This window comes from Pantherophis guttatus, chromosome 5 (genome assembly GCF_059756535.1).
Source record: "Pantherophis guttatus breed Tessera chromosome 5, ASM5975653v1, whole genome shotgun sequence".
NCBI lineage: Eukaryota > Metazoa > Chordata > Lepidosauria > Squamata > Colubridae > Pantherophis > Pantherophis guttatus.
This window is the reverse complement of record NC_142067.1, coordinates 18,612,816-19,139,921: the sequence shown is the minus strand read 5'-3', so window position 1 is coordinate 19,139,921 and position 527,106 is coordinate 18,612,816. Positions and strand designations below refer to the sequence as shown.

At 38.9% G+C, this 527,106-nt stretch overlaps 4 protein-coding genes and 1 long non-coding RNA gene across 25 annotated transcripts; 3 read left to right on the top strand and 2 right to left on the bottom strand.

The window, feature by feature from the left end:
* Positions 1-171,699: 171,699 nt before the first annotated feature.
* On the bottom strand, positions 171,700-193,127 carry AASDHPPT (aminoadipate-semialdehyde dehydrogenase-phosphopantetheinyl transferase). The gene is made up of 7 exons (XM_034409418.3): positions 192,815-193,127; positions 190,939-191,145; positions 188,141-188,366; positions 181,330-181,451; positions 179,450-179,611; positions 178,275-178,352; positions 171,700-172,523 (listed from the first exon to the last, which is right to left on the bottom strand). The coding sequence occupies exons 2-7, from the start codon at positions 191,080-191,082 to the stop codon at positions 172,371-172,373; spliced, it is 885 nt and encodes a 294-aa protein (XP_034265309.2). The 5' UTR covers positions 191,083-191,145; positions 192,815-193,127; the 3' UTR covers positions 171,700-172,370.
* A 27-nt stretch (positions 193,128-193,154) lies between these two features.
* KBTBD3 (kelch repeat and BTB domain containing 3) lies at positions 193,155-200,116 on the top strand. 3 transcript variants are annotated; one of them, XM_034409368.3, is made up of 3 exons: positions 193,155-193,278; positions 196,156-196,397; positions 196,787-200,116. In XM_034409368.3, exons 2-3 carry the CDS (start codon positions 196,174-196,176, stop codon positions 198,381-198,383), a joined length of 1,821 nt encoding a protein of 606 aa, XP_034265259.1. In that variant the 5' UTR covers positions 193,155-193,278; positions 196,156-196,173; the 3' UTR covers positions 198,384-200,116. The 3 variants fall into 3 exon arrangements, with proteins under 3 accessions (XP_034265259.1, XP_034265281.1, XP_034265290.1); XM_034409390.3 differs by lacking the exon at positions 193,155-193,278 and adding an exon at positions 193,285-193,517; XM_034409399.2 differs by lacking the exon at positions 193,155-193,278 and adding an exon at positions 193,528-194,920.
* A 1,402-nt stretch (positions 200,117-201,518) lies between these two features.
* On the top strand, positions 201,519-211,169 carry MSANTD4 (Myb/SANT DNA binding domain containing 4 with coiled-coils). 15 transcript variants are annotated; one of them, XM_087894640.1, is made up of 5 exons: positions 201,550-201,598; positions 202,819-202,869; positions 204,425-204,480; positions 207,188-207,676; positions 209,745-211,169. In XM_087894640.1, exons 4-5 carry the CDS (start codon positions 207,215-207,217, stop codon positions 210,318-210,320), a joined length of 1,038 nt encoding a protein of 345 aa, XP_087750766.1. In that variant the 5' UTR covers positions 201,550-201,598; positions 202,819-202,869; positions 204,425-204,480; positions 207,188-207,214; the 3' UTR covers positions 210,321-211,169. The 15 variants fall into 15 exon arrangements, with proteins under 15 accessions (XP_087750767.1, XP_087750766.1, XP_087750765.1 ...); XM_087894639.1 differs by having other exon boundaries at positions 201,589-201,718; XM_034409290.3 differs by lacking the exon at positions 201,550-201,598 and adding an exon at positions 201,721-201,798.
* An 11,605-nt stretch (positions 211,170-222,774) lies between these two features.
* On the bottom strand, positions 222,775-504,516 carry GRIA4 (glutamate ionotropic receptor AMPA type subunit 4). Of its 5 annotated transcripts, XR_015734379.1 has the most exons (18): positions 503,777-504,516; positions 502,397-502,555; positions 393,278-393,517; positions 329,212-329,396; positions 309,172-309,225; positions 306,104-306,262; positions 304,849-305,016; positions 301,214-301,318; positions 295,678-295,788; positions 274,169-274,375; positions 269,405-269,775; positions 264,985-265,183; positions 261,666-261,913; positions 240,739-240,853; positions 237,673-237,787; positions 234,823-234,957; positions 223,932-224,072; positions 222,775-222,977 (listed from the first exon to the last, which is right to left on the bottom strand). XR_015734379.1 is itself a non-coding variant. In XM_087894635.1 (17 exons), the coding sequence occupies exons 1-17, from the start codon at positions 503,862-503,864 to the stop codon at positions 222,900-222,902; spliced, it is 2,763 nt and encodes a 920-aa protein (XP_087750761.1). In that variant the 5' UTR covers positions 503,865-504,516; the 3' UTR covers positions 222,775-222,899. The 5 variants fall into 5 exon arrangements, 4 of the variants coding, with proteins under 4 accessions (XP_087750761.1, XP_060542200.1, XP_087750763.1 ...); XM_087894635.1 differs by lacking the exon at positions 237,673-237,787; XM_060686217.2 differs by lacking the exon at positions 240,739-240,853.
* On the top strand, positions 397,642-436,668 carry LOC148113289 (uncharacterized). The gene is made up of 3 exons (XR_015728287.1): positions 397,642-397,718; positions 406,152-406,254; positions 436,585-436,668. It is a non-coding gene; the product is annotated as an uncharacterized LOC148113289 (long non-coding RNA).
* Positions 504,517-527,106: the final 22,590 nt, after the last annotated feature.

Sequence of the window (527,106 nt, the reverse complement as noted above, 5' to 3'; positions counted from 1 at the left end):
GACTGTTTTTTCTTTGAGGAAGAAGAAGAAAACATTTTGCTTCTCATCCAAGAAGCTTCATCAGTTCTGATGGCAGGGATTGAATCCTGCCATCAGAACTGATGAAGCTTCTTGGATGAGAAGTGAAACATCTTCTTTTCTCTTCCCTTTTCAGAAGCTTACGATAAAAGAAAAAACAGTCCAGTTGCCTTTTGAAGAAAAAAAAAAGCATCTTTGAGACCATGCCAAAGTAGCTGGAAGTAGACTATTCCAAAACAGAATCCTCAGTTACCCTTGTAGAATTTTAACCATTTACCCTGTTAATAAACCAGATTAGAAGGCTTCTCTGATATGCTTGTTACACTAAACCTAACTCTAATTAACACTGTTACTTTCATTAGTAGGTAATGAAATACACCTAAAAGTATGTGATTAGTATTTTACCCCCTGAACGTCTCCCACATTGTTATGGTATGTCATATCCTTTGTTGTGTAGCTCACTCAATCTACTGTTACCTAGTTACTAGCATGGATTAAAATCTACAGCTATAAATATTGTTGGATTTAGAAAGTTTTGGGGGGGACTGATACATCTACAATAACTTTCATGCTTAATAATAATGAGACATATTTTAGAAACATCCCATACAATAAAATTCAGTCTTTGGAACTTCAAAATATTGATGTTAGTTGTAAAAAAAAAAACACGAATGATGTTCAATGCCTTAGAAAGCTTGGTTCCATGTCTCTCTTTTATTATACTTTCACCACCCTGGTTATAAATATTGTTCTGCGGCTGTTAGAACATATTCAAGATTAAATAAGTTTAGTATTTGCACTTAGGCTGCCAGTGTAAAATGACAGACTACTTTAGAGAATTCTGATATCTTGAGGTAACTTCTTCAGAATAAGGCATTCAGGCATGTCCACAGTAATGGTCAGTACTTCAAAATGGTAGGGGCAACCAAGCAATTGGAGGCCTGCATCTGAACCCGCCATTTTGAAGTCAATAACTGTTGCTGCAAATACCCCTGAAACCATTTGAGAACTATAGCTTGATAAATAATAAAAGTTCATTTAGATCTTTTGATCACCTTGTATCCATTTTTCATGCCGAATATTTCAGAGATGTTTTCCTTGTAAAATTTCAAAAAGTTATATCCTACACAAGATAGCTGAATATGCTGTATAATTTTATGCTTTTCTATAAATGTATTAACCACATGGTCACTCAAGCTTGAAAGTATATCAAGCAATATGGCTAACAGTTAAATTATATGGCCGTTCGGATCTCAAGAATAGTAAGGAATCAAAGCTTTATGCAGTGACAAGACCAATAAATTTGTGGTGGCATTCGTTTTTTTTTTTAGGGACTACAGCCAATTTTACCAGATGCATGCAGTATTTCCTTTGATAAACATGAATGCATAGGCTATACTTAATAAATATTGACAGAAATAAACAAGAGAGAATTTGTAAGGGATAGTATAAATTTTAGAATATTTTTTGTTGAGTTCAAAGATATTCAAAAATAAGAACAGGACTTTTTGTGTGTGTTCTGCATAAATTTACATTTCATGTTCTTTTTTGCCACAGTGTTTATGCTTTTTTTTTCTCTGTCAATGCAAACACATCTCTCCCAAAAAAAATTATAACATTTCACCCAACAAAGTGGTGTCTAGTCCACAAAAGTCAGTGCCACAATAAATCTTGTTAGTTCTTAAAGATGCTGCAGGATTCTTAGCCACCTTGTGTGGCATAATTCAACACAGTTTCTGTAGAATCTTGGTGATTTATACTTGTGTGATTCTTGATGTTTGAAGGTGAAACACAGGAGCACATTATATTTCTCCGTATCATGTCTCTGGAGTTTTCTCAACAGTTAGGAGAGGGCTGGTAAATCACTTCTGCAGTGATATCTACAACTGAATAGTAATTTGAAATTGACTCTGTCTGTGACTTACAAATGAGCACTCGAGTTCATATTTATACAGCAGTTCTGATGTTGAAAGCCAAACAGGGATTTAAGAAGACAGATGCTTGGTGCCCTTCACTGTAAAGGTTGACTCCCTCTAGATTCAAAAAGAGAGCAAGAGGTTTCCAAATCAGAAAAGAGGAGAGTTTTCAAAAATTCACAATCTTTCCAAAATACCCCAAAGAACAATGGTGCAGATGGCATCGTGCTTTGATTAGTCCAAAAAGGTACTACACCAGTCCATTTTTCCCAACAACTTGGATTATTCTAGCATGATGATCAAGACTGCAAGAAATCAATGAAACTCTTAAAAGATATTGTGCTCTTTAGCGCTAAGTGGAAATGTTTGGGAAAAGTTAAGTGAATAATCCAAGTTGGCAAAGCTGCAGAGACTATCTGGGTTAAAATAAGTGGTAGAAAAAATAAAAGCAATACTATTGTTGGTTTCTACCAATGGTGGGATCCTGCTGGTTTAAATAACCGGTTCGGTGATTGTGCACTTCGAAAACTTACCTTCTGTGTTACTGCTGGGGAGTAACACAGCTGAGGTGTGGCAATCCGCACTGCCACGCAAATCAGCTGAGAAGATATAGGTCAGTAAAGTGCAGGGGTGGGCAGGCGGGAAAGTGGGCAGGCCCACCTGATCATCAGAGTGAACCAGTTCACTCCCAGCTGATCTTCGGAGCTACTGATTTGCCCAAATTGGTCCAAACCGGTAGAATCCCACCTCTGGTGTCTACCATAAGCCACCTAACCAAAGAAAAGATGTAGATAAAGCCTTACTAAAGCAAACTGCAGATCTTTCCAAGGGCCACAAAAGTCATAATGGAGATTTTAATAATCTGCATCTGCTGGGGAACAAATTGTTCAAAGCACAGTCTACTCACGAGAATTCAGGAGAAGAAAGTTTACAAAAAGATCGTCTGCCCTTAGACTTGATATTTTGCCTGGTAAAGTGACAGTGTAATATTGCATCCTTGATTTTAAGGAACAGCAAACACTGAGCAAACATACTTTTCACTTCAGAAAAAAAAAGATGTAAATTTAGAATAGGGATAAGTGGGAATCTGTGATAAGAGTAGTTAATGGAACAAGATGCTCATAGAGGTGAGGGTACTGAAGACAATTACAAGCCATTTCAGTGAGGAGAAAAAAATAGATGACAGATGACTAAGCCATATGGTTTACACAGAATGCTCAGTGAAAAAAAGAGCACACATGGACATAGATAGGACATAGATAGACAGCTTTCAGAAAGTGTGCAGGCAAGTAGATCAGAAATGTGGAAAAAAAGAAAGAAAGAAAAAAAACCAGAAGGAGCTATGGTAACGAAATGAAAAAAGAAAGAAGGATACAATTCCAAAAAGTAATAAAGAAAAAAACAGGGTTCTCAAACACTTCAGTTCAGTCTTCTTCAACAAAAAATAATATGCATTCCATCTGGAAATTGTGAAGAGCAATTTGAAGGGTCAGTTTGAGATTGACAAGCAGGGTCAGGAAATACCTCTTTACTTTGAATGTTTAAATCTTCGGGACAGATGAATGGTATCCAAAGGTAATAAAGGAACTTACTGATTATCTCTCTGAACCCTTATGAGAAATCCTTTGAGAAATCCTGCAGAGCTGAAGAAGTGCCAGATAATCTGAGAATAGCAAATGTTGATCCTGGTTTGAAAAGATGGGGTAGGTGGAGTAGGAAGAAGGATTTGACAAAATAGATAAGACTGATTGCAATACTTGGGGAGATTTGGCTGTTTTGTTTTGTTTTGTTTTGAGGTGTCTGAGTCAGGATTGATGGTTCTGAAGACTGCCTCAACAAGTTCTTGCAGTTTTTCACGGCAAGATGACAGAAATGGCATTGTAGTGTCTGCTTCCCGGGGCTAAGTCAAAGTCACTAGATCACGGGTGCCAGCTGGCTTTGTACCTAAGGTATCTAATCTGAATTTACACTCTCCTGGGTTCTAGCCTTAATCACTAAAGGTAGTCCTCCACTTACAACCATTCATTTAGTGACTGGTCCTCAGACTACAAATATTGCACCATTCCTGCAGTCCCATAGGCCCTTGACAACCTGCATGAATTTATTATGATTGTGGTATCCTGGGATCATCAGGGTTATTGCCATTTCCAAACCTTTCAGCCAATTTTTGACAAGCAAAGTCAATGGGGGAAACTGGACTCGCTTAATGACTGCATGCTTCATTTAACCGTCATGGTTTGCTTAACAGCCATGGCAAAAAAAATAATAATTATAAAATCAGGCAAGATTCATTTAACCACTGCCTCGCTTAGCAACAGATATTGTAGAACAGATCAAAAGAAGATCAGTTTGTAAACTCTTTGAAAACAATTGCAGTCAATTGAATTCAGCAAGGATTTGTCTACAGTATATTTTTGTTATAGTGTTTTTAATTGTTAGCTGTTCAGAGTCATGAACTTGGGCAGCAATACAAATTAAGTAAGAATAAATTTGCTAGACTCATATTCTGATCAGAATAGCATCTTAGTGGTTTGTGGGAATTTGAGCTAAACATTTGACAAAAGAATACCTTGACTTTCTAATTAGCAAGCTAATTAAGTCTGGGTTGGGTGACATAACTCTTCTTTGGAGTATAGCAACATATTCATCCAGCCACACTCACCCGTCTTGAAAATAATTTCTTAAAGACAACCTATTGTAAATGTTTCCCAAACAAAAATATACAAGAATATGATGGGGATTCCTAGTTGAGTATAGTACTTATAAAAAGTGGTTTTGCAAGGGCAATTGATTATAAATTGAACATGAGCCAGGAGTGTGGTGATGTGGCTGCAAAGAAGGGAAATGCAAATTTAGGCTGTATTAACCAAAATTTAATATCCAAATCATAGGAACCTACTATTCATTTTATTATGCTTTCGTGAGAGTCCAACTGAAGTATTGCATCTAGTTCTGAGCATCTCATTTTAAGGATTTAGAAAAAGGCATAGAGAGTTGGCAAAGGAATGAAAATGGAGCAAGATTGAAGGAGCTTGATATGTTTAACCTTAAGGAAAGATCATTGTAGATACAATAGCAGTCTTCAATTATCTGAAAGGATATCCTACCTGTCATTCCAGGTATTAGGACACAGTAGATTAGATTTAAATATAGGAACTCCTGTTAAATGTAAGGGGGCAAAAGATTATGGCTATAGATAGATAGACACACACACATACCTACAAGATGGTGATATGAAAGTTTTCCCCCTCTCCCCATTTATGTGGGCATCTTGTACAACAATTGAATCAGAGTTGTCATGGAAACAAATTAGCAGGCATATGACGTCATTCGGATTTTAATTTTAAGTATGTTTCTCAGACTCTAAATTTTGTCCTCCTCATACTAACCTACACACTCTCTCACACACCCATGCACAGAATCCCAATATCAAAAATCATTGGGGCAGCCAGATCCCAGTTAGCTAGGAAAGCATTGATGCTTTACAACCTTCAGTGTGGAAGCTTTTGCATGGTCTTTTGCTCAATCCTAGGTAAAATTAGAAAATGTTGCATGACAACATTGCTTGACCAATCATTCCCATTGTTTCCAGACAAGCCAGAAAACTGGGAATGCTAATTTATTTGAATAATAGTGTCCAGAAGGAAGATACGGTGGGCTTGAATGAAAATATTGAACCACTATTTAGAAGTGATTTCAAATAGCTAATTTGTAGCAAGGGATGAATTCATAATCACACAGATCACTGCAGAACCTAAACAACTGTTGTTAGCATCTCCATGGAGATAATGGCTATATTTGCAAATAAATCAACTCTTTCTGGAAAGGAAGAATGGCTTCCCATGAAAAACTTACAGACCGGTGTTTTAAAGAAACAGAGATAGCACATCCCAAACATTCTTTGTACAGTATATGCTTTCATATTATGACAGCTAACATTAGTTTGGGGCATATTTCTCTAGTTACTGTACAAGGAAAGCTTGAATATATTGTTTGGTGTGAGTCTGTGTTTAAGCTTGCTGTAATTGCAGATAATTTCATGTCTTGGAAAGAAAAGTGTAGATGGTTTTCCATTAAGCCAAGCATGGATTCTTTCTTCTTCTTTTCTTTATTTATTCAGTTTCTATAGTCACCCATCTCAGCTAAGTAAAATTGCTAAGCAAAATACTGAAGGGGAACAGATCAATTATCCCTTCTTGAGAGGTTTGAGGTATCATAGAAATGTAGTTTCCAAGACTGCGTAGGGTGAATAGAATGAGTAGAGAGTGCATTTGCAGCCTAATTGAGAGAAAGCAAGGAAATTTAAATTGTCAGTTGAGAAAAGATGACTCTCCAAATGAGAAAGGTAGAGAAGTTATTTTTGTTTGCTGGAACAATGTTCAGGGGCAGGCTACCTATGAATTATAAAGTTATTGGTTTTGTCTTGAAGGGTATTGTTTGGATATGCAAAGTAAGATCAGTGTTTGGTAAAACAACATGTTCAAAATGGAAGCATAGTAAAATGACAAATTTCTTCAATCAGACAACATAAAAAAAATAAAACTATGACGGTTATGATTATGATAAGAGCCGTGGTGGTACAGTGGTTAGAATGCAGTTCTGCAGGCTACTTCTGCTGACTGCTGACTGCCTGCAATTTGGCAGTTCGAATCTCGCCAGGCTCCAGGTTGACTCAGCCTTCCATCCTTCCAAGGTGGGTAAAATGAGGACCCAGATGGTTGGGGGCAATATGCTGACTCTGTAAACCGCTTAGAGTGGGCTGTAAAACACTGTAAAGCAGTATATAAGTCTAAGTGCTATTGCTATTGCTATTATTAATAGAATGGGTTCAGTTCTATTACATAAATATCTATTATCTTAATGGAGGTGGTGGGTCATAGAACAATTTGATGAAGTCGTCAATAGAAGCCACTCAATCATAATTTATCAAGACGTTCAGCTCTATCACTTTGTACCCCGTGAGATATTATTTAGCTTACCAACAGGAGGATGTTTTCATGATCGTCGGTTCTGCTTTGTGAAATATCACAATGTTGTTTTATATTTAGTTAAGCTTTAATGTAACTGTCATAGCATTATTGTATAGTTTTGTTAGTCTTTAATGTGCCACGGGAGTCTGTTTCATTTTGCTGTCCCACTGTTTGCAAATATGGGGACAAAACTCGTATTTCTGAATTTGGTCTTCGCAACCAAATATAACTAAAGGTCCTGTCATCTTACTTTTATTTAAGAAAGAACCACTAAACTGAGCGGGATTGTCAGTTGATATAGACATGCATTGGAATATGCTGTAAGTCTCACGGGCATCTTTGCCCTTTAAATTGGTCCCATTCCATTGCTTTGGAGGCTTAGACATGTCCAATTTTTGACAGCTGGTTTCTTCAAACTTCTGTTCTTGCATCTCCTGAACAAATGAGCCATAGATTTTCTTTGATGCCACTGAATCTTTTAAAACTTCTCAAGTTTTTCTTTCCTGATGTATCTGCATATTGAATTGGGATTGATCTGTATTTTATCTCGCTTCTTAGGTAAAGGGAAAAAAACTCTTCACCTAAGATATCACTATTTTACAATATTGCTGCTGTGATATTTCTTTATTTAGTATTAAAATGTATAATGCTACCTACAAAAATGACTCTAAAAGATACCACTGAAATCATGGAGACCAATGTAGATCTAAAATCCAAAATCGTCTGTGTCAAAATGTTCCACACTGAGACTGAAAAAACACACACACACACGGGAGAGAGAGAGAGAGAGAGAGAGAGAGAGAGAGAGAGAGAGAGAGAGAGAGAGAGAGAGAGAGAGAGAGAGAGAGATGTAAGGCCCCAAATATATAGGTAACCTCCCTCTTCACTCTAGCTCATTATAGCTTTTTAGGACATTTTTGAACTGGACTTTCTATCTTCATAAAACACAATTTTTTTTTTCAGAACTGAAAACCAACCAAAACATTTCAGTGAGAAACAGTACTAGTACTAGGGTTTAAGGCACCCTGTTATTAAGCTGCTTAAGACCAGCTGCCTGCAATTACTGCAGGGTTCGAATCTCGCCAAGGCTCAAGGTTGACTCAGCCTTCCATCCTTTCTAAGGTAGGTGAAATGAGGACCCAGTTTGTGGGGGCAATAAGCTGACTTTGTATAAATATACAAAAGGATGAAGGCTATTGCTGAGCACATTGTAAGCCGCCCTGAGTCTTCGGAGAAGGGCGGCATATAAATCAAATTAAAAAAAAAAAAAAAAACACATTCCTATGCTTTGAAAACTACAAGATTTGCTTCCTTGGAAATCTTTCATGTACCCAATATATCATGTATCCAGTGACAGAGAAAATTTGTCTAAAAAAATACATATTTTATTGTTTTCTCCATGAATCAAACATACTCATTATTTATCTAACAAGTTTTATACTGCTCCCTAAACACTGCATCCGAAATAATTTCAGTTTATATACTAAATAAAAATAAAAATAAAAATCCCTTCTCACCATTATGGATGTTATATGTGCTCCTCATATAACCTATACAAGTTCCATAAATAAACTTGTATTTCTGATGGTTGCAGTGTCCCTGGGATCATGTGATCACCTTTTGGGACTTTCTGACAAGCCAAGTCAATGCAGAAGCCAGGTTCATTTAACAACCGTCTTACTAACTTAACAACTGCAGTGATTTACTGCAGTGGCGAGAAAGGTCATAAAATGGGGCAAAATCCACTTAACAACTGCCTTACTTGGTAATAGAAATTTTGAGCTCAATTGTAGTTGTTAAGCGGATGACCATCTGTATGAAGTTGTACCGTGTCTCAGAATCAGCTGAAAACATAGAATGAAATGTCGCAATGAATAAACAGAGGTTAACAAATCAATCTGGTTTGCAGCTTTTTCAAGCTTTTATTCCTCTAAATTAGAAACAGAAAACCAGAAATGCAATTATTTAAGGTAGGTAACTACAGTAGCGCAGTGAGGCTCAGCTCTAGGCAGAAGGCATTTCAGGGTATTCTCTGGAATTAGATGTTGCTGCAGGAAGGAAATGTAACTGTAGCCGTGAAATGGAGGAGAAATGGCTGAGGGAAAGAAAAGTTTCTGCTTCGGCATAGATAATAAGCTGTAATTGCCACCTCAAGCACATTTAGAGCTATCTGGGATACTCTTTACCCCTGTTTCCCCCTAGGCCTTATAGAATCCTAAAAAACAAGATCTGCTTACCTGTTGTGAAAGGATGTGCTATATATGCGTATATAGGAAATAGTTCCATAAACAAGGTAGTGATTTGCTTTGGAAGGCTTAAGGTGGAGAGATGATGGAGCATGGAGAAGCTCTGTGGAGGACCATTAGACATGATAACTATATGGAATATACTAGCCTAGTAAGGAAATGCATTACATCCATATCCTGTTTCTGAGGGGCTTCCACATCACATTGTTAAATGTGTAGAACAGGATTTTAGGGGAGATAAACTCTGGAATTTCTATGATGTGAAACTTCTGCCTTGGTTGCGGGACTGGGTCAACCAAGCATAATTGATTCCCACATTATTCATCCAGATCCAATTCAGGTTTCAAGCAGCCAGTTCAAGTATTTGCTGATATCATCTCTGCCTATTTGTTACTTAATTATATAGCAAGATGCTAATGAAGTGTGTAAACTCAGAAAAGAAGGAAAGAAGGAGAGGGAGAGGGAGAGAGATCTTGTGCTAGGAGCAAGCTGCAAATTTGCACTTGAACTGGCAGTTTAACCACTTATATTGTGTTTGTTTGGTGTTTCACTATGAATTGTGCATGTGTGCTTGGAACAGTGATTTCCTGGCAATAATTTACAATGATGAAGCAATAAAAAAAGCCATGACCACAGTGGTATGTGTAGCTTACATACTGTATACCACATTCTTTATTCTTCTGTGAACTCACTGGTTATAAAAAACAGATAGTAAACTATATATAAGCAATAAAGCAGAAAGTTCAGAATCTAAAAATAGCCTTTTTTAGCAAATAGAGCAATAAGTGGTTTCTGTGATGGAGCAAAGGCTATAGAAAAATGCAGGAACGTTTAATTTACTCGGGTACCCATTATGTGCCAATTTGTGTAAATCATTATCTCTTTCTCTCTCAATGTAGTCCACTTCAAAGTCTGTTTTCCCAAGATGCATTGCCTATCACATTGTGAGAAACAATCTGTGATTATCGGAGAAACAAATGTGTCACATTAGCTCTTGCTTGAAAGACCACTTAGAACAAAAAGAGTCATTTTTGATTTTGCTCATATGTACAATTGACCAGTGGCTTAAACTCTGCTATTGGGATTTATTTGACAAGGAAGGATATTCTAATTATTTATTTATTTCTTAGTTGTACTGCACAAGACTCCTGAAAATGTACAGATGTTGAGTTGTGTTCAGATGCCGCCATGTCTGCAAGTAGATAGAATAGAATAGAATAGAATAGAATAGAATAGAATAGAATAGAATAGAATAGAATAGAATAGAATAGAATAGAATAGAATAGAATTTTTTATTGGCCAAGTGTGATTGAACACACAAGGAACTTGTCTTGGTATATAAGCTATCAGTGTACATAAAAGAAAAGATACTGTCATCAAGAATCATAACACTTAATGATAGTCATAGGGTACAAATAAGCAATCAAATCAGATTAGGAAACAGTCAATATAAATCATAAGGATACAAGCAACAAAGTTACAGTCATACAGTCATAAGTGGAAGGAGATGAGTGGTGGGAACGATGAGAAGATTAATAGTAGTGCAGACTTAGTAACTAGTTTGACAGTGTTGAGGGAATTATTTGTTTAGCAGAGTGATGTCGTTCGGGGAAAAACTGTTCTTGTGTCTAGTTGTTCTGGTGTGCAGTGCTCTATAGCGTCGTTTTGAGAGTAGGAGTTGAAATAGTTTATGTCCAGGATGTGAGATCCATAAGTCAAATAATTTAACCTACTGTAAACATGACTGAGAGCATATCTCTTTGTCCTGGAGAGAGCGAGAGGGATACTTGTTTTGAATATTGATTGGCCAACTAGAGTACAAAGCATGGAAATTGAGTAGCGCTAGCCTGGCTTAATGGATGTCATTGAAAGAAGTCAGCTCTTGTTCTTCTGCATGGTTGGATATTACTTTCCCATCAATCGCTGCTTCCAATCGAAACCCTTTGTTTTCTCTTCTGACATTTTTTATCAGCTCCTAAATGGATAAATTCCTTCCTCGAATTTCAGCTCTTCTGCTGTACTCATCTACTGACTGCATCTTGGTTGCACAAATCTGAGTGACCACTGGATGGTAGCTAAGTATTTTTTTTTAATAAATTTATTACAACTCTCTAGTGATCAATGTGTCAAACAAGCAGCTCATAGTTTGAAGGATTTTTGTTGTTGTTGTTTGCCAATAAATCAGTCAATGGCATAACAAAGCTGATCCAAATAGGGAAATGCAGTGTATGGAGTAACCAGGGTACTTTTCATGTGCATAACATTGGAAAGAACTGCAGTTTAGCTGAGGGACCCATCAATTACAATGCTTAGAATAGGATGCGTAAAGACAGCCAAGACCTATTTCAAGTTCACAGTAAGATAGGATGATTTCCTGCCTATTTCAGGATGGGAAAAGAGCACAGCAAAACCGCTGTATAATCCTGAGACTAAGGGCCATTGAACTCAGTGAAACTGTGTATGTCTGTACACTGTATATTGTAAATCAAAATCTCATCTATAGCCATGTAGGATTAAATAAACACATCCAAATTATCTATCTCAAAAGTATAGGAACTGTTTTTAAGTCACTAGATAGTTTTTGAAATGTAATGAAGGTAGAAGGCTCTAAAGGACAGAATAAATTAGCATTATTTTTGAATAATTAAAGAAAGTTTTGAATGAAAAGTAGAGAAAACTATGTGGTAGACCAGGGGTGTCAAACTAAATTTCATTGAGGGCCACATCAGGGCTGTGATTGACCTCAAGGGATGGGGTGGGCATGGCCAACTGGGTAGGCCTGGCCAACTTGATGCCACTCCCCAAACTGCTGGCATGTTTCCTCTTTGCATTGGGTAGACCGGGCCAAAGCCACACAGGCCGGCTCCTTATATTGTCCAGGATGGCCCAGCAGGCTGGATCCGGCCTGTGAGCCTTGTGTTTGACACCCCTGTGATAGACTCACCCCTCTATAAGTGGTGAATGTTCATGAAGGGAGCCCTGAACCATGATAAACTATTTGGAAAGAAGATGAAAATGTGCCACTATTTTTTATCAAACATAGGTAACTCATCTGTATGATCTTTAGTCTCAAAGTTAAGATAAATGTCCATGTGGTACCATTTTCATTGTTCTACCGTACTTTGTCGAGAAGTTAAAAGGCATCATGATCATTAGACACCTCCCTCCCTTGTAGGCAAATATACTCACTTGTGTATAAATCTTTATTGTGAAATATCTTGAAAACTTTAGCCAACCTGCACCTTTATCACCTGCTTTCTAATTCATCTAATCAAAATATGTAAGAATTAACACATTTTTATCTTGGAGGTTGATAATTTCCCAAAATTTGTAGACCAGTGTTGTCTTTATATGGAATACATCCATATTCCTCATTGATTTAGAAATAAAGCTACATTCTCCAGTCCATATTTTTTCCATTGTCAAGTAATCTCATAATAATCAATGAGACTACTGGAAGTCATCCAATTAAGTTTTTGTATTAATCTGCTTCGCTGGCCGCTTTCAACCACATAAAAATTGATTTTTTAATGTACAGCACATTGTAAATAATGCACAAAAATGCAATGTTTTGACAAGAAATAGTTTGTTGTCATCAACAAAGTACAAATAATGTTCAGTTAACAGGTAATGTGATTATTCCTTCACTAAGGTATCTCATTATCAGTTTTTCAAAGGATCTCCGGAATTCTAAACTCTGCACTTTCTCAAATTCACTTTTTTCTCCAAAGAATTTGGGCTGTAAATTGCCATGTGAATGGCTTTTCAGTTTGTTTTTTCCCCTCAAATTTACTGGCTTCAAATGCTATGATTTGCATGTTTTCCTAGCATGGTCTTTCAAAACATTTTATTTAATGTCTAGTTATTTCCTTTTGATTTTCAATGCAGTCCAATATTCTATTAATCTGATTTTCAACAGCCACCCTTTTTCTCTTACGTACTTCTAATATCTGAACAAAATAGTGCCCAAAACAGTAGGAGGAAATGCAATGGTACCATTTATTTCATCCTCGTGTTATCCTGCAAGACAATATGTACAGAAGCTGGGTGGCTGATGAATATTTTTTTTGTTTAATAGTTTATATTATGTGACTTCCAATGACTCTGGCCAGGTTGCAATTTTTTTTTAAAAAAAGTGCAAAACATGAAAAAAATCATGAACAGCCCAATGTAAAACCTAAGAAAGTCCAATCCACAGGTACCCAGCCTTCACTCTGTCCCAGAGCCTGGGAGTAAAGTCAGTTATTTAATAGCCTTTTCAATGTCAACATGGTGGGAATCAACCAGATCTCTGGGGAAAATCATTCCAGAGGGCAGGCACTATGACAAAGAAGGCATGCTTCTTGGTCCCTACAAGTTGACACCCGGATTAAGCAGTGGGACATGGAGAAAGCCCAATTTTACCAGAAAGGCAGAAACAAGTGGAGATCTCTGAATTAATCTTGGAATTAACAGGTGATTTATTGGTGATAACGTAACATGTTGAATTGCATCCAGAAACTAACAGGAAACCACCACACCTCGTTGGGCCACACAGGTATAATGAGACAGGCCCAAACTGCCCACATAGCTACATTCTCGACCAGCTATAACTTCTGTATCAGGCGTGTCAAACTTGCATCGTCATGACATTGACACATGACGTAACATGACTTTTTCCCCCTTTGCTAAACTGGGCGTGGTCAGCTTGTGACGTATCCAGCCCATAGGCCGCAAGTTTGACAACCCTGTTCTATATGATCTTCAAGGTCAGCCACATGTAGAGTGCTTTACAGTGTTCCATTCTTGAGGTGATTAGGACATAAGTGCCTGGGCAATGGCTCAGTGGTTAAAAAACACTGAGTTTATCAACTGGAAACTGACAGTCTGGGTTCGAGACCAGAGCACCCTGCAACAGGGTGACCTCCTACTCCTGCCCCAGCTCCTGTCTACCTAGCAATTCAAAAGTATGCAAATGTGAGTAGATTAATAGGTATCACTTCTGTGGGAAGGAAGTGTTCCATGCATCTTTAGCATATAGCCATGCTGGCCATATGGCCACAAAAATATCTTTGGACTGGCTCCCTTGCAGGGGTGGGTTCTACTTACCTTTATTACTGATTCACAACGGGATCGCGCGTGTGCGCCTTGCTTCTTGCACAGATTGCTTCTGATGACGTCAGGGTCAGTGGGCGGAGCTTCCCACCAGTTTTACTACTGGTTCTATAGAACCGGTCTGAACCAGGGGCAACCCACCACTGCTCCCTTGGCCAAGAAACGGAGATTAGCATTGTGACCTAAAGTCAAACAAAACCTTTACCTTTTTGCCTATCTAAAGGGTAACCTCTTTCAGAGATGGATGCAACTGGCACACCACAACTACCACCTGCTTATGAAAACCAAATTAGCAGAATTGTAAATGTATTGAGAAAAATGAAGTGGAGTCTCTGAACATTGAATAAAAATTCTGCTGCAGACCAGCCTGGGAAACATGAAAATCATACTCTTGTAGCCAATAAATATGAGAGGAATATCTGTGAAACTGGAAGAATGGAAATTCACAGAGCATCCGCCTCCAAAAACAAAGCATTGACCTTGGAAGGATGTGGAATTATTCAGATTTTTTTAAAAAAAAAAAATCATGTGATACTAAATCCTGGAAATGTGTCAATTTTGTACATATGCAATTGTGTTGTATACTAAAAAGAAATTTTTATAAGGCTGAAAATGGCCAACAAAGCAGATTCAAATAAGATTAGCAAAATCACAAGCATTCTAGTCATTATTAAGATACTTATATGTTACATATGAGCTCCAAGTTTATAATACAATATACATCAAGTGCCATCTGGTTTTGTGATGATAATCATGCAGATTTTTATTCCCACTTTTTACACAAGTATGGCAGGAATCCAGAAGTTTATGCTTTGACTGTAAATCTGAAATTTTGGATTAAGGAAGTAGCATGTATCTGAAAATGAACATAAACACAAGAGAATGAAAATCAATAATTCCATTTTGAAGTCTTTTCTAAGCAGTCTATAGCTATAGTACCTATGTTCTACATTGTCAGGACTCTTCTGGCACTTTGATCCTCAACCATTGACCCTCATAAGGGAAATCGTGCCTGGATCTCAGTTCATTGTTTAAGGCAAAGAACAAACAGAAAGATTGTCAAAGAAAAAGGGAGAATGAATGGTCGGGTAATAGAATTAATTCAAGTAGCATCTGAGAGATGAGGAGGATTAAATAGAAAATATTTGCTATGGAACTGGCTAGGTTTCCATAACATTCATGCCATAATAATTTCATATTTAAACTTTTTAAAATGGGGAGGGGGTTTAAATTTTAAATAGCAGAGAATAACTGTAGTTCAGGATTGAATTGTGGAGTTTCTGGTGATCTCTGGCCTTGTTTGTTTGCTTGCAGATATTTCATTACCCACTTAGGTAATATCCTTAGTACAAGTGAAGGTTTGCATGGTTGGGTTAAAAAAACCAAACATATACAAGCAAATAACCAAATTTAGAGAGCACCAAGAACTTCATGGTTGATACATTACTTTAAAGCTGTTCAAGCTTTCCTAATTTTAGAGCTTGCTATCAATATGTCATCCATAACTCCTATATTTACTCTTGCTTCCTATTTTGGCCTTTTCCTTTCTCCTGCCATATCTGCCTCACACCTGTCCCTCATTGCAACATGAGGCCACCAAGAGTCTCTGGCACAATGAATCGCATTACCCGTATCACAAAGAAGTCTTGGCAGAGTGAACAGCATACATACCACTATGCATAACAAGTGCAATAAACAAGTTTATTTGCTTTTGACTTAGTATAATGCGATACCTTACCCATTATGATTTCAGGTAAACGTGGGCCGTGTCTGTTTTGAGCATTGTTGACAGTGCATCCATTTGATTAAATCTCAAGGCAATAGAACGGAGATGGTATAAACTGAAAGATGCCAGGGTCCAAAAACAGAGACAATGGTGAATGAAACTGAATGTTTCAAGCCTCCTGCTTCTCTGGCATGTTCAAGTGCAATCCTATACATGCCAATGTCATGAGGATCATGCTTGGTAAATGTGCACGGAATTGGAACTTCCCAGACTCAGGAACCTGATCCTTATTGCTTTGGCTAGCAAACAGGAGTTTTCCTTGAATTGGGTAGCATATTATTTGCCCTTGAAATAGCATCTCCAGACTAATCTTTTTTTTTTTTATTGCAAAAGTTTTACAATTACATTTTCACCCCTTTTTTCACCCCCCCTCCCCAAACTTCCCATCCTCCCTAACCCTCCCTAACCCTCCCCCCCAGACTTCCCTATTATGTACTCATAACTAATGACACTGATATATAAGCTTGAACCCATCCCTTCCCCTGTATAATTTTTCCTCTTTGTCTCTTTACATTAAAATATTTCTAATACATTATTTTCAAATAAAAGCTATTTGATACTTTCTAGTTTGGTATTTGTTCTGAACATATTCTATCCACCTTTTCCATTCCCATTCATAAGTCTTTTGTGAACAGTCTTTTAAATATGCTGAAATCTTCGCCATCTCTGCAAAACTAGCCATCTTCAAAGTCCATTCCTCGATAGTGGGCAAAGCTTCATTCTTCCAATATTTACCTATCAACAATCTTGCTGCTGTTATCATATACAATATCAGTTTTGTTTCACCCCGTGTAAAACCCTTAACTATACCCAATAAAAACAACTGTGGAGAAAATTGAATTTTTTTCCTCAAAACATTCTGCATGACCCACCAAATTTTTATCCAAAAAGCCTTAACTTTCCTACAGGTCCACCAAACATGATAATACGTAGCATCCAAACATTCGCATCTCCAACATTTTGGCTGAACATTAGGGTACATACATGACAACTTTTTAGGATCTAAATGCCATCTATAAAACATTTTATAAAAATTTTCTCTCAGGTTTTGCGACTGTGTAAATTTAACATTCTGAACCCAAATTTTTTCCCAAGTTTCCAGCATCACTGGTTCTTCAAAATTCTGTGCCCACTTAATCATACAATCTTTAACTAATTCCGTTTCTGAATCTCTTTCTAACAAAACATTATAAAGCCTTTTAATATGCATTGGACCTTTCTCTCTTATATGTCTAACCAATTCTTCCTCATGCAACATAATACCAGTTTTTTGGTCCTCTTTCCATCTCAGTTGTAGTTGATTATATTGGAACCAAGTTAAATTAAACCCTTCATCCAACAGTGTCTGTAATGTCTTCAGCTGCCATCTGCCCGCATCTGTGAAAAGAACCTCTTTATATAAAAACCCCCCGAGTGACATTATATTTGTATTCCACAAAGTATGACCAAGATCCAGCCATAGCGGTATTTTGTAATCCCATTTGAGTCGGTGCTTCTTCCAAACTCTCATCAAAGAGTCTCTAAGTACATGACTTTTAAATACTTTATCTACTTTATCGTCGTAAAATAAATAAGCATGCCATCCAAATTCAAGATCAAAACTTTCTGCATTCAATATTCCAGTCTTTTTACTTCCAAACCAATCACTTGTTAAAGTTAAAGCTGCTGCATCATAATATAACTGTAGGTTTGGGAGTTTAAGGCCTCCTCTTTCTGGAACATCTTGCATAATTTTCAATTTCACTCTCAGCTTCTTCTCGTTCCAGACAAACTTATTCACACCAGACTGCCAAACTTTCAGTTGTTTATCACTTTTAAGCACCGGAATCATTTGAAACAAAAACAGAAATCTTGGCAAAATGTTCATCTTTTTTTTTTTTTAATTAAGACTTAGGCATGCCTCTGCTGCCAACCCCATACACTTAATTGAAATAAATGCATTTATTTACTGTCCACTCGATTCTCCCCTCTCTTTCATTCTTCTCATTTGTAAAATCTCTTTCAGGAACAAAAGAAGCAACTGGGAACAAAGGGCTGAAGTGCATAGTAAGAGGAGAAAGCACTCCTAACCATCGTTCCTGTTTATCCTGGGTAGGGAGGAGAAAGAAGAATCAAAGTCCTGACATTTTATAGTCATTGCATTGAGTATTTCTAGGCTGTAACTATGCCTGCCATAGTTGTTCACCAAATATTTAAAATAATTAAGAAATGAAGTTGCACAACATAACACAACCCTTTCATTTCTGCTTCTAGTCTTCCGGTTTCTGGCGCACATGAACATGTCAAGACCAGCTGGCCAGCGCACATGCGCGTGCTGGAAAGTGGAAGCTCAGCTTCCCGGCACACGTATGCATGCCAGGGAGCTGCTCTTCCAGTTTCTGATGCTCCTGCACGCACAAAGACCATGGCACTCCGGAACCTGAAACAGCAACGGGCGACAGCTGGTGTACCCGGAGAGATGGCTCTGTGTGCCACTTCCAGCACATGTGCCATAGGTTCACCATCACGGTCCTAGGGCCATCTCTGACTGTGGTATCAAATATTAGTCCTTGACTAAAATAGATTGGTATCATTTGTTGCTCTTTTGAGGCAGGAAATGTTTTTTAAAAATTCAGTTAAAGTGTCCCACCTCTAAACCTAGAAGGAAAATATGAAGATCCCTACGCATTTTTATGAAACAAATCTGCTCCCTGTGCATTCATATCTCATCTCCTTTGACCCTGAAGTTCTGTTCCTGGCCATCAAAGAGTGACCCATCTCCAATTTAATAGATAATGTAGGCTGTTGACATCTTTCGAGCTTCCTATATTGGCTGTGCAGAGCTATATGTTTTCAAGGAGGGGAGGAAGGAGAAGGCAATTAAAATGAAGACTATGTTTTAAAAAGGGAATAAAATGTGTTTACATATAGGAGAGGTTGCTGAATTGTGTCCGTAGATGAGATTGTATGGCTCAAGATTCATAACGATATCACTTGGATTTAGGCTGAATAATAAGTAATGTAGTTTTTGATATTATTGGCTAAAGGACAGATTTTGACTGGTTCCATTCAACATTTGACAGCTAAAATGTGGCTTCCTATTTTAAGCAAATATTGTATTTGGGTATCATGGATGGATGGATGGATGGATGGATGGATGGATGGATGGATGGATAGATAGATAGATAGATAGATAGATAGATAGATAGATAGATAGATAGATGATAGAGATTAGATGATAGATAGATAGATAGATAGATAGATGATAGATAGATAGATAGATAGATAGATAGATAGATAGATAGATAGATAGATCGATAGATAGATAGATCTTCATGAGAAGATTGTGTAAACAATAAAAACATTAAGACAGAGGTTATATATTGCACTTCATGAGAAGATTGTGAATACTTTCACTGAAAAGATCCTTGATTTAAAAAGGAGTGGTAGGAGTGATAAATCATTAAAAATGTATTTTATAACAAGCAATGGCAGCTTAGCCATGACACTGTATTGTATTTTGTTTGCCTAGTTAGTAAAGGTCTTCAATATTTACAAAGAGTAAAATTATGATAATCTGAACGTGCAAGAGAAGGAGTGGTAGAACTTGGGGATGGAGTTAAAAGAGGGCTCCAGCTAAGAATCTTTACATAGACGCAAGTGGTCTAAATCCAACTTCCCTTCAATTCCATTGACCCTTATTTAGCTCCATGAAGGTGCTAACCATTGGTTGAGAAGATTCCTGCTTATAGGCTTTTTAGAAATAAATCAGTTTAATTGTATTATCATGTGTGGACCTGGTCTTTCAGGCCTGACAGAAAGTTACAGTATAGATGAAAACAAGATGAAAATATGGAGATTTAAAGTTTCCCATAATATACTAAAATGGAAGTGTTGTATCTTACCCTAGGAATTGATCTTTGTTTCCACACGTACTGAGCTACAGTGTGATTTGAGTCTATCATGTAGTGAGAATCTGGTCACTGTGATTTATTCAACAAAATATGGCATAGTGCAATAGGGTCATATCACTTGCATGTTTTAATTTAAAAAAAAAACATCCAATCCCATGATATCACTAAAGCACAAATTACTAAGAGAAGCACTTAATTAGGTTTTTCACCTCAATTTTAATATGTAATACCCAAGTTACCAGATATCACTAATGTAATATTTTATTCCTTTTTTTAAAAAAAAACACCTATATGATTAGGCAAAAGGGCATTCGCATTCATGTTAAGAAGAAAAAAATCCTGTCCAGAAGCAGATAATTTTAATTTATTGGTATTTTTAAAATGGAAAGCCCTTTGCAACCCAATTCAAAACTTTGTTATTAAGATGATTAGATTTAAATTAATGTGATCCTTTGGATTTGATTGAGTCATGCTTCTACTGAGCTTAATAGTGGAAAAATAAAAATCATCTCAACTCAGAAAAGAGTTACCAGCCAGCAACAAAATTATTTCTCCATATAGACTAGCCACTAAAGAAATCATTCCTTTTTTAAAAAATTAAAAGATGTTCTGAAATGTCTATTGTTGCTGTTGTTAGTTGTGAAGTTGTGTCCGACCCATCACAACCCCATGGACGACGTTCCTCCAGGCCTTCCTCTCCTCTACCATCCTCTGGAGTCCATTTAAGCTCATGCCTACTGCTTCAGTGACTCCATCCAGCCACTTCGTTCTCTGCCATCCCCTTCTTCTTTTGCCCTCAGTCTTTCCCAACATTAGGTTCTTCTCCAGTGAGTCCTTCCTTCTCATTAGGTGGCTATAGAAATGTCTATAGAGATTCTCAATCATCCAGGCCATGGTTGTCCCAAAGTTGCTTTTCCAAAAGGCAACTGGACTCTTGGTTTTTTCCCTTGAATGGTGGAAAATATTCTGGTCTGATACAGAAGCAGAATTGAACAATTAAAAATAAATTAGGATTATCTCCCCTGGAGCAATTGAATTTACATCTATCAAGATTGTCTACCTGAATCAAATTCTATCCATATTCAAGGCATGCTCCAGCCAAAAATAAACCTACTTAAATTCCCATGACTTGTTCATTACTAAATCAGGAGTTTAAAATATTCTCAGTAAAGCCAGTGGGAATTAAAAGTTTCTAATTTGATCTTTAATCTTTACTATTATCCTATAAAAATAATAAGAATGGAGAATGTACGTTGATCAGAAATTATTTTGAATCAACTTGGAAAAGCATGGCACAGCAACTTCATTACCCCTTTGTTTGGGTTATTTGAGTCTACATAACTCTTTAATTGCCACGTATATATGCCATAAAATTAAAATGTGAATTGCTCTCCAGGATAGTTTAATACATTTTTTTATAGCAATGATCCTCTGAAGCTGTGGAAACACAAAATACCAAAGTTTCTACTTAATTTTCTTTTCATTATTGGCATTCCTTGTTCCTGCCTAATATTGTGGAAAATTTAAATATACCATACCTATGGCAAGAAGATGTCTTTGATTTATCTGGTTGCATACTATCCAATTTCCGAGGACTTGAATACAGATCTTTCCTATTTGACAATCTAAGGATTGAAGCCGGGGTCATTTGTATGTAAAGCATGGCTATTTTACTACAGAGCAATATTCCTTCTGCAGGATAGACATACGTTTCATTTCTGATATGGAACAATGCTGATATTCCTTCTTAGCACTGTTTTCTCATGATGTTTCTGATATCAATGTTCTGTTTGTTTTTTTTCTCTGTTGAAAGCAGTCCTCCAATCTCGCTTTAGGGTAGGAGTCTTGGTTACTTTAAGACTGGCTGGGGAATTCTGGGAGTTGACATCCATAAATCTTAAAATTGCCAACTTTGGACACTCCTGCTTTAGAGGCAAGAAGGCAGTGGAGACAAGCACCAAAGCAAGGAGAAAATGAGTGGAGAGATAATTCAAGAGAGGTTAGAAAATACTTTATCAACATTTTATAACCTATTTTTCTCCTACTTGGTGCTTCCCTAGGATATTGAGACTATGACTCTTATCATAGCCATGGTTTCCAAAAAGCTTAGGTTAACAATTTCAACTCACAGCAGAGACATCTGAGAGTAAGAGGGAGGGAGAAGGAGAGGGGGAGAGAGAGTGGGGGGAGAGAGAGAATGAATGAATATGTCAGGCAGTAGCATTTCTTTACTAGCATTTGCTGACTTGGACAAGATTCTTGTTTGCTATTATAAAGGAAGCATTTTTTTAAAAAAAAATTATGGTTAAACGTTGATGAACTAAGAAATAGCTGAGAAAGAGATAAGAGGTCCTGGATGTAAATGGAAGAGAATCTGGATACTTGCAGAAAAGTCTAGGATGAAGAATGAACTTGTAGAACATTACATATGTTTTATATAGTCCTTTGGGATAGGTTGTTAATTTAAACTTGGATATCAGATCCTTATTAAAGATGCCCACCACCAATACCATCATCACCGTGCTCTCATGCTGCTTATGATCCAGTTAATACTGCAGAAGGTGATAATTAAAGTTCTAGCACGCTGTTCACTATCCGTACCACCACAGGAACATGTCAGCATTAAGCTTCTCCGAGTGATGTTGAACTTCAGTCTGACCAGCTTGAGCAAGGATAACATGGGGAGCTTCTGCAGCTTGGAATAGAAAATATGCAAGTACCCTGCTGCAAAAGCTAAAGCTAATGTGGTGGTAGCCACTATTTTTATTTTCACCCCCTCACAGACATGCTGACACAAAAACATGACAGTACACCATATAGGGAGTGTGGGACAGCTGACATGCCAAATCGAAACCGGTGTTCACTGTTAGCTCAGTAACCGCTGCTGCTTTCAGATCCAGGCATTTAAAAAAAACAAAAATGACAAGGCGGATGATAGATGTATAATAACCAAAAAGTCATGGTGTGTAAAAAGAAAGGAGAACGTCACAGCAACTGTGAAGTCGGGGGAGAAAAAAAAATGACTCTGCTCTATTCGCCAAAAAAAGGCCCTGCTCCTTCCTGGTTTGCCATGCAAATTGCGAATTATAATTTGGTTTCTAAGCGTAAGACTCTTTTTGAGCTTGAAATAATTCATCTGATTTATATTGTGACTCCTAATCTGCCTTCCATAGTGAAACCTCTCTTTCGATACTGTACGTGTGTTTGTGTGTGTGTGTGTGTGTTTATAATACTGTGTTTTTCCTTTGTTCTGAAAACCCCTAGTCTGTTGCCATACTAGAAACTTAAGGTACACTATAAAAAGCAATATATACTCTACTCTGCATCTTCTCCATCGAAGACTTAGCCGTAATCTACTTATTACTTATAAATGTTTATAATCAGAATGCCGATTTTTAATATTACGTACTGGACCAAGTGGAATTAATTTGCTTTCTCCAAATATGATTAATACTACAGCAACAATTTCAACATTGACTTCTACAGCCATTTTTTTCTAATCCTCGATCCACCCGTTGCATTTTTATAACCACACTGGCAAAAGGGTTTTTAAAGAGATAATTACTGAGCTCTTTCCTATCTGATGTTGACACAGTACCTGATTCATAAAACAACAACTCCACAGCACTCTGTTTGCTTGCTACCTTGATTGAATACCTTGCTAGCACTCTTCAAACTGCTGAAATTGTGGTAATTTTACATATGCTAAGGCAGTGTTTCTCAACCTTGGTAGCTTGAAGATGGGTGGACTTCAACTCCCAGAATCCCCCAGCCAGCAGCGCTGGCTGGGGGATTCTGGGAGTTGAAGTCCACCCATCTTCAAGCTTCCAAGGTTGAGAAACACTGTGCTAAGGACTCAGGGATGGGCCACTGATTTAAAATGTTGTCAGATTCTTGAGTCACAGTTTTCTGCATTTGTTTCACTCCCACTTCTGGAGGGAGGAGAATTTTTTTAAAAAAAGTTCCATTGAAATCAGATTTCAGGAAATGAGAAGAAGTTCGCCATCCATCACCTTCCTGTCAAGTCAACGACTGGTTAGGCTAAATGGGCACATGACCCACAGCTCTGGTTATTGTGCAATCAAACCATTTTATCAAAAACACATATTTCAGCCATAGTGCTAGATGTCTGCGATTGAGATTTCCATCCAGAAAGATGATATGCATTGCAGGTCAAGCAGTACAATTGATTGGGCAATTGTTCTTGTACAATCAAGATTGATTTCGTTCAATCTTCACTGAGACAGTGGCCCTTAGAGTGATTTCAGTGGAGGTCAGTCAAGGACATGGGGATTAGCAAACTTCCACTGCAAAGGAACTTTAATAATTTGATTTAAACTACCAAAAAGAGATGTGGGTTCAGCCTTTTCATTTCCACTTGTTGTGGAATGCCAAAAAAAAAAAAAGAGAGAGGGGGGGGGCTTTGACTTATTACTTCACTTATGATTGTGACTGCATTTTGTTCTCTGAACATAATTTGTAGAATCCTTTCATCCAAAGATTTATCATATGCTGAGAATGTGAATGGAAAAATCCACATGGTCACAAGCTCCAAAGTCACACAGAGAGCTTTGGTTTGGGCCACGTATGAGCAACAATCACATTCTTTCACTTTGTATAGCAGCACTAAGCTTTTTCTCACAGCGCTAAGCTTTTAGCAAAACACTCTGATATATAATTTAAAAAAATATATTATTTTGTTTTAATCCAAAGCACCGGGAGCTGCTAATATACACATGGGGCAACAACCATCCAATGTTATGTATTTTCATTTAAAAGTCATTGAGATTGACTAGAACTGTAGTCTTTATTTCCACTGATCTCATTGGATGAGTCAATCACATCACAAGCCAACTCTTTCATCAAAAAGAATGTTAGCAGAAAGGCTTAAATTGACCTTCGTTAAAGAATTTAGCCTGAACAAGAGTTGCCGAACCAAGTTTAGCTCTAGAGAAATTCTCGTCTGAAAATTCCTGTTCCTTTTCACACATTTGTCAAAACCTGTACTGAGCTTCTTGAACATGTAGCCTTTGGTTATGCATCAGAATTTCTGGTGGAATGGATAACTGTGGTTTAAAACATCTGCAGTAAATTATTCATTGGGTAAAATAATCCATATGTTTCTTCTCTTCTGTTCAATTTTATACATGTTCATATACTATACATAAAAAATATATTTAAATAAATATATATTATATACATATACATATGCATATATTTTATGAATCAGGTCTGTGATTTTTACTCTCTTGAGCAATTTGATGCATTTTCATAGGACCATTATCTCTTACTTAGTTAGCAATGTAAATAGTATTGTACATCTGCTATTTTATTATTATACAGTCTGCCATATGTATTTGTTTATTTTGAAACAAAATCACACAGGAACTGTAATGCCATTTTTTTCACACTGCTTCCCTGTACAACTGTATCTATAGGGGCATGTGTTTCAATTATTTAAATTAAGTTTTGCCTAACAAATATTTTCTTTTCTTTCTTTTTTTTCAATGAAATATACTGTACAGTTCCAGATATTGTTTTCTCTTTGGTAATTGCTTAATTGGGATGGGTCTGTGTTTTCATGGAGGCTTGAGAACAGACGGCTTCCCTTTCTCTTTGCATCCAGACAACCAATATTTTCTGTCAAAAGTGGATAAAATTTGAAGCATAGTACTAATAGCAATTATAGGTACCAGAGCTGGGCTACAAAAATCCAGATGATCAGAAAGTACCTGCTGGTCCTTCAAAACTCTTAATTCTTGTAGTGGTTTTTCGCTTTGTTCCTGGTAACCACAATAAGATTGTCTGATTGGGATATCTTGGTATAAATCTGCAAGTACATATTACATTGCAATGTCCAACAAGCATTCTACTTATCTGCCCGGACTTTTGACAGCTAACAGTAAACCATAGTTGCTCTAATCTAGCAAGAGTAATCCTTATGCCAAAATGACTTGCCTTCTCCTTGAGATTGGTTCCTACAAATAGAAAAGGCTGATATATTTAATCCCAAGAAAACTAGCAACAGCTCAATATTTAGATTTTTGTAACCTGTATCCCTTACCCTTTGGAGTTAGGCCAGCTCCATTTTGATGGCCAGCGCCATCTTTTCTTTTCAACTGAGGTCAGGGAATTTATATTCCCTGGTAATAACCCAATACATCACAATAAAGGACCACTTATCACCTGAATGACAGATGTGATATCAAATCAGACGAGGCATCCAAGAACAAACATCTACACTGAATAATGTCCTGGAACTGACTGAAAGGATCAGAATAGCGTATGCAAAGATACCTTCTTCTAGGAGGAGCCTTGGAGCAAAGCAAGATAGCCATTTCATTTTAGCAAGCAATAAAGGGCACATTGCTTTGTAAAGTGCCCTCATTGTACTTCACATAAAGCAGGGGGGAAAAAAATTAAATTGACCTTCGTTAAGTGGAAAAAAAGTGGGGGGGAAAAGTTTTCAAAGTATCACAGAGCCCTAATAAAGAATTATTAGAGCTCCGCAGTGCTTCAGTTTTGATTCTGAAGGGGCACTTCAGAGCACGTTATAGTACAAATGTAGCATTTGCCAGTGATTCATTGGTCTGTTCTGAAGATGTCAACATATCTTGCTTCCCTTTGATCCTATTACACCAAGTGGCGGCTACTTGCAGAATTGACTAAGCACAAGAGTTCAATGTCGCCATGAGATGGGATAATTGTTCTATGTATTTTTGAAAAGGAAAAAAAAAATTCAACACTGGGAAGCCATTTTCATAGCAGCCATTATGTGATTGGATTTCTATCCTACCAGCCAGGCAATTTATTGCCGAATATTTAGAAGTTGATTACAGAGATATCCAAGGTTACTCTTTTTTTAAAAAAAATGCAATGATTGTCAAATTGTGAAACATTATTATCAGGGAATATAAATTCCCTGACCTCAGCTGTGGATGTAATCTCTGGGTGTTGCAACCACAGATTAAACCATAGCTAAATAGCACCAGATTGAAAAAGGTTAGCTCTTTCTTCTTGTCAGCTTCTGACTCATTTCCAATGACAACAGAATTTAATGAAGACTCAAGGGAGAAGAATATAATGAAAAAGTCCCCTTCTGCCCGCCCCCCCCCCGCCTTAATTTTGCTAACACTTAACCCTGATTAGAGGAGGAGGAGGATGACAACAATTAAGTGGCAGAAAGTTGTTGGCATAGTAGTCATTTCCCCAATGGCTGTTTATCATCCTAAGAATCTGCTCCCCCATCTTATTAGGAATAATATAGTATGTGCTCAGTTTTCCTTATACCAGCATCAGGTTGGAAAACCTGCGTTGGAGAGCAAATCACCATTTATTTCAACGTTGTTGCTCTTACCAGTGTCCGTTTTCAAACAAACCTTCAAACTGCATTCCTCTCCATCTGTTCGCCCTCTAAAGACAACATTTTGGCCCTTCACGTGAGATCTGAAAGGACAAATTCCCCATCAAAAAGAAATCAGCATTCTGTGAATGTCTCAGCCCTTACTCTTGATTTATTAGAGCTACTGGATTGGATGGTGGATGCAAAGCCATGCGCTTGATGGGTTGTGACCTTAATCAAATCATCTAATTATCTCCCATGCTTTTCCACACAGTAAAAGCCTTTTAATTGCTTTTGTATATTTTTTGTGTGTGCCCTATGCGTGTAAATAGCATGTTTCATTATGCAAAACTTTCTAGATCACTCACTTCAGAACAAACTGAATTTGTATATGAAGAAAATCAAATCATTTACAGTAAATCCAGATGGTTTAAAAAAAAAACATATAAAGTGATTATGACTGTTGTGTGTTCTACTTATATTGTCCATAACCCAGTTTTATGTTCTAAGGGGGAAATGCATTTTCTTTGCCCTTGAATGTCTAATTGATTATTTAAACTATATTTCCATCAATAAACCTTATGCCAAATCAGAATACATGAAACAGTTGTTTGTTTCCTTTTTTAAAATTGTGTTCCCAATTGCAGAAATGTGACATTTAAAACAGCGAGAAAAATGGAAACCACATTTACAGATATGTGTGATTGTAGGGTCTTCCTATTTCCTAACATGACAGGTAGGAAAATTATCTCAGCCAGGGATTCCATTTAAAAGAATAACTAAACCCAGAACTCCAGGATTTCTGGATGCATGACCTTGAACATTTTAACTATCCTTTTCTCCCATTCTGTGGGGATTAATTGGATGGGGGATGGGAGGGGCTAGGGGAAAAGCAAAGACATTTGCTTTGCCAAACCAGTGATGAGTTTCACATTTTTTTACTACCGGTTCTGTGGGTGTAGCTTGGTGGGCATGGCATGGCTTGGTGGGCATTACTTGGTGGGCATGGCAGGGGAAGGTTACTGCAAAATCCCCATTTCCTCCCGATCAGCTGGGACTTGGGAGGCAGAGAATAGATGGGGGTGGGGCCAGTCAGAATTTTTACTCTCGGTTCTCCGAACTACTCAAAATTTCTGCTACCGGTTCTCCAGAACTGGTCAGAACCTGCTGAAACCCACCTCTGATACATACCCCATTCAATTTCCTTTTAAGCAATGAAAATATTATGTCAGTGAAAGATTACTGGTAGATCTTAACTTTTGACCAGTTGTTTAGAAACCATTCAAAATTATAACAGAATTCCCAAAATCTAGAGTGACCCAATTTCAGAGTTCTGATATCACCCCTCCTCTTATGGTCACGTAACCTGCATTTTGAATAGCCAACATTTACAGTCATCACATGACCACAATTTACACTATTTGGTGTGCTGGAAATTGACATTAACTTCCAGTTTCTGGAAAAAAACTGGCCAATAGTGAACATTGGCTTTGCTTAATGACCACTGCAAAAAAAAGGTCATGTATATATCTGTCAGAATGGTCAAACAATTGGCAACTCCAAATCTCAACCAACAAATGCTCTGTTTTACACATTGGCAAAAATAATCAAAACACAAAATACAAGCTGGGCGGATACAACCTCGTAGATGACCCTCACTCTGTCAAGGACCTTGGAGTACTCATCTCAAACTATCTAAGTGCCAGAGCTCACTGTAACAACATTGCCAAAAAGGCATTAAGAGTTGTTAATCTAATCTTGCGTCGCTTCTTCTCTGGTAATATTGTACTGCTAACTAGAGCATACAAAACATTTGCTAGACCAATTCTTGAATACAGCTCATCTGTCTGGAACCCACACTGCATATCAGACATTAATACAATTGAAAGAGTCCAGAGATATTTCACGAGAAGAGTCCTCCATTCCTCTACCCGCAATAGAATACCTTAGGCCACCAGACATGAAATTTTGGGCTTAGACAATTTAGAGCTACGCCGCCTTCGTTCTGACCTAAGCGTGGTACATAAAATTATCTGCTACAATGTCCTACCTTTCAAAGAGTACTTCAGCTTCAACCACAACAATACACGAGCACACAATAGATACACATTTAAGGTAAACCGTTCCAAACTCAATTGCAGAAAATGCGACTTCAGTAATAGAGTTGTCAACGCCTGGAATGCACTACCTGACTCTGTGGTTTCTTCCCCAAACCCCCAAAACTTTAACTTTAGACTGTCTACTGTCGACCTCACCCCATTCCTAAGACATCTTTAAGGGGCGTGCATAAGCGCACCAGAGTGCCTACCGTCCCTGTCCTAATGTTCCCTTTTATTTGTTTCCATCTCACGTATTCATAATTATGTCTATACTTATAACTGTTATTTAATACATGCTTGATGAAAATAAATAAATAAATAAAATATATCCACTTTCCAACTGTCACTACTTATAACTGGAATTGCCAGGTCCGATTATGGTCTTAAGTCAAGGCAAGACAACTTTCCCTTTGAATGTTATTAATTGACTGGGTGCAAGCTGCACAAATAGGAATGAATGGCTTTCACCATGGACCATGAGCTTCCAGGCAGTTTTTCTTACATATAGAAGACTACTGTTTTGTATAGCAGCAGCAACTGCTACAATTGTTCCATGAAACACAGAAACACATATTTCATCTAGTTGATGCGCAAAGATGATGAATTGACTTGTGTCAATTTTTCAGAAAGTACAGCCAGTAGAAAATAGTCCACCCTGGAGTGTACAAGAAGAAAGACATAACCATCAGATACAATCCCATTTTCGTACTGATATATGATGGATTTTTGTGAGCGGTGGGTTGGCCTAGAGGTGGAGCTCTCGCCTCACAATCAGGAGGTTGTGAGTTCGATTTTAGGTAGAGGCAGATATTTCTCTCTGAGCACAATGAGAATTTATCTGCTGAATAAAATTCCACATTGGCGACAGGAAGGTTATCTAGCCAGTAAACACTCTGCTCCATTCAGTTGCCCAGACTCCCCCCACAAGAGATTATGGGGTCATAAAAAGATGATGATGATGATGATATGGTGGATTTTTGCATTGAATTGTCTATTCTTATTTTAAAATGTTGCAATTTATCTTACCCCTCTCTTTTATGTTATAAAGAACTCCATTTTAGGACTGTCTTTAGTACCATTACAGTAGTACCCGCTGTTAGCTTGTTCGTATCTGATCATTCTTAGGGGTGTGTGATCTACTTGCAGGAAATTGAAATAACCAAACAATGCTATCTGGGGGGGGGGAAGCTTCTGGTTTTAAGAGGACCTGATATAAATAATTCATTGTACTACTTTTCACAAGATTTACTTATTTGTTAAATTGCTGGAGTTTAGCAACAGAATTAAGCAGCCCCCAAAAGACAGGACGCATGCATTAGAGTAATCCATAATATACTTGGTTTGTTTTGGGATTAGCGCTGTACGCAAACAGAATCAGTAAGTAATGATTAGGGTTTTTTTTTTCCCCAGGCATGAAATAACCAACTCCAGACACGAACGAACTAACAAAATAACCATAGTTTCGCACAGAGTACAAAATGTAATGGTGGGATAAAAAGAGAATAAAAGCAAGGAGAAAAATGGAATGCAATGACTGAGAGGTTTGTCCTAAAATCAGGATAAATGTATCATATGGGTCACAATGTTTGGAGAATTGAGATGGAAGGCAAAAATGTCCTCAAAACAGAAAACATGAAACAAAACAGCTTCACGTTAACATTCCATCAGAGTATTCTAAATGGCTTTTTCTTTTTAAGAACAAAAGTAAAAACAACCATTGGGATTTGTTCCATACCTGATACAAAACTCTCAGAATGTATGCTATGCTTGGAACTCTCAAACAGTAATTTTGAATCTGAAATGACCAGTGTGAGTGTAATAGACCAGTGGAATAGACTAGACTAGACTAGACTAGACTAGACTAGACAAGACTAAGAATAGAATAGAATAGAATAGAATAGAATAGAATAGAATAGAATAGAATAGAATAGAATAGAATAGAATAGAATAATAGGAGTTGGAAGGGACCTTGGAGGTCTTCTAGTCCTACCCCCTGCTCGAGCAGGAGACCCTATTTCAGATAAATGGTTGCCCAGTCTCTTTTTGAAAGCCTTCAGTGATGGAGCACCAACAAATTCTAGAGGCAAGTTGTTCCACTGGTTAATTGCTCTCACTGTTAGGAAATTTCTCCTTAGTTCTAGGTTGCTTTTCTCCTTGGTTAGTTTCCAAGGAGAAATTTCCATTTGTTAGTTTCCATTGTTTCTTGTCTTGCCTATTGGTGTTTTGGAAAATATTGGTGCGTTGGAAAATTTAGTCAGCCCCAAATAGCTATTCCAAGATTTAAACATACCTGTATCTCACATACATCTAGTAAAGACTTATTGAAGGTTCAAAGGTATCATTAGTTATCCTTGTGATCATCATCCTTAAACTTCCAGACATGCTACACTTAACAAAGCTATAAAATACAACAGCTTTCAGTGCTTAATTTTCAGAAGATAAATGAGATGAACAAGCTGGAATATTTTTAACAGACTGACAAGCTAGTATTCAAATAAAGTTTCAACACCCATCTGTTCAACAAGTCAAGTATTGAATTTTACACTCATTCCAATTTTTCTGTAAAATGATGGGAAATGTACAATTCATTTAAAGAGAACGTTTTATTCAAAACATTCCTAATTATGAACTTGGCTGATATGTAATTCATTCATTCTGAAATGTATTGTTTGCAATTGATAAAAATAATGACTAATGTTAGAAAGGAACCAGAGTAAATATATAAAATGTCATCATATCTTGTAATTATACTTGTGGTTGACATTTATCCAAAACGTATCTGGGACTAATGAATACACAGCTAGAGATTCTTTTTGTATGTGGTAACCGGAGTGAGATTATTATATGTACAAAGATGGAAAGATTCCATTGTTTTAATCAAAAGTTTTAAAAACAATAATAAAAAATAATAGAATAAGAAGGGGGAAAGAAGAAGGAAGAAATAAAAGAGAAAAAGTGCAAAAAGAAAAAAGAAGAAAAAGAAAGAAAGAAATATAAATAAGTGGGTTCCAATATTTGATACTGAATTCATTGAATTTTGTAAAAATTGTGAAAGTTCATCTTAAAAATTTTAGAATAAGATCATGGTAATCCATCTGGTCCAGGCACCTATTCTGTTTTTAAAAAAACTTTTCTAGCTTCTCAAACTTCCTTTATTGTTATTGGTCCACTCTGTTTTCTCCACAGAAATATATTTTATTTTATATGCTTTTTCCATAGTTGCATTATTAGTTAGCGCCATATTTCCTTCTTGTAATTTCCATATCATTTTTTCCCTGTAATTTATACACCAGCCCGTAACCTGGTTTGTTTGTGAGGTCAAAGGCTTTTGGTTTTTTGCTTTGCATGGTCCATTTTTATTTCCTATTTATCTTACCTTTTGCATAGATAATTGCAACAGTAGAAGTTTAATTTATTGAGGTTTAGGTTTAGGTTTAGGTTTATTTGATTTGTATACCGCCCTACTCCCAAAGGACTCAGGGCGGTGAACAGCCAACAATAAAATACATAAATACACAAAATTTAAAAAACCCAATAAAATCAAATTAAATTATTTGGCCCAGACAAATTAAAATACCCCAATAATTTAAAAACAGATTAAAATTTACATATTTAAAAAGGGAAGAGATCAGGCCAAGCCCGCTTGATGGAATAAAAAGGTCTTCACAGCACGGCGGAAGGAGCGCAGATCTGGGATCCTCCGTATCTCTGGGGGGAGCTCATTCCAGACGGTAGGTGCCCCCACAGAGAAGGCTCTCCCCCTAGGGGCCGCCAGTCGACACTGTTTGGCTGACGGCACCCGGAGGAGTCCCTCTCTATGAGAGCGTACTGGCCGGTGGGAGGCTATTGGTGGTAGTAAATTGAGAAATATTTATCATCTCTGGACTTTTGTTTAATTCCTCTTTTCTCTTTATCTCATCCAAAATAGCTTGTGTTTTCTCTTGTCCCTTCTTTTTCAGCTCACTGTTTCATTATATGAAATGAAAGCTTTACTTGCATCCCAAACCATTCTTACATCAGTATCTTTATCTAAATTATTTTTAAAAATCTCTTTTAGTATCTTTTTACAATCCTCCAATATTGCTTATTTCTGTAACAGCATTTCATTTAACTTCCATTTCAAAGAACTAGGTTTCCTTTTATAAAACAAATTTACTGGATTATGATCTACTTTATGAACCAAATTGTTTGAAATTCAATTCATATCTTTTACTGAAAAAGATCTGTGATTGTCAAAAAAATACATATGCTCTCTTGAATTGCCATTTTCATGTCTCCATATATCAACAAGACTTAAACTGTCCATCAGATTAAAAAAAACTTGTAATTTGCTTTGTGTAATTTTAATATTTTTCTCCAAAACTTTGTCTATTTTTCCAATCCCCTGTTAAATATAATTTTTATTTTTATTTTTTAATTTGATTTATATGCCGTCCTTCTCCGGAGACTCAGGGCGGCTTACAATGCGTTAAGCAATAGCCTTCATACTTTTGTATATTTATACAAAGTCATCTTATTGCCCCCACAAACTGGGAACTCATTTAACCTACCTTAGAAAGGATGGAAGGCTGAGTCAACCTTGAGCCTGGTGAGATTCGAACTTACAGTAATTGCAGACAGCTGGTGTTAATCACAATACTTTTAGTCTGCTGAGCTACCAGGCCCAGTGTATAAATTATAATTATAATTTAAATTATTATAATTATATAAATTATAATTATAATTATGAACATTATAAATGTTCATAAGAAAAGCCTATTAGTTTATCATTAAGTCCTTCATAAAATAATACTCTCTCTTCATTTGATGCATCAACTTCCAATATCAGACCTCCGTGTAGATTGGCTTCCATTCCAACAAATCTATCATGCTCATCAGTCAATATACCGTATTTTTTGGAGTATAAAACACTCCAGACTATAAGACGCACCTACCTTTGTTGGGGAGGAAAACAAGAAAAAAAAATCTGCCTCAGCTTCCCAGCAATTTGCCTCCTTGCAGCAAACAGCCTGCTTTAGTTTCATTTTCATTTTCAGCACAGTCTGATTAGCACAAGTAAAAAAAATCTGCCTCTGCCTCCCAGCAGTTTGCTCCTTGCAGCAAATGGGGTGTGTGGCAATAGGCAATGGCAATCCCTGCAGCCTGAAATAGCTGAGAGTCGGGAGGCCGATCCAACTGACAACCATCTGCTTGTGCTAATCAGGCACAACGGGCTGTTTGCTGTTTGCTGCAAGGAGGTAAATTGCTGGGAGGCAGAAGCCAAAGGGTGGGGGCTGGCGGGTGTGTAGGGCTACATTCGGTGTATAAGACGCACCCAAATTTTCACCCTCTTTTGAGGGGGGAGTGCATCTTATACTCCGAAAAATATGGTAAGTTCTGATTGTAGCTGGGAGTTTACATATAAAACAACTCCATTTCTTTTTTGAGTTGCTGCTGAAATAAATTCTTCACTCAAACTTTTATAAGTCAAACACTTTATGGCCTTTTCCCCCTAATATGTTTTTCTTGTAAGCAAATTATGTGTTGATTTATTTTTTTTTAACAATTAATTTTTTTTTTCTGTTTTGAGGACCATTTGCTCCATTTATATTCCATGTTAATCAGTTGTAATCCACAATCAAGCCAAAACTTTAGAAAATTCAATACCTATACCAGTGATGGCGAACCTTTTCGGCACTCAGTGCTCAAACCAGAACTAGCGTGCATGCATGAGCGCACGTGATTTACCGGAGTGCCGGAAACCCGAAGACCAGCTGGCCGGTGCACACATGCCTGGTTTTTGGCCATTTTTGGGCCATTTTCAGGCTGTTTTTTTGGGTCAAAAACGGCCTGTTAAACAGCCAGAAAACAGCTTGGAAAATGGCCTGTTTTTTGGACGTTTTTGGATGTTTTTCGGGCCATTTTTCAGCCGTTTTTCAGCCTGTTTTCTGGTCGCTCCAGTACCGGGAAAGACCAGCTGGCCGGCGCACTAGAAACCAGAAGGGCAGGTAGCGATGGCATGCATGCCCACAGAGAGGGTTCTGTGTGCTACCTCTGGCACGCGTGCCATAGGTTCGCCATCACGGACCTATACTGTCTAATTCAGTAGCATCCTTTCACCTTCCTGTTTAACTGATCAAAGTTTTTGTATAGTATTTGTCACCTTCATTTGCAACTCCTCAAGCTATTCTGTAATTTTCTGTAAGAAATTCTCTCTTCAAAGGCTGCCAATTTAGTATTAAGTGATTCAGCCATTTTTTTCCCACCCAATTCCTCAACCATTATCGGAAGCAATTCTACTGTAATTCCTCCTTCTGCATCTAATAATCCCCACTCTAATTGCTCTAATAATCCCCACTTCCCTTCTCCTGTGTTTGCCGGTTTTCTGTTTGGTTGCTATTCTAATATTGGAATCCAAAAGTGAAAGTGTCTCAGTCAAAAGTAAAAGTAAAAGGCACACTCTCCTCCCTTTTGCCTTTCTGTGTCCTTAATACTTTCATCTCAAACAGCACTCTATGGTTACTGTCACTATCACAATCTGGCTTATATTATCTTTATTGTCTACATCCTTTCATGCTGAACAAATTCCTACAAAGGTCAGGTCTGTTTGTCTATTAAATTCCAATAGTTTCAAAAGCACTTTTACAAAAATTTTATCTTTCAAAATTACTGCATCCTTTATCTGTTTTAAATGTTCTTACATCCAATTCTTGTTAAGCTTTTTGCTGAAAATTTAAAGCCTTTAAGGCCTTTTTTTCTCCTTTAATCCAGAAAGAATGTTGACTCACCAAGTGGATTTTCTGCCACTGAGAAAACCTCTCTTCAATTGTAAATTGATCACCTTGTTAGTGATTAAGAAAGTGAGGTTTTTGCGAACCTTCTGTCCATATCGGCTACATTATGACTGTGAACTTGACTGAAACCCTTTGACCTTCAGCTGCTTGGCTCAGTCCACTCATGAGAAGCACCTGTCTGGAATGCAAGTATGTGATCTCATGATCTATCCTTGTCCAGAAAGAATACATCATCTGGCCATTGATCTTTGCCTCAATGCCATCCCCACTTCTTCTTCTAGTCTGCCATGGACCCACACCCAGAAGCCAAAAATTCTCAAATATGGAGAAATGGTTGGTAAAGACAACAGAATTTTCAAAGATGGCAAAATTACTTATTTGATTAGGAAAAATACAATAACTACATTTGTTAGTGACTGGAAACCATTTATGGATTTATTGCCAAAACAGGGGGGAAAATGAACTTCTGATTTTGGGGTTTGATCATTAGAAAGGTTAGACTATGGAAAAAAGGGAGCCTTTAACCTTTGAGAGAAATGATAAAATATAAATTCATTTATATCTGCTGTAAAGGAAATCAGAAGCTACAGATCAATCTTTTCTCTTTTTCTTTCTTTTCTCTTTTGTCTTTTTTCTTTTATTTCTTGCTAATTTATCTATCACTTTCACTTTACTTTTCCTTTCCTTTTTAAAAATTCATACTGTTTTTATTCTATAAAATACTTTAATTTTTTTTAAAGACTTTGAAATATGTCTGTCTAGAATTAAGTAAGTTGATATAAAATTGGGAGAAATTTCTGTCACTTTACAGACATTGAAATGATTTGAAATGCCATGTCATGGTTTTTTAGGTATACCAAAAAAACCCAAAAGAACTTAATGCTATTATGTATCATTCAGTTTAAGATCAAAGGTAACCAATTATTCTTTTAACAATGAGACGGCCTAAAGTATTTAAGCCAAGAAATTCAATTGACCATTTTGTGCAGCAATTATCCTTTTGATATGTTTTTCCCCCTCTGGATCACTAAAATATTACAGAGAGGATAAAATAAATTCAAACTATACTTAGGTTTCTCAAGATCTTAATTGTTTAAGGAAAAATCTTAAATTTTTAAACTATATTTAAAAGGTAGACATGGTTCCTTTCAAACTATTTAAGGTAGTTAATACTTAATTAGCAAATTATTTCACAGCCAAGCTAAAACTGTTTGGTTTCTAGCAAACTAACAAAATAATCTCATGGAATAGATACTAAGAAATATATTTGGAGTAAGGATTTTATCTTCATTGTAATGACTGTGCATTATTTCTATTTGGGATTCTTGCAAGATCTTGGAGCTAAATTTAATAAATACAGAATTGAGGAGTCATTGGTGCTCTCTGAGTTTGGTTGTTTTCTTGCAGATATTTCATTATCAAATAAATGACCCATTGGGATCCCCATATCAAAACAACTGACCTTATGTGCGGCCAGAATCTGAAAATAGCATTTAACACAGCACAGGACTTAAGCAAAATGGTTTGGTTGAGATCTGCATATGTGGGACTGATTGGGGTAGATTGTAAGGATGACACCTAAATATAATTTTATCATATTTTATCTAAATCTTAAATTATTATATTTTATTCCAATTTCTTTTTAGACTGTATTTTATTCTAATTTAATTTTAAATTGTATTTTATCCAGTTCCATTTTAAATTACTTTTATCAAATTTTAGTAATAATTTGTTTCTGGAAATCTGCATTTTGAGATGGCCCAAGGGCCAATCAATAACATTAATGAAAATTACATTATCCTGTTGGCAAAAATGTCCATCTGGGTTCAGTTCCAAGTGGGAAGAAAGACACTGGAAACATGGAGACTGCTTGGAATGATGGTTTAATGGTGGACAAGATCACATGGTTTGAGGTCCTGGGCAAAAAAGGGGAAGAGATGCTGAGAGTGCCTGGGTTTTATGCGCACTGGAAACCGGAAGAGCAGTGCCCGGCACGTGCATGCACATTGGGCAGCTCCTCAGCTAGTTTCCGGTGCTCCCACACACGTGAAGACCAGCTAGCTAGTGTGCTGGTACCCAGAAGAGCAACGGGCGATGGCTTGCGTGCCCGGAGAGATGGCTCTCTGTGCCATAGGTTCACCATCACGGATATAGAGGATATACCAAGGACTCCTGCCTTGGTCAGGAGGTTGGACTAAAGACCTCCAAGGTCCCTTCCAATCCTATGATTTTAGTTTCTCCATAATCTTCCATGATGCTTACCAAATATAAATTTATACAGATTTCCTTAAACAATTTTCTTAAAGAGCCTGGTGGCGCAGCAGACTAATAGCCTGTTATTATCATCCAGCTGCCTGCAATTACTGCTAGTTCAAATCTCCCCAGGCTCAAGGTTGACTCAGCCTTCCATCCTTTCTAAGGTAGGTAAATTGAGGACCCAGTTTGTGGGGGCAATAAGCTGACTTTGTATAAATATACAAAAGGATGAAGGCTATTGCTTAACGCATTGTAAGCCGCCCTGAGTCTCCGGAGAAGGGTGGCATATAAATCAAATTAAAAAACAAAACAAAAAACACAATATCAACTTTCGTCTTTTTAATCCCCACTTGTCTTTTATCCCTAAAACAATATTTGTATGGTAGAAAAACTCTGCAGTCTTAAAGTTATCATCGTCTTTATTTGCAAAGCAGAGGTATGAATGACAATCCAGTTATATCTAAGTGATATGCTACTGCTATCCCAATGAGCAGAATCAGTTCATCTCTACACGTATTTTTAACCATCTTCCCAAATATGGGTTCCCTCCTGATGTGGGACTTCAACTCTCAAATTTCCCCCAATTAACCCAACCATTGCTGACTACAATGGCATCTGAAGAATAATTATAAATATCAAAACAGTGTCTATGAGCGGTGTAACTACAGCTCCACTCTTTGTATATGCTTGCAAAATCAACATATATATATAAAGGGAAACAACATTGATTTGTGCTCTATTGCCATCTTGGCTTTTTTTTTCTTTTAACCTAAAAACGCTGCTAGCTGAATACTTTGTAGCTTCATTTCCTAGGTTGAGAAAAGGTTTGATAGATCCAGTGTAATACGTCTATTTATTTGTTCTTCCATGACTCCTGTGATTTAGTTCTACCAGGACAAAATGGTTGCTCTGTTAGATCACAAAATGGTTGGGATGATCCCAGTGCAAACCTCCCATTTCTTGGTTCTTCATGATTCCAAATCTTGCTTCTGATCGTTTTCTAATAAATCACTGCAGAAGCTCTCTGAGAAATTTAAAATGTTGCATAATCAGCAGCCAACGCTCATTAACATCACTGTCATCCCTGCAATAAAGGTGCCCGAGATCACATTGTCTGCTGCCAGGATCAACATTTCAGCTAATTGTACTAAATCCAGAGTGGTCCTTTTGACATTAAAGTCTGGGATTTGCAAATCTAATAAACTATGACAATGCAGCAGATTCACATGAGATCATTTAAAAATGGCTGATGAAATCAGATATGGGGGAGGGGGTTTCTCATTTTTTCCTGATCAGTACAGGGGTAAAATGTTCCCGGTTCAGACTGGATCACCCGATCTGGTAGCGATGGAGGTGGGTGGTTCGGTAGCAAAAATCCCTGCCCCCCCCACTGCCCAGCTGAGCCGCGCAATCATTTTTTTTTTCCTTCTTAAAAGCATTTTTTTCTACAACCTCTTCGGCCGAAAAAATGCTTTTAAAAGTAAAAAAAAAAGCCTCTGATGATTGCGCAGCTCAGCTGGGATCGTCAGGGGCTTTTAAAAGCATTTTTTCTACAACCTCTTCAGAGGTTGTAGAAAAAATGCTTTTAAGAGCCTCTGACGATCCAAGCTGAGTTGCCTGATCGGCAGAGGCTTTTAAAAGAAAAAAAGTCTCTGACAATCAGACAACTCAGCTGGGATTGTCAGAGCCTTTTGAAAGCATTTTTTTACAACCTCTTTGAGGTTGTAGAAAAAATGGTTTTAAAAGTAAAAAAAAAATGGCCACGCCCACCCAGTCACATTACCCCCCCCACTAAGCCACGCCCACAGAACCGGTAGTAACAAATTTTAGATTTCACCACTGGATCAGTACATATTATGGATCTTGCCAAGGCCAAACCTTTCTCATCTAGCACAGCTGGAAATGGTCCTTGAACAGAATCAAATTCAAGTTATAAAACAGGGCTCCAAGCCTGAATCGGATTCATGAGTAAATTAATCTACCAAAACATTAGTTAATTACAGAGATTTTAAAAAATTAATTCAGAGTTGAGAGCACAGAGACTCATTTGCAGAATCTATCTGAGTTCTGGTATAGAGCTAATAAAAAAAAAGACAAGAGAGAGAGAACTTGAGGGTGATTATTTGTTTACTGAGATCTTTCAACCTGGTAAATGTTGCTTTTGCAAGAATTTTAGACCCTTTTTCTTGCATATGATTTTTGAAAATGATGTGTTTGCTGTTATTGTTTGAACATTGTTTTTAAAAAAAACTGTTGTTAGATATTTAGAAATTTATTTATCTATTTAGCAGGTTAGTGTCATTTCTTTCCATAGCACGATAATCCCAATGGTTTACAACAAATTGCACTAATAACAGACATAGTCACACTATTCAGCAATTGCAAGAGTTTGCTACTTGCAGTTTTGCATTTTCAGAGCAGCTGTCAAAACAAAGTATTATTGTTGTTTTCTGGCGGAGGGGATGGAAATGAATTCTTTCCGTTTTGAGGTCCAGAGTTCTCTTCCTTGCCATCATGATATCAATATTAAACTGATTAGTAATAACACATGACCTACTAATACAATAATCGGCCTTTTTACCCATCGAGACTAACAATCAAGCAGGAAACAATATACCTAATCAAGGAACCAACAAGGAGAAAACCACGCTGCCGTCAAAGCTGGCAGAGCAAACCACTATATATCATGTTTGTCAGGAATGGGATTCAGCCTCTTCGGTCCAGTTTGGGCAAACCAGTAGTGACGGCCAGCAGCTGGGCCCACCAACCTGCCTTGGTGCTAACCCGTCCTATATAATCGCCGTGTTTTTGATGCAGCGTGAATGTGTGTAAGGCGCGCACGCAAGCGAAGCTATCCCATCCTATACAATTGGCGTGTTTTTGACGCAGCATGCGTGTGTGTAAGGTGCGTGTATGAGCAACATATGCTTGCGTGTGCATGCACGCTCACATTTTCAATTCTGGGCGAACCGGTTGTTAAATTATGTGAAGCCCACCTCTGATGTTCGTCCATCATTTTTGAAGAGGACCTTGACATCTAGCAGGTAGTGGACTGTCCACAGTGTGTCCGCAAGTGGCTGATAAGGCCAATGAGGCCACAGAATGTTCTGCCACATGTCGAGCAGACATGTGTGGGCACCACTGTTGCAGCATTTGCAGCTCTGGCTTTGCAGAGTGCACACTTCTCTTGTGCTATAGTTGTCTCTCTGTCTTCAAATGTCTGGCAGCCTTGGTAGATCAGCATGCGCCATATCGATCAATCTTGTCCCAGGATTTCCCAAGAGCAGAGGTGGGTTTCAGCAGGTTCTGACCAGTTCTGGAGAACTGGTAGTGGAAATTTTGAGTAGTTTGGAGAACCGGTAGTAAAAATTCTGACTGGCCCCACCCCATCTATTCTCTGCCTCCCAAGTGCCAGCTGATCAAGAGGAAATGGGAATTTTGCAGTATTCTTCCCCTGGAGTGGGAAGGGAATGGAGATTTCACAGTATCCTTCCCCTGGTGTGTGGTGGGAATGGAAATTTTACAGTATCCTTTCCCTGTCACGCCCACCAAGCCACACCACCGAGCCACACCATGCCCACCAAGCCACATCCACAGAACTGATAGTAAAAAATTTTGAAACCCATCATTGCCCAGGAGGTGGTGTCAATATTCAGGGACTTGAGAGAGGCTTTCAGCATATCTTTGTATCACTTTCTTTGTCATCGTCCCCCCCCTCCCCATTGCCATCAAAGCTAGCAAAGCAAACTACTATATATAAACCGTGAGCACACGCTCACCAGCCCTGATGACGTTGCCTAGTTGGGTAATGCAAATAGCTAAGCTCAGAGAGCACTAAGGACTCCACAATTCAACCCTGAGCTAGAAATGTTCTCTTCTATTGGAACAAAAAAATGTCCATAAATAGGGAAGGGGAAAAAAAGTAAAAGAAGGAGAACCAGTCCTGGTGGTTGCTTGAGAAGGAGATGGAACCATTCATCTGGTGCGCCAAACTTTTTCCTCCATGGAGGAAGGAGAAGAACCACCCCATGGTTCCTGCTTGAGGAGTAGATGGAACCATTCATCTGGTGCACCAATTGCACCTTTTACTGACCTGGGAGAACTTGTTCACAGCCACCCGTTCCTTGGTCACCTCCCATGCAATGCACTGTACATGAGATTGCCCTTAAAGACCATTCAGAAACTTCAACTGATCCAGAATGCAGCAGCAGAGGCCCATAGGTTTGCCCATGTGACACGAGTCTACACTGGCTTCCAGTTTCTTTCTGGGTGCAATCCAAGGTGCCGGGCATCATTTTTAAAACCCTATATGGCACAGGGCCAGGTTATCTGCAGGGCCATCTTTGTCTATGGACATCTACACATCTTACCAGGTCAGATAGGATGGACACGGTCCTAGTCCCTTCCCCTATTCCATCTGATAGGAACTATGAAGCATGCCATTTCCATGGCAGCCCCTGCCCTAAGGAAAACCCTTCCCCATTTAAGTTTGGCAGCACACTACCCTCCTAACCTTTCATAATGGTTTGAGAACCTGGCTTTTTCCAAAACCACTGAGATAAAAGACCAGTGGTGGGTTGCTACCGATTCACCCCGGTTTGAGCAAACTGGTAGCAGTGGCAGCGGGAGGTTCGCCCACCTGCCCAGATGTCATCAAATACACTCTGCGCATGTGCAGAAGTGGTACATGAGCGAAGCGAGCTTGCACACGCAAGTGAACTGGTGGCAAAGGTAAGTGAAATCCACCACTGTAAAAGACTATATGACTTGGCACCAGGTTTCTGTTGTTTTTAATGTTGTTCGTTTTACAGTTTTATTATGATTTTTATGTCATTTTTACTTATGATTGTGAGCTGCCCAAAGTTGATTATAAGATGGGCAGCTCTATAAATGTTTTAAGTAAATAGTCTTGTCCACATTTCTGTTGGGACTGCAAAATGTAATCGCCTATTTCCATTCCGCAAATTGGAAATATCACGGATGGGACGCGCCACCATAGAGGCATTAGTATCGATTCCTGTCATTTCTGTTTACGAAGGCTGACTTTCAGCCACGCTCATTCTGAAAGATCTCCTTACATCTGTAAATAATAGATCACTTCTCTCCAGCTCCTGGCAAAAGGAACCTTTCTTTCGGTCTGTAACATTTTAAAATAGTAGTATTGATCAAAATCACACTTTTAAACTTGTGGGAGTTGTCTTCTTTATCTCATCATAGTTCAAGTAAGAAATGTGGTCATCAATTGCATTTCTATCTCTGGAGACAAATTTAAGTCCAAGAGAACTTTAGAGAGGAAAGAAAGAAAAAAAATGCTTCATAATTCCATGGACACAATTTTCTGATAAATGGACAGTGACAAACATGCCACTTGATGCAAAGAACTGCCCTATGGTATAATTTTACACCAATGCAATCTTATGAGTGAAAAATAGGTATCAGCCTAGTTACATGTTTTTATCAAATTGAAAAAGCAGATAAGCTGTGTGAGGAATGACAAGGGTATGGACTTCAAAAAGTATAGCTCAGAATGTAATCATCTACCAGATTTTCTATTTCACTAGATCAATTATCTCCAGCCTAAGAGTTTTGCTGATGAGTGGATTTGTCCAGAAATTCCAACCTGGCTCTAATGTGGAGAATTGAAGCCTACATTGGCCAACCCTGCTTTGTCCCTGCTTCTCTCTCTCTCTCTCTCTCTCTCTCTCTCTCTCTCTCTCTCTCTCTCTCTGGATCAACCGAGTGTTGATCATTGTGTCAGTTTTGGAAGACAATTTTCTTCTTTGCTTCTTAACTGCCACATATTTTAGCTGGGGAAGTTGGGAGGGGGTTGTTGGAGCGGTAGAAAGTTAGTCATAACAACATTCCGTATTCAAGGACTTTTGCCTGCATCTGATGGAGACTGCCGGAAGATTGCATCCAGTTGAGTGTGAAGAGTTGATTGGACAATGTGATGAACTTGTGGGTGTGGGGCAGGACTGGGAACTGTTAGCTGGGTGGAGAAAACCTGGAAGCTTTCAGATTCAGGTTTTCCCAGATGTGCCAACATGACATCTCTAATAAATTGGAACTTTGAGGAACTTCAGGCCTCAGAGCTTTATTTCGTTGGGGGTGTTCCTTGGAACCCTGACACATTGGTTGCAACAGGAATTGAGTCTGATGTCATTGGCTGAAAGAGAGTGATTGGCATGATATCACCCATCTGATTCTCATGGCTAAGGCGGGACTAGAACTCACAGTCTCCTGGTTTCTAGCCTGGTGCCTTAACCACTATTATGCACTTCTTTCATGCTGAAGAACTCAAAGCAGATTACAAGGACTCACTCATCCTTTCATTTATCTGAAATAGGTTGGGCTGAGAAGAATGGATGGGCCTAAAGTGATCCCCAAAAGCCATGAGAGAATGGGGACTTGAACTTAGATCTTCTCAAGACTCCACACCACTCCACACAAAAGACTAGTATATTGATCTGAAGTGGTGTGGATTGGGGCCCACTACATGCCTGGCTGGAGCCTTGAGACCACTTTAAAAAAAAAGTCTTATTTTAATTTCAGAGACAAAAGCTGGAAAATCATTTCCCATCTTTCCAGTGGATCCAGCCCCACTGTTGCAGAATCAAAAAATTGGACAATTGCACTTGGCAATTGGATTTGTTGAAGGGATGTCAGATTTGGGAGTCATATAAACAGCTTGAAGAAATTTCATTTATTATCCAGAATACCTTTAATAATGAAACAGAATTTGATGAAATGTCTTATCTTTTAGCAAAGACTCACATATTTTGTAAGAATATACACCTACAGTATATGTATATGTAGGTAGGTAGGTAGATTAGATAGATAGATAGATAGATAGATAGATAGATAGATAGATAGATAGATAGATAGATAGATAGATAGATAGATAGATAGATAGATAGATGATAGAGATTAGATGATAGATAGATGGATGGATGGATAGATAGATAGATAGATAGATTGATAGATAGATAGGTAGATAGATAGGTAGACAGATAGATATTAGATGATAGATAGATAGATAGATAGATCCTGGTTTATTTGAAAGATAATGTGCTAAGAAAGCAGGTCAGCGAAGAGGAAAAGAATATGACCCAATTATCAAAAGCATAAAATATGATGTGAACATGAGATCAAAATGTTGCCTCTCTAAGAAAAGGGCAATGAAAGCAGACGGAAGAAAGAATGCATAATGCCTCAGGCATAGAAATGTGGACTGAGCATTTATAAAAGGTTAAGTGAGTATACAGGAAATTCTACTTGCCATTGAGCCTGACAGTTGTATTGGAATGAAATTGCTCTGCAGTGAAAATTAGAAATTGAATAACAGAATAACAGACCTGGGAGAAATCTTGTAGGTCTTCTAGTCCAACCTCCTGTTTGGACATATGATTGTTCAATCTCTTTTTTAAAAACCCTGGTGTTGGAGCACCTACAATTTCTGGAGGCAAGCTGGTCCATTGGTTAATTGTTTTCACTGTCAGGTAATTTCTCCTTAGTTCTAGGTTGGTTCTCTCCTTGATTCTCTCATCCATTGCTTCTTGTCTTTTTCATTTGTCTTCTTGTCTTTGTAACTGTGGGTAGGAGAATTGTATACTGAAAACCAAGAATAGCAAATGTCTAATCTATCCACAGATATTTAGGAATGATTGGCATACTTTTATTTTTAAAATGGTACATTGTTCTCAGCACCTCCCAGAAAAAGCAATTATGTCACTGTCAATATAAGCAGTCCTCTAGGAATTTTCCTGACAAAGTAATACCAAAACCCACCAGTATATTTTTTGGGCCCCAACATGTGACCTGTGCAATCCAAATTACACAAATGACATCATCTGAAAATATAATAGCATTTATTCTGTTTTGGGATAGGCTGGCCATTGCAAGAGAGTAAGGGAAGTCTTCGTTGTATGACCACAATTGAGTCCAAAATTTTTGCTGCTAACCAGACAGTTAAGTGAGTTTTTGCCCCATTTTATGACCCTTTCTTGCCCCAGGTGTTAAGTGAATCCCTGCACTTGTTAATAATATGGTTGGTAAGTGAACCTGGCTTCCCCATTGACTTTGCTTGTTGGAAGATCACAAAAGTGACACTGCAACCATCATCAATATAAACCATCAATATAATCACATGACCAGAGGGATGCTGCAACGGTCATAAGGGTGAAAAACGTCCATAAGCCCCTTTTTTTCAGTGCTGTTGTAACTTCGAACGGTCCCTAAATGAATCATTGTAAGTTGAGGACTACCTGTACAATCATCATGGAGCAGAGAAGGAGCCTGAGAGGTTTGCCAATCCCTGTCCCAGGCCACCTTTAGCCTCTGATATACCTGTTTAAAATCAGAGGCTGCTAGAAGCCCAAAAGGTGTTTTCTCAAAGCAATTCCATGATAACTCTTTAATTAACACCCAATTGATTCTCCTAACAAATTTGCAAGAATGCCAATAACCGCCGAGGTTATCCAGCCTCAACTCGGCAATGTAGAGAGTATTAGCTCTTCAGATTTATCGACTCCTTGGCAGTCCTGAATTCTTACCTTAAAAGACCAGGAAATACAACTTCAACGTCAGTATGGCTGGCTGTACATCATCCATGCGTGTTTTGTTATATTTCCTCCCTACAGCACAAATATGAAAGCTGAGCTATGGCTGACAGTTTTGTTACCAGGCTGCTCCCAATCATATCAAACTGAGGTCTGAGATAATAAGGTTAGCAGGCTCTTCTCCTCACCATCTGCAATGTTGTGACCTCATCAAAATCAGAATCTTGCTGCTCTCTTGTGTGCTTTGCCTGTGTTTCAGCTGACACAAAGGGGATGCTATCTGAAAAAGAAGATGATAAAACAAAGAAAGATAACGTCACCTCCAAAACTAATGGAAATGACAGTTGGCAATGGGTCAGTTAATGTATGCGCTGGGATTTACAAGTGTAGTTATTATTGTTACAAACTTAGCTATCTAGAACCGGCGAGGGATTTTTTTTTCCCCTTTTCCCTACAGTTAACACTTCTTCAATTACTTTATGTGCTGAGAGATTCATACTGAAAATCTTTTCATTATTGCAAAAAAAAAAAAAAAAAAATGTCTGCCAATGGAGTTGCACCCCAACAGCTATAGCAGGGGTGTCAAACTCGCAGCCCATGGGCCGGATGCGTCACATGCTGGTCCCGCCCCTGCCCGTTTTAGTGAAGGGGGGGAAATCCCAATATGTCACGTGACAATGCCATGACGATGCTAGTTTGACACCCCTGAGCTATAGCAACCTTCTTCTTTTGCTAGCTGGTAATTCTGGGAATTGTAGTCCCAGCCCATTTAAAGGTTATCAAAATGAGGGACGCTAAATTGAAGACTGGCTGACAAAGATTGCATGAATATGAGAGTGGATCAAACTAAATTTTTTTCTAGTGTAGCATTCTGCAATTCCTTGATTAGCCAATCAAACACCGATGTAAAACTGAAGGGACAAACATAATAGCTTGTCATTTTACTTGACATAGAACTGGGTTTCATTTCAAAAACTGATGGGAATAAAACAAATTCTTATCAGTTGGTTCTTTTCAGTAAAAAATATGATTTCCTGAGTCACAAACTTGCATTTCAGAAATGTGGGGGAAAGGAAAAAATAGATTTATTTGTGTCCTGCTTTTGTCTTATTGCGTAGTATCATAAGAGACACATTTATAAGTTACTGAACTTCAGACACAAACAACTCAAGCAATGATATGCTGTATTATCTATTCAGAATGTCCATAGAAAATTAGATGTATAAATCACCAGTATGAAAGTGTCCTTCCAAAGTGAACAGTGGTTACATTAATCATTAAATTTAATTAAGATGAAATCAGACCTGATGCCAATGGCCATGGAAAAATTCTGATAAGCACATACAGTAGATTGACATTTTAGCTTGTGTTCTGATTCCTCCCCTTTTCCTTTATTTAAAAATTCCTATGAGCTTTCTCAACTAGTAAATATGAATTCATTCCCTCTTTTGATGCAAATGGAGAAAAGGTCATAAAATAAATGAGATTAAGATGGAGTTGGCTACAATTCATCTGAACATGACATTAAAAGCAGGGATGGGCTCCTGGGGGTTTGGCAGGGTTCGGGCGATCCTCTAGCCAAGGATCGCCGGGATTCGGTGAACCCCCAAATGCCACCCCTGGCTGGCCATGCCCACCCCACCCCTGCCAGGAGTCTCCATGCGGCCCATTCATCATTCCAGGTAAGTGCAGGAGCTGCATGGAGGATCTGGGCGGGCAAAAAATGGCCCTACTGGAGATTCTGGAAGTTCAGAAACAGGCCTGTTTCTGGCTTCCAGAGGGCCTCTGGACCCCAGGGAAAGCAGTTTTTGCCCTCCTGGAGGCTCAAAGAAAACCTTCGGAGCCTGGGGAGGCCAGAACGCTCCACCCACCCACCCACCTGACATGGTGCAGGCAGCTGACTAGGCCACGCCCACCCAGCAATGGGACAGCGAACCCATTGCTAAAGAATCTGAAGCCCACCCTTGATTAAAACACTCAGTTAATTCTGAGGTAGAGAGAGGGCTTTTTAGTTTTAATTCCATCCACTAAATTATTGAATAGCTTTGTTTGGCAGGGACATCTTACAATACTCTCATTGCACAAATTACAATTACATTTTGAAAAAAGATGGATTTCCTTTTCCATATTTTCACACTGATGCATTTTAGTGTTGGTCACTGGTTGAAATAAGCAGTTTCAGAGATCAGTTCTCCTTTGAGGTTTGTTTGATCCCACTTAAATTATGGCAAATTTTGGAAGCCTTGTTTATGTAGAGTTGAATTTCAATATCTCCTGAAGATTCAGGTTGCATTGACCCCTTTTTTTTAACCTTATTTATCTTTTAGCTGATCAGATGTAGTCTCATATGATGGTGCCAAATATTATTTGATGGTTGGCAAGATTCATTAGGACCTTGCTGAGAACAATTTGAGTTCGTTATGTTTTTTAATTTACCTTTATTTTGGCCTGAGACCTATTTTGAATCATTAATCATATTTGATGTACTTTAATCTACTCTGTTATTGCAGCCTAATGAATGGCTGAAATAAAATATTTTGACTTTGAATTTCAATGCCTACATTTGGATCTCAGATAATAATGTTGACCCCTTTATCCATGATAAAGGTTACATAATGGAAACATCCTATGTTGTAAATAGTGGGTAAATCCATTTTCCAGGTAAACTGGCCCCTTCGTTATATGATTACCTTTGAACAGCTTAACTTTGAAGGATGTTGAAATTTTTATTTTTATAGAATTAGAAATTGTACCTGAGTTACCACAGAATGCTTATAAATGCATACGTTTATGTAACAGCTGACATCAACAAGAGTCTTGATTGAACTCTTTGATTCAAAAGTCTTCCCCGCTTAAATTCACAATACTGGAATTTATCCAGAATTTGGAGACAATGGGATTGGTCAAAATAATTGTTCTAGACTGCCAGGGAAGAAATTGCAGACTGAAGACAGCTGTGTGAAAGGGGGACCCAATGACTGTGGTAGAATGAAGAGTCAACAAGCAGACCAGCTCTATGATAGTTGAGATCACCCACAAGTACTCCAGACATGCTCCTAAAGAGGAGACCACAAGTCAGTGGCCTCCAGAATCTATACAACCAATCATATCACCTGTACAGGGGCTCTATAAACTTGCAACTGTAGCACAATACCACTAATATCTTTGTACAATGACTGTGTTCTCTTTCATTGCACTGGTAGCTCTAAATCAGGAACCAAATTGCCCATTGTTTCCATTTTCTTGACTTCTCTGGATTATATTGAGCTTCTGTCTGTTTTTCTTTTTTTTAACGGTAGTGGAAATGACAGAGAAAACACTGCATCGCTAAACAAGACAGATTTTCACGTATAGTTGCACATTTCTATGTGTGCTAAGTTTCCACAATGCTATTTGTTTTTATTTCAAGCCATTCTGTTTTGCTTGTGGTTTTTTTTTTAATGTGCTTCAGGTCATGCCTGAATAATCCAAACAAAAGGAAAGGGGGAGACTGCATCAAGTTAAACAAAGGCAAAAGATAGGGAAAGGAATTAATTGAGCAAGGTGGGGAGGAAGAGGCATGGAAATAAAGAATGTTTTTCCAGAAAACATCAGTCCCTCTTGAGTGGCAGTTCTGAACCCACTCATCTGAGAGAAAGTGATATGTAACTCAGCTGGGGCTTGCATTTGAGCAAATGTGTCAGAATGGCACTGAGATGTCAGTTTACAAGTATGAAAATGACTTTGTTATAATATGATGGCTGTATCCTTTGCTCCCCCCCAAAAAAAGAAAATATATGCCAGAGAGAGCAGTTGGTCATAAAACTTGCATGTGTGATAAATAAATAATAAATAAATAACTGAAATATAGAAATAGAAATGCCATAAAAAGGAAAATGGCGAGTGTCTAGCTGAGTCTTTGTACTTACCCAGGTGTTTCTTTCCTCTCTCTTTAAATAAAATATTGACTGATCAGTCCTTCAAGCAGAATGCAATTAACAGAATAACAGAGGTAGAAGGGACCTTGTAGGTCATCTAGTCCAATCCCCTACTCAAGCATTTCTGACAAGTGGCTGTCCAGTCTCTTCTTGAAAGCCTCCAGTGATGAAGCTCCCACAATTTCCAAAGGCAAGCTGTTCTATTGGTTGATAGTTCTCACTTTCAGAAAAATTCTCCTTATTTCTAGCTTGAATCACTCCTTGATGAGCTTCTATCAATTGTTCCTTGTTTGGCCTTCGGGTGCTTTGGAAAATAGTTTGTCCCCTCCTCTCTGTGACAGCCCCTCAAATATTGGAATTCTGTTATTATGTCACCCTTGGTCCTTCTCTTCACTAGACTAGCCATGCCCATTTCCAGCAACTGTTCTTCATATGTATTAGCCTCCAGGCCCCTAATAATCTTTGTCACTCTTCTCTTCTCTTTCTAGAGTTTCAACATCTTTTTTTTTATATAGTGTGGTGACCAAAACTGGATGCAGTATTCCAAGTGTGACCTTACTAAGGCTTTATAGAGTACTATTAGTACCTCGCGTGATCTTTATTCTATCCTTCTGTTAATGCAACAATTGGCTTTTTTGGCTGCTGCCACATACTGCTGGCTCATATTCAAGATCCCTCTCACAGTTACTGCTATTAAGCCAAATTTCATTTAATCTGTACATGTACTTTTGGTTTTTCTCACCTAAATGTAAGACTTTACTTTTTTCTATGTTGAATTTCATTTTGTTAAATAGGGCCCAGTGTTCAAGTCTGTCAAGATCCATCTGGATCTTGAGCCTATCATCTAGTGTGTTGGCTATTCTGCCAGATTAGTATCATCTACAAATTAGATGGATTCCCCTTCTATTCCCTCATCTAAGTCATTTATGAAGATATTGAAGAGTACTGGGCCTAAGTCGGAACCTTCTGGTATCCTACTTATTACTTCCCTCCATATAGATGTAGTACCATTAAGGACTACTCATTGGGTACAATTACAAATCCATTTGGTGGTGATGCACTCTACCCCACTTTTTTTCTAGCTTACCAAGAAGTAGGTTGTGGTCTACTTTGTCCAATGCCTTAAAGAGACTTTCTGAGTCTTGGGCAACTCAACTTTCCAATCAGATGGAAAGAAGCAATACTCATCAGCTGACATTTTAAATATATATGTTTTCTTTTCATTTTCAGGGATTTAAGGGTGGGAACATGAATATTTCACATTCCAGAACCTTTCATGCCCACTTCTAATTTTATTTTCCTAGCTAACAGAAACATTGCACAGTAAAATTTCATCTGTTTCATTGTCTAATTTCAGCAATGAGACCTTGGAAATGTGTCTATAAATAATGAGCTGGGACACACATTACCAGAGGTTTATCCTGAGTCAGATCCCTAAATAGAGGGATGTCTGTGGTAACCTTGGACATAAACCCAACCTAAACTATAGCGATGTTTGGCGATTTTATAGGAAGCTTAGAAGTAGCACACTAGTCAGAAAAAGCCAGTAGCATTTCTAGATCATAGAGATAAAGAAAATGCATTTTTCACATGTTTTGTCATTCGAGATATGATGAAATCTTTTTTTTTTTTTAATATGGAGGAATCTGGAGTAGCAAATGGCTAGGGCAAAGTAATATTATTGTGCTTGATTCTAATGATTTCATTTTGTTGGCCTACCTTGTGTCTTTAAAATGGATTTTTAATTTGGGTTTTATACAATAAGACTGTAGGCCATCTAAAGGGCACAGCTGGTCCAAAATACAAGATACAAATTGATTCTATTGATCAATACATTATTCCTCCTGAATTCACAAATTTGTGGGGCTGGTTTTAATTTCAGATAGAAAGAAAAGAACATGTTGTGCCTTCTAAATGACAGAGATTTCTGTTTGCTAATATTCCTGGGGCATCTGTACCTAGTAAAATGTCAAATTATTGCACCGGCTAGATTTATAATGATGTAACTGAAGTATCTGCATGGATGCCAATTGAATCATCTCATAATTATATTACCTTAACTTCAGTACTTCAACAGTACTTCAACCTTGTACTGTCAGTGGTAGATATATGCATTTTCTCCAACATGTGAAATGTCCTAGGATTCCTGCCCACAAACTAATCAAAATGGAATTCTAATCTTCAGCATGAATTGATTTTCCACTCCTTGATAATAATCTGCCAAGAGAGGTGGTCAATGTTTGGCCTCATCTGAAGCACTAGTTGAAGGTCAAGAAATATCTTTTGTGTGCTCGCTCTCTCCCTCCCTCCTTCCCTCTCTCCTCCCCAATCTGTCTACTTTCATAAACTGATATGTGATCTAAATTTAGACTGATCTAAATTACCATAGTTCTGGAGGATGTTTAAAGAAAAATATTCTGCAGTAAAATTAGTAATCAGATAAGAAAAATATGCTAATGAATCATAATTGATTAATTTAAAAGATAGCATTGAGCAAAGGCTTTCTTTGATGCAGTCATCTAGGGTTCCTCATGCAACTGATGGGATCAAATTTGTTTTTACAGGTTGTCAGGAGCCAATAACGTGTATTCTTTCGAACAAATGGATAGCCAAAATGGCACTATCATCTTACAGTATAAGATAGTAACTTATAGATCAGTGATGGCTAACCGTTTCTGGACCGAGTGCTCAAAGCGCAAACACGCACAGCTCCCCACACACCCCACGCCCCCCGTGCATGCACTCCATTTCCCCATGCATGCATGCATGCCCCCTGCACATGCCCCACCCCCTGCACATGCATGGCAGAGACCCGAAAACCAGCTGGTTGGCGGGAGGCATGTGTGCATGCGCAGCGGAGCTGAACTGGGGCGAAGTCTCGTGTGCCATCAGAGAGGGTGCTGTGTGCCACCTCTGGCACGTGTGCATAGGTTCGCCATTGCTGTTATAGATAGTAAGTTATTTATAGCCTCTCACTGGCCAGTACGCTCCCATAGAGAGGGGCTCCTCAGGGTGCCGTCGGCCAAACAGTGTCGACTGGTGGCCCCCAGGGGGAGAGCCTTCTCTATGGGGGCACCTGTCATCTGGAACGAGCTCCCCCTGGAGATACGGAGGATCCCGGACTTACGCACTTTCCGCCGTGCCCTCAAGACCTTTTTATTTCAACAGGCTGGCCTGGCCTAACCTCCTTTTTAATTGTTAATTTTAAATTTGTTTTAAAATAATAGGGGTGTTTTAAATTGTTTGGGCCAAATTATTTAATGGGCTTTTATATTATTTTTAAATTTTGTATTGTGTGTTTTATCTTTTGGCTGTTCACTGCCCTGAGTCCTTCGGAAGTAGGGTGGTATATAAATTTAATTAATTAATTAATTAATTACTAAGTTTCTGTAGTTACTAAATGTATACTAAAATCCAAACCAAACAATAAACAGAATAAAATAAAATAAAAACCTTCTACTACATACATATTGATGGGAAAAGCACTGTGTAAATCGATCCTGGAAACCAAATCTCCGTAAAGGAATTCTCAATAATTTCTTTTAAGCACAATATCCATTTTCATCCAATATGAAAAACAAAATCCATATTAGAAATGAGGAGAAAAAGATTGAAAGAAAGGCAGTCAGTGCATTATGGTTTGATAGGTCATTTCCCTCCAGAAGAATCTCACTATGGCTGAGAAAGTATAAAAAAGGCCAGCTCACCTTCCTTTATTCCGTTAAACCTGGATGCAACTGTTGAACAATTCTTATTAGCATTGATATGTCAGGTATCAGAGACGACATTATTTTTCTCTGGATTGGTGTGAGTAGAGGAACTATATTCCTTTTGAAGGAAGCAAATTCCTGGGCATAACGTTCATACATATTGAATAAAGAAATCCATATTAAAATGTAACAGTGAATAGTGGGGGTTGTGCTTGAAATACTTTTTAGAAAATGGGTTATTCCCTTATCATGTTGATATATTGTATTAATATAATTCAATACCCAGCAGAGGTTTCCAGAATTGAAAAGGCAGATATGTGGAATTTTAAAAGGCTGGAATTATGAATGAGTCAATATCTAAGATCAGGAAAAGAAAATCACGAGACAAGCCCTAAGAAATATGAATATTTCCCCATCAGAAAATTAAGAATTATTAGACAAGTAGTTGTAATAGCATTAATATTAATGATAACTCATAATGTGCTATTATAATAATTATTACCATCATTATCATTCCTTGCAACAGCAAATTTGGAGGATTAGTGCCTATCAGACTAATAATAATAAGGCTCCTTTTTTTAAAAAAAAGAATTGGGATTCCGATGAATTCATAGAGCTCAGCTAAATAGAAATGCATTACTGTGAGAGACATACAAATGCAGATGCATGCACACTTATGCACTTTTTAAAAAATGCCTGGGAGGGGACTTACTTTTTTTTTTTTTTTTTAATTTGATTTATATGCCGCCCTTCTCTGAAGACTCAGGGCGGCTTACAATGTGCTCAGCAATAGCCTTCATCCTTTTGTATATTTATACAAAGTCAGCTTATTGCCCCCACAACTGGGTCCTCAATTTACCTACCTTAGAAAGGATGGAAGGCTGAGTCAACCTTGAGCCTTGGCGAGATTCGAACCCTGCAGTAATTGCAGGCAGCTGGTCTTAATAACCAGCTTAATAACAGGGTGCCTTAAACCCCTGTACTACCAAGCCTCTTTTACTTTACAGAACATTTTTAACAAATGTATAAATTCAAGTATAGGACAGCCTAAGTGGCGTTTGTTTGTAAATCATGAGCCTTATAATAAAGTAGGGGCGAGCCAAGCCAAGTGAATAATTAAGATTTCAAAAAGAGGACATCAGAAGAAAATGTAAGGTTCCATGTTCTACTAATAAATACAGTATGCACCTGATATCTAAACCTGATTTAAGCATAAACCACTGGTGCCACTAAGTGTGATTCCAACAACTGACTGCAGGAAAAATGGCTTTACATTTCCTTCTAGTTCAATAAGAATCCTAATAATGCAAGGACCTGCTTCCAAAAAAATGTGAGCATGTGGTATCATGGTGCGAATATGTTAATGTAGATGCAAACATACAATTATCTGATCCATAAACATTCAGGAGGCTAACCAGAACAGAGGATACAGATAAACAGGAATTTTAACTCTAGTCTTGAGGTGAAAGTCTACTTGGAAACTAGGCAATTACTCACATCTCTCAAAGATATGAATGGCATATGATCAGTGGAGGGATTTAAATAATTTAACAACCAGTTCTCTGCCCTAATGACCAACTGGGTGGGCATGGCCATGATAGGCGTGGCCAGGATGTGGTTATATAACATGAGTTCCCAGGACTTCTTTCAGCACCAGGACTTGACTGCAGTGTGCCTGATGTTATCAGCCTAGGTATCTGTAATACTTGTCTTCATCCAGACTCTTAATGTTGTTATTTCCATAAGGCATCTTGATTCCTTTTGTTTTCATTGTCCCCCCCACCCCACCTCCCATTGTTTGTAAGAGTTGCACATTTATTGGATCCATTTCAACATCAAATTCCATCAAATCAATGACTTATGCCACTAAGCTTGAAATTTTAGGCTTGGACAACCTAGAACTATGCCGCCTACGGTCTCACCTAAGCGTAGTACACAAAATTATCTGCTACAACATACTACCTGTCAATGACTACTTCAGCTTCAACTGCAATAATACATGAGCACACTATAGATACAAACTCAAGGTAAACCGCTCTAAACTCAATTGCAGAAAATACGACTTCAGCAACAGAGTGGTCAATGCCTGGAATGCACTACCTGACTCTGTAGTTTCTTCCCCAAATCCCCAAAACTTTAACTTTAGACTGTCTACTGTAGACCTCACCCCATTCCTAAAAGGTCTGTAAGGGGCGTTCATAAGTGCACCAGCATGCCTTCCGTCCCTGTCCTACTGTCCCCATTTATTCGTTCCCATTTCCTGTATTTCCATGTTTATACTTATTGCTGTTATCTCGTACATGTTTAACAAACTAAATGAGCCGAGGTGGCGCAGTGGTTAGAGTGCAGTACTACAGTACTGCAGCTACTGCTAGTTCAGCAGATCAGTGGATCAAATCTCACCGGCTCAAGGTTGACTCAGTCTTCCATCCTTCCGAGGTGGGTAAAATGAGGACCTAGATTGTTAGGGAGCAATATGCTATTTAGTATATTGTCTTTGGTGTAAGCCGCCCAGAGTCCTTGGAGAGTGGGCGGCATAGAAATATGACAAATAAGTAAGTAAGTAAGTAAGTAAGTAAGTAAGTAAGTAAGTAAGTAAGTAAGTAAGTAAATAAATAAATAAATAAATAAATAAATAAATAAATAAATAAATAAATAAATAAATAAATAAATAAATAAATAAATAAATAAATAAATCATCTTGGCTATATATACAGACAGTGTTGAGCAGCAATTCCAGACATTGCTGTTGAAATGTGAAAGTCTATGTCAAAGAATGGACAAATTCCTAAAAACATAGATGATTGTTACAATAATAATTCTCTGTTTAAAGCAATGAAAAGTCATAACTACCAGTACTTTAGCTGGTGTTGTTCTTGAGGGGGCCATGATGCTCTCTGAGCTTGGTTGTTTTCTTGCAGACATTTCATTACCCAAACTAGATAACATCATCAGTGCTATTGGTGGTGGTGTTCTTCCCAAGAACCTAGGATGTCATAATATATCAGGGCAGTAAATGTGAGGATCCAAGCAGTGTAGTCTTTTGCAATTGACAGACAGAAGGTTCCATGAAATGCTGTCAATGTGCATATTTTCTAAGTGCCATCCAATTTTTTTTTTTGGGTACGGCATCCAGTGTGCCAACATCCACGGGTGCTATTACCACTACTGTTTCCTATTGCACTGATTTCCCTGCCAACAATACTCAAGAAGTCATACCATGGCTATCAATCAACAAAAAGCATCTGCCAGGCTATCCCACCTCTTTCACATAGACAAGCTGAAGCTGTACGGAAAAATACCATCTCAAATAGAATTGCTGCTCAACATTGTCTGTATATATAGCCAAGATGTTGAAATGGAGTTTGGATCTGAAAAAAATGTGCAACTCTTATAAACAACAGGGGGGGGAATTGAAAACAGAAGGAATCAAGATGCCTTATGGAAATAACATCAAGAGTCTGGATGAAGACAAGTATTAGAGATACCTGGGCTGACAACATCAAGCACACCAAAGTCAAGAAGAAGGTTAAAAGTTGAGTACATCATATAAATGAAGAAGATCTTAAAGTCTGAATAGAGGAAATACCATCAAGGTAATTAACACGTGAGCAATTTCAGTCATTAGACACACAGCTAGAGTAATGGACTGGACTCAAGCAAAACTGAAAACCCTGGATAGGAAGGTCAGAAAAATAATGATAATGAATCATGCCCTTCATCCAGTGGTGGGATTCTGCTGGTTTGGGCCAGTTCGGGCAAACCAGTAGTTAAATTGCTGGCTGGCCCCACCCTTTCCTACCCCGCCCCTTCCAGGAGTCGCCACACGCCCCATTTTGACTCCTAGGTAAGTGCAGGGAGGCCTCCTAGGCCCAAAACAGGACATGGGGTCAGCACACACACCCGTGGTCCGTTTTCACTCCCAGGAGGCTTCAGGGAGGCCTCCTAGGCCCAAAACGGAGCATGTGGGGTGGCACATCCCCCCCAATGCCCATTTTTGCTCCCGGGGGCTGCAGGAGGCCAAGTGCTGTCTGTCACATATTCTGGCCACGCCCACCATGGCCACGCCCACCCAGCCGGTCATGAGGGCAGAGAACCAGTTGAATCCTACCAGTGCCTTCATCCATGCAGTTGACAGGCTACTTATAAGGAAAATAGGTGGACATGGAATGTTGCAAGTACATCAGGTTAAAGAAGGGAAAACAGCATTAAAAATGTATCTGAAGGACAGTGAAGAAGATGCACTGACACTAGTATACCAGGAAGGCTTATTGAGTGCCGGAGAGACCAAACTGGCCTACAAGAAAGACCAAATGAAAAATAGGAAGAAAACATAGCAAGGCAAAGCATTACGTGGCCAGTACATTAAAAAAAAAAAAAAAAAGGAGGCAAAGCAGACAATAACAAGACCTGGCAATGGCTAAGAGCAGGACAGTTGAAGAAAGGAACTGAGGGGCTCATTCTGGCTGCACAAGACCAAGCCTTAAGAATAATTGCATACAAAGTCAGAATTGAGATGACAGAAACAGACAGCAAATGTCTGTAAAGAAGCTGAACCACTTGTTAGCTGTGGCAAGAAGATTATACAGACTGACTGCAAACAAAGGCATGATAAAGCAGTAACAATAGTGCATTGGAATATCTGTAATTAAAAAAACATTTGCCTACAAGCAAGTAACGATGGGACCACAGCATAGATAAAATAATAGAAAATGAAGAATTTAAATTGTTTCATTCAAACAAGCATCTGCCACACAATATCCCAGACTCAACAACTGTTGATAAGAAAGACAAAAAAAATAAAAGTCTGGATAGTGGCCATTGCAATACCTGGAGACAGCGAAATAGAAGAGAAAGAACTGGAGAAAATCACAAAATACAAAGACTTGCAAATAAAAGTAGAATGACTGTGGCAAAACCCAAAGGTGCTTTTTCAAGAGGCAACTGGACTTTCTTGATTTTTTTTCTTTTGAAGACATTTCGCTTCTCATCCAAGAAGCTTCTTCAGCTCTGCCTCCTGAAAAAACATCTTTGGGACAACTATGACCTGGATGACTGAGAATCTCTACAGACTGTGGCAAAATAAAGCAAAGATAGTACTAATAGTAAAAAGTGCCTTGGGTGCAATTCCAAAAGTTCTGGACCGTTTGAACACCATCGGTATTGACAAAATCATCATCAGTCAATTGCAAAAGACAGCTGTACTTGGAACAGCTTACATCCTGAGACGATACCTTTAATATTAAATAAAAATATCTGCCTATCCCAGCTCCCTTGAAAGCACAAAGTAGGTGAACAAAATGTCAAATTTAATCTAAACATCTGGCTGACTGTGCGACTAACCATCGTAATTCCACTAACCCAAATTAATTTCATTTACATTTTACATCAAAGTTATAATAAACTAAATCAGCTTCCATTAATCAGTGGAACTTGCCTCCAGAAGTTGTGAATGCTCCAACACTGGAAGTTGTAAAAAAGATGTTAGATAACCATTTGTCTGAAGGGGTGTAGGGTTTCCTGCCTAAGCAGGGGGTTGGACTAGAAGACCTCCAAGGTTCCTTCCAACTCTGTTATTCTATTCTATTCTAACTTTTTCTCCTAGCCCATACGTTCTTCTTAGCTTACTTTTTGGGTCTACTACTCTAAAACACCAGTCTAAGGCTGAATATGGTACAGTCCATAATTTGTGCATCCTCGTTGTAAAATTATCAGAAATAAAAGGCATGTTTTTTAAAAATAGCTTCTTCCTTTCTTACTAGTTTTGTTCAACTACTTGTAGCTATTTCATTCATTTTATGAGCCGCAGTGGTGCAGTGGTTAGAATGCAGTACCCCAGGCTACTTCTGCTGACTGCCGGCTTCCTGCAATTTGGCAGATCAAATCTCACCAAGCTCAAGGTTGACTCAGCCTTCCATCCTTCCGAGATGGGTAAAATGAGAACCCAAATTGTTGGGGACAATAGGCTGACTCTGTAAACCGCTTACAGAGGGCTGACAAAGCACTGTGAAGCGGTATATAAGTCTAAGTGCTATTGCTATTTATGTTTCAGGGATGATAAGGCCCTCCAGCACATACTGAGTACTTTCTGTGAGGGTCCATCTTATAATGCGTCTTACTGCATTTTTCTGCAGTAATGAATTTGAGAAGAGCAAAAACCCAAGGTCCACTGGATTTATCATAGTTTTTACAGGATGGCATTCTCAATGTTTTCCATCCTGGCATTTTAAAAGATGCAAAGCAATCACACGGAGTCAATTTTCCACTTAAAGAACCTGACATCAGATTAGGCTGGCTGTAAAGCAGAGGAAATCAAATAGCCGAGTTGTATCTGACAGCAGGCAAAACAGAGTGAGATTTAGAACTGACAGTATCTAGAATGAAAGAAGCATGGTGATTGAAGGAAAAACCCATAAGGTAGGGAAAGATTGGGACGGCCGCAGAGTTGTGTGTCTGAAGGAGGATATTAAAAGGGGAAAAAAATAAGGAATAAAATGCCCAAGATTAATTGCAGTGAATGGGAAAAACACTCTCTGTGATGTTGGTTGCTGAAGCGGAAGAAATAAAATCAAGGGCAAGATACCGTAAAAGAGAACAAGTTTTTGGCAATTCTGTTGCCTTAAAATAAAATGTCTACTTTGAAATGTGTTCTTTCCATAATGTCATATTAAACAGCAGTGAAATACTGAGTTGGACAGCAGCGGAAATAAGTTGGCCTTCCTGGTTTTTTTACTGAGACAAATAAATCCATAAAAATGATGAAATAGGAAGTGAATTACATTCAATTCCCTGCGCCAGTCGCATTTGGAATGTTTGCATCTTGAGAAATCTGATCTGCAAATCCAACCCTAAAATAACTATTATAAATATTAATGTTTATTTATTATTACCTCTTTTATTCATTAAACATAAAACTCAGTCAATTGAACATTTAAAAATGTGTCACAAATACCATTGACTGGTGCTAATGGTTGATACGGGTTGCTGCCAGCGTCCTAGGTATCAACCAAATATCTTCTTAAAATTTTGTCGGAGGATGTAAGCTGTTCCGAGTAAGGTGGTTTTTTGTAGAGTCAAAATGTTCGATAAAATGATTATTATTATTATTATTATTATTATTATTATTATTATTATTATTATTATTATTATTATTATTATTATTATTATTATTAACTTTATTCATTAAACATGAAACTCAGTTAACTGAACATTCAAAAATGCATCACAAATACCATTGACTGGTGCTAATGGTTGATAGGGATTGCTGCCAGTGTCCTAGGTATCAACCAAGTACCTTCTTAAGATGTACGATGTTCCAAGTAACACAGTTTTTTGCAGTTCCGCTGGTGTTATTGCAGGAAGCTTCAATATTATTATTATTATTATTGGTTAATCTTTAGTGAGATTCACAGTCTTTGAGGCTGGTTAATAGCTCAGCAGCTCGAGTCCTAACCAAGGACCTAGGAACTGTTAAGGTATCGTCGGAGGATGTAAGCTCTTCCGAGTAAGGTGGTTTTTTGTAGAGTCAAAATGTTCAAGTCCAGCAAATATTATTATTGGTTAATCTTTAGTGAGATTCACAGCCTTTGACGCTGGTTAATAGCTCAGCAGCTTGAGTCCTAACCAAGGACCTAGGAACTGTTAAGGTATCAGAGGATGTAAGCTGTTCCGAGTAAGGTGGTTTTTTGTAGAGTCAAAATGTTCAAGTCTGGCAAATTTAGAATTTCTAAATAGCGGGGTAGCCCTTTGGGTATTGCTCCAAGGGCTCCAATTACAATCGGGACAACACACGATTTCTTTTTCCACAGTCGCTCAACTTCAATTTGCAAATCCCGGTACTTTGTGATTTTTTCTTGCTGCTTATCTTCAATCCGTGCATCACCAGGTATTGCAATGTCAATGAACCATACTTTTTTCTTTTCAACTATTGTTATGTCAGGTGTGTTGTGGACCAAGTGCCTGTCAGTCTGAATCCTAAAGTCCCACAAGATCTTGAGTTTCTCATTCTCTAAAACTTTCTCAACCTGATGTTCCCAGTGGTTTTTGCTGTACTCAAATCCAAACTTCTGGCACAATTTCCAGTGAATGATCTTAGCAACACGGTCATGGCGTCTTAGGTAGTCAGTTTGTGAAATTTTGCTGCACCCACTGATCAGGTGATCAACTGTCTCATCTTTCTCATTGCAGAGGCGGCATTTGCTGTTGGTGGTAACATGTTGAATTTTTGCCTTCATGCACTTTGTGGCTAGGGCTTTGTTCTTGAGCTGCCAAAATAAAGCTTTCTGTTTCTTTTTTCAGTACTCCTGATCTTAACCAGTTCCAAGTTAGTTTCTGGTCAGCTTTGCCTTCAATACTTTTCAAGTATTGGCCATGCAGAGCTTTGTGTTTCCAATTTTCAGCTCGCTGCTCAATTACTTCTTTCTTATATTCTGCTTTTGTTTTAGTTGTCTTTAAAAGGCCTCCTTTATTTACTTCCTTAATCATTGGTTCTTCACTTTTCTGGATGTAATCATTCAAGCTGCATTTTTCTTCTTCCACAGTCTGCTTTACTTGTAGGAGTCCTCGACCACCCTCTGCTCTTGGTAAATATAATCGGTATTTTTTGTAGAGTCAAAATGTTCAAGTCCAGCAAATATTATTATTATTATTATTATTATTATTATTATTATTATTATTATTATTATTATTATTATTATTATTATTATTATTATTATTATTCACAGTCAGTCAGATGTTCAGACCGGGACTGGCATTTTTGTCTACCTATCGTGTCCTTACCAAGGACCTGGGATAGGCAAATCTGGATGTTTGACAGTGTTACAGATATCGTGGCAGGATGGAAGCTGTTCCAAGTAAAGCCACCCTGCAATTGACTGATGGCAAATTTGTCAATGCCTATGGTGTTCAAGTGGTGTTCCAGTTGTGTTGGGATTGCACCCAGGGCGCCTATTCCTATTGGTACAACTCTTGCTTGCCTTTGCCATAGTCATTCTATTTCTATTTGTAGGTCTTTGTATTTTATTATCTTCTCCAGTTCTTTCTCTTCTTTTCTGCTGTCTCCAGGCACTGCCACATCCATTATCCAGAATTTTTTGTCTTTCTTATTGACAACTGTTAAATCCGGGGTGTTATGTGGCAGGTGCCTGTCTGTTTGAATTCTAAAGACCCAGAACAATTTAACTTCTTCATTTTCTATGACTTTCTCTATTTTATGGTCCCACCAGTTCTTGCTTACAGGCAAATGATATTTCTTGCAGATCTTCCAATGCACCATTGTTGCTACTTTGTCATGCCACTGCTTGTAGTCAGTCTGTGCAATTATTATTATTATTATTATTATTATTATTATTATTATTATTATTATTATTATTATTATTATTATTATTATTATTATTATTTATTGGTTAATCTTTAGTGAGATTCACAGCCTTTGACGCTGGTTAATAGCTCAGCAGCTCGAGTCCTAACCAAGGACCTAGGAACTGTTAAGGTATCGTCGGAGGATGTAAGCTGTTCCGAGTAAGGTGGTTTTTTGTAGAGTCAAAATGTTCAAGTCCGGCAAATTTAGAATTTCTAAATAGCGGGGTAACCCTTTGGGTATTGCTCCGAGGGCTCCAATTACAATCGGGACAACACACGATTTCTTTTTCCACAGTCGCTCAACTTCAATTTGTAAGTCCCGGTACTTTGTGATTTTTTCTTGCTGCTTATCTTCAATTCGTGCATCACCAGGTATTGCAATGTCAATGAACCATACTTTTTTCTTTTCAACTATTGTTATGTCAGGTGTGTTGTGGACCAAGTGCCTGTCAGTCTGAATCCTAAAGTCCCACAAGATCTTGAGTTTCTCATTCTCTAAAACTTTCTCAACCTGATGTTCCCAGTGGTTTTTGCTGTACTCAAATCCAAACTTCTGGCACAATTTCCAGTGAATGATTTTAGCAACACGGTCATGGCGTTGTAGGTAGTCAGTTTGTGAAATTTTGCTGCACCCACTGATCAGGTGGTCGACTGTCTCATCTTTCTCATTGCAGAGGCGGCATTTGCTGTTGGTGGTAACATGTTGAATTTTTGCCTTCATACAGTTTGTGGCTAGGGCTTGTTCTTGAGCTGCCAAAATAAAGCTTTCTGTTTCTTTTTTCAGTACTCCTGATCTTAACCAGTTCCAAGTTAGTTTCTGGTCAGCTTTGCCTTCAATACTTTTCAAGTATTGGCCATGCAGAGCTTTGTGTTTCCAATTTTCAGCTCGCTGCTCAATTACTTCTTTCTTATATTCTGCTTTTGTTTTAGTTGTCTTTAAAAGGCCTCCTTTATTTACTTCCTTAATCATTGGTTCTTCACTTTTCTGGATGTAACCATTCAAGCTGCATTTTTCTTCTTCCACAGTCTGCTTTACTTGTAGGAGTCCTCGACCACCCTCTGCTCTTGGTAAATATTATTATTATTATTATTATTATTATTATTATTATTATTATTATTATTATTATTATTATTATTATTATTATTATTATTATTTATTGGTTAATCTTTAGTGAGATTCACAGCCTTTGAGGCTGGTTAATAGCTCAGCAGCTCGAGTCCTAACCAAGGACCTAGGAACTGTTAAGGTATCGTCGGAGGATGTAAGCTGTTCCGAGTAAGGTGGTTTTTTGTAGAGTCCAAATGTTCAAGTCCGGCAAATTTAGAATTTCTAAATAGCGGGGTAGCCCTTTGGGTATTGCTCCGTGGGCTCCAATTACAATCGGGACAACACACGATTTCTTTTTCCACAGTTGTTGTTGTTGTTGTTGTTGTTGTTGTTGTTGTTATTATTATTATTATTATTATTATTATTATTATTATTATTATTATTATTATTATTATTATTATTATTATTTCCATGGATGGACAATCAGCTCATTCTTTTTTTTTCCTGGTTCTAAAACCACTTTTTTGTGTGTGCCACCACAAATGGCATTAATGGTGGCATTGTTTGAAAGTCAATATTTTTCTTCTATTTTCAAGAGCATGTGTGAATCCCCAAATAGATTTAAGATGCCTAAAATGCAGAGAACTCTCCAGTCCTACCCAAATGCAGAAAATGTCGGCTTCAGACATGAGTCTAACGGACACACACACTGATTAGATCTTTTGACAGATTAGTGATGAATGAATTCTGCAAAGTACTTGACCAGCAGTGGAGCAGAATCAATTTCTGACAATGTGCAATTCATTGAAAGCAAGCCATTAGCACTTCAAAATGATTGTTGATGTTATAACTGTTATAAGCTGAATATTAGAAGCCACACCACTATCCTAAAGGTTTTCTGAAGAAAGAAACAATAACGTTGTATTTTGACAGGAGGATCGCTTGCACAATTTAATTTAAATGAGAATATTAGCAAATCAAAGACTAAAGATCTCTTAAGAAGAATGTTTGGTCAGAAGAACCAAAGAAATGAAAAGGATTCTTGGAATTGTGAAGCAACCTCCATTCCTTTCGATGATGATGATGATGATGATGATGATGATGATGATGATGATGATGATGATATCTAGTGACACAGTTATTGAACTAGAACAGACTATAAAATTAGTATGATAAACTCACATATTTCTTATGAAATATTTAGATAGGCAGATTCTAAGGAAGAAAGGAGAGAACCTTAAAAAAAAGATTAAAAGAAAGGAAAAAGTAAAAACAACAACAACTACTAATTCAAGTCAAAGTTAAAATGAATAAAAACAAATGTATAGTTTGTCCTGGATTTACTCACTTTTAGAGTGCACACTTACTGTGCCATTAAAAGTAGAAATTTCAACCTCAAAAAAGTTGACTCGTGTTTTAATTGATTGAAGGATTCATCATTGATTGGCCAGAGACAACCTGTCTAATAAGGATTACATAAGACACCATATAAGCTGCTCTCAGTTCTATCATGGAAGAAAAGTGCAAGATAAATATAAAACTGTCCCCATTTATAAATGTGTGGGAATCACTTGTCCTATTTTAGATTCCTCATCCATCTTCCTTGCTCATACTAATCTGAAATAACATCACTGATATTTAGTTTTAAAGTCTTTAGATTCTACATTATTGCCGTTACTTTATGCCAGATAACTTCAGTGGTAAATGATAGGCTTTCTATCAAAGGCTGTCCAAACAGATTGCTTTAAATTTGTACCCAAGTAACCTATATGGTTCAGTGGCTAAGACACTGAGCTTGTCGATTGAAAGGTCGGCAGTTTAGTGGTTCGAATCCCTAGTGCCACATAATGGGGTGAGCTCCCGTTACTTGTCCCAGCTTCAGCCAACCTAGCAGTTTGAAAGCACGTAAAAAAATGTAAGTAGAAAAATAGGGACCACCTTTGGTGGAAAGATAACAGTGTTCCGTGCTCCTTTGGCATTTAGTCATGCCGGCCACATGACCATGGAGACGTCTTCAGACAACGCTGGCTCTTTGGCTTTGAAATGGAGATGAGCACCGCCCCCTAGAGTCGGGAACGACTAGCAAAAATGTGCGAGGGGAAACTTTACCTTTACCTTTAACCTATATACAGAAACATTTATGACTTTTCCCCCCACAGTGCATCTTTGCCAGAAACCCATGTTTCCGGCTTGACTGGATCCTGTGCAAAATAATAGATTTGTGTATGATCTTTTGAAAGTCTCTGTACCAGAAATTATCCACTTTCTCTTCAGAGAAAGTGAGATAAGGGGGGCAGGTAAAACCCATCTTTTTGTTCTGGCCTTTTTTTTTTTTTTGCTTTTTTTGCTGTTTAATTTTGTACAATGGAGAGATAGGGCAGTGAATGGAGGAACAAAAATAGATACTGTGGAAAGTAAGATAGTCTTTTTTATTGTCTTGTGTGAATAGATAGTACTAGTTCAAAGGGGAAAAAAGGAAACAGTCGGAGATAAGGACAAATGGCTTTTACAAATTTGACACTGTGGAATTTACAAATTTGGGAAACAATAGAGAATAATTCCCGCATCACTGAATCTATAGAAATCAGAACTGTAGGAAACAAGCTGGATTCAGAATACCATAGGAAGTTGAATCATATTGTGGTCCATCTAGCTTAACATTGCTGACCTAGAGTCAGAAGATTGCTGGAGTAGAGGCCCTTTTAATCTTACCTAGTAATATCGGTTTCATTTAAATTGCTAGGTGGGCTACCAGCGAGCTCCACTCTTCCCCCACAGCTTTGTGAGAATTTCCTGTTATTGGTCTCATCTGAATGTTTTACAGCCACCTTGCAAAGGTAAATAACCAGTGGGCTGGTCACAGATCAAAATGCTCCTGAGAAATAATGAGATGGAAGTAGGACAAAACCCACAAACAAAAAGACCATTTGCAAATGGGCAAAAGTACTATGTAATTATAATAGGTCAGAATCATGGCCAGGATGATACAACAATTGCATCAATAGATACAATGGGCAATGTGCCACAAAATAAGCAGGTGTGTCATTCAATAAGATTAAGCAAACACGTCACCATATAAAACAATTATGAAGTTGCATAATTATTGACAGCAAATTTGAAGAGTCAGAGGACTGGTTGGATTGTCCTTCGAGCAGGAATATGGCATCAGATTTACCCTTTTGCCTTTCCTCTAGCAAGACCCAAAAGTGATCCAGCATGATATCAGCAAACATGCTGAACCTTTTAGACCAGTGTTTCTCAACCTTGGTAGCTTGAAGATGGGTGGACTTCAACTCCCAGAATCCCCCAGCCAGCAGAGTTGAACTCCACCCATCTTCAAGCTTCCAAGGTTGAGAAACACTGCTTTAGACAAACAAAATGCTTTACAATGAGGGAGAGCATTGGTGATAATGCCAAAAGCTACAAGTGATACAAAACAGGTATCTGAGCATTGGTGGGTCAATCTTCCAGTGCAGAATAACCTTTCTTTGTATTGTATTGGTTACCAGTGTGGTTCTGGATCCAATTTAGGTTCAAATTATTCTCCTTCAGATGAAGTACCTGTATATAGTACTTTTGCATATTATAGGTTTTGGTTGCCACAATATAAAAAAGATGAGACTTCAGAAAAAGTGCAGAGAAGAGCAACAAAGATGATTAGGAGGCTAAAATATATGAAGAGCCATTGCAGGAATTAGGTATGTTTAGTTTAATGAAAAGAAGGGCTAGGGGTGACATGATTAGCTGTGTTCCAATATTTGAGGGACTGCTGCAAAGAAGAATGGGTCAACTTATTCTCCAAAGCACCTGAAGGCAGGATAAGTCACAATGGATCAAAGCTAATCAAAGAGAGAACCAACCTAGAACTAAGGAGAAATTTCCTGACAGTTAGAACAATTAATCAGTGGAATAACTTATCTCCAGAAGTTGTGGCTGCTCCAACCCTGAAGATTTTTAAGAAGAGATTGGACAGCCATTTGTCTAAAAAAGGTATAGGTCAGGGCTTCTTGCCTGAACAGGGGGTTGGACTAGAAGACCTCTAAGTTCCCTTGTTATTCTTTCATGAGTTTTCTGGAGAAAGTTCTAAAGTTGGGAAAAGTGGAAGCAAAAGAGGAAGAGGATGAACTCAGTGACGTTGGTGAAAGGTGTACCATTGGAATACTTGAAGGACGCTAGGTTATGGAGAGATCATCATAGAGAAGATCTATCTGCTGGATTGATAAGATTCAACCCTGCCTGTATGGCACAATCAATAAATACTGCTCCATTAAATCTTACATGACATAGCAACAGTGAACGTTGAGAACAGAATCTCCTTCTCCAACTCAATTATTATCCGGGGAGCTTTCTGAGAGTCCCCACTTCCCCATTTCTCAGATAACTGAAAGATGGAGACATCAGATGTTCTCAGTACTTTTCCTTCCTGTATTGAATGCTCTCCTCCCATGAGAGCTTCCACCATCTTGGCCTTTCATAAATATATTAAAAGTGGTTTTATTTCAACATGCGTTTGTCCCAAATTGAATGCAATGCCGTAATGTTTTGTGGTGGGGTTGTTTTTTTAAATTAGTTGCTTACTTTAATTGTATCCTGTTTTATTGCTCCTTACAACAAAATAAAAAAGTTCATTAATAATCATAATAATAACTTTATTATCATTGTACGTGTATACACTGTATACCCATACAATGAAATTCACTTAACACCCAAAGACCAGGTCCAACACACATAACAATCCCCAAACACACTCCCACCCACCCACCCCTAAACCACCCAAACATCCACACAACAGACCAAGTAATGCTGCCCAACACAGGGGTGGGTTCTACTTACCTTTACTACCGGTTCACATCATGCCCACACGCATGCGCAGATCACTTCTGATGACGTCTGGGTCAGTGGGCGGAGCCTCATGCCAGTTTTACTACTGGTTCTTGTGAACCGGTCCGAACCAGGGGCAACCCACCACTGGTCCAACTGCTCACTGATGGTGGTCCTTTAGTCAGTGGTGGGTTTCAGCCAGTTCTCACCACTTTGGGAGAACTGGTTGTTAACTTTCTGAGCAGTTTGGCAAACTGGTTGTTGGGCAGAGAACCGGTTGTTAAATTACTTGAATCCCACCACTGCCTTTAGTTCATTGTTGAGTGCAATTATAGCTCTGGGATAAAAACTATTCAGAAAATGTGTGGTCTGAGTTTTAATTGTTCTGTTAAGAATGTCTAATGAACTAATAATAAGCTAGTGATTTGCTTTCTTATATGTCATCAATGGAAATCCTGTATGTGTGCAAAATCTTTCTCAGATCAAAGGTTGGCTGCTCTAGTAGAGAAGAATTTCTCATAAGTTCTGGAAGAAGAATTACTGCTGGGAAATACATCTGTTCTCTCATCTTTCCAACTAATGTAATTAAACGAGCTTTGATTAATGCTCTCTTTATTAAATTCATATCCGAATAATATGCTTAGGGGCATCTGCAGTGAGGTGAAATTGTGTTGAAAATTGCTGTAATGTCATGATACAAGCTCTGTGCTTTACATCAGAGGTGGTATTCAGCAGATTCTGACCAGTTCTGGAGAACCGGTAGTGGAAATTTTGAGTAGTTCGGAGAACTGGTAAATATCACCTATGACTGGCCCCGCCCCCATTTATTCTCTGCCTCCCATGTCCTAGCTGATCAGGAGGAAATTGGGATTTTGCAGTAACCTTTCCCTGGAGTGGGGAAGGAATGGAGATTTTACAGTATCCTTCCCCTGCCATGCCCCCCAAGCCATGCCATGCCACGGCCCCCAAGCCATGCCCACAGAACCGGTAGTAAACATTTTTGAATCCCACCACTGCCTTACATATATGCACGTGTCACAATGCAAATACACAAAGACCTGCGGTGGCGCAGAGCTGTGGTGGTGCAGTGGTTAGAATGCAGTATTGTAGGCTACTTCTGCTGACTGCCGGCTGCCAGAAGTTTGGCAGTTCAAATCTCACCAGGCTCAAGGTTGACTCCACCTTCCATCCTTCCAAGGTGGGTAAAATGAGGAGCCAGATTGTTGGGGGCAATAGGCTGACTCTGTAAACCGCTTAGACAGGGCTGTAAAGCACTGTGAAGTGGTATATAAGTCTAAGTGCTATTGCTATTGCTATTAGAGTTTGTGTTATGATGTTATAATGCACATTTAACCATTTATCTCTTCTTCAGCCACAAGCTGCCTATGGGTAGGACAGAATTAAACTATAGTCCCTGGACAAAGCAATTCTTTGTTGAAGTCCAACTACTCTGATTTTGAAGCCTTCCAACTTTTCCACACCCAGTTGCTTAAATCCCAACATGCGGAGAAATTTGTATGCATCATTTTACTTTTACTTTTTTAAACTTTTTTTCCAGCCCAAGTAATAAGTTGATTAGTTCTAGAGATAGGTTTTTTTTTTTTTTTTTTTGCCAGATCAGAAGCTTTATCCATTTATTTGATTTGGATGCCACCCGTCCAATTGATCCTGAGTGGCTCACAAAATAGAAGCAAACAACAACAGGCATGGTATGACATGGACCAAGACCGAGAGAACATTGGTTTCTCCAATTTTAAGTCTCCTCCCTCCTTTCATGAATGGCCCACCAGAGACTTGCCCTCAGAATCTCAAAATATCCCTGCATAGGAAAAAATAAATCGATCCATGTTAGAAGTAAGTCTTTTTTTCTGAGAAAAATGCAGCAACCTGTTTAATGCACCCAAGAATGTGTTTTCTGTTGCTGAATTATAACTTTGGCAATTTGCTTCAAGCATCTCATAGTTGTCACTGCATTGAGCTTAGCTTTTTGCTATTATGCCAGTTACATCATTTTCCCAGTAGAAATTATCTGTCAAATATGCCATCCTGTAAATATTTGTCATGCCAAAAAGAGAGAGGGGGGGAGAGAGAGAGAGAGAGAGAGAAAAGAAGGATACAGGGAGGGATGCAATTAAATAAAAGAAAATTAATCCAGAGATTAATCTCTAAGCATCTCAACAAGCAAAGCAGAAAATGATTTTTTTTTAAAAAAAAAGTGCTGAGATTGCTAGTGGAAATAGAAACGTAGTCCATGAATGCTTCCTGGCCCAAATAGGCAATCTGCCATTGTCATAACAAAAATCTGAGCTACACATTATGGTATAATGCCCAGAGCATAACAAATAAAAATTTAAAATTCCCTATGAGTGGTGTGTGATTTCCTCAATCTTGGGTCAACTACCAGGGCCTGGAAGTTTGAGCGTCTATCCCATAAACTGGACCTCAGCTATTCCTAGCAGTGCACTCTTCTGAACAGAGAGCTCTGATGATCTGATCTTCCCACCACTGCTGAAATCATTTTGGTCTTTCTGCTTCCTCTCTAGTTCTTCCTTCAGTCCCTGGTATTTCTCCAGCTTCTCATTCTGCTTCCTCCTGATCAGTTGGCACCATTTCATCTATCACCAACGATGTCTTCTGGTCCTTGTTTAGTACCAAGATTCTGATTGATTGGCCTGTAGCTGCCTGCCTGGATCTGGATCTGGATCTGGATGTCCACAGGATCTTAGTCTTGTTATTCTCCATGGCCTTCTGTGGAATCTCCCATCTGGACTTGGGAGGGTCTAGCCCATACACTGTTCAGATCTTCCTGTACATAATGTCAGCTACTTGTTTGTTTGTTGTTAATAGTATATGCTGTTTCTACCTGCATCTTATACCCTGCCATATCTTGTCTCTGAAGCCTCACTGCATAGTCTGCACCTCAGGTCCTGTCTAGTATGGTAGACCTCTGCTTCTATGGATCTGGTGCTTAGTGCTTGTTCTTGTGCTATGAAAGGGATAGTCTTTTAGCCTATCCCTTTCCAGATACTTGTAGGATTTCCCAATGTCTGCTACTTTAGCTTTCTGTTGATGGTACATGCCATGCAGAACCTTGTCTTCCCATTGCATTTACTCTGCTTGATTCTTCTCCCATGTCTGCTGCTGCCTCGGGCATTCTCTCAGCAGTTCATCTTTGGGTGCCATCTTACTGATGTATTCCTGAAAACTTTCATCCAGGACAGTGACTCTGACACTTCCCTCTCCCTCTTTCCATGTGGTGTACAGACTCTGGATGTTGGGCTTGAAATGGAAACCTCTGTACATTGTGAGGAACTCCTGGGTTTACACGTTAGCAACTTCCATGTCTTTCTTTGTTCAGTTCAGTATATCTGATGACTGGCAGAATATCTGATGACTGTCAAGGCATACACGTTGATGGCATGGATCTTGTTCTTCCCATTAAGCTGGCTCTTTAGGACATGTCTTATCTATTGGTGGTACTTGGAAAGTTGCTGTCTTCCTTGATTCCCATGCGATTGTGGAATACCAAGCTACTTGTGGTTGGCCTGCATGCTGGTAGTTCCTCCCATCAGTCTTAACTATCATTTTTCACTTGACTATTATCGAGCCACACTTCTGAATGACATTCATGAACCATGGTGGTGCAGTGGTTAGAATGCAGTACTGCAGGCTACTTCTGTTGACTGCCAGCTGCTAGCAGTTCGGCAGTTCAAGTCTCACCAGCTCGAGGTTGATTGAGCCTTCCATCCTTTTGAGCTCAGTAAAATGGGAACCCAGATAGTTGGGACAATATGTTAACTATGTAAAAATCACTTAGAGGGGCTGTAAGGCACTGTGATCAGGTGGATCAACAAGTTATCATCCATGTAGAGGAGATAGCTGATGGTAGTTTTTCTCCAGAAGTTGTATTTGTATCCAGTCCTTGTGATTGTCTGGCTGAGGGAGTTCAATCAAGCCTATGCAGAATTGCAGCAGTGACAGTACATCACCTTGATATATGACATACTTGATGGCCATTTGTAGGAGCTCTCTTGAGTTGACTTCCAGTGTTGTCTTCATTGGCCCATTGAATTCTTGAGGAAGGTCCTTAGTGCCATGCACTTTGTTTGGCACCAGGTATTCACAGATTAATATGTGTGGCCTTAAGTCATGGGCTTTCTTATAGTCAATCCAGACTGTGCTCAGATGGGTTTGTCTAAACCTTGAATCTTGGGTGACTGCTCTACCTAACTTCTGTTGTTAGTGTCTCCTTAGATTATTGCAATACACTGTTACAGAGCTATCTCTGAAGATTATATGGAACTGCAAATACTGCAGAATAAAGCATATATATTATTGTTAGGGACATAATTTGGGACTTCATTGTTCTTAAAGAGATTGCAAGACTGTTAACATTTTGCCTGTTCAAGATGCTGCTGAACTGTCTGGAAGCTTAAAATTTAATGGACCTCATTAATGGACCAACCTCATTGGCACTAGTTTGCTTCAGCTGGTTATTCATCCAAGCTTGTGGTGCTGTTAGATCCAGGGGTGGGCTTCTGGGGGTTTACATGGGTTCGGGAGAACCTCTAGCTAAGATTCTGTGCAGTTTGGAGAACCCCCAAATCCCATTCCTGGCTGGCCCCGCCTACCCCTCCCCTCCCAGGCCCATTTTGGATGCAGGTAAGTACAGGGTGCACGCAGAGGCTCGGGGAAGGTGAAAAATGGGCCTACTGGAAGTTCAGGAAGGCCAGAAATGGGCGTGTTTCTGGCCTCCAGAGGGCCTCTGGAGCCTGGGGAGGCCGTTTTCACCCTCCCGGAGGCTCAAGCAAAGCCTCCAAACCCAGGGAGGAAAACACCCCCCCCCCCGCTGTGGTGCAGGAGGCTGACTAGGCCACACCCACCATGGCCACGTCCACCCAGCAACCAGTCAGAGAACCCCTTGCTAAAATTTTTGAAGCCCACCCCTGGCTAGGTCTGTCTGATTTTGACCTAGATCTATTATTTTATTTTATTGTTTTCATTAATTGTATTATACCCAAGAGTTCTATTGAAGTAGACTATGTTACAGGTACTTTCATAAAGAAAAAATGAAACAAATCAGATTTGGAAAAGAAACCAGGCAAAGAATGATAAATAAATGAAAGTGGTGTTTTCATTAAAAAAAAAAAAAAGGATCTAAAAGCCAGCAGACTACACCTAAAGCAAACCGTCATCTCTTGGTTATACCATTATTTTCAGGTAAGAAACCCCTTCCAAGATATACTGTAATAGGGTGCTGCAGATTTCACTTCTCTCTTGGCTTATCTTTGTTAACACTTAGGAGACTCAAGTGCAAAGAAGGAATTGGTTACTGTGGGGAATTTTGTGAAACATCTATTTAGGGAATGGCATTTTACCTTCCCTGGTACAAACGCAAAATGTAATACAAGCAAATGTTAAATGACAAACATCAGGGTGTTTTTTTTTATTATTTATTTTAAAGCCTGTCAAAATAAAACAGCTTTAAAAAGAAACACAGCCAGCAGTTTTTAAAAGTGGGGAGATGATGCTGAAAAGAGATAAGGACAAAAGGACAATTCCTATTGCTCATCTCTAGCTCCCAATACTACCCCAGAAGCTAACGCCTCCAAGTATGATGATTCCTCAATGTTGCACGTCTCTTGTCGGGGGCTTTTGATCCTGTACCGGATTCTGCCAGTGCAAAAACCACAATGTGTTTCATACAAAACCAAGCTGCTCTTCCTGCCACCCAGCCAGCACCAGCAACTCTGCCAAGGGCTGTGTTTGCAAAGAGCTCTTCTCGGATAAATGCCACAGCTGTCCCTGAAAATACATTTTGCTCTTCTTGGTTTGAAGGAGGGTTTCTTTTTTTTTCCAGGATGTAAGGAATATTTTCTAATTGTTTAGTTTCAGAAGAGCAAAGGGTTTTTAGCCTGGAGAAATTGGGGGTATAGGAATAATGTGATTGATAACTGAATCATTCCATCTGCCTCCGAGTTTTTGCTTGCAATGGATGTATTACTTGGAACCCTGACAGGCTCAGGAATCCGTAAAATAATAAACTATTCCTTGTCACACAGGTTTTCAGTGCTTTACAGATAAGATCATCCTTTTAAACCGATCTTGGAAATTAATTGGTATAAACATAGCTTTTTTAAAATTAACATAATAAAATGAAGTCCATTCTTAGATATCGATAGGGTATCCAAAGATATGGTCAATCAAGACAAGATGGTGACCATGATAGTGTACTCAAAATCCGGTGGGTTTTTTTTACATACATCAATCACATTGCCACCGCTGCCATCTTGATGTGCTTGACTATGCCTTGTGGTCCCTGATTTGGCATCATATGTACCTTTCAATGTTTTCCAACAAAAGCCCCCATAATGGAGGCATTGCTTCCAACAGTATTCAATTCAGCTTCTAGGATTTCTACCTAACATGGGAAATACTGGAACAGCTGCATCACAATAATTAAAACCTATTGTGAATGAGTGCAAAGAAGAGGGCTTCTGTTCTTCAGAACTGAAGAAACTTCTTGGATGAGTAGCCAAGAAGACCAAGAGTACCCAACATCTTAAAGGAAAAACAAAACAAAAAAATCCAGTTGACTCTTGAAAAAACATCTTTGGGACAACCATGACCTGGATGACTGAGAATCTCACATCGTCTGATGTACCTGAATTTAGAATTATTGTGTGTGTAAAACCTGTGATCTAACCAGGGGTGGGTTGCATTTACCTTTACTACTGGTTTGCAATGGGGCCGTGCGTGCTTCTGCGCAGAAGCTTCCTGATGACATGGGCGGAGCCTCCCGCCGGTTTTACTACCGGTTCTTGCGAACTGGTCCAAACCGGGGGCAACCCATCACTGGATCTAACACCAAGGTACACAGGACACGTTTTTTTATTTATATTTAATATGCAGCCTTTGTGTATTGCATATGGTGTTCTGTTGCAGAAGTTTACTTTTTTTGTGGAGAAGAAGAATGAACTTATTTTGTAATTACTTCTCTCTATCTACCTTGTTAATGCCACTGAATTTATAAGACAGGGAAATCATCCAAAATTAAGCCTCTGGACATGGCCCTGTGCTCTTTGCGGGCTTATTAACTAGATTTCAGCAGCTGTCAAACTAAATGCTTTTTTCACAGTTGTTTATTCTAGTGTATGGCATCTGTCCTAAACTTGAATGAGAAAGCATGCAATTTTTAGTCAAGGCTTGATGAATGTTGTGCAAATTAAGAGGATCTTCTAGAAGGTTGAAGACCATATAGAGGAAAGGAAGAGATACAAATAATCTCTGCTGATTCACTATGAAACTAACACGTTTTCTATAAATACTATAAATTTTAGCTCCCACACTGAATTTCCAAATATTATCCACAGTTAAAGATGTTTCCAGAGTAATTTATTAAGAATTCCGCTGGATTAGACCATTAACTTGACTCTCACTTTCACTTTACAAGAAAGTTTTCTGTTTCCAGTGTTTTAAGTAATATAAAATTGTCAGGTAATTGATCTAGGGTCCCCCAATGAAAGAGAAGTTTAGTTGATTCCTTTCACTGTGGCTTCAATTGTATTTGCCCTTGACTAAAATATTTTGAACTAAGGCTCAGAGCTTAGTTCAAAACTAAGGCTTATTTAAGTTAGTATGGCTGGTAAACTAAGTTTTTATTAGCGTCTCAAGCCTGTTTTACTGAACTTTTTGTTATTTGTGTTTAATTTTTTTTTTAACATTACAAGGTAACTAACCTTAATTCAGCCCATAGGACAGAATATTGAAGGTGTTGTGACTCCGACCCCCGAGCCCGTCTTATCGGAGGGAGAAGACTCCGAAAATGAAGGAGAGGAGTTGGCAAGGCCTCCCTCTCCAGGACCCTCCTCTCTGGCAATGCCTCAGGTGTCTTCCAAAGGAGAAGAGATAGGCCAGGAGCCAGGCACTTCCAAGCAGCCGCAGTTAGACAGTGACAGAGATAAATCTTGGCTGGATCCCCAACAGCGTCGGAAAGACAAGCGCGCGCAACAGAGAAGGAGGCATGCCAGAGATTAAGCTGAGTCACTGGACCACACCCCACAGGGGATAAAAGGGGGTGTGGTGGCCATTCAGGCTTTGTGACGGACAAAACTGAAAGCTAGCAAGTCTGCATTTCTGCATTTCTGCTCTGCTTGGACTGATTTTTTGGACTGGACTTGACTATTCTTTGGCTTTTGTGGACTTTGATGTTTTCGGTCGGAGTAGATAAACCTCCCTTTGTAAGTAAAGACTGTTGGCAAGCAGCCACTGGGTTACTGCTAATTCTGTTATCAAAGGAAATTCTTGTCTGCTGGTTTATTTTAACTCTTGGTCGACTGCTGGTGTGTGTATGTGAGACGGGGACAAAACAGAAGGCCTTAATCTCTCTCCCAGAAACTCTATGGTCTTTTCACCTTAGCCACTTCTTAGCCTCCTTCTTTGGGGTAACAATGTCCTCTAACTTCCTGGAGATGCCTCAACTAGTGTCCTCCCTCTAATCCCGAAAGCCAGTTTGGTGTGGTGATTAAGATGCTGTCTGTCTGTCTGTCTCTCTCTCTTTCTCTGTCTATTCATCTATCTAGCTATCCAGGGGTAAAATGCTCCCAGTTCGGACCGGATCGGATAATCCGGTAGCGATTGTGGTGTCATTACTTCCTGCTTTTAAAAGGTTAAAAAAAAGCTCTGACGATCACAGAATGATCGTTTCACAACCTAGAATAGGTTGTAAAAAAATGCTTTTAAAAGGTAAAAAAAAAAGTTGGCCATGCCCTCCCAGTCATATTACCCCATCCCAGCAAGCCATGCCCACAAAACCAGTAGTAACAAATTTTACATTTCACCACTCTATCTATCTATCTATCTATCTATCTATCTATCTATCTATCTATCTATCTATCATCATCTTTGTTTTGGGGGGGCAGGATAAAAATAATAATAATTTAAAAAATAAACTTGGTGTTTTCAATGGATAGGATTCTCAAACCCTGTGCTGTTTATCTACTTTCAAAAAGTTTGAAAATTAAAAAGTTGGTATAATCTCTATATAGCCTATTCTGGCGGTACAGTGATGTAAAGATTTACAGCTGACTTAAGAGATGAACAAGTCATTAAGGGGGATTTTCAGAAAAGATTGCACAATCCGAGAAAGAGGAAAATATCAGAAAGAAACTCAAAATAAACTCACATAATTTTATTTAGTGTAAGTGGAATGGAAAGGGAAAGGGACCTGGACAGACTTTCAGGATTCTGTTATTCTACTTTAGTTCAATCAAGAGTATTCTGGAATATCTCGAGTCCTACTTCAACCTTCAGGTCAGGTCAAGGTCACGTCAGGTCAAGAAATAATATCACACTTGCCTTAGAAAGTTATAGAGTTTCTTAAATGCTCAGAGGAGTTGGGGTTTTTTTTTTATTTATTTAAAATGACTTGAGAGATGATGGACAAAAAAGTGGATAAGTAGGTAGCTCTGAAATGTGTGTGTGTGTGTGTGTGTGTGTGTGTGTGTGTGTGTGTGTGTGTGCATATGCATGCACATGTCCAATTGAAGGACATGAAAGTTTGCAATCTGGACAGAATAATTGGCAAACCCCTAGCAAATGGTCTCAAACTAGACAGGAGTGTCTTAGTCGGATGTAGATTCAAAATGGTATGAGCACAGAATTGGACCAGTGTTAAGAATGCAGTGTGAATACCGTATTTTTTGGAGTATAAGACACACCTTTTCCCCCCAAAATTAAGGGTGAAAATTGAGTCTGTGGTGGCACAGCAACTCCTGCAGTTCCTGGAGGAAACTGACTACCTAGACCTGTACCAATTGGGTTTCAGGTGCGGTTACAGCACGGAAATGGCATTGGTCGCCCTAGTAAATTATCTCTGGCGGGCCAGGGATGGGGGTTGTTCCTCCATCCTGGTCCTTCTTGACCTCTCAGCGGCTTTCAATACCATTGACCATGGTATCTTACTGCAGCAACTAGGGGGGTTGGGGGTGGGAGGCACTGTTTTACGGTGGTTCTCCTCCTACTTCTTGGGCCGCTCGCAGTTTGTGTGGATGGGGGGAGAGAGATCCACCCTGAGACCCCTCACTTGTGGGGTGCCTCAGGGGTCGGTTCTCTCCCCTCTGCTCTTTAACATCTACATGAAGCCGCTGGGTGAGATCATTCGTGGTTTCAGGGTGAGCTACCATCAATATGCTGATGCCACTCAGCTTTACATCTCCACCCCAGATCACCCTGGGGATGCCCTTTCTGTGATGTCCCGCTGCCTGGAAGCGGTGCGGGCCTGGATGGGAAGAAACAGACTCAGACTCAACCCATCCAAGACCGAGTGGCTGTGGCTTCCGGCGCCCCGATATAGTCAGCAGGTGCCATCGCTGACTATTGGGGGTGAATCTTTGCCCCCCACAGAGAGGGCTCGCAATCTGGGTGTCCTCCTGGACGCACGGCTGTCTTTAGAAGAGCACATGACGGCCGTGGCCAGGGGGGCCTTTTATCAGGTTCGCCTGATTCGCCAGTTGCAGCCCTTTCTGCATCTTTTGATCTAGTGACCCCGTCACTAGTGATGGGAGGAGACATTCTTACTCCCTCAGAAAGGGTCCGCAATCTGGGGGTCCTCCTGGATTCACGGCTATCCCTAGAAGATCATTTGACGGCCGTGACCAGGGGGGCCTTCGCACATGTACGCCTTGTGCGCCAGTTGCGCCCTTTCCTAGATCTGGATGCCCTTGCCACGGTCACTCATGCCCTTGTTATGTCTTGGTTGGACTACTCTACATGTAGTAGAGTATACTCTACTCTAATGCCCTCTACATGGGGCTGCCCTTGGCAGCCCCGGAGACTACAGTTAGTCCAGAATGCGGCCGTGTGGGTTGTTACGGGGGCTTCTTGGTACTCCCGTGTGACACCTCTCCTGCGCGAGCCGCACTGGCTGCCGGTGGCTCTCCGGGTTCGTTTCAAGGTGCTGGTGCTCACCTATAAAGCCCTACATGGCTTAGGCCCGGGGTATCTGCAGGATCATCTCCTGCCTTCCTCCCATCGTTTGGTGTGCTCACACAGAGCGGGCCTCCTCAGGGTGCTGTCAGCCAGACAATGTCGGCTGGTGGCCCCCAGGGGGAGAGCATTCTCTGTGGGAGTGCTGACCCTCTGGAATGGGTTGCCCACCAGCCTCAGGACAGCCCTGGACCTCCTCTCCTTCCTCCATGAATTGAAGACCTGACTTTTCACCAAATGGGCTGAATCCATAGGGGTGACTTCAAATAATTTTAATAATTTTAAAATTGATTTTAATTTAATTTTAAACTGATTTTAAATTGTTTATGTAATTCTTTGTTTTGTTTCGTAAGCAGCCCTGAGTCCTATGGGAGAAGGGCGGCATATAAATTACATAAATCTGGGTGCGTTTTATACTCTGAATGTAGCCCCACCCAGCCTCTCAAACAAAGGTTTCAGAGGCTGAAAAAAGCCTTAGAATTGAAGCTTCAGGAATAAAAGCCTCCAAACAGAGCTTCAGAAAAAAAACCTCAGAAATGAAGTTTCAGAGGCTTTTTTTCTTTTTTTTTTATTGAAAAAGTTTTTCAAATACAGATTTTTCCCCCTTTCCCCCCCCCCTCCTCCCTAACCCCCCCTCACCCTCCCTTCCCCCTGTGGCTTCTCCAGAATAAAACCTAAATTAATAACAGATTATATAATACTTTACCATCCTTTTTACTCCACCCCCCATATGCTGACCCTTTCTTTCTAACAATATTATTATATCCATTTCAAAGCAACATTCAGCTGTAAAATTATATAATAAATCCTAATTTGGCAATTTCAACTCATAATCTAGAGGCTTTTTTTCTGAAGCTCTGTTTCGGAGGCTTTCAGAGGCAGAAAAAAAAGTTTTTTCTGAAAAGGAGTTTCAGAAGTTTCAGAGGCAGAAAAAAAAAGCCTCTGAAACAGAGGCTGAAAAAAAAGCAAGGCACATAGCTCACAACCAGCAAACCTGTTGTTAAAATTCATCTCTGGGGACAGCTGATTGGGGGTATTCCAGGAGGCCAATCCACCCGCCAATCAGCTTTTTTCTTATTTCCCTCCCCAAAAACCTATACTCCAGTGCATCTTATATTCTGAAAAATACAGTATATCCTTTATTATGGGTAAAGAAAACCAATGAGGTGTAATTCAATGCATATTAAATATTATTGTTTTAAATTATCAAGACTAAATCAAGAACAATCTCAGTGATTGCACATAATGAAACAGAATACAATCCTTCTTTAATCTTATCTTTTAAATTTCTTAAAGCAGCAGGAGATTAGCTTTCCACTTAGTATCATAAAGTAGTTCTTCTTAATGCATCATTTAATAACTTTCCTATTGATAAATTGCTTCTGACTCTTGTAATTAAAAGAGAAGATACAGTATTAGATGCAATAAATAGAAAATCCCCATACTTTTGTTTTTGTTTTTTTTAAAAAATATTAAATTACACTGCCCTTTGGATGTTATATCAGCTCAATATTTCCTCTTCTTAAGTGTTTGTTTCATTAACACCTGTGTAGATATGGCATTACAAGGTATATAACTTATTCACTACTTTATACAGTACGAAGCTCTAGAAATTTGAATGAAATGTGAACATATCCCATTTTTTATACTTTGGATTTTTACAATTATTTTTATTATATTTCTAATATTAGACTTATGTTTAGTTACAGATCGAGTTGTCATTCTCCTCATAAATTACATCTGTAAAGCTTAGGCATGATGGAATGTAACCAGTTTTGCTTTATTTTAACCACAATTTGAGTTGGGAAAGAAAAAAAATGCAATGCTGTTTTGTAGTGTTCCTTTCAATCAAATCCTTAAAACCTTTAAACTCTAATTTGATTTTTTTTCCATAAATAATCTAAGAGAGCCAGTTTGATCTGGTGGTTAAGGCATCAGACTAGAAACTGGGAGACAATGAGTTCTAGACTTGCCTTAGGCACATACCTAACTGGGTAACTCTGGGTCAGTCACTTTCTCAGTCCTAGAAAGAAGACAATGACAAACTTCTTACGAAATTTTGACAAGAATATTGCAAGGTCGAGTCCAGGCAATCACCAGGAGTCAACAATAACTTGAAGGGAAAATCAATCAATCAGCTAAGCATAAAGAAAAGCAATTTCAAATACAGAGAAGAGCAACAAAGATGATTAGAGAACTGGAGACTAAAACATATGAAGAACGCTTACAGGAACTGGTTATGTCTAGTTTAATGAAAAGAAGGACTAGGGGAGACATGATCGCAGTGTTCCAATATCTCAGAGGCTGCCACAAAGAAGAGGGAGTCAAGCTATTCTCCAAAGCACATGAGGGTAGGACAAGAAGCAATGGGTGGAAACTAATCAAGGAGTGAAGCAACTTAGAACTAAGGAGAAATTTCCTTAGAAATTGTTAGAACAATTAAACAGTGGAACAACTTGCCTCCAGAAATTCCAGAAAAACTCCAACACTAGAAGTTTTTAAGAAGATGTTGAATAACCATTTGTCTGAAGTGGTGTAGGGTTTGCTGCCTAAGCAGGGGTTAGACTAGAAGACTTCCAAGGTTCCTTCCAACTCTGTTATTCCGTTCCATTCCGTTCCGTTCCGTTCTGTTCCGTTCCGTTCCGTTCCGTTCCGGTCCAGTCCAGTCCAGTCCAGTCCAGTCCAGTCCAGTCCAGTCCAGTCCAGTCCATTCTAGTCTAGTCTAGTCTAGTCTAGTCTAGTCTAGTCTAGTCTAGTCTAGTCTAGTCTAAATGACAATCGGATGAACTTGGTATACCTAACGTTATGGGTCCAAAATGAACATCCCCATATTAGAATCCAGCCGGCTTGGTCTTTCTGCTTCTTAGTGTTGAAATTCTTTAAACAGCTGCATTTGTCTTATGAAGATTTTAGTTTCTAGGTCCCCAGGGAAGCGGAATTTTGGACGCTCATTCTTCCCAGGCAGTTAGAATACATTTCATTTTTATTCAACCAGTAGCAGACAGAGAAAGGGAAAGAGAAATGACTGTAGCTCTATCGCAAATTACAGTAAAAAAGTTGAAAAATGCCTCTATCCTCTAATTCCAGTGCCATTTGCTGATTTCAACCTTCATTTTAACACTTCAGGGTGTCAAGTTGCACATTTTATCAAGTGGCATAGAAGAAACAACCTTAAGCAAAACATTTTGCTTTTGTTCCTTTTGAAGAATGGAATGTCACAACTGATGAATTTCTCATTTTATATTAAATTGTCTTCTGGGTAATAATTTCCTCCCAATTGTCTCCTGGGACCATAGAACTCAAGTTAGCACACTACAACCCTTTGTAAAGTTATAAAGATTAAGATTCCAAAATTGCTTGTCTGCAGCAGATGGTTGCAACAGACGCCTGAATGAGGACTGGGTTTAAATCTGGCAAAACAGCATCTAAAACGTAGGTTTGTGAAAACGTAAAATATGACTCAGTAATGCTGAAAATATGTTATATTGACAACACAGCGTTAAAAAAAAGAGGAAATTTTGGATGCCAAATTAAGCTCCATAATGAATAATATTATGCATGTATACCATAATGTATGCACATTTTAAAATTCAATCTTTTTCCAGTCCTGTTTGAGGATAAGCAACAAACCTCCCCTTCTAAATTACTGTAGTTTGTATCTGTTCCAGTCATTTTGAGCTCCCTTTGTTCTAGCTTAGACAAATACTTTGAATTCTACAGAACCAATTTTGCAATTGGCCGAGTGTAAAAATGAAACTGATCTGAGACTTAGCATGTAAAGAGAGAGAGAGAGAGAGAGAGAGAGACCCAAACATGGCTAACATTTCTAATTGTAATTCCTTCATGTTTTGTGCATATGCTGGCAATTCAGATGTATTTGAGTTGAAAAGACATTATGGTCTGCTCCCAGGTTTCCTATCATTTCAAACAGGTAACACACAACAGTTGTATTATAATCCTGAAACGATTTATCCCAATTTGAATTGCAAAGAATGTATTTTTCTGATCTACCTTACCAACCACCACCACAACTCAAAAATCTTATCCTGGCCAGATATATAATGCAGTGCCCCCTCTTCTCAGCTCTTGATCTTCCCAAAAGATTTAAACATGGGCCCCAACCATCAAAAACCTGCCCGTTCTTGCACCAGATCCACTGAAGTTGGTGGGACTTCAGGTAGTAATCTTTTCTAAACCTCTTTGGTTTAATAGCAATAGCACTTAGACTTATATATTGCTTCACAGTACTTTACAGCCCTCTCTAAGCAGTTTACAGAATCAGCCTATTGACCCCAACAATCTGGGTCCTCATTTTACTCACCTCGGAAGAATGCAAGGCTGAGTCAACCTTGAGCCTGGTGAGATTCGAACTGTCGAATTGCAGTCAGCCGGCAGTCAGCAGAAGTAGCCTGCAGTACTGCACTCTAACCACTGCACCACCGTGGCTTAATAGTGCATTTGAGCAAATTGGCAGAAGTAGAATGAAGGCAAATATGTGTGTCACAGGATAATATTGCAGGATCCAATCTGGGTAGGCCATGGGACCAGAGGTTTAGTCTTCCAAGTTTTCAGACTCCTCAGGATGGGCTCCAGCAAAAGCCATCACAGACTTAAAGTATAACTAATAGACGTGAACAAACATATAGAGGCAAGCGTTCCAATATTGGGGCTTTATATTTTGAATAGTCGCAAAAGTCAAAAACCTTTGAATTTGGCCAGGAAAGAAAAAACTCCATAGCATAGGAGTATTATGGGTATTATGGGTATTGGCCAGTGGTGGGTTTCAAATTTTTTTACTACCAGTTCTGTGGGTGTGGCTTGGTAGGCGTGGCATGGCTTGGTGGGTGTGGCTTGGTGGGCATGGCAGGGGAAGGATATTGTAAAATCTTCATTCCCTCCCCAATCCAGGGAAAGGTTACTGCAAAATCCCCATTTCCTCCCAATTAGCTGGGACTTGGGAGACAGAGAATAGATGGGGGTGGGGCCAATCAGAATTTTTACTACCAGTTCTTTAAACTACGCAAAATTTCCGCTACTGGTTCTCCAGAACTGGTTAGAACCTGCTGAAACCCACCTCTGGTATTGGCCTATATGAAAAAAACCTTGGGAGACAGCAGAAGATACTGCAGTCTAGATAACAGCTAGATAAGAAAAATCTGAGTCCAAAACTGGAAGGTAATTTGTGAAAACATCTCAGAATTGACCTCCCTCATTCACTTGAAAGATCTTTTTATTGTTACCCTATAATAAAAGTAATTTTAGTATTCAGAACTTTGGTGTCCGAGTCTAGCGTACCTCAGGGGGCTTGACACCAGATAATATAATATATTTATTATTTATTGCTCTAATAAATATATTTTTGCTGACTATTATCAAAATAATGTATGTCTAACCTTTTTATTTTATTCAATTACAATCTTACAGCAACAAATATTTGTGAATCATGAATAAGTAAGTGGTTATTTATTATAAATAAAAAATTAATGGGCAACGACTTGAAATCTAAGGGAGGAAAAAAGATAAAAATAGCCTACTAAATAATAAGAACATCAGGAAAGGAAGACAAACCCCCACAGCTATGAATAAATATAAGATTTGCTTTTTGACCAAGCTTCCACCCACCATTTGTAACCTCATATGGAGAGAAAGTCCCCTCTGCCAAATACAGGCACAATTATGGCCACAATTGAACCCAAAATTTACATTATAAAGCAAGATAATTGTTAGGTGAATTTTATGCCCTTTCTTATTATATATGATTTTTCTTTCTTCTTAATTTAGTAATGTGGTTGTTAAATGAATCTGGTTTCCCATTGACTTTACTAGTCAGAAAGTCACAAAAGGAGATTACAAGACTCCAGGACATTGCAACTGTCACAAGTACATGCCAGTTGCCAAACATCCAAATTTTGATCATGTGACCATGGGGATGCTGCTGTAACGGTTGTAAGAGTGAAAATGGTCATAAAGTCACTTTTTTTCAGTGTTGTAACTTTGGTCACTAAACAAATGGTTGTAAAACAAGGACTACCTGTAATAGGCAGGAAGATGCAAAAGGAGTTTTTGTTTTTTAAAACAGATAATGTTTATGCTGATATTTACCAAGGACTCTACCACTTTATAGGCAGTTTTAAATTTTGTTGTAGCATCACCTGTTAAGGACATGTTCACTGGAAATATAATCACAATATTTGCAGTCTTGGATACATTATTTAATCACAATGGTGGATGTAATCTGTGAATGAAAATGAAATGTAATCTGTGAATGAAAATGAATGAAACTACTGTACCTGGATGAGAAATGATAGCACTACTCTGTGCTGTACTGGTCAGATTACATCTGGAATACATCCAGATTGCTAAGTCTACTTCACCACAATACAAAAAGGATGCTTAGGAACTGGAAAGAGTGCAGAGGACAGCAACAAAGATGGCAGGGGATTTAGAGGCTAGATCCTATGAAGAGCAGTGTCAGGTGTGTCTCAACTTGGTTCATTAGGAAAGAAAAACCCTTGACTCCATTGGTGAAGTGAAAGGTTCACTTTTACCAGGTTCAAGTGTTTACAGGGTAAGCAAAACTGGATCTGAATATTCCTGTGCAAAGCTTGCATTTTTCCCATTTCCATGGCCCTTCCCCTTTGACCAGTCCATCAGTGTCCAATAATACTCATTTTTGATGTTTGGAGAACGGGTTTGAAGTTTAGCGCCTCTTTGCTAGAGTTTCGCATTCTGTTCTCATGCTCTGTCCTTGATCAGCCAATTTATTCTGGACTGACTCTGGTTTCTGTCACCCTGTCATCCTCCCTTTTCCTCCCCTTGCCAATTCCTTACTTCCCCAATCTCCTCCCCCCTCCCCATTGCTGCATTGGATGTGTTGCAATATTTTTAGGATCAGACTCAATAATAATAGTAAGAGTTAAAGGTTTAAATATACTTTCTTTTATTTACAATAGGCATTCTATATTCACTGAATATTCACAGATAGAAGCAAGGAAAAGGGTGAAGGTGGCTCCTTATATATACAGTGGGTGGAGCTATATGAGGGAGTGGTGAAATATGAATACATTAAGAATAGAAGGATAAGTTAACCCCTGATATCCCATTCATATACTATTTACACATTATAGAATAAGGCATTTACATCTGACAAATCCCCCTCTAAATGCCGATTCGTTATACAACACCAATTACATTCAGATTCAGGACAATACAAGACATACAATTTAGAAGTTAAATATTTGTGCTGTTTAGAAGGTAAAGGCTTTGTCAATATGTCAGCTAATTGTTCTGAAGTATCACAATGCACTGCTTTAATAAATCCATCCTGAAATAATTGTCTCACATGTTTAAATTTTATATCTATATGCCTGGACCTTTGTCCAATGGCATCGGATCTAGATATTTCAATGGCTGCTTTATTGTCTTCATGCATAACAAAAGGCAAAGCAGGTTTTTTCCAAACATCTGAAATTAAATCATTAAACCATACAAGGTTATTTGCAGCTTTGGATAAACAAACATATTCCGCTTCTGTCGTTGAAGTGGCTACTAGTTCTTGTTTACCAGTGTACCAGTAAACTGGACAGTTATTTAAGAGAAAAATATAACCAGATGTACTTTTTCTGCATGATGTGTCACCAGCCCAGTCCGCATCTGCGTAACATGCAAGCTTTGGTTCTTTATTATCACTAGGTTCTAATACTAAGCAAAAATCTAGTGTACATTTCAGATATCTTAAAATCCTTTTAACAGCTTCCCAGTGATACATTGTTGGTTTGCTGACGTGTCTGGATAATAAATTGAGTGGTAAGGCGAAATCTGGTCTAGTCCAATTAGATATATAAAGAAGTGAACCTATAATTGATCTATAAAATGTGTTATCTTTGAATTCAGGAGAAGATTCATCAGTATTTCTAAGAAAATCAGTTTGCATAGGAGTATCACAAGGTTTGGCATTGTTTAAATTGCATTTATTTAAAAGTTCTATAATCTTATCTCTCTGAGTAAGTTTGAATCCCTTTCTAGTCTTATTAATTTGGACACCAAGATATTTGTTCACTTTACCTAGAGATTTCAACGAGAAATGTTCATTTAACTTATTTACAAAAGTTTCTCTTCTCTCTTTGTGTTTTCCTATATACAAAATGTCATCTACATAAATCAACGCAAATTCAGTGTAATTATCATCTTTTTTGACAAAGAAACAGTTATCAGCAGTGGTAGCATTGAAATCCATGGTCTTAAGTACTTTTACTAAACAATCATACCATCTTTTACCTGATTGTTTTAATCCGTATAAACTTTTGTTTAACAGCCAAATTTCATTTTTGTTGGTGTACTGACTGTGAGGTGCTCTTACATATATTTCCTTATCTAGTTTCGCGTGTAGATACGCAGTCTGTATGTCATATTGAAATACATCAAGGTTGAGTGCTGATGCTACCACTAGAGCTGTTTTGACACTCTCAGTTCTTACTGTGGGGGAATACGTTTCAGTATAGTCCTCCGGATATTTCTGTGCATAACCTTGTGCAACTAATCTAGCTTTGTATAGAGTATTGCCTCCTTCTAAGTTCTTAATTTTATATATCCACCTGGTACCAATAATTGTTTTATCTTTAGGTGCAATTGCAGGTGTGAATACATTTAATCCTTGTAAACTTTCCATCTCTTTCTTCATAGCAAGTTCCCATTTTTCTTTTTCTTCATGAGGAAGTTTTAACACTTCCTCATATGTATTAGGTGTTATCGGTTCACCATCCATATGCATTATGTAATCTCTGTATTTATTTGGTGTTTGATTTCTGTTGTTCCTAATGGCTCTTTCAGGTTTGCTATTGTTATCATGCAAATATCTTGCTTCCTTTTTTGTTAGTGTGTCTGTCTTTATTTTGTGTTGGCTATTTGTCCAAGTTTTGGTTTTGCTTTTATATTTGTTGATATTTTGTTTTTCTATGGTCCCTTCCTCATGAGATTTTGTATCTTTGCATTTATTTGGAAATATTTCATTAAGATGTAATTTAGACCAGTTGGTCTGTTCATGGAACACAGCTGTTCTGGAAACTATAAATTTGTTATTATTATCAATGAATCTGTACCCTTTGGTGCCAGTTTCATATCCCATAAATCTGAGTCTTCTGGATACGTTTTCTCCCTTCCTTCTCAACTGTTTAGGTATGTGTACGTCTGCAGTGACTCCAAATATGTGCATGTGTGCTAATTTTGGTTTCCTATTATACATTACTTCATATGGTGTCTTATTTACAATACTGGACCAGGTTCTATTTTGTGTGTAATTTGAATAATGTAAGGCTTCTGACCAAAATTGTTTGCTTAAGCCAGCATCCTCCAATGTGCACCTAATCATGGTTTGTAAAGTGGAATTTTTCCTCTCTACAATCCCGTTCTGGAACGCAGAAAATGGACTGGACGTGTAATGTAGCATTCCTCTATCTTTTAACCATTGGGAGAATTCTTTGGACATGAATTCACATCCCCTATCTGTCATAATTTGTTTTATTCTGATATTGTGTTGTGTTTCTATGCGTTTGTAAAATTCCTTAAATTTTTGAAAGGTTTCATCTTTGTGTTTTAATGTGTAAACAAACCCATAGCGGCTATAATCGTCTACTATTGTCAGGAAGTAACGTTTTCTATAAGTGATTGATGGAGTTAATGGGCCAACTAGGTCCATGTGTACTAAGTCAAAAATTTTGTTAGTTGTTCTAGTAGATTTTCTTGGCCTGGGACTAGTTTTTAGTTTTGTAGATTTACATACTGAGCATTCCAAATAGTTTTCACATTTTTTTATTTTGACACCTTCTGCGTGTTCAATCATTTTTTGCACTACAGGAAAACTGGCATGTCCTAACTTCCTATGTAAGATGTGAGCACACTCATCATGAATTGGCTTACCTATTTTTGGTTTTTTTTCTTTGTGTGCATCTGCATGATCATGAGATATTTTACATTCATCATTGTCACTGTTGCTAATATTTTCATCATCTGCTTCAATACAATCTTCTATATTTGAATCAATGTTATGCAACCATTCTTCCTTTGTTATCAGATAAGGTAGGCCTCCTTTAATCATCACAGTGCCTACATTTATTTTATTCTTCTCCAAAGTCGCTTTTCCCTTTGAGAAAACTATATTAATGTCAGAGTCTCTACTTAGTTTTATGGCACTTAGTATGTTATGAGGTATTTCAGGTATTAATAATACCCCCTCTATTTTTCCTAGACCAGGCAAGGTTACGTTCCCTCTGCCTAATACTTGAACCTTTTCTTGGTTAGCTACCTTTATTACAAATTTATCTTCTGTAAATGAAGACAGTATATTTTTGTTATTAGTGGTGTGATTAGTTGCTCCAGAATCAATAAGCCAATTGTTGTTCTCATTTTGTTGTATTTTAGCGTTGTCTTGTTTATTTAGTCCATTTAGTGAACCAGATTTTCTATCCTTTGAATTTTCCCTGCCCCCTCTATTTTCTCTGTAATTTGGTGGGCTTCTATATCTATGTCTATCTATGGAAGACTGTCTATAATTGTATTTGTTCCTATATTCTGACCTATGTCTTTCCTTTGAAATTTTGGGACAATCTCTTCTATTGTGTTCCCTGGATCCACAATTGTGACATTTAAGTGTTTCATTATATTTGTCTTGGAAAGCTACTTTCCTAAAAGGTTTGTGCTCTGTGTGATTGCTAGTACGATTTTTTCTTGAATTGTCTTCTGCTATCAATTTGTTGGATAGACTTTCTATGGATAAATATCCTAGATTGATAGTGTCTAAATGTGACATAAAACTATCCCATGATGAATCAAGTGAATTGATAATAACACTTTTCATTGTTTGGTCTGAAATCATCTCCCCCCTCAAATGCAGTTCAGCTCTTATTTTGTTTAAAGATATCAAATGCTCACTTATAGAAACCCCTGGTTTCACCCTAGATGAAAAGAAATCCTTAGACATTCTTGTGGTGGTGGCTACACTGTCGCTGTGAAACAAATTAAACATGCATTGAATAATTTCTGAAACAGTTAGGTTTGGTTTGATGCTATGATACATTGCAGGAGACACACTAGATATTATTAAGAAAAATGCCCTATGGTGTAAACAATCTATTTTTAAAGTCCAAGGTCTTTTTGGGGGACTAGTGATAAAAAATAGTAAATTTTCTTTCATAAATATAACCTGGAGCTGTTGATACCATTCTTGCAAATTAATGCCATCAACCCTTAGTTTTGGGAAGTCGCTGGGTAAGTTTCCCACATTATTTTGTCCATTACTTACAACCTGAGGTAGTCCGTGGTCTCGCAAGTGTAGAAAATTGCAAAACGGCATGGGGATGCTCGCAACGAGTCTGCGCGGTTCTCTCGCCAGTTCATGTCTTCCCGGACCGTCTGCATAGTTTCGCGCATGCGCGTTGTTCATTTCTTCTTCGGCGTCGTCGTGGAAGGTTCTCTCCATTGCGGCTCGTTCGCTCCGCTCCTCTTCAGACGAGTCGGTCTCTGGTTCGGCCTTGGGAGTTCTGACGACGGCGGCTGCTCTTCTTTTTCTTTTGGGAGCGTTGGCACTTGCTTCGGTCTGTGGTGTAGGACGGAATCGACAAGGCTCTCTGGGTTCGGGCGTCGTCGCTCTCGAAGTCAGGATGGGAGCGGGCAGGTCTTGAGGCGTCGGCTTGCTCGCTCGCTTCTTCGGTGGCTCTTTGGTAATTTTTAGTTTTGGCCCAAATGCAGCAAAAAGCGTCTTCATTGCTGACTTTACTTGGGATCTTGTTGGGTCATCTTCACTTTCTGTTTCTGACTCTTCCGATGAGTTTGAATCCTCTTTTTCATTTTCGTTGTCTGATAACGTTTCTCGCGCCAGAAATTTTGAACTGAGCATTTTGATTGGCTCTGCTTCGCTCATCTCGGAGGTCTGTTGAAACCAAGATGGCTGCCATTCAAAATTTCGCGCCGGAGCACATTTTTTCTTCTTCGTAATGACTTTCTCTGCAGTCGTATTACTCACTATTTTTGTGTCTTTAGATTTCTCATTAGTGATGTTTTTCTCTCTCGCTGCTCCGCTGTTCTTTAGCATTTCTTGGAGGTTCGCGATGAGGCTTTCATCATTCTTCTGGCTTTTTAATAGTTTTAATATCTCTGACCTGAGTTCGTTATTCTCTATTTCGATTTCTTCCTGGTCATCATTTTCATCTCTTATTTCTTCGTCTTCAGTGATGTATTCTTCGGATTCTCTCGAAATTGCGTTTGTGGATTCGTTGATTATTTCTTGTTCTGTTTCTATTTCTTTGCTGTAGGCCCTGGTGTTGGGCCTATCTTTCTTAGACATTTTTAAGTTTTTATTGAGTCAATTAACCATCCTCTGCTACCAGTTTGTTGCAATATTTTTAGGATCAGACTCAATAATAATAGTAAGAGTTAAAGGTTTAAATATACTTTCTTTTATTTACAATAGGCATTCTATATTCACTGAATATTCACAGATAGAAGCAAGGAAAAGGGTGAAGGTGGCTCCTTATATATACAGTGGGTGGAGCTATATGAGGGAGTAGTGAAATATGAATACATTAAGAATAGAAGGATAAGTTAACCCCTGATATCCCATTCATATACTATTTACACATTATAGAATAAGGCATTTACATCTGACAGGATGCCCGCAAAGCGAGATATGCTGAAGATAGCAGGCCTGACAAGCAATATGAAGGAACCTGGAACATTTAGAGCAGAAAGCTAAGGAGAGATGTGATAACAATCTTCTGTCACATGAAGGAATGTCTTAGAACAATGGTGTCAAACTCACGTTGTCACGGTAGTGCCACGTGACATATTGGGACTTTTTTCCTCTTCGCTAAACTGGGTGTGGGCGTGGTCAGTGCGTGATGCATCCAGCAGTACATTTCAGGTTATGTTGCTACCGGTTTGCCATGCATATGCCCGGTTCTCACACATGCCTGCCTTTCACACATGTGCCCGACCTTCCGCACATGTGCTTTGCTCACTCACACACCTTCCACGCATGCACCCGGCCTCAAAAACATGCCTAAATAGGATGGCATAGAGCCGGGGCAGGTGGACAGGCTCACCCGCGATTTCTGCTACCGGTTCGGGTGAACTGGTCCGAACCGGCTGAATACTACCTCTGGATGCATCCAGTCATGGGCCGGGAGTTTGACAGCCCTGTCCTCGAAAAAAGGGAATAGTTTTATTCTCTCGAGCAGTTGAGAATAAGACAAAAAACAGTGAGTGGAACTTTTTCAGTGAGAGATCCAAACTTCCACTAAGGAGGAATTTCCTTTGAGCAGTATTAAGCAACGTAGCAGCGTACCTCCTGAAATTGTGGGTGCTCCATCACTAGAGGTTTTCAATAACAAACGTGACAGTGGTTCATCCAGAATGATGGGAGTTGGTGGGAATCTGCAAGGGGTTGGACCAGAAAACCTCAAAGATCCCTTCCAAGCCTATGATTCTAGATCATAGCCAATGCTCCTACGTAGGTTTTCACCGTCATAGCCAAAGGATCTATAATTGTTGACAATTAAAGAACTACATCTAGCGATAGTTCTCTTCTTGGAGAGCCCTTTACAATCTTCCAAGGCTTGCTTTCCTGTCTGACAATGGCTGGTCTGCATTGAAAACTACCACTTCTCAACGGTTATAAGAATCTCTCTCTTAATAAACTAGAAGGAAGTGACAGTTGTGTTGGATTTGATAATATTCAGGGGTGGGCTGCCGGGGGTTCCCAGGGGTTCGGGAGACCTCTAGCTAAGATTCTGTGCAGTTTGGAGAATCCCCAAATCTCACTCCTGGCTGGCCCTGCCCATCCCACCCCGCCCCTCCCAGGAGTCCCCACGTGGCCTGTTTCGGATGCAGGTAACTACAGGGCATACATGGAGGCCCAGGGAGGGCAAAAAATGGGCCTACCGGAAGTTTGAGAAGGGCTCCAGAGGGCCTCCGGAACCTGGGGAGGCCATTTTTGCCCTCCCGGAGGCTCGAAGAAAGTCTCCAGAGCTTGGGGAGGGCAAACCTCCCCCTTCTGTAGTGCAGGAGGCTGACTAGGCCACATCCACCATAGCTACGCCCACCCAGCAACTGGGCAGAAAACCCGTTGGTAAAATTTTTGAAGCCCACCCCGGGATAAGATTGCCACATCCTGAATAGATATAAGCCATAACCATCAGCTCCAGCCATCTGGAAATGTATTTATGCTTGAACAGTGATCTTGGGAGAGTTGCTTGTCCTATCCTTCTGATATAATCCACATTACATACATACATACATACATACATACATGCATGCATGCATACATATAAAAGCTGGACCCTTAGCAAACTTCCATTCACCAACTGTTAAAGAGATGAGAACAATGTTGCTTGATGATTTGTAGATTTAGTTGAAAGGCTGAGAAGGTCATGGCATGCCCTTTATCACTGCATTCTCTTCTGGGGGGAATCATGTTCGACTTAGCTTAAGAAAATATGACCAAATATCCCTGAATAAGTGATGGTTTCCCCTTGTGTTTCCATTGTGATCACACAGTTCCATATTCTTTCCCAGAGGATTAGAAAGACGATGAATTTGGATCAGTATTTCATGGCATTTACATCAGAGTCTCTAGCCAAGTTTTATGATAGCAGCATTTTCTGATCCTTCACAGACGTTATGAACAATTTTGGCTAGTTGGAATAGTGCCTTCAGGATCATCAATTCTTCATTGTATCAGCAGGTCTGGCCCTACCATTTGGCAGGCTGAAGCAGGTAGTGAGAAATGGCAGCAAAATAATAGGAAAAACCCTGAAATCTGTTCACTGTTCACTATAGGGGTGGCACTGTACTGTCTAAGCTTGTCCACATAAAGACCATAATTATACTCTTGAAAAAAGATGAAAAGAACCATAAAAATGATCCAGGTGAAACTTTCTATTGAACTACTTGGTCCCCTTTCTGGACATCACATTCATATATTGGCAGATTAATATCAATTGCGGGACTTTCCTTTGAGTCAAAAATTTCCTGTGACTGCAGGGTTATATACAGGGGTGAGTTTCACTTACCTTTATCACTGATTCGCCACGCCCACACACTGTCTGCGCATGTGACCGGCCTTCCGTGCATGCACCAGGCTTTGAAAACATGCCTAAGTAGCATGTCTTGGAGCAGGGGCGAGTGGGTGGGCCCACCATCTGCTGACATCGTCAGAGTATTAAACTACCATTACAGAGATCTCTGCCTTTATATGCCATTAATCAATTTGGCCCTTGCGCGAGTAATAGGCCCTTCCAGCCGTCTCCCACTTGTAATCAGCTGTGTTGTTTTTGCTGTCGTCATGCTGGATGATGGAGGCTTGATTCCTACTGTTTCCTCCCTCCTAGCTTGCTTATCAGTGGGGGATGATGTTAGCCTGTCAACCATTGCAATTTGCTGCCTTGTCCATGACCTCGTGGTCGGCCAGGTTCGTTTCTCATTAATCCTATCTGTTATAGTTTGAGACAGCCCTGCCGGGTTGCTCTGTGTTTGGTCAGGACTAACTATGCCTTCACGAGCTGAGTCTGCATGCCCAGAGGTGGGGGGTGGGTGCCTTTGGTCTCTGCTCACTGATGGAAAGCTGTCTCTGCTCCTCCTGCAGGGTCTTTCCTGGTGTCCCAAAGCCTGGTAGGCCGGTGGCAGTTCGATATGCCTGTTGATGAAATTGTTATTGGAGAACCAGGCTTCTTTTAGTAGGCATCATCCTTTAGTCTTATCATGGGCAATAACCTCAGCTTCTTGAAAATCAAATTTGTGGTTGTGCTTCTTCATATGCATCCAGATCTGGGAGCTCTGTTCCTTGCGTTGGACAGCCAGTTCGTGTTTGTATACTCTGGTCTGTAACCGCTTGGCCATTTCCCCTACGTAATTGCTTGCACAATTACTACAGTTGATGTGGTAAACTATTGAAGATGTCTCCTCCTTGGATAATGCTTTCTTTGGGCACATCACTCTCATTCTCAGTGTTTGGTCTGGCTTATGCGCCATTTTGACTCCATGTGCTGAGAGGATGTGTGCAGCAGTTTCAGATACCCCCTGTACATATGGGAGTACCCTCCACATAGCAGTTCCACTGGTCCCTTCAATAGGCTGCCAAACCCAAGGTGTCCATTGAGTATCCATTGAGCTTGCAGACCTGATAAAGATGGCTTTAGCTGCTGGTGTACTACAATGAGTTTGTTATATACATATATATTTATTTTGGTGCCACTTTTATTTTTTTGTATACGCAACTCAAAGTGGTGAACATACCTAATACTCCTTCCTCCTCCTATTTTTATCCACACCAACAATCCTGAAAGAGAGTAATTGGCCCAAAGTTACCAGACGGCTTTCATGCCTAAGGTGGGACTAGAATTCACAGTCTCTCAGTTTCCAGCCTGGTGCCTTAACCTCTAGATCAAACCCGCTCTGTTATGTGGTTTATGGAAAAAGTTAAATTAGTGATGGAGAGTGTCACAGGATATTCTTATGGGTTTGAAGGATTTGATTGAAAGAAAACTACAAAACAGGCTATTTTTCCCCCTTTGTAACTGTATTCTGATAAAATACAGAAAAACAAACATATATTTAACAATCCCAAAAAAGATTTGAAATGATTTCTTCTGAAGTGTTTTCCCTCTGTAGCCCTTGCCTTTTCTCCTAGCCATGTGTTATAACCAATCCTATTTCTTTTTGAGCTTGGACAAGATCTAGGGAGATCCATTAATCAATAGTATTATTTCATATAAGTTAGTGACTAGAAAGTCTGTGATTACAAAAGTCTGGAGCTAAACTAAGCTGGTATTACCGTATTTTTCCTAGTATAAGACGCACCTTAGTTTTTGGGGAGGAAAATAAGAAAAAAGCTGATTGGCAGGTGGATCGGCCTCACGGAATACCCCCAATCAGCTGTTCCCAGAGGTGAATTTTAGCAACAGGTTCCTTGGTTGTGAGCTCTGTGCCTTGGTTTTTTTTTTGTTTTTTGTTTTTTGTTTGCTTTTTTTCTGCCTCTGAAACTTCTGAAACTCCCTTTCAGAAAAAAACTTTTTTTCTTGCCTCTGAAAGCCTCCGAAACAGCTTCAGAAAAAAAGCCGCTGAAGCTCTGTTTGGGGGCTTTTTTTCTGAAGCTTCTTTTCTGATGCTTTTTTCAGCCTCTGAAACCTCAGTTTGAGAAGCTGGGCAGGGCTACATTCGGAGTATAAGACGCATCCAGATTTTCACCCTCTTTTTTGGGGGGGAGGGAAGGTGTGTCTGTGAAAAATACAATATTTTTTGGTCTGCTTTTGCCTGGTTGTGATAGTATGATGAACATGTAGATGTTTCTATGTCCACCAAATAGGATTTCAAGGAATTTTAAAATATTTACATATTTCTTCCTCACACAGAGATAGTCCTGGGGAAGGTGAGGGCAGTTTGCATCAGTTGTGTAGCACCTGAAGATAGAAAGCATCATAGCATAACCTGAGAACTGCAACACCAACTGTGGGGCCAGTTCCTTCGGTGGTTTCTTCTGACTCGCAGGCTAACTGATTTGACTAGCTTTGTAGATTACACGGCTTAAAAAATGCAGCTAAATAGGACGACATAGTGCCGGGGTGGGTGGGCCCGCGGGTCGCAACTACCGGTTCAACCAAACCAGTCCGAACTGGCAGCAGCCCACCACTGGCTATAAGGCTGAGAGCTGTGGTTGGCAGCAAACGGAGAAGGTAGCATATACCTATCACACTTTCCAAGCTCTTAGGGTCCATCCCTGAGGCCACATCATCAGAACTTTAGTGATCTGAGCTCCAGTTGCCAGTATTTTTTTTAAATATATATTTTATTTATACATTTTTCTTTAGTAAACATTAAAAGTCAATATCTACATGAACAGTGTGTGGTCTGGGTACAGTTAAATTTGAAAAATAATGATAGTAATAGTAACAATAATATTCATAGCATTGATAACAATCACATCATAATAATAGTATTTGCTTATCCATATTAACAAACCTACATTGTATAGTTAATCATTCTCTTAAACATTTGAGTTTCTAACTTCTGTTTCTGTTCACTAACCATTGGTAAAATGAGTCCCATGTTAAAAAATATTCTGTTTCTTCCTTCTCCTTTATTTTGATACATCTCTGTGCAGTCTAATATTTTTATTATTATTTTTATTACACTTTCATCTGTAGGGATCTCTTCATTTTTCCACTGTTGTGCAAGCACAATTCTTGCTGCTGTTAACACATGTACCGTGTTTCCCTGAAAATAAGACCCTGTCTTATATTTTTTTGAACCCCGAAATAAGCGCTTGGCCTTATTTTCAGGGCGGTCTTATTATTTTGGGGTTTGTGGAGCAAGAGGGGGCCTTCTCTTGCCATCTTACCTGATTTCCAGCTCTGCATTGAAATATTTTCAGGGAGGGCTTATTTTCGGGGGAGGCTTATTTTAGCACATGTACTCAAAAGCCCGATTATGGGATGTCTTATTTTCAGGGAAACAGGGTAACATTAAATGTATATTCCCTTTATTGTACTTTCCTGGTAAAATACTCAACAAGAGTATCTCTGGTTTTAAATCTATATATTGCTTTACCATTTTTTCTAGCCATGTATGTACTTTTGTCCAGTATTTTTTTTTTTTTTTGCCTTTGAACATGTCCACCACATATGATTGTACGAACTTGGTATCGGATTATATTTCCAACATTTGGCAGACATGTTTTTAAACATCTTTGCCATTCTTGCTGGTGGTAAATGCCACCTATAAAACATTTTATATAAATTTTCCCTCCAGTAGCCGGTACTGAATGCCGAGTCATTATGTACTGAATGCACAATGTCATGTAGAAAATCATTTATCCCTGTATCTGGACTGGCATGCATAACAACGGAGACAGTTTATCTTGAAGATGACATATAAGTATTACACAAGGGGCAAAGTTGTAGTGATGTCAGTGTGTTTGGCCCATTTCAAAGGAAATGATTCATCAATAGCAAGTTATGAGTCCCTTGACCACAGTTTGAAGTATTTGTCTGACGAGCAAGCCTCATTCTGATAGTGTCACCTAGACATCTTTGGACATCTAGTCTATGGAAGACTTGTCATAAGGCATCTGCAGTGATGACCCAAAACCCCAGATGTAACTGGAAATGTATATATTCCCCTTAGAGCTCTGAAAGTCTACAAGTGTGCGTAAGAAGCACAAGATTGTTTTTTTTTTTTGTCAGCTGAAGTTGTCTTTTGTGAGTTTCATTAAATCAGTGGTGCAGAACCTGAGGCATTAAGCCTGCATTCAGCTCCCCAAAGCCTCACATATCTTCCTTAGAGGTTTCCACAAGTTGTTAATGAAGCTGCAACTTTTAATAGAACAAACTTTTAAGCGCATGCCTTTTTTTTTTTTACTTGTATGAATTTGCTTCTTTGTATAGGAATGTACTCAAACAAATGCACATTTCCCCTCTTTAAAGAACTATTTACCTAAACAGTGTAGTTTTATACCGTATTCCTAAAGTAAATATATTTCTTTTTGTTTGCCACTTCTATCTCTCATTTGTGACTGTATGCATCAGGGGTGGGTTCTAAATTTTTTTTACTACTGGTTCTGTGGGCGTGGCTTATTTTGTGGGCGTGGTTTGATGGTCATGTGACAATTCTTTAGGATTTAGCAGAGGTACTGGTCTACCAGGCTTTTAACTGCTTGCAGAGCTGTACCGCTCTACCCATTTGTTTTTGGAGGCACTGGTCTACTCTTTTGTTTTTGGAGGCACCGGTCTACCAGGCACTGGTTTACTCATTTGTTTTTGGAGACACCGGTCTACTCATTTGTTTTTGGAGGCACCGGTCTACCACCACACTGCTTTTTAACACTGATCAGCTGTAGGGCGGCCCTGTGAAGCCCAGCAAGAGTTTAAACAGTTTTTTTTCTTCTAGCTGATCAGCTGGGGCTCAGGAGGCAGCGAATAGATTGGTGGCGGGGCCAAATAAAAGATAAGAATAATGTGGTGGCGGGCAGCTCCCAAACAAAGAGAACCGGTTCGGTGACGTCATATCGTCACCGCTACCGGCTCGGCAGAACCAGGCCGAACCGGGAGGAACCCACCATTAGTATGCATGCTTAAGATGACATTTGAAAACAAAATCTCACAAAAACATACTTTTTTTCTCCTTCCTCCCCCTCAGTATGTACAAAAGTGTTCCTTAACCTTTCCACTTCCTGAAGAGCAGTACCAAAAACATCTTCCCGAGATAACAGAACACCAGAGTTGGAAGGAACCTTGGAGGTCTTCTAGTCCAACACCCTGCTCAAACCAGAGATCCTATACCATTCCACTTAAGTGGCTGTCCAATTCCTTCTTAAAAACTTTGAATGATGGAGCACCCACAACTTCTGAAGGCAAGCCTGGTTAATTGTTCTAACTGTCAGGAAATTTCTCCTTAGTTCTACGTTGCTTCTCTCCTTCATTAGTTTCTACCCATTGCTTCTTGTCCTACCCTCAGGTGCTTTAACGAATAGGTTAACACACACACACACACACACACACACCTCTTCTTTGTGTCAGCCCCTCAAATGTTGGAACACTGCTATCATGTCACCCCTAGCCTTTCTTTTCACTAGACTAGACATATCCAATTCCTGGAATGATCATGGATAAAGGAATGGAGGAAAATGGAATGGAGGAAAAATAATGGTGTGGAACAAGGAAGAATGCTGAACATTACTGCTTAATCATTCCCTTAACTGCCATTTGTCTGATTAAAATATTTTTCCAAGCAGTTTTGTTAGACATGTCAGAATACCCAATGATACAAACAATCCAGTGGTGGGTTTCCAATTTTTTTACTACCGGTTCTGTGGGTGTGGCTTGGTGGGCGTGACATCACTTGGTGGGCGTGGCTTGGTGGGCGTGGCGGGGAAAGGATACTATAAAATCTCCATTTCCACCACACTCCAGGGAAAGGATACTGCAAAATCCCCATTTCCTCCTGATCAGCTGGGACTTGGGAGGCAGAGAATAGATGGGGGCGGGGCCAGTCAGAATTTTTACTATCGGTTCTCCAAACTACTCAAAATTTCCGCTACCGGTTCTCCAGAACTGGTTAGAACCTGCTGCAACCCACCTCTGAAACAATCCCACACCCCAATCAAATTCAGGCTTGCCAGTATATAATTGTCCAAGGAGAGATGCCTGTAAACTGTTAAATCCATGATATAAAAATATTAGGTGAATTCAGCCTGGTTATCCGACCGATATCCTAATTCCACTGCCAAGTTTTATCCAAGCTTTCCCCCAACCCCCCCACCCCCTTATGGCATTACACCCTAGCCATCCATACTCTACTCTCCTTGAAATGGTGATTGAAAATGACAAAGTATTTTGAATGGTTACCTTCGCTACTGAAGATACTGGCTGCCCACTTTCACCCAAGTGGCTGTGCTATTTTTGTTTTACCCACAGAGTGTATAGGACAATACGTGCAGCTGTGGGTGTTTGACAAGATAGCATTCACAGCGTAGAGTGCAATAATATCAGCAATTGTGATACTACAGTAGCTTCCTAGACCTGCATAACATTGCAAATTCATTGACAAAAGCCACCGCAAAATGTCAGTTGCTTGAGGAGCAACCAGTCAATGCAGTGAAAACAAAAAATAAGATAATTTTAGTCATGGACTAGCATAATAAAATTTACTAACTTTCCTGTGATAAGTTTAGACTAATTTCTGATAGTTCCTGTGGTTTAGTCAATTACCAGCAAGGATAAATACAGACAGTCTGTGGTTTATTATTATTATTATTATTATTATTATTATTATTATTATTATTATTATTATTATTATTATTATTATTATTATTATTATCATCATCATCATCATCATCATCATCATATTATTACATATATTCTAACTTTTTCATTAATCTGCTTAAACAATCTAACTTCCTTTATATCGACTATACTGTAGTTTGATCTGCAACACAATCCCTCCTTTTTTTCCTTTCCCTCTTTTTTCTTTTACTCCTTTTTTTCATTTTTCCTTTTCTCCCACCAATCGTACCATCTGTGCCACACTCTATAATAATCTGTATCCTCTCTTTCGTTAATTTCCTTTAACTTGTCCATCTCTGCGCATTCGAGGATTTTTTTAATTAAGTCCTCTTCTGTTGGTGGACATTCCTTCTTCCAATTCTGCGCATATATTATGCGAGCTGCTGTTAATATATGTAGTGTTAAATATTGTATATCTTTTGTATAATTTTCTATTGAGTTCTCTAGTAAAAATTGCTCTGGTTCTCCCTTTATTGGTTCCTGTATTATCTCCTCTATAAGCTTTTTAACTTTGGCCCAAAATTGCTTTGCCATCGGACAGGTCCACCAGAGGTGATAGTATGTTCCGTGGTTATTCTTACATTTCCAGCATTTAGGTGAATTACCAGGGAACATCTTTGCTATTCTAGCTGGCGGAAGATGCCATCTATGAAACATTTTCATCTGGTTTTCCTTGTATGCTGTTGATATTGTCAATTTTATATTTATTTTCCACATCCTTTCCCACTTCTCTAATTCTATTGTATGATTAAAATTTCTTGCCCATTTAATCATAGTGTCTTTCACTGTTTCCTCTTCCATTTTATACCGCAATAAAAACTTATATATTTTGCTAATTAGTTTTTGATCCTTTCCATATATAATTTTGTCTAGTTCGTTTTGTTCCAATTGTATCTGATTGGTCTTTGTATCCTCTGTATATTTTGATCTGATTTGCAAGTACGTCCACCATTCAACTTCCCTATTCAAGTCCTGCTCTAATTCTTGTTTTGTTTTTAGTTTTCCCAATTCATTTAATATATCCCTATATCTTTGTATAGTTTTAAAGTGGAAGGTGGTTTTGAATTGTTGCAATAATGCATAGATATAAAACACTATTATGCTAAATTAGAGTTATTTTATAATAGTTATAGTATAATGTGTTTGTTTTTTTTTGTTTTGTTTTTTTTTTCTCTTCTTCTTTTCTGAAATGTATGGATAAAGGGGGATTTATAATACTTTTAGTAAGTAAAGGTCAGTATTTTGAGGAGGGAGTAAGTAATCTGTTATGAATTAGGGTTTTTTTTTGTTACGAAGAAGTCACAGGGGGGGAAGGGTGGGGAGGGGGGGTTAGGGAGGGGGGGGAGGGGGGGGAAAAAGGGGGAAAAATTTGTATTTGAAAACCTTTTCAATAAAAAAAAAAAAAAGGAAATAAGTAAAAAAAAAAAAAAAAAAATATATCCCTATATCTAATTATTTTGGTCCAATCTAATAAATTTGGATAATTTAATGTTTCCTTGGGCGAGATCCAATTTGGTATTCTCGTATAATGTTGTTTTGTGGCTGCCTTTCAATAAACTATTTACAAAATACTTTTATTTTTATGCAAAATAAATATCTATTATTGTCCTTGAAGTGTAACCTGCTTTTCTCAAAGGATTATACTTTCCTACGATAATCTTAGTTATGAAGAGAAGCATTTCTCATTCATCCTTCCCACGTACCAATATGTATAAGAATAAATGTATTATTTTGCACTGGATATATAAGGAGAAAGTGTGCCATGCAAAACTTTGCAAGACTGAGAAATGGAGTGAATATTTAACGTTAAACCTCATGTGGTGTTATGTCTGTCGACATTTTTTAAGATTAGGAAATATGTGAATAAGATTAGGAAAAATGTGGAATCCCTGGATTCAAAGGTTATTGTCTGCCAGTTTGGGAAAAATTAAACTTTTTTTCTTTTCTCCATGAAACTTGAGCAATCCTAGGGGCAACTTGGTTTAGGAATGAATAGTTTTAAAGCTTTTAAAGGCCTTCCTGCAGTGCTGAGGCTTTGATCCAAATTGAAAACACCAATTTTGGCTGCTAGCGAAATTGGAACTCCCTGCTGCTGCATTTACTGTTTTTGAAAAATTAAAGTTCTAATTACAGATCAGTAAATATGCCCACTTTTACTGTTAAGTAGCTTGACTGAAAGTGATAGCACTTGTTCGGTAATGTATCTGCACCTGGAACACAGGATATCTTTGAGGAAATCAGTTGCACTGATCAAAGCTTAAAGGCAGCCCATTTGGAACTGGGAATGGAGAAAGCTGAATTGTTTGGGGGCAGGAATTATGGGGAGATTTTTAATACAGGTAGTCTTTGATTTACAACAGTTTGTTAGTGATTGTTCAGAGTTCCAACAGCACTGAAAAAAAGTGATTTATGACCATTTTTCTCACTGAAAGTCATTGCAACATCCCCATGGTCACAGAATCAAAATTCAGATGCTCGACAACCCTCACCCTGTCAAGGACTTAGGAGTACTCATCTCAAATGATCTAAGATCCAGAGCTCACTGTAACAGCATTGCCAAAAAGGCACTAAAAGTTGTTAACCTAATACTGCAAAGTTTCTTCCCGGTAATATTGTATTGCTAACTAAGGCATACAAAATCTTTGCCAAACCAATTCTTGAATACAGCTCATCCGCCTGGAACCCCCACTGTATTTCGGACATTAACATGATTGAGCGGGTTCAGAGGTATTTTACGAGAAGAGTACTCCACACCTCTACTCACAATAGAATTCCCTATGCCACCAGGCTTAAAATTTTGGGCTTGGACAATCTGGAATTGTGCTGCCTGCAGTCCGATTTAAGCATAGTACACAAGATTGTCTGCTACAATGTCTTACCGACCGGTAATGACTTCTTCAGTTTTAACCACAATAGTACACAGACAAACAATCGATACAAACTCAAGGTAAACCGCTCCAAACTCGATTGCAGAAAATACGACTTCAGCAACAGAGCGGTCAACACCTGGAATGCTCTACCCAACTCAGTTGTTACAGCCTCAAACCCTCACAGCTTCAACCTCAAATTGTCTACCTTGGACCTTACCCCATTCCTAAGAGGTCCGTAAAGGGAGCATGCATAAGTGCACCAGCGTGCCTACCGTCCCTGTCTTACTGTCCCCATTTATTTGTATTTACTTCCTTTGTTTATGTTTATATCTATTCTTGTCATCTTGTACATGTTTGACAAAAAAATAAATTTAAAAAAATTTAAAAAATATTATTTTATATTACCTGAGGTCATGTGATTCCGTTTTGAGACCTTCTGACAAGCAAAGTCAATAGGAAAGCCATATTCACTTAACCGTGTTACTAACTTAACAACTGCAGTGATTCACTTAACAACTGTGACAAAGAAGGTCATATCATGAGGCAAAATCCACTTAACAAGTGTCTCACTTAGCAACAGAAATTTCAGGCTCAGTTGTGGCTGTAAAGTGAAGACTACCTACACCTCGTTTTCTGAGCAAAATGCAGGTAAAAGGTTCTGATAATGTCACCAAAGGCCAGACATAATATTCTGGGCCAGGTTTTGTAATTATTATTAGGAAGAAAGTAACTCAGTTCAATTCCTCATTCAGGCATAACACTTATATAATGATCTCTGATGTGCTTTTTGGGATTAGGCTGCCCGCCTGGATTGCTTCAGTACAAAATGGGGGGAAAGGAAGAATTCTGTAGGCTGCCTTAAATGTCTTGAACAGAAGATAAGCTACAAATGTAATAATGAACGGATTAGAATAAAAAAGTTGGGTTATCAACAAATATGCCTTTATACTCCAGAAGCCTCAGCCCCGAAACCACTTTTAAACGTAATCTAAACAGATCCTAGGAACCATGAAATGGTTTTGGAAGCCATACATGGCCTGAGGGCCAAGAATTTTATACAGATTGCTTGCCTTTCCCTACATGTTTTCCTTTAATGACAAGTACAAATGCTTTTCCTTTTGCAAAATATCCTTCCTTCCTTCCTTCCTTCCTTCCTTCCTTCCTTCCTTCCTTCCTTCCTTCCTTCCTTCCTTCCTTCCTTCCTCCCTCTCTCCCTCCCTCTCTCCTTTCCTTCCTTCCTTCTTCCCTCCCTCCCTCTTTCCTTCCTTCTTTCCTCCCTCCCTCCTTTCCTCCCTCCCTCCTTTCCTTCCTTCCTTCTTTCCTTCCTTCCTTTCTCCCTCCCTCCCTCCCTCCCTCTCTTCCTTCCTTCCTTCCCCTGCAGTTTTCAATCTCTCTTTCTTTTCACCAATAAGTTTGGATGGAGATGATAAGATAAAAGTTGACTGGTTTTTTAATCAGTGCTTCAAATCCTGAGAATGACCTGAGTGTCTCATCTAAAAAGTGGTACAGAGACAGAAAGTGCAGAAAAGAGCAACAAAGATGATTAGGGGACTGGAGGCTAAAACATATGAAGAATGGTTGCAGGAACTGGGTATATCTAGTTAAATGAAAAGAAGTGTTCCAATATCTAGGGGCTGCCACAAAGAAGAGGGAGTCAAGCTATTCTCCAAAGCACATGAGGGCAGGACAAGAAGAAATTGGAAAAACGAAAGTATACTTATAGAAGAAAAGATAAAAAGAAAATATTAGAATGTGCCGAACTGGACAGGTTAACGATGGAACTTAAAGATAAAGAGGAATCAGAGTATTATTTAATATGGTACTTATTGTACAAATGGTTAGATAACAGGTGCAAAGATTAGTAACTTAATAACGAAAGAAGATCAACAAAATAGAAATAGATACAGTTATATAGACATAGATAAGAATATATACCATAATCAATAGTAATATCGGACTGTACGTGACTGTAGATGAAACATACAGAGTGATAAATGTATAGAGTGTTATGGTACAACTATTAAAATAATGGTTATAACTATGACGTACAACATTATGTATTTAAAAGAGACTATATTGTATGACTAGGAGAATAATGGTTTTACTCAGGGTGTATAATACTATCTATACTTAAAAAGATCTTGATACAGCCAGTACATTGTTGTTGCAAAACTGGAAATGTGATGTATAATAAAGGAAAATGTATAATAAAAATGTTTTTTTTTTTTTAAAAAAAAAGAAGCAATGGATGGAAACTAATCAAGGAGACAACCAACCTAGAACTAAGGAGAAATTTCTTGACAGTTAAAGAATTAACCAGTGGAATGACTTGCATCTAGAAGTTGTAAGTGCTCCATCAGTAGAGGTTTTTAAGAAGAGATTGGACAACTATTTGTCTGTAATGGTATAGGGCAGTGAAGGCTAACCTTTTTGTTGTTGCATGCCGAAAGCATGCGCACATGCACCCATAATGCAATGTGCATGCCCCACCCCCCTGTGCCCCCCGCGCATGTGCACACAATCTCCCCTCGTGCTACCCCCACCCAGCACACATGCATGCATGACCCCCGTGCCCCATTTTGGGCATAGAGGCCTTCCTGAGGCCTCCTGGGACCAAAAACGGAATGCGGGGAGCACACTGCACACCTGTGCACCCCATTTTGGGCCTAGGAGGCCTCCCTAAAGCCTCCTGGGACCAAAAATAGGTCACAGAGGGGGTGCGCCACTCCCGTACTCTCCCCACCCCCCATGTCTCTTGCATGCATCCCTCCCCCCATCCATGCGTTACAAAGACCCGAAAATCAGCTGGCTGGAGGAAGGCACATGTGCGTGTGCAGAGGAGCTGAATTGGGGTGATGGCTCACGTGCCCACAGAGAGGGGTCTGTGTGCCACTTGTGGCACGCATGCCATAGGTTCACCATCCTGGGTATAGGGCAGTGGTGGATTCCTCCCGGTTCAGCCCGGCTCCTCCGAGCTGGTAGCGGTGACGATATGATGTCAGCAAACCGGTTCTGCCCTGCCACCCCTCCCCCGCGTTATTCTTACCTTTTATTTGGCCCCATCCCCAATCTATTGCTGCGTCCTGAGTCCCAGCTGATGGGCTATAAGGAAAAACTGTTTAAACTCTTGCCGCGGGGCTTCAAAGGGCCGTCCTACAGCTGATCAGTGGTAAAAGGCAGTTTAGTGGTAGACCGATGCCTTCAAAAACAAATGAGTAGACCGGTGCCTGCAAAAATAAATGGGTAGACCGGTACAGTTCTGCAAGCAGTTAAAAGCCTGGTAGATCAGTACCTCTGCTAAATCCTAAAGAACTGTCACATGACCATCAAGCCACGCCCACAAAATAAGCCACGCTCACAGAACTGGTAGTAAAAAAATTTAGAACCCACCCCTGGTATAGGGTTTCCTGCTTGGGCAGAGGGCTGGACTAGAAGACCTCCATGGACCTTTCCAATGCGGTTATTCTATTATTCTGATCTACTTAGATGCAATAGTGAAGAATCTGATCCTGTGACTACAACTGACATGCATTTTACACTGGGCTGACAAAATAAAATCAGTGTTGAACCTGCCTTTTTTCATTACATTCCAGTTTTCCCAGAAAAGCCACCAGTAGAAAAGTATTGTCCAGAACTTCAACCAAACTCTTAGATGGGCTTTCCACAGCAGATTAGAGATTTGGGAGGAAGGGAAAGAGGGGAACAGAGGAAGAATTATTTTTCTGGCAGCTTAGGGAGTATTTATAGCTTTCATTTGTCATATTTTCCAGTTCTCTCTTTCTGCATCCTTGAAGACAGATTATTTCATTAGTAGGAGTCCCTACTGCACAGACTTCAAAGGGAGGCCAATATTAAAACAAATCAATTATTAAAGGTACAATATTTCTTGAATATTAAAGAGGTGGCAATTTTTCATTTCAGGTGATGATTTGGCAGGCCCTGAAGCGCAGAGGTGGGTAATGCTAATTTTGCAAAAGAATCATCCGAAAGACAACCCTTGGTGAATAGGGTGGCTGAATGGAGGGATCAAGAACTTAATAGCAGGAGTTGAAATGGGTTCATGATAAATCCACATAAGAACATGACCTCTTCATCTCAACGGGGCTGTTGTTGGAAAGCTCTATCAGTACATTCAGTCTTTACAATTCCATATAGTATTTCATGTTGTCTATACAGAGCAAAACTAATACAGAAACAAAACCTTTTATACTAAAATCACATCTGTGGCTGATATTGTAATATCATCAAAGTATCTATTCATAAAGTTTTATTGGTAAAATCAAAGTGGAAAGGTTGATTGTCTTCAGCGTAATCTTTCAAGACATACTATATGATATATAGAGATGCCCTTACCCAGGGGTGAAATCCAAAATTTTTCCCTACCGGTTCTGTGGGCGTGGCTTGGTAGGCATGGCAGGGGAAGAATACTGCAAAATCTCCATTCCCACCCCACTCTGGGGCCAGCCAGAGGTGGTATTTGCCGGTTCTCCGAACTACTCAAAATTTCCTCTACCGGTTCTCTGAACTGCTCAAAATTTCCGCTACCGGTTCTCTAGAACCTGTTAGAACCTGCTGGATTTCACCCCTGCCCTTACCTACTATTCATTGCTGTATTTACCATTGCTGGTAAATATGAGATTCTCCAGATATTGCTGAATTATTTTTCCTAATATTTATTTATTTATTTTCCAATTTCTATACCGCCCTTCTCCCTGAGGACTCAGGGCGGTGTACAGCCAGAACTAAAAACATGCAATACAAATATTAAAAAACAATTAAAATATATATAAATTTGGCCCAGCAATTAAAAATCACTACCAATTAAAACATTTAAAAAAATTTCTTCTTAAGCCAGCCCAGCTTGCTGGAAAAAATGGGTTTTAAGGGCACGGCGGAAGGCACTGAGGTCTTGGATTCTCCTTATCTCTGGGGGCAACTGATTCCAGAGGGTAGGTGCCCCCACAGAGAAGGCCCTCCCCCTGGGGGTCACCAGCCTGCACTGTTTGGCTGATGGCACCCCGAGGAGGCCGAGAATAGAATCAACCAGCACAGCCAGCTGATAAAAATAGTGGGAGCTGTCATTGAAGCTGCATTGGAAGGATTACAGGGTACCTCCATCTTTATTGTTGTCCAATCAAGCAAGTGCTGGAATGTGGATAACAGGCCCATGCCAATAATTCAATCAGGCATTGGACTTGTGGAAGAAACAGCCTTTGAGCAACTAAAACATATAAAGAATGCTTACAGGAACTGGGCATGACTAGTCTAGTGACGAGAAGGACCAGGGGGGAGATGATAACAGTGTTCCAATATTTGAGGGGCTGCCACAGAGAGGAAGGGGTCAAGCTATTTTCCAATGCACCTGAAGGCCAGACAAGGAATAATGGATCCTTGGATGATCAAAGAGAGATTCAACCTAGAAATAAGGAGAAATTTTGTGACAGTGAGAACTATCAACCAATGGAACAGCTTGGCTTCGGAAATTGTGGGAGCTTCATCACTGAAGGCTTTCAAGGAGAGATTGGACTGCCATTTGTCAGAAATGGTGTAGGCTCTCCTGCTAGGGCGGGGGGTTGGATTAGATGATCTACAAGGTCCCTTCCAACTCTATTAATCTGTAACTGTTTCATTGCTTCAAGGATTGGACACGGGGTTACTTTACTTGCCCCCCCCCCAAATGCACAGGTTTAATGATTAACTTTGGATAGATATTGAAGTAGGTGCATAAGCCTGAGCTGGCAGATGATGATGATTATTATTATTTGTATTATTTGGCAAACAGGCCTCTACAAACAGTCAGATCTACTTGCATCATGGAACTGTGAACTGTTCATTTCAGAGGCAGTTTGTTCTATCTTTCTTATTCACCTGGTAACCATGTTTCCAAAACCATGGCAACAATTTCCCTATGTAATTCAGCAAATGCTGAAGAAAGGGCAAGAGAGAGGTCGTTATAATGTGTCAACTCAGATGATTTCCCCACTCAGTCTCAAGCACCATGGACTATTATAACAAGAATATAACTGGCATTCACATAGATTTTTTTTTTTTTTTTACAATTACCATCACCCTGGTTGGTCGTTGACTTATGGTTATGTTCATTAGGACTGAAAAGTGTTATTGAGCTAAAACTTTAAAGGGAAAAAGGGACTGAGTGGAATAGTTCTCACTTATGGCTGCAACTGATTTGTATGTCCTAGAACCGTGATGGCAAACCTATGGTACGCGTGCCACAGGTGGCATGCGTAGCCATATCAGTGGGCACAGCTCCAGCCAGCTGATTTTTGGGCCTCCTGGGCCCACCAGAAGTAGGGAAACAGGCTGTTTCCTGCCTCCGGAGGGCCTAGGGGAGGTGGGGAAGGCCCGTTTTTCTTTCTCACTTGGCTCCAGATCCTGTCTATGCATCTAGAGAGGCTCTGGAGGCTGGGGACGGCAAAAAAGTCACTTCCTGTCCAACCGGAAGTTGGGAAACAGGCTGTTTTGGGCTTCTGGAGGGCCCCCGAGGGGGGTGTGGAAGACTGTTTTTGCCCTCCCCAGATGCATAGAGAGGATCTGGAGCCAGGTGAGAAAGAAAAACGGGCCTACTGGGCCATCGCGTGCCAGGAACGGGGGGGGGGAGGTGTCGTGCATGCATGCACAGGGCAGGGCGTATAGAATTATGGGTGTGGACACACACATGCGCGAACCTCCCCTGCTCCTCCCTCCTGGCACGCGATGGCAAAAAGGTTAGCCATCACTGTCCTAGAACATCATGTTTTGAAGTAGAATTAACCTTAAACTGAGGCTAATGTCAACTTGCAAAGCTTTCAAGTTGCCATGAGCAGGAGGGAGGGAGAACTGAAGTGAATTCCATACATTTTTCTGACCGCAATCAGAAGGAGGGTGTTAGATTTCACAGCCAGCCAAAATGGTTAATTGGAGAATGTGATTTATGACATGGCCAGGGGGGGTGGGGAGATACAGGGTCATAGAGGAACGTAAATCTATGTGGGATCAGTCCTGACTGCATCCGAGTATTGCCGGAATGTTGCTCCTAATAAATCACTATATTTCCTTTGAAGTTTGGATCATGGCTCATGAATTAATTAGGGCATCTTTCGGAAACTTGACAGCTAAACTATTCAGTTCTGTAGTTTAACCACTTAATTTAACCTTTGTGAGCACTTTTAACGTTGATGTTTTATTTATTTACTATTATTATTTATTTATTTATTATTTGCCAAACAAGTATTAGATAACAGATATAAGTATAAACATGATTATGAAGACATGAAATGGATACGAATAAAAGGGGACATTAGGACAGGACGGTAGGCATGCTGGTGCACTTAAGCAGGCCCCTTAAAAACCTCTTAGGAATGGGGTGAGGTCAACAGTAGACAGTCTAAGGTTAAAGTTTTGGGGGTTGGGGGAAGAAACCGCAAAGTCAGGTAGTGCATTCCAGGCGTTGACAACTCTGTTACTCAAGTTGTATTTTCTGCAATCGAGTTTGGAGCGGTTTACCTGAAGTTTGTATCTATTGTGTGCTCGTGTATTGTTGTGGTTGAAGCTGAAGTAGTCATTGATAGGTAGGGCATTGTAGCAGATAATTTTATGTACTACGTTTAGGTCAGACCGAAGGTGGCGTAGTTCTAAGTTGTCTAAGCCCAAAATTTCAAGTCTGGTGGCATAAAATATTTTGTTGCGAGCAGAGGAGTGGAGGACTCTTCTTGTGAAATATCTCTGGAGTCTCTCAATTGTATTAATGTCCGATATGCAGTGTGAGTTCCAGACAGATGAGCTGTATTCGAGAATTGGTCTAGAAAATGTTTTGTATGCTCTAGCTAGCAGTACAATATTACCAGAGAAGAAGCTATGCAAGGTTCTTCCTAGGGGATGTTTACTGATTGTTAAATGTTCAATGCTGATGCATTGTATTTAAAGCTACATTCAGAAGTGCAATATATTATACCACACACTATCAGGGGTGTCAAACTGGTGGCCTGTGTGTGAAAGGCTGCAAAAGAATAAAATGGGAAAATGTATCTTCTAGTGAGAGATTATGAATACTAATAAAAAATTCTTTGAATATTTTGGACTGAATATGCTTGCTAATTCCTCTTCCAGGCATATTTTATTCTTCTCCTTTTTATTATTTAAAAGAAGATTGGAGGGAGCATCTTGAAGCAGCCTGTATGCTCCTCAGGTACTATCATTGGTATTTTACAGTCATGCAAAATTAATTCTGTCTTCTTTCATTTTAAAGAAAGAAAGAAATAAAACAAAAGGATGTTGCCTCTTGGCATTTCTCACATATAAAGTGTGTTTTGCTTTTTGGGAGATGACAAGATTCTGCCAGGTCTTATTTTCAGTGTTATTTATCAACAGATGCTCTTAGAGTAACCAATCAAACAAACTAACAATTCAGCAAAACCAAATCTTGAGCTAAACAATATTTCTTCAGTGTTTAGAATGATGCAGAATGTAAATGTTAGATGTCAACACAATTCAGATACTGTGTGACAAATAGAGCTATTTGAAATATCGGTGCTTTAGTCATGATTTTAGCTACTTTTTTCTCCTTCCTATAACCACCAATTTCTTGGAATATTGTTATGCATTGCAAAAGGTGTGCATATGTGTGCGTGGTTTGTGTATTCCTCATCAACAATGCAGCGAGCCTTTAAATGCATTTTTATATGGGTATAACGTATTTCTAAGTCAAATGGACTTTTCTTTTTCAATTTATTTTCAATTGTTTGTTTATTAAGAGCCTATAAATTACCAGCAGCAATTTCTGTGCTATCAGGATAGCAAGAACAGTTCGATGGACTGACTGAATTCTTAATATCATTCTTGGAGTTCTTAATAGCAGTTGCAGGTAATTAGGATCCCTAAACTAGCACAGTGTATAGATGAATGGCTTAAACCAACTATCCAAACTCTGGATGAGACATGAGGGATTTCTGGTGTTATTCCTTGTCTGTGCTATTTGTTTTTATAACATGTAGAATTATTTAAAGTCAATAAAGGTAAAGGTAAAGGTTCCCCTCGTACATATGTGCTAGTCGTTCCCAACTCTAGTGGGTGGTGCTTCTCTCCGTTTCAAAGCTGAAGAGCCAGTGTTGTCCGAAGACATCTCTGTGGTCATGTGGCTGGCATGACTAAACACCAGAGGTGCACAGAACGTAGTTACCTTCCCACCAAAGTTGTCCCTATTTTTCTACTTACATTTTTTACGTGCTTTCGAACTGCTAGGTTGACAGAAGCTGACAAGTAACGGGAGCTCATCTCGTTATGTGGCACTAGGGATTCGAACCACTGAACTGCCGACCTTTCGATCGACAAGCTCAGCATCTTAGCCACTGAGCCACTGCGTCCCTTTTAAAGTCAATAGTCGATATCTATTACTGCACAAAGCCACTGAACCTTCTCCTTGACAGAGGCTCTGTGTCTTAAATGAGTGCCAAATGCCAGGAAATGTTCAAGCAGAAGTACAAGAAAAAGCTGGAAACTTTTAACTGTATGGGAAATGAGAAACCCTCAATCTAGTTTCCAAAGAATTACTCGTGCAACCAAAGTAGGAGCAGACTATGTCATTGCCGTCAAAACATTGTACAAAAGGGCAGAAGAGAAAAAGAAAGGGGTGTCAAGGAGAATGAAATGAGAAATAAGAAAGAATGGATACCCCGCCCATTGCTTTCTTCAGACCCATTAACCTATCGCTCCAAAAGGATTACCTCCAGTGCAGCTCATTCTGAAAAAAGATTGGCCTAGCCTTGCCACAGAGAGAACATGACAGGTCAATAATGGACATGACATTTCAAGTGAAAGGTTCTAAAGAAGTTTTCTCAAGCTGAGATGAGAAAGCAATTGCTAGGTTTCATGAAATCTGATCTAAAAGAAGAGCTGGGTTTTTGAAAACAACAACAAGCACAACAATCAACTATGCTGCCATCCAGGCATGAAATTCGACCATCTCGGCCCAACTTGGCCGAGGCAGTAGGGACGATTCAGTTCAGTTCGCCGAACCGAACCAATTCAAATCTTCCTCCCTGCAAGCTGCAACATTCATATACATAATATTAACCCTTTGCGTGAAGCAAGTGACTGGCCGCACTCACCCTCTCGACGCCCAGAGAAAGAGCCAAAGCTGCTGGAGCAACCGCACTGCAGCAAAAGCCACTTGCTTGACCCACTTGAAGAGAGAGGATGTGTTGATGCTTCCCTGGTGCTGCTGCCATTCGCTCAGCTCCCCTCCCAGACATCATCATGTCCCGTGCGCTGATCCTCTGTGCATGCGCAGAAGATTCTGCACGTGCGCAGGAGAGGCGCACATTCATGTAGCGAGCGAGCACATGCGTGCGCTCACATCTCCGAGCCAGTAGTGAAGGTAAGTGCATTTTACCCCTGCTGTAATCGCTTGATTAAAACTGCTCATGTGTAGGATAGGATAAGGATAGGATAGGATAGGATAGGATAGGATAGGATAGGATAGGATAGGATAGGATAGGATAGGATAGGATAGGATAGGATAGGATAGGATTCTTTATTGGCCAAGTGGGATTGGACACACAAGGAATCTGTCTTTGGTGCATATGCTCTCAGTGTACATAAAAAATACATTCATTAAGAATCATAAGATGCAACACTTAGTGATAGTCATAGGATACTAAATAATCAATCAAATCATACTAGGAAACTAAATAAAACAATATAAATCGTAAAAATACAAGCAACAAGATTATAGTTATAAGTGGGATACCAACCATTGTAAGGTTTTGACATCAATAAGATTCAGTAAGAGGACCCGGTTTGTGGGGGCAATAAGATGACTTTGTATAAAATAGAACACTGCTTGGGGGTGGGGGGCAAAAAAGCCCTACTAAGCAGGTATATACAAAAGTATGAAGGCTATTGCTTAATGCATTGTAAGCCGCCCTGAGTCTCCAGAGAAGGGCGGCATATAAATCAAACTAATAAATAAATAAATAAATAAATTTAGACTTGAGTTAATTCTTAAATGTTTATGTTTCTACATACATACATACACACACACACACACACATATATACAATATATATATATATATATATATATATATATATATATATATATATATATACATATACATATACATATACATATACATATACATATACATATACATATACATATACATATACATATATATATATATATATATATATATATATATATATATATATATTCTCAGGTTTTCGCGGGTGTTTGTATGTAGGTCTTTGGTTATTCGGGTCTTCTCCCACGTAAAATTGGAAGTGTCTTGGCGATGTTTCGACGAAGTCTCATTCGTCATCTTCAGGCTGGTGTTCTCGGCTTCGTGCTTCCAGGAGCAATTTGCTCCTGGAAGCACGAAGCCGAGAACACCAGCCTGAAGCCGAGAACACCAGCCTGAAGATGACGAATGAGACTTCGTCGAAACATCGCCAAGACACTTCCAATTTTACGTGGGAGAAGACCCGAATAACCAAAGACCTACATATATATATATATATATATATATATATATATATATATATATATATATATATATATATATATATATATATATATATATATATATATATATATATATATATATATAAAATTTATATTTTTGCTGATAAAGAAATAAAGGGAGACTAGTATAGATCTATTTCAAGCTTTTTAGCTTTTTGAAAGCTAAAAAGCTTGAAATAGATCTATACTAGTCTCCCTTTATTTCTTTATCAGCAAAAATATAAATTTGGTATAAAATGGTTTGTCGTGGATGTGACTGCTTGAGGGCTCCTGGATTGGAGCTGAAAGGCGAAAGGGAGCAGAATGCCCCCTCCCACATGTTGGGATGGGTAGACCAGGTGTCTCGATTAAAAAACACTTTATATATATATATATACATATATATAAAGAAGTTATTGTTTAAATCCTTCTATGATTTTTAATTGTTCCCTGATTAGGATTGATTTTTCAGTATGAAAAATGGGGTAAATATTTCACAAATAACTAAAATACATGAATCCATCCCAAAGAATTGATGTTAATTTCTATTAACATCAATATTATTAGATGGAAGAAGATGTCTTCCATCTAATAAGGGTTTTATCAGCAAAGGATCTTGGGAATTGACATCCATAATTTTGGCCTGATTTACATACTGGGTGAAACAATGTGGTTTTTGTTGGTAAGGAATGTTCTCTTCCATGTTTTTTATGGCTTAATTCATCATACAAACCCAGTTCGTTGTTATTTATCTAATAAATCACAGTTAAAGTTATGGTTTAGCATCATGAATTGCCCCCCCCTTTTTTTTTTTTGCTAGACCTATACGGTACCCTAGAAACTGTGCTACAAAGGCACACCGCAAATCTTTCAGAAACATTACTAATCATAGCTGAAATATTTGGAGTATTGTCAAAGTATCAAGCCATTATTTCGCTCCTGATAGTTTTCACTATCAGGAAAAGATGTTTGCTGAGATATTATTCTGTTAGTTTATACCGTGTTTGTATAGGCAATGACTCGTGACTTCCACAGCTTCCCCAGAAGCAGATGGAAAACAGAAAGTGAATTGGATATTATGATACAGGTGATGGCACAGACCAAGTTTGGCAACTTTTCTGCAACGTATTGAGTCAATTTTGATTACAGGTAAGAGAAGGATAGAGCCCTTCAGATGCAAAGGCCAACGGAATATACAATTGACAGATGCTATTGAAGTCAAGGGACGTGGTGGCTCAGTGGCTAAGATGCTGAGCTTGTCATTCGAAAGGTTGGCAGTTTAGTTGTTCGAATCCCTAGTGCCGCGTAACGAGGTGAGCTCCCGTTACTTGTCCCACCTTCTGCCAACCTTGCAGTTCGAAAGCACGTAAAAAATGCAAGTAGAAAAATAGGGACCATCTTTGGTGGGAAGGTAACAGCAGTTCTGTGTGCCTTTGGCATTTCTAACTATTTTTCCACTCTTATCGCATTGGCAGATAACCGCCCGGCCACCCTGTTTAGGGTGACCCGCTCCCTCTTCCATCTGGCAGTACAGGAGGAACCCTTGCAGGGTTGCAGGGTCACGCTGAGGATTTTGTTCAGTATCTGCACAATAAAATCACTCAGATTCAGGAAGGTTTGGTCTCTGACTGGGTAGGTACAGACGGGATGATGGAGGCCGGTCTTGAGAATGTCATTTGGGAGGAGTTCGACCCTGTTGCTCCCGAGGACGTGGACAGGATACTGGGGCGGCTGACCACATGTTTATTGGACCCGTGTCCCTCCTGGTTGGTGCTGGCCTCCCAAGAGGTTACGCGAGGCTGGCTCCAGGGGATTATGAACGCTTCCTTGAGTGAGGGTGTCTTGCCACCTGCCATGAAAGAGGCGGTGGTGAGGCCCCTCCTCAAGAAGCCCGCTGTGGATCCGGCTGTTTAACTACCGTCCGGTCTCCAACCTTCCCTTCATGGCAAAGGTTGTTGAGACAACCTTCGCCATGGCGCTGGCAGGACAGCTTCCTGGGTACCTGGATGAAGATGTCTATCTGGATCCACTCCAGTCCGGCTTCAGGCCTGGGCACAGTATGGAAACAGCATTGGTCGCATTGGTGGATGATCTCTGGAGGGATTGGGATAGGTGTTGTTCCTCTATCCTGGTCCTGTTAGATCTCTCAGCGGCTTTTGATACCATCAACCATGGTATCATGCTGCGCCGGTTGGAGGGGTTGGGAGGGGGGGCACTGTTTTGCGGTGGTTCTCCTCCTATCTCTCCGACCGGACACAGTCGGTGTTGGCAGGGGGGCAGAGGTCGACCCTGAGGCGCCTTGTTTGTGGGGTGCCACAGGGGTCGGTCCTCTCGCCCCTTCTGTTCAACATTTATGTGAAGCAGCTGGGTGAGATCATCTGTGGCTTTGGGGTGGAGTTCCATCAATTTGCTGATGATACTCAGCTGTACATCTCCACCCCAGGCCATCCCAACGATGTCCCGGTGCCTGGAGGCCATGCGGATCTGGATGGGGAGTAACAGGCTTCGACTCAACCCTTCCAAGACTGAGTGGCTGTGGCTTCCAGTGTCCTGATATAGCCAGCTGGTGCCATCTCTGGCTATTGGGGGCAAGTTATTGTCCCCCACGGAGAGGACTAGCAACTTGGGCGTCCTCCTGGATGCACAGCTGTCTTTAGAAGAGCATGTGACGGCCGTGGCCAGGGGGGCTTTTCATCAGGTTCGCCTGATTCGCCAGTTGCGTCCCTTTCTGGATCGGGAGTCCTTACGCACAGTCACTCAGGCACTCATCACTTCCCACCTGGACTACTGCAATACTCTCTACATGGGGCTCCCCTTGAGGAGCACCCGGAGGCTCCAACTGGTGCAGAATGCGGCCACGCGGAGGATTATGGGAGCAAGGGGGCGCTCCCATGTGACGCCTCTCCTGCATGAGCTGCATTGGCTTCTGGTGGTCTTCCGGGTGCGCTTCAAGGTGTTGGTTACCACCTTTAAAGCACTCCATGGCATAGGGCCTCGGTATTTGCGGGACCGCCTTCTGCCGCTGATAGCCTCCCACCAGCCAGTACGCTCCCACAGAGAGGGACTCCTCAGGGTGCCATCAGCCAGGCAGTGTTGGCTGGCAACCCCCAGGGGGAGGGCCTTCTCTGTGGCAGCACCTGCCCTCTGGAACGACTTGCCCCCGGAGATACATATGATACCAGATCTCTGGGCTTTTCGCTGTGCCCTAGAAACTTTTCTTTTCCACCAAGCAGGGCTGGCGTAACCCCTTTTAGAGATGTTAGATTTTAATTGTCTATGGGTTTTAGTTGGGATGTTTTAAATTTTGGGCCAAAGTGTGTAATTCTTTTAACAAATTTTAAATTTTGTATTGGGATGTTTTTTATTTTGGCTGTGCACCGCCCTGAGTCCAGCAGGAGAAGGGTGGTATACAAATTTAATAAAATAAATAAATAAATAAATTTAGTCATGCCGGCCACATGACCACGGAGATGTCTTCAGACAGCGCTGGCTCTTGGGCTTTGAAATGGAGATGAGCACCACCCCCTAGAGTCGGGAACGACTAGCACATATGTGCGAGGGGAACCTTTACCTTTACCTATTGAAGTCAATCAATTAACATTATGAAGATCAAGCCATAACTCAATGGCAAGTATTAATCGATGGCTCTTAATGGAATGCTCTCTTGGCTTAATGGTATTAAAACAAAATCTAAATGAAATATTTCAAGCAACTGAATCTCTTAGAATGTAAAGTTCTTGAACATATAATCCCTGCAGTGTCTTCATCCTTTTGACATTTGCAATTTTGATCCATCTTTCTTTGGTTCTAATCCTCAACCCCAAATACAGACATGAATAACACTGATTTATAGCTATTGCAAAATAAAATTAACTATAAATAAAACTCAAGGATTACAAACCTAGTCTTTATAGATTCTGTCCCAACCTCCAAGCTTTTCAGCCCTTTCTCCTGAGTACCTGATACTATTCACAAATACAACTTAATTAGAAATTACATTCAACACTTGCCCAAGATATTTTTTCAAAAGGCTATGCATATTTAATTTGATTATAAAGCTATTGATTTAATTACAGTGTTGTTATAAATAGACTGATTTGCAAGAGTGCAAAGAAAAATATATATGTTCTAATCCTGATACAAATGACTTTTTAATTAACCATTAACCCACAGATCAATTCATTCATCAAAGCATTTCTTGAAACTCAGGTTATTATTTCTTGATTTTCTTACATAGATGAATTCAAACATGTTTCTGAGTTACTTAGTTTGGCAGATATAGACCCAAATCCTCCTATTCCCCCCCCCCATAACATCTAGGATGATCTTCTGTTATTCCTGCCTCCATTCAAATTCATTGTTGCTGATTGTGAAAATGGGGAAATTCACATTCATTGTGACATCTAAACAAACCCTTAATATGAGATGCTATGAGAACAATTCACTTTCCTGCTTTTCTGATAGGAAAACCAGTTTCTATGTAAAGTAGAATTCCTACATATTTTGGAAGTCAAGCTAATATATGAGCATCTTGATTTATTTAGATCTAAGATATCCAGTTTCAAATCTTTACATAGCTATTTACTATGATCTACAGCATCTATTCCTTTAATTCACTAGGTTTCTATTTATAATCCTGTTTGGTGCAGACCAAGAAAAGTTACCCTTATTAAGATGAATAGTTAAATTGCAGAATGTAGAAAAGTGCTGGATTGTCCTTCTTTGAAGACTTGTTGGGTCTGGTTTGAGCTCCTTCCCATCCTCTTAAAGTAGGTTGCAGGACAAAACATAGATTAAAGAAGTTAGTTTCGTGAATAGTACAGAATAAACTCTAAAACTGTTTAATTCCGAATCTGAAGATTTCAAAGAAACAAAGGGAGACAGGGAAAGGAGAAAGGAAGAGCATATCGATCCAACATGGCAGAAGAGTCCCCTCTTGCTGTATGACTACTCACAAGCAAGAGGTAGAGGGGAAAAGACTCAGAATGTGAAAATAAAATTTGGGGCAGCTTGGCTGGTACAAAGCAAGCGGAAATGAAAGTTTCATCCACTGTGTTTGGGTGGGATGAATCGTGCCATAGAAGGGCAAGAGGAGAAGACACTGAAAGGATCAGTTTGGAAGTCTTGCTCAGAAGGAGGGAATCTGGAAGAGATGAAGAGAATACTACAGGAAGTCATGTTCCAATGAATTCCATGGAGATTCTCAATCATTCAGGTCATGGTTATCCCAAAAGTGCTTTTTCAAGGGGCAACTGGACTTTCTTGTTTTTCTTTGAAGACGTTTCATTTCTCATCCAAGAAGCTTCTTCAGAAGAAGCTTCTTGGATGAGAAGCGAAACGTCTTCAAAGAAAAACAAGAAAGTCCAGTTGTCTCTTGAAAAAGCACCTTTGGGACAAATGAATTCCAGTTATTTGAGAATATATTTGCCAACAGATATGAGGCAGAGTTGGATTGCCTAAGCATGTGCGTTTTAGCATGCTTTTAAATTTGTTGTATCAGAAGAAAAAAAAAGACTTCAGAGCAAACCCTTTTGGTAGGACCTCAGGGATCTTCATCCCCAATGAAATTAAGAGCTTCATTTCATTTAATGCTACCACTCTACCTATGCGGAGTTGTTTGTGAATGCATAATGCTTCCTAATGATATACGTAAGTGCTGGAAAAAGTTTGTAGAGGTGGGATTAATTTTTTCTTTACTGGATGTCCCAGGAGGAATGGAAATTGACCTTAGCTGGTAGAAGGTTTGTTACTTGCACCGAGAATGAATTCTTTTATGAGCTAAGAAAAAAACCCTGTTGGGAGAGTCTTTGCGAGTATATAAAGTCTTGTGTATTTAGAGCAGGGATTGGCAACCTTAAACACTTAAAGAGCCACAAAGGTCCTAATGGGAAGCCCCTGTTCAATTCTGGAGCCAACCAGAAGTCTGGTTCTCCCATCATAGTATCCTCCTAGCGCGGCGTCCTTTTTCCTCTGCTAACCAGAAGTCCAGTTCCCCTACCATAGAGTCTCCTCCTAGTGCAGCATCCTTTTTCCTCTATCTGTCCTAACCGAAAGCCCTATCAATTGTGGAGCGACCAGCAACAGGGAGCTGCAGCAGAGGGATGAAAGAGCCACATGCAGCTCCAGAGCCACAGGTTGCTGACCCCTGATTTAGAGCAATGTTCTATTCTGTTCTGGCCATCAAGATATTTCTTCTTGATGTTTCTCTGGACCTTTATTTAGGGTAGATTTACTTTCCCAAAGAGACGTGGTGGCTCAGTGGCTAAGGCACTGAGCTTGTTGATTGAAAGGTTGGCAGTTCAGCAGTTCGAATCTCTAGTGCCACATAACAGGGTGAGCTCCCGTTCCTTGTCCCAGCTTCTACCAACCTAGCAGTTCGAAAGCACATAAAAAATGCAAGTAGAAAAATAGGGACCACTTTGGTGGAAAGGTAACAGCATTCCGTGCACCTTTGGCGTTTAGTCATGCCAGCCACATGACCACGGAGACGTCTTTGGACAGTGCTGGCTCTTCGGCTTTGAAACAGAGATGAGCACCGCCCCCTAGAGTCAGGAACGACTAGCACATATGTGTGAAAGGAACCTTTACCTTTACCTTTACTTTCCCAAAGGTAAGCATACTTTTTCATTTCTTTCTCAGTTCACTTATGATGTCTTTCATCTCTCCTCAAGATCCCCGTTGTTCATCCTTGAAGTGAAATAGTCTCAGCCTCTGTAATATCTGTGTATTAATGCTAGCCAAACTAATGACTTATTCTTCCCTTATCTAAAAAGCTTTGCAAGACTCCCAACAATCTTACTCCCCATCTATGCTCAAATCTTCAATATCTGCCATCCCATCATATTGGGATGTCCTCTGTTGGAAACAACTCTGTGACTCTAGTTGGAGCCAGCTGCTTCAGCTCCATAAATACAAAAACAGGCAAGAATGATTTACTTGCCAGATAAAATAGAGATTGCCCTTCAGGAACTGCACACTCAATATTATATCGATCCAATCTTCTGTCTTTCATCTGACATATAAAAAGAAATGTTGAGAAGAGTTATTGAATTTCAATTCTGAGATGCTTCAGATTCTAAGAATTGGGAATCTCACCATGATTAAGAATAATTCTGAAATGTAAATAATTGGAATGAGAAAAGGAACTTTCTATTGCTAGGATAATTAAAGAGGAAGAGAAATCTCTTGACCATATGCATATGTTTTTTTCAGCTTCACTAAAGATTTCAAAATGATATATAACATGACTAAAATCCCAGTAAAACAATCTTGAAACACTGAAAGACAAAAATTGGAATAAAGAACTGTTCTTTTTAGAAACAGTTCTTTTGAAAAAAAAAATTAAACTAGACAGATAGATAAGTTATATGGTGACAAATGATCTGAATCAGGCTTTTTCAAATCAAAAATAAGAAAAGAAAATCGAAGGTGCTTCATGATTGTTTCTGTTATCATTTAAGTCAGAGATCTTCAAACTTGGCAGCTTTCAGACTTGTGGATTTCAACTCCCAGAATACTCCAGCCAGCGTAGCCAAAAAGTCAAAAAGATGTGAAAAGTGTTACATCTTTGGAATTAAGCTGAATAGACCCTATTCCAATGCAACATTAAACGTAGTTTGTTGGGTTTTGTTGACCATGGTTTCTTGTTTCAACCATAAGAACTGAGGTTAATCCTAAAATTAGTTTACATTGCCTGATTTGCATCATAGATTGGCTTGGTAGTACCCTAGCTTACCCTATACTAGTTTGTAGGAAAGCCATACTTAACTTTTTCCCAATTTGGGAATATGATTTGAGGAAAACAAAACTCTGCTAATACTTTGGAAGATACACTCAAGATTCAGAAGGCTCTTGACAGACTCAAGCATTGAGTCCTATCCAACAAGATGCAGTTTGGTCCTGCAAAGTTAGGTCCTCAATTTTGGCAGGAAAAGCCCAATGTACAGGGACAGAATAGGCAATGCCTGGCTCAACAGTAGTGCCTGTGAGAGGATCTAGGTATCCTGGTGGGCCACTGCTTAAATATGAGCCAGCAGTATGCTGCAGCTACCAAAAAAGCCAATGCAGTCCTAGGCTCCATCAACAAAGGGAGAGTATCACAATTATGTGAACTGATAGCACTGCACTGTTCTGCACTAGTAAGACCACACTTGGAATACCGCATCCAGTTCTGGTCACCATGATACCATGCTGAGATCCTAGAAAGTGCAGAGAAGGGCAACAAAGTTGGTAACGGGTCTGGAGGCTAAACTGTATGAAGAATGGCTAAGAGAACTAGGTTAATTTATTTATTTATTTATTTATTTATTTATTTATTTATTTATTTGATTTATTTATTTATTTATTTATTTATTTGATTTATATGCCGCCCTTCTCCGGAGACTCAGGGCGGCTTACAATGCGTTAAGCAATAGCCTTCATACTTTTGTATATACCTGCTTAGTAGGTATATACAAAAGGGGGGGTGTATATACACCCCCCCAAGCAGTGTTCTTTTTTGTACAAAGTCAGCTTATTGCCCCCACAATCTGGGTCCTCATTTTATCTACCTCGAAAGGATGGAAGGCTGAGTCAACCTTGAGCCTGGTGAGATTTGAACTTGCAGTAATTGCAGGCAGCTGGTGCTACTTGACAGCACTTTAGTCTGCTGCGCCACCAAGGCTCTTTAGCCTATAGACAGAAGCCTTAGGGGTAACATGATAGTCATATTCCAATATTTGAAAGGCTGTCACAGGGAAAAGCGGATTGATTCATTCTCCAAAGCACCTGAAGCCAGGACCAAGAAGCAATGGGTGGAAGCTTGTTAAAGAGACTTCCTACCTGGAACTAAGAAGAAATTTCCTAAAAGCAAGAACAATTAACTAATGGAACAGCTTGCCTCCTGGAGTTGTTGGTGCTCCATTACTGGAGGCTTTCAAGAAAAGACTGGACAATGATTTGTCTGGGATGGAATAAGGACTCCTTCCTTGGGCAAGGGTTTGGATTAGAACTGTGATGGCAAACCTATGGCACGAGTGCCACAGGTAGCATGCAGCGCCCTCTCTCTGGGCACATGAGCCATCGTTCCAATTCAGCTCCGGCATGCATGCGTGGGCGCCTCCCGCTGGCCAGCTGGTTGTTGGGTCTCTGCCGTGCATGTGGGGGGGCGGGGCACATGCAGGGGGCCCTGCATACAAATGCATGGGGGGCAGGGGGCGTGGGGGTGTGTGCACCCCTGCATGGCAGATAGGGGATGTGCAGGAGGCCGTGCACACATGTGCGTGGGTGGAGCATATGCAGGGGGCCACGCATGCATGCACAGAGTGGGGTGTGTATGGGGGGCCATGCACACATGTGCGGGGAGGCAGGGTGCATGCAAGGGCATGTGCGCATGCGCATGTGTGGGGATGGGGCACATGCATGGAGCCACATGTACATTGCATTTTGGGGGTTTGGGTGTGCGCAGATTCGCACACGTGCACACGCACTTTGGGCACTCAGTCCAGAAAAGGTGAGCCATCACTGGACTAGAAGATGTCCAAAATCCCTTTCAGCCCTACGATTTTTTTTTCTATTCTATTTCTGATATTTATTGTCTTGTCGAAATATTTCCTCCTCGGTAGTATTTTCCCCCTTATTCTTTAATTAAGGCAATGGTTGGGCTTCTGGTAACTGCCACATAACACTCAGTCTAGGATAGAAAATAATCCTGAATTTATCTGGGGAAATGTTGTGCAGATAGGCTCAGTCTGAGACTGCAAATGTCATTCCCATCACTTTACCAGGTAGGTCTACAAGTCTAGATGACTAATGATGGTTGCATTGCATGGCTCACTTTGATTAGAGGATAGGTCTACCTATGTTCTGCCTCGGGTTGCAGACACGCAGACGCAGCTGCTGAGGAGTTGATTTATTTACTACAACTAAGCAGATAACAATAGACAGGAACATAAATCAAGGTCTTTGCAAAGAGTGCTTGCCCAAATAATTTCATTTAAAGTTCAGGCAGGAATAGAATGATCCAAATTTATTCTAGGAGTCAAAGAGTCAAGCTTGCCGGTCATCCAGCCCAATAGTCAAGGGTTGAAGAAAAAGAACAAGAGTCATGAACTGGAATTCTGAAGAGCTGATTCTAACAAAGGCTGAGCTGCAGAGCAGCTATATAAATCTATTGGTGGTTAGGTGGCTGCTGCAGTTACTCAGGCCTTGCCTTATGGAATAGTATTTTTCTCCTTGCTGTTGCATGCATCAAGACCTGGGTTGTGCCTCACTACCAATTGTTCCATCTGATCAAGAGATGCCTATGGTTAATCAGTCTTCTCAGATGAATCATGGCTTGAAGATTCTTGGGGATGAGAATCCACATGCGCAGCTGGAGGATTGGAATCAAGAGTCTGAATTGTGGCCCATGGTTTATACATACCTTAAACCATATGTCAACCCTGAAGCTGACCTGGCTGGGACCATTTTCTTTTCTGTAGCTTTTTCTATAGCCATTTTTCTTCCCATGGCTTCAGGCTTGACACAGCCTGGAGTTGGGGGGGGGAGTATAGAGATAACGGGTTTTGTAGCCAAAACAAAATAGTTCTCCTATGAGCCAAGGACATTCTAACTGCTGGCTGGCCAGAGGAGGAGGAGAAAAGTAACCACGTAACTAGCCAATATCCAAATTGAACAATGTGACTTATTGTTTCGGGAGAACAGCAAACTTTCACTTTTTAATGAGGTGGAAAACGTGGGAACTCTCAGGGTTGATTTTCCACCAGTGTGTGCCAAGATGATATCTCCAAATAGAACTGTTCTTTGAGGAATCAACCTGCCTCGGAGTTCTGTTTGCGATGGGTGAATTACTCGGAACGTTGACACCATAGTTGTTTTGTCTGATTCTATCTTGACATGATGCTATTTTGTCTTATTAATCTTGTGAAGCTGCTGACAGTCATTCTGAAGAAGGGGGGCTATTTTTTTTACTTTTTTTTTTTTTACAAATGATCAAATATATGTACAAAACCATAAGGACCGCCGAGAAGATTATAGGAAGCTCGCTTCCTGTTATTCAGGATACTGCTTATAAGGGTTCTGTGCTTAGAGCTCGAAGCATTGTTAGAGACCCCACACACCCACTTCACGGTGTGTTTTGGTTGCTCCCCTCTGGGAGGAGGTTTTGAAGTATTTCTAGCAGGACTACCAGATTCTGTAAAGTTTTGTTCCCTATGCCATCCATTTGTTAAACACACAAGGTTCGTTTCTCTTGCCATGTACATGTATACATCCGAACTAGACTGTGTTGTTTCTCCGTGTCATATAATATATGTTGGTATATGCATAATTTCGTATTCATTTATTTATTTATTTATTTATTTTGTCATGTTTATGTAATGCATATTGAAGGTGGTGACTCTCTGAGAGCTGTATGCAATGAAATTTCATTGTAATGTATGCCAATGTGTGTACATTCAAAGTGACAATAAAGTTAGCCTAAGTCTAAGTCTAAGCACTATCATGTGTACCTTAGTATTACATGTGAATCAGCAGTTGCCTGTCCCAAGATCACTGAGCAAACATTGTAGCTGAGTTGGAATTTAAATACGAATCTCCTCATTTCTGATCTAGGTCAGCAAAAGGCAACCTGTAGCCCTTCCCAGTGGCATCTATGTTGGAGGTAAGAGGCGTGTCAAACTGATAAAAGTATCAAGGTATGATGCAAGTCCCACTGCTTTTCAGCATGTGTCATGATGTTGCACTCATGTCCCAAAAGTGTGGCGCATATATCAGTCTCCCCAAATCTAGGTAAATTACCCAAAATTGGGTAAAAATGACTTTTTCCTTGAGTAACGATACACAAAACCATTACCCATCACAACAGGGATTCTTAAATTGATTTAAAGATTGCCAAATGTACTAAAATATATTTTTAAAAAACTCCCAGAGTATTCCTGTTAAGACCAAACTGGATGAAATTACCAATGGTAATTTTTTGGGATGGCATAAAGATCATTCAGTAATGTTGTTTTTATAATACAGGGAGTGCTCAAGTTATGATCATTCGTTCAGCAACTGTTCAAAGCTGTGATGGTACTAAAGGAAGGGATTTACTAAAGGAAGAGCTGTGGTGGTGCAGTGGTTAGAATGCAACATTGCAGGCTAATTCTGCTGACTGCCGATTGCCGGCAATTCGATCCTCACCGGCTCAAGGTTGACTCAGCCTTCCATGCTTCTGAGGTTGGTAAAATGAAGACCCAGATTATTGGGGGCAATATGCTGACTCTGTAAACCACTTAGAGTGGGGTGTAAAGAATTGTGAAGTGGTATATAAGTCTAAGTACTATTGCTATTTACAACCAGCCCTGAGAATTTGTTTAGACCAGGGGTGTGAAACTCACAGCCCGCGAGCCGGATGCGTCAAACGCTGGTCACACCCACTCCTGTTTTAGCGGAGGGGGAAATGTCACGTGATGACAATGTGATGCCGCAAATTTGACACCCCTGGGTTAGACTATCCGATATGCATGTCCCAAAGTATTTTTTCAAATGGTAACTGAATTTTCTTGATTTATTCCTTGAAAGCATTTTGCTTCTCATCCAAGAAGCTTCTTCAAGAAAGTCCAGTTGCCTTTTGGAAAAAGCACTTTTGGGACAAACATGACCTTGATAATTGAGAATCTCCATTGACTATGGGCCTTCGGTTATCTAAAAACAAAAACAAGTTTTTAAAAATACTGAAACACATGGAGGATGTAATTTAAAATGGCAGCAAATGCAGTATAGAATTATAACTGCACTATTCAAAACCACAATGAATGGAGGACTATAGAGGCAGAATATTGTCCTAAGATTATCTTCTGCCGTCTCAAGTTTTTGTATTATAGAACATAGAGTTGTTTCATTTCAAGATGTTAGATAACCATTTATCTGAAGTGGTGTAGGGTTTCCTGCCTAAGCAGGGGGTTGGACTAGAAGACCTCCAAGGTCCCTTCCAACTCGGTTATACTAAATTCTAAAATTCATATGTGAAATCCATTCATATTGCAGAAAAAATACAATATTACCCACTTGCTATGCTGTAGAGACATCAAAATAGCATTTTCTTACCATGGCTGTCAATGTGTAAATCACTTTTGAGTATGTTGAAATATTTTTAAGATGCAGTTAAGGATTTCATTGACATGATTGTGTGAAACATTGAAAGGTTACATTTTCTAATTGTATCTTTTAAAGTGCCAGTTTCTAAGCAAAACACTGAGATTTCTTTGAAATCTGGTTTACGGCATAAGAAATGAGGTATCCACTCTATGCTACACCTCACAATAAATGTCCTCTTTTAAATGAATTCATCTGATTTAAATTTTAGGAGGAGTTGAATCCTAACGACTTTGTATTTATGGGAATTTGAACTAGAAAATTTCATGCTCGTTGAAATTCTCCTTTGTTTTTCTTTAAATTATTGAGTTGCACATCTAAAACAGAATTCCAAATCTTCGCTAAAAAGAAATACAGTAGCTTCAATCTGCAACGAATGAACATCGATTTTGAGAAAAATGGAATTAGCTCAGATTGTCACCCCCAAATTCTACTTTCAACTTCTACCCTTCTAGGGAACACATGCAAGTGAGATTTATTAAGACATCCCATCCCCAGGGAAAAATCGCTTTGCAATTTATATCAGTGGAGACTATTTGAAAATATCCTTGTTATGAGAAGGAGGATTTTCAAGGAATATTGTGAACAGTATTGTGAATATTGGTGAATATTGGTGAATATTGGTGATGAGGCATTTTTATCCCCTGCCATCAGTGGCTACTTGTGAGGATTGTATTCTACCATTTAAATCTGAGGCAATGGACTTTAAATACTGGTTACCAAGGAGCAGCAATGGAACTGAGGTATAACCACCTTGGCCTTCCAATTAATTTTCAAGATTCAGCTGATTGGCCCCTAGGATTTTGCACCTGATCCTTAGTCTAATCCAGTCAGGAGATTCTTATCCTCTTCTCTGTTAAGGGCAAAGCTGCCTTAGATTTAGAAGGTCAAAAATGGAACTGGCTGAATCTGAGCTCTCTTTATCGGTGTCTTTTAAAGAGAACACTGTAAAGTTCACAATTTAGCAAGAAACTCAGCTCCAAATCATCCTGACCGCCTGGAGAGTCTGAAATGATAGCTTCACACATTTTGAGAAGCATTAGGATTCTTGCCACAACATTGATAGCTTTTGAAATTTGGCATCCTGGAGAGAGTTGGTATGATTCCTTGTTCTGTACATCTTGCTTGGTATGCCCAGTGATCCCCACAATTCATGTCACATATACCCCTGTTTCCCTGAAAATAAGACCTATCCCAAAAATAAGACCTAGCATGTTTTACGTGTGTGCCTAACATAAGCCCTACCACCAAAATAAGCCCTACTTAAGGGCCTGTGCAGCCAGCCACACACACCCATTCTATCTGGTTGCTTGTGGGGCTGCCAATGTAAGCCAAGGGGCGGTGGAGCTGCCCCATGTGCCCCACACCAGCTTACCTCAGGGACCCCAAAGCCAGGCCATCCATGTCCCGACACCTGCCTCATGGTGACAGCACCAGCAGCCATGTGCAGCAGGAACTGATGTGGCCACCGGCTTACTTCTTCTGCTTTCTTGCGGCTGCAAGTGTTAGGGTCTAGATGGCCTAGCTGCAGGGGCCCTGAGGTAAGCCAGTGCAGGGTGCATGGAGCAGCTCCACACCCTCCTGCTCTTGAGTTGCTATCTGCCTCACAGGGATGGCACTGGTGCACCGTGCTTCCTCCTGCCCACCACGAGCAACCAGAAGAAATGGGCCTCCCATACATGGAATACAAATAAGACAACCCCCCAAAATAAGCCCTACTGCTTATTTTGGGTCCAAAAGAAAATGAGACCCAGTCTTATTTTCAGGGAAACGTGGTAGATTCCACATGATCTTTTTAAAAAAATCATATGGGACATTTGTCTAAATTTTACACCAGTTTCTTTGGTTTAATTTTTTCCCCAGGATTTAAGTCTTTGTTCCCATACCTGTCTGTAGAGGAAAAGTCTAACCAAACTGTAAACTGTAAACCCCAATAGAGCTGTGGAGGCACAGTGGTTAGAATGCAGTATTGCAGACTGACTCTACTCACTACCAGGAGTTCGATCTTCACCGGCTCAAGATTGACTCAGCCTTCCATCCTTCCGAGGTGGGTAAAATGAGGACCTAGATTGTTGGGGGCAATATGCTGACTCTGTAAACTGCTTAGAGAGGTAAAGCACAGTGAAGCGGTATATAAGTCTGCTATTGCTATATGGCCAGGCTCCTAGGATTTTGGCTAGCATTTTTCTTGTAGACTAGTAATATATGTGGACTTCTTTTTAAAATTCAGTATTTAAATGATTATGATATTGCATAGAGAAACTCTTTGTAGGCAATTTCTGGTAAGTAAGCTCCAAAACTAACAATAGAATAAAAAGACATTTGATAACAAAATCACAGATCAGAAAATTTGCTTGAAAGGCTAAAAGCAATAAGTTTATGCAGCAGGGGGGAAAAATCATGAGTTATACAAAAGGAGCTACAAAGTGTAAAAGAGGAGGATTGAGTTTACCTGATTTGAAATTATACTTTTCAGGCTTTGTTGGTTTGGATAACAGAGTGGATATTGCTGAGAAATAGAAAGCTTTGGGAACTAGAAGACATGACTTGAGATTTGAGTAGCATGGATATTTATGGTACGACAAAGCTAAGATTAATGTAGATTTTAAAAATCATTTCGTTAGTCATGCCATATGGAGAATATGGAATAGATCTAAAGTCAGGTTGTGCCCGAAAAATACCTTTGTGGCTCTAAGCACAATAAGTATTTTATAGAAAAGATAATATAACAATAAGGTTATATTATAAAATAATCTTACAATAAAGTTATGCCTAGCATTCAGGTTGTACTTTTTGTCTGGACTAGCTCAAGGGCTAATAGTTCAGCTATGAAATCTAGATTACAAAAATCCAGACAGCTATTAGACAAAGCAAAGAGGTTTGGAAACTCTTGGTTATTAACTAGTAGTATTCTGGAGTTTGCAATCCAGAAATGATAGTCCTACCTCTAGGGTTGCAACTCACAAATTGCTGAAAACAAAACACCAGGCAATGACTCCCTCCCTCCCCAAAAGATAAATAAAAGAGACATATTTGCAGCTGAATTACTTATATTTCATAGACGAATGGATGCAAATTAGAAATAATTGTAATTATAATAGCACAATTATTGATTGATTGATTAAATGCATTAAGATACTGATTGAAGTGTGTGTTGACTCTTATCAATTCTGTTGATAGACCAGAAATTGCTGTCCGTGACACTGTCTTTCAGTCCATCCATTACTTCTATAATCAAGTCAGGTGTGAAATCCAGCAGGTTCTGACAGGTTCTGGAGAACCAGTAGCAGAAATTTTGAGTAGTTCGGAGAATCGGCAAATACCATCTCTGGCTGGCCCCAGAATGGGGTGGGAATGGAGATTTTGCAATATCCTTCCCCCAGGAGTGGGGAGGGAATGGGTATTTTGCAGTATCCTTCTCCTGGAGTGGGGAGGGAATGGAGATTTTGCAATATCCTTCCCCTGCCATGCCCACCAAGCCACACCACGCTCACCAAGCCACGCCCACAGAACCAGTAGTAAAAAAATTTGAATTTCACCACTGAATCAAGTCCATCCACCTTGCCGCTGGTTGTCCACCTTTCCCAACATTATAGGCTTCTTAATAGAAATTATTTATTATAGTTTAAGTCAGAGGTCTGCAACCTTAAACACTCAAAGAGCCATTTGGACCTGTTTCCCACAGAAAAGAAAACACAGGGAGCCACAAAACCCTTCCCGTGCCTGACTATTTCTTGAGCGGCCACAAAACTAGCATATGTAGTTGAATTAAACATTCTGTTTTCTTCTGAAACTTCTTTTCATGGATTTATCCATGATTGGCCTACTGGGGTTGAAAAGCTCAATAAATCATGTAGTCAATCTCGCCTTGACTACTGCAATGCTCTCTACATGAGGCTCCCCTTGAGGGGCACCCAGAGGCTCCAGCTGGTCCAGAATGCAGCAGCGCGGGTAGTGATGGGAGCAGCATGGCGCTCCCATGTAACACCACTCCTGTGCGAGCTGCACTGGCTCCCGGTGGTCTTCCAGGTGCACTTCAAGGTGTTGGTTATCACCTTTAAAGCGCTGCATGGCATAGGGCCTAGCTATCTTCGAGACCGCCTGCTGCTATCGACGACCTCCCAGCGCTCCCACAGAGAGGGCCTCCTCAGGGTGCCATCAGCCAGACAATGTAGGCTGGTGACCCCCAGGGGGAGGGCCTTCTCTGTGGGGGCACCTACCCTCTGGAATCAGCTGCCCCCAGAGATAAGGAGAATCCAAGACCTCAGTGCCTTCTGCCGTGCCCTTAAAACCCACTTTTTCCAGCAAGCCGGGCTGGCTTAGGAAGAAATTTTTTAAAAATTTTTTAAATGTTTAATTGGTTTGTGGTTTTTTAAATTTTGGGCCAAATTTATATAGATTTTAATTGTTTTTAATATTTGTATTTCATGTTTTTAATTCTGGCTGTGCACCGCCCTGAGTCCTTAGGGAGAAGGGCGGTATATAAATTGAAAAATAAAATAAAATAAAATAAAATAAATGTGTCGGCAGGTGTCACGCATTGGCAGTTGTGACACATATTTTGAGTGACAGGGAGCTGCAGGGGAGGGGTGAAAGAGCCACATGTGGCTCCAGAGCCTCAGATTGCTGACCCCTGGTTTATGTAGAAGAGAGATGCCTTCTCATGAAATCATAAATAATTGGAAGCATCCACTTAGGGCTCACGTTCAGCTTCTTGATAGCAGACAATTGCCTAGCCCTTGTTTAATCACAATCCAGTGAACAATAGTTAATCGCTTCTCTGAATAATTGCCTCTGCTGTCAAACTGCTCTTACTGTTTTAAAGTTTCTCCTAATGCTTAATTACGTTCTGCTCTCCTATAATGTAAATGCTCTCGCCATAATGGGAAAAGTGAATTAACACAATGCTGATTGTCGATAGGCAGTTCCAAAGCCTTAAATAAGCAATGCCTTCAGATAGCACCTGGCTCACCTTGGCTGATCTTGAAAAGCTGAACAAGGCCAAATGTGGTTAATACTCATAGAGAACAACACATTGCAGTTGGTTAAACTAGGAAGATAAATATCTCAAATAAGCAAGGGCAATCGGCCTCTATATTATTTCCCAGAACTATAGTATATATTAGGACTGTCAAACTCCCGGCCCACGGGCTGGATGCATCATGTGCTGGCCACGCCCACATCCGGTTTAGCGAAGGGGGGGGAAGTCCCGATACGTCACGTGATGCCGCCATGACAACGTGAGTTTGACACCCCTGGTATATGTCAAAGAATGGTCTGAAAAGAGAAATATCTGGATATTCTAATTACCTGCTACCTGATTTATTATTTTTTTTAAGAAATGGGGTGTGGCTCAGTGGTGAAATGTAAAATTTGTTACTACCGGTTCTGTGGGCGTGGCTTGGTGTGTGTGGGGGGGTAATATGACTGAGTGGACGTGGCCAACTTTTTTTTTTTTTTTACTTTTAAAACCATTTTTTCTACAACCTCTTCGGCCGAAGAGGTTGTAAAAAAATGCTTTTAAAGTCTCCGCCGATCCCAGCTGACTTGCCTGATCAGCAGAGGCTTTTTTTTCCTTTTAAAAACATTTTTTTCTATAACCTCTTCGGCCGAAGAGGTTGTAGAAAAAATGCTTTTAAAAGCCTCTGATGATCCCAGCTGAGCTGCACAATCATCAGAGACTTTTTTTTTTCTTTTAAAAGCATTTTTTTGGCCAAAGAGGTTGTAGAAAAAATGCTTTTAAAAATAATTTTAAAAAAGCCTCTGATGATTGCGCGGCTCAGCTGGGCAATGGGGGGGGAGGGATTTTTGCTACCAGTTCTCCAAATCACCCGCCTCCATCGCTACCAGATCAGGCGATCCGGTCCGAACCGGGAGCATTTCCCCCCTGATGTGGCTGCAATATGTGAAACCGTATATTGGACCCAGTAGCAAAATTGTAGTTAATCCACTGGAAATTTCAATGAATTTCATTGACTAAACTGAAGCGTCTAAAAATTAAGCCATCATTTTTATATTCTGAACTGGATAAAAAAATATTTGGGGGAAGCTGCTGATCGATTTGTTAACACACCCGAGCCAGTTTGTATTCTAATCCAGTCAACTGCAGTGTTCAATAATGTTTCAGTTTATGCTTCAGTCTTGGTGGAAATAACAATAAATTATGTTTGATACTATTTTTATTGCCTCAGCCTTCAGATAATCGGCATTATAGCCCAAGAGAAGGAAGTCATTTTGTTTTCAGAGGCAAGGACAGCTCTGTGAGTTTATGATGAAATGTCTTCCATCTCTGCTAATGGATATGCTATGGTTTGTTGTATATGAACCAATTGTATGCTTGACTCTTCCCGCTCGGTAATACATCAAGAGTTTTGATGTATTATTAATGCTTCTCAGAGTTCTTGTAACGTGAGCATCTGAATAACCCTTTGTGGGAAAATTGCTGAAAGTTACCAACAAAATATGAAGGCAATACGAAGGGTATATATGTATACACTCACTGGCTTATAAACTTTTAATTACAATACATTTTGTTCTCAGATTCCAATCTCTGCCCTTTGGGGAGCCAGTCAACTTCCTGAGTTGAGTTCATGCGCCCCCTCCCATTTTCCTTTTTCTTGGAGCCAGAAGACTCTAATCAGGGCCAGATTTAGATGAAAAGAGGCCCTAGGCTATTCCACTTATGAGGCCCTTTCACCTATAGTGAAAGTGTAATTTTAATTTTGCTAACAATTTGAATGTAGGCCCCTCTTGATCTTGAGGTCCTAGGCTGAAGCCTAGTTAGCCTATAGGAAAATCCGGCCCTGACTCTAATATTCTTCTATTTCAGGCAAAACAACCACATCTTCATTGCATGTACATACTTAAATCTGCAGAGTTGGACTTCACTGAATAGTGTCCAGATCAGTGTTTCTCAAACTTGCAGACTGGGGGATTCTGGGAGTTGAAGTTCACATATTATCATTCCATCACTCCAGATATTCTTCTAACTAAACTAAATCAGCTAGCTGTACCTGACCACACTTGTAAATGGATCATAAGCTTCCTAACAGACAGGAAGCAACAGGTGAAGCTAGGCAAAATCACATCAGATACCTGCACAATTAGCACAGGAGCCCCCCAAGGCTATGTGCTCTCTCCACTTCTCTTCTCTCTATACACCAATGTCTGCATCTCAAAAGATCCCTCTGTTAAAGTACTGAAGTTTTCAGATGATACAACAGTGATTGGTCTCATTCAAGACAACGATGAATCTGCATACAGACGGGAGGTTGAACAACTAGCCTCGTGGTGCAACCAGAACAATCGTGAACTAAATACACTCAAAACCGTAGAAATGGTGGTGGATTTCAGAAGAAACCCTCCTATATTACCACCTCTTACAATACTAGACAACACACTATCAACAGTAGACACCTTCAAATTTCTGGGTTCTATCATATCTCAAGACTTAAAATGGATACCGAACATCAAAAACGTCATCAAAAAACCACCACAACAAAGAATGTTCTTTCTGCTCTCTTCCTTACTAGTATCTATCTCTTCCAACTTATTACTATAACCATGTTGCTTGTATCTTTCAATTTATATTGTTTTTATTTGTTTCCTAGTACGATTTGATAGCTTATTAGTAACCTTGACTATCCCTAAATGTTGTATCTTTTTATTCTTGATGAATGTATTTTATTATCCTTATGTACACTGAGAGCATATACACCTAAGACAAATACCTTGTGTGTCCAATCACACTTGGCCAATAAAGAATTCTATTCTATTCTATTCTATTCTATTCTATTCTATTCTATTCTATTCTATTCTATTCTATTCTATTCTATTCTATTCTATTATCTTAAAGCTATTAAAGTTGACAAACTGTGGTCTAGATCTAACTAAAAAATAACCAAAGGTGAAGGATGCTGAGTGTTATGGTTCAGCAATACATGAATGACTAAAGATTACCCAATCGAGCCAGTACATGCTCATTTCATTCCATGTACAATTTTATGTATTCAATTAATGCTTATACTTATATATATATTATTTAATACGTACTCGACAAATAAAACAACAACAACAACAACAACAAAAGAATTGCAGCATGCTTAGATCACTTGTGTGCCACTTTGTCTACTCAAGCCTGTTACTTACCATACAGGTGGAAGCTTCAAATGCATGTATAGGATGCAAGCAATCGGAGCTAAGTTTGAATAACAAAAGTCGGGAACTTATTGTCCATCATTTATGTTACAAAAATCTCACCAGATTGCTTGTATCACTACCAGATGGATTCCTAACTGGCTGACCAGCCATTCAATGTGTAGTCCTCAGTAGAACAACATTTACAGGAAGGGAAGCATGCAATGGGGTACCCCAAGGTTCTGTCTTTTGGCTCAGTACTCCTCATTACTTTCATGAATGATTTAGATGAGGGGATAGAAGGGGAAATCATTGAATTTGCATATGACACCAAGCTGGGAGAAGGAATAAAGTTTTGTATTGTTGTGGCCTGCCAGCGGCCTGCGCAGATCGTGGCTGATCCCGACGACGAGGAGGCTGGTGTGGGGTCGCGCCAGCAGCCTGCGCAGCCGGCGCTCGCGTCGGACAGCAAGGAGGCTGAAGAGGATGCGGTGCCAGAGGCAGAGACTCTGCCAGGGCCTTCAGAACCTCCAGAGGCTCCTTCAAGTGGAGAGAGCGAAGTGGAGGAGCCACTCCTCAATGCTTGAGCACGCAGGGCTGCCAAAAGGCAGGAGTGGCTACTCAGGAGGAGGAGGTCTCCTCGAGAGTAAGGTTTGAGAATAATTGGCCTATTTAAGTCGCACGCAGTTAGTAATTTCTTGCTGGAAACAATGTGTAATTATTACAGAGCATTTTGGAGAGTGAGTGTCTTATCGTATCGTGTTTTCTGGGCTGGTTGCCAACCTTTGCCAGACTTTGTTTATTCTTGGTACGTTATAACTTTGATAAGGACCATTGGTGTGTGTCACAATCCTTGGGAATCTGGAGCTGGGGCAGAACATGTATATGCTGAAGTATTGTTTATAATTGTGAAATCAAAGTGGTCATGTCAATGTCATTTTAGTTCCCTACCTACAATATCATCACTATAACATCAGTCTGATCTCTGAGCCATTTAAATGCTATTGCCAAACTGAAATTATCTCCATACTTGGCTAGGTTATTTACAGTGTGGGGTTTATCTCTCCTTCTTTGTTTCCATCCACTCCACCTGGTCCAGCTGGAGGAGCATCTTCTGGATCCCATAGCTAAGGAGTGTTGCATGGTGAGAGTCGGAAGAGACTTTTTGGTCATGGCATCTGCCAGTTGGAATATCATCCTTCCGGAGATCAGATTGGCTCTGTCAATGCTGGCCTTCCATAAGGCCCTGCAGAAGTGACTCTGCTGGAGCTTGGAGCCCTGGGTGTGGGAATGGAGTCAATTTTTAAAAGTTAGGTGGACGTTTTATTCTGGCTTTGTAATTTTTTTCCATGGCTTTAATAGGTTTTATTGTATATTTGTTGTATTTTTTTTTTCATTTTATTATTACCAGTCACCCAGAATCATGAATGAGAGATGGGTGGTAACAGTGGTGAAATCCAAATTCTTTTACTACCGGTTCTGTGGGCGTGGCTTGGTGGGTGTGGTGTGGCTTGGTGGGCATGGCAGGGAAAGGATACTGCAAACTCTCCATCCCCACCCCACTCCAGGGGAAGGATACTGCAAAATCCCCATTCCCTCCCCACCCCCGGGGGAAGGATATTGCAAAATCTCCATTCCCATCCCACTCTGGGGCCAGCCAGAGGTGGTATTTGCCGGTTCTCTGAACTACTCAAAATTTCCATTACCGGTTCTCCTAACTGCTCAAAATTTCAGCTACCGGTTTTCCAGAACCTGTCAGAACCTGCTGGATTTCACCCCTGGGTGGCGATATAAATTCATTACATTGAATAAATACATTTATCGCAATTCTTCTGCCAGGAAAATGGCTTGAGGGACCTATAGACATAGGGAAATGTTCCATCAAATGACATATTGTTAACTGAAGCCTTCCCAAATTCAAGTAATTGGACCTGACTTCCCCAATCTGTAGGCCTCCAGGTGTGTTGGACTCCTATAATTCTCAGCTCAACATTGAATGGGAAATGAAATCCAGCACATCTGAAGGGCATCCAGGTTTATGAGGTATGGCAGGGCAGATGTGTATCTATTCAGCAGGTCCTGCCTGCCTGCCATTATGTGGAGCTATTATAATGTCTTCTTTTCTTCCATTCCCAAGAAGGTTTCTAAAAATCAATGTATTATGTATTATGTTTAATGCATAGTATTCAACTTTCACAGTGCATGGAGAAAGAAAAATTAGATCCAGACAAAAATCAGCCTCTTTCTTCCATGGTTATATGCAGGGGTGGGATTGAAAAATTTTAGCAACCGATTCGCTGCCCAGTTGCTGGATGGGCATGGGGGCATGGCCTACTTGGCCTCCTGCAGCACAGGGGGGCCCTTTTTTGCCCTTCTCAGGCTCTGGAGGCTTTCTTTGAGCCTCCAGGAGGATGAAAACTGCCTCCCCCGGGCACTGGAGGCCCTCTAAAGGCCGGAAATAGGCCTGTTTCCAGACTCCCAGTAGGCCCATTTTTCACCCTCCAAGAGCCTCCGCACGCACCTGCACTTACCTGGCATCCAAAATGGGCCACGTGGAGACTCCTGGGAGGGGCGAGGTGGGGTGGGCAGGGTCAGCCAGTCCTTGGAACCCAATTAAAATTAATATCCGGTTCACCTGAACCAGTCTGAACCGGCTGAATCCCACCCCTGGTTATATGGGTTCATCCATCCACCCCAACTCTCATAGTTATTAAAGTGAGATTTCCCTCCTCCCTCCATGACCTTGGAAGAAAGTATACACTGCCAATCTCTGCACTGTAGTCCAAGCAGAGACGGTCTTGCCAACTTCCTCTCACCTAAAAACTGAAGAGGATTGTGTATCTGGCTCATATTTCAATGAAATTGCCAAGAAATTCAAGTTTTGTAAGCTAGATGAGGAAGTAAAATCTATTTCTCTGTCTGTCCTCCACATGTCTGTCCATCCCAGAAGACAGGATTGTTGTGTGAATTTATATCCAATGCAACAATTGCCCAGTTCAATAAATCTTGCTGTAAACATACTTGACTTGTTAAAGGTTTCTGAGATGACACATGAAACAACTGATTGGGCACTTCTGAATAGACTTACCCTTGCCTGTATAAATGTGGATTCATTTGTCAATTTTCAACACAGACCTGCTAAAAGGTAATTGAGCTCTGACTATGCTCTCTTTTTTTTTTTTTTTTAAATTTGATTTATATGCCGCCCTTCTCCGGAGACTCAGGGCGGCTTACAGTGCGTTAAGCAATAGCCTTCATACTTTTGTATATTTATACAAAGTCAGCTTATTGCCCCCACAAACTGGGTCCTCATTTAACCTACCTTAGAAAGGATGGAAGGCTGAGTCAACCTTGAGCCTTGGAGAGATTCGAACCAGCAGTAAATTGCAGGCAGCTGTGTTAATAACAGGGTGCTTTAAACCACTGTAGTACCAAGGCTCTTCAGCTTCAATTATAGGTTATGAAAGCCCAGGGCAACGATAAGTCACAATATATAATAGAAATAGTAGTACCCCAGAGTACTATAGTTTATTATACATTCCTCTTAGCTGTCCCATTTCTATTTGCTTTGTATGCTACAGAACTTTATTTAAGCTGGGGGAGGATTTTTTTTCCTTCCCTCTTTTCTACGAAAAGATCATGAACTTTAATATGTTTGGTCTGGATATTATTTATACAGCAATAAAATAAAAACACTAGGTCCTGGGGATCATTCCCAAAGAAGCAGACTTTCAAAACTTATTAAATCAAAGGATGAAAGTTGGCATACCAGACTCTTGCCTGGAACCAGGGGTGAAATGCTCCCGGTTCAGACCGGATGACCCAATCCGGTAGCGATGGCAGTGGGTAGTTCGGAGAACCGGTAGCAAAAATCCCTGCGCCTCCCCCCCATACCCAGCTGAGCCACACGATTATCAGAGGCTTTTTTTTTTTTACTTTTAAAAGCATTTTTTCTACAACCTCTTCCAATGAAAAAATGCTTTTAAAAGTAAAAAAAAAAAAAGGCTCTGATGATCGCACCGCTCAGTTGGGATCGTCAGAGGCTTTTTCAAAGCATTTTTTTCTGCAACCTCTTGGCCGAAGAAGTGGTAAAAAAATGCTTTGAAAAGTCTCTGATGATCCCAGCTGAGTTGCCTAATCGGCAGAGAGGCATTTTTTAAAAAGCCTCTCTGACGATCCCAGCTGAGTTGCCTGATCGGCAGAGGCTTTTCAAAGCATTAGAAAAAATGCTTTGAAAAGTAGTTGGCCATGCCCACTCAGTCACATTAACCCCCCCACCAAGCCACGCCCACAGAACCGGTAGTAACAAATTTTACATTTCACCCGTGCCTGGAACGTCAACTAACCCAGACTCAAATTGTTCATAGAATTTACTATTTAAATTCTGAGCTGACCTCTGTAAAATCAGTTCATTGCTTATGACCTGTCTTCTGATGGAATTGACAAATAATGGAGACAAGTAACAGCAATCCCTAAAGGAATAGTGGAAACATGGACCAAAGAGTTAACTAAAGGTGGTATTCAGCAGGTTCTGACCAGTTCTGGAGAACCGATAGCAGAAATTTTGAGTAGTTTGGAGAACCAGTAAATACCATCTCTGACTGGCCACTCCCCCATCTATTCTCTGCCTCCCAAGTCCCAGCTGATCGGGAGGAAATGGGGATTTTGCAGTAACCTTCCCCTAGAATGGGGTGGGAATGGAGATTTTACAGTATCCTTCCCCTGCCACGCCCACCAAGCCACACCCACAGAACCGGTACTAAAAATATTGAATCCCACCACTGGAGTTAATGCCACTACACCATGGTACCAGTGTTATTCACATGATGATTATCAGAGGTGGGTTTCAGCAGGTTCTGACCAGTTCTGGAGAACCAATAGTAGAAATTTTGAGTAGTTCAGAGAACCGCTAGTAAAAATTCTGACTGGCCCTACCCCATCTATTCTCTGCCTCCCAAATCCCATCTGATCAGGAGGAAATTGGGATTTTGCAGGAACCTTCCCCTGGATTGGGGAGGGAATGGATATTTTACAGTATCCTTCCCCTGGAGTGGGGTGGGAATGGAGATTTTACAGTATCCTTCCCCTGATATGCCCACCAAGCCATGCCATGCCCACAGAACCGGTAGTAAAAAAATTTACCACTGGTAATTATGGTACACTTTTCACCTAAACGCAAGAAATCAGCTAGCCTACTGAATGGCCATAGTATGGTATATGAAGGAGAACAGAAAATGGCAGACTATCGAATGAAGTATGCAATAGGTAAAGAAGGAACTCCAAGATGTGTGAAAGGGAAAAAGAGTAGACTGGTTAGTGAAGGATAGAAACAGGGTGCCCATAACCATTACTCAAAAACTAGTTTCAAATCCTGGAGGCTTGGTTAGAATTAATGCCAGCCAGAAGTGAAAACAATGTATTTGAAATGTCTCACTAGTGGGTTAATATTTAGCCATCAACCTCACCAACCTATAGATCACTTGGACACATCTGCTAGGGTGAACTACATCTTTATTTATTAGCATGTGCAAATTCAGGACCTCTTATTGTAAAGCCTTAACCTTCCATCTATGTTTTAACAGTGAAACATAGTTTAAACATTGTGAATAAAACAATGTCAGGCTTCCTAAGAAACATGAGCTTGGAAGAGCAGAGCTGTATTGTTGTAACAATTAAAATAATAATAATAATAATAATAATAATAATAATAATAATAATAATAATAATAATAATAATAATAAGAAGAAGAAGAAGAAGAAGAAGAAAAAAGAAAAAATCACAAAGTACCGGGACTTACAAATTGAAGTTGAGTGACTGTGGAAAAAGAAATCGTGTGTTGTCCCGATTGTAATTGGAGCCCTCGGAGCAATACCCAAAGGGCTACCCCGCTATTTAGAAATTCTAAATTTGCCGGACTTGAACATTTTGACTCTACAAAAAACCACCTTACTCGGAATAGCTTACATCCTCCGACGATACCTTAACAGTTCCTAGGTCCTTGGTTAGGACTCAAGCTGCTGAGCTATTAACCAGCCTCAAAGGCTGTGAATCTCACTAAAGATTAACCAATAAATAATAATAATAATAATAATAATAATAATAATAATAATAATAATAATAATAATAATGATGATGATGATGATGATGATGATGATGCTAAAAATAGAGTATGCTTTTTGCAATGAAGTAATAATGCTACTTCAGAAATCAGCTACTTATGCTACTCATAATTAAAGGGAGAAAAATTTTAGAAGGATTAAATTCCACAACTTGTCTTTTGGGAAAGAAATAAATTGTGCATACATTACAATTTAATTCTCTCTATTCTAATGAAGTCAGGCAGATGTTTCTTCTTTTCTGTTATTCAGAAATTTGGAATCTTGGTGCAGTTCAAGGCCTTTTTTCTCCCCCAGGCATCATCTTCACAGAGTAACATCTTTATTTCTGGATGTTCTCTGGAAATCACTGCAGTTCCTTTTCCCAGTCTCTGCCTAAGAGACTGTCAATCCAAAACCACATGTGAAAACACTTCCCCATTTTTATTTTTATTTTTTGCAACAAACTATTTTCTTGGGTTCAAAAGAACTGAGAACTTTTGACATTCCATGGTGGGATGGGATTTCTGAAGAAAATGCTTTTCAGTTGGCAGGTCTCATTTCATTGTCCAGATGCAGTGAATGGACCAGGCAGAAATACCTGAAGGTTGTCCAATCATCATCATCATCATCATCATCATCATCATCATCATCATCATCATCATCATCATTGTTCTGTCCCCAACCACACGCACACACACCAACAGACGTTCAAAAGTTAAAGACCAAACCAGCCAGCAAAATCCTTTTCCTTATGATAACGGAACTTGGCAACAACCTAGTGGCTGCCTGCCAAGAGTTTATTATTTACGAAGAGGAGAGATAACTTCTCCCCACTTCTGATACATCAAAAGAAACAGCTCAATAATTACGGAGTTAATCAAGTCCAGAGATAATCCAGCAAAGTCTATAGCAAAAAGTCCGGCAATGCAGAATGGCATGGAAGCTTTCAGCTTTGTTCGTCACAAGATTTGACTGGCCACCACACTCCCTTTTATATCCTGTGGGGTGTGGTCCAGTGACTCAGCCTAATCTCGGGCATGCCTTTTCTTCTGTTGCGCGCGCTTATCTCTGCGACGCTGGCGTGGATCCAGCCAAGACTCATTACCCTCATCACTGTCCATCTGTGGCTGCATGGACGTGCTTGGCCCCGGCCCTATCTCTTGCCCTTTGGCAGACACCGAAGGCATTGCCAGAGAGGAGGGTCCTGGAGAGGGAGGCCTTACCAACTCCTCTTTTTCACTCTCAGAGTCCTCTCCTGCCGATGACACAGGCTCAGGTAACGGAGCCACAACAATCATCATCATCATCATCATCACATCATCATCATCTTTAATGAGCCCATAATCCCTTGAAGGGTGGAGTCTGGACAACTGAATGGAGCAGAGTGATTACTGGCCAGATGCCCTTCCTGTCGCCAACACGGACTTATATTCAGCAGATATATTCTCATCGTGCCCAGAGAGAGAAATATCTGCTTCTACCTAGGATCAAACTCACAGCCTCCTGATTGTGAGGCGAGAGCTCCACCTCTAGGCCACTGCACCACTCAAGGTTGTCCAATCATCCTCTCTCCATATTAACATAACATTAACATTCCAGTGGCATCCATAGCTCAATTCATGATTTTATCTCTGGAATTCATATTGACCTAGCCATTCTCCATAATCACTACTAAAACTGAAGATTTAAAGAATTGACTATGGTGCAAAGAGGAACAGGAGAAATTCAGGAGTGATAATGTCATATTGTAGGGTGAATCAAATGGGTAAATGAGGAAAAATGTGTGGCAGAAGGAGAGGAAAGAGAAAATGTGAACAGTTCACTGTTGAGTAGAGTGGTCGTTCTGAACAGACTACTTTTCTCTTAAGCCCAGCATCTACCGTGTTTCCCTGAAAATAAGACCCGGTCTTATATTTTTTTGAACCTTGAAATAAGCGCTTGGCCTTATTTTCGGCGAGGTCTTATTATTTTAGGACTTGTGGAACAAGACAGGGCTCCTCTTGCCATCTTACCTGATTTCCAGCTCTGTCTCCATAACCCTAACCAGAGGAAATGGCGGGGACCGACTGTACATGTGGTTAAATGTCTTCGGGGAGGGCTTATTTTCAGGGGAGGGTTTATTTTATTTTATTTTATTTATTTTGCTGCCCTTTTTTTATATGCTGCCCTTCTCCGGAGACTCAGGGCGCCTTACAAGGCGTTAAGCAATAGCCTTCATACTTTTGTATATTTTATACAAAGTCAGCTTATTGCCCCCACAAACTGGGTCCTCATTTTACCTACCTTAGAAAGGATGGAAGGCTGAGTCAACCTTGAGCCTGGTGAGAATTGAACTCGCAGTAATTGCAAGCAGCTGGAAGCTAAATACTACTTTTAACAGTAGCATTAGTCTGCTGCACCACTCAGGCTCCTCCTTCCGGGAGAGGTCTTATTTTCGGGGAAACACGGTATAACTAGGACAGAATCCAGCCTTGGAATGAAAATAAATACAGTATTTTTATCTCTATCTCTACTAGAGGGACAAGGAATGGAGATGTGATGATGTGTTAGCATTATCTCTCTCCCTCTAGCCCCATGCAGATTATAATTCTGGCACTAGAAATATTCTTTATTGGATTTTAATCATAGATTTGGTTCTAATTATGATTTTTAAATTCAAAAACGTAACATAGTGGCTAGAGTGGCTAGAGTTAGACTTGTTAAAGTTTCCATCTGATGATGGAATTCCCAGATTGTTATTGTGGGGATAAAATAAAAAGTGATTCTCCATAGGTTGCCTTGAGGAAAGGTATGATGCAAATATAAGCAATATAAACTAAAATTCATGATGCTCTTTGGACCAATTCAAACTTAATACAATTAGGATTAAATCCAAAGTGAAATTTGAGGACCTGAAATTAGCACAAATGAACTGAAACAATCCAGAACTACTGTATATAACATCTTCCAATAAATGGGTCCCCAATCCTCTTTATCAAAAAGTGTCTATGCCCAACCCATGATAGCCTAACCAACATAAGCTATGAAAAGGACAACACTACCATACTACAAAAGTATGGCTTAGGGCCAGGGTATCTACGAGACCACCTTCTGCCACCAATAGCCTCCCACCAGCCAGTACACTCGCACAGAGAGGGCCTCCTCAGGGTGCCGTCCGCCAGACAATGTCGGCTGGCGACCCCCAGGGGGAGAGCCTTCTCTGTGGCGGCGCCCGCCCTCTGGAACAACCTCCCCCCAGAGATACGCACAATACCAGACCTCCGGACTTTTTGTCGGGCTCTGAAAACTTATTTATTTCACCTAGCTGAGCTGGCTTGATCCCACTGTTTTTGGTTAATTGATTTTAATTGGGTTTGATTTGATTTTAATTGGGTTGTTTTAAATTGTGGCCAAAAATATTTAATTATTTTTAAACTGTTTTTAAATTTTGTATGTTCTGTTTTATTCTGGCTGTTCACTGCCCTGAGTCCTGCTGGAGAAGGGCGGTATACAAATTAAAACAAATAAAATAAATAAATAAATAAATAAAATCTCAGAAACTACAAGGTGATGTTAGTTTACCCTAGCAGCAATAAAGTTCTTTCTTTCAAATTCAAATGATTCTTGTTTGGGTTTTTTTATTTAGATAATCCTTATGATTATCTTTATGAAGATTTCAAGGCAGAAAACATACAATACAAAAACTCCATCCACCTCCTATTTTCCCCCACAACAATCTTGTATGGTGAATTGGGCTGAGAGAAAGTTGACTGATCCAATGCTACCCAGCTGGCTTTTATGCCTAAAGTGAGTCTAGAACTCATGTACACCTGGTTTGTAGGCCAACATCTTAACTACTATGGTTTTTTTTGATTCCTAAGTCTGCCAGCATTGTGGGGCTTGATCTTAAAGGAAATGGATTGCCCTTTTTAGTCGATATTTGAAGCTATTTGTGGGCCAGAAATGATGTTAGTTGCTCTGGAGGATGATATGTGATGGGACCTGGAACTCATAGTCTCCTTGTTTCTAGCATGGTGCCTTAACACTAGACCAAACTGGCTATTGGTAGAAGTGGAGACAGTTAATGGAGTCACAGAAGGAAGGGGAGGAAAAGCGGTGGAAAGATTAAAGAACACGTAGGTTGGGAGCACTGCATTGACCTGGGATAACAGTGGTACAGTAGTGGCCAAAATTGTGGAAAACTTTTGGGAAAAGTGTATTTTCTAAAACTAGCTAATAACACCACTTTTTTTTTTTTGAGTAGTACCATAAAATCATACATCAATGGAAAGATAACTTTATCAAGAAAGTAATGCAATAACTTTTATGAAGGATTTGCTATTAGAATAGCAGTTACAGTTTAAAGAAGAAAAGTGAAACACTTAGAAAAAACGAGATATACAAAAATTATCACCATAGAAAAAATGAGATATACAAAAATTATCACCATGTCAGTTAATACTTAATTGGGTAACCTTTAGAATGAATTACGGCCTTACAATGTCTTCCCATGGAGTGAATCAAGTCTTTTAGTTCTGTATAATGTGAAACCAAGATTGAATGATTGCTTCTATTAACTGGGTTTTATTGCTGGGTCGCTTCTGACTAACAAGTTTCTTTAGTCGACTCTATAGATTTTCAATTGGGTTAAGGACTGGGCTATTCCCAGGCCATTCCAGCAGTAGAATATAATTATTTTGAAACTCCAAAAAAGAAAAGTGGTGTTATTAGTCATCAAACCTCAAAAATACACTTTTCCCAAAAGGTTTCCACAATTTTGGCCTCTACTGTAGCTGCATAAGGCAAATGTGGGAAGAGAAGACCCTGGAATAATGGGAACAGAATGGTTGCAGGCCATGTAGACAAAGAAGGGGAAAAGAGGCCATCTTTCTCACCCCATAAAGTCATTCAAGGCTCTCTCTGGTCTCTTTATTTTGGCTCAAAGTGGAACAACCAACATTTCTGGGTTTTGTTTTTGCTGAGCTGCCACTGACCAGTTTAGCAAAATATGATGATTTGCTTGGGCTTTGAAACAAAGCATTCTTCTAATTTCACGCACAACCCCAGAATAAAATCTGGAATATGGGATTTTGACAGCAGATCTAAATGATGCCATACTTACTTTTTTATTTTTATTTTTTTAAAAAGCAGATCTTGTGGGTGACTTTTTGCACCAATCCTGCAGCTGTATTCACTGAAATGGTTCAGATGAGAAGCACAGAGTCATATATTTCTGTAGGAATGACTTCAGGAGGCTCATTCAATCTCATTGTGCACATGTTGTGCATTAACAATAAAGGTTTGATTTGAGCATCTCAGGTTCTGGCAACCACGGTTTGAACTAATCCAATGCACCTTCCTGCTATTTATACCATTCAGCGATAGGTTTAGAATTCTTGTTTTGGTGATCACTGGAGAGGAAACTTTTATTTTGAAATTGTAATTACATACCATATCTTAGTTTTACCAGTTAACATTCACAAGGGAAATCAACCCTCTTCCCCCACTCTTTCTCATATTTTCCCATCATTTACTGCTCCCACGCTCCCACATTCTATAATCTCCCATCCCACTTGGTTGTCTTGCAGCCAAGAGGCTGGCTGAAAGAGTTGGGCCCCTCTCCCTGGCTGTTTTCCAGAGTAAACCAAACAGTACCTTCTGAAGATTGTGATGGATTCAGTCTTTCTCTAGAGACAACACATTATTTCAAAACCACTTCATTTTCTGACAGTAATTTCCCCCTCAACGCCCTCTACAAGAATTTCAAGGTCAACTAAGCAAAGCTATCCCTGGTGTACAGCGGCTTCTTTGTACTAGCTGAATACATGGGAAATGTTCTTGATTGGAAGTGCTGATCTAAGCCATTCTCTCTAGATCTAAAACCTGCCTTTGACAGCTGCCAGATCCTGGATTATATAGGGCTACAGCAGGGGTGAAATCTACTTACCTTCCCAACCGGTTCAGAAGTGTATGCACCACGCATACGTTTGATGCACGCGGGGACCCTCTGCGCATGCGCAAACCCTTCTGTGCATGCACAGAGGGTAAAAACCAGGTTACTTCCTGTTTAAAACCAGGAAGTAACCATGACCGGGCATCTGGGCGAAGCCTCATGCCGCCATCACTACCGGTTCTACGAACCACTAGCCGCCATCACTATTGGTTTGGCCGAATCGGTCCGAACCAGGAGCATTTCACCCCTGGGCTACAGACCTATTATTTTATATCCTCCAATGATGTAATAATCAAGGTAGTAGAATTTATAGCAAGCTGAGTGACTTTTCATATTACTTAGAATCTTCCACTCATATTGGCTAGAGATTATCCAAAGTTTACTCTTTCTAAGACTGATTCTGGGAACATAAGGTAGCTCTCAGGATAGAATTTCTCCTGATTTTTTTTTCCTATTAGTTCTAATACTGTTTGATGAAATTACTTTGGACATCTTTGGAAAGAAGAGAATTTAAGTTAAATTCTTATGGATATGTTTTCTTACCAGTAGTTATAAAGTGGCCATGAAAATGAAAAGCCCTATAGCACCTTGGACTCAACCATTCCTTTTTTCCCAACACAAACTAGAATTGGCCATAGAGATACAGTAGTGGCCAAAATTGTGGAAACCTTTGGGAAAAGTGTATTTTTGAGGTTTGATGGCTAATAACACCACTTTTTTTGTTTTGGATTTTCAAGATAATCATATTCCACTGCTGGAATGGCCTGGGAATAGCCCAGACCTTAACCCAATTGAAAATCTAAAGAAACTTGTTAGTCAGAAGCGACCCAGCAATAAAAACCCAGTTAATAGAAGCAATCATTCAATCTTGGTTTCACATTAGAACAGCTGCAGAACTCAAAGACTTGGTTCACTCCATGGGAAGACATTGTAAGGCCGTAATTCTTGCTAAAGGTTACCCAACTAAGTATTAATTGACATGATGATAATTTTTGCATATCTCATTTTTTTGACGTGTTTCACTTTTCTTCTTTATACTGTAACTGCTATTCTAATAGCAAATCCTTCATAAAAGTTATTGCATTACATTCTTGATTACATTATATTTCCATTGATATATAATTTTATGGTACTACTAAAAAAAAAAAAAAGAAGTGGTGTTATTAGCTAGTTTTAGAGAGTACACTTTTCCAAAAAGGTTTTGGCCACTACTATAGAAGGAGAACCACTGCACTACCATGCTCCAAAAAAGGAATTCCACATAGCGAGTCACACAAGGTTATTCCGGTCAATGGTATTGAAATCTGCTGGGAATAAAGACACTCCCCTATCCTTGTTCATCCAGGCAAGGGCAGCCCAATTCTCTATTAGCATTATGTCACAGTCTGAAACCTGACTAGAAAGGATCCAAAGTCCAGACATATCTCTAGGGTGTTCTCCAGCTGAGGTCCAACCACCATATCCACAACACTCCTGATCTGTCCCCGTCCACACACACACACAAACACAGCCAGCCGAGGGTTAAGGAAACACTTTGGCACACACCCAGGTCTTTATCTCCAACTTGGCAGCGATTTACACACCGTCTGCCAAGTGCGTTTATTTCCACAAAACAGAAAGATAAGATACTTAGCGTACAAAAAGTCCAATCAGAATAATATTTCTCTCAGCAGTTCCGGACGAGGCTTTAGTGACTATCCAAGGTTTACTTTTGTTCGTCACAAGGATCACTGGCCACCACCCTCTATTATATAGTCTCTGGGGTGTGGTCCAGTGAGTCAGTTCTAATCCCTAGCACGTCTCCTGAGCTGCTGCAATCGTTTATCACGCCTTCGGAGGCGTGCGTCCAGGAATGATGTCTCTCCCTCGCTCTCATCTGAGCCACCTGTCTCCCTGTTAATCTCCTCTCCCTCGGCCGGCACCTGAGACAGTGCCAGAGGGGAGGGGCCTGGAGAGGGAGGCCTGGCTGACTCCTCTTGCTCATGCTCGGAGCTTTCTTCCTCCGATGGGACAGGCTCAGAGGGCGGGACCACAACAACTCCTTGAAAAGGAGATGTGGCAGATAAAATCATTGTCCAGGATGATTGAGTCCAGCAATCACCTCTTAAGGAAGCAGCACAGCATTGACTACTCCAAAAAGTATTCCTTTCTCAAAGACACCATGGACCTGATCAGATATCACCTTCCAAAGCAACCACCACTGGCTACTGTAGGAAGGATAAAGATCTAACAAACAGATGGCTGGGTTGACTGTCCACTTGGGAGTCTAACTAAGCTAGTCTGTGCAACTTTCCTAAGTGAATAATGTGAAAACATCGCTTAATTTCTGAGATGGAAGGCAAGCAATTATTACCTTCTGGGAGGAAGGTATCCAAAGCAGAACATCTAGATTCAGTCAGTTGTGTTCCATATAGCATTGACTCTCAAGTTTCCTCTTTCTGCTACATATTGAAAATGGGCAGTGATTAATGTATGTGTGTGTATATAGATAGATATAGATATAGAGATGTGGAGATGATATAGATATAGATATAGTGTAGGTCAGTGTTTCCCAAACTTGACCCTTTGAAGATGTATGGACTTCAACTCCCAGAATTCCTCAACCAGGCATACTGGTTGGGGAATTCTGGGAATTGAAGTCCATGCATCTTAAAATAGCCAAGTTTGGGAAACACTGGTGTAGGTATGTATTTATGTATGTATATAGCATGTGTATAAGTTTGGGTAGATATACACTTTCTCTTGAGAGCAGGCAACTGAATTTCATTTTTAATGTGTGCTCACAGTAAAAAAAAAAATGACAATAAAAGTTATTTTGTCTTAATTAACTATTCCCAATGGGATCTACAAATTGATCTGCATTTAGACAATCTGGTAATGCAATTTTTGAGAACAAATATCCATGTGTGAGTATGAAAGTCAGCTAGCAATTTAATCCTGACAATGTAATTCTATGGTGCCTTCACAATGTATTGAAAGGGCTTCCTCACTGTATATTTCATGTTAAGTAGACAAGGTATTACTCTTAACACATACTCTCCTTCCAAAGTAATTTTCAGCTAGTTTTCAGCTAGTATAAGTTCATGCCATTTAGAATAATAAAAGGGAGCTTTCTCACCCTTTTGTCGTAACTCTTTTGTCTTTTTATAATCACTGACTTAACAGGGTTATTTTTCTGGAATTTATTAGAGAGATTTATCTAGTGACCTTTGTTCGTTTTGATAAAGCACGCACTTGTATACTGAGTTCATTCAAACAGTGACTGCATTTATTTTTTTTGCAAAACACCTGTTTAATGAAATTCATCTGGCTATTGGAGCTGTTCAGTGCCACAGTACAAGAGCCATTCTGCCCCCATTACTATCTAAGATTGCCTAATGAATTTGACAGGCAGAGATGTTACAAATAATCTTCTAAAACCGTGATGGCGAACCTATGGCACGCATGCAACAGGTGGCCAGCTGTCGCCCACGCCTCCCACTGGCCAGCTGGTCTTCGGGTCTCTGCAGTGCATGCGTGGGAGGGCGGGGTGCATGCAGCGCCTCCCACTGGCCAGCTGGTCTTTGGGTCTCTGCAGTGCATGCGTGGGGGGACGGGGTGCATGAGGCACCACGTGAGCCCCCAAAATGCAATGCGAGTGCCCCCCTGCACATGCACCCCTGAATGCTCCTGAATGCCCCCCACGCCCCGTTTTGGCTTCCAGGTTGGTGCAGGAGGCTTTCGAGGCCCAAAACAGGATGCTAACCTTTTTGTCGTCGTGTGCCGAAAGCTCACATGAGCAGCAGCGCACGCGTGCCTGCAGCCATAATACAATCCGCGTGCGACCTCCCCCAACCTGGAAGCCAAAAATGGGCAAGGGCACATGTGGGGGGTTGCACACATATGCACGGGGTGTGGGAGCACAGTGGTCGTGCATGCGTAGGGGTTGGGGCACGTGTGGGGGAGTTGTGCATGCATTGCATTATAGGTGGTGTGGGTGTGCTATCCCGTGCGGGCGCGCGCACTTTTGGCACACGATGACAAAAAGGTTAGCCATCACTGTTCAAACACATTTTTAAAAATGCAATGCTGCATGCAGCCCGAGTAGCTGCAAAATACAATTCAAGAGGGGGGAAAAACAGCCAATACCAAAAAGAATATCCCTCTGAGTTTCTGAACAGAAACGTTCTGAACCAGTATCATCAAAGAAAGCAAAAGGATATACGAGGGAAATGATACTCTGAAGAGAAAGTTAGCTTCAAAGCAGACTTTATATAGATTAGTCATGGTCCTTAAATACCCTTCGAGTTAAAATTAAAAACTGTCCTTCCAGACATTGCTTGAATTCCATCAAAGCTGGGTCAACCCACCTGCTCACAAAGCAATCTGTTCCACCGAGCAGCTATTATTGTTAAGATTCTCTTAATGTTTCGTGAAACGCTCATCCCTGCCATTTCTAAGCAGCACTTCTATTCCTGCATTCCAGAAGAGAAATCTCCCCTATCTGTGCAACAACACTTCAGATATTTGAAGGCATATGTCTTCTCTCCTCCAGGCTACGCATATCCAGTCCTTTCAATGGCTCCTGGTAGGATGTATAGTTTAATCTATTTTTATCCCTCCTTTTGGAATAACCATCTCCAAGGTGACCCACACAATATTAAACTATAAGCTTAATATTTTTAACTTTAAAACAAAAGTTTGGAGGCTTGTAGGAATCATCTGAAATGCTAGGAGCAACCTGTGGGCAAATAGGCTTTGTTCTCAGGTGATGTTAATCTACCTACAAACTTGAAATTTGGCACATATGTTCCTCTTGGCTTCTAGGTGCTCGCTAAGAAAGGATTTTTCGAAATGAGCATCAGATCATTAGTATTTCATATACAGTATTATATTCACATGCTCTGATGCTAAGGAGTTAGACGTTCTACTCCCCCTCCCCACCTGAAAGGAACTCTATCCCAACTGCCAGTGGCCTTATATTAAGATGCTCTGATGCTACCCCTTTGCTAAACTGGGCGTGGCCATGGCCAGCACGTGATTCATCTGGCCTGCTGGCTGGGACATTATACTCCCCCTCCCCCTCTGTTGCAATTGCCAGTTGCCTTATATTAACATGCTCTGATGCTACGGAGTTACACATTCTACATTAAGTTTTAGGCTTTAAGTATCAATTTATCATGCCCGATCACATAGTTTCGTAGCAAAGAACGGGCGTCCAGCTAGTATCATATAAATCCTGTTTTATGGGAGTACATGACTCACTCAAGCCTAAACTAAATACACAGGCTAGGCTTGTCCAATGTGCAAAGCTATAATGTGATTGGCTTTTTGTGTTGTGTGGACGTACCGTATTTTTTAAAGTATAAGACGCACCTACCTTTTTTGGTTGTTGTTTTTTTAAAAAATTTTTTTTTTATTTTTTAGACAAACACACATACAAACATACAATGTATTTTCTTTGAAGAGAGTATTTGGCTGGTTCACAAATTTAAACAGTGTTTTGTCATTTCAATTAAATTTACAATTTCTATATTTCCTTTTTGCCATATTTATTCCTCATCTATTTTTTTAAAAAACCAATATTACCCTTCATCCTCATCTCTAATCTTAATCAAATTCAATTTTTCCCTTCTATTCTATATTATACCCCTTCCCATTGTCATCTATTTTTATATCCATCCTCACATTGGTTAATTATGTAATATTACAGTCGTTTAATATAAATTCAACATTTTAATATAAATCAATTAGTTATATAACTACCTTTTTTGTATATTAATCAATATGAACATGAATATTCCAATTATTTCCATGCAATCCAATTTCTTACAAATCAATTATTTATATTTACCAATAATAATAAACCAAATAATTTCCCCCATATATTCCTCCAAACCACAACTTAACCATTTCTGCTTTCAACACAATATACAATTAATAGTATCTCAATTATTACAATTCCCTAGTTAAATAGAGCTTTTTTTCTTTTGTATTTTAAAATCTTGAACTCTCCTCTTTTGCCCTAAATTTCCCATTGTTTGCACCTACCTTTTTTGGTGAGGAAAAAGAAAAAGAAATCTCTCTCTGCCTCATTTTGTCACGTTGCAGGAAAGAGCCTGCTTTACTTTCAGTTTCATTTTTTCAGCATAGCTAGGGGAAAAAAATCTGCTCCAGCACTCTTTGCAGCAAGCAGGAGAGCCCTGCGCAAAACAGCTGAGAGCAAATCAGCTGAGAGTCGGGAGGCCGATCTAATCAACTTGTGCTAATTAACCTATGCTGAAGCTGGAAGGGGCTGTTTTTTCTTGCTGTTTGCTTGCAAGGAGGTAACTGCTGCGAGGCACAGGCCAAAGGGTGGGGTCCAGTGGGTGGGCAGGGCTACATTCGGTGTATAAGACTCACCTAAATTTTCACCCCCTTTTGGGGGGTAAAAAGGTGCGTCTTATACTCTGAAAAATACGGTTAGTTGGCTTCTGTGTATAATGTACACACAATCAGAATGGGTTGTCAAGATCTATATTCCAAAAAGACAAAATGTTCCCTGTTACCCACCAGCATACCCCAATATCAAGGGATGTTTTATGTTATCACCTTGGTGTATTTTCAAGTATATATTATATATCTCAAAAAAAATGGGTGCAATTCTCTCACCATTTTTATATGCTAAGAATGTTCATAGTGATTAATTTCTTTTTGATTAATAAAGATGACACTAATGCATGTAGACCTTCCAGATGGGTTTATTTAAATTTTCATCATTTATATCATGCTCACTTTAACGAATAGCCTTCAGTTTCAAAGACTCTTAAAACAATATGGTCAAATTGTTAGAATCCTTGAAACTTAAATATAAATACCATGTTTCCCTGAAAATACAACTTACCCTGAAAGTAAGTCCTAGCTTGATTTTTTACATGTGTGCCCAATATAAGCCCTACTCCCAAATAAGCCCTAATTAAGACCCCGCCCACTCCAGGGTGCATGGGTAAGAATTAAGCTGAGAAAATAGCTTTTCACTGTCTTCTGGAACATCATCAGAATGGGAGTCACAGAGATTCTGGATTCTCACTGAATCCTTTCAGAAGCTTCTGATGTTATTGTCTTTTTCTGTATTTGCTTTTCCATCATGCAGAAGTTTCCCTGCCTTTTCTCACTTTATTTTATTTTTTTTAATTTTATTTATTTCGTCAAGCATGTATTTGATAACAGATACAAGTGTAAACATAATTATGTATACATGAAATGGATACGAATAAAAGGGGACATTAGGACTGAGATGGTAGGCATGCTGGTGCACTTAAGCATGCCCCTTAAAGACCTCTTAGGAATGGGGTGAGGTCAACAGTAGACAGTCTAAGGTTAAAGTTTTGGGGGTTTGGGGAAGAAACCACAAAGTGAAGTAGTACATTCCAGGTGTCAACCACTCTGTTACTGAAGTCATATTTTCTGCAATCAAGTTTGGAGCAGTTTACCTGAAGTTTGTATCTATTGTGTGCTCTTGTATTGTTTTGGTTCAAGCTGAAGTATTCATTGACAGGTAGGACATTGTGGCAGATAATTTTATGTACTACACTTAGGTCGGACCGAAGACGGCGAAGTTCTAAGTTGTCTAAGCCCAAAATTTCAAGTCTGGTGGCATAAGATATTTTGTTGTGAGCAGAGGGGTGAAGGACTCTTCTCATTAAATATGTCTAGACTTGTTTGATTGTATTAATGTCCGATATGCAGCGCAGGTTTCAGACAGATGAGCTGTATTCAAGAATTGGTCTGGCAAAAGTTTTGTATGCCCTAGTTTGCAGTTCAATATTATCGGAGAAGAAGCTATGCAAGATTAGGTTAACAACTCTTAGTGCTATTTTTAGCAATGCTGTTACAGCATTGGTAAATTGGGCTCTGGCACTTAGATCATTTGAGATGAGTATTCCAAGGTCTTTGACAGAGTGAGGGTTGTCTGTTCCTAAACATGTTCCTAAACATGAAAGCCAAATCAAAAGATTTCTGTCCTAATGACTTCTCCTGGATGTCATGTAAACATGGGAAGTCAGGGAGACTACAAATTTTTGGGTGGGGCTGGAAAAATGTACAATGAAAGGGCATTTGCACAGAGCTCTTGGCCCCTGCATAACTAAACAAGTTGATAAACACCACAATCCATACCTAATCTCCCTACAAAGAATTTCTAAAACAAATTCTCTTTCCAGCAAGAACTAGTTTAAGAAAAAACAGAATGGGATTCTCTGCCTGGCACTAATTTCCATTCACTTTAACTGCTGGAATCACATGCTGCAAAACTTATTTGAAAATGAAATACCCATGAAATCTAAATGAGCTGAATGCATTTTACAAAGCAGAATACATTTCAGGGAGCTTCCAGCTCTTTGCTCTAACAATCAAAAGGCATGCTACAGCTATTCCATCTTTTCCTCCTTAACATATTTTCTCGGTAGCAGAAAAATGACAGGAGACATGGTGAGGAAAAGGGGATGTTGGGATAACTATCTTTAGAAGCACCAAGACATATAAGCTGCCCAGTCATTCTGACAACAAAAGAAAGAGAGAGAGGGAGGGAGAGAGAGAAGAAAAAAGAAAGAAAGAAAGAAAGAAAGAAAGAAAGAAAGAAAGAAAGAAAGAAAGAAAGAAAGAAAGAAAGAAAGAAAGAAGGAGGGAGGGAGGGAGGGAGGGAAGGAGGGAGGGAGGGAGGGAGGGAGGGAGGAAGGAAGGAAGGAAGGAAGGAAGGAAGGAAGGAAGGAAGGAGACAAAGCAAGGCAACATTTAATTTTTAAATTCATCTAACCTTGAATTTAAATTCATAGAACCTTGTCTACATTTATAGCTATAGCTACTGTACATCCATCATTTCCAACATAATATACAAAGCCAAACTGGTGTAGTGGTTAAAGTTGCTGGACTAGAAGCTGAGTGAGCATCAATTCTGGTCCTCCCTTAGTCATAGAAGCTGGCTAGATGGCATTGGGCCATTTACTTTCTCCCAGCCATAGATTGGGATGTCAGTGATATGTCTCTCTGAATCAACACTAGACCAAAGTAGAAAATTACAACCTATAACCTTCAGTAAATAGCCTTCATAATGTAATGGATTGATTTAGATTAATAATATATGCAATTACTTCCTGGAAACTTTAATTTGAGTGGTATTAGGAGATGGTAAGGAGAAAGGAGGTGCTTAACAAAAAAGGCAAGATGGCAATGCATGGTATTAATATAAAAGGAAGTTGTATAATACTTGCCTTTTCATTCCCCTCGCTGGATGCTATTGTTTAATGTCTTTGTAAATTTTTCACTCCAGTTCCATCTCAGCTTCATTCAATTTAGGGGATGAAAATTTATCACTAATATGATGTTCTCCTTGAAAACCTATACTGTGTTAGATTCCAAAATAAGAATTGGTAAGAACCAGAGGTGGGTTTCAGCAAGTTCTGACCAATTCTGGAGAACCAATAATGGAAATTTTGAGTAGTTCGGAGAACCGGTAGTAGAAATTCTGACTGGCCCCGCCCCCATCTATTCTCTGCCTCCTGAGTCCCAGCTGATCGGGAGGAAATGGGGATTTTATAGTATCCTTCCCCTGCCATGCCCACCAAGCCACACCCACCAAACCAGTAGTAAAAAAAATCGAAACCCACCACTGGTAAGAACAGCAAGTCTTTTAATTCAAATGTTTTGTTGTATTTATCAAGCACTGCATATCCAAATAAAGGGATGCGGTGGCTCAGTGGCTAAGACGCTGAGCTTGGCGATCAAAAGGTCGGCAGTTCAGCGGTTCAAATCCCTAATGCCGCGTAACAGGGTGAGCTCCTGTTACTTGTCCCAGCTTCAAAAGCATGTAAAAAATGCAAGCAGAAAAATAGGGACCACCTTTGGTGGGAAGGTAACAGCATTCCGTGCACCTTTGGCGTTTAGTCATGCCGGCCACATGACCATGGAGACGTCTTCAGACAGCGCTGGCTCTTCAGCTTTGAAACGGAGATGAGCACCGCCCTCTAGAGTTGGGAACGACTAGCACATATGTGCGAGGGGAACCTTTACCTTTAGTATAGAAGATATTTACATCTTGTAAATAAATCCGAAAACTTCCTTGGAGGCAGCCTCTGAAAAACACCTTGATATGTCAATGAATCGCAGAATCCTCACTCCCTATTGCCTAATTTTTTTTTATAGTTTTAACCCCCATATCATCAAGGACTGGAGCCTCTGGATTCATGTTTCCTGTTTGACAAGCAGGAAGAAGCTATTGCCGGATATGTCCCAGGGGAACATTTACCTTTACCTTAAATCCAAATATGAGCCACAGGTGCATATAAGATGTTTGCATGATTTCACTAAGAACATACTCATGTAGAAAATGAGACACATATACATTCATTAATACAGTGTACATGGGTTTTTCTTCCTCTTGTGACCTTCAAACATACCACTACGTCTGGTTTTCCTTTCTTATCCCTATTTGATCTATTTTAAAAATCTAGTTATTTATATATTGAGACTTGAACAGACTTGTTTCTTACAAAACTGACGATACTTAGAAATCCAGGAAGTGTTTTAACCTCACAGGTTTTTTTCCCCCCTATATTGGATTATGCAAATCCTGTTTACAAGTCAGCAAATTCAATTTGGCTGGGTAAATTAGGCATTACTTTTAATCACATTCTACAATTTGTTTTCCACTGCCCTTTTCACACCCATCATTGCATTAACTTCCTCGAAGTAGCCTGTTTGATTGGAAAGCAAACTTACCTCAAGACAATGTTGCTGGCAGCCATCCATCTTTGCGAGATGATTAGTTAATATGGCTTCTCTGGGAAGGATAATGTGCCTGCTGCAAAACTCTGGGTGACCATATTGAGGATATAAATTCTGTTGCTTCTCTGGAGGTTTCAATTGCTTGTCTGAATGAACGAATGGAAATCAGGTGGTACCAGTTGATGTCTCCTTATCTCATTGGAAGCCAGTTGAAACCATCTAGCAAGTTCTCTTTAAACTGGTGAATGATTCAACCAAATGGTAACTTTTATTGACCCTTTATCATCTTTGTTGCTCTTTTCGGCACATTTTTTTCAGTGGTGGGATTCAACCGGTTCTGGCCAGTTCTGGCCAGTTTAGCCAGTTGTTAAATTGGCCCTGCCCTGTTCCTTCCAGGAGTCCCCACGTACCCTGTTTTTGCTCCCAGGAGGCTGCAGGGAGGCCTACTAGACTCAAAATGGTGGGGAGGGGGCACGGCCCCCTGCGGCCCATTTTTGCTCCCAGGAGGCTGTAGGGAGGCCTATTAGGCCCAAAACGGGGCACAAGGGAGGCGCGTCTCCCAGAGGCCTGTTTTTGCTCCCAGGGAAGTGCAGGAGGCCAAATGCTGCTTATCACACCTCCTGGCCACGCCCACCATGGCCATGCCTAGCCAGTCATTAGTGCAGAGAACTGGTTGTTAAATTATTTGAATCCCACCACTGGTTTTTTTTTTGGGGGGGGGGGGTCCTGGCATCTTTTTTGTATCTTGCTGACCAAGAACCATACACAGTATTCCAAGCGTGGCATTACTAGTGCATTAATCATCACTTCTGTTGATAAAGGAAGTAAATCGTAAAAAAAAAAAAGTAAAGCACTCAATTTTGTGAAATTCTTTACATTAAAAAAAAAAAATCAACTTGGAAATTGGCAGTGAAGGGAGAAGCAAACCCAGAGATTATATTCTTCTCTGTAAGACTGTAAAACCCGGGGGGGGACCCCCTAATATATTCTAATACCCTCAGGACTATAGGATTGCAGGACTATAGGATTTATCTTGAGAGATGTAGGGATTTGATGAAGAAAATTGCTTTCAGTGTTTCAGAGAAATAGAGTTTAGAATAGTTTGAAAAGCCCAGAACTTCATGGTGAACGAAAATCCTTACAAGCCAAGTATTTCTTTTATAGCAAAGCAATAATAAATTATTTGCCACATGTCACATATTAGACACCCACACTGAAGCGTAAGGCTAAAGTTGCATGAAGTAATAATCTCCATGACAACCTCTTGTGGTCTTTTTCCCAAAAACGAATTGGCAACATTAACTGATTATCGCTGTATAGAAAAGCTTACCATGAAAATTGCCGTTTCCTCTTTTCTTCAAGGAACAGTGTGTTTTCAAACAACTGTGTTATTAATTTTTTTTTGTCTCCTTGAGAAGAGTATACAATATACAATGTTCTAGGTTTTTTTTAAAAAAATAAGCTAACAAAATTATTTGCTCCGTTGCTAAAGTTTACCACCAGCTATATCCATATCCACATGAACTACTAGATAGTTTTGCAGTTTTTCTAGTGGAAGAGCAGTTGGACACAAAGTTCTCTCAAAGGATATTCATAAATGGATTTGCATTGTCCTGGAATAAAGTATTGACTGGAGTCTCTAAGGGGTATGTCCTTGGTCTAAAACTATCAATACCTTTTAACCAATGGAACCACTTGCTTTCAGAAGTAGTGGGTGCTCCATCACTGGAGGTTTTGAAGAAGAGATTGGACAGCCATTTGTCTGTCTGAAATGGCATAGGGTCTCCTGCTTGAGCAGGGGAGTGGGCTAGAAGATCTCCAGTGTTCCTGCCAACTCCGATATTCTATATCTTTATAAATTCAGTAGAGAATGGAGTGCTGGGAATCTACCAAAATGAACCTGGTAGACTTAAAAATTGGGTCAAATCCAATGTGATGATGGTCAGTTGTGACAAATATAAGATCCTGCATTGAGTCCAGAGGTAAAGGACTTACTAACTTATGTAAGAACTAGAGTCTAGGCACCATGATCTGAACACATCCAAGCAGTGTTTTGATTATATGCCATCAAGTCCTTGTCATCAATTGTCATTGAGGTGGTATAGAGTTTCCTGCCTAAACAGGGGCTTTGACTAGAAGATCTCCAGGGTCCCTTCCAACTCTGTTATTCTATTCTATCTCTGTTGGCCACATAGATTTTTTTTCTATCTGTCCCTGATGTTCTATCCCCCTTCCCCACACAGGCAAACACACAACCAGGCAAACCTGCCAAGATTTTATTAAGCAATCAGACTAGAAATCCTTGCAAATAAGAGTTTTGGCAGTAAACTGTGAAATGCCTGCCAAGTCAGTTTTCACTCACAGTAAGCAAGAGAGAGTTTATCCTCAGTCCGGTTCAGTAGCAAAAAGTAATTCACGAAGCAAGAGTGAGCCAAGGTCCAATCCAAATATACACAAGCCAGATTTCAGGTAATGCGATGTGACTCTCAGGTTTTTAACTTTGACCGTCACAAAGCCTGAAGAGCAATCACACCCACTTTTATTCCTTGTGGGGTGTGGCTCAGTGACTCAGCTCAATCTCTGGCCCTCCCACGCCTCTTTTGTTGCTGCGCTTCTCCCTCTGATGCTGCCTGGGATCAAGCCAGGATTCATCATCCTCGCTCCCTATCTGTTGTTGTTCCAATATGCTTTCCTCCTGGCATATCCCAGGCTGTTCCTCTTGGCCTTCGGATGAAACCTGAGGCATTGGCAGAGAGGAGGGTCCTGGAGGCCTTGTCAGTTCCTCCCCATCACCTTCTGAGTCCTCTTCCTCTGTTAGGACAGGCTCAGGAGTCGGGGTCACAACACTTAATCTGGTCTTTCTTCCAATGTGAGCTCCTCACCACTCACTCAGTCCATATATGTGGCTGCTAGTCATCCTCTTTTTTTCGTTCTGACTCTCTTTCCTTCCACCTTTCTCAGCATAAAGCCTTCTCTAGAGAGCTCAATCTTCACATTATGTGCCCAAAGTATGTTAATTTGAGTCACTAGTCATTTGTTTCTTGAGTGATGCTCCAGGTTGATTGTTTGCATTTGTTTGTTTTCTGGGCTGTGTGATGCAGCATATGAAAAGGAGCATTTCCAGTTCATAGGATGCAAAATAATCCATTGTACTCTCCAGTTCTTTACCTTGCATTTAGACTACTGTGTTCAGTTCTGGGCCCCATGTGTTCAAAAGGACATGAAGAGATTGGAGTAGGTTCATTAGAAATCTACCAGATGATACTAGATCTGGCAAAAGATGCTAGACATGTTAAGCTTGTAAAGGGGAGATTTAAGGAGAGGAAGAATTATCCAGGAATACTGGAAAGGCTATGAGAAACACAAATTGAATCTGGGCTTTATTGAAATGAGATTTGGATCAATGTCTTGAATCTAAAAACCAAGAGATTCAGGCCGAATTAGGAAGCATTTCCTGACCGTGAAAACTATTAAGCAGAGTGCCAAGCCTCTTCCTAGCGAGTGGATTTCAAACTGGGACTAGGTGGTTACTTGCTAGATAATTTAGCAGATTAGATAACTTTATTTTATTTATTTCATCAAACATGTATTTTATGACAGATACAAGTGTAAACATAATTATAAATACATGGAAAGGATATAATAAAAGAAAATATTAGGACAGGGGCGGTAGGCATGTTGGTGCACTTATGCACGCCCCTTGCAGACCTCTTAGGAATGGGGTGAGGTCTACAATAGACAGTCTAAGGTTAAAATTTTGGGGATTTGGGGAAGAAACTACAGTCAGGTAGTGCATTCCAGGCATTGGCCACTCTGTTGCTGAAGTCGTATTTTCTGCAGTCTAGTTTGGATCGGTTTACCATGAGTTTGTATCTATTGTGTGCTCTTGTATTGTTTTGGTTGAAGCTGAAGTATTCATTGGCTGGTAGGACATTGTAGCAGATGATTTTATGTACTATGCTTAGACTGATAAAATGTTGTTGTTAGTTGCGAAGTCGTGTCCGACCCATCGTGACCCCATGGACAACGTTCCTCTAGGCCTTCCTGTCATCTACTATCCTCAGGAGTCCATTTAAGCTCACGCCTACTGCTTCAGTGACGACTGATAAAATACCTTCCAATTAACACATTCTGTGATTGATCACACCCACCTGTGGCAGTCACTCGCCCACCTGCCTGCATTCATCCATATCACCCATCCGCCTGCCCATTTTCATCTGCATGTACCAGCCACTTGCCCACCCTCTGTTCCTGTGCTCACCTGTAGCACCCACTTACACACTCGGCCATAACGTCCAACTGCCTACCCACACTTGCACCCACTCATAAGATCGACCCACCAACACTTGCCTGAAGAGCCCATTGACCTTCCCACCTGAACTTGCACCTGCCTGTAGCACACTATGTTCACCCATCCACCCACACAATATAACTTGCTCGCTTTGGCCAGGGAATAAGAATGATTATCTCCTGGATAACAAAATAAAGAATTTCAAGACAGGGAATCCTTACAGGCAATCTAAGACAACATGACCGAACATTATTGCATATCCTTGGTCTCCAGGACATCAGCAAGCATGCATGAAGCTAGAAAGGCATGCAAAGAGCCAGAAGTGATTTGAAAATGTTCAGGGCAGTCAATCAGTATTCAGTGGCTCTACTGGTTCATCATCCGATGGCTTCAAAACAAGCTTTTAACACAACTCTTACCTCCTTAGAATTTGCAGCCATTACATTTCTCATTACTGGCCAGAACATACCTCTACCATTTCCAAGCACATACACCAAACATAAAACTCTTTGAACTGCATCAAAGTAAACATTTTTATGTAATGTGACTAGATAACTGCTGCCTGATTTAACCCTATAGGAATGGTACTTGGTTGTGGCCAAGGATAGTTTGTACAGAAATGACAGTATACCTGTCAGCCAGTTAATCACGCATAAAAATAAACAGTTCATTTCAGGTAAAGAGAAATGGATTTTATTATCAGTATTCATTTAATAATCTTGAGAATTATCTAAACAGAATCCATAAATCTTTATTTCAAGGCTAATGGGAACAGCATAGTACACTCAAGGTTGGGAGGCAAATGTACACAAATATATTCAATTTCTTTGCACAGTTTGCTATCACATTGGTTTTTAACTCTACTTTCTGATGATTTATAATCTATGTCTCTGGTAGATACCCATTTTTATTTGGGGGGGGTGGGATGTAAATTGGGTAAACTCTAGATCAGGGGGTGTCAAACTCAATTTCATTGAGGGCCACATCAGGGTTGTGCTTGACTTCAAGGGGCTGGGGTGGGCATGGCCAGCTTGACATCACTCATCGAGGGCTCCTGTGGTGGCCCGAGCGCTCTGCTAGCCAAAATGGGCTCTTGAGCTCCATTTTTGGCTGTGACAGCCTCCTGCAACCCTCTGCCAGCAAAAATAGAATTCGGGAGGGCCGCACGTGTCCCTCCTGAGCTCCATTTCCATTGACTGTGGCACTGCGGCCAGTCCTTTGCTGTTTCCAGGGTGGCCCCACGGGCCAAATTTAAGCACCCTACGCGGCCAGATGCAGGCCGCGGGCCTTGAGTTTGACACCCCTGCTCTAGATTGTCTGCAGTGCATACATCACTCAGCTGCATTTCTCTGGGGAAAAAGATTCTTTGTCGTTTCTGTGTAGTTTTATATTAAACCACACAGAAATATTTCAGAAAGTATTATCTAATTCACTAGCTTGGTTTGTCAAGCACACTAAAACATGTATTGTTTATTGAACAGGTTATACAGGTAGTTCATTTAGTTATGATTCAAAGCTACAGCAGCACTGAAAAAAGTGACAACCATTACAACCATTTTTTCACACTTACAACCGTTGCATCATCCCCATGATTGTGTGATCAAAATTCAGAGGCTTGGCAATTGGTTCGTATTTATAACATTTGCACTGTCTCAGGATCATGTGATCACCTTTTGTGATCTTCTGATGAGCAAAGTCAATGGGGAAGTCAGATTCATTTAACAACTTTGTTACTAAATGAACAACTGCAGTGATTCACTTAACAAATGTCTTGCTTAGCAACAGAAATTTGGGGCTCAATTGTGGTCGTAAGTTGAGGACCTGTAATGAGAATGGAAATGGAAAGATTTCTGTTCCACCCCAAAAGCCATCTGAACTCCCCAAGCTCCCTTTTTGGGAAAGGATCAGATCTATAAGATTTGGGATGATTTAAGGATAGAAATGGGAATGGAAATGGGAGGATACCATCCTAAAACAAACCATTTCCATCCCCACCTTCTATACACTGAAAAATTCATTTATTTGTTCACAGACTAGCAAATTTCAATCTCATTCTAGATGACAGAATGAGACTAGAAGGCTTCCTACTATCTCCTAGAAAACCTGGAAACTGAGTTAAGATCCTTGGTCTTTTCAATATTGCCGATTCTTATCTCATCATGAGGTAGGATATTTGTCACTAAGTGTCACATGCAAACATTTTAGCAAGGGGTTCTCTGCCCAGTTGCTGGGTGGGCATGGCCATGGTGGGCATGGCCTAGTTGGCCTCCTGCACCATGGCGGGGGGGGGACATTTTTGCCCTCCCCGGGCTCTGGAGGCTTTCCTCGACCCTCCAGGAAGGTGAAAACGGCCTCCCCAGGCTCCGGAGGCTGGAAACTGGCCTTCCCAAACTTCCTGTAGGCCCATTTTTCACCCTCTCCGAGCCTCCATGCGCACCCTGCACCAACCTGCATCCAAAACAGGCTGTGTGGGGACTCCTGGGAGGGGAGGGGTGGAGCAGGGTGGGCGGGGCCAGCCAGGAGTGGGATTTGGGGGTTCTCCGAACTGCACAGAATCTTAGCTAGAGGTTCTCCTGAACCCCTGCGAACCCCCAGCAGCCCACCCTGCATGCCTCTATATCGACTTTTGCCCATGTGTTCATTTACATATCTAAAATTAGCAAATATTTGCTCCATTATGTATAAGTTTCCCTGGTTGCCAGTTGTCAGTGATGTTAGGAGTTAACTTTGCTTTGTTTCTTTTACAGAGTGTATTTTTATTGGTCGATGACCAAAATAAGATTTCCGCCTGTCTACCTACCGGTGTAATGAACCATTTTTAAGTCAGGGTAGATTCTATCCTGTCTTGATTTCTCCTTCACCCGACAGACATTTTGGATCAATCGATTTGTGTTATCGGTCATTCGTCTGCTTAATTCACAACCCAACCAGCCACCGTTTTATATAAAGTTCTCTTAGTTTTGATTGAAACAAATAAGAAATAAATGAGGCAGAAGGGTAAGTGGCCTTTGCAGGGATTTTTTTTAAAAAAAAACCTCGGTAAGAGCAGCCACTTTCCTGCAGCCTGCTTAGCTCAGAGAAACAGAGGCTTGCAAGGCGAGACTTTAGCTGCCATTGGTTTTGACTCCACTTTCATCTGCCAGCAGTCCTAATTTACCTGAGCAAAGCTGGTTCAATGGAGGAATAAGCGTACGTCCACCCATGCATGACCAAAGACACAAATCAATGTGGATACAAAGAGCGTGACCGTGTTAATATTTTTGTAATTATTGAAAGATTAAATGGAAGCTGAGCTCTTTTTGAATTATGTTTCTTGGTATGAATTTATTTAGAAATGGGACTTCTGCTCCAAGTCTTTGGTGTGCGTATGTGCATGCATGAGAAAGGGGAGAGTTTTTAAGAGCGTAGGCAAGAGAAATATGTTTTGGATTCAAACTAAATCTTTTATGCTGTTCAATTAGAAGAAGAACATGAACATTTGTATTTTTTTTAATGTACGTTTATTCCAAATGTTCAGCTCTCATTCAATGACATTTTTTATATTTTTACACATTTACACTGAGCGCTCTTGAATGTGTGATTAACAATACTGGCAATTAGCAACTTAGTCTGAAAGGTAATTTTCTGAAAAAAATCAAGACAAGGCTGAATTGTAAATCAAGACACTTCACAGGGGCTATTTTGCTGGTATGTTTTGAGTTTAAAATTTAGAGACACTGAATCATACTCTTTATAAATAAATACAGCTTTAGAGATTTGGGCTTTTAATAACTAATATGTGCAGTAGGAAAACACGAATACCTTTAAAAACCAATGCAATAATGACAGGTAATTTAAAAAATTTCCAATAAAGAGAATATTTCCTGTGAAAGAGAATTATGTTGAAATGCATAGTTTTAAGATCCACATCCAAAATCCAGACAAATTATTGAGAATAGTACACTGCAGAAAAAAGGATTTAATATGATGTCAGAATATCAGCCCATGTAATTTAGCACTGCATTTCTAAGTAGAAGATTTGCAACATTTTATACAGAAACTTTTTTGCTTCCTGCTGCTGCCAAAGATGTTAATGGACATCAAGTAAAAAAATATATATATATGGCCAGTACTGTAAAAAAAGCATTAGCAAATTTAAGGCTCGGGATATAATTTTAACCCGCAGGAGCAGTTTCCAAATTATGGGAAGCAAAGCACCATTCTATTTTGCTTTGGTCATACACCATCCTAAGCATTGTGTGCTATTCTGAATACCCCTCTTTAAGCGAGAGAGAGCTCTTAGGAATATTTGAATCCCTGCACTGGACAAGGGATTCAATTTAATGGCTTAAATGACTTTCATCCCAAAATTATATCAGTGAGCCTTGGATTTATGTATAAAAAAACTGTTTTATTGCAAACCAGTAAGTCCCCTGACAATCTGATTATAATCTGAGAACAGAAATAAAACCAGTATGAAAATGCATTCATCATTTCGTCTAATGCACCAAATTCAGAGTTATAGGTATATATGGCTTATGAGCAATAACTGTGGAAGGGATCTAGGAGTCCTAGTGGACAACCACTTAAGTATGAGCCAGCTGTGTACTGCAGCTGCCAAAAAAGCCAATGCGGTCCTAAATTGCATCAACAGAGGGATAGTATCAAGGTCATATAGCAATAGCACTTAGACTTATATACCGCTTCATAGTGCTTTACAGCCCTCTCTAAGCAGTTTACAGAGTCAGCATATTGCCCCCAACAATCTGGGTTCTCATTTTACCAACCTCGGAAGGTTGGAAGGCTGAGTCAACCTTGAGCCTGGTGAGATTCGATCTGCTAAACTGCTGGCAGCTGGTGATCAGCAGAAGTAGCCTGCAGTACTGCATTCTAACCACTGTGTCACCGCAGCTCATCCAGGGGTGAAATGCTCCCGGTTTGGACCGGATCGCCCAATCCGGTAGTGACGGAGGCGGGTGGTTCAGAGAACTGGTAACAAAAATCCCTGCCCCACCCCCATGCCCAGCTGAGCCGCGCAATCATCAGAGGCTTTTTTATTTTTATTTTTAAAAGCATTTTTTCTACAACCTCTTCGGCTGAAAAAATGCTTTTAAAAGTAAAAAAAAAAAGCCTCTGATGATCACACGGCTCAGCTGGGATCATCAAAGGCTTTTAAAAGCATTTTTTCTACAACCTCTTCAGTTGCCTGATAGGCAGAGGCTTTTTTTCTTTTAAATGCCTCTGACGATCCAAGCTGAGTTGCCTGATCGGCAGAGGCTTTTTTTCTTTTAAATGCCTCTGACGATCCAAGCTGAGTTGCCTGATCGGCAGAGGCTTTTTTTCTTTTAAATGCCTCTGACGATCCAAGCTGAGTTGCCTGATCGGCAGAGGCTTTTTTTCTTTTAAATGCCTCTGACGATCCAAGCTGAGTTGCCTGATCGGCAGAGGCTTTTTTTCTTTTAAATGCTTCTGACGATCCAAGCTGAGTTGCCTGATCGGCAGAGGCTTTTAAAAGAAAAAAAAACCTCTGCCGATCAGGCAACTCAGCTGGGATCGTCAGAGCTTTTTGAAAGCATTTTTTAGAAAAAAATGGTTTTAAAAGTAAAAAAAAAAAAAAAGTTGGCCATGCCCACCCAGTCACATTACCTCCCCCCCACCAAGCCACGCCCACAGAACCGGTAGTAACAAATTTTAGATTTCACCACTGGGCTCATCATAATATAAATATTAGTATCACTTTAAACTGCCTTGGTAAGACTGCACTTGGAATACTGCGTCCAGTTTTGATCACTATGATACAAAAAATGTTGAGACTCTGTAAAGAGTATAGTGCAAAAAAGAAGATTAGGGGGTTGGAGGCTAAAACATACAGTGAATGGTTACAGAAATTGGGTATGTCTAGTCTAACAAAGATAAGGACTAGTGTGATACAATAGTAGCCTTCCAATATTTGAAGAGCTGTCACAGAGAAGAGAGGTCAACCAATTCTCTAAAACACCTAAGGGCAGAACAAGTAGTAACAGATGGAAACTTGTCAAGGAGAGATCCAATCTAGAACTAGAGAGAAATTTCCTGCCCTTTGAATCTTTTTTGGAGACTGGGCATGGGACACAGGACCAGACACTCGATATACTTAAGACTTGAAAGCAACTCAAGATTCTTTTCCTGGTTGAACTTCCACACAACATTGGCATGTCTAGGGCTCCACTGCAATCCAGGGGAGAAGATCATTTCCTAGACTCAGAACATACTTTTCACATACACATGCAATTTCAGTTCTGAAAAAGAAATAGTCCAAGAAGTAGAAGTTATAAAACTCAAGACAACCATCTGCTGTTATAGCTAGGTTATACAGGAGTTTGTTTTCATTACTTCTTGTCATTACCTGGAAATGCATAACTCAAAAGCAGCTGTGTTTCTTTCCTTTCTCACATCCACATTTATTAGATATGCTAACCTTGGCAACTCTGTAAGTTATATAGACAAGCTTGCATAAAGTCTGTTTCCCTTAATATTATAGGACACCATCATTAGACTTTCTTTGTCATGATACGCAACCAGAGATAACTTGTACTTTTCTTCTACCACTCATTTCCATTATGTAGTAGGGTAGTACATTTGAATATATATGAATTACAGTAGGAACAATGAGGGGATTATTGGGGAAATTGAAGTTCATCACATAATACCTTATCAGTTAAGAATACCTTCTTTCGTGAAGAAGTAGACATGCAACGCTTACCCTGTATATCTTCTGCAATTACACAGACCATTCAACAGAGAAAACTGATACGTTCCCTGATTCATGCTTAGGAGTCAATGGAAATATACCAATTTTTTCATTACAGAGAAAGAAGAACGAGCCACTCATACAAGTTAAGCCATAGAACAGTTAAATCAAATCTGAAAGATATGGGAAAATATTTACAAATGTATACACAGCAAGAAAAACAATTTTAAAAGGTTCTTCCCCCCAAGTGCTCTCCCTCTCGCCCCATACATTTCCATACCAATTAGCTACTGGTAAAATAACAATTTGCAGCCTCTGAAGGCTTTCAATTTCTTTTTCGGTAAATCCAGCTTCTCTCATCTTGGAGTGCAACTCTGTCGTGTTGGCATTTCCTGTCTAGAACAGAAGCTTTCCCAGCAAGCAGGGTCTTCTGGTGTAAGAGGAATAGCAGAGGCAACTAAATCATTGAATGTCAGTAATGTAAATGCAGGCTTATTGCTGGGGATCATCTAAAAGAAGGGAAAAATAGATTAAGATTTTTCTGGTTGAGAAGCAAGGCTGGGATTATTTCTCTTAAAAATATAAGGTTGTTTTTTTGGGGGGGAGGGGTCTGCATACTTAAAATAAAAGACAAAGAAAATAGTTTTCAGGTCAACCAGTATGTTCAATTTTGATACAGAACCTAAAAAATCAGAGATGTACATGCTCATCTCATTAGAAATAGTGATCATAGTGCTACCAAGTTTAATTTATAAGTAGACTGGAAATTGCTCAACAATTCCAAAGCAGTCACATCTGACTTCAATGCTGTAAAAAAAAAAACTGTTAAAAAAAGAAGTTAAATGGAAAATCAAAAAGTCAAATGTCTCTACATTACTTGGGGATTAGTCATCAACACACTGATAGTAATTGAGTTAGAATGTGCATCATAGATCAAGAAAGGTACTATCCAAGTCCAAGAATTTATTATGATTAATGAGCACTGTCAAGAAAACGATTATAAAAATAGTACTCTTTTAAAGAAATGAAAATATTCTCCAAATGAGAAAAATGGATCACAAGCATTCAGAAAATAAATGCCAAGAAGCAAATAAATAGGGCTGGGAACTTTTTTTCCCCTCTTAAATCAGGGGCTGTAATTTATTTTCTGCGGTGCTTAGAAGCTTGTAGATGATGTTATCTGAAACTGGCAATTACAGCAAGGTGATGATGTTCCATCAAGATGGTATTGATTCTTAATGACCACATGGATTTCTTCCAGGTGGATCTGTTCCCCCAGCTGGTCCTTCAGGTTTTCCAATAACTGCTATAATTGAGTCAATACACTCTGCTGCTGGTCATCCTCTTCTTTTTCTTTTCACTTTTTTCAACTGTATGAACTTCCACCGAGAACTAGATTTCCCCCTTAACGTGTCTGAAGTGGGATCATTTGAACCTGGTAATGTGTACCCTGAGTGAAAACTCTGAGTCGATGCGTTCAACGATCCATTTGTTCGCTTGGCTATCCATGATATTTTTAGTCTTTTCAGTTCCCAAGGTTCAAAAGTGTCAATACTCTTTCTATCCTGGTTCTTCGAAATCCAACTTTTGCTTCTGTAAAGTGCCACAGGGAATACCGTGGTTTGCAGAGTTCTTATTTTTGATCAGCCATCTTCGTGGCTGTTCTCCTGCATAGTGTCCTGTGGCATATATATTACTTTTTTTACTGTTGGTTGATGACCCTAAAAGATAGCAGCTACCTACCTCTTCAATACCTTCGTTGCTAGTTCTAAAGCTGGTTATCTCTGTTATTATTGGTGTGGTCTTCTTCATTTTAGACCCATTTACTCATTGTGTGCCTTGAGCTTGCGCATGCTTTGCATTTTTGGGCTATCAGAGTAGTATCATCATCAGAGCATATTATTGATATTTCTTCTTCCGGCTTTTAAATAACATCAATCTTCTTCCAGTTCAGTTCCCTCAATGTATATGCTGCATATAATTTGAATAAATAATAGCTGGGGGGAGAGTATGCAATCCTGTCACACTCCTTTGCTAACCTAGATACCGTCTTCTCAATTAGTCCACCATGTGAGGTCCATCATGTGACTTCCTGCCTGAAATATAGGTTTTGCATAAGAGTAAAGAAATGTTCTGAGTTTCTCATTTTCTAAATGCATTGCCCATAATTTACACAATCAAAGTCTTTTCTATAGTCAACAAAGCACATACTGTTTTTGTTATTTCTGGCTTTCTCAATTATCCAGAGAAAATGCCTTGTGTTCTTTGGCCTTTTCTAAAGGGTTATTTTGATAGTATGTAAAATTAAGGATATTGTATAATAGTTTGCATACTCTGTTACCTTTTCTTTAATATTGGATGTAGACTGACCTCTTCTAATCAACTGGCCACTGTGTCATTATCCAAGTTTGCGGTTAAAACATTTACTGATTTATCTTCTATTTCTCGCCATAGTTTTGTATCATTTTTTGTAGATATTGTAGATAGATATTGTATCATTTTTTTGTAGCTTCCAACTTGGTAATGACTAGAGGACTTACCTAACTTAACCATCTAGTTTTTGTAATTAGGGAGTATCTTCTATGGTATTGTGGATGTTGATTCTGTATATTTACTCTGTGGAATTTCAACACATTCCTTTCATTTTTCTTTGAGTTATTATCTATCAATGGGCATCCTTCAGCTTACCAGTTTGAGATCAGAACTTCCTTCCTAGCTTTAAGACCTTTTAGAAAACTGTCCCTGTTTTTCTCTGTTTGAGAAAATCTGCAAAGACTTTGATGTCTTTGCAGATTTGTTGTAATATTGCTTCTTTGCAGCTCTCTGAAATAATTTTGTCAAGTTTGTTCCTGAGATCTTTGGCCTTTTTGGCTTCTCTTCTTGGCAATTTCCACCATCTATTTTGTCATGAGATTCCCTTTTGTTTCTTGGTCTTTGGTAGTTTCTTTGTATATTCATCTTTAATAATTTCTTTGATTTCCCTCCATAATTCCTCTGGTTCCCTGTCAGGCTCCCAAAACCAACAAAAACACATTGAGACTCTTCTGAGGCAGTTTCTTTTATTGCACCTCCCATACAGACATAAATCTTGCCATTAAAATAGATTAATTTGCACCATTAAACCTACACTCTGGAAAATACGAAGGAGTACTATCTTAAGACTCTCCTACACAAAATATTTAAACTGGGCTGTCTTTTGCTCCTCTGGCATGCACTCCCTCCTTTCTGGGAATCTGGACAAAATTCTTTCATAGTATCAGAGCAATACAGGACTTAACAGCATATTTATTTATTTATTTTATATTTTATATAGCCATCCAGAGTGGTGCAGTGGCCTAGAGGTGGAGCTCTCGTCTCACAATCAGGAGTCTGTGAGTTCGATCCTAGGTAGAGGCAGATATTTCTCTCTCTGGGAACAATGAGAATATATCTGCTGAAACAATCTCCGCATTGGTGACAGGAAAGGCATCCAGCCAGTAAACACTCAGCCCCATTCAGTTGCCCAAGACTCCACCTCGCAAGGGATTACGGGATCTTTAAAAGATGATGATGATTTACCGTATTTTTTGGAGTATAAAATGCACCTTTTCCCCCCCTAAAAGTGGGTGAAAATTTAGGTGTGTCTTATACAGCTGGCCTGGCCTAAATCTTCCCCCTTTTTAAATGTGGAAATTTTAAATTTTTAAATTTTAAACTCGTCTTTTTATAGGGGTATGGGTAAGGCATTTTAAATTGGGGAGCCATTTTAGATTTAATTCTGTTTTAAACGTATTTTAATTGTTTATATTGTATGTTTTTAACTTTGGCTGTTCACCGCCCCGAGTCCTTCGGGAGAGGGGGCGGTATAAAAATCTAATAAATAAAATAAAATAAATAAAATAATACATCAAATGTAGCCCTGCCCACCCACTGTCCCCCACCCTTTGGCCTCTGCCTCCCAGAAGTTTACCTCTTTGCAGCAAGCAGCAAGAAGAAACAGCTCATTTCAGCTTCAGCACAGCCTAATTAGCACAAATTGATTGTCCATTGGCCTCCCGACTCAGCTGTTTTGCACGGGCCTCTGCTGCTTGCTGCAAGGAGGTAAATTGCTGGGAGCAGATTTTTTTTTTTCTTGTGCTAATCAAGCTATGCTGAAAACGAAAATGAAAGTAAAGCAGGCTATTTGCTGTTTGCTGCAACGAGGCAAAATTGCTGGGAAGCAGAGGCAGATTTCTTTTTCTTGTTTTCCTCACCAAAAAAGGTAGGTGCATCTTATGGTCCGGAGCGTCTTATACTCCGAAAAATACGGTATATAGCCATCCATCTTAAGCTACTCTGGGTAGTTCACAACAACCAAATCTTGATGTACTCCTTGAAAGTGTTGTGTACATGCACAGGATCATATTTTGGAAACTGGTTGGCTTTCTTTTTCTCCTTAGCTTAACTTGGAACTTGCACGTAAGTAGACCATGATCTGTTCCACAGTTCTCTTCTGTGAATTCTTCCACCTCTTTCTACCAATAATGTATTCGTTCTGATTTCTGCATAACTCCATCTGGTAATGTTCACGTGTATAATGTCACTATGGTTGTTTAAAGCAAAGGCATAGCAGCAGAAGGAATAAGATAATAATTCAGCCTTTCTTCCCCATTTTATTTTCTTCTTTTTGTACAGGAAAAGAATGGTAGTGGGAGCCCTTGATAAATTCCCATTTCCCTCAAAGCCTCCAAATCAGCTGAAAGTTGTGCCACCAAATTGGCAGATCTTCCATCTGGTTTGGGGAGTTTGGGGGTTTTAAGGAATGTAATGGAATTGGTTTTCCTCAAAGAAGCTGCTTCCATTTCCACTTTCATGTGAAAAACAAGAAAAAAAAACCTGCAGTGCTGAAAGTAATTTGTTTCTGAGCTTCAACTGAAGAAACTCCATGTACTGGAGGGAGTTGCAAATACGGAGCTATAGGAAGCAGAAGGCCTCTAGTTGTCTGTCTCCATATTAAAAATGCAAGTTTTTAAAATAACAAGAACATACATTCGTACACACACACACACACACACACACACACACACACGTGCTCATCTATTCCCTTTCAAGATAAGTAATGTTACTCAGGGCACAGAAAAGATGTAAAAAAACCCTAAGAAATTCATGAGATTAATAATAGAAAAGGAAACATAGCCAGAACTAATTTATTCTTCTTTTTAAAAATCCAACATATGAAATTGCTGACAAAATACTTAATTTGTATGTAAAATCTAAAGGTTGGATTCTCTCCAGAGTCACTTTTTGCGAAATAGGCAGCCAAATATAAATTTGATAAACAGATAGAGAAATAAATAAATAAAATTCAGCTCTGTATCAGTTGATAAAAGCTGCCAATGTAACATTTTTTTAAAACTGAGGCTTTAGCAAAGATTCAGGAGAATATAAATGATGGACATGAGCTCAAAGAATATTTGTAGGAAAACATTGTTCAAGATAGAATCCTCAAGTTTATGTAAGGATAAATATTGCTGAAGAATTTGGCATGACTTTTAAATGGTCATTTTATTTTAATATTATAGATATTTTGAGACAAATAAACTGGCTGGAATTAGTCTGTGTCTCTTTAGGGGCTTGTTTAGGCTCTGTCACCTTCAACACTGTTGACACAAATCCTTTAGGGAACATATTTAGTTCAACTCACCTTATTAAATAGCTTTGGATTTTCCTAAGAAGAGAAATCTATTTCAATCAGATTGAATTGTTGGGAATCGCCAATTGTTAGAAATCTTAATTGCGTCTCTGAGCAGGTTATTTTTCTCCAAGTGATCAAATTTCATTTTTTCCCCCAGTAAGGTTGCTGATTTGCTAATGATTGCCATGCCTTACAGAATTATCTGGTACCTTCCTTATGCTATTGTTTTAGGCATTTCTGTATATTTTTAAAATATTTGATATATTGTAGAAATGTTTTTGTTCAAATATTGGTCTTGGTGGATAGATAGATAGATAGATAGATAGATAGATAGATAGATAGATAGATAGATAGATAGATAGATTTGTTAGTTGTTTTGTAGCACAGCAACTTCTTTGTGGGGTAAAGCATGCTCAAGCACAACATGATCAACAGATATTTAACTGGAGCAAAACTTTAAAACTTCAGCTGACAATGAAAACTGAAACCCCACCACCACAGACACACACATTCTCTCATATAGCAGACAATATCGAATTTCAGCCAGTATTAATTTCAAATACTATATATTATAAAAAAATTAAGGGTAATTTGCAGAATAATTTACCCCAGAGTGGTACTTTCCAAACTCTCCTGATTTTCCAACAGCAACTGCAATATGGTGGCAATCATCTAATCGGGTCTCCTGAGTAACAAATAAAGCAGAAGTAAGATTTTGCATCACTTGCATGCTTCAGGAAGCGGTGTAGGACAACTTGCCATGGCCAACTCACCATGGCCAACTTGCTATGTGGATAACTTGTCATGGCCAACTCACTGCAGGATAACTCAATGCTGTATTAATCGCTTCATTCAGTTACCTTTATTATTGGTGACCATGTTTTCATCAAAATTATTCTAACACTCATATTTATGGATTAGCTCTCTTTATTTTATTACTATTGACCATGGTTCCATCAAAATTAATTGAATTGCCCCACAGTGAATTGTCCTGTGACATGTTGGCCACAGTGAGTTGGGCATAATGAGTTGTTCCATTCCACCAGGAAGGTTGGTGACAATACAGCGTAAGCTAGCTTTTCTCAACTAAATGCTTGTTTGCACTTTCCCCCTTTTCTCATTTAACAAGTAAAACTACAAAACTATGTGATTCTGATGACATGGTCCACTAATCAAAGAACAGTATGGATTGTAAAGATGCAGTCCAATTTCTTTCTTGATCATAATTTAAAATACAAGATGGCATTTGTTTCATCTTTAAATTTCATGTTTCAAAACAGGAACTGAATTCCCATCACCTAGTCCTAGGAGTTAAAAGGTCATTTTTCAATGATTTCCACATTACTTCATTTTTAAAAAAATCTAATGAATCTGAAGTTATTGTCATAACCTCATGTATATTACAGACATTAGAAGAGGTTTCAACTTGAGATGAGTAATAGGAATTGTGGCAGTTATTTATTTTTGTTTGTCTTGGGAAAACGCTACATTTCATTAGGAAAGCCCATTCTTCAACCCAATCATTACATCAGCATGCCAAAAGTTATTGGATAAAAGTCAGATGGTAACTTCATATTTCAGACTCAGTCATTTATAGCTGAGGCTAAAAATATGTTGCTGCTAAAGTTATAGCAGAAAGTGAGAGAGGAGGAAAGATTTTAGCTGATGAGGTAGGCGCTAATAATGCTAGAGACAGCATCATTTATTTCAATGCAAACCTATTATGTTTCAGTTCAATATGTATGATGGATCTAGGGAATAGCTTGTAAATTAAAATTATACCTCAAATGTCCACTCCTTTTCTTCTTCACCATCCAAGTGTACAATAGTTTCATTGTATGTTTTTCCTACTTCCAGCTCCACTGGGGACACATTAAACTCGATCCTTTGAAGGTCAAATCCTATTCCAACACCAATGGCTTTCACGAAGCTCTCTTTTAATGCCTAAAGTTTGACATTCAAACACAAGAGGTTATTGGGTGTATAGAATAGGTTTGTAAATCATTCTGAATCATTTCTAGGCATTAATCAGCCCCTCTAAACCAGTCATGCAAGACACGATTCCTTCTCTTTACACATTTATTTAGTAATTACGTATATGTACACAATTTTGAAATTAGTTGAAGGACAGCTTTAATTATTAAATCGAACTACTACTACTGCTCCTGACACTTTCCACTTGTGAATCCATCAAAGCTGTGGTGAACCTGACAGCCTTTGAACGTGTTGGACTAAAACCGTGATGGCAAACCTGTGGCATGTGTGCCAGAGATGGCACGCAGAGCCCTCTCTGCTGGCACGTGCGCTGTTGCCCCAGGTCAGATCTCCGTGGCGTTTCTTTCGTGAGCTTGTTTCCCTGCAAACGATGAAACAGAAGCTCACGAAAAGAAAAGATCTTATCTCTTAACATGCTGTCGGTTTTGAGATGCCCCGCCTCCCATCGGCGAGCTGGTCTTTGGGTCTCTGCTGCGCATGAGTGCATGTCCACACATGTGCACATTCGCGCATGTGTGCATACCTTTCAGTTTGGGCATGCATGTGCGCAGTTTAGGCACTCGGTATATAAAATGTTCGCCATCACTGGACTAAAATTTCATGGTTTTTTTTCAAGTCTTGAACTAGATTTCATTTCCTAGCATTCATGTTCTTTATTGCTGCCCACCTCCTTTTATGTTTTTTCTATTCCTTCTATTCCTGTATTCTTTCTATTCTTTCAGTAAGCTGCTAGTCTCTGTTATAAATCAGGCCAATGGAAGCTTTGAAGGAGCTTAATTCCTGTGAGCACAGGCAACGTTCTAAGGATGGGCAGCAGCAGGAATGAAAGGGCTATGGCACTGCTCAACTGTCCTTCCCAGTCACAATACAACTTTTTAAAAACTTCAACGGCATTAAAGAAATGAATTTAAAAAAATAATTGCAGACGAAAATGCCTAATATGTTCTAAGCATTGTGCAGGTATTGAAAGGTAAGGTAATTCCTGTGAAGAGATTCACAGTCTAATAGAAAAGAGATAAAAGAAAAAAAATTAGGAAGGAAAAGGAATGGAAGATCTGAACAGCTATTATTTTTTTATGAATGGAAAGGTTCATTTACCCTTTTGCAAATATATTTTTCTTAAGAAGTAGAGGATGTAGTCTAATTTATCTTCATTTGAGCTGGCCAAATTAGTTCTCAAATAGTTGTCAAAGAATTACCAAGACATCCTGGAAATTCAGGTCCATTAGCATAATGAAGAGACTATAATAAAATATACTATGTATTCCTAGGTAGTGGGTATTAAGTTATTGTTGGTTTCATGGGTCAAACATTTGGAAATTAAATTTGTAAGATTTGGATTAAATCTGGGATCATTGGGTGGATCACTCTTCTACAACCTAAACTATCAAACAAGATTGTTGGAATAATCAAATAGAAAATAATCGTTTAGTTTACCTATGGTACCCCTAAACTCTTTGAAGAAAGGTCAAGATACAACTGGGAAAGCCAGAATGACCTTTTCTGGAAAAATGATTAATTCCAGTTTTCTGGATTGCTGTAGAATTCTTCCAGGAAGTTTTCAAAATAGACATTCCACATTCAAAAAAAGTGTTGTCAAAATAATGAATGCTTACATGCTTGAACAGGGACTGTATTAATTGACTATAAACAATAAATTTCATTACCCAGTGCCTATGAAACATATCCAACTGAAGCCATTCATTCTTCATGGACTTGATAACTCGCCATTCTTCTTCTGTGAACTGCCGTTTCATAAGCTGAAAAAAATCAGGAATTGAACCACTTCCTGAAATTAAAAAACAACAACAACAGTAAAACAGAACTAGTAGCAGACCATTGAAATTAACACTAGCTGGAATCATTCACTGCATTGTCAAGCCTTACATGAAGCCTACCGGTATAATGTATGAACTTCAGATGTTGAAATTGTTAATTCTTACTTTATGGCATAACTTGCTGTGTTACCGAGATAGTTGTAGTTTATTCCTTAAACCAAGGCAAAGAAACTATAATTTAGCATGTCTTCTGATCCAAGCTGTTTACCTTCCACAGTACAAATAGAGTCTTTAGGGTTTCAGACAATTTCAGTCACAGTCTTGTGCACTTTTTTTTTTTTTTAATTTGATTTATATGCCGCCCTTCTCCGGAGACTCAGGGCGGTTTACAGTGCGTTAAGCAATAGCCTTCATACTTTTTGTATATTTATACAAAGTCAGCTTATTGCCCCCACAAATGGGTCCTCAATTTACCTACCTTAGAAAGGATGGAAGGCTGAGTCAACCTTCCACCTTTCTCAGGTACACAAGCCCATGACAATTATATTGATGGAAACTGGGATATTTAACATTTAGAACACATACTCATCTACTGATAAGTCTGAAATCTTTTATTAGGAAGGATAATCTAAGCCCATAGGTAGCTTCCCCAAAGCTTTTTGGTACCCCAAAGAGTTTCATTAGATATTCTATTTTGTTTATGTTTTTTACAAGATTGAATGTTTTTTTTTTTGTTTTTTTTTTACAAATTATTACATTTAAGATAAATTTAGGAATATTTGGAGAGTGGAGTCTTTTTTGAACAAAAATGTGTTCCAGACCCATCAATATTTTGGAATTTTCTCGCCAACATGCCACACAAAGAGGAAATAAAAATCTTCAGAAGTAAGAAATATCCAAATGAGAGATCATCATTGCTGAGAAGAATGAAGAAAAAGAAGGTTTATTTTTTTTAAAAAAAAAGAAATAAAAAAAATCATGAAATGGACCTGTAGAAATTATGCTTTTTATTTTTATGAATTAAAATAAAGGTATATAACTGATTGTTATAACTGGTGACAATACCTGTAGAAAACAGAATTAGTTTTTATATATATATATATATATATTTTCCAGTTGAATCTTTATATTCTCTTGTGGCCAGGAGGGGAGAAAGGATTTTGAAGGCAAAGGTTTAAGATAAAGTTAATAGAAAAGCCAATAGTAATACAACTCTATATAAATACATCAGAGAATTCTCAGTATAACAGCAGAATCAATTTAAAGAAACAAAGTTTTTCACAGTTGAGGTAAAAGGCAAAAGGTTGGTGGTTGTTGGGGCAGCAAAGAATTAAATGGAAACAGATGATCAGTTCACTGGATAAATCACCAAAATACATCAGGTTAATCTTTATGGATTTCAAGCTGGAATTTATAACGATGAAAATATAGAGAAATTTACAGCAGACTTGTTGTCTAAATAACTATCCTGAAAACCTCCTGGTTGTTTTTTGTCGTTATTATGATACCACATAATTATAGTTAAAATGATGAGGAACATGGCAATTTCTAATGAAACATTTCTTTTTTCTTTTTTGCTTTCAGAAAGTCCATGTTTTAGTTGTTTGGTGAGTTGAAACTACTATTATTACCGTGTTTGCTACCACTACAATTTCTCTTTCTTCTCTTTTTTTAATGCTGGCAAATCAAAACAGGGAATCAACATCTTAAGAATTTTCTGGCACAGTTTCACCTAATTTCTTCATGTCCCAGATTTCTGAGAGTTTGTAGTGTCAATCCAATTGCAGAGAGCCAAATTAGCATTTGTGGATTAATGGGACAAATACTTGTATTCATTTCTACTCAGGGAATTATGTAATACCTTCCCGAAATTATTTCCTTCTTCTATCGCTAGCTAGCCTTTCTGCCCACAAGGCATTCAAGGCAGATTTTTTTTTAGTATATTTAAACTATTTTAAACTGTATTTAAACTAAAATACAATTTTATTTTATTTTTTTAAAAAAGAAGTTTAAATGGAGAAAATCATTACCACTTTGACTCTAGATTAATTAGAGTAGTAAATGTACAGAAAGACAAAGTTGCTGATTACTGCAATCAATTGCTGGGTAGAGTTTAGAGAATGTCATGATTCTTTCTCTATTTATACCACTTCTATCTGCCCCCTGCCCTCAGCCTTCTATAAACAGAGTGGCAAAATCAGTGATTTCCAGAAAGAAGATTTAGAATAAATCTTCAGGACATGCAGTCCTGAAGCAACTGGAGAACTGAATATTATTGAGGACCGTGCAAAGTTCAGCAGAGACCAAATAGCATATTATTAAAGGGAGCATAAAATTCATATTTTAATTTCTTAAGTGTTAAAATCTAAGAGATTCCTTTGGATTAAGAAAACAGAGTTGGGACGCTCCTATTTATAAAATAGCATTTGGAAACATTTTTTTCAGTGTTCAAGTTGCAAAACTGCTTATTAGCAACTTAAAACTCATTAATCATATTGTCACATTAGAAATATTTTTTTTTAATTTTTTTAAAAAAAACCTGCTGGGTCATAAAACCTAAAGTTGAATGTGACCATTTGTAATTCTTCCTCAAGGAAAACTGGAGTTCAAGAGATATTTTCTAGAAATAAATCTAAGAAACCAAAAATGTTGATATTGTTTTCTTTTTTAAGCACCTAGAAAGCATTTAAGTTTGCATCTGCCTACCTTTTAAAGTACCAATATAAAGCCATGCCTCCCCACGGCACAGGATTTCCAATTAGTACACATTCATATGGTGCTCTGTCATAATTGATTATCACTGGAGTTCAGGATTAGCTGTTTTCTCCTCTGCAATATTATTGTTTGCAAATCAAGTCAGAACTTGGTGGCGCAGAGCCTTGGTGGCGCAGCAGACTAAAGTGCTGTTAAGTAGCACCAGCTGCCTGCAATTACTGCAAGTTCAAATCTCACCAGGCTCAAGGTTAACTTAGCCTTCCATCCTTCCGAGGTAGGTAAAATGAGGACCCAGATTGTGGGGGCAATAAGCTGACTTTGTATAAAAAAGAACACCGCTTAGGGGGGGCCAAAAGCCCTACTAAGCAGGTATATACAAAAGTATGAAGGCTATTGCTTAACGCATTGTAAGCCACCCTGAGTCTCCGGAGAAGGGCGGCATATAAATCGAACCAATAAATAAATAAATAAATAAACAAACTAACTAACTAACTCAAACTTTTGCTTTTGAAAGACCTCCTTTCTTGAACTTCATTTCCATCCTATTCCATCAGTTAATCTTTGATCCATGCTTCTGAAAATGTATCATTCCATGGGCAAGAAAGTCACAGTTTCTTCACATGGGGAAACCTTGCCAGTAACAATTCTATTTAGTATTAATAAGGTTCTTCTCTATCCAATGAAATAATGGTTAGAGGGTTACAGATTTAGAAATTAGAGCTCTAATCCCGCTGGCCAAAATGACCTTTGGATCAAGGATGTGAAAAATGAAGTGTTTTTTGAGTAACACCTGGAAATTGCAGTGGTGTAAATTGTTTGCTGAATTGAGTTAAGATTGCCCATTCTACAATCCCATAGTTTTTACAGGCAACTCCACAGCAATAATTTAGGTAAGAAAACCAACATCACATCCAGTGTGATCTTCACTGCATTCTCCAAGAGCCAAAAGCACAGTATCTCAAAACCATTACTTTGACTTTGTTGTGATAAGAGTTCATCACTTTTAAGTTACAATGGCAGACATAAAATATGGAGCACAATTCAATACTATCAGAAAATTGAGCACTAGTTCAAAGCCTTCAATCATGTTATACTTCACGGTTCCAAAAATATAATTTTGTACACACTCCCACTCATGTAAAATAATTCAAATGCAATAATTTCCATAAACCTATATAAAGAAGCCTTTCCCCTTGCCCCCCCCTTTCACCAGATACAAGGATTCACCATTCTGGATTATATTTCTCTGAAACATGTGGCTAGGAAAATACTGCAAAGGGAAATTTTAAAAAAAGGATTAAAAAAAACCCTGAAATAGAACAATTTACTTTTAGTAATGTATTTTAATTCTATCAATGTGGGACAAAGCAAACTCTTCAGTCAATGATAAGAGACCAGTATGAAAATAATAAAGCTATACCTATTCATCTTCCTTGATACAGAAAGATTTTCCATGTTATCAGTTTTCCACAGACATCACTTTATAGCATATTAATCAGAATAGGAATATATATTATGGAGATGATGCAAATTATCTTTTTGAATAATTATTATTTCAGCACAGAAAGTATTGGAAAAGCTTAAGGTGATACTGAATATCAAATTTGGTATTTCATATTCAGTATTAAATACTGTTCCTGTTCCAGAATTTGACAATATCAAATACTGTTCTAAGTAACTGATTCCATTGCAAGGTCACATCACTTCCAAAATGGGCCCATTTTGAGGTCAGACCATTTCTGGATCACTCAGAATGTTCCAAATTCAAAAGAGGCCATTTTTTACATTCCTGTAACTCTCATAGATATCATCAGACACAAAGGGACAAGGCATGAATGTAATTTTTATGCGATTATTGAGACTTAAAATAGTGCTTAATGATTGCTCAGTCAGTTTAGGCAAACAAGGCCCAATAGCATGCATAGTATTGAAGGAACAATAGTCAAGATCTGGGGGACATTGAATTATCTGCTTCCACTTGGGACAAGTTCACACAAGAGTCTGAGAAATTGATTATTTAACTGTAACTGAAAAGGATACTTTTGGTGTGCTTTCCAGAGTTATTTTATGGACCACAATAGAAAGCAGATTGTTGAACTGAAAAAGGAGTCTGCTGTTATTGAATATGTCTGTTCTTATGGCTTTTAAAGCACTAAATAGTCTCAGATCAGATAGTCCAAGTCTTCCCATACAAAGCTATCTGTTTAGAATGAGAAAGGGTCATTGCACCATTGTACCTTAAATTAAGAAGACCATTCCCCCCCCCCCTTTTTTTTTTACTATTTCTTTGTATGCTGCATCTTTTAAATGTTAAGCCTTAGGACAAGATCTTTCTCCCTATGGAAAGCCATCAATTTATCTTGGATTTTATTGGGATAAAAAATAAAGCTGTTTAAGCACTGAAACTGATCTGTTTCCAGATGTAACCATTGTGAAAAGCAAACAAGTATGAAGATTTTGCATTGCGGCATCCAGATTCTAAAACCAGGTGGAATTGGGACTCTACTGATTAATGAAAATATTCCATTTACAAAGGAGTTAAAGTGGACTTAAGTGATGCTTCTTTCTGCATTAATCTGCAGTCACAAATAGCTCACTGAATAATGTTTTTTGTTTGTCTTTAAAATTAATGCTATTTGGGTTTACATTGCTACTGATTTCTTATACATAAAATAGCTTTTAATTAATGGAAGCTCTGCAATATGGAAAACATTTTGGCAGAATTCATACCTTATTTTGCAGATGTCACCCTTAGTGGGAATCTACAACATATTATACTAACGATTGTTGACAATAAGCAGGATTTCACAAAAAAAAAAAAAGTTGGTAAATAGAAACTGTTGACACCAGGATTAGATAGAATTTCTAGGAAAAAAATTCAAAAGGACAAGTAATCAAGTGGCTTAATTTCTAAAGAAAAACCCACACAACAGACATATCAAACCATATTATTCTATACTATAGAGCTGACTATATTCTATATAGAGAATCAGTCTCTTCAGAATCTGGGAACTCCAGTTTTCTCATCTGAATCTCTGAAAATTGTGCTTCAAAGATTGCTACTCATTCCTACTTATAGAACAAAAATGAAATTGAACACATTTGCTTGAGTCTACACTGTAAGTATTAAGGAGTCTGGTACTAAAATCACGATCCGTGCATATATGCACTACTACATTTTGAAACCTTATTCTCTTCATCAGATCAGGAGTATTTGGTAGAACAACTACACCACCATGTGGTTTTCCTTGCGATGACACCTGCTACCACAGATACTATTATTATCAGTCAGGCTTTCATTCTCCAGATGTGTCAGCTATGATTTTCAACACCTGACAGGATGACTGAAACAATGAAAGCTTTATTACCAAGTTATTTGGAAACAATGTTGTAAACTTTCTGTCTTGCCACCTACAAATTCATGTATTATTTTTTCTTCAAAAAGTAGCCAATGCAATTCTCCCTTTCAGCGTAACAACAACAATCCTGCAAGCAACTCAAGTAGGTTTCATGGCTGTGGAAGAATTTTAATGCAGGTGACTTTGTACTTTTGAATTATATACTGGGTTTGTTTCTATAATTTCAGAGATCATTTGCCTGTCCTAACCCTAAGATCTAAACGGTTCTAATAATGTGCAATCAAGTGAAAAGAGAATCAATAACTAACAATCATTTAAAAAAATTGGAATATGACTTAAGTTATATTAAGCAGGCAAAAGACCCATCCTAGGTTAGAACATAGACCAGTGGTGGGTTTCAAATTTTTTTACTACCGGTTCTGTGGGTGTGGCTTGGTAGGCGTGGCATGGTGGGCGTGGCAGGGGAAGGATACTGTAAAATCTCCATTTCCTCCCGATCAGCTGGGATTTGGGAGGCAGAGAATAGATGGGGTCGGGGCCAGTCAGAATTTTTACTACCAGTTCTCCAGAACTGGTCAGAACCTGCTGAAACCCACCTTTGACATAGACATATCATGTCCCATTACCTGGCATCGAAGTCTTCATGATATCAATGCCAACCTGACAATCAGGTTCAGCTGCCAGTACAGTGTAATTTCCTTGATGAGAAACATTAAAGCTGAAGTTGGACTGGGTGCTGCTTAATGTGTTTATAAGGACAGGTTTGCCTTGTGAAGTCCTTTGTAACTGTATTTTGTTCCAAGGAATCTTCAGCCTTTCTGCAATTAATTTTCTTATCATCAGGCGGCCAGCCTGCAAAATAAAATAAACAAAACAACTCACAACACATAAATTGTTCCACGCGAGTAAAAACAAAATGTATTACAATATTATTTGCTTGAAAAACATTTGGACTACACCTCATGGAGTAAAATGACAATTCAGTTACCTTTTTTAAAAAAAGCAATATGAACGGATTCAGTCTTGCAACTACAATATTTTCTTAAAACTTCTGTGCTTCTTCGAAGAATTTAAAAAGAAATTGTTCTACACTTATTGACAAAATCACCTTATGAAGTAGGCGAGGCTGAGAGAACATGAGAAAGTTTCATGGCAAAATAGAGATTTGAACTTCACTCTTTTAAGTAATACTTGAGACTTTAAAAATATAGTATTCAATTCTGAAAGATAAGAATCCATTATATGTACTAGCTCCATACTAAAATTAAATCTTTTGACAGATTTTGTTCACACATTTCCCATGTTAAATATCCATTGACAGTGTTTATATTTATAAAGTTGATATAGTTATTTGCAGATGATTTTAATTGTGCCGGATTCCTGATTACAAAAAATGTCATTTTTCCCAATAATGCAATACACCATGCCCTTACATGTAAACAGCCTAAATTTTTCAAAAATCTGACTATAGTTTGACAAGTTGCCATCATAAAATCACCTGCCAACAATTTTTGTTTTAATGTCTCATTTGATGGAACAAAAATGTTTTCTTGTGCAACTGCTGAGTTCTAATTTCCAGAGCAGTAAATCAACTTATTTCTTCATTTTATGACATAAGTGAAAATGAATCTGAATTCCCTCCAATAATCTGAAGAGACTGTTTTACTAATATGGGACAATTGGACTAGAATACTACAGTATTTAGAATGATTTCCCATTGATTTGTGACAAAGCGGATTTATAAAGAATTTATAGTCAGTTTGTACCATGTTCCATTCTTAAATATATTCCTAAATCTGTTTTTTTCATATTTCTTATTAAATATTCAAGCTCCTCATTTCAATATTGAGTAATATTTTATAAATTATTGAAACTAAATCCATTTTGGATTCTTATATGAAGTAATGGCTATCAGTTTCAATTTTTTTTAAAGAAATGTTCAGATGAGTGAGATACATGTTAATCTTCATTTAGAAATTAATTAATTTAACAACCATTCACAGTTATAATGGTGATGAAAAAATAACTTTATATTCAATCCTTTATATTTATGGTTTTTACAGGCCTTTAAAGTGAAGAAAAGCTTAAGTAAGATCATAAGCGTAGTTGTGGTTTCACTTAGTGATCACTTCACTTAATGATTGATTTGCCGGTCTCAAGAGGATGACCTAGTAATAAATAACAAGAAGATGAGTAGTATTTAAGAAAAATAAAAGTCTATCTTTTAAAGGAAATTGATAATGTGTATAGAGGTACTTTAGTTTAGTTATAAGACAGAATGCAATTTTTTCCTATTTATCTTTCTGCATTTCAAATTCAATGTGAAGATAGATTGTGAGTCATAGAAAGCAGGTTTAATTCTCTTGAAGATTGCTTTCAGAGATAAAAACCCTAACAGAGTTAAAAATCCTAACAGAGAAAAGTTTGTCCCCACAAGAAATCAATGTTTTTAGGAATCACATACTATCAGAACACTTATTTTAAAAAATAAAATAGTAAAAGTAGGAACTAAGACAATGGAATTTGAAACATTTTGCTTTTCTTCAGTTTAACTGACCAAAATCAACTTATGTTCATAATGATTAAATTTATGTAAGCAAGAGAAATATGTATATACTTACTTTGTCATGAAATGGATGGCTTTTGTTACATTGAAAAATCTAATTATGGTATGTGCCCAGACACATACTTCTCTATAACATCAAAGTGGATTTTAAAATCAGATTTATTTATGTATTGAATGATTGGTTTCTACATTTTCTACTATTATGGAATGAAATATACTGATACATAATGCACTTGTGTGTTATTTCCAGAACTTCAGCGCCATCTGTAGAGCTTAATTTCAGCCTTTTATAAAGACTCATCTTTTTATTAAATTATTTGATGTTACTAAAAACTTAGAATAATACTACAGTATTTTATACAATAGTAATACCACCAAAGCCTCTCCTACCATGTGCCTCAGCCTACTAAACACATGAAATACAATTTTCAGCCAAAGTTTCAATGTTATGGAAATCTGGGGAAAGGTACCAGATGTTTGATGATATCATACAAGATGTGATGGAAAATTTCTAGTTGTCCCTCTCATGCAGCAAGAGCAACACTACTGATATGTGGCTTGATATTCACTATAGCCCTGAATGCAGTGGTGAAATCCAGCCAGATCTATGTGGTTCGCGCGAACCGGTAGCACCGGCGGTGGGAGGCTCCGTCCACCCGCCAGGACCTCATTATGTCCCGTTTTTGACCCTCTGTGCATGCGTAGAACAGTGCGCTCCCATTCCCGAACCGGGAGCAAAGATAAATGGATTTCACCGCTGCCTGAATGATGTGCATTAAATCATACAGGTTTAAAGCACTTGTCCCTTCTAAAATTTCCAAAGCAATCAGAATGTTTCAAAGGTGAATAAGAGCATACCATAGCAGCTTTGGCATCCCGACCAAAGACAAACTGTTCAATGCGTTTTTTCTCTTCAGGCTGCACAAGGCGCATGGCTAACAACCATTCCTCACAGCAAGGGGCCCAGGTGCGGTATGAAAATGCCCAGCGTATACTTTCCATGGCGAGGAGCTGCAAGGACACACCCTAAAAGGTGATGCTGTCAAACATACATATTCCAATCATCTGGAAAAAAAGAAGCAAAGTTGATCAAACTTTTGAAGTTGCTGGCTCTGATTTGAAAGACTTAAATTTGGAGGGCACAACAATCACTGATTTATTCTACCCTCCTTCCTAGAGTTATCACAAATGCAAACCTGTGGCTACAACAATGAATTTACCTACATATTCACTAGATTGCAAAGTATTTTAGAAGTTTAAAAGTTTAAAGGCAAATAAAGTATTACTCGATGAACTAATTTTAAAGTGTCAGAAGAGTACAACTGCAATAAAAGAGTATATGAGTAGAGTGACTATATTTGCTTGGGAAAAAAATAAAGAAAAAATCTGAAAAATGGGCAAATCTGATTCATAAAAATTTTAAAAAATCATTTTATGTTTATAACTTTAAAAGGGAAAATTCAGGAGCAAAACTAAGAAAATAAATCTAAATGAGCTTTCTGAAATAAAGGACTGTGTTTTATAATAAAGGATCTACAGTAACTGCTGAAAACCAAATTTGGCCCTAGGTTCTGCCTCATTTACCTTTCCAATAAGAAACTGAGTCGGAAGATCATTTAAAAGCAGTTTATTAGGGTACCCTGATAGAGAGGGATCCCTGAATGAAAAAGTCTTGTTAACCCGACAAAGAGGAAAGATTAATTGGACAGGGAAGAATAACCTCCCCTTTGCATAGGTAGTTACATGTAGTCAAACGTTACATCACACACGTTCATTAAAATGGGTCTGACGTCAGAGGGGGTGTAATTTTAAGGAAAAGGGTTGTCTGGAATCAGGGGTTGGTTCTACTTATCTTTACTACTGGTTATATTATATTATTATATTATCAATATTATGGTGATAATACCACAACAAAGATGTGTAACATGACTATTTAAACATAACTGTACCCAGGCCACACACTTTGACGAAAATTGAATGTTATAGAAATAAAACAAATAAAACATGAAAAAAAAAAGGAAAAAAATAGAAAAGTGACTTGACCATGTGCTTAATGTGATGGGCATAAGGATGATTGATTCTGGAAGCGGGAAGGGGATAACAGGTCTTCCACACCTCAGCGGGTAATCCCAAAGGTGCTTAAAAAAAAAAAAAGGCAACTGGACTTTCTGGTTTTTCTTTGAAGACCTTTCACTTTTCATCCAAGAAGCTTCTTCAGCTCTGACTGGATGGTGGAGAATCAGAGTTCTTGATTCAGAGTTCAGACTGAATTCTTCAGTCAGAGCAGAAGAAGCTTCTTGGATGAGAAGAGAAATGCCTTCAAAGAAAAACCAGAAAGTCCAGTTGCCTCTTGGGGGGAGAGGGGGAAGCACCTTTGGGACAACTGTGACCTGGATGAGGGATTTCCAACCTTGGCAACTTTAAGCCTGGAGGACTTCAATTCCCAGAATTGAATTCCCATTCACTTCCCAGCAAAGCTGGCTGGGGAATTCTGGGAATTGAAGTCCTCCAGGCTTAAAGTTGCCAAGGTTGGAGACCCCTGACCTGGACGACATAGAATCTCCATAGTCTCAGCGGGTAATAGAGTTTTCTTCCCAGCCAATCATTGAACTGCTCAGAGTGAGTCAGAGGAGATTCCCCCCAATCACAACTAGGCTTACTTGCAAGGCAACGTAAAGGGGGGGCGCGCGCGCAAAGGACAGAGTAGAAGTATCACGCGCTAAGTGCTGCTTACCACTCAGCCTCTGCTTCTCTAAACGAAGTTGAACCTGAAGCGGGGAGAGGGCGGAAACGCAAAGTGCGCCGACCAATCGAGGCATAGCTGCCCAGGAGAAATCTAGCCAATCACCGCTGGCCGCAAGCCCCTGCAGTGTGCATAGAGCTAGAAATTTAAACATAACTACTCTGGTAACGGACTTCTGTTCAACATCTTATCACCTTTTGATAAGGAAAGACAACTTTTATCAATAAGATACAGAAGGGTTAATGGGGTTCCTAAGGGTAAACTCGCGCTCAACGGCATTGCGCTCATTGCGGATTGGGAAGAGGCGGGGTTAAGTGAGTGATTGACATCTGCCTATACGAATCAGGACGCAACACTTGTTTTGACTGACAGGAGGGAAGCCAATGGACGAACTGCGGTGGGTTTTATGCGGCCGATGTAGCAGATGTTTCCTACAGCTCCTTTGGAGGATGCAGGTAGGTAAAAGTGACGCGATACAGCCAGAATAAAAAAAAGGGGGGGGGACGAGAGATGGGCTGAATGATAGTGAATTCATTCTCGGAAAGGAAGTCACACTTGCGGAAATGGTACGAAGCCCCTTCTCTTCCGAAATGGGGTCGATTGAAGAAAAGTACAGCCCTTTTCGCTAAAGCATCAGAGGCCATAACGAGCATGCGCGCGTACTTGGGCATGCGCAAAAAGAAGTACTAGGTAGGTACGTCTGATGGGCGTGGCGCGGAAAGTGGAAGCCGTTAAAAAAAAACGCAGCGCGGGCGGGAAAGGAGATGCAGGGATGCTTTTTTGGGGGGAGGGGAAGGGATTTGATTGCAATGTGAAAGAATGAATTCTTTCACTTCTTTAGGCGATGCTTGATCTACTTAAAATTAGAAAAAGAATTAGACTACCCAGTGTTGTGATAAGCGGACACATCATTAGCCGCACGTGCTAGGCTAGAAACCGGGAGACCGAGTTCGATTCCCCACTGATGCACGAAAGCCAGCTGGGTCACCTTGTGCCAGCCACTCTCTTTGGCCCTAGAAAGGGGGCAATGGCGAATCACCATCTGAAAAAACCATGCCCAAACTGCAGAAGACACACTCAGGCGCGCCAATGAACTAGCACTTTCTTTGTCATTTGTGTAAAAGCTGGCCTTATTCCCAGCGGAATTACGCTAGAAATCAATTTAAAAAGCTCGGCAGCACCTCCTTCCCTCCCCCAAAATCTGTTGCCTTCCAGAACTGCTGGAATTACAATTTCCAGAATCTCGAGATTGCAAGGGGATCATTTTTTTTTTTGAGTGTTTTAGTCCAGAGGATTTGGAAGGTAGCAGATTTGGGCGGGTGAGGGGATCCTCTCTAGAAGTCGAGATACTTTATGCCTAAACTTTGATGAGAGCTGTACTTTTCAGATACAAGGGATATTATTCAGACAGGTGTATATCCATTTCGGTTATAGAAGGGGACTGAAGGGGGCATATTTGAGTCAGAAAAGGATTGCAAACTCAAAAAAGATAATTACCGGTAACAATTACAATTTCAGTGCAGTAATTGTTACTGAATAATGTGATGGAGCTGTCCCAAGGAAAATGCCTGGATAGTATTTAACAATATTTGGTATTATTGCTAAAACTGCTACTTTTGTATTAGGTTTATTGTGATGATTATTTATGTCCGCTAAGAATTAGGGGGGAAACTTCTCATCCCTGCAAAAGTGTTTGTTAGCCTGAGTCAGGAAATTGATATACAAAGATTTGAAAGTTGCTTCTTCTAACCAAGTTCTGAAGTGAGACTACTACATTAAATTTTCACTATTTCTTTGGCTATGAAAATGGATAGCAGAAATCTTTATTTAGTTTTGTGTGTTTATGTTGTACCCAAGTAATTCTGAAATGCAAACTGTACATTTCTTATGCTTAGTGTATTAATCCTAATACGTATTACCGTATTTAAAAGTGTCAGCTTTTGTGAATTTATAGTTTAGGATATTAACAGAAATTGGTCACTGGAAATAAGTGATCAGTAGGGCTGTTTATGAAAGCTTTTAGTCCTATGCTATTTTGTTTTAGCACACAAGAGTTCTTAACTGCAATAACTACAGTATGAGTCATCAACACAGAAGGTATAGCTTTTATTAATTTAGCTGCATATTCCAGTAAGAAGCCTAGGAAATAATATATCCTGCTAGATTCTGACACATTTCCATATCTCATTATTGGCAAGATTTTGCTTGATAAATGAGACTTAAAAACATTTTGCTTTCATTAAATATATTAATATATATATATATATATATATTATTTATGCAAAAATGATAAAATCATAGACCTAGTACAAAAAGAAAAGGTGCAGTGAACAATTGAAATATTCACAAATTATATCTATTACTTACTATTACTTCTATTACTATTATCTGAGTAGGGCTAAATCTTTGTCATCATTTAGTTTTTCCTATAAATTGGTACAGCTAAGCTAACAAGAATGTAAAGTTTAATATATGTGTTTGAACATAATGTCTTAGTTTTTCGCTTAATGATCCAGAATAGACAATGAAAGTTACTGATCTATAATTGCTGCCTTATTTAAGAGTGACCAGCTATGTACTGTAGTATAAATGAGAAGCCAAATTTTACTGACATGAGAAGTCAAATGGGAAATAATTTAACATAATCACCAAGTCAGAATTCTCCAGATTTCTAACATATCATTTTGTGACCATGTGGCAAATATTTTACTTATGAGCCTAGTGGTTTTTTAAGTATTTATGTCCTATTTTTTTCTTTTCAGCTTACTGCAAAACTACAGAAACCAGGGCAATTCCATTTTTCTATTTCTTGTTTTTTCTATCTAGTAGTTTCTACTCATTTTCTATTCTAGCTAAAATCAGATAACAGAGATGATTTTCAGAATATTTAGCTATTTGCAGAGAAACAATAAAATTGTATTACAGGAGCCCCACAGTGGAATTTACTTCTTAATAGCAGTAAATAGGATTATGTTCTAGTTAATTGTCCTTCCAGCAACATGCTTCTGGACTGGAAGGTGTAAATCATAAAGCAATGCAGATATTTCAGTATCAGTGAGGTACAGTGTAATTCATTGCATTCAAAGCATTCTAATTTCAGCACATTCTAATTTCATTCTCTGCCTATGTTATTTTATCCCTGAATTAGAAATATAGATAAAGCCTAGGTACCAGAGAAATTAGAATTTCCATATTTTAATTTAGATTATTTAAAAATTCATATAGAGGACACTCCTCAATACATCAGGACCATGAAGTAGTATTTTTTTCTCAGTAATTTGTTATGAAAATAAGAATTAGGTTTATAATGTCTATATTATGTCTATCAATAGTAAAAGATCAAAGAAGCCATGGACAACCAGTACAATTCGAATCGCACCCCAACGTGCAATGGAATTTCAACTCATGACAAGAAAATCAGTTCTTTGGTGGCTGAAGATCATGGTCAGAGAATCTTAACCATACTGCAAAACTTCAGAGCTCAAAACATATTTTTTGACTTTAAAATACTTGTAAAAGATGAAGCAATTCCCTGCCATCGTTGTGTACTAGCAGCATGTAGTGACTTTTTCAGGTAAATGTATTTCTAAGTTGGCTCTTTTGCTACTGAATGTTGCTAAAGTTGACTAAAAACCATAAGAGTCGGCCCATGCAATTCAAATTGTAGAATTTTTTGATATTGACTTGCACAAATTCCATAAAGTTGCATAGTTAGATAAAAATCAATAATTCAGTCAGTTACTCAAAAAATTGCAGGGATTTTAAAAGTAGCTGTTCATTTTCTGCAATTGTATTCCAGGCCATTTAGAAATCCCATTGAATTCAAAGGTTCTTCCAATATATGCCTGTAGAGGATTGTGCTTTTGTTGTTAAGATAACATGATGCTTATACTACAGAAATGTACTATATATAATATTGGTGACGATGACAAAACATGTTAATCATCTATATTTTAATTACAGGGCCATGTTTGAAGTTAACATGAAAGAAAGAGATGGTGGGAGTGTTACGATAAGTAATTTAACACCCAAGGCAGTGAAGGCTTTTCTAGATTATGCTTATACTGGAAAAACAGAGATAACAAATGATAATGTGGAAATGTTCTTTCAGCTGTCCTCCTTTCTTCAAGTTTCACTTCTTTCACAAGCTTGCAGCGACTTTCTAATTAAGAATATCGATCTTGTTAACTGTTTGCAACTCTTATCCATTTCTGAAAGTTATGGCTCCACCAAGCTGTTTGAGCGTACACTTGAGTATGCCCAGCTCCATTTTTCTTTGCTTCTCCAATCAAATGATTTCTTGGAAATGAATTTTGAGATACTGCAAAAATGCATAGAAGCTGATGAGTTGAACGTACCAGATGAAGAATTTGTGTTGAAAGCTGTCTTTTGGTGGATGAAACATGACTTAGAAACAAGGCATAAATATCTTCCTCATTTGATGAAAAAGATCAGGGTACATCAGTTACCTGAAAAGACATTGCAGGATATTTTGCACTCTGAGGAACAGTTACTTAAAACCACGAATTGCTTAGCAGTAATCAAGGAAGCAATTCAAAATGTACAGAGTTTCAGTGGGCTTTTCCCAGATCCCCGCCCATCAACTACCGAAAAATACATACTGGTTCATAAAACCGAAGAAAATAAACTTAATCAACATACATTTTGCTACAATATTAAAACTGATCAGTGGAAAGAACTGATACAAATAAATATATTTGATCTACCTGGATCAAGTTTATCTAGTTATGGTGAAAAAATATTCATAACTGGTGGGTGTAAAGGTAACTGTTTCCGGACTATTAGACTTCATATTGCTGAAACGTTTCACGATGCCACAGATCAAACTTGGTGTTACTGCCCAGCAAATGATAGCTTCTCAGTAGTATCTGCCATGAAGAAGCCAAGGACAATGCATACATCTGTTGTGATTTTAAATTGTTTGTATGTAATAGGAGGGAAGACAAGAGCATCTCAGGATATCAAAAGCCTTTTGGATGTTGAGGCATATAATCCCCTGACTAGAGAGTGGAAATCTGTCAGTCCATTACCAAGGGGCATCTACTATCCAGAAGCAAGTGCCTGTCACAGTGTAATATATGTGCTTGGTTCTGAAATTGAAATTACAGAAGCCTTTAATCCATCTCTTGATTGCTTCTTTAAATATAATGCTGTAACAGATCAGTGGTCTGAGTTAGTAGCAGAATTTGGGCAATTCTTTCATGCAACCTTAATCAAAGCTATTCCAGTGAACTGCACTTTATACATTTGTGATCTTTCCACTTACAAAGTTTATAGCTTTTGTCCGGAAACCTGTGTCTGGAAAGGAGAAGGCTCTTTTGAGTGTGCTGGTTTTAATGCAGGGGCAGTTGGAATAGAAGATAAAATATACATTCTGGGTGGAGATTATGCTCCTGATGAAATAACTGATGAAGTACAGGTCTACCATAGCAGTAGATCTGAATGGGAAGAAGTTGCGCCTATGCCAAAGGCCCTTACTGAGTTTCATTGTCAAGTGATTCAGTTTAATAAATTCAGGGATCCGTGGTTGCAAAAGTAATGTGATACAAACAATTATACATAAGTATCTAATTTCTCATATATATTTGCTTTTTATTATTTATTAATTTTTTTTGCCACTCATTTTAGCCACTGTGATTTTAAGGTAACCAAATATTAGGTTGTCAATCTACCAAATCATATTTCCGCTTCTTTTTCATAGAATGGGGATTGGTAATTGCTCTGTAGTTAATGTGTTAAAACACATATTTTGAGTTTGGATGGCCTGTGTTTAATAGTAATTTATTAATAAATTATTAAATAAATTATTGAATTTATATGCCAACTGACTTCCAATGATTGACTTCCTTCTTTAGATAAGCTCTGCCTAATAGCTGGCTACTTTTGATATTGAGAGTGGTTTCTAAAATAACTTTTTTTGGGGGGGGCAAGAACTGATTTAAAAATTACACTAGACAACTTATAATTATCCCCCAATTTCTATAAATTTATTTAAATGGCATCCATAAACTGAATATATTTTAGATTACTAATTTCAGGAATAAAAAGAATCAATATTATGGTATAAATGTGCACACGTATGTGTTTGTGTATTAATGATTTATACTTTTAATAGTGGGAGAAAAACATCACAACCCTATAACATACAAATTCAAGAGTTGTGTTCCATGCATCACATAATCAGCTGTTTGCTGTCATGCTTACTTTTCTTTTCTTTGCAGCTATAAAACTGCATTTTTCTCCAAATAAAGTCACAATCATTAATATATTTCATAACCTGTTTTTATATTTTCTGTTTACATTAATAACTTCTGCAGCAATTTCCTATTGAGGCAACAGTCATAATTTGAAAACCTATCCCAGAGTTTATTCCTAAATGAATATGCACTTAAAGGATTTTTCATCTTAAATCTAAAGAAGAAAATTCAGTTGTACTGGTGCAACAGAAACACTGATTTATTACAAGTTCCTTCCTGTATATCACTAAGTTGTTTTTTCAATATAATCAAGACAGGAATATTTCATATTAATTGTAATTACTGAATTTCAACATATTTTCTCTTTCATTGCTATCAAATACTATTAAAGTTTCACTAAATCATTGCCATTTATTTCAAATGTATGAGTATAAATTACAGTTCAATTTCTTTCAGGGAAAGTGATTGAATTATTGAAATTTATTTTTATCCTAAAGGCTAGGCTCTTCTTCCTTAAATTATATAATCATAACATGGACCATGGATTGTCAATTCTCCATCTGCTCATGTACCGTTCATTCCTTGTGCTGAAAATAAGTAGTATACCATACATTGTATAAAGGAGAAATATAATTTGTTCTTGCAGTCTTTATTCTTAAATATGATGTTGAATAAGTGCTGCTGACTTCAGTTGGACATACTCTTGAGAAAACATCTTTCAAGGAATCAAGCACAACAAAATAATTTAGGAATTAAGATAGAAACCATAAGAACGTGATAATGAGTGTTACATTAAGTAGCTCCCAAGAAATTGGACTGTTACATAAGTTATTTGTTTTTTTCATAACATCAAAAAAGAATTTGGAAAATTTTACCAGCTTTAAAGCAGTAGTTAAATAGTGATGGAATTATAGCTCAAAAAGAAAAACCAGGTCACATGCACGAGCAATTGGTCTTGTTGGCTATAGTATGTTAATGAATTGCATGTGAATAAATATCTTATTTGCACTAAGAACATATCAATATTTCAATTATCCAATTATTGTATGATCAATAAAGATATGGCATGATGTAATGAACAGTGTAATATATATCTACTACCATAATCAATCAGTATCAGCATTCAAATGTAATTATTTTACATATTACTTTATACCAGAAGTGGCCTCCAACCTTTTGGGCACCAGGGACCTGTTCCATGGAGAGAAGGTTTTCCACGGACTGTGTTTGTGTGTGTGTGTGTGAGAGAGAGAGAGAGAGAGAGAACTGATATTTAAAAAGCAAATATCTATTGTTGAATGTGACATGGCAATTTTTTGTACAGAAAAATGGTTAATAGTTATAATAATCTCCAATTGAAGTATCCTTAGAAATGCACTGTAGTTTAATGATTTACAAAAAGATAGTTCTAGTTTACAGTTAAATGATGAATCAGATTTTAGATGGGATCGTGATCTAAAGTTAATTTACTTCTGTGAATTAAAAGAAGAGATACAAGAATTAAATGGAAAAACAACCAAATTTTGAGATGTTAACGAGTTTTTTTAAAAGTGGGCAACTACCAACTAGCAAATATAAGAAGAATGCAAGTGAGTAAGGCTGGTAAGATGGGAACATGGCTTCTTAGGAGACATCAAGATCACCTACTATCAAATGAGGACAGATCTCATAAAAGCAGACATTGCCATCTATGACCTCAATGAGCAACCCAACACTCCTGTACAGATTCTCAGTCATCCAAGTCATGGCTGTCCCAAAGGTATTTTTCAGGAGGCAAATGGACTTTCTTGGGGTTTTTTTTCTTTTGAAGATGTTTAGCTTCTCATCCCAGAAGCTTCTTCAGCTCTTCCATTCCCCACTATCTTGTCAGAGCTGAAGAAGCTTCTTGGATGAGAAGCAAAACATCTTCAAAATAAAAAACAAGTTCAGTTGCCTCCTGAAAAAGCAACTTCGGCCCAACGCTGTCCTTTTGAAACTGTCTTAAGATGCTGTCCCAAAGGACAGTAGTCAAGAGGCAATTGGACTTTCTGGTTATTCTTTGAAGATGAAGACGCTTCTTGGATGAGAAGTGAAACGTCTTCAAAGAAACAAAGTCCAGTTGCCTCTTGAAAAAACACCTTCAGGACAACCACGACCTGGATGACTGAGAATCTCCACAGACATTTAGTGCACCAAGTATGTGTTATTTTGGCTCAAAAAAGGTTCTAAACCATATTGTTTGTTTGGGCTTAGTTCTTGGGGTTTGTGAACCACGGTTTAGAGGTAGTTTGCATGAATTCAGCGTGCAAGTACGCGAACAAGCGGTCTCCTCAGAGAACATCTCTAAAACTTCTTCCAAAAGAGAAAGGCGAGGAGACGCCAGCGATAAAACGCAAACGACGACCGGCTTGTCTTTTTTTGTTTGTTTGTTTTCTCCTCTCCAGCCAATGAGAGCGGCCTCTCTAGATGACACGCAGCTCTCGCGCCCAATAAGCCACGCGCCTGGATGGAGAGGCGTAAGGTGAACGGGGGGGGGGGGAGACAGTGAAAAAGGAGGCGGAGGAAAACGCTGAGCAAAGTTGCGTGAGTTTTGAGGAGAAAAAGAGGCGGGCCGGAGGGAGGCGGTTGGGGCTTGGGAAGGGAGCGCGCGAGCTGACGAGCCGGGCGGCTCGGCCCAATCGGCGCGCCGCTTGGACCGGTGAGTGACGGGCGAGCTCGTCAGCGGCAAGGGGGGTGGGTCAAAAGGCCGGCGTTCGAAGGGGGAGCGTTTGCGCGCAGGTGAGGAGCTTTTGCGCTACTGAGGGAGGGTAGAAAGGAAAGGAAGGGGAGGAGCCGCGTCGGCCTGTGGGGAGCGGGGTAGCTGTTGGCTTGGTGGTGTTGAAGTGGCGCCTTCCTTACCTCCCCCCCCCCCGTTCTTTGCTCGCCGCTGTTTTTTTTTTCCCCCAGTGGGCTCCCCTTTCCCTTCCGACCCCCGACATTCCCGTTAGGGAGCCGCTCCTTCGTCCGCCGGATGGAGGGAGGCCGGTGCGTGGCCCCTTCCCCGATCAGAGCCGTGCAGGATAATACTCCCTTCCCTCCCATTCTGAAGCGCTTCCACCCGCTCTACTTCAAGAGGGAGGGTGGACGCCTTCGCCCCCCCCCCTCTCTCTGCCATTCCCTCAGACTTGTGTTTAAAGGCGGGAAGAACGGGCACCAATTCTGAGGCGGTAGACTGGACTGTGCCATTTAAGGTGGGGGGATGCTGGACAAATGCATTTCTGACCAGCTTTATTCTGGTATATTAAGTATTAATAAAACTACAGTGGCCAAAAGGGCTATTAAGACGGAACCAGTGTGCCTCTTGAGAAAGAACTAAGGTGTTTGCTTGCCATTAAGGTAGCAAACGGCCCCGACCAGAAGCTGCTCGACCTTTTTGATTTTCCCTAAGCCATGGCTTGTCAAAGAAGCTGCCCGCATTACCCTCAGTTTTAAATGATGGCTTGTGAGTTTTGATGGCTTCCTTCACCAAGCCAAAATTAAATAGCAGACCAACCTACTACTGTATGCACTCAAATCTTTGGGTTTGGTGGCTTCACTTCTTAATCCCTGGGTTTCACATCATAAGCCTAGAAGATCTTGCTGGATCCAGTTGTTTGGAATGTGCTTGAACATGACTTAGCATTTTATGATTTCAGTGCTAGTCTAAATGGCCAGTTGAGTATATATGACTCATTTGAACAAGACAATTTATCTTAAATATCATTTACTGTTCTCTTCATTTCCTAGTGTTTTTTTTTTGTTTGTTTGTTTTTTGCACAGCAGTCTGATGCTATGGTCTTTGCAGTTATAAGGAATAACGGCTGCAAAAAGGTAAAACTACACTACCACCCTCCATTCCAAAGAATAAATCTACTTAAGATTTTAATGTAGGTTTTGATTTCTTGAGCATTCGCAAATAGCCTAAAACCCTTCCATCTAGATTCGTCTTTTAGGCATCTAGATCAAGGCAATTTGAGATTGAATACAAGATTGATCTAGAAAATATTTTCCCCAAACCATAAGTTTCATAGCTGTATTGAAGACAGGAGAAAAATTGTTAGCATTTTAGTAGTGCTCAAGAGCATTAATAGATTTAAATAATCTGGAGGTTATGATTGGACTTTGCAATAGGAAAAAAATAGCAAACAATGGTAGATAATATTCATTAATGTAAAAATGTGTTCTGGAAAAGGAGCTTTGAAAATATTTACAGAATATTAAATTCAAAATTAGCTGTTGCTGTGCAAGAAATTATGTAGATAGTGAAGTTGTGGCTAGCTATTAATCACTGATGCCCTCAAAGAGGGAGATAAAATACGTTTTTAAAGATTAGCTGTAGCAACAGTTTTTCTTCATTTTGATAATGGGGAATGCATTGTCAAAAACAGCAATCCACAAATATTTTGTAATAATAAGATGAAGCCAAAGTAGGTAGAGTTCATTTTCATCTTGATTGGATACCTAAAATGTATCAACTAATGCTAAGTGTAAACTATACATTTAGAATTAAAAGATGATAAATTTAGGAATTTTTATATAGACCAAAACTAAAAATCAATTACTTTTCTACATTAAAATCTGTTCTTCAGTTCCAATCTTTTTCATGTTGAGTTAGATATTTTTGGCTAAAGAAGAAAATTGGTGACATTGCTTTTAAGTAACTGACCTGTATTTGCCAATCCACAGACCATCCAGAGTTCTAGAAGAAAATCTAGTTCTTAAGTGAAAATCTACTCTTAAGTGAAAAACAACACAAGCATTAAAAATTGAAATTAATGTAATTTATTTTTGTTTGTATCTCACCTTATTGTTTTTACAAAAAACTCAAGGCAACAAACATATCCAGCATACCTTCCTCCTATTTGCCCACAACAACAAGCCTGTGAGATGAGTTGCACTGAGCATGACTGGCCTAAAGTCACCCAGTTAGCTTTCATGGCTAAGGTGGGACTAGAACTCATAGTTTGCCACATTGTAGCTTGATGCATTAACCAGCAGATAAACAAGTAGATCAAAGAACTAATACTTCAAAGGGCATCTGATGAAATTTGGGTATTGTGTCACACATCCATAGGAAGTCTTTACACAGAATCCTAAGTCTTGAAGTTGCTTTCCTGATCTTTTTTTCAGTGCTCTGCAGTGATGGTAAATGACAGGACACTGGTGAAATGAAGAGCGGCATCTTTGCAAACGAGGCTGAATTTTTCCTTTGGTTTCTGATTGATTTCTTCTTTTTAAAACTGGTCTGATTTCATTTAATAACATTATTGGACTGGATGAAGAAAGGTTTGCTGATATCATCCCAGATATAGCGTGTGGGATGAAAAGTAGAACTAATTAAAAGTGAATTGCCTAGAGCAAATTTTTGTTTGTTTTGTTTTTTCAGACTAATTTTGAGGTAATAGAAATGTGAAGGCTTCATTTTCGTTGGCTGTGAATCAGGTATTGTGTTATAGAATAAAACTCAGTAGATTTTAAAGTTTATTTAGTTAATATTTGGTATTAATAAACCAAGTATAATTTTTCCAAAAGGAAATAATTAACTATTTGTTCTATAAAATATAATACAGAAATCCCATTGTTTCCTTGCTGTACTTTATACATTCTTGGCTTAGAAAAAGATATAAGTTCAGTCTCATGTAGAAATAATTGAAATTTAATTTTTCAGATTTTAACCATAAGCCCATAATATAAGTAATATAATAATGCTGTCAGAATAGTGTTTCCATAAGTTCTGTTGACATAATATCTTGTTTGCTTTGATTCTTGCAATAAGTATTGTGTGATGAAAAGCAAAACAAAAAAATTTTTACGGAAAGTTTCTCAAACATTTCAATAGATGTGAATTTTTTTTTTATTTTCATATTTAAAAATAGTAACTTTTATAATTTTTTATATAAAAACTATCAGGTTGCAAAGTAAAATGAGAAAATGGGTGTATGTCTAGTTCTCTTTTTTCCTTCAAGTGCTTCCAGAATGGGTATGCACTTCGACCATTGGATATGGTGCCACACAAATGGGATTTTAACCAATCTATTTTAGATACATATTTTAGATCAGTCTATTGTCACATATGCTATTTCAAAGTGGGATGAAAGAACTTTAAAAAATAGCTTCAGAATCAGGCCAACAAATTATCTGGTCTGGTATAGATAGGTTTAAGAACTGCAAGTGTTTCTTTTTTCTTTTAGTTTCTTGGATCACTCTGATCAGACTTTGGCAGAGGCTAAAAATTGACAAGATAGTTTTCCATTTTAGACAAAAGTACTTTAGCAAATTTAGAAGAAAAGAGAAATCCCATGGGTATAATACGGCTTGCTCCCTTTGTGTTAATTCATCCTCTACCCAATGTAACATTTGGGAAATCAAAAAGTTTCCGAGTAATGATCCTTTCCTGAGTAATGTTCTATACAATGCTGCTCAGAAGCCCAGAATGAAAGCAATTGTTTTCTTTCCATTATCCATATTAAACTTATATATTAAAAATGTTCATAATCGACTTTTTCAAACAGTCTAAATCAAAGGACATAGCAGCATAGTTATATGTAAGAAAATAACGCAGGTTGTAAACACTGTCTTTTACATATGTCTTTAAAAAAACACCATTCTAGTTTGCATAGTTAGAAGTAGTGCCCATTTGTGCCTAATTTTTTTCTGCTTTGCTTACACATTTGTGTTCAATCCTGAAACGTGTAAACTGTTCTTGTACTACCCAATCTATTACTAAGAAAATTGAAATTTTCAAACATCAGTTATGTTTAAAGTGTGCAGTCTTAGTTGTTAAAAATGAAGCTGCTAACAGAAGAATTCAGTGTCAAGACTAGAGATAATATGCTAACATAAAACAAGTACTTGTCAAAGCTATTGAAAGAGCAGCTAAATATCTACTATCTTGGAACGATAAGGAAAAAGTGTAGAGTTTAAACCCCAGAGCACAGTTCTATAAATAGGTTATGTTTTCTGCATGCTGAGAGCATATGGCTTCATTCTGGTTTACAATAAAGAGACAATTCTACCCAAGCTGTGTCTGAGAGTCTTCTGCCAAGTAAACTGACTTCTAAATAAGGTGGTTAAATGTCAAAGAGTTGAAATGTATTGCCAAGTGTGATGTAAAACCTGAAAATTGGTCTTTCAGGCCCATTTATTGTAGTCCTAAGGTTATGATGCTGAAATTTATCAGAACTAAATAATGAAACCCAGTGAAGCTTTTCTATATGTTTTGTAAGAAAAAAAATCAAGATCATTTATTCAGCCTTGGATAGTCTGTATTCTTATATATTGGAAAACATCCTCAAATCCAAAGCAGGACCAACAGCACTTTTAGTGGCCCAGAAGGTTAAATAAATTTGTCTATGGAGTGAAAAGGTTGATTGCCCCTGATTTTAAAAAGTAGTTTCTTTTCAGAACAGAAAAATACTATTGTTACTTCAAAAGTATAATTGGGTTTATTTGCTGATTGAAGTTTTTGCTGACATGGATTTGATTTCTTATGGTTATAATATTCTATAGTTACTTAAGTGATCCTGAAAAACTAAATTATTGAATTCATATTAACATATATAGTAAGCAATATCTGCTCCGGTAAATTTGCCTTCATAAATCAATGAACTAATTCTGTTTAAAATCAGGTAGTCAGATCTTTTCCAGAATTTTGTGAATTCAGTTTTATTAGAGCTGTTCTGGAGATAGTAATATGTTGTTTGGTTATTAAAAATTGTCAGTATTAAACTACAAAATTAGAATTTCAATTCTTAATTATGTTTGTCAATAAAATTTTAAGGAAGCATCTGATATTGCGTAAAATATTTTTGTTCTAAAGTTTGCTAAAAATGCTTGAAAACAAGCATAATACTTTTAAAAATGTTTTGGTTTTGGTTTTTCAGGGAAAGTATGCCATATAAAATTAATTATCAGCATCATTTTTTCCAATAAATTAAGGCTCTCTTCATAACAATTATTTAATGGTTCTCATTTTTGAATCAAAGTTCTTTTGATTAAATATAGTACCTGTGTACTTGAACATTTAAATCAATTCCTGCTACTCATGTTTAAAGGGAGAAATCTAAAAGTTGAAAGAAAAACTTGTTACTATGGTATACTTAAGCAAATAGAATTCCAGGATGATTAAGTATTAATCCCTTTATTGTAGAAAGAAGTACATTGAAAGCTGGAAAACATGAAACAACTGAAAAGGAAAAGAAAAAGCAATTTCAGTGTTCAGGAGACCCAAACTTTACTTAAAGAAATCCGAAAAAGAAGAGAGGTGCTTTTTTCCAAACAACTAAATACAACTATTAACGAGATGAAGCGGAAGGCTTGGGAAGAAATTGCAGAATGTGTGAATGCTGTAGGTGAAGGAGAACAAAGGACTGGGACAGAAGTCAAAAGGCGATACCTTGACTGGAGGGCCCTTATGAAACGAAAGCGACTGAATACTAACATAAAGTTGGTTGGAGCTGGCTTTCATCTCCCATCATCTGATCTGGATGATTCTCTCAATGAAGATATTGATGAGAAAATAGGTTTTCCAAATGAATCTAATTTTGAATGGCAAAATATCACAGACTTCAGAGAAGCAGGGGGATCGTTAACCGAAGTGAAAGTAGAAGAAGAAGAGGAAGATCCACAAAGTTTTGAAGTAAGTAATTCTTCTATAGTACATCTCAAAAACCTGGTATATAGGTATAGACTTTTTATATCCCCTATAAATACAATTTATCTGTGGTTTGTTTAATGTGAAAGCTATATTAATTATTCCGTCTGTGTACAAAGTTTGACAGAACATATAAAAAGATATTAATATTATACAGTTATGGACCTTTTATATTCACAAACTCATCAAATCCTTAGCCCATGAACATTTGACTCAAAGCAAAAAAAAACAAACATCTGGGGTGCATTTTTTAACTAAAAAAAACTAAGTCCAATTACTTATAATCTTATTTAACCATAAGCCTCACTAATTCTAATTTTTTAATGCAAACAGCCGCCCCTCCCAATCAGTCAATAGGAAAAGAATATGCTGTTGTCCGAACAAGAGCTATTTTGGTCTAGTGACAAGACACCAAGCTAAAAACCAGGAGACTGAGTTCTAGTCCCACTTTAGGCTTGAAAGCTGGCTGGGTGATTGGATCAATCATACATTCTCACGCAAGAGATCTGGCTTGGGTGACAAATCAATTGGTTAATTCCTGTCATAACCAATGGATCACTCAGTTCATATGGAAAAGAAGGGAAGCAGATCCTGTCCTGGTGTGAAAAGCAATTAGGAAAAAATGCTCTTATCCAAGAAAACAGTATGTGTCTTCCATATGTATTTTTAACTTTTTTAAATTGCTAGTTTTACATAATAGATAGTAAATACTCTTGCAAACAGAATTGAAAAATGGAGGATCTCCTCTGATTGTACACACATAACACATGTGAACTATCTTAAACTTTTAATAGTACTGGTACTAGTACTAAACAAAAAGTCTTTACTAAGCCAAATCTTTGTATCTATTATTATAAAATATTTGGAGGAAGAAGCCAAATTAACCTAAAATTATCTTAATCCACTCTGCCCCTAAATTCATTAGAGTATTTTTATCGTAAAATGCTGAGCTGGCAATTTTCTAGATATTTCTTCTGTGAATCAGTTAGCTGCTTTATTTCAATTTCAATTTCAAATCTTTATTGTCAGTGCACAACATATGTACAATGAGATTGGTTGAGCTTCCTCAGTGCACACACACACACACCCAACACCGTGAAGACAGAAAATCCCTAACCCATTTGCAGGAGAGCTATCATGATCTAGAATGTGGATTCATTGGATGTTCATGTTTTCTGAAAACTTAGCATGTTTTCTTTGTTTATTACAACTTTTTCCAGTGTGATTTTTTTTAACATTATTCTTTCAGTGTGTGATCCAGCTTTTCATAACATTAATGGGGAATTTGTTGGTGGTATAGATTGCCAATTTCACAGATATTTTGACTCTTTGTTGCCTTACAAGCTGCTTGAATTTTATCCCTTTGATTTGTTTGATCTCTATTAAAACTTTTGGTATTAATTGGGGAGTGATTAGGTCTTCAGTACATACCTGTTTCAGCATGTGTTTTATAATGTTCATTATGTGAGCAATCTGTATAAACAACTATGAAATCTCTTAAATAGAGGAATTCCTTATTACCCAGCAGCTATTACTTTTTTGTGTTCCAAGTGAATAATTGATATTTGCTGAATAAATGTGACTCTTTTTATAAAAAGTCCTTTCTGTTTTGAAAATGTCTTAAAGCTGCCTAACTGATGTAGACATATCTAGGATTGAACTGTCAGAATGTATTTACCTTATTTTTAATTGGACATTTCATTCATCAAATTTTATTGCTTGATGTAGTGTTCTGATGGGTTTTTTTTCCTGTGGCTTGGTCTCTGCTAAACAAATGACTACTGTGTGTGTACAGTGACATGGTGATGTTAACAAAGGAGGCAGAGCTGAACAGGTTATGTACTTTTGTTTACAAAGTGTTATGAGGTACAGGTAGTTAATACTTTTAGAGCAACATCTTTTGATGCCTACTTTCTGCTCTTGATTATATCAACACTTCTTCCATGTTAACATAGAAAATATTTGTGGCTGTAAGTGGGGAATTGTAGATCTACTTTATTTAGAGTGATAAAAATATCTATCTAGCACTAAAATTTCTAATTAATTTCCTTAGTTTCCTATTGAGGAAGAAGAGGAGATTTTGTCCTCAGTTTTGCCAGATTCCAAAAAGGAAAGTGACCTTCCTGATTTCACCCATATTGAAGAATTTGGAAATCTAAGTTCTGCTCAAGCTAGGCTGGCTTATGAAGATTCCCACTTGCTGATTAGCTTGGAGAAGCAGAAACTAGAGCTAGAAAAACAACGCCTGGATATTGAAGCGGAACGACTGCAAGTTGAGAAGGAACGTCTGCAGATTGAAAAAGAGCGGTTGAGGCACATTGACCTGGAACATGAGAGGCTTCAGCTGGAAAAAGAGCGGTTACAAATTGAGCGGGAGAAACTGAGGCTTGAAGCTCAGCATGGTGAAAAACCTATCTTGGAGAATGATCCAAACCAGGCAGAAAAGCCTGTCCTACAACCTTTGGATTTAGAAACAGAAAAACTGAAAATTGAGAAAGAGCGTTTGCAGCTTGAGAAGGAAAGGCTGCAATTCCTGAAGTTTGAATCAGAAAAGCTGCAAATTGAAAAAGAACGTTTGCAAGTGGAGAAAGAACGGCTTCGAATTCAGAGAGAAGGGCATTTGCAGTGAACTTGCAGAGGAAATCATTACCAATGTTGTGTTTTGTTGTTTGTACTTTTAAAAAAAATCAGAATTGTATTTTGGTTTCATTAAAAGTGTTGGATAGTCTGGTCTTCAAAACATTTCACTACCAATGTTATCACTTTGCTACTGTGGTAATTACACTTTAAGAATACTTTTGTTTTGGCCTTAATTGAGCATTAATGTATTCATTTTTTTTAAAAAAAGCTGGGAATTGATGCTCAGTAAGTTGTTGTGCCTGTATAAATAGAATCTATTTGTGAAATTACATTTTGGTGAAACGGAAGAAGTGTGAATATCCTCTTGTATTCTCTGTTGTGAAACTTTACATCCACATTAAGAATCAAGGCTTATTGTATCTTGTCATTTTGAGAGGGTTATTCTAAATCCATAGGAACCTTTAATGTAAATTTGTGTCTGAGCTGAAGAAGTGAGTTTGAAATAGGCCTTGCACAAAAAAGTTAACCTCAAAAGTTATGCCTTTAATGTAAGGCATGTTCTTAAATGAAGTTGTTAAGGCCAGAGATTAAAGCTCTTAATGTTTTTGTTCTCAGTATATTTGTAAAGAAAAAAAAGTTTCAAGTGTATTATAAGAGATTTCACTTTTATGTCTAAGCTTGACCAAACCTACAGCTTCGGTATATAATTTTGGAAGACAGTTTGATATTCAAGTATTTGAGTTGGAATATATTTCTTGGGATTTACATAGATTATTTGGATTTATCAGTTTATTTACATCCCTATGTAATTATTTTTATTTTGCAAATAAAGTGTTATTTTATTATTGAAAGAAGTGTGATTTCATAATGTGAAATAAAATGGTCTGATGTAGATTAATTTATTCCCTGTAAACTATTTTTTTAAAAAATAAAGAATGAACACTCTGAATCTTATTCAATTGTACAAAAAATAATCTTCCTGATCTTAATAATATTGGCCTGTAAACAGTATATCATCTTGCAACGGAGAATGCACAGTATAGATAGCCTACTTCACTCTAAATTCAAAATTCAAGTGAGATTCATACGATCCTAGAATTTTGTTGGGTGAAAGATTGGAATTCCAAATATTTATGCTTGTGTGAGTTAAGAATCCAGCATAACATAGATTCATTAGACAAACATATCACATGGATTGATTTCACTGTATATAAATAGTGTGCACTCTGAGAACAATGAAATATAGATAATACTCCTTCCTGCAATGTTTTTACCGTTATTTTTTCCCCCGATTCCTTTCAGGAGCTGAATTTCTCACAATGAAAACATGCAAAACCAAACTGTTCTGTATAAACAGATGCAACTTACTTTTGTTTCAGCAACAGAATACAGGCGAATGAGGGGATTAGGCATGAGAGAATTTGTAGCTTTGAAAGTACTATCAAATTGACCTTACCTAATTCACACAGTATTTATTACAAATACTAATACGTTGTTACAAAGAAAATAACTCTGTGTCTTACAATGCATATAAAAAATATGACTGCAATTGGAACACCATTGAAAGCTGGACAAAGGCCCCTCTGGCAATAGCTTCTTCCTGCTTGTCAAACAGGAAACATGAGTCCAGAGGTTTCAGTCCTTGATGATATGGGGGTTAAAACTATAAAAAAAAATGGTAATGGGGAGTGAGGATTCTGCAATTCATTTGACATATCAAGGTGTTTTTCAGAGGCTGTATCCAAGGAAGTTTTGGGGTTAATTTACATGATGTAAATATCTTCTATACTAATCATCTTTAAAAGTCTAAACTCCCTCAAACTATGCTTTGATCTCTAAAAGTGTAACACAATTCTTTATTCTTAAACGATCATTCAAACTATATTGAACTTTGTTATTTTCAGCCTCTGATGTAATAAGGTGGTTTGATAATTTTAACCCGTATCCTTGGGACACTTGAAGCTTTTACGACAAATTCCATAATGGTAGTCTTGGGTGTACAACCACAATTGAGTACAAAATTTCTGTTGCTAAGAGGGACAGTTCAGCAAGTTTTGCTCCATTTTACAACCCTTTTTTTTTTGCAACAGGTGTTAAGTAAATCACTGCACTTAGCAACATGGTTGTAAAGTGAATCTGGCTTCCTCATTGACTTTGCTTGCCAGAAGGTTTCAAAAGATGATCATGTGACCATGGGACATGGCAATCTGCATAAATATGAGCCAGTGAGGTCCAGTGTCCAAATTTCAATCATGTGACCATGGGGATACTGCAACGGTTGTAAGTTTGAAAATTGGTCATAGGTCACTTTTTCAGTGCTGTTGTAACTTTTACATGGCTTTTCCTAATGAAATACTTCCTCCTGAAACAGCATTTCCAGTCTTCCCTTTTAACATTTTGAATGTTAACGTTTGAGGTGTAAAATGTACTTTCTAAATTAAGTGATTAATCCAAGAAAGACATTGACAGCCACACAGCATCTGAATTCAACAAACGGTTCTACCTAACATGCAACATTCAGAACTCAGGCATTAAGAGAGAAAGAGGTATGTCAGTCTGTCCTAGGGTTTAAATTCTATGCCTTTTCCTCTGTCAATAATTTGGCCCTGATACATATTTTTTTTCCAGTCAAAAGATAGTGGTTTTATTTAATTAACTTATACAATTTATTTGCCATCCATCTCATGACAAACAACTCTGGGTTGCTTACAGCATAGAAATATTGAAAAACATTAAAATCATCTATTGTAAAAACAAAACCCCACAGCAGATGAAAAACATAAACATATAAAATCATGGACATAAGATGGCAAAGAAGGAAGCCAGATACACAGGGATGGAAGGGAAGGGGAGTGGGGTTGAATTTAATTAACCAGCCACTTCCAGTATGAAACTTTCCCGTTGGGTCCCCAAGCCATCCGCCAGAGCCATGTCTTAAGGGTCTTATGAAAAGTCAGGAGGGTAAGATGTTCCAGAGGGCAGGAGCCACAGGAGAGAAGGCGCTTCTCCTGGAACCCGCCAGCCAACATTTCTTGATTGATGGGATCGTCAGTGTGCCCCCCTTCCAGTGTGAGTGGGGTGGACCAGTCCCATTGAGATGAGATGGTTCTTCAAGTAGGCTGCAGTCATGCCATGCAGGGCTTTAAAGGTGATGGAATTGTACCCAGAAGCAGACTGGCAACCAGTTATCTTAGTTCCTTTGTTGAAAAGAAGCCATATTTTATTTTGATTTCCAATGAAGGGAAAAAAAATGCTGCTTATCTGTGGAATAAGAAAATGTTAACAGGTAGCCTGAATATCCTAGTCCTATTATATCTGGACTTCCAAAAATCCAGATGACAACAAAAGTATTGGTGAGAACCCTTACAGAAAATATTACGGGATTTACAGAAAATGTTGCTTTGGATGAAAGATGTATTAGCAATAAAGTTCATTTTATGTTCATATTATTCATCAACAGTTTTATTACTTTTTTTTATCCTGCCTTTATTAATTTTATGAATAACTCAAGGCAGTGTACATACCTAACACTCCTTTCTTCCTATTTTCCACACAACAACCGTGTAAGGTTGGTTGGACTGAGAGAGTGACTGACCTCAATTCACCCAGTTGGCCTAAGGCAGGAGTAGAACCAGTGGTGAAATCCATTTTTTTAATCTACCGGTTCTGTGGGTGTGGCTTGGTGTGTGTGGTGTGGCGTGGTGGACGTGGCTTGGTGAGCGTGGCAGGGGAAGGATAATGCAAAATCTCCATTCCCACCCCACTCTGGAGCCAGACTACTCAAAATTTCTGCTACCAGTTCTCCAGAACCTGTCAGAACCTGCTGGATTTCACCCCTGAGTAGAACTCACAGATTCCTGGTTTCTAGCCTTAACCACTAGGCCACACTGACTATAATAATATATGAATTGTTATCATTTATAATGCAATTTTCCATTGCTTGAGTGACATACTGTACCAATGCTCCTGGAACTGCATGTTCCAGGAGCATTTGCATCTGCAGTTGCAAATTTGTGCAGATTGCACATGTATTTCTTTGCTTACTTATCATAATTATACACCATTCACTGGCCAGAGTCAAAGAACAGAGGTAACATTTCTACTAATTCTGGCGGTAGAGAAGAGTTTGTGCAGCATGTATACCATAATATATATAAGTTTGAAAAATTGGCATAGCAGGTCCATTTTGAAAGAAAATGGAATGTATTGAAAATGTCCCTACAATTATAATTATCAGACAGAAGTTTCTAGAATCTACTGACATCAGAGGTGGGTTTCAGCAAGTTCTGACCAGTTCTGGAGAACCGGTAGCGGAAATTTTGAGTAGTTCGGAGAACCGGTAGTACAAATTCTGACTGGCCCCGCCCCCATCTATTCGCTGCCTCCCAAGTCCCAGCTGATCAGGAGGAAATGGGGATTTTGCAGTAACCTTCCCCTGCCACGCCCACCAAGCCATGCCACACCCACCAAACCACACCCACAGAACCAGTAGTAAACAATTTTGAAACCCACCAGACTGACATGCTTTAGGAACTAGTACAAAGACATACTTCTTACAAAGTTGGAAAACACAGTAATTCTAATACAGCAGTTGGTATTGAGAGGTAAACTGTGATATTGATGCCAGTATAAGGATGAAAACAGACACAGATTATTGTTCTTTGTTGTTCTTATTCACGGAATGTGCTAGTCAATGATTATGCATCTATTTCCAAAGAAATCAGTTAATGCTTTAATGTAACTCAAAGCAACTCTGTATTTTTCTCTGCCTTGACTCATCCAGTGATGGCAAATTTTGAAGTATCCTCTCTGATTTTGAAATTACAACATGGCACACAATGAGAATATCAGGTGGAGAAGATTAAACCTAGCAAACACAAATTAGGAAGGCAACTGGTGCCTAGAGGCAAATGTTTTGATGGGAACTTTCCCCAGAATAGCTAGTGGCTGAGAGAAATGAAATCACTAACATCATTAACAATAATGTTAACTTCAAATTTTTGTATGGCTTAATGTTCTGTCATGATGTGCAGTTTAAAATAAATAAGAGACTCTTTACTTTGTCCTTGATATATCTGGAGGAGTGGAACAACTGGACAAATTTGCTAACCTAGAATTATAAAGAAGCAGGAGGAGGGGGAGAAAGGAAAGGGAAGTAGAGAAGGAATAGGAGAGGAGGGAAGAAGAAGGTAGGAAGGACAAAAGAAGGGAGGGAGAGGAAGAGAAAGAGAAGAAAGATTGCTGTAAAACAAAAAAGATGAAATGGAAGAAAGGCATCCCCAAACACGTTTAAATATATTAAGATAAAGATTGAATTAATAAAAAATAAAATTAAGGAGAATGTATATGATTAAGAATAGAAGAAATAGAATTTGAGGGTGAAAGAAGATACTGTTTAGAAAAATAAGAATAGAAAAAATAAAATTTGATTAACAAATATGGAAAAAGAACACTTTGGCAGAAACTGTAACTAAATAAAATATATTTGGATATGATGAATTATATATATGATATGATATGATATGTGATATGATATGATATGATATGATATGGTCAATACTCTATTTCAAAAAATATGTGGGTGTGTATTGGGGGGGAACAATAAAACTTGTCAAAAAAAAAAAGAATTATAAAGAAGCATGATACAAGAATACTGCATGTGGCTCTATTACTGTGTTTTGTAGAAGCCTGCTTAGAACTGGTTGTAAGTGAGTCAGCTCTAATATTAATTCATATGAAGAAATGTATGTGGTTTCTATCAAGTGAAAGCAAAATTTAACTGTTATATAGTGATGAAGCAGGATTGTAAGCTGCCTGGAGTTACTTTGAAGTAAGTTGGGTGGCCTATAAATGTATACATAAATGTATAAATGTATAAAGAAATAAAAATACATACATACATACATACATACTTACTTAGTTTCTCAATACAGTAGGGCTACATAGGTTATTATGGACCTTGATTCTTTGTCATAGATAACAAATACAAGATATTTTGATAGAACAAAAAATATAATTTTCTTTAAATGTTCAAAAAGACATCCCTGGATTGTTCACAAACAACTTATACAGTAGATGGCGTATTTTAATTGTATGTGGGTGATTTTTTTTTTTTAATTAGCATCTACTACTTACATTCAGAATGCCCAAAGGAACATTGCAAGAATCATGTCATTTTTCTGCATTTCTCTATGTTTCATTGCTCAGTACTGCATTGTATTGCATTTATTTAAACGTTTTCGTTGCTAAATCCCAATCTTAAATTTTATTTTGTGCAGACCTAGAGCTCCATATTAGCCATTCATGTAAATATCTCAAAGAAAAAGGAAAAAGTTTCAGGACCATAGTGTCATAATACAAAACTGGTTTATTACAAGCAGAGACCCGGCATGGATTTATATCTTCAATTTATGGCTGAAGGTGACTTTCTGAACAAATCATCTTGATGAGTGTTTTATATCCATTTCGAAATGTGATATCAAAGATAAAATACTTTAATATGAATTACCTCCACTGTTGTTCAATTAACTAGTGCTGTGATGGTGAACCTATGGCACGCGTGCCCAAGGTGGCACACAGAGCCACCTTTCCGGACACATGAGCTGTCACCCAACTCACCTGCAGCTGTGCATGTGCGCGCCCCAGCTGGTGTCCGGGCCTCCGGTGTGCATGCACGCAATTTCGGAGACCCAGCTGGTCTTTGGAGCTCTCTCCTGCATGCACGCATGTTTGCTCATGCGCAGATGGCATTCACGTGCATGCATTGCACATGCAAAAGCCATGCACATGTGCAGATGGTGCAATTGCGCATGCAGTGTACGTGGGAGCTGTGCAAAAGCGAAGCACGTACCTGTTTGGCACTTGGTGAGTAAAAGGTTTGCCACCACTGAACTAGTGTAAGCAAAGATTACACACAAGGAGAGATTGTTAGAAGTTCACTGGTTTGCTTTCTGTTCCCCAAGTATTTTACTAGGTAACAACTACTCTAATTCTAAGGTAGCAACATACCTTAAGCAACTTCCTAAATACTACAGGATGCTTACACTTACTTGCTTTAAATAATCTTTGTTAAGTGAGTTTGGAAGGCAGGTTCAGGAACAGAATGAATTATCTTTGTAGCTTGCGTGCCATTAAAATACTGGCACAAATCCTGTTTTATGGCATTTTTTTACCTGTTTATTAGGGTAGTTATAACAATATAATATTGCTTCTGATTAGAGATTTCTGAGCTTCTAAATTTTACTACTCTCTTTCATACAGAATAGCAAAACATAAATGCTTGGAAATCACCAGAGCCTCCAGAATATCCCTAATCAGAAACAATATTATATTATATTCAGTGGTGAAATCTAAAATTTGTTACTACCGGTTCTGTGGGCGTGGCTTGGTGGTGGTGGTGGGAATGTGACTAGGTGGCGAAGAGGCTGTAAAAAAATGCTTTCAAAGGGCTCTGACGATCCCAGCTGAGTTGCCTGATCAGCTTTTTTAAAAAACCTCTGCTGATCAGGCAACTCAGCTTGGATCGTCAGAGGCATTTAAAAGAAAAAAAAGGGTTTTTTTCTTTTAAAAGCCTTTGACAATCCCAGCTGAGCTGCGCAATCATCAGAGGCTTTTTTTTTTTACTTTTAAAAACATTTTTTGGCCGAAGAGGTTGTAGAAAAAATGCTTTTAAAAAGTAAAAAAAAGGCCTCTGATGATTGTGTGGCTCAGGTGGGCATGGGGGGTTGGGCAGGGATTTTTGCTACCGGTTCTTCAAACCACCCGCCTCCATCGCTACCGGATCGGATGATCCTGTCTGAACCGGGAGCATTTCACCACTGATTATATTCCTATAATTATCCTAATACGGTGGTACCTTGGTATTCAACTGCTTTGAAACTCATCACATTTTGGTACCCAACACATTTTGATGTGGAAATTTTGTCCTGGTACTCACTGTTTGTTTGGTACTGAATGCACAAGCTAGAAATTGTTGGTGTTGGGTGCCTTGTGTCTCACTACATTATTCCTTATGGGAAAGATTCTTCTTGGAAACAAATAACGAGTACGAAGGTATCACTGTAAACCCAAATTTATCACCAAACAGAACTATGGTTGTGCTTATGCCAGATGCTCATAATTTTGTTTTAGTGTACGGTATTTGTTTTGTAAATTGGGGCCAGTTATTCCCTTGTATTTTAGCCTACGACTGTAATTAAGTTTTTATCTGTTTGACCTAAAATGTTTCATATCTCTCTAGAAATGTTGTAAAAAGCCATCTGCTCAAGCTACCCACTTCCGTGGTAACACTTACGTTGAATCACTGTCCTTTATCCTGCATGTTCCTTCATTAGACATTCACAGGTTAATCTCTACAAGCTATAGAAGGTGTGGTTGGGGGCTGCATTTTTTTAATTTCACTTCGAATGGACAGAGCCCAATTATTATTATTTTGTTGCTCTTTGGGAGGCACTGGGTATTTATTTTTGGTTTTGAAACATGACTTTTAAGCTCAGTGAGAGGTTTGGAAGTGTTAAGAAGGAACATTTGGGCATTAATCTCCATGATACTTTAAGTCCAAAATCTGGCCCAACAATTTTATTTATATCTACCATATGTTAAATGATTCTTAACGGCAGGTAACTTGCATATCATGGGTTGCCTATCTATGTGCTAGAGGGAAGCTGGTGAAAAATGCCACTCCTGGATAACATTGCAAATCCCCATACCTTTTACCTTAAACTGTCTACCGTGGACATTTCATGTTTTTTAAGAGGTCCCTAAGGGGGCGTGCATAAGCGCATCAGCGTCCCTACCATCCCTGACCTACTGTCCCCATTTATATGTAATTGTTCTATGTGTTTATGGCTATGTTTTGCCTATTTATATCCTTTTATTTGTGCCAATTTTTTCATGTCTATGTCTATATTGTTACTTGTTTCCTTGTACTTGTTGACAAACAAACAAACAAACATTATGAGGACATGCAGAAAGTTAATGCATATCTGAAAACAGTGTGGAGAAGTGACTGGAAAACTCAACATAAAATACAGGGATAAAAGCTACTAAATGTTGCAGCAAGTAGACAGGTAAGGAAATTTATCACAGCAGAACAAGCTATCTTTCAATGACTGATATATAAATTTATTAGTTGGCTGTTCCGATTCTGTAACACCTCTCTCATTGTCTAGAATTGATTGCATTGTTTAATTACTGAATTAATGTTTTTTTTTTTAAGATGACTTCATGCATCAATTAATATTTCTAAGCTATAGCAGGCTTGTGCTACAGAGAATCTCAGAACACTATTAATATTGCATCAAAGTTAACGTAATTGCTAACTATGGGTGTAAGTTGCACTATAGAGAATATAGGAAAGCTGAGGAATAGCATACTGTAAAGAAGACAAAAGACAGGGAAGATGGTAACGTAAATATATTTTTTACAAGGTAGAAATATAAAATCATGGGGCTAGTGCTTGCTTCTGTTTCAAACTTTCTTGATGTTTGCTAATCTGCAACTAATGGTAAGCGTTGCAGTGCAAGCAGCCTCAGACACTGTAAGAGGGAGTATAACAATTTGCACTGCACATGCAGTGAAATAGTGGTGGATGAGCTGCCTAATTATTTATTCTGCTTGCAGCTTTTCTCCTTCCTTAAATATTCGGGAATATTTTTTTTTATTTCTTCCCTAAATATTTTTCCCATTGTAATGCATATCTAGAAAATGTATCTCTTCAATTGCGTAGGAAAAAAAACTTATTTAAAAGGGTGTTGTAGCGGCCAAATTCTACAAAGAGGAATAAATCAATGAACATTAGCCTTTGCTCTTGTAAGGATATCTTTATAAATTCATTACTATCTTTTAAATTTTACATTTCTGCTTCCGAGTCTTTTTTGTTGACTCAGCACTGATTTCACCTAAAGAAAATTGTATTAGTAAAATTCCCACAGTAATTGGGAATATTAGGTGTTTTCAGGAGAAACACCACACCTCATGAGAAAAACAAAGATATCACTGAAAACGGTGTGATATAGTTTGCTGAATGAGCCATCCTGCTTATATTTGACACTCCATTGCCGAAATGGATGTGCTCTTGATTGGGATCCATTTTAAGAACAAGTGAGATACTCCCGCTTCCCAATTTGGCTACAGAGCATGAGGTTGATCTTGTGGAAATTTTGGTTCATGATTCTCAGTGAAAAATTTTAAGCTAAGCGCCAGAATTTAGACGTCAACTTCCATTATTTTGGCAGGTCATTTTCTAGTTTTTTGCCATGTTTAGTAAAAGCGCCAAACATATTTTACCTTTCCTTTCACAGGAAGTTTAATTTGTAACCCCTTAACTTCACAGTGCTTTCTTTGAGACTGAAAGGACATTGAGTCCTTTTAATCCAGGAGTGTCAAACTTGATTTCATTGAGGGCTGCATCAGGGTTGTGTTTGACCTCGTGGGGGAGGGGCGAGGAGCAGGTTGGGCGTGGCCAACTCAACCTCACTCATGTGATCGAATGCCACTTTTGCTAGTAGTTTGTTTTGCTAGCACTCTGCCAGCGAAAATGGAGCTTGTGAGGACGTGTGGCCCTCCCAGGCTTCGTTTTCGGCTGCAACAGTCTCCTGCAGTGCTCTGCCAGCAAACACAGAGCCCAGGAGGTCTGTGCGCGGCCCTCACGAGCTCTGTTTTTGCTGGCAGAGGCACCGTGGGCCAGTCCTTTGCTGTTTCCAGGGTGGCCCTGTGGGCCAGATCTAACCATCCCTGTTTTAATCAATCAATCTTCTTTCTAGTGCAAGAATCTCCATCCAATATCCCATGTTAGTTGAACAACCATAATGCATTCTATGTGGGACTCTTTGGAAATGATTGGGAAGCTGCAGCATATACAGAATATGGTGGACAGATTATTGTTAGGAGAACTTCACCAAAACCCTAATTTTACTGTTACTGTACTCTTTGCCTTCCAGGCCCAATGCAAGACCTGATTATTATCTTTCAAGCCCTATAGGCACACAGCTCTGGGAGACATTCAATATTGCCTTGACAAAAATTCAATCTATCTAGTTTGACCATCTACTTTGGCCAATGGGATTTCTTCATATTGTCTTTAATATGCTATTAGCTGCTCAGAGTCACATCAGTGAAATGGGTGGCCATATTAATGAGTTAAATTAATAATTTATTATTAGAGGAGAATGAGCATCTCCTTTGTTCTTACAGAGTACATGATGTCTGAATTAGGCAAAAGGATTTTTTTTAGTTGAAGATTGATCCTACGGAACGCCCTGCCTCTGGATTAAATTCGGTTGTATCTCTTCTTGCATTTTGCAAGGCTGTAGAAATTGCTGTTCCAGTATGCTTTTCACCTGAATTGAGTGTAGGAATCATCATAGGTATTACTGTTATCTTAGTCTGATTCGTAAATCTTTGTTTTTATATTCTTTCAATGTGTTTACTTCTGCTTTGTTGTAAACTATCTGTTAGAACTGAGACAGTTTACAAAAGATTGTAAATAAAAAAATAAAAATCCTTAACTTAAAGAAGAAGAAGAAAAAGAGAGAGAGAGAGAGAGAAGCAAGATATAGATTATTTCTGAATTTTGTTTTGGAAAGCTTTATCTAGGCCTCTGTTGAGAAAGAGAAAATTACCATCAATGAAAAACAAAAATTGTATGCATACAAATATACATAAATGTGCAGTTGAATCCAGCGAGAATAAGGAAAACTAGGTCAGAGGTTCCAGAATATAATTGCGAATAGGATATTGGTTGGCTAGCAATGGATGATATCACTAACCTTTATCCCTTTTTTCAAATTCAGATTCCACATTTTAATTTAACAGTTGTTCAAGTGATAATGATTATTTTCTGGAGCTTTGGTGAGAAAGCAATAAAGGAATTGAATTATGAATATGTCACATAAGTCCAGATCCAGATTCATAACAGCTCCCAGCTGCTAACAGTAAGTATTTATACATTTCTGACTTTCTGACTGATAATCCTCTATTCACATACTTGAATCCTGCAAAAGTGCCAAACAACAACAACAAAAAACACTGAACAATAGTTTCAAAACATAAACCGATTACAAAACTATGATCCAGTGAAAGCTCGGCAGTCAAAGAAATAGTTGAAGACACCTTTTCCTGATCATAGTGGAATTTTAAAATTAAATAAAGTTCCTTGTAGTTCTCTCAATAAACAATGGGATGCAATGGGTAAAATAAAATGCAGAATAACATCTGTTTAATTTTTATAATGAATGCAAGGTATAAAATTATATTTTTTCTTGTCACAGCTTAGCTTCTCTTGAGCAGTCTACATATATACATGCCTTAAAGTTCATATTTGGTATCAGTATGTTTACTTGTGTTGGACTGAATCAATGGCGAAGTTCAAAGACGTTACGCTTTTTCCATCCTTAAAAAAATACTCATCATACTTCATGTCATTGATACACAACTTGGTGCTAATATAACTTGTCTTAACTCTGCAAACTGCGTTCCTCGTATCAGAAAAACCACTCCAGGTGTTAAAAGAACAGTTGTTATTTTATTCCTTTTTGGTGGGTACAAAAACCACAGTTTTTTTTTTTTATACACAGAACAAGATTATAAATAATATCGGTAACATGAGTGACCCGTAGTCTCTTTGATTCTACACGGCAGACTGATGGTGTTCTCTAAACGCATTTGTTGGTTTCTTGTAGTTAGACAGATGCAAATCCGTCGAACACTGAATGATGGAACAGAATGACGGTAACAGCAAATGAGAGGAAGGCCAACAATGTAAAAAAAAAAGTCTTTGAAATTTATTACAGTGATGCCATTTTATATCAGTTATTGCAATGAATTGTTCCCTAAGATGGTTAGAAAAAAGAATTGTGTTCTCCACTACTGAATTTACATCCATTAAAAAGCAAGCATGTTTCAATATTCCTCTTTTTTTTTTGTTCCCAAAGAAAAAAAAACGTATTTTTAATTTTTTTTTTCACAGGATTTACATGTGTTTTTTTTTTTCCTTCTCACAGTTTAGTCAAACTTTTGTTTCCACAGCTGGATATTCTTCCCATTGTATAATGTTGTTCATCTGGAGACACAGGTTAACATGTTCATTGATTTCTACAGCCACTGGCTCCCCACTTTGCTGACAGAAAGACTCCACGGCCTTTCCTTAAGTCTGTTCCTCATAGTTTTAATGCGCTAAATTGGCAAGTCCTTGTGAGAGAAATCTCTTGCGGTTCATATTTCTTTCCCAACCCCTCCCCCCCACAAAACTAAATTATGAATTTTATATATATCTATATAGATGTATGTATGTGTGTATGTGTATATATACGCATATAAATGTATATACACATATACATATATATGCACATATATGCATATAGATATATAGATATATATGCATATATATCACATATCTATACAGACAGACAGACATACATACACACAAGCTTTTTCCTGATATAAAATCTGAGTTTGGGCTTCCGAACTGAGACCATGCACGCATTGGCTGCTGACGACACGTTTTGATGCCCTTCCCATACTCAGCCTGTTTCTAAGTTCATCAAGGACATTTCCCGTGTCATGTTTACAGTCCGTGCTGTATTCCCGTCCGTCACTGACACAGGTTAATTAAGGCACTCGATTATTTTTTTGGTTTTTATGGTAGATCTGATTCAATTACCGCCAATCCTGAACTTTGTCTAATTGCAGTTCCAGCGTGTACGGCCTTTGGGCAATCCGGAGTGAGAACGCGACCGTTTTCTCCCATGCTTCCTGTGATTGATAATCTGGCTTTGTTTCGTATGGCTTCAGAAAAGGTCAGCTGGGAAGCAAGAAAAAAGAAGAGGGAAAGAGGGAAGAAAAAGAAGCGTTACCATGAATCTATTCCTCGGGAAGATGATACACAGCAAACACCAAAAATTTCTGTAGGTAGACATCTGCATTATTGTGCTATGTGATAATCATAGTAATAATAAAAAATAATAATGCAATTTGTCTTTTTTTAAAACAACAACAACAAAAAAATAAAGCTCTCAAATATCAACCTGGGAATTTGATTTATGCTAAAATTTAATAAAAGACTCTGTAATAAATGCAAATTTGTCTCTGTTGCCCAGTTTCCTAAGCAATCGGTCCTTATACGTTTGTTTTCTATCTTTCTAAAAATGTAAAATCAGTAAGAATCTGAGATAAATGCTTGCTTACAAACGAGCTTGTGAATATGGGTACAGTATCATACTGATACTGTCTACAGAGGCCCAGGAATTTTTGAAAACATTCACATTTTCTGTGTATTTCAGTGGCAAAAGTTTCAGTCAAAGCTCTTTTCAGTTCCATCTGTTTAAGAGAAGAATTAAATATAGCCCTACCTCTCTCAATGAAGCCATTGGGAGTTAATCTTTCATTTTCTCCCTTATTCTACTTTTCGTTCAGTTAAAGACACTCCAAAGTACGGAAAATGTAACTTTTTAAAATAAACAGATCCTATAAATTATGAATGGATATCCTACAATAATACATCTATTAAATCTTTGGAGCTTAGAGTTATTCATCAATAACTTGTCCCGCTAATTCCCACAAATCTATTTTAAAACTAAGCCTGATTCCAATCCATTGCAGATAACTAATTTAAAGCCCATCTCAAATAACATTGCTTTTCCCTAACTTTGGCATCCTAGGATTGTGTTTAGTTGGGTGTAAGGTTCATCAAATTCAACAGTGGTTATTTCTAATCAAATGTAGAAGTTTTTTTTTTAAATAAGGTTGGAGTGATCCTTTTATTTGGTCAAAAGTTCTATTAAGTTTGATGAGCCTTTCTTCTAAGACAGGATAGTTAGTATTGGGATATTTTAAAAGTTGTGTCTGCAACTGAAGTGTAAAGGAATATTAACAGAAGACTTGAACCAAGCATGCTATTAAAATACACTGACTTGGTAATCTTGGTCAAGGATGCTTATTACATGCAAAAGAGCAAGTGCGTAACGTACAGCAGGGAAAATATTTATGTATAAATACACACACAAGAGAGTCATTTATGGTAGATTCAGGCAGTCTTCCCCCACCTGTTTTAAATCAATTTACAGTATTGTTCAGTTCTTCAAAACTAGAATTTCTAAGGCTGCTCAATGGCAATATAGGCAATTAAATCATGTCTATATTATCCACATGTGAACTGACTTTCTGTTTTTCCCCCCCTTTTAACAGCCCTGTAATCTCTTGCATCGGAGTGGAGTCAGGGTGACTGAATGGAGTTGAGCATTTACTGGCCGGATGCCCTTCCTGACGCCTATTCAGAACTCACAGTAGATATTTTCTCATTGCTCCCAGAGAGAGAAATAATTTGCCACTACCTAGGATAGAATTCACAGCCTCCTGATTATGAGGTGAGAGTTCCACTTCTAGGCCACCACGCCGCTCTAACTGACTTTCTAATAATACTGTGGGATAAATTTTAAATTGTTATTTAAACTTGAATATCATCCCTTAATTGTACAAGTTGGTCCTGATGTCTTAATTACTTCTGAAATTCCTACATCAATTATGTAATTAGAAAAATATTATGACATTCTTAAATCTATACAATAGTTAATTTTCTTTACAGAAAGTTGTATTCAGCAGATTAAGGTAGGATAAATTAGTTCTGTAGGATCTCGGGTAAGAATAATACAACAAATATTGAACAACAAATATTCGCTTCAACAGTGAGATGAGTGGCATACAAGTTTAATAAACAAGGGAATAAATCCTTATTAACTTTTTTATTTCTTTGTTTTTGTTATTTTCTAGGCTGTTTCATTTTGCTTTGTTTACTATCATTTATTATTGAATTTATTGCTTACTTTTTTCTCTCTGCGATGTATTTAAAAGCTGTTAGTGGTTGTCTGTTTAAAGCAAACCTTTAAAAAAATGCATGCATAGCTAATTGCAATGTAGCAAGTGGGACCAAGTGATCAAGTGGCTGTGTGCTATGATTTTAGTGTCAAACAAAGGAAGAGCTTAAAAATTGCTTTGTTGGTTCCTCTTAATTCATTGAAGTCCAGCCTTACCATTTTGAAATCAATCAAATTTTAAAGAGCTTCCATGTATTCCTTATTTTCTTTATCATTACATTTATTTATTTTTACTTTCAGGGATGAGGGGGTCTTGTAAGCATCTTCAACTCATGGGCCAAAATAATTTAGCTGCTTTTAGTTACTCCGCAGTTTGACTTTGATGAATTCTATAAACTGCCACTTCTAGAACTATAGTTAGAAAAGGTTCTATGAGAATTGAGTCTAAAACTCTCCTTAATGTTGGAACCCTGATTATGGCATCCTTTTCAAAAATGTCGAAAGAAGCTTGCATGAATTCACCAATTTCCTTGACTACTATCAACTTACTCTTACTCTACAGCTTTTCTTTCCTAACATTCAAATAAAATCTTCGTTATGAGCACGATGTGTGTCCCATCTTCTGTTTAAATAGAGTAGGTGTAACTTTCTTCCCTGTGGCATGCCTTCAGGAACTTAAAAAGTGCTGTTACAATCCCCTTCCTCGTTTATTTTTAGGGTTAAACATTACTGTTTTTCCTTCTAGTGTTTAGTTTCCAGGCCCCTAATCATCCTTATTTTCATTCTTTGTATGTGTTTTTCTGAATGATTCCTTCTTAGAATGTGGCGCCCAGAACTGAATAGAGTATTTGATGCAAGGTCTGACTCCGGTGTAATAAAGGAGAAATTTCCTCCCTGTAACTTAGAAATTATACTTCTATTGATGCAGCCTAAACTTATTTTTGCATTTTTTTTGTGTCAACTCTAAGATCTTTTCCATGTGTCCCCATTTGATAATTTTTTCCCTAACTTCTCAACCTTGATAACTTTTAAGATGTGTGGACTTCAATTCCCAGGATTCCCCAATCAGCATGAAGACTGAGGATTTCTGGTTGTTGAATTCCACACATGTGAAAGTTGCCAAAGTTGAGGAATGCTGTTCTAAGTGAAGTGAGGCATTTTGCACTTGTCCCTATTCTGTTTCTTCTTGTTATTTTCAACCGATTTCTTTAATCAGGATAATTTTGTTTCTGTTTTCTATTGTACTAGCTATTCCATTTAATGTTCTGCATCAGGCACCACAATAACATGGGCCATCCCTGAACCTATTTATGTTGCAAATCCACAGCTGCCAATAATACAGGTAGTTCTCAATTTATGACCTGTTGCTTAGCAATTGTTCAAAGTTCTGATGGACCTACTTGGGGTGGCAGGTGGTTACAACCCAGATTTAAAGTTCCTATGGTCAGCTCCCCCCCCCATGGTCGTATGACCACATTTTGATCTCCTCAGTAAACTAGGCTGCATTCACAGCCGTCTGCAGCATCCCACAATCAAAAGGCCACATTTTACAATGATTTTGCTGAAAACTATTGTTTACTTGCAGTTTGCAGCAAAATCTCGCCCACTGCAAACTATTGTTTCATTTAATCATGGCATTAACTTCATGACCACAGATTCGCTTAATGACCATGGTAATTAGCTTAACGTCCGCTGTAAAAAAAGATGATAAAAGCGAGTTGGTCACATAACTGGCCCATTGATGACCATCATTGGTTAGGACTCTGACTATTATAGTCGTAACTCAAGGACTACCTGTATCCCGATAGGTATTGTCTCCGTCATTCTTAATTTGAAATCAGAGCATCAGCTACTGATAAATTAGGAAAATGGTTTGAGCTGAGTCTGCAGTAGTGGTTTAGAATGAAGCTATGCAGTATAGGAATCACAGGGCTACCAGCAAAACAGCAGCTGTATGCTTAGTTAGAGCCGTGGTGGTGTAGTGGTTAGAGGGCAGTACTGCAGGCTACTTCTGCTGATTGCCAGCAGTTTGGCAGTTCAAGTCCCACCGGCTCAAGGTTGACTCAGCCTTCCATCTTTCTGAGGTTGGTAAAATGAGGACCCAGATTGTTGGGGACAATATGCTGACTCTGTATACCGCTTAGAGAGGGCTGTAAAAGCACTGTGAAGCATAAGTCTAAGTGCTATTGCTATTAGTTATAGTTCTAATCTGATAATGGGCAAATACGATTCACTTTTTGTCCTAATGCCATCATTTTTTTTCTGACTATTTTCTCCCTCATGACTGGCTTCCACTGATAGCTGGCTAGCATCATAGCCTGGAATCATTTCATTCAGAGAATGATGGAAGCAAATAATGCTAGGGGTCTTTTTTTTTAAACCCGGTGGCAACTCCATGCTTCTTAAAATGCACACAAACTAACGCTGATTATTTTGTACTTTAAAAAAAATCTTCTCAATTTGAACAGGAAAAAACGAAAGCAAAGGAACTCTGATCTTTCCCTCCCCCTCTTCTCTTTCTTTCTAAAGTCATGAAAATATTGGACAGATTTTCATGAGTGGGGAATTTTATTCCTTGCTTGGTTCCAAGATGGCTGAAGGTGTTTTTCCTAAAGACAATTGGGATTTCTTGGATTTTTTTTTTCTTGAAAATGTTTCACCTCTCTTCCAAGAAGCAAAATGTTTTCAAGAAGAAGAAGAAAAAAAAAACCAAGGAAGTCCAGTTGCTTTTTGGAAAAGTACCTTTGGGACAACCTTGATCTGGATCAGGGGTCTCCAACCTTGGCAACTTTAAGACTTGTAGACTTCAACTCCCAGAATTCCTCATCCAGGAACTTCAACTCTGGGAGTTGAAGTCCACAAGTCTTAAAGTTGCCAAGTTTGGAGACTCCTGATCTGGATGATTGAGAATTTCCATAGACAAGATGGGTAAAGGATATGTGGCTTTCTTGCAGACCTAACTGCAGTTTTCCTGATTTTCCATATTACATGAATCATATTACTTTCTATATTAATTTTTATTTAGACCACTTCTATAACTGCCCATCTTGCTAGTGCAAATCTGAGTGGCTCTTTATTCCCAAAGAAACATCAGGAGGGAATTCCTCCTATTTGCTTTTTTTCAGATCAGTGTGGGCAGCTAGAGAGGCTGCAGACTGGGAAAGGAAAACAAGCAACAGTATATCAGTACTATGAATATTGAATTCAACATGTCTTCTCCAACATGGCATTCTCCAAAAGCTCTCTGCAAATTCTGGGCATTGCGGTGCAAAAAATCCTCTAGAGGATGCCAGTTTGAAGAAGGCATTGGAAGCGGCTCTTTAGATCCCAGCCCAAAATCTACAATGGTTTTAGCCAATAGAAAGATTTAAAATATTATGGAAACAATGAAGTGTTAGAGGAACAAAATACCCGAGTCCTTCATGAGATAATAATTAAGAGAGGAATCACATCTGAATTCAAAGGGGGAGACATCCCATGCTTAGCCTGGCATGCAAATGTTGTGGCTGCTGTGGTTGCAGGAAATGTTGGCTTTCTTGAAGAGATAGCATGATGGCGTGATGATCCAATAAAAACAAGGCACAGGTTCCCCCACTTTGGAATCCAAAATGTCAGGATTGCACAGAGATTGCAAAATGGATGAGAAGGTGTGTGGATGGAATTATGAAAATCGGAACAAATGTTTGCTTTTCCATACTACTAGTTATGGCATCAGCAATTACGGGACTCTTAAGTCCTATGTACGTGCGGGTATCACTGTGTGTGCAAAGCCTGGCCCAGAGAAGAAAAGGAGCTAGTCAAATGTGGTGGGAGAAGGTAAGATGATTGACTTGAGGGCAATTAAAGTTATGAGATCAACTTGAAAAAAAGTAAGGGTGGTGATTCCAATACATTTCAGTCCCATTTCAGATTGTAGTTCCTTTGTTAGCGATTTGTCAAAAATCTCCATGCCTTCAAGAATAACTTTAACCATAATTTAAAGTTAAGATTTTTAGTCCAGACACATCTACATGTGATAGACAATGTCAACCCTGAAGTGAACCTGGCTGAGGCCATCTTTGTGGCTTCAGGGTTGCCACAAGGCAGAAGAGGGGACAGGGAGGGGGGAATAGTTAACTGGGGCTTTGCAGTCAAAATAAAGTTTTCCTGTGGGAACCAAGGTCATTCCAACAGGTGGCTGGGAGAGGAGGAGTGAAGTAACCAAGCAACCGGCCAGCACTTTGATTGGACAATGTGACTGATGATTTGGGGGAAGGGGAAAACTTTTACTTTTTAATTAGGTGAAAACTGTAGGAACTTTCAGAGTCGATTTTCACCAGCTGTGTCAATATGATGCATCCGATAAACCTGTGATGGGGAACCTATGGAATGTGTGCCGGAAGTGGCATCTCTCTGGGCACGCCAGCTGTCACTCGTTGCTCTTTCAGGTTCTGGCACGCACATGCGAACTGGGAAGCTGGTCTTCGTGCACGGGGGAGTGCTGGAAATCAGAAGAGTAGTTCCCTGGCACGCATGCACGCGCCGGGAAACTGAGCTTCTGGTTTCTGGTGCGTACATGTGCGCCTGCCAGCTGGTCTTTGCGCATGCATGCATGCCAGAAACTGGAAGACCAGGTGACTAGCGCGTATGCCAGAAACCAGAAGTTCAGCTTCCCGGCGTGCGCATGCTTGTGGGGAAGCTGCTCTTCCGGTTTCTGGCGCTCCCCTGCGCGCGCTCCCATTTCAGCACTCGGTGCTGAAAAGGTTTGCCAACACTGCAATAAACTGTTCTTTGAAGAATCTACTGGCCTCAGTGTTCTATTTTCAATGGGTGCATTACTTGGAACACTGACAGATGAGTGACTGGGTCTTCCTCATCTTTCCCACACATTATTTCACAAGGAGAAAGGCATAAATAGAATACATGAGAGGGAAAAAAAAAGATATGGCCACATGGGGTCGTATCCTGCGCATGTATTAACTTGCCAATGTCATAACTGAAGCTGATTAAAATTCCAGTGGTTCGGACAGTTTTAATCGGCATCTAACATCAGTTGCTTTTGACACAGCTGCTTGAAGGCTCAGCTCTCTGGAGAAGCTGCTTCTCTTGGAGATCAGCCATGAAGTTAGAGAATGCAAATCACAATGCAACTCAATGGGCATAGTTTCCCAAGCCATGTGAAATAAGTTCTTATGAGGCTGTATCTGAATAGCAAATGTTTTCCCTTTGATTTATAGTCAAACTTGCAATTGTTAGAGTAAAATGACATTAAGGGGAGCATATCTGAAGGATTGCACTAAAAATACCAGTAGAAATAATGGTGCTAGAGACGGTCAAACAGCTGCAGCATGAAACTAGGTTTTTGTGCCTGAATGTCCTTTGCAATAGTATTATGAACAATCCTGAAGCACATTTGCTGATTGTGTGATGCCTGACTGCTACCTTACAATCAATCCTAGACTCTCAGGGTGATTGATTGCACATTTGTGCAAAACGAAGTTGGGCAAGTATTTCCTTTTTTTAGCACTAATGAAAGCCTGCAAGATCTGTCTCCAATCTGTAGAACATTGCTTCTAAAATCAGGAATAGAATAGAATAGAATAGAATAGAATAGAATAGAATAGGGTGGGTTCTAAATTTTTTTACTACCGGTTCTGTGGGCGTGGCTTATTTTATGGGCGTGGCTTGATGGTAATGTGACAATTATTTAGGATTTAGCAGAGGTACTGGTCTACCAGGCTTTTAACTGCTTGCAGAGCTGTACTAATCTACCCATTTATTTTTGCAGGCACTGATCTACTCGTGTATTTTTGCAGGCACTGGTCTAATCATTTGTTTTCTTTTAACACTGATCAGCTGTAGGGAGGCCCTTTGAAGCCCCGCAGCAAGAGTTTAAAAGGTTTTTTTCCCTCTAGCCATCAGCTGGAACTCAGGAGGCAGCAATAGATTGGGGGTGGGGCCAAATAAAAGGTAAGAATAACGCGGGGGTGGGTGGGTGGAGGTGTGGGTGGGCGTGGGGGGGGGCAGAACCAGTTTGATGACATCATATCGTCACCGCTACTGGCTCGGGAGAACTGGGCCGAACCGGGAGGAACCCACCACAGAATAGAATAGAATAGAATAGAATAGAATAGAATAGAATAGAATAGAATGGACCTTGGAGGTGTTCTAGTCCAACCCCCTGCTTAGGCAGGAAACCCTATACCATTTCAGACAAATGGTTATCCAATCTCTTCTTAAAAACTTCCAATGTTGCGGCGTTCACAACCACTGGAGGCAAGTTGTTCCACTGATTAACTGTTCTAACTGTCAGGAAATTTCTCCTTAGTTCTAAGTTGCTTCTCTCCTTGATTAGTTTCCACCCATTGCTTCTTGTCCTGCCCTCAGATACTTTGGAAAATAGCTTGACTCCATCTTCTTTGTGGCAGCCCCTGAGATATTGGAACACTGCTATCGTATCACCCCTAAATCTTACTTTATTACTCCATCTAGAATATCCTGCTGTTTCTATCCACCTCTAGATCCATATGCATCCTTTCTGAACCACAACAACACCGAAATGACAAAACACACATCACAATGTCACAATGCAACCTCTGTCTTTCTGTACGTACACATGCAAAAAAGACACATATAAAGGCTGGTGCTTGCCACGACCATGTCACAATGATGCATGTTTTGTCACTTGCCCCCTTCCTGCAGATGCCCACGGCTACCGTTGTCCAACCTAAGCGGGCGAATTAGTGCACATACAGTCATGTTCGTGTCTACCGAGATGTGAGTTCCATTCATTTCAGATGGGACCAATAGGTGAGTATGTGAAGGATCTGGGCCATAATTTTATGTTGCAATTCTCACAGGTTTCCAGAATGAATCGATGACATGAAACCACAATGGAGGTGGGTATGGGTGGGAAGGGACCAGCAAGTGAGAAGAGATAAATTGATGCTTCTTTGCCATGAGTGAAGTCTGCAGCTTCGCTTGTCGTCTACACCTAACCTGTACTGAGGAGATTTGCAGTGGCATTCAGAACTGCAGGTGACGCTCCTGGTCAACGAAGCACAGCCAACTTGAGCTCTACGGAGCAAAGGCAGGGTATAAATGCAATAGACTTAACTAACAGTCAAATCCTATGCAAATTTACTCAGAAGTCAGTCACCTTAAATAAGAACAGACCAGAATGTAAAGCTCTTCTAGTTCAGAGCAATGGTCCATCTAGTCCAGCATCCTATTCCTACTACAGCTAGACTTGGCCTCTAGAAATCATATCCTGCTTGTGATCAGAAGGTTGTCTAGAACATCATGGGTAATAGATGTATGGGCTGGATTCAAACATCACACCCATCCAGAATATGGTTCATTTTGGGCTTAGCATAAGAGAACCCATCCATAATGGCTTAATGTTACCATATTTCCCCGAAAATAAGACTGGATCTTATATTAATTTTTGATCCAAAAGACATATTAGGGCTTATTTTCTGGTTAGGTCTTATTTTGGGGGAAAATACAATACTAAATGCACCCATCTGGCTGACAATCTTAACTGGGGCTAATTTTGGGTGTAGGGCTTATATTAAGAGCATTCTGAAAAATCATGCTAGGACTTATTTTCCGGTTGGATCTTATTTTCAGGGAAACAGGATAGTTGTGAGTGAGGTAATTAAGGTTGGTTCAAACAACCATGGCTAGAAATCCAGGCTTACTATTATGTGTGATCCTATATTATATGTAATCCTCTTTTAAAGCCATCTGAGATAAAGGCTGTCATTATCAAAAGGGAAGGGATGTAACTTGCAAAAAAATATATATCCTAGATTTAGCCCTTGCATCTCCAGGTAGGTAGAAACTGTCTGGGATTTATTGACAGTACTGGGCTAGATGGACTAATTCCAAAGTAAGTATGCATAGGATTTCAACCTAATTATCTACATCAACTCTTGGAATGAGCTTTCTTCACTCTAGCTTCCTCCAGATGATATTACAATCCAAGAATTGCTGGCCAGCAATTTTTAATGGATGAAAACTTGGGGATTTCTTAGGTCAGTATATTTAGGGACTGGGAAATGGGGAAGAACTGATCTGTGCTACAGATCCCACAGGGAGCTTCAAAAAGCAGAAGAAACCAACCTTCTCAAGTCAAGTCCTCTAATGCTGAGCCTTTCATAGACAAAACCAAGAGCAATTAGAACAAAAGTTGCCAGCCCAACCCCTTGCCCAAGGAAGGAATTTCTAGCACCTCTGTTCGGACTTTTTCCTTTCTCTACAAAGCTCTAAATTCTCAACCACAAAATCCAATCTGTCTGAGAGCAGAAAATGTTCCTTGTTTTTATAAAAAGAAAATAAAACAGTGTGTCATCTCTATCTATCTATATATATATATACACACACAAAAGATACATATACATATATACATATATAGATGGCATTTAACAAATCCTTGCAATGCAGATGTCTATTAGCAACATATATGTATAGACTAAACATCTGCAGCCAAAATTAACCGAACCGGGTTTTTTTTCCCTCCCCCCCACCAAAAAAGAGGAAGCTCTGTTGAGAAGCAAGCAGGAATCACCACTGAACAGACAGATCACAACATTGCATGACAAAATGATGCATCACCCACTCACTGTAGTAGGGCCCTAAGTCCTACCCCTAAATTTTAATACTCTCGGTTCCATATACGTTGTAACCTTCTCTATAAGTTGCTAAATTCTGGGAATTCTGCGAGGAAGTTGGATTAAAAGTCTGTGCACTCTTTGCCACCTTCATTCTCTTCGCCTCGGCCCTGGATTTGTAACAGAATTCTATCAAAGCCACCAGCATTGCCAACCCCAGGCCGCCAACCAGAATGTAGAAGACGCCAGCAACGTTGCTGAGACTCAGAGCACTTGTCTTGTCCTACGGAAACAGAAGGGAAGAGTGTTACATTCCAGGAACAAATAGCTGGAAGCACAAACAAACAGCAGTCTACAAAAACAGGAGGGAGAGGAGTGGGGTTGTCTAAGGAACAGCTTCATTTACATAAATAGAACATTTTAATAAAATACGCGCCAAACTAACAGAGACCTTTCAAATTATCGGTACATCCTAAAACACACAGGCATGTAAACCCATTTTGAAAAAAAAAATATTGCAAAAGTCGACCTATGCTTAATTAACCCTTTGCAATAGGAGTCCCTTAGCTACTGTAATGAGTAACGGTGAAATAGTTTTACGCAATTAAATGCAGTAGCCTTCAAACATAGCTAGCTTAATGTCTAATTGTGGCTTAGGCATGAGCTTCTTCTTCTTTTTTAAATCACTAATGAGCTTATTGATCTATACCTTTTCCTTTTCGTTAGACGCCCAAGGTCATAAGAAACAGAACATCTGAAAGGTTTTCCAAACACTTGTCAAGTATCATTTTTAATGAATATTACTTTACAGTGTGTTTTCTAAACTCAGCAAAATGCATTTTGCATCAAAGCTAATATTTTGGGCGGAAGGAATTTTTTTCTTCAACTGTTACTCTCTAATGTTCTACTGTGCTGTTTACGGCTTTCTTTCAAATCTTACTTAATCAGTTAGTTGCAATCTGGTGAAAAGTGAATCAGGAAAGCCACAAAAACATTAGTAACATTCCTTGGATCACTAGGTAGAAAGAGGGAAATTTCAGAATATGGTTTTTTTCCCCATGATTGTGCTTTTTTTTAAAAAAAAAGTGTAGAATGTTCTTTGTTTGGTGCTTCACAATTCTACCAGTTTTGAGTTCTAAACATGGGTGTATTAACTTTAGTGTAGTGTTAAAGGTGTATTTTTAGCCACTGTATTGTTTTCATATTGTGAACTGATATTATTACAATTCATTGTTCATTTTGGTATGGCTGGTATAGATATCTGGTATAGCAAAGTACAGCATTTTAAATGAGTGATTGTCTACCTTAATTCTTTGGCTAACAAGTTGTTTTGGGTTTGACACTATAGTGTGTATTGTTAATTAAGCAACTTAGTAGATCTCGCTTTAACCAACAAGCAATATTTTACTATTTTAAAATGAGAGTAAGTGGACTGATCTTAATGACCTTTAAAGTCCATTATTACAGCAATACAATGTAAAGGTACATTATTAAATACAGTAAGTCTTATCTGAATTATAGATTGCAGAATTGATGAGATGACAGTGTCTACATTGTGGCATTCATGTTGGATACGTAACTTTATAATCTTAGGTTTCCAAGTGTTACCAAAAAAATAAATAAATAAGGGCAGGCTTTAATTTGTTTTTTAAAAAATGTGGGGAATTAATTTCTGAGCTAGCAGTTGCTCTAGAGCAGGGATGTCAAACTGGCGGCCTGCAGGCCAGATGCGTCATTCTCTGGCCCATGCCCACACCCAGTTTAACGAACACCACACACGGGGTGTTGTAACTCCGACCCCCGAGCCCATCTTATCGGAGGGAGAAGACTCCGAAAGTGAAGGAGAGGAGTTGGCAAGGCCTCCCTCTCCAGGACCCTCCTCTCTGGCAATGCCTCAGGTGTCTCCCGAAGGAGAGGAGATAGGCCAGGAGCCAGGCATCTCCGAGCATCTGCAGTTAGACAGCGATGGAGATAAGTCTTGGCTGGATCCCCGCCAGCGTCGGAAAGACAAGCGCACGCAGCAGAGAAGGAGGCGTGGCAGAGATTAATCTGAGTCACTGGACCACATCCCACAGGGGATAAAAGGGGGTGTAGTGGCCATTCAGGCTTTGTGACGGACAAAACTGAACAGCTAGCAAGTCATACTGTGTCTCTGGAACTTTGTTATCTGCCTTCCTTGGATTTATTATTATGGACTGGACTTGACAATTCTTTGGCTTTGTGAATTTATTTTGGTTTATCTGACGGAGGAGGAACACCTCCCTCTGTGTAAAGTTTTTGGCAAGCAGGTACTGGGTTGCTGCCAATTCTGTTATCGAAGGAAATTGTTGTCTGCAAGTTTATTTTAACTCCTGGCTGACTGTTTGTGTGCGTGTGTGAGTCGGGGACAGAACAGGGAGGAAGTTGCAATATGTCACTTGATGACGCAAGTTTGAAACACCCCCCCCCCCGCTCTAGAGGAACAGTCAGCTCTATAACAGAGTTACAATGGAACTCCAGTACTGTGTAGTGAGAAAATGGCACACATTAAATAAGATTATCTTCAGATTTCATAGAAATATCCCAAACCATTCCACAGCACCATTCTGAATCTAGGTGTTCCATTTCTACAAATCCAGAATATGGAACGACATAGAAAACACTTTGGGCAAATTAAAATTGAAAGGGTTTATTATTGATGGAAAAAGCTTTTGGCTATATGTTCTCTCTCTCTCTCTCTCTCTCTGTGTATGTTTGTGTGTGTGTGTGTTTGTGTATGTATATGAATGTGCGCTGTCTTGAGGAATGTGGCTTTTGCAGATATGTATAAGTGGAGTTGAAACGTGGATTAGTGATTTTACAGCAGTATTAATGGAATATAATTTTGTTCCACGGAAGCTGAGACAAAATTAACCTCTTCAACATGATGGTTCTTCCAATAGCTGACTTATTTTCATTCCTAAGTGACCAATAACTCCCTCGTGAACACAACAATAGGCCCCGAACTTCAGCAACTGACCTTACTTCCAGAATCCTTCGGTCCACATTCACCTTTATCGTACCACCATTTGTTTTTCAGCTTGTCTAAGACGCCTGCCTCACTGAGTTTCAAAACGGCAAGGTTTACAGGAGTTCTTCACGTGGAAAATAACATAAATAACATTATATATGTTATTTTATGTTATTCAAGCAAAACTACATAGAATCGCATGGCAAAGTGATGGAGCACAGGCCACAGTGGCGGTTACACCATGTACAGAGAAGGCCTAGGGTCAGAGACAGCTATACCAATGGGACCTGCTCCATCGCTTCAAGTAATGGGCGCATCCTGCTGGGTGAAGTTTTAAATAAGTTGTCTGCAATTACTGTAAACCCAAAACTATTGGCTTCAATAATCCTTAATACGTGTTAATGGATTGTCAGATAGTTTGAGAACTTTCCTGCTTTTGTTTCTTTTTTTTTAATATAAATGGATGCCTAGCTATTAACCTCAACAGAAGTCTACCCCCTAAATTGTCAGCTGAACAGTTTAGGCTGCAAGCCAAAACAGACTTTATGTGAAATACGTTCTATTGAATTCAATGGGATCTACAGCTGAGTAAAAGTGCTTAGACTCACAATATGTAATTATTGCAACAGTCTCAATCGATATGTTTTTCAGAATCTAGGACATGTGGGATGGTTTGTACAAGACAACTAACTTGGTTACTATCTACCTTAATTTCTTACACTAGTAGCTTGTTTGGAATTTGATATTTCAGTAATTAAGCTGCTTTAAGCAATTGACAATATTTTAAAATGAGACTATGATTTGCTTCTGAATTCAATGACCACTAATATCAGTAATTGTAATAATATAATGTAAAGATCTGCTTATTCAGTAAAGTAAAAAAATAATAATCTGAATTATAAATGTACAAAGCTGTTGAAATGATACCAAGGAGAAATGTGTTCATGCGACATTCATGTTGGGAATCATAACTTTTTAATTTTAGATGTTCAAAGTGCTTTAAGGGCTAGAGCTTAATTTTTAAAAGAAACTTTGGAAATCAAATGTCATTAATTCCTTTTTCTGAGTTTGCATAATACATTGAACCTTCTATGAACCAAATTGTGTTTAAAAATACTAATACAACACAACACACCGACAAAATCTAACCAAAGTTAACAGCTAATATTAGCATGTCATAGATGGCATATCTGTTTTCACCTGACCTGGGTCAACGTATTATGCATAGCCTCAGAACAAAGATAACGGGTGATATGTGTGATATAAAGTTTATCCCTTCCATACTTGCATTGTGCAAGCGAGTAAAGAGTGGAGTCAACATTGTGATGCCACAGCATACAGTTTGTCATTTTGGTATCATTGTGGTTAGCTGCTGATGCCTCTGATGATATATGAACACAGTCGACCATCTGTATGTAAACCCACCAGCCATTAAGTTAACTGAATGAAAGGGGCATAGAGTACATATTATTAGCCGTATCCATTTCTGAAGTAATTGACTTCATGAGGTGTTTCTGAATAATGTATTACAAAAGGAAGCATCAGCTACATAACTATAACATTGTTGACTGTCTTTTCTTGTACTCAACAGGAGAACATTGTGACTTGATGAAATGAATTATACAATCTGCAGTATGTGTCAACTATAGCAGGGGTCTCCAACCTTGGCAACTTTAAGACTTGTGGACTTCAACTCCCAGAGGTGGGAGGTTGGAGACCCCTGAACTATAGCACTCAAGAGGATAACTTGAATTGTGGAGTTCTTGGTGTTCTCTGGGCTTGCAGAAGTTTCATTACTTTTCTAGATAACATTATCAGAGTGAGGGAGTGCAGGGTTTCTACAGGTAGTTCTTGTTTAATAATCACCTATTTCACTGACTATTCAAACGTACAACGGTGCTGAATGAGTGGTACTTACAACTTGTCTTTGTACTTACAGCCCTGATAGCATCACCATGGTCACATGATCATGGTCTGAATGCTTGGTGTCCCGCTCGTGATTACAACATCTCAATGTCTTATGGTCATATGATTGTCATTTGGGACCTCCTTTACCAGCTGGCAAAGCTTATAGGAAGCTTCCTATAAGCAAAGTCAATGGGGAAACTGGCAGAAAATAGCAAAAGGCAGCCACGTGACATCCTCGCTTAACATCCTGCAGTGATCCTCTTATATGTCAGTAATCAAAAGTGCTGGAATTTAAGCAGTGCATTCACATTATGTCATGCTTTATGGACTGCGTTGCTTAGTGACAAAAATTCTGTTCCCAATTTTCATTGTTAAGAGAGGGCTACCTGTTGCCTGTAACTTGTCCTACCAGTTTTGACAGGTGTGTACTATAAATAAACAGACTGCAAACCCCACACTCATTAACGCTGATGGTGTTATCTAGTTGGGTAATGAAATGTCTGCAAGCAAACAACCAGCTCGGAGAACATCAAGAGGTCCACAGTTCTTGTGTTACAGATATTCTCTTCTCAACCAAATAGTAGATTATCCTTCTCAGCTTTTTTTCTTTTTGAAGAAACTCCAATAAGCCCACTTTCAAACCAGCATTCTGCAAATCTGTTCTAATGAAGAATTATGCTAGGACAAGAAAAATACTTGATGAAAGATACATGATGAAAAGGATTTATTTCCTTTAAGGAATTCGGGGTGAGATTAAGCCTACAGCCCTTGATGGTAAAACTAATTATTTAAAACTCTGCCACATGTTAATTTATCAGCATTTCTCTATCTTCTGGTTCAGGAAACTTACTTTGGAGATAGATATTATTCCTGAATGGTTCACTTTTTTTTTTTTAAAGTGAATTTATTGAGCAATTGCCAAAATGACAAGACAAACTCCAATTTGGACTTCAAGACATACCAGCTGGCCTTGGTCAAAAAGAAATCTGATTAGGGTGCAAATATTTTTGCTTTGACAGTAATTGCATACATCTGGATATTGGTTGGCAATGTATTTGCAGTGCCACAGGACACCGTTGGGTCTGGAGAGCAGGAAGGAGGAACCACAGCAGACGCGCCAATTACTCAACAGTTCTTTTTACCCGCTTTGGTGACATTGAGGCTAACCTTGGAGTCACCTCCCCCGCTGCCACACTCTCCTTTGTCGTACCACCATTTGTTTTTCAATTTGTCCAAGAGGCCTTGTTCATTCAGTTTTAAAACTGCCAGGTTAACAGCATTTCTTGAAACGATAAAACATATCTTGTAAGAAACTGCATAGCTGTTAAAGATGTTAGAAGAAATGAGGATTTTAAAAAAGCTTTTATCTATGCAACTAAATAAACCTCTCATTCGTATGTCGCAAGATTCCTGTAAAAAAAAGAGAGAAAGCAAATTTGTGGAGGGGAATATGCATTTCGGGCATTTAAAAAAAAAAACTTGACGGTTGAGCACTCTAACAAAACTATTTGATCATGTTTTTCCAATACGGTCATTAATTCAAGAACAAATATCCAATTTGAAAAAACACACATTCAATATTTAATCTGAATATGTCTCTGTGTTTGTGTGTGTGTGTGTGTGTGTGTGTGTGTGTGTGTGTGTGTGTGTGTGTGCATTTTGTAAGAAAAGGTCAAATTATCTTCTCTGATGCGATATGGGTTTCTTTTCAATTTCTTAGGAAGCAGTTAAGAGCCTTTATTGTTACCAGCAACATTAAATTTGTTAAATTCCATCAAACTGGAATTGCCTGCTTTTGTACTAGCAGCTGAGTTTATTTTATTTTATTGTAGCCAGGCATATGCATCCTATCTATTTCTAAAATTACATAGGAGGCAAATATCCGGAGAGTTTTATATCATAGCTTCCAGTGTAAAAAAAAGTTTAAGCATTCACATCGCTCAATGTGACTTAAAATTTTGTATGAACTAATCAACAGAGAGTTAAACTACTTATTATTACGTTCTGTTATGGAACATTTGTCCCTTGGCCTAATGTTTTCCATTAGGAATTCCATTCCAGAATTCTCAGCCGGCGTGGCTGTTTTCAACCCAGTTTCATCTTTAAGGGTAGAATGACAAACCAGGACAAGACACTGAGGGAGGCTAAAGGTGGGCAGAACTATTGAGGGTCTGGTAAATCTGGCCCTAAAGTTTCCAGCTTTGTGCCTCTTCAGGGGTTGCATTCTGCTGCCAAGGAATTCTGAGATTTTATAACCCATTTTATAATCCATTTGGGAATATCAGAGTGGAGAAACATGAGGTAAATAAAATACAAATCAACAGCAATGATTTGGAGTAGGTATTATTGTAACGATAAGTCCTAGGGAAAGATGGTTATCGTAACGTTTATTTCCCAAGAGAAGAACTGGGCACCGGATTCAAAGTTGCACGGCTTTGGACGTGTGAGAAAATAGTGACAACATACAACTTATTGAATTATTCACCCTTTGAACTCAACAGGCCAGTTTGCAGGATGTTGTATTGATGATAACTGTGTTATTTAAGGAGAAAACCTCTGGCTGAGCCTTGTTTCATCCAATGGATCTGATTAAGGTATGTGATCCAAAGAGAAAGGAGAAAGAGAAAAACTGGACTGAAATTCTTTATTTGGTTCTTTTCATTCCAGAATTCATTGCTTCTAAATGAAGGATATTATGGATTCCAATTAAATGTTTGGATGACAGTACTTTTAATTCTAGCAACTTTTACTCAATCCTTCCAGTATTCTCACTGAAGTGCTACTCTGTGGTGGAAGTTTCAGATTTCAACCTTTTTCTTTCTATTGTGCTTAAAAGAAACCCCAACATCCTATTCTATACTGCTATATTTTTTCTTTTAAAAATCAAATCTAATGTGAACGGCATCCGCAATCCAGTCAGTACATTCATAGATCAGTGATCATAGAGAATAATGAAAATTCTGCAAAAGAGAAGTCTTTTTTTAAAAAAATTTAGTGATTTCCTTTGGTTAGGAATCTGAATTTTGCTTACACTAATCCAAAATAGTGTTTGTCAACCTTGGCAATATTCATATATGTAGACTGCAAGTCCCAGAATTTCCCAGCAACATGCAGCCTTAAAGTTGCAAAAGCTGAAAAACACTGTTCTAAGGGATACTTTGAATGTAATGCAGTGTAATGTTGAATAAAGTTGGAAATCTAGGTATAAATGTTAAGAAATTCATTTGATGTCCTCTTACAGTCTACCATCTTAAGAGGAGTAATATAAATATAAAATTGGGGACATCCATGCTATGTAGCATCAAAAGTGTAGAGCAGGGGTGTCAAACTCAAGGCCAGATGGCCGCATCCAGCCCACAGGGTGCTTAGATCTGGCCTGTGGGGCCACCCTGGGAACAGCGAAGGACTCGCCTGCGGTGCCTCTGCCAGTGAAAATGGAGCTCGGGAGCTCCATTCTCACTGCAGAGGGCTGCAGGAGGGCGTCGTGGCTGAAAATGGGATCTGGGGCGGCTGCACACAACCCCCCGGGCTCTGTTCTCACTGGCAGAGGTCTGCAGGAGGCCATCGCAGCCAAAAATGGGGCCCAGGCTCCATTTTTGCTGGCAGAGGGCTAGCAAAACAAACTAAAAGCAAACCAATCTAAAAGGAGAAGGAGTGGATGCGATGCATTTGAGCATCCAAGAAGAGACAGGGAAGGAGAAGGAAAGAGGAAAGACAAAGAAAAAGAAGAAAAGATGGGAAGAGAGCAAGGAAGGAAAAAGAAGGAAAGGGGAAGGAAGAAGAAAGGAGAAGGAGGGAAGGAAGGAAGGAAGGAAGGAAGGAAGGAAAGGAAGGAAGGAAGGAAGGAAGGAAGGAAGGAAGGAAGGAAGGAAGGAAGGAAGGAAGGAAGGAAGGAAGGAAGGAAGGAAAGCAGGCAGGCAGGCTGGACACAATGGATCCCCCCAGCTCTGCCTGGGCCACCACAAGTGCCCCCGACATAAGTGACGTCGAGCTGGCCACACCCATCCCAACCCCACGAGGTAAAACACAACCCTGATACAGACCTCAATGAAATTGAGTTTGACACCCCTCGTCTAGAGTGAAAAGTAGGAAATGAATACATAATAAGTTGAGTTAATTCAAAATGCTACATAGGGTTGGGGCAACTCAAGTGTACTGTTCACAAAATATATAATGATGAGAATAGCTACAGTATTTCAAAGCTTAGCATGTTGGTGTTGAATGACAAATGAACCCTATTTTTGGCAGACCCTAAAAAAGCAGAAGTAGCAGGTATATTAATAGAAATGAATGCTCCTAGACTGGATACACGTCTAATAATATGCTCGATTTTTAATATGTTTAAATAAACATATATATATATATTCTTTTAATGATCCTGTAATCCCTTGAATCAGGGTGGGGTCAGGGTGACTGAATGGAGCTGAGCATTTACTGGCCAGATGCCCTTCCTGATGCCTACATGAAGTTCACAGCAGATGTTTTCTCTTTGTGCCCAGAGAGAGAAATATCTGTTGCTACCTAGGATTTAACTCACAGCCTCCTAATTGTGAGGCAAGAGTTCCACCCCTAGGCTACCATGCTGTTCTCTTCAATGAACATATACTAATTTATAATTGCTGTTGGCATCCATTAAATTACAGCTTCAAAAGTACAGAGGGCCATGGAATAAGAGAGTGAAGTGTCCAAGACCATTTTGCATCTATGTTAGCATTTCTATGGATTTTAAAATGGTTACTAATTCAGTTTTAAATCTATAGAAATGAGACACATACATGCAAAATGATTTTGATTCCATGTTATAATTTTGAATTATTGGACATTTATGTGTTTCCCCCCCCCAAGAAATCTGATAGGGTCATCTTGTTATGGTATTTATAGAACAAGTTTGTTTCATATGACGTAGAAGTTATTTCATATATTATTTTTGTTCTGGAACACTGATTAGTTTGGTAAGATATTCATATCCTTTTTAAATTGGTATATTAACCATTGGAAATTAAAAGGAGGATAACAAAGATGGTTACCGCAAAGTACTCTTAAGTCTTATGGGATATTAGTCTGAAATATATTCTAAATTATCATTTATTAATAAGCAGGCAGTCCCTTGATTGGGGACTCCTACTGAAAAGAATTTCACACTGAATTTAACATTCTGTTTAGATATTAAAAAAGATCCCTGATTGAAAAATCTGCATACAGTATAGTTTATTGGATGTAAACCTCCTACAAGTTACTGCATGTACCTGTCTTATGGATAAACTTATTCACTCTGTTACTCAGGTAATATACTTGGTAAGAGGATGTAAATTCAGACCCCTTCTGAAAAAATGATTAGTGTTGTCATATTAAGGTCTCTTCCTGTTAGAATTCTGGATGGAAAAAATATTTTCTGGATGCTGAATAAAAGGGGTAGCAAAAGGGAATCAAAAACGGATAGAATCTTCAATTAAATCAGTTCCCTGAGTATTTAGTGATGTACTGTATCAATTTCTAATTGGAAACATTTGTTGGACATAGCAATTTCCCTTTGAATAAAACATGCATATTAAAAAAGCCATATTCATCTTGGCCAAATTTCATCTTTAACTATTGGAAGAAAAAAGTTTTAATTTTAAAGAAATAATTTGCCACTGGCTTGTGACACTGGTAGTATTTTTTTTTTTAAAGAAAAGCTATTTATGAGAGGGTTATTTAGTAGCTGATTAGCCATATCCATAAACAATTTCACAGCAAATAAAGGAAACAATGAAAATAAAAGGTAATGGAAAAATAAATGAGAATTTTAAGCATGTCTATTCTGCAATTAAGCTTAAACTGGTTAAACAATCTAACCACATTGCATTCCTTATTAAATATAGCAGGCCATGTAAAAACACATTCATTTCACACTGCTTTTTTAATAGCTATGAAGATACAATTGAAGAGATAAAATAAATAAATTCTGGCACTTTTTTTTCCTCAGCCAACATTTAACATGGTCTATATAGAAAGCTTTTTAAAAACTTCTACCAAAAAATAATCATGTATCTGATATTTTCTTCAGAGATCTCTTAAATCACCCCCCCCCCAGAAAGGTACAAACCTGTTTAACTGTATTTTGTAATCTAGAACATTGTTGCTCAACCTTAACATCTTTAAGATATATGGACTTCAACTCCTAGTATTTCCTGGCCAGTCACCTGGTCAGGGAATTCTGGGACTTGCAATCCCTGCATTTTATAGTTGCTGAGATTAAGAAACACTGATCTAGAATCCATATTCATTCGTCCTCCTTGCACAGAACTAATCAGAAAAGACGGCCCTGTTTCCTTGAATTGAAATGTTGGGGAAACTTCATGCGGTTTTTCTCACTGAGCATAGTAGCAAAATAAACATGCTATCCTCATAATGCACCGACACCTTATTGCATTGCACTAGCAACAGTTCACTCAGCTCTGTTTGACTAAGACTTTAATAAGTAATCTGGAATTTCTTTTACTATCAGCAATGAACAATTTGGTTCCGGACAATGTATGTCAAATCAGTTAGCACTGCATTTTCACAATCATGCTTTAACCAGATTTCTAAATACTCTGTTTCCCCGAAAATAAGACCACCCCGGATAATAAGCCCAATCGGACTTTTGAGCACATGCGCTAAAATAAACCCTCCCCAAAAATATTTAAGCGCATGCGCAGCTGGTCCCCGCCATTTCCTCGGGTTAGGGTTAGAGAGACAGAGGTGGAAATCAGGTAATACAGCAAGAGGAACCCCATCTTGCCCCATGCGCCCCAAAATAATAAGACCTCCCCTGAAAATAAGGCCAAGCACTTATTTCTGGGTTCAAAAAAATATAAGACTGGGTCTTATTTTTGGCGAAACACGGTATAAATTTAGAAATATTATTCAGTTACTAGGTAGAAATGTACAGGTAGTCCTCGCCTTATGAATAGTCACTTATCAACTGTTCAAACTTATGCTGGACCTCCCAAAAGCTTATAACCCTGTTTCAAAGTTATGACAGCTGCAGCACCCCAACAGTCATTCGCCCCAGGACTGATTGTAAGGATGCTGTAGTGCCCCTCTACTTATCTCTGCCCCCCCATCTGGCCTGTTAGGTTCAGCTTGTAGTTTACTCCTAACTTGTTGGTCAGGCAATATATCTGTTTCTTTAAGAAACAACTGAGCCACGTAATCAGGGTTTGCTGAACCCTGTAATTAGGCTACAGTGCATAAATAAGCAGCACAGAGAAGCGTTCCTTCTTCCTGAATGTTCCTGTTGCTTCCTGCGTCTTTCTGCTGATTGGTGTTAGACTGGATTGGTATATGGTACTGTATACCGAGAGTTACTAAAGTCTGTTTGCTTTGGTAAGGGAAGATACTTACTGGACTGATATTACTGTTTATGACCTTGGACTGTTTTAACTACACCGAGACTGCTTATTATCTTGTATATAAAGTATTTTTCTCACACGAGCTGCACGTTTATCTCCTTCCCTGTGTGTTTCTGCTCTGCTCGTTGCACAAGCAACAAATACTTTTTACACACACCCTAACATGGCCAATGGGTCCTCTAAATCTTTGGGTCTGCTTCTTTCCAACTAGGTCCCCAGAAGCCATGGGTCTGCTCTCAACCCAGACAACTCAGCCACACTGAGTAACCCCACAGGGGCTGCAAAGGCTACCGGTACATGTGAAGATGTTGCAACTTGCAGGATTCCACCTGCTCCTCAGCAAGTTCCAGGGCCCAGAAGCACCTCGCTTACCTTTCTTTTTTTCTGCAGCTTCTGACACAGGTGACCAGCTGACAGGAGGCTTGGCTTTCATGCCGTTCTACAAGCAGGTGATTTTTTTCACCATCTTTTGGAATGCTTTTTTAAGGAGGCTCCTCCCCAAGGCATCCCATGCTTCACTTCATGACCAGCACAGTTGCTTAATGACTGCATCAATGAGACCGGGACAGGAATCATTAAGCAAGGTGATCACATGTGCACCTCGCTTAATGACTAGGCTCCATTACAGTCATAACTTGAGGATTACCTGTACAGCCACCCTACTCTTACAGAACTCTGTCACAGCAGGTGGAAAAATTCACACCAATTATATAATCGCACAGGCAAAAGTCAAGATCATTCCATCTGTCCCTAGTCCAAACCAGATATTATTAGTTGAATCATACTCTATCAACGGTCAAACTATTCCCCTGGGTCTGGACAGATGAAAGTGGATCTCTTTTGTCTTGCCTCTTCAGTTTTAGCTATAGCACTTAGACTTATATATCGCTTCACAATGCTTCATAGTCCTCTCTAAGTGGTTTACAGAATCAGCAAATTCCCCCCAACAATCTGGCCCCCCATTTTACCGACCTCGGAAAGATGGAAGGCTGAGTCAACCTTGAACCGGAGAGAATCGAACTGCTGGTGGTCGGCAGAATTAGCCTGCAATAATGTTTTCTAACCAGCTCTTCCATGGGGAAAGACATCTCCCAATGCAAGTAGAACACTGTCCAGTTACACAATCACCATTCAGGCACTGTGATAAGCACTAACAGGGAACTAGCCTAAGCAGATAAGTCATATACACAAACAGAAATGTTCTCAAGGTAGAGGAACTAAAAGCTGGCAGAAGCATTGATGGGAAAAAGAGATGGTTTTGTTTAGTTTACTTTATTGTCACTGCACTTCGTACAACGAAGTTAAATGCCATCTTCAGTGTACATTATAACTATAAAAATAAAACAAACACATCCTTCATATTCTATACAATTGAATTGAAAACCCCTGATATTGCATTAGTGTTACACTATACAGTAGAATTCAATATAGTTACTGCTCTGGTATAGAAGCCTATTTGTCATTGTTTTTATTATCCTGTACCGTCTGCCAGATGGTAATAGTTCAAAAAAAAAAAAAAAAAGTGCCCAGGATGAGATGGATCTTTAAGAATGTTTTGAACTTTCTTAAGGCAGCGGGAGCTATAAAGCTCTTCCAAAGAGGGGAGAGAGCAACCAATGATCCTCTGGGCAATGACGTTAACCATCTTGAGTGCTGTCCTATCTGCCACTGTGCAATTGGCAAACCATACACAGGTGCAGTAAGTTTAGCTTGGAGAAGGTTGTGAGCCATGATGAATTCAGCAGCTCTGTACTGTAGAATCACCGAAGACAACCTCCTACAAGCTTGAGAGACACTAGTCAATGATAATAATGCTCTTACTTAACTCTAAGAGGAGAGATTATTGTAGAAATAACCACATTGTACACATAATGATTCAGAATCTGTCAAATGTAGAGGCTTTTGCTTACAGGTATAGAAATAGAAATACTGAAAGTAGGCTGTAAATCATGTATAGCCTTATTGCCGTTCAATCTTGTTATAGCAAAAGCTGTATAAAGAGATAAAAGATTAGGGAGAAATCTAAAGAGCTGATGGTTTCTCTAAACTGTCTGGAAGCTACATAATTAGACTTCCATGCATGAAAAGGTAGTAAGAAACTTTCATTTAGAAATCTCTGTTATGATTAAAGGGGAAAAAAATCATAAGAAGTTATGTCTGTTGACTAACCTGATCATTTCCCAAGAACCCATAGCCTATGAGAGTCATTCTATATTTCTCTAATTCATGTTAAGCATCTTCTACATACCTAGAGTCAGTGGTGGGTTTCAATTATGTTACTACCAGTTTGCTGCGCCCACTCGCTTCAGGTGCACGCACTCTCCGGTTCGCACACGTGCCTGCCTTCCGCACATGTGCCCAGCCTTCCGCGCATGTGCACCTTCCGGGCATGTGCCCGGCCTCAAAAATGTGCCTAAACAGGATGGCATAGAGCCGGGGCGGGTGGGCAGGCCCACCCGTGATTTCCACTATTGGTTCGGGAGAACTGGACTGAACCGGCTGAATACCATCTCTGCCTACAGTTGGTGGGACCTTTCAGACTGCTCATCTTGTGTTGACTCTGCTGTGGCCAGCATCCTGGCTCAATAGTAGTCACTAGGATCTTGGAGTCCTAGTGACAATCACTTAAATTTTTTAACGTCTTTAAGACGGTTTTTAATGTCTCTTATTGTATATTGTTCATACTGTCTTTGGTGTAAGCCGCCCAGAGTCCTCGGAGAGTTGGGCGGCATAGAAATACGACTAATAAATAAATAATATATAAATAAATATGAGCCAGTGGTGCGTGCTGCAGCTGCCAAAAAAGCCAACACAGTCCTAGGCTGCATTAACAGAGAGATAGAATCAAGATCACATGAAGTGTTAATACCACTTTAAAATGCCTTGGTAAGGCCGCACTTGGAATATTGCATCCAGTTTTGGCTGCCACAATATAAAAAAAGATGTTGAGATTCTAGAAAGAGCGTAGAGAAAAGCAACAAAAGTGATTAGGGGACTGAAGGCTAAAACATACGAAGAATAGTTGCAGGAATTGGGTACGTCTAGTTTAATGAAAAGAACTAAAGTGACATGATAGCAGAGTTCCAATATCTGAGGGGTTACCATGAAGAACAGCACCTATTTTCCAAAGCACAGGACAAGAAGCAATGGATGGAAACTAATCAAGGAGAGAACCAGCCTAGAACTAAGGAGAAATTTCCTGACAGTTAGAACAATTAATCAGTGGAACAACTTGCCTCCAGAAGTTGTAGAAGCTACAGAACTGGAGGTTCTAAAGAAGAGATTGGACAACTAATTGTCTGAAATAGTATAGTTTCTTGCTTGAGCAGAGGGTTGGACTAGAAGACCTCCAAGATCCCTTCCAACTCTGTTATTCTGTTATTAGTGTTGGCCACTACTATTTTGGCAGCCTATTCCAAAGTTGTATGTCCACAATACTTTTGATCTAATAATCTTCCAAGATATCATGTTGCTTATCGCTATATGGGAATATATACCCAATTACATAAAACATCACACTGGAGCCTAATAGGCCGGCATTATTGAATATTCCCCCAAACATCTGCATTTTGCAATTTCTTCTAACATCCTATAATGGATAAATAATATACTTGAAACTACACAATAGAATAAAAAGATTCTGAAGCACTTATCTCTTTACATTTTCACCCTTAGGACTGAAAGATATATTACAATTCCTGCAAGTGTAGTAATTGCCATAGATATAATTGCATTTTATACCTTCTGCCAAGAGGCAAACAAGTTTTGTGCCATGGAACGAACACAGAAATTGCACCTGCTTTTATTTCTCTATGCATGTAAAGTGCTATTTTCTTTTTATATTTTGAACATACAGGTAATTCTTGTTTAGTGACTCATACAGCAACTGAAATGATGATGTTATGATGAATCCTAGGCTGCATTAACAGAGGGATCTTATCAAGATCACGAGAAGTGCTACTACCATTTTATAATGCCTTGGTAAAACCACACATGGAATACTGCATCCAATTTTGCTCACCACAATATAAAAAAGGTATTGAGATTCTGGAAAGAGTGCAGAGAAGACCAACAAAGATGATCGGGGGGGACTGAAGGATAAAATATATGAAGAAGGTTGCAGGAATTAGGTATGTCTAGTCTAGAGAAAAGAAGAGCTAGGAATACATGTTAGCAGTGTTCCAATGTTTGAGGGGCTGCCACAAAGAACAGAGAGGTCAACCTATTTTCCAAAGCACCAGAAGGCAGGACAAGAAACAATGGATGGAAACTGAACAAAGAGAGAAGCAACCTAGAACTAAAGAGAAATTTCCTGACAATAAGAACAATCAACCAATGGAACAGCCTGCCTTCAGAAGTAGTGGGTGCTCCAACACTGGAGGCTTTTAAGAAGAGATTGGACAGTCACTTGTCTAAAATAGTACAGGGTCCCCTGCTTAAGCAGGGAGTTGGACTAGAAGACCTCCAAGGTCCCTTCCAATGATGTTATTCTATATTGTGATGAAAAAATAACTTTGCAAACCATCCACACATTTATGACCTTTGCAAGTTTGTAAAGCAAAGTTGAAGTAACACCATAAGCACAGTCTCAGTTTCACTTAGCAACCGCTTTGCTCAACAACTAGTCTCAATTGTAGTTGCTAAATGAGGACTACCTGTAAATTTAAATAATATTTTGTATTGGCAATGATAAAAATGTAATATGCCTGACTGCTCTAATTCTGTCTAATAGTTGCCTAAGACATATGTATACCATTGGATCTACTGATTTCATGGGTTTGTGTTATGTATGTGCATGATTAACATACACGGTACCTATAGTAACAGCTGCTCAATATCAAATAAATAATTATCTTTATTATGATACTGGTCAGCATCATATACAATTTTGTGAAAAGGTTACAGAGTCTAGGTTAAAGTACATAAACATTTTCTAGATAAGTTCATAGAAATAAAACTGTTGAAACCAAAATGAAGTAAAACACTTGTGAGCATGATATTATCCTCCTGTTCATGCTTCTAGGTAGCCTCAGCTTTATGATTCTCACTTAAAATGAAAAATAATCTCAAAAGGCTACGTGCTCAATCTTTGGAGGAGGGGCATTGTTTGTTTGTTTTGCAGCATATCAGGAATGGGACAACTCGCTGCAGCCAGCTTGCCATGGTCAACTCACCATGGCCAATTCGCCATAGAATAACTTGCTATGGGACAATGCAACAATTCAATTATTTGAAATAATCTTTAAAAAGATTTTAATTTTTGTCATTCACATTTCATTGTGTCGCTCCTTTGGCATCCTTTCTTTAATGATTCTATTCCAGGGGTGGGCTGCTGGGGGTTCACAGGGATTCAGGAGAACCTCTAGCTAAAATTCTGTGCAGTTCAGAGAACCCCCAAATCCCTCTCCTGCCTGGCCCCACCCACCCTGCCCCGCCCCTCCAAGGAGTCCCCATGCGGCTCGTTTTGGTTGCAGGTAAGTGCAGGGCACGGGGGGAGGCTCGGGGAGGGCAAAAAATGGGTCTACCGGAAGTTTGGGACCGTTTCCAGCCTTCAGAGGGCCTCCGCAAAAATGCCCCCCCCAGCTGTAGTGCAGGAGGCCGACTAGGCCACACCCACCATGGCCATGACCACCCAGCAACAGGGCAGAGAACCCCTCGCTAAAATTTTTGAAGCCCACCCCTGTTCTATTCCACTATTTCTTCAACATTAGTATAACTCTTGTCCCTCAGTGAGTTTCTGTGGTGAGTTGGCTGCAGCGAATTGTCTGTTATCTGCTGCCCCTTGCAAAGCTAGATAAACTTCAGAGAGCCTCCTTTAATTCTAATGTTGTCTGTGGTAGAACCTCTACATTGTCAGCATAGAGTATCACTGCTCTTAACCTGCCTGCAATATTTGGCTGGGGAAAGGCTGCTTTTATCAGGTAAATGACTACAGAATTTTATCTAGAAATGGAATAATAGCAGGGCAAGATGCAGCCTTGTTTAATTCTCTTAAACCGAGGAGTTCTTCAGTCAGAGAACTGCCCTTCCACCTTCCACATCTTAAATCTTAAAATTGGAATTGTCTTACATCTTATAGATAAAAATAAGCCGTCATTGATTTCTGAAGTCTTCCCACAATTTGCTTCTTGCGATACTATCAGCTGCTTGCTTAAAATCAGTAAATAGCACAAGGTAGGTTTTGCTATATATTTCTCCATTTAAGAACTCAGCATGAATCCTAGCACTATGAATCCTAGTACTAGGATATACTGCTTCATAATGTTTTACAGCCCTCTCTAAGTGGTTTACAGAGACAGTATATGGCCCCCAACAATCTGGGTCTTCATTTTACCTTGAAAGGTTGGAAGGCTGAGTCAATCTTGAACCTGGTGAGATTCGAACTGCCAAACTGCTGGCAGCCAGTGATCAGCAGAAGTAGCCTGCAGTACTGGACTCTAACCACTGCGCCACCGCGGCTCATTGTATTCTATTGTATTTCTGTCTTCCCTGAAGCCTACTTCGTGGAATATTTCCTGTCTACATTCAGTTTGTAATTTCCGGTGTTGGTATCTTACTTTTAACTGTAAGCTATACATTATAATTTACTGATAGTATTTTAATAGATTGATAATTATCAGGGAGACCTTTCCTTTCCTTCTTAAAGGTTGACACTACGTATGTCAATAGATTTGGAAACAAAGGTCACAAGGATTACAGGAAGGCTGTTTTAATGTTGTAGGTTATAATATACAGAATCTTAAAAGCCTGATCTGTTTCCAATGATGTCAACAGAATCACAATATGGTTATTTTGATTTCTTTCTGAAACTGCTCCTCTTCCCCAGAATTGAGTTCACGTTTATCTTCCCTGCATACTTACACCAATGTTATCTCCACATGTCTCTACGTCTACTTCAGTAAATACATAGACCAAAGTTGGGTATCACTGTCTAAATTGTTTTTAATTAAGCCTGGAGAAATCATGTATATTTCTAATGCATTTCTCAATTTCAGCTGATCAATTTCTTTATCAATTTGAGGTTGCACTGAAGACAGTACAGAAGTCCAAAATTGTTCTTTTTTCAAGGCAGCAATTAAATTGGTCTTGTTGCATAAAGTTCACAGAAAAATTCTTGGCAGATATCAAACTCCCACGTAGAAGTGTTGCTTGATATATCTGTTGATTCCATATGCCATTATATCATCTCTAGTCAGCTGTTTATATAAAAAGAATTGCACTGTAAAACTATCTGGACTGATACTTCCATGGGGTTCTGTTTTGGGGATAATTGATGACCAAATCTCTCTTGGCATTAACACGAGGCATTACATGGTCACACCATGAATTTAAACACAGGGCCCTTAATTCTTAATTGACTTTTCTAGTGACTACCAATCGTTGGAGATGTTATACCAAATTATTTGCTCTGCAGTGGTTTTCTATAATAAATGAACTAATGTACCTAATTTACTCTGAGCTAAATCTCCCTCTCGTTAAAAACATGGATTTTATTTGTCTATCTGAAACAGGGCTCTAACTTCCATTTTCATTTCAAGCTGTACGTCCTTTAATTCCAAGAAAAATGATAGGTGATGACTATCAAAATAATAATTGACCATAATCTACAGTATATAGGAACTGCAATGACATAAAGAAACGAACAACATACTCCAAAGGCTAATGTCTTCCCAATATGCATATTCTCCCGGATAACCCTTTCATGGAATTTAGGAACAACAGCTCCAAACTATTATATGCCTTAGTGTTCAGGCCTCCATAATTAATTGTTGAGTCTTTAAAACCACACTTCAATAGATTGGTTAGATTAGGGAGGCACTTATGGAATATTGTGTAGAAAACCTCATCCTTTTGATCTATTCTGGCATTAAAACTACCTTCAACAATTTCATTGCACCTGATTTTCATAGGCTTTTGGGTCTTACAGCCCAAGCAAGGATTTGATGAAACTTCTACAATCTCCAGTTCTTATTTCATAAAGTATGAGGTGCGAAGTAAAACATCAGAGCTGGGTAGCAAAAAGAGCCAAATAGCTAGGATTTGTCAACTTTTCCTATCTTAACATAAATTAAGGAAGCACCATATAATTTATATTAGGCTGATCTATAAGCCTATATTCCATTGTGATTCTTCTAATATTTTTGTCCCAGTTCATCTCAGAATAGGTAGAAGAGTCTCAAGATTACTGGTAAGGAGGGCTCAGCAGACATTTTTGTCATTTTAAATTAGGGTAGAGCAGGGATGTCAAACTCGCAGCCCGCGGACTGGATGCATGACGCACGGACATGCCCACCCCCATTTTAGCGAAGGGAAAAAAAGTCACAATAAGTCACATGACCAACGTAATTTTGACACCCTTGGGGGAGAGAGAACAGGAATAGGTAGAAATTCATAGAGGAAATACTTTTCAGTTATGTATTTTAGATTGCCCCAATGGGGAAAACCATCTAAAATTTCTAATAATTTTCTCCTCACATTTCCTGAATTACAAACACAATTTAAATTGGCAGTAATGAATGAACAATCTTAGCTGTATGCAATGGCGGGATTCAAATTTTTCCACTACCGGTTCTGTAGGCGTGGCTTGGTGGGGCGGTACCTTGTTGTGAGTGACATCGAGTTGGCCATTCCCACTCAGTCACATGACCCCCACCAAACCACGCCACCAAGCCATGCCCACAGAATCCGGTAGGAAAAAAAAATTGAACTTACACCTATTGCAGCCTTTCTACCCATTTTCTGCCCATGGTCCGAGGTGGCTAAACTTAGAATCTGTCAAAGGCCTCCTCCTGCATGCTGCCCGCTCTCCCTTCACCATGCATTTCCCCTCCTTCAGAGGCCCCGGCTCTTACTCAATCTCCCCGCTTCCTCCCCCACAACTGCCTCTTTCTTTGTCCCGCGACCTTACCTTTTTCCTGAGGCTGGCTGCCAGGTGGTATTTACTGGTTCGGTGAACCAGTTAAAATTGCAGCTACCGATTTGCCCGAACGAGTCCGAACCGGCTGAATACCACCTCTGGCTGTATGTAATATGGTCTGTCTCTTTTTTTCTCTCTCCTCTCTCTCTCACACACACAATTAGAGCCACCAGGACCATATACAGCAATGCAGATTTCTTTCTTCTTAAATAATTGGGATTAGAATGAACGAACCTGACTACTAAAACAATCTGGAGACGCAACAGTACAAGCTGCACAGTACCTAAACAAATAACTATTTTGTATTTATTTAGTAAAAAGCAAAATTGTACAGAAGTAATTCCAAAAGTGCTTAGAGAGGTCCAAGGATGCAGAATGTCCATGGAATACAAGGATATTTACACCCTCAAGATTGGCTATCATAGACACTCTACTGCGAAGCAGAATAAATGACCTTAGCAGAATCTCCTTCTCATAAATTGTCAAATGACTCACTATAAAATTACTGCAAACTATCAAACCACACTATTTCTGGTTAAAGAACCGTTCTCATAAGAATGAAGCAATTCACAATAGGGCACTGGATGAAGTACAGTGGGGTAGTTCAATGTAAAAACAAGATATATTTCTAACTCTTTATTATCCTATAGTTTTGGGGATAAAAAACATCCTTCCTTACGCCAAGCCAAACTGTTTTTTTTTTTAATCATGAGAAATTTTCTTTGTAATAATAAAACAATACATAGCAGCAAAAATCCTGAGCCTACGCCATTAGTTACCAATTATTATCACCCAAATGTTCGCATTTGCTTGACACTTTTCCATGTATAACAATGTTTTCGTTGGCTTTGTGCTGGAAATCTAGCTTTACTGAATTTAGGAACTTCTCATACATCTTTATAATCTAAATCACTGCTTCCAGTTACCAAAATTCCAAGAGATTCACAATTCTCTCTACTTCCTCTAAAGAATTTGTCTTCATTTTATCAGAATTATTGATGATGAAGAATGTCTATGAAGCTGAGGAGGGAAACTACAGAGAAATAGAGAAAATGAATGGCTGTGCCCTGAAGCAATGAGGAAAATTGTCCAAACCTGATCCAATCGTTACACTACTTAATGTTCTACAGAAAAACCTTCAGTAAATATATGGACAATTTATTCTTGAATTCAGAAAATGATGCATGTCCTACACTGCAAATGATACCCGAGTTGCATTTACAGAACACAAGCAACTTTGTTACTGCATTAACCCATTTTTCTGTGTTTTCTGGGTTTTTTGAATACTGTTTTTGCATTGACATAATATATTGAATAATGAATCTGCAAAGAGGCAAATCTGCATAACCGAAAAACTCCTGATCAAATGTAAATCTAACCAAACTTGGCATACTTTATCAATGAAGATGCTAGATCTTCAACTGAGCTGGGAAAACATACATTATGCTGTCATTGTTTGTACTAAATTATTGCAGGTGAGAGTAACAGATGGTCTGCAGTCACAATGTGTGATAATTTTCAGTTCTCCTCATTAAAAGATGGACTGTGGGAGCTGTGAAGTCTGGGGGTGGTGGAAGACTTACTTATTAGAGGCTTGGCAGAAGGGACAGACAACACAATCAGTTGTCCTCTCCTTTGCCTTCCACTGCTGGTCCCTTGTTGCATCACTTGTATTAGGCAACACCATAGACATCTATGGAGATTCTCAGTCATCCAGGTCATGGTTGTCTCAAAGGTGCTTTTTCAAGAGGCAACTGGGCTTTCTGGTTTTTCTTTGAAGACATTTCGCTTCTCATCCAAGAAGCTTCTTCATCTTCAAAGAATAACCAGAAAGTCCAGTTGCCTCTTGAAAAAGCACCTTTGGAACAGCATAGCATCTTAGACAGTTTCAAGAGAACAGCATTGGCCCAGAGGTACTTTTTCAGGAGGCAACTGGACTTCCTTGTTTTTTCTTTTGAAGATGTTTCACTTCTCATCCAAGAAGAACTGGAAAAAATCATGAAATATCGCGACCTGGCCATTGAAACTACATGGCTATGGATGAAACATGTAACAGTGATACCCATTGTCACCGGGACACTTGATACCATGTCCAAGAATTTTATAAGATACATCAACAAATTGGAGCTTCCTGCAATATCACCAGCGGAACTGCAAAAAACTGCGCTACTTGGAACATCGTACATCTTAAGAAGGTACTTGGTTGATACCTAGGACGCTGGCAGCAACCCGTATCAACCATTAGCACCAGTCAATGGTATTTGTGATGCATTTTTGAACGTTCAGTTGACTGAGTTTCATGTTTAATGAATAAAGTAATAATAATAATAATAATCTTTATTGTCACTGCACAACAGATGTACAATGAGATTGGTGGAGCTCCCTCAGTGCACCCTCCCCCAACACAATGCAACTCACAGTGAAGACAGAAAATTCCTAACCCAATAAATCATATTAACAAAACACCCAGTCCTATTGTACCAGTGTGAACATGTTACACGTTGCATCGGCCCTGCAAGTCCATCGTACTACATAGTTATGATGTTATTTCGCATTCAGGAGTCTGACAGCCCACAGATAAAAACTGTTCTTCACCCTTTTTGTGTGGCTGGCTATGCTTCTATATCTCCTTCCCGATGGTAGGAGGGTAAAGAAGTGCTGACCAGGGTGTGAGTTGTCCCTGAGGATTTTCCTCACTCTTCTAAGGCAGTGAGCCCTAGCGATCTCGTCTAGTGAACAGCTGCTCAGGCATATTTCCAAGCCAACCCAAATTGGAGAATAGCCCTTCACCATCCAGTAAGCTCTCAAGGATCTCTCTCTCTCTCTCTCTCTCTCTCTCTCCCCCCTCCCTGCCCGCTTCTCTCCTTCCAATTTCCTGAACCCACTCACAACTTCCTTTCATACCACCAAATGCCAACATATCATTAAGAATTCTATGCAAGGAGGAGAAAAAGAGCAGGACATCTGTCCCTTTACCCTGGAATGTCTACAGTTGTAATTTTGCAGAAGCAGGGATAAGAGCTTTTTCTTTCTCCGCTGTCTCTACTCTGCCAGGCCCAATGTTATACAGCACAACAGCAATCACATATGCTTGAGAAATATGGTTTCTTCAAAGGCTATTAATTTTGCAGAAGCCATTGAGAAAAATGGGCTATTTTCCAGGATCCAGTTGCAATCTGATTTGTTTTCTAGGAGCAGAGCCAAGTCTGAGAAAAGGAAGAATGAAGAAAACCCAGGATTGAAGAGGAAAGAGAAGAATATTTCAATTGCCACTACAGCCTCAAAGTATGGTTTCTAGATTTACTAAGGAATTTGTAATCTCTGGGTGGGCCTTTGGTTGGGTTGGAAGCCTCTCTCTTCATGAAGCTTCTATTTTTAAATATTTCTTTTTGTACTTTTTAATGTCCATCTGAATTTATCTGGCAATTTCCATAAACAATAAGTAATTAATAAGTAAATAATTCCCTCAACACTGTCAAACTATTTACTAAGTCTGCACTACTATTAATCTTCTCATCGTTCCTATCACCCATCTCCTTCCACATATGACTGTAACCTTGTTGCTTGTATTCTTACGATTTATATTGACTGTTTCCTAATATGATTAGATTGCTTATTTGTACCCTATGACTATCATTAAGTGTTGTATTTTATGATTCTTGACGGATATATCTTTTATTTTATGTACACTGAGAGCATATGCACCAAGACAAATTCCTTGTATGTCCAATCACACTTGGCCAATAAAGAGTTCTATTCTATTCTATTCTATTCTATTCTATTCTATTCTATTCTATTCTATTCTATTCTATTCTATTCTATTCTATTCTATTCTATTCTATTCTAATGCAGTGGGATTATATCACATATCTGCTTTAAACAAGTATCCTTGAGTCCTGCCGGGATGAAAATTGCATTGTGTGAACAATTTTATTGTGTCACGTTTTTCTTGCTTTGCATACATTAAACTGAGGGACTGTGGATTTTTTTGCAGCTGAACTATAAGAGAAATACTACATTTTTTTTTTGGTACCCTGAAATTGTCCACAGCTTTTTCAGCTGCCATTATTCAGAATGCTTTGTAGATTATTTCCTTTTTTAAATACAAATCAAAGGGTGGGGTGAAAGATTGTTTTTATCTGCAAATCAAATCAGCTTGCATATAAAAACAAATAGGTTCGGCATCATCTTAAATATGTTCTGTTCTAAGTAAGCCTCCTTTTCTTTCCAGTGGGACTTATTCTCAACCTCAAATTCATGCGCTCATTCTTATGAGAATAAATTACACTGAAGAGATTGGGATTTACTTCAGAATAAACTGAACTAGGGATTGCACTGCAATATATTTAATATTCTCATTTGGAAAAGTTTTTGTTTTTTTGTTTGAATGAATCTATATGCTATACTGATAATCCTTGACTTACAACCATTTATTTAGTGACTGTTCAAAGCTACTAGCACTGAAAAAGTGACTTTTGACTATTACAGCATCTCCATGATCATGTGTTCAAAATTCTGGTATTCGGCAATTGGCATGTATTTATAACTATTGTAGATCTATTGTAAATCTATCTATCTATCTATCTATCTATCTATCTATCTATCTATCTATCTATCTATCTATCTATCTATCTATCTATCTATCTATCATCTATCTATCTATCTATCTATCTATCTATCTATCTATCTATCTATCTATCTATTTATCTATCTATCCATCTACCTACCCACCCACCCATCCACCTACCTACCCATCCATCCATCCATCCATCCACCCACCCACCCACCCACCATCCATCTACCTACCTGTCCATCCATCCATCCATCCATCCGATCACCCATCTTACCCCAAGGTAACTCTGAGTGGTTGACAATATTAAAAAGATAAAATTTTACAAAACCTATACACAATAGTAGCTAAATAGAGTGGTAGTACTCAGCAGCTTTGAAACTCATCGAATTTGGTACCCAATGCATTTTGACGTGAAAATTTTGTCCTGGTACTCACCATTTGTTTGGTACTCAACACACAAGCTAGAACTTGTTGGTGACAGCTAACTTGTGATTCACTACATTATTCCTTATGGGAAAAATTTGTTCGGTGCTCATTTTTGGTACCCATCGTGCTTCCCAAAACCAATTAACGATAAGTACCAAGGTACACTGTAATAAAAAGATAAAGGCTACCTTCTGACAAGCAAAGTCAACGGGGAAGCCAGATTCACTGACCAACTGTGTTACTAACTTAACAACTGCTGTGATTCACTTAGCAACTGTGGCAAGAGAGTTTATAAAATGGGGCAAAACTCGCTTAACAACTGTTGTTTTAGCAAAAGAAATTTTGGGGTTCAATTGTGGTTGCAAGTCAAGGATTATCCCTACTTCAGTACTGCAATATTAAGAGCTTCAAATACTTCAAAGACCATTTTCAAAGTCCATAATTCCACAAGCAGTTCTAATGTGATTTCCCACTTTTTTAATGGAATTTTGCAGTTTTTGTCTTAAAAAGCCATTGTGCGTAAACATCAGGTCTTGGGCTTTTGTTTAAAAAAAGACTTGGAAGCAGTGTTGAGAGAGTATGGTTTTTATATGGCCTTGGCTGATACACACTGATTGTCACTATTTAATGGATTTTGCTATGAGCAACTGTTACCTCCTGGACGATCGAAAATATGAAATGGAGAAAAGAAAACAGAACATACCATGTCCACAGAAAAACACAAAAAGAACTAGATCGGGGACATCAGGGAAGGTGGAATACTATAACAACACATTTTAGATTGTTATATTATTCCACCCACCTTAATGAAGAACCCTTTGGTGTGGCTACTCCGTAGCCTTTCGAATCCAGATTTCCGCCCACTTTCATGGTGTCACATGGCTTTCGCTGCTCAATGTATTCATTCATGGTGGATTCCAGGAGGAAGGCAAACTTGCCCTTGGACTTGCGGACACGGGCAACGCCCTCAGCTGTGGTCCTAGCGAAGACGGATGGGTCTGTTGTGCTCATGTATGCCCACATCTTTTCATATACCGCTATTTTAGATCTCTGAAGGAAATTAAAAGGAGGTTAGATGCAACAAAGGAAGAAGAGCCTTGCAAAACCTGGTTGCTATCTCGAATAAAATCAAGAGTCATCTGGTTACTCCACCACAGGAAATAGGTCTCTTTGGATAGAAAGAGATGCTTTCATTGAAAGTAGACTGCAGTTTTGACAGGCATACAGCTAATAGATTTTAACTATTTTATGCCTGGTTCTTGAAGTCCTTTAAAGATATAATCCGGAAAAATCAGAAAAAAATATATATGAGTGCATACAACAGTAACTAGAAGTCAGAATTAATGGCAGTAAATCTATTGAGTACTAGGTGTACTTTCTGGAGCTAATAATTCAACACAAAGTAAAACATTTTATTCTAACTTTGGTTAGGAATAGAGTGAATTACTATTTTTGAAGATGCGATTTTTTTAAAAAAAAGTTGAATAGGCTATTAATCTCTATATAGCCTAAAAAAACTTCCTAGTGCAAGATTGTTCCCATTTCTTGATTATTTGCACACATATAAGAGGAAGTCTTTGGATTGCTTGCTTGGGATCAATAAATCCAAAGCCTGTAATTATTATATTGTTTTCAGTGTGATCCTACTTGCTTTTGTACATAAAGCAAGTCAAAGAATAACAAATAGTTGATATTCATGTCTGAACTGTCCAGCTGTATGCTTAAAATATTTGTTTGATGGACTAGCTTCAGAGTACTTGTTAATAGTCTACTTATGACATTTCTATATCTAGCTCTGATTTCCATAGTGAATGGAACAAAAAGTAATGTTGGGATCCCCATAAATAAAAATATTTTTAATATAAACAATTGAATGTATTAAATATAATTGTATTTGAGCTTACCCTGTTTCTGCTTTAAAAGATCATTGCAGAAATATATGACAGCATCCACAATAATACTGAAATAACTGTCATAAAATAACCATCTACCTGTATCATAATTAATCTGCTATTACTATGGATTCTACCCCTTTCTTTTGAAATAGCTATCACATTACACTATCTATTACTACAATGTTAAATTAAAAAAAACTTATGAAATTATTTATTTATCTATCAAATTTATATAGGAGCTCATTTCACAAAATGCAGGTGGCTATACTGAAATTGTTCAAGTAAGAGATAAAAGAAAGAGATACCCTTTACAAAAATGAGACAAATTGGTATAATCTACCTAGAAACTTTTTTTATGACCCATTTAATTTATTGTTAAGAGACTTTATGTCAGGTCCCATAGTTCTCTATTGAGATGCTGCCATTCTGGTGGGAGGCTGGGGGGGGGGATTCTTTGCACAGGGTTTCTTTGCTTTCATTTGCTTTGTTTTGCTGCACCTTGTGGGAAATAGGGAGGTGGGGGGAGGAATGTGCCTCAGATCATGTTAGGGAGGGGGAGAAAAATGTGCTTTGAGTGATACTGAAGCTCCTGGGAGTTGACCCAAAGTTCTCAAACATCTTCACACCTTGGGATTGGCTTGATGTTGAACTGGACTGGAGGGGCTTTGCTTGTAGCAGTTTAACCAAACGCTTTGAGCGGGAAGCTTCAGATCCTGCCTACATTTCCTTTGCTATCACTGTCTTTCAATAAAAGTTCATTTTGAAATGATAATCGTTTCAAGAGTGCTGCTTTCTTGAGAAGACTGGAGAGGCAGGACCTTACACCTTAATACCCCGGTAAGTATAATTTCATTGTAGTTCCCTTTTTCAGTGGAGAACACATTAAATATCAACAGACATTTGTCTGGATCTTATATATATATATATATAGGATCTATCTAAGCATATGGTCTTGTATGCAAACAATAGATGCAAATCCTGGCATACAAAGGGATTTCCATGATTAGTGTCAGTATGTATTCAAAGGGAAACATTCCACTTTCCTTATTCTTACCTGAAATATTTATTTATTTTTAATGGTTCTAATTTAAATACAAGTAATTCTGGATCCAACATATTGCTTAGCACATCTCAAACAGTTTCAGTGAACCATATCCAGTTCATATTTCGGACAGACAGCCAAGAATACAAGTGACAACAGATACTACTGTTTATAAAGTTCTATGTCTCCTTGATAACAGTGAGATTTACAGCATAGCATTATAGATTTCTATTCAGAAATACTTCACTTGCGTTTAAAGACTGCAGCAAATGATGAATGTTTTGTTTGTCTGTGTCCAGCATTTAATGTCAATGAGTGAATACAGCTAAAGTAAAATATGTTTAGAGCATATCTGAAAAGACGTTAATGCATGTTTATATCAGTGGGACCTAGAAGCAGTGGTGGGATTCAGCCAGTTCGCCTCTATTCGGGAGAACCAGTTGTTAACTTTCTAAGCAGTTTGGAGAACCGGTTGTTGGAAGAAATCTTATTTTGTTTTTTTCCACTTTACAGGGCTAATCCTGTAAGGAAGGCAGGAAGGAAACATTCTGGTGTTTTTTCTAACCTAATCTTTATTGCCCTGCTTGCAGAAACTGCCTCTCTGGTTAACCCTTATTACATTGTAACAGCTAAGGCAAAGTGCCCATTGACGTGAGTGATGTCGAGTAGGCCACACCCACATGGTCACATAACCACCGAGCCACGCCTACCCAGCTGGCCAATAGGGCAGAGAACCGGTTGTTAAATTATTTGAATCCCACCACTGCCTAGAAGTACTTAACATTGTTTCCCAGCTGCTGGAAGATATTTTTTATATCTTATAACATAGCAAACAAAATTGATAATGATCAAACTGCTGGAAACATATCCTATGTATTTTCAATGTAGCTACTTTCTCTCATCCGGTATCTGCACGTAGCAAAACTGCATAGATTTTCATCAAAGCCTGCCACAGAATAAAACAAAAACCAACCTGAAATATACCTTACAACCACAAAAAGCCTATCAAAGCCCTCCAATGGAGCAGTTCTTGTTTTTGATTTTTAAACAACTTGAATAACTTGAACTGGAATAACTTCAATATTGCATTGGCCACAGAAGCAAAACAGATTAGGTGTAATGGAACACAGTACCGGCCGCACACTGGATGGAGAAATTGAATTTCAGGAAGCATACCAACTTACTCTGAAGAATTCTTTTGTTGAACCAGAGTCTAGAGTCCCATATGCAATTTCTGTTTGTTTTGCGAGGTCTTCTGCACTTTCTATGGGTGAAACCATCCGCTCAACAGTCAAGAAAGCAGCAAGGTTAGCGGTATACGATGAAATTATGATTAGCGTGAAGAACCACCAGACGCCTCCAACTATGCGACCTGAGAGGGACCTAAATAGGAATAAGATATGTGTATTTTCCTAGAAGGTGCAGCAAAACAAATTATTACAGGAAATGTATTCATCAAACAACAATCATCGTGAGTGTCACATAATAAGGTCGTTGTTCTGTTTAATAAAATTTCTCTTTATTATCTGAGTCACACTTCAGCATGTAGCAACGACAGCGTGGGGAATGAAGAAAAATCTAATATACTCTGAATAAAAGTTTAATTTATCTCTTACAAGGAGGAGCTGCTTGCTACAGGAGCTAATGGAATGATTTCCAAGCTAAGTACTGAGAAATCACCTTGGGTATTTATCAATTAGAACATTAATAATACCATAATAATACTATACTATATTATATTATATTATTAATATAGTATATTATTATTACTATACTATAGTATTACTATACTATACTATAGTATTACTATAGGTAAAGGTAAAGGTTCCCCTCACTCATATGTGGTAGTCGTTCTCGACTGTAGGGGGCGATGCTCATCTCCGTTTCAAAGCCAGTACTGTCCGAAGATGTCTCAGTGGTCTTGTGGCCGGCATGACTAAACGCCAAAGGCGCACGGAAAGCTGTTACCTTCCCACCAAAAGTGGTTCCCATTTTTCTACTTGTATTTTTTAGGTGCTTTCGAACTGCTATGTTGGCAGAAGCTGGGACAAGTAACGGGAGCTCACCCCATTACACGGCACTAGGGATTCAAACCACTGAACTGCTGACCTTTCGATCGACAAACTCAGAGTCTTAGCCACTGAGCCACCGCATCCCTCTAAGTATTACTATACTATACTATACTATACTATACTATACTATACTATACTATAATACTATACTAGTATTACTATAGTATGCTATAGTATAGTATTACTATACTGTACTACTTTAGTAAACAGTTTCTCACTATTATTTCTCATATTAGTACTAAGTACTAAGATTTGCTTTCCCACAAAAAAATTGAATATATGGCAAAAATGAGATCTCAAATGTTTGGGTTTGATTATGTTTAATGTTCTTCCTAAGACTCCCTACTGGTAATATTTCAGGGAAGGGACCTGGAGCCTACCCACCCTATCTGATCTAGTGGGATGGACAGATAACCTCAGGGAGCGATGAATAGCCTATTCCTGTGCCTTGTAGGGCTTTAACTGTAATAACCAGGACCTTGCACCCAGAGGTTTAACTCATGCAACAGGGGTGAAATGTGTACAAAGCTAGGGGGTGCTAACACTGCATGCACTGGTTTACTTCTAGGTGGTCTTCAAGGGCAGACCCATGTAGAGAGTTTTGCAGTAACCCAAAACACAGTCACTCATGCCTTGGAAGTGACCAAGGCATGAATGACTGTGAACAAGGTCTCATGAAATGCTGGGTACAGTTGATGGGAACTGTCAAGACATTTTAGCAGAATGGGGTTGTCTATCATTTATCTGTGTACAAGTATGAACAGACTGCTAATTTTTTTTTTTTTAATTTTGATTTATATGCCACCCTTCTCCGGAGACTCAGGGCGGCTTACAAGGTGTTAAGCAATAGCCTTCATACTTTTGTATATTTTATACAAAGTCAGCTTATTGCCCCCACAAACTGGGTCCTCATTTTACCTACCTTAGAAAGGATGGAAGGCTGAGTCAACCTTGAGCCTGGTGAGAATTGAACTCGCAGTAATTGCAGGCAGCTGGAAGCTAAATACTACCTTTAACAATAGCATTAGTCTGCTGCACCACTCAGGCTAATGAAATGATTCCTTATAGACTTGCCTCCTTATAAAAAATAGTCGACTAGCACAAAATCTTAAACTTTGCATCCAATCTCCTCTCCCCAACGAAGCACTATTCTGGATTGATTTTGTAATTTAAAACAATATTGTTTTTTGACAATATAGACCAGCTACTGGATGAAATTTGGTCAGACACTTCATATATTCCTGCCCTGCTAGTCTCAAGATGGGCAACATGGAAAACTTCAAGAGTATTTCAAATATATGAGGGAAATCAGCTAAGGGAGAACAGAATATGAATAAGATACAGGAAGATGAACTCACAAGATTAGGAATTATTAAAATAGTATCTATAAGATATAAACCATCCTTTTACTTTGAACTTTTTCATATCTCTTTCTCTTGGTGAGAAGGATATTAAAGAATGGCTGAAAACTATAAAAATGTCTTTCAGGAGAAATAAATTAACCCATTGCCAAGATAACCAGGTTGATACGGATGATGAAAATGTCCATGATAGGGAATATTAGTCTGATTGTCACAGTAAAAAGTTCTGTACCATTTTTTCTGTTGTATTCAGAGTAAGGGCTCTACTTCCCTTCAAAGTGGTGCCTTCAATGATTATGAGTTGTTCTGGGGCCCACTTATCGTCATACCATTGACCATTTGACTACAGTTGATCTCATTTTGTAAAAGTAATGGAACACGAAGTGCATAGGTGGTTAGTTTTTGGTGGGAGAATCCCCCTCCATTGATTTTCATATCATAGTAAAGGTAAAGCTTCCCCTCACACATATGTGCTAGTCATTGCTGACTCTAGGCGGTGGTGCTGATCTCCGTTTCAAAGCTGAAGAGCCAGCGCTGTCCGAAGATGTCTCAGTGGTCATGTGGCCAGCATGACTAAATGCCAAAGGTGCACGGAACCCTGTTACCTTCCCACAAAAGATGGTCCCTATTTTTCTACTTGCATTTTTTATGTGCTTTCGAACTGCTAGGTTGGCAGAAGCTGGGACAAGTAACAGGAGCTCACCCTGTTACGTGGCACTAGGGATTTGAACTGCTGAACTGCCAACCTTTCGATCGACAAGCTCAGTGTCTTAGCCACTGCTTCCCTTTCATAGTAGTGAACTCCAAAATTAATTTTTGTTTATATTTTACAGAGATACAAACAGGGAAGATAAAACAAAGCAAAATATCTATTTGGCCGTGCTGGCGAGTTTCTAAATTAAGATTGATTAAAAAAAATAAACCTTGTTCATTGAAAATTATTTGTGATTGCCATTGACTTAGTTACTCTGTGTGAGCAAGGATCTTGGCCAAAAATATCAAAATCATTTGCGTTCTAACCTATTTTGCCTTATGTAGCATAATCCTATACACTACATAATACACTGTAGTGCATAATACACTACAGAATGTGGTTATTTGAACAAAAGTTAGAAACTGATGTATGAATAAGGAAAATAAGTTCTGTCTAACCAATGTTCCACTAATTTTAGAAGGATTTCAGTTAAATTAACATTAACTTAAGGACTTAACTTAGTTTCTGATGGGACCTAAGTCTACTTCCATCTTTAATTAAACCACACAAAAAGATTTTCAAGGGACTACAGTTTATACATATAAACCCAGGGGTGTTGTGGGGAAAATAGGAGGATGGAGGTATATTAGGTATGTTCACCGCTTTGAGTTATTTGTAAAAGTAACAAAGTGGGGATACAAGTACATAAATAAAATATTTTAATTCAGCAATTTATGTCCTACCCAGTGCATCGCTCACATGAGTACTTTAATTCAAAATACCAAAAGAGAAATTGCATAATGGAACTAAAACACAATTTGAGAATACTGTGAATGTATTTCCAAATTACCTTCAAATAATATAGAAACTTCTACCTTTATCACTGACATTAAGGGGTCTGTATCAGTGATTTTAGGGATACACGTTATCTCCAGAATACACAATTTACTACATGCTTGTGAGAAAACATTAAATATTATGAGATCTAGTGAAAAAGGGTTCTTTGTTGTGAGGCACCTAAACTGAGACAAAGCATCATATTACACACACACACAATTTTTTTAAAAAAAATCTAAAATATAAATGCAACCTTACAAAATGGAATATTCCTTTTTCTTTTCATTTTCTTACAATTATAACTTGGGCATTTTTTCCAAACATCTTTTGCAACAGTTCTAGCCCCCAAATTGAGAACTGTTATCCTTGCTCTAAGCTATGAATTTTACAAATAAAGAAGAAAAAAAAAGAAGATCCAAGAATTAGTAATCTATGGAAAGGCAATAATAGCTTGATACATCGAACTGGAAAATAAGACAATTACAACTTCACAAACAAAAGAGATAAGAAACTAAGGATAGTATCATAAAAAAAATGCCTGTGCTTATACATATGGGGTATATATTATGACTATGCTTAACCTTACTCTATCCTCAAGGATAAAATGCAAACTTAGAAGCAATTTTAGCATTATACCAACCTGGGTGAAATATCACATCCTTGCTGCATAAAGGCACCCAGGGAAAACCAAAGACTGTTGAAGATGCCAAATTCATTAGGAGGTTGATCACTGGGTCCTTCTCTACCATCCTCCGGCTCTTCTGTATGCCATTCATATGGACTAAACCTGCTCACCAAGAATAGGACAACACTGACTCCAATGTAGGCAAAGACTATGCACATCCAAATTTCATAGGCCAAGGGGTCCAGGAAGGAAAAAACTCCCGGTTTAGATTTCTGGGGCTTCTTGATCATAATGGATATGCCAAGGCTCATAAAGGGCTTAGAAAAATCGATGACCTCCTCACGCACCAAAGTGATGGTCAGAGGTGCAACTGCAATCTCTGCTTTCTGTAAAAAGAAAAGGAGAACCCAAACAAATAGAGATTAGGGAAACAATAAGACACTGTACTTTGCAACAAGTGGATGATACAGGTTTTCATCCATCAACAACTGGGGTGTCAAACTTGCGTCGTCATGGCGTTGCCATAGCGTGACTTTTTTTCCCTTCGCTAAACCGGGAGTGGGTGTTGCCAACGCATGACGCATCAGGCCCATGAGTTTGACACCCCTGATCTAAAATGAATGGCTAACATAGAGGCTAATGGCAAAAATATGGTGCTGGAGACACTGTAATGGAATTAAGGAATGGACATTTGGAAGGAAAAAGTGGTAGTGCATTAGGAAGAATTCTAGAGAGAGATAAACACTCATTTTCAGTTAATTAAGAGGTGTGTATAATTATACTCTACTTAAAGATAGGGGCATAGCTAATGTAAATCCAGACAGCCTTGTATCCTGAAACATACATTATGCTATATTATATTAGGTAAAACCATCCTTCTTCAATGTAGAAAACCCTATACTACATAGGTAGATCAACAAGAAGACAGTGGAAAGCCAATCAGATACTTGATTTATATACAGTAGATCAGTAAAACCAATTTACAGTGGATCTCCTTGATTGCTGGTAAAGGATTTCTTTTGCTCAGCCTAGGTATCCAAACACATCTTTAAAGACAAGAATCAAGCAACCTACCAGACTTTTCTGAAGACATATGCTCTTCGAAAATCTATAGTTTTTCTATATAATGTATGAATTTATCAGGCTTCTTGCTGGACACAGCAGTTTAATATTGTGAGAAGAGTGTATGAAATATGGTAAATAGTTCCAAATTGAACCCTTTGTATTTCTAAATGAGGCATGCTACCTGAATCCCATGTTTGATCCTATGTTTGGTGCCCCTTTTGAGAAGTAGTCTTCTGTAGCCTTTTCTGCTTATGTTCCATTGGGCATTTGAAATGCCAAACAATAAACTCAGGAATTTATGCATGCATACAGATTAAAGAAGGACTCACCGCTCCATCCCAACTCAAAAAATCAATTCAGTTTTACCAGCATAGCTTTAAAAAAAAAAATCTTGGAAAATTTGAAGTGATTTTGCCGAGTTCTCAAAAGTGCTGATAAAATCCAGTTCTCTCCTTAGCTTTCTAATCATAGGTAGGGAAACCTATTCATTTGATCAATTAACTTCAAATCTGGAAACTATTTTTGCCTGCAATGAAAATATCATTTCTGCCAAGTAAAAGTGGCTTTCAGTGACATTGTTTTCAGAGTTAGTTGGGCAGATGAGATGTTCAGTCCACTTCCAAGCTTAGCTTCAAGTGCCAACATCCAAAGCCACATTTTTTTTAAAAAAAAGACTTTTAAAAATCTTTCTTTCACCTATCCCTAATGCAGAGCTTTGCTCTACCATTGTGTCTATCTTGAACAAAAAAAAGTGACTCAGGTATGGATTTAGTATATTCCCTACCTCTGTGGATATTGTGCATATTATCACTGCTTATTCTAACATTAATAAAACATTCTTGGCTATGCTCAGTTTGTAGCTCAATGCAATATAGCAATCCTCCCTGAAAGGCTTTCCTATAGTCTACATCAGGGGTGTCAAACTCGATTTCATTGAGGGATGCATCAGGGTTGTGTTTGAACTTGGGGGACCGGGGTGGGCATTGTTGGGGTGGGTGTGGCCAGGGTAGGCATGACCAGCTGAATGTCACTTGTTGAGGCTCCGTTTTTGGCTACAATGGCCTCCTGCAGCCCTCTGCTAGTGAAAACAGAGCCGGGGGGGGGTCGCAGAGGCACCACGGGACAGTCTTTCATTGTTTCTAAGGCAGCCCTGCGGGCCAGTTCTAAGCACCCCGCGGGCTAGATCCGGCCCGTGGGCCTTGAGTTTGACAACCCTGGTCTACATTAAGCAACTACAAGTTAAACTTACATGTGAACATGAATCTCGGAATCATAATAAGTAATAGTATACAGTACATCTATTATTACATGTTTATATCTAAAAAGAAGTCTAATGTGAAACAGAGCAGATGGTAAATATAATCACATAATCCACTATACTTCTGCTTTCTGACATATTACTCTAAGAAAGGTTGGTCCAATGCAGCAGTAATTATTTGAACTTTACATCGGAATCTGTCCCAGACTATGACAGAAATGGACAGTGACCACTTATTCATTATCTGATGAACAGAGAACATTCCTCTGCAGCAAGTTGAATATTTAATTGCATTTGACTGCTAAAGCTTTTCAGAACATCTGCGGGATGTAAGCTAATGTCTTTCATTACTAGAAAGGGTTTTACTAAATCATCTCCAAAAATTGTACCATTGTGTAGCTAATATTTTGGTCATTAAAATGTAGAAAGAAAGAACAGATGTACCCTATCTCTGCGGGCTGTGCTTCATTTTAAAATTATCTGACAACGAAATGCAACTTGCATTGGAATTATTGAAATCTTAGAAGTACAATAGATAAAGATGATGAAAACTGCATTAAAATACAGCTAATCTTGCAAATTAAATTAGTTCTAGTAAGGAGTTTTTACCAGAGCAACATATTAAAAAGACAGCTACAAAGCTCTTGACATCCTCTCTTCTTCTCTAAATTTACTTATCAAAATCCCTTCAGCATAAATAGTTGCAAGAAGTTTTTTTTTTAATTCAAGAAGCTTCACTGTTTCAACTAAGCCTCATTGTCTTCAATAGAGCCTCCTCCTTAATCCACTTGAATTAGATTAAAAATCTCAATCTTGCCTAGGAGCAAACTATCTTTGATCCAGGGGACATACTTCTGAGATATGTTGGCTTGTGCTACGTGCAGAACTAAACTGACAATTTATTTCAATGAAATTAAAATATAATACTCTTCTGATGCTTTAGAAAAGATGGGTTTTTTTTTAGTTCATCGGTCAATTCAAAAGTGTAAAAATAACCAGTTGACCGGTTAACCTGAAATATTTCTATTCCTATCTTCACTTAGGATAGAAAATTTTGTCATCTGCTTGGGAAAGAGATCATAAATAAAATAAATAATAAAATTAACATCTAGAACAATCCAGAGCTTTCTACAAAAATGGCAGTCTTGTAATACTGCACAAACTGTTGAAATCAAAAAGAAGACCTAAAAAAAATATGCCATATAAATATGTCTATTGATCAGATATATATGATTTAAGGTGAGTTTTTCCTTGCAGTTTCTCAAGAAGCATTCAGAATAATCTTAACTGATGAAGATGCCTTCCTGAAATGAAGAGGAAATGAAATCAAACTTTTCTTTCACTGTTCACTTTTTCTGCTTCTGTTTTGACCTCTGGGGTGTCCTTCCCAGTTCTAATTTGGAAATACTGGGGATAGAAATAGCTTTTACATGAAAATCCTCTACCACTGAATACCAATGCAGAAGGGCTGGGGACAGGGTGGACACAGCAGTGATAGTAAACTCATCAATCTCCTTCTGCTATATTAAGGGCCAATGCACATTTCTGATGAGTACTTTCATACTCCAATAATTCCCTTGTATAATCAAAATACATTTCCATCTTCTCTAAGTGACAAAAAAAAGAGGGAACTGTCTGGGAATTTTTACATTTACTAGTTCAAATGTTCTGACAAATGACCCATCAAAGGGAAATTGTTTTAATGTATCTTCCAGCACAAAAATGCAATTTTCTCTCCAACTCGAGCGTTTCGTGAACATACATGAAGGGTTTACAAAAGAAGCAATGGTGTTGCAATCTGCCTTCATGTCCTTTTCTCTCATATTTGAAGAATTTATAAAAAATTGTGAAATTAATCGTTATTAATTTTTAATAAATGTTAAGTGTTGTGTACCATCATTTGCTGGGGTTAGATTTGCAAACCATTTTACCAGGCAACCAATGTCTTGCAAGTATGCCAATGTGGTTGTTGCTTGTATCCTTATGATTTATATTGATATTGTTTCTTGATGGCTTATTTGTACCCTATGACTATCATTAAGTGTTGTACCTTATGATTCTTGACGAATGTATCTTTTCTTTTATGTACACTGAGAGCATATGCACCAAGACAAATTCCTTATGTGTCCAATCATACTTGGCCAATAAAAATTCTATTCTATTCTATTCTATGTGTGACAATATCACTGGAAGGGAGGATAAATATATTTTAACATTTTTTCAGACTCAATTTTGGGGTTTTAACTGCTACTTTTGTTCTTACTAACCCCTTTCCCCCTTTAAAACGCCTTTTCTTATTTAACAGGCCATAGAAAGTCACTTTGGTTGTCAAATTGCAGTAGCATGACCTCAGGGTTCATGATTGGTCATGAATGGGCTGCAACAGCCTGCATATTATAGTTATAGTTGCACTGTTGATAATTTTAAGCTAAAACCTGCATCAAAAGAATGCTTACCCCATATACAAGCTCTCCCACCATCCCGTTCCAGATTTTTGTCTGTGGATCCCTTGCTCCGTATTTTCCATCAGGGACAATAGCAATTTTATACTTGATGCCAATATGCTTTGCAATTTCTGATGCCAGGTCTACACAGTAACCTTCATACTTCTCATTCCCTTCAAACAATTCTCTGTTTTTTTTCCACATAACATATGGGGCTTCCTACAACAAAAGAATGAAAACTGTGAAAGAGGAACAGGTACTGTACCAAACAAACATGTTCACCATTCAGGTTCAAACAAAGACTCATTGTTCACCATCAGTTACAGAACATGTTGTTTTGTCAGGTTTTTCACCCTGAAAGATTATAACAAATATTACTGAACAGGTATTTATCACAAAACAGAACGAGAAATCCACAGCAGATCTGTGGATTCAATGAATTTCTACTGTAATATTAAAAGCAATCGTAATTGTTGTGCATACATGCATGAATCATACTGTACATATCCAATTAAAATCAAATTCTACTGCTTGAAAGTCTACACTGTTCATGCTCCAAATATGAGGAGACAATTAGTCTTCATTAATTATATTTTGTATATTATGTAACTATACAATTATTGTCAATATTGTATTTACTAATCCAAACAAATTAGCTAATAGTCTTAAGTAATTCCTCATGCTAAAAAACTTGCATATAAAATATCTTTTGTGAGATATCAGCACACGTGCCAATGATCTTGCAATGTAATTAATATGCTTAAAATATTTTAAAAATATTTTTAAGGTTTGTTCCTTAGGACATGGATGAAAACTAAAACAAATAAACAATATCCCTGATTAAAGTGATGCTGGCTTAATTCATCAACTATTCATTAGTTAATTAGAGCAAGTTAAACCTAGTTATAAATTAGATATGATCTAGAAATTGAAATACTACTTTGAGATCTGTGATGTGTCTCTGCCCTCTGTCAATCTATCGTAGTAACTTCAAAATTAATCAGATCAATCAACAGAGTATTTTTTTTCCTCCAGCATTTCTTAATTTGTTCTCTTTGAACTCTTTTCCAATGTTTAATTTCACTGCTAATTTTCATATAGTTGCAAGACTATTGCAACTTGTTCCATTTTACTGCAAATAGTAAGAGCAAACACAGAAATGATTGGTAGCACTCAAGCATTTTGTATTCTACCATTTTTTAGTTTATCCAAACACTTCATGCAGTAGCAGGCCCATGTTATTAACAAGATATTTAATATTTAGGGGTTTCTATGTGGTGTCAGTGCTCTCTTCCTCTCTCCCAACGATCAAGACACTTTTTGCCAATAGTTACTTTAAGTCACATTTCAGTTTTTTTCCTCATCTACTGTCATTTGAGTTAAATTGTGGCAAATTAGAAGGCAAACACATTTTCTGAGAATGGCGATTGCTTCCCTTTGCTCCATCTTTTAAAGCTTTGACATTATGATCAAATAGCTCACGTAATAATATACAGACAAAGGGACAATCAATTAGATATTTACTATACTGCAGGGGTGTCAAACTCGATTTAATTGAGGGTTGCATCAGGGTTGTTTTTGATCTCGGGGGCCAGGAGTGCGCGTGGCCAGAGTGGGAATGGCCAGCTCAACGTCATTCATGTCGGAGGTGCCTGTGGTGGCTTGAGCTCTCTGCCAGTGAAAATGGGCTCCTGAGCTCCGTTTTAGCCTGCAATGGCCTCACAACCATCTCCAAGCAAAAAGGGAGCTCTGCTTTTGCTGGCAGAAGCATCGCGGGCCAGTCCTGGGTGGCCCTATGGACCAGATCTAAGCACCCTGTAGGCCGGATCCAGCCCCTGAGTTTGACACCCCTGCTATATTGGTATCTAGGAGCTACTAGGAAGGCAGGGAAATATTATTTCTGTAATAAATAATGAAGGTAAGAGGACTGAGTTATGTAACTCAGTAATATTCATAATTTTGATGAAAACATTTTTTCTGGTATCTGGATGTTCCTTGTAAGTAAAGGAGAACTACTAATGAGGAAATTAATATTGTCACTGAAAGACATTAGCTATCTCTTGGTAATTTTCTGAAGTAGGACGTAATTTCCTATAGTGAGAGAAGTTTGGCCCCAAGAATTAAGTATGTTTCCCTAGAACATTTTTTCAGAATTTTTCTGCAATTTGCAATTATTCCTTAATGGTCAAGACAACAGTGAATGTGTTTCTATTCAGATTCAGGATCCTTTGAAGAAAGAGGAACAGAGGAGCAACGATCCTTTGGAAATGATCTTAACAGTTTGTTATTCAGTAATTATTTCAGTTTTTTTTAAAAAAATACAATTCATAAGATGTTTGGAATATTGTCATTTTAAAAGGCAGGATATGTATAACAATAAATGAATATGGGACTACTAGGCTATTGCACAATGTACAGAAATTTACAATCTGGGAAACTGAGGTTCACACAAAAAAGGGAGTCCTTTGTGAATTATAAATTAAATTTATAATTAAATTAAATTAAATTAAATTAAATTAAATTAAAGTGGTATGACATTTACTCAGCATTTACTACTATAAAAAAATGGTAATATCTTTCATCTGCTGAAATGGCTCTGTTGATTCTGCAGCCTTGGCTTTGTATTATCTAAATTGCTTGCATATATTTATTTATACCCAAATTTATTTAGGAGGGTTGATATCTCTTATGTTGATGATCACATGTTAAAACACACATTATATGACCACATATTAAAACACACATGTATATGCACACATACAAAATGATTCTTAGGAAAATTTACGCTTAGAAGTGGCAGGACCATTACTTCATCTCTTTGCCAAATTACTGCATTTCTGCTGATACACTTCTAGAAAGCCATATAATAGTAGCTTACAACATGTAATAGGCTGCATACCTAAGGTGCTTAGAAATAGGTTTCCCAATGGTTTAATTCCCATAACATATGCACATATATTTACCTTGTTCTGCTAAGTACTGAAAAAAATGATTAACGAAAGGCATAGTAGTGTAAGCCAAGTAGTAGCAGTGTATAATGTGAGGTGATCCATTCAGAATTTGCTTAAAAATCTAACTTCTTTGTTGATAAATGTATAATACAATGTTTTGGAGCATCATTAGATACTTGATTTGACGCTATTCCTTTCGGATATTGAAAACAATATGCAATATTGCATATTACAATGTGTAATATGCATTTGGGTTGAGATCAATCCACTGTTTAGCTGATGAAGTTTTTAATAATTATAAGGTTAGAAAATTTTGAAGCAGATTCTTAAAAATACAAAGGAAATTTGTATGGTATAAGATTGAGACAAAGAAATCAAATACTTATAGTACTGGTTAATATAAAAATGTATTTATCAGTGTAAGAAACCTTTCTGAATCAGACTAGTACATTGCTGAAATAGAAATGAATATATAAAAATGTTCAACTCTCAATCCTGACTTAACATAACTTTGCACTGTCTGGGCAACAAGGGTCTATTAAATTGTAGTAGAAAAATACTTTTATCAGTGATTGTAAGATAAAATTATTTGCTTATAAACACTTAATATTGCTCATTTTCCCCCAAATGCCCCTATTAGCCATTGGTGGTCTTTTGGGGGGGGGGATTCCTTTCCATGATTTATAATGAAACTGGTGAAATTTAATTGGAAAGCAATTTATCTGTTAGAAACTAATTCTAGGGATGACCAAGATAATATTCTTGTTTAACTCTTGTTAAACTTAACTCTTGTTTGTTTTCAAAAACCAAGATTTATTTATTGCAAAAATTGAGCTGGAGTTGTCCTTTTTTTGGGGGGAGGGGGAGGGGGGAGAAGGGGCAGGATGGGTGTTAAACATTTTTTTCAATTTAGGTAAGCATCAGATTAAACCTATTTAAGGCTTTTATTTCTTATTTCAGCAAAAAAAAAAAAAGCTGCTAAGAATCATTTTTTCACGGTTTGTTGCATTTTGATACCAAGGTTTCAACATCATAGGAAAATTTTCCTCATAAATACAGTGGGAAATTGTATTGTGCCCTTAAGACTCTATTGTTTCAACAGGCTGGGCTGGCTTAGAAAATGAATATTAATCGGGTGTTTGTAGTTTTTAATATAAGGGCCAAATTTCTAATATATTTTAAACTGTTTTTAAATTTTATAGGTATACGTGGTTTTAATATGGCTGTACACCGCCCTGAGTCCTTTGGGAGAAGGGCGGTATAAAAATTTAATAAATAAATAAACAAACAAACAAACAAACAAACAAACAAACAAATAAATAAATGGTTTTAATCTATAAAGGTTATTTTCGGAACATCACAGGGTATCTTCCAGACAATAGTTAGTGCAGGCTGATACAGATTTAAAAGATGTTCTGCCAACTCACTCCAGAATGCCCTAACCTAATTGTTGAGTCCTACAGACGATCATTAAGTGTTGTACCTTATGATTCTTGACGAATGTATCTTGTCTTTTTATGTACACTGAGAGCATATGCACCAAAGAGAAACTCCTTGTCTGTCCAATCACACTTGGCCAAGAAGTCTATTCTGTTCTGTTCTGTTCTGTTCTGTTCTGTTCTGCTCTGCTCTGCTCTACTCTAATTCTATTATTCTATTCTATTCTATTCTATTCTATTCTATTCTATTCTATTCTATTCTATTCTATTCTATTCTATTCTATTCTATTCTATTCTAAACACAAATTACAGGCAGTCCTTGACTTATAATTATTTCTTTGCTGACCATTCGAATGGTGCTGAAAAAAAATACTTACAAATGGTCTTTGCACTTGCAACCATTGCAGAATCCCATGGCCACTTGTTAAAAATTCAGGCGCTTGGCAACAGGCATGTTTATCATGGTGGCAGCACCCCAGGGTCATGTGATTGCTTTTCAGCCAGCTTCCAACAAGCAAAGCCAATGAGAGAAGTTGGATTCGCTTAATGAACTATGTTATTCATTCCACAACTGCAGTGATTTGGTTAACAGCCATGGCAAAAAAGGTCATATCATCAGCCTCAACTCACTTAACAACTACCTTGTTTAAACAATGGATAGCTGGTCCCAATTGTAGCATAAATCAAGGATTACCTGTAATACAAACTCGCACATACTGATGAAAATTTAAACGTGTAGTTACCACCTGTTTGGGAAGATTATATTTAAATTACCCATACCTAATGGGTTTCTTCCAGAGCACACTTTAAAGCCTTCTCTTCTGCAATTATGGATGGCAGTCCCATGGTGCTTAGGCAATACACCTGTATCTTCCATTTTCTAAAGGGTAAAATTGTATGCAGAATTGTACTCTCAATTTATTTGCCTTTTTTAATTTCCTAAGGGGCCACAATCAATGTTACCTAGACATTTTCCTAAATGACAGGTCTCCTAAAATCAGCTTTTTAATTGCATTTAATTGTGCTTTTTCCATAAGACTACATCATATCCAGATCTATCAACAGATGTTCACTATGTATCAAACCTTTGAAATGTTATTACATTTTTGGATTGTACTTGATTTGTTTTAACTTAGGTTATACTGATCTTGGACTCTGTTAAAGAAAGTTGAGACAAGATTTGAAAGATACATAGAACATAACCACTCACACATTTTGGGTTTTTTTTTTATTATTTAAAACACTGCAAATGATCTAATTGTCTACTCTAAACTAAGAATTCTTATAGTACACCAATATTATATAAACAATTATGTTAATGCACTCCATGCTTATTTCAGTTAAATAAAGCAGACAGTAACCTTGTTTTCCATATGAGTTTAAGACAGAAATGTAAACATGTATACATACAACACAAGAACATATCATTTGGTAAAAGAAGAACAGTGTTCAATTTCCTAATATGAGTATATAGATAAGTTGCTCTTATATCTTTATAAGCATAGACTCACAATAAGCATAGGGACATATCAAATGTGAGGGTAAAAGGCAAATTGCTGAATTTCTTTAAAAAGCGTGGCATGCAGTAGAAACTTACAAATCAATATATATCTGATTTTCACAGAATGAAAAATTGGGTATTACTGATTTCACTTAAATGCAGAAAATGGTTCAAGTACCTGATTTATTTTTCCCCCTCAAGTATTAAATAAGTTTTCCTTAATATGAAAGGCCAATAAACAGAGCACATTATGTAACTCTTTTTTGGGGGGCGGGGGAAGGAAAAAACCAAATTCACTAGATTCTGCACTGCACTGTATGTTTGGTACACATAAATGAGTGAAAGAGATTGTTGTTGACTGACCATGGTCATTATTTGTTTTCTGAATTAAATATGGAATTCATTGCTAAATATTGAAAAGTTAAAAGGTAAAAGAAATGCATGGGATTAATTGAGTTTTGAACAGTGCCACATTTAATTGCAGACATAGTTACACTAACTTTCTTTGACTTAAATGCTAATTTACCCTATTAGTACATTATAGCAATAACTCATAAGGAGTCTGTTAGTACTTTTTCAAACCAACAAGTTTTACTAAAAGCATAAACCCTTAGATTATGCCACCAGTAGCACCCTTAGCTACACCACATCACATGAAGGCTATTACAATCCATTGGCAACTCGCTAAGCACATCTTGTCACTAGATTGTATTTCTTTGTACTCATTAATAACTACTTCATCTTTGGCAATACCTTGTTTCTCCAAAAAGATGACCCACCTTGAAAAGAAGCCCTATCACGTTTTGAGCGCATGTGATCAAATTAAGCCCCTCCCACAAAATTAGCCCTAATTGAAGACCCCGCCCAACCCGGGGTGCAGGGGGTGGGGCGAGGCACACAGGTAAAAAATAAGATAGGATGGGGATGGGGGGGTGGAGCTGCCCTATTTACCAGGACTTGCACACCCCAACACCTGCCTTGCCGCCTTCTGCAGCCGCGTCTTCTGCGGTGGCTTGCCACCACTTGAATGCATCACCCCGGCCTCCATTTTGTCTTTAGATGCCTGCCGGAAGGCATCTGCAGCTGATAACAGAGCTCCAGATCGATCCAGAGCTCTATTATCAGCTGCAGAGAGCTTTCTGGTGCCGAGGCTGGGGTGATGCGTGCAAGTGGCGGCAAGCAGCCGCAGAAGAAGTGGGCCAGCAGCAGGCACCTGCTGGGCGGGGCTGTCGGTGCCACTGCTGTGAGGTGAGTCAATAATTAGAACCCTCCAAAAAGAAGGCCTAGCCATTTTTTTGGGGGGGGGGCGTCAAAAGAATATAAGATCCAGCCTTCTTTTTGGAGAAACATGGTAATATATACCTACAAATCACTGAAACAACCATAGGCACATACATAGTATACCAATACCTTCACAGCTGACCTGGAACATCGTTTATCAACTCTTACTTGATAAAACTTAATAAAACTTTACAAAATTTTACTTTACTTGAGATTTCCTCATCCATGCCTAAACACTCACAAGATTTTAATATAATTTGTTAGCCTGGAAATGTATAACTAGAATTCTTCTAATTTTTCACGGTTTAACTTCTATTGATTCATCATCAAGAGCCAAGGTGGCGCAGTGGTTAGAGTGCAGTACTGCAGGCTACTTCAGCTGACTGATAGCTGCAGTTCGGCAGTTCAAATCTCACCGGCTCAAGGTTGACTCAGCCTTCCATCCTTTCGAGGTGGGTAAAATAAGGACCCAGATTGTTGGGGGCAATGGGCTGACTCTGTAAACCGCTTAGAGAGGGCTATAAAAGCACTATGAAGCGCTATATAAGTCTAAGTGCTATTGCTATCATTTTAGCCATTGTCTCTCCACTGCAGGATGAAGGGCTCTTCTGCATGTTTCCAACCAATACGGTCCTGAGTTTTTGTTTTTTGTTTTGCCAATTGGGCCCACAAGAATACTATTGATTAAACTTCTTATATCAGTTGTTTAGATCCTGAGATTGGTATGGAGCTGGGAGCAAATTCTATTGCAGTCTAGTTGAGAATGAATGGGTTCTGGATTAAAAATAAATTCAAGGCAAGGATAGCCTGGAGATATCCCTAGAACATGTTAGTTTTTTAGATCTTCAATGTCTTCATAGTAGTATAACATTAAGAAGTGTAATATTGAGAAGATACAGAAAGACTTTCTATCTTATCCAGATTTAATAAATAAGTTAGATGATTCTATATTAATAGGCTTTTTTCTTCTGTTTCAATTTATTTTAATAACAATTATATGTTAAGCTCTTTTTTGATTGTATTATTACTATTGTGTTATTTTGAGTGGTGCGATGGCCTAGAGGTGGAGCTCTCACCTCACAATCAGGAGGCTGTGAGTTCAATCCTAGGTAGAGGCAGATATTTCTCTTTCTGGGCACGTTGAGAATATATCAACTGAATATAACTCCACATTGGCGACAGGAAGGGCATCCGGCCAATAAACACTCAGCTTCATTCAGTTGCTCAGACTCCACCCGGTAAGGGATTATGGGGTCGCTAAAAGAAGAAGAGATTACTATTGTGTAATTTTCTTTATTATATTTTGATTGTGTATGTATGTGTGTATGGACTTTGGAGACTATTGTATAGTCTCCAAGATATGATTTTTATTAAAATATTTAGATGTATAAATATTTATATCCAATATTCATAACTATTACGCTGCAGCTTTCCTAAAGCCCAGTTAGATTAACTCACAGTGTAGATGGCAACACTATGCTACTTTGTCTAGTAACCTGATTGGTATGATGGAAAAACTCATTAATACTTCTTCAACCAATAAAAATTGTAGGGGAATGGAAAGGTTGGCTTTTATGATATTTTCTAGTGCATAGTTTTCATATGTTCTTCTGAAGTTGTGCTTGGAGTAGCACACTAGTATGCTTATATATCTTACAAATTATATGAGGCACTATGGAGCAAAACATGTACAGAAACTTCTCACAAACTGCAGCAATTCACCTTTTTTTCAGATCAGAAGGATTATTAAAGCCCTCACTTACAATGACTAATCTAAAGCTCTAGTCCAGGGGTGTCAAACTCAATTTCATTGAGGGCCGCATCAGGGTTATGTTTGACCTCAGGGTGGGTGGGTGTGGCCAGGGGGTCAGAGCCAGCTTGACGTCTCTCGTGTCGGGGGCGTCCGTGGTGGCCTGAGTGCTCTGCCAGCAAAAACAGGCTCCTGAGCTGGGGAGGGGCGCACGGTCCTAGCAAGCCCTGTGATGGCTGTGATGGCCTCCTGCAACCCTCTGCCAGCAAAAACGGAGCTTGGGGGGGGTGCTTGTGGCCCTCCCGAGCTCCATTTTCACTGACAGAAGCATTGTGGGCCAGTCCTTCTCTGTTTCCAGGACGGCCCCGTGGGTCAGATCTAAGCACCCTGTGGGCTGGATCTGGCCCCCGGGCCTTGAGTTTGACACCCCTGCTCTAGTCTGAGGGCTGTTCTTGGAAAATATGCTTGGTTTCCATACTGCCTCTATTGCAAGAGTTATCACTGCAAGTATCAAGTCTTTCTGGGAATTGCCTCCACAAATAATTGCTTAAATGAAAGGCTACCATTTCATAGTTGTCAATTAGATGGAGATGGATTGCATTAAGGAAAAAGCAAAGATCAAACAAGAGACAAAACTGCTTTGAGGCTCTAGGCAACACTTGGTTAATTGAAGCAAGTGTTTGAGCCTTTTCCCATGAGAAATAAAATGAATCTAATATTAGTTGTGGCCAAGAAAATTTAACGTCAATTTTATTGCTGGGGAACTTTTCTCTAACTTATTTTTAGAGGCCAATTCATACGGCCATTTTTGTTGCTGAATTTCTTCCATACCATTGATTAAAACACATTAATCACATGATTAAATATATTAGGATGTCTATTAAGAAAATGACACAAGCTGTATTGAATCCTTGTCTGGACTAGAATTAATTTGGATTAGAAGCACTGGCAGTGTTCCTTAGTCCTGTTTTAAAATATCTCATTTTTGAGATGATACATTTTGTCACCCCAGATTTTATGGTACTTGATTGTCAAACTTGGCAGGACCTCAGGGCATCAGGCCAAACATATAGGGATGCCATGGAGTATTTTAATTTATTGTGATGTCCATTTTTTTTTAATATGCTATACTTGCAAAGTTGGGTTTTCAGCTGTCTTTTGGTCTAGGGGCTCAGAAAATTACGGAGACATCCAGGTGCTATGAAACAAGAAAGTCTGGGAACATCGGATCTAGCGTGATGCATGCCAAGACCCATGCTCAGACTCTGCTCAGCTAAAGCACTGACATTGAGCATGAGTATGTTATCTTTAGATACAGTGGTTTAAAATCTGTAGTAGGCCTTATATTAATGGAACATGGGAAATTACCGCATTTTTCGGAGTATAAGACGCACTGGAGTATAAGGCGCACCTTAGTTTTTGGGGAGGAAAATAAGAAAAAAGATGACTGGCAGGTGGATCGGCCTCCCGGAATACCCCCAATCAGCTGTTCTCAGAGGTGAATTTTAGCAACAGGTTCCTTGGTTGTGAACTCTGTGCCTTGTTTTTTTTTTCTACCTTTGAAACTTCTGAAACTCTGTTTCAGAAAAAAACTCTTTTTCTGCCTCTGAAAGCCTCCGAAACAGCTTCAGAAAAAAAGCCTCTGAAGCTTTGTTTGGGGCCTTCTTTTCTGAAGCTTCGTTTCTGATGCTTTTTTCAGCCTCTGAAACCTTCGTTTGAGAAGCTGGGCAGGGCTACATTCGGAATATAAGATGCACCCAGATTTTGGGGAAAAAGGTGCATCTTATACTCCGAAAAATATGGTATATGGCTCAGTGCTTGATTCTTTTTATGAACTGCATAAGTATCCCTTGGAGATCTGCAAATCAATTTTCTGCTTCAGATTATTTTGGAGTACAATAACTTGAATGCATCTCCCTCTCAATTTAATAAACAGCTAGAAAAAAATTAACGATGTAAACAAATGCTACATCTTAAATTGAGCTTTTTTCTGAATACAATTCTTCACCATGGTGATCTGTCTGGTTCTATTCTCTATTTTCAGGAGTCTCTACATGTTAGCCCCTTGAAGTAGTCCAGAGAAGAAGCACATGAATATTAGCTCTATCTTTATTGTAAGGTTACATTAAAAAGTATGAAAATATTTGTCCCCTCCTTTTCTTTTATTCTCTGGAAAACTAGGGAGGGTCCCTTCCAAGATGCTTCTTAGTTCCCTTTCCTTCTGTGAGCTGACGTATCTTTTGCATGATGCTTGTATAGTCTATAGTTCTTCCTCCTGTCTTCCAAAGTCACTTCTGAATACCATAACTCTAAAAAGTATAGTATGCGTTTTTTGCATTAACTTCCACTTTACTGAATTATATAGGGCAGAATATACACAGATTGAGTTCTATCCTATGGGGCAGAAGGTTTGTTTTAAAGACTGGGTTCTTCTGGTCTGGGAGGGGGCTACTCTCAAATCTTTCATGTGTTCATGACTTTCAGACTGGACTACTGCAAAGCACTGTACATGGGGCTGCCCATGGGTGGGTTCTACTTACCTTTACTACCGGTTCGCAAAGGGATGCACGCGTTCGGACCGGTTCTATAGAACCGATCCGAACCAGGGGCAACCCACCACTGGGGCTGCCCTTGTAGAGTATTTGGAAGCTCCAGCTGGTGCAGAATACAGTGGCCCAGGAAGTTAATGCCACTGGTTATTTGGTGCATGTGACACCACTTACCAACTTTACCTTCATTGGCTTCCAGTGTGATTCATGACACAATTTAAAGTTCTGGTTGTCACCCTTAAAGCCCTTAATGGCTTTGGACTGGGTTACTTATGGGACTATCTCTTCCTAGTTCTTTCTGCCTGTTTGATCTGGCAGGAGGGGCATTTTATGGATACAATCAGGGGTGGGCTGCTGGAGGTTCGCAGGGGTTCAGGAGAACCTCTAGCTAAGATTCTGTGCAGTTTGGAGAACCCCCAAATCCCACTCCTGGCTGGCCCTGCCCACCCCACCCCTCCCAGGAGTCCCCACGTGGTCTGTTTTGGATGCAGGTAAAGTACAGGGCATGTGCGGAAGCTCGGGGAGGGCGAAAAACAGACCTACTGGAAGTTTGGGAAGGCCGGAAATGAGCCTGTTTCTGGCCTCCAGAGGGCCTCCAGAGCCTGGGGAGTCCGTTTTCGCACTCCCAGAGGCTCGAGGAAAGCCTCCAGAGCCCAGGGAGGACAAAAACATGGTGCAGGAGGCCGACTACCACCCCACCATGGCCAGCAATCAGGCAGAGAACCCCTTGCTAAATTTTTCGGCACCTACACTGGATCTTCCCTCCAGAACTTAGGTTAGCCTCAGCCTTATTGACCTTCCTCAATGACTTGAAAATGTGGCTTTGTGCTCAAGTCTGAAGCCCCAGGTGTGATCTGAAGCATGTCCTGGTTGTGTTAATGATCTTTTTATGATTCCTGGCTGCTGGGTGTTTTTCTTTTCTTTTCTTACATTCTATGCCTTTTTATCTGTTATTGTAAACTGCACAGAGTTTCATGAGATGGGTGGCTATATAAATTGATTAAATCAATAAATAAACTGATAGAGCTTGAATCTTTCTACCCCGGCTGACTCTTTCCAATATATATGATAAAAGCAGAGAGTTCACTGCATATTTCACGATGAAGAATAATTTTGCACCGTGGCTCTCCCTTCATAGGTAGTCCACTGAATTTAAATTGCATCATAATATACCAATTTCAACATGAATTTAAAATAAAACGAATAGAATCACTTGGATATTATCACTTGGGGATATTATTATTCCCTTTGGATACTGGAAACACCTGGGTATAGGAGAAGTGTGTAAGCCTTATCTATTTTACATGTTTATACTGTGCTACTTTTGATCCAGAGATTTGATTTTTTTTTTCAACAGACATTCTGAATAGTTTCTCTATAGAAAGGGAAAAAGCAGGAAAATGGCATAGCTAGGGAACTACTGCAGTAGATTCTTAATAGTGTAAATATAGCAGAAAATATTTTTACATCACCACTTATTTTTATTGATAGCCTTCTATTCCTCTTTTTTTATTATAACACTTGTTACTTTTTTTTTCAATGGCTAGGGGATGTTTGAACATCAGTGTCTGCAGCATAAAGATTTAAAGATGAGTAGACAGATCTGTTGCCTTGGGGCAAATGTTTTCTAATCAATGTTCCAGTTTATCATTACATCCTAAGGTTCACTCTCAGTATCCACTGTGTACAGTGCTAAATTTGATCATTTAAAAAATGTACTCTCTCTCTGTAATACTAGGATGTTTTTTAACGATAGAGTTTCATCATATTATCAAAAAAGAACTTTCAGTCTTTCTCTGTGGAAGACATCCTTGATGTATAAGGCATAGTAGACCAATTAGTTCTGGAAAGAGGGGCTTTTCTGCCATGGAACCTACCCTCTGGAATATTGTGCCCCCCTGAGGTGAAATCTGTACCCACCCTTTTGCCTTTCTGAAAAGATTCTGAAGACTCTGCCAATTGGCCTACGGCCCTGATAGGGGCATTTCATTTGGGAGGGGATAATGGGCTAAGATAAGACCTGACTTCTTCCCTATGTGCATCTGACCCCTTTTCTTGCCATCTTTGTTTATTTTAAAATCAATTTTAGTGTTATTATTTAAATGTTTTTTTTGCCATTGCTTTTATTGATTGTAAGTTGTCTTGATTGCCTTTAAGCAAGATAGGCAGCATGTAAGTTTAATAAAGAAATAAATTAGGGACATAATATAGCCTCCTGTATCATAGGGATATAGCTTCCTTTTTGGCTGCAGTAAAAGGTAAAGGTAAAAGTTCCCCTCGCACATATGTGCTAGTCATTCCCGACTCTAGGGGGCGGTGCTCATCTCCATTTCAAAGCTGAAGAGCCAGCGCTGTCTGAAGACATCTCCATGGTCATGTGGCCGGCATGACTAAATGCCATAGGCGCACGGAAGGCTGTTACCTTCCCACCAAAGGTGGTCCCTATTTTTCTACTTGCATTTTTTACGTGCTTTCGAACTGCTAGGTTGGCAGAAGCTGGGACAAGTAACGGGAGCTCACCCTGTTACGCGACACTAGGGATTCAAACCGCTTGGCTGCAGTAGAGTTGTCTAAAATGCTAAATTTTGTGTCTCCTGGTAGTATGCTTACTGGCACTGGCTTGCCAGAATGGCACTGAAAATATTAAAATACATTATATAGTAATGGAGTCTGTAACATAGGCTGCGTAAATATCAATGAAGTGATCAGGAAGAGTTGGTGAAAGATATTTCCTTTCTGATAATGTGCATCTACAAAACAACTGGGCTTAAGTAATGGCCTTGGATTTTTAAATTTTCCATAATCCTGCTTCAAAGATCTTTAAAAGAGCATTATTTACAAATATGGAGGTTCTCCTGGACTCTCAGGGTTCTTGCCTGAAGAGCATGTGGAGGCCATAGTCAGGAGGGCTTTTGAACAGTTTCAGCTGGCACCCAGCTGAGGCCTTACCTGGAACAGGTGTCACTGAAGATGCTCACTCATGGCCTCATTTCTGGATTGCATTATTGTCATTTGCTTTGAAATCAGAAATTTCAGCTGATCTAGAATGCCTACTCATAGAGTTACCATGTCATATACAAATAGCACTGGTTTCTAGAGTTCAAATCAATAGTACTGGGTTTCTGAATGTAATTTAAGGTGCTGTTTAATTTAACTTAATTTAAGTTTAAATCTAGATAGTTTGAATATCTCTGGATATCTCAAGAACGGATGTTTCTCAATAATTTTTACATGTCCTACCCAGGGTTGGGCTTCAAAAATTTTAGCAAGGGGTTCTCTGCCCGGTTGCTGAGTGGGTGTGGCCATAGTGGGCATGGCCTAGTTGGCCTCTTGCACCACAGGGGTGTTTTTGCCTTCCCCGGGCTTCTGAGGCTTTCCTCAAGCCTCTGGGAAGGCAAAAACGGCTTCCCCGGGTTCCGGAGGCCCTCTGGAGGCTGGAAACGGGCCCATTTCTGGCCTTCCCAAACTTCCAGTAGGCCCGTTTTTCGCCCTCCCCAAGCCTCCATGCGCACCCTGCACTTACCTGCATCCAAAACAGGCCGTGTGGGTAACTCCTGGGAGGGGAGGGGTGGGCAGGGCCAGCCAGAAGTGGGATTTGGGGTTCTCCAAATTGCACAGAATTTTAGCTAGCGGTTCTCTCAAACCCCTGCAAACCCCCAGCAGCCCTCTCCTGGTCCTACCTAGATCTTTAGGGAGGTCTTCTGAGGGTTCTCACCTATCAGTAGATCTAACATCATGCAGTATTTGTAGCTGCTCTTCTTTTCTGGACGAGCTTGATCTCTGAAGCATGTATGGCCCCCACCTTCATGGCTTTTCAGAAGCAGGTAAATATGTGACTGTTCTAGAGGGCATTTGGAGATTATATATATATATATATTTAGTGTCACCATTTTATTTTTAATTTGTGTTGTGTTTTTAATACTTATGTCCTGGAAGCTGTTTAGGATCCAGCAGGTTTCAGGTGGGTCAGATAAATTTCCTAAAGAAATAAAGAAGTTCCCTTGGGCTTATGGAGTGGACCTTTTAGAATAACAGGAATTCAGATTCACTAGAAAAACACTAGCAAGATCTGAGTCATTTTGTAAACACTTCTGATTTAACAAGAATCTGTATTTCTAACCTAGGTTACATATTTTTTTTTCATTATCTTTACTTGGTGCATGACAATGGTAAACACTTTAGATACACCACACAACTCCACATAAATGACTTATCACAAATTAAGTACTATTACAGAAGGAAAAAAATGCCTGCACTTTAACAATGGAACATTCAACAAGACATTTTCTCTCTGCTTTTTTATGCTTAAAATTGTATACTTTAAGAAATCGTGGCATGCTACATAAAAGTTATTCAGGTGCTTTGTTTGGAATAAATGAAGACTGGCTACATTCTTTTGCAGAGATAACATTTATAATGGGCATGAAAAGAATTCACTGCAAGCAAGACAAAGACATCTTAAGCAGCTTCTCCGGTATCCTGCATACCATTTTTGTCTCTCTATTTTTTCTAAGCATCATTTAGTTGACCCTAAATTTGGAAGCATTTGACAATAATTAACAACAGTACACAGACGATAGCCTCAATTCAAAAGACTGTAACGAGTGGAAAATTTCAACTGAGACGGTTTTGAAATCTCCATCATTTTCTTCACACCTTGGCCCAGTTGAGGACTGAATGCCTGCGTTTCAAACATTTCAAAGTCACAGAGCCTTTTTTTAAAAAAAAAAAAGAAAAGAAAAAGAAAAGGCAAAGCAAAACAAAACGAAAAACAAAAACATTATTTTGCTTGATGCTTCAGTGTCTGGTCATCCAGTCAGAGGCTCAGAAATCCATATGGAAAAATACAGCTCAGTGCTACTATAGTGGATCTTATGTTAGGAATGTTCATATGTGCAGCTTGGAACTCTTTTCTTCCTTGGTCAATTTCTTAAAATAGGATTCTTCATCAGTGGCTGAAAAGAGGAGGACTGTACTGAAGTATGATTTTTCCATTACTGTGACTTTTTTTTTTTTTTCAAAGGAAAGAGACATTTTTTTTTTTATAAATCCCATGCAAAGAAGAACTATACAATCAGGTTTACATTTAGAATTCCTCTATAGAATGTTAGTCCTTGTTATCCAAGAACGATAATCCTTAACAGGTAATTTGTCAGAAGGAAGCGTATGGATCACTACCCTAAATTATACAACTATATTTCATACAAACAATATAACAATACAATACGAAACACTTTGTATTGTTTAAAATAAATGCAATCTGGAATGTTTGGTGAAAAAAATAATCCAAACTTTGTCCATAAAAAGAACAGTGCGTTAAGTGGAGAATTATTAAATTAATCAGATTAAGGTTATTCTTTGACAGTCTCCCTCAACACTCATCAGATTAAAGGGTGCTACTGACTTCAAGAAAAGAAAGATGTTAGCTATTTTGCTCAATTAAAAAGGAACCATTTGAAATTTTAGAGCTCTATAGTAATGAAATTGAATTAAGAAAATGAATACATGTCGCTTGTTTCGTTAAAATTCTTTTAGAGGTTTATTTACTAAATAATACTGAGTAATAACAACAACAGCAGCAGTAATAACTACGATCAACCAAAGCTGAAATCTTTTCACAGTTCGGTTGGCTATAAAAGAATTAACCAGTTTGTTCTATGCATTGAAATTAACTGCACTGAAAATATTTCCCCCCACCCCCCCCCGCAAGAAGGCATTGTGGGAGGAACAGCTCTTAGGTAGAAAGGAAGTTAGAAAGTTGCAAACAGGGGAAGTTATTGGAAACTGTTAGAGAGAGTAAGAGTAGAGTAGGATTGATAGGATAAATGAAGTTTTGCACCAGATATTGGTGGAAAGAGGATGGAGAACACAGTGCTGGTGACTGGGGAAGTGGTGCTAGTGCCTATATCATAATAGACCCATAACAGATCCTCTCTTTTGCAGTGAGCCACTGATGCTTTGATTATGGTTTGTTTATTTATTTATTTATTTATTTATTTATTTATTTATTTATTTATTTATTTATTTATTTATTTATTTATTTATTTATTTATTTATTTATTTATTTATTTTTCAAATTTCTATACCGCCCTTCTCCTTTCGGACTCAGGGCGGTGAACAGCCAAAATAAAACATTTATACATAAAGTACGATTAAAAATAGATTTAAAATAATTAAATTTGGCCCATAGTTTAAAATTTATCAATTTAAAATCCATATCAAAATTTAAAATCAACCATAAAATCATAAAATCAAGAGAGACCGGCTAACTGAAAGAGATGAGTTTTTAGGGCCCGACGAAAAGTCCAGAGGTCGGAGATCACTCGTATCTCTGGGGGTAGATTGTTCCAAAGGGTAGGTGCCACCACAGAGAAGGCTCTCCTCCTGGGGGTCGCCAGCCGGCATTGTCTAGCCGACGGCACCCTGAGGAGGCCCTCTCTGTAGGAGCGAACTGGCCGGTGGGAGGCTATTGGATTTAATGGCCTGGTAACAGCAGAGGAATTGGTGGAATTCAGGCTGTTATGCCTCCATGAATCAATGTAGACAATAGGAATCAGTTTGGACTTCTTGGACTGAAGTTATTTACTGAATCCAAATGACTGGTATGGGCAGGATGTATCTACTGGAGCAACTGCTATATGGTGGCCAGAGTCCTCAAAAGAATTAAATATCTGAAAAATGCCTGCACAATTTATCTGTATGGGTGAAGGTAGTATATACTGAAGAACTGGTTCTGGTAATTCGATATGGAGTGCTTCAGCATCTTCTAGCCCATTTAGAAAGCACTGAGAAAATTAGGAGGACAAAAAAAAAGTATGGAAGTAGAAAAGAAGAAAAGATGCAGTCGACTTGAGATAAGGTGGTGGAAGGTCAAGCCTTTGAGTGAAAGTAAAAGATTTCTGGAGTTAGAATCTAGGCGACAATACTTATTAAATGCCTTCTAAGCATTTTCAAGAGCTAAAGTTTTGGTGTGTAGGAGGTGGGCAGCTGAGTGCAATGACAGTTGGGTTGGAGATGGAAGTTATTGAAAGTTCATCAGTAGTCTTGATGAATCACCCTTGTTTATTGTCAAGTACACTCCAGTGGTGGGATTCAGCCGGTTCTGTCTGGTTCGTGTGAACCGGTAGCGGCGACTGCGGTAGGCCCCGCCCACCAGCCCGGATTAAATGCCGTCCTATTTAGCCACGTTTTGGAGTCTGTGGAAGGCACACGTGCAAGCAAATAGCATCTGCATAAGGCGTTGAAGGTGGCGCACGTGCGCTCACATTTGCAAACCGGTAGGGAATCCCACCTCTGGTACCCTGATGGGTTGGGATAATTTGGAAGAAGTGATTTGGAATATCGGAAGAGCAATTACATAGAAATAGAAATGGAAATGGAAGAGGAGAAAGGATGGTAAGGGACGGCTGTAATTGGCACATTCAGGGGTAGGGAGTATTGGAATAAAGGAGAAGTGATAGAAATTAAGGTATTGGTGAACAGAGAGGAACATGATGGGGTAAAGAGGTGGGACTATCCTAGGAAAAAGGAGTGAGCAACTGAGATCCATCCTTACTTCTATTACTTCTCCCACAGCTCACACTAGAAGACAGTTTATCATGTCCTTGAAAGCTTAGGTTCCAGCTGCTGCTGTTGTTTGTACTTGTAAACATTTCTTCTCATAACTGGTATTAGTGTGGATGAGAGTGAATTATATTACTGAGAAACTTATAGGACAGTGTTGGTGAACCTTTTCACCATCGAGTGCCAAAACAGGAATGCGTGCGGAGGATCGCTGGAAACTGGAAGAGCAGCTCCCTGACGCGCACACATGGAGCACCAGAAACCGAAAGAGCAGCTCCCCAACGAGCATGTGCGCGCCGAGAAGCTGAGCTTTTGGTTTCCAGCATGCATGTAGACTTCCAGTTTCTGGCATGCATGCATGCGCAAAGACCAGCTGGCCAGTGCACATGCATGCACCGGAAACTGGAAGCTCAGTTTCCTGGCGCATACATGCGTGCCAGGGAGCTGCTCTTCCAGTTTTCAGCGGTCCCGCTTCCACAAAAACCAACTAGCTGTCACGCCAGTACCCAGAAGAGCAATGGGCAACAGCTGGCATGCCCGGAGAGATGGCTCTACATGCCACTTCCGACACTCATTCCATAGGTTCGCCATCACGGTTATAGGAGATGCTGATGATTAGAGGCTTTGTTCCGCAGATAACTGGATACGCCAGCTTGTTTTTGAAATTGATCTCTTAGGACAAGCTGGGAAATTGTTGTTCTACTGCTTTCCTACTTTATAGTGGCATCCTTGCCCAAGCTCTTGGACCTCAGCCTAGCTTTCTGGTAGAGTTCCTGAGTTGAGCTTTAGGAAACTTCAATTGCAACCTTTAATTAGCATTTTTTGGGATCAGGAAAAGAGACAGCTCATAAATTTATAGCCTCTATGGAAACTCTAAGTTCATTCAAGGTCAGAGGACTAAACTCACGCAGGAGGCCACAAGTTAAATATGGTTTGTTTGTTTGTTTTAAAAAAAAATACTAGAGCAATTGCAATGTTATTTGAAGGTGGGGGAAATTAACTATTTTTGTTAGGATCAGATGACTTTCTAGTTGCTATGGATCTTCCTCCTATTTGATCAGCCTTTTTCAGAAGTGACAAAACAACCTGGTTTTGGACAGTGGTGAATGCATTTTGGAAGACAGGGCAGATGGTGAGGTGTCCCCCTTTAAGAAGTCATTGCTCATCTTGTTAAGACTCTTCATCTAGCACTCTGTTTGAAGAGCAAGCGGGCAGTTATGGCTAAGAGGAATTTTGCACAATTTCATGTTGCGTGCTAGTTATGATCTTTCCTAGATTGGGAGGTTTGTTCATAGTCACTTATGCCTTTATCACCTTTACTGCAATGAATCTTGAAGAGCACCTGGGAATTTCAGTTTGGCCCAGAATGCAGTTTTGGACTATCCCGTGTGTCAGGTGGTTTGCCCATGTCTGTTCTGAAAGCAGTACTAGTTATTAGTTTATTTCTCAAGGTAATTCAAGATGCTGGTAGTCAACCTTAAAAGCTGTGTATGGTTCAGCATGTGGATATCTCTGGGACCACCTTCTCCCAATAGTCTCTGCCCATTCCTTGAGTCCTGGAAGGATAAGGTCTCTCTGGGGACTTTAAGTAATGCTATATATAGGGATCCTAGGGTTAGGTATCTTTAATCATCATTCCCATTTATTAAACGGCATTTCCCCTCATATAGATGGGCCCTGAATAACAATTTGTAAACACTGAAGATCTTGTAGTCCAGGAACTTTTGGGGTTGTATTTATCCTTCCTGAACAGTAAATGCATGCATAGATTACAACTGTTCATTGACATCTGGGTAATTTATACTATGCTATTGTTGTATCTTAATTATTAATCTCGTTAATATTTGGAGCCATGAAGTCTGCTCAGTGTAAGACATTATTGGAAAGACATGTCAACCTATAAAATAAATGAACAAAATAAAGAAAGGCTAAAATTTGGCTAAGTTGTAGTTGTTGAATTTTGTTTAGTAATCTATTTACAATAGAAAATAGTAGAAATTGTGAGAATCTGTGTTTTTCAATGTTATACCCATTTTTTAAAAAAATGGGTGACACTCTAAAAATAACTAACCATATATACTAAAGGTGTTTGTTATAGAAATCACTGTGCATTTTTATGAATTCTCATTTATTTTTTTTACAAGGCATACAGTTTCCCTTAAAAACAGCAGTGTCAACAATAAAAACAACAACATGGCAAGAATGAATGAGGGTACAGTTATAGAAAATAAAAGTTTTCCCCCCTTTTTTTCAAAACTTTCTATTCTTGTTTGTAGTATATTGCATTTTACAGAGATTAACTGAAAGGTTGATATGATGTTTTAAAAAGTAATCTCCAAAGCAGTCTAAATTATGTAAAAATGTTCTATATTCATTTGAAATAGATAGAACCCTAAACATTACTTCCTGAATTCTACCAAAGTGAGCATTTAGTGTATAATGAGGTAAATATTTGGCTTCCCTCAAAGAGTAGAAAAATAAACTTACCATAATTGTAGTTACAATTACTGTTCTGTTCTCAAGGGCAGCTGTGTCATTGCCCAGTGTAGGCTCATGTTGAATCAAGACTAATTTATCCATGTCATTCCAGTACCCAATCTGTAATAAACAAATGCAGAAGCTAACTTTCTATTCACTGCTGATGAAGTCAACCACAACAGTTCGTTCAAACGTAGTTTAAACATTGGCACTGACATAATCTGCTTCCCCCACTCCCACTACACTGTGGCCACTAGTTGACAAATATTTTATCTCCTGATTGTCTTTTGGCCCAACTGAACTTGATGAGTTATTCTTTTTGCAAGGTGCAAAGAAGCAGATTTTTTTTACATAAACTCAAATTCTATCCTGACTATTAAAACATTCCTTTATCTAGACAACCTTCAAGGGTAATTTTATATCAGTCCCTGCTATGATTCCATGACTGGAATCTATGATTCCATATATACATATATATTACCTCATGCAAAATAAAAGTGACAGCAAATAAGAGTTTTATTTCAGAGTCTCAGATTCTAATTTATACCTGGATGAACTCTCTCTCCCTCCCTCCTTCCCTCCCTCCCTCTCCCCACTCTCTCTTCTATCTATCCAGGTATAAATTAGAATCTGAAAATCTGAAATAAAACTTTTATTTGCTGTCACTGTGGGAACAAGTGGGAACTCTTAGTGGGAACTAAGATATATAATATGCAGTTTAAGACATATGGAGAGTCACTGCATTGTTTTGCTTATGGTTTTAGGGGATAAACATAATTGACTTTTGATAACAGTATTATTTTGCATGATGGCTCCAATATCTACCTGGGTTTTTCTTGTTTCCTGTCTCTAATGATCCGTTACTGGTACTCTCTTCGTTGACGAACTGACACAGAGTTTTCTCTCTTTTTCTTGTGCACTTTTGTTTCCTTGAATGTCTACAAAATGTCATTAATCTGTATGTCCAAGAGAGCTCCATTCCCTCTGAAGTTAGAACAATTAATCAGTGGAACACCTTGCCTCCAGGAGTTGTGAATACTCTAACACTGGAAGCTTTTAAGAAGATGTTGGATAACCATTTGTCTGAAGTGGTGTAGGGTTTCCTGCCTAAGCAGGGGGTTGGACTAGAAGACCTCCAAAGTCCCTTCCAATTCTGTTATTCTATTCTATTCTGAAGTGCTCAGAGATGTCACCCTTTCCTCACAATAGGATAGAAATAAATAATGGTAAGGCCATTCTAAATCATTTATTTAACAGGTGATTATTTCTCCAGTAACCATGAAAAGAATCCAGGATTCCATTAAAGTGTTTATCAGGTATTTTTTCTTTCTTTTCCTTTATTTCTGTCAGTGTTCATGCCTATATTATATGCTTGGGGGTGGAAAAAGGCTGATAAGTACATCCCAAAATCATATCATTGCAAATCGTATTTCTTTGTATTTTCTTAATATGTATGCTACAGAACTCATATGTTCTACAAATAGCTCAGGTTGTCACCAACCCTCATCACTACCTTTTAATCTTTCTTTCTCTCCTATTTTTATTCCATTATTGGAACATATTATAATCCACAACTTCATTCAAGATCAAGGCTTGGAGATACTAAATTTTATAATGGAGACATGTGACACCCTACTTCCAAATAGGGTGGGATTCAAATAATTTAACAACCGGTTCTCTGTCCTAATTATTTCTTCCAATAACCAATTCACCAAATGCTCAGAAAGTTAACAACTGGTTCTCCCGAAGTGGTGCGAACTGGCTGAATCCCACCACTGCCTACTTCCCATCACATACAGATAGCTCTCTACTTACAATCACAATTGAGCCCAAAATGCTAAGCAAGTTATTTAGTAAGCTTTGCCCTATTTTATGACCTTTTCATGTCATAGGGCCGGTGGCTCAGCAGACTGATAGCATTGTGATTAACACCAGCTGTCTGCAATTACTGTAAATTCGAATCTCAACAGGCTCAAGGTTGACTCAGCCTTCCATCCTTTCTAAGGTAGGTAAATTGAGGACCCAGTTTGTGGGGGCAATAAGCTGACTTTGTATAAATATACAAAAGTATGAAGGCTATTGCTTAACGCATTGTAAGCCGCCCTGAGTCTCTGGAGAAGGGCAGTATATAAATCAAATTAAAAAAAAATAGTTGCTAAGTGAATCGCTGCAGTTGTTCAGTTAGTAACACGGTTGATAAGTGAACCTGGTTTCCCCATTGACTCTGCTTGCCAGGAAGTCACAAAAGATGGTCACATGACCTCGGGACACTCCCATTAATCATAATTAGTTTGGCAACGTAAGTTTGCAACTGGCCAAATGTCTGAATTTTGATCACATGACCATGGGATGCTGCAATGGTTGTAAGTGTGAAAAATGGCTGTAAGTCACTTTTTTAGTGCTGTTGTAACATCAAATGGTCACTAAATGCATGGATATCAGTTGAGGGCTACCTTTAGTAACCAGAAATCCCAAAATGCATTTTTGTACTTTTTATCTCATATGTAGAAGCTAAGAATAGGAGGTGATTTGGCAAAGGAAAGTCTTTTTCATAGGAGAAGGGTGGGGTGGCTGCTGAACTGGTGGAAGGGAATAGCAATAGCAATAGCACTTAGACTTATATACCACTTCATAGTGCTTTACAGCCCTCTCTAAGTGGTTTACAGAGTCAGCATATTGCCCCCAACAATCTGGGTCCTCATTTTACCGACCTCAGAAAGACGGAAGGCTGAGTCCATCTTGAGCCTGGTGAGATACGAACTGCCAAATACTTTGGCAATCAGCAGAAGTAACCTGCCTTCTAACCACTGCGCCACCAAGGCTCTTAAATCCTAAATAAGCAAGTTTGGGGAAGAAGAAAGAACACTGATTGAAGAAGATAAAGGTTGGCAACATAAGTTAGAGCTAGACAGCATAAGAAGGGGAAGTTGGTTGGTTTTAATTATAGGCAATATGGGTTGGTGGCCTGAGTTAGGCAGAATAGTGTTGCACTGATGAAGTGTTGCAAACTTGAGAAGAAGAAGCCTGAGAAGAACAGGACACCATCCAAATAAGAGTGTTGAAGATTGGTGATTAGCCAGCTATTGAGAGTAGAAGTTCTGAAGGTGAAACAGAAGACACTAATTGAAAGTGAAGGACTAAGAGTCAAAGAAAACAGCCAGTCTAAGAGGGAGAGAGAAAAGTACTGTCCAGTCTACTTCCCCATTTCTTATCGCTAAATAGGGGCAGTCTTTGGGAATAGAACAGTGTACATCTATATCAAACCAACATTATAGTATGCAGACATATACTATTAGAAAATGTTTAAGCTGTGCAGCGGAGTGGAAAAGTTCCTTTTACAAAATATTTTAAATCTCATGGCTTCCCTCCTCCCTGGCTAATTATCAGTTAAAACAGTGAGGAGGAGAAGGTGGGAGAGCCCATTTAACTGTAAATAGCTTTGCTAACTTGCCAAGGAATGTGGTTGAAAGGGAAAGCAGATACTGTTTGTCTTAACAGAAGAGATGTTCTCAAGAGATGTTTTGCACAATGTCTTTCATCAAATTCAAGGACTCATTAGGGAAAGCTGTACATGAAAGTATTAACAAAACCCAAGCCAGAAATATAATAACAGCCCTTGATATAATAGAATGATCTGTGAAAACTTTTTTTTTTAAAAAAAGCTTGAGATGGATTCAGATCAACCCATGCATTTTTAGTATAGACTTGCTTTGTAATATTTCATCTACTGGGATTCTAGTTACTATATCATCTTCATTTACAAAATACCAGTCTGTTTCTAATTACAGAACTGAACGTGAATATTTTAATTTAAGAAACTGGCTGTAGTTGATAATATTTTATTTTGATTTTTCACATAGGCGAGAAAAAAAAAAGCCCTCTTCTGTGTAACTCTCCAACAGAGGAAATACAATGAACAGAACAAAACTTTGTGTATGAAAAATAGGACGATTAAAGTGGGCAGGCAGATTAGGAATTTAATTGCAGAAATGAAAACATGCACCACTGCGAATGGTTTTTTAAAAAGATATTAAAAAGTTGGGTGATAAAAATACATGTGTTTTCTCCTGCCCTTAAATGTTCTGATGCATAAGAAGAAAAGGAATGTCCTAAATAGATATTGCTGAAGGAACCATAAATCATAGTACATAGACCATAAGAAGCAAGGATATTTCTTGGCACTAAAATTAAAAGCCTATAACTTTTTTTTTTCTGATGACCTATCCTTGTTCAGAAAATTGATGTCAGAAATGAAGTATTGGGCTTTGGAGGACACGAATTCTAGATAGTTGATGTCCGACTTCAACTCTTACATCAGGCAACCATCAACAAAGTATATACCCAAATGAAAAGGGATTACTATGTTTCAATTTTATATATTAAGTCACAAGTATAGGGACATGGTGGCTCAGTGGCTAAGACTTGTCGATCGAAAGGTTGGCAGTTCAGCGGTTCAAATCCCTAGTGCCGCAGAACAGGGGGAGCTCCCGTTACTTGTCCCAGCTTCTACCAACCTAGCAGTTCAAAAGCACGTAAAAAATGCAAGTAGAAAAAACCTTTAGTGGGAAAGTAACAGTGTTCTGTGCACCTTTGGTGTTTAGTCATGCCGGCCACATGACCACGAAGACGTCTTCGGACAGCGCTGGCTCTTCGCCTTTGAAATGGAGATGAACACCGCCCCCTAGAGTAGGGAACAACTAGCACATATGTGCAAGAGGAATCTTTACCTTTATAGAGCATATTTGAAAGGTACGAGGAAACTCAGTTTCCTGTGTTTCAGCAAACTACAAATTGCTCTAGTGGTTGAGGCTCTAGATAGAAGTTCTGAGACTATGAGTTCTAGTTCTGCCTTAGGCACGAAAGCACCTTGGGGGCAGACACTATCTTCAGCCCAACCCACCTCACAGGGCTGTTATGGGGAAACTAGGAGGAGGAAGGTGTGTTGGATATGTTCACTGCCTTGAGCTATTTGTAAAAATAATACAGGTGAAATACAAATAAACAAAATAATCTCTGTGAGCATACAGTCAAGACATTATGTCTGTCTCCTCTTACTGGACTCTAATTACAAATGAAATGGGTGAGCAAATATTCTTAATATTCCAGATCTCTTGTTCCGAAACTTCATATTAAATAATAATAATAAAAGCAATCAGTTCATTGAAACATTTGAATTGTCCTAAAGTGTTTTAAGTTTTGCACAGTAATGAGGACAAATTAACCAGCTATTTTACTTCTGGGTTCCTTTATTTGTCTTTGTATTCCTAACTCAAACCTTGCTTTTTACACCATTATTATGAAAACAAAAAGTCCAGCAAACAAAGGATTCTTTCCTTATGACAAAGAAAGAGGCTGTGTCTTATCATATGAAAAATTGCATACTTATATTCTAATAATAAGAGTATTATTAAAATCCGGATAATAAAATGGTTGGTGCTGCAAACATAATTGGATTTATTAGCTAAACTGAGTTCTATTAACAATTTCTATAGACACAAAGACACATATGGATGAACTAAACAAATAATGCAGAATTAGAACGCACCTTTCGAGGGCCTGTGCTCTTCAGTTCAAATACATCCATTGAATAGTTGACTCTGCGACCATAGTGGTCAAACTGAACATTTCCAGTCAGTCCTTGTATTCGAACCTTCAAATTGGACATAAAATTAAAATATGGATTAGTGATAAAAGTACTTATTTATTGCAAGATAAAGATATAGAAGTAAACCTTTTTTTCACAGGATTGTTAATTGAGGGATATGTTAACTGTTTACTCAGATTCATTTTTCTACCCCTAGTTTTAATAAGGATGAAAGAAGATCTTAGCAATCTCTGTGTGCTTTTGGTGTTTAACACTTTGTTCTTCAACAAACCTTTATAAGGTTTGTTGAAGACCTCATCCCATCCCACTCTAGAATCTGAATTTAGACTGAATCCAAAGCCTCGAGTATATATCAGGTCCTCTGTCCTTGAAATGTTGGAAGTGAGGAAGGTCAGTACATAGCCTAGGGATTATATGTAGCTAACTTTTAAAGTCACTTTTAGAGTGTCTCAGGATGAAAATTCAATAGCAAATTTCTGGTACCACTCCCTAGCAGTTTCTGTACATAACTAAAGACCAAGGTGGATAAAAATCAATGATTTTTTTAAAAAAAATCAAAAAAAATCAGATTTTTTAAATTTAAATCGGATTTTTTTGATTTTTATCGAATTTATTTTAATAAAAAACTTTTGGGGTAAAAATCTATCGTAAGATAGTTTTCTATTTAAGATACATAAATAATTTAGTTTATTCAGCACGAAATGGAGCTTAGTTATGAAGCATGAGGCTGTATATTCTGCAACACTGGGACTATCGGTGAGTCAACAGTGGGTCAAAGGAGTAGCAGAGATGACAGTTGCTCTTTAAAAATTATGATTTAAATCGAGTTGATTTAAATCAAGCCTTTTTACTAGTGATTTAAATCATGATTTAAATTGTGATTTAAATCAACTCGATTTAAATCAAATCCACCCTGCTAAAGACTAAAATAAAAAGTGCCAAATGCCCAAATGTTTGTATCTTTTTTTTAAAAAAAAAAAAATAGAAATATTCTAACCACTTTTATAATACAGTGGGATCTCCATCTCATTGTTCTACAGCACTCAGTTATCTACAATATTTGACAATATAGTACTTAATTTCTACATCATACTGGCCAATGGTGTAAAATAGGAGGGAGAAAAGAACAATATGAAAAATTTCTCAAGAAAATGAATTTTTTACAGTCGCTTTAGGGTTGTTATTGTTTTTTTAACTTTTTCTTTTCCTAGATCTAACCAATTCTTTATGAAAAGAAAGCCTAAAAAACCCTCAGACTGGATCTGAAAACTTGTTCTGAGCTAGGCTCCCTTAGCAAGCAGGAGGCAGAAATTGGTCCCGGCAAAACCTCTTTTATTTACATGACTGTGAATTACGTTCATTCATAATCAGCAAAGGTTTGTCCAAACAGTTTTTCAAAGGAATATTTCTCAACACACCTTATCTCGTTTGGCAAGCTGCCACATAACTTTTTTCCAACCGCAGTACAAGGCGGTTAGAAAATTCCTCTGTTTTATTTCATTCTTAAGTGATATAATAAAGCAGAAAGATTGAGAGATTATTTAGAATTGTGAATTATGTGGAGCCATCAAAGTTAAATAGATCTTCAGGGTGGCACAAATGCATTTGGCATGCACATTGAAAAACATAAAATAATTCTTAAATAAAAATATAAACTTTTCGTTTTCTTTTAACATTTTGATGTGAAATTAGCTCATATAGTTTTTCCACATTCATCTCTCTCGGCAATAAATCACTTTTTTTACCTCATAACTTTGTGGGGAAAAAAACCCTGGCTTCTGTTCAACATGGAATGAATTAATGTTGTCCACTCCAGGAAAATGTTATCCTATCTTTTTACTTAAATTTATATTCCCCACTTCCTTGAGAAGTTCAAGGATATACACAAATCAGTCCCATTCAAATTTTCCCTCATGAGAACTCCTCAAATATTGTTGAGCTGAAAAAACATAACTGGAAGAATCATACAGTGGTTTCTATACCTGAGAATGTATCTTCCATTTCATACAAAACCAGCATACGGAGCAGAACTAAAGTTCTTTGCACTCCAGTAACTTTCATCTGAATGACAAATACAGCATGAACAGGGGCAGCTGCAAGAACTGATCCTTTTGTCGAAATGAGAAAAGCAACAATGCACCAAAGGATTGCAGTTTGTGCTGCATTATGCTTTTTTCCATTGGTGCCGCCAGTCCCCTACATTTCATTCTGTTTGTATCAGTGGTAGAAATATAGCAATAGCAATAGCACTTAAGACTTACCGTATTTTTTGGACTATAAGACACTCCAGACTATAAGACACACCTAGCTTTTGGGGAGGAAAACAAGGGGAAAAAAATCTGTCTCTGCTTCCCAGCATCTGTCCGGTATTCATCTGGCCTGTTTGCTGCGGCCCGTTTGCCGCCGCTATGGCTTGTTCACTGTGGTCCGTTCGGTGCAGCCCATTTGCCACTGCCACCGTGGCCTGTTTGGCGTGGCCCGTTTGCCGCCGCCCATTCGCTGCCGCCACAGCGGCTGATTTGCCACTGCCATGGCCCATTCTAAAACAGCTGATCAGCGCTGCACCAACCCCCTTCCTCCCTGTCACAATATTTGGAGTATAAGACACACAGACATTTCTACCCACTTTTTAGAGGGGAAACGTGCATCTAATACTCCAAAAAATAAGGTATATACCCTTTATAGTGCTTTACAGCCCACTCTAAGTGGTTTACAGAGTCAGCATATTACCCTCAACCATTTTGTGTCGTCATTTTATCCACCTCAGAAGGATGGAAGGCTAAATCAACCTTGAGCCTGGTGAGATTTTAATTGCCAAATTGCAGGCAGTCGGCAGGCAGCAGAAGTAACCACTGTGCCACCGTGGCTTATATGTTTATTTGTTTTATTCATTATTATTTTTTTCTGCTCATCTCACCACAAGGCGGTTCAGTTTGCTAGTCTCCAAGCTTTAAAACACAGGAAATGTGGCCGGGGGGTGGAAATCCAAAGTTTGATCACGTGACCAGAGAGATGCTACAATGGTCGTGTGAAAAATGGTGATAAATCACTTTTTTTCAATGCCATTGTAACTTCGAAAGATCACTAAAGAAACAGTTGTTAATTTATTTCATTAATTAATTAAATGTAACACACTAATCCAGGGGTGTCAAGCTTGATTTCATTGAGGGCTGCATCAGGGTTGTATTTGAACTTCAGGGGCCAGGGTGGGCTTGGTCAGCTTGACGTCACTTGCGTTGGGGGAGCCTGCGGTGGTCCGAGCACTCTGCCAGCAAAACAGGCTCCCAAACTCCATTTTTGGCTGCAATGGCTTTGCCAGCGAAAAAGGAGCTCAGTAGGGCCTCTTGAGCTCTGTTTTCACTGACAGAGGTACCGCGGGCTGGTCCTTTGCTATTTCCAGGGCAGCACTGTGGGCCAGATCTAAGCATCCCGTGGGTCAGATCCGGCCCCTGGGCCTTGAGTTTGACATCCCTGCACTAATCCAATAACTGTTTGGAAGTTAAATGTTTGTGATAATTTTCAACATAGCAGCTGCCACAAAAACCAAGCAGATGTAAATCTTATAAGAACCACACCTGTTTCAATGTCCTCTCCATGTCAATTCCTTGGCTCCATGGTGCAGCTGGATTTGCAAGGCAATCCCCAGCATTTCCTCTTCGAGAAATATCTATTTTCTGCTTTCGAAGATTTCGGAAAGTCTCGGCCATCACAAGTACTCCATCATAAGTCAGAGCAGAGGTATACTAATTAGATGGAAAAATTGTACATCAATAATACCTATTATTACAATTATGTTCAAAAATAAATCTATTAAACCTTTGATTCCTCAATTGACAAGCATTAGTTCAGCAAGCTGAGAAAGATTTCTTAGTAAATGAGGATGATAAAATCGCCGCATTCTTGGGACATTAATATGAAGTTTAATTCTGAAGTTATATTGTATAAGGTTACTTTAGGAATTACAAAAATACTGGAAAGTTGTACTTCCCATAAAATGGGAAGATAAGATTGGATCCAAGAGGAAAGAGTCAATCCTTTCCTTTCACAAAGGCAAAGCCAGTAATATGACTTTATGACCTGCCCATGAGAACAGAAAACCCTTCAAAGATGCAATAATTGATTTTGGACATAACAAAACTGATAGAAGTTGCGTAAACAAATAATTAGGATTGAATAAAGTAAAAAATTCAGAATAATTATAAAGATTTAAGATATTTGGGAATTCTTAATTAAATAGCCAATAGGGAACAATACATACAATAACGATTATTCTTTTAAACTCAGATCACTAATGAATACTAAATAGATTTCACCATAACTGGAAAGAGTTGTTTCACTCAATCTCAAAAAGGACAACAGAAGGAATATCTGTAGTTCAGGGTTGAGCTAAGCCAAGCCCTAAGCTTGGTTATTTGTTTGCAGACATTTCATTACCCACCTATGTAACATCATCATTTGTTTCTTATTCTGATTCAACCTCCAAGTGAAGAATGAGATCATTCTGGATATAGAGTGGAATGTACCAGTCCCTGTAACAATGTCTTAAAATAATTATCCAAGACATCCTTCACTAAACTCCATCACATCTATACCCAGAAGAACTAAGGCTAATATTACCACCAAAATTATATTTATCTCAGTGCTCTTAGTTTGGTCAACTACGGGATAAAAGTCCCAGGCTGGGGAAAAACAAAGTATGAAGATTAAGTAGAAGGGGAGGAGGGAACCTAATTAACACATAAAAGTCAATCTTCACAATATTAGGCAGTTACTTATAACTGCAGTATGGTTATATGAAAGGTGATTTCAGATTTTAATGTAGAATAGAACCTTAGGGGGAGTTTCTGATCCTGGGTATTCTCTCTGGTCCAGTTTCTTCCACCGTTGCATGAGTTTAGAAACCATAGGTGTATTGAAGTCCACTAATTGAAACCCTGTGATGTTGGCTCCTCCATGCATAAATCTGTCCAGGGAAATATCTTTGAATCCCTGTTAAAAACAAATTTCCATCATGTTGTATTTTCATCCACAGCATGTCATTAAAACTTTTTCACTGATATTTAGTCATTACAACGGTTAAGTTAAAAAGTTATATTTCATTATTCGACTATTTTAATCTGATCCTCAGGTGTGTTTAAAATGAATACAACTGTTCCATTTTCCAATACAATATAACACATTCATTCATTCATTCATTCATTCATTCATTCATTCATTCATTCATTCATTCATTTATACATACTTTATTTAATTGTACACTGATATAATTCTAGAGTTGCTTCCATATTGACTCATATTTAACACAGGCTATTGAAAATAGCTAGTTTGATTGCTCCTATTTTTCCCTTAAAGGCATCCCAGAGGCCACAAGATCTTTCTTAGATCTCTCATCTAAAGATGGAGAGAAAAGTTTATACAGTATTCATATATTCTCCCTCAGTAAACTTTTGTGGCATTTCTTTATTGATCTTGGAATTCTCAGGCTTGAAAATGGGACACAATATGGTATTCAGCCCTTGTCCCATACTTGTCACAAACTGCCTAATGTACATCAATTTCTTGCTGTAGGCTAGTGTCCTGATTTAATGGAAGTGAAGCAAACCACTCGAAGGATGAAAAACAGATAGTTCTTTCTTGCTTAGTATGGACAGTTGTTTTTTTTTTTTTTGCTGTGTCAGACACTGAATAATTGGCTTTTTCCATTGCAAGCAGTCTCATTCCAGCCCAGCAGTATTGCAATTACCAATACAAACACGTAAAAATAAAATTATTATACTACAACTATCTACTTAAGTATAAATAATTTAAAATGAGTTCACAGTGGAAAAAAATAATAAATAAAATACACCATATCTTATACTAATAAAAGTAAATGTTCCCCTTGCACATATGTGCTAGTCGTTCCCGACTCTAGAGGGCGGTATTCATCTCTGTTTCAAAGCCAAAGAGCCAGCGCTGTCCGAAGACGTCTCTGTGGTCATGTGGCCAGCATGACTAAATGCCAAAGGCGCACAGAACGCTGCTAACTTCCCACCAAAGGTAGTCCCTATTTTCCTACTTGCATTTTTTACGTGCTTTTGAACTGCTAGGTTGGCAGAAGCTGGGACAAGGAACCGGAGCTCACCCTGTTACGCGGCACTAGGGATTCAAACCGCTGAACTGCCGACCTTTCGATCGACAAGCTCAGTGTCTTAGCAACTGAGCCACTGCGCCTCTTCTTATACTAATAGCTGCAGAAAATAATTAATAACCCTTTTACAAACTTTTCTTTGCTAATCTGATTTACATAAACAAGTTAAACGATATCAGCATTACTGCTATGTATCTTATTATTTTTGTAGGGGCAGTATGATAAAGTGAGATAAATTTTATCACAGTGAGATGCAATGATTTTGGCATCTATCAATAAATTGACAATAACTTTTTAATTCTTACTATCACATTTAAAAATGCATCACATGTAAAATAGTAACATTGTCAGTAATTGGGACATTTCAAAAAGTATTACCAATTCTCTTTACTGATCCTATCATTCATTTTTTCCTATCATTCATTATCATATATTGTGTTGATATAGGGAGTAACTCATTCATGTAATGAGTTTGATTCAAAAATATCCACTATAAAACTTAAGGTTTAAAAAATATAAAAGTGAAAAAAAAAATCAGAGAACATGTTTTTCCCCCCACTAATTATTATGCAGATGGTTTCTTGGGAAACTGCAGAATAGTATATTTTCTATTTATTTATTTATTTATTTCTATTTATTTGTTTCCTATCTATTTATTTAGTATATCGCCTTTATTTAATACTGGTCTTCTCAAAATAACTTGAGAGCAAGTTCAATAATTAATTTTTATTATTTTTACTTTTCTAAATTTTTGAAATTTAGTTCCTTAAAATGAAATACAGTATATAAATTACATATTTAACAGTAGCAAATAGTTGTAACATATTCATTTTTCCTTTTTGCAGGAAAAGTTGGCATTTCTATAAAGAGTGTTGAAGAAATAGGTTTTTTCCCCCTTTTCTCTTATTTGTTATAGGAAGCTATATTTTGTTATGGTAAGAACTCTTAAGAGATTGGGGCAGTTTATTATTATAATTAAAATTAATTGGATTGCACTTGACTTGCATTTATGTAACATTTATACAGATATATTTAAGGTGGTATATGATTTACATAAAACCTAGTAGATGTTATACACACACACACACACACACACAGACACATTCATTCATTCATAGTACACATTGTCAAGCGCTGGGGAAATCAGGAAATTCAGGCGGTTCAAATGAGTATAAAGATTTATTGCAAGTTTAAGCTCTCTGCAAGAATCTGAACTACTAATAGTCAAGGGCAATAAGCGGGAGATAAGAAGGCATTGAAGGTGGGCTGGACTTAGATCTCTTGTGGGTGCTCAGGGACTCATGACTGAAGATATGGTTGACCCCTCCCTCAGGCTCAACCTGGTTATCTCCTACACTCATATCAAAATTAGCAGGATGGCTAATTATAATGCAAATCCTATTCCTTTTGAACTTGGACTCTACAGGTACAAAGGGAGGAGGGTGGGGAAATTGCATTGCAACCCTCTTTGCAATGTTGGTATCTTCACCATCATCACTGGATGGAAGGAATGTGCTGCATGACCTTTCCTTGAGATACGGTCACAAGGACTAGTGATAAAGAGTGTTTCAAGGAGGAAAGGTTAAACAGAATCAAGAAAACCAACACATGGTTTTAATGTATTAGCACTACATTAGATGAGGCCAGCTCAGAACCAACAATGACATTTCAATTTTCATCACTAAATCAACACCATATTTCCCTTTCTTGCGGTTGTTTATCATTTAACTAGCTTGCCATGAAATGAACTATAAAAAAGGATTCTTACCAGATTTGCAAGAATGTAATGGTAGCCTTTAACATGCTTTCCAACACTCACAATCTGTAGAAAGATGGGGTAGAAAAAAGAAAGCAATGAACTGTATACTATTCAAAGGAATAGTTGTTACTTATAATATATTGACAGTATTGTACAGCTTCATCAAAATTACAAAGATAGTTAAAACATGCTTAAATAATGGATATGAAAATATGAGACTACGCACTGGCTTTCTAAACTAACCCGTTTCTCTCTCTAATTCAGTCTTTCTTTCTTTCTTTCTTTCTTTCTTTCTTTCTTTCTTTCTTTCTTTCTTTCTTTCTTTCTTTCTTTCTTCTTTCTTTCAAAGAGAGAGAGGGAGAGAAGGAGAGAGGGAGAAAGAGAGGGAGAGAGAGGGAGATAGATAGATGGATGGATGGATGGATGGATGGATGGATGGATAGCTAGCTAGCTAGATAGATAGATAGAAAGAAAGATATTGGGAGAATGCTGTTGATATATCCCCTAACTTCAACAAAACATTCAACAAAGTGTCTCATTAATAACATGATAAATTGCAGGATAGATGATAAAAAGATGGATTCATTTGGCTAAATGATCTTTCCCAGTCTTGAGCACTGAAGACTGGTTTCAGATCTGCCTAGAAAATAGTATCAAGTGAGATGGTATGAGGCTTAATCCAGGCCTTGTGTTGATCAACATTCTTACAGATAATGGGATTGAGGAGCGACTAACACTTTAGAAGACAAAAGAAAAGATTCAATCCTAGAAATGGAGCAATGAGCCAAAATGAACAAGATAGAACGTAACATCGCGAAATGCATTTCTCCTGTATCTGGGAGAAAACAAAGGGCAAAAATAAAGGAGACCTGATAATGGTATATATACAAAAGATCTGAATATTTAGTACATCCCAAACTGAACAGGAGCAACAATGAAATAGTTAAAAAGTCAAACACTATTTTCAGTGTTTATATTCAGACATATATAATCCACTCTACTTAATCAAGTCTTACTTACAATATTGCATCAATTTCTATAAACTATTGTCCTAGAGCAAGGCCAGAGGAGAGCTATCAAGTGGACAGGAAAGCTAGTGGTGTAAGGAATGGTCAAAGGAATTGGGTAAATTTGGCTTGCCAAACAGAAGACTGAGGGAAGTTACAATAGTAATATTCAATTATCTAAAGGTTTGTCAGACAGAGAAGTGCTTCTATACTGATGTGGAAGGAAAGGGACAGAACCAATGGACCGAAAGGTTGAGAAGTAAAATCAGGTTACATATTTTGAGGAATAATATCACTTCCTTCTTATGAGGAAGCCTTATGCAGTGGTATGTTCCCATTCACTGGAAATCTTCAAACGGAGACCGGATAATCTCTTGTCAAAAGGTCTTAACATACCCTGTGCTAAGCAGAGGATTGGAGTACATTTTGACCTTCGAGATCACTTTGAGTTTTGCGATTCTGTAATTCGGTAAATTAAAAAAATCCCCACCAAGACTTCCAAACAGGAGCTGATAAACTGCAGACAACCACTAGATGGTAAAAATGAATTAGAGTTCTCTTTATCTCTGTGCTGCCATATGGCAGTTGTGAACTGTTTGCAACTCAAGAGTTGGTAGTCATATTCCCCACGCTCTTTGAGAAGAAACAGAATTTACAGTGTAACTCTTGCACTGGAAAGGAAATTGAATTGGATGACTTGGCTTTTCCTTTCCAATAAATTCTATCATTTCATTTTTTAAAAAAGGCTTCTCTTTAAAATATATTGGTTGCAGACTGCCCTGAGGGTGTATGTTTTTGTAAGGATGTAAGCATCTTTTAAATACAGAAGCAAATCAAGATGAATATCTCTTTAAGTCGAGTGTTCATATCTTGCTCAAAAAAGTGCATTCCCTTGGTAGCGTGAAACATTTTTCTCATTTAACTTTGCCCGTTTGCCCATGTTTAAGGTAAACTTTTTCTGAAAGCTACAGCTCCTCATAATAAATGATTATGATATGGAGGGTTCTCTAATAAAATTCTGTAACAACCCAGAGGAAAAACAGCATAGGTTTCCCTATCTTCTGCAGAGATGCTTATATAATATGGTAATGAAATTTTTGCAACCCCAAAACCTAGCTCAGAAAAATCTAGCAAAATAATTCCTGACACTGTTAAAGGGTCTAACAAAATTCAAAAAAAATTGGGACTGGAGTGCCAATATTGCAGCAAAAAAAAAAAAAAAAGAAGAAGAAGAAGAAGAAGAAGAAGAAGACCAGCAATGTAAATTTCTAAGAGACGAGATTTCTATGCAGCATCTGAAGCAAGGATAAATCTTCCACAAAGCCATCCACAAAATATTTTAAGAGCCTCTGAGCAGGGAAGAAGAAAAAAAGACGATTCACCAAGCACTGGCAAAGGTTCAGTACAGCTGCAGTAGCACTGAAGCGTGTCTTTAGAAAAATACTTTGTGATAGAACGGGTTCTAGAGGTTCACTAAAAGGGGCAATTGACGCAGAGATTTTCTTTCTAGGAGGGAAAGCAGGAGCTAGGAGTAGAAGGAAATCAGCAAGGCAAGCCACTTAGGAAGATGTGTGGTTTTGTCTCAAATGCAGAAGCACAACAAATAATTACAACTATCACATGCAGTTAGGTAGAGTAAATGAAAAAGGTTATCAGAAAACATGCTTTTCCTGATTTCCACGCCCTCCCCATGATTTTGTAGTTTTTGATTTATGCTTTTCACAACCAAGTTTTAAAAATTAGCATGCTTGCATTCATTATGAGAGATTCTATAACCTCCTGTCAAGATTTAAATATCTGAACAATGTATCCTGATTGTGTATCTCTTACATGTAGACACTTAAGGTAGGAATTGGTACCGAAAACCTATACTTCTGCCTTGATCTTGGTGCACTATCTGGGGTAGATCATAAATATCCTTTAGAGAAGATAAATCACAATAGAGCTGGAAGGCACCCCGGAGGTCTTCTAGTCCAACCCCCTGCTCAAGCAGGAGACCCTATACCAGTGGTGGAATTTAATTTTTTTTTTACTACCGGTTCTGTGGGCATGGATTGGTGGGCGTGGCAGTGGAAGGATACTGCAAAATCCCCATTCCCTCCCCACTCCTGGGGGAAGGATATTGCAAAACCTCCATTCCCACCCCACTCTGGGGCCAGCCAGAGGTGGTATTTGCCGGTTCTCCGAAGTACTCAAAAATTTCCACTACTGGTTCTCCAGAACTTGTCAGAACCTGCTCTAATAGCACCCCTGCCCTATACCATTTCAGACACGTGGCTGTCCAGTCTTTTCTTAAAAAAACTGCAGCGATGAAGCACCCACAACTTCTGAAAGCAAGCTGTTCCTCTGGTTAATTGTTTTTATTTATTTATTTATTATTTCAATTTGTATACCGCCCTACTCCCGAAGGACTCAGGGCGGTGAACAGCCATAGAATAAAACATATGAGTATAAAATTTAAAATAAAGTAAAACGAATTAAATAATTTGGCTGAAAATTTAAAACCCAAATAATTTAAGACTAAATTTAAAATTTCCATTTAAAAAGGGGAAAAACTTAGGTCAGGCCAGCTTGATGAAATAAGAACGTCTTGAGCGCACGACGGAAGGTACGCAGATCCGGGATCCTCCGTATCTCCGGGGGGAGCTCGTTCCAGATAGTAGGTGCCCCCACAGAGAAGGCTCTCCCCCTGGGGGCTGCCAGTCGACATTGTTTGGCCGATGGCACCCGGAGGAGCCCATCTCTATGGGAGCGTACTGGTCGGTGGAAGGCTATTGGTGGTAGCAGGCGGTCCCGCAAATAACCAGGTCCTAAGCCATGGAGCGCTCTAAAGGTGATAACCAAAACCTTGAAGCGCACTCGGAAGACCACCGGGAGCCAGTGCAGCTTGTGCAGGAGAGGTGTTACATGGGAGCGCCACGTCGCTCCCATTACCACCCGTGCGGCCGCACTCTGCGCCAGTTGGAGCCTCCGAGTGCTCCTCAAGGGGAGCCCCATGTAGAGAGCGTTACAATAGTCCAGACGGGAGGTGACGAGGGCATGAGTGACCGCGCGTAGGGAGTCCCGATCTAGAAAGGGACGCAACTGGCGGATCAGGCGAACCTGATGAAAAATTGTTCTATTAGGAAGCTTCTCCCTAATTCCAGGTTACTTCTCTCCTTGATTAGTTTCTATTCATTGTTTCTTGTCTTGCCTTCTGGTGCTCTGGAAAATAAGTTGACCCCCTTTTCTTTATGGCAGCCCCTCAAATACCGTAATACTGTTATCATGCCACTTCTAGTCCTTCTTTTCTCTAGACTAGCCATACTCAGTTCCTGCAACTGTTCTTCATGTTTTAGTTTCCAGGCTTTTAACCATCTTAGTTGCTCTTCTCTACACTTTTTCCAAAGTCTCAACATCTTTTTTGTAATGTGGTGACCAAAACTGGATGCAGTATTCCAGGTGTGGCTTTATTAAGGTTTATAAAATGGTACTAATATTTCATGCGATTCACGTGATCAACAACAACTTCTTAAAAATTAACACATTTAAAACACTGCAATAATTCCAACTGTAAATGATTGTTACAAATACAACAGATTAGTAAAGTTAGCCAATATTGTCAACATTACCACTCTGCCAATGGTACTGATAGCGATAGAGGTGGGAAGGTGGAAATTTGGGAGTAACAGTTTTGAAATCTGAATTAAGTGTTGTGTATTCTTTCATAGCCTTTTCTCTTAGTGACTGTATCTCTCTGGCATTTCCATCTATAGCAAATTGATATATCAATATCCATGACATGTCAGAATAATTTATTTCTTATTGTCAACCGTTGAATTCTCTGAGGCTGCTTAGGGCCAATACAGGACCAACACAGGCAGATGTTCATTCAAGATAACCTTCACCCTAAAACATTTTTCACTCCTCTGCAGAGGCATTCTTTTTTTGATATACATTGTTACAACTTTCTGTGTAAGTTGTTCTTACATACAATTTTTATCTACCTAGGTACCTATCTAACCTTCCATCTCTTCCACTGCAGTGCAAAAAATGAGAAAGTAAGTGCATTTTTAATATTAATATTAAACATGGTCATGTTTTATCAAACTCCCTGAAATCAATATAGCTTAAAAATGGAAATAGATAAATAAATGGCCAACTCCTAAGTAATAACATCTTTGCAGCCATGCTCACAATTTTAATTCCAAAGTTGGTATGTCTTTTATCGCCCTCCTTATCTAGATATTGTAGGCAACAAAGGTTGGGATTGGTTTTATTAAGTGGGGATAAGCTGACCAACAGGACTGCCTGAAACTCTACTTATTCATCCAGTTTTTTTTCTACAAATGCATTTTAGTAAAAGATTGCTCTAGCCTACTTTTTTAGCAAGCAAATTAGGGAGAAAGAGATGATCTTTATAGAAGTTTGTCTTATAGAAAGAGCACAAATGTAAAAAAAAAAAACCCGGTTTTTTAATAGAAATATTTTAATTTAGGGAGATGTTTTTCAAATCCACAGTAAGGGATCAAATGCTTATGCAGCATATTTTAATATTAATTTCTACTTACATTTTTCAATGCAAAAATGAGTGAATTTTACAATTTTGTTGTATATATATGATGTACAATGACAATTAAAACTAAACTAATAACATTTCCATTATGCCTTTGCAAATGTAGATGAAACAAAAGGTCACCTAAGTAATTGCTGATAATTCTGTGTGTAGATAAATTGAGGCAGAAAGGCATGAATTAATTGATAGGTGTTAGCAAATTATTTATGGAAATGACATACAAAGGAATAAGTATTCTGAAGGATCAGAAGGCCACCTTCTAAGAGAATAGATTTACAGGACAATTAACTCTAGTTTGATTCCTACCAGCAAATGAGCTTTGGAGATGGATCTCAAAAAAGTGATTTTCTGCCAGGAAATTGAGAAATTGAACAACAGATGGGCATAAATTCAGACAAGGTTGAGTAGCTGAAAAAGCATCTTCTTAAAAATGGCAGAAGTTTCACAAGGTAGCAGAATGGTTTAAAATTGAGAAATAGCTTTTTCTGTGTGATGAAATCAGTCCCTGGGTGGAATAAACAAACATAAATTGCACTTACAAGAAGGTTCTGATTTTTTCTGAATCTGTTTCTATCTTTTCAAAGAAATTGCACTTTCAAATGTATGGGTTTTTTTTTTCCCAGGGAGATACAAAAAACCTTTACTTGGGGAAACTGGAACAAAACAGACTGTCCTAAGGCTTTGGATCAATGAACCCTATTACCATGTTTTATTACAGGGCAATGAAAAAGCCAGTGGAATTGCTTTGTTTAGCAACAGGATGACATATTCAACCATCAGGCTCTAGAGATATTGCTGTCTGATGTATATAGCAGCGATATATATGCAACCGGGTTTAAAATGTTTCAGGCCTAGTACAGAATCTGAAGCAGGCAAAGTCAAAAATAAGGAATCTGAGATCTCCAAGGTGCTTTTGCGTTTTTTTCCTTAAGGAAGACATTTTGCTTCTCATCCAAGAAGAGGCTGTACTTCCTGAGAATGCTCAGGAAGATAAATCTATCTCAGCATCTACTTCTATCCTACAGCATCATTGAGAGTGTCCTGACATACGGCATTCTTGCATGGTATGGGAGCAGTTTTGCAGTGGACAAAAAAGCTCTACAGAGAATCATTAAAACTGCCCAGAATATCATTGGGCTCCAGCTACCAGCCCTGGATGACATCTTCGAATCTTGTTGTTTGAGGAAGTTGCATAACATTCTCAGAGACTCTTCCCATCCTGCTTACAATCTTTTTGGAATGTTGCCTTTTGGCAGAAGATACAGAACAATTAAAACTCGGACCACACATTTTCTGAATAGTTTTTATCCCAGAGCTATAATTGCACTCAACAATGAACTAAAGGGCCACCATCAGTGAGCTGTTGGACAGGATTACTTGGTCTGTTGTGTGGATGTTTGGGTGGTTTAGGGGTGGAGAATTGCGGTGGGTGGGAGTGTGTTTGGTGATTGTTATGTGTGTTGGACCTGGTCTTTGGGTGTTAAGTGAATTTTGTTGTATGGGTATACTGTGTATGTATATACAATGACAATAAAGTTTTTGTTGTTGTTTGTTGTTGTTGTTATTGTTTGTTGTTGTTGTTATTATTATTATTATGAAGCTTTGTCAGTTCTGACTAAATGGTGGTGGTGGAGGGAATGGAAGGATTAATATTCCTTTTATAAATCCTTCCATTCTTCCCCCTCCCACCATTCAGTCAGAACTGAAGAAGCTGCTTGGAAGAGAAGTGAAGGTTCTCAAGGTTGCCTTTTAAAATATGTTTGAGATAACCATGACCTGAAATGGCTGAGAATCTCCATAGACTCAAGGAGTCTGAGACTGTTATCAAAACACTGTGCAGATGCTTTCAAAAGTCAAGGCTAAGACCCAGGCAGTAAAATGTCAGTTGCCAAGTAGGTTGGAGAAACTGATAATAGATTTAAATCCCAGAGCTGACATTTAAACTGGTGAGATTCTGCCCCAGCTGATCTTCATTGTTGTAAGAGCAATTTTCATGCCTTCAGTAAAAGCAACTTATTTGTGTGAGCTTCGTCCTTGAATCTTCTGCAGCTAAACTCATGTTTGTGTGCTTGCATTCCTAGAAAGAGATTTATTGTCGTGCTCAGGATAAAGCTTTAAACCAAAAGATCAGTTACTCCTTACTCTTATCCTTAAGAGAGGAGAAAACACACTCAGGATGCAGTATTAAAATCATAGTGACATAGTGACCTCACGTAAATCAATGAATATTCAGCAGCTGTATTCCACTCCAATGCTGAAGATATATCGTGAGACATAGAATGGCCATTTCAAATATTCTGAATTTCCCTGTGTCCTGGAGTTTAGTCCCAAGCTTAAAATAAAATAAGTAATGGCTGATTACAGTGCAATATTTTTGCGAAAGAGGATGTGCTTTTCAGGTCTATTATAGAGAATATTGCTGTGCTAATGAGCTTTCATACTGTCAAATGCAAAAACTATTTCTTCGCTTAGCAGACTTTTCAGGAAAGTTACCAAATGCACCCCCTTCATGGATTACTGCCTTGTCGTGGCGAAGGGGCTTGCATAGCTCAATGAAGCTATGAGCTATGCTGTGCAGGACCACCTAAGATGGACAGGTCATAGCAGAGTTCTGACAAAACATGATCCACTGGAGAAGGAAATGTAGAACTCCAGTATCTTTGCCATGAAAACCCCATGGACAGTACCAAAAGGAAAAAAGATATGATGCCGGAAGATGAGCCCCTCAGGTCGGAAGGTGTCCAATATGCTACTGGGGAAGAGCAGAGGGCTAGTACTAGTAGTGTCAGAAAGAGTGAAGTGACTGGGCCAAAGCCCAAAGGATGCTCAGCTGTGGTTGCATCTGCTGGTGAAAGGAAAGTCTGATGCTGTAAAGATTTTTTCTCCATAGGAACCTGGAATGTAAGATCCATGAATCTAGGCAAGCTGGACACAGTCAAACAAGAGATGACAAGACTGAACATTGACATCTTAGGAATCAGTGAACTAAATGGACAGGAGTAGGTGAATTTAATTCAGATGACCATGCGGGCAAGAATCCCTCAGAAGAAATGGAGTAGCCTTCATAATCAATAAAAGAGTAGGAAAAGCAATACTGGGATACAATCCCCAAAATGACAGAATGATCTCAGTTCGAATCCAAGGCAAACATTCAATATCACAGTAATCCAAGTCTATGCCCCAACCACTGATTCTGAAGAGGATGAAATTGACCAGTTCTATGAAGCCCTACAACACCTTATAGAATTAACACCAAAAAATGATCTCCTTATCATCATGGGGGATTGGAATGCTAAAGTAGGAAGCCAAAAGATAACCGGAATAACAGACAAGTTTGGCCTTGGAGTACAAAATGAAGCAGGGCACAGGCTGATAGAATTTTGTCAAGAGAATACGATGGTCATAGCAAAGGTTTTCCAACAATCCAAGAGACGACTCTACATATGGACATCACCAGATGGTCAACACAGAAATCAGATTGATTATGTGCTCTGCAGCGAAAGATGGAGCAGCTCTATACAGTCAGTAAAAACAAAACCAGGAGCTGAGTGTGGCTCAGATCATGAGCTTCTTGTTGTAAAACGCTTGCTCCTGGGGAGGAAAGCTATGGCAAATCTAGATAGCTTACTAAAAAAGCAGAGACATCACCCTGCCAACAAAAGTGCTTATAGTCAAGGCTATGGTTTTCCCAGTTGCAATGTATGGCTGTGAAAGTTGGACCATAAGAAAGGCTGAGCGCCAAAGAATTGAGGCCTTTGAACTATGGTGCTGGAGAAGACTCCTGCGAGTCCCTTGGACTGCAAGGCGATCAAACCGGTCAGTCCTAGAGGAAATCAACCCTGACTGGTTTTTAGAAGGCCAGATCCTGAAGATGAAACTCAAATATTTTGGCCACCTAATGAGAAGGAAGGACTCATTGGAGAAGAACCTAATGCTGGGAAAGATTGAGGGCAAAAGAAGAAGAGGATGACAGAGAATGAGGTGGCTGGATGGAGTCACTGAACCAGTGGGCGTGAGCTTGAATGGACTCCGGGGAAGGACAGAAAGGCCTATCCATGGGGTCGCGATGGGTCAGACATGACTTCGCAACTAACAACAACAACCAAATGCAAAAACTGTGCATTTTTTTCCTTCCAATTTCTTAGTCCTACATTTATTTAAGGGCACATTTCTCCCTTTCCACAATAAAACATAATACTAAATAATAAGCAAGCCAATAAGAACAATTTAGAACATAAAAGCTCTTAAAAGATAAAATGGATGTACATAGATGGTTGCAAAAGCAGAGTTTACAATAAGTGAGCAGGCAATGCTTGGAATAAGTGAAATCGTTTAAATGTTAAACAATTTCACTTATTCCAAGCATTGCCTACTCACTTATTGTAAACTCTGCTTTTGCAACCATCTATGTACATCCATTTTATCTTTAAACATATGTCTTTGGCAGTAGGTTTGAGAAAAAGAAAATGTGCTGAAGACAAAAGAAACAGTTACAAAATAAAGAAGTTTGACATTGATTTGACTACATTCTTTCCTTAGAATCATAGAGTTGAAAACTATCATAATGATTAGTGGGGTGGAAACTAAAACATAGAAGAATGGTTACAGGAATTGGGTATGTCTGGTCTAATGAAAAGAAGGACTAGGAGAAACATGACAGCAGTGTTCCAATATTTGAGGGGCTCCTATAAAGACGAGGGAATCAAACTATTTTTCAAAGCACCAAAAAACAAGATGAGAAACAATGGATGGAAACTAATCAAGGAGAGAAGCAACATAGAACTAAGGAGAAATATCCTGTGACAGTGACAGCAATCAACCAATGGAACAGCTTGCCTTCAGAGTTTGGGTCTGGAGGCTTTCAAAAAGAGACTGGACAACCATTTATCTGAAATGGCATAGGGCAGTGATGGCTAACCTTTTTGCCATCGCATGCCAAAAGTGGGGGGAGCGCAGGGGTGCCGCGCATGCATGTGCCCACACCCATAATTCAGTGCACCCTGCACCACCGTGCATGTGCCTGCGACTCCCCGCACTCTCCCTGCTATTGGCACGCGATGGCACAGTGGGACCGGAAGGCCCGTTTTTCGCCCTCCCCAGGCTCCAGAGCCTTTCTAGGAGCCTGGGGAGGGCAAAAACAGCCTTCTCCAACCCCCCCAGAGGCCCTCTGGAAGCCGACTTCTGGTGGGCCTGGAAGGCCCAAAAATCAGCTGGCCTGCATGTGCATGTACGCTGGAGCTGAGCTAGGGCAACGCTCGCGTGCCCACAGATATGGCTTCGTGTGCCACCTGTGGCACGCGTGCCATAGGTTTGCCATCACGGGCATAGGGTGTCCTGCTCGAGCAGGGGTTTGGACTAGAAGATCTTCCAATTCTATTATTCCATGTTCTATCTTCATGGTCAGCTACTCCAACCTCCTGTTCAGTTCAGGATCTGCTAAAGCCTTCTGGACAGATGGCTGTCCAGAAGGCTTTAGCCTATATCATTTTATGAGGCAACTTACTTCATTTGTTGACACCAATTACTGCCCAGAAAAACATCATGCTATCTAGCCCGAATCCACTTCCTGAAATTTCAACCTACTGATTCTGGCCCTGTCCTGCAAGATTACTAAGAATAAAACTATTCCTTCCTCTAAATTATCACACTTCCATCTCTATATCCAGATAGGCAGTGAAGGCACAAAAATATATATAACACATTGAAATAATGATGTGAAATTGAGTCAACAATTTAAGCAACACTGTATTCAGGCCATAAATAATTGTGTTTGACGGTTAGTTAACTGGGGAAAGTCTGAATTTACTAACAAGCTGTAGTGAAACTAAATCATCATGCATTAAATCTGTCTGATCATCATTCAATATATTGTGTGATCATCATTCAATATATCAACCAATAGCTGAACAATTTTATGAGAATTTATTAAAAAAAATAACCTTCTCAACATCTTCAGAGCCTCTATTTCTCTTTAATTTGTCTAGATACATGAAATAACATTTTTGGCTCACAATACATTAAAGTAAATACATACTAAAATAAATTAATAAAATAAAATTGTTTTCCATGCTGACATAATGTTTATTTCTGCATTATAGAGTTTCTGCTTCATTTAGAAATACTCCACATGAACTCTATTTTCCAGATTATTCACATCTTCACTAACTCTGAAAGCAATTATGACTGCCTGTTTTTTTTTTAAAAAAGAAAACCAACTGAAATCTCCAGCTCACAACATATTTTAATGAGGCAAAAAGCTCAGTATCTTGTTTAAAAAGTAGCAGCATAATAAAACAATTGACAAAACCACTAGATGGCACTCCTTTGCTGCAAGTCACATCTGGGTAGGACAAAGTTTGTCTTTAGATCTTTAACAAAAAAACAAAATTCACATACGCAACTCCTCTTCCAATCCGTAAGTATGGGATACACATTATTTATGACCTTGGGAATTAATTTAAAGGTCTTTTAAATGAAGCACGAATCCTGAGGTTGTATCAGTACACCTCTTGATTGGTGGGATAGGACACAGGCAACCTATGTTGATTTGAAAAAAAGTCATTATCTCAATTAGGGATTAATGACAGGATTTAAAATTGGATTCCCATCACACTATTTTAAATATTGGACAAAATATGCCAAAACTGCCTTAGCAGAGAATGTGGCATGTGGCAGAAGGTAGGACTGAGTTTGATAACCAAATTATATCTTCTATATCTTACTAAAAGGTAGCATTGGTAGACCGTAATGTCACACATCTGCTGACTTCATGGCATATGAAAGGCACCAACTTGATGAGTTACAGTAAAAAAAAAAAGTCAAGATGGCAGCCATGATGGTGTGATTGATGCTCTACTCATGTTTAATGTGTATTACACATAAAAACTACCCTTAATAATTAAGATGTGAATAACATCATTTAACCAAAAGAGAGAGAGAGAGAGAGAGAGAGAGAAACATTTTTTTTTAAAAAAGTGAATCTAAGAGAAAGAAGAAAACAGTAAAAATGAATGAACTTCTGACTTTGTAGAGTGATCTGGCAGAGGAAAAGTGCATGTTCAATTATGAATGAGAGAACTACAGGTGGTCTTGAACTTAATGATCACTTGAAGTTATGACAGACCTTCCCGGGGGTACTTAGAATTTGATGTGGAGGTTCTGATGCCCCCCTCCCTTATATTAATATGCTCAGCAACTGGCCTTCATTTATGGCCTTCTGCAGTGTCCCACACTTATGTGGCCACGTTTTATGACTTTTTTTTGCTGAAAACTGGCATTTACTTCCTGTTTTTGCCAAGACCAGCCCATAGCAAAAAATAAATTTCCTTAATGAATGCAGGGTTTGCTTAATGACTGCTACAAAAAAGATTGTAAAATTGGGTTGATCATATGGTTGACCTGTTTTATGACCATCATGATTTACAACCATAATGAGAAATCTCCATTATGGTCACAAGTCAAGGACTATCTGTAAAATGCATACCAGAAACAGGCATGGGCAAAATCCAGCAATTGTCAGGAATGTTCTGTTTCTACCCCCTATATCAAATTGAATTTTCTTTAAATCTCAATGGTCTGGATATGGTTTAGTCGGATAAGAAAACATGCATATATGACAATAATTGCTGCAAACGATGAGGAAGAGAGAAAAAATATTTATAATGTTCAGATTTCGGAAAACGATGGTGGCAAAGTTTCTAGGCAGAGCAAAGAACTAGAAGAAAAAGAAAAAACAGCAATTTTGAATGGGAGAAAAAAAATCTATCCTGGAACTGGGTGAAAACAGATTAAAGCAAGAGAGTGAACGGGATTAAAAATAAAAGTGACAAAATGATTTATGATGAACCCGAAAAAAGGACAGGCTGGATGGAGAATTTGAGAGATCTGCAAGGGAATGACCATGGTATATCAAAGAGTTGAACTGAAATGAATACCATTAATTTTAGTGTCTGAAAAGAATGGATAAAAAAGGATTTGCAAATGCTTTAGAGAATATTGAAAAAGGATAAGGCTGCAAGTGCAGATAATGTAACTGGACAAATGTTAAAATATGAATATGGTTCACTTGTGAAGTGACTAAAAGTCTTATTTAACATGTGCATGAAGATGGTATCTCTGGCTGGTGGTGACTGCCATTACCCCCAAACAAAGAAAAAGGTAGCAACAGTGAATGCAACAACTGTAGAGGAATTAATTTCTTGAGTGTGTTTGGCATAATTTTAAGTGAAAGGATCCAAGAGGGGGCAGTGATCAAAATTTGGGAACAGTAGAATGGCTTAATGATAGGTAAGGTGAAGGTAAAGTTTCCCCTCGCACATATATGCTAGTCATTCCCGACTCTAGGGGGTGGTGCTCATCTCTGTTTCAAAGCCAAAGAGCCAGCTCTGTCCTAAGACATCTCCGTGGTCATGTGGCTGGCATGACTAAACGCCAAAGGTGCACGGAACACTGTTACCTTCCCACCAAAGGTGGTTCCTATTTTTCTACTTGCATTTTTTACATGCTTTCGAACTCCTTGGTTGACAGAAGCTGAGACAAGTAACAGGAGCTCATCCCATTATGCAGCACTAGGGATTCGAACTGCTCAACTGAGCTTGATCGACAAGCTCAGTGTCTTAGCCACTGAGCCACCGCTTCCATAATGCTAGGTAGGGCTATATAAATGTATGAAGTTAAGGAGCCAAGTTGGTCTGGGGTTTAAAGCACCAAGCTAGAAAGTGAGAGACTGTGAGTTCTAGTTCTTAGCCATGAAAAATTGGCTGGGTGACCTTCGGCCTGTCATTCTCTCAGCCCAACTCTCTTCACAAGGTTGTTGATGTGAGGAAAATAGGAGGAGGAAGGTATGTTGAATATGTTGACCACCTTATTTGTAAAAATAATAAAGGTGGGATACAGATAAATATATAAATAAAAATGAATAATTGTATGCCTGCTGATTTAGAGGAAGTGCTTAATAAAGCGAAGAAGCTTGAATTACAGGATGACTTAGGTGAATATGGAGTTGAAGTTAGGTTGCTGAATATGATAAGAATAGCAATGGATGTAAAGTATTCAAACAAGCACAGTTTAAATATCAAATGACAATGCATAAAAGGGTTTATGGAGGCAAAGGTGGCTTTAATGTATAGCAATGGATCTGAATGGTTTGATATAAAATAAATGTAGCTGTGTTTCCTTTCATATTTCCTTATCTTATGACTTACTTCTTTTGGCTTATTATTTCTTATTCCTTTTCTGGTTTTTGCAAAATTTTGTAACATTGCTGGCCAGGAAAGAGAACGGTGTGATAGATAAGTATGAGCGTACATGAAAACACAGTGAAGACTACAAAGCTATTGGCCTTCTTAATTTGTTTCCCAGAATAAAAAGAGATTGTAAATATCCAAAATGCTTGATATTAAATCAAACTGAAAGAGAAGATGATAGCCCAGACTGAATGTTCCTTCCCTTCTACCGCATCTGAAAAGTAGATAACACTGCAATCCTATGAATTTGATGGGATTTACACCCCTTATGTAAAAGTATTGATCAATAAAGGAAATAAATGGAAAAGCAAAACCGAAGGGCACTATCATCCATTTGAAGTATGAATGAGAGTCATGTTTATCTATTTCTCATTTAAAAAAAAAAACTAATTAGCAATATCACTCTGGTTCAGTAAGTCGCTTGAAACTGTTTTATTGAATTTGGTATACCTACAGAACACAGAAACTTATTAAAAACCGTAATTAGGGATTGGTCATAAAATGGCAAATGAGAATAAATGAGAATAAATGATGGAAACTGAAGCCAAGGAAATTCTAAGAAAATATATGTGATGTCTGAGTCTGAATTAGCTGTGATTGCTGAGGAAATGGATGTAGAGAAGGACATAGGTGAACACTTACTGAAAATGTCAACTGAATGAAAAAGACAATGTTAGGAACTGCCAGGAAGAGACTGAAATTAAACTTGCCACTCATAATGTTTTTACAGAAATGTATGATGCTCCATGAAGACTGTCATCAGGCTGTACCATCCTTCAGATTTAAGAGAAGGTGTTTCAAAGCATTGGCAGTCCCTTAAGCTAATCCATCTTGATCAGAGATGCAGCTGTTTTAAAGAGCTTCTGACAGTTTCTACATAACAACCCTATGTGCCCGGAAGCAACTTTTTCACCTTCAAAGGCCAAGTCTCAAGCCCTAGAATATTCTGCTTGTCGTATTGCAAAAAGATTGTCATGCCAGCACAAAAGCTACATAAAGTCTGCAGATAATAAAAATATAGTTTGAAATAGCTTGCTTGTCCTGTTCTTATAGACTAGAACCTGGGATCATCCAAGAGTCTGCAATATTATTGAGACAAAGGGTGAAATTTCTTTTTATGCAATGCATAATTTTTTTTATTTGTGAACTCATTGCCACAAAAGGAACTGAAAGTCAGTAGTTTAGATGACTTCGAGAAAAAATATATATCTGTCAACAGGGAATGGAAGCTTCATTTTCAGATGTATTTTTGTGGTTGTTGCAGGTTGTATGCTAAGGAAGGATTAAAGCTCAAACTGCCCAAAGAACTGCTGATTCAGTTCTACAGAGGAATTATTGAGTCTGTCATCTGCACCTCCATAACTGTCTGGTTTGGCTCTGCAACCAAATAAGACAGACACAGACTTCAGAGGATAATTAGTACTGCAGAAAACAATTGCTACCAACCTGCCTTCCATTGAGGACCTGTATACTGCATAAGTCAAAAAGACGGCTGTGAAAATGTCTACAGATCCCTCACATCCTGGACATAAATTGTTTCAACTTCTATCCTCAAAACGACGCTATACAGCACTGCACACCAGAACAACTAGACACAAGGACACTTTTTTCCCAAACGCCATCACTCTGTTTAAAGACTAATTCCCACAACACTGTCAAATAAATTACTAAGACTGTATTACTATTATTCTTCTCTTCCTTACTAGTAAATATTTCTTCCCACTTATTACTATAACCATGTTGCTTATATCTTTCAATTTATATTGTTTTTATTTGTTTCCTAGTACGATTTGATAGCTTATTAGTAACCTTGACTATCACTAAGTGTTGTATCTTTTTATTTTCGATGAATGCATTTTATTCTCCAAAGACAAATTCCTTGTGTGTCCAATCACACTTGGCCAATAAAGAAGTCTATTCTAAATTATAACCATAGCAGTACAAGAAAAACACATGGAGTTGGCTGACAGCCTCCTATCCAAAGATCTTAAAATTTTGGGAAAATTCTTCACTGCTTGGAGGCTCACTCCTAGCACCAGCAACTACATGCTTAACAACAAACTAGCATACAAACAACAAACTAGCATATGAACCACAAACTAGAATATGAAGCCCCAAAAGGTCTACTTAAACAACAACTTACTCCCCTATGATCCCCATTCAAAGTACCTTGGAGTAATGTTGGAAGGGACTCTTTCCTACAAGAAACACCTAAAAAATAAAGCAGCAAAAATAAATACTAGCAGCAACATACTCAGAAATTATGTGGAACTAAATGGGAAGCTTCAGCTGCCACCCTCAGCCTTAGGGTTGATCTACTCTGCAACACAATATTGTGTCCCTGTATGGCTTAACATAGTGTTGGTGAACCTTTTCGGCACTGAGTGCCGAAACAGGAGCATGCATGCACGCATGGGGGAGCACTGAAAACTGGAAGAACATCTCCCCGGCACGCATGTATGGGAGCGCCGGAAATCAGAAGAGCAGTTCCCTGGCGCCCATGCTCACAACGGGAAGCTGAGCTTCTGGTTTCCGGCATGTGCATGCGCACCGGTCACCTGGTCTTTCTGACACACATACATGTGCGAAGACCAGCTGGCCAGCGCTCATGCTGGAAACCGGAAGCTCAGCTTCCCCGCGCGCGCATGCACATCAGGGAGCTGTTCTTCCGGTTTCCAGTGCTTCTGTGCGTGCAAAGACCAGCTGGCCAGCGCGCATGGAACCCGGAAAAGCAACGGGTGACAGCTGGCATGCCCGGAGAGATGGCTCTGTGTGCCCCTTCGGCATGCGTGCCATAGGTTCGCCATCACAGGCTTAACAGATGCCATACTAATAAGTTAGATACTAGACTCAACAACACCATGAGGATATATTAAAATCACTCCAACTTGCTAGCTTCCTGTTCTGAGCAGTATAGCACCACCAGCTTTATGAGGAATTGGAAACAGAAAAATGATGAACAACTCACTCCTACGGATGCATGTCGACCTTCCTCATTTATCAGCAGGAAGACTCAAATCCAGGAAGCCTCCAGTGGTACTTGCATAGCATCTTCCCAACAACTTTAACATCAATTCCCTATGGAATACGCCCAGTTATAGGAAGACTTATAAATGACCCTAAAAAAAGGTGCCTGAACCATGTCATCAATGGATAATTCTGAATAGGATTTGCACATCACATGGTGTCTGCTGGGACTCTCTGCATAAATATTTATTATTATTCGAATTTCTATAGAGCATAGTATCCTTTTTTTTTTTTAATTTGATTTATATGCCGCCCTTCTCCGGAGACTCAGGGCGGCTTACAATGTGCTCAGCAATAGCCTTCATCCTTTTGTATATTTATACAAAGTCAGCTTATTGCCCCCACAACTGGATCCTCAATTTACCTACCTTAGAAAGGATGGAAGGCTGAGTCAGCCTTGAGCCTTGGCGAGATTCGAACCTGCAGTAATTGCAGGCAGCTGGTCTTAATAACCAGCTTAATAACAGGGTGCCTTAGACCACTGTACTACCAAGGCTCTTTCCCTCAGTGTGACTGCGGGATCCCATGTCAAACTGTAGATCGTATTATCTGTACGGCTGTAAGTTAAGAACATATACCAGTCCAGTATCTGATTTTTTTTTTAATATAAACAATGCCATGCTCCAATAGTTACATGGCCTAGACATTGATATTTGAACATAGATCTTTTTGACAATTTATATTTTATTGAGTTCTACTAATCTAGTTGAAATGCTAATTTATATTGATAGTCCATGTATATGCCATATGTTAAATAAATAAATAAACCCTTACATGCTTTCTTGAAACATCAGACTGAAAATGTAATATGGGATTATATTGACCCTCAGCCTGTACTGTTTCAGCAGTACAGGCAAGGTCAGAATCACTATGTTCCTTCTCTCTTCCCAATCCCTGTTGTGTCTTTTAAATTATTAACTAAAGGAAAAATTAGTTTTATTATTTTTTGTAAGCTGCTCTGGGAATCTTTTTAGAGGAAGACATGATAAAAATAATTTGAATGAATGAATAAATGGAGTTTATATGCCTTTCCCAATGTTTGTGTTTCATAACAAACAAACCATAGAGATTGTGATATGTTGCAGTTAGCATACACAAAGTGAAGATTCACTGGTTATTGATTAATGAAGAATACTTAGGAAAAAGTGTTGCAAACAAATAATGAAGAAGATGCATTTTTAACCGTGCGTGCATGTGTGTATGTGTATATGTATGTATATCTGGTGCCTTTAAGTCTGTGTTCACTCCTAGTCTGCCTGCAGTTTTCTTGGCAAGATTTTGGAACTAATTTGCCATTGCCTCCTTTCTAGGGCTGGGAGAGAATGGCTGACCCAACATCACCCAAATGGCTTTGTATCAACACGACTGGAACTCAAAGTCTTCTGATTTCTAATGTGGTGAACCAAAATGGCTCTGTAATAAAAATAATAGCGATTGGACAGCAATTTGTCTGACATTGTATAGGATCTCTTGCTGAGAACCTCCCATTCTACTCTCTTATTCTGTATGATTGTATGTCTGCCCTGATTTAACAATCCTATAATTTCATATTGCATATTTCAATGGGACCATTAGCATATCTGCCCACTACTATCTTCCAAACTATAGCTACAGTATGGCAATCTGTTCTGTCAATAAATTAGTGTTGCAGTACGATTTATTAGTGATGCTGATTTCTATCTTCATTGGAAGTAAATATTGGTGCTTTCCTTATTGTATCCTCCAAAGAAAAGCCAAACTTTCAGTGGCAATAGCAGATGCATTTCTTTAACCAGATTTCAAGTGTATTGACTGAATAAATGTATGTTTCTCTGGAAGTTAAAATCTTAATGTTAATAAATGTGTTTGTGTGAGTGAGAGAGATTTATCAAAAGAGTTTTTGAAGGGAGTCTCTCTGAAGACTCCTTTGTTTGAAGAATTGTGTCCCTTCTTTATATGTGACTAATATTCATCCACATCTAAGGCAATAAGTCTTTCACCATTATATTTCATTAAGTCCTAGAATATGCTGCCTCCTGGGTGAATCTGAACAGTGTTTTATTGGAATTTCCCATTTATAGTAAAAATGGAGGCAATTATTGATACTAATTAGCAGATTATGTATAAAATGAGAAGAGATGAGAAAAATGCCCTCTTGACAGACAGGAAAGAATAAAAGACCGAAAAGAGAGTCCACTTCTAAAGCAACGCTGATGTGTGGCATTAAAAGCATTACCTGTTCTAAGAGATTTTGAAGCCTCTCTATTTCGCAATCTATTACGAATTTCTTTTCTTGTCTTCGGTCCAAATCTTCTAAAAGCTGCCTGTAACTTGCATCGTTAAAATTCTCCACACATATGGCGCTAACTTGCCAGCTTTTTTCTCCTGCTGTTTCCATAATAGCTTGAAGTATTGAGTAACCTAAAAGAAAATGAAACAATACACTAAATGACGTAGTCCTTGCATTTTGTGAATCACAAGACTATTTAATCAATATCCCTTTTCTTATAATGTTGGCAAGTAGTTAAAATTTATAGTCATTAACCAGACTGTGGTTTCTCTTCTCTCCCTACTACACCCATGCACACTCACACACAAACACACAACCCTGTCAATTGTTTAAATATTGTTCAGTTTATTAAATATGCAATACTAGATAAGGTAGGCTTTTGATTTGAATAGGAGCGGATTAAGATCAAGGGTCCAGACTGTTTCACAAATCTTGCTTGCTGATGTGAACTGAAGCCCAAAATATCTGATGGATACTAAGCTGTTCAGCCTCAATTCTAGGTAATGCTTACTGTAGCATATAAATCAACATACTCATACTTATCAACTATGCAAACAAAGGTCTTCAGAAAGATCATTTCCTAATCTCTGGATATTGTTTAACTTTTCTTTCTTTCTTTCTTTCTTTCTTTCTTTCTTTCTTTCTTTCTTTCTTTCTTTCTTTCTTTCTTTCTTTCTTTCTTTCTTTCCTTCTTTCCTTCCTTCCTTCCTTCCTTCCTTCCTTCCTTCCTTCCATCCATCCATCCATCCATCCATCTGTTTCTGTGCAATGGTCTGCTGCTGCAGTATTGAAAGCGTGTATCTTAAACTTATTAATTAATCTGTTACTCAACTGGTAATGCAAGTAAATTAAAATCTTTCACCAATATACAAGCATATATCATCTGAGAAAAAAAAAAGTTGCCATAAAATATGCTTCTATATACCGTGTTTTCCCGAAAATAAGACCCTATCTTAAATTTTTTTGAACTCCAAAATAAGTGCTTGGCCTTATTTTTGGGGAGGTCTTATTATTTTGGGGCACGTGGAGCAAGACGGGGCTCCTCTTGCTGTCTTACCTGATTTCCAGCTCTGCATTTAAATGTTTTCGGGGAGGGCTTATTTTTGGAGGGAGGCTTATTTTAGCGCATGCGCTCTAAAGCCTGATTGGCCTTTTTATCAGGGGATGTCGTATTTTCGAGAAAATAGGGTACCTCTTCATTCATCCACCCACTTATTGTCATGAGTAAATTCATTGCGTTAGGCAGGCAAGATGGTAGTCTTAAGCCTTATTGGTATCTTTTTCCATTTATAATTTGCATTATTGTTGTTTCACAAATTTGTTAGATAGGACAGGTGAACAGGGTCATAATTTTTTTTTTCATATATTTGGTCGAAATGTATCTCCCTTAAAGATAATAAAGGATGAAAAATAAGTTGAAAATAAAAAAAACCTCCGCCAAAATAGTTGAGTTAAATTGTCACTTGCTTTCAAGGAACCTTCTATTCAACATAGAGTCTTTCGTGTTTACTTTACCTGACGTAAATTCCTTGACAAAAAGAATGATTTATTCTTTTGGGGTTTTTAGTTTTCAAAATTTTATTAGTTTGTCAGAATATAAAATACAAAAAAAATTAATAATGAAAATAATGGGACAATGCGTATTTCTACCCTTAAAAAAAGTACCAGCAAATTATCTGTATCTTTTACATCTGGACACATCATAGGAATCTAGGACACACAGATTTTTGTCAGGGAATTCATGACTGACAGAGATAGTAACAAAGTCAGCCAATGAATAGGCATAAGAATAAGTCAACCAATGAGGACTGTTTGGAAACTGAAACTGGAAGGAGCCTAGATTAACTGCCCTGTATAGAGGAAGTTCTCTTTGTCTGTATTAAGCTCTGAGCTCTGAAGCTGCAAACTAGTCGGCTCTCTGAATTGAAACTGAAACTCATCTCTGCTGTTCTCTCCCCTGCCTGTGCTTTTTGTTTGTAACTCTCTTTCAAGTTGGAAGAATCTACTGTTGGTATTGTATGTGTTATTATGTATATAAAGAGAAGTGAATGAATCCTGCTGAATCAGTTATCGGTGTCTGCTTTCCGGATGTGATTTCTGCAACAAACTCTGATAATTTTATTTTCCATTAAGTCCTTTGCTCAACTCATGATGACTACTTGAACCCATTCATGTTGTTTTCTTGACAGCAATAAAGAAGTGTTCTGCTTCTACCTTCTTTTGGATTTTTTTTTTTTTACATCTCAATGATCTAGCCATTTTTTTAAAAAAAAGAATCCCATTTTTAAGTGTTCAAGGGCTGGAAAAATAGTGATTTGTTTTCATAAAGTCTGAATGGTCGAAGCATTTCTTAATGTCTTTAACTTATTTATTAATTAAATTAAATTAATTAAATTTCTATACTGCCCTTCTCCAAATAGGACTCAGGGCGGTGCACAGCCTAAGTAAAAACAGAGCATACAAAATTTAAAAACAGTATTAAAATAATTAAATATTTTGGCCGTAAATTAAAACAACCCAATTTAAAATCAATTTAAAATTTAGCTCAAGCCAGCCCAACTTGTATCAACAGCACTGGCAGACTTGTCAGATATTCAGCAGTTATAAAACAAAGCAGCTTTTTAAAAAGTTAGAATTTGATGTTCTGGAAGGTAGAACCTATGACTGGAGTCCCAGAAAATCAGAATTTGGCTGAACTTCAGAGGAATCCATCTAATGGCAAGAACAGTTAAGCATTGCCTTAGGTCATAAACTATTCAATTTAAATTACTTGTTGGACTGCCATATCGAAGAGCCGTGGTGGCACAGTGATTAGAAAGGAGTATTGCAGGCTAATTCTGCTGACTGCCAGCAGTTCGATTCTCACTGGCTCAAAGTTGACACAGCTTTCCATCCTGGACCCAGATTGTTGAGGGTAATATGCTGATTCTGTAAACCGCTTAAGAGATGGCTCTAAAGTACTGTGAAGTGGTATATAAGTCTAAGTGCTATTGCTATATAAGTCTGGTAAATAAAGTTAAATAATGAATTCTATTCCATTACAATATTATAGCACATTCTCATTGCAGAACTCACTGCAATGAGTGAGAAGAAATGGATAGATAATCTCACATGTACATTTCTATGAAAAACTTGTGTGACGATGTATGAGATTTGGGGGGGGGTTTCTTAAAAAAATCTATTAAAGTCTACTATCTTCAGTTTATTAAGAAATGAACAAGGGTGAACACTGTTAATATAATGGTTTACTCACACGTTTTAGATTATTAGATGAAAATGGATTAAGAGATTAGGATATACATACATGAACAATTCTTAGTTCTGACCTGACCAACATTGCATCAGCCTAGATCAGGGGTGGGCAAATGTGGCCCTTTTACAACCTGTGAACTTCAACTCCCTGAGACAGCTTGGCTGTCTCAGGAATTCTGGAAATTTAAGTCCACAGGTTGTAAAAGGGCCACATTTTCCCACCCCTGGCCTAGATGACACATACAGGTAAAACAGCTTAGCCTTATTTACTGATTCTTGAGCAGATATGAACCTTAGATTACCAGTTAGTTAGTATATATATCCTTTGTAAATAATTTTAACAGGTAAAACAAATATTTCAGCCATCAAGGTTAATTTTTAAACTGGAATCAGCTTTCTTGGTTTTTTTTTTCCCTTCTGAGAAAGAACAAAGAATTATTTTTAAATTACTGCACAATTATTCAATTCTTTCCAAGTTGCATAGTCTTTTTCAATGGGCCTGTGTGCAATTATCTTTTCCAATTTTTCCTATGTCCTTTTCCAAATAACATATTCTTACATCTCGTTTCCCCATCTCTCCCATTTATAGCTTCCTATTTAAAAGCACATTAGGATTTTATATACATGACTCACTTAAGCTGATAACACTGGCTGGGTTTTTGATAGCAACCCTTTCAGTTAATCCTTTGCTTCAGATTGAACAGAATAAGAATATGACTCAGAATAAAATAGCCCTTTTGTTTAACTGAAAGATGAAATTAACTACTAATATCAAATGTAGAGAAGCAGAATATTAAATATTGAAATAGAAGACCCATTTGTTTTATCTTAAGTTTTTGGTGATACAAATATCAATAAAGATGCCATTTCCAAGAAACAATATAACTGGGACTATTATACGAAATATCGCCAAATGAATCGTATTGATTAATGGAAAGTGCTTTGGTGATGGATATAGCTTAGCGCTAAGTAACACATATTAATTATATAATTATAATTGAGGTGCGGTGGCACAGTGGTTAGAGTGCAGTACTGCAGGCTACTACTGCTGACTGCTGGCTGCCTGAAATCTGGCAGTTCAAATCTCACCAGGTTCAAGATTGACTCAGCCTTCCATCCTTCCGAGGTGGGTAAAATGAGGACCCAGATTGTTTGGAGGCAATATGTTGACTCTGTAAAACCGCTTAGAGAGGTCTGTAAAGCACTGTAAAACGGTATATAAGTCTAAGTGCTAAGTGCTATTGCTATATGAATTCAAGCATTTCCATTCGTAACTTACCAGCATAGGAACGTTATGCAAACTAATATTAGTTTATTAGAACGTGACAAACAAGCTTTAATTTTTTTCCTCCACTATAGCCTTCATCTGGATTATCCCGCAGAGTCAGTGCTAAAAATTTGCAAAATTGAAAAAAAGCCCAATCTATTACTGGGGAACTTTTCCTCCCATGGTTCACAGTCTAGAACAGGAACTTCATTTTGCATTGGGCCTCAAATGAGAAACCATGTAGTATGGTTTCAAATGTAATATGATGCATTTTTATGTACGCATGCCTTAAATCAGCCTTGATTCCTGAACAATCTATTGGCAAGATTTTTAGAAGCGATCATTGTCACTGCCTTTTCCCGGGGCTGAGAACTAAAACTAGACTAAAACTCAGAGTCTCCTGGTGCCTTAACCACTTCACCAAACTGGCTCCTGTCAGATGCTTTGAAGGCATTGAAAATGGTTTGGCACTAACCGGCCACCTTCCAGATCTTTATAGGGACATGCAGTGCTTTGAATGTGAAAGGGGGCATATAGTACTAAATATGTAGCATGTCTATCTTTTTAAAATACATACATCATTTTCTAGAACAGAGGTCTTCAAACTTGGCAGCTTTAAGACTTGTGAACTTCAACTCAACCAAGAGCCTTGGTAGTACAGTGGTTTAATACACCCTGTTATTAACACAGCTGCCTGCAATTTCTGCAGGTTCAAATCTCGCCAAGGCTCAAGGTTGACTCAGCCTTCCATCCTTTCTAAGGTAGGTTAAATGAGGACCCAGTTTGTGGGGGCAATAAGCTGACTTTGTATAAATATACAAAAGTATGAAGGCTATTGCTTAACGCACTGTAAGCCGCCCTGAGTCTCCGGAGAAGGGCGGCATATAAATCAAATTAAAAAAAAAAAAAACTCCCAGAATTCTCTAGCCAGCTATGCTATGCTGGCTGGAGAATTGTGGGAGCTGAAGTCCACAAGTCTTAAAGCTGCCAAGTTTGAGGACCCCTGTTCTAGAATCACACTGTGACCACAGGTGACAGCTGGGAAGAGATACAACTGCTTTAAAGAGCTGCAGTTAAGTGAAATATGAGTGTTCCGGTGCTCTGAACACCCATTTTTCCTTCCGATCCATGATGCTCTACAGCCACACCTTTTCTATTATGAGATATAAACTTGCAGCTTTTGTATTATATTCATAACACAAAATTGATCCCAGGACAAAACATGGCAAGTGCGAATTAATAAAAGTCATTGCTATTTTTCTGTTACAATTCACACATGATCATGTCAAATTCTATTAATGATTTGTAGGTCTCTGTTTTGGGATTTCAACATTGGAGGGCCATTTGTTGCTATTTAACATTTGGGATTATTTCTTTCATACACATACACTCCTTTCATATTAAATAAAATGAGTTTGGAGTAAACGTTGAATCAAAGTTTGTAAATTACTCATGAAGGTCTATCAATACTGTCTTTTAAATTACTGTGTTGTGGCCTGTTGGTCGCCGGTCCCTCCAGCAGCCGAATCAGAGGAGGAGGAGGCTTGGGAGTCAGGGTCAGGATCAAGAAAACCTGAGAGCTCCAAGGGGGAAGAGGGACTGGAGCTGGCAGAGAGAGAGACAGAGGTGGAGTCTGGGCCCTCTGTCAGCACTCAGATGGAGAGTCAACAGCCCCCAGGATTGGAGGTGGCTGATGAGGAAGAAGAGGAACAGCTGGGTCCAATGCCTGAGGTGCAGATGCGCAGAAGGCAGAGGAGAGGAGAGCAGTGGAAATCAGTGGGCCGATCCTTGGGAAGGAAGAGCCACTGCTGCTAGCGAAACCCCACCCTAGCTATGGGGATAAAAGGCAGGGGGCGGAGATGAATAGATGTGGCAGACAACTATTCATCTTCTGGCTAGCCGGACTTGTTAACCTGCTTTGAGAAAGAAACTTTTTGCCGGGGCTGCCAGCATTTCTAATAAAGGAATCTTTGAATTAACTTCAGGGGGGTTTGTCATGTTGGGGAGCTGGGTCAGAACTCTGCCTCACATGGACCCAGATGGTTGGTATCAACAGCAGGAATTGGGAGAAATATGAAGAGAGGATTAGTGATGTGGGATAGAACTTCTTTATACAATGGCCTAATCCTTTCTTATAGATGGCAGCAATAGGTACTAACTGACTAATAGGTACTAACTGACGTTTGGTTTTTCCTGTGCTAACAATGCTGAAGATCACTGCAACCATAGGATCTCATACAAACTACAGTGATAAAAGAAATGCCCAAAACCGGTATGAATAGCACAAACCTCAGCCTTTGTTACCTGTGGCCCCATATCATGTAGTGCAGGGGTATCAAATTTGATGCCATTGCGGGCCATATCAGGATTTTGTTTGCCCTTCAGGGCTGGGGTGGGCGTGGCCTGGTGTCATGACCGACTGAATGAGCGTGGCCGGGGCAGCCTGGGGTAGCACAGGCTGGTCCCTCGCCATTTCTGGGACAGCCCCATGAGACAACTCTGGGTCTATCGTGGGCCAAATCCGGCCCACGTGTTTGACATGTCTAATGTAGTTCATATTACAGTAAACTTGTGCTCTCTTACTCTCATTGTGCAGTAATCACATATTGTACAAGATACAAAGGTTTTCAATGGAAGAGAATGTTTGCAGTGAGGATTGAACTGTGGGGTCCTTGGTGCTCTCTGAAGTTGGTTGTTTTCTTGCAGATGTTTCATTACACAACTATGTAACATCATCAGTGCTAAAGTGGAGTTCGGTTTGCTCCCATTTTATAGACTGGTGCCGTGATGGCGAACCTATGGCATGCATGCCAGAGATGGCAGACACAGCCCTCTCTGTGGGCATGCATGCCGTCGCCAGCTGCTCTTTTGGTTTCTGGCACGTGCATGCCTGAAGACCAGCTGGCTGGTGTGCATGTGCATGCTGGAAATCAAAAGTGCAGCTGGCGACTGCGTGACGGCCAGCTGGTTTTCACATGCGCCGGAGAACCGGAAACCTGAACACCAGGTGGTCTTCCAGTTTCCGGCACTCCAGCGTGTGCGCATACGTGCGTGTGCGTTCCGCTTTGGGCACTCGGTGCCAAAAAGGTTCGCCATCACTGGACTAGTGGCTTGCCCTGTATATAAAAACTCTACCCTATGAGTATTTCTGGCAGTGGTCTTGGTGATTCCTTAACTAGGAATCCTTGCTTACAGTGAACTGACAATAAAGAAGTCTGACCGAGACACAATCTGTTTGCAATAAGAGTCTGACAAATATTTATACAGAAGTTATAAATGGCAATATAGCTTTTGCTTTACCCAACATGTTTTTCATTCATATCCAGAAGGAACTTTAGAAGCATTCTGTGCTATAAAGATGTTCCATTTAACTAGTCTGACTAATAAGGATTGACAAGGTTTATCTTACCGCTGTGAATTTTATCTAGACCTCTTATAAAGCCACTTAAGCTATCCACTGCTACACTTAATTGTCACAACGAATTCTCTAAAATAATTATGTACCCCTTGAAGAAAGGCTTGCTTTCAAATATACTGCTGTTTAATTTTAGATGTCCTTCCACTTGGAGAGGAAGAGGTAAAAATATTCCTCTACATCAGATTTAACTCATAAATCTATTTTGGAATCTAGGGACATAATCCAGCTCTGCCAACCATTTAAGCTAGAGCAGGACCCAAGGTCATTCAGGTGGCTTCCATATCTAAGGTGAGATTGAAATGCATGGTCACTGGTCTGTTGCCTTAACCACTACACCAAACTGGGTCTCAGTTTAGAACTTACTGGAGTGTAAGTAAAGAGGAATGTTTTGCTTCAGCTCAATTTATGATTATTCAGAATATTTAAGCCACCTCTCCAATTTCATATTGCTTACTGGACAAAAGGGGGAAAAAACCTTCAATAGCAATCATATATTTAATTAATTTTTAAACTTTAATTTTATTTCTGTTTATTTATTTTTTCAATCATAGATATATTGCTCAGTTTGGAAGCCCTGGCTTGCAGTAAGGACCATGCCCCTATGCTCAACTCCTCCTCCTCCTCCTCCTCCTCCTCCTCCTCTTCCTCTTCCCCTCCTCCTCCTTCTCCTCCTTTTTCCTAGCTTATTCCCACAGGTGCAGGGTCCAATTTATGCTCATAGTGATTTCCTTATGTATAACTTAAGAGCAAGCATTTATGCATCACATATTAACATGACCAATAATATTGCTAAGAAAACCACATGACTGTATCCCTGTAACCACCAGGAACGAGAAAGAATATTTTTCATAGCAGTATCTATTTTTTTTTTAAAAATCCCCTTTATTGAAGTATTAACTCCAGTCTCACTCAGAGATGGAGTTGAACATATCACTGGCAAATATATTTCGTGCCTAAGATAATGGTACCCTTCTCATCAACAACCCACACTAGAAAGAAAGCTTCTTCGAAATAAAAATTGTAGCAAACAACTATCTTTGTTGTAATTAGAATTCCAATACTCCTCTTCACGAATTTATCCTTGGAGCATCTGCCTGACCCTTGACTTTGTGAATTTGTTTATTTTACTTTCAATATTTAATTTCAGGAAGCTTGAGCAGCATATGGTTGCTAAAGGACCAGAATGACACAGCCCAAATAATATAATTTTATTATATAAAGCTACTCTAGAAACCACTTGGGGAAAGAGTAGGACAAAAATCCTTGAAACAAATAAGAATATATACAAAACAAACCTGCACACTTTTAATTGATGCTCACAATCTCAACATTCCCACTTTCTAGAGAAATGTGACGTTAACAAATAATTACTAAATAGCATGTGTATCATCAGCTTGCTCTTTAGGACACAAATTAGAATACAAGTATAATTGGTCTTTAAAGGGAAGGCAGGTGGTAAATAAAGCCAGAATTTTTTGGGGGGTTGGGGTTTGGCAATATTATAATTGTGGAATACCCTTCCTGGAAACATTCACACAAACTCTACACAAGAGAAGAGGCAATTATATTCACCAGAGCTTTTAACATAATTGATTTTATTTTTATTATTATTGTACTTAAACTGGTCGTGTTACTGTTTTGTTATGCATATTTGATTACTAGAATGGTTGAATATTTTGTTCTATGAAAAATAAACATTTGCTTTTTTTTTTTTTTATCTTGCCTCTACCCTCTTTTGCTGAAATACAAAGCTATTAAATCTACAATTCAACAGTCTGTTTTCTGTACTTAGTTGAATGCCATTAGGAATGCTGGCAATAATTATGTGCCTTATTTTAAAGATTTCTACTCAAGGCATGGCTGAGCTTAGACTAGACGTTGCTTTATAAACAAACCTGTAAATCAAACGCAGCTCTATGTCATATAGTCCATTTTCAGAACCAGAGCTGCATATCTTTTTCCAAGCTTGGCATATATGAAAAAAAAAATGCTCTATAGTAAGAACAAATCATGCATAGTAAGTAAAGATGGCAGGGGAGGTGATTCACCAGAGAAGAATGACTACTGATTAAGAAACTTAAAAATTTGGTTTACGTTCTCTGGAGATGGATTAAAGTCTCAGTAATTTTTGATGCATGATGAAATGACCTGTAATCCTCAAAAGCTTCAATGATAATACCTTTATTATTTTATTAGGTGCCATTATAAACATCTGTACACTATTAAGTAAGTAATATAGATATCTGTACACTACTATCTTGTTTAGGCATGTCCAACTTTTTGGCTTACCTGGGCTGCATTGAGTGAAGAGAAATTGTCTTGGGCCACATATAAAAGATAAAATATTATGCATACATACTATATGCATAAATACTGTTAAAAATTTATGATCTTGTGGGATACTTTATTAGCTGTTCAGGGCTGCATGTGGGCGGCAGGCTGGATATACCTGACCTTGATAATGATGCATTGGCTAGGGAAAAAATTAAAAGGGACGATCAAGAGAGACAGTTGAATGTCTGATGATTCTAGAGATATTATTAAACCATTAGAAAAACTCCCCCGAAATATAGACAGGCAGTTCTTAATTCAACTTTTTGTTGAATTTGTTAAAATAAACTTATACATAATTACAAAATATATTTTAAAAATCTTAAAAATAAGGCATCCAAAACCGCTTATGTTCAGAACTATTTTTGGATTTAACCACGTATGTTGAATATAAAGTTCAATAGAGATAGATATGTATGCACACATGCGTACACACCAGTGGTGGGATTCAAATATTTTTACTACCGGTTCTGTGGGTGTGGCTTGGTGGACATGGCATGGCTTGGTGGACGTGGCTTGGTGGGCGTGGCAGGGGAATGATACTGCAAAATCTCCATTCCCTCCCCAATCCAGGGGAAGGTTACTGCAAAATCCCAATTTCCTTCCGATCAGCTGGGACTTGGGAGGCAGAGAATAGATGGGGGTGGGGCCAGTCAGAATTTTTACTACCAGTTCTCCGAACTACTCAAAATTTCTACTACTGGTTCTCCAGAACTGCACATACACACAAACACACACAGAGGGGAGAGAGGGAAGGAGAGAGGGAGAGGGAGAAAGAGAGAGAGAGAGAGAGCGCTTTTATTTATATTTTGTTCAGGCAGATTCATTCTTTTAAATAATATTCTTAAAAAGAACAATTGCAAGTGACACTTCCTCACATCAAAAGATTTGTTTCCAAGTCTATGCCTCTTTTATTCTTTGTGAACAAAGAGCACATACATTTGAAAGCCTTTTTTTAGTTTCTTTTTAAAAAACGTATAGTTGTTTTTGAAGCTGTGGTCTGACTTTTCTGTTGCAGATTAAAACTTCCAACAATGTCAGTTTCTATTTGCATTGCAGACCTGCTAAGGAACATTTATATCCTTCACTCCTTTCACGTTTCAGAGGCTTTTAAAAGTGAAAGATAGGTGCCTGGGTAATGTCAAAGCTTGGTACAAACTTGAGAGGACCCTAAAGAATGGCACAATGGCGAAAATATTAATTCTCATGCCTTCCCACGTACTCTTGAGATTTGTTATCCATGGCAAAATAATTTTATTCCATCATGGTTAGATTCAGACTTTAATTTATTGAATCGCAGCATCTTTCTTTCCTTGGTAAGGGAGAAAAAGAGTTTAGAATGAATACGTGGCCTGGTTTTGATGGCAAGCCGTTAAAACTGTAAAGTTTTACCAAGTGTGAATCCAATCCCAAACTTGTATTTTACGCTGCTATGTAAGGACAGATATGCAAAATGCAGTCAAACTCCTACTCAATGCCTGTGACTTCTCTGATCTGGACTGCATTACTTTTGAACCTGAGTTCCATTTAAACCTTCCTAGGCAAGCTAACCTGCTTTACAGGGTCATATTGGCTTGAGCATTGAACTAATTCAGACATCCATGTTTGGAGGGCAACAGGTGTTGTGGCCCGCCAGCGGCCTGCGCGGATTGTAGCTGATTCCGACGATGAGGAGGCTGGTGTGGTGTTGCGCCAGCAGCCTGTGCAGCTGGCGCTCGAGTCGGACAGTGGGGAGGCTGGAAAAGATGTGGTGCCAGAGGCAGGAATTCAGCCAGGGCCTTCAGAGCATCTAGAAGCTCCTTTCAGTGAAGAGGATGAAGAGGAGGAGCCTCTTCTCAATGCACGAGCACGCAGAGCTGCCAAAAGGCAGGAGTGGTTCCTCAGGAGGAGGTCTCCTCGGGGGTAAGGCTTGGGGCTAATTGGCCACTCCCTTAGCCTGTTTAAGAAAGAACGCCGCTTGCAACAAGCTGTAGAGAACAACTTTAGTTCACTCTCTTTCGTGTCTGCAAAACTGCTTCTGGGCTTTCTGCCAACACTAGTAAGACTGATTTACCTTATCTTAGAATTCTGGTAGGCTGTTAAGACAATTCATTAACAGCCTTTGAAATAATAAAGACTAAGTTATTTTGAGTAAATAAGCTTTGTAAAGCGTTTGTGTGTGCTGCGTTTTTTGGGGTCCGTAGCTGGGGCAGAACAACAGTCCAAGTGTAGGAAGAATCATAAGACTCCCCCGCTTTATTTCCACACCCCCAGAGAAGGCAAAGAAAAACCATTCATAGAAGCTAAAGCAATCCCTGCCTCCCAGCCAGAATGGCCTCAAGTAACCTCGGTTACAGAAGACTGAGACAGACTGAACCGACAGGATTAAGTCATAAAACACAAAACCACACAGAATTTACATTCCCCACCTTTCTCCAAGGTTAGCCTTGACCCTGACCACCATCCAGGAAACCAAATAGGGGCAATTAGAACACAGAAAAGCACATCTCCATGGACCTTACTTCATAAGCCTGGTGGTGCAGTGGACTAAACTACTGTTAAAGTAGTATTTAGCTGCCAGCTGCCTGCAATTATTGCGAGTTCAATTCTTACCAGGCTCAAGGTTGACTCAACCTTCCATCCTTCCGAGGTAGGTAAAATGAGGACCCGGTTTGTGGGGGCAATAAGCTGACTTTGTATAAAATAGAACACCGCTTAGGGGGGGCCAAAAAGTCCTACTAAGCAGGTATATACAAAAGTATGAAGGCTATTGCTTAAAAGCATTGTAAGCCGCCCTGAGTCTCTGGAAAAGGGCGGCATATAAATCAAGCTAATAAATAAATAAATAATAAATAAATAAAATATTTAAGTGGTCAGTAGGGGGGCATGCATAAGTGCACTAACGTGCCTATTGTCCCAGTCATTTTATTTTTATTTTTGTTCTCATTTTTGTTTGACAAATTCTAATAAACAAACAAAAATTATTAATCTAATCAAATAACCCCACCAGGCATCTCAATCTCAAAAGTCGAAAAGGGTATAATAATCACTCTACTCCCCATTGCAGGTTTGTCAGCTGTCCCAAAACCGATGCTGAGTCACTTCACTTCTGATTCATAAAAAAATGGACACCTCCTTTCCTGCAGTTTGCCTCCAAATTCATTGACTCCTGCATCTTTCTCCCAGCTTGGAACCAAACCAGATTTTACTTCCAACACAAGGCAGGCAGAGAAGTCTAGTGTATGTATCCAACCACTCCTTGGTGGTAAACTTGTGCTCATGTGAGGTTGGAATACTTTCCAAAAGATGCACAGTTCCCATATGTGCATATCATGGCTACCACATTTCTCAGTTAACAAAGGGTAAAGGATTCCCTATTTAGTCGTTTCTGATTCTAAGGCACGGTGCTCATCTCCATTTCTTGACTGAGGGAGTCAGTGTTGTCTAAAGACATTTTCCATGGTCATTTGGCCAGCATGGCTATACACCAAAGATGCGTGGAATGCTGTTACTTTCCCACCGAAGTGGCTCTTATTTATCTACTTCCATTTGCATGCTTTTGAACTGCTGGGTGGGCAGGAGCTGGGGCAAGGGAGCTCATCCCATCCCATGGCACTTGGATCTTGAACCCAGACTGTCAACTTTCCAGCTGACAAGCTCAGCGGTCCTTAATTGTTGAGCCATCACGCCCCAGCAAACACCACCATTAGCAACTCCACATTAAAAACTTTATTTCCTTACATTAATCATTGTATTCCAACTCTTGTGGTACAGACTTCTGGAAGCAATAAAAACTTAAAACATGAACATAAAGAATAAAAAGATTCCAATAATTAAGATATTTAAATTTATAAAACACTGTAAAAAAAGAAAAGAGGATGGAGGTTGAGGGATAGGTAAATTGAATCACAAGGCCACTGATGCTGAAAAATATCAGCCTGGCGAAAATGACATTCCTAAACTGAGACTCCCAACCAATCAGAATGAAAAGGTGGAGCCATCCCAGACTACCAGCACCAGATTTGAAATAGTAACGGCAGTTACAGCAAAAGACCCTTCACATAAGCCTGATGATGGCAGATGAGATTCTGTCGAAACGTTGCTTCTACCCTTTTAGGGATATGTTTACAACTACACGGGAAGAAATCCGAAATATTAACTGTGTACACACACACACACACACACACACACACACACACACACACACACACACATATATATATATATACCCCAGGCCACCCCAATGATGCCCTTGAAGTGATGTCCCAGTGCCTGGAGGCCGTGCGGGCCTGGATGGGGAGAAACAGGCTCCGACTCAACCCCTCCAAGACCGAGTGGCTGTGGCTTCCAGCGTCCCGATATAGCCAGCTGACGCCATCGCTGGCTATTGGGGGCGAATCACTCGCCCCCACGGAGAGGGCTCGCAACTTGGGCGTCCTCCTGGACGCACGGCTGTCTTTAGAAGACCATTTGACGGCCGTGGCCAGGGGGGCTTTTTATCAGGTTCGCCTGATACGCCAGTTGCGCCCCTTTCTAGATCGGGACTCTCTACGCACAGTCACTCAGGCACTAGTCACTTCCCGCCTGGACTACTGCAATGCTCTCTACATGGGGCTCCCCTTGAAGAGCACCCGGAGGCTCCAGCTGGTCCAGAATGCGGCCGCGCGGGGGATTATGGGGGCGACGAGGCGCTCCCATGTGACACCTCTCCTGCGCGAGCTGCACTGGCTCCCGGTAGTCTTCCGGGTGCGCTTCAAGGTGTTGGTGACCACCTTTAAAGCGCTCCATGGCTTAGGGCCGGGGTACTTACGAGACCGCCTTCTGCCACCAATAGCCTCCCACCGGCCAGTACGCTCGCACAGAGTGGGCCTCCTCAGGGTGCCGTCCGCCAGACAATGTCGGCTGGCGACCCCCAGGGGGAGAGCCTTCTCTGTGACGGCGCCCACCCTCTGGAATAACCTTCCCCCGGAGTTACGTATAATAACAGACCTCCGGATTTTTCGTCGGGCCCTGAAAACTTATTTATTTCAACTAGCTGGGCTGGCTTGAGCTAAATTTTAAATTGGTTTTAAATTGGGTTGTTTTAATTTACGGCCAGAATATCTAATTATTTTAATACTGTTTTTTAAATTTTGTATGCTTTGTTTTTACTTAGGCTGTGCACCGCCCTGAGTCCTATTTGGAGAAGGGCGGTATAGAAATTTAAACAAATAAATAAATAAATAAATAATATATATATATATATATATATATATATATATATATATATATATATATATATATATATATATATATATTCCTTTTTCGTAGGCTTTTATGTGCATATTCTTTCTAGCCAGGTTTTACCTACGTAAACTTAGTTGTTCTACAGCCCTAGGTTCTGTGAAATCTCATTCACAAGATTCACAATCTCTCCCAGAGAGCAACAAAATATTAAAAGAATTACTAAAAAAAACCCACCCCACTCCTGCTTGCCCTTGAATAGTTGATATCTTCCTTCCCTGCTTTTATTTTTTGCTTACTATTGTTGAATTTTGTGAAACCAGTTCCATCTGAGTTTCAACAGGCATCAATGCCTCAAACATGCCTGAAGCTAGCTAATGTACCAGTAAAGAAAACCGCCTATTTAGGCAAAATTTGCAATATAAATTTGCTTCAAATCACCCTGAAAAAAAAGTCTCACTTCCCCTTACTTGCCCTTTGCTAAAGTCATGGCGAATTTTTCTGCAGTTCAGAGTGTTGCCCACAATTGCTCATTTAATACTCATACTGGAAAATAAAGTTTTATATATTGTGGTTTCCATAAATCTGGAATATGGCATCCTAGAGAGATACTGAAAATGCTACCCTTTTTCTTGGTAGCACTGGGGCGTCAACAACTGCTAATATGTTACTCTACTCTAGATACTGTCCTACTGTGCTAGAGGCCATGAAAACATACACTGATTACATATGGACTTTACATATAGAAAGGAAACATAGAGAGAAACTTACAGTCATGCAAATACATGAACTCGTATTATTATGTCACAGCATATCCTTTTTAAAGGAGCCATAAACTAAAGTTAATGCAACTCTTAGCAGACAGAAGCTACACTTGTCTAAGTCTAAAGAACTTCTCTGAAGAGTGTATAGTGTGGGAGAGAAGTTGGCCAGAAACAACATTAGCAACCAATGGGTCAGATCTGTCTGGAAACTTTGGAACAAAAAAGTCCCCAATGCAATTCTATAAGAAAAAATTGGTTATTAACCCAGAATCCTGCTAATAGCTTTATCCTAAGATCGCCTTTTGTATCCAGAGCAGATCGTGTATATATTGTCTACAACATAGTTAGACTATTTTGACACGATCTATCCAAATTTACACATACATACACACACACATACACACCAGGGGTGGGTTTTACTTACCTTTACTACCGGTTCGGAATGGGATCGCGTGTACGTGCTCGCTTTGCTTACGTGTGTGCCTTGCTTCTGCGCATGTGCAGATCACCGATGACAACATCTGGGGCAGTGAGCGGGGCCTCACGCCAGTTTTACTACCGGTTCTTGCGAACCGATCCGAACTGGGGGCAACCCACCACTGATACATACCACATACATACATACATACATACATACATACATACATACATACATATATATATATATATATACATGTTTATGTAAGTTTTCACGGGTATGTATGTGTGTATAGTTAATATTTCGGGTTTCTTCCCTTTTATACCCCTTTTAGGGATATATCCACAATTACACAGGAAGAAACCCGAAATATTAACTATACACATATATATACATATATATACAGTATAAATGTGTGTGTGTGTGTGTGTAAAATTTATATTTTGCTGATAAAGAAATAAAGGGAGACTAGTATAGATCTATTTCAAGCTATTTAGCTCTCATCAGCTAGCCATACCCTTACTCGGATTCGAACTTGGGCTTCCTGCATGTTAGACAGTTGAATTAACCTCTGAGTCACAAGTTCTCCTTTCTTCATCAGCTATACACACACACACACACAAATACACACACACATATACACACACACATATATATGTATTCTCCCTCTCCCCCCCTCTCTCCACACATACACACACTCACACACACACACATGTACAGGTAGTTCTCGACTTACGACAACCATTGAGCCCAAAATTTCTGTTGTTAAGAGAGACATTTGTTAAATGAGTTTTGCCCAATTTTATGACCTTCCTTGCCATAGCTGTTAAGTGAATCACTGCAGTTGATAGGTTAGTAACCTGGTTGTTAAATGAACCTCGCTTCCCCATTGACTTTGCTGGTCAGAAGGTTGCAAAAGGTGATCCCATGAACTTGGGACACAGCAACGGTCATAAGTATGAACCAGTTGCCAAGCATCTGAATTTTAATCACGCGATCATGGGGATGCCGCAACAGAGTGAAAAATAGTTACGACCTGTGAAAAACAGGTCGTAACTATTCTGTTTCACATGTTATCTTTGCTATATATTTCCTCATCCTAATTTCCTAAATTTCCTTTACAAATTAATTACAAAGCAAATAAATGAATTTTGTTTAAAACTTGATTCCAAACTGAACTTTTATAAATTCACAGATTTGAGATGGACTGATATTTTCACACAATTAAAATGTGTTTCTAAATATGTATCTAGAATCAGCGGTGGGATTCAGCCAGTTCGGGAGAACCGGTTGTTAACTTCCTGAGCAGTTTGGTGAACTGGTTGTTGGAAGAAATCATTAGGGCAGAGAACCAGTTGTTAAATTATTTGAATCCCACCACTGTCTAGAATCTTATCTAAATATCCTTTTCTCTAGGCAGCTCACAACTGGATTCGTAAGTAATGCTATTTTATTTTTTTAATATAGAAAATGTAATTAAATTTCCTTTAAAGAGTACACTAAGTTAATTTTGGGACTATTATGGCTTTAAACATCCACATTATTTTTTTAAAAGATCTATCTTCATCTCTCTTTTGTTACTTTTATAACCCCATATGAGATGAACAGCAATATCATTAACATAACATAACATAACATAACATAACATAACATAACATAACATAACATAACATAACATAACATAACATAACATAACATAACATATTATGACATGATATGACATAACGTTAACATAATATTACATTGGAATACACAGGAATTGGGCAGCCACTAAATTTAAATAAATAATAATAATAAAACAAAGCAAAATAGCATGGAATGGAATTTAACAGCAGAACAGGACAGAAAGAACATGTATAAATTCTATTCAGAATATTGAATTTTCATGATTATAATTTCTCTCCTTTATGTATACAGTACATGTGGATTCTATCTCAGATGCTAGCTAAAAATGGAAACTAAATTCGATTGTTTGTGATATCAGAACATAGGCGGTCATTCTAAAAGAAGGTCTTGATCCGAGGGAGACCACTGTACCTCAGATAGCCGGATGTGAGTCCCTTTTTGTGAAGTGGGGTCGCGGGGTGCAGATGGGTCTGTTGATCACGTACCTGGCTCCCTGCCACGTGGCAACGACCCTGCCCGAGCTCCTCAATGTTATAGCCGAGGTGGCGGCTGATACCCCCAGACTTGTGGTCATGGGGGATTTCAACCTGCCATCCATCGGTGAAACATCTGAGGTAGCTCGGGAGTTCATGGCTTCCATGACGGCCATGGACCTGACCCAAGTAATTCACGGCCCTACTCATATGGGGGGACACACTCTGGACCTAGTTTTTATCTCTGGTCAGTGGTTGAGTGGCCTCGATATAGGGGATGTAGATATCGAACCCTTGTCATGGTCTGACCACTCGCTCCTTCGACTTGACTTTCTGACCGCCGTACCCCGTCGCAGGGAGGCGGAACCGACCAGGTGGTTCCGCCCCAGGCGCCTGATGGACCCTGATAGGTTCCAGATGGAGCTTGGGCCATTTCCTGAGACTCTAGCTCATGACTCGGCTGATGACCTGGTGGCCGCCTGGGATAGGGCGGCTGCCGGGGCTTTGGACCGGGTCGTGCCTTTGCGGCCTCTGACCCGGCACCGAACTCACCTAGCTCCTTGGTTTTCCGAGGAGCTGAGGGAGATGAAGCGCCGGAAAAGACGCCTAGAGAGCAGTTGGAGGGCCAGTCGTTCCGAGTCTGACTTGACACTGGTAAGGTCTCATATTAAGACCTACCTAGTGGCGATAAAAGCGGCGAAATCTAGCTATTTTGCCGCTCTTATCGCGTCATCAGATAACCGCCCAGCCACCCTGTTTAGGGTGACCCGCTCCCTCCTCCATCTGGGAGCGCGGGAGGACCCCTTGCAGGGCCGAGCTGAGGATTTTGTACAGTATCTGGATGATAAAATAACTCAGATTCGGGAAGACTTGGCCGCCGACTGGGTTAGTTCAGACGAGATGACTGAGGCAGGCCTTGAGAATGTTATCTGGGAGGAGTTCGATCCTGTGGCTCCCGAGGACATGGACAGGATCTTGGGACGGCTGAACGCAACCACATGTTTATTGGACCCGTGTCCCTCCTGGTTGGTGCTGGCTTCCCGGGAGGTTACACGAGGCTGGCTCCAGGGGATTATTAACGCTTCTTTGAGCGAGGGTGTCCTGCCGGCCGCCTTGAAAGAGGCGGTGGTGAGGCCTCTCCTCAAGAAGCCATCCCTGGATCCGGCTATTTTGGCTAACTATCGTCCAGTCTCCAACCTTCGCTTTATTGCGAAGGTTGTTGAGAGTGTGGTGGCGCGACAGCTTCCCCAGTACCTGGATGAAGCTGTCTATCTGGATCCGCTCCAGTCCGGCTTCAGACCTGGGTACAGCACGGAAACGGCATTGGTCGCGTTGGTGGATGATCTCTGGAGGGCCCGGGATAGGGGTTATTCCTCTATCCTGGTCCTATTAGACCTCTCAGCGGCTTTTGATACCATCGACCATGGTATCATGTTGCGCCGGCTGGAGGGACTGGGAGTGGGGGGCACTGTTTTGCGGTGGTTCTCCTCCTATCTCTCCGACCGGTCGCAATCTGTGTTGACAGGGGGGCAGCGGTCGACCCCAAGGCGCCTTGTTTGTGGGGTGCCGCAAGGGTCGGTCCTCTCGCCCCTCCTGTTCAACATTTATGTGAAGCCGCTGGGTGAGATCATCCGTGGTTTTGGGGTGGAGTTCCATCAGTACGCTGATGACATTCAGCTGTACATTTCCACCCCAGACCATCCCAATGATGCCTTGGAAGTGATGTCCCAGTGCCTGGAGGCCGTGCGGGTCTGGATGGGGAGAAACAGGCTTCGACTCAACCCTTCCAAGACCGAGTGGCTGTGGCTGCCGGCGTCCCGGTATAGCCAGCTGACGCCATCGCTGGTTATTGGGGGCGAATCATTGGCCCCCACAGAGAGGGTCCGCAACTTGGGTGTCCTCCTGGATGCGCGGCTGTCCTTAGAAGGGCATATGACAGCCGTGGCCAGGAGGGCTTTTTGTCAGGTTCGCCTGATACGCCAGTTGCGTCCCTTTCTGGACCGGGACTCCCTACGCACGGTCACTCAAGCACTCGTCACTTCTCGTCTGGACTATTGTAACGCTCTCTACATGGGGCTCCCCTTGGGGTGCACCCGGAGGCTCCAACTGGTGCAGAATGCGGCTGCGCGGGGGATTATGGGAGCGACGGGGCGCTCCCATGTGACTCCTCTCCTGCGCGAGCTGCATTGGCTTCCGGTGGACTTCCGGGTGCGCTTCAAGGTGTTGGTGATTACCTTTAAAGCGCTCCATGGCTTAGGGCCAGGGTACTTACGGGACCGCCTTCTGCCACCAATAGCCTCCCACCGGCCGGTTCGCTCCCACAGAGAGGGTCTCCTCAGGGTGCCGTCGGCCAGACAATGCCGGCTGACGACCCCCAGGAGGAGAGCCTTCTCTGTGGTGGCACCTACCCTATGGAACAATCTACCCCCAGAGATACGAGTGATTTCCGACCTCCGGATTTTTCGTCGGGCCCTAAAAACTCATTTTTTTCAACTAGCTGGTCTGTCCTGATTTTAGGGTTAGTTTTAAAATTTTTAAAATTTTAATATTTATTTTAATTGACAAATTTTAAATTATGAGCCAATTTTATAAATTATCTTAATCTTATTTTAATTGTGATGTTTGTTATAGATGTTTTTTATCCGGCTGTTCACCGCCCTGAGTCCGAAAGGAGAAGGGCGGTATAGAAATGCGAATAAATAAATAAATAAATAAATAAAATGCGTCAGCTCTTAACATCTTTGTTGTCTTTTTGTGAGTATTTATACGTGTGTGTGTGTGTTAAGCTAAAAATAGCTTCACTGATTTAGTTTAGATTTTGTAAAGCTGAGGCTGAAGGCTGGAGGCTGATTTCTGTCTTCCTAAAAATAGGACTAAAGACAGAACACTTACAGAAATCCAAGGATAGAATTAAAAACAACAATAAGAGATGTTATTTGGGAAAATCAACATCAACAGGAGGCAATTTTAATCAAACAATTGTCTTTCCTTTCCTTTCAAATATTCCTTATAGCAGGAAAAATTCCACTCCGATTCACTATACAAGTAGTCCTCGACTTACGACCACAATTGAACTCAAAAATTATGTTGCTGAGCAAGACAGTTGCTAAGTGAGTTTTGCCCCATTTTATGACTTTTCTTGCAATAGTTGTTAAGTGAATCACTGTAGTTGCCCATTGCCTTGGCTTGTCAGAAGGTCACAAAAGATGATCACATGACCCTGGGGACACTGCAATTGTCATAAATATGAATCAGCTGTCAAGCATCCAAATTTTGATCACCTGACCATGGGGACGCTGCCACAGTGTGAAAAATGGTCATAAGTCAATTTTTTCAGTGTCGTTGTAACTTGGAGCGGTCACTAAATGAATAGTTGAAATTCAAGGACTACTTGTATCATCATCATTGAGTATTTTTTTATGTCAGATATAGGAAAATATGGGCACCGCCCCCTTGACAGAAGTTTGTGCCACTTCCCAGATACAACGAGGTTAATTTAATTTTGTCGGAGCCAAAATTATTTAATTTGATTTTATTCTACTTTTAAATTTTGTATGGATGTGTTTTATTGTTTGGCTGTGCACCGCCCTGAGTCCTTCGGGAGTAGGGCGGTATAGAAATCGAATTAAATAAATAAATAAATAAATAAATAAATAAATAAATAAATAAATAACAGGGCAAAAACCCAAATAAAGCCGCTCCCTGCGTTATTTATATTCTATTTTCTCTCTTTTATTTTCCTATTAGTTTCTCTCTTCATTTTCAAAGAACTAAATGTGCAGGAAAATTATCAGCAGTCAATGCAGCACGTCTCCATTCTGGTTCTAGCCTGTATAGCAGGCATGATAAATTGACTCTGATTATAACCCATTTGATAGCTTGCATTATCTTTGCCAGATATAAAACACAAGGCTTGAGAAAAATGGCATCTCTTTCTCTTCTCGGGCCCCAAATATAAAATGTTAAACGGCAAAATGAAAACAGCAGTTCTTCTCTTACTATTCAGATGGACATTGTCACTGGAAAATAGCTATACTCTTATTTTCCTATTCAATGATTATTCAATGGCATAGGTACTTCCAGCACAGGAGTGTCAAACTCAAGGCCCGGGAGCCGGAGCCAGCCTGCGGGTGTTGTGGCCCGTCAGCGGCCTGTGCAGCTAGTAGCTGATTCAGACAGCGAGGAGGCTGGTGTGGTGATGCGCCAGCAGCCTGTGCAGCTGGCACTCGAGTAAGACAACGAGGAGGCTGGAGAAGATGTGGTGCCAGAGGCGGGGATTCAACCAGGGCCTTCAGAACCTCCAGAAGCTCCCATAAATGAAGAGGAAGAAGAGGAGGAGCCTCTTCTTGATGCACGAGCGCGCAGAGCTGCCAAAAGGCAGGAGTGGCTCCTCAGGAGGAGGTCTCCTCGAGAGTAAGGCTTGGGGTTAATTGGCCACTCCCCTAGCCTATTTAAGGAAGAACAATGACTGAGGCAATTTGCAGGAAACAACTTCGTTCATATTCCTTTGCGTCTTGATTCCAGAAACATCTGATCGGCTTTTGCTCCTTTCCTGCAAATTACTTCTGGGCATTCTGCCAACCACAGTAAGATTACGGTTATCTGAAATACTGTATTTCAGAATTGAGTTATTATTCTTTGGATTCTTGTCAGCTGTTAATGAAGTTAAATTAACAGCCTTTGTTCAGAAAAGACTGATTTAAACTGTACTTGTGTTCGAACAACTAAGAAAAATTCATTAGTAGTCCTTAATTAGTAAACTAAGGTTTGAACGGACTATGTGTGTGCTGCGTTCTTTGGGGTCCATAGCTGGGGCAGAACAGCGGGGTACTTAGATCTGGCCCGTGGGGCTGCCCTGGAAACAGCAAAGGACCGGCCTGCAGTGCTTCTGCCAGAGAAAACGGTCTCCCGAACTCTGCTTTTGGCTGCCACAGCCTCCTGCAACCCTTGCAAACGTTTTCACTGGCAGAGGGTTGCAGGAGGCCGTAGCAGCTGAAAACGGAGCTTGGGAGCCTGTTTTCATTGGCAGAGTGCTCAGGCCATCACTCTGGCCCACCCTGGCTACACCCACCAGGCCCCCCTGAGGTCAAACACAACCCTGATGCAGCCCTCTATGAAATCGAGTTTGACACCCCTGCTCTAGCATGCATCACATGTACATATATACGCATGCTATACACTTCATTTAAATGTACTGCCTAACTTATAGCACTTAGCAACAGCAATAGCACTTAAGACTTATATACCGCTTCACAGTTACTTTTTTCCGTGGCCCGGTTGCAAACAGCTCATGGCCCACAGGTTGGGGACTCCTGCTCTAAGCAGTTTACAGAGTCAGCATATTGCCCCCAACAATCTGGGTCCTCATTTTACCAACTTTGGAAGGATGGAAGGCTGAGTCAACTTTGAGCCGGTCATAATCAAACTCCTGCCAGTGGGCAGAATTAGCCTGCAATACTGCATTCTAATGACTGCACCACCATGGTTGATATGACTACCTTCATTTAAAGTAATCCTTGATTTATGACTACTGCACGAGTCAAAAAGAGGGCTGTGAAAATATTTACACCCTCACATCCTGGTCATAAACTGTTTCAACTCCTACCCTCAAAACGACGCTATAGAGCACTGCACACCAGAACAACAGACACAAGAACAGTTTTTTTCCGAACGCCATCACTCTGCTAAACAAATAATTCCCTCAACACTGTCAAACTATTCACTAAGTCTGCTTTACTATTACTATTAATCTTCTCATCGTTCCTATCACCCATCTCCTCCCACTTATGACTGTATGACTGTAACCTTGTTGCTGGTATCCTTACGATTTGTATTGACTGTTTCCTAATATGATTTGATTCCTTATTTGTTCCCTATGACTATCATTAAGTGTTGTACCTTATGATTCTTGACGAATATATCTTTTCTTTTATGTACACTGAGAGCATATGCACCAAGACAAATTCCTGTGTGTCCAATCACACTTGGACAATAAAATTCTATTCTATTCTATTCTATTCTATTCTATTCTATTCTATTCTATTCTATTCTATTCTATTCTATTCTATTCTATTCTATTCTATTCTATTCTATTCTTTCAGTGACTATTCAAAGATGGCACTGAAGAAAGGGATTTATGAACTCTGCCCGAAGTTATGACTGCTATAGCACTACCACAGTTACAGGATAAAATTCAGGTGCTCGATAGCCTGCCTGCACTTATGACCACAAGTGTTCTTCAGTGCTACTCACCTATCTATTTCTCCCACATCTATGCTCCTTTGGCCCTCTGCCACCCTGGTATCTGCTACCCTGGCCTGGCTTCAACTGTGAAAAACCAACCAACCAACAAACAGCCCCAGAACCACAGTGCACCAAAAGATCCCTTTGCAAAAAGCTTTTGGAATCCAGTGCGCCAAAACACTGCTTTGCAAAATGGGGCTAGATTTCGCGTTCCACAAAAAGAAAAGAAAAGAAAAGAAAAGAAAAGAAAAGAAAAGAAAAGAAAAGAAAAGAAAAGAAAAGAAAAGAAAAGAAAAGAAAAGAGCCAAGAGCTTTTTGGCATGCTGTGGTTCAGGGACTGCTTTTGGCTTCTTTTTTTTTATTTTTCCACAATCAAAATCCCTGGCCAAGATTTTTTTTTTTGCAAAGGGGCATTTTGGTGCACTCTACTCCAGGAGCTTTTTGGAAAGAGGTATTGTGGCATGTCATAGTTCTGTGTCTACTTTTGGTTGTTGTTGTTTTTCTCAGCCAAAACCAGAGTTGGGTTTCAGCAGGTTCTGACCAGTTCTGGAGAACCGGTAGCAGAAATTTTGAGTAGTTCGGGGAACCGGTAAATACCACCTCTGACTGGCCCCGCCCCCATCTATTCTCTGCTCCCGAGCCCCAGCTGATCAGGAGGGAATGAGGATTTTGCAGTAACCTTCCCCTGGATTGGGGAGGGAATGGAGATTTTACAGTATGCTTCCCCTGGAGTGGGGAAGGAATGGGGATATTACAGTATCCTTCCCCTGCCATGTCAACCAAGCAACGCCCACCAAGCCATGCCATGCCCACCAAGCCACACCCACAGAACCGGTAGTAAAAACAATTTGAAACCCACCACTGGCCAAAACCCAGCCTGGCCTGGCCAGGCCCACCTAAAGGGAGCAAGAAGATAAAGTCAGATGGGCAGAGGAGCAAAGAGGCAGTAGGGTCTCGGAGTGCAGGGTAGTGAAAGTGATTGCAGCTGGGACTGGGCTGGGATGGCTGCAGTTTCCTGGGTTATGGTAAGCAGCCCCAGAGCCACATGGTTCTGGGGCTGCTTGGTGTCCTGCAAATCAGGATTGCAGAATGGCGAAAAAAGAGAGAAATGGTGGGAAGATAGGCAGGTGGGGGCATTTAGAGACAATAGCAATAGCTCTTAGAATTATATACATTCTAGAGTGCTTTACAGCCCTCTCTAAGCGATTTACAGAGTCAGAATATTGCCCCCCAAAATCTGGGACTTCATTTTACCCACTTTGGAAGGATGGAAGGCTGAATCAACCTTGAGCTGGTGAGAATCGAACTGCTGGCAGTTGGCAGAATTAGCCTGTAACACTGCACCACCATGGCTCTATAAGACAACCCCTTACTTTTCTGAGATTTACTGCCTTGGATTGGAGTAGATTCTTACTTAAAAATCTGCAATTCTCAGTTAATGATAGCAGCTGGGAATGCTGGGATTGCAGTCCTTAAGTGATGTGAAGTCATGGGAAGTTTTGTTTTACAGCCACATCTAAATGATGGAAAAACTACTTTCAGTTGTGATCATAGGTTGGAGACCACCTGCATTGTTTGCGCCTTTTCTGTGAGCAATTAAACACAAAACTGAGACTGGATTTTTTTTTAAATCTGCAGATAACAAATATAGAGAAAACTTTGCTGGTATTATTAATAAAATATGAGCATGACATCTGTCAACAGTTTCCCATGTCTTTATCACCTTATTGTGGTATGCTTTACATGGGCCTACCTTTAAAAACTACCCAGAAGCTTTAAGGAAATGCCGCTAGCATCAACCAATACTGGTGTTACAAGAGTTGTATTGTTGCCAGTAAGCCTCCAAAGTTTTGTGTGTCTGTTATATGAATGCATTTTATTGGGGCTTCAACATTGTTGTTTGTTATAAATGTTTTGAGGGGGTGAGTTGTTTGTTTTTTTGCTTTATAACAGAATAAATTATTTGCCCTCCTTATAAAGGTAAAGGTTCCCCTTGCACATATGTGCTAGCCATTCCCAACTCTAGGGGACGGTGCTCATCTCTGTTTCTAAGCCAAAGAGCCAGCGCTGTCCGAAGACGTCTCCGTTGTCATGTGGCCGGCATGACTAAACACCAAAGGTGCATGGAACGCTGTTACCTTCCCACCAAAGGTAGTCCCTATTTTTCTACTTGCATTTTTTACGTGCTTTCGAACTGCTAGGTTGGCAGAAGCTGGGACAAGTAATGGGAGCTCACTCCATTACGTGGCACTAGGGATTCAAACTGCTGAACTGCCGACCTTTTGATCGACAAGCTCAGCATCTTAACCACTGAGCCACCATGTCCCTTGCCCTCCTTATAACCAACATCATTCATCAAAACTCTGCAAAGGTTCTGACTGCCTGTTCAGAATATGGTCAGAGAAAATTCCAGTTCAATATCTAGAAGCTATAGGTTGCCTAATGGGGACGTAACATAAAAGAATATGCATTGGGGAAGCAGAGGGTAATGATGAATTTTGAAAACATTTGGTGGACACAGTCATAAAGCTTTAATTCTATTGTATCTTGTTCAGTGCTCAGAGTTCCTGCTAATGGATGGGAAGCCATATAATTGAATTCAAAATGCTGCTTTTAACTTGTAAAGCTCTCTTTGATATGTGTAGATCCACTTACTTGAAGAAGAACCAACTTCTCTTGCAGGAGGCCCAGAAAGGATCTCCCTGAATGGAGAGGGAGGAGTTTTTTTTATGCTATGCCCCCATTAGGCAATCTATAGCTTCCAGATATTCAAGTGGAATTCTCTCTGACCATATGCTGAAAGGCGGTCAGAACTTTTGCATAGCTTTGATGAATGATGTTGGTTATAAGTTTTGAAAGCGTGACGATACCTTTAATTAAAACTTCTTCTGTCATCTAGACATAGCCAGTAGGCTTCAGAATCCTGAAAGACATTATTTCTAAAATTATCCACTTATAAAAACTATTTATATAGTCGCGTACCGTGTTAAAATTAGATGTGTAAGAATATAGGAAGACTTTGAGTAAGAAATTGGAATATCTGGTACATGAACTTTAAGATAATTTTGGCATCTCTGTTTTTCACTTTCTTAAATTTAGAATTATAATTAATTCAACAAAATTATTATTTTACATTCCCTTGGCTTTTACTCATCTTTTTAGGGAAAAAATGTAAAGTTTAATGAAATGTTGGAGGTGCTATGTTCAAATGTAATTCAAATACAAGCCTTCTTCATGTGATTTGGTCATGTACTAAAGTGAAGTTATGATTGCAGAAAAATTTCAGTACTAAAAATTTGAAATGATACCATTCTTTCTCTAATTAAAGACAGGAAAGGATTATCTTCTTCAGTATTTGAACACAAATTTTACCACCAGTAATCTTTTTTTAGAGCTATTTAGAAATTCATATATTTGCTTATATGCTTAATTTTCTATTTTTTACACTTAACTAAAATGACATCTGAGCTTAAATGGACTCCAGAGAATGATAGAGGACAGGAAGGCCTGGAGGAACGTTGTCCATGGGGTCACGATGGGTTGGACACAACTTTGCAACTAACAACAACAAAATGATGTCAATATTAATACTTTAACTGAGCAACAAGATAGTTTTGTTTATACAAGAGTTGCATGCTTTGATAGGTTTTATCTTTGTTATCTTCGAATGTAATTTTTAAAATAGTGTTTTGTTGGTAAAAAAAACCCCCATAATTTGCTGGTTTTACAAAATATAATAAACCCCTAAATGTACATATCACAAAATGGTTTAACACAGTGGCCTCAAATTCAGATTTTTATCTTTATATAGTACATCCATTCACTGGATTTATTAAATCCAGAATCTTAAATACTTCATATGCACATGGTAAACATTGTAATGTGATATTCTTCAAATAATATAGAAATAACAGGAAATCTTAACAAAGTAATTTGGTTACTAGATTTGTGTTTCCCTTTTCCCTATGAAGTCTGAACCACCTGTTTTATCACCTGTCAATCAGCTAGTTTGAAGAATTTTATTACTAAAATACTTTTCCCCTGGAGAATCAGACTTAAGAGTTTTTTGACACTTGCGGGAGGTTGAACAACTAGCTTTGTGGGGCAACCAGAACAATCGTGAACTGAATACACTCAAAACCGTAGAAATGGTGGTGGATTTTAGAAGAAAACCTTCTATACTACCACCTCTTACAATACTAGACAACACAGTATTAACAGTAGAGACCTTCATGTTTCTAGGTTCTATTATATCTCAAGACTTAAAATGGACACCTAACATCAAAAACGTCATCAAAAAAGCTCAACAACTCAGAAAGCTCGAACTGCCCAAAGAGCTGCTGATTCAGTTCTACAGAGGGATTATTGAGTCTGTCATCTGCACCTCCATAACTGTCTGGTTTGACTCTGCAATCAAACAAGAAAAACACAAATTTCAACAGATAATTAGAACTGGAGAAAAAACAATTGCTACCAATCTGCCTTCCATTGAGGACCTGTATACTGTACGAGTCAAAAAGAGGGCTGTGAAAATATCTACAGACCCCTCACATTCTGAACATAAATTGTTTCAACTTCTGCCCTCAAAACGATGCTATAGAGCACTGAACACCAGAACAACTAGACACAAGGACAGTTTTTTCCCCCCAAATACCATCACTCTGCTTAACAACTAATTCCCACAACACTGTCAAATAATTTACTAAGACTGTATTACTATTATTCTTCTCTTCCTTCCTAGTATCTATCTCTTCCCACTTATTACTATAACCATGTTACTTGTATCTTTCACTTTATATTGTTTTTACTTGTTTCCTAGTACGATTTGGTAGCTTATTAGTAACCTTGACTATCACTAAGTGTTGTATTTTTTATTTTTGATGAATGTATTTTATTCTCCTTATGTACACTGAGAGCATATACAAGACAAATTCCTTGTGTGTCCAATCACACTTGGCCAATAAAGAATTCTATTCTATTCTATTCTATTCTATTCTATTCTATTCTATTCTATTCTATTCTATTCTATTCTATTCTATTCTATTCACAAACACTTTTTCCTTTTTCTCGACCATCTCCCTTCACGTCTATGTTTCCTCATGAAAAAAGTACTTACTGTAAATAAAATATAGTATATCTGCTCTTAGATAAATAGAAACCTACTTGTTTAGACAAGAGAAGTAATTTTTCACTCTACTAATCCCCAGTTAAATTTTAATTGAGCTCACTAAGCCAAATTACACTATACACAAATTCTCCAGGAAATCACTGAGTTCCTTTTTGAGCCTAATTGCAACAAGATACCGTCTTGGTCCAGAACACCTGAGTCTAACTTGGGCTTCCTCGTGTCCTTTCCTGATTGGTTGACAGGGGTAAATAGATATAGACCACTATTCAAGAATTTCTATTGCTAAGAAATTCTATTGCTAGAAATTCCAGAATTTCTATTGCTAAGTAAGGCAGTTGCTGAATGAGTCACACCTGATTTTATGACCTTTTTTGCCATAGTTATTAAGCAAATCACCACAGTTGTTAAGTGAATCACACTCTGAATCCAGCTTTCCCCACTGACTTTGCTTGTCAGAAGCTGGCTGGGAAGGTTGCAAGATCACATGACCCTGGGACCAGGGGTGGGTTCTACTTACCTTTACTACCGGTTCGCAACGGGGCCACGCAGATGCACAGAAGTATTCTGATGATGTCGGGTCGGTGGGCGGAGCCTCCCACCGGTTTTACTACGGTTCTATAGAACTGGTGCGAACCGGGGGTAACCCACCACTGCCTGGGACATTGCAATCATTGTAAATTTATTTATTATTGCGATTTATATGCCGCCTTTCTCCTTGGGGACTCAAGGCGGCTTACAAAATGACAAATCCCAATACAAATCACAATGAAATAAAATTAAAATCAGCAACCCTATTAAAACAGTTTAAAATTATGACAGTGTACCCCCAAACGGATCAGTTGAGTTGATGAAAGAGCCACGTCTTCAGCTCGCGACGGAAGGAAAGAAGGTCGGGGGCTGTCCTGAGCTCGGTGGGCAAATGATTTTAGTCACATTTGATCGTGTGTCTATGGGGCTGTGGCAATGATTGTAAGTGTGAGGACCGGTAAGTATGAGGACTGGTTCTAAGTCATTCTTTTTCACTGCCATTGTAACTTCAAATGGTCACTCAACGAACGGTTGTAAGTCGAGCAATAGCAATAGCACTTAGACTTATATACCGCTTCATAGTGCTTTTACAGCCCTCTCTAAACAGTTTACAGAGTCAGCATATTGCTCCCAACAATTTGGGCCCTCATTTTACCGACCTAGGAAGGATGGAAGGCTGAGTCAACCCTGACCTGGTGAGAATCAAACTACCAAATTGCAGTCATCCAGCAGTCAGCAGAAGTAGCCTGCAGTACTGTATTCTACTGTGCCACTGAGCACTACCTGTAATGGAGGACAGCAAGCAAGCAAGAGGTGTTTTCCTTTCCATCTCTGATGAAAGCTATTCCAGAGACTTCTAATTTTGGCTGATGCAGTTTCTCTTAAACGGCACTTGCAGAACATACTTAAAAAATGTTGAAGACTTCAGTGTTCTTGTGCAAGACCAGTGATAGTATTCAGCCAGTTCTATCCAGATCGGGTGAACCGGTAGCGGCGGCTGCGGGAGGCTCCGCCCACCCACCCGGATGTGATAACGTCCCGTTTTTGCACCGAAGGCCCTGCGTGCGTGCTCACTTTTGTGAACCAGTAGCGAAGGTAAGTGAATACCAACCCCTGCGCAAGACCAAATAAATATGCCAAACTTCAGACAATAATTCCACATTCAAGATTTCACACGATGTTAGACTGTATTTTTAAATTCTCATATAAAAATCATGTGGGAACTCAGCATCTCATGAAATGTTTCAATACTGCAGTGCTGAAAACATGATAACCATGATGATTCCACAAAACTTCATCTGAGATAGATGTCCCACAGTGGCTGAAAAGGATGCCAAATCCTACCATTAGGTAATTGCTGCCAATAGCTCTAAATTATTAAAGAAATGCATTTCCCACGATTAGATCATTGGTATAGAAGTGTTCTAGACGCAACACAAAAATAACACAGATGGAACCTAGTGGAAATTTTATCTGTGCTTGTATTTTATCCTTGCTTGTACGCATATAATTTTGTGAACAGCAAAATACATCTAACACTGCAGCCTATTAAAACATTAAAGTTAATAAATTGTACAGAATTAAACAGTGTTATTTAATAAACCATTTGTCTGAAAAGAATAACTAACCATTCCTGTGGGGATAGTAACTTCTGTTTTGGGAAATGTATTCTTTCATTCCTAGCTTTAGTTTTATCATTTTGTTTCTTTGTTTGCAGCTTATATTACACTTTTAAAAAAACTTTACCAAGATAAAAACTGTTCCTCTAGCAAAATAGTTGTATCAATAATGCTAAGTTTCTAATAAAAGTGCATTCTCTATTATGCTTTACAAGTACAATTAATTTTACTCGTGAAGATCATTGCTATTGAAGAGATAATCTCTTTCAGAGGAAATATGCAAATAGTTGTTTTCTCCAGGGCAAAGATAAAAGAATACAAGCAAAACACATCAGGAATTATTATATCAATTCATGGTACAAAGCCCATTACACGACACACTTATCAAGAAATATTAGAGAATGATGTTTAGTACACTGATTTTAGTATAGTCAATGGAACATAATATTCAGGAAAATAAACCAAAGATTAACATGCATATTACAATAGCCCAGAACGGAACCATTGAACCCAGAACCAGAATTATCCCAAATTATGGGATCACTTTCTCCCATATAAAACCTCTACATCAGTGTTTCTCAACCTTGGAAGCTTGAAGATGGGTGGACTTCAACTTCCAGAATCCCCCAGCCAGCAGCGCTGGCTGGGGGATTCTGGGAGTTGAAGTCCATCCATCTTCAAGCTTCCAAGGTTGAGAAACACTGCTCTACATGCATGGCACTGAGAATCTTGAATAAGAACTTATGTGCACTACTACTACTACTACTACTACTACTACTACTACTACTACTACTACTACTACACACACACACACACACCAAACACAAACATACACACACACAAAGGGTTTTGCAGTGCTAGAGATTACATATGAGCTGGGAGCAATATTGCAGCTTCCTGGACACAGACTGAATTATATGATTCATCCAGGGCTCCATTAGTTTAAGAACAGCTACTCTGTCCACCTCTACCCTCCAAATACTTTGTATTCTGCTGTATTCAGATTGAGTTTATGGATTCACTGTCTCCAGACAGATGGTGACAACACTGTAAATAAAAGCTGGGAGCTTATATGCTTTTTAAAAAAGGAAATACTCTGACATGCAATATAACTCACTAGACACTGAACCCATCCCCCCCACTTGAGAAATAGAATATAGCAGAATTTACATGCATTGCAATATCCACATAAACAGCCTTTGCTTTAGGCAGACATTTCTTTCCTCTTTCACCTCGCCGTTCTCCCTGTCTGCCTCTTCTTTTTTGGCACTTAAAAGCAATCGTGCCACCCAGACCCTCCCTCCTCCCTAATCATTTGCTGCCTCCTAGCAATCTTTTCCAATCTGGGGATCTCTCCGCCAAAATGTCCACCTGCATATTACAATGTAGCTATAATCCTTACAATGCAATATGATTTTCCAGAATCGGGTCAAGATTTATAGCTTGGGGTGACTTTGTTTTAAATTTAAACACACGGAGTACAGGTAGTCCTTGACTTACCATCGTTTCTTTGGGATCGTTCGAACTTAACAATGGTATGAAAAAAGTGACCTGTGATTTTTAAAATTTTTTTTACACTTATGATCACAGCAGCACTCCTGTGATAAAAATTTGGATGCTTGGCAAGGGACATGTATTTATGGGGGTTGCAGGGTCATGCGATCACCTTTGCAACCTCCTGACAAAGTCAAAGGGAAAACCAAATTTGCTTAACAACAGCGTTACTAACTTAACAACCGCAGTGATTCACTTAACAACCGTGGCAAGAAAGGCTGTAAAATGGGGGCAAAACTCAACTGCTGTCTTGCTTAGCAACAGAAATCTTGTGCTCAATTGTGCTCATAAGTCAGGGACTATCTACATGGGTGTTAGTACATCTGCCCAGATGAATGAATGAATGAATGAATAAAACTTTATTACTGTCCTCGACCAGCAATAGACATACAATAAATTAAAAAGAATACTGACATTAATCATGAGTAATAACATCCCTGTTATGAAAATACATAATCTCAAACCGTTAGGGTCATTCCCTACTTTACATGAGTGGAGAGCCGATAAGTATGTGAGTAAATGTATTTTTCCAATAATTGTTATAGATATCTCCAAAAAATTGGCACCAGTTGACATCTATAATTCTGTAACCTGTTTTTTTCTTGTGGACATTTCAGCGACACAAAATTTTGCCACTGCCCGCGTGGTAGCCGGATTCGAGTCTTGGAGGAGAAAGCCTACATAAAAGTCGTCTGTCTTCCCTGGCAATCTCTCTAGTAAGGGGAGAATATATATTGACCTACATACTCTGTATAACTGCCCAGATAAACATCTCTGATTCCAGAACTATACTAAATGCCAGTTTGTTTCTGGATTCATTTCAAGCTTAACCTCAATTCAACGGAAAGCCAATTCAATTGGTGCAAAGATTAAAGTGTTAAAGATTGGAAACTAGAGACCATGAATCTACTCGTCTCTTAAGCATGGAAAGCAACTGAGGGACTTGAGACTTGTCGCTCTCTCTTTCTTAAACTCATACTTTTTGTCATGGGGAAAACTGGAAGAAGGCGGAGATGTATGCCACCTTGAGTTACTCAAACTAAAAGAACAATATGGATACAATAAATAATTAAATATAGTCCTTACTTTTAAAGCCTTTCATGGTTCATGTAGAGACTAAGAGAGGTGACAGAAATATGCAAGAATCATTACCCAAGCAAAGAGGGCTGAAACATTCTTTAAGTCCTGGGAACCGAGATAGTATTTGGAAGGACCCACCCTGATTCATTGGATGTTAAGAGGGGAGGAAAAACACTTATAAGATTCTGTTATTTTAGCCTAAATCAAAGTTCTAGCCTTGTTCTGGACTTGATTTTCAAGCCTGAACTACTCTGTGGAACTGACAATCAGAGCGATAGTTGCAGAACTATCTTCTCCCAGAAGGCTCTGCCTGCCTTTTGAGAAGTTTCTCTCAGAATCCAGATTTGTTGTTGTTGTTAGTTGCGAAGCTGTGTCCGACCCATTGCTACCTCATGGACAACATTCCTCCAGGCTTTCCTGTCCTCTACCATCCTCTGGAGTCCATTTAAGCTCATGCCTACTGCTTCGGTGACTCCATCCAGCCACCTCGTTCTCTGCTGTCCCATTCTTCTTTTGCCCTCAATCTTTCCCAGCATTAGGCTCTTCTCCAGTAAGTCCTTCCTTCTCATTAGGTGGCCAAAGTATTTGAGTTTCATCTTCAGGATCTGTCCTTCTAAAGAGCAGTCAGGGTTAATCTCCAGATACTGTGATCCAAAACCCAAGAAAGACACATTGAGGCTCTTCTAAGACATTTCCTTTATTCTTCCTCACCAATAGACAGAAATCTTGCCATTAAAACAGACTACTTGCAGCATCAAGCATATACACCAAGAACTACTAGGGAGGTGCTGTCTTAACTCTTTTTCTCCCACACAAACTATTTAAACTTTGGTTTAAATAGATATCTCTTGCTTCTCTGGAATGCAATCTCTCCCTCCTGGATATCACGGATACTTAGAGAATGTCATCTGTAGGATCACAGAAACGGATGTTTTAAATCACTGCCTCCCTTTTCTGGAACAATGTATTCTATTTTAATGCTTGATTTTGTTAGGATTTCAAAACTGGTTATTTCAGCTGGACTTTGGAGTTATCACAGGGATAAGGGAGTTATCACAGTCAATCTTGATTAGTGACTGTATTAAAGTGATTCCTCAGTGCTTGAGATGGTATTTCTTGTATTATTATGTTTATATTGTTACATTTAGTTTTTAATCATAACTCTTGTCTGAAAGAGTGCAGAGAAGAACAACCAAGTTGATTAGGGGACTGGAGGTTAAAACATACGATGAACCGTTGCAGGAACTGGGCATGGCTAGTCTAGTGAAGAGAAGGACCAGGGGAGACATGATAAGCAGTGTTCCAATATTTGAGTGCTATTACAGAGAGGAGGGGGTCAACCTATTTTCCAAAGCACCTGAAGGCCAAACAAGGAATAATGGATGGAAACTGAAGGAGAGATTCAACCTGGAAATAAGGAGAAACTTTTTGACAGTGAGAGCAATCAACCAATGGAACAGCTTGCCTTCAGAAGTTGTGGGAGCTTCATCACTGGAAGCTTTCAAGAAGAGACTGGGCTGCCATCTGTCAGAAATGGTGTATGGTCTCCTGCTTGGGCAGGGGGTTGCACTAGATGACATACAAGATCCTTTCCAACTCTGTTAATCTGTTAATCTATAAATTGCTCAGCATCATTGCCCATTGTCTCCATGCTCCATGCTCAGGACAAAGTGATAAATTTGGGCTTATTGCTTTTTGAGTGAGTGACAAAGTTGGTAACACAAACCATACATCACATAATGATTGTACAGCGGAAGATGTACCCCTACTTCAGAATCCAAGTGGAGGTTGAACCCAGAACTTAAACAAAGGATATATTATTGAGTGCCAGAACTGTTGATTGGATACTGTTAGGAAACTTGCAGAATAATTAGAGTGGCCACTGTCTAGGCATCTGGTACATTTGGAATGATGTTATGGGGAAGACTTAAGTGATTGCTTGTAGAAAGGTTCTGAGAAGTAATAATGGATGTTGTTACTTAGAATGGTATTAATCAGAGGCAGGTAGAGTGAAAAAGGGAGTCTATGTAAACTGAGTTGCAATAATCTAACCTCAAAATGGTGAGATTCATTGTCACCAGTGCCTATTGCTCCCAAAGAGGTGCAACTGGTACACTTGCTAAAGCAGAGGCCTGACTTCCTTATAAAAAAGCTAGTATAACTATGCCCAGGAGAATCATGAGGTTGAAGGCCTACATAGAGTACAGCCCCCTCAAGAGCCAATGGAGCAACTGGCATGGACTAGACTCCAAACACTTCCATTTTGCTAGGAATCACATAATAATAATAACTTTATCATTGTACGTGTATACACAGTATATCCATACAACCCATACACATTTTAGCTAGCTTTCAACTCTTGGAATTCCTCATTCCTCCTGCATTCCTCTTTATGACTCTTATTATTTCAATGTTTCAGAAATGATCTTGGATGCATTCTGACACCAATTTATTTATTGAGATCTTTTTAGTATTTCTTACCGATTGGAATATCTCAATCTCTCACAATACTGACTATTATTTCAGAGCTAGGTCTTTTCTTCTCCCCTGCTTGTTACTTGTCAAGCAAAGAAAACTTCTCCTGCTCTCAGTATCTTGTCAGAAATAATTGGTTTGACAAGAGAAAGACTATATATTGGGGAAGGGCTGTTGTTGTTCCTTGCTGGAATATATGTGGGCATTTCTTCAGAGGCCAAGAAGATTTTGTCCCTTTAAATTTATGCAGTCATTCACTTCTTGGAAATGTCACTCGAAGCATAGCATATGAGTCGTTTTTCCGTAATGATGTCCACACAGGTATTACATATGGAAATAAAAATCTACGTTTAAATAACAGGATCTGAGATTTGTTCGCTCCCACTGCGAACCGGTAGTAAAAGTAAGTGGAACCCACCCCAATCTACTCCATAAGTCACCTCCAAAAGTGCAACCCCTCCAATGGCACAGCTAGATGGCAAAGCCATGTCTTCAAGGCTTTTGGTAGGTCAAAAGGGTTGGGTGTAGATCTCACCTTGGTGGACATGATGTTCTAGATTAGAAGACGGAGCTATGACAGAAAAGGCTCTTCTTCTGGTTACTGACAGCCGAAATTCCTGACAGAAATTGATTGTTTAAACAAATATCCGACAAACTGACTGGGTGACACGAGGACAAATTCTTCAGGCAGAACAACAGGCAGTGGCTATAAGGAGCTATTTACTATTAGCTGATTAAATATGTAATCAATATATTATGAAAACCATTCTTTAAGTTTTCATTTTTAGATGCTGGCAGTCTAAATAGCAAGGGGAAGCATCTTGCTATGAGTGAAAAAGAAAGGGAATGCCTCTTCTATCGTGCTACCCTAGCTTTGTAAATACCACTTAATGCATTTGCTAATGTTATTTTTATACTTTTTTATAATTAATAATTTAATGATTGGCCTTATTATTTAGCTATTATTAGCAATAATAATAAAAAGGTAAAGATATCCCTCTTAGTCATGTCCAATTCTAGGTGGTCATCTCTGTTTCTTGGCAGGGGAGCCAGTGTTGTCTGAAAACAATTTCCATGGTCATGTGGCCACCATGACAGATGGTGCGGTGGCCTAGAGGTGGAGTTCTCACCTCACAATCAGGAGGCCGTGAGTTCAATCCTAGATAGAGGCAGATATTTCTCTCTCTAGGCACAATGAGAATATATCTGCTGAAATAAGCCTCCACATTGGTGACAGGAAGGGCATCCGGCCAGTAAACCCTCAGCTCCATTCAGTTGCCCAAACTTCACCCCGCAAGGGATTATGGGGTTGTTAAAAGAAGATAATGTTGACAGCATGACTACAGATACTCCTCAACTTATAGCCGCAATGGAGCCCAAAATTTATGTTACTAAGTGAGACATTTGTTAGGTGAGTTTTGATCCATTTTATGACCTTTCTTGCCACAGCTGTTAAGCGAATTCACTGCAGTTGTTAAATTAGTAACATGGTTGTTAAGTGAATCTGGCTTCCCCATTGACTTTGCCTCTCAGAAGGTCACAAAAGGGGAATCACATGATCCCGGGACATTGCAATAAATATGAGTCCATTGCCAAGGGTCTGAATTTTGATCATGTGACCACAAGGATGCTGTAATGGTGGTTAAGTGTGAAAAATGGTCATAAGTCACTTTTTTCAGTGTCGTAATTTTGAAAATTCACTAAATGAACAGTTGTAAGTTGAAGACTACCTGTATATGCCAAGATGCACAGAACACTGTTATCCTCTCACCAAAGTGATACCCTTTTTATCTATTCACATTTGCATTCTTTCCGACTGCTAGGTGAGCAAGATCTGGGGCAATTAATGGGAGCTCACCCCATTGTGCGGGGTTTGGGTCTCGAACCCGGACTGTCAGCCCTCCAGCTGACAAGCTCAGCATCTTTAACTGCTGAACTATTGCATCCCCATCAATGGGGGTGTAATACAAATAAAAGAATCACCCATAAATTCCAATTGTTATTCACATATTTCTTTAGGAAACTGTGGAAATTGCTGCCATCGTATGTGTGATTACAATCAAGCCAGACTGGAAATAAGTAGAAAATTGAAGGTTTACTACAGCACCAACTCTAGCTTCTAAGGAGCAAGAGAAGAAGAGAGATATAACCTCCTTTTCCATATCTATCCGCAATGAATATAAGGTGAGAAACTTCAGCTGGCTGTGGCTGCCCATGCAGGACCATTTCTTCAGAATGATGCAGCCGCCTTGTGCAGCAGATGCTGTCTGTCTGAAAACAGAACAGTCTGTGCTGCATTCTCTGATCCCTATCTGAGACGTGGTAGAGGATAACGTCCCAATGGCAGTGCTGAAGTTAAGATGTATTTATGTATTATCTGGGAGGGTTGCCAGCTAATACTGAAAATGCAGCAACATTAGCCACCTGTATCCTCCCACTGAAATAGAAACTTAGCCCAAGATGATCCACAGCTGGAAATCGGAAATCTGCCCTTGAGATGGGAGAAAGATCCACCACCTCTCTCCCGTGATCACCCTCGCCACTCTTTCCTCCCACACAACAGCACCACCACTTATCCTCCAGCTGGCAATTATCTAGTAACCTATAAATGTCACTCTGAATTGCAATGCATTGTGAGATGCTCCAACACCATCCTTAGAATAATATCTTTAGGTCAAAAGGCAGCGCAGTAAAGCTGCTTCAGAGAGTTGTGTGCTTTAAAGTCAATGAAATGGCTTCTGTAGATGTGCCCCAGTGTTTGGGAGATGACCCCAATTCATTACGTGTACTGGTGCACCCCTCAAAGTGGTTGCCTTAATGGTCAGGAGAGCTGTGTGGAAAATTAAGGGGAAGATTAAAGTATCACCTAGAATTTGGGGTTACTCTGGAAAAATCTCCATGACTGACCCAGTAGCAGCAATTAAAGAGCACAGTCAAATCATTCATCAGTACAAAGCAAAACTCCTTTCTCCCACGGTTAACATGTAGGAGTTACGTTAAAGTGGGAGCAAGCTGATTCTGTTTTGCTGTTGATCTTAAAATGGTTTCTGGGTGGGAAGACGGTCTTTATCTTCAAACATGTGTGCAACAATTCTGCAGTCTGAATATTACATGAAATGTCACCCACCCGTTATAAATGCCATACGAAAAAATTGTTGGGAGGAAACTGCATGCATTTTTAGAATTTCAGATGGATAAATCTGAGTATCTGTATCTGCCTATCACGTTTTTAGGATCTTCTTAAAATCCAGCTTGATGATGATGATGAAGTTGATGATGATAGATGTTATAGATTTTTCATCACACTCAAGCACATTTTCAAAATGTGAGCTTCTCCAGCATTTTTTTTCTGAGACTTTGCAGTAGGCTTCCTATCTTCTCAAGTTTGAAATCTGTGGCTGCAATCCTGAATTTACTGGCTCACCATTTCCAACTCAAATCTACTTCTACTTTTAAGATAAAGGTAAAAGTTCCCCTCGCACATATGTGCTAGTCGTTCCTGACTCTAAGGGGCGATGCTCATCTCCGTTTCAAAGCCGAAGTGCCAGAGCTGTCCGAAGACGTCTCTGTGGTCACATGGCCGGCATGACTAAGTGCCAAAGATGCACAGAATACTGTTTGTTACTTTCCCACCAAAGGTGTTCCCTATTTTTCTACTTGCATTTTTTACCCTGCTTTCGAACTGCTAAGTTGGCAGAAGCTGGGACAAGTAACGGGAGCTCACCCCGTTACGCAGCACTAGGGATTCGAACCGCTGAACTGCTGACCTTTCGATCGACAAGCTCAGCGTCTTAGCCACTGAGCCACCACGTCCCTTGTCTGCTTTTATTCGAGCTTAAATTCTGCTAATAACTGCTACACACCTAAAATAAAAATTGCTGTTTCATTTTTACATTTCAATTCCAGCAGAACAGGAGGATACAGACTGTACACACAAAAGCAAATTGCAAAGGTTTCTAAAATGGAAACATCTGCTATTTACAGAGTACCTCTTCCCACAATAAAAATCACCTTTTTATTTTTGTTTTTCTGTTTATAAGACACCAATGAGCCTAGACTTGTCAAAGAAGCAAATATAAAACAACAGATGCATGCCAGCATATCCAGGGATGAATAACTTATGCAGGACTCAGCAGGGCTATTAAATATAACAGCGGGGATGATGGCATTTTAACACTATAGGGTGTAATGGTCTCTTCCATAAAATGGTTGAAAGTCTGAAAAGGGATATTTGACTTGTCAAGCAAGCAAACACTCTTCTTTTGATTTATCTCTCAAGAGCCAAAGTATTCGTTGCTGTTCTATGGCAACAATATACTGCTCTCAAATGATCAGGGGTGGAGGTGATCATCTTTCACATTATACAGAGGTAATTCATTCTTTAGCATAATCATGTGCTTTTATATCAGCCTACTTTATCATTGCTGTGATCCATTAACTCAGAGCTCTTCCAGAGCAGCACTGCGTTACTTTAAACAGCAGGGACTGTGTTACCCTCTAAATGACTTCAAATAGACCTTGCTTGACTATCATCGTTAGAAATAAGCCAACAAAATGGATGAGGTGTTGCAGTTCACTATTGGAGCTTTCTGAGTTCAAGAATTATGGGAATTATAAAAACATATGGATGAAAGGAAGTAGATTCTGAATTGCTAGAGGTTTAAATTAGATAATGATGTTTTCATCTGCCACTTTCATATGTTTCCTATAATCCAGGGGTGAAATCCAGCAGGTTCTGGAGAACCAGTAGCGGAAATTTTGAGCAGTTCGGAGAACCGGTAGCGAAAATTTTGAGTAGTTCAGAGAACTGGCAAATACCACCTCTGGCTGGCCCTAGGGTGGGGTGGGAATGGGGATTTTGAAATATCCTTCCTCTGGAGTGGGGTGGGAATGGAGATTTTGCAGTATTCTTCCCCTGCCACGCCCACCAAGCCACGCCCACAGAACCGGTAGTAAAAAAATTTTGGATTTCACCACTGCTATACTCCCCTTTTTATTGCAATAGATTGCCCTGATTGCCTCAACCATTCAATGCACAAAGGCCAGTAAGTGAATCTTCCATCAACTTGGAATTTATAGAAGAGAATACTTGCAACTCAGGGTTGAATTGTGGGGTCCTTGCTGCTCTTTGAGCTTGGTTGTTTTCTTGCAGATGTTTCATTCCCAAAGTAGATAACATCGTCAATGCAAGTTCAGAGAGCACCAAAGACCCCATAACTTTGGACTTAAGTCATACTTTTGTCAATAGGATTTACCTCAAATTACTCATATGCTGATTCTGACTATCCTTCATGCTAGAACTAATGGAGAAAAATTATATTTAATATAAGGAGTAGAAGCTCTGCTTTGCCAAACCCTAATGCCACCTATAAAAATAAGGGCAAATAGGCTGAAAAACAGCTTCTATCCCAGAGCAGTAATTATACTGATTTCTACTGTATAGTGCAATATTAATGCAATATCAGGTGTTTTCAATTCAATTGCATAATGTGAAGGATGTGTATTTTTGTTTTATTTTTTACAGTTTTCTTATGTATTATGTACACTGAAGATGACATTTAATTTCGTTGTACGAGGTGCAATGACAATGTAGTACTACTACCTCTTTCCCTTTTAATAAGAGACAGAAAGGTTTAACAAATGGAACGGAGAAGTAATGAATTCTAGGGGTTTGTAGTACTTTGATTTTAATTCCAAAATAATGCTTTAAGAGCACAGAATTTGTGGACAGGGAATACATTTATATTGCTGTGACCTCCAAAATCCTCTTTTCGGAATTGAATTCAAGGTGGTACATAGATCTACTGAGTTAGATTTAATTCAAAACAATTCTTTTTTTCCTATAGGATGCCAACAGACATTTTAAGGCTTAAACACAAACATGCTTTTTTTAAAAACAACAACAACAACTAAATATTGCCCATGTGATTCAGCATCTGATTCAGTCAGGCTTGTGTTCTTTTTGTTAAAAGCCTTAAAACCATTCCTTGTTCTAAGGAAGGATCTTTAACATAGCAGTACGTGGCACAAAAGCTGTTCTAGAAACTATCTGAATGTATTTGCAAGAGTGAGGAGGGAAATGAAATTTATTGGCGCTATGGATTTTTATTTGGCTGAGGGTTCCTGAAAGTAATTTAATATTCCAACGTAGAATGATGACAACGACATAAAGATTTTAATATTCCGCCCACCCCTTCTGAAATTAATCTGTGGTAACTGACTATCTTTAGGACATCTTTCAATTTATTTCTAAAAAAAAATTATTCTTTTCTTGGATGTGAATAAGCGTGGCAGTGACAAAATAATAAGGAAGGCTCATAAGGGCACTGAGGCAATATTAAACACATTTTGAGACTTTTGTTATTAATTTTCCCTGCTTGGCAGACTAGCAAGAGAGTAATAAGAGAAAGGATGTCATCATAATTATCCAGGTGGAAAGGAATAACCAAAAAAAGTTCATTGCGGATTGATGGAAGGGCCAAGAAGTTTTGAAAGGAACTCTAACTGACATCAATATGTTCTGACCAGGCTCCCAAACACGACAAACCCTCTGTAGTTAAATCAATTATTCCTTTATTAGGAGGGCCAGCAGCCCCAGTAAAAAGTCTCTCTCTCACACACAGCAGGCTAACAACTCTGTCAGGCAGGGAGATGAATAGTTGTCTGCCACACCTATTCAACTCTGCCTCCCACCAGAGCTAGGCTGGGGCTTACTAGCAGTGGTGGCTCTTTCGTCCCAAGGATCGGCCCATAGATTTCCATTGTTCTCCTCTCCTCTGCCTTCTACGCATCCGGCACTGGACCCAGCTGTTCCTCCTCTTCCTCATCAGCCACCTTAAGACCTGGGGCTGTTGACTCTCAATCTGAGGCCTGATGGACAGCCCAGGCTCTGCCTCAGTCTCTCTCTCTCTCTCTCTCTCTCTCTCTCTCTGACAGCTCCATTCCCCTTGAAGCTCTCAGGTTGCCTTGATGCTGGCCCTGACTCCCACGCCTCCTCCTCATCTGATTCGGCTGCTGGAAGGGCCAGCGGCTGAAAGGCCACAAAATAATGATTGACAATCGCAAAGCACCATATTAATCAAAGGTATTTGTCTGAAAGTGTATACTAGACACATGACGTACTGGAAGCTGGTCTATAAAAAAATGTTTTGTCCCTCGTAAAGTTGTGCAAACCCTAGTAAAGAGTTGCACCTACCCTATAATCCAGGAAAAAGATGCATTTGGTTTAAGATGTGCCAACATCCATAGACACTTTGAGGCACCTCTTTCTTTCTGCTCTGAAGTCTCACATAGCCCCCCTCCCTCCCTCCTCCCCCCTCCCTTCCAATGACTTGGACGAGGGGATAGATGGGGAACTCATCAAATTTGCAGATGACACCAAGCTGGCAGGAATAGCCAACACTCCAGAAAATAGGCTCAAGATACAGAAGGATCTTGACAGACTTGAACATTGGGCGCTATCTAACAAAATGAAATTCAACAGTGAAAAAAGTAAGGTTCTAGAAAAACAAAATGCACAGGTATCGTATATGTGGTACCTTGCTCAAGATCCCTTCTGTCAGAGTCCTAGTGGACAACCATTTAGATATGAACCAGCAGTGTGCAGCAGCTGCCAAAAAAGCCAACACAGTTCTGGGATGCATAAACAGAAGGATAGAATCAAGATCATGAAGTTTATAATACCTTGGTAAGGCTACACTTGTAATATTGCATTCAGTTTTGGTCGCCACGATGTAAAAAAGATGTTGAGACTCTAGAAAGAGTGCAGAGAAGAGCAACAAAGATGATTAGGGGACTGGAGGCTAAAACATATGAAGAACAGTTGCAGGAACTGGGTATGTCTAGTTTAATGAAGAGAAGGACTAGGGGAGACATGATCGCAGTGTTCCATTATCTCAGGGGTTTCCACAAAGAAGGGGGAGTCAAACTATTCTTCAAAGCACCTGAGGGTAGAACAAGAAGCAATGGGTGGAAACTAATCAAAGGAGAGAAGCAACTTAGAACTAAGGAGAAATTTCCTGACAGTTAGAACAATTAATAAGTGGAACAACTTGACTGCAGAAGTTGTGAATGCTCCAACACTGGAAATTTTTAAGAAGATGTTGGATAACCATTTGTCTGAAGTGGTGTAGGGTTTCCTGCCTGGGCAGGAGGTTGGACTAGAGGACCTCCAAGGTCCCTTCCAACTCTGTTATTCTATTTCTTTCTATTTCTATTTTTTCCTTTTGACTTAATAGATTCTTTTTTTTTTAACCCATCAGGAAAATACAATTTGAGTCATCTGGTAGAGGCATAGGAGAAAGGATATATGGTTTTTTAAAAAAAGAGGCTCAAGTTTTAAGTAATGGCTACAATATATCACAAGCACAATTCAGTGTAGAATATTAAAATATGTAAGCTTACTATCACGTCTTAAAAGAAACTTTTGCAAAGTTTAGCTTTGGTTCTATTATCTAACAAGGCTACCCTGTTGAATTATTTCGTTATTTCTCATATCTTCATTATTCTTGACTTACATTTTCTTTATTCCTAAAGATTTAGACAATGCTTACTCAAAATGTCAAACTGGTTCTTTGCCCTGCGTTAATGTGTTTTTCTCCTGTACAACTTATGGAATCTTCTCCTTTACATGATGTTGAGACAAGTGATTCTAACAAAATGTATTTTTCCCCTACAAAGTGTCTCTTTGGTACTAAGTGAAACAAACTTCAAAACAGATATCCTTATGATTGTATAGCCCAGGGATCCAGGAGTACCTTCATCTTTTCAATTAGAGAAATAAACAGGGAAATACAGCATCACTTTGTATGACTGTAGGCAATATAGACAATTGGATCAACCCCATCAAGCAAGAACTTGAAATATTTTCCTTGTTTGTCACACAGTATATCTTGCATTCAAGTTCTCAATTTATTAATCTTTCAAATGAAGTATATATCCCCACGCCTGACTGTGGATACTTGTCAGCCGATGGAATACCCTCCTAATGAGACTTTAGGTTCTTGCTTTCCCAGTATTTAGGAAGTAGCTCTCCAATATTTTAACTTTTGATTATTTTAATGGTCATTTTTAGTTTTAACTTTGACTCCAATTGTATCAGATTTATCACTATTTTATTCTCTGTGCTTTTTAATTGTGTTGTAAGCCACCATTAGTAATGGAATGAACAAGGCAGATTAAAAAAAACCACCACAACCCTTGACACACTTGTGTTCTCAGTTCCAAGCTTACTGACAAGCTATTAAAGCAAAAGGGGGGAAAAAGTGAAACAGTTGTGATCGCAGCAATAAGCAAAAGATTCATATCCATAAATGCAAAATAGAAGCTCAAACACGAGAGCTTTATATTTCTGCATAGCTAATGTAGATTTCATAACATGTTGACAAAAATAACTGACATTGTAAAAAAAATTATCATGTTTGCAATGATATAAAAAAAAACCCAGCAGTATAGATAAAAACTATCTGTTAATTTCTGATGAGCAGATGTTCTGGTTTGTGTTGATTCATTTCTAAGACAGCTATTTCTTCTCTGTTCCCGCCACCGCCGCCCTTACACTTATTTCCTGTGAAAGGTATTCAAACTTGTCCAAGTGAAATGGCTGAGATCCATCTGAATTAACAGCATCCTATTTAGCAATGGTGTGTTGGGATAACTGAAAACATTTCCTAAGAGATCATCTGTTAAGCAGAATTTTGGCTCTCAATGCATCATCACATCTGAATCTTATTCCGTCATAACTCCTTACTGAAGGGGAAAAGTAAGAAAATCTTAAACTGTAAAATTCCTTCCAACGAAACGGGAACTTTCTGATTAACTATATGCTTGTTTTGAAACACAGCCTCACCAATTAAACGAAATCATGAAATGCACATCTAAACATCAGAGTGTATTACAAGTTGAGCTTCTTCCGATCACATACAGCGTATCTGGCATGATTCCCATTATCTAGATGTCTATGGAGATTCTCAGTCATCCAGGTCAGGGTTGTTGTCCCTAAGGTGCTTTTTCAAGAGGAAATTGGACTTTCTGGTTTTTCTTTGAAGATGTTTTACTTCTCATTCAAGAAGCTTCTTCAGCTCTGACTGGATGGTGGGGGATGGAAAGATTTATTTATTTATTTATTTATTTCAATTTCAATTTATTTATTTGTTTCAATTTCAATTTTTTTTTTATTTGTGCCCTTCTCCAAATAGGACTCAGGGCGGTGAACAGCCAAAGTAAAAAACAGGACATACAAAATTTAAAAACAGTTTAAAATAATTAAATATTTTGGCCGTAAATTAAAACAACCCAATTTAAAATCAATTTAAAATTTAACTCAAGCCAGCCCAGCTAGTTGAAATAAATAGGTTTTCAGGGCCCGACGAAAAATCCGGAGGTCTGTTATTGTACGTATCTCTGGGGGGAGGTTGTTCCAGAGGGTGGGTGCCGCCACAGAGAAGGCTCTCCCCCTGGGGGTCGCCAGCTGACATTGTCTGGCGGACAGCACCCTGAGGAGGCCCACTCTGTGCGAGCGTACTGGCCAGTGGGAGGCTATTGGTGGCAGAAGGCAGTCTCCTAGGTACCCCGGCCCTAAGCCATCATTTATACTCCTTGCAGACAGCTGGTCATTTGCATTCTTTTAGATGTAAAAATGTAAGTAGATGAATAGGAATTGCATATAGCCATGCGGAAAGGTAACAGTATTCTATATTTTGCCAGACACTCTGTGCTGAGGTGAGATGTCATGCTGGCCACATGACTGTGGAAACTGCTGGCTCTTTGACTTAAGAAATGGAGATGAGCATCTCCCCCTAAAGTCAGTCATGACCAGGGGTGAAATGCTCCCGGTTCGGACTGGATCGCCCAATCGGGTAGCAATGGAGGCGGGTGGTTCGGAGAACCGGTAGCAAAAATCCCTGCCCCCCCCCATGCCCAGCTGAACCGCACAATCATCAGAGGCTTTTTTTTTTATTATTTTAAAAGCATTTTTTCTACAACCTCTTTGGCCAAAAAAAAATGCTTTTAAAAGTAAAAAAAAAAGCCTCTGATGATTGCGCGGCTCAGCTGGGATCCTCAAAGGCTTTTAAAAGAAAAAAACCCTTTTTTTCTTTTAAATCCCTCTGACGATCCAAGCTGAGTTGCCTGATCAGCAGAAACTTTTTTCCTCTTAAATGCCTCTGACGATCAGGCAAGTCAGCTTGGATCGTCAGAGGCATTTAAAAGAAAAAAAGTCTCTGCCGATCAGGCAACTCAGCTGGGATCGTCAGAGCCTTTTGAAAGCAAATTTTTACAACCTCTTCGCCGAAGAGGTTGTAGAAAAAATGGTTTTAAAAGTTAAAAAAAAAATTGGCCAGGCCCACCCAGTCACATTGTCCCCCCCCACCAAGCCATGCTCATAGAACTGGTAGTAACCAATTTTAGATTTCACCACTGGTCATGACTAGCAGAGTAAACCTTTATATTTTACTGTTTTATCAGCCAGGAGAGAATCCCAGCCTACAGAACAAAAGCAAGGGAATTCCATTCTTTCATTCAATAAGCGAAATAAAAGAATGATGCAATAGATTGTGAATATTTGGACTTTCAAGAACCATTGAACAAAGATTCCTAAGCAAATTCAGCTCCTATGGAAGAAGAGGACAGATGCTCATTTAAATTGGCAACTGGTAAAAAGAATAGGGAATGGAGTAAATAAAAGAACCATTTTCACCTTCACTAGATGTGCAAGATGAAATAACCAGGCACTGGAGTTGTGAGTAGTCCTTTCGAATTATACAAATGACCTGGAGTTCAAAAGAAGTAGGCAAGTTGATAGTATCAAGTTGTTCAAAGGGTAAAATTCAAGATGGATTGTGAAGAATTTAACTTGGATAAGGAAACGTCAAATTGCAAATTCCAATCAATCAATCAATCAATCAATCAATCAATCAGAAAAGAGCTGGAAGGGACCTTCAAGGTCTTCTAGTCCAACCCCTGCTCAAGCAGGAGACCTTGTATCATTTCAGACAAGTGACTGCCAGTCTCCTCTTAAAAACGTCCAGTGATGAAACACCCACAACTTCTGAAGGCAAGCTGTACCACTGATTAATTGTCCTCACTGTTAGGAAGCTTTTCCTTAATTCCAGGTTGCTTCTCTCCTTGATTAGTTTCCATCCATTGTTTCTTGTCTTGCCTTCTTTTGGTGCTTTTGAAAAATAAGTTAACCCCCTCCTCTTTGTGGCAGCCTCTCAAATACTGGAATATTGCTCTCATGTCTCCCCTAGTCCTTCTTTTCTCTAGACTAGCCAAATCCAAATCCTGCAACCATTTTTCATATATTTTAGTCTCTAGGCTTTTAATTGCCTTACTATCTCTTCTCTGCAATTTTTCCAAAGTCTCAATATCTTTATTGTAATGTGGTGACCAAAATGGGATTTTGATTCTATGCGTCTCTTTATACAATCAAGGATTGTATTAGCTTTTTTGGGGGGGCTGCTTTACACTTTAGTGTAAAGTGTTGGCTCAAAAATTCCAGTTGTGCCTTTACATTACTACATCACTAATACAAATATACTAATATATTTCCTGAAGTGACTGAAAGGAAAGGAATCTCAGAGATACAGTAGAAAATTCAATAATTGTGTTAACTCAGGATACAGCTGTTGTAAAAAACAAAACAAAGCAAAAAGAACATTCCAACAATATTAGGAAGGGCAATGAAAATAATAGCACTTGCTACAATAATGCCTTTATTGTACAGAAATTGGTAAAACCAAAATTGAAGTGTTGTGTACAGTTCTGATTATTACAGTTTAGAAAAGATATTACAAAGCAGCAAATAATGGCAACCAAATGATTAGGGGATATTGGATAAGCCTACATAACAAAACACAAAATGAAACAAACCGCCCCACCCCCAAAAATCCTTTTGCAGTTGAGCACTTTAGTTTGGAATGAAAGAAAGTAATGCATGACATGATAGTAGTTAAACTATGTGTGGTCTAGATAACATGGAAAAAGAGAAATGTTATTTCCCTCTAACTATGTTAGACCTCAAAATCATCCTTGAAACTAAATGCAGGGAGGTTCAGGGCTGGAAAATAGAGTATAGATATAGATAATATAGAATAGATAGATAGATAGATAGATAGATAGATAGATAGATAGATAGATAGATAGATAGATAGATAGACAGAGACATAGAGATCACTGGAGAAGAGCCTATTGCTGGAAAAGATTGAGGGCAAAAGAAGAATGGGACGACAGAGAATGGGGTGGCTGGATGGAGTCACTGAAGCAGTAGGCGTGAGCTTAAATGGACTCCAGAGGATGGTAGAGGACAGGAAGGCCTGGAGGAACGTTGTCCATGGGGTCACAATATATATATATATATATATATATATATATATATATATATATATATATATATATATATATATATATATATATATATATATATATATATATATATATATATATATATATTCATTCATTCTCAGGTTTTCGCGGGTGTTTGTATGTAGGTCTTTGGTTATTCGGGTTTTCTCCCGCGTAAAATTGGAGCTTTCTTGGCAACGTTTCGACGAAGTCTCATTCGTCATCTTCAGGCTGGTGTTCTCGGCTTCGTGCTCCTAGAAGGAGAACATCAGCCTGAAGATGACGAATGAGACTTCGTCGAAACGTTGCCAAGAAACCTCCAATTTTACGCAGGAGAAAACCCGAATAACCAAAGACCTACATACAAACACCCGCGAAAACCTCATCCTGTTCCTGTGTTCAACAGTGAAGGGACACAGGGCAGAAAACATTCTGCAGAAATCACAGGTCCAACTTCTCAATGAAAGTCCAGAAAGTCCAGTTGCCTCTTGAAAAAAAAAGCACCTTTGGGATATATTGGCAATGTGTCAGTTTTGGATAATTTTAAAATGAAATGAACATGGGCAGGGTCATGGAGAATCAGGTTAACAATGGCTACAAATTTTGATGCTGCTTATGGTTTCCTAAAACCATTGGCCACAGGCTTTGTGTACTGATTGCTGACAAGGGACAATGATTGGATTTAGAAATATATCTTGTTGGAACAGTACAACATAAAAAGCTGAACTGGATAGGTCTATGGGTTTAGTAGGGTTCTTCTTAATGATATAATATTGTAAGGGAAATAATTATGTTCTTAATAAACACAATTTTGATTTTTTTTCTTTAGTACCTACAAAAGCTCTAAAGATTTAGAATACTTAAAAGAATGACTGAAAAAGTGATACTGAAAATTATATAAATCCACCCATCCCAAATTAGCACACTTTTTACTTCAATCAAGGTATCCCTACAGACAAATTAAATATTACTGGAAGTCCTAGCAAGTTGCAGAAACTTTAATTTATGGCAAGCGTAATAAATGACTGATTCAATAAGAACATGTGCCATGGTTCACAGGGCTGGTATTAGCGATAAACAAAAACAAGCTTGTGGGATTTGGTAGACAGCATGAAAAATGTGACCCAGGGTAGTTATGGATCTCTGCCAATTCAATATAAATTTTCTGTCATCCCAACCTGAATATATGCATTGACTGATGACCAGTTTATGTTCTAAAATGCAGTAACTTAACAAGCAAAAGAAACACACTTTTTTCTGACTTATACCTGACTTATAATCAAATACCTCTGAACCTATTAGCTTAAAACTAACTGAAAAATCTGTTTCTTTATACAGAAAGCATTGCTTTTTAATGAATGATTGCTGAATGGAAAAAGAACATCTAATAAATTAATGCAAATCCAGCATGCTGTAGCTTATCATAAAGGGAGTACCATAATAATAATACAATAGGATGCTAGTATCTCTCTTCTATTATTTGTTTCTGACATTTCTGCATTGCCCAATTAACTCCTATATTTATATTTGGGATGAACAAAATGTATAACATCTAAATGAGAAAGGGAAAAAAAAACCCTCCAGTGACTAATGCTCAGAGATAGCATTCATTTATTCATTATTGAAATTAACCCACTTTCTAGCAAAAAAAAAATTGAGTGGGATAAAATAAATTATACAGTAAAATACCTGAGAAAAAAATTGCTAAGACCCCAAAGGTTGAATGAATAGCTAGATGCATATTTATTTGACAATTAATTTGACAGTTTAGGCTGTAGGTAAAGAGTGGTTATAATTAGGGCCCACTGACTGAGAAGGCCTCATCACATATTGCTTCATAAAATACTTCTCTGAATGACATGCAAAAAAAGTCCCCTCAGAGATGATGATGATGGTGATGATATAGCCATCATGATTAAAATTGTGGCTTTATCTCTCATAAATTGGACAAATTCTCTTTAAAGTCATATAATTTAGTTAAATCCATGTATTTAAGGGACATTAATTTTCCCTACAATAACTATATGCTGTATTAAGTTCATGCTACAACTTAATTTTGATTTATCACTTCACTAACAAGCTCAATTGAACTAATTTGAATTTATTACTAATAAATAAGCTAAAAAACAGTAGGCAGGAATAATCTTTTTCACAATGATGATACTTTAATTTACTCATTCACCATAATTTCAGGAGTTATTTTGGTCATTTGCTGCCAGTTTATATTCCATTGGTGTCTATATACAGTAAGAATAGTCACTCCTAGGTGTGATGAGCAGTTTACAAGTCAAATTAATAAATAAATAAAAATATTTATTTATTTTGCTCCGATGTTCACCACTTCTTTCTTACTACCATTGGAACACATTTACTCAATGTGTACAGATCATTATGAGCATACTTACCATTCTTTTTTTTTTTTTTTGCTTTTAACAATTGGGATCATTGTAAAGCTGACAATCTTATTGCTCAAACGTAATTCCAGCTATTTTTTAGAAACAAGTTAAAAAGTACAGGAAAAATCCCAGGAAAAATTCTGTCAGGAGCTCACTGCATACACTTGCCCATTGCGAGAATTGCATTCCTACCCACTGTTGCCTCTTTCATGAGCTACATAATCTTAAAACAACCTGTTCTCAGCAGTGCTAAATTGATAGAGAAGCCTGCTGCGATATACAGTACATTTTTTAAAAAATCCAAATATTCAGTCCCTATCAAATCACCATATCCTATATATTTATTGATACTATTCAAATTCTAAAATGTTTCTGAGTCAGGGCTCACCTTGAATAAGACAAACTTATTAATTCTGCTATTGTTTCTATTATTTTTGGTTTTACTATTATTATTATTATTATTATTATTATTATTATTATTATTATTATTGTTATTATTATTGTTATTATTGTTATTATTATTGGGAACTAGACTTGTGTGTTTAAGAAGGGCTGCAATATTGAATGATGAATGAATGAATGAACAAATAGCTTGCTTCTTCAAAAAGCTTGGCTGATAACCTACTTTTTAATGCCACTTTCTACAATTTTACATGGAACAAAGATTAAATTATCTAGCCTGTAATTTCCTGGATTCTCTTTTCCACCACAAAATATTATATTGGTTTAACCCTACTTTTCTAAAATGCATTGTTATTAATAATGCTGCAATATTACATTTGACTATCAGATGAATTCTAGTGGAATGAGGTGATTTGTCAATTTTTAATTTGCCAAGCAGACATACAGCATAACTTTCTGTCTTTTATTATTTGCTCCAGACCTGCTCTTTTCTCTTCTCCTGCATCCTGAAAACAGGCACTTTCATTTACATTTTTAAATAAAAATCTACTCTAGTATCTCCACACAAATGGCCAGAATCTGAAACTCTACATTGATAGTACAGTAATGGTCAAGGCATCAGGGTAGAAACTGGGAGATCAGCCTTAAGGCACCCAGCCAGATGGGCGAACTTGGGCCAGTCACTCTGTCTCAGTCCTAGGAAGAAGAATATCAATCAGAATACAGCTGGAAGAGACCTTGGAGGTCTTCTAGTCCAACCCCCTGCTCAAGCAGGAGACCCTATGCCATTTTAGACAAGTGATCAGTCTCTTCTTAACAACTCCAGTGATGAAGCACCTAGAACTTCTGCTGGGAAGCTGTTCCACTAGTTCAGGGGTCATCAACCTTTCAGACCTCAGGGACCACTAAATTCATAATTTTAAATCCTGCGGACCACTAATATGATCTACCTAATGACCGGGTGGGCGTGGCTAGGTGATCATGTGATTGGATGGGTGTGGCCAACTCAATGTCACTCACATCAAGGGGCACCACGCCGGCCTCTACTCGCCCCTCCCCTGCCAGCCAATCCTCATCTCCCCACCCGGGCTCCTTAGGGCCCCAACAGGAAGCAGTTGTTGGAGCTAAGCAGCCACCACGAGAAAGAATTGGCAAAACACCTGGCTCAGTTCAAATTGGATCTGACCGAGAAGGAGGCTCACTGAGAGCTAGGAGCATAGGCTTTCCAAGCAGAGGGAAGACCTATGGGAGTGCAAGGCAGGGTACTGGCACCTGGAGGCTCAGCGGGCTGAGATGGTCAGCCAGTTCCAGGCCATGAGGTAGTCCCACTGGAACAAGGCCTTCCAGCTCTTCGCCACCAACGGCGCTTCCCTCCAGCCCTTGCCCAAAGCCCCACGCCAGGAGACTGAAGCAGACTCCAAGTCAAAAATTTTGCCCCCCTCCAACCCACACAAAAAGACACCGAAAGGGGAGACTCTCTGCAGCAACATAAACGTTCATTGCACGTATCCGGCCCAGGGGTCTGAGGACCCCTGATTTAGTTCAACATAAAAAATGCAAATAATTTTTCCTAACAGTGAGGATAATTAACTAATGCAGCGGTCACCAACTGGTGGTCTGTGGACCATTTTTGGTCCATGAGAAAATAAAAATTATTTTATCCTCACTTTAAGATCAAGCTAACTTAAGTTCCAGGAATGTGAGCAGAGTATGTGGTGATATAATTAGATGGTGGATATGAGAATTGGTTTGGATTTAATTTACACAATGAAACTAACTCTGCCCCACATTTTTGTCAGTTTTTTGTTGTACCTTTTCCACTGACCAAACAAAAGATAATCAAATGAGAAGTAGGTTTTTCTTCTTCACTAAATCAACTCAGTGAATCTGAAGAGTTCCAATGCATAATGGTAGGTCAACACAATAAAGTTAATACAAGACCATAGGCATGCTTAATCAAACATTAGTGATAATACAATATACTTATACCATTCCCCACCAGGATTATATTTACAAATCTGTAAATGCTTTATTATATCTTGAAGACTTGTTTCAAATAATGTCTGATGATCAGTGATGAGAATAAACTCTCTTCTGTACAGATACTGGTTGAAATATTTAACTCTCCAAATTAAGCTCAGTATTTGTTCTATGTAGCTTTAAGTGAGCATGATAATAATAAAAAAAAAAGTATTGAGAATTCACTACCAGCTTTCATGGTGCATGATGCCGATGCCATATTGCGATGCTTCACAAGCCAATTTCACAGGAGGTAAGTGTGGGTTTTAATATTTGAGTGTTTGAAGTCATAATTTTGTTCACACTGTAGTTCCTACTGTAGTGACATGTTTAAGGAATGTCTCATAGTAGCTAAATTTGGCATGCATCTTATATAATTATTAACAAATCCTAAAAAGGAGTGTAGTTGCAACGTATCTTGTAACCTTGGGGCATTCATGATTGCTTCTATTTTCTCTGCATATTTGCGTAGGCTTGGTGATTCAATGGTATGACAACAATGGGTAATATTAGGTTTAAAAACTCACAGATACTGCACATCCAGAAAAAGCATCTAAAGCATTACAAGAGTCTGCAAAGTGATGAAAGGTGCCTGCTGAGGCAGACTCCATTTCTACGTCCACAAAACAAAAGGCAACCTAAAACCATCACAAACAACCCTCATGAATAACATCAAGCACATTTGCAAATGCTTCAGCATCTTGTATCTTCTTTCAGCTCCCTCCCTTTTAAATATTTTCTCTTTTGAAGTCAATTGATTTTGCTCTGAATGTTGCGGGCCATTTCCCATTTATGCACATATTCAGCTGCAGAGAACTACAGATGCAATTTGCAAATTGCATCACAGCATTTTTCCTAACCTGAATTTCACTTTTATCTAAGGTGATCTCATCTCTAGTAATTTACTTCTCTTACAGGAAATCTCAGATGACGTTTATCTATCCCACTCTGAAGAAATACCCTGGCAGAGAGTATATTTATTGCTGATCAAAACTGATGTATTTTCCCAGGCTGCTTATTCTATTTATGCATTTATGATTGAAGAATAATCTTTTGTTCATTGAATGTAGTTTCACTTTGCACTACTGATTGGGTAAAGCTGTCAGCCCTGCAAGGTAGACCATGTCAGGAAACAGACTCCACCACAACTCCTAGAACTTTATTAAAGGGTATAATAACAGAATCTTGAAAGCCTGACAGAGATTCTCTCTCCTTCTTCTCATCCTAAAGACAATCAAACTAGGGAAATCTTGGTTCTTTCTTACTCCCTGCTACCTTCCAGGATTAAGCTGGTTTTTACATAATGGTTGCTGAGGATTCTTCTAGGCCAGTGATGGCGAACCTATGGCACGGGTGCCACAGGTGGCACGCGGAGCCATTTTGGTGGGCACGCAAGTATTGCCCTAGCTCAGCTCCAGCGCGCATGCTGTTTCCGGCCTCCGGAAGGCCTCTGGGGGGGATGGGGAAGGCTGCTTTTGCCCTCCCCAGGCTCCTAGAAACCCTCTGGAGCCTGGGGAGGGGGAAAAATGGGCCTGCCGGGTCCACCGTGCCATCGCGTGCCAAAAGCAGGGGGAAATGGGGGGGGTCACATGCGCATGCACGGGAGGGCGGGGTGCATTGAATTATGGATGTGGGCACACGCACCCGCAACCCCCCATGCTTCCCCCGGTTTTGGCACGCGACGGCAAAAAGGTTAGCCATCACTGTTCTAGGCCATCTCCATATTCCTCCAGAAAAGCAGAAAACAAATTGTTTCTGGTCCATGATTTGATATTCAGACTTTTCCCCCCATACAAATTAACAACCAATAGAGACGCGGATGAACGAGATGTTACATGGAAGTTTTTCTTTAGGGCACAGATGTCAAACTCACGTGTCACATTTCCGTCATAGGACATTTCAAGACATTTTTCATATTTGCAGAGCTGGGGTGGCCGTGGCCTGCACATGATGCATCTGGCCTGTGGGCCACCAGTTTAACACCCCTGCTTTAGGACAAAAGGGAGCTGATTTGACATGAACCACATGAAGAAACGTGTTATATAGGCTTAGCTACAATGGTTAAAAAAGTAAATGCACAAATTCATACCAAAATTCAGAAGATAGGAAGCAAATTTTGGCTCCACCAATGTGCTTCATCTAAATTCATCGCTAAAGTAGTCTTTGAAGTACAGCATTCATTTAGCAACTATTCAAAGTTACAACGGCAGTAAAAAAAAGTGACTTATAACCAGTCCTCGCATTTATAATTTGTGGCATCCCCACGATCATCAAAATTTGGTCTTTTGCCACTGGAATGTATTTACAACTGTTGTCCTGGGGTCATGTGATTGCCATTTGCAATCTTCCCAGCTGGTTACCAACTAGCAAAGTCAAAAGGGGAGGCTGGACTCATTTAACAATTGCAATGATTTGCTTAACCACTATGGCCAAAAATGTTGTGTGGCTCACCTAACAATTGCCTTGCTTAGAAACAGAAATTTTAGTTTATATTTGTAAGTTGAGGACTACCTGTAGTCCATCATGGTGACTCTCATTATCTCCCAAAAAGTCAAGTGCAGTCTTTGGATTTTAAAACGTTGCCTGCTGTAAGTATTGAAAAAATATTTAAATTTACTTTAAAAAACAAAAATAGAAGTCTGTTGGCTTGATTTCATTCCTCAATTTATTATCTCCTTCCTTTCTCTCTTTTATCTACTTGCTTTCAATTTAGAAGAATTCCTCAGAGTGGGAACCTCCATTTGCTTAGGTTACTCAATCAAAGATCCTGTGCAGCAGTAGTTAAATATTTATGGTAATATGTTATATTTGGCTCCTGACCAATTCCTACGTTCCAGAACCAGTGCTTTGCAGAATTATTATACATTCATGTAGTACTTTCACAGATATAAATACTTCCATCGTGATAATCTTATTTTTCTCCAAAATCTAATTTATGAAAAGATTCTGAATGAAAAGGATTAAAATCACAACTTTTTTGGAAGGACTTTCCACAGGACAAATTGTAAAGAGAATCCATACTATAGCATCACTGAGAATGTAGGAAACTCCTATAATTTGTACACTTTTTTCACTTATTTATGATTTAGCAGGTTCACAATTTCATCAACGCAATATATTAAAACAAAAACAACCACCTTCTATCTGTGTATGCTCCAATATTATTCTACTCTAACATAAGCAGAGTTTTTCGGAATTAGGTTTTCTTTCATCCCACACACACAAATTCTCTGAATTGATTCCTATTGGAATCCTTTGTAATAGACCTAGACTTTGTCATCTACAAAGCACCAATTAATCCCCCCTGCCCAAATCACAACCCAAAATACAAAACAGTCTGAAGATTTACCTCATAGGGCCTACTAGCCTCTCACAGCAATTCTACTGTACTTGTGTTTTAATACTGCAGATGAGTTAAAAAGGCAGACATTCATTTTGTGTTTCTCATATACAAACATCACAACGTATATCACCAGCTTTTTTCTTTCTGCTTCAAAAAGCCAGATCCCCAAACCCACACGGTTTAGCTTAGAGAAGGTGACTTCAGCCCACTACCCCTGCCACTCGATATCTTATCAAGATTTTAAGTAGGAGGCTAATATGTCGTGAAAGCAAGCTGTCAAGAAGAAAGTGAAATCCTCTGGTATACTGTAGCTTTTGGGATCTGAAATACAGAGAGAAGGGAGAGCCCAAAAAGTGACAGGCTTTTGAGGACATGATCTCTGAAGAAATGTATCCTTATTGACTTTTTGCCCTCGTAGGATTTTGGCTTTCCTCAACTCTGGTGAAATATGTGGAGATTAATTGTAGATTAATTTGACCCCCTGTGCATAAAGGATTGTGAGATCATTTCAGGAAAGCTAATCAGCTTTTGTCTTTGAAAGCCTATGCCTTCTTTTTCTAATCCACTTTTGTTGCAGTTGTTGTTCCAACAAAATGCGTGCCTTGTACCTTATAACAGCTTTGGGCATTTGTCTATAGTGTACAGAGAATGCTTCTCAAAAGACAAGTTAATTTTTTTCCCCCTGAACTAGAAACTCAGTTTGGAGCCCAATTGGCACATGCATTTGTTTTACATTCAATGTTTGCTTGGCATAATTGCCAGTCCCTGGCAGCTACTACTGTGCTTGTCTTTGTCTCCCATGACTGTGGGTTCCAGCACTGAAGCCAACACCTGTGGCTGCATAAAAGGCTAAGTACAGCAGCTGCCGGACTCAGATGTCCACAGAGAAATAAAATTCTAAAGCATACGAGTGTGGATGTGTAGCTGGCTTCCTCCTTTCACGCTTTTCAAAGCTTCCTTGGATGCCTGAAATGCAGGATCCTCATTTATCAACTGTCTGTCAACCAATGTGACTGACCTGAGGTTTAGGAGTGGCCTTGAATACCCTCATTTAACTAATGCTGCCTTAAGTGATGCCAATCAGATAGCGCTGAAGTAACTTCCCGGAAATGGGTTGCTTTGAGAGATATCCTACTGTGCAGTCCTAAAGGCGCTTTTTCCAAAAAGTCAACTAGTCTTTCTTTCTTTCTTTCTTTCTTTCTTTCTTTCTTTCTTTCTTTCTTTCTTTCTTTCTTTCTTTCTTTCTTTTTTCCTTTGAAAACATTTTGCTTTTCATTCAAGAAGCTTCTTCAGTTTTTGATAAGGAGAGAACCATTTTCAAAGGAAAAACAAAAAGAAGAACAAGAAAGTCCAGTTGCCTTTTGGAAAAAGCACCTTTGGGTCAACGATGACCTGGATGATTGAGAATCTCCATAGACATTCTAGTATACTGTGAGCCTTGCTCTACTCCAGCATCACTAGGGAGGTCTATCTGAGATACTGGTCTGGCAGCAATGTTTGTTGTGTATTCCACAACACTTTCTTATTGAGCTTAAATTTATAATGAAAAGCACACACCAGTAAGATGTGTGAAAGCTGCTGTTTTATATGAACAAAATGCTGAATGCATATCAGTAAATACTGATATGCAATTTCCATGAAGCAGTGTTGAATACCCATTACCTGCTTCATGCAGATCGGTATCATACTCGCATTAAAAACCACAGACAGCAGTGCAGTTCTGAATTGCTTCTGTTTACTTCATGTATAATTTGGTGCAATGTGCAGAGCAGGAGATGGAAACTTTTCCCTAAAATCAAATCTTATCAGCTGCAAACCCTGCTGATCAGTCAGGAAACATATCTGTAACAGCAATAATCCTATTTTAACTTCAAAATCATAAAACAGCAGTAGCAATAGCACTTAGACTTCCCCATAGTGCTTTACACACTCTCTGAGCGGTTTACAAATGTCAGTATATTGCCCTCATTTTATTGACCTCGGAAGGATGGAAGGCTGAATCAACCTTGAGCCCTGTCAGGATCGAACTCCAGACTGCGGGCAGAGTTAGCCTGCAATACAGCCATCCAACCACTGCGCCACCAGGGCTTAAATACATTGAATACAAATAAAGGAAAAAATACTTTAGCTTTGCTATATTTCTGATCTTAACATCCAAAATAAATTTAGTAGGATCAGTTACATGTAAAATTCACATGTAACTTTAAAATCAGCTAATATGACTGAATTGCATATCTTTGTTTCTAAATGCTGTAAATATGGCATGCTTATCAGTGGTGACAGAGTCTCAGCAAGTAACAGGCAATTAAGTAGATCGAAAACTAATTGCTGAATGCAATGCGGATAGAGATCTTCAAGAATTCTAGAGCTAGTTATAGTCTAGGAAGCTGAAAAACATTGCAATGTTCTAGTACCGAGAAAATTGGTAATAATAACAATATACAGGTTATCCTTGATTTACAATCGGTTGCAACCATTTGAAGTTACAAAGGACCTACCAGGGGGTACTTATGACCTAGATTCAAAGTTCTGATGGTCGCCCCCATGCAATCACATCACCATACTTTGGGCACTCAGCAACTGGCCTGCATTTATGGCTGTCTGCACCATTCTGTGGTCACATGACCATGTTTAACAACGATATTCCAAAAATTTTACATTTATTTTCAGTTTTCAGCAAAATCGGCCCATAACTCACTTAACAATCACACAAAAATAGGTTGCAAAATCATCATCAGTTACAACTACCGTGTTTTCCCGAAAATAAGACCCTGTCTCAGGGGTAAAATGCTCCCAGTTTGGACCGGATCACCCATGCGGTAGCGATGGTGGCGGGTGGTTCGGAGAACTGGTAGCAAAAATCCTTGCCCCCCCCCCCCCCATGCCCAGCTGAGCTGCACAATCATCAGATGCTGGTTTTTTTTTTAAATTTTAAAAGCATTTTTTCTACAACCTCTTCAGCCGAAAAAATGCTTTTAAAAGTAAAAAAAAAAAGCCTCTGATGATCCCGCGGCTCAGCTGGGATCATCAGAGGCTTTTAAAAGCATTTTTTCTACAACCTCTTCCGCCGAAGAGTTGCCTAATCGTCAGAGGCTTGTAAAAGCATTATGGTTTAACATGAGGACTACCAGGAATTTGTTAAATATATTTATATTCTTATACACTCAAATTTCAGTTTGAAAACCAAGAAGAAAACTTGGTTTTCTGACTGTTTCGGTTTAAATGATATTTAGCTGAAAAACACATTTAGTTTACAACTGAGAAAGTGATGTTTGAGTAGTGATTTGCGGGTGCTTTATAGTCTAAGGCACAGGTGTCAAACTCGATCATGTGACATCATGTGACATATCATGGCTGTTTTTGCCTTTGTGGATGGGCGTGCCCTGCGTGTGATGCATTTGGCCTGCGGGCCGCCAGTTTGATATCCCAGGTCTAAGGGTAAAGAGAGTAAAAAGCATGTAAGCCTACTATAAAAATTGCTTCATGAAGTTATAGTTAAGTAGCTAGTTAGAGAGAGGCACATCATTGCAAAGCAGCTGTTTCAAGCTATCTTCAATATTATACCCAAGAAATACTACCTCAGCTCTTTAACACCATGACTAGTACTTATTACTACTAATATCTGCTGCAGAGGATTGAGGGATTAATTTGAGCTGTTTTTTGAAAGAGGTTTAGGAAAATGAGTAAAGAGGAAAAGTGGATGCTAGGATGCACACATTTATGTCAGCTAAAGGTTATTTCATCAAATATGTTTGTCATTTTGATCCTTGGCAAGAAAGATTGTGATATCAAGTGGTTAACCAGTAAATTAGCAAGACTTTTCATTTCGTTCATGCTATAGGCTAGCAGAGCAACCATTCTGGATTTTTTCATATGAATGCATAAAAATTTTACCAATCTCCATCTCAAAAATGTATTCATAATATTCCAAGATTTTTGTATAGTTTCTTGAGGAATAGTTTACAAATCATATTTCAGGGAAGAAAATTCTGAAACTGCCTGTGGTATGCTGTCACATATTTCAAAATGGTGAGCCTATAATTTATCTTTGGAATTTAGAAGAGAAAGGGGGAATTTGGTTTTTTTTAAACGGAACTATCACTGTTTATTTATTTTTCTGTCTTATTTACTATATTATGCTCACCCAAAACAAATTGCAAAGCAGAACCAAGTGAAACCAAAGCTTTTTTATCTGAACATTTTAAAAACACAAAAAGAACAAACAGAACTAGGCACAAATAAAATAGTACAATGTAAGGATTATTTTCATAAAGAGCTGCACAAAATTACCAATACAATAAATCATACAAGAAAAGATTACAAATTAAATGAAATAATTTTAATAAGAAAGAAAATGTGCATGTGTCCATTTTTGTAGCAATGCAGCAGAAATAAACTAGAATCTCAAATACTTCTGACATATCTCCTATGACCATGATGGTGAACCTATGGCACGCATGCTAGAGGTGACACGGAGCGCTCCCTCTGTGGGCACGCGAGCAGTCACCCCAGTTCAGCTCTGCTGCGCATGTGTGTGCGCCTCCTGCTGGCCAGCTGGTCTTTGGGTCTCTGCCGCGCATGCGTGGGGGGCATGCGGGGGGCCGCACAGACATGCACGGGGAGGCAGGGCGTGTGCGGGGGCCCCCACTGCAAAATGGACACAAATTAAATCATTCAGATTTCTAGCACAATTCTAGCACCCGAACGAATTTGCTTCAGGACTGTCATATATATCCAGCAAAACATAAAAGTTACTCTTTAGTGGAGGAACAGCTTTAGTGGATGAACAGTGGACAGTGAGATGGGAAGCATATAAACTTAATAAATGTGGAAGAAATCTCTCTTGGGGTCTCTTCTTTCTATGACACATAGTCAAGAACAGGAATTGAGTTCAGAGCACTAAACGTTGTTTACATGCTACACAAGAATCTGATCTACTAATGGTCAAACCCAACTGGTGCTAGATAAGGTCAGTGGAATTCATGTGAGCTGGACTTGGGCCTCTTGTGGGAGCATAGTGATTCCAAACTGATGACATATTTGATCCCCACACTCGGGCTTAGCCTGCTCATCTCCTACACACATGGCTACATCTCTCCATAGGTGAGTGTTATGAAGGGGAACATTACTTACCCCTATCGGTGTCATAAAGGAAGACAAAGCGATTCCATTTATAATGGCCCAGCAAACTTAGCAACGCTCCTTGTAAGGAAGGCCTCAGTTGCAGCACAAACTGGCTTTCACCCTCTGTGGGGAAACTGGGTGTGATGAGGGAGATGTGCAAGGCGCTGCAGAATGAGGTCAAGGTGTGTACTGATCTTTTATCGTACAGTCCAAAAATAGCAAAAACTCCTCGTGAGTACTGGGAGCAGACTGAAAGGAAACATAAAACATATAATTAAAACAACATAGCAACAATAGGCAACATCTACGGTTCCAATCTAAACTTAAAGGATATGGATCTTATCTTGCTGATGATATCTAGATTTAGATCTAGATCCAGACTATATAGAAAATGCTTCCTTTCTGTGCCTTGAGCACATGGTAATATGGAAAGTTGTAGCTTTCTTCATGAAGATACACATTACCAATCAAAATAAATTCTTATTATATACTTCAACTAATTATTTGGTTTGCTTTCTGTGAATAATTACAGAAAGTAGTCTTCAATTCAGGATAAACAGTTCAGATGATAGCTGAAATTTATAATGCATTTTATGTCAAATTAATAGTAAAATTAAATTAGCCGTAAATTAGCTTTTATGAAGAAATTCTATTTTTTACAATTAACTTGAACATCATAGCACAATTTACAAATCATCCGATAATTACCGATGTTCTACAATAAGATTTTAAAGTATCTTTACTTGAAATATAGATGAATATGAAAAGCAGAACTCCAAAGAATCCAACAATTGAGTAGACCTGATAATATAATCTACAGTTTCTTTATCAAGTTCATGCTCATTCCATTCCTAAGAAGACCTGGTAAATTTCATTATTAACAAAACCAGCACTGGTGTTTTAATATTTTTCTTCACATTTCATATATTAAAGTAGCACCAACTGGAAAAAAATGTTTAACAAGTTTTTCACAAATTCAAAAGATAAGGAATTCTAGCACCTTCTGGAAATTTAAAGTCTGTTTTTACTGCACCACATGTCTATGAATTTGGATAAGTGTAATAAAAACAAGCAGCAAATACATGAGTAGGTAAAGACAGGTAATACCCATCCTAACACAAGTCCTGTAGTCACATTATCTCTTTTGGCACCTAACAGGTCTTGCAAGATTGTTTTAATGACATCATTATTTGTATGTCTAAAAATATTGATAGATCCATGGTACCCTATAAAGTAAAATGGTGAATGGCTGAAACTCCATACAGGTAGTCCTCGACTTACAACAGTTCATTTACTGACAGTTCAATGTTACAATGGCTCCGAAAAAAGTGACTTATTACCGTTTTTCACCCTTACGACATTGTAGCACCCCTATGGTTACATGATCAAAATTCAGACCCTTGATAACCGACTCATCTTTATGATGGCTGCAGTGTCCTGGGGTCATGTGATCAGCTTTTGCGACCTTCTGACAAGCAAAGTCAATAGGTAATCCAGATTCACTTAACAACCATGTTACTAATATAACAAATGCAACAATTCACTTAACTGTGGCAAGAAAAGTCGTAAAATGGGGCAAACTCATTTAACAAAAGTTTCACTTAGCAACATAAATTTTTGGGCTCAATTGTGGTCGTAACTCGAGGACTACCTGTCCTCGAGTTACCCTCTTGGGTACCCTCTTGACATACCTGTTTGTCTTGTTTGTTTTTTGCACTAGCAGATGAAGTTATTTTACTTCTTTCCATTCCTAAGAAGACCTGGTAAATTTCATTATTAAACAAGACAAACAGATATTTCAAGAGGGTGATAAAAGTAACCAGAAGGTTTGTGGAAGAAGAGAGAATGACTAGAAGATTCTTTCTCGCTCCTACCCACCCTCGAAAAAAAACCCCAATAGATATTTTCTGCCACCATCTCTTTTTCTTTTCCATAACCAAAGTTACAGGGTTATAAAGAAAGAAAATACATTCCCTTTTCTACCACATCACACACAGAAAACTCTAACCCTTTCCTACCATGTAGAGATTTTTTTGAATTTGAGCCCCATTATCTTTTGCATTGTGCTTTTATATGCAAATGCACAGAACGAAAAGAGGGGGGAAAAAACCAAAGCACAGTAACCAAACAGGAAAAAAGTGAAATAAAAAACAGGACTAACAAGGATAAATTTACACTTAGAAATCATTCAGTCCAATTTTCATACACATCATCAAACCTTCATTACACTGAGTAATCTGTTTTGATAAATTTGTAAATTCTACATTTTTGGATTATAATTTAAGGGTATTATATTGGTACTGCGTTTCCCCCGAAAATAAGACCCTGTCTTATATTTTTTTGAACCCCGAAACAAGCGCTTGGCCTTATTTTCAGGGAGGTCTTATTATTTTGGGGCATGTGGAGCAAGATGGGGCTCCTCTTGTCATTTTACCTGATTTCTAGCTCTGCGTTTTAATATTTTTGGGGAGGGCTTATTTTCAGGGGGAGGTTTATTTTAGCGCATGCGCTCATTGGGAAAACAGGGTATTCATAACAATATTAATACATTTATGGATGTTAAATGATAAATGGGGCAAGAGTGGAGAAAATAAGTATCTCTTAATCTATTTAACATTTCCAACATAGTGAAATTGACAGGCAACCTTTTTAAAATATTCTCTGGTGAGTCCCCCTACCCCAAAAGTACAAGAAAACCTTTTGTTCAATTAATCTCATCTTACTTAATATTCTTTCAGCTACTCAGCCATTGATTTATTAATGTAAGATATTTCATATTTTCCTTCAAGGGAGCTTGCAAATAATATCCATCCCTGTGATACTGGTAAATTATTTATTTAAAGGGGGAAAAAAACACACCACACCACATAAAAGGCCATTATTACAATCACCAAAATGATCACTACAGATTTAATTTTTCTAAATATGCATCCAGAATGCCAGTTAGTTTCCAAATATTTTCAGATTTTCTGGCAACCTTCAGAAAGCCAGATTGTGCAGAATATGGTAATCGACGATTTTTCTTGTCTATACTCTATGTGGCTGCTATCAATATTTTGCATCCACATTTAATCAGAAACCAGATGATCAGGAAGGAGAATGTTTAATAGTCTTCTAATCACACGAAGGCAAATTCTTTATTTTAGTGATCTATCTGGAGAGACCTAGACCTTCTTAGACAAGGGTTTCCAACTCAACGCCCGTGGGCCACATCTGTCCCGCAGGGTGCTTAGATCTGTCCCGCGGGGTCACCCTAGAAACAGCAAAGGACTGGCCCGCGGTCCTCTGCCAGCAAAAACGGAGCTCATGCGCCCCTTGCAGATTCCATTTTTACTGGCAGAGTGCTCCAGCCACCACAGGCTCCCCCAACACAAGGGACATCAAGCTGGCCACACCCACCCCGGCCCCCCAAGGTCAAACACAACCCTGATGCCGCTTTCAATGAAATCGAGTTTGACACCCGTTCTAAGGTATCTTAACAAATTCCTGAGGCACAAATGACATAGAAATATCAGTCTAAAACAAAGTCATAGTTTATCAAGATACATGAAAACAAAAAAGGATGGGTGTTAAACTTAAGAAAAAGGAGTAGAGCTTAAAGAGTAAATGAATATATCTTTGTCAATAATTATTACAGCTCAGAATAAAATAAAGTATAGACTGAGGTGTCCTCTGTATCTGAAATTTTTGTCAGACTGAGGAAGCATGCATCACAATATCACAGTGCAAACTCCATATACCCTGCGGGTAATGTTGTTGAACTTACAAAACAGGCAGTGTTGGCATGACAATACACATTTCATCATTGTTCAACCCAATTAAATAGGAAATTTGGGAAGGCTTGAAAACATACAAAGAATAAAACCAAAACATCTCATTTATTGCATTTATTGCTATCTATATGCATTAGATTCTTTTCTGACTCCTAGAAAACTTCATGCCATAAATGAAGGCAAGTTTAAGATTCGTTTTGTGTATGTGTGTGTGTTCTCCATATCCATTGGCTTCTCAAAACAACGAAAGCCCTTGGAAAATGTTCCCCTCCTTATAACCTCTGAAAAAAGATCAGTTAACTCAGAGGTGAAATCTACTTACCTTCCCTACCGGTTCGGAAGTGCATGCGCCGCATCGCATGCATATGTGTGCTCCGCTTGCATGTCACATGCGCGCACAGACCCTCTGTGCATGCACAAAACTTTCTGTGCATGCGCAGAGGGTAAAAAACAGGTTACTTCTGGGTGGGACAACTGGGTGAGTGGGCGGAGCCTCGCACTGCCATCACTACCAGTTCTCTGAACCACCCGCCGGCGGTAGCATTTCACCCCTGAGTTATTTTCAGAATAAGTTTACAGGTCGCTTATGGAAAAGTTGCTAATCTAACAGGGCTCTCTAGGCCGGGGCTTGCATTTCAAGACAGGCCCGTTTCAGCAATCATCCAGTTTGTTTTCCGGTAAGTGAATATATTCATCATGACAGCCATTTGGAAAGAAAGCTAACAATATGCTCCAAAAATTTTAAAATGTGCTCACATGTGAAAATGTTGCTTTCTCTGAGTTATATAATAAGTTCACAGTCAAAGAGAAAACAATTCACATTTCTATTTTCATATAATGGTGACTGAACAGAGGTGGAGTCTTTTATATTCTGAAGACTAGAAGACGGTGAAGTACAGTAATTCCTAGAACACGTTAAATGATGTAGAAAGATTAAGTATGTTTATAACCTGTTTTCAAAGATTTTGGCTTCTGTCTAAGGAATGATTTGTTTAATGTGCATAACAATGTTATCTATCTCTACTTAGCTCTATAGCTTTCAACAGGACTTCCTTTAAAATAGAGTAAGATTGCACCCTTAAGTGTAAAGTAACACACTGCAGTGAATAGACATGCACAATAATTTCTGGTGCCAGAACTATGTTTTGGACACAGAGAACTGCACTAACTACTGGCCAGACTTTGTGAAGGGACAATTTGCAGATACTTGTACACATAGGCTATACACAATAAATATATACACATCTCATACACATAACACATATGTCACACATACAAATAACACTTTCACTTCTCCCTCCATTATATCCATTTTCTCTTGTTGAAAGCCCTAGTTTTAGGGATAGGTAACACATAGCTTAACAGAATTTATTGGACCACAAAGCCCGTTTATGGAAGTTAGGTTTACTAGCATTGGAAGTGCCACATACCCATCTCTGATCATTGATTGAAATCATCTTGATATGACTTAAGTTACTCTTTTCTAAATTTATAAGATTATTGTTGAAAAATATATTCCTGTAATTAAGATTACAGGAAACTAGAGATAGCTAAATTCTTACCAAAATTCTGTCTCGCCTTCTTACATAGATTATTTAAGTTTTAAATAAAAAGCGCTTTGAAATAAAAACATGAAAAAGATGTCACTGTATTCAGACGCTCCTAACTCATGTAATATGTTTCTTTTGATAAAACTGGAATACAATTAGCATATTTCTACACACTATCATTTTCCACAAATTAATACAATAATCTCTTATAAAGCTTAATTGCTTTTTTGTTTTGAATAAAAGAAGAAAGGAGGAGGAAAATATAAGCTTCCCTATTTTTTTAAAAAAAAGTAAGATTTTTTAATGATCCAATTTTACGCCATAAGTATTCTTGTCTTTTTCTTTTTCTTCCTTGAAAAGGAAGAAAATAAGCTCATTTATAAAACTAGAACTTTCTCCCCTCAAGAAAGTATTTTTAATTTAAAATGGGAGGATGCCCATAAACATGACAGCCTGTTCTAATGAAAACAGTGTTTTAAACATAGTAGCTCCAAAGAGACTAATCATATATGCTTCTTCTACTTCAAACAAAACATTACTGTATTAATTTTCAACAAGAAAGGACATAATTATCTCAAGCAGCATCTACAGATATTCATTACTATTGTCAGCACATCATCTAGTAAATCAAATGAATTTAGTAAGGGGCAAATTGTCCTTAGAGTAGAAAAGGTGGGTGCTTAATCAGAATGGAAAAGAAAAGAAAGAGAAAAATGTATGTTCTGTGTTATTATTAAAAATGGACACGGGATGGCTTTCTAACATCCTTTCTGGCATGGAGAAAATGGAAAGGCAGAAACTTTTCTCTTGATCTTTCAAACTCAGGGTCATCCCATGTAGCTGAATGATGAAAAATTCATGGTAGATAAAAAAAGTATTTCTTCACACATCAGTAAGGTAACCCGTGGCATTTACTACAGCAGGATGAATTCAGGGTCACTAATATGGATGACTTTAAAGAATTATAAAAATTCACCAAGGACACAACCATCAGGTACTGGTGGATATATGAGACTTTCACTATTGGGCAGGCTGACTTTGAAGGCAATGTATCTTTGATGATGTCAGCGCAATCCCAAAGGTAACACCCCGCCCCCCCAAGACACAACTAGAGTTTGCTGTCTTCCACATTTTGGACAGAGAGGAATGCTGGTTTGTAAAAGGGATCAAAGAGGCCATCTATGTCAAAACTGAACAGCCCTCTCTCAACCGGGGGAGGGGGGATACGACATCATCTGTCCACAATCTATAACACAGTTCCAAGAAAGTTCCACACCCATTTGCACCACTTGGGTGACCCTGATGGCACAGATAAGCCTCCAGGTGGCCTTAAGGGCTCACTAAAAGAATGCAAATGACCAGCTGTCTGCAAGGAGTATAAATCCTTTCATTCCCCTCCATCCAGTCAGAGCTGAAGACTGCACTTTTTGGATGAGAAGCAGGACATCTTCAAAGAAAAACCAGAAAGTACAGTTGCCTCTTTGGGACCTGGATGACTGAGACTCTCCATAGACATGTCAGAGGAAAACAAGCAGAAGTACTATAGTGCTCATATCCCCACTATGGACATGCTAGATAAGTTGATCTAGAATAGGCACAAAAATATTAACTTACGACCGGATACCATTGGAAGACCAGGTCAGAGTCAGGTTATGGTGGAGAAAATCTGTTTGTCTGCCTGCCTGCCTGCCTGCCTATCTACCTACCTTTCTACCAATCTACTACCTACCTATGTACCTTTCTATCTACTACCTACCTTTTTATCTATCTATCTATCCATCCATCCATCCATCCATCATAATCATCTATCTATCTTGCTAAGAATTAACAACTGATGTTACATAGTCAATTAAACGCATCATCTCTATCCACCAAGATGTTTCTTTAATTAGGCAGTGTAGATGAGTGATCATTTGGTGGTATTTCTGTTTTTATGTACCTAAAAGGCTGACAAATGGACTAACCAAAACCCATTCATTCGTTATTATGGAGGCCCATAGTATTGTTTTCAGTGGCTCTGGAAAGTTTGATTCTTTTGATATAGAGAGATAGATCCTTGCCTCTGCTTCAAACTTTTAAGTCTCCCTGCTTTTCTCTGCCTTCCATCCAATGCTTTCCAGTTAATTGTTTTTGATATTTACTAATGTTTAATACATTAGAGGCAATTTGGTGTGGATGGAAACTGGGAGACTGTGAGTTCTACTCCCACCTGAGGCACAAAGCAGCCGAGTGACTTTGGGCCAATCAGTATCTCTTAGCCCTAAGAGAGAGACAATGGAAAACCACTTTTGAAGTATTTCACCAAGAAAACTGCAGGGACTATTCCAGGCAATCTCTGGAAACTGGACACCACAACAGCATGGGAAAAGACGGTTAATAAAGCTGTATTTTCTGCTAGCTAAATTGAATGTTGTGTGAGCTCACTGTAATCTGGGTATAGGTACTAAACTGGCAGGCTCAAGGCTCAAACTACACTGGAAATTATCGATTGTAATTTTCCAATACTCAAGAAACATTATTACTATTAGACTTTTTATATGGCCTTTATTATTTTATGAATAACTCAAGGTGTTGAATGTATCTAACATACGTCTTCCTCTAATTTTTCCCTCAACAATAACCCTGTAAAATGGGTTCTGCTGAGAGAGAGAGTGTGACTGGCCTAAAGTCACCCAGCTGGCTTTTATGTCTAAGGTGGGACTGGAACTCGCAGTTTCCTGATTTCTAGGCCAGAACCTTCACCACTACACTAGACTGGTTTTCTTATGATGGTAAACTTAACTTATGATACCTTAAACTTAACTTAACTTAAACTTATGATAGCTTAACAGTCTTTGTGTCAGACCTGGAAGCCATCTTTACCTTTGAGGCTTCAGGCCTGTCACAAATTCCACTGTGGGAAAATGGGAGGGGGGATTATATGGAGTGAAGATGATATATAGTCAAAATAACATTCTTTCCAGAAAGTCAAGGCCAAGTTGCCCTGCAGCTGTGCTGAGAAGACTGGGGAGGTATCTTCTGTTCCGGAGGGTACCTGATTGGTGTGTGTGATGGACATGTGGGTCATGGGCAAGGACTTGAACTTTCTTTTGGGTGAGGAAAACCCGGAAGCTCTCAGATTCGGGTTTTCCCAGATGTGCCAACATGACAGCTCTAATAAAAATTAGCTTTGAGGAAATTCAAGCCTCGGAGTTTGATTTCATTGGGGGTGTTACTTGGAACCATGATACTTTGATTTTTAGATGGTTTCTAGAAAGCTGTGGTATATTTTGAAAACTGCACCCGGAAAACATCTAAAAAATAAAAGCAAATCTATAGCACGATCTTATTTTTTTGACAGAGAGACAAAGAATTTGCTGACAAAAAGGACCATATAATTTCTGATTTGGTTGGCTCTCTGGTATGGGTGTTCTTACATCTTGAGATAAAAAGTGTCATTGCCAAGGTCATATGGAACAGTTAGCTGTCTGGAGGATTTTTGTAGAATTGGTAGCCTGAATCATAAAATTCTCACTTTGTCCATCTTTGTGAAGTAGATTTCCATACTAGGGACACTTTGCCTATCATCCCCATCTGCTGCTTTTTAATCTTCCTGTCTCACACCTCCTGTCTTACTCTGTATAAAAAGTTATTCAGAATGATCTATGCTTCATCCAGAAAAATCCTTTTTTAAATCTCAATTCAGCTACCAACATATTTAAGCACACAACTCACATTCTTAACCTTAGTCTCTCTTCTGCAGTGCTAGGATAACAAAAGGCTGGCATATAAGGTAAGAGATACAGAAAAGTGTGCTTGAATAACTATGCATTGTTTGAAACTACTGCAACATCCAGTGGTTTTAAGCTACTTTCAGCTTATGGAGGAGTATACAAATAAAATAAAAATTAAAGAACACTAAAATCCAAACTTTCTTTGGGTGCTTTGCAGTATAGAAATGTGGAACAATAGCAGAAAATCCATACAAACATCACAAACATCATGCACTCTTCAATCATCTGAGATAAAACAAAAAAACGGTCACTATTATAATTTAAAACATGGGAAGTGAAGCAGTCAACTCCTGTGTAGAAGGGGTTGGATTTGATAACCAAATCCAACCCCTTGGAGAGCCTTGGTGGCGCAGCAGACTAAAGCACTGTTAAGTAACACCAGCTGCCTGCAATTACTGCAAGTTCAAATCTCACCAGGCTCAAGGTTGACTCAGCCTTCCATCCTTTCGAGGTAGGTAAAATGAGGACCCAGTTTGTGGGGGCAATAAGCTGACGTTGTATAAAAAAGAACACCGCTTGGGGGGGCCCAAAAGCCCTACTAAGCAGGTATATACAAAAGTATGAAGGCTATTGCTTAACACATTGTAAGCCGCCCTGAGTCTCCGGAAAAGGGTGGCATATAAATCGAACCAATAAATAAAATAAACCTCTTTAGGTCCTTTCCAATAGAGTTGAAAAGGACCTAAGAGGTCATCAAATTCAACCCCTTCTACACAGCAGGATTTGCTCCATCATCCCTGATAGATGACTAATCTCTAGTGAAAGAGAAAAAAACAACAACACTCCATCTGGTTCCCTATTTAAATGATTGACAGATCTTACTGTCAAAAATTTTTCCCTGTATCCAGAGCAAGTTTGATATAGTGGTTAAGGCATCAACTAAAACAGAAGACTGTGACTTCTACTCCTTTCTTAAACATGAAGCCAGCTGGGTGACCTTGGGCCAGTCGCTTTCTCTCAGCCGTAGAAAGAAGCAATGACAAACCATACATGGTAACAGTTTTATCCAGTCATTTATTGAGATGGGAAGTTATAAAAATCAAATAAATGAATAGATTAATACTACTTCTGTAAAACCTTGCCAAGAGACTGCAGGGATTGATCCAAGCAGTCTTCAAGAATTGGATACGATTGAATGGAAGAAAAAAAATCTGTATCCACTTTCTTGAAGTTTCATCCCATCGTTCTAGTTTTAACTATGAAACCTTCTACAATGTGACAGCCTTCAGTTATCTGATGACAACTATCATATTCCTCTCAAACTTCTCTTCTGCAAGTTAAACATTTTATTGTTGTTAGTTGCGAAGTCGTATCCGACCCATCGCGACCCCATGGACAATGTTCCTCAAGGCCTTCCTGTCCTCTAACATCCTCTGGAGTCCATTTAAACTCACACCTTCAGTGACTCCATCCAGCCACCTCATTCTCTGTCATCCCATTCTTCTTTTGCCCTCAATTTTTCCCAGCATTAGGCTCTTCTCCAGTGAGTCCTTCCTTCTCATTAGGTGGCCAAAATATTTGAGTTTCATCTTCAGGATCTGGCCTTCTAAAGAGCAGTCAGGGTTGATCTCCTCTACCGGTTTGATCGCCTTTCAGTCCAAGGGACTCGCAGGAGTCTCCTCCAGCACCATAGTTCAAAAGCATCAATTCTTTGGCACTCAGTCTTTCTTATGGTCCAGCTTTCACAGCCATACATTGCAACTGGGAAAACCATAGCCTTGACTATACACACTTTTGTTGGCAGGGTGATGTCTCTGCTTTTTAGTATGCTAAGTTAAACATACCTAAGTTTTAAACCATTCCTCTTAGGTTCTGGTTTCCAGTCCTTTTTTTTTTAATTTGATTTATATGCCGCCCTTCTCTGAAGACTCAGGGCGGCTTACAGTGTGCTCAGCAATAGCCTTCATCCTTATACAAAGTCAGCTTATTGCCCCCACAACTGGGTCCTCATTTCACCTACCTTAGAAAGGATGGAAGGCTGAGTCAACCTTGAGCCTTGGCGAGATTCGAACCCTGCAGTAATTGCAGGCAGCTGGTCTTAATAACCAGCTTAATAACAGGGTGCCTTAAACCCCTGTACTACCAAGGCTCTTTTATCATCTTGAAGGCCTTGCTCTGGACTTTCTGAGTCATGGTTCAGGTTAGAGGTTGAGGAAGAGGCTTCAGAAGAACCTATGGAATGTCAAAGCCAGGAATCATATGATAAAACATAGGAGCAGCTGGAGCAGTCAGATGATTTTGATGATATTAGGCCTCCCAGCCCCTGCATCCAATGAGTGTACTGAAGAGCAGAGGAATGTCGTCATTCATTCATTCATTCATTCATTCATTCATTCATTCATTTTGTCACATTTCTATGCCGCCCAACTCTCAAGGGACTCTGGGCGGCTTACAACAGAGAATAAAACAATGCAACAATATCCCATACAAAAGTTAAAAGAAGACATTAAAACATTAAAACGTTAAAACACATACACTCCAATTTGTGGCTGGGTCTCGCAAGATCACTATAATGAGATCAACAGCCACAGGCCTGCCGGAAGAGCCAGGTCTTCATCACTTTCCGGATGGCCAATAGGGTGGGGGCGGTCCGGTTATATTAGGCTTCTTGCCAGGCAAGGAAGTAAATCTCTTGATTGATGACAGTGGCTGCAACCTAATTTAAGAAACAGCTCTGACCTATGTTCCCTTTGCCTGAACCAATGTCTGATCTCCAGATCTTGTGTGATATCCCTGTTTGCATAAGAAACATTGAACCTCTGATCTTTGGAATGACTGACAATCTGACCCAACTCTCAGACCTTTGAATGGATTTTGGACTATTCTTCTGCATGCTCCTATTTGATACAGGTCATTCCGGCAATCATTTGAGACTCTGTTTTGATTTGCATGTTAAAGTAAGTAAACTGAAACATACCATAGCAACTGTGTGTGAGCAGGACATACTCCAGTTATCAATGTCCTTTTTAACCTGGGGTGTACAGAACTGAATTCCCTTTCGCTGTGCTTTCTGGTGATATTGATGACAGATTAGTAGTATCTTTAGTACCATAGATTGGCTATTGTGAAGTTTCCAATTTGTTTGATCAGTGTGCACAGAATTTTGAGACACTGGATGCTAAGAATGTATGGAAAGGAGTACGATAGTGCAGCTCCAGGATACAACAGGCAGCCTGTTCCCAAAATAAAATCTGCATATCCTGTCCATTCATAGAGAGAAGGCCTACTGAAAATTCCTTTTCCATGTGATGCTAATGAGGTAGGAGTGAGGCTGAAAGCCTTCTCTGTAACTTCATGTAATATTATCTCCCTACCACTCACTCTGAAATATCTGTAGATCTCATCTTGTTGCAATACTATAAACAAGTTAAAACTCTTTATTCAAAGGTGCTTTTGGTCCCAGCTGACTGACTACTAGGGGCACATTGAATTTTAACTGGGGTTTTATATTTGCCATAATTTTTTATATTGATTTTTATTATGATTTCTTTTAAGATTTCAAAAGCTTTGTTGAATTTTTATTACTTTCAATCTCTTCCTGCAGTTTTAGGTCTCTCTTAATTTTCTTATATTTTCAAGTATTCCAGATGTTGTTATTTGAAAATATCTAATTTATGTTTTCTTTTTACAGTACCGTTGAAAACTTGTCTTTTAATTAGTGTTTTATCCTATTGTCACTCTGTCTTACTATGATTTTCAGCTAAATTAAGTTGTTCCAACAGGCAGCTTCAATTTCATTGTTTTGGTTTTATTTTTATTACATTAATTTCTTGTATAATTTTCCTAGAGCAATGCTAAAAGCAAGAGTTCCAGAATTCTTCACACATACAGACTCTATTTTATTGGGATTCATCACAACAAAAGAAATCAGGAAAACTGTATGGCAGAAGGTGAGAGGTCAATACCTGAACCGTGTCTTTTTTTCCCCATCTCTTTTCAACATCCTGTACTTTCAAATTATCAGAATTTTCCTTTCTCCCTCTTTCATCCTAGTAATGGCACCATCTTATATTTCTTGCCATTAATGCCTTGATTCTAAAGATTGTCTATACCAGTAAAATTTTGCTCACAATGGCACATTTTTTCATACTGTTCTATGGACAATGTCACTGAAGATTAAAACAAATGTACATTCCAATGTGAATTTAGTTTTCCCCCCAATCTGAACCCAATTATTATTCATCCCATACTACAGAAAGGTTAAAAGAAAATCAGGCAGAGATTATCTGCACTAAACCCTTCCATTGAACAAATGACTTAGAAAGCACAATTCGGACTCAGAAACCCAATTCTGTAACTAATTCACTGTCCTTTCATTCATATTTAAAATGTTATGATTAAATATACTTGGGATATTTTCGGGAATAAAACGAGGAATAAAAAAATGTATGTAAAAATAAACCCATGATTCTAAGACACTGCATGGTGTTAGAGAGAACAAGGTTATTAAATGGAAGTTTGTAGTATACTGAATTTGACAAAAGCAATAAAAGTACTATTCCTGCACTGCTGTACTCTACTAGTGCTTCCTAGTTCCCCATTCATATTTGGGTTTTTGTTTTTTCTATTCTTAGAAAATGTCTATGGAGATTCTTAGTCATCCACGCCATGGTTGTCCCAAAGGTGCTTTTTCAAAAGGCAACTGGACTTTCTGGTTTTTCTTTGAAGACGTTTTGCTTCTCATCCAAAAAGCTTCAGAACTGAAGAAGCAAAATGTATTCAAGGAAAAACAAAACCCAGTTGCCCTTTGAGAAAGCACCTTTGGAACATTCTTAGGAAATAAGTGCATTTTGTAAGAATTCTTTAGCATACTCTTAAGCAATGCTCGGGAGATAAAAATTTGGAAAGAGACCAAACAGCCCATAAAGAATCTCTTTCCAAAAGTTGAAGTAAGACAGACATGAGATTTTTTTTTTTTTTTTTTAAATCCCTATTTGTTGCTGCTTTACTTTATTTCAAAATTAATGGATTTTCATGGCACCCATTCCCTCCCATAAGGGTGTCTTGGAGAAGTAGAATCAAGGTAGTAGCAATGCCATTAGAACATTATTTTAAAATTAGAACAGTACATGTCAAGATATTCGTTGTTAAAACAACTTTTTGCCAGTTAACCCCCAAGCTAAGTTCAGGTAGTAATCCCTCTGGGATCAAGAAACCTCTCAGATCACCTCTGCTTTTTTTAAAATTGTAAATCTGGTTGAATTCCTGTGACACATATTGAGAGCCTCAAATGCAATCTGACAGCTGCTTGAGATGGACTTTCCTTGCGGCAACAACTGAAAATTCACTTTTCCCCCTATGCTTTCTAGGGGTGAAAGTGTGAAAAAAGAAAGTATATCTAAGCATTACTGATTGTGGTGGAATATAAAATTAAATAAATGTATTTTATTTTAAAAAGGATATTGAAAGAGAAATAGAAACATCTCAGTCAGTGGTGGAATTCAATTTTTTTTTTACTACCGATTCTGTGGGGGTGGCTTGGTGGGTATGGTGTGGCTTGGTGGGCATGGCTTGGTTGGCGTGGCAGGGGAAAATACTGCAAAATCTCTATTCCCACCCCATTCCAGGGGAAGGATACTGCAAAATCCCCATTCCCTCCCCACTCCTGGTGGAAGGATATTGCAAAATCTCCATTCCCACCCCACTCTGGGGCCAGCCAGAGGTGGCATTTGCTGGTTCTCTGAACTACTCAAAATTTCTGCTACCAGTTCTGCAGAACCTGTCAGAACCTGCTGAATAGCACCCCTGATTTTAGTAACTTAACAAAGAGTTTTGGACAACTGTTAGAAGAAGCAAGAAGTAGTATTACAACAACATCTGAGACAAACATTCAGTGAGTGAGCCAAGGTGAACAGGCTGATATGCAGAACTGTGTTTGTGAAGAAATTGTGGCTGAATGCAGGATCCGGGATGGTGAAATCACTCCAGAAGAAGGATGGATCATTGAAATCATCTATATTCTGATCTATTGCTCCTCGGAAATAGACTGCAGAAACCGCCATTCTGTGGCCAATTCATGAGTTGAGTGATTGAGAGTTGTGATTCCACCAATCTCACCTCTGCAAAACAACCTTCAATGGAGATTAAGCTTGACGAGCCTCATTTCTTAATCCCTTTTCAGAATTCTTTTATTTATAATTGTATTGGTGACATTAATTGGAAAATAATTAGGAAACATTGAAGGCAAAAGGAGAAGGGGACAGCAGAGAATGAGATAGTTAGATAGCATCATTGATGCTACAAACATGAATATGGACAAACTCCAGAAAATGGGAGGATAGGAAACCCTGGTGTGCTGTGGTCTATGGGGGTTGCAAAGAGTTGTACACAGCTTAGAAATTGAACAATTTTGGTGACATAAAGACCCTTTCTTGTATTCATCGGGTGATATCCTTCTCCTTAATGGAAGACAATGCAAATTTAATTTTAAAGAAAGTTTTGAAATATATGAAGTTTGGATTATACAGAAAAATAATGCTTAGAATGTGGATTTTAGAAAATTGACAATGGATTAAGGGTGATCCAGATTGGTTTGGAATGATAGCTTTGATCTAATTAGAAGAAATTTTCTCACAAGAAAAATGGAATTTGTTTGGGGAATTTTATGATAAGGAGACCATGACGCTAGAGAGTGTTAAAGGATAAAGGAAAGAATGAAGCAGATTTCTATTACAGAAGCCCCTGTACATTACCAATTACCAATATCTTTGAAAAAATTGACAAACTTCTTGAACGTGTTGTAATGAAGTTACAGAATAAGAATAAGCTATAATGGATATTTTTGAAATTAACTACCATAAGTAATGTTATGAAGCAGGGGTTTCCAACCTTGGCAACTTTAAGACTTATGAACTTCAACTCCCAGAATTCCTCACCCAGCTTTGCTGACTGAGGAATTCTGGGAGTTGAGTCCACAAGTCTTAAAGTTGCCAAGGTTGGAGACCCCTGTTATGGAGAAATATATAGGCATATAAATGGAATTGATGGATGATTTGTTCCCTAAAGGAGATGTACCACTACTGAACCAGGACGTGACTTTAGATGACTTTTTTTTCTGGATATATGAAAGATTTTTGTTAAGGTCTTGAATGATTCCTCTGGAGGGGAAAAACAAAAGGACAAATGTTATTTATTTGACATACAAAGAAATCTGTTAAAGTTTTGAAAGATGAAAATTCATCTCAAAAACAGATGAACAGAAAAACTAGCTCTAGGGCTCTTTCTGAAGGGATTAAAAAGTGTGACCCTTCAAAATTCATGGAAAATTTATAAAGTCAGTTTGTTCAATCAGGGCTAAAAGAGGATAATAGTTATATCTGGTTCCCATTAGTGGAGTTTTTCTGACAAGGAATGATTGACAAATCTTATGGATTTTGTTTTTTTGTTTTTTGTTTTTACTTAAGAGATGAATTATGAAGAGAAGAGCTGGGTGACAAGCTCTTGAAATTATTTTTTACTTGCTGGGAAGATCCTTCCTTCCTTCCTTCCTTCCTTCCTTCCTTCCTTCCTTCCTTCCTTCCTTCCTTCCTTCCTTCCTTCCTTCCTTTCTTCCTCTTATCTTTTTCTATTTTTCTGTTTCTATCTTTCATAGTTTGTATTTGCTTTTATTTTTTATTTATAATTCTTAATAATATTATTTTCATGATATTACAACATTTGTAAAAGCACTGATGGAAACGGACATGAAAAATGAAGGAAAGTCTTTCAAACTCAGGCACAAAGAAACCAATTCAAAGGAGATCAAATTAAGATGGAAGGAGTATACTGGAATACTGTACAGTAGAGATATTAACATCCAAAATATCTAAGAAGATATTCCCATCAACAAGTACCTGTAGCATTAGAAAATTAAATTAAATTAGCACTCCAAACATTACCAAGTTGGAAGGTTGCAAAAACTGATATAATGTCGACTGAAATATGGCAAGCAACCATACAAGGAAATTCTAATCAAGCTCTGTCAGAAAATTTGGAGAACAATATAGTCTCCAACATATTAGATGAAATTAACCTGCATTCTAATATCCCAAAAAGGAAACATAACAGAGTGTGTAAGCTATCATACAATACCATTAATTTCACATCCTAGCAAAACAATGCTTAGAGTCATCTAATAAAGAACAGGGCCTTAAATGGAAAAAAGACATGCCATATATTCAAGTTGGCTTTTGAAAAAGTTAAAGAACACAAGACACTATTAAGTGTTTTTTTTTTTAATCAGGGCAACCTGGGCTACCTAAATATGGAACGGAGCATACTGTTTCCACTTTCGCCTTTCAATCCAGGAGCCTTCACAGGCAGTCACTTTTGCGACAAAACTATTTTTGTGTTGAATTTATATTTACTGACAAAGAAATAAAGGGAGACCAGTATAGATCTATTTCAATCTATTTAGCTCTCATCAGCTAGCCATTCCCTTCTGGGATTCGAACTCAGGGCTACTTACATATTAGGTAGATGCAGTAACCTAATACCTCTATACTAGTCTCCCTTTATTTCTGATGCAAAGTGGATTATTGAGAAAGCCCAAGAATAGAGAAAATAAATTGGTATGTGTTTCATTGATGATGGAAAGACCTTTGATTGTTGACCATATCAAGCTGTGGAACATGCACAGAAAAATAGGAATCCAAAGACATCTCATTGTTGTCATGAGAAACATACATTGTATAGAAGTCAGGAATCCAAAATACAGACAGAATATGGAGAAACAGACTGGATCCAAACTTACAAAGGAGCGTGACAAGACTGTAGACTATCCCCTTATTTATTCAACCAATATCTTAACATATATTAAAGGAAGGTAGATTGGAAGAAGATGAGCATGATTTTAAAACTGGAAGAAGAAACATCAATAACCCATGCTTATCTGGCTTTTTACCACATTTTTTAAATTCAGCAAAACCTTCCAAGAAACGGGACATAAAATTTATTGGTCTCTTCCCAATAACTAAGCACATCAATACAGCAGTTGCCAACATCAATGAAAGTTTACCCTATGGTCCACCAACCACTGCGTGAGAAAAAGAAATCTTCACGTTACATTCACAGACAGCACCCCCCCTCTAGTCCCATTCTGGTACATGGGGAGGAATATTACAGGGTGGAAGTGATGTTAGACTCTAGATGCAGAGGAAACAGGTCAAGAATTTAATACACTGGAAAGGCTACCCACAACCTATTTCTCCTGGGAATTCAGGAAGGCAGGAAGAGTCTGAAGGGGAGGATGATATAATGTAATGTGTGGATGAACTTCTGGGATCAGAGGAAGAGATGCTACTAGGAAACCATCAGACAAGAGAGACAAGAGCCAATGGCTTAATGGTCACAGAAAGAAATTTAGGAAGGACCTGCCCTATTGAATTAAGTAGTTAAAAATGGCAGTAGGAAGATTCAGACTTGCAAGTTGTTATAGCCTTACAATAAACTAAATGTAACTCATCTAGGGATGCCTCCTGTCTGATTTACCTGGAGGGCTGACATCAGTCTTGCATGTTTTGCAGGTTCAATTTGATTGACAGATTGACAGTTTAAATATTTCATATCTGAAGCTCCTGAGGTGGCATTTTTGTTCCATTTGCTATGGATTCATATACAGGTTAGAGAAATGCAAACTGAGTAAATCCTCACTAGAATGAAAGCAAAATCAGTTTTACCCTCATGTTTAGAAATAGGTATCATTAGGTATATTCTTCAACATACATTCTTAAGAGCTTTCTGTATCACTTTGTGTCATTTAGAATCATCTGAAGTTCTGTGATCTGGAAGCTCTCCTAAAGACTGCATTTTTTTTTTCTTTTTTAGGTAAACACTGTCTTTGACACTGCATTAGTACATTTTTATGACTGCATCCATAGCAAGTGGAAAGAAAGATCAGTATTAGCACAGCTTACAGCTGCAATCACCAGAGTAAAATCTCAGAGCTCCTAGCTTACACTAAGAATCACAACTGCAGCTGTACCTTTACTATAGCTCTACTGGGCCTAATGCTAATAATTTTTAAATGCCCTCTTAGTTACACTCATGGCCTCAAGCTACCTCTTATTTCAAACTCTGTTAAAGCTCGTGGGTTTTTTTACAATGTTTTATTATTTTAATTTACATATATTAATTTATAATTTTAAACTAATATCCTTATTAAGACAATATATTCATGCATATGTATGCACTGACGGAGCATACATACCACAGTGCAACAGGAATGAGGACAAAGAACTGATAATTTATGCCCCATCTCAAAGCAAATCAATCAGAGAAAAGGTAGCTACTATTGTAAGTCTACTAAGCTGTGATGTGTTCATTGCAGTCTACTGCAGATTCAAACTGACTGCTCTTACAATAATGGATTTCATATTGCTTGCAGGAGCATGCGGAAACAACACACAGCTTCTGACAGCTTGTTCCTTTTTGCACTAAACAATTAATAAACTGGCATTGGATCCAATTTAACCATGCTTATTCTCCTATAGTACTTGCCAAGAATGTTACCCTCATATATAGCTCAGTTCATAGCAACTTGTACAGTTCAGAGCAAGGAAGCCCAGAAAAGGAACAATGGCAGATACAGGTAGTCCTTGACTTAGAACCACAATTGGAACCAGGAATCACTAAGCCATGCAGTCATAAAGCAAGTTATCACATGACAATATTAGAGATGGCAATTCCAGCAACCCTCCAAACCAAGACATTCCAGGTTTGGTCCCTCCCAACCCCAAACCTCAATAATGTAAATAATTTCTTCCAACTCCCCCCCATACACACACACACTTATCTCCCCCAATGTCTTCCCTTTTGGCCTCTTGCATTCTGTTTTGCAAGGCAGCAAGAAGCCCAACAATCACACAACTCCGGGGCTGCTTGCCACATCCCGGGAAGCCACTGCTGAAGTCACCCACACCAGCACAAACTCTAACACACACACACCCCCGATGCTGTGCTGTGCTGCCCCAGCTGACGTTCCCTGTCGTCTTCTTGTTCTAGCTGTTGAGAAGGCATGCCTGGTCTGGCTGCTTTCCTGGCCATTTTTTTCACAGCATGAAGCCAGGGGTGGGCTTCAAAAATTTTAGCAAGGGGTTCTCCGCTCAGTTGCTGGGTGGGCATGGCCATGGTGGGCGTGGCCTAGTCAGGCTCCTGCACCATGGTGGTGGGGGTGTTTTTACTCTCCCGTGCTCCGGAGGCTTTCTTTGAGCCTCCAGGAGGGCGAAAATGGCCTCCCCAGGCTCCGGAGGCCCTCTGGAGGCCCATTTCTGGCCTTCCCAAACTTCCGGTAGGCTCGTTTTTCGCCCTCCCTGAGCCTCCACATGTGCCCTGCACTGACCTCCATCCAAAATGGGCCGCATGGGGACTCCTGGGAGGGGGGGTGGGGTGAGCGGGGCCAGCCAGGAATGAGATTTGGGGGTTCTACGAACTGCACAGAATCTTAGCTAGAGGTTCTCCCGAACCCCTGCAAACCCCCAGCAGCCCACCCCTGCATGAAGCCCACTCCCAGCCTGGTCCAGGAGTGCATTGCAAAGTGTCTTTTTGGTAGGCAATGGCTACGGGACTGCTTTTTGCTTCTTTTTTCCCACAGCATGAAGCCCTGGCCTGTCCCAGCAGTCAGGTCTGGCATACCTTGTCATCAGTGGGAGTAAGAAAATGCTAATGGCCAGTTGGCCAGTGGAGATAGATAAATGGCTAGAGTTGAAGCACCCCTGAAGTGCTGAATGTGGAGGGTTGCCAAGTACCCAACTTTTGATAATGTGACCATGGGTATGCTACAAAGGCCAAAACTTTGGGTCCAGGTTGTAAGTCCTTTTATTCAGTGCTACTGTAACTCTGAACAGTTGCTGAATGAATGGTCATAAGTTGAGACCTACCTGTAAGATAGTTGCAAAGTTGACAAGTTGTTTTAACATTTTATTGACTGCCTTAGCTAACCTTTTCTCTGTTAGTAAAGAATTTTACATGTAATTGGGGTTTTGTTCATCCTAGTGATGGCTGAAAGGACAATCTGATCTACAGTATATCACAGAAGTGAGTACACCCCCTCACATTTTGTAAATATTTAAGTATATCTTTTCATGTGACAACACTGAAGAAATGACACTTGGCTACAATGTAAAGTAGTGAGTATACAGCTTGTATAACAGTGTAAATGTGCTGTCCCCTCAAAATAACGCAACACACAGCCATTAATGTCTAAACTAGTGGCAACAAAAGTGAGTACACCCCTAAGCGATAATGTCCAAATGGGGCCCAAGTAGCCGTTTTCCCACCCTGGTGTCATGTGATGTTAGTGGTACAAGGTCTCAGGTGTGAAGGGGGAGCAGATATGTTAAATTTGGTGCTATCACTCTCACTCTCTCATACTGGTCATTGGAAGTTCAACATGGCACCTCATGGCAATGAACTCACTGAGGATCTGAAAAAATGAATTGTTGCTCTATATAAAAATGGCCTAGGCTATAAGAAGATTATAAGAGTGAGAGCAATAACACCAAATTTAACACACCTGCTCCCCTTCACACCTGAGACCTTATAACACTAATGCATCACACGACACCAAGGAGGGAAAATGGCTACTTGGGCCCCATTTGGACATTATCACTTTGGAGGATTACAATGCAATTTGAAACTGGAATAATATTAACTGAAAAAAATACAAAATGGAGGAACTTAAGGCAATGATGAAAACAATGTACTTATCATTGAAGATGGAAATAAGGGAAATGACTATAATACTACATGGAAAATCGAAACCTGATAATCTAAAAAATGACTTAGAATTTATTCAGATTGACAAGGAAATAATCATGGAGAAGCAAGAAAAAGAGACTGACAATAAAGAAGAAGACAAAGACAAAGAGACTGACTATGGAAACCTAAATGATTATGGGGCTAGTAATAATAAAAAGAGAATTTCAGAGATTATATTAAGATTAATAATGGAAGAAACAGAAAAGGGGGAAAGAAGCAAAGAAAAAAAATGCTTTTAAAAGGTTAAAAAAAAGGCTCTGGCTGTCGCGAGGCACAGCTGTGATTGTCACAGCCTTTTTTTAGCCTTTTAAAAGCATTTTTTTACAACCTATTCGCCCGAATAGGTTGTAAAAAAATGCTTTAAAGGTTTTTTTTAAAAAATTGGCCATGCCCACCCAGTTACATTAGTCCCCCACCAAGCCACGCCCACAAAACCGGTAGTAACAAATTTTACATTTCACCACTGGCCAGGGCTGTTGTTGTTCAGCGAGGCAGTCACATGAGTACCTCGCTTAATGACTAATAACAACAGAATAACAGAGTTCTGCTGAAGAAACGTCTTCAAAGAAAAACCAGAAAGTACAATTGCCTCTTGAAAAAGCACCTTTGGGACATGACCTGGATGACTGAGAATCCCCATAGACTGTGTGATTCATTTAACAGCAATAGAAAAAAGGTCATAAAATGGATCACAATTCATTTAACAATTGCCTTGCTTAGCGACATATATTCTGGTTCCAATTGTGATTGTGAGTCAAGGATTACTTTTGCTGTCACTTAATTGTCATTTGAATTTCTGCAGCTTAGATAACCCTACATTATTCAACAGATTCCCTCAGAAAAGTAGAGGACTGCTTTGCATAAAAGAATACAGATTTTTGCTTTGGAGGTCTTTCTGACAAAATGGATGGGTACACATGGAATTGACAGGCAGGAGAAAATAATTGTACCTAAAAAATTAAAACATTAAAACACTTAACTGCAATTGAAGATTTGCTTCAAGTAGTATTAATGGAAAAACACAGATCTAGTTCTAACATTAAGGTACAGCAAAGCATGGCAGGCATTTCATAGAGAAAACTGAAAAACCATTAAACATAGAAAGGGAAAAAGCACACTCAACAAAAAAATGTGCTTTATTTTCCTAAGATTGCAAGAAATAAGATAAACCTCGATATTGTAGGTTGTAGGCTCGTCCATGGATTATTTTAATCATGGCTTGCTAAACAAGTTAAAGTGGTCAGATTCACACATAAAATGATGCCCATGTTATGGCATGTGCAAACTCAGCCAGAGGAAAAGAGGAATAAAATGATAAAAGAGGTAAATGTGAATATTGTGTATTATGCTCTACTCCTAGAAGAAATAAGAGGAAAAAGCCACAGCAATGGTAAAATCATAGATAAAGCAAAGTTCTGATAACACCAAGCATTGTATTTCAACATAACAATATAAACTGTAGAAAATTCAATAAGAAAAATAAAGAAAAATGACAAAGTAAGTGGAACAAGACACATTTTGCAAGGGAAAAAAATGGTGACCAAATAATACTTATGCTCTTATAAAACAGCGGAGAAAGCTTTAGAAAACACATATTCACTCAGTACAAAGAAGAAAAACAAAGAAGACGTTTATCACATAAAAAACACATTATGTGTGCTCACCAAAACTTGACAAAAATTCAGCAGGGACAAGGAAGTGTTTGCCTTAAATTCAATGATGGTATTATGATCTGGAACCGTGTAATTTTAATATTCCATTAAAAATAGACTAGAACATTGTTCAGTTCTTATTTAATGAAAGCATATCTACTTTTATTTTTTAAAGATCAGTACTGTATATGTGAGCTGAAATTGAAAAGTCTACAGCAAAGTCTACTGCTGCAATAAATAGCTTTTTTATTCCCAATGAGAGAGCAGCTTTTTTCATAAGGAAACAGCAGTGTTCAATGAAGTGAAACCATGTATTTAATAGCAAGAAATATCTGGAGGCATAACAACTCTTGTGATGGTCATCACTGTCATCACTAGTCCCCCTGGCATTAAACAAGAGGGGCTCCTTACAGCAAAAAAATATACAATGTACAGATAATGTTATTTGCTTGTGTACATCTAGATAGAAAGTTATGACGCTGACTTATGACCTTTTTTCACACATATGACCTTTGCAGCATCTTCATGATTACAGTAGTAGCCAAAATTGAGGGAACTTTTTGGGAAAAGTGTATTTTCTAAAACTAGCTAATAATACCACTTTTTCTTGTAGTAGTACCGTGTTTCCCCGAAAAAGACCCTGTCTTATATTTTTTTGAACCCTGAAATAAGCGCTTGGCCTTATTGCCATGCGCTCAAAAGCCCGATTGGGCTTATTATCAGGGGATGTCTTATTTTGGGGAAAACAGGGTACCATAAAATTAGGGACGCAGTGGCTCAGTGGCTAAAACGCTGAGCTTGTCGATCGAAATGTTAGCTCCTGTTACTTGTCCTAGCTTCTGCCAACCTAGCACTTTGAAAGCACGTAAAAAATGCAAGTAGAAAAATAGGGACCACCTTTGGTGGAAACGTAACAGCGCTCCGTGCGCCCCTGGCATTTAGTCATGCCAGCCACATGACCATGGAGACGTCTTCGGACAGCGCTGTCTCTTCAGCTTTGAAACGGAGATGAGCACCACCCCCTAGAGTCGGGAATGACTAGCATAAATGTGCAAGGGGAACCTTTACCTTTATCATAAAATTATATATCAATGGAAAGATAATTTAATAAAGAATGTAATGCAATAACTTTTATGAAGGATTTGCTATTAGAATAGCAGTATAAAGAAGAAAAGTGAAACACATAGAAAAAACAAGATATACAAAAATTATCACCATAGAAAAAACAAGATATACAAAAATTATCACATTAGTTAATACTTAGTTGGATAACTAATTTAGCATGAATTATGGCCTTACAACGTCTTCCCGTGGAATGAACCAAGTCTTTTAGTCCTGCAGCTGTTATAATGTGAAACCAAGATCGAATGACTGCTTCTATTAACTGGGTTTTATTGCTGGGTCGCTTCTGACTAACAAGTTTCTTTAGTCGGCTCCATAGATTTTCAATTGGGTTACGGTCTGGGCTATTCCCAGGCCATTCCAGCAGTGGAAAATGATTATCTTGAAGAAAAAAAAAAAGTGGTGTTATTTGCCATGAAACCTCAAAAATACACTTTTCCCAAAAGGTTTCCACAATTTTGGCCACTACTGTATGTGATCAAAATTCAGATGCTTGGCAACTGACTCATGTTTATGATGCTTCCAATGTCCCAGGATCGTGTGATCACCTTTTGCGACCTTCTGAGAAGCCAAGTCAATGGGGAAACCAGATTCACTTTCCAACCGTGTTACTAACTTAACAACTGCAGTGATTCACTTAACAACTGTGTCAAGAAAGATCGTAAAATGGGGCAAAACTCACTTAACCAATGTCTCACTTAGCAACAGAAATTTGGGGCTCGATTGTGGTCGTAACTCGAGGTCACATAGAGGAAATGAAATATTAAAAAGAGACAGAAAGAGACAGAGTGTATCATCTGTAGTGAAGATTATTAGCTATTGCTCCTTGAAATGTTCCTCTAAGAAGTCTTCATTAATTTTGCATTACTTCTGATATTTTGTTTAATAAATAGTCCATGACTTAGCTGTAGGTTGCTTTGTAGATAAGATCAGCCCAAGAAAGATCAGTTTAAGGTTAATCATATGCCTAGTCTTCGTTTTTAATATAACAAAAATAATTTGCCAAAATGTTGTAAAAAAACATCCATTTGTTCATATTTTCATAAAAAATCTTAAAGTCACTAATCTTTCTAAACTTGCATTTTAAAGCAGTGCAAGAGAGAGAAAATATCCTGCATTTTTTATATCTTACGAGTAATAGGTTATTCCAGTAAGATATATTTTCCTGACTGGTTTTTGGCCACTCAATTGGATGAAAGAGAATTTTCTTTAGAAATACTGTCAAAGAGTGTGGTGTTCCTATGCTTAATTGGTTCGGAGATGACAAGATTTCTGTAATGTGCATGTTCTCTCTCATAAAGTAAAATCACACCTCCAGCAGCTTGCAAACTTCCTATGCTTCAATTAAATCCCAAGAGAAGACAAAGGGACCAATGAAATATTCATTTCTAAATTATAATACATGACCATTTTTAGTATTTGAAACAAATAAATTAATATGATATGTTTCTGTGTAATAAAGGTGAGGTTAATCTCTGTTTCTATAAACAAACTTTTTATCATTTTAATTGTTTAATTTTTTCTACTTCTTTCTATCTCTTGCAATGACTGTTCCCAGCATAACAATGCTAAAAAAAATATTTTGTGACCAAGGCGTTTATTTTCAAACTCTCTCTCTCTCTCTCTCTCTCTCTCTCTCTCCCTCTCTCTCCCCCTCTCCCTCTCCCTCTCCCCCCCACCTCTCTCTCTTTTACTATTACAGTTAGTTGGTTCTGTGCCTGGGTCTTTTTTCCTTATTTTCCTCTTGAAGAGCAGGGAGACTGCCTAAATAAGTGGTCTCCTTAGGCAATCTCTCTTCTGTCTGAGATTGTGCTCTCTTTTTATCCCCCACCCCCACAACAGAAATATTGAAGGAGTTGCAGAAAATTGGAATTAGAATTAGAATTAGTGAACAAAACTGTGCCGTCCTTGGTCTTGGCTCTCACATAACTTTTTAAATTTTAATTGTTTCTATATTTATCTTTTTTATTGTTTGTAAGCCAACCAGAGTTGGGTGAGATGGGTGGCATAGAAATAAATAAACACACACACACACAATGTGAAGCATACATTGAAATTAATGAGCTATCACCGGCTGTTTGCCTAGTGCACTCAGGATTGGGAGCTATGACCATGCTGGCCAAATTGACACCACCAGTATTCTCCTTTCAAAAGCAAATAGCATTTACACTTATATGCCACTTCACAGTGTTTTATAGCACTCTGTGAGTGGTTTACAGAGTCAACATATTTCCCCCAACAATCTGGGCCCTCATTTTACCGACCTCGGAAGGATGGAAAGTTGAGTCCACTTTTGAGTTGGTCAGGATTGAACTCCTGCCTGCAATACTGCATTCTAACCACTGTGCCACCACAGCTCTTGTATAGCAATAGCACTTAGACTTATATACCATTCCATAGTGCTTTGCAGCACTTTCTGAGCAGTTTATAGTGTGTCAGCATATTCCCCCCACCCCACCCCAATAATCTGAGTCCTTATTTTCCCAACCTCGGTAGGATGGAAGGCTGAATCAATTTTGAGATGGTCAGAATTGAACTCCAGGCTGTGGGCAGAGTTTGCCTGCAATATTACATTCTAACCGCTCCAGGGATCCTCAATGTGTATTCTCCATTTGTGCCTGCTTACTCTCTTGAAAACCCTTCCTCAACATTAATTCTCATTTTGCTAATCATCTCAGTGCTGGGGTGAGCATTCCAAGAAACGAAGGAGTGAGGAAAAAGAAAAGCTGAAGTAAAATCATAACACAATCACAGTCGTGATTTTCCACTTAGTGACCAAATCAATGATCCCAATTAAGTGCAGTCGCTAAATGAGGATTGCCTCTTCAGTTCATTTGAATGACTTTAACATTCAGCTCCAGGAAAACAAAAATCTATAGAAGTTATATCTATATTTACATTCATCCATATACATTATAACTTATCCTTTGCTTTTGGCTTGAATATGAAAGTTCAAATTACATGGATGTTATTACAGCATATTTGTATGTCTTTTGGATGGACATGCCGCTTCAACAAATTAAATGATTCAAAGATAATGATACAAAAAAGATGAATTGTAAAGTATTGTAATGTTTTAAGCAGACAGACTTCCTTATTATATTAACTGGAAGTAACAATCTAGAACTAAGGAGAAACTTCCTAACAGTGGAATGTCTTGCCTTCAGAAATTGTGGGTGCTTCATCACTGGAGGCTTTTAAGAAAGTGGCTGGACAGCCATTTAACTGAAATGGTATAGGGTCTCCTGCTCGAGCACGGGGTTGGACTAGATGACCTCCAAGGTCCCTTCCAGCTTTGTTACTGTTACCTCAAAGGTCCCTTGCAAATCTTTTATTCTGTAAGACATTCTTTTAAGATTCTGTCAGAAGCTCAGGATGATACAGATTTCAAGCAGGATTCACACCCCTCAGTTCTATTTGGAAGTGCATTTGCCTTATTTATTTATTTATTTAATCTAATTTTTATACCACCCTTCGCCCGAAGGACTCAGGGCGGTGCACAGCCCAAAAATAAAACAAACACATATATAAAATTTAAAAGCAATTTAAAAACATATTAAATAATTTGGCCCCGACATCATTAAAAAATAAAATAAAAGCAACCCATCAAAATTAATGTTTAGGCCAACCCAGCTTGTTGGAACAATAACGTCTTGAGGGCACGGCGAAAGATGCGTAGGTCAGGGATCATCCATATTTCCGGGGGCAATTCATTCCAGAGGGCGGATGCCCCCACAGAGAAGGCTCTCCCTGTGGGGGTCGCCAGTCAACATTGTTTGACGACGGCATCCTGAGGAGTCCCTCTCTGTGGGAGCGTACTGGCCAGTGGGAGGCTATCGGTAGCAGAAGGCTATCGGTAGCTGAAGCCTTCACAACTATCCAGTAGATCTACTCTCCAATATCATAATGTGAAGAGAATGACTATTACTTTACACACTTTGATAATTAAAACACATACCAATAAAAGGGCATTTAAGAAACACTCTGTATGACACAGGTGCACTAATGGGCATTCAGGTCTCTCTGGGTGCCCTGTATCCAATTAAAAGTCCATTGTATCCAACAAGAACTGAGGCGTAACAAGTACAGAAAACTAAACACCAATTATGTTATTCCTCCTACAGCTGATTTTCTGACATTTTCACAGCAGTCAAATTATACTGACTCTAGATCATCCGTTGCCACATGCTCTTGCTCCTGAAGCATAATATTTGTTTTGAACTTTACTCTCTTGTCATACCATATTGTCGCTTGTGCAGCTTAGATTTTCGTGAACTCCAGACCGCCTGATTTTAAAACATAAATAATTAACATTCCCATAAATGATAACTGCTATAAGGCCTAAGCATGAAAAGCAGGGTACATTTTTTTTTTTTAGTATTAATGGTGCCCAAATGTCACAATTAGCTTATTTTGAAGTCAAAGTATATTTAATAATAAATGGACACCCTCTGGTGGCATTAGCACCACATATATAAATAAGAGATGAGAAAATCAGCATGAATGAAATACAAAGGAACTACAGGCTCAAACTTGGATGATTTTGCCTCCGACAAATATTTTTTCAGGTTCCAATTTCAAACTATTTCTGTTTTATCAATACTGTGCATTGTTTTGCCTGTTGATTTCTTAATTTGCCGCCTGTCAATTTACTCTCTTATGGCATGTAAATGTATTTTTATGAAAGAGGAAGCAGGAAGTTTCACTTGCCTTAAGATACAACGAAGCAGGAAGTATGACTATAGGTCAGGGGTGTCAAACTCGCATCGTCACAGCAGCATCACGTGTCGTATCGGGACTTTTTCCCCCCTTCGCTAAGCCAGGCAGGGCCAGCATATGACACAACTGGCCGTGGACCCGAGTTTGACACTCCTGCTATAGGTTTTCAGAGAATGTGAGATAACTTATTCTACTTCAATTGCCTCCATAATTTATACCAGAAGAATATATTTATAGGGAACAAAATAAAAATGGAGGAATGCTTGTCCCAAATAAATCAGCACATATAGAGCTTGAAGCGATAATTTTTAATCAGGTGAAATTTTATGGTTTATATTGGTGAGGAAGAAACAGAACAGACCATTGACAAGCGGTAAGAATAATAATTAAGGAGGGACTTGGAAAAAGATTTTGATCAGTAAGAAAACAAAATGCATGTAATTTGCAGTGATCTGCTCTAATGGTATGTTAAGAGTAACGAAAAAGAATCCATCTGACTATTTTCAGATGTTTTTATTTATTAAAACATTGTTTTAATATGAAGCTCCTTTTACGGTAAACATTCTTTTTTTAAAGCTTTCAAACAATCTGATCAAGACATTCCAATATATTATTACAGGTATTCCTTATTTAAATTAGTGACTCCCCAAAATGTACTTACGAGCTGGTGCTGGACTTCTGATGGTATCCCCACCATGTGGTCACATGACTATATTTCAGGTGCTTGGCAACCAGCTTGCCTTTATGCTGTTTGCAAGGTTCTGCAGACATGTGATTTATTGGGCTGGTTTTTGGTCTAAAACTCCCATAGCAGTGGTGGGTTCCTCCCGGTTCGGCCTGGTTCGGCCGAACCAGTAGCAGTGATGATATGACATCATCGAACCAGTTCTCTTTGTTCGGGAGCTGGGCCCTCTTGCCAGCTCCCACATTATTCTTACCTTTTATTTGGCCCCGCCCCCAATCTATTCACTGCCTCCCGAATCCCAGCTGATCAGCTAGAAGGAAAAAACCTGTTTAAACTCTTGCTGTGGGGCTTCAAAGGGCTGCCTTACAGCTGATCAGTGTTAAAAGGCAGTGTGGTGGTAGACCAGTGCGCTCGAAAAACAAATGGGTAGACCAGTGCCTCCAAAAACAAATGGGTAGACTGGTGCCTCCACAAACAAATGGGTAGACCAGAGCACTCCAAGAACAAATGGGTAGACCAGTACAGCTCTGCAAGCAGTTAAAAGCCTGGTAGACCAGTACCTTTGCTAAATCCTAAAGAATTGTCACATGACCATCAAACCATGGTAACCAAAATAAGCCATGCCCACAGAACCTGTAGTAAAAAAATTTAGAACCCACCCCTGTCCCATAGGGATGAATTATCTCATTTAACAACTATGGTGTTCAATGAATAACTGCAGTGTTTTGTTTAACAACTGCCGAAAAAAAGTTAATAAAATCAGGTTGGTCATAGCTTGGATTGTGACCACCAGGACTTTCAATGAAAACTCCAGGTTCTATTATGGACATAAGTTGAGGACTACTTATATTCGTATCAAATCCCAGTGCTTGCACATAAAACCTAATATCATTTAATAGTTGCCCATAACTTTTATTGTCCTTGTAATTGACCGGAAATTGTTGCATTAAATAAAGTATCTCTTTGCATTTTGAAAGAAAGTATGGGTTTGATAGAAGTAATCTCATATTAGTTTTAAGGATGATAGGGTTGATTCTGTTATGACATTCATTTATTCAACTCCCAATCTTAATAATGCAAAGATGGTTCCTTCTCAAATATCTTATCATTCTTCTCTTTAAAGTTGACATTTCTTCCTAATGTCTCAGCGTCCTATCCTTAACAGGCATTTCATAAGAACAAACTCAACATACTACATTCAGAATGCCACAAAAATGTTCAGTTCCACTTCCCCTCACTGATTTGGAGAACAAAGAGAATTTAATGATCGGTGACAGGACTGATATGCTTTGCATTATCATATGATTGTACTAAAGGAGGATTCTAAAATCCAAAGTATACAGAATATATTAAAGAAAACTCTGAACATTATATTTGTCGAAGTTGACAGGACAGAGAAGGAAAGTATATTATACATCAATTAAACCTGATAACAAATCTATTTGATATTCTGGAATGTTAAAATATATATTTTGAGTACTGAATTAAGAGGCTATAAAATTACAGGCTGTCAACCCATATTAGCTTTATTATCCATCCTGAAAAACGGCAAGTAATAACATGAAATTAGTGACTTAAGATGCAATATATTAAATCAGTCAAATAAAATGCAGTGAGTGTTAGCATTTTGCCAGCAACAACACCAGTTTAACCCAGCCATCAAACTTTAATTCATTTCTAAATATTGATGATCCATATGGCTCTGCAAGCTGACATTCCCAAATTATCTTTATATAAACTAAAAACTCAATTTGGATTAATGCAATCCTTGGCACTTTTAGGATTTTAACCATCACAACAAACTTACATTCAACAAATGCAGAGATGGGACCACAATTACATGTTGTCCAAGGGTGGGTTCTACTTACCTTTACTACCGGTTCGCAACGGGAGCGCACGTGTGCGCTTCTGCATAGATTGTACCTTGTGACATCTGGGCGGGTGGGTGGGTGGAGCCTCCCACTGCTTTTACTACCGGTTCTCAAGAACCGGACAGAACCGGGAGCAATCCACCACTGATGTTGTCAGAATCTTAACTATCTTTTCTTCTTGTAAAAAAAGAAAAGAAAAAACCAAAATCTTGTGTTGTGTAACAATGTCTGAAGACCAAAATATGCATATAGGTGAGGAATGTATGTAGAACAGAATCCCAGATAATGTAACTAATACAATTAGTAAAACTACCATAATTTATATATGTTATGACATAATTTAACACATTGCATATACATTGCATTCCTGGAACCATTGCATTGCATTCCTGGAACCAAATCCTATGGTCCGATGAGACCAAGATAAACTTATTTGGTTCAGATGGTATCACGCATGTGTGGCGGCAACCAGGTGAGGAGTACAAAGACAAGTGTGTCTTGCCTACAGTCAAGCATGGTGGTGGGAATGTCACGGTCTGGGGCTACATGAGTGCTGCTGGCCCTGGGGAGCTACAATTCATTGAGGGAACCATGAATGTCAACATGTGCTATGACATACTGAAGCACAGCATGATCCCCTCGGAGACTGGTCCGCAGGGCAGTATTCCAACATAACGACCCCAAACACACCTCCAAAACGACCATTACCTTGCTAAAGAAGCTGAGGGTAAAGGTGATGGACTGGCCAAACATGTCTCCAAACCTAAACCCTATTGAGCATCTGTGGGGCATCCTGAAATGCAAGGTGGAGGTGAACTCTATGCCCAAGCGGGTTAAGGCAGTGCTGGAAAATAATGGTGGCCACACAAAATATTGACACTTTGGGCCCCATTTGGACATTATCACTTAGGGGTGTACTCACTTTTGTTGCCAGCAGTTTAGACATTAATGGCTGTGTGTTGCGTTATTTTGAGGGGACAGCACATTTACACTGTTATACAAGCAGTATACTCACTACTTTACATTGTAGCCAAGTGTCATTTCTTCAGTGTTGTCATATGAAAAGATATACTTGAATATTTACAAAATGTGAGGGGGTATACTCACTTCTGTGACATACTGTATAGACATATATAAACAACTAATTCCCACAACACTTTCAAACTATTTACTAAGACTATATTACTATTATTCTTCTCATCCTTCCTATCTCCTTCCACTTATGACTATAAACTTGTTGCTTGTATCTTTACAATTTATATTGTTTTATTTAGTTTCCTAGCATGATTTGATTGCTTATTTAGTATCCTATGACTATCACTAAGTGTTGTATCTTATGATTCTTGATGAATGTATTTTTATGTACACTGAGAGCATATGCACCAAATACAAGGGCGGCTTACAATGCGTTAAGCAATAGCCTTCATACTTTTGTATATTTATACAAAGTCAGTTTATTGCCCCCATAATCTGGGTCCTCATTTTACCTACCTTAGAAAGGATGGAAGGCTGAGTCAACCTTGAGCCTGGTGAGATTTGAACTTGCAATAATTGCAGGCAGCAGATGTAAGTGGATGTTAATTACTCTGCTGAGCCACCAGAGCCAATGTTAGTCATTCTAGTCCTATTTTGTTAACAAAATTCTATAATGGAAAGACTACAATATGAAAGAACTGTCAGGAGAAGTACTGTGAACTTTACACAATCTTTGTAAATCTCCCGGAAATCTTCAACATTGTTAGGTGACAAGGCCTGTGGAAAATCATGTCACGCTTTGGCTGCCTTGACAAATTTATTCAGATAATGTGTCAGTTCCATGATGGCTGGATGGCTGGCAATCTTCAAAGGCATTTCCACCCACTAATGGCATCAAACAGGGTTAGGGTTAGAGTTAACCTACATTGTTCAGCATGATGTGTACTGCTCTATTGAAAGATAGCTTCCAGAGTACAGATAGTGCTCAGCTTACAACCACTCGTTTAGTGACCATTTGAAGTTACACTGGCACTGAAAAAAAATGATTTATGACTATTTTTCACACTTATGACTGTTGTGCGGTCACAAGAACAAAATGCGGCCGTGCGGGTGATTATGGGGGCGACTCGGTGCTCCCATGTAACACCGTTCCTGCGCGAGCTGCACTGGCTCCCAGTGGTCTTCCGGGTGCGATTCAAGGTGTTGGTTGACACCTTTAAAGCGCTCCATGGCATAGGACCTGGATATTTACGAGACCACCTTCTGCCTCCGATAGCTCCCACAGAGAGGGTCTCCTCAGGGTGCCGTCGGTTAGACAGTGTCGTCTGGTGACCCCCAGGGGGTGAGCCTTCTCTGTGGGAGCACCTGCTCTCTGGAACGAGCTGCCCCCGGAGATTCGCCAGATTTCCAACCTCCGTACCTTCCACCGCACCCTTAAAATGCTATTATTCCATCAAGCAGGGCTGGCCTAAAATATTATTTTAATGGGTTATTGTGTTTTAGATGATTGGCCAAACTATCTAATAATTTTAAATTGTTTTTAACTTTTATATTGTTGGTTTTTATCTTGGCTGTACACCGCCCTGAATTCCTTTGGGAGAAGGGCGGTATAAAAATTTGATAAATAAATAAAAAATAAATAAAATTCGGATGCTTGGCAACTGGCATGTATTTGTAACGGTTGTGGTGTCCTAACTCCTCTGACAAACAAACAGTCAATGGCAAGCTAAATTCACTTAACAACCCATAATTTATTTTAACTTAACTAACTTAAGAGCTGCAGTGATTTGCTTAACAAATGTGGCAAGAAAGGTAATAAAATGGGGCAAAACTCACTCAACTACTGTCTTGCTTAGCAATTGAAGTTTTGGACTCAATTGTGATTATAAGTCGAGGGTTACCTGTAGGGATGTTTGGCATCGGATATCAGATGGCAAGACGAAGTCCTGAAATTTTATTTGAAGCATGTCTATTATCAGTCCACAAACTCAGGAGAGCAAAGATTCAGTGGGCAGGTCATGTCACTTGTACGATACGCAAATGCATACTCCAATAGCTACTTTTTTGGGAACACTTTGGTGAAGATATTGACATGGAGAGAAGAAGAAATGCTTCAAAGACGGAATAAAGACTCTTGATTTGAAGAATGAAACTTGATTTCATTGAGGTCTGCATCAGGGTTGTGTTTCACCTCGGAAGGGTGGGCTGGACATGGCCAGGGTGGGCATGGCCAGCTTGACATCACTCATGTCGGGACTCCTGTGGTGGTCTGAGTGCTCTGCCAGCAAAAATGGGCTCCCGAGTTCCGTTTTCGGCCGTGATGGCCTCCTGCAACCTTCTACCAGTGAAAACTGAGCTCAGGAGGGCTGCCTGTGGCCCTCGTGAGCTCCATTTTCAGCTACAATGGCCTCTTGCAACCCTCTGCCAGCAAAAATGGAGCTTGAGAGGGCCACATGCAGGCCTCCCGAGGTCCATTTTCACTAGCAGAGGCACCACAGGCTGGTCCTTCATTGTTTCCAGTGCAGCCCTGTGGGCCAGAACTAATCACCCTGTGGGCCAGATTTGGCCCATGGGCCTTGAGTTTGACACCCCTGATACAGACACAATCACCTGGGAAATGCTGACACATAACTGCCCTACCTGGCATAGCCTCATCTACAAGGGCTATCAAGTTTATGAAGTAAGACATACTGCTGAAGAAAAAACAGAACCTGATCTTCTCCAGCGCAAGGACTACAGAGACATTCACAATAGCCAAATCTCACCATTATTGCATAAATATTCAGGGCACAGCAGACAATTTTACTTCTGCCTGCTGCTTTCAAATGGTAACCCTGCTATAACATACAAAATTTCCAGGTTCTGCACTTAAATCTGTCAAATTACCTGTGTGCCATAAACTAGTTTTAATGGGCATTAGCTTGTTATTCTAGAGTGATTTGTATTGTGATAAATTTAATTTACCATGTTCTTTTATATCCCATCTATTGTTCCTCCTCCTCCTTCTTTTAGGTTCTGGGGATATTTTTTTAGCTTTTTGTATCTATTTTTTTATTTTGATGTATTTTTTTAAATTTTGTACCTCACCTCCTTCTGCTGGTGCTTTGGTTGTAATAAAAGTTTGATTTGATTTGGAAAACAACATAAGCATGATTTGTGTAAGACCAGAATCACTAGCAGAACAATTTCATTGTCCACTCCGCATAGATGTCCAAAATGTGTGAAAAAAATGTGGTGGCCAAATTTGGTCTAATCAGTCATCTGTGGTTAGAACACAGTACTGCAGGCTACTTCTGCTGACTGCCAGCTGCCTACAATTTGGCAGATCGAATCCCACCAGGCTCAAGGTTGACTCAGCCTTCCATCCTTCCGAGGTGGGTAAAACCCAGATTGTTGGGGGCAGTAGACTTAGAGAGGACTGTAAAGCACTGTGAAGCAGTATATAAGTCTAAGTGCTATTGCTATCTTTGGACATACCACATTTAGTCTTAATGTGATTTTTTAAAAAACTACCATGGTGTCAAGGTCTTTATAAATAATACTGAACAAAAACAACATTAAAAAGCACTATTTTAGCCCCTATTTTGTTATCAGAGTTCTGTAATGGAAAGGATATAATTTAAAAACTGCCTTGCTGAAAAGTAATTGTCAGCTCCTCCCAAGCAGAGAATGTTTGATACAATTTGTAATGCTACAGATGTGTACAATGAAGATATAAATCTTATGCTTTCGGCACAATGCAAGAATTTTTAAAAGTCAATTATTTGAACCTACGTTATTCTGTAATCTCTTAACCAGATTTTAAGATTATTATAAATGTTTAAAACAAAAGCAGCAGTATCCTAAGTTTCATTTTCTTTAAGACCCCAAAATAGAAATACAATGCTTTCATTAAAAATTTCTTTGCTTATATAGCCTGAAAACTGTAATAGGAAATCTGAAAACTCATAAAGGAATTACCAGATACAATTGTTCCATACTTACTTTCAGTATCTCAGAATAAGCCTATTAATAAATATTTGCTTAGAACGGTCAAAGAAGATTATAAACAGCATTCATCACTATAGTTCTGTGGCCTGATGAATTCAAACATGATTCCTTAGGGCAGTGATCAGATATTAAAGAATAATAAAGATGTCATCTAATTCATTTAATAATTTCTTGGGGAATAAGCAAATAAATAATTCCTTTTTTACTGGGAAAGGAAAAATGGCAGCATAGGTTTCCTATTCAAGCATAAAAGCTTACTCCCTAGGAAAAATACCCTCACATATTATATATATCAAGAGTCAATTCTTCTATAGCCTGACATGATAAATGCATGATGAAACTGGGGGCAACATTGTTATAAATGTTATCTTTCAAAAGCTTCACAGAAGAAGCGGAAAATGAACAGACAAAATTGAACTGAACCCCTAAACCTCCCACCTATAATAAATGGGAGAGTTTACATTGAAAACACTGCTCAGGTATGAGGCAAAATCCTCTGACTTGAGCAAGAAGTTGTGACCCCAGGAATCACAAATCCCTAGACAGTATGGAACTTTCTTAATTTGATCTGCTGAATTTTGTATATGAGATGACTAGCTGGATGCCTATGTTTCACTAGGAAACTATGTGATCGGGTGTGATAAATTGACGCTTAAAGCCTGAAACTTAATGTAGAATGTGTCATAGCATCAGGGTGTGTTAATATAAGGCAACTGGCAGTTGGAACAGAGAGGAGGGGGAGTAGAATATCCCAGCCCGCAGGCCGGATGAGTCACGTGCTGGCCATGCCCACACCCGGTTCAGCAAAGAGGTCATCAGAGAGTGTTAATATAAGGCAACTGGCAGTTGGGACAGAGTTCCTTTCAGGTGGGGAGGGGGAGTAGAATGTCTACCTCCTTAGCATCAGAGCATGTGAATATAATACTGTATATGAAATACTAATGATCTGATGGTCATTTCAAAAAATCCTTTCTTAGCAAGCACCAAGAAGCCAAGAGGAACATACGTGCCAACTTTCAAGTTTGTAGGTGTTACTGTTTTGGAGATTTCGTGATGAGTGAGTGGTATTTGGCATATATATATATACATACATACATACATACATACATACATACATACATACATACATACAGTAGAAGGAATCTTGCTAAAGCATTATTGTTGGTTTCATTTTCCTGTGCTGTACAAGTCAAGTCAGTTATGCTATATTAAACGATGATTAAATAATCTATTTATGCAGATGAACTGTATTTTATTAGAGCATGATTAAACAACCCATTTTATGCAGATAGCAACATAAGTATATATGAGTGAAATACAGGTATTTATTCCATGTTAATTACTATAGAAAACTGATAATAAATTCATGATTATTTGTTTTTGAATTAGAAAGCACATGTCATTTAGGTAGTGGTCCAATCTGAATATACATCCTAACATTAAACATATCTATATATGAGATATATATCACATTCTGATAGAGTTTCATATGAAACACAAAAGTTAACATCCTAGATTGTCAATAATAGTTCTCTAACTGAAAATGCTATCTCCAGTGTTCTGTAATTCCTGTTCTCAGTTTTTATGTAATTCCTGAATATACATGTAGCAACAGAACTAAATCTATTTGAATATCTAGATTCATATTTTTATATCATCTCAAATGATTATATCTCATGCTTGTGTCCCAGATTTTTGCTAGCAAAAATTCAACACAACCTATTACCGCAAAGTATGATTAAAGTCACTTAGAGAATGAGCTAGGCAGAATATAAAATTAATTAATTAAGGATTTATATATACTGTACCACATATGACTGAAATGCTATCTAACTGAGAAGTCTAAGAAAAAGATCTGAAGCTAAAATTGTGTGACTTTATAACTGAGGTTCATAACTTTATCAATACTCATGAAAGAATTACTAAAACAGAAGACAAAGACAGTGTTTACTTTTGTAAACTAGTTAAAAAAAGAAAGTGTTTTTTTAATCTTAGAGCAGAGCATGTCTTTAAATTGCACAGTAATTACAATTTAAAATTGATTTTCCCCCAATTTTTTTGAGGAAAGCTTTAGTTAAATCTATTTTAGAATTTTCTTGCTTATATAGGAATAGGATAAACTAATAAACAAATTTGAGAAGTTATATTCTAAGAATTGTAGGTAAGGCTTTGTAGAGCCTTTACAGTTTAATCTTCATTTTTTTTCCTAGATAGCAGGCTTTATAGTTAATGCAAAAAGGTTAATGCTTATTCTTCCATCACAAAACATTTAATAGCAGTATAGGATTAATGATCCTATGATTTCATCGTTTAATGTTATGTACACAGCACTTCATTCTTGCCATGCAATATATCATTGTGACATTTTAAAAATTCTAACTGCATCAATTTCTTTAATTAACTGATTTAACTTGTACCGTACTTTCAATTAATGAATGGTGTAATGAGTTAGACCTATGTACTTTTCTATTTGCTTGTTTGTTTATTTATATCCTACCTTTATTATTTTTACAAACAATTCAAGGTAGAGAGCATATCATGTTACTGCGTTTTTGTATTTACCAGATGAGCTCATATTTTTGGACTTTCAGACTTACCGTAGCTTGCCAAGTTTCTTATCAGTAAGCTAACTGCGCATGTCTACATTCCTTCACTTTCTTCTAACCTTCTTTGTTCTCCTGCCAGGAGAGGTCCGGCCAAGAGGGGTGGCCGGCAGGAACGTTGCCAAGATGTAACTAATTAGACTAGTGAGATGTTTTATTTTCTTTATAACAAATAAATGAGTTTTTCTTAGAAAACATATCTTCGAGTTTATTTTCTTAAGTATACTTCAAGGAAAAGCCTCGATTCATCCTCTAAATCAAGGTGCGATTACCCAGAAGCAGAATGGGATTAATTGTCACCCTGACATATCAAATACTCCTTACTCCACATATTTTCCCCACAACTACAAGCCTGAATCAATTGTCAGTAGAGAATCTTCTATCTTGGTTTCTAAGTGTGCCTCACTTATCACACTATTAGCTAATGAGACCAACTGTAGTGCTATATATATATATATATATATATATATATATATATATATATTATATAAATATAAAACATCATCATCATCATCTTTTAAAGACCCCGTAATCCCTACTGGGGTGGAGTCTTGGGCAAATGAATGGAGCTGAGTGTTTACTGGCCGGATGCCCTTCCTGTCACCAATGCGGAGATTGTTTCAGCAGATATATTCTCATTGTGCCCAGAGAGAGAGATATCTGCCTCTACCTAGAATCGAACTCACAGCCTCCTGATTGTGAGGCAAGAGCTCTGCCTTTAGGCCACCGCACCACTCATATAAATATAAAACATATTTATATAGATATAAATTTATATTTATAAAATATTTTTAAAAAACCAGACAAATGTTTAATTACAACAGAAAATAGTTTAAAGATAAAAATAAAAGGCTATTTAGAGTCACATCACTGAAGTGACAATAGACTTGTTATGCATAAATAAATATATTCCAGAGCAGCTCAAAATGCTAAGAACTTGATGCCCAATCAGGCTTGATGACGATCAACTATTTTAAGATCAGCTATTACTTTCAGTTTAATCCTGTTGATTGTAAGTATCAAATTGTTTTTTTTTTAATACATCTGCATGTCTAGACCTGATTGCATTTCAAATCTCTTTAATGTACTGATTCTTATACTACCTGGACCATGATTTCATCATTTTTTCCATCTGTAACATTTGGCTTTGATTTTTGGATTATCTATTCTTTGACCATGAGAGATTCCTTGAAGAATTAGAACTTTGATTGTACTAGTAAGCATTGATTGATTGACTGATCGTGTGTCATCAAGTTATTTTTTGATTTCTAGCAACTACATAGATAGATTTTCTCCATGAGTCTCTGTCCCTAACTTGGACTTTCAGGTAATTCACAAATCACAATTGCAACCAAATCCACTCAATTTTTGGGTGGTCATCCTTTTCCTCTCTTTCTTATCATTACAGCTTTTTTCAGGGAGCTAAATTGGCTTATTCTAATTACTCTCCTATCTGATCTGTGGCAGATCTCTTAACGCCGAAATTGGCATTATAGGGTTCCTGAAAATGCATAGGGTATGAAACAAATGATATGAAATGCATCATATTAGAAATACTTTCTTATAGAAATGAATAAAGGTAAGGTAAAGGTTCCCTCACACATATGTGCTAGTCATTCCCAACTCTAGGGGGCAGTGCTCATCTCCGTTTCAAAGCTGAAGAGCCAGCACTGTCCGAAGATGTCTCTGTGGTCATGTGGTCGGCATGACTAAATGCCAAAGGAGCACGGAATGCTGTTACCTTTCCACCAAAGGTGGCCCTATTTTTCTACTTGCATTTTTTACATGCTTTCGAACTGCTAGATTAGCAGAAGCTGGGACAAATAACAGGAGCTCACCCCGTTACGTGGCACTAGGGATTTGAACCGCTGAACTGCCAACCTTTCGATCGACAAGCTCAGCATCTTAGCCACTGAGCCACCGCATCCCTCAGAAATGAATACAATGAGTGAAACAGGGTGTTCCTTTGCCTTCCATACAGTAGCTTAATGCATTAATTCAATGCCAACATACAGTTTAGTCATCTAGATAACAAATATTTCATTGGATGTTGGTTTGCTTCACTTCTTTCACTCCGCATATCCTTTAAATTATCAATAAAATATCTATGATTTAAGGTTTTGTGACAATAATTGGTTTACTAATGCATATATATTAGCATTATCATAATTGTCCTAAAAATATATGAAACCAACTTCTCTAATTCTCTAAGCAAGTCAAAGTCAATTGTAATGACAGTTACCTAAATTAAGACATAAACCAATCACAGTTATTTTACTAATTAGGGAAACTTGAAAATTATTTTTTTTTATTCATCGACCTAGTTGAACAGTTGGTAGTATTCAGCAAGTTCTGACCAGTTCTGGAGAATTGGTAGAGGAAATTTTGAGTAGTTTGGAGAACCGGTAAATACCACCTCTGACTGGCCCTGGCCCTATCTATTCTCTGCCTCCTGAGTCCCAGCTGATCAGGAGGAAATGGGAATTTTTTTTTAATTTGATTTATATGCCGCCCTTCTCCGGAGACTCAGGGCGGCTTACAATGCGTTAAGCAATAGCCTTCATACTTTTGTATATTTATACAAAGTCAGCTTATTGCCCCCACAAACTGGGTCCTCAATTTACCTACCTTAGAAAGGATGGAAGGCTGGGTCAACCTTGAGCCTGGGGAGATTCGAACTTGCAGTAATTGCAGGCAGCTGAATGTTAATAACAGGCTATTAGTCTGCTGCGCCACCAGGCTCCTTATTTTGCAGTAACCTTCCCCTGGAGTGGGGAGGGAATGGAGATTTTACAATATCCTTCCCCTGCCACACCCACCAAGCCACGCTCACAGAACCAGTAGTAAAAAAAATTGATTCCCACCACTGATTCAAAGAGGTAAAGGAAAAAAATTGCTGTGGATAAACAGAAAATAACTGGGAACAGCTTCTTAAAAGACTTTGCAAAAATGAAGCTTCTTTCATCATTCAAAAAGAGGTCCTTACTGCTCCCTTGAGTTCGAACTATTATAGAAAAAGAGGCCCTGAAACTCTTAAATTTTAACACATCTTAAGCGTGTTAAGTCTCTTAACACACAAGCTTAATTGTAATGATCTGTTAACAATTATTGTTGTTTCACTGTTCAGGCAAAATTACTATAATTTCCAGTTGCCTTTCATGTTTTATACTGTGCTGATAATTGCTGTTGATATATTGGATTTTAACAATAGTCTGCAGTTTGTAATAAAGCAAATAATGTATTCCGTTATGTAAAACCATATGAAAAATTTATATGCAGCAAAAGTCATGTGATTCATTTGCTGATATTTTTTTCCTTTGACAGAAATGGGTAATTTGATTTTAGGTAGGATCCTTTAAAGAGGCAAAACTCTGCATCTTCCAAGCAAGTCAGAAAATAAGCTTCTAACCTTTTCTGTGTTTTGGAATGGAAGTATAGTTTATGGAGTGGTCCATAAATGATTTCTCTAATTTTAGCATGGCCATCTTACAGTAGGAGTCAAGAAACCATATTTCAGAGCCACAGTAATTTTCTTGGAAAATAAAAGGGGTACATGGTTGGAACATAGCAATTAATAAAATGGTAATGATTGTACTGATCTATTTGTATTAAAAAGGTATGTGTCTACTTAGAAATCCATGACTAAAAATATCTGAATAACGAAAGGGGAAAAAAAGAGTTATGTTCTTGTAAACAAATTCAGGCCATTCAATCAAACTGCAAACATGGACACTACTTTCCTGAAGATGATTATGGAATTTTCACAAAGTTGAATAATAACTTTTTTCTGATATTAATACAACTCTATTGTAAAGGCCCAATAATAATTCATCACTTGCAAATCAGTCAATTCCATTTCTTACAACAGAGAAAAAGAAACGAAGAAATATATCAGCTTGGGCTTAATTCTGACAACAATCTGTCTTGAGACTTGCCTTCCAAAATGAAGTTTCCCCCAAGATTAAGATGACTCCCAACCCAATGGTATTCTGGAAGGTTGTTTTCTTAGGCTTGAGGTAGGATGGATGAAACCACTTGTTGCTGTATTTGATGTACATTGCGTTGGCTTTGTTATTATCTGGATTTTCTATCTTTTTATTTCTTTTATTGTACTTACCTTATTGTATTTGCTATTCATTTTTATATTGTCAGAGTCAGACATCAAAATAAAATAAGAACAAGAAACAAATCAAATAAATGCGAACCTGAATAAAGTGAAAATTACAGGACCTTTAAAGAAAGTGAACATGTAATGAAATTTGTGATAATAATTGTGTAAAATACAGCTTTTTGTACCCTGAACTTTACAAAAAGCTGGCTTCAAGATACGGTAAATAATTAAATCAGATCCTATGTCTAGAAATTGTGCAGGGAAAAAAAGAACAAATTGGAGAGTAAAGAGATTCTCTGACGTAAAATACTGAATGTGCAATTTGCCTTTAGTCTATCAGAAAGCAAAAATGTTTGCACCTGATATTTTTTTAAAAAATGTCTTGTAAAGAAAAGACTTGTAACCGAGACTTAACAAGACCAAAAAATACCCTGAGTCTGTAATGATGATGCCAGGAAAACGTAGGTATAGAATAGGAGTCTCCAATCAGTGGTGGGATTCTACAGGTTCAGACCGGTTCGGGCGAACCATTAGCTCCAACTTTCAGCCGTGAGCGAACTGGTTCTCTCTTTCTTTGAAATGGATCCACCCACCGCCCCTGCTTTATTTCTGCTTCCGAAGCCCAGCTGATCAGGGTGGCAGAGTGGATTGCCGCTCCTCAGCTGTTTTCCTTGCTCTCAGCAACGTGGAAGTTCAATTTTCTTCAAAGTGTGCATGTGCGCGCAGTGTACATCTGGCATGCGCTCAGTGAACTGGTTGTTAAACCAGTAGGATCCCACCCACTGTCCCCAACCTTTTTTATTCTGTGGATCAGCGATGGCGGCTTTGGTGGTATACGCAAATGAAACTTTGCATGCTCAACGGCTGCTTCAGTGGCCTGATAGCATTCTGTGGCCCAAGGGTTGGAGACCCCTGGTCTAGAACAAACTGAAATTTGGAAGGGATGACAAGATAAGAACAAATATTTGCTTCTTTAACCATAATCTGAGCAAGATCAAAGGAAAGTTTAGGTCTATTGTTCAGAGAAAATTATGACTAAAAAGAGATATATGTATCTACTTTCAATACAGGTAGTCCTCTACAATCATTCATTTAGTTACTGTTTGAAGTTACAATGGAAATGAAAAAAAAGTGACTTATGACCTTTTTCCCCACTTATGATCACTGTAGCATCCCTGTGGTCACATGATCAAAATCCAGATGCTTGGCAACTGGTTTGTATTTATGACAATTGCAGTGTCCTGGGGTCATGTGATCACTTTTTCCATCCTTCTGATAAGTAAAGTCATAGGAAACCAGAGTCACATATTACTAACTTAATGCCTGCAGTGATTCATTTAACAACTGTGGCAAGAAAGGTTGTAAAAGGGGGCAAAGTTCATTTAACTGCTGTCTTGCTTAGCAACAGAAATTTTGGGATCAATTGTGGTCGCAAGTCGAGGACTATCTGAATTGTCCTGGTCTTCTCCGAAAGCAGAATTATATTTAAAAGTCAAAATTGTACAAGGAGTGCAGCCTTGGATAGATAAAGCAATGGTTAGAGAATGACTTTCTGTTTTAAATGAGTTCAAGCCTCCAGGGCAAATGAATAACATCCAAAGATGCTAAAAGAGCTTGAAAATGTTATTTCAAAGATTTGTCTGTAACCTTTAAGAGTTCTTGGAGGCATGCAAATTTATCTCTATCTGAAAAATAGGGAGAGGCAGATCTAGGGAAAAAAAGAATAGATCTGATCAGCCTGATGTCAGTTTTGGATAAAACTTTAAAGCACTTTGGTTAAGGGCTATTTTTATTAGCATGCAGAAAATGAACTGATTATTAGGAACCAAGATTTATTCTGGATTTCTTCAAAATATGTCTGCCACAACCAATTCTGCCAGATATTAAGTAGTTCGCATGACAGAGTTGCTTATTAAGGAGGTCAATCATGCTAACTTTAACATTTATTTTAAACATCACCCTACAATTTTGTCTAAAATATCTTTGTTTTGGGAGAATCCATTAGTGAGTTTTCATGAGTTCTCCCAAGAACTAAAAGTCACGATGGTGATATAGAAACATCTATGTATTTGATTAAAGTTCATCAATTGTCTCTTTTCCATGGGGTCCTTGGTGCTCTCTGAGCTTGATTGTTTTCTTGCAGACGTATTATTACCAAAGTAGATAACATCATCGGTGCTACAGATATTATTGATTACTGTAGTATTATTATTTTTTTATTTTTTTAAATTTGATTTATATGCCGCCCTTCTCCGGAGACTCAGGGCGGCTTACAGTGCGTTAAGCAATAGCCTTCATACTTTTGTATATTTATACAAAGTCAGCTTATTATTGCCCCCACAAACTGGGTCCTCAATTTATCTACCTTAGAAAGGATGGAAGGCTGAGTCAACCTTGAGCCTGGCGAGATTCGATCTTACTTTAATTGCAGACAGCTGGTGTTAAATTACAGTGCTTCTGTCTGTTGAGCTAAACCAGGCTCTGATGATGTTACCTAGTTTGGTAATGAAACGTCTGTAAGTAATCAGCAAGCTCAAAGAACACCAAGGAATCCACAGTTGAATCCTAAACTATAAATATTCTGGTCTATCAATGTTTCTTTTCCAATAGCCAAGCTATCACCACATGAAATACTCGGAACACAGCAATTCTTAAAACTTTGTCCTTAAGTACTGCAACCAGTTTGTTTATTTATTTATTTATTTATTTATTTATTTATTTATTTATTTATTTATTTATTTATTTATTTATTTATTTATTTATTTATTTATTTATTTATTTATTTATTTATTTATTTATTTATTTATTTATTTATTTATTTATTTATTTATTTATTTATTTATTTATTTATTTTATTAGATTTCTATACCGCCCTACTCCCAAAGGACTCAGGGCGGTGCACAGCCAAACAATAAGAACACATACAATACAAAATTTAAAAAATAGAATAAAATCAAATTAAATAATTTTGGCCCTGACAAATTTAAAACCCCAAACTTTTAAAACCAATTTAAAATTGAATATATAAAATACTAAAAGATATTTAAAATTTTAAAAATCTTTTATAAAAGAGGGGGAAAATTAGGCCAGGCCTGCCTGGTGAAATAGTAAGGTCTTTAAGGCGCGGCGGAAGGTACGCAGATCCGGGATCCTCCGTATCTCTGGGGGGAGCTCGTTCCAGATAGTAGGTGCCCCCACAGAGAAGGCTCTCCCCCTGGGGGCCGCCAGTCGGCATTGTTTGGCTGACGGCACCCGGAGGAGCCCCTCTCTATGGGAGCGTACCAGCCGGTGGGAGGCTATTGGTGGTAGTAGGCGGTCCCGCAAGTACCCAGGTCCTAAGCCATGGAGCGCTTTAAAGGTGGTAACCAGAACCTTGAAGCGCACCCGGAAGACCACCGGGAGCCAGTGCAGCTCGCGCAGGAGGGGTGTTACATGGGAACGCCATGTCGCTCCCATTACCACCCGCGCGGCCGCACTCTGCGCCAGTTGGAGCCTCCGGGTGCTCCTCAAGGGGAGCCCCTTGTAGAGAGCGTTGCAATAGTCAAGGCGGGAGGTGACAAGGGCATGAGTGACCGTGTGTAACGAGTCCCAATCCAGAAAGGGACGCAACTGGCGAATCAGGCGAACCTGATGAAAAATCCTCCCGGTCACGGCCGTCAAGTGCTCTTCTAAAGACAGCCGTGAATCCAGGAGGACGCCCAAGTTGCGAGCCCTCTCCGTGGGGGCCAATGATTCGCCCCCAATAGTCAGTGATGGCGTCAACTGACTATATCGGGACGTCGGAAACCACAGCCACTCAGTCTTGGATGGGTTGAGCCTGAGCCTGTTCCTCCCCCATCCCAGTTATCCCAGAATGCCCTCTTCTGTAGAAAATTATTGCTTCCTAATTCAGAAAATTTGGTAGCTGTATTAAATACTTCAAAAATATTAGTTTAAATAGTAAAATACATGCAAACATATATCCTGAAGTAGATGATGTTCTTCAAATACAAACACTGGACAAATCTGATTCTTTGCTATATGGTTTTTGCCATGAACAAACACAGTGTATGCATGTTGCCAGTCATATTAACTAACCCTGTATGTAGGTAGGTTGAAAATACAATCTGTATATGATACTGCTTCAGTTGTTATATTAAACTGGTTTGATTATTTTAATGAGTTTTAACATATGCTTAATTTGTATTTTAATATGTTTTTATCTGGTTTGATTTTAATTGTTGTGAGCCACCCTGAGTCCTATGGAGATAGGGAGGCATACAAATCAAATCAAATCAAATCAAATAAAATAAAATAAATAAATAAAGTCGGTTATAAAATGCATATAAAGAACTGATGTAAAGTATTGTTGCAAAGCTATGAAAATGGCAGAATTGGTCACAGAATATGACCAAGATAGTTTTACTTTTCAGTTTATCTATGGACAAAGAAGTTCAATTAGTCCACAACTTACAAGCATTTATTTAACGACAGACAGAATTATAATGGCTACAGAAGTGATGCTTTACAGACCGTAAAGCATTTTCTTTATTTATTAAAATATATATTTTCTCAGCTGAGATTCCTCCTTACGGCAGTCAGACTAGTCAGAACAAAATGACTGCCAGCCCAGGGCAGACAAACTCCACTAGTGGGCTGCAGAAATGTGGGTGGGGTCCCTGAGATCTGAGCTCTGTGCCTGCAGCCCTTCAGACGAGTTTCCCCCTTTAAAAGGATGCAAAAACACAAGTCAGACCCCAAAGATATGAGTTCCATTCATGAACCATTTTGGAAGAGTTCCCGTCCATGCTGGAGGAGAGGGGAAATCCTCTGAAGGTCTATAGAAATGGAGGTCAGATCTGAGTTCCATTACTGCAGTCCTCTGGAGGAGATGCTGAGGGAATCTGAACTTGGTAGGCCGCTCTTTCTCTCTGTCTGCTTAATAGCCAGTGTCAGGGGTCCAAGTAACAACCCCAACGAAAGAAAACTCCAAGGCTAGAAGTTCCTCAAAGGTCCATTTTATTAGAGATGTCATATTGGCACATCTGGGAAAACCAGAATCTGAAAGCTTCCAGGTTTTCCCCACCCAAAAGAAAGTCCCCTGCACCCACATGTCCATCACATTGTCCAATAAATGCACCCTCCCAACTGGAGATGCCTCCCAGTCACGCCACTCCAGGTGCAGGCCAAAAGTCCTTGACTCTCAAAGAAAGGAATGTTATCATGGCTACATATCTCCACCACTCCATGCAATCCCCCCTCCCAGTTTCCCACAGCACTAAATGTGGCAGCCCTGAAGATCCAAAGAAAAAGATGGCCTCCAGGGCTGACAGCCAGATAGATCACTTAATGATCACAACCAGGAGTACTGGGATTGTGCTCATTGAGCAAAGCAGTCACTTGGGCATTTTGCTTAACTCACTTGGTTGAACAACTGATATTCTGCTCCATGTTGTGGTTGCAAGTCCAGAACTACTTTTATCTTACCTTTCATATCTAGGTTTAATGCACAAATTAAGAGTTGCTATGAATGTCTTACATCTATACAAGAGTAAACATTCAGATTTTGCCCCTTTAACCTCTAAAAACAAATCTGAAATATTCAGAAGTTCTGCAGGTTTGAAGTAGCCCCATCTCACCTACAGGCAAAACAAGAGTCAAGACTTTAGAGAAACCGAACTAAGGTTTCACTGGTAGGAGTAGTGTTACAGTAAGGAGGGTAAGGAAATAGGTGGATAAATTGATAATACTTTCAAAAGTTCAAAAGGAACATATAGTTTGACAGGATGTATCAATATGCAGATGACACATCCGTTATCCCATTACAGTGCTCTCCATGCTAGAGAACTCTTGGAGTCCCAACACACCTGAATAGCATTAGTGTAGGAGATGACCAGTCTGAGCCTGAGGGAGGGGTTAAATGTGTCATCAGTCATGAGTACCTTCGTGTCCACAAGAGATCTAAATCCAGCCCACCTTGAATTCTGTATTTACCGCCAAATTGCTTTAACCATTAGTAGTTCAGATTCTTGTAGAGCTTAAGCTTACCATAAAGCTTCCCTAGCGCTTGACATTAGACTGAAAATGAGCAAGATAAAACAAGGGAAATTTCCTTAAAGCTCCTTCCACATTCCTCATGACTGGAAGTATTTTATTATTATTATATCACTTTATAGAATTTTTTCTACAGACCTGGTTTGTTCACCGATGCTATGAGCATTTTCTATATTTTGCTAAGGTTTCATCTTATTTAAGCTGCACACTGCCATCATTCAAAAATAAAACACTGAGTGTGGAGTTGACATTTCAGTATTATATATAGTCAGCTCAGAGTTTACATTCTAAAGTGAATCCTGCAAAGCCAATGGAAATTAACTCGTGTAAATTCTCTGGTTCATTTACAAAAGGCAAACATGTATCAGCTGCAGCTTAAGTGGAAAGTCAGCCTGGGTTATATTGTCATAAATTTATTATTTTCTCTTGTGACTGTCATTCAGATTAATCTTTCCATAGTTGGTCTTACCTATAAAACATGATTATTGGTAAGATAAGTGATTTATATCTAGCAAGAAATGTATATGTACCAGTGATGGGTTTCAAAAATTTTTTACTACCGGTTCTGTGGGTGTGGCTTTGTGGGTGTGGTGTGGCTTGGTAGGCATGGCAGGGGAAGGATACTATAAAATCTCCATTGCCACTCCACTCCAGGGGAAGGCTACTGCAAAATCCCCATTTCCTCAGATCAGCTGGGACTCGTGAGGCAGAGAATAGATGGGGGCGGGACAGTCAGAGGTGGTATTTACCAGTTCTCCAAACTACTCAAAATTTCTGCTACCGGTTCTCCAGAACTGGTCAGAATCTGCTGAAACCCACCTCTGATATGTACCCTTCCTGGTGAGATAACAAACTCACCTTCTATTTATAGTGAAAGAACCACCATATTGTAGCTGTATAGTGAAAGAACCACCATATTGTAAATAAGCCATAATATTTTGGGACAGATATGCCTGGAATAGCAAAGTGACACCACTTGTTCTATAGATAATAAAATGACTACATACAAATGTTTCATATTAAGGCCAGGTTCTTCGCTACTCTTACAGTTAGTATTTTCTGATTATCTTTGACATAAGCCAGGAGGGAGACAAATTCGAGGTCAGAAGTTTATAAAACCATCAGATTTAACAATGTTTGCTGAGATTCTGCTGTCCTTATGATTAAAGCAAACTTATAATTTAATGAATACTACTCATCTATAATGATCTAACTTGCATTTGATTCCACATTCCGCTGTTTTATGAATAAAGCAGCTAACAAAGCATTTCCAGTTCATATCAAAAATAAATTATTACTCATCTTCAAGCTGTAATGAGAATTTTCTTTAATTCTTGCTTCAGATGTAAATAATTACTTTTAACAGTATTTTATTTTATTTATTATGATTATTATTTGTGAATTTCTAATATTCTTCCAAGATTATAGTGATGTGTTATATTATCATAAATTTATTATTTTCTCTTGTGACTGTCATTCAAATTAATCTTTCCATAGTTGGTTCTACCTATAAAATGAAGCTGATCCTTCTTCCAATAAACAAATCCAAAAAAATTATTCTGAAGTAATTTAGGCTAATAAATTATCTATGAAAGCCAAATATTTGTAAGCTTTAAAAAAAAAACCTAAACTTTAATAAGCACAGAGGTTTGTGTACATTGCAGTTTTTTAAAAAATTATTATTCACCTTGGCCTTCTGGAAACTGTCTCAGCCATGATAACAAAAATAAATTCTTAAATGTTTTTTCCACCTGCATTTAGTGCTCTATAAATGCAGTGTGTTATACTTGAATGAGCACAGATATTTTAGAAATTTATACAGAAGGCTTTGTCTTCAACAATAGGCCAAACAATAATTTTAAAAGGTTTACGAGGACTCATGCAGTGTGTTTTGCTGGCATTGCTATTTCCTTGAAGCTTTGTGAGCAGCTCATTTTTTTCTTTTGTCCCTGCTGCCATCCCATTAAAGACTACATGCATAAACAAACTTTCAAGGGAAGCTTTATTATGATTTTTCTCTAGGACAGAAGGAACTTCGCATTTAGATTTTATCTAGTATGAAAAGGTAACTGCTAGGAAAGCTGCCAAGAAGTAACAATGCTACTTTGAATTAAGGATTTTTCTGTAAGATCTTTATCTGATTGAATATTAATTAACAGTAACAGTATTAGCTTTCTTTACAGGAGAAAGCTACTGAAATAATCTTCATGTGAGTGTGTTTGATAATGAAGGAGAAATAGGATGATGGTAAGACACAAACAATGTGGTCTAATTCATGTAGATCAGGGGTGTCAAACTCGTGGCCCGTGGGCCGGATGCATCGCACACTGGCCATGCCCACCCTGGGGAGAAGGGGGGAAAGTTGCTATACATCATGTGACGATAATGTGATAATGTGGGTTTGAAACCCCTGACATAGATTATACATCTGGACAATCCATTGAATTCAGTTGTTATCAGGGTAGGATTAAGCTTCGCAATCATAAAATCCAGGTCCAGCTGGACTCTTCACTTCTGCTTAAAAATTAGATGGAAGTCATGGCTAAGAAGCTTCTGACCAGATCTAGTTGGTGTACCAGTTACGACACTTCTCAGATCAGAAAGCCTTGACAAGAATAACTCATGGCCTGATCATCACTCAATTCCTCAAAAGATACTGGCCAAAGAATCAGAATTGTTCCAGTTAGACAACTGCTCAAGGTTATCACAAATAAGGTTTGGGATATTTATTGATTTTCTTACTTTTCTAAAAAAAAGGAATAATAGAAATGTGAGATATAGTACAAAGAAAACAAGCACTTTCTTTCAGTACTCTGTGAATCAGATGTTTGCATAAGGTAATTCCAAAAATGCCTGATAAACAGATTTTGCAGGTGTTTAATAATTTTAAATATTTCAAGTCTATTTGACAGGGGTGAAAAAAAATTGTCTATATGACTGCTAAAATCTAGCATCTCTACATTTGAGTGTGTTCACTTCAACAAAGAATCATACAGAAAGAAACCATGAATACTTATGTCATTCCATGCTAGCTGATGTTTCAATGAAATAATTGTAACTATTCATACATATTATATCTTTAAGTAAACTCTACTTATTTCATTCTGGTTTACTGAACTTCACATAATCGTTTCAGACTGGCTCAACTTCAAATTACTTTGAAAAATATAAATATAAATATAAATTGAATCCTCCCACAAAATGTAGTCATAAGAATAAAAGAGCTAAGACATTTAATATTTGCACATTTCATACTTTTTATGGGTCACTGTACTCCAATAGAATTGGAGTTATTTTTAATTCTTTGAAGAAGTCACTAGAGTGGTTAGGCTGTTCATTCTTGAGTTTCTTTCTGGTTTATTCTAATTTACAGACTACAAGTAGTCCTCATTTAGCAACCACAATTGAAACTGCAACTCAAAGTGAAGTGGTCATCAAGTGAAACCATCACTGCACTTATGATCTTATTTCAGGGTTGTTGTTTTTTTCATTTGCTTAATTGGCCTGCAAAAGTCATAAATGTGAGAGGATTAGGGTTAGGGTTCATCACTCAATTCTTTCATGAGAGGCCTGATGCAATTTCAGGTCCATATCATAAAATATTCATAAATAAACTTCAAAAAGTTATTTAGATGCATATTAGGTATTGGTTATCACTTTGAAGCCTTACACGGCTTGTGATGGAGCTACCTACGTGACTGTCTTCTCCCAGTCATTTCTACCTTCCAATTCGGTCTGGCAACATTGAACATGTTTTGAGTCCCATCAGCCAAAGAATATCAGCTGACTGGAACTAAGAGACATACCTTCTGTGCTGTAGACCCCAGCCTAAGGAAAATTTTCCCTTCAGAGTTTAGGGTAATTTGTTGAGATGGGTGGCTATAGAAATCAAATAAATAAGCATTAATTTGCAACGCATGTTAAAGTAAACATTTCTTAAAAGAATACATACAGCCGTTGCTGTTAGAGATTAAGGAAAATAAAAAGATTGGGTTAAACTGGAAATCTTTCACTAACAGTCAACAATTTCTTGATAGTACATGATTGATCAATAGAAAGGATTCTTAACTTGGTACCCTCTAAAACGTGAGTTTTCAATTTATGCAACCCCTCCCACAGCTACTATATGTGGTACTGGAATAAACAATCCAAATACACCATGGTATTATTTTTTCTATATAACTTCCTGAAAAGCTCTTCAGGAAAAAAAAACAGGTCCAGTGGAGGGGAACTGACACTAAGAAGGCTCGGGTCTGGGGTCCCTAATAATATTTCCCCAAAGCTGGGACCTATAGCAAGCTACCTTTGCACAAGTTTATATCAGATGGACCTATTTCAGATGGACTTCTTTATATCAGATTCATAGATACCCAAATCTTTGAGCATATGAATACATTTCTACCATATAAGTCTAACTTTTCTTTCTGTCTCCTAAATATTGCAGCAATGTTTTCCTAAATAATTTTTAAATTGGAAAATGATGAGGGGAAAATCCTATCATATCAGAAATCTACTATCAAAACTAGACAAATTAATTTTGGGGATCTTTGGAGACATTCTGCTACTTAGAATAGAGGACTCAACATCTCTCCTAAAAATCTTTCTACTTCAATCCCAAAGGTTATTTAGCAATTTATCAGTTTGCAGCATTTTATAGTCAGTATTCCTTATAATCCTATTTCCATGAAATTTTATATTAAAGATCTCTTCATCTGTATTCTATTCACTTTTTTGTGTTTAACATTATATATTTTCTTTTACTTTTCTTCCTTTTTCTTTTGGCAAAAATTAATACTAAAAATCCTATTGTTACTAACACCATTAATTGGCATTTAACTCAATATTCGTTCTTTGTTTCAATTTTTACTGCCACCAGCAAACAAGTAGCTGAAAACATGAGCTTTTTTCACAGAAGAAGTTAATTAAATAATGTATTGTTTAAATCTTGCCTACACTCTCCTCCCCATGCCTTCTGATTTAAGGAGAACAAAATTCCACTTACTTTCTTCAAAGTGATTAGGAATATTGTATTTTATAATTTTATTTGCTATTAACACATGTTGAATTAAACTTGGATCTACTTGATTTTCATATTAAGACATCTACTTCAACATGATAGTAAAGGAAGAATTCAGACCATTATTTAGGAAGGTTTGTTTTTAAAAAAATATAGTTAGGTCTTCTTCAACTGAAACCCTTCAGATATGATGGATGACAATTCCTTGTGGTTTATATTATTGTTTTATTTTATTTTTTAAAAGATAATTATTCCTTGCATGCCATTTAGAGTTGTTTTTCAGACTGAAGTGGCTAAAGCATTGATTAAATAATAAATAAATCCACAATGCATCATCATTGCTATTTATGTTGAATGGAGATATTAGAAAATGCAATATACTTTGAGGGCAGCCAACTAGAAAAAGTTGGCTGCCCTCAAAGTATATTCTCTAGACCATGGGATATATTGTCTGAGACAGTTGCACATGCTGTGGGATCAAAATTACAACACTACCGTTGTAAAGTTTGTAACACCGGTTTAGTTATTTGTAAAAACACCCCAACCAAACAAAAAATAAGCCATTGAATTTCTAGTCAATTAATCTTATACGGTCTTGTAGCTCACCTAACAGGAATGAATAATTATATAACATGGCATTTATGAAATAGAAAAGTTTTCCTTGAGGATTTCCAGGCTGATGAACAGAAAGGCTTTTGCTTCTTCTTCACTTGCTTATGGAGAGCTAATGTTTTATGCAGCAACTTCCCTTACCAAGTTATCTTGCATTACTTATAGCCTGCAGTATGATCAGAGCTGATTTTTTAGTATATAAATAAACCTTCAGAAAGCCTTGTTTATAATGTTTGCATTGTCTTTTTTTATTGAAAGTCAACTACAGGAGAGAAATACATAAAATACATTATACTAGTATCTTTCTACATATGTGCGTGCAGTGCGTGCACACACACACAAACAGGATTGGGCTTTCATGTTCTGTTTCAGACATATAGAAAATATTATGTTGAAGCAGAAATTCATTTACCATACATACATACACGCATACATACATATATGTATGGACACACACATATACATATATACATACAATATATATATACACACATATACATATATACATACAATACACACACACACACACATATATGTGTGTGTGTGTGTGTGTGTGTGTGTGTGTATGTGTGTGTGTGTGTATATATATATATATATATATATATATATATATATATATATATATATATATATATATATGTAGGTCTTTGGTTATTCGGGTCTTCTCCCACGTAAAATTGGAAGTGTCTTGGCAACGTTTCGACGAAGTCTCATTCGTCATCTTCAGGCTGGTGTTCTCGGCTTTGTGCTTCCAGGAGCACATTTGCTCCTGGAAGCACGAAGCCGAGAACACCAGCCTGAAGATGACGAATGAGAATTCGTCGAAACGTCGCCAAGACACTTCCAATTTTACGTGGGAGAAAACCCGAATAACCAAAGACCTACATACAAACACCCGCGAAAACCTGAGAAAACATATATATATATATATATATATATATATATATATATATATATATATATATATATATATATATATATATATATCACATCCACTCGATTCTGGACTCGTTAGCCATCATCAATAAGCACACAGGAAAAACACACATAAATCCTACGAAGAATTAAGAAAATAGATACTGTACCTTTACAGGGAGGATACATGAGATGTGGGTGTGGTTTACTGATGATGTCTAACGAGCCAGAAATAGATCTATATAATTCTCTTACCTGGCAGCAAGAACTTGCTGGCTGCCAGAAAGGAAAAAAGAATACAATTAAAGAGAACATTAGGACAGGGACGGTAGGCACGCTGGTGCTCTTATGCACGCCCCTTACAGACCTCTTAGGAATGGGGTGAGGTCAACAGTAGACAGTCTATGGTTAAAGTTTTGGGGGTTTGGGAAGAAACCACAGAGTCAGGTAGTCCATTCCAGGCATTGACCATTGTTCTGAAGTCTTATTTTCTGCAATCGAGTTTGGAGCAGTTCACTTTAAGTTTGTATCTATTGTGTGCTCGTGTATTGTTGTGGTTGAAGCTGAAGTAGTCATTGACAGGTAGGACATTGCAGCAGATGATTTTATGAGCTATGCTTAGGTTATACCAAAGGCGGAGTAGTTCTAGGTTTTCTAAGCCCAAAATTTCAAGTCTGGTGGCATAAGGTAGTACCAAGAGCCTTGGTAGTACAGGGGTTTAAGGCACCCTGTTATTAAGCTTATTAAGACCAGCTGCCTGCAATTACTGCAGGGTTCGAATCTCGCCAAGGCTCAAGGTTGACTCAGCCTTCCATCCTTTCTAAGGTAGGTGAAATGAGGACCCAGTTTGTGGGGGCAATAAGCTGACTTTGTATAAATATACAAAAGGATGAAGGCTATTGCTGAGCACATTGTAAGCCGCCCTGAGTCTTCGGAGAAGGGCGGCATATAAATCAAATAAAAAAAAATAAAAAAAAATAAGGTATTTTGTTGCAAGCAGAGGAGTGGAAGACTCTTCTCGTGAGATATTTCTGGACACATTCAATTGTATTAATGTCCGATATGCAATGCGGGTTCCAGACAGATGAGCTGTATTGGAGAATTGGTCTAGCAAATGTTTTGTATGCTCTGGTTAGTAGTGTAATATTACCAGAGAAGAAGCTACGCAAGATTAGGTTTACAACCCTTAATGCCTTTTTGGCGATGTTGTTACAGTGGGCTTTGGCACTTAGATCATTTGATATGAGTACTCCAAGGTCCTTGACAGAGTGAAAAGTCATCTACAAGGTCGTGTCCACTCAGCTTGTATTTTGTGTTCTGATTCTTTGTGTGTGTGTGTGTGTGTGTGTGTGTGTGTGTGTGTGTGTGTACACATATACAAGGCATTACAAGACAAGATAGAAAGACCTGCACACGGATTAGAGAACAAATGAAAGTGTACAAAATAAAAGAATTGAAATAGAAATGGGCTGGTCACATAGCGAGAAGAGAACTGATGGCAGTTGGACAAAGGCAGTCATAGAATGGATTCCACTTGATAAAAGAAGGCCTCTATAACACACACACACACACACACAATGCATATACTATATAAAAACACCCCTGCAGGTAAATTAATTTCTGCCTCAATGTAATATTTTCCACACCTCTGAAACAGAGCATGAAACACCAGCCCTCTGTTCATTCAAATTGTAATCTAAACAGAAATATTTTTACGAGTCATATAACCTGTTGTAAAAGTCTCAATAAATCCCCGAGGTTTAAATCTATTTATCTTGAACAAAGCTCAAAGCAATCTAACATTAAAATAGGTTCCTTTATTGGCATGATTCTTGCCAATATTTTTTAATTTTTTTTTACTTCAGGTAGTAGAAAAAAATAGTAAATAAAAATATATTTAGGGTTCATCTTCCCCTTCTTGATGTTAATTCCGGTATAAACTAATAATTGATACTTCTTTGTTATTTTTATTACTTGAAATGAGAAAAGCTCACATTGAGAAGATCTGCTGTGTAGCTTGTCAGCACATTGACAGAATCAAGATTACCAATAGAGCTATTGTCTTCTGTTGAGACAATTGATACATGAACTTGCATAATATATATATATATATTCCTGGCTGGAGAGGCATAATGGGTCTTTAAAAACAACTGGGGAGTTTGCCTTGTTCAACATTGATCACTCTCTAGCCCAGGGCCCTTTGTGACCTGTGGACTTCAACTCCCAGAATTCCTAAGCCAGCACAGCTTGGGAATTCTGGGAGTTAAAGACCATGAGTCATGGAAAGCTATAGTTCCCCACCCCTGCTCTAGCCTAATGTTTCTCAACCTTGGCAAATCTGAGATGGGTGGACTTCAACTCCCAGAATTCTTCAGCCAGCAAGGGTTAGGCCAGGGTCAAGTAAAGACTGGGCATCCATTTTTTCAGGATGGTATCAGACTCCAAGAGCCTTCCAGCCCTAGAATTTTATTATTCTAAACCACAGTCATCTGATATATAAAGAAGTCAAATCAATTTTGAGCAATGATGTGGTCCATAATCTAAATCTGTCAGAAAGCTAGAGCCCACTCTTAATCAAAATGCATCTTTTCATAGTGTTGTTTCTTCTACCTCTAGGGACTCCTGGTGTCCCCTCAGAGAAAACTGAATTGCCATAAACCATAGAATTCCTTTTGTAAGGAAGGAAAGTAAAATTCACCATCAATTTTACTGAACTGCCACACACCTAGATGCTCCTATTTCTCCAACAAACCAATCAAAAGCTTCAACCCTAAGGCTCATCTTTGACTTGTTTGCTATTTTATTTACTGTAGAAATTATCCATTCTCAAAAAACATCAATCAGATATAAAGCAGAATTGTTTCAGTAAGAGCATAAATAATAGAATGTGAATTGCTTTGAACATGCAAGTCAAACACTCTGATATTCAGAAGAAGTTTAAATGGAATTTTAGATGAAGGCAACATTAAACAGCATTTTCTTATAGGTAATGGTCAGTTAGGACTTGCCTAAACAATGATGAGGGAAAATTATGCTCCTGGAGAAAAATCTATGCATTGATCACATAGCACTTCTGAGAAGATCCTGCCTCAAGGTCCAACTATTTGAGGGCAACCTTACTTGTAGGTAGTAGTCCATAATCAAAAATACTCTAAGATAGATCCTTCACATAGCCTATTTCTAAGTAATTCGTATCTAAGAACCCAAAGTGCTAACTAAGAAAAGCTTGTCCAGATATTAAAACTCAAGAGCTATGTTAAATGTCTATGGAGATTCCCAGTCATCCATGTGGTGGTTGTCCCAAATTGCTTTCAAAAGGCAAGTGGACTTTCTTGATTTTTTTCCCTTCAGTTCTGAACTGAAGAAGCTTCTTGGATGAGAAGCAAAACATTTTCAAGGAAAAAAAATATCCAATAAAGTCCAGTTGCCTTTTGAAAAGCACTTTGGGAAGGGGTCTGCTATTTTGGGGTATTGTGTGGTCTCTTCTTGCCATATGTTGATGCAGAACGTCAATACCTAATACCCTGTTTCCCTGAAAATAAGACATAGCATGGTTTTTATGTATGTGCCTAATATAAGTCCTACCCCCAAAATAAGCCCTACTTAACAGCCTGCACAGCCAGCCTCCTGCCCCACCATGAGCAAGCAGAAGAACTGGGCCTCCTGTACATGGGGAAAAAAATAAGATACTCCCTGAAAATAAGCCCTAGTGCCTATTTTGGGTCACAAAAGAAAATAAGACTCAGTCTTATTTTCAAGGAAACACGGTAGCTTCTGTGGTATGGAATGGTTATTTCTATATCTTGTTTAACAATGTCTGGGCCCATGATTTTATTAGATCACAGTCCTCTGATGTCTATCCCTAAGGTGGCTTAGCAACTGAAAGCAACTTGATTTTGGTAGGAATGATGAAAAGATATATGGAAGGATGGGCTCCAGTCCTGCATCCTTATTTAACTTGCACAATATATTAGGTACCTCCATGGAAAATTTGCAGGATAACATTTTTGAGAAGGAAGTAATTATTCTTTAAATAACTCATCATCACTCCCGGAGAATTCCTAAATCTAGCAAATTAAGGACTTTAAATACTTGGGCATACACATCTCCAAGTATCAGCAACTTGGAAACATCAGCAGCGAAAGGTCACAGCTATGGCCCCAAAACTCGCAAAAGCAATTTTGCATTTCACCAATCATAATAGCAATAACCACTTTCCTGCTGCTACAAAAATGCTCATCAGAGCTAAGGTCATCAGCCACTTGCTTTACAGTGCACAAATTTGCTACTGTGGAGACTTAACCCCAATTGAGACTGTACAATCTAAATTTTTGAGAGCTCAGCTATGAGTGCCCCATTATGTATCAAGCTCCTCTTTGAGATGAGAGTTTGTCCTAATTTTCATGGTGATTTGGTGCTAAAATACTAAACAGAGTATTTTAGCAGCAAATCACCATGAAAATTAGGACAAACTCTCATTTTAGGGGGGGAATAACATGTGAGCCTCCAATACATATGGGATACCAGTGTCCTCACAGCTCTATATCAATATAGATACAGATATATAGCTATAGACATAGAGAAAGCAACCTAGAATTAAGGAAAAAAATTCCTGACAGTGAGAATAATTAACCAGTGGAACAGCTTGCCTTCTGAAGTTGTGGATGCTCCATCACTGGAGGTTTTTAAGAAGAGAATGGATAGCCATTTGTCTGAAATGGAATAGGGCAGCGTTGGCGAACCTTTTCGGCACCGAGTGCTGAAACGGGAGCGTGCACGGGGGGAGCACAGGAAACCGGAAGAATAGTTCCCTGGCATGCATGCACACGCTGGGAAGCTGAGCTTTTAGTTTCCGGTGTGTGCATGCACGCCCATCATCTGGTTTTCCAGTTTCTGGTGCGCATGCGCGCACAAAGACCAGCTGGCCGGCACACATGTGCGCGCTGGAACCTGGAAGAGCAACGGCGACAGCTGGCGTGCCTGATAAGATGGCTCTGCATGCCACTTCCGGCACGTGTGCCATAGTTCGTCATCATGGGAATAGGATCTCCTACCTGAGTAGGGGATTGGATTAATAATCGACTTCCAACTCTATTATTCTGCTATTACTATAGCTTATCAATATACTGACTTTGCCTGGCCCTAATACAACATTTCTGAAACTGAAATAAGGGTTCTTTATCATCAGCGTTCAGAATGAATTAATATATATGCATGGCCCATGTAAATGGAAAGTCTGTTTGGGAGGTTGTTCCATTTCCGTACAATGTACAATATATGCAGGAAATATTCCCTGCCCATTGAATAGAAGAGTATTACCCCCTGTGTATTAAATTTTGCCATCTTTGCAAGTAGCATTTAATAACAATCAGTTTTAATAACATTTCCGCACATGAGAGACTATCTCGCTTATTGGAAGAAACAATTCCAACAAGTGATTTTTCCATAGCCCTCTATTACATGCCATGGCAAATCCACTTAATTATTCCCATAATAACTCATGTTTGTATATAAGTCTAAGTGCTATTGCTATTAATATGTTTAAAGTATTATTATTTAATTAATAATAACTTTCAGAGGAGCAGAAGACAATTCCTACCCTCCCTTCTCTATAGCTGCCCATCTCAATCCATTTAACTCTGATTTAGCTGACAGGTCTCCAGATATTTCCAGATTGATTTATTTATTTCTTAAATGTATATGCCACTCATCTTGCCATCAAAATGATTCTACAAATCATTTAATTACTATTGCTAGAAAATGCTCAATTGTCTGTCAATTTTGGGAACCACATTAAATGGTTGTGTAAATTGTAACCAATTTTATTTTACTTCATTCTTTTTGTCTCTGATCATAAAAGTAGTATTAAAAATAGTTGTGGTTGTAACTTCTTTTAATTAATTGAATAATTTTGTGTTTTCTGGGCTAAAATGTTTTGCTTACTCTCCAGAACTACAATAAGATGGGTATTGACATACATTGGTTAAATACATTAAAAAATGAATAAATAAAACTTGTATATGCTGTTAATACTGTATTGAAGTTTCTGGTAGCTATCTACCTTCTCTTTATCATCGTACAACTAGCTGTATTTGTAGCCCAGAAAAATAGTCTAGGAAGACTAGCAATCAGCTAGGTAGATTTATAAATCAATTCATTTGTGTTAAATTATGCCATCTACCAATCCAAGAATAAAAACAGTTGTTTAGAAAAAGGCATCATTGGCAAACTAATGTAGAGAATAGGGTGTTCTCCCTTGCGCTGCTTAGAGAGTCCATTGAGTGGGAGGTTCCTCATCCGATTGGCCTCTACTGAGTAAGAAATTAGCCTAGACACACCTCCTCTTCCTGCTTAGCCCAGTTCCTTACTCAGTCCGAGCCTCAATCACTCGTTTTTCCTGGAGCTCCACTCTTTGGACTCTCTAAGCCTAGAATTTGGTTTGGATTCTTGGATTTTCTTGTTTTTCTTCGGCGGGGAGAAAGCACAGGGAGGAATTTCACAAGCACTGATCAGCTGTAGAGCGCCAGCTTCGGCGGCGGCTCAAAGCGCTTCTTCCGACCCAGCATGTGATCGTGAGTTACTGGAGGGCGCGTAAGGAGCTGTTTCGTCGGCCTCGCACTGTTTTACAATAGTTTTGCTGTGGGTTGGATGGAATCAGAGACTGGCTGTCCTTTTGTGCCGTTTTTTTCTGGCGTTGCAGAGGAAGGAGCGCACGTGGGAGGCTGTGTTGCCCAGCCTCGCGCTAAGGGAATGGAGAGTAGCCTTGTGGTGCCTTGGCTCAGCTCTTCCTTGTATTGCCTCAAGATAATCTTAAAGGGGTTGTTTGCAAGGATTTTTGGAGTGCTTCTGGGGCTGTTCCGTCGGTCCTGGGGCATCCCTCCCCTTTTTAAATTGTGATAAGTGCGCTTGTTTGTTCTGGATCCTGGGATTACTCTGCAAGGCTTGGCACCATTTTCAGAGTAGGACTGCCTCGTCAATCCTTCATCTGAGCCCAACTCCCAAGTGGGTTGGGGGGCCCACTTCAACTCCCAATTCGTTCAGGGTCGTTGGACTGCCAACGATCTCCGCAACAACATCAATTGGCTGGAGCTGCGAGCTGCCCATCTAGCTCTCTGTCACTCTCAGAGCCACCTGTCAGGTCATCATGTTCTTCTTCGGACGGACAATGTCATGGCAAAAGCCCACGTGAATCGCTAGGGCGGCACCTGTTCCAGGCTACTCATGGATGAGGCCGCCCAGTTGGGTCTTTGGGCAGAGAGGCACCTGCTCTCCTAGCGGGGAGAGCAGGTGCCTCTCTGTGCCGCACATAGCGGGGATCCACAACACTCGCGCGGACTGGCTCAGCCGCATCAACATCGATCCGGCGGAATGGCAGCTGCATCCCTCTCTATTTCATCAGGTCGTTCAATGCTTCGGCCTACCAGCGTTGGATCTTTTCGCCACCCCGGCCAATGTGCAAGTGACCCGGTTCTTCTCCAGGTACTGGACACCAGGAGCGGAGGGCACCAATGCCCTACATTGCCAGTGGCCTCTGGGTCGGCTCTACGCCTTTCTTCCCATTCCTCTCATTCCGAGGGTCGTTCGGAAAATATTGGAGGAGAGGGCGGAAGTCATCCTAATTGCTCCCTTCTGGCCCCGGAGAGCCTGGTTTGAGGATCTCAAGGACCTCTCCATCGCTCCTCCCTGGAGGATTCCACCGTACCAGGTGTCTCTGCGACAAGGGGCTGTGTCTCATCCAGACCCCCAATGGCTTCAGCTAGCCATCTGGCTATTGAAAGGGACCTACTAAAGCGGGAGCTTTATTCCGAGGAAGTGATAGACATTCTCCTGGCATCTCGCAGGAGTTCCACCACTCGCATCTACGAGGCCACCTGGTCCGCATTCCGTCGATGGTGTAATTCGGCACACATCGACCCCGCCCAGGCCTCCATCCCGCAGGTCCTGCAATTCCTACAGGTGGGTTTCAAGGCAGGTCTGGCGGTCAATACCCTCAGATGACAGGTGGCAGCCCTGTCTACTGTTCTTTCCTACAAGGGCCACAGGTCCCTGTTGCTTCATCCTCATGTCAGGTGTTTTCTCCGAGGAGTAACCAACTTACGCCCACCAGTTGTCCACAGATATCCTTCCTGGGACCTTTGCCTGGTCCTACAGGCCCTTATGGACTCACCCTTCAAGCCTTTATCCACAGTCAGTCTTAAGTTTCTGTCTTTTAAAGTCACCTTTTTAGTTGCCATCATTTCTGCTCGCCGAGTTTCCGAGCTTGCCGCACTTTCTGTTCACAAGGATCTGTGTTCCTTTCACTCCAATCGAGTTGTCCTTCATTTGGACCCCACCTTTCTTCCAAAGATCAATTCCCACTTCCACAGATCAGAGGAAATTGTTCTTCCAGACTTCTGTCCCCATCCCGTTCACCATTCTGAACGTCGCTGGCATAAGTTGGATGTTCGTCGAGCACTCCGTACATACATTTCCCGGTCAGCTTCCCACCACAAGTCGGAATCTTTATTTATTTCATTTCAACCTATCTCATTTGGCTCCAAGGTTCTTCGTCCACCATTGCCAGATGGCTCAAGGCATGCATTACCCTGGCCTATGAGCATAGACACAGACAGGTTCTTGGTCGTGTTACCGCACACTCAACTCGTAGTGCCGCCACCACTGCGGCTTGGGCCACTCAGGCCCCTCTCCTTGAGATATGCCGGGCGGCTACCTGGGTGTCACCAAACTCATTTATCCGTCACTACAAGTTGGACAGATTTGCTTCAGCCGAGGCGGCCTTTGGTCATAGGGTTCTTCAGCGCGTCCTCCCTGTGGAGAGCCATTTCACCTCCTCTGTTTCTTCCCACCCTGGGGATATTTAGCTTGGGTATATCCCACTCAATGGACTCTCTAAGCAGCGCAAGGGAGAATGAACATTAGACTTACCTGAAGGTTCTTTCCCCTTGCGCTGCGGGAGAGTCCATACCCGCCCTTGCTGTATTTTCTGTTTGGATTTTTTCTTTCCTTCTGTTTATGTTTGACTCAGGATGTCAGTTTCTTTGGATTCGGACTTCGTGCGGAACTGGGCTAAGCAGGAAGAGGAGGTGTGTCTAGGCTAATTTCTTACTCAGTAGAGGCCAATCGGATGAGGAACCTCCCACTCAATGGACTCTCCCGCAGCACAAGGAGAAAGAACCTTCAGGTAAGTCCAATGTTCAATTTCTCTTGCTCTGCATTCTTACAATGAACTGCTGAGAAGCTAATAGCTGGCCAGCATTATACAATATGATTTCTGGTTACTACTAATCACAACCACAGAGAAAACTAATCATTCTCAAGTCTCACTGAAATACATGAGGTATAGTCATTATGGCCAACTTACCACTGATTTGAACAAAGTTTGTGATATTATGCACAGTTAACTAACCATAATGCTTCTTTGATATGTGTAGATTACTTCTGAGCAGACACAGATGCCACTTCTGTATAATTTAGTCTAGACCCATTCATCATTGGCATCCTTCAGTCTCAAGAGACTATGGTATCGTGCTCTGGAAAGAGGTCCTAAAACAGCATCTAGTGTGACTAAAAAGGCCAATTCGAGAGTGGCAATCCCTTGCACACTGAGGGCAGATATATTCTGTCCCCTGCCTAGCCCCCCGATTTTGCTGGTTCCAGGACTGCCTCTTTGCCTCAGCCTCCCGAACAAGTGTCTCTTCAAATTGGAGAAGGCCATGCTGCGTCTTTAGCCTCCAAGCTGAAAGATCGGAGGTCAAGGTTTCCCAGTTGTTAATGTCCATTCTCAGGGCCTTTAAGTCCCTCTTGCCGATATCCTTATATCGCAGCTGTGGTCTCCCTCTGAGGTTCTTTCCCTGCACTAATTCTCCATACAGGAGATCTTTCGGAATCCGACCATGAGCCATTCTCACGATATGTCCCAGCCAGCGTAGACATCGCTGTTTCAATAGTGTATACATGCTAGAAATTCCAGCATGTTCCAAGACTGCACTGTTTGGAACTTTGTCCTGCCAGGTGATGCCAAGAATTTGTCAGAGACAGCGCATATGAAAGATGTTCAACTTTCTCTCCTGCCGTGCGTAAAGGGTCCAAGACTCACTGCAGTACAAGAGTGTGCTCAGGACGCAGACTCTATAGACCTGGATCTTTGTGCAAAGATCCAAGTAGTCTGGACCCAACCTAATATCTTTTACAGTGGTACCTCGGTACTCGTTGTTAATTGCTTCTGGGAGGTCCGGTGAATATTAAAAACAATGAGTGCCAAACAAACCACATGACTAATCACATGACCCTTTATTTTGGCCAGGAAAAACTTCCTGTCTTTCCCTTTTCCTATGTTAATGACTTCCCCAGTATGGCTGACTTCCTGTCTGTTTCTTCAGCCATCCCTTTTCCTATCACATACCAAACAAACAAGTACCAGGACAGCATTTTAGCACCAAAATGTGTCAAGTACAAAAATTGATTTGTTTTGAACCAGTCGAGTAGCAAGGTGCCACTGTACTTCATAGTGCCTTGTGCCAACCTTCCCTCTCCCAATTGCATTGTATCTGAAACAAAGTAAGGTATGTTTCTGTGGAAAAAAATTCCACAAAAACTGACATCATTTGATAATATCTTACGTAATATTTTCTACTTAATAGCATCTAGGATAATAAACACATTTAATAATTTTTTCCCTTGCTTATCTTAAAATTTAGTTCAAAATAACTGTCAAATGCAGCTCCAGGATGCTTCTTGTGACCTAAAATTCATATCCAACAATGCAAAATTAATTATTTTACATCTTTGGAAAAACAGTGTGCTGTGTTGTTTTTGTTATTTGAACCATTTACATTATTCCATATGACTCAATTATCTTTAAGAATGGTAAATTATGAATTTTGATTTTCAATTAAATAGCCAAAATAGATAAACCATAAATAAAAACAATTCATTATTTAATGGTTTCAGAATTGCATTGTGAATTTTACAGTGTGAAGAACTTACTACAGACTCCTAAGAATAGCAATAGCAACATAGATATAAAATGAAAAAAATCTTTTTAAGTGAATTCTTTATCTATTCATTGTATAGATATTCATATTTACACCTTTTAACTTCTAAATCAGAGTGAGCTATCTAAGGATAAAGAATTGGATAACTCTCCAAATCCTTTTTATATAGTCCCAGATCCCACTACATCAGGGCTGTAAAACTCGCGGATCGCAGGCCAGATGCGTCACACGCTGGCCACGCCCATGCCCAGTTTAGCAAAGAGGAAAAAAGTTGCAATACGTCATGTGACACTGCTGTAATGCCACGAGTTTGATACCCCTGCACTATTATCATAGCTAAGAAAGAGTAATATGGTTCCCCATAATTACTGCTTTCCCCTAAGCCCTTACTTTGGCCACCTAATGATACTTTGGCCACCTAATGAGAAGGAAGGACTCACTGGAGAAGAGCCTAATGCTGGGAACAATTGAGGGCAAAAGAAGAAGGGGACGGCAGAGAATGAGGTGGCTGGATGGAGTCACTGAAGCAGTCGGTGTGAGATTAAATGGACTCTGGGGAATGATAGAGGACAGGAAGGCCTGGAGGAACGTTGTCCATGGGGTCGTGATGGGTTGGACACAACTTTGTGACTACAACAACAACATAATAGAAACAATGTATTTTAAAATGAGAATCTTTGAACACAAAACTTGGTAAATCCCACTGCATCCATATTTTGGTATTGCCTTTGTTGCTTGGCTTTCAGCCATCCAGAAAATGTCGACTGCATTTCTGAGCCAGTAAAAGATTGTCTAATCTGCCTGAGCTGAGGTTATGAATAAGACATTTCCCTTCTATTTCGTTTGAGATAGCATGCCATGTTCATCAGAGATGCAACTTTTCTCTGAAAGTCAAGGAAAGGATTAAAATACTTCCCCAGCAAGTGATTATTAGAGACCTATCACCTTTCCCTGTCACCAGTATAGGCCAGCAAGGATTTTTAGGTAGAAGGAAGCCAAGAGGGCAAAAAAGGAATTTTAATTTATAGCTGACTGTTTTGACTGCCTATATCTCTATTTTGATGCTTTAGACATTGTATATATGAATTTAACTCTGTGTTTGTGTATAACAAAAAAAAAAAAAAGCAGCAGGGGAATTGGAAGACTGCAGTATGGACAATCTTAAGTCAAGTCAGCATGAGCAAGCAATTGAAACGGCTTAAAGATACAGCATAGATATGCCCCAAGATTTGCAAAAGTTATACTGAAAATGGCCAATGATGAAAATACAACAATAATCATATCAAACTAAGGCTATTAATGAATTTAATTGTTTTAATTTTGAACACAATTAAAAGCATAAAATATATATTAAAAGGATAGCAGGAAATGTAGATTAAAATGTGTACATAAAATGATGCTTGAAAGCCATATTATAGTTGATGTTATCTTAGTGAACAATTTAAAGAAAATGTGTTCTCTCCCTCTCCCTCTCTCTCTCTCTCTCTCTCTCTCCCCTCCCTCCCTCCCTCTCCTTTCCTCCCTCCCTCCCTCCTCCTGTTAGCAAGTGGACAGTGAAGAGTGTCTTGAAATATTCATTGTAGAGGAGGCGATTCACATATATTTGTCCCACAGTCTTCAGGATTTTAAGAATCATACCTAACTATGGTAATATGTTAACAATTAATTTTTGATTTACAACTGAATGCTTAACAACCTTTTGAAGTTACAATAGGCCTCTCTAGGGATACTTACGACCGAGATTCTAAGTTCTGACAGTTGACCCTTTGCAGTGACCATTTGCAAAGTCACATGACTGCATTTTATGACAGTTTTGCCAAAAACTAGCTTTTACTTCCAGTTTTCAGCAAAACCAGTCTATAGTAGACCATTAGTTCATTTAAAGACTAGTGTTATGATCCGCCACAATCTTGCGGAGCTGGCAGCAGAGTCAGACAGTGAGGAGGCCGGGGAGGAACATGGGCCAGTCCTGAAGTCTGGAGAAGGCTCGGACGAGGGTTCTGCGTTGGAGGCAGAGATGGGGCCAGGACCATCTGGGAGATATGTGCGGACTCCGGAGCCTCCAGAGTTGGACATCAGAGAGGCAGAGAAACAGAGGGAACCTGTTCCTAGTGCACGCATGCGCAGAGCTGCCAGAAGGCAAGAACAGTTAAAACAAAAGGGACAACTCGGGAGTAAGGCTTGGAGATGATTGGCCCCTCCCATAAGACATAAAGAAAGAGCTAAGGCACGTGGGCCTTTGCAGGAAGCAACGTTGTGGATGGTGCCGGTTTGTACTTTGAAGCTCCATTTTTGACTCTGTGTTTCCGTGTGGCCTTGCCAAGATAATTGCCAATTAGGTCTTTGGCAGCGTGTCAAAGAAGATAAAGGTGGGTGTTTACCAGCCTTATCCGAAGGACTGTGGCAGACTTCTGTTGGACTGTTTATAAACACTTGGTGATTCAGCACGTGCTGTGAATGAAAGGAATTCACAGCTGTTAAAATTAAAAAAAGGGGGGACGACTAATTGTGTTTTTTTACTGTATCAGGAACAACCATGATGTTCACAATTGCTGTGGTTACTTTATGACTGTCCTGTTTTGAGAACTGCAAAAAAGGTTGTAAAATTGGATCAGTTATGTAGATGAGCTGATTTACCACTGTCATGAATTACAACCACAATGGGCAGGTCCATTACAGTTATAACTCAAGGACTACCTGCTTATTATTATAACAGCAAGCTACATAAGCAGTGACTAATTACATTTCTTAATAACCCATAAGTATGCCCAATTCTGCACAACAGAAATATACCTAATTTCTGTTTGCCTATGCTGATACTTAATACGTTCACTCTTATGTTGAATATTAGATTATACATTTTTACAAGCCTTGGACCTGCCTTCCTTTTCATTGGGGAATATCAGACCATTGGTAGAACAGCAATAGTATACTTAATATTTAAAATCTCACAGAGGAGAAGCCGAGATCTTTTTTGAACATTTTGAATAAACGCCTAGAGAATTTTTCTGACAACAAGGAGTATAAGGCTAATACACTGTGATAATTTCCCCATATTATTTATTGCACTAAACTTTAATAAAACATTTCCTTTGAACCATGTAAGGGCTTTGATATCTGGCTAAGCATGATCCCTAATAAGAATGTTCTTTATTTTATACTCTATAGCTGCAATTCAAAACGTCATTATTCACACAGAGTTCTATTAAAGTAAATTAGAGTGCTGTTGAGTAAGTGGGTTACATACTATGGATTTAATGAATAATTGCAGTGAAGCAAAATTAAGGGAGAAAAATTTCCACCTTGAATCTAACTCAGTGTATTTTCTTTTAATCTGTAGAGCCAGCTATTTTCGAGTTTGCAGTCTTGCATTCCAATTCTAGCCTTGACTGTTTATCCACTTCCCATCAATTAATTATAAATAAACTTTATAATTAAAAGCCGGTATTTACAAGCCTTGCCATATAAACCCCATCACACGAAATAGATGATATGAGACTGTCACTTTGCATTTCATGCTTATGTTCAGTTTTTAAGAACTTTGGACAGCAATGCCCTTTTCTTTCAATATCAATAATGAAGAAGTCTTCTCTGGAGAATTGGCAATGCTACGTTCATGCTTAAAATGTAACTTCATATAATTACCCCTGTTTTTAAATTCCGTAATATAACAAAGATAAAATTCAAAGCACCCAAATTCTGCATCAGGAGTACTACATTCTGCATGGTAATAAAAGTGAATAATGCTGTTGAGATATTCCAGTCTTTGTCTCTGCATTCAGTTCTGGTCGCCATGATGTAAACAAGATGTTGAGACTCTGGAAAGAGTGCAGAGAAGAGCAACAAAGATGATTAGGGGACTGGAGGCTAAAACATACAATGAACGGTTGCAGGAACTGGGCATGGCTAGTCTAGTGAAGCCCAGGAGCAGAGGAGACATGATAGCAGTGTTCCAATATCTCAGGGACTGCCACAAAGAAGAGGGAGTCAAGCTATTCTCAAAGCAACTGAGGGCAGGACAAGAAGCAATGGGTGGAAACTAATCAAGGAGAGAAGCAGCCTAGAACTAAGGAGAAATTTCCTGACAGTTAGAACAATTAATCAGTGGAACAACTTGCCTCCAGAAGTTGTGAATGCTCCAACACTGGAATTTTTTAAGAAGATGTTGGATAACCATTTGTCTGAAGTGGTGTAGGGTTTCCTGCTTAAGCAGGGGGTTCGACTAGAAGACCTCCAAGGTCCCTTCCAACTCTGTTATTCTATTCTATTCCCCTCCAAAGAGCTCTGGAGAAGGCCACTTTTATCCAACTACAGTGTCAGAATATAGCTGATACTGAAGGACAATAAGTAGCATAACATTCCCTAAAGAGACAGCTGAATCCATATCTCTTTGTTGCCTCTAGCAGAATAGTTACATCCAACTTCATTATCATTGTCATTATTATCACCATCATCATCTCCAAAATGTCTTGTTCTCATTGTAATTCATATTTCATCTTCCAATTTTATTAAGCTGAGCTTCTCAAGGGTTTCCTGAAGCCAGCAATGGCTTTTTTCTATCACCGTTGGATGGAATCACCTTCCTGATAGCTACCTGGTAATACTTGTTTTTCAAAATGCCTTGTTTCTTTAATCTTTTGACTTAAAGCAGCTTCCCTTGAGGCTTATAATTGAGGTAACATCATTTACACTGATAATGTTAACTAGTTAGGGTAATAAAATGCCTGCAAGAAAACAATCAAGCTCAGAGAGCACCAAGGACCCTTCACTTCAAGCCTGAGTTACAAATATTCTCCTTTATTGGGGCTTATAATTGCCAGAAGGATCGTTGGTCTTACCTGATACGTTCCTTCTCGTTGAGTGGAGACAGCAGCCAGCGTGGGTAGTGCCCATCCAATCAGCTTGAAGGACTGAGCCTGCCAATTTTTCTTAGTCCCGCCTCTGTTGCCGGGCAGGCCAGCTTTGGCGAAGACTGGAAGACAGACTCGGTGTGTGGGACAAAGACGAAACCAAAGACAGAAAAAAACAGTAGAAATGCGGAGTCCAGCTTGAAGAAGAGAAAAGGGAGGGTCTGGCTGCTGTCTCCACTCAACGAGAAGGAACGTATCAGGTAAGACCAACGATCCTTCTCCATTGAGAGTGGAGACAGCAGCCAGCGTGGGACATACCCAAGTTCACTGTCCCGAAGGTAGGGGGGGATCACGCTGGACCGCATTGTCCTCTCCGGCAACCACTCTTTGCAGAACTCGGCGACCAAACGAGGCTTCGGCTGACGCAAACTGGTCGAGTTTGTAGTGTCTGATGAAGGGACTAGGAGAAGTCCACGTGGCCGCTCTACAAATCTCCAGCAAGGAAGCCTGTGTAGCCCAAGCTGCTGTCGTAGCCGCGCTGCGGGTGGAATGAGCTGTCAAACCTGAAGGGCGCGGAAGGGATCTAACATCGTAGGCTGAGGCAATAGTCTGGCGGATCCAACGACCGATGGTTGAAGGAGAGACCTTACTGCCTTGAGAGGTAGGTAAGAAGGAGACAAAAAGCGACTCCGAACGACGGAAGGGAGCCGTCCTCTTCAGATATATTCGCAGAGCCCGCCGGACATCGAGAGAGTGCCAACGACGTTCCCGCGGATGCGCGGGCCGGGGGCAGAAATTTGGAAGGACCAGTTCCTGGGCACGGTGGAAAACTGAGTTGACTTTCGGCACGAAAGTAGGGTCCAAACGGAGCACCACCCGGTCAGCATGGAAAACACAGAGGTCCGAACGGGTGGACAAAGCGGCGAGTTCAGATATGCGGCGAGCCGAAGTGATTGCCACCAGAAAGGCAACCTTGCAGGTAAGAAGTCTGAGACTGGTAGTCCGCAGTGGTTCGTACGGGGAACACGTAAGAGACTGTAAAACCAGAGGAAGGTCCCAGGTCGGATAGCGATGCAGAATAGGAGGACACAAATTCTTCGCTCCCCGAAGAAAACGGCGGATCAAGGGATGATGAGCCAGAGATGACAAGGAGCCGCAGGTAAGTACTGATGATAAAGCCGCAATGTGACGGCGGAGAGTGTTGGGAGAGAGGCCCTGGGAGAGGCCCTTCTGTAGAAACATCAGAATATGAATAATTGACGGTTGAAGAGGCGAGATACCGATCTGGCCACACCAGTTGTAGAAACTCCGCCAAGTGGCCGAGTAAATGCGCTCCGTAGAAGGCCGTCGTGAGGATAGCAAGGTATGCGCAACATCTGCCGGGATTTGTACCTCTCTCAGAGTGCACCGCTCAATCTCCAAGCGGTTAGATTGAGCCAGGCCGGGTCCGGATGCTGCAGAGCGCCTTGTGAGAGAATATTGTCCGAGAGAGGAATGCGCCACGATGGGGTCACCGATAGGGACACGAGGTCCGCAAACCAGGGTCTCCGAGGCCAATGAGGCGCCACAAGGATCACTTCCGCTCGCTCGGACAGAATCTTGCGGATGACCCTGGGAAGGAGGGCCGTCGGGGGGAAAGCGTACAGAAGGCCCGACGGCCAAGGAGTTCGAAGAGCGTCGACACCGGCTGCTCGAGGATGAGGGTACCGTGAAAAGAACAGCGGAAGTTGAGAGTTCTCGTGAGTCGCGAACAGGTCGATCACTGGACGGCCGAAGCGAAGAGTCAGTTCCTGAAAGAGGAGCGGAAGGAGGCGCCATTCCGCGTTGTCTATTTGACGGCGACTCAACCAGTCCGCTTGAACATTCTGCACTCCGGAGATGTGTTCTGCCCGAAGGGAACACAGGTGGCGCTCTGACCAGATCCCCAACGCAACAGCCAGGGTTAGAAGAGATTTCGACCTGGTGCCCCCCAGTTTGTTCAAATGAGCCTTCGCGGCGACGTTGTCCGTGAGGACAAGGACGTGGGTTCCGGAGATCAGGTGACGGAATGATTTTAGGGCAAGGTAAACGGCCTTCAGTTCCAGCCAATTGATGGGACGCCGAGCCTCTGAGCGTGTCCAAGTACCTTGAGCCAGTTGACCTTGGCAATGAGCTCCCCAGCCCAGGAGACTGGCATCTGTCGTCACCACCACCCTGGAGGGCTCTAGGAAGAAGCAACCCGCCGAGAGAGCGGGGGAGCGCCACCACCGGAGGGATCTTCGCACCGCAGGAGGAAGAGGGATCGGCTTCGAAGAGGTGCCTCTGCCGGCCTTCTGTAAAGGCAAGAGAAACCATTGGAGTTCCCTGGCGTGAAGTTGAGCCCAGGGAACAATAGCTATTGCGGATATCATTTTACCTAAGAGTTGAGACAAGACATAGGGGGAAACCACCCGGCTCCTTTCAACTCGGGAAATCAACTGCCGTAGACTAACCTGTCTATCGGGAGAAAGAAAAACCTTGCCCTGAAGAGAGTCAATCAGGGCACCCAAGTGTACTAACCTAGTAGAAGATGAGAGATGGCTCTTCTCCAAATTAACAGAGAACCCGTGAGCCGCTAGAGTCTCAATCGTCAAACGAATATCTAAAGCAGCTTGTTGTAAAGAAGGGGACAACAACAGAATATCATCTAAATAACACAAGAGACGGACTGAACGGAGACGGAGCTGGGCCGCCAAGGCAGCCAACACCTTCGTAAAGGTGCGAGGGGCCGAGGAAAGGCCAAATGGGAGAGCCCTGTATTGATAGTGAACTCCGTCGTAACAAAACCTCAAAAACCGTCTATGGGAAGGAAGGATAGGGATATGAAGGTAGGCCTCTGTTAAATCAATGGAAGAGAGGAGATCGCCCCTCCGAACACCGTCCAGAATAGATTTTAATGATTGCATTTTAAATTTTCGATACACAACGTATCTGTTTAATCGTTTGAGGTCCAGGATGGGACGCCACCCCCCCGATGATTTAGGGACTAGAAACACCCTTGAATAGAATCCCGAGCCCTCCTGACCGGGGGGCACAGGCTGGATAGCCCTGATAGACAGGAGATGCTGAATCGAAGAATCCATAAGGGACTTTTTGACGGAATTGCGAGAAATCGGGCAGCAGACAAAGGTGTGAGGGGGGGGGGCAATAAATTCAATGGCCAACCCAGATTTTAAGGTGGCGTGGACCCACTTGTCCGAAGTGGATTCCTCCCAGACAGAGGCAAAAAGACCCAACCTACCGCCGATGGGAGGATCCGAAGGGCAATTAGCGACGGCGACGGGCGAAACGACCTCCTCCCCCTCGAAAGGGCCGTTTAAAGTTAAAGGGACGTCCCCTGAATGATCTATCAGAAGAACCCCGCTGCCTGCTGAAAGACCCATCTCTCCTAAACGAGGGGAAGGTAGAAGAAAAGGAGGACCCTCCATCCGCACCTCTGGGGAAGGAACGAGAAGGATAAGGAGAGAAACGGGGCGCCCCTCTCCGGAACACAGCAGCTAAGACCTTCTTCTTATCCCTGGTTTCTGTGAGGAAGGGATCTAAAGCCTCCCCGAAGAGCTTCGTACCCTTAAAGGGAATCGAAGCCAATCGCCACTTATGCCTGGCATCAGCTTGCCAGTGACGGAGATACAATAAACGCCTAGCCGCAACTGCCGAAGCCAAAGATTTCGCCGAAAATCTGGCGGCATTCAGAGTGGAGTCAGCCGAAAATTGTACGGCAGCAACGATTTTATTCAGGTCTTGTTTGATACGAGTATCTCCGGGGCCTAACTTCTCTTGTAACTGCCGCAACCAAAGCAACGTTGTTCGATTAAAGAAGGAAGCTGTAGTGGTGGCTTTAATCGCCCAGGAGGAACTCTGAAATGCCTTTTGAAGAACTTGGTCAGATCTGCGTTCGTCAGGACGGAGACCTTCGTCCGGTTCGCCCGGAACATTGGAGTTAGGAAGAAGAGCTGCAACTGGGGCATCCACCGAAGGAATTTGAAGAAGAGATTCCAGATCCGAGGATACTTGGAAATTTCTTTTATCATTAGCAGAAGGTAGGGGAGCAGAGGCCGGAGATTCCCACTGGCGTTTCACAATGTCTAGAAAGAGAGGAGGGGTAGGAACAGACGTTATAGGCCTAGTTGGTTCTGCGAACATCGGGTCCAAAGATCCAGAGGAAGACGAAGAGGGCGCCGGATCCGCATTTGGAGAGGATAGACGGGCCGTATTAACGGCCTTGAAGAGTAATGATTTAAATAAAGCCTGAGGAAAGAGACCTGTGAAAGCCGGCTGATCCGGGGGAAGATTCTCATCCTCCGAAAGGTCAGAATCAGGGTCTCCTTCGTCGATGAAGGCAGAAGGATGACTGTAGTGAGAAGAAGTAGGAGAAGCGGACCGAATTGAATGTGAACATCCTTCGTCACTGCGAGCAGCCGAGCAGGGGAAAACTTCTCTCACCGATCCATGTTGACTGGAGGGGCCCGAACGGGCGGCCAAGGACCTTTGAACTGCCGCTTCGATCATTTGCTGCAGGTGGTCTGGAAGAATAGAAGGGTCCAAGGAGGGAGCAGGTACCGGATTCGATGAAGGAGCCTCCTGTACTCTAGTTGGATCAAGAGCCGGTTGTTGAGAAATTGAATCAGGACCCCACAAATTTTCGTCGGAAATCGACACTGGACAATCTTGCAGGGAAAGTTGGTCAGGAGAAGGCGAGGGAGCCGCGACTGGGGGTGGATTAGGAGAGGTAGGAGGTTGAAGAGCGGCTGGAGGCAACTGGGCACATGCCTTGTCACATAACCTGGTCAGAACTTTGTCTCTACGCTTTTCCACTTTAGAAGAAGAGGATGATACATCACGTGTGGAGTGCTTGCGCTGAGAACGTGAGGATTGAGAAGTTCTGGAATGAGACCTGGAATCTTGCATGGCAGAATGCTGGGTAGCAGACGTGGAGTCTGATTGGCCAACTTCACCTGCACTAGCCTTGCGGCCGTGCTTAGACTTAGAAAGGGCCTTAGGCATGGAAGCCAAAGAAGGTAGCAACAAAAAACGCCTTGCACACCAGACTGTGTTTCACTGATCAACTCTGAATAGATAAGGGGGGAGCGAGAGAAACTCCACACAAGGCAGCCTCAAATAAACTGTCACTTAATTATAATCCCCCAAGGCCAGATAGATCAGAAATTGGGAGCGTAGCAACTCCACGAGTTGGAATTGTGGAAGGGGGAGGAGGCCAACAACCAATCAAGGCCACAGTCCTGTGACCGTTGCAAATCAGAACACGAGTGGGGGCGCGAAGCTCCACTAATCAGTAATGGTGGTTAGCGCCCAACAACAATAGCTGCAACAGAGAAGGGGGCGTAAAGCTCCACTGGGCGCTAATTGAAGGCCTCCGAAACCGGGCTTTGTATTAATGAAGTGGGAGGGGGGAGGAGGGGGCGCGAAGCTCCTCAGCTGCTAGGTATAGCCAGCAACCTGATTAAACAGCGCAGAGTGGCCACGAGGTCTCAATAGGGCCGCAGAAGCAGGCCGCAGTAGCGCAAAGGTGGGGGCGCGAGGCTCCTCCGCAGAATAAATAAGCCCGCCACTCGTAGCCTTCAAATTAAGTTAGTGAGGCAAAACGGCCACAAAAGGGAGCGTTCCGGCAGGAGACGAGGATCGGAGGTTGCATACAGGCGATCCCCCCCCCCAACAGCGGTAATTTTGAATCCAAAATGGCGGGCGCCACTGCCTAAAAGCCCGCCGAAATTGCCGATAATTGAAGGGAGTGTAGAATGAGTTGAAACGCTCTTTCCCCCGAAGGAATGAGGAGATCGTAGCAAGAGAAATGTCCCTCGAGGCTCAAATTAGTTAAGGATCTCCTTAATGGAATATAGGGTGAAGAATCCCACGCCCCTGGCAAGGCCAGGGGAAGCCTGTGTTAACGAGGCCTCGCCTTACTCACAAAACCTTCAAACTCGTAGTCAGAACAGTCCAGGTCAGCCAGAAATTCAGAAAGGTCCAAATCGAATCACCAAAGAATAGTTGAACAGTCCAAGTCGAGAAACACCGAAAGAATTCAAACGAAAGAGCTAAAAAGGAGAATTTAGCCAGAGAGCAGTCCCACACACCAGCCAGCGCTGAAGGACTGAGCCAAAAGCTGGCCTGCCCGGCAACAGAGGCGGGACTAAGAAAAATTGGCAGGCTCAGTCCTTCAAGCTGATTGGATGGGCACTACCCACGCTGGCTGCTGTCTCCACTCTCAATGGAGAATTCCCAGGCACCATTTCCTTTCCTAATGATTTCTGTCTAACCATGGATGTTCATTTGTAGGTGTATATCAAAAAAGCCAGGATTGTGACTGATATCCCCTTTGTATGTGTGCACATGATATTGACATTATCATGACATTTTGTTCATCTCCCTGGGCACCACTTTTTGTATGAATATGTGTGTGCATATACTGCACCATGGTGGCGCAGTGGCTAGAGTGCATTACAGCAATCCAGGGGTGAAATCCAACAGGTTCTGACAGGTTCTGGAGAACCGGCAGTGGAAATTTTGAGTGGTTTGGAGAACTGGCAAATACCACCTCTGGCTGGCCCCAGAGTGGGGTGAGAATGGAGATTTTGCAATATCCTTCCCCCCAGGAGTGGGGAGGGAATGGGGATTTTGCAGTATCCTTCCCCTGGAGTGGGGTGAGAATGGAGATTTTTCAATATCCTTCCCCCCAGGAGTGGGGAGGGAATGGGGATTTTGCAGTATCCTTCCCCTGGAGTGGGGTGGGAATGGAGATTTTGCAATACCCTTCTCTCCCAGGAGTGGGGAGGGAATGGAGATTTTATCGTATCCTTCGCCTGCCACGCCCACCAAGCCACACCCACAGAACCTAGTAAAAAAATTTGAATTTCACCACTGCTGCAAGCTACTTCTGCTGACTGCCAGCTGACTGCAATTTGTCAGTTCGAATCTCACCAGACTCAAGGTTGACTCAGCCTTCCAGCCTTCCGAAGTGAGTAAAATGAAAACCCAGATTGTTGGGGGCAATATGCTGACTCTGTAAACCACTTAGGGAGGGCTGTAAAGCACTGTAAAGCAGTATATAAATCTAAGTGCTATTGCTAAGTACTATTGCATGTGTGTGTTTGTATTCTCTCTTAAGAGAATGATCCATGCATCTGCTAGCAGGCTGCAAAAACTTGCGCCATGATTATTTTTAAGTCTTTGAATTGAAACAAAGCAGATATGATTAAAGCTGAACACTGAAAGGTGTTTTTTTTCATAATCATAAAGAAGTAAGAACTATGGCAGTTCCACATGGCAGTTAATTACTTAGGATTTGGGCTGATAAGTGTTCATAGCCCACCATCTTTCAATAAAGATAACTGCTAAAGCCTGAAACATTATCTACTCAGTACTTGTGTTTTATTCTTGAACTGTAGATGCTCTATAAGCACAATTCCCAAACTTAATAGGTTTTACCAGTGCAAAAACATTTGCATGAACAAGCTTAAGAGATTGTCTATGATCTTAAATGTTGATGACTTTATTTGCACAACACACATTTGCATGTATTGAATTAAATCTATATATATGAGAATAGGGAAACAGACAGAGCCTAATCAAGAAACGTTATGATATGTGTATAAGGATGCTGCACTTCAGTGCTACTTCAGTATCCCAGGTGTGTGACAGTTAATGATCCACGAAATGGCATTAACCCAACAAAAAGCACAACTTGCTTTTTGCTGCATCTAAATTAAGGTTATTAAGCTCTTTTCTTCCTAGGTTGGTTGCTGTTCTAGTTTTGTATTTTGGTTATTGGTATGCGATGCCCTACGTTTGTGACTTGAAGAAGCAGAAAGGAAAAATACCAAATCATTTATCATGTTGCATATATCTGATAAGGCTGATCTACGAGGCTTGTTCTCACACTACAAAAAGTTAAGCGGGATGGGCTTCTTTAAAAAGTAAAGTTCTTTTTTTGACTTTTGCTGACTTATGCAATAGAATGAATGTGTATCAAATTTTCCCACTTCGCTTATTTTCAATTCCATCCTATTCCTTCTCACCTCCATCTTGTATTCATACTCAATGTACATTATACTGACATTCCATAGAACCAATGAAAAAGGACAAATAGTTTTCTAAAACTGAGATACTGGCCACAGCATTTCTATTATGAATTCACTACAGCTTGAAATGCCTGGGTTGTTTTTTTTAACTGAAGGTTTTGCCTTGTCAACTAAGGTAATCCATATCCAATACCATATCTTACAGGCACTAAATAAGAATTCATTTGCAGTGAAAGCCCTTCCTCAATCTGGTGCTCTAAAATACAACTACTTGGAAATGGATGGATGAATGGATCAGAGATAATGATAAATTGTTGTGATACATTTGAACAGAGAACATAATACTTTGACCAGGAATCTGGAAAAAGCCTAGAAGGTGTGTATGTGCAGATGGCTCCATTATCTCTGCACACCTTCAGCGCCATGGAAAGTCCCCAGGGAAACACCCAATGTCATAAGACACCCTGAATTGCCCAGTACCCCTAAAAGACCTCCCAAAAGTACCAAGAACATCTTGATATATATTATCTATCAGGTGCCAGCCTTATCTATCATGTATCTCTTGAGTGCCAACCTTACTGGGTAGAGTGTAAAAGAGTATAAATACAAGCATTTGCCAGCCTTATTTATCATGTATCTCTTGAGTGCCAGCCTTACTGAGTGGAGTGGAGTGTAAAAGAGTATAAATAGAAGCATTTCTGATTACTCCTTTCTTTTAAAGGGGCCCATCTCTGTTCAGCTGTGCATGTAAGCTTAAAGGCAATCTCTGGCTCTCTTGTGTATCTTTTACCAAGCCACACCTTGAACTCAGCATAATGATACAGGCAGTCCTCAACTTACAACAGTGGCACTGAAAAAAAGTGACTTAGGGCCATGTTTCACACTTATGACCATTCCAGCATCCCCATGGACATGTGATAAAAAATTCAGACACTTGGCAACTGACTCATATTTATGACAGTTTCAGTGTCCTAGGGTCATATGATCACTTTTTGCGACAAGCAAAGTCAACAGGGAAGCCAGTGATATTACTAACTTAACAATTGCAATGATTCACTTAACAACTGTGGCCAACTGTTGCAAACTAATTCACTTTAAAAATGTTTCACTTAGCAACAGAAATGTTGGGCTTAATTGTCATAGGTCAAGGACTACCTGTATTGCAATGACATCATCTTCAGAATAACTATTCTGCTATTGCTGCAAAAGTTCCAGAAGAACTTTTTCACTATACATCTTGCCTTCTTACACTTAGTTTGTCACTGTGATATGTGAGCATATTGAAAAGAGTGTTCTCAGGTTTCCACAATTGGCTTTGATAATCAATCATTCACTTAGTAAGAGACATTAAAATCAACAGATGGCACTTTTTCCATTAGTGAAGAATCATAATGGTAAAGGTAACAGTACTTAGTAACTTTGGCATTAGCAGCTACATCAATTTGTTTTTGGTTTAGATGAGAGACAAGCAGGATTTTATTGTTTTATTACAATAAATGTGTAACAAACACCCAGTGTTTGATAAGATGGGCAGCTATACAGATCTTTTAAAGTTATTAAAATTAGCAAATATTTTTAAAAACCTGCATCTACAAATAAATAAAACACAGCCTTTAGGTATTTTTACAAATCCACAAACTAGGACACCACTTAATAGTTTGGCTTTTAAATTGGCTAAAAGGTAGGAAAAAAGTGTAGGCATCATTTAGCTATGCATCTAGTCAGATCTTTTGTCAGTATTTCTGCTGAAAAGGTAAAAACTGGCTTTCAGGTAATAATCTAATGCTAATTCACTTAAACCTCCACTTTGAAAATCAGACGTATTTCAACTCAGTAGCAGGCAGGGGAAAAAAAACCAAGTTGTGCTTTTAATCTCTTCATTGAAGGCATCTTCGCCCATATTGAATACTGTAAATCTATTTACTAAGAGTCTTGTGTCGGTCTGATTGTTTGTAACTTTCCGTTGGGTAAAATGGTGTATGACAGGGCAATATTTTTTGAATCAACGTATCTCAAATGGATTAATTTACAGAATGCATCCAAAATCCAGGAACCATGACTCCCATGGCATTGAAATTTGGCAAATTTGTGTCTACCTCAGTGTTGCCATGCTACCACACTGCCATGGTCATGTGATCATCATTTTCAATTATCCTTGCCAGATTCCCACAAGGAAAGTCACTGGAGAAGCTGGCAGGATGTCAGAAACCATTCCCATCCCCACTGTTTGTTTGCCTGCCTGAGATCATTCTGTTTTTCTGTTTAGAGAAGACAGGGCTGTCAAACTCGTAGCCCATAGGCTGGATGTGTCACGCACTGGCCACGCCCCTGCCCAGTTTAGCAATGGGGAAAAAAGTCCCGATACGTCACGTAACGCTGCCATGAAGATGCGAGTTTGACACCCCTCAGGTAAGGGAACTCTGAAACAGTGACCCAACAGGTCAGAGGTTATCTAGTTTTCAATGACAATATACTAATGCAATAAGATAATATTTGCATCAAACAGTGAATGTTTGTCTATTATCTCTTAACAAATATTTCTTTGTTTATAAAATGCATAGGCCGCCCATTTTACCTCGAGGTAACTATAAATATTTATGTTTCATTTGCTTCACTCTGTATTAAATTATATGGATACTCTCTTATTCAAACCACTGTTACAATACACATGGGTAATTTTACTGAATTAGCATATTTTGTATCTCTGCTAAATTGCCTTTGCTCTGACTCTGTGAATGATCATTCCCATAAAAGAGTAAATGGGAGAAAATGGATAAAAAGTTAGGATTGTCTGTTTTATAGAGATGAGTTCATAGCTTCCCCACCAATCAGCTTTCTGGTACAGATCTAGCTGAAGACATTATGATATTATTGTTGCCCAAGCTATAATGCACTTGGCACTTCCTTTCAGTACTGGGATTATAGCATAAGACTGGAGGTGAAGAATATAAAATCAAATATGTAGCTGAAAGTGTGCCAAAATCTCGTTCATTATAATAGTCAACATCAAATGGACAATCATCACGATATATCACACACAGTTTAAGCACATTTGGTTCCATTGATGTAAATGAGAATAAGCACACTAACTATCCACAATTTGACCATACAATCAAGTGATACATTGATGTTCTATTCTCACTTCTTTTGACCACTTCTGTGCATTAACTAAAAAGACAAGAGCAGCTGTGAGAAAATCACATACTGAGCAAGTGCAGTTGTCAGCAAAGTTTCAGTTCCAGTAGATGCACAATGCCATTGCCATCTTATGAGAAAAAGAGGGAAAGAAATGCATTAATTCTAAAACACATGTTTCGTTGAGCTTCACCTACATTGTCACCAAATGGTCATTAAATGGTCCAGTGGCACGAAAGCATCGCTTCTCACTGGCTGATTAAATATCAAAACTTGGCCATCTTTAGACAAGGCCAGGTTGTTCCAGATGGCACTGTGTATGCTAGAGGGCCTCATCCCATTTGAGGTTTATTTGAAATATGCAATCCCAGGAAATTCCTTTATAAATAAGCATTTGAGACTTCAAAGGAAACACTTAAATCACCTGATAACAATTTGTTTTTTTTTATTATTATGTATTTTAAAGGTGATTATATGAGAATGAATTTGCATGTAATTTCTAGCAATTAGTGGAATAATCTGACAAAGCATTTGTTCTGTAATCAAAAGTAGATAGAACTTTCTTAATTTTAATTAATTGTGGATAACACTTGGGGGAAGGGCAAGAAAAGAATCCCGGTGGAGTTTATTGAACTAGATACAAACCACTTGCTTGCTAAATCAATACATCCTAACAGTCCTTTGACAATCCTTTCGCAGCAAAGGACTTGGATGAAAGGCAGTATAACCTCCTAATGCACTGTCTAATAAAACAGTATTTTAATTGCTAATTCTTTGGGCTGTATGGTACGAAGCAAATGCCTAAGTTGTATAAAGACTAAAAGGCTCCTGCCCTTTGGAACATCTTGTCCTTCATGCTGAGGTCCCCAGCCACCCATAAGGGCCTGAAGACTAGGCTTTGCCCATAGCCTAACTTGCAGGGGTGTCAAACTGGCGGCCCATGGGCCGAATGTGTCACATGCAGGCCACGCCCATCCCAGCTCCGTGAATGGGAAAAATATTGTGAAACATCACATGATGGCAATGCCGCAAGTTTGACACCCGTCGCCTAGAGCCACAAGGAGGGTATTGGAGGTGATGAAGGGGTTAAGACAAGACTCCACTTCTCCTGTATGCTTGTTGCTCCCTTCCCCCCATCTTTTAATTGTAAGTTATTATTGATGGTCACACACTCAGCCAGATGTTCAGGCTGGATTTGGCATTTTTGTCCACCCATCGAGTATTTGAGCAGCATGGTGGCTGAATGGTAAAGATGCTGGAAAGCCAACAGCCCAGGTTTGAGACCCAAGCACCACCCATTAGGTGAGCTCCGATCCTCACCCAGCTCTTACCAACCTAGCAGTTCAAAAGTATGCAAATGGGAGTAGATAAATAGCACTCCATGATGTCATGCTGGCCACACGCCCATGGAAATGTCTTCGGACAGTATTGGCTCAATGGCTTTGAAACAGAGATGAGCACCACCCCCTAAAGTTGACAATGACTAGCAGAGTAACATTCTTTTAATATCTGTACCCAGAGATACACCTCCAGGCAATACCCAGAGTCACCTCTAGGCAAGACGGACAGCATACAAGTCAAACAAACAAATAAATAGAAATTTTCTGTTCCTTTACCATATGTACCCTGAGAATGCCACCCATGGTTATAATATACCATATCTAAGAACCAAATAAAATATTCAAAATTTGATAGTTATTCATGTAGATTAGAATATTTCAGTTTATTTTTGAACTATTCAATAGTTGTAATCTTGTGGCTCAGTTTTGTTACCTTGCTTTTGTAACTGACACCAAGAATGAATTTACAAATTGTAAATCTGTTTTGCTGTGTATTTTTTGTATGAGAGGGTAGTCTTTATCCCAAACAATATACTGTATTAACAGAGTAAGTTAAAAAGAAGTAAATACTGTCTTGAGGTGAACTTATGCCATGACAATGTTCACCTGCTTGTCTCAGTATTTGGATAACTTCTGCCTGGGTACACCAAGAATAGTGTAATACATTTTATCTACTCTGCATCAATTCAATGTGTTGTGTTCAAGTTTCCACTCTGGTCCGCATTCTTAGGGGGCGCTATGCTTACCGTTCATTGGTTAATGTGTTTGACAGCCAGGTATAAATAGCCGGCTGGCACGAACTCCGCTGTTGCTGACAGCTGAGCGGGAATTTCTTAGCTGCTGCTCCAGCAACCCTGTTAGAGAATTGTTAGCCACCTTGTTAGAAATAAACTTACTGTTAGCCTATTAGCCTCCCTCTCGCCTCTGTTATTGCCCATCGTTCAGAACATAAAACAATGATTTTTCTCATCCTAATCATTGTGACTATCAAAATCTATATAACCTGAAGCATTTATTCTTATTCGATAATACATCAGAAGTGAAAATTTTAGACCAAATATTTATAATATGTCATGTAATATTTGTAATACGAGTCTCTTTCCACAGCTTCCAATAATGGACCAGTTGCACTTTCCTGGACTAGAAGGCCTTTTGTCCTATTCACCATCCAACTTGACTCCTATAGCATGCTCTATATGGGGCTGCCATTGAACTCCACTCAGAAACTTCAACTGGCCCCGAATGCAGCACCATAAGCAATGATGCATAAGAATAGGGATATTCATGCACCACCTTTGTTCTTTGAGTTGCACTGGTGACCAGTTTGCTTCCAGGTGCTGTTCAAGGTACTGTTTATGATCTATAAAGCTTTACATGGCATGGAGTTGATTATTGGAAGGAATGCCTCTCTCCCTGGTGTCTGCCTAGCTGGCGTAAGTTGACAGCATTGGCACACTATGGGTCACTTCAATAAGACAGGGTCATGCTTTGGGACCCAGAGTGGTGCGGTGGCCTAGAGGGAGAGTTCTCGCCTCACAATCAGGAGGGTGTGAGTTTGATCCTAGGTAAAGGCAGAAATTTCTCTCTCTGGGCATAATGAGAATATATCTGCTGCGAACTCCGCATTGGCGACAGGAAGGGCATCCGGCCAGTAAACCTCAGCTCCATTCAATTGCCCTGACTCCACCCCGATGCAAAGGATTACGGGGTCATTAAAAGACAAAAAAAAGTGCTTTGGAACTCAGGAAACTTGCCTTCTCTGCCACAGCATCTACCATGAGCAATGAGTGAAACCTGGGTGGGTTTTGCCCAAAGGTCGTAGAGACCTAGCTGTTGCCAGAATACCATCTTGATCTTGTTCTTTATTTTCTCCTTGGTTATTCATATTATATTTTTATTTTTTTCATTGCGGGTAGCCACCAACCAAACTTCTTAAATTTACTGCCTAAATTGAATAAATGAAATGAAATGTTTATTTGTCTCATTGAATAACAATCACTACAATAGTCTCCTAAAAAATAATTCTCAAGATTTTCTATGACTATTCCAGCATGTCTCCAAATTTAAAAAAAATGTCAAAGTAGAATTCAATAAAAAAAAATAGCAACATTCATAAATGACAATAATAAAAACAATTAGCATGGTGCTTTTGTCATGCGCTGCCTAATGTTTATGATGAATGGGAGTCATTCATCAGCACAGAAATGAACCTTTTACAAGCATATTGATGAGGCTTGTAAGAGCATCGGTATAGAATGGCATGCCCATTTCAGCTTCTGCTCATGACAAAGCAAGTTGGAGATTTGACCTGCAGGAGCAAGCAATGACCATCAATAAAGAAAAAAAAGTTACATAAAGAAAGGTTAATATATTCTAAATCCAGAGAAAGGTGAAGGTTCCTTTTATGAGTCAGCCTGAAATGGAAGCATGGAGGGATATAATCTTTAAACAATTGTAGAATCCAAGCTATTTAATATTCTTATTCTGCAGAAATTATGACAGTGTATTATTTAGATCTTTTTAGCAGTAGCATGCCTGCTTTAGTCTCATAAATAATTGTGTTGTAATCATTGACACTGACATCTTTATTCTGCAATTATCAGGATTATCAGTAACTTTCAAAGCTGTTTCCATATACTTAGTGAACAAAATTATGTTTAGTCATCAAAATAGTCAAAATATGACTTTCTCAGTCCATTTGGTAAACCATAGTTCATGGCTTGGCGTACCATAAGGAATAAATCGATTGTGGTTAATTTAATAAAATAAGATTAAAAATATGTGAACACATAAATGCAACGTGTGCATTTATTGTCACTGGCATTTATTACCTATGTTACTTAGTGGAGTTATATAACAACTCCAATCTCCAACTTCAAACCAACATAAAACCACAAATTAAACTAAAAATGCTACAGGATAATAGAAATAAAGGAGGATTTGGACTACCAGACTGGGAGTTATACTACCAAGCCTCAGCCCTCACATGGATAAAAGAGTGGATAAATTTAAAGAATAAAAGGATCTTGGCAACAGAAGGACATGAGCTACAACTAGGATGGCACACATTTATATGGGATGGAAAAAGTAAAATACATAGCTATTTCCAAAGGCACCAAGTTAGAAATGCACTGTTATTAATATGGGAAAAAATCAAACAACCATTATAGTAAAATACTGGTCTGGTTATCAAACCAACATAATTCATTTATGTTTCAACCATACAACGTATTATTTAGTTTGTTACTGAACGTGCTATAGTTTTTGATAAAAGACATGGCTATGTCTTTACACATAGTGTTCTATGGGCAAGGAAATATGTATTGTAACACAAACTGCCTCTTGTTTGCACTTGCATGCATCATGACACAAGTACTAAAGAGGAGAGATCGGTTCAGGACAGGACAGTGTGGAGAAACAGACACTGAGGAGGTGAAGTGTAAGTAGGGATGTCTAGAGTGCAATTGGAGTACAAGGTCAAGTCAGCTTGACTGAGTACAACTTCAAGCTACTGTTACAGCCTACCTCATTCTTGTAAGGATGGCAAAATGTCAATATTTCTTTACTCTTATTCCATCTCTAAGTAACCACCCAGAGATTCTGTTTAGATTGATCTGGCTGTCTTGAGGAGGATCAAGCCAGAGGTTTGTCTTCAGGCTTGCTGTGAAGAAATAGTAAGACATCTGCCACATAAAGTCACCTAGTTTCCCTCCAAGCTGAACCCCAGCCGTGAATTGGATCTTGTAGAAGTAACTGAAGCCCAGTCTGGTTGAATTTGAATTTGTTGGTCATAATTAAACGAACATAGCTCCTGAATTGTTAGCTCAGACACTCACGTTCCTCCTGGTTAGCGAAGGGTTTCTGTGAGATGATGTGAGGTTGGGTCCTGGCAGAGGGAAATTCATCTTTGAGGAAGGGGATGGTCCTATCACCTGATTAAAGAGGTTGTGACTTACCCCTTGTCTAGAAGCCTTCACTGAATACAACCATTTTGTATACATTTTATCCCATCTCCAACCTTCCTTTTTTTTAGGGAAGGTTGTGGAGAAGGTGGCTATCAGCTCTTCCAAGTTTGGATCGGTTTACCTTAAGTTTGTATCTATTGTGTGCTCATGTATTGTTGTGGTTGAAGCTGAAGTATTCATTGATAGGTAGGACATTGTAGCAGATAATTTTATGTATTATGCTTAAGTCAGACCGAAGGCGGCGTAGTTCTAAATTGTCTAAGCCCAAAATTTCAAGTCTGGTGGCATAAGGTATTCTGTTGCGAGCAGAGGAGTGGAGGACTCTTCTCGTGAAATATCTCTGGACTCTCCCAATTGTATTAATGTCCGATATGCAGTGCGGATTCCAGACAGATGAGCTGTATTTGAGAATTGATTGTGAAAAAGGTGTAGCAGTGTGACCTGAGAACAGCTTTGTGATCTGCCATGATCTTTTTGACTCTGGGTAGCCTTTCAGCCTTTCAGTATATAAAGTACTCGATCTACTTCCCTCTGAATCTAGAATCTAACGTTGCTTCCATCTCTCACACACTTCCTCACCTACTAGAATGGGAGTATGGAGTTGCTATCTGTGAATGTAGAATACAGGGGGTGCTCTTTCATAAGCAATAACCAATAGACTAAAAAGTGATCTTTCATCGATGCTGACAACTGCAAACGAAATGCTGATTTGCTTAGTCACTAAGAAAAGACTAATACGATTTGAGTCTAGTTTCTGGGAAGGTCTTGAAGAATTTAAAAATTTTGTAGAAAAAAAATGTGCATCTGTTTTGTTTTTTTTTACATGGCATTTGCCAGTTCAAGCTGTTCTTTTAAGAGGCTTTGGGGCTGCTGGCGACTCGTGTAGGAAAACTGTAACATGAGGAAAGGCATTTTGTTGTCTTTGGTAAGACCCGTAGATGGGATTCATATGTTGCTTGGGAGAAGAGACTTGGGAGGTAGACTTCCAATAAAGAAGTAGGCAGCATTATGGTGGGCTGCAACCGGTTTAACAACCGATTCTGTCAGCGCGTGTTTTGCACACATGCACGCCTAACACACTTGCATGCAGTGTTCAAAATACAGCAATTTGAAGCTCAGCTGCTTACCTTCTAAGGCAGCCCCGGTAAGTAAAACAGTGGAGGTGCGGAAATCAGCTGTGCCACGTGAATCAGCTGAGCCAGAAAGAAGGAAATATAGGACAGGATAGGACTGGAGAGGGGCGGGTGGGCAGGGCCAGCTGATTGTCATAATTACCAGTTTGCCCGAACCGATCCAAACCGGCAGCAGCCCACTACTGGGCAGCATTACTGCAAGCAAATTCAGCAAGAGGGATGAGACCAGTCCATGCTGGCCATGAACAACCAGATCCACACATGAAGAAATCAATTAGCTATTTGCTCATATTTTTTGCATAGGAATCTTCCCAGACTGGTGGTTTGCATCTGGATCAGACTAGATAACAAGCATTCAAAGGGGGGGGGGTGTTTCAGACCTTGCCCTCTTATGCCTACTAAGTATTCCAGACTAATCACCCATTTGACTCAGAATAACAAGAGTTGGAAGGGATCTTGGAGGTCTTCTAGTCCAAACCCTATAGAGGAAACTCTATACCATTTCAGACAAATGGTTGTTCAATGTCTTCTTCAAAAACCCCTGTGATGGAGCACCCACAACTTCTGGTGGCAAGTAGTTCCACTGGTTAATTGTTCTCACTGTCAGGAAATTTCTCCTTAGTTCTAGGTTGCTTTTTTCCTTGATGAGTTTCCATCCACTGTTTCTACTTTCAGGTGCTTTGGAGAACAGGTTGACCCCCTCTTCTTTGTGACAGCCCCTCAAATATTGGAAGACTGCTATCATGTCACCCCGGTCCTTCTTTTCATTAAACTAGACATACCCAGTTCCTGCAACTGTTCGTCATATGTTTTAGCCTCCAGTCCCCTAATCATCTTTGCTGCTCTTCTCTGCACTCTTTATAGAGTCTCAACATCTTTTTTTATATTGTGGCAACCAAAACTGGATGCAATATTCCAAGTATGGTCTTGCTTTGGTAATGTGATATTAATGCAGCTGCAATATTCCAAGTATGGTAATTATAACGTGATATTAATGCAGCTGAGGACTGCATTGGCTTTTTTGGCAGCTGCAGCACACTGCTGGCTCATATTTAAGTGGTTGTCCACTAGGACTCCAAGATCCCTCTCACAGTTACTGCTATTAAGCCAGGTTTCACCTATTCTATATCAGTACATTTGGTTTTTCTTGCGTAAATGTTAAACCTTGCTTTTTTTCACCATTGCATTTCATTTTGTTAAAGAGAGCCCAGTATTCAAGATTTCTCCTCCTGGCTCAGCCAGTCTTTAATACAATCAAAGAGATCAAAAGCTTTCCTTCCTGCTCTCAACCATTTGAAACAGAGTTTCAGAAGTTTCAGAGGCAAAAAAAAAAAGACAAAAAAAAAAAAAAGCAAGGTACAGAGCTCACAACCAAGGAACCTGTTGCTAAAATTCACCTCTGGGGACAGCTGGTTGGGGATATTCCGGGAGGCCGATCCACCTGCCAATCAGCTTTTTTTCTTATTTTCCTCCCCAAAAACTAAGGTGCATTTTATACTCTGGTGCGTCTTATACTCCGAAAAATGTGGTATACTTATTAAATAGGGTTGTTTTAGACCACGGCTGTCAAACTCGCTGTGTCACGTTGCCATCACGTGACGTATCGCAATGTAATTTCCCTTCATGGAGCTGGGGTGGGTGCAGCCTGTGTGTGACACATCCAGCCCACAGGCTGCCAGTTTCACACCCCTGTTTTATAGACTCTATACTTTGTCCAAAGTATCCTAGTAATTCCAGCATTATTTAATCAATAGTAGTTAGTTGTATTATCAACATCCTTATTAACTTTTTATTGTTTTCAGTCTGTAGAATTATGGCACAACATAATAATATTTTGTTAGAGTTATAGTTTATTTGATTAATATTATATGATGCTATTACTAGTAGTTCTATAAAACTGGGAACAAAACACAAAAAAAATAAAAATAAAAGAAAGGAGAAATATGTTATAGTTTCTAATGTTCCTTAGATTACACAATTAGCCCAAGGCCTGCTCAACATAAAATGACAGATTATCATAAAGCACTAAGAATTTTTTTTAAAAAAATCACTGGAACAAATGGAAACAATACATTGAAGATTATTCAGGCATAAGTGCCATGAAAATGTATGGGGTTGTACTAGGACAGGGAAAAAAGACAGATGAAAATAACTGTACCCAAGTTGGAAAGGGGGAAAAAAATATTTCTTCTTCATAGGTTTCTAAGAATAGTCTCATTGTCTCATTATATAAGAGATTATTTTCTAACAATTTTGTTATTGTTGTTTGCAAATTAATGGAGAATATACTTTGCTTTAAGAATTCTAAAGATACAAAATGATGCATTCCTATTTTCATACATGCATAAGAGAAGCCAGACTGGCACAGCCTGGTGTAGTGGTGAAGGTGCTAGATTAGAAGTGGAAAGATCCAGATTCTCATCCCAAGAAGCGTCTTCAGTTCTTCTGTGATGAGAAGCGAAATGTCTTCAAAGCAAAAACAAAGTCCAGTTTCTCCTTTGGGAAAACCATGACCTGAGTGACTGAGAATCTCCATAGATATATTGGCCTTGAGTTTCTGAATGAAACATACAATAATAAAAAAAAACTACACATAAACCCACAGCATTCTATTTCTCATGGCAGACATCATAGCGGTGAAGGCCACAAGCAGGACATAAAGGGAACAGTGTATTTCCATCAGGTATTTCAGCATGTGGAACTAAATGTGATATTTATTGTAATCATATTTCCCTCATCAGGTACAATATGCAAGAATTTCTTTCAAATCCAGTTAAAATTCAAAAGGGGTCCTACAAGGATATTTTCGCCCTCCTACTTTTCAACTTTTATATCAATTGCGCTATATAACTTAGAATTATGCCACCTTCAGTATGACCTAACCGTACTACATAAAATTATCTGCTACAATGTCCTACCTGTCAATGACTACTTCAGCTTCAACCACAATAATACACGAGCACACAATAGATACAAACTTACAGTGAACCGCTCCAAACTCGATTGCAGAAAATACGACTTCAGCAGCAGAGTGGTCAATGCCTGGAATGCACTACCTGACTCCGTTGTTACATCCTCAAACCCCCATAGCTTCAACCTTAGACTGTCTACTGTTGACCTCACCCCATTCCTAAGAGTTCTGTAAGGGGCAGTGCATAAGTGCATCAACATGCCTACCATCCCTGTCCCCTTTTTATTCATATTCATTTCATGTAATTCATAATCATGTTTATACTTTTATCTGTTATCTTATATATGCTTGACAAATAAAAGAAAGAAAGAAAGAAAGAAAGAAAGAAAGAAAGAAAGAAAGAAAGAAAGAAAGAAAGAAAGAAAGAAAGAAAGATGCCTAAATGATTTCCATCCCTTCAAGCTAAGGGATCACAGCATTGTTTTAACATTCTATGCAAACGCTATACTTCTTTCCAGAACACAACATGCTTTATAAGCGTGCTGAAAGCACTGGCCAAATACTGTATTGCAATGATGTCATCCAACAATAAACTATCAGGAAACCAAGATTATGGCCTTTATTAAAAGGCCAAAGCACCCCTGATGGAGCATTAATGGTCACAGAGTAGAACATATGACCTGCTTCGAGTATTGGCAGCATGCCAGTCAAGGAAAGCTGAGTGGGAATAAGCTTCTGCCACTGGGCAAAGATCTGCCGATACCATCCTTAATTTTTTTCATTCTAAGGGAGGAAATTATGTCTCAACTACACTGAAGGTTTTCCAGTGTAAGACACTAGCCTAATTGCTCTATGGGACTTCTTGTTTTTCCATCTTGGAGAGGATACAGTCCAAAATCATTAGAGCAGCTTTCCAGATACCTCACTATAGCAATAGCACCTAAATTTACTGTACATACCGCCCCACAGTGCTTGACAACAATTTGGCTGTGTAGTTTACAATGTCAGCATATTTCCCCCAACAATCTGGGTCCTCATTTTGGTGACCTCGGAAGGATGGGAGGCTGAGTCAACCTTGAGCCCCATGAGAATCAAACTCTAGGCTGGTATGATAAAAGTTGGGAAAAGAGTGTGTCTTGCATTCTTAAACTTTTGGCTAAAGCTTAGCTTTTTTCCTCCAGGCTTAGCATCATTAATTTTCCAGGGCAACTTTCAATCTACCTGGATTAAAGCTGTGGAATCTAAACTTCTAAATATGAGCTTCTCTCCAGTGGTGGGTTTCAAAAATTTTTACTACCCGTTCTGTGGGTGTGGCTTGGTGGGCGTGTCATGGCATGGCTTGGTGGGCATGGCAGGGGAAGGATACTGTAAAATCTCCATTCCCTCCCCACTCCAGGGGAAGGTTACTGCAAAATCCCCATTTCCCGATCAGCTGGGACTCGGGAGGCAGAGAATAGATGGGGGTGGGGCCAGTCAGAGGTGGTATTTATTGATTCTCTGAACTACTCAAAATTTCCACTACTGGTTCTCCAGAACTGGTCAGAACCTGCTGAAACCCACCTCTGTTTCTCTCCCTCCTTGCTTCAGATGGAGCATGATCGGGTGAAACAAATCCTGAAGCAAAGGATAAATGATACAGAGCATCAGCAGATCTAGAGAAGGCCCTAGCCTTGTGGTCGTCAGCACACAACAGATATACTGTCACTGCTACAGGCTATCTGACACAACTAGAAACACCCATCCATCAGAAAGCTTTGTCTCTTGACCAACGTCATGCTTTTCCCTCTGCTGTATTAAGTAGCAAATATTTTAAAAGGACCATTGGCTAGAAGGTTCTGTCCCTGTGATTCTGGAAAGTGGAAACAACAGAATGTGTTTTTCATCATTGCTCCTATTTTATAGAGATATTCGAACCAGATTGATCCCCTCCTCTGATTAGCAAATATCCTGGTTGCTCAGACTTAGCCTAGGCTCAAATGCTGCTCATACTGTAAATGATCATTTTATTACAGCACATATATCCAAGCTTTGTGTAGCAGCATGGAAGGCCAGATCCTGAAGATGAAACTTAAAATATTTGGCCACCTAATGAAAAGGAAGGACACACTGGAGAAGAACCTAATGTTGGGAAAGATTGAGGGCAAAAGAAGAATGGGACGGCAGAGAATGAGGTGGCTGGATGGAATCACTGAAGCAGTTGGCGTGAACTTAAATGGACTCCAGAGGATGGTAGAGGACAGGAAGGCCTGGAGGAATGTTGTCCATGGCGTCGCGATGGGCTGGACACGACTTCACAACTAACAACAACATGGAAGATCTGTAGGATTTTGATGGTCCAAGTTCCCACAAAACAGATTATATTATTTCTTGGACTCATGGACTTGGACTCATGGACACATTAATGGACACATTGCTTGTAGACTAATGAACTGGCTGATTGAATGACTAGCCTTCCTCTCAACTCATTCATTCTTCCTTCATTCTTCTGTTTTGCAACTTGTTCCTCATTTAGTCTTCCTATATGTACAAACTACTTCACCATATTTATTTCATACCACTCATTTTTAGTCCACATTCATGACTCATGTTTTTCATCCTCCCACCTCTAGCTTTATCCCACACGTAAGTACACCATTCCCACTGCATTGAAGTTATTTTTAGATTTCTCCTGACATTTTCAATTCTGATTTGCACATGATATAAGTCCTCCCTTTTGTCAACAAACATTATGAAAGCATCCCATAATTTTTTTTAAAAAAAAAAATATGTTTGGCACATTGTAATATGTCTTCTCCATCTATGTTTCCCATTTTCAATAAGTAATTTGCCAAGGTGCAAACATTCATGCTCTCATATTAGTTTATCCTATGTATTCATGATTTGCAATGATTCACTCAATGTCAAATCCATAATCTTTGACACAATCTAACTGACATTTGTTGCATGTTATTTGTGTTTTTGGCCATCAGCACATCATATGGATGCAATTGTACACCTATTTACCTATCCTCAAACAATGTAATTCTAACATCATGAGCATTTCTTATACTTTGCATAACTACACTGAACAATCAAAAACACATCACACATTCTTGTCTTACTTTGTGCTTAGTGTTGAACAAGCTAAGCATACTGCTTATTCTCACACATGATATACTCCTATTGTATACCATTAAGACAGGCAGCATCAATCTTCAATTTCAGAATGCAAATCTTTATTGTGTGCTTATTCTAAATCAGTAAATACAGAATAAATTCTCACATTCCTACGTTTCTCAATAAAAATTCATTTCCCCAACTTGTGGTAAATTGGTTTCTATAATGCTTTCAATTTAACTTTTTTTAAAAAAGTAAACAAAAATTCACCTGATTTTTATGTAAGTTACAGGATATTCATAGTGGGTAAAGAGAATTTTGGGAAGAGAATATACAATTCTGTCTCCTTGGAACTAAGCCTGATTAATATCCACTGGATTTATTTCTAGGCCAAAATATACCCAAGTGCATATACAGTCATTAATTTCATTTGGAAAAAGCTAATCTATCTTCTAGAAGATAAAATAGTAAATCTAATCTACTTTAGTAGCCTTCACAGCATATTTTGCTTCTTTCCAAGCCAAAATCATACAGATTCATTTTGAACAAGTCACCTTTCAAGTTAAGAGCTACATTTATTAATCAACTACAATGTGACTGCAAAGAAATCTTTCTGAGAAATGATGTAGATATACTGTAACATTTTGAAGGTGACAACCAAGAGAAAGCAAGATATATGGGATCAATTGGTAAAGTGCAATGCATTTTCTTGGTTTAATGGCATTTAATTTTTTTAGCTTCCATAAATACCTCTCAAATCATACACAAATGTATTGCTAACCACGTTTTTTTACATTTACATGGATATCTATGAAGCAGTCACATTCCCATCCTAAGTATTTCTAAACTATTAAGATTAATTTCTAATTCTTCTGGTGGATGCTAATTTATTCCTCCAGACTCTTGTTTAAGGATGTACAGGACTTTTCATGTATGCAATTGTTTGGACTGTTTTTATTTGAATTCAATGTGAATTCCTTTTCTTGCAATCAAAATCAAGTCTTGTGATGTAGGCCTGACTTTTGTGAGACCTCTTCCCCTCCATGGCACTTGCCATCTGTTTATTTAATTTTTACGTTTTCTTAGTTTTACTATAATTTCTTTGTTGTGAACTACTCAGAGTCATTGACAGTCAGGTAGTATACAAGTTTAATACATTCTTATTACATACAAGAGAATGTGAAATCTCAGCTGCTAACAATTTAGCTGGTGTTGGCCTTCATACGCATTGAGTTCTTCTCAAGAACCTAGGAAGTTCTAAAATGTATTGATATAATATACGGGCAGATCCAAGAAATGTGGCCTTTTGAAAATTTTGTCATTGCATATATTAAGCGCTGTCCATCATTTTTTGGTATGGCACCCAGTATCCTGATAACTATGTGGACCATTATAATCAGTTTATGCCACAGTCTTTCGACTTCAATTTTCAGATCTTGATACTTAGTGATCTTCTATAATTTTGCTTTTTATTTTACTGTTCCATGGCATTGCCAGATATAGGAGATGACCAGGCTGACCCTGAGGGAGGGATCAAGCACATCATGAGTGTTGAGTCCCTTCATGCCCACAAGAGATCTACGTTCAGCTTATTTGAATTCCTTTGACTCTTATCTACTGCCAATTTGCCTTAACCATAGTTCAGTTTCTTGTAGAGAGTGTTAGCATGCAATAAACCTGAATTCATTTGAATTGCCTTGATTTTCTGTGCTTCACACACATCAATTATCCATTCTCCTTTTCAACCACAGTTAAATGTAGTGTCTTATGCGTCAAGACTTTATCAGTTTATATTTGGAAATCCCACAATATTTTAACCTGCGACTAGCTTTTGAACTATATGTTCACGTCAATGTTTCATTACTGGCACTTGATAATTTTTACAGATATTCCAGTGAATCATTTTGACCACTGTGTTATGTCATCATTTGTAATCAGCAGGGGTGAAATCCAATTTTTTTTACTACCGGTTCTCTGGGCGTGGTGTGGCTTGGTGGGCGTGGCTTGGTGGGCATGGCAGGGGAAGGATACTGCAAAATCTCCATTCCCACCCCACTCCAGGGGAAGGATACTGCAAAATGTCCTTTCCCACCTCACTCTGGGACCAGCCAGAGGTGGTATTTGCCGGTTCTCCGAACTGCTCAAAATTTCCGCTACCAGATCACCAAAACCTGTCAGAACCTGCTGGATTTCACCCCTGGTAATCAGTTTGTGTAAACTTCTTGCACAAACTGATTATAAGATCTACTAATTTTTCTGCTTCTTTGCACAATCTGCACTTTGAATCATTTGACGATTTGTCAATTCTGGCTTTTATTGCATTAGTTTAAATCGCTTGCTCTTGAGCAACCAAAACTGAGCCTTCAATTTCTTTTTTTTTTTAAAAATATTGCAGCTGTAAGCCATTATTTTATCTTTATCCATTTTGCCCTCGATCTTATATAGAAATTGACCACATACTGCTTTTCCTAGCCAGTGTTCTGCTCATGTTTTTATTATGTTATTTCAATATTCATGTTTGGCTTCTTGCACATTCAGTAGGTTTCCATTTTTAACTTGCATCCATGGTTGTTCTTGCCTGTTTTTTGTGTAATCAACCAATGCATACTTTTTTTTCTTCAATTGTTTGACTTGAAGTAAATCACCGCATCCATTTTTACAGGGCAGGTATAATCTATCACTAAAACTATGAGGATGTAATGCATAGTGAATAGTCATTAGCTTTCTTCCTTTTCAGTCCACACTGTCAGGTGTAGGTTGGGTCCAGTTAATAATTCTAACAGTGTATCATATCACAAGTATGATCCAGGTATTGATGACTTTGGTATTGTTTCCACCATTCAAGTTTGGGTTTAGCAATTTTGTCACTCTGTGGACATATTCTTCACTAATCACATTTTTAATTCATCCATGTTTTACGCTATTCAACTGTAAAATGCCCAGATACTTGTAGGCTTCATCCTGATGGCTTCTGATAGTTTGTCCATATGGAATTTCAGTTCCATTACCATCCATGATTTTACCCTGATTGGTTGCTGTTGTTGCACATTTCTCTAGGCCAAATTCCATTGCTGTATATGTGCTAAAACGTCTTATGGTATTTGTTCAAGGACTGGATTTTGATTTCTGGTTTTTCATAAACTTTAAGATTATTTCTATATTATTATTTACACAAAAATGACAGTATACACAGCAAACGAGATAACCATGCTGGGTTTCGTATCACAAATCACTAGTTTGAACACTTCCCAAGCATTTAGGACTGCGTGATGTATCGGCGGATTATGCGAGCAGATCCCAGTAATGCGAGCAGATCCCAGATCCCAGTAAAGCTGCCTTCTGCAGCTGACCAATGGTGATATTGTCAGCGTCAATTGTTTTTAAGTGTTTGCCTAGGTCTTTAGGCACAGCACCCAGTGTGCCGAGTACCACTGGGACCACCTGCACTGGTTTATGCTAGAGTCTCTGCAGTTCTATTCTCAAACCAAAGAGCCTTGGTAGTACAGTGGTCTAAGGCACCCTGTTATTAAGCTGGTTATTGAGACCAGCTGCCTGCAATTACTGCAGGTTCGAATCTCGCCAAGGCTCAAGGTTGACTCAGCCTTCCATCCTTTCTAAGGTAGGTAAATTGAGGACCCAGTTGTGGGGGCAATAAGCTGACTTTGTATAAATATACAAAAGGATGAAGGCTATTGCTGAGCACATTGTAAGCCGCCCTGAGTCTCCGGAGAAGGGCGGCATACAAATCAAATTTTAAAAAAAAATCCTGATATCTGGTGACTTTTTCAAGTTGTTTCTATATTATTATTATTATTATTATTATTATTATTATTATTATTATTATTATTATTATTATTATTATTATTATTATTATTATTATTATTATTTCATTCAAATGAAACAGAAGTTGGCCCCTCTCTCCTGCAATTCTGGACTGCAGCCCATCACAGATATACATATGACACAAAATTAGGAAGAATGGCTAACATTTTAGAAGAAAAAGATGATTCTATATGATCTAGGTAGGGTTGAATAGTAGACCAAATGATGCAGTCCAAAGAAGAGGGAGTTTTATCTGAGAAGAATTACAATATTGCCTACAGGTTTATCACTGAGATGATAGATAGATAGATAGATAGATAGATAGATAGATAGATAGATAGATAGATAGATAGATAGATAGATAGATAGATAGATAGACTGATTGATTGATTGATTGATTGATTGATTGATTGATTGATTTAAGAACATTTCTTTTCTGTTGCAACCTATCTAGAAAGATTGATGCCTGAAAGACACTACCTATAAGTAATTTTAATAAATAATACATTGAAGGACAGGAATTATGTGTCACAGATCACTTTCTGTCCCTCACCATAGTTTCTAGAAGTTATTTGGAAGAGATAGAGAGAACATCTTTTGGACCATTTTAATTCCATTTTAAGTATTGACATGTCCGAACAGACTGTAATGTAAGATGATGACACCAAACAAGATTTAACATTGTGAAAGGCTCCTGAGCGACTGCTGAGTTAGTACCTGCAGCACAAAATGAAAAATAAAGTATCCAAAATAGCATTCATTATAGCAAGCTTCTGGGATTTTTTTTGTCCAGAGGCATAGTGCAGGCAGGTTTAGTTACATATATTTTAAGTGCAAGTCCAGCTGATACTTCCTTTCTCTACACGGACAGAATCAGCTTACATCAAGCCAGGAATGTAGAATAATACACTCCATTAATTTAGCTATCTTCTCTAATCAGCAGGGTGCAAATAAAGCTTTCTTTTGCCAATGACTCAGCAGCACAACAAAGTGAAAAGCATTAAAAAAAAGAGACAGCAAAGCACCCATACTAAAAGACTATATTAAAAATGTATCAACTTATAATAAATACTCTTCTGTAACTTGATATCCTCTCCAACATGGGGAATGATCTTCCAATGTTTTATATGCTTGTTGGGGAATGATAGGAATTAGAATCCAGCCCATTTGATGGATCTAGTGCAGAGGTGTCAAATTCAAGGCCCAGGGGCCAGATCCGGCCCGCGGGGTGCTTAGATCTGGCCTGCAGGGCCGCCCTGGAATCAGCGAAGGATTGGCCCACGGTGCCTTTGCCAGCGAAAATGGAGCTCAGGAGGGCCATGGGCAGCCCTCCCGAGATCCATTTTCACTGGCAGAGGGTTGCAGGAGGCCATTGCAGCCAAAATGGAGCTTGGGAGCATATTTTCGCTGGCTGAGTACTTGTGCACCATAGCCGCCCCTGACACAAGTGATGTCAAGCTGGCCACAGCCACTCTGGTCAGGCCACCCCAGCCCCCCAAGGTCAAACACAACCCTGATGCAGGCCCTCAATGAAATCAAGTGAGTTAGACGCTTCTAACCTAGTGACTTGTTTGCTTATACTTCCCATAATTTTAGTGAGATGAACAAATCACTTATTTGCTTCAGTCAGTGATTCATGAGATAATGCTAATAAAAAAGCATAAAAAGATTTTTTTTTTCAGACGATAAATTTTCAGAGAAATTCTCCTGATATTCTTTTACTTACTGAACAGCTAATGTGTTTGTGTTCATTCCCTTATTCCTTGCACAATGATCTCTAGAGGCATCCTAGTCAGCCTGGTTTCTCAAACTGCAATTAAATCTCAAGGAAATGCATGATAAGAAAATTCCTCCAATAGCTCTTCTTTGACATTCCAAACCAGTGATGATTCAAATAGAGAAAAAATAGACAAATTAGTTTATTATGTTCCTAAAGTTTTTCATTGCTAATGGAAGGCCACCTATAAGGAGATGAAGGTTTTAAAATAATTTAACTGATTTATGTCCCCAAATCAGTTGTCATTCACAATAGTTGTTGTAAATTAAAAGTTTGCTATAACAAGCCCTGATCAATTACAAGAATAGAATAGAATAGAATAGAATAGAATAGAATAGAATAGAATAGAATAGAATAGAATAGAATAGAATAGAACAGAACAGAATAGAATAGAATAGAATAGAATAACAGAGTTGGAAGGGACCTTGGAGGTCTTCTAGTCCAACTCCCTGCTTAGGCAGGAAACTCTACACCACTTCAGACAAATGGTTATCCAACATCTTCTTAAAAATTTCCAGTGTTGGAGTGTTTACAACTTCTGGAGGCAAGTTGTTCCACTGATTAATTGTTCTAACTGTCAGGAAATTTCTCCTTAGTTCTAAGTTGATTCTCTCCTTGATTAGTTTCCATCCATTGCTTCTTGTCCTGCCCTCAGGTGCTTTGGAGAATAGCTTGACTCCCTCTTCTTTGTGGCAGCCCCTGAGATATTGGAACGCTGCTATCATTTCACCCCTAGTCCTTCTTTTCATCAAACTAGACATACCCAGTTCCTGCAACCGTTCTTCATATGTTTTAGCCTCCAGTCCCCTAATCATCTTTGTTGCTCTTCTCTGCATTCTTTCTAGAGTCTCCACGTCTTTTTTACATTGTGGTGACCAAAACTGGATGCAGTACTCCAAGTGTGGCCTTACCAAGGCATTATAAAGTGGTATTAACACTTCATGTGATTTTGATTCTATCCCTCTGTTTATTAAGTACTCTGTTTATTAACTACTTAACTACTCTGGAAATTTATCAAGTTTAAAAGTGAATCTAGGAACACAGAGTGCAATTCAATCCAACAATCCAGTTTTCAGACACCTCTCTTTGGAGTCTTTCAGTTTGTGCACCCATATTAATCTATGCCAAGAACCAGACAATGACATAGAACATCAACCACTTCCTTGAATTATAACACAAACAGAGAAAAATTTTATCCACATATTGATAGGTTCAAAACTCTTGAAAAAGTAACCCAGTAGGTTCAAGTAATTATTAGATAGCATGGCAAAATTGTCTACAACACTTCTCTGGGAAGTCCCAAATGTGCTTTTCCAAAAGGCATTTGGACTTTCTTGGTTTTTTTCAATCTATTCTGATTGATATATGGATACGAGTCAAAGCTATAAAATATGGCTTGGTTCCTAGAACCTTTAGAACAAGGGTTGCTAAGCCAATCTTAACGTATACACTTGCTCTGAAATCCAAACACCAAAATGAACCCAAATGAACAATGAAAATAATTCAATTAAACTTTGGGAAAGGGGGATTTTTTTATAGCAACGTAACTAAAAAGTTCTTCTCACACCTTCATAGTTTGGGAAACCCTGTTCTTCAAATAAAACCAATTTGTTTTGGAAAGGGTGATCAACTAGATTACATTCAATGGATTATTGGGGGGAGCAGTAGAGGCAATGTTTATTGTGGCCCTTGTTGTAATAGCTTCTCCCAAGTGGTATAACTGTAGCCTAATCTTTGTCTTAAATTAGCAATAGGACTTAGATTTATATACCGCTTCACAGTGCTTTCCAGCCCTCTCTAAGTGGTTTACAGAGTCAGTATATTTCCCCTAATGATCTGGGTCCTCATTTTACTGACCTCGGAAGGCTGGAAGGCTGAGTCAACCTTGAGTCGGTGAGATTCGAACTGCCAAACTGCTGGCAGCTGGCAGTCAGCAGAACTAGCTGCAGTACTGCATTCTAACCACTGCGCCACCGTGGCTCTTAGTAGTTAAAAACAGTGTTGTTCAACAGAGCTATTGTCATGAGACTATCATCAAAATGGTCACTGATGAGAGCGTGTAATACTTCATTTTTATTTTATTAGATGTTTTGATTGTACAAACAATCTCCAGTCGTAGTAATGAAGCCAAGTAAGCACACCAGGACTAAGAATAGATATAAAGAAGACTAATTAATAAACAGCTGTAACAACAGCCTTAGAACTGACAATTAAAAAACTGAACAAATGAACAGCTTCTATCCTTTACAATTGACTATCAAGAGTAAGGAACCAGCACAGAAGAAATATGCTGCAGACCAGCACATGGTGGAGCAACAATGAAGGCCTTAGAAATATTCAGATCCTGGAATATACTGTACCTACAAAGATCAGAAGATGCAGGCTATGGTTTTTCCAATGATACACTATGGAAATGGAAGTTTGGCTTCCAGGAAGCAGGCTAGAAAGGATATTGATACTTTTGAACTTTAGCATTGGAGAACTCCAGAAAACCCAGAGTTTTCATTCAAGACACCAGCAACCCATCAATCCTCATGGTTTAGATAGATTATCCAAAGACCACAGATTCTCTGGAGAAATATGTAATGCTGGAAAGATACAAGGAAATGAAGAGGATGATCCAACAGCAAAGTGTGTGGACTTAATTATAGCAGCAATGAGTGCACCTCTGGCAAACTTGAAGCATCATGTTGGGAACAGATTCTCCTGGAGAAAATCTATTGGTTAACACAATCAGTCTCTTATATTATTAACTGTTGTTATTTTATTTTATTTTTGTGGAGATCACAAAGGGTCGCTTTACCGTGTTTCCCTGAAAGTAAGACCCTGTCTTATATTTTTTTGAACCCTGAAATAAGCGCTTGGCCTTATTTTCGGGGAGGTCTTACTATTTTGGGGCGTGTGGAGCAAGACAGGGCTCCTTTTGCTGTCTTACCTGATTTCCAGCTCTGTCTCCCTAATGCTAACCAGAGGAAATGGCGGGGACTGGCAGCGCATGCATTTAAATACTTTTGGGGAGGACTTATTTTCGGGGATGTCTTATTTGGGTGGGGCTTATTTTAGCACATGCAAACAGAAGCCCAATTGGGCTTATTATCAGGGGATGTCTTATTTTTGGGGAAACAGGGTAGAATGCAGTCAATACACAAAGAAATTAAGAAATATTCCATAAAAGTCTGTGAAATGCATTTTGAACATGAGGGTTATATTTGGAGGCTGTTTTGATTGCTCTAATGTATTTACACATTTGTTTACTTGGGACTGGGGAAAAGAAAATAATGTATGATGGTTACTCCTAAATTTGGGGAAACCTTATTTTCCTCTCTAGAACATGCAAGTGCATTAGTGCAGCTACTCTTTAAAGCAGCAATGTCTCTATTCAGGCTTTTACATGAACCTGAAAAAAGATGCAGCTGCTCTGATAAGTTAAAGATAACTTATTAAATCAGCCATTTTTTTCAGATTGAAAAAGATTGAAAAATCACACCTTAAAAAGATGCAACACTCGCACCACTGCATGTTGAGATAGATTAGACAGATAGATGATAAATAGATAATAGACAGACAGATATAATAGATATAGATATACAGATATATATATCAATCTACCTTTGATTGCTGATTCTGAGAAATGTCCCTGCATGATAATGTTTGGAGATACCTATCACCTTCATTCATTATCTTTTCAGGTATGCTTCTAAATAGCTTCTAACGAACAGGAGGATCTTAAATATTGACACCAATGCATTTGCGAATAACACCAAGAAAGTAGCCAAGTAAAGCCAGAAAACCCTTTTACACTACCTTAGCATTGCAGGAATCAGAATAAATCCATGCATTTATTTGTTGGTGCAGATATACAATCAGAGTCTTTTGAAGCCAATGATTCACTCAAAATATAAATTCTGTCCAGTCACAAAATAGTGGAATAGTGGAAAAGAAGGAATATCCTATAATGCGTAAGTAATTTGTAAAATGTAAATTACAAGTCATAGTAGGAACCAAATATAAAAAATAATTTGATGATATTGTCACCAATAACTCCAGTGCAAATTGAATGCTAATCATAATTATCTCCAAACTGTTCAAGCCAATGCAGGAACAGGAACCATTACAGTGCTTTCAGTCATCAATCATACTCTGTTGATTAGCAGCATTAAATGCAAACCAAACAGTGGGGAGTAAACTGATCTAAACACCTTGGTGCAACAGAGTAATGTATAACAGCAAATTATTTGTTCATCGCACTGCTACAATTAATAATACCTTGGTTATAAAAGACACTGTAAGTTGTGAACGTCTGCTAAATTGTGGAATTAATCCATTGGTTTCTACGATCTCCCTAAAGCATAACCTAGCTAGCATTACCTCAGAAATTCCCAAGACATAGATCTCCCATGATTTGCAATGTAGGTTCCTTCAGACAAATCTGATTAAAAAGAAGCTAAGAGAAGCTGATTGAAAAGAAATACAACCAATTGCATATGTAGCTGTAGTATATACCTATATGACAGACTAAGGACAAATAAAGATTTTCAGATGAAAAGGACCATGTTTACAGAGGGAAAATGTGACAACCTAATTTTATCCTCCCTAACTTGGCTTTGTCCTCTGTTGTGCAAAAGAAATCTGAGAATGGTATGCAATGTTGCAATGTGCTTCCCATTAATTGCCTATTTTGGAAAGATAAATCCTCAGACAAATGCAAAAGCTTGCTTACTACACGTATGTTGGTATGGTATAACATACATTCCACACACATACCCCACATTTTTAAAGTGTACTTAATTCTATCATAATAGTAGAATGTATTTCTATGCATACATTCAGATAATTAACATCATCATAAAAAACATTTTAGTCAATTTATGGCCCTCTTCTTAAAAGTACAGATATAAGCTTTACGATAGTCTAGTGATGAAATTGTCTATGTCCAATAGCTCACCTAGACCTATTTCTTTAACCACACTTTCTCCCATCTGCAAGAAAACACAAGAGCAATGTATGAAAAGCCTAACATATAACAGGAAGAAAAGTGAACTATACTAACATAAATAATGTCATCTTTATTGAACCATAGTGGAATCTATATGCTCAAATCATCTGCTTTTCCTGAATCTGAGGGCCTGGAGAAAACCAGAATAGCAGGAACATGACATTTATACAGAGCGAAACAAATATTGTAGTTACAAAAACAAACTAATGTATCAGTGAGAGAAATTTACTTGGCTCCACATGTTCCTACAGGATCATTCCTGATTGTGTAAATTCATCTTTTGACACAGATCTCTCTGTGTTTTGTTTATTGCCTTTAATTCCCAAAATGCTCCAGATAATGCAGCTTCAATAAATAACCCCTTCAAAAGAAAATGAAATAAAACTTAAGTGACCACATCTTAAATCTTTGAGGTTTGACTTTATATCAATATTCATTTATGTCCAATAGCTGTCAGCTGAGAGACTTTTATACAGATTGGTTTTTAGAACTACTATACAAGGACACACAAACACACACACACACACACACACTTATGCATTTCATCAGAATTTCTGTTAATTTTCTCCTTTTTCTGTACACAAGAGTCAATCCCAAATTATGTTTGACAAAGAGTCAGATTGGTTTTTATACTGTACATGCTTGCCATAATATTAGTGCATTTTTTCCACAAATATTTTTAATTAGGTTAGAACATATCACACATCTGTGCTCTGGAAGCCTCTGTCAACCCAGCTAATGCAATCACATGGAAACCAATGTCCTCCAGCTATCAGACAATTGATTTTTGCAGGATTCTGCTCTTGTGTAGCTTAAGGGTCATGCAATATGTTCATTCATTTGTTAGACTGTTCACCCTTACTTCATTAAGAGGGAATATTTAATATAAGATTGAAATATTCTGTTCCCTCTTCTTCAAAAACCAAAAAGAACTGTTCTTAAAATATGTACCCAAAGCTCAATGTTAGTTACCATAAAATATATGATATAGCCAATGTAATTTCAATCCATTTGAAGAGGAATATGAAATACATGCTGAGATACTTTTCACTGAAATGAATGGGATTTCATTTCATTAACACTGTACCTAAAGGATACAACTTTGAGATTTAAAAATATGTAACTGGAATCATAACTTGTATGTAGTCTGAAAGAGTACATGTAAATTACGCAGATTTTTCTCTTCAATATTTTCTATATATGACATAATTTATCACCTATCCATTATTGAAATGTGCTATTGACACAATATCGATAGATGACAAAAAACAGTATAGGAACAATGAATTTAAAAAATCACATAACCCAAGAGAAAATAACTTTTAATCTTAATTTATAAATATATAATCCCTAAATAAAAACAAATCTTTCTTTACACATATAGACACATACACTATAGGTCACAGGAAAAATGTTCTATAGTACTATAACTTATATTCTCTAAAATTGTAGAGGGTTACATAGGAAGAGTTTCTGCAACTTATTGGTTAAGAGCATTTCAACATGCAGTATGAAGTCCAGTTATGAAACTCATATCCACTGCCTAAAAGCCACTGAGAATATTGCAACCCTACTCCCTCAGAAACATCTTGGAAAAATCTTTTCCTACAATATATAATGTAATAATTCACATGTAATGCAGCAGGGGCATTTAGCATAAGAACATCTGAAGATGAAGAGAGCAAAACTTTCTTAATTTGGAAGCTTCCTTCTAAGGTCAGGTAGGAACTTAAAAGAACTGCTCCATTTCACTTGGCAATTGTCCTCTTTGGAACTGGGTTAAGATTCTCATGTTGATATTTTGATGCAAAACAGTGTATTACATATTAAAGCACCAAAGCTCCATTTGAAAACAACACAAGGAATGTACTTTTAAAATCTTCAGCACCATATTCCTATTTTTAACGCCATGAAAGAAACAGTACTTGAAACTTCTTGTTTAAGGCTCATATATCTTTTGAGAAAATAGAATCTGAAACCGTTTTTTAAGTGCAGTGCCCAAATTTAGAAGAAAAGGGGATCTCAACATGCCTTATTTGTTGTAGTATTGCAGGTTTACAGTCCACTTATGACTGACTTCTACCCTAAACTTCGAATATATCTTATATATTTATGTACATTTTATAAAAAAAAAATCACAAATATTTTTAGCAAGCTGGGATACATCCAGTATGGTCTTCAGAAGCATCCCTTTTTAAAACCTATCACATTTAAGTGCATCCTTTCTCTTTAAACAAGTCCACGTACATAAGTGCATATATATACAGAGGCATAATTCCAGTTATGTGTTCACTCAAGCAGATCAGACATTAACTTGACTTGACACCAATGTATGGATGTATGGAGACATATCCAGAGGATGTATGCATTACAAGATAATAAGAGACATTTACAACCCAGAATATAGGAGCAGGGCAGCCACAAGTGACATCACCAGACCAACTGCAGTGTCAAGTCACTCCAATATATAACCATGCACATCACTGCTCTCACAGCCTCCTCTCTGCTCTCAGCGATTAGAAAACACTCCTGATTGCAAATATCAGAGCTACTTTCCAAACACAGCCAAGGATGCCATATCTTGTTGGCATACAGGAAAGATTGTGGGGGTTGCTAAATTGATCAAGACATTCGTGTTTTTAAAAAAGAACTACAAAATGCATCACCATAGAAACCCAAAAGTAAGAAACTACAGTAATAACACTAAAGTAAATGCCATTTCCAGTTATTCAATACAAGTCAGGATTTCACCAACAACAGAAAAGTAACTGTGGTTTCAATGCATCCAGGACATGGGGCTTAAAAATTCAAGGGTTTGTTGTTGTTGTTGTTTTTTCACCCTTAAGGGATGTAACTACACAGTGTCTTCATTTCACTATCATGTGATCATAACTTTAGAGAAACGGTTATTTTACTTACAGGCATTTGTTACAGCGAAGCTGTTTGCTGTTTCGATGTTGTCTACGTGAGGAACCAAATTAAAAGGTGCTTCAGATGCATTGGGGCTGGTGTTGTGAAGAAAAATTGCTAATCGAAAAGCAGTATATTCCTGATCTGTGTTTCTGATGAAGAGACCACCTATCATAAATGACAGAAAAGAAGGAAAATGTTATTTTTATTTTTATGCCAGCCCTTGCAAGTAGCTTTCCTAGTAATCATAAAATTCATGTTTATGAACATAAAGACTCAAAAGCTTGGGAGACTTTTAGAATCCCAGTTTCTGGTAGGGTTTTGAGTCCCCCCCTCCTTCCATTTTCAAATCTCCCCATTTCTCCTTCCTTTACGTATCTGCTAGGATGAGAATGACCTTTGAAACCATTTACCTTTCATCTATGTGAACGGGTCTAAATTGGCCCTCCCCATCTAAAGCAGCAGGCAGATTAAAGAGAACAGAGCTCTCAAAACACAGGCAAAGGTTTTTAAGTACGGCAGAGATGAGACCTTATGTACTCATATACTCCAAGATATGCATTCCCCTTTTATGGGCTGACACTAGGAAAGGGTAAGAAGAATTTTTTTGGGGGTGGAGGAGGGCAGAACATCAAGAACTTTCCTCTTCTGCAGCCTCTGGGCAGGCAGGAAGTTGCTTAGCCTTATTAACAGCATCTTTAGGAGTGCACGAGAAATGATGCAGTGGTTTAGCTGGAACTGGAAGGGATTCAAGGGCTGAGTCCCATGCAAAGAAGGAGAAAAAAAAATGAAGGCAACGGAAACGGGGCAGAGACAAGTGGGATAGGGATGCTAGGGAGACCTTTAAAAAAAAAAAAAAAAGAAATCATAGCCAAGTTTTCAAAGTAATGGTACCCAAGACTATCTAAACACCATCACCAGCTCCGGGCCCCTTAACAAATAGCTTGCTGCAATGGGCAGGCTGGACTAAGAGGAGGGTTAAGGAGGATCTTGGAGAAAGGGTGCATTTCAGAGGTGGTGGGAACACCTTCCCAAGTTTGAACACACATTGCACACATGCATATATATTTATATATATATATATATATACAGATATCCGTCTTGCCGACCGTAACAGGCAGAGCCTGCACTCTCTTTCCCTGCCTCCCTCCCACCAGTCCACCCCGCATCCCTGCCTTCACAAAGACACGTGAGGGGACGGGAAAGGGGCACTCGGGGACACTTGATCACCCCTCTTTCCGAAATGGAAAGCTGTGGCCAGGATCGGAGTTTGCCCCTCCACTTTCTCCCCTCCCTCCCTCCCTCCATTCCGTGCCACCCCGCCGGGTTCAACACTCTCCGCCCCCCCCCCCTCCGCCACCTCGCCTCCAGCCCCAATGCAGCGCTTACCTATTTGCACGCTGCTAGGAAAAGCGCCCATTGCAAGTCCCCAAAATCCAGAAAACAACAAGACAAGCTGTCTGCAAATAATCCTCATCTTCTTCTTTCTCTTTGCCTCCCTGGGTCTCCTCCTCCTCCTCCTCCTCCTCCTCCCGCGCTCTTCCTATATGTTGTTCAGAGAGGCATTGAGGATGTGGTGGTGGGGGGGGATGATGTCGGGAGAAGGAAGAGGGGGGGAGAGGAGGACTGGACACCAAATTGAGGTGGGGGGGAATGGGGAGGGGAAGCCAAACGAAAGGGAAAAAGGGGGGAAAAGAGAAGAGGGTGGCTGGTCTCTTCTTTCCTTCTCTTTCTTTTTTTTTTCCCCTTCTTCTCCCCCTCCCTCTCCGCCTGCTCGCCTGCCTTTCCCCCACCCCCCCACCCCACTCAGCGAGCCATCCTGCCGAGGCGCCTCTTTCCCGCAGTCTCCATAACCTCGGCAGAGGTTTCGGTCCGACTGCAAAGGTTTCACGCGCAAAAAGATGGAGGGGAGAGAGAGTTGAGCGGTGAGAGCGAAGGAGTCTACTGGCCGCCGCCGCCGCCGCGCTTGGAAAACCTAGACCTGCGCTATTCCTCCCGCCTTCCTGCTCCGGCCGCCGCTACCCTGCCTCTCCTTTGCTGTCTCTCTCCCGCCCGCCTTCCCGCCCTGGCTCCTTTCGGCAGACACGCAAACGCAGCCTCGCCACCAGAACCGCCACCGCGCGGTGGGCATTCCCACAGCAGCGCCTCGGACGCCAATCCTGCCTTAACCCCGCCCAGATAAAGGCGCTCGGAAGAACCGAGCGGCGGGAGGGGAAAACGTGCCCTCAAAGCAAGTTCGGGCGAGCGGGCTGGCCGGCCGTCGGGTTGGTCCTTCGCCTCGTTGGCCTGCGCTCCCGCCCTCACAGGCCAAGGAGGACTCGCCGGCCCGCCTTAGGAGGGGTGGCTCGCACGTGGGAGAGCCCCTCCCGCTCTTTATTACACGTGTGAATGGACTCCACGGAAATAGACGGCGTGGATTCACACGGCAAGTTCAACCCAGCTAGTTGTGGAGCGACCTCTTAGATGGGATCCCAAAGGTGCTTTTTTTTTTTTCAAGAGGCAAACTGGACTTTCTGGGTTTTTTTTGTTTGAAGATTTTCCCTTGTCATCCAAGAAGCTTCTTCAGACCTGAGGAATGGATGAGAAGCGAAAATGTCTTCAAAGAAAAACCAGAAAGTCCAATTGCCTCTTGAAAAAGCATCTTTGGGACAAGCATGACCTGGATGGCTGAGAATCTCCGTAGACATTTAGCTATGCACTTTGGGATGAAAGCCCTTCAGAGCTCAAGAAGCTTCTTGGATGAGAAGCGAAACGTCTTCAAAGAAAAACCAGAAAGTCCAGTTGCCTTTTGAAAAAGCACCTTTGGGACAACCATGACCTGGATGACTGAGAATCTCCATAGACTCGTAGATGGGATTTTAGCTTTCTGTGCATATGGACAGTTTAGGGTTTCCATAACTTGCAGGAAGGGAAGAACTTGAGCAGTAACCTGGTTAAGCTGATTGTGTGGCACTGCTGTTGGGTTTGAAGTGGAAAGAGGCGGATTCATAGCTCATTCAGACTTGCAAGCCCTTGCTTAAAGCATCAGAGCAGTGTGTGGGGTGCATGGGGACCTTCAAACCCAACAGCAGCGCCATATAATGTGCTTAACCTAGGTTCCACCCTTCCAGCAAGTTATGGAACCTAAGTTGTCCATATGCACAGAAAGCTAAGATCCTGTATAAGTCGCTCCACAACTAACCTGATCAAACATGCTGTGTGAATTCAGGCTGTCTGTTTCCATGGAATCTGTTCACACATGCAATATCAACAGGAGGGGCTCTCCCACATGAGAACATCCTTCCCCTAGGCTGACCAGCGAGTCGTCCTTGGTTGTGCAGGTGGCGCGCAGGCCAACAAGGTGAGGGACCAGTCTGATGGTCAGTCTTCCTGAATTTGCTTTTAGGGCACGTTTTCCCTCCTGCTGCTTGGCTCTTCCGAGCACCTAAATTATCCATATGTTTCTCAGTTTTAGGCCACCACTTGTTTTGTACTACAATTCCCATCGTCCCTTCATTTAGTGAAGCAATGAAAAGCAAAACAAATTATGCTGCAGAGATAAGTTGTATTCTTTTTACAAGTTTGCAGGCCATCATACATATGCAGGAGTATCCACAGCATATGGTCAAGAAAAACAAGATAACAATTGTGACCATATGATCAAAGCTCTGTGCAACCCCATACTAAAATTGGACTGAAGTCATTCACACATTTTCAGCCACCGTTTTCACTTTTTTGACTATAGATAGCCCTGGTCCCCAAGTCACGATATTGAGCTTTCACTCATGCCATGATATAATGTATATTAAAAGGACCAAAATGAGCCAAAGAAACCAACAGCAACATAATGCAGTGTTGTGTGAACTTCATAGTTCACACAACACTATAAATATAAAGTCCCTGGTTCAAACTTCACCTCAACTTTGAATTCGTTAATCAAGATGAACAAACTTTGAATTCCTTAATCAACTATGATTTCAGAGTAATATAAGTTCATTTCAGGATTCTTAGAATTTTTATACAGCATGTTATAAAAAACCCTAGTCTTATTCACAACTCCCACTAATAGTTTTGTATGTTTCAAAAACCCTGCAAAATTCCACCCTGGATGAGTCTATGGCTGTGTGTGTGTGTGTGTGTGTGTGTGAAATAAATCAGCTGTTCTTAAATATAAAGTGGAAGGAAAATAGTGGTTTCCTAATTCAGTGAATACCAAATAAATTCAAATAGGGATCAGTCTGTATGGTTCAGCATACTCAACTGGTGTGAGAACATAAAATACAAGAAGATCCTGCTAGATCAGGCCAATGACCCATCTAGTCCAACATGTTCTGTTACAAATGGTCAACCAAAATTCACAAATGTGGATAAGATGACTCTTAGCCCCTTTCACTATTACTCCTTATCTTCCAATATTTAAATAGTTATTTCTGCAGTTCAGGGTTCAGGAATGAGTATAGGAAGTTAGCACCCACCCCTCTCCTAGAAGAATGAAATATTTTAGGAACTATTAAAAAGGCAGAATATATTTCCCTGGATGAGAAATGGAGAAACATGTTTTAAAGACAAAGCAGCTCCCACCTTCCTGCCTCCCCCCCACCTTTGTCAATGAGCCAGAGGCAGAAACCCAATTCCCTCCCACCTTTGTCAATGGACCATCATCTGCAACACAATAGGACCCATCTAGCAACAGAAACTCATCACATGGCACCTGGGAAGATTACATCAGCCAGCAAGGCTAGCTAAGACTGCCACCCCCCTGGGAGTCTGACAACCAATCAGGATACTCTTCCTGTCCCCCAGGAAGTTCAAAGCGCAGAGAGGGCATAAAACCAAGGCACACTAGCATCTCGCCCCCTTTTCTGTTCATGAACTCAAACCATGTGATCCTGTCCACCATTAAACCATCTTTCCAAGCAGTCTCCATGTTTCCAGTGTCTTTTTCCCCACTTGGAACTGAACCCAGAAGGATATTTCTTCCAACATGAGAAAGCAACCAATCTCTCTCTCTCTCCTTCTCTCCCTCTCTCCTCTCTCTCCCTCTCTCCTCTCTTTCTCTCCCCCGCCCCCATTTGTAAGCCTGCAGCATAGATCATTTATTGAAGCTTATACACAAGAATCTAGTCAACTAATGGTCAGCACTAAATTGATGCTAGATAAGGATCATCAGAATTCATGGTGAACTAGACTTAGACCTCTTGTGGCAACCAATGACTCTAAACTGATGATATATTTAACTCCACCCTCCAGCTCTGCCTTCTCTTCTCCTATAAGAACTCTACAATCTCTTGGTTTCTAGCATGATGTCTTAAATACTACACCAAACAATCTCCAATGGAGATTGTTTGGTGTAGTAGATAAGACATCAGGCTAGAAAGTTAAAAATTAATCCTCCATTATTCTCCTAGACATCAGGCTAGTAGTTAAAAATTAATCCTCCATTAATTTTTTTACCCCATTTAAAATATATAAATTAGCAGTCACAATCACCTCTGATGGCAGTACATTCATAATTATTTATGTGTAGAATATAGATGTATTTTTAATCTTCCCACATTTTGTTTTCTTGTATAGTCTGTGTTTTAACATTATGTGTCTCTGTCCACATTTTCATCCCATGCATAATACATACCGGTATATATCACATCTCCTTTTATTTACCATGGCTCTAATTAAAATACCCCAATTGCTGCAATCTTTCCTTGTAGGGTGATAATAATTTTGGATGCTTTTTTTATGCCTCGCTCCCTGATTCCCCATAGCATGACTGATCAAAACGGTTTCCATAACTATCTGGAACAAACTCTGGTCTAAAAAAAAACATAAATGCAAATGTATTTCTGCCACAGCACTTATTTTAAGGCCTTTTATCAATGAATGGGCATTTAAAAGTGCTCAAATTTGAACTGGGTTGTATCCCGTGTATATATTGGATTGTTCAAATTTGGCAACTTTAATATGTGTGGACTTCAAATCCTAGAATTCTGCAGCAAACATGATGTTGGCAAGTTTGAAAACACTGGTTTAAAAGATTCTTCCATTAAGCATGAAATTTGACTCGAAATTATACAGGATGTACTCCATTACATATTTTCTAAGATTATTTACTGTGTTTCCCTGAAAATAAGACCCTATCTTATTTTTTGTTTTATTTTTTGAACCCTGAAATAAGCGCTTTGCCTTATTGCCATGTGCTCAAAAGCCCAATTGGGCTTATTATCAGGGGACGTCTTATTTTGGGGGAAACAGGGTACATACATAAATAATTATTACTACTAACCCAACAAGCAAGCTCTCTAAAATGTTGATTTGAATTCAAGATTTTGAAAATATTAGGATACAAAATCAGATACATATCTATTATCAATTTCTGGCCATATTATCACTGTGTGCAGAATATCTGCATTTTCAGTGCAAACAATAATCCCTGACCTAGAGTTGAACAGAGTTCCCATTAAATCATAACATTATGAGAAAACAATATATCTTACTGTCCTGTACATCACTTGTGGCATGTTTTTAGGAACTAGCAGCCACATCTAAGATTCATAATGTGTTGTCCTACGTTAGCAAATATAAGTGCTGTATGTTGCTGGTGGTTGACTTATACTCACAATGATCGTTGTTGTCCTATAATTCTCGGATCTAAGATTTCTGGGAGCACAGCAAATTGTGTGGAGGCTGTGACAAAATGTCTCTTTAGACCTAACAAAAAGGCACTTGATAGTCATGATTGTGAAGAGATTACTCATCTTCCTTTTCTACTGCTAGACTAAGGGAGGGGTTGAATGCAGGCTCTGTGTAGAACAGGAAATCACTAAGTTTTGGAATTGGCCTACAAAGAAGGCAGAAGCTTTATTATGTTCAGGAAACACCATGGTACTCTGGATTTTCTTAGAAACAGAAAAGTTCTAGAAACGAAGAGGCAATGCTGAACATCCTCAGCCTGCATACGTATATACTGAAAGAAACCTTCTATCAGAGAAATACTAACAGAAGGTGTGTTCTTTCAAGAAAACTGAGCAGAGGTTCTTCTGAAATTTCTCATCACTTGGTATTCAATATTCATGCTTAACAATGTTAAATAAATACATGGCCGCAGAGGAGCAAAAATAATAAATAGTAGAGTAAAAGGGATGAAACAGATGGAAAAAACAAAAATCTAATATATTTTAATTATATAAAATATAATGCCCCAAGTTGTGTTCTGATCACCCTAATCATTTGCAAATATGAGGGCCACACAAATAAATTTTATGTTTACAATTTTTTAAGGGATGCTAACTACACATTCACCTATTAGCTGGCCCAATAGCTTTACCAAATCACACAACTGTGCAAAGCTTTTAATTAGATATGTTCTTTTATTGTCCTATTATTATTTTTTTCCTTTTCTCAATAACAAACGATTATATCAAACGATTTCTCTTTTTTATAGTAAAAGCTGGTCAAAGACCATATTAAATATATTTGATTTGATTTGAACAAATATCATTTGTGAATGTTGTTTGTTTAGTTAAGAGAAAATAAGGTGCAGGATTGGACATTGTGTATCCTTACGATTTATATTGGTAAATCGTTCCATTTATATTGATATTGATTGTTTCCTAGTATGATTTGATTGCTTATTGTACTGTATGACTATCACTAAGTGTTGTACCTTATGATTCTTGAGGAATGTATCTTGTCTTTTTATGTACACTGAGAGCATATGCACCAAAGACAAACTCTTTGTGTATCCATTCACACTTGGCCAATAAAGAATTCTATTCTGTTCTGTTCTGTTCTGTTCAGAGGTAAACAAGAATTAGAGAGAAGATCCTGAAACTACATTTTATTGTTTTTCCCTTTAAGCCGTGGGTGTCAAACTCAGGGTATCTAGTTGCCATCACGTGACATATTGCAAAGTTTTTCCCTTCACTGAGCTGGGGTGGGCGTGGCTTGCGCATGACGCATCCGGCCTGCGGACCACCAGTTTGACACCGCTGCTTTAAGCAGACATGCACTGCTTATAAGCTTGAAGTTGCTAATCTTAGCTACCTTTACATGAGATTGAGTACTGTTTTATTCAGTGGTACTTATTCTGAACTATGGCACAGATATTTGCTATAAATTTTCTTTGCACTGACGATCATCTGATGCATGATGATCATCATATGTCTTTTCCAAGTTTTGGATTTTAAATGCATGTAGTAGGAACTGTCTTTAGGAACAATTTCTTGCATTCTATAAGAAATGTTTCAAGTCGTTGCATTTTGCTTCTACTGTTTGATGCCTTTCAGTCACAGCTGGATGTTATACATGCTTCTTTTGATCCAGATTTTTTCTTTCTTTTTTCTTTTTTTGGTAATCTGACTTCTTTTTAAACCGTATTAAATTAAATATGTATTCTGCTTTTCCTCCAGGAGCAAAACAGCTCTCCATGTTCACATCCCAATAATTCTGTGAGGTAGGTTAGGTAGAGAGGTGATGAATGGCCTAAAGCAGTGGTGAAATCCAAATTTTTTTACTACCGGTTCTGTGGGCATGGTTTGGTGGGCATGGTGTGGCTCAGTGGGCGTGGCAGGGGAAGGATACCGCAAAATCTCCATTCCTACCCCACTCCAGGGGAAGGATACCACAAAATCCCCATTACCTCCTCACTCCTGGGGGAAGAATATTGCAAAATTTTCATTCCCACCCCATTCTGGGACCAACCAAAGGTGGCATTTGCCAGTTCTCTGAAGTACTCAAAATTTCCGCTACTGGTTCTCAGAACTACTCAAAATTTCCACTACCGGTTCTTCAGAACCTGTCAGAACCTGCTGGATTTCAGCCCTGGCCTAAAGCCCTCCTGTGAGGAATGAACTTTATTGGCTGATCCATCTCCGTAACATGATTTTAGACTTTCCTCTCCAATTTGATATCCCTGAGCCTTTCCTCTCTTTTCTGATACTAGGCAAACAAGTCAAAGTTCTGAGCATTTTAGAAATAATGCACTGGTCAGCAGGATTTATCAAGAATAAATTATGCCAAACTAGCATGATCTCCTTTTTCTGATAGAACCATTTCTTTAGCTAGAGGAAAGTGAAGACTATAATGTACATTGGCTTCAGCAAAACATTTGACACAATCCCATGCGTTTATAGCAGAAGAAATGACAAAACGTAACCTTAGTTATGCTATCCTTAGATGTATATACAGTTATACTTAACAAAAACATGTGATTCCCTTTGCATGAAGCTGGAGGGAAATGTTGAACAGAATATTGCATCTATTATAGTCCTGTCCATGATTTCAATGTATGTATAAATGTTTTGAGTAAGAGGTTAGAAAATATTACTATTAAATTTACAGACAACATAACAGTAGGAAGGACAGCAAACATTTTAGAGGATCTTGGTGAATTAGAAAATTGAGCATCAAGACAAACTTTAGAGGGACAAATGTGAAGCCCTAAATTAGGGTAGGAAAATGTAATGGCATGAGTGCAAGACAAAGATAATGATATTTAGATAGCTGTACATGTGAAAAAGGTCTAGGTGACTTTGGCTTTGCAGGTCATAGAGGTGATGGTGATCTTTAACTCCACTAATATGACATGCAGTGCAGAACAGAGGAGTCATAACCACCAGTAAATAGGAGCTGGATAGATCCAATCCCTATTGTAGCATCTGTTCAGTTGTTGCTAAGGCCCAATATGTAATACAAATAGAATGGCTTCTGCCAAGAGCAGTGGAAAACCAGGTTTCATCTTTGATTGAGGAAAACTCAGTGACATCTGATTTAAGGTGTGTATACTGTATGTTTCTTCAGATGAGAGACGTCCTTCAAGAATGATTAGCCAGTCACCTCCAAGGCAAATTTAGCATTACAGGTAGTTGTGCCCTTGTCTCTATTCTATTCCAAATGAATATAATTCCATGGCTGGAGTAATGTGATACTCTTTGAAACTCAACCTCACTTGACTGAGGTGAAGCTACAGTTTAGGATTTCTGGAGTTAATAGTAAGAATTCACCCTGCTTTCCTAAATGAATTGAAATCTCCAGTGACTTCCACCCCAGGAACAAAACAGAGTAACCTTTAAAAATTGTTGGAAAACAGGTGTGGTGCTGAAAGTCTGGGGTGGGGGGGAAACAATGTTCAAAATCAGAAAGGATAAGGACAAGGAATTGGAAAACCAGACATCAGTTAGTTTACGTATTATCAAGGAGCATTTCTGTTAGGGGAAAAACTACTCATTACTAGCAGAGGGAATATGTTTGTCAAGAACTCATGTCAGACCCAAATCTCTTTTTATGATTGATTAATTAATAAATTTGATAGACCAAGGGAATGTTGTACATACCATGTACCTTGGTCTTAAGTAAAATACCTGACAAGAAGATCATCAGCTCCAAGATGACAGTCTATGAAAATTTGGAAATTGAGAGACTCTTAGTAAGGAATACGTTGCTTGCAGTTAGGGGGAAAAAAGAGCATGAAAACTAGAAAAAGCGATGTATGTTTTCTGAGAAGAATAAATACTCTTGGGACTGTACAAAAATAGAATAGAATGGAATAGAATAGAATAGAATAGAATAGAATAGAATAGAATAGAATAGAATAGAATAGAATAGAATAGAATAATTTTATTGTCACTTTGAATGTACATTAATTGGCATACATTAAAATGAAATTTGGTTGCATACAGCTCTCAAAGGGTCACAACCTCCAATATACCCGACATGAACATGATAAAATAAATAAATAAATAAAGCTGTTACACAATCTGGTAGTCCTGCTAGAAATACTTCAAAACCTTCTCCCAGAGGGGAGCAACAGAATAGTGGGACATAAATGTTAGAATTCTTGAAATAAACTGCCAATTAAATAATCTCAAATGTGACAGTTCAGGCACAGAAGTTAGAAAATGTTTGTTTGAGTTAGTTATTTATTATGATATTCAGGCTAGCCCAGAGACTAAAAAACTATGGCAAAGGTTGGTTATGTAGAACCAAGGGTAAGAACTTGCACGTAAGAATCTTTCAAATTGATGATGGAAAGAAAGTAAAACAATATTCAAAGAAAATAGTCAATTTTCAGCAATTATTTATTAGGCTTTAATTTCAAAAGATTTTGAAAAAGATGGGTATATTGTCTTAAATGCAAACTGTTATAAAGTTGTAAGTTTTAAAATAGATACTAGTGTAGAAGTTAATTTATTGTTTAAAGAATAAATGAATCTAAGACCTGGAACTAAATCTCTTGGGGAAAAATATTTACTTTGAACAGAAATTACAAATGTTAGGGAAATGTCAGTTGAGATTGCAGGAATTCTCTGAGCTTGGCTGAGCTCTTTTTGCCAATATAGAAATAAATGTTTCACATTAGAATTTCAAATCAGGTAGTCCTCACTTAATGACTGCCTTGTTAAGTTGCATTCAAAGTTGTGAAGGTTGAATAAAAAAAAAAGATTGCTGATTTACATTCAGGAGCCAGGATTTACAGCCATCATAGCATCTCCAGGTTGTTCACTATATGGGAACTTCACAACTGGTGGGCATTTACAAGTGTTGCAGTGTCTCACAGTCATGTGATCATCATTTATGTGCATTACACCTGACTTCCAACAAGGAGAATCAATGGGGAAGCCAGCAGTAAAATTGCAAGTTGCGGTTACATTGTGCATCACTTAATGACCAGTGATTTTCTTAATGGCATAAGTGGAAGTAAGTTCAGTGTAGTCAGTGTCTTAGTAGCCATGATATTTAGTGATGGAGTTGCAGATCCCAGTTTTGGTAGTTAGGTGAGGACTACCTCTAGTAGATTTTGATATCAAAATTGGCTGAAATTTGAAAAACAATGACTAAGTAATAGCAATAGCACTTAGACTTATATATTGCTTCACAGTGCTTTACAGCCCTCTCTAAGCGGTTTACACAGTCAACACATTGCCCCCAATAAACTGGACCCTCATTTTACCGACCTCGGGAGGATGGAAGGCTGAGTCAGTTTTGAGCCAATCAAGATCGAAGGAATCGAACTCCTGGCAGTCAGCAGAATTAGCCTACAATACTACTTTCTAACCACTGCGCTACCATGGTAAACAAGAAAAATAACGGTAAATGAGAAAAATAACAAATCAAATTAAGTAAAATCTGCATCTCATACCCAGTGATTGGTTTACCTATAAAGATTCTCCTTAATGTGAGAGCTAAAATATAAAGACAAGCCAAAAAGAACAGTTGGATGTGATAATAAAAGTTGTAGAGCCAAATGAATGTCATAATTCTAAAGTACAGGTGTCAAAATCACAGAATCACGTTGCCATCATGTGACGTATTGCAATGTTTTCCCCCTCCACGGAGATGGGGTGGGCGTGGCCTGCATGTGATGTATCCGGCCTGCGGGCTGCCAGTTTGACATCCCTGTTCTAAGGCATACAAACCAATACAAGTAGTCCTTGACTTACAATCTTTCATTTAGTTACCATTTGAAGTTACCACAGCACTGAAAAAAGTGACTTATGACCATTTTTCATACAGATCTGTTGTAGCATCCTCGTGGTAACATGAACAAATTCAGACACTTGCGAAGTGACATGTATTTATGACGGTTGCAGTATCCTGGTCATGTGATCCCCTTTTGTGAGCTTCTGACAAGCAAAGCCAATCGGGAAGCCAGATTTATTTTAAAACCATGTTACTAACTTAACATCTGCGGTGCAGTGGTGAGTTTCAATTTTTTTTTACTACCGGCTCTGTGGGCGTGGCTTGGTGGGCGTGGCTTGGTGGGCGTGGCTTGGTGGGCGTGGCAGGGGAAGGATACTGTAAAATCTCCATTCCCTCCCCACTCCAGGGGAAGGTTACTGCAAAATCCCCATTTCCTCCCGATCAGCTGGGACTTGGGAGGCAGAGAATAGATGGGGGCGGGGCCAGTCAGAATTTTTACTACCGGTTCTCCGAACTACTCAAAATTTTCACTACCGGTTCTCCAGAACTGGTCAGAACCTGCTGAAACCCACCTCTGCTGCAGTGATTCACTTAATAACTGTGGCAAGAAAGATCTTGAAATGGAGCAAAACTCACTTCAGAATTGTCTTGCTTAGCAACAGAAATTTTGGGCTCAATTGTGGTTGTAAGTCGAGGACTGCCTGTACAAGAAAAAAACAAATAAATTCACGTATAATAATAGTGGAAAAATGAGGACATATTAGGAACTGTTAAAATCCAAGGCTCTTGGAGAGAATTTTTTCATTTACCTTTTTTAGATGAAAGTACTGCATTATAGAAAGCTGGATGCTAGCATTGGATTTTGGCAGATATCTTTGCATGAAAATAGTTCAAAGCTATGTATAGTTAATACATATTTTGACAGATATAGATTTGAAAGATTGCCATTCGGTAATTCATTTGCTTCCTGACTTTTTTGGATATCTCTACATTGGCTCCTTGAGGACATCATGAGAGTTATGTGAAGATATATTGATTGGGGCCAAAAAAAAGAAAAACATGATAAAAGAGTAAAAAAAGGAGTAAGAGCCAGTTTTGGTGTCATGGTTGAGGTGCTGGCTAGAAACCAGGAGGCTGACACAAAATTTTAAAAATACTTTAACAAGTACTACTCATTCTAAGACATGATGACATTATTAAAATCGCTAGTGTTTCTGTTGACACTATTGTGACAGGCTTGAGAATAGTAATGCTTCTTTTTAAAAAAAGATTACAGTTAGAAAGATAAAAATTAATACAAATTAAAAAGAATAAAAGAATAAAAAAGAAAATGCCAAAAAATAGAAAAAAAAATAAAAATAAAAAAGAATGTGGTAATACTAATACTACTACTACTACTAATAATAATAATAATAATAACAATAATAATAATATAATAATAATAATAATATAATACTAATACGAAGAAGAAGAAGAAGAAGAAGAAGAAGAAGAAGAAGAAGAAGAAGAGGAAGAGGAAGAGGAAGAGGAAGAGGAAGAGGAAGAAGAAGAAGAAGAAGAAGAAAAAGAAGAAGAAGAAGAAGAAGAAGAAGAAGAAGAAGAAGAAGAAGAAGAAGAAGAAGAAGAAGAAGAAGAAGAAGAAGAAGAAGAAGAAGAAGAAGAAGAAGAAGAAGAAGAAGAAGAAGATTTCAGCAACTAGAAGAACCCAAGGCAAGGTCAGCTAAAGAACAAGCAGGTCAAAAGCAGCCTGGAAGCAAGATACGATCTGAGGAATAAGGAGATTGCGGTAGTAATTGAAGAGCTGAAGCAGAGGGTTGTTGCCATCGCTGAAAAGATTAAAAGGTATGAAAACCGAGTAACTCAGTTCAAGGAAAACTCACAGTTCAGAGCAAATCAGCACCAGTTTTATAAGAGCTTAGAAAATGGAGATGGAGTAACAACAAATGAAAAGCCTGATAAAGAGAAAGCTCTGAAATTCTGGAAGAATTTGTGGGAAAACAACAAGAAGCACAACAGAAATGCAAAATGGATCAAACAGGTTTAGGACTCTATTAAAGTGCATAAAATGGAAGACGTGAAAATAACAAAAGCAATGGTGCAAAGACAGTCAAGAAAAGTGAAGAACTGGAGTGCACCTGGACCGGATGAGCTGCCTGGCTTCTGGTTAAAGGCACTTACAAGTGTGCACAAAAGATTGGCAACCCAGATGAACCAGATCCTAAAAACACCTGAAAATGATGAATGGATGACAACTGGAAGGACATTTTTGATCCAAAAAGATAAAGAAAAAGGAAAGGACCCTGGAAACTATAGGCCAATCACCTGTTTGCCAACAACATACAAGCTTCTTACTGGTATCATTGCAAACCAAATCTATGGATACCTGGAAAGAAATAACTTGCTTCCTGTAGAACAGAAAGGATGCTGCAAAAACTCAAGAGGAACAAAGGATCAATTGCTGATTGACAAGTTAATCCTAAAGAACTCAAAGAAAAGACGACGCAACCTGTTCATGGCTTGGATAGACTATAAGAAAGCGTTTGATTCAGTTCCCCATAGCTGGATCAAGAAATGCCTAGAAATCTTAGGCATCAGCAGCAACATACAAAAATTCATGGAATCTTCAATGAACCTCTGGAAACGAAACTTATGGCTAATGAAGAAGAACTGGGTGAAGTTGAAATTAAACGAGGCATTTTCCAGGGCGATTCCCTTTCACCCCTACTTTTTATACTCTCAATGCTACCACTGACAATCATTTTGAAGAAGATGAACTGTGGATACAAACTTGCAAAGAAAGGACTGAAAATCTCGCACTTGGTGTACATGGATGATTTGAAGCTGTTTGGTAAAACAAAAGCTGAACTGAATTTATTAATTGAAAACACAAAAGAATTCAGCCAAGACATTGGTATGCAGTTTGGAATTGACAAATGTGCAACAATAGCAACCAAAGCAGGCAAGATCATAGAAGAGGATGGAATAGAACTAGAGAATGAAGAAATGATAAAGGCAGTAAAATCAGAAGAAGGCTACAAGTACTTGGGAATTTTAGAAGCCTCTGACTTAATGCATAATAAAGTCAAGGAATCAACTTCAGCCAAGTACATTCGACAAATTCGTAAGATATTAATGTCCAAATTGAGTGGAGGAAACATCATAAAAGCCATAAATACCTGGGCTATACCTGTGATTAGATACTCTGCAGGAATAATTGACTGGACCCAGATGGAGTTAGACAATTTGGACAGAAAAACAAGGAAGCTTATGACAACGAATCATGCCTTGCACCCTAAAAGTGATGTTGACCGATTATATTTACCAAGAGCAGAGGGTGGTCGAGGACTCCTACAAGTAAAGCAGACTGTGGAAGAAGAAAACGCAGCTTGAATGATTACATCCAGAAAAGTGAAGAACCAATGATTAAGGAAGTAAATAAAAGAGGCTTTTTAAAGACAACTAAAACAAAAGCAGAATATAAGAAAGAAGTAATTGAGCAGCAAGCTGAAAATTGGAAAAGCAAAGCTCTGCATGGCCAATACTTGAAAAGTATTGAAGGCAAAGCTGATCAAAAACTAACTTGGAACTGGTTAAGATCAGGAGTACTGAAAAAAGAAACAGAAAGCTTTATTTTGGCAGCTCAAGAACAAGCCCTAGCCACAAACTGCATGAAGGCAAAAATTCAACATGTTACCACCAACAGCAAATGCCGCCTCTGCAATGAGAAAGATGAGACAGTCAACCACCTGATCAGTGGATGCAGCAAAATTACACAAACTGACTACCTACAACGCCATGACCGTGTTGCTAAGATCATTCACTGGAAATTGTGCCAGAAGTTTGGATTTGAGTACAGCAAAAACCACTGGGAACATCAGGTTGAGAAAGTTTTAGAGAATGAGAAACTCAAGATCTTGTGGGACTTTAGGATTCAGACTGACAGGCACTTGGTCCACAACACACCTGACATAACAATAGTTGAAAAGAAAAAAGTATGGTTCATTGACATTGCAATACCTGGTGATGCACGGATTGAAGATAAGCAGCAAGAAAAAATTACAAAGTACCGGGACTTGCAAATTGAAGTTGAGCGACTGTGGAAAAAGAAATTGTGTGTTGTCCCGATTGTAATTGGAGCCCTTGGAGCAATACCCAAAGGGCTACCCCACTATTTAGAAATTCTAAATCTGCCAGACTTGAACATTTTGACTCTACAAAAAACCACCTTACTCGGAACAGCTTACATCCTCCGACGATACCTTAACAGTTCCTAGGTCCTTGGTTAGGACTTGAGCTGCTGAGCTATTAACCAGCCTCAAAGGCTGTGAATCTCACTAAAGATTAAATAATAATAATAATAATAATAATAATAATAATAATAATAATAACAACAACAACAACAACAACAACAACAACAACTTTATTGTCATTGTACATGTATACAAAGTATACCCATACAACGAAATTCACTTAACACCCAAAGACCAGGTCCAACACACACAACAATCCCCAAACACTCCCACCCACCACAATTCCCCACCCCTAAACCACACAAATATCCACACAACAAACCAAGTAATACTGTCCAACAGTTCACTGATGGTGGCCCTTTAGTTCATTGTTGAGTGCAATTATAGCTCTGGGATAAAAACTATTCAGAAAACCTGTGGTCCGAGTTTTAATGGTTCTGTATCTTCTGCCAGAAGGCAACAGTCCAAAAAGATTGTAAGCAGGATGGGAAGAGTCTCTGAGAATGTTATGCAATTTTCTCAAACAGTGATATTCGAAGGTGTTGTCCAGGGCTGGTAGCTGGAATCCGATGATATTCTGGGCAGTTTTAATGATTCTCTGTAGAGCATTTTTGTCCGTTGCTCCCATACCATGCAAGAATGCCATATGTCAGGACACTCTCAATGGTGCTGCGATAGAAGGACTGAAGTAGATGCTGAGATAGATTTATCTCAGCATCTATATATTTTTAAATATAGTTGAATCAATCAATCAATCATATATTGTTATAACATATATTATATACTGTATGTATAGCTTCTCACTTAATCACAAGTATAAACAATTCTAGGAACTTATCCTCTTCTCTTAAAATACAACAAATGATCTCTTCTTTCCCATATCCCATCTCTTATCTATAAATAAATTCTAAACCCTTGTCATTTCAGTCCTGATCAGTAAAAATACATTAAGGCTTACCATAGATAATAACGTATCTATTTTAATCATAATCAAATAAACTAACTTTATATTTCTTCCTTTTACTTTTAGCGGTCTTGGTTTTTAGTTCCTTCAAATAATGGTGTGGAACTTTATTTCTTTTCATTTGTCCCTTCTTATAAAATTCTTCAAAGCTTTAACAAGCCTGTTTCATAAATCCAATACAGGAAAAATTATCAAGGTCATTCTCTCGGTTTGTTATTTTTATATTCCTTTTAATTATTAAGACATAAACCACTTCCATTTTTATATCCTGTGTAGTATCATTTTCCCTCATTCTAAAATCAATTTTGAAATCAGTCTTTTCCAATAAAGTGTGTTCTTCTTCTGTATTCTATTTTAAACATAGGCAATTATTCTTAAATTTAAATTCTGGGACCCACTGTTCAAAGATATTCTTCAGTATATTTAATATTAAAATGTTTTGTTTCAATCCACATTAGCAAATTTAGTTTACATATTCTTCTCCTTTAATAGCATTTTTTAGTTCTTTCTAGTTCCAACTTAACAAGTTCCACCCTATTATATTTTTTAAAGAATTCAAAACAACCACATTTTCCCACAAGAAGGATTCTTATAATTAATTTCAAGATCTTAATTCAAATCCATCTGGTCCTTTTTTAACTTTCCAAAAATCAGCATTCTAATCACTCTTTTCCTGTTTATTTCAACAAATGATTTTTCTAAGGCTTTACATTTATATTTAAAACTTCTTTCGCTAAGGATTGAAGGGAACTCCCTGCTGTTATCCAAGTTCCTGAAAAACAATTAACAAGCAATTTCCAAAACTGATTAAGAAAGGAAGTGTCTTTTAATAAGACACCAACCATGAGGCTCGGGCAAAGATGGTGATGCCTCATCTCCCAGAACTCTAAACCCAACAGGGATGTCTCCTCATGAGGATCAACTGTCTGGGAGCACTTGTGTGCAATCTCAAGTCTTTCCTTGTCTACAGAGGAATCATGAAGAGTCAATCCATTTAGCCATTTAGCCATTCTCCATTCTGTTTGGACATCTGTTCCGCTTCCAATAGTAAAATGGTAAATCTTCAGTTTACCATTTCTTCCCCAGTAGTCTGGAACTTTAACAGAGGCATATTTTCTAAAATTGTATATAATACATAATTCATACAAGTAGAATGAACCTCAAATTGAAAAGGAAATGTCAGCCATTGTGTTCTGTTGTTGCATACATTTTCATCAATACGTTTATTGAAAGATAGCAGAGACAGGGATCCTTAAAAGTCATTTTTGAAAACCCAATATATAGTGTGTCTCCTATGATTCAGGAGTTGTTGCAGAAATAACAACTTCATGTTACTTATAGACCAGGGAGGGAATGAGTAATAGACGACACTTTGTCCAGAAAGTGTCCAACTAATACAGGAGGAATGATTGATGCTAGAGAAATCAAAATAGTAAGTTTTATGAACCTTTATTTGTCTATTATTGATTCTAAATTTAGCCTTCAAGGATGTTATGAATATAGCACTTTATAGCTCCTGTAATATATTATTTTTAATAGATGGCTTCAGAAAAGAGTAATATTCTAAAGTGAGATCTTACTGGAATTAGAGAGAAGAGTAAAATGCTTACAGGGACTTAGTTTTTGAGAGTGATCATACAGTAGTGCCACAAAAATCAGGAATTGGATTTTCCTGAGTTCCTGAAGCAGTTCTACTGAGTTGAGTTTTATTACCTGAAACAGCCAGCTGTCTTCACCGAGTAGTTTGATCCAGAACCCAAATGAGTAGCCGCTGTTCGAAGTGTCTGAATCTCTCCTTCCAGGAAAATTATGGCTTCAGGAAGGAACGCAGACAATGAACTTGTTGCAATATTTTCAGGATCAGACTCAATAAAGATAATAGGAGTTAGAGCTTTAAATATATTTCTTTTTAATTATGATAGGCATTCTATATTCACTGAATATTCAAGGTAGAAGCGACGAGAATGGTGAGGGTGGCTCCTTATATATACAAGGGGTGGAGCTAGGAATGGGAGTGGTAAGTTATGAATACATTAAAGTCCAAAGAATAAGTTAACCTCTGATGTTCCATATATACATTATTTACACATTGGAGAATAAGGCATTTACATCTGACAAATCCCCCTCTAAATGCCGGTTCGTTACACAACACCAATTACATTCTGATTCAGGACAATATAATACATATAATTTAGAAGTTAAATATTTGTGTTGTTTAGAAGGTAAGGGTTTTGTTAATATGTCAGCTAATTGTTCAGAAGTATCGCAATGTATTGCTTTAATGAATCCGTCTTGAGACAGTTGTCTCACATGCTTAAACTTTATATCAATATGCCTGGACCTTTGTCCAATTGCATCGGATCTGGATATTTCAATGGCCGCTTTATTGTCTTCATGCATAATAAATGGTAAGGTGGGTTTCTTCCAAACATCAGTGATCAGATCATTGAACCATACAAGGTTATTTGCAGCCTTGGACAAACAAACATATTCCGCTTCTGTAGTAGAAGTGGCTACTAGTTCTTGTTTACCAGTATACCAGTAAACTGGACAATTATTCAATAGAAAAACATAACCAGAAGTACTCTTTCTGCATGATGTATCACCAGCCCAATCTGCATCAGCATAACAAGTAATTTTTGGTTCTCTGTCATTATTGGGTTCCAACATTAAGCAAAAATCTAATGTACCCTTCAGATATCTTAGAATTCTTTTGACAGCTTCCCAATGATACAAGGTTGGTTTACTAACATATCTTGACAATAGATTGAGAGGTAATGCAATATCTGGCCTAGTCCAATTAGATATATAAAGGAGTGAACCTATAACTGATCTGTAAAATGTGTTGTCTTTAAACTCAGGGGAAGATTCATCAGCGTTTCTAAGGAAATCAGTTTGCATAGGGGTGTCACAGGTTTTAGCATTATTTAAGTTACATTTGTTTAGGAGTTCGATGATTTTATCTTTCTGTGTAAGTTTGAATCCCCTTTTAGTTTTGTTAATTTGCACACCAAGGTATTTATTCACTTTACCCAGAGATTTCAGTGAGAAGTGTTCATTTAACTTATTTACAAAGATTTCCCTGCTCTCTTTATGCTTTCCAATGTATAAAATATCGTCCACGTAAATTAATACAAATTCAATATGATCATTACTCTTTTTTACAAAGAAACAGTTATCAGCAGTGGTGGCGTTGAAATCCATGGTCTTAAGTACTTTTACCAAGCAATCGTACCATCTTTTGCCGGATTGCTTTAATCCGTACAGACTCTTATTTAATAACCAAATTTCGTTCTTATTAGTGTATTGACTGTGTGGTGCTCTTACATATATTTCCTTATCTAATTTTGCATGTAAGTATGCGGTCTGTATGTCATATTGGAATACGTCCAGATTGAGTGCAGATGCTACTACAAGGGCTGTTTTGACACTCTCTGTTCTCACTGTGGGTGAATATGTATCAGTATAGTCTTCTGGATATTTTTGTGCATAGCCTTGTGCAACTAGTCTAGCCTTGTATAAGGTATTGCCTCCTTCTAAGTTCTTAATTTTATAAATCCACCTGGTACCTATAATTGTTTTATCCTTAGGTGCGATCGCAGGTGTGAATACATTTAATCCTTGTAAACTTTCCATCTCTTTTTCCATAGCTAGTTCCCATTTTTCTCTTTCTTCATGTGGAAGTTTCAATACTTCTTCATATGTATTAGGTGTTATTTGTTCTCCATTCATATGCATTATGTAATCTTTGTATTTATTTGGTATTTGGTTTCTATTGTTTCTAATAGTTCTTTCAGGCTTGCTATGGTTATCATGCAAATATCTAGCTTCCTTTTTTGTTAATGTGTCTGTCTTTATTTTATGTTGACTATTAGTCCAAGTTTTGGTTTTGTTCTTACTTTTGTTAATATTTTGATTTTCTGTTGTTCCTTCCTCGCAAGATATCGTATCTTTACATTTATTAGGAAATATTTCATTAAGGTGCAATTTTGACCAATTGGCCTGTTCATGGAACACAGCTGTTCTGGATACTATAAATTTGTTATTACTATCAATAAATCTGTACCCTTTGGTTCCAGTTTCGTATCCCATGAATCTTAATCTCCTGGATACGTTTTCTCCCTTTCTCCTCAATTGTTTAGGTATGTGTACGTCTGCAGTGACTCCAAATATGTGCATGTGTGATAATTTGGGTTTTCTATTGTACATCACCTCATATGGTGTCTTATTCACAATACTGGACCAGGTTCTATTTTGAGTGTAATTCGAATAATGTAATGCCTCTGACCAAAATTGTTTGCCTAAACCAGCATCCTCTAATGTGCACCTAATCATGGTTTGTAGTGTGGAATTTTTCCTCTCTGCAACTCCATTTTGAAATGCAGAAAAAGGATTGGACGTGAAATGTAACATTCCTCTATCCTTTAACCATTGGGAGAATTCTTTAGACATGAACTCACATCCCCTATCTGTCATAATTTGCTTTATTCTGATATTATGTTGTGTTTCTATACGTTTGTAGAATTCCTTAAATTTCTGAAATGTTTCATCCTTGTGCTTTAATGTGTAAACAAAACCATATCGGCTGTAGTCATCCACTATTGTTAGGAAGTAACGTTTTCTATAGGTAATTGAGGGACTTAATGGACCAACTAAGTCCATGTGTACCAAATCAAAAATACTGTTAGTTGATCTGTTAGATTTTTTTGGTCTGGGACTGGTTTTTAGTTTGGTGGACTTACATACTGAGCATTCCAAATAATTTTCACAATTTTTTATTTTGACACCTTCTGCGTGTTCAGTCATTTTTTGTACTACAGGAAAGCTTGCATGTCCTAACTTCCTGTGTAAGATGTGAGCACACTCATCATGAATTGGTTTACCTATTTTTGGTTTCTTTTCTTTGTATGTATTTTTGTGATCATGAGTTATTCTACACTCATCATTGTCACTGTTACTGACATTTTCATCATCTGCTTCAATACAATCTTCCATATTTGAATCAATGTTATGTAAACATCTTTCTATAGTTATCAGATAGGGTAGACCTCCTTTTATCATTACAGTACCTACATTTGTTTTGTTCTTTTCTATAGTTGCTTTCCCCTTTGAGAAAACTATATTGATATCAGATTCTCTGCTTAATTTTATGGCACTTAGTATGTTGTGAGGTATTTCTGGGATTAATAATACCCCCTCTATTTTCCCTAGACCAGGCAAGGTCACATTTCCTTTGCCTAGTACTTGAACCTTTTCTTGATTAGCTACCTTTATCACAAACTTATCTTCTATAAATGAAGATAATATACTTTTGTTGTTGGTGGTGTGATTTGTTGCACCAGAATCAATAAGCCAATTGTTATTCTCATCCTGCTGTGTTCTGGTGCTGTCTTGTTTATTTAGCCCATTCAGTGACCCAGATTTCCTCTCTTTTGAATTTTCTCTACCCCCTCTACCTTCTTTGTAATTTGGTGGGCTTCTATATTTGTGTCTATCTGTGGAAGATTGTCTGTAATTATATTTGCTCCTATATTCTGGTCTATGTCTCTCTCTTGAGACTTTGGGGCAGTCTCTTCTACTATGTTCCCTGGATCCACAATTGTAGCATCTAAAGGCCTCATTATGTTTATCTTGAAAGACTACTTTCCTAAAAGGTTTGTGGTCTGTTTGGTTACTGGATCGATTTTTTCTTGAATTGTCTTCTGCTATCAATTTGTTAGATAGACTTTCTATGGATAAATATCCCAAATTAATGGTATCTAAGTGTGACATAAAGCTATCCCATGATGGATCAAGTGAATTGATAATAACACTTTTCATTGTTTGATCTGAAATCACTTCCCCCCTCAATTGTAGCTCAGCTCTTATTTTGTTTAGATTTATCAAATGCTCACTTATAGAAACCCCTGGTTTTACTCTAGAGGAAAAGAAATCCTTAGACATTCTTGTGGTTGTAGCTACGCTATCGCTGTGAAATAGATTAAACATGCATTGAATTATTTCTGATACAGTTAGGTTTGGTTTGATGCTATGATACATTGCAGGAGACACGCTAGATATTATTATGAAAAATGCTCTATGATGTAAACAATCTATTTTTAAAGTCCAAGGTCTTCTTGGAGGGCTAGTTATAAAGAATAGTAAATTTTCTTTCATGAAAATAACCTGAAGCTGTTGGTACCACTCTTGTAAATTAATGCCATCAATTCTAAGTTTTGGGAAGTCACTGGGTAAGTTACCTACATTATTCTGTCCATTACTTACAACCTGGGGCAGTCCGTGATCTCTCAAGTGCAGGAAATTACAGAACGGCATTGGGATGCTTGCAATGAGTCTGCGCGGTTCTCTGGCCAGTTCAAGTCCTTCTGGGTCGTCTACGTAGTTTCGCACATGCGCGTTGCTCATTTCTTCTTTGGTGGCGTCGTGGAAGGTTCTCTCCCTTTCAGCTCTCTCGATCCGCTCCTCCTCAGATGAGTCGGTCTCTGGCTCGGTTTTTGGGGTTCTGGTGGTGGTGACGGTTCTTTTCTTCTTTTTGTGTGCGTTGGTATTCGATTTTGTCTGTGGTGTAGGGCGAAATCGGCATGGCTCTCTGGGCTCGGGCGTCGTCGCTTTCGAAGTCAGGATGGGAGCGTGCAGGTCTTGAGTCGCCGGTTTGATTTCTTGCTTCTTCGTAGATGTCTTGGTAATTTTCAGTCTTGGCCCAAAAGCAGCAAAAAGCGTTTTCATTGCTGATTTTACTTGAGATTTTGTTAAATCGTCTTCACTTTCTGATTTTGGATCATCTGAAGAGTTTGAGACTTCTTTCTCACTTTCTTCGTCTGATAGTGTTTTTCGCGCCAGAAATTTTGAACTGAGCGTTTTGATTGGCTCTGCTTCATTCTCTTTTGAAGTTCGTTGAAACCAAGATGGCTGCCATTCAAAATTTCGCGCGGGATCACATCTTTTCTTTTTAACAACTATTTTCTCAGTAGTCATCTCACTTACGGTTTTTTGATCTTTGGGTTTTTCTTTAATGACGTTTTTCTCTCTCGCTGCTCCGCTGTTCTTCAGCATCTCCTGGAGGTCCGCGATGAGACTTTCATCATTCTTTTGGCTTTTTAGTATCTTTAATA

Excerpts from the sequence above, each read along its gene's own strand:
- GRIA4 (XM_087894635.1), bottom strand. The coding sequence starts at position 503,864 with ATGAGGATTATTTGCAGACAGCTTGTCTTGTTGTTTTCTGGATTTTGG. Across the intron at positions 502,556-503,776 it reads TCCTAGCAGCGTGCAAATAG|GTGGTCTCTTCATCAGAAAC; the intron begins GTAAGCGCTGCA and ends CATTTATGATAG. Across the intron at positions 261,914-264,984 it reads CAACAAAAGAATTCTTCAGA|AGATCTAAAATAGCGGTATA; the intron begins GTAAGTTGGTAT and ends AATTTCCTTCAG.
- KBTBD3 (XM_034409368.3), top strand. The coding sequence starts at position 196,174 with ATGGACAACCAGTACAATTCGAATCGCACCCCAACGTGCAATGGAATT. Across the intron at positions 196,398-196,786 it reads GCATGTAGTGACTTTTTCAG|GGCCATGTTTGAAGTTAACA; the intron begins GTAAATGTATTT and ends TTTTAATTACAG.
- AASDHPPT (XM_034409418.3), bottom strand. The coding sequence starts at position 191,082 with ATGGAAAGTATACGCTGGGCATTTTCATACCGCACCTGGGCCCCTTGC. Across the intron at positions 178,353-179,449 it reads AAAAGGAGTGGACATTTGAG|GAGACCCGATTAGATGATTG; the intron begins GTATAATTTTAA and ends TTTGTTACTCAG. Across the intron at positions 172,524-178,274 it reads TTGGAAAGTACCACTCTGGG|ATGATCCCCAGCAATAAGCC; the intron begins GTAAATTATTCT and ends CCCTTCTTTTAG.
- MSANTD4 (XM_087894641.1), top strand. The coding sequence starts at position 207,215 with ATGAAACAACTGAAAAGGAAAAGAAAAAGCAATTTCAGTGTTCAGGAG. Across the intron at positions 207,677-209,744 it reads AAGATCCACAAAGTTTTGAA|TTTCCTATTGAGGAAGAAGA; the intron begins GTAAGTAATTCT and ends TAATTTCCTTAG.